The 520,863-nt window shown below is 36.1% G+C and overlaps 5 protein-coding genes, 1 long non-coding RNA gene and 2 pseudogenes across 20 annotated transcripts; 3 read left to right on the forward strand and 5 right to left on the reverse strand.

Moving 5' to 3' along the window:
* Positions 1 to 54,755: 54,755 nt before the first annotated feature.
* On the reverse strand, positions 54,756 to 89,689 carry LOC124082623 (uncharacterized). The gene is made up of 3 exons (XR_006848444.2): positions 89,496 to 89,689; positions 80,457 to 80,573; positions 54,756 to 57,177 (listed from the first exon to the last, which is right to left on the reverse strand). It is a non-coding gene; the product is annotated as an uncharacterized LOC124082623 (long non-coding RNA).
* A 56,167-nt stretch (positions 89,690 to 145,856) lies between these two features.
* On the forward strand, positions 145,857 to 186,193 carry Poc5 (POC5 centriolar protein). 7 transcript variants are annotated; one of them, XM_046426854.2, is made up of 13 exons: positions 145,857 to 146,036; positions 146,375 to 146,492; positions 149,843 to 149,938; positions 155,381 to 155,528; positions 158,333 to 158,419; positions 162,988 to 163,193; positions 165,288 to 165,464; positions 168,118 to 168,222; positions 170,777 to 170,956; positions 173,845 to 173,998; positions 176,128 to 176,426; positions 180,740 to 180,916; positions 185,795 to 186,193. In XM_046426854.2, exons 3-13 carry the CDS (start codon positions 149,855 to 149,857, stop codon positions 185,936 to 185,938), a joined length of 1,761 nt encoding a protein of 586 aa, XP_046282810.1. In that variant the 5' UTR covers positions 145,857 to 146,036; positions 146,375 to 146,492; positions 149,843 to 149,854; the 3' UTR covers positions 185,939 to 186,193. The 7 variants fall into 7 exon arrangements, with proteins under 7 accessions (XP_046282810.1, XP_046282809.1, XP_046282833.1 ...); XM_046426853.2 differs by lacking the exon at positions 146,375 to 146,492; XM_046426877.2 differs by lacking the exon at positions 146,375 to 146,492 and having other exon boundaries at positions 163,099 to 163,193.
* LOC124080829 (NADH dehydrogenase [ubiquinone] iron-sulfur protein 5-like) lies at positions 168,251 to 170,770 on the forward strand (annotated as a pseudogene).
* Positions 186,194 to 189,654: 3,461 nt separating the features above from the next.
* Positions 189,655 to 253,124, reverse strand: Ankdd1b (ankyrin repeat and death domain containing 1B). The gene is made up of 15 exons (XM_046429106.2): positions 252,799 to 253,124; positions 243,771 to 243,874; positions 241,194 to 241,292; positions 232,469 to 232,567; positions 232,267 to 232,371; positions 221,719 to 221,817; positions 220,472 to 220,570; positions 218,353 to 218,451; positions 210,836 to 210,934; positions 208,142 to 208,240; positions 204,774 to 204,872; positions 200,936 to 201,031; positions 194,373 to 194,574; positions 191,630 to 191,761; positions 189,655 to 190,531 (listed from the first exon to the last, which is right to left on the reverse strand). Exons 1-15 carry the CDS (start codon positions 252,989 to 252,991, stop codon positions 190,470 to 190,472), a joined length of 1,686 nt encoding a protein of 561 aa, XP_046285062.1. The 5' UTR covers positions 252,992 to 253,124; the 3' UTR covers positions 189,655 to 190,469.
* A 3,231-nt stretch (positions 253,125 to 256,355) lies between these two features.
* On the reverse strand, positions 256,356 to 257,716 carry LOC124080580 (large ribosomal subunit protein uL4-like; annotated as a pseudogene).
* A 6,966-nt stretch (positions 257,717 to 264,682) lies between these two features.
* Polk (DNA polymerase kappa) lies at positions 264,683 to 333,773 on the reverse strand. 7 transcript variants are annotated; one of them, XM_046426911.2, is made up of 15 exons: positions 333,586 to 333,773; positions 308,198 to 308,366; positions 305,164 to 305,283; positions 292,629 to 292,781; positions 289,052 to 289,183; positions 286,495 to 286,648; positions 283,842 to 284,066; positions 282,225 to 282,349; positions 280,895 to 281,061; positions 278,278 to 278,310; positions 274,741 to 274,837; positions 272,330 to 272,501; positions 269,498 to 270,412; positions 267,595 to 267,631; positions 264,683 to 267,419 (listed from the first exon to the last, which is right to left on the reverse strand). In XM_046426911.2, exons 2-15 carry the CDS (start codon positions 308,330 to 308,332, stop codon positions 267,335 to 267,337), a joined length of 2,550 nt encoding a protein of 849 aa, XP_046282867.1. In that variant the 5' UTR covers positions 308,333 to 308,366; positions 333,586 to 333,773; the 3' UTR covers positions 264,683 to 267,334. The 7 variants fall into 7 exon arrangements, with proteins under 7 accessions (XP_046282867.1, XP_046282859.1, XP_046282875.1 ...); XM_046426903.2 differs by having other exon boundaries at positions 333,570 to 333,773; XM_046426919.2 differs by lacking the exon at positions 333,586 to 333,773 and adding an exon at positions 333,332 to 333,543.
* Positions 333,774 to 334,134: 361 nt separating this feature from the next.
* Positions 334,135 to 445,532, forward strand: Cert1 (ceramide transporter 1). Of its 2 annotated transcripts, XM_046426932.2 has the most exons (18): positions 334,135 to 334,544; positions 340,001 to 340,135; positions 364,014 to 364,130; positions 390,616 to 390,723; positions 391,720 to 391,858; positions 396,824 to 396,907; positions 405,700 to 405,857; positions 410,644 to 410,736; positions 416,148 to 416,234; positions 418,707 to 418,799; positions 419,316 to 419,393; positions 428,843 to 428,938; positions 431,696 to 431,828; positions 433,828 to 433,898; positions 436,876 to 437,004; positions 437,856 to 437,985; positions 438,871 to 439,007; positions 442,512 to 445,532. In XM_046426932.2, the coding sequence occupies exons 1-17, from the start codon at positions 334,449 to 334,451 to the stop codon at positions 438,996 to 438,998; spliced, it is 1,875 nt and encodes a 624-aa protein (XP_046282888.1). In that variant the 5' UTR covers positions 334,135 to 334,448; the 3' UTR covers positions 438,999 to 439,007; positions 442,512 to 445,532. The 2 variants fall into 2 exon arrangements, with proteins under 2 accessions (XP_046282888.1, XP_046282884.1); XM_046426928.2 differs by lacking the exon at positions 419,316 to 419,393 and having other exon boundaries at positions 334,303 to 334,544.
* Positions 445,533 to 452,646: 7,114 nt separating this feature from the next.
* Positions 452,647 to 474,931, reverse strand: Hmgcr (3-hydroxy-3-methylglutaryl-CoA reductase). 2 transcript variants are annotated; one of them, XM_046426938.2, is made up of 21 exons: positions 474,793 to 474,872; positions 471,833 to 471,964; positions 469,914 to 470,101; positions 469,342 to 469,453; positions 468,960 to 469,047; positions 468,457 to 468,541; positions 467,419 to 467,524; positions 465,135 to 465,241; positions 464,912 to 465,028; positions 464,352 to 464,512; positions 463,992 to 464,239; positions 463,699 to 463,877; positions 458,771 to 458,965; positions 458,275 to 458,433; positions 457,693 to 457,850; positions 456,753 to 456,858; positions 456,088 to 456,258; positions 455,464 to 455,604; positions 455,217 to 455,375; positions 454,646 to 454,800; positions 452,647 to 454,499 (listed from the first exon to the last, which is right to left on the reverse strand). In XM_046426938.2, the coding sequence occupies exons 2-21, from the start codon at positions 471,840 to 471,842 to the stop codon at positions 454,445 to 454,447; spliced, it is 2,700 nt and encodes an 899-aa protein (XP_046282894.1). In that variant the 5' UTR covers positions 471,843 to 471,964; positions 474,793 to 474,872; the 3' UTR covers positions 452,647 to 454,444. The 2 variants fall into 2 exon arrangements, with proteins under 2 accessions (XP_046282894.1, XP_046282900.1); XM_046426944.2 differs by lacking the exon at positions 471,833 to 471,964 and having other exon boundaries at positions 474,793 to 474,931.
* Between the last annotated feature and the right edge of the window lie 45,932 nt (positions 474,932 to 520,863).

Consider the following 520,863-nt stretch of genomic DNA (forward strand, 5'->3'; position numbering starts at 1 on the left):
ACTGTAGGCAAGGAGGGTGCGGCTGGAGGAAGTAGGTCACTGGGAGTGTGCCTTTGGGGTTTAAATTGTATCCCTGCTGAGTGGAGTTCTCTCTGGGCTTCCAGAGGATCAAGAACTGAGCAGCTTTCCTCAGCCTTGTCATTGTGCCATGATGTTCTGCCTCCCCTCGGGCCTGGAGCTAGGGTGTCGGCTGACCATGGACTGAAGCTCTGAAACTGTGAGTCAAAACAAATTTTTCCTTTTCTAAGCTGTTATTCTCAGGCCTTTTGGTCCCAATGACACAAAGACAACTAAATCATAAAGTAATACAAAAGTTGCACATATCACTTAGGTTCATATCCACTCACTACACTGTGGTCATAGGAACTGTAATGAAAACTTATAAATGGCACTTTTCCCTGGAGAGTCAAACAGCTACCTTAAATTTCAATTGCTAGAGGAAAAATAACAGCCATAAGGGACAAACTGAGACACTGCCATAGCAATTTTGGTAGGGGGATTTTTTTTTAGCATCCTTTAAGCAACATCATTTCTCCTTAAATAAATCTGGTAGGCATTTGATAGCAAACACTTATTGAAGGGCAAGGCACTGGATTTTATATTACAATGCAGATATTGGCTTTAAAATATGATAATATAAATATATTATATATTAATTAGTAAATATAATATGTAACAATCATAAACAATAATAAATGTTAATAAGATAACATTTTAAAGCCAATATCTGTTTTAAAATTTGCACAGAAATAAAACTTTAGATTAAGAATTCTATTTTTTCAGATGTTCTAGTTTCATTTATTAAACAGATACTACAGAGCAATATTCTAAGCTAACTTATAATATCCTTATTATTAAAACCACCATTGTTCTTTGTTTTATAAGACACTCAAAGTAAAACAATGTCATTAAGCTATCAATGTTATGAGAAAAAAAAAGTATTATTTATCCCTATTTAGATACTAACTTACTAAAACCATCTTTGCCTCACCTAAATTGTCTATGTGATTTTTACAGAGCACATTGGTTTTAGCCATTTCAAAAACAGGGTTAACTAATTTGGTAAGAGGAAAAATATAAAAATAGTTGGACAATTTTTTTTTTAATCTTAAACCATAAAATGATAGTATTCTCAGTTTATTAAAGATTTAAGTAAGCAGTGAATAGTGGTGCAAGAGGAGGTGGTATTTTTATTCTAGATTTTCTCTCATAAACCTGAGGCTGAGCTGGGCACAGTGGTTTGCGCCTATAATCCCAGAGGCTCAGGAGGCAGATGCAGGAAGATCACAGGTTCAAAGCCAGCCTCAGCAATAGTGGGGCACTAAACAACTCAGTGAGACTCTGTCTCTAATAAAATACAAAATAGGGCTGGGGATGTGGCTCAGTGGTCAAGTTCCCTCGAGTTCAAACTATGGTACCCATCCCTCCTAAAATAATAATAATAATAATACTGAGGCTGGCTGGTGTTAGACACCTGGGAAGGATCTCTGGGTTCAGAGTTGCCTGCAGCATCACTTACAGAGTTGTCATTCAAAAAGAAATAGGCATGATGTATGAAATTCCAATAAATAGCCACTGCAGTGTTTGGTTTATAATAAACTTTGATTGTTAATACCCTACATAAACCTGCTAAACAATAAATAATTTTCCTAGCTTATCAAACTCTTAAATTAATTTGAGTTTTACATTTGGTTAGATAATCATATTATAGTATAAAAAGTTACAGAGCCTTAAGAAGTAAAGAAGCAAAGAAAAATTACATTTTAAAAACGATATTCTTATGACCTAGTAGTTATCCACTTCATTTAAAAAGTAACCAAAGATTAAGAATCTCTTGTACTTTAAATCCATCTAGCCCTGGGCCTTTTTCTTTGGTTTTTCCATGAAATAGTGTTGTAACTGCTATTAGGATTATTTGCCCTTTCCCCTAATCCTCTTTTATTGATTTAGTACAAGGCAGCTCTGATAGTCAAGAGGGCAGTCACACTTTAAAAACACACTTATTAAGAAGTAAACCAAGTGTGGCAGAGACGCCTGTTTACAGGTTATTAGAGTCTGTGTATTGTGCTTGGCCTGTAAATTTTGTTGTGAACCAAAAGGACCCTTAATCATTAGGAAACAATTTTAGTTCCATCAAAGCAAGCTATCAGATATTAAGAAAAAACCTGAAAGTGCAGATAAGTGAAGGCACCAATTATCACTTTAATTATGCTTGCTAAAAAAACACTCAGAGAATGCCTATCATACACTAAGCACAGGACTGGCCTCAGGATTACGCATATGAAAAAGCAAGATTTCTTGATTCAGGAAACTTACAGGCCTGAAGTGGAGACCCTGGCACATGTAATTTCAACATGGAATGATAATTGCAAGAGTAAAGTTCTTTCCCAAGGACAGCGGGAGGAAACCTGGGGTGGAAGTGAAGTCAGGGGCAAGGGAACCATTTGTTGGAAGAGAAGGGGCTGAACTGGGGCTTGGTTTAACCAAGGAGGGAAGCCAGGCAGAGGAAAGGTGGGGAGACCTTCTAGGTAGAAACAACTGAGGAGTGAAGGCACAGGGACTGGGATACACATGGCTGTGTGGGCTTGCCAGGGCAGAGCAGAGGTCAGGGTGGGAAAGGACAGACATAGGAGTCAGGTGTACTCTAACTAGTGTAATGCTTCTGGCCTCTTGTTTTACCTGACCTAAAGTTACTGTACAATTATGAGAAGAGAAGGGAGATGGGAAGGGTGATTGCATTGTAAGGTGAGGAAATAGGAAATCTTCATTTTCCTCAGTTGAAAGTCATTAGACAATGGCTATGAGGGCGGAGGGCTGCGTTATACTCCCCATCAAAAAATTGTCCATGTGTTTAAGTGCTAACCCTGTCTGTGCTGATATGTGAAGATAGGGTCTCTGAGAGGAAATTAGGTTTAGACTAAGTCATGAGACTGGGCCCTTGCTCTAATGGCTTTAGTGCCCTTATATGAACTGACATCAGAGAGTTTCCTTTGTCTCTCCTTTCCCTTCTGTCTACCCATGTGAAGACACAGCAAGAAAGTAGCCATCTATAAGCCAGAGAGAGGGCACCCAACAGGAACCAAACTGATACCTTAATCTGGAATTTCCAGCTTCCAGATGGAGAATTAAATATCTATTCTCATCTCCCTTCATGAAAAGTCTTGGTTACATCTGTTAGTCAGTTCACACACAGTTCTACCTCACAGAATCTACTCTGATACATATTAAAATAGTGCATCTAACATAAACTTCAGTCTTGTAGTTATTGTTAGAAACATGTTACTTTTTTGGTAGAAGTTGTATTGATACAAAACACACATAGAAAAGAAAACCAGTCCTAAATGTGCAAATTGTTGAATTATCACAAACTAAAATGTTTGTGTAAGCAGAATCCAAATCAAGAAACAGAACATAATAAATACCCCAAAGACCCCCTGCACTCCCTCTGGTCACTACCTCTGCCAAAGAATCAGTATCCTGAAATCTGATACTGTAGATTAATTTTATCTGTTTTTATATAAATGCAACCATATTGTATGTATTCTTTTATATATATATTTAATTTTTAGTTTTTTTAGCTCAACATTTTTATGAGATTCATCCATATTATTTAATGTAGTTAAATTCGTTCAACCTACTGCTATAAGGTATTCCAGTTGATGACTAAATCACAATTTATCCATTCTACCTCTGATGGGCATTTGGATTCTTTCCAGTTTGTCAGCCTTATGAATGGACCTATTACAAACATTCTTATGCACGCCTTTTTGTTATTTGTTCTAATTAATTACACATGACAGTAGAATATATTTTGACACATCATACATAAATGGAGTATAACTTCTCATTCTTCTGATTGTACATGATGTAGAGTTACACAAGTCATTTAATCACATATGCACATAAGATAATAATTTCCGATTCATTCCACTACTTTTCTTCCCTATACCCCTCCCCTCCCTTCACTCCCCTCTGTCCAGTCCAAACTATCTCTATTCTTCCCTAGCCACTCCTCAATGTGAATTGGCAACCATGAATCAGAGAAAACATTCAGCCTTTGGTTCTTTGAGACTGGATTATTTTGCTTAGCATGATATTCTCCAGCTCCATCCATTTACCTGCAAATGCCATATTTCATTCTTCCTTAAGGCCGAGTAATATTCCATTGTGTATATATACCACATTTTCTTTTCCATTCATCTGTTGAAGGGCATCTAGGTTGGTCCCGTAGTTTGGCTACTATTGAGCTGCTATAAACTTGATGTGGCTGTGTCACTGTAGTATGCTGATTTTAAGTTCTTTGGGTAAAAACTGAGGAGTGGGAAAACTGGGTCAAATGGTGGTTCTATTCCAAGTTTTCTGAGGAATCTCCAGACTGCTTTCCATAGTGGTTGCACCAATTTGCAGCCCCATCAGCAATTGTAAGAATGTACCTTTTTCCCCTCAGCCTCACCAACATTGTTTTTATGCATGTCTTTTTGTAAACAGATTTATACATTTCTGTTGAAAATAAATAGGCAGTTGTCACTATGCATGACACCAACATGCACACATTTCAGTTACCACAGAGTAGTTAAATAATACTAGTCCACCAACAACACAGTTCAAATTTCAGTTATCACTATTTATTAACTAGGAGCAATTGCATAAAGTACAAACTTTGCTACTATCCTTTCAAATTCCCAAATAATTGTGTAAATAATAGATGGGCATCATATTTAGATACCAGTCATCTCCCTTTTTGCAAAGTCTTGATTACTGCACATCTGTTAATCAGTTTACACACAGAGCAATATACTTCAATGATTTGTACAAAAATTGCTTTGTATATGACTATGTATTTCTGGAAGGTAAACCCCTAGAAATGGAATTGATGAGTCACTTTAAGAGATAATTTTAAATTATCTTCAAAAGCATGTACCCATTTACCCTCCTACCCCAATATGTGAGAGAAAGCATTTTTGTTACACTCTAATCAATATCAGATAGTAGATAATAACAAATTTTATTAAAAAATTAATAATTTCTACATATCTAGTGGGTGAAAATGGATTACTTTTGAGGTTTAAATGAATTTTTAAATTTAATTTTGTGTGTCTAGCTCAGAAATTATTGTTTCATATTGGAAAATTAAATTAGATTTCAACCATGCTTGAGATTTCTAACATGTCTCATGGTTGAACAGAACTTAAAACCATAATTAATAAATAATCAATGGTACAACCAGTTCTGATTTATTTAAGACCTAAGTCATTCTAATTTTCCTTTCTAAAATTTTTTGTTATTTTGAAACAAGAAAGAAACCAAAGTAAGCAAGACTCAAAACAGATCTGTTTACTAAAAAATGTCATTTGGTCTCCATGGAGCAAGTTATACAGTCACAGTCTAATCTAGTGAGAATTCAGGATGCAGATTATCCCTTTCACCAGATCATCTGGGTTTGAATTCCAGTGTCACCCCTTACCTTATGCAAATCCCTTCCCCAGTATAAATTCCATCAAATGGCTATAGTTACAGTAAGTACTCCATACACTGGTTGAAACTGAATGAGAATTCTAGCCTTTGTCTGGTACTACCTAAATGTCAACCAATAGCATCTACATTTCAATGGTATTGTATAGTGATCCTGTTTTACATGCTGGATGTGCTCTAAGATAAGAAGACATTCACAAATGGATATGAAAGTATAGGTGCCTTTATTGGGGCTGGATATAGTGATGGAAGTAAAATTAGGTTTGGTCAGATAGGCAAGGTGAGAATATAAAGCATGAAGGGATCATAAAAAGAAAAATGTAGCTGACTGCTATAGAAAGATGGGGTAACTAAGAGAGGAATGTAAGATGAGGGCATCACTGCAACACCTGGCCTGGAGCCCAGATGGTTCCCCACTAGATATAGAAGTGTATCAAAACATCCAGCTGAGCAGCTAGCTGTGACAGTGCCCAGTGATCATTTTGCCTTAGGGTAGCCTTTTTCAATCTTAAAGGAGTCTAGATTCAATAATAGTGCCCTTAAGAAGAAGCAAACATAGGACTAAAGAATCCAGGCCTTCCCTATGCATTCTCCAGTCCATTTACTCATATAGTAGTCCCACATTATTTGTGGTTTCACTACCATGGTTTCAGTTGCCTCCAGTCAACCATAGTCTAAAGATATTAAATAGGGAATTATAGAAATGAACAAGTCATAAGTTTTAAATCACATGCCATTCTAAGCAATATGATGTAGTTGTTGGAAAAAAAAAATTTGCCCAGTACGTGAATCCTTTTGTCCAGTGTATCCACGCTCTATATACTACCTGTCCAATAGACACCTATCACCTATCTTGATTATCAGATCAACTGTTGTGGTTTCTCAGTGCTTGTGTTCAAGTAATTCTTATTTTACTTAAAAAATGTTTTCAAGGTGTAAGAGTAGTGGTGTGGGCAATTCAGATATGACAAAGAGAAGCTGTAAAGTGCTTCCTTTAAGTGAAAAAGTAAGAGTTCTCCACTCAATGGAAAGAAAGGGCTGCCTAAATCTACAATTAGTTATTCTGTTAATCTCTTGTTGTGTCTAATTTATAAATTGTATCTTATCGCAGGTATGGGAAAAAAATATAGTGTCCACAGGGTTCAGTACTATCTATCCACGGTTTCAGACATCCACTGGGGACACTTGAATACTGTATTCCCCATGATAAGGGGGCACTGCTGGATTTATTAAACATCAATTGGAGCCAAGAACTGAGCTAAATAATGAGGATAATATGGGTATAAAGTGTTGAACAGATTATATGAGAACCCTGCCCTTGTGAAGTTTACTATTTAGTGAAAGAAGATAGACTTTAACATGTGAATAAACAGCAAACTTATAATCATGAATTGTAATCAGTCTTATGGAGGAAAAAATTGAATGCTATATGAGGTGAAGAATTGTATTTGTATTGTTAGGTTAGTGAAGATGTGTGGGCATGGTCAGGGAAAGCTTTTCTGCAGAGGTAATATTCAAGTTGGGAACTAACAGATAAGCAAGGATTAGAGTTGTAAGAAGTACTCCCTAGAGAGGAATCATCATGTACAAAGACGCTAAGGTAGGAATGAACCTAACACAATCTAAGAACTGTAAGTAGACTTGGGAGTAGTGTGCTGAAGCACCCATGGCACAAGGTGAAGTTGAAACAGTAGGCAAGGTCCACATAATACAAGGTCCTAGGATGCCATTGTCATAGTTTGAGTGTTTAGTTGGCAGGATGAAACTAAAGAATTTCTTTTGGATCAACATCTGTGGAAGAGGGGAAGGAAATAAGAAAGACTGGAAAGAGCAAGACAGGAGCTGAGATGCAAACCCAAGTGACAGCTATAGCCAACCTTAGGTGGGACTCTGGGGCTAGAATGGCCCATCAGAGCTGTTAAGAGGTGAGCCAAGATGACCAAGTCTTTACACCCCTGCAATGATCAGTCATTGAAAACAGACTCCCCTGGGAAGAGCGTGGTCTTCAATGACGTGGCTGCCTGAAGCTGAAGCTGTCCCTGGAGGGGCTGACCACTGAAAGCATCTGCCCACAGTATTCCCAGCACCAGTCTTGGCAATACTAGACAGTATTCACCACAGTCAAGTCTTGAGTGTTGGAATTTCATTCCGGTACAATAAGAAGCCTTCTACTGGTGGGAATGAAGTGAAGAGTAAGAGCCGAGCTGACTGTGAAGACTGCTCTAGAGAAGGTAAACTTTGAAACAGAGACCAGACAAGAGACTATTGTTCAGCTGATATATGGTATAAGCTGGGACTAGGAAAGAAGGAATGGAGATAGAAGTGGAGAGTTAAGGCATATGGAAAAAAAGAAAAGATAGGAATAAGTGAGGATTTATTTCTATCAATATGAAATTCACAACAATTATGAGGGAATAATGTGTTTAACAAAAAAGCTATGCAGAAGATCTTAGTCAATGTTCTAAATTTCATTTATCTAAGTGGCTTTTGTAGGATATTGTAAAGAGAATCTGATTATTTTGAGACCGCATTGCTTCCTTTCAACAAAGAGGTTTAACATGGCCTCAGCCTTCCATTTGACATTAACATAGTGGGCCAGCAATGGATTGGCCTTTAGACAAATGATCACAGCAGCATCTATGGAAAGGGCAGTGTCTCCTCTGGAACAAAACTCTGCCAGATTTGTCTAAGTATTACAGTTACAAAAGTGAGAACAGGTTTACCTGCAGTTATAATGGCATCTTTCATCATTGACACTTTGAAACACAGCATTTTAGAACAGAAAGGACCTTGGAGAACAAATGATCCAAGTATTCTGTTTTATAGATAGGAAGACTGAATCTCAGAAGAGTTGATTGACTCATGACTACATTGGAGATTTGTGACCCAGCATAAACTGGAATCCAGCTTTCTTACCCTGGGCATTTCCACTATGGCCCACAACCCTTCAAATGATTAGTGATGGAAGAAACACTATGGAGTTGGAGCTCCTCACCAGTTATTTTTAAAGCTAAAACTCTGTCTCTTAGAGCGTGACAAAGAGGGTTTCTTATAATGACTCTTCACCAAAAGAAATTGATTATCGAAGCAACATAAACAGTCTAAAAAATATCTAGCATATTATTCTCAAAGGTGTTTTATCTCTTGAATGTAGACTCTATTCACATTTTAAATTTTCTTGGAAGCTCCCTCAAGCTTTAAATGTGCTATTAGGACAGTGCACACATCCATAAATATTTAGCTTTCATATAATAAATTTTCAGTGTCTTTCTTCTTTTTCATAAAGGTCAGTGAACAAAAATTTCATTTTGAGATTCAATCTCCAGGATTAGAGACCTTCTCGAGAATTCTGCCTAATGTTCCAGTCATCACATACCTTGTAGAACCAATTCCTGACCCATGAAGGAAACAGCATGTCACAGAGACCTTTTGTACAATTCCTTTTGTTAATAATGGAACCAGTGAGCCTCAACTGAATTCAATCTTAAGTTTCCAGAGCACAGCTTCTGGGGGCTCACAGAGCATGTGTTCTCCTGAGACATCATAAACTTAAAACTGGTAGCTTTTTTCCTTTTCCAGAATAATTTAGAACTAAATTTTAAAATTATATACAGTGATTAGCATAGTACCTGGCACTTAACAGGAGCTCAGTAAATAATAATTTACTGTTACTATTGTGTAATGGTGCAAACCAATAAAACTTAGAACAAAACCTGTTGGACATAAATTACTGGTAGACATAAATGTTAATGCATGTGGTAATTAATTATAAGTGGTAAGTGCTCATGAATTTTTATAATTAATATAATAGAATGAGGCCTAGCTTTTCTGTTTAGAGCTCCACATCTTTATAATGTTTCATGATTTATATTTTCCTTGGTCATGGCTTAATCTTCTTCTACATTTATAATAATCCCTATCCTGGGAGTCAGAGAAGCCAGCTAGGATTCCCCCAAGCAGATTCCTGGCTTCCCTGCCTTGCCTTGGCAAACATTCCCTGGGGGTCTTCTAGAGAGAGGCTGGCCTGAGTAGCTGGGAGCAGATGGGCAGCAGGCCACTGACTCTGGAGTATGGGCCGTGCAGAATGAGACGAGCAACATTCAACAGAGAAAGAAGAGGCAAGTGGGGACAGAGAGACTCATTTCAAGGGGGTTGAAGTGTTCAGAACAAAGATTGAAGAGACATTCAACTCCAGACACTGAGGGATTTGGAGGAGTTCTGAATTGTAGGGTAGATAGTGAGATTTATTACCTATTTAATTGGGTCAGGACTCAACTTAGGTAGAGCAATAGACATCCATGAACATTTCAGTGCTTTGGGAAAGCACTGAAAGTTACTCTGGATTCCAGGTTAACCTCTGTAATGAGCGTGAAATCTCAAGACAAAAGTGAGGTGTGTGGACATGGCAATATGCTTCATTTTTTTGATAAATAGACCTAATTTTTATATCAAGCTTTTATTTCATAGAGAATTTAATATAGAGTAAACTGTGTGGATGAAGAGTTTTCTCATTTAACCAGGGTTTCCATCTTCTCTCCTTCTCCAAAAAGTTTCATTTAAATTCTGGAGGAGAGTTTTATAAGAGGAAAATACTGAGGTGAAGGATAGGACAGAATGGCAGTGGGGGTAAGGCAGGTTTTCTGGTCTACAGTCATGACTATGCACACTAGCATCTCTTGAGTTACCATTTGTTCTGTCTGGTTCTAGGTTGTTTTCATCCCTCCAGGCTGACATCAGATGCCACTTTGACACTGATGAACCTCAAGTTCTCTCTAGGTCCATTGGCTTTGATGGCATGCACACTCTACTCTTGGCCAAAAAGGAACAAATATATTGTGCTATTCCATGAACCATGCTTAAGAATGCAGGTACTCAGGGCTGGGGTTGTGACTTGATGCTGGGATTGTGGCTCAATGGTAGTGTGCTTGCCTAGCATGTGTGAGGCACTGGGTTCGATTCTCAGCACCACATACAAATAAATAAAGGTCCATCAACAACTAAAAAATATTTTTAAAAAAAAGAATGCAGGGACTCTATGGGCTCTCTCAGACCATCTTCCTAGATGCTTCATTCATTCATTTCTACGCTGTTGCTCCCAGATCATGTTGGATGTTGAAGCATCTCCAGATGCTTTGACACCTGACCTGGCTTCAATCAAAAGCCATCCACAGACCCTGCCTGCAGTCAGAAACCCAAGTCTATGTATGTTTTGGAACATGTCCACACTTCTGATCTTCCATCCTGGGCTCAGCCACACTTGGGGGATGGAGCACAGGACACTTTCTTGGAGATACTCACTGCTATCTGTCTTGCCTTCTCTTTTAGTCTGTTTTGTACTGATGTAACTGAAAACAAGAGACTGGGTAATTTATAAAGAATAGAAATTTATAGTGCATGAAACTAAACAAATTATGTATATGCATGTTTGAATACGTAAAAATGAATCTCAATAATATGTATAACTATAATGCACCAATAAAAAAGAATAATAATTTTAAAAAAGAATAGAAATTTGTTAGTACACAGTTTTGGAGGCTGAGAAATTCAGTATGGAAGTTTTGACATCTGACAAGGGTTTTTCTGCCATGGCAGAAGGGCAAAGAGAGAGTGAGAGGGGTTGGAGGTGTAGCTAACTGATAGAATGGTTGCCTAGCATATACAAGGCAAGAGAAAGAGAGAGAGAGGGAGAGAGAGATCTCATTCATAGCCTTAAACTCTTGTATAATTGCCATTATTTCATTACCCTGTGACCAAAACACCTCTCAACACTGTTGGCACTGGGGCTTAAGTTTCCAACACTTGAACTTTGGGGGAGACATTCCAACATTAGCACCTTCCAACTTTCTTCTACTTCTCCAAAAGGTAGAATCTATAGCTCCTCTTGAACAGGAAAAAAAAAAAAAAACCATACTCTGACATCCACATGCATTCCTTCTAATCTACTAAACTAATAGAAAAACTTTTATGCACTCAGTCCTTTAGAATCATGGCTTTTTATATTTAAAATCCAGGCTTTTGAAATCAAAACTGTTCCTTTCAAACTGTAAAGAGGCTTGAGTCCATTTGAATCTTAAACCTGAGGATTGGTTCCTTTTCCCTCCCCCAGCTATTATACTCCTTCCCAGAGCAAATTGATACCTTTGGTCTAGTTTGGGTGCCAAGATATTAGGTGTCATGGGGATTTAAAAAATTTAACAACAAATTTTAAATGGTTAGTATTATTAAAATGTTGTGTCTCACTTCTCATATGTGAGGATGGTTTACCAAAGGATTTTGGCCTTCAGTTTTGTGGGAACACAGCTTGTGTGCATTGTCTTAATCCACATCATTTTCTTTTTCTTTTCTTTTTTTTTTCAATATCTGGTTATATAGAATGTGCATTCATCGGGAACACTTGTCTCTGTCCTTATTCAAGCAACTTGGATTCATTGCCTCCAGATCCATAGAGTATTCAAATTAAAAGTAGAGTCAGCCTATTCAGTGTATTTCAATACTAGCCAAGAAAACTCTGGCACCAAGCAGAAAGCAAAAAATGGAAAAGATGTATTTAAGAATTGCTAATCAGGTATCATTCTTTGAAGTAAATAAGAATGTGGAAATTATTTGTAGCAAAGCTCATTAGTTCTTTTAATAACATTTATAATGTCATGCATCCCTCCTAGCTTTCCAAGAATGTTTTATTATGTTTGGTAGTTATTTTTATTGAAATGAACTGAAATAACTCTGAAAGAAATTTCTATTATAACTGCAAGCCTGGGAGCAGATATGAGTTTGGGTAAGTTCAGTGAGAAGTATTTATATCTGTATCAAGCAATCCTGGTCGGAAGTTCTTTTTTCTAGTTACATACAACTTTGATTAAAGTGAATATTGTTATTTTCTGTCAACCACAGTTGAATGAAATCTATCAGGAAACTATTTCAACTTGAAATTCAAAGAAACCTGAATATTAGTGCTTAAATGTTCAATAATTCATACAAGGTTCTACAATCTCTGACTTATAAATGAATTAAAGACAGAAAACAGTCAAAGAAAACCAAGTGATTCCTGGAAACCTGAGATTAACAGTCATCTAGTTCACTCACTGGGTTATGTTGCAGGGGATGAGAGACCATCTTCCTTTAAAAATCTGTAAAAGATAGATTCTATAACCTTCTCAAATTGCTATTCTGATAGAATATATCCTTTCAGTTTTGTTTTTTTAATCTTTCCTATTTATAAAACAAATGTATGTTTATTTTTTTAAATGAACATAATATAGAAAATAATAAAGAAGAATTATGCCCTCCACTGGCCATGAAACCATAATCAGCCCAGTGCTAGTCAATGAAATATAAGCTGTTTGAGCCCTGAAGTTCATGAATGACTTGGATGTATCTGTTCAGTCTCAGAGGCTAACACTGGTTTACCACGCCTATCACCCACCATGAGCATCCCAAATGCCGTCATTGAGAAAGTAGTTTTTTTAGTGTTATTAGTTACAATAATCTGGGTAGTAGATGATGAGCAGAGAGGAGCCACTCATTCTGGGCAGACAATGCATCTCACACACCTAAACAGCAGGAGCCAAGGAGTAGCAGAATCATTAGGGCTGCTGGATGCCAGAAATCTTTTTCCTCTTCTTTGTTTTTTTTTTTCTCCTTAGTACATATCAATTAAACAGAATAATGGATTTTGTTGCAACATATTTGTACATGCATATAACATACCTTTACCATACCCATCCCTATTATCCTCCCAGAAATCTACAATGAGCAAGTTCTTCCTTTTATTTCTAAAACTCCGATTTTTTCCCCCTTAGGCCCTATATTTCTCACCAACATGTAACATTTGTTTAAAGTCACAGCAAACTGTTTGTCACTGAAATGATAATATGCCACTATCATTTTGTTCAATTGCCTATAAAATTACACAATGTATTGGAAAAAAGAGTGTAAATTCTCAGCTTTTATTTCTTCAAAGGATATTAAGAAGAAATTTGTTTAGACTTTTTGTATTTATCAAAGTGTTGGAGAGTTGTTTGGGGCAATCAACAGATTTCTTTTCCTTGAGTAGTACCACATGGTAAAATCCCAGCTTTACAAATAACTGGCTCTGTGACCTTGGACAAGCTGCTTAAAATATCATTTGTTCATTCGTTAAACAAATATTTCTAAGGGTTTAACTATGTGTCAGGTTCTATGCTAAGAACTGGATAAAGCTAGGCATGATGGCACATGCCTATAATCCCAGCATCTTGGGAAGCTGAGGCAGGAGGATTGTGAGTTTAAAGCCAGCCTCAGCAATTTAGCAAGGCCCTAAGCAATTTAGCGAGACCCTGCCTCCAAATAAAATATAAAAAGGGGCTGGGGAGGGGCTGGGGTTGTGGCTCAGTGGTAGAGTGCTTACTTTGCACATGTGAGGCACTGGGTTTGATCCTTAGCACCATTTAAAATAAATAAATAAATTAAATAAAAGTATTATGTTCATGTTCAACTAAAAAGAATTCAAAAGGGGGGTGGGGCTGGGGATGTGGCTCAGTGATTGAGTACCTCCTGGGTTCAATCCCTGATACAAAAAAAAAAAAAAAAAAAAACTGGATCAAATGGCAAGTACAGTCCCCACCACCTATGACCTTATATTCTTATAATCTCTTCAACTAAGAAATAAGGCAGCTATATCTACTTCCCAAGGTCATGAGGCTTAAATGAGATTACTCTATGTGAAGCATGCCTGATTCAGTTCCAGTTCTGAGGTAAATATGAATTTGCTGCCATTTCTCTTCTCTGCAGCATTCCAAGCACAATTAACTCTGGATCTGGTTCTGTGCCTAACCTGAGCATTTCAGAGGTTATATTCAGATAGCAAGAATAAAAGTATTATGCACTCCTAGACATTCATGCTGCCTTCCAGAAACTGAATTCTTGGTTTTTGTATCTTAAAGTGTGTGTAGTAGGGGATATTAATGAAAAAGGTCAGCTATTATTTTTAAATGTACCTTAATCTGGTTTCTCCCAGGAGCAAACCCTAAAACAATGATTAATTAGTTTTGCTGGGAGTTGATCACAGGAAAATTCTACAGAGGGAGTGGGAAGAGGTTAGGGAAGGGAAGTCAGTCAAGAGACTGTGTTACCAAGCAAGTCCCTGCTATGGGGCTTACTTCTCTGGGGAACATTAGAAGGGAAAGAAGACCCATACCCCAGAGCAGTTCCTTCTGAGGGGTGAGAGGTTGAGTACTTATCTTGATGTCTGCCAGCCTTCATGCCTGGGGCCTGCTCCTGAGGATATCACTTCTGAGTGCTTTCATACTACTCAGGGGTAGGGCTGGGGGAAGAACATATTCCCCTGCTGGAAAATTCCTCAGACAGATGTAAAAGCTGAAGGTAAAGAAAGTGAGGAAGATCAAAAAGTATACACAGCATTGGCTGCAGCATTGAAAATATTTGACTTGCCTCTGAACAATTGGGTTGACTGGGAATCTTTACAGTCTTTTTAGGAAGTCAAATAATCTCATTCTTTAAAACATAATTCCATAGTCCCTGATGTAAGTTATTCTTCATTACCTAAAGGATTATGTTGCCATTCCTTAGCTTGACATTCTAGTTCCTCCATGAGCTGGCTCCATATTCTCTCTCTCTCCACTTCATGACCCCTTCTGCAAACACACAAGATTCCCAAGTGTACATTCCTACACTAACTATTATGTTCACTTGCTTCTGCTTGGAACGCCCCAGTCGTGACCAATAGATACTCTTCAAAACCCCCTGAGTCCTTCATGAACATCCTGGCCTCAGCCTACCAAATCCTGGAACTCTCCTTGCCTGTACCAGTCACTAGAGACTTTGTTTTCCTTGACCTACACATTTTATCACCAAGTGAATAATCCTGTCCCTTCAAATAGGCCATAAATCTCATTATCATGAGTACAGAGACAACATGTTCCTTCTGAAATAGCCATGTTCTTTTCATTTTCCCACTTCCAATATGCAAAAGGTTAATCAATGTTGAATTAATGTAGTGACCTGTATTGCCTCTTTGTGCCTAATTATATTAAGCAGTAATATCTCTTACAGACAATAATGTCCAATCTAGTTTCTGAGAATGAAAAGCTTAACTGACCTCTTTACTTTGAACCTTAAAAGGGATAACTAAAAAGTAATTGTTTTAAGGAATCTTACTATGATCATTGGACAGCTTCCACATATCAGTCCCCATTGCATTTATTACTGTAATAAGAGACAGCCTAGTGCAATGATTAAGAGTAGAGATCCAGGCATTATAAAGATGTGAGTTAAGAACATTGCAACTCTGGTATATGACCTTGGGCAAGGGTCATAGCTTCTCCAGGTTTCAGTGTGTTCATTTACAAGAACATCATCACATCCATAGTATTCATAAAAAGTTTTTGTTCAGTCTCTAACCATAAAAAAAATTATATTATGTACACTAGATTAAATTATATTTGGTTAAATTTTGGTTTATCATATTAAGGAGTACAGTTGACTTACTACACCTCCAATAAACCGACTCACAAAGATAACCACACTCTCCACTCCCTCTGTAACAAATGCTGGTTGGTACCTATGGGAGGCTGAATTTCTCTAGATAGGGATGCTATGCTGCAGGACATGACCTCATACTTTTGCTCTTGTCTATTGAACTGTAGGTTCACCAAAGATTCTGCTAGGTTTGCTGCCAAATCTGCTTATGCTAGTTCTCTTTTTACAATTACATAATTTGATTAAATATTACTCTTGTTGATGAAATATGGGAAGGAAAAAGATTGTGTTCATAAAAACATAAATTAAGTCTTTTGGAAAGGTAAATTTTATAAATGTATGTGATTTGAGAGAAGGCAAGTGTTTTTTAATTGAAAAGTTGTTATTTGACAGACAACTTCTAAATTAATATAAAGAAATGACAAGAACATGTCATTCAAAATATTTTCACTAAGTGCCAAGTGGAAAAGTTTATTATGATCTTTTCACCAAAAATATCTCCATTATTGAAAAACTGTCCAAAACTTAATTAGATTATTAAGGTTTTAATCAAGAAATATAAAGCTGCCAATAACAGCTTCTAATTATCGTGAGATGATCAGGTTAAAACCTTATATTTCTACTCACCCATGTAATGTGAGTAAAAATAACTTTCAAAAGATTTAACCTAGGCCAGGTTTGGTGGCACACATCTGTAATCCCAGCAACCTGGGAAGCTGAGACTGGAGGATCACAAGTTCAAGGCCAGCCTCAGCAACTAAGTGAGACCCTATACAACTTAGTGAGACCCTGTCTCAAATTAAAAAATAAAAAATGTTGGGGATGTAACTCAGTGGTAATGCACCCCTAGGTTAAATCTCCAGTGTGGAAAGAGAAAGAGGTGGAGGGGATGGGGGGGAGACAGAGAGAAAGAGAGAGAAAGAGGAAAAGAAAATAGCTTTAACTTGTACATTTTAACTGAGGGAATCTGCTGGTAATCACAGGTCAAAAGTCCACAAGACAAATATCACCCACACAATACACAAACAAAAACAAATAATAAGTATCATATATAAAGTGAGTGCAAAGTATGGTATAAAATATATGTTGTCCTATATTCAAAGAGAGCAATGCCTAAGTCTTACAGGCATACAATGTAACAAGGGGCACAGAAACAGATACAGTTCACTAGCCCACCAAGAAGAACCAAGCAAGGATGGTAGAAGAAATGAAAAGTCTGTGTCCTTGGAAGAAAGGGTATTTGGAAGATTCATGGACCAGATGGCACCCAGACCAGACCAGGAACATGAACAGATAGCAATGCAAGTGGGGAGAGATCTTCAAGGCTGGAGAAAACAAAATGAACCGAGACACACAGCCACGGAGCCTGACTATTCAGAAGGCAGTGGAGTGTTGTACTGGGTGAGGGGATGTACTCTAATAAGAGACTACATAAAAGAGAGGAAGGAAAACCTCATCTAATAACAGGGCAAGATACCTTCCCCAGTGCAGAGACTCCCCGTGCTTTCTATGGAAGTTAAGTAGCTGAGGATCACCCTATAGATCACCCTCCACTCTGAGGCTCCAGTCCCTTGGAAGCAAATCCATGAGCAAGAATCTTACTTAATGTAAATGGTCTCATCTGGAAAATGTAAGACAAAACAAAATTCAAAATTAAAAGAATCAGAGTAAGCTCTGACCCCTCATAATTCACTTGTGTCCCAGATGTCATGCTAGGGAGACGGGGTCTGCTTTGTTAATCATGCTCATTCATTATTACTGTCAGGCATAAGAACACTCAGCCTATCATGCTTCTAATAAATGTCCCCTCAGAAAACAGTAAATACCCCACAACATATAAACTTGCCCCAGGTAAAAGTTAGCATCAACTTAAGAATCTACTATAATATTACTATACTAACCTAGCCTTTGTTAACCCTTTTCTGACCCATTTACAAAACATCTGCACTCTGTAATGCTCTGGAAGCATTACAAATAATGCATTAGATTCCTCTTCTCAAAGTAGTTCAACATTTTGAAACAGCAAATTTACATATTTTTCTGCTACCATGGATGAACAGTTATTATGAAAGGCCCACAACCAAACTCCTTCTTCCTGGATTTCCAGACTATTTTTCCCCCCTCAGATCATAACAAACTGTACAAAGTCAGAAAACATGAGAAAAAATTAAAAACAAGAAAGAATCTGTGTCATCATACTAACAGTCTAAACTTTGTTACACAGCAAACAACAACAACAACAAAAATTACTTCACCAAGGCTATGGGTATTTAATAAAGTACCCGAGTAATTAACAGTTCATACATATAGGGAGAAAAATTTAGGTTAAAACACACACACACAAACTAACACCAACTCATTCTCCAGCAAAAAGTCTTCTAAAGTGTCATGTCCACAGAGGGGGACGTTTGGGAAAACTGTCTGCAGAGGCTACCTTGTAGGCCAGATCCCGCTCAGGTCTGCTTCTAAGGTGCAGGGACTAACAGATGCCTGTGCTAGGTAAGCCAAGGAGCCCTGAGGGACTGCAGCCGGCTTTGCTCTGCAGGTGGGTGTCCTCCAGAACCTGCTGCCTATGCCTCCGCTTTCTAAAGTGCTTCTGCACCGGAGCATCTTGCCTCTGAAATTCATTTCTTGGTTCGGAGACATCCTCCTCAATAACTTGCTCTGCGTTCAGGACAGACAACTGCAGTCTTCAAATTTCTTTCTTCTAAGTGCCATTGACATAATCCTGACTCACAAGAGAAGCAAAACAACCTTGAACTATGACCCCAACTAGTCCACCATGGTACTGTTAGAAGTCCTCGGTTGCCAAGTGCTCCCTGAAATAGCAAGGCATGACCCTGGAGACCCAGTGTGGGTGGTGGACCCCAGTGTCTGATGGGAGAACATACCGCCCAGGGGAGCAGCCATGACTGGATGAGGAGGTGATTGTCAAAAACTTAAGAAGAGGTTTCCACTCCCCTTCCTTCCCCTTCCTTCCCTTCCTTTTCCTTCTCTTTCCTTCTCCCTCTCCTCTCTCTTCCTCTCCCCTCCCCTCCCCTCACCTTCCCTTGAAAATGATGCATAACCACAGTTAGCAGATTCATGCTTAAAGACTTTAGTTCCACAAAGAAAAATGGGTAAATAAATATACATTTATAGATTTTAGATTAAAATATAAAATTGAAGGTATATGCATGTATTTTTAATGATTCACATTAATGATCTATTTGATACTGACTATAGGTCTTTTTCACCCAAAAGAAAAATATTCTACTGTATTTTGTATTTCAATGGTTTTAGGCTACAAATCCCATACAAATAGTCTAGCTTTCTAGAAGAAACCAGAATCTTGCAATCCTTTTCACTTTGGGGCTGGTATTTTGAAGCACTGTTTCTAAAATGGAGCCAAGGAATGGTCCACCAATCCTGGTCTCCCCAAACTTTTCAACACAATTAACCTATACTCCAGGAACCTGTGAAGTTCCCAGAAATTTTGGTGATCTGGAATTAGTCTTGCTATCTTACTTACAGTGTATATTGATTTACTTGTGAGAACTGGAATGGGATACATGATAGGCAGTCAGGGTGGGGACCTCTATCGCACAGATTCCAACAATTCCTTATACAAAAATCAGGGCAGAACAGTGCTCAAACATGTGAATAGCACATGATCAACATCCTGATTGGACAGGAGAGCATGACCACCAAGAGTCCCACTCTCACTGGATGAACAAAGTCGTTATCCAATAGCTTTAAAGGTCACCTTCAGCAATACCATATGAATCCCTAGCCAGCAGCAACTTTGTGGCTACCCATTTGGGACCCCTCCCTTGTAGGAGCTGCACTTAATCTTTGTTTAAAGAAATAAATAAATTCTGTCACTTTACCCTCTATTGCTGTGCATTTCACTTGAACACCCACATGCTTTCAGAGCTACAGCCCCTGCTATGTGTGGTCTGGGTGTTTGGTCCCTCCAAACTTATGTGGAAACTTAATTCCCACCTAAATGGTATTTGGAGATGAGGCCTTTGGGAGGTGATTAGAACCAGATGCTGTCATGAAGGTATGCCCCCCAGCCGCCATGACTGCATTAGTGTCTCTATAAGAGAAAGAAAACAGACCCAAGTTAGCAAGCTTGCGTCCTGCCATATGATGTCCTGTACCACATGAGGACTCCACAGAGAGCCCCCACCAGCAAGAAGGCTTTCACCAGATGCAGTCCCTTGATGCTGGAATCCCCAGCCTCCAAAACCATAAGAAATAAATTTATTTTCTCTATAAATTACCCAGTTTCTACTATTCAGTTGTAGCAGCAGAAAATGCACTAATACAGCCTCCTCAAAAAAAAAAAAAAAAAAAAGACTGTCCACATATCTGCCTAATCATTTACTCACTTTTGAACACCAGGATTAATCCTAGGTACTAATTTGTCTGGAACTCTGAGACTTACCTTGCTATATTTGCATCCTCCTGTATGGGCTGAATTTCTTCTCCCAAATGCAATGGTTTATTCAGAAGCACACACTTTTACCCCCATGATTTCAAGTATGTTCAGTTTCTAGGTACTCCTAATTAATAGTCTGACTAGATCAGATACTGGGGCCTCAGAACTGGCCAAACCCACAATCCTCCTGGTAGTTAGGACACTATCATTTGGCATGCCCTGTTGGACTAGATTCCTGGTTGGGGTCAAGCCTCTGACTTCTTTCTCCCTCACTGACCTATTCCTGTGGTCTAGCATACCTCACAGAAAACTCAGAACCGGCTGACCACACTGTGGCTCAGGTCTATTCTGGAATCCTTCATGACTTCCACTATGCCCTAAGCCATAGGTACTCTCCAGCCATGTGGGAGAGAGAGAGAATTGGGACAATTCTGAGTTTCTTCCAACCCACCTGGCTTGATCTTTCTCCTGGGCAATGTAATACAGACCAAAATCTGTTAAGCTAAAGTACATTACTTTGGCTTTGTTCTGAAATAATGCTGCAGAAATTTTCTGTGGAACACTTTAAAACAAATGACTGTTCAGTTTGTGTCCTCACTTATGCTCCACTGACTATTACCTAAGGTTGAGAAGAAACAAAATAGGACTTCAGAGTTTTCTTCTAGGGGACCCCCCCAACCCCATCCCCCCCAAACGCACACACACTTCTGAATAAAGTTTAGTAAATGACATGTGGTAAAAAAAAAAAAAATGAAGTCACATCTGATCATATACCACATACTGGCTATATTTGCTGAGTTTCATATATTTGGACATTTTTCACAATTAAGAGAAATCTTTCTTTTTCGTTTTCAATGAAGAAATAAAACTCCTTTAAATTTGAGAGAGGAATTGGTACCAATCAAAGAGTTGTTGAGCCTACTACATATATTCATTCATTCACAGCATGAATATTTATGGAATGCGCTCTGAGACATCATATGGTAGAGAATCCCTGTCTGGGGATGCAGTGACATACAACAGGACATGGTTCTGCTGTTGTGGTATCTACTGAGAAGGGGAGACTTACGGCAAAGAGGGGCATTGATTATGTCTGAAGATGCATCATCCATCTCCCTACTATTTTAGCTGCTTGGTGGTGGGGGTGTGACTCTTTTTTAAAAAATATTTATTTATTTTTTTTAGTTGTAGTTGGACACAATACCTTTTTATTTTATTTATTTTTATGAGGTGCTGAGGATCGAACCCAGGGCCTCACACATGCTAGGCAAGAGTTCCACCACTGAGCCACAACCCCAGCCCAGGGGGTGTGATTCTTAGTGATTTTTTTTTTTTACTTTTATGAGGGAGATGGGGTATAAGTAAAATTTTATCACTGTTATTTGGGGGAAAACTGAGAAAATAAATAAAAGAGGTAAAAGCTTAAATTGTTTGCATATTTAGCAGTAGCTTGGGCTTAGAAGACAAAAGAGGTTAAAACTAAAGGTCAAATGAGAATTAAAGGTAAATATGTATTTATGTGGTACATGCTTTCCTGAATATCCAACAGCAATTTGGTAGAAGAGACTGAAACCAAAACAACGTTAAACACAAACACCACTGCCAAGAACACATCCTCTCTCTCCTTCCCAGAGCCCACTTGTTGTTTTGCCTCTCGCCGGTGTCTCTCTTCCCCCAGACATAACATTTTCCAGGCTTTGCACTCCCACGGAGCATCAACAGAAATAAAAGCATGTACTCAGCAACTACAATTAGCCAGTCACAGAGACTGTGCAAATCCATTCACCTCCCCCGTGTAGACTGATATTACATATCCGTGATATCAGAGAAAAGGCAAACAGGAACAAAGATGCCACAGCTGTCCCTAAATAAGGACAATTCTTAGGTGTCCTGTGATGGTGGTATGGAGAGTTTTCAAGACCCTGACACCTGCAGGGGGGTTGTCATTTACAGATCAATGAAGCCACATCTTGCTGTGGTCTGCGCTGCACTCTGGCAATCAGTGTGGTCCTCTAGAAAAGAGCACAGAATCACTCAGGAAGCCTGACTTCTGGAGTCAGAGCTGCTGCTTTCTTGAGGCTTCTACGTCTCAGCTTTTCTGACAAAAGAGGACAGTAATGTCCATCTTCTTACCTCCCAGCACACAAATGAAAATAAAATGGAACAATATATCAAAGTGTTTTTCTCTCAAATTGTAAGGCATGATGCCTATAGAAACTGTTAACATTGAATGACATTGTTGAATATCAAAGAGGCTTTTAAATACAAAATTAGGCAACTGCGTAGGAGTTCATTATACGAGATTATACTGCACATCTCTGCACTGCTGGAGAGGTTATCTGGCACTCAACTAAGTATTGTCAGAGGCTGGTGGAGCAAAACCACTGGCAAATCTACAGTGTCAGGCGGAGGAGAGGACGACACAAGAACTGATGGAATTGTGGGATGTTGGTCTAGTCAAGTCCAGATGTCCATAGGAGAGGAAGGGCAATCTCTGCCAACTGAAATGCACTAACAAGCCCAGAGTCAACAGTCAGGTGAGACGCTTCTCTTCCAACCATGTTGCCAGAGTGACCACAGGACAGATACAACTTTGTCACTTCCCTAGCTTATCTGATACACTCAACTAATTAATAAAAATAATTGCTGGAAATGACCCAAATGTCCATCCACCAATGAACAGATGAACAAAATGTGGCACATCCCTATAAGTACTATTATCCCATCACAAAAGGGAATGGATATTGATAAATACTAGACTCTGGATGAACTTTGAAAACACATGCTAAGTGAAAGAAGAGCGTCACAAAATATCACATATTGTGTGATTCTATCTGCTTGAATTATCCAGAGTAAGCAAATACATAGAGGCAGAAAGATCAGTGGTTGCCTAATGCTGGGGAAGTGGGGGACATGGAGAGTAACCGCTAGTGGGGGTGGTGAAAATGTTATAAGTTTCAATTGTGACATATCTGTGAATACACTAAAAACCATTGAATTGTTTAAATGGGCAACTTGTATGGTATATGTAAACAAGCTCCACAAACCTGTTCTTTTTAAAAGAACTTCATGTCTAACTTGGCATCACTGGCTGATGTGAAGGGCATCACAGCATTAAATCACCCTTTCTCTGCAAAGCTCCTACCAAGAGATGAGAAGAAGCTGTCCATTCAGGGACAGGACTCAGAGACCTCATCCAGGCCCATGCTGGAAATTCTTAGATTAGATTTCCTCAAGGCACTTTGAGTAGTTCTGTCTCCTTTCAAGCCTTCATTACATTAAAGCAATTTAGATATTTTGATTCATCTGTTTTCTTTCATGGCTTATTTAGAATCAGACTAAAGAAGCAAAGTCTTTCAAAACCCATCATCATGTAAAGGCTATCGGTCTGAGTTAGATACCCTGTTCCCCACTGGCAACCACTAGCTGACATTTCTGTACAAACGTATAGTTATCACCTTTGCTCTTGCATATTCCCCAAGATAGGTCATTCCCATTATTCTATCATGGTCTCTTTTCCTTCTTAGCACTTATCTCAGTCTCATTTGAGTGTTGGCTTGTATCTTCCACCTCCTCTACTAGCCTGCAAATATTATTAGCATAGTGTAGTAATCCTGATGGTGAAGTTTACCATCCTGGCCTCAACACCTGTCATGGAGTCTGTCATAGGCCAGACATCTGTAACCATTTGTTAAAGGAATAACAGAACCCTTGGTGGGCTGCTTTGGAGGTGTACCAGGATCAAGACTACCTTATTTCTGTTAAATAATATTTCACAGTCAAAATATTTGAGTTCCTCCACTTGTTTCCTCAAACTCAATTTGTATGAACACACAGTTTCCCTTAAGTATCCCCCCTTTGGGGGATCACTCCTCTTCTATGTAGTCCATAGGTGGTTGGCCATTTGACCCCCACCTGGCCAATGGTGTGGCCTGGAGTTATTTCTGGCCACTTTCATTGGTTCAAGTTTAGGCATGTGACCAAATAGTCCAATCAAAGTCCTGAAACATCTCTACCAGCACTTTCAGGAGAAATGCTCTGGAACAGCATTTCTCAGTATCAACCTGATTATTTCTTTGGTCTGAACAACTGTCCATTTGGAGGGCTGGCCTATATCTTCTAAGATGTTTAGCAGCATTCCCAATAGATGCCAGTCTCAAGCCCCAATTGTGACAACCAAAATTGTTTCCAGACATTGTGAAAAATCCCTTGGGGGTGAAAAATTAATCTCAGTTAAGAACCACTGCTGTAAGATGTGTCTGCGAAGACAAAATTAGCTGGATTTGTCTGCCCATGCATTCCCTGGGGTTGCCTGAAGGAAACTTCCATGGAGAAGTCATCTGCAGCAGGAAAGCGTAAGGCCAACAGAAAAAGAGAAGGAAGCTGAGAGATGGAGCAAGAAAGACCTACTGACATCTTTTAAATTTCATTTGAACTTGATTTTGGGGATTGTCAGCAACTACAGTGGACCCTTGACACACATGTCCATATATAACTATCTTCTCTGGAGCCATATACAACCGTGGTTTCTCTTATAGAAGCCACATATGCCTATTCTAACCAAAGAAGGCAAGCTGGTCAAAAGGATCCATGATCAGGAATAAGCAAAGGGCCAGAATCAGGCTCCTGCTCATCTGTGGAAACATTGTATACAACTTTGGTATTTTTTGTATCTATTTTTGTGCAGAGTGGGACCCAAAGTAGGTATCATCCAAGAATGACTGAAAGATAATGTGTAGTTTCCTAACACTGTTTTAACAAATTACCACCAAACTTGTGGCTTAAAACAAAAGAAGTCTATTCTTTCACAGTTCTTAAGGCCACAGACCTGAATTGTTCCTCCTGGAGTCTCTACGGAGCAATCTGTTCCACTCCTCTTTCTTAGCTTCCAGTGGTTTTGTGGCAATCCCCGGCATTCCTTAGCTTGTACTTGCATCATTCCATCTCTCCTTCCATTGTTACTGCCCTTTTTTCCTATGTGCCCACGTCTCTAGGAGTCCTTCCTCATAAGAACATCAGTTATTGGATTATGATTTACCCTAATTTAGTTTGACTTCTTAACTAATTGTATCCGCAAAGATTCTGTTTCCAAACAAGGTCACATTCTGAGGTTCCAGGTGGATGTGAATTTTGAAGGATGCTATTTAACCCTTTACAGAAGGGTTATATTAGTAGAGAGATTTACGGTTTTTTAAAGCTCCCCTTTCGTCCTCCCTCCCTCCCAGGTGCTAGGGATCAAACCCGTGGCCTTGTACATGCCAGACTAATGCTATACTACTAAGCCACAGCCACAGCCCTTCAAAATATTTTTAGGAGAAGAAACAGGCAGACAGTCATGCAAGTCAACATTTTTCAAGGATGACCGGAAGATGAGTGAACTAAAGAATCACTTAATTTTGCCAGCTAGGAGAGGAGACGAGACAGGATGGATTGTCTATCTGCAGACCACTATGCTTCTCTTCTGTACTCAAATTTTAACTGTAGCCTCAGCTCAGCGATCTAAATGTTCATTATATTATTTCAAGAGCCATCTGAATTTCCATTTGGAATTCTATCCAAAGCAGTATGATACAAAGCCAGACAAAGGAGCTACTATTTATTCTTCTATTTTATTTTGCAACACCAGTATGCATTTTCTGAGGCATGTATTAGTCAAACTGCTTACTAATCAGACTGCTTTGCCCCAAAGGATAAGAACAAGGACTCCAGCAGGGTGCTGGCAGCCAAAAGCTTGACATTTGAGGGCTATTATATATCAAGGGCCTTTGTTCTCATGTGATCATCACCAATGGCTTCTGGATGGAAGAAAAGGAGAAAATAGAATGTAACTTTGCTTTGTCTCATGGCCAAATCCTGAGGTTAAAAAAAAAATCCAATATCACCAGAGACTTCCAGAATATTCAAGAGTCCTTTAAAATAAAAGAGCTCATTACTTCATGGTCACATATCATATGAAAGGACTAGAGTCTAAGTTGGAAGTAAAAACAATGATCCAGTGACATGTTTTGAAGCAGAGCCATGCTTACCTTCAGTTTTCATTGATAGGTTTTAGAATGGTTGGATTATCTACAATCATTCTTGCTAGTCAGTAAGAAATAGAACTTGAATCTCTCTTTTAAAAGTAAACTCTGTATACTCTGTATTTACTATCAGAATCCAACCAACTCAAGAATTTAATGGAATGATAATCCCCACCAAGATTTATGTCCTTGAGTAACAGTAATTCATTATAGTAAGACTATAAATAGCACTGTATGGGAGGATTACTAAAATTGATTCTCACATCTAGACATTAGTTTTCTCTGTGTCTATGTCTGCCTAAGGATAGGGGGACAGATTGTACCATGTTTTCCCAGAAGTAATGGCTTAAACTTGGGAGAGGGCATAAAGTCAAGTCATTAAGTTGTGCAGACAGATGAATCTTTTGTTGGAATTTGCGGCTCCATTTCTCACTGTGCAGAGAACAATTTTGTTCTTGGTGTTATGGACAGAAAACAGTTTATACTCAGAGCTCTGATCAATAATGCACCAAGAGGGTAAGAAGTCATAGGACCCCCAGAATCGCTGGACTATTTTTAAGGCCTAAGCCCACTCACAGCCTCTCTTTTTCAAGACTGTGTTCTTGACAACCCTTATTTCCAAGTGATGAAGATCAAAAGTATCTTATGGGCCTCCAGCCAGTGACCTGGCATTCTCATCTTTCAAAGATCTGCTGTCAACAAATGAAATAACCTACCCAAAAGAAATGATATTTTAGTAAGAAGGAATTTAATCCTTGCATCAAGAAAGACAAAAAGTCTGTCTCTCTCTAACTTTCTGAAAATATATCAAAACTAAGACATGGAGAGCACAGATTTGGTCTTGAGCTATGATGTGCAATTCATGCTTTAAGTATAAGCTTACATAAACCTCTTTAGCCATTCACCCCAGGAGATTTTATGTCATGAGTATGCCTTTCAAAACATTGTGCTGATCCATGACTCTCATTTATTTTTCAAAAAAAGTGGAATGTAAGTAGAAATAACATTGTAAACAAAAAACTCAAATATCAACAACATAATTCTGAAGATAAAATTGATAATTTTACTATTTTAATATTATGTAATTGCCAATGATTTGGATGATTAGGAAATGGAGAAACTTCCATAAGACAAAAGAAAATGAGTCTACATTTACAAAGTTCATTTCTGAAGGAAATATTTAGTAAATTCTGAAAGAAATAGGGTTGACATGAGCTCATTTACTAAAGTCTAAACTGTGAGAACAAGGGTCTCATGTTCTACATTTTTGGTGGTTCCAAAGTACATGAAAAAGACTGTAACACAAATGTACAAGCTAAACTTCTAAACAGATTTTGGAGTTAAGCTTTAAATGAGTATGAAAGGCACTGAGATTTCTGCAGTGAAATAGAAGAATAGTTAGGGCTGGTTAGGAGGAAGTGTGGGTCTCACTTCTTTTGAGAATTAGGTGTGTAATGACTTTATTATTAGCCTAGACAAAACCTGTGATGAATAAACCTTGAGTTCAACTCAACAAAATACATGATAATCTTCTTTTCTTTTTTTAAAAAAATGACTTTTTGTGAATCTTCAGACTCTTCCACATAACACTTAAGGTTCCTCTTACTGATTTCTTGTGTAATCTTGGAAAGTTGATCCTGGTGGATCTCAGTCTTGCATGTACACAAAATAAAAGATTAGATGACCTCTAAGGCCCTTTGAGCCCTGGAATTCTATGTTCATATTCTTGAAATAGTAGAACAATGATGGATATTGGAATCAGAGAAACAAATGCAGTATTTGAAATCTACTCCTATTCTTTAAAAGCTGTTTCATTTTGAGCAAATGATATAAGTTCATTGAACTTAAATTTAACTCAAGTATAAAATTAAAATAATTAGAATCCATCTCACAGGGTTTTGTAGAGCTTAGTTCTAACATATAAAGTACCTCGTTCAGTGCCTGGTACCAAATGCACAGTCATATATATGAGTCTTCCAGTATCTCTGTCTGGCTTTCTTTGCATTCCCAATACAGCATATTACATCCTATATAAATGCCTCTTTTCATCACTCAAACACTGTAATCATCTTGTTAGCCATAATTTCATTTTTTAACTTTAGGCAAATCTCAGAACAAATGCCCAGAAAATTATGCACCAGTTCTATAATGTCAGAGATATAAAGGAGAAAGAAAACATACAACATTTTGCACTAGGAACCATGGCTTTTCTGTAGGGGTGACAAACTGCAGTGAGAACATATTTCACAGTTTGGAAATCATCAGAGGCAAAGTAGATCATTAGAGCCCTGAGGAATGAGAAATAAATGAAAAGAATAACTATGACAAATAGCCAAATCCAAGGGTCCATTTCAAATGGATGGATGCACAAAAGTGAAAGTAAGAAGGGATGATAGCTCATCCAGACTTTTTGTATTTTAGATAGAGAAATTGCTAGCCCTCTCTCTTTTCTCAGTCTCACACAATACCTTCCTTACAAACCAGGTAGCCTGAATTTCTTATACATGTTGCTATAAGATTACTCATGTCAGTGAGTACTACCCACTTATTAAGTAAGAGACCCAGATTACTGTTTTGAGAGCAAGTGGTTAAGAACTTCAGGATTATCAACAGTATATACAATGTATATATGTATTTGTGTGTATTGTATGCATATCCAAAAGTATATAACAGTTCTATCTTTACAAGAGGATAGGTCCAAATAGGAATCTTGAAGCTTTTACAATAAAAATTTTCCATAAAAATTAATGTTTTATGGAAAAATTCACGTGTTCCAGGAGTCAAGAGACAGAGCCCTCTCAAGCTCAAATAATCCAGAAAAGACTACCTGCTCTACCTTCTCATCACCTTCGGCTGGAGTGATGAGGAAAATTCTGCATGTATCCAGTCTAAGTCCACATTTCTCAACAACATGGCTCTGGGCCTACTGTATGTCTGGAGACACTAAAATCCAAATCCAACATACCCTCCCTCCCTTTTATATTTTTACAAGGTCTTCTAGGTTACCCTTCACTCCTGACTCTAATCTCCAACTGGTTCTTGGCACAAAGGCAACTCTCCACCAACTATTTACTCTCCAAAATTTCTACTTGGATCTTTATTTTCAGTGAGATAACCTTCTCATATTTTTCTTTAACTCTTTGGGCGTGGTTTCTTTGAACATATTTAAAATAGTGATATAAAGTTTTTGTCTAGTGAATCCAATGCTGGGCTTCCTCAGACACAATCTCTACTCTTTGCATTCCTGTGTATAGGCCATATTTTCCTTTCTTTTTTTGTGTTCCAAATTTCTTGTTGAAAACTGGACATTTAAAATTTTAATACATGGAAACTCTCTCCCCTCCTCAGGGTCTGGTGGTGGTGGTGGTGGTGGTGCTGTTTTTACTACTATTTGTTCAGTGACTCCCCAAAAATAATTCTGCAAAGACAGTATTCATTGTCATGTGTAGCCATTGAAGTATCTACCTGGTTAGCTTAGTCATTAGCCACTGACTAGAAGATATATCTGTAAATTTCCAGAACCAATAAATTTCTCAATCTTTTCCAAAGAATTCTGTATGTATGTTGAGAGAGGTCTTCAAAACTCAGTCTGTTTACAACTCTGCATTACACTTACTTCCTGCTTGTGCAGAGCCTGAAAGTAAATTATAGGTGAGAGATTAAGTCCTTCTCGGGTCTCTCCTGAACATTTATGTTCTATGTATGTATGTGACCTTCCAGTTTCCCAGGAATGTGCAGGGCCTTTTCTGAGTGTTTTATGGTTATTTAATTCCCCAGTTTTTTGGTTAGGCTATTGTTTGACCAGAGTGTTAGCACTCCACTCCAGGTAGCTAGGAAATTAAACCATTGTCATTGGTTGTTTTTGACAAATTCTCCCAAAGAAAGCAAGTGAGCTCTGATTCAGGTTAAATAAAGATAAGGCTTTTGAGTGGAATTTTCCATAGAATTACTAGACAGGTCAGATAATGAAAATTAGCTATGAATGGAATTTTTTTTTTCAGTACTGGGGATTGAACTCCCAGATGTTCCTCTGAACTATACCCCTCATTCTTTTTATTTATTTATTTATTTACTTATTTACTTATTTATTTTTTGAGATTGGTTTTGCTAAGTTGCCTAGGTTGGCCTTAAACTTGCAACCCTCCTGCTTTAGCTTCCTGAATAGCTGAGATTACAGGTGCATACCACTATTCCTGACTGTGAACAGAACTTTAAAGAAGTTCCAATTCTGCTTTACTCCTCCCCATGGCTCTCCAGCAGCTGGTTTTCTCTGGGATCATTAACTTTTGGTTTTCAAAGCTAGAGAGAGAGAGAGATGGATATTATTACCTACATGCATCCAGTGTTCATGAATAACCAATCCCTGTATTGCTGCAAACATTTGATTAGTTTCCAACTTCTGGGAAAGTTTATCTTGACAATTATGCAAGTATTGTCACTACTTGAGTGGGGCTAGATTTTTTAAAGTCCTCACAATGAGGTTCTCATTGACATCACTGTCATCTAGAGTCCTTCCAGAGTCATCTAATTGGTTCAAATGCCTTCAGTCTGTCCTTCTCCAATCTGTCTGTACAATGCTCCCAAGTTAGTGAACAATTTTGTTAATATCCTCCCCTGCTTCAAAACCTACAATGGTTTCCTATTCCCTACACTAAAATGATACATTTTAATGTGCAACAGAATTTCTCCATGTTCCGTTTCCCACCACCTTGCCAACTTTCTCTGCCACAATTCCCCTTAACATCCAGCCCACTGGACCAATAGCCATTCATCAATCAAAATCCCTGATCTTTAACAGAATAGAGGAAGGGGATTTGGTGAGGAAGGGGGGAAGGGAAGATACTGGGAACTGAAATGGAGCAAATTATGTTATGTGCAATTATGAATATGTCAAAATTAACCCCACAATTATGTATAACTATAATGCACTAAGAAAAAAATGCCTGGTCTCCTTAGTGATTTTTCCTGTCTTTCCAACAAGAATCTCTCTCTTCCTCCCTGTTCTTTACTTCCAGAACCTTCACACCATGCCTTTCACATGGCAGGTGTGAAGTAAATTTGTTGGATCAAACCTCAGGGTTAGAAGTTAGACAGACCCACAGAAGCTAGGAAGCTTTACAGACCTCACAATGGCACATTTGCATCATGAGAGCATATCACACAATATTTTGTTCTTGAACATACAATTCAAGTAACAGTTAAGCTCTGATGTCTTTTACCAATTCATCCCAAGATTTATCCTCACTGTTATTTCCCTCTTTCACTATTATACTAGCACATATTCCATAATGAACAGGGAGTACATTATCAGGAGAATTGAGAACATAAGTTTAACATTTCCCTTGTAAGAAGAAGTGAGTCCTCAGGACCCTTCCCTGGTGATTTTTTAGGAGTGTTTGATTAACACCAACTAATTGTCAATTCAAAGTCCCCATAGATGATTTTGTTCCTGACCTCTTGACCTAAAGGATACCCTACAGTAGTTTCTGCTTCTTATTCAATATCTAGGCTATATGGAGTACAATCTAGATACCTCTAGTTGGAATCTTCATGCCTTTTGAGATTTGGGTAAAATTTCTTTGTTTATGCAGTTCTCCAATCTTTGGTATTCCCATAGATATTCAAGACAAATGGATCTGAGAATCCCTGGGCAATTTTTACCCTTCCTTCACCTGCCACTTGAACCATACTGAATTGACTTAAAAATGAAAATTGGTGCTTTCACCTGCTTTTGCACACATCCTTACCTAATATATTCCAAATTTTCCATATCTGGTGTTCCCAGGAAGGAGTAAGGCTGTGAATATGAGAAAGATATATTAAACCCCTTATTAGTCGTGCCTATTCTCTAAAGTTTTAGGCCCAACCTTGCTTCTAAGGGTTCATTTTGTGTACCTTCCCCAACTCAGAAACAAGGCCCTTGTCCTTCCATCTTTCTCTTCTGTATCATCTTGTCTCTTCTGAAAACGACAAATCCAGTCTGCTCCTATGAATTCACAAGAATCTGCTGCCTTTTCTGAAACTCTATCAGTTGTCAACACTTATGCCTTTGGCATCTTAACTTCTATCCCAAGTGCTTATCCAGGAATTTTCCAAGCACAATTCTCTTCCTATAAAAAGTTATCTCAGGAGATATATCAAGTACAGCCCTCCACTGCCCCAATTTGTTTCAGGAAAAAATAATTATACATCTGACTATCTAATGCTTCCTAAGTCATATAAGGAGCTCATACTATGTCCCAGGATAAAAGTAAATGTGAGCTGTCATCTAGAAATCAGCATATTGAACAATAATAAAATATTATGTGGATAGCTTAAAAGGAAGGACTACATTGGAGGGTGGATTTAAAATAGTCACCATAGAGGCTATGAGTATAGCTCCTAGCTATAGTATAGAATATTTGCCTACCCTGTGCAGAGCCCTAGTTTTCATTCCCAGCACTACAAAAAAATAAAATAAATTAATAACTGACTGTAGAACTTTCTCCTTTGAGATGTTAGCTTCCCAACATAGCTCACCCCAATTTCACCTAAATACTCTCATTTATAAATCTTCCCACCAAGCAGGTCAATGAATCGAGTAGTGACAAACATAATATGAAACATAGCAGTACCCAAACCAGGAGCATGTGAGAATACATGATACAGAGAAGGAACAGATTGCTTTAACTCTGGGATAAGAATTGGAATTTTAGTGCAATGCCAAAATCAAGTCCGAGGAAACTGAATGAGAGATGTCAAATGTTACAAAAGGCAGTAAATAAATTTTAACTTGGGAGTAAGGGTCAGAGTTTAGGAACCTGAGAAGCAGGGCAAGTATAATAGGAAACAGGTGGCCAGATCTTGTTCTGAGGTTAGAATTTGTCTGGCCCTAAGCTATAATTAATAAACCAGGGTGTTCAAGCCAATCTGGGTCTGTGACTTACTGATGGGCCCTCCTGATATCACAGATATCTTTAACACAAAGTAGCTGATGCCCACTCACAGTCTAGATGAGACCCTAATGGAGACAAAAAATGAAAAAGGAAATTTATTCTGCAATTCGATTAAGCTTGTAAGTAGCACATTTCTTTCTCAAGTCACAAACACATTTTCAATCTGAGATTGCAAGGCAGACACCTCAAAAATAAACTTCTGGAATGAAAGAAAATGGATTTTAAATTGCAGAGGTAACATTTCTATTTCATGCCATCTGTTGTAACTCAAGTTTCCAGCTAATGGATTATTCACCAGAAATGATGCAAAAATTTTTTGAGATCAAAAGTATAAGGCACAAAGATATTCAAAATTGATAATAAAACAATTTGAAAGAATTATCTCAATATTTTTTAGACTTCAAGTTTATTTACAGATTATTGATTATGCATCAGTGTTTTGGGACCAAAATGACAATGAATTATACAATTTTTCTTAAATAATACTAGAAATGTGAGTGACTATTTTGTCTGTTTTAGAAATCTCCTTGTACCATTACTAAAGTGTGAGCATTTTTCTGAAGTGTGTTCTCCATGTAGGTTCCCTTTGAAATCTGAGATGGTAGATAAAAGCAAATGGGCAAGAATTAGGAGAAACTGGGGTTCTGATCATCATATGGCTAACCCTAGTGGTCTGATCTGATCAATAGCAAAAGTCTCAAAGTCCCTAATTCTAATCACAATTGCTGATTTGTATCAGAAAACAATTAGGACTCCCTAAACTAGGGCTGACACAAATACCTCAGAATCAGAGAGAATCATAACATTCAGTCAATCAAACAGTGTGGTTAAGAACAAGACACAAAGCAGTGAATATTTACCATCATCCTCTCTTCCTCACTGTATTAGCTTCACAGTACTACAATAAAATACTTAAGGCAATTGACTTATAAAGAGAAAAGGCTTATTTAACTCATGTTCAAATGCAAGATCAGACTACTCCATTGGTTTGAACTTCAGTGAGAGCAGAGAAGGGCAGTGGCAGGAACATATGTTGGATTAAATGGGCACACCACAGGCTAGGAGGTACAGAGAGAGAAAGCATTAGCTGAGGATCCACAATTCCCTTGAGTGGCATGCTCACAATAACCTAAGAACTCCCACTGGGTCCCACCTCTGAAAAGTCCATAGCACCTTCCAATACCATCACCCTGGGAACCACATGGATGTTCGAGGGATACAACCCATATTCACATTTATCAATGCATATTCAAACTCATCAATGCTGCAATGTTGCTCAGATGAGAAAACAATATTTTAGTAAAACCCAGATCTTAATATCAATACATGACCAACCAAAAACAAACCAATAGGGAAAGGCTTTTCTTAACATGACAGAAGACAGATATTGAGTGGATTTTCCTCATTCTCTTCTACTGACACTGACATAGAAGCTCTGACCCACTTCAGTGAAAAACCTTGCCCTACCTACATCATGAGCAGCCCCAAAGTCCAAACAAAATTAGGATCAGTGACTTTCTAGCTTAGGGGAATTCCTATATTTGCTTCATTAATTATCACAGAGACTTCATAGTGGGAGATTAAGCAAAGAGATATAGGACTCTGAAGAGTCCCAATTCAGAGAAGAGCACATATATTCTCCTCCTATAAGCAGGAAATAGATCTGGAGGTATCTTTCTGGATACTGTCATCATGCCTTAAAATTGTGCTGTCCTTTTTCCTTTGTTTTATCAGTGGCAGAACAATGGAAAGTTACAGAAATAAGGAGTATAGGCATCTGAGATTTCATGTCAGTAAGTATCAGTTTTGAAGGCTTCTAAGCTGTTGCTGCATACTCTCAAAAGCAAGGGTTAGGTCCTATCCCTAGTGTACCTAACTTACAAGAAGAGCAAAGATGATTGGCACACTAATTAGAATTATAACTGTATTCTGTGTAAAATAAAGAAGGTTTCCTAACATTTGCTTCTCCCCTGAACAAGCATACCTGGTTTGTAACACATCGGCCTAAGCAAATGAATGAACAATGCCATACCTCTTCAGTGATGACTGCATTTTCATACATAATTCAACAACCAAAATGGTAGATCATTTTAGCATTGTTCAGGAAAACATGGTTACTTTTGTAATACATTGCAAACAGAACAAGAGGCCAAGTGTTTAAATGTATAAATTAAAGCTGTAACTCTTTAATTGTATGGTCTTAGGCAAGCCCCTAAACTTTCTAGGCCTTTCTTCAAAATCAGGGGATTGGAATGGATTAGTAATACTCAAGACTGACTATGAATTAGAGTGATTTGTGAAAATGCTACTGCCAAATCCAAACCACCTAAACCAGCATGTCAGGATGTGCACCTCAGATAAGATTCAAACCTCCTTTTTATTTTATAATCCTTAGACTCTATAATAATGTTGAAGTGATTTATTCATTCACTGTATATTTTAGGCAACACCTTGTATGTTCCAGGGTTTCCTGGGCTGAATTGTATCCTTGCACCACCCCACCAAATTCATATGCTGAAGTCCCAACCACCACTACCTCAGAATGTGACTATATTTGAAGATAATAATTAATTTTGAAATAGTCATTAAGTTTAAATAAGGTCATTAGGATGGGCTCTAATCTAATCTAATGTCCTTATATAAAGAGGACAACAGAATACCATGTGAAGATACAGGGAGAAGACCGCCTGAGCAAACTATCAAACAGAGTAATATGCAAGACTCTGAGTACAGCTCAGAGTAAAACAGAAATGGTCCCTAATCCTACGGAATTCACAGTTTGTGGGGCTCAGACAAGAAATAATTGCAATTATGGCAGGTCCTAGGAAGTTCATGTGTAGGTAGCCATGACAAAGGACAACACATGTAGGAGGTGACCTTCAGATCAGGTGAACAAGAAGATCTGAAGAAGTCACTTAAGCCTGAAGGCTGAGAATGAGGCAGCCATATCACAGCACAAGAAAGAGATTTTCACTGTGAAGAAGCAGCAGATGCAAAGGCTGCTTCCTCAGAGACACAGAAGTAAGGAGGAAATGTATTTATTGGGGGAAAATGAAACACTTATTTGGCTAAGATGGTGTGAGTGATGAAGGAAGGAGCATGAAATGAGTGTGGTAAGGGAAGAAGCCAGTCTGTTGAAATCCACAGCAGAGTTTGGATTTTATTTCAAGTGCAGTTAAAAGCAATTGAATTAAGATACAAGCAAAAAATCAAAGAGGTTTTGAGCTCATCCTTAGATAAACCATACCCATTGCATCATCATTTTATTTGAATCACAAGGCTATGACCAAAGTGGTGCCACCATCTAGTTGTGTAGTGATGAAACCAAGTGACAACCTAAATAAACCTTCTAGATTTAAACCTATACCACCTGGACTCAATTCCTGAATAAATTCTCCAGCCTTACCTGCTCTTAGTTACTTGTGTTTTGTTGATTTTTAGAGGTATAGATAACATGCAGGTCATGATGGTAACAGTTGATGAAGTTTGGTTACTCGTGTGCAGACTACCACTTTATTAGTCAGGCTTCTCTAGAGGAACACAATCAACAAGAAGTATAATTATAAAAGGGGATTTATTAAATTGGCTTATACAACCAGAGGCTGGATAGTCCACAATGGCTGTCTGAAAGCTAGAGACCTGGAGGAACCAGTAGCTGTGCAGTCTAAGATGCTGACAACTCAGAACAAGATGGATCAAGAATGCTTCACCAGTCTGAGACTGAAGAATTCTGGAAACCCCCTGGAGAATCACTGGAAAACTCTGCTTTGGAAGAGTGAAGGAATCTGATATCCTCAAGTGATCACAGCAGTAATCAAGAACCTGATCAAGAAGAATCAAGCTTGCATCAGCTGCTGCTTCCTTGTTCTTCCAATTTCTAGTCCATCCAAGCCTCCAATCTATTGGATGGTGCTGCCCATGCTTAGGGAGGGTCTCCACTTCAATTCGCTATTCTACATGTCAGTCATTCCTAGATACAACCTCATTGACACACCCAGAAGCCTCTTAACCTTCAGCCTTTCTTAATGCAATCAAGTTGACAATTCAAATTAACCATTACAAACACTCACTTCCTAACTTCCAATAACGTTTTCAGATGCCCCAGCCCATAAATATTCCCAAACTCTAACTTCAGGGAGGTAGATTTGAGATTTGCTTTCAGGCTTGGCCACCTCATAAATAAACTATCTTTTGCAAAATCTGTCATTTTAGTAATTGGTATACCCTATAGTGGGTAAACAGAACTGTTTGGGCAATACTGAAAGTGCCCTTTTAGTTCTCTGGAGTGAGAAATAAGCCTCCTTTGGCATGTTTAAAATTTACAAGTAGGCTGAGGTGAACAGAAATGCTATTTTTTAATTGAAAAATGGTTATAGTTAACCATAATGTGAGATCTTATTCTCAATGATGGTAAAAAATAAATTTATTCTTATTTTCAAAAAGAATTTAGATGTTTCTCTTGGAAGGGAACCACCGTTTGACCCAGTTATCCCACTCCTCAGGACTTAAATTTCAGCATACTACAGTGATGCAGCCACATCAATGTTTATAGAAGCACAATTCGCAATAGCTAAACTATGGAGCCAACCTAGGTACCTTTCAATAGATGAATGGGTAAAGAAAATGTGGTATATATATGCAATGGAATATTACTCAGCCATAAAAAGAATGACTTTGCTGGTAAATAGATGGATCTGGAGACTATCATGTGAAGTGAAATAAGCCAGCTTCACAAAACCAAAAGCTGAATGTTCTCTCTGATACGTGGATGCTATCACACAATAAGAGAGGAGGGAAGAATAAAAGTTCAGTGGAGTAGACAAGAGGCAATGAAGGGAAGGGAAGGAGAATAGGAATAGGAAAGACAGTAGAATGAACAGAATTAATTAGTCATAACTTTTCTGCATTCATATGAATACATGACCAGTGAAACTCATGTATAACCATATAAATAGGATCCTAATTAGAATAAGTTATACTCGACAAATGTATAATGTCAAAATATGCTCTACTGTCATGTATATCTAAAAAGAACAAATAAAAAAAGAATTTGGATGTTTTTAAGCAGAGATTTTGTGTTATAATGACAAATTTTGCTATTTACGTACAATGTAAAGTGAAATTTTTTACTGTCTCAATATTGGTTGTAGCATGAAGACAATAAATAACAGAGGTGTCTAAACCTGGTTAGATAACACCTAAGCGCTTCTTCCTCATTGAGTGCACAAAAATATAAGGGGTTGGATGTTAAAAAAGACAGTTGTTGTTTGTTTGTTTAGGATTTGGGAAGAACTGGAATGCCCCAAGTCCCACTATAGGTACACTGCCCAGGGTATCATATTAATCCACTGTACTAATGATACTTACTACTTCAATTTGTCTATATGAATAAGAAACTGCATGTATATGTGAGGCCTTTAGTTAATTGGTTAATTAGTTAATTTTGGTACTGATAACTGAATCCAGGGGCACTTTACCACTGAACTGCATTCCAACCCTTTTTATTCTATCTTTTAAATAAATATTTTACTTGTAGATGGACCCAATACATTTATTTTTATTTATTTATTTTTATGTGGTGCTGAGGATCGAACCCAGGGCCTCCCATGTGCTAGTCACGCACTCTACCACTGAGCCACAACCCCAGCCCCTTTATTCTGTTTTGAGACAGGGTCTAACTATGTTGCCCAGGCTGGCCTTAAAGTTGCTGGGAATCACAGGAATGTATCACTGTATCTAGTCACTTGAGACCTTCTTAGGGCACAAGCATTCCAGGAGTGAAAGAGACACCCTCCTGACCACCTAGAAAGGCTTTCAGGATCTAGTATTCTGAGTACAGTGGGGCATCGTCTTTAAAGTAAAGTACAAGTTTGCAACTTGCACCTGCCACCACTAAGAAGGGAGCACGATGCCTGGGTAGGCTTAGGGTCACCAACATTTCTGGTGTGCCCAGGACTGGGGGTTTTCTGGGGTGCAGGACTTCCAGTGGTAAAACTGAAACCACCCCATGCAAACCTTGATGGTCAACCTAGTCGGCCTTTCTCTTTCATAAGCCACTTAGCATCAGGCCTCTGATTCTTGCAACTGAATCTATTCTAACTTACCCTACCTAAAGTCTCAAAGATAACTCAAGATTTGGGGCAGGAATTCTGCAAATGTCTGCAAGTGACTGAGCTCTGAGTTTACTTAGTTATTCTTGAGGGAGGAATAAGGGCATCTCCATCAGTATGTCAAAGAATCTAGCACAGAAGGTTTTTGGTAAATATCTGCTTAAAATCAGAATGTCTTCAGGATGTTAGCATCCAAAAAGGAAAGTTCAGAAGTCCAGATGGAAGGCTCAAAATGATAACAAGTAGCTCAATAAACTCAAGTTCTGGAAGAATCTCCCTGCTCAACTGGACAAGGAAGAAGCTGCCCCAGGCAGGGTCAGAGAAAAGAGAATCTGAAGAGATCTCTAGCCTCCTCTGGTGGATCTAGTGTGTCACTCAGAAGTCTGGGTTAGGGTGGAGATAGAGCGAGGAAGTGGAAATGCCCAAAAGAGACTTTCCTTAGCCAAAAAGAGACAGTATGGTAGCTGGAAACTTTCTTAGTAAGAAGTAGATGAATTAAAGGAAATCCCAAGGATTCCCACGGGGACCCATTACTGCAGCTCCTGGGAGTCATGGCAGCTGAGAGCTTTCAGCAGAACCCAGTCCCCTGGGCTCGCCCTTAGCTGGAAAAGGTTAACTCACGCAGGCTCAAACCCCTTCCTGGGAATAATGTGACTTCAAAGATTCATCTGTGCAAACAGTAAAAAGACCCAAGACCCTCACTTAGCTAGAGACAATCCTGAAAAGCCATTCTGGCTACAGAGCTTCCCACAGGACTGAGTGGAACATTTGTTTGACTCTGCTGGAGTTGAGCAGCTTATCTTCTCCTTCCGCCACCTTTTCTTCCTCCACTGCAGAAGACACAAGACTCCTGGGTCAAGAAAATGTTCTTACTTATGGCCAAGTAGCCATCATGAGTTCCATGTTCAAAATGCTTCTTTATGCTTCCCTGCGGACAGGGGTGTTCCAACACACAAGAAGTTTGTTTTATAGCTGAGGAACCATGAGCTAAAGAAACCCCAACCTTTTAAAGGGAACTACTAGCAAATATGCCCACCCTGTGTCCCAGAGGGAGACATGGCACTTATTGTTACTGGCCAAGAAACTGGTCCTAGAGGCAGATGCTATTTCCATTTCCTAAGCCTGTTTGCCAAATAAACATTCTTGAACAGATAATACAGAACAAAAAAGGACAGAAGACATTTAGAAGTGTGAGAGAGTCATCTCCCAACATGCATAGAGCCAACTTGTGCTATATACACATACATAAACATGGAAGCTGTTGTAATTTCAGTATTCATAAAGATTTTCTCTCTTGATTTCCATAGAGTATAGTGCTCTGTGTGTGTGTGTGTGTGTGTGTGTGCGCGCGCACACTCGCATGCATGTGGTGCTGAGTATTGAACCCAGGACCTTGTACACATGAGGCAAGCACTCTACCAACTGAACTATACATCCCCAGTCAAGTAGTGGTTACTTTTCAATTGTATATTTGGAGATACTATACTCTTGTCATTTTCAATTTAATTTTTACTTTTATCAATTTAAAAAAACATAATTTCAAAAAACAAATGGTACTAAAGAATTCATAATGAAAAAATGACAGACTCCTGCCCAATTCCCCTCACTACTATTTCTTAATCCCAAAAGCAACAACTTCCAATTACTGTAGACATTTCCTTTGGTACCTACGTTCATATTTATAAGATAATAATACTTTTTTATTTTTGTCTGATTCTCAGATCTGTTGAGTTCTTTTGAAGTCAAGAAATTAACTCTTATAACAACTGTCAACACATATTTTTCTTTATCCATATTATCAATATGAGTGTATTAAATCATATTTCTAGTCAAACCCATATTCAGTCCTTTTACTTGTATGATTAAATAAATATAGCTTATCAAAAAGTTAGTAGGGTATTATAATCATTTTCCCTCTGTATTCACTTTTTTCCCCCTGGGACAATTTACCTTTTATTTTCCATTTGGTTTGGATCTCCAATGGTTTCCACAACCTTCAAACAGCTCTGAAAAAAAATGTTTCTTAATTCAATTTTCCACATGGTCAAAACTGTCAAATAATGTGCTAGTCTAGTTTCCCTGTTGAAACTTTCCTGTAAAATCTTTTTTTCAATCTTGGAAGGTTTCTCTCTAGCCCAGCTATGCTACTGCTGTCATAGGAATTCCCGACTATATTTTCTATATTATCCTCTACTTCACACCCTCATAATCGGTAAAACAAACAGCCTCCAGTAAAAAGCATGCACGTGAGGTAAATATGTAGGGTAGGCTGGAGAATCTAAACAGGATAGCTCTCTCTCTCTCTCTCTCTCTCTCTCTCTCTCTCTCTCTCTCTCTCTCTCTCTCTCTCTCCTATCTCTATCTTTTTATACTTATAAAATTTTGGGGCTGGGGATGTGGCTCAAGCGGTAGCGCGCTCGCCTGGCATGCGTGCGGCCCGGGTTCGATCCTCAGCACCACATACAAACAAAGATGTTGTGTCCGCCGAGAACTAAAAAATAAATATTAAAATTCTCTCTCTCCCTCTCTCTTTAAAAAAAATTTTTGAAGGAACTATTGCACCAATTTTTAGCCTCCAGAGTTTCTTTTAAGAAGCTTGATATCTTTCTAATTTTTAATCTTTTGTACACTATATGTTTCAAGTCTCTGGAAGAATTCAGCATCTTCTCTATCTGAAAAGCATCTTCATTGTGCTGGATACCTTTTGGGCCTTTCCAATCTGGAAAACTATCTCTCAGTTCCAGGAAATTTATTTTGACAATTTTTTTCTGGGTTATTTTCTCTGTTCTCTAGTTCTTGAATTTTGTGAATTGAATATAATGTACTTCCTTGTTAATCAGGAATAGTTTGGCAAGGAGAAAAGCCTCTCTTGGCACTTCCAGTTACAATTATAATTATTATTGCTATGTCCTTGTAATTGCTATGACAACTACTATTATGGTAGCAGAGTATTATAAGTCATGGATGCTTGAACTTGGGGTGCACTTAGGGGTGTGTGTGTGTGTGTGTATGTATGTACATGTTTGTTTTTCTAAAGTAGCTAGTCATTTTAGCATAAATTCAAATATCAGATGAATACTTTGAAATTGGTGACGGATTCCCTCTGATGTTCAAAGAAACAGCTCATGCTCACTCAAGGGAGTAGTTGGCATGTTGGGGGAGTGACAGTCTGCTAGTGACAGAGTTTGAAATGAATCATGCTTCCCCCACCAGTTCCTTAAGCTCAGAACTTCAAAGAAAGCATCTGGCATTAAAGCAGCCAATTTTCTCCTTTGCTTTTGGAATGAAGGCAGTTCATCTGCTACCTAGAATGTTTAGCTTTTATACTTCCCTTCCACATCTATAATCAAGGTAAGACAAGAGAAAAGAGAAAGAAAAGAGGGTAAGAATAAGGGAAAAACGTTAATTTATATAAGATTGAGGACCTACTACATGTGCTTAGCACTCAGAATGATAAATCTATCCTAAAGAAAGGATATTAGGGGGTAAAAATGAAGAGCTAGCTAGACCAGATTCTGTTAAAGAAAGATGAGGGTCAAATGCTGTTAAGATTTACTATATAAATTCATAGAGGCAAAAGCAGACTGAAGAATTGGTGACAGGATTAAGCAACCAGGATTTATTTTTTTTTCTTTTTTTTTTTTATTTTTTATTGTTGGTTGTTCAAAACATTACAAATTTCTTGACATATCATATTCCACACTTTGATTCAAGTGGGTTATGAACTCCCACCTTCACCCCATACACAGATTGCAGAATCACATCAGTTACACATCCATTGATTTACATATTGCCATACTAGTGTCTGTTGTGCTCCGCTGCCTTTCCCATCCTCCACCCTCCCCCCTCCCCACCTCTCCCCTCCCCTCCCCTCCTCTCTCTCTACCCCCTCCATTGTATAACCCTGAGGGTCTCCTTCCATTACCATGCAATTTCCCTTCTCTCTCCCTTTCCCTCCCACCTCTCATCCCTGTTACATGTTAATCTTCTTCTCCTGCTCTTCGTCCCTACTCTGATCTTAGTTACTCTCCTTATATCAAAGAAGACATTTGGCATTTGTTTTTTAGGGATTGGCTAGCTTCACTTAGCATAATCTGCTCTAATGCCATCCATTTCCCTGCAAATTCTATGATTTTGTCATTTTTTAATGCAGAGTAATACTCCATTGTGTATAAATGCCACATTTTTTTTATCCATTCGTCTATTGAAGGGCATCTAGGTTGGTTCCACAGTCTTGCTATTGTGAATTGTGCTGCTATGAACATCGATGTAGCAGTGTCCCTGTAGCATGCTCTTTTTAGGTCTTTAGGGAATAGACCAAGAAGGGGAATAGCTGGGTCAAATGGTGGCTCCATTCCCAGCTTTCCAAGAAATCTCCATACTGCTTTCCAAATTGGCTGCACCAATCTGCAGTCCCACCAGCAATGTACAAGTGTACCCTTTTCCCCATATCCTCACCAGCACTTGTTGTTGTTTGACTTCATAATGGCTGCCAATCTTACTGGAGTGAGATGGTATCTTTGAGTGGTTTTGATTTGCATTTCTCTGACAGCTAGAGATGGTGAGCATTTTTTCATGTACTTGTTGATTGACTGTATGTCCTCCTCTGAGAAGTGTCTGTTCAGGTCCTTGGCCCATTTGTTGATTGGGTTGTTTGTTATCTTATTGTCTAATTTTTTGAGTTCTTTGTATACTCTGGATATTAGGGCTCTATCTGAAGTGTGAGGAGTAAAGATTTGTTCCCAGGGTGTAGGCTCCCTATTTACCTCTCTTATTGTTTCTTTTGCTGAGAAAAAACTTTTTAGTTTGAGTAAGTCCCATTTGTTGATTCTAGTTATTAACTTTTGTGCTATGGGTGTCCTATTGAGGAATTTGGAGCCCGACCCCACCGAATGTAGATCGTAGCCAACTTTTTCTTCTATCAGACGGCGTGTCTCTGATTTGATATCAAGCTCCTTGATCCATTTTGAATTCACTTTTGTGCATGGCGAGAGAAAGGGATTCAGTTTCATTTTGTTGCATATGGATTTCCAGTTTTCCCAGCACCATTTGTTGAAGATGCTATCCTTCCTCCATTGCATGCTTTTAGCCCCTTTATCAAATATAAGATAGTTGTAGTTTTGTGCATTGGTTTCTGTGTCCTCTATTCTGTACCATTGGTCCACCCGCCTGTTTTGGTACCAGTACCATGCTGTTTTTGTTACTATTGCTCTGTAGTATAGTTTGAAGTCTGGTATCGCTATACCGCCTGATTCACACTTCCTGCTTAGCATTGTTTTTGCTATTCTGGGTCTTTTATTTTTCCATATGAATTTCATGATTGCTTTCTCTATTTCTACAAGAAATGCCGTTGGGATTTTGATTGGCATTGCATTAAACCTATAGAGAACTTTTGGTAATATCGCCATTTTGATGATGTTAGTTCTGCCTATCCATGAACAAGGTATATTTTTCCATCTTCTAAGATCTTCTTCTATTTCTCTCTTTAGGGTTCTGTAGTTTTCATTGTATAAGTCTTTCACCTCTTTTGTTAGGTTGATTCCCAAGTATTTTATTTTTTTTGAAGATATTGTGAATGGAGTGGTTGTCCTCATTTCCATTTCAGAGGATTTGTCGCTGATATACAGGAATGCCTTTGATTTATGCGTGTTGATTTTATATCCTGCCACTTTGCTGAATTCATTTATTAGCTCTAATAGTTTCTTTGTAGAGCCTTTTGGGTCTGCTAGGTATAGAATCATATCATCTGCAAATAGTGATAATTTAAGTTCTTCTTTTCCTATTTTTATGCCTTTAATTTCTTTCGTCTGTCTAATTGCTCTGGCCAGTGTTTCGAGAACTACGTTGAAGAGAAGTGGAGAGAGAGGGCATCCCTGTCTTGTTCCAGATTTTAGAGCGAATGCCTTCAATTTTTCTCCATTCAGAATGATGCTAGCCTGAGGCTTAGCATAGATTGCTTTTACAATATTGAGGTATGTTCCTGTTATCCCTAGTTTTTCTAGAGTTTTGAACATAAAGGGATGCTGTACTTTGTCGAATGCTTTTTCCGCATCTATCGAGATGATCATATGGTTCTTATTTTTAAGTCTATTGATGTGGTGAATAACATTTATTGATTTCCGTATATTGAACCAGCCTTGCATCCCAGGGATGAATCCTACTTGATCATGGTGCACAATTTTTTTGATATGTTTTTGTATCCGATTCGCCAGAATTTTATTGAGGATTTTTGCACTTCTTTCTTTGAAGTGTCTTTGTCTGGTTTAGGTATCAGGGTGATGTTGGCCTCGTAGAATGAATTTGGAAGTTCTCCCTCTTTTTCTATTTCCTGAAGTAGCTTGAAAAGTATTGGTATTAGTTCCTCTTTAAAGGTTTTGTAAAACTCTGCTGTATACCCATCCGGTCCTGGGCTTTTCTTAGTTGGTAGTCTTTTGATGGTTTCTTCTATTTCCTCAATTGATATTGGTCTGTTTAGGTTGTCTATATCCTCCTGACTCAATCTGGGCAGATCATATGACTTAAGAAATTTATCTATGCCTTCACTATCTTCTAATTTATTGGAGTATAAGGATTCAAAATAATTTTTGATTATCTTCTGTATTTCTGAAGTGTCTGTTGTGATATTGCCTTTTTCATCCCGTATGCTAGTATTTTGAGTTCTCTCTCTTCTTCTCTTCGCTAGCATGGCTAAGGGTCTGTCGATTTTGTTTATTTTTTCAAAGAACCAACTTTTAGTTTTGTCAATTTTTTCAATTGTTTCTTTTGTTTCAATTTCATTAATTTCAGCTCTGATTTTAATTATTTCTTGCCTTCTACTTCTTTTGCTGAAGCAACCAGGATTTAAACCCACATGTAAACAATTGCCTGATTATGACAAAAGTTCTCTAGTAGTGTACTTGGGAAAGGATGACCTTTATTGTAAATGGTCCAAGTCATTTGGATATACTCATGAAAAAATAATCTTGATCCATGCCTCACACTACATACAAAAGTTACTACCAGATGGATTATAAACTTAAATGTGAAAAGGATAAAGCTTCCAGGAGACAATCTAAAAGTGTCAAAGTAAAGATCTCTTAAATAGGTCACATGAACTCTAGAAGAAAAGATGATAGCATACTACATTAAAATAAAGATATTTGTTTATCAAAAGACACCATTAGGATAGTACTATGGATTGAATGTTTGTGTACCTGCTCTCTCCCCCAACAAATGCATATGTTGAAATTCTATCTCCCATTGTGATAGTATAAGGGGTGAGGCCTTTGGAAGGTATTTAAGTTATTCTGGTGAATGTTTATGAATAAGATTATTGCCCTTATAAAGAGGGGTACAGGTACCTGCTTCCTCTTTCTGTCTCTATTATATGAGAGTACAATGAGAAAACAGGCATCTGCAAATAAAGAAGTGATCCCTCATCAGACAATGAATTGGCTGACACTTTGACCTTGGACTTTCTGGTTTCCAGAACTTTGAGAAGTATTTGTTGTTTAAGCAACTTGGTCTGTGATAATTTGTTCCAGTATTCCTAACTGAGTAAGATAGGGAGGAGTTCTGTCATAAAACAGGTAAAAATATTTGCTATATATACAGAGAGCAAATGTTTCCACACAGAGAGACACACACGTATATATGGTCAACTGAATGGATTAAGAGATGTCTAAGATTAAGAGACTCTGGGGCGAGTTGAGGGTACTGCCAGAAATGACTGACATATGTGACATCAATCTGAGGGGGAAGACAAGCCCTGAGAGTAGGTGGTACAGACTAATAGGCTGGGGACCTGGATGGAACAAAAACTAGAAGAAGTCAACAGAAAGAGGAACCAAGAAGTGGAGTATTGCTATGAATAACCTAACCAGGTAGTCTGTAAGAATTTGAAACTGTTTGGAGGAGGAATTTGAAAACATTTGGAGATACAGGATGGAGAATACATAGAACTTTGTAAGCAGAGCTTAATGGGCAGTTCTAGTGGGAGCTCAGAGACCAAAATGCTGATAGGAATGTGAATAGTAAAAGCCTTGCTCATGAGATTGGAGACAGAAATAAGGACTCTATTGGGAATCGGATTACAGGCAATTGTATTACTTTGTGGCAAAGAAGTTGTCAATATTTTGTCCATATCTTGAGACTTTGTCTGAGGCTAAATGTAAAGGTGATGGAGTAAATAACCTGACAGAGGAAATTTCAAGTTTGCAACACATGCAGGCAATGTCATGGGTATTGCTGGCAGCTTTTAGCCATGTTTACTATGAAAACAAGAGCAAATGCAGAGCAGAAAGATTTGAAAAACTTGCCATTTGGCCTGAAGAGTATCTGTAGAATTGGGGCCAAGGAAGAGATTTATGCCATTAAAGAGAAACAAGGGGGATGGGGCTGGGGCTCAGTGGGAGCGTGCTTGCCTAGCATGTATGAGGCACTGGGTTTGAGTCTCAGTACTGCATATAAATACATAAAATAAAGTCCATTTACAACTAAGAAAATATTTAAAAAGAGAGAGAGAAACCCAATGCTTTTTATGGCTACACTAAGGAAGATGCTTGAGGGTATACCAGGAATCAGTAAGACCCACACCTATGGCAGGGTATAAAACTGGAAACATCTTTGAAAGACATTGCTTTGAGAAGGAAATAAAGCACAGTGACCACCTAGGAAATTGTTTCCCTGGGATTCATCCACCATATTCAGCTGCCCCGACACTCAGAGGCTGTTGTAGCCATGGTCCAATAGGGGCCAGCTACTGCTGGAGATGATGGCAGATTATGGCATCACCTATGATATGCTGGTTCTGCAGAAATGCAGGACACTGGAGTTAGGGGGTCATGGAGGCTCCCACTGAGATTTCAAAGGAAGGTCTAAGAGGCTGAGAAACATGTAGCAGGGTCAGGATCTGTAAGGTGGAAAACCTCTTAGAGGGTGACTCATGGAACTGTGAGGATGAAGTCAAAACCGGAATGGCAACCTTCAAAATTAATAGATGTCAGTAATACAGAACATCTGCAGAGAAAATCTGCTGGATGCACACAGAGCTAGCCTAAGAAAGAGGCCATGTGGGCTTCAACCAGAAAGGCCATAGGGGCAGGGCTGCACAAGCCCTTTGAAGAACAGATCTAGCTGCCATGTGCCCGGTTGCTGGACATTGAACTACAGGACTGGTTTGTTCAGCAGGGTTTGGTCTTGCTTTTTCCCTTCTTTCTATACCCCTATTCCTACCTTTTGGAACAGGAATGTTTACTCTGTGTCATTGTATATTGGGTGTATGTAACTTGATTTTGATTTTACAGGTGTTCTCAACTAAGAGTTTGTTTTGAGACTCAGAGGAAACTTTGGACTTGGGCTTTTGGGAAATATTGGAACTATTAAGATTATGAGGACTCATAGGGAATTGGAAATTAATATCATAATGAGATGTTACACCACATATCCACAAATATGGATACATTTTTAAAAATTGATAATACTGCTTATCAATTAATATAACTGATACTGATAAGCACTGGTGGGAGTGTAATTGGTACCAGCACTTTGGAATCCTTTCTGGCAGCATATGCTACAGGTGAATATAGGCATACTGTATGACCCAGAAATTCATTTCCTGGGTATATATTCAACACAATTACATGGACTTGTTCTTCAGAAAATGTACAATAATTCACAGTAGACCCAAACTGCAAACAAATAAAAATGTCCACAAATAATAGAATGGACACAAAATAAACCTTGCTATACTTATATAACTAAACATTACACAATAAGTGAAGAGATTTCACATACACACAACATGGATTAGCATAATGTTTTGTGAAAAAAGTCAGTCAAAACAATGTACACTATATGACTCCATTAATACAAAGTTAAAAAAAAAAAAACAGACTCAACTAATGTATACTGTTAGAAGTCAGGGTAGTGGTTACCCTTGGAGAATAGGAACTGAAAGGGAGAGATGGGGATTCCCAGGATACTATAATGTTCTATTTTTAATGTATATTTTTCATTTTAAAAATTCATCAAGCAGTATATTTAGGATTTGTGCATTTTCTCTAAGTATGTTATATCTGAAGGTGAAGTTTGAGTAAAGTTTAAACAAATAAATGGCTCAGAATTCACAGGGGCAAGACAGAGCAGGGATAGCTCACAAATAATCATGGAGGGTCCAGAAAAAATTCTGCTAACAGCTACAAAGATGGTGGTGATGATGGTTTGTGGGTGGGTTGACTATGGGGCCAGGCAAATAAAGCATGGTGACAAATTCATAATGTTCCAATAATGACAATAACTTCATACTGTGCTGGTGTGAATGTTGTATTTTTGTTGCTGATTTACCTGTTTTCTATACAAACAGGTATAAATTATTAATAAGACCAAGTTATTATTCATACAATGGGGTATATTATTCAGAGGTTATAAAAAAAAGAATGACCTAGATCTACATTTATCAACATAAAATGCAATATGGAGAGAAAAAATCACCATCCATACAGTGTAATATTAATAATGCAAATATTAAAAATATACACTCTATTTATGAGTGCATGCAGATGACTAAAAAGAGTTATTTGGGTTTATGGGAATTCTGCACCTCAATTTCAGTACAGTGATTACAGTGGGGTATGGGGAAAAGCAACAGGAAGAATTGAGTTTTATCAGCATTTGTAATTTTTATTTTCTAAAAATATCTAAACAAAACATGGGAAAATGTTAACATATCTCAAACCTAGGAGACAAGTACAAAATTGTATATTATCTTCTGTACTTCTTATTTATATTTGAAAGGTTTTATTACAAAAATATTTTTAACTTATATTTGAAAAGTACCACTTATGCTCAGTTTCTGTTGCAAAAATTACTTTGTGTTGATGTGTAAAAAGAAGTTCAATTCTAAGTTCATTTAATTATAAACACATTTTTGTTTTGTTTTTTTTTATGTTTACTTAAATTAATATGTATATAAACATAAAAATTGTAATATTGATGGGGTACCATATGATGTTTTGATACTGGTATATATTGCATTATGCTTAAGTCAGGTCTAACACATCAAACATTTATTACTTCTTTATGATGAAAACTTTCAGAATCCTTTCTTCTAGCTTTTCAAAATGTGCAATGGCACATGAGAACGCCTTACTCCTGACTTTATATAAGCAGGTTTTTCATCTCCCTGAAAGTCCGGCAAAATATTCAAGATATTCATAAGTCACAAAGATAAGTGACATTTTTTTTATTATAGGAGACTACCTTATGCATGGCAAGACATCTATTATCCCTGGCCTTTTTGCCTACTAAATGCCAATTGTGTCTCCCAGTGATTGTGTAAACAACTGTTATGGTTTGAATATGAGATGAAAAGCTCATGTTAGGCAATGCAGGAATGATCACAGGAAAAATGATTAGATCAAGATAACTGTAGCCTTGTCGGTGAAGTCATTAATTTCATGGACTAATAATTAATCCAATTTGAATGGATTATTGGGTGGTAACTGTAGGCAGGTGGGGCATGGCTGGAGGAAGTAGCCCCCTGAAGGAATGCCATTGGTGATTATATTCTGTATCTAGCTCCTCTCTCTGCTTTCCTCTGGCCATGAGCTGAAGAGATTTCCTCCACCATGATCTTCCATCATTACAGTCTACCTCACCCCAGGGATAGAACAATGGAGCCAGCTGACCATGGACTGAAACCTTTGAAACCATGAGCCAAAAAGTTTTCCTCCCCTAAGTTGTTTTTGTCAGGTATTTCCGTGAGGGCAATGAAAAGTTCACACCCCTCCCCCAATTTCTCAAATGCCCTCTAAGGGTAGTTCTATCCTTATTGAGTATTCCTGCCCTAAATGTCTCCCCAACTTATCAATAAATGTGCAATGCTCCATCTCTTCTTTGGGAAACCTTTTGTCTATATATGGCATGGCTGTCAAGGAATCTTCCAGAACTTTCTACTTACTGGAAAAGCTCCCAAAACACTACTTGGACCCAAGCCTGCTTCTTGCTCCTATTCTCTGTGGCCTGAGATGATTTTTCTCTCCTCTTGTGAGTTTTGCTACCCTCTCATCCCTCAGGGTTCTATTTCTTCCTTGACTGGTTAGAGTGTAAGAGAGTCTTGCCAGCTTCCCTGCTTTTTCCTGAGATAACCTTGGTGAAAAGCAGTCTGATGTAGAGGGAGGACCTGTCGGGGCATTGCATTAATCAACCTCATATTACTATAATAAAATACCCATCAAGAATACTTAAGAGGTCAGGAGGAGATTTATTTTGACTCATGGTTCCAGAGATTCGAGTGCAATCAGGCAGCTTCCCATTGGTTTGGGCCTCTGGCATGGGTGGCCCACTGTGGCAGGAGCACACGTACAAGTGAGTGATCACATCTGCAGACAGAAAGCAGAGATGGATGGGGATGGGTGAGATCCTTTCAAGGACACATCCCCCAAGGACCTAAGGAACTCCCATAAGGCCCCATCTCTTAAAAATTCATAGCACCTCTTAGAATGACCACCCTAGGGCCTAAAATTTTACATATGGGCCTTCAGGGTCACTACCTATGTTCAAACCATAGCAGGCATTGAGGCAGACACACCTGGGTATGAAGCCTGGCTCTGACATGGAATGCCTCCCTCCATAATCACTGTTCTTTAATCTCTCTGGACCTCGCTTTCATTGCCTATGAAGTGGGAGTAATAATTACTACTACAAATACATATTGGAAGAGATTGAGTTAATATATTTTTCTTTTCACTTTCTTTCTAAAGTGTCTTAACAAGGACAGTGGGGAAATGGGATACTAGCTGATGATCTAACCGGTGGATGATATTTACTATCTGAAGAAACTTACCTGGGTGCTATGTCTGGGTACCAGAAATGGCCCCTGAGGGTCAGGGCTTCACATCAAAGCCCCTAAAGTCAGTAGTGGGGCACAGAGCAAGGGAACCAAAAGGAAGTCAATGATCAGAAACTGCTCTGCACACAATGTACAAAAAAATCATCAAGCAAGAATATGGGTGGCATTAGAACAAAATCCATTGATAGTACCCATATTGAGTCTAGAGCCTTCCCGTATGATATCCTATTGAATCCTCTCATCTTATTTAATCATCTCTTAATCCTATGGTATGAGTATTCTCAGCCCCAAACTTTCTGAGGTTGAATTCTTGCTTATTAGTATTTGACCTCAGCAAATCATGCACCCAGCACTCAGGTTCACCTCCCTCATCTTTAAAGCGGTAGCAACAATTTACCTGTTTTGTTAGATTTTTATGAGGATTAAGTAAGTCAATGAATATAAAGCATTCAGACAGTACCTGAAGTATAGCCAAACCTATGAAAGCCAAGGTGAACATCATTTTTAGGTAGGTGAGCTGTCACACAGAGAAATTGAGCAATGTCCCTCCAGTGCAAAACATTAGGCATCTAATTAGAGTTTGAGGATGGGCCATGGGGCAAGTATTTACTTAGGACTCTCTAAAATTTGTTTATTCACAAAGAGACACACTGTGGAACAGTAAACAGAAAGTTTTTTGTATGCTTCACAGCTCTAGGATGAGCAGGTTATGTAAAATTTTCACATGTTGAATCGTGAATGCCTTACAGACACCCAAAATAGACTTTGTTCTATTGTTACACTTGCTTTTGTTGCCTCGAATTTCAAGTATTATTTAACATCTTCAAGGTTTCTTTTTCTATAATTAATTGCACTGTGAAGATTCAATATTGTCTGTGCACAAGAATAGAGTACATTGTCATTAAGCTCTCTACAGTATGTTTTAAGTTCACCATTTAGGTAAGTTTGCAATATAGTTAACAAGTGCCAGTTTCATATTGTGAAATAAAAATAATCAAGTCCCTCAACATTGCCTATGAACAATACCCTTCAAACAGAAAAGACAGGTCTTCCTTAATGGACACATTGAGACTCTATTCTATGACATCAGGTTGTTGCTTCTGTAGGATCTTATTTATCCATGTAAAAACAAAGTGCATTATTTGTTATTAGTTAAAATAGTATCTAATTATGCACAGTTGGATATCAATGACATAAAAGCAATTATGGTGCAATCAAGCAAAATGGCATTGTTGGCAGGTTCCACTTTTCATTCCTAAATTACCACATTGGCAAAAATCAAGCCTTTATTATTAGTACCACTGTAAAGCCAATCAAATAGTCCATTTATATGGTCCCCTTTGGTGTCTCTCAAAAGTTGGTGCCCATACCTGGGGAGCATAATTAATTCACAGTGTTGTTTTTCAGTCTCTCCTCCCCAAGAAAACCTCTGAAGAATGGGGTTATCCTCCCAAAATTTAATAGGACCCAAAATCACTTTTATTAAGCTTCAATCTTCATCCATCAGAGTTTGTAATTTCTCACATATCCTTAATTATCAGGCTTCCTGGTAAATGATGCCATTGTGATAATTCAGTTCAGTGGAGTGCTCAAATTGTCTATTTTGATCAATTTTATCATGAGATAAACCAGAAATATAACTTGTTATGGTTTTGGTTTTAAATGTCCCCAAAAAGCCTATGTGTTGAAGGCTTGATTCCCCCCTGCAGCACGATTCAGAGGTGGATGTCTTTGGAAAGTGATTGGATCATGAGGGCTCTGACCACATGAATGGATCAATCTGTTTATAGATTTATATCTTAATAGTTTGGAGAAAGGACATTGTTACAAAAGTGAACTCTCTCTTTACCTTCTGGCTGCCACCTGTGAGCGACTTTGCTCTACCACATGCTCCCTGCATTATGTTCTGCCTTGCCACAGGCCTAAAAAGATGGAGTCAGCCAGCCATGGATGAAGCCTATCAAAGTGTGTGAGCCAAAGTAAATCTTCCCTCCCTCCCTTAAGTTGATTTTCTCAGGTGTTTTGTAATAGTGACAGAAAACTGACTAACATACACCTGAAAGAATTTAGTTTAATGAAAACCTTTCTAAAATATGTAGTGTATATTAAATATTTAATAAGTATGCTAATAAGACAATAACTAATATGCTAATACTAACACTATGTAGTGCTTTCTATGAGCCAGTCACTGTCTTTATAAATATTAATTTATTTAATCTTCACAGAAAATAAAGTAAATAGCTACTATTTTTCTTCTTTTACTGAAAAAACAATCACTAATTTTTTTCAGATTAGTTGACTTACCCAAGTTATAAGGATAGTAAATTCAAATGAAGATTGAAACTCAGTAATCCGGCTCCACCCATTTAACCACTGTAGGTTGTATTGCCAGTGTAGAGTTAATGTTTACATGTAAAAGTTCATTAATGATTTAACATCATAAATTATATGAGGACCACCATCATGGACATAAAATCCCATTGGAAAATAATGCAAATAAAGCAGGGTAAGAGGTCAAGTAAGGGCATGTGCTGGAGAAAGCAAGAAAGTGGTTTAGAGCTTGAGCTTGTTAATTTGGAGGTTTTAATAAAAGTATAAATAAAAAAGAACAAAAATTGCAATAATTCCTACCATTATCATCATTTTAGAGGGTATCTTGCAAGTCTATTTTTGTATACTATAGATGCATTTTTAAAATGCAAAGGCAGTTTATAGTTTAGAGATCATGTGGATTCTGAAAAAGAAATAGAACTTTCCCAAAAATTCTAGACTTGTTTCCTTATCTGCAAAAAGTATATCATTAGAACTTATACTCATTGAATCATAGGGAGATATTTTATACAAAGTACTGAGTATAATGTTTGGCACATAGAAAGCACTTCACAAAAGTTAGACATTGTTATTAGTATCAACTTTACAAAGCATTTTCAACTTATATTCCTACCCAAATACAGATTTTGATTTTTTCTCACTTTATTAAACATTCTTCAAAATAATTTTATTTTTTTATTTTATTGATACACAAAACATGAAAATTATACATGTTAATGAGGTGCCATGTAATGTTTGATACATATATACATTGGATATCGTTTGAATAAGGTTGAGCATCTATCTCCTCAAACCTATACCATTTATTGGTGGTGAAAACTTTCAAAATCCTTTCTTGTTTTTTAGTGTACAGTATATTATTGTTGTCTATAGTCACCCTACTGTACAATAGCACACCAGAACCTCTTGCTCCTGTCTAACTGTAACTTAATACCCATTGATCAACCTGCCCCCATCCCACCCCCATTCTCCAGCCTCTGGAAGCTAGCATTCTACTCCCTTCTGTGAGATCATTTTTAGATTCCACATGAATGAGATAACCCAGTACTTGTCTTTCTGTATTCACCATAATTATCTCCAGTTCCATCCATATCGTTGTAAATTAAGGAGTTTTCTTCTTTTTATAGCTGGATAGTATTTCATTATGTATATGTACCATATTTATTTAGGTTTTATGTACTATTTTTATTTAGGTTTCAAGTATGGAAATCGGAATTTTTTCCTATGCTTTTTTTCCTGACCTCAGTTTTCTTCATGATCACCTTGCTTATTTATGTACACTTAATAACCACTTCCCTATCATGTTAATATCACAAATTTAAAACTACTTTTCCCCTCTGTTTTTAACAGTAACAATAGTTCATAAGAAGGCATTTGATCTGGTTCTTCATCCTGACACCTTTTTAAGCAGCAATATCTGTGCATCTCTCTAATGGATTTCATCAGTTTTCCCACCCTAAAAGGGTCATCTCTACTTGTTTAGTTTGGGGAATTGAGATTGAGTCTGTCAAAGATTTTTTGGATCTTTGTCCAAATCTTTAAACTCAAGATAAAAAGTAAAGATTTAGATTTAATGTTATTTTTCATTAAGAGTATAAATACTAACCAGCCTGGGTCATTGAGTCAAAGGTCACTAAGCCAGAACTAAAGCCAGAGGCAGTGACAGAGGGAAGAACAGTCCTCAGGCTGGAGCTGAGCTCCTGTGTTTGTTGAGCAGCCAGGAATTAGCTGCAGCAGTGCCCCAGTTCTGTTTGGCATGTTTGTCCTCATGAGGAGCCAGATGAGGCTCTTTGCAACAGATGTCTGTGTTCCTTGTAAGCCAGGAATAAAAGCATCCTTTGCCCCACAGAGTGTGGCATGTCACTGGGGTACATGTCCTCTCCTTGTCACCCTCGGTCAGGCTATCACATCACTAATCCTTCTAAATAGGGAATGGGGAGGAGGTTCTTCCAAGAGCTCTCCTTCTTGACTTTCCAGTCTTCAGATGGAGAGCCTGGATTCATATGAGTCTGTCCTCCATTTCAGACCTCTCTGTGCCACAACCAACAATAATTCTAGCAAATTGGTGCCACCCTTTCATATATTCCATTATCGGTTTCCAATACTTGTATTAGACTCTTTTATATTCATGTAAGTGGAAATCCAGGGAAGTGATGGACTTTTTGCCTGCATTCCATTAGTTTCTTGTCCAGGAATCCCTTAATTTCTCTCTAACCTGCACTTAAGGAAGTGCTACTGTACATTGCTAATGGGGTGGGGAGGAAGCACTTCAATCTTCTTTGGGAAATGCAAGCGAAAATGAACTCCTTTACTTAAGGAGCTTAGCCACAGAATTTTTCTAATTTAATATGAGATATTCCCAAGCTGTCTTTCTTTTTCCGGTTGAGAAAAACAAGGCAGAGAAATTCAGATGAAGGCTATAGCAGGAACTACACAGACCTTTTTAACTTACTGGACTTGTTAAAGAATAAAACTTAGTCTCTTCTTTCAGTCTATGCAGGTATAATGCATTTCCTCTGGTTTGAGACAAAGGGTTGCTTCCAGGTATTGAAAGACCATAAACTCTTGAATTTTGGGCCTGTTGATAGAATTAGAATAAAATTGTATTGATAAGATGGTATTCCAATATAAGAGTATTAAAGAAATGTGAAGGATTAAGGAGAAATGTAACCAAATGTATTCAGCAATTCTTTCTAGTTAGAACCTGCAGAATAATCATTTGCTTTATTGGTTTCTCTTTCTTAGGTTTCACTGTGTTAACAAAAATATTATTTCTGGTGAGAAAAACTTATAATTATATTGGTATGACTCTCCTATGCAAAATCTATGCCTTGCAATTCATGCCAGAAAATCAGAAACAGTTTCTTGGTCGAGTGCTGGGCAGGGGATATTACAGGGATAACGTGGGAAGTAGGAATGTGGGCAGAGTCCGTTGAAGCAGCAGGATGGTGACCAGCCTGAGTTCCCCTTAGTTCTGCCACCACCCAGACATGAGACCACATCCTCACCTCCTGTTCCCTTCTCAACCCTCATCATTATGTTTTTCAACTTTCACCTCATGAATTAGTAAATTTGAATTGGTGGTCATGTGAAAAGAAATTTTTCAAGTAAGTCTTGATAAGCAAACTCTCTAGTTAAGTTTACTGTCTGCTATTCCTGGAGCAAGTATTTCCTAGAGCAAGCAACTACATTTTGGTAGGTGGGATTCTGGTCCTAGTATTGTTGAGCACAGAGAACCCCCTCTCTCTAATCTGCTACCCTCCAACCTACACACAGTAGTCAAGTAATCATTTCAAGTCACAAATCTGTTGACATTATTTTCCTGTTGTCTAATTGTTATTGTTTTTAAATTCCCTCCTATAAATGGTGGGGGTGGGAGGAATGCAGTCCCTAAAGAATTTTGCATTCAGAAGTTGCATGGTTTGGTCCTAACTTTTCTTTCAACCTCATCACTCTCCTGTCTATTCCTTAAGTGCCACATATGCTAACATACATAGGGTATTTTTGTTTCTCTCTCTCTCTTTCTCTCTCTCTCTCTCTCTCTCTCTCTCTCTCTCTCTCTCTCTCTCTGTCTCTCTCTTCAAATATTTACATTTCTTCCCTTAGTCAATTGAAAAAATGTCCAGCTTTTCTTCAGAGTTGAGTGTAAATGTCATTTTGAATTTTCCTTGATGCCCTCCCTGGTCCTTCATAAATCTTTTACATACCTGTATTTATTTCTATCAAAACTCTTATCAATTGCCTTGTAATTATCTGTATCCTCATCTCCCTCTCCCAGTACATTGTCCACCTCTTGAGAGCAGGGACTATGGAGTTCATGCTTTCATTACCACTATTTAACATGGTGTCTGGCACATAGTATACCCAGACTTCACTCCCAGCACACAACTGTTTCTGGAAAAGGTAAAAAGTAGGACCTTGAGGAGGCAAAGAAGACCTCCCAAGATGAGAGGTTGTTAAAAGTGAGAAGAAGGAACCAAGAGGAAGGACAGGAAATCTTCACCATCAACATGAAGGGCACATTCTAAAGATCAATGGTCTGTGAAAATCATTTTTATGTAAGAAACACAAATGACTTAAACAAATGCAGCAGATGTACACTTTTATAAGCACAAAATTCACATATGTAAAATATAATTTTATTTTGATTATCTATTTCGATCTCTAATGTCAAACAACATAATCAATAATTCTGTGGGTTTTCTCAATCCAGTCCAGGAATTTGGGGCATTTCTAAGATTCTCCCCCTCCTCCATTGCTTTCCTCGGAAGTCAGGATGAATTCCCAAGGGCCAGCTTTAGCAAAGGAGCTTTGGTCCACCTGCCATCCTCTGTCCTGGCTGGCATCTTCCAGGGATGCTTGATCCACCTGGTCTTGGCTCTGAACTCTGTTGCATCTGCTGTTGAAGAATTCACATCCCAACCTGCCCTTAGATGTCAGCTCCAAGTGCCCTAAGCCTTCTACCAAACCATCAGTGGTCAGCCAAACATCTATAATTCAGGCCTGGGATTTTTTCTTCTCCTTTTGTTGGTCACATAAGTGAACTGAAAAAGAGGCACTGGTGTAACCACCACAGAGGCCAAAACAGGGATCTGAGCTAATCTGGCTATCATTGTTCACACCCTCTGGTCCTGCTCAGGCGTGATCCCATGGACTGTTCTGCTTTCCAAAGACTTCTGCTCTGCCTGTCTTTACTCCTCAGTAGCTCTGACAGACCCAGTTTGTAATAGGAAATTCCACATATATCAGCACTCAGTGCCTCGTATTCAAGTGTTACTTCTCTACCAGAGACGAGTAATGCCGAGGACTGTTTCTCAAAAAAGTGTGCAATTCTCTGCTGTAGACAGCACAGCCACGCTCTTGGACACTGGGGACCTATCCTGTGATTCTTGCTCTGGAACTTGCCATAAACATCACAGTGAATCTTTGCCCACCACCAACACCTCCAGCGCTTCAAGTGGTAGGACTGCTCACACAGCAGTCTGGATCTGCTACAGAACCCTTTCCTGTTCTAGACCCCTCTCAAAGATGGGCACCTTCCATTTTACTTATAACCTGGAGAAGTTTCCCTTAATACGAAATATGTTGTCTCAGAACCCAAAAGGCTTATCAGGCCTTTATGTTGTAGTAGGGATACAAGGTGCACCAATTTGTCTTGGAGAAGGCATCTTGGCATGCCTCTGATACTGGGCCCCTGAAAGCATTACCAAAGTCCAAGATCCCTGAATCTTCATATGGCTTGTCTCCTACCCTCTGGAGTACATGTGCCACCTCTTGCTAATTCTGCCCAATCAACATGATATAATGGATCAGTGTGATTTTCTGCAGGATAATCACACAGTCCCCTCTTTGGACTATATTTTAATAGAGGGTAGAAGAGTTAACATAGCTCTATGGCTGAATTTTAAATAAGTTTATCACCCAGCCCACATGAATATGAATAATTTCTGATCCTCTGTTTTGATTAAAATGAGAAAGAGTATTTGCCAAACCAACAGCCAAATACTGTATGCCTGATGAGGAATACTACTTGGTTGAACTTGACATTCTCCAGGATCCAGCAAGTTTCTGCAGGACCATATTAGCAAACTAAATGAGGCCATGACAAGGACCACCACCCCTGCATTCTTTTTATTTATTTATTTTTAATATTTTTAGTTGTCAAGGGACCTTTATTTTATTTATTTATATGCAGTGTTGAGAATTGAACCCAGTGCCTCACACATGCTAGGCAAGTGCTCTACCACTGAGCCACAACCCCAGCCCCCTGCATTCTTTAGATTTTAACTGAGGCAGTAAACTTTTTTCATTCTCTTGGGCAGAAAGACTAGGTTTTATTCAATATCTTTGATGGCTCTTTCAGGAGTTTCATCTTCATTTTCTTCTCTTTGCTAGCTTTTATCCCACAAGAAAAGAATCCCAAATGGGTGTTACTCCATTTTAGCCAGGATTTCACTTCTTGTCTGGCTCCAATATGCCCCTACTCTAACAATGAGCCCCTGATGATACTTCCAGTGTCTATATTCCAATATCAGCTCACACCGTGTTTCAAATAGCCCTCAAAATATTTATGAACTGCTCTTTTTCCAGTGTACAATTACTCTATTAAATTGCCATAGGTTTTTGTTTTTTGTTTTTGGTTTTTGGTTTTTTTTGGGGGGGAATCATTGAAATATATACCTGTCATGTTATTGCAGAATTCTTCATTTTGGAGACCAAGTCACTTTATTCAATGGATTTCAGATAAGAAAGTTGTCTCAAAACTGAGAACTGAGCAAGAATCATGAGCTCTCATTAAGACAATTGCCCTCTGTCTCCCAGTCAACCGTCCTTCATTTCGTCTGAGAGCACAAATTGAGTAGTACCTTTATTTGCTACTATTTTGCCTTAGTGGTGCTGTATTCTATTAATCATCTTTGAAACTTTCTGAGGGTCAGGCTCCCTTGGCTGTCATGCTAATAATTATGATCAAATTACAAACACTACCCCTTCAATCAGGCGCTGAAGAATAAATTGCTGTTCCTTGACCTATATTACTTTAGGGTCCTATTATCCACATTGCTAACAGTGAGTTTTCTTTAAAAGGATTTTTTACCAACAGCCTTACCCTCTAAGGACACGCACCCTGAATGCCAATGACATGTTCTCTCACACATTACTAATGGTCTTTGTGAAAGGGCTTTTCTCTGGATCCTCCCATGGAACATCCTTTGAAGTGTTTTTTGAATTCCCATAATTTACCCATTCTAACCTGCCTACTTCCTTAAGTCTCTAAATTTCTTCCTTCAACATCTGTCCCAGTGACTAAGGCATCTTAGCTTTGCTCAGTTTGGGTATCACTTTCTCCAGACTTCTGTGAATACCAGTAAATGTGTCCCATCATCTGGGGTCTTTGCCAAGATGTTAAGTGCTGTATCCTAAGAAAGTGTCTCTCTGTCAACAAATTCTTATTTATACAGTCTCTCCAAGTATCTTTAAAAATCCAATCATCAGGGTGCTCTCCTGGTTCTGTTGGTACAAGCTAGTTAATTCTCACACTTTCTCCAGGGTGTAATCTCTTTCCCTGCTTATCAGACCCAACATGCCTCCAACTGGGTTATGCTAGAATTTAACCTAGTTATATACCTGGCAGCCAGCAGAGGACCTGGGGTTGTTCCTGAAGAGAGTACTTGCCAGCATGCTGAGAGCAACCCCAGTGTCTCGAAGCATGTGGAAGTATCAGCTCTCTAGGGTAAGGTGTGCTGTCCTGCAGAACTGAAGGTTTGGGGGAGACCAGAGAGTCAGATTCCTCAGAAGCATCCACCCAGTTGTCCTCATCCCTTTTGGGGGGTTCCATGTTTTCCACTCAGGGTAAATGAACGTAACAGATGTAACAAATCTGCCTTGCTTGAAGACTTCTATGTCTTTGGGGATCTTTAATTCTATCAATCCCTGAATCTGTCCCTCAGTTATGTCAGCTTTTCTCTGCAGGAGACAATGGCCTGGTACATAGAAGGTTCTATTTGTTAAATGGATGGATGCATGCATGCATGGATGGATGCATGGATTGATGGCTAGTAGAAGAATGAATGACACTGGACAAGCAGGGGGGTATGCAAAAGTATACAGGCTACTAAAATGTCTTGGTTTATGGTATTTCAAAATTATGCAATGAATGTAGATAAGAAGATATAAAAGAATCAGGGTCATTTTTTTCTAAAAGAAAATAGACCTTCATAGCCTTTCTTGTGTTTTTGTATCTAATAAATCATAACCATGAATTATTCAACAAAACATTCCTTGATAGTGTTTGTCATGTCTCTCATAAAACAAAAACCATAAATATGATATATAGAATATAACATGGAAAAATATTTTGCATAGAATAAAATAATGAGGAAATTCAAAATTACAATGTTTAGAGCTATGTATAAACTGCTTTCTTTCTTTATATATAAAGAGCAAAAAGTTGGAATATGTCCCAAGTTTATATTTGTTATTTATTGTATATTGAAAGCTTGGTATATTTTAAAGATACCTGAATAAAAATCTGATTCAGAAAAATAAATCATCAGGAAAATATAGTTTGGGATTATGAAAAACAGTAGGAAAGAGTGACATTTATCTGCTCATAATGCTATTTGGACACAAAATCTTGTTTAGTAAATGTTTCACTATCAGAATGTTTGTCTTTAAAAATACCACAAGCATTAATGTCACAAAATGAATCACACCCAAATAATTGAGTGAAACAACAAAATTTGAAGCCAAGACTGCATGAAAACCAATCTGAACAAGAACAATTGAAGATAAAAAGAGCAAATGAAAAAGCTACACGTGAAGAAAAATAAAATTTACTAAATGTCCTACATGAGCAAGCAGATTATCTGCAAATAATATGATCTCTATCTTTATTATTTAATATTTCCAATATTAAATGCAAAGGTATTTGGTACTCAAAATTCATCATTTTTGAATTTTGCTACAATTTTCTGTTATCTTTATGCTCTTGAGAACTTATCTGTTGCCTCCCTATGGAATGTTTGCTGCTCTGCATTCTTCCAAGCCCAAGTTCAAAATCATCACGTTAGTAGCTTGAAATCAGTCATGCTGGTAGTGGCTACACACAGAAACTGGCAAACACTGCCCATCAGGGGTTTTCTTTGTTCAGAGATCTACTTGTTGAACATTTACCAGCACACCCTAGCAAAATTCTTTCTGGCCATAAAAATTTGGGACAGGTCTTGGTTCTCTCTGAACAAGGACTAAATACTTAAATGTTTTGGAATCCATGTGACAGATGATATCCGAGTCCACACAAACAGTATTTGATATGCCCCTTCTTCCAAGATTCCTGAAGCCAAGAACTGCACTATACCAACATCATAAGGCAGGGAAACTTTGTTCTGATCAACAAGAACCAGTTTTGTTTCCTGTTCTACTCTACATATCACCTTAACTTGTCAAAACAGTTCATCTGAAAAAAAAATCTCTTTATATATAGTATTAAAAGCTTACAACAGTACATTTTTATTCACCCCTTTTTCTCTTTTTGTTTTTTTTTAATATTTCTTTTTAGTTGTTATATGTGGTGCTTAGGATCGAACCCAGTGCCTCATACATGCTGGGTGAGCACTCTACTGCTGAGCCACAACCCCAGGCCTCTTTTTGATATCTTTATTATGCATTTATGCTGGTTTTGTTTTAAATAGTCAAATGGCTTTCAAAGATATAAGGAAATGTTTAAAATTTTGTATATTTATCACTTATTTTAGTGTTTATGACACTCTTTGCTCACTATTGAAGATCCAAGTTTTCTATTGATCTCATTTCTGTTCAACTGAAAATGCCCCATTAGCATTTTTAGTAGTAAAGATTTTTAGATGACAAATTCTCTCCGTTTTCATTCCCTGAAAATGTCTTTATTTTACTTTATGTTTGAAGGGAAATATTTCCACTGTATATAGAATTCTAGATTGAACGGGTTTTTTTAAGCGCTTGAATTTGTCATTCCACTATTGTTGTAGTTTGATTTTTCAGTCATAATTCTTGTCAGTATATGTTGTGTCTTTTTTCTTTCTAGTTGCCTTTAGAACTTTTTAACTTACCTTTGTTCTCATTGGTTTGACTATGATGTTGGGAGTAATTTTCTGTGAATCTATCCACTCGGGGTAAATCGATGTTTACTTGCCCACTCTTTCTGTGTAGGTCAGTCAAGTCCCTTGGGATCTGGCAGACTTTCTCCTCCTCCAATCGGTATCCAATCAATGCTTCTGCCCTGAAGCAGCCAGAGCATACCACTCACATACAAAGGACATTTCTCTCTGATAATCAGTTTGTAAAGGCTTCCTGACACCCAAAAGGCTTCAAAAGTTTCACAGGTGAATTTTATGTTGTCTGGACTTTTTTATGGTGTTATTATCGGCAAAAAAAAAAAAGTCTTCCACATCCTTTTACATTCTAGCCTGAAGTAGCACTGCCTACACCATCACACTTGTGAAAAGAATGTGGTCTTTTAGATTCAGACAGATATGAATTTAAAACTTAGACTTTGTACTACTAGCATAATATATAGTTCAGCTAGTTGCTAATACACATATCATCTAGTTGACAAACATTCTTGAAGAGATGTCATTGAAGAAGAATGAGTGACTGTTAAATAATAATTTTTGCTACATTTTTCTGGATCACCTTGTAGAACTGGAGCTCATAACCCCCCACAAAACTGAAGACCAGGCTGTGTGCTAGCTGGTGATTCAACAATAAATTCTGACCAGTGTAAGGTAATCATAGTAGCAAACTGATTACTTTGTTCTTGGAAATGAAAAGCAATAACCCACTTAAAAAGCTAATTTCAAATTGTTCATTAGAAAAAAAAGAAGTTGCAGTTTCAAAGCCTGTCTTTAAGAGCCTAATAAAAACATAACTATTTTCTGAGTATTAAAATAAGTGCTTTCCACAAAGTGTCATCTTTTTTGCAGGTATATAACCTGAATTGACAGAATGTCAACGTGCCTGAGAAGTGAAAAGCTAGATCACACCAATCACTAGAACTGACAGCCTGTGAGCGTATTTATAAAACACAGATTTTAATTCAGTAAATCATGCTGCACAGAAAGAAGTACCTAATAATCATCTGTTGTTCTATTTCTAACATCCCATTTTATTTGCTAAAACTGCTTAATAAAAAACTTCAGTAAATCAGCCTTAAAGAAGAATGAAATTATGGCATTTGTAGGTAAATGAATGAAACTAGAGAATATTGTGCTAAGTGTAATAAGCCAATCCCCAAAAAACAAAAGCTGAATGTTTGATCTGATAAGCTAATGCTGATCCACAGTGGGGCAGGGAGATAAGGAAGAATGGAGGAAATTTGGTTTGTGTAGAGGGGAGTAAGAAGAGGGGTGGGGCTTGGGAAGGACAATAGAAAGAGACATTATTACCCTATATACATGTATGATTACACTACTGGAGTGACTCTGCACCATATACAGCCAGAGGAATGAGAAGTTGTGCTCCGTTTGTGTACAATATGTCAAAATGCATTCTAATGTCATGTCTTCCATTCATTGACATTTTTATTGAGACTCTGTGTTAGGAACTAGGCACATAGTGGTTTAAGGACATTTATGGCCTCTGCCTTAGATAATTGACAATATTCCAGACAGACACTGAAACAAATCATCACAATGAGAATGAATGCTACAAAGAACCCAAGGGTGGGCTGGGGATATAGCTCAGTGGTAAAGTGCTTGCCTATTATGCTGGAGGCCATGGGTTTAATCCTCAGCACCTGCCTGCCTCACACACACACAAAAAAAATGTAAAGGGTGTTATTGGAGTGTTGTTACACTAAAGGCTGTCCTAATCTACAGTCTCTCATTCAGGAAAAGAAGTTTAATCTCAGAGGTCTTAGGATAACCAGGATATTGTTAATAGGTTCCCATGGGCAAAAGGCCACTCATTCAGCAGCAAGGAGAAAACTAACTTCTTAAAAGGAGAAAACTAACTTCTTAGTTTCAATCATGTTCACCTCCAGATGTCCTAGGATGTTTGATGATCTAAACTCCTTACACCCACCTGTCTTAATGAGATGTCTTTTAAATTGTCCTTTTCTATCTAAACTTAAAGTGGCTATTTGATCAGTGCTACTCCAAGTATGGTCCACTTAGCAGTAGCAGCTTGTAAGAAATGCAAGTTCCCAGTCCCCACCTGTTCCCTAGGGCTGCATGACAAACCACCATAAATGGGGCAGCCTAAAAAACAGTAATTTATTCTCTCACAATTCTGGGAAGCATAAATCTGAAATAAAGATATCAACAGGACTGTGTTCCCTTCAAAGCTTTTGAAGGGGTTGGAGGGTGGCAGAGAGATCTTTCCTTGCTTCTTCCAGCTTATAGTGGCTCCAGGCATTCCTTAGTTTAGGGCTGCCAAACTGTAATCTCTGTCTTCATATAAGTGTCTCCCTGTATGTCTTTTTCTCTTCTGTAGCTTCTGTTGTTATATTTACCAGACAGATAATCCAGGATGATCTAATCTCAACAGCTTTCATTATATCTACAAAGATTCCATTTTTCCAAATAAGGTCATACTCATAGTCTCCAAGTGTAAGAATGGGAATATATCCTTTTGGAGACCACCATTAAAGACTTTACACAATTATTAAGTCAAAATCCTTGAGTATAGGACCCAGAGATCTGTGGCTCAACAAAATTTTCAGACAATTGCTAAAGTATTAAAGTTTAAGACTTACTAGACTGAATCGTAGTTTTCAGTGGGGTTCTATTGTTGCTCTTCTTAGTCAACACTTTGCTGGTCTCAGAGAAAGATCTTTGCAGAAAGCATGAAACATTTCCTTTGGATTATTGAATGATGACATAGTCATACAGTCTTCAAATAATCATGTATTTGTAATTGCTATTTTCAGAAGAACCTAAGAATTAATATTTTCCTTTTTTCATGAACAAAAGAACACTTATTTAGGGCTTGATGAAGGATGTCCTAATGTCAGGGCAGACCACTTAGTGCATAGAGCTTTCCTTATATGTAAAAAAATGTGGAAATCAAATGATGAGAATTTTCAAGGAAAACATAATTGAACAGGATCATTTACCATCTCAAGGATATCTCTTCAAAAATAGAAATATTCTTCCTTCAGAAAACCATTAGCCATCATTCCCAGGAGTCATGATAAAAATTATGAATATGAGATTTTGAAGGTTTTTAATTTGGGGGGGGAAGGAAGAAAAGAAGGAAAACATGCTATATTTTAATCCCATTATCCTTTAAGAGTTTGCTCTTAGTCCAAGGTCAAGTCTGTTACCCATTTTAAAAATGAGCCAGGTCTAAAGGTTAATTGTATTCTAAAAACCTACAGTGGTCTTGAAATGTCAAATGAAAATCTTTTTAAACTTCCTTCATCTTTACAAGCTCTTAAAGATTCATAAAGCATTAGTACTGACCTTGTGATGTAGTTAAATTCTATTTACCTTTTTCATTCAGAAAACTCAGTTTGCATGAGGTAAATGTTAGAGGAAGATGAGAGAAAGAGAGGAAGAGGATGAATATAAATAGACCAACCCAAAACAATCTGGTAAAATTGAAAAATCAAATCCAAATATTGTATACATTCAGAAACACACACTAGAAACATACACCCAGGAACCTCCCCATAAATGTACATCACAGTTTTAGAAAACATAACCAGTGGTCTATTAAGGTAAACTTTGAAAGCTTGAGATTGTTTTGTGTCTATAGATCATATATTTCTATTCCTTTTTGTTTTCCTCACTCTCATCAAAACCTTCTCACCTGAGACTTACCATTCATTATTAGTTGCTCTTCCATTCTTCATTCCCACTAAGGTCTAAGCTTTCTCCTTCCAGATGGGATACATTCCCATTCTAACACCTGGAGACTATGAGTGTGAGTCTGCTTTAAAAGTCCTAGCTGTCTTCCTAGAGCTTCCCTAGCCCCAATTTATTCACTCAACAACTATTTATTGAGCTCCTATTTTGTGCGAGTCATTATGGTTACAGAAGTGAATAAAGAAGTTCTTCTGGGGAACACTTTCTTATGGAGGCTGTTAGGGATAGAAGGCGTGGGCAGGGCTAGGGACATGAGCAAATCACTGGAGATAAAAGATATCATACATTGTAATTATATTCCAGACATTATATACCAAAATTTTAATATTTATTATCTCAAAAACCTCATGACAGTCCTATAAGGTTGGATATTAAATATTGTATTTCTGCAGATAATAAAAATCAAATTCAGGACCATCAGATAATTTGACCTGAAACATAACCAGTGGTCAGTGGAAACAGGGTTCAAGCAAGGATTGCTTATTTCCAAATAACCTACACCGGGTCATATCACCAGGCTGTATCATATGGGATGGACACTTCAATTCACTCAGACTTGACTCCTCTTTTGCCTCCTACCTCACTTATCCCCTCAAAGCCTTTATGTCTTGAGGCACACAATCAGGCTGAGCCACACAGGTATGAATTCAACATAGTGCAAATAAGTGCAATTTATTTGTAAAACTCAATAGAATTTGTTTCCCTGGACAATGTTAAATAACTTGGAACAAGTATTTTTCTAGATGTTCTCAGTCTAGTAGTGATTTTTATCTCAATAAAATGTGACTTATAATCAAGTCATTTATCAAGTTAAAACTTAGTGAGCTGAATGCTCTATCTTTTTTCAGCTTCTCTTCAGGGAAGTATTTGAGTCCCAAAGACACTTATGAGAGCACTATGGCCTTGTAGGATGTATGTAACTTCTCTCAGGTCATGTCTCTGCTAGTGTTTACTGATGATATAGTGTGTCTGTTCTCTAGGTTCATGGAGCATACGGTGTTACCTGGGGCAGAGCTTAGAGCCTTCGACTATGGTTCCCTCCCTGTGCTCTGGTGCTACCAGTACTCTGCATTCAATTCTGTGTTCCATGTGATCCCTGGCTAGAAATGCATGAAATATTCTTTTGGTGAAGACCTTCTCAGCTCTGCAAGGTGACCTCCTGGCAGAATTACCAGCTCTCACTCTTAGCTAACTTCTATATCCTCATTCTAGGCCCCAGGAATAACTGGATCTCAGGATTCATGTGAAAAATTTCAGGGAGGGTTTTTTTTCTGGCCCACTCTTTTCCATATATACCATCTGCAATTTTGCCAAGCTTTCCTCTCTAGGATTCTGAGGTATAAGAAAGATTTTAAGGGGTAGAGACAGGTACATAGTTTCTACACGGCTTTTAGTTCCTTATTAATATTATTTTTTTTTTCCTTTCTCTAAACTTTCCTCTCCTCTTGCTTGGAGGTCATTTATTAAGTCTGAGTGTTGGTGGCCAGAAATATAAGCATGTTCCTTCAGTGCCTCAAATATATTTCTAGTTTCTTCCATCTCATATCCACCTCAAACTTAGAATTAAAGAGTAAGACAACTTTCTTCTCAGCTGTGAACTATTTCTACATCAATAGATTTTTCTGCCACATGGAAAAAGGCAGGTAGCTATACAATATGGACTTTAAATAGTGCAGCAATTAGTGATTTGAAATACTACCCTGCAATACTAACAACATATATTTGACTAAATTCTAATTTTTAACCACAGGATAGGCAGATACAACCCTTAAAAATAGAGTTATATGCTAGGGGTCTGCTAGACTTCATATTTTCTTAAATAGCAATATAGATTTTTGATTAGTAGCCAGAGGTAAAATCAGGGAAAGTAGCCCTAAGAACATTCAATTTGAACATTCAGTCCAATTTTTATACCCAGGTTTTTAAAAACTTATCTGTGGTGTTTGAAAGCATTTAGAATAATTGAGGATGAAATGGGGGATTTTCATGATTCTTCGCCAGTTTTTACCTTCAACTGTAAAAAAAAAAAAAGCAATATGAAAAGAGATACAGAAAAATAGTAGGAAAAATGACAGTGTACAGATAATCATTTGGAAGCCTTTCTTTGTTCAAAGACAAATAATGATCATAACAAAGGTGGCTTACCTTAACAGAATTTAAAAGGCAAATAAGTTGAAATAAAAAGTGCAAGGATATTTAATATGTTGAGTTGCTTCAAGAGCAGTCCAATGCAAATTTGCAAGATCAATGTTTTCCTGGCAGAGAAGCAATTACATTTAAGAAAGTTTTAAAAGATGGTTACCAAGCAACTACACTCAGCCTACGCACATTGTTCATAATCTCTGGTAAATTATAGAAAATGACAGCCTGTCATTATAGAACAGAGACATACAAAAATTAGGGCATTGTTATTCTGTGTTCCTCCCACAGGAGAAAGATCAATTATATCTTTGGTACAATTATTAGGTTAAATAACAACAATAGATATTAAATGTTACCATGTTGTGGTGTAAATGTGTAAAAAGCCCAGAAGTTTTTCAAGGTACGACCCTTGTAAGCAGGTATAGCCCTGCCTTGACCTGACTTCACATCATATGGTTTCCATGATATCAGGGGAAGCTCAAAACACTCTGTTGGCAGCATTTTAAGTGAATCTTTGGTAGAAAGACTCTGCCAAAAAATACACATATAGGTATAAATAACAACTCGGAATTTTTTATTCTTTCTGATAAAATGATGATTTTCTTGAATATTGATATTCTTTGATGGTGGCATCTTAATGACTGCCTAATATTCCTCTAGCTGAGATGATCACTATGTAGCCATAGATAAAATCAAAATGCCCTTATTTAAAATTATTAGGAAAATACATACTTTCTTGGGTATCAAAATACATTTTTAATTGGTTCTTTTTAGTCATACATGACAGTAGAATCCATTTTTACATAATTATAAAAGCATAGAGTATATCATGTTCTAATTCAGTCCCCAGTACCTTTTCTTCCCTTTCCATCCCCTCATCTCCTGCTCCCTTCTCTCTATTGTTCTTTCTGCCATTTACCCATAGGTTTTTTTTTATTATTAATTTCTTATGGATGTATCTGATGGTGAGATTCACAGTGGTGTACTCACATATGTATATAGGAAGGTTATATCAGATTCATTCCACTATCTTTCCTTTTCCCATGCCCCCTCCCTTTCCTTCAACCCTCTTTTTCTACTACACTGAACTTCTATTCACCCCCTCCCACCTCATTGGGGGTCATTATCCACATTATCAGAGGAAACATTAACCTTTGATTTTATGGGATTGGCTTACATCACTTAGCATGATAGTCTCCAGATCTGTCCATTTGCTGGTAAATGTCATAAAGTCATTCTTCTTTATGGCTGAGGAATACTCCATTGTGTATAAATGCCACATTTTCTTTATCCATTCATCTGTTAAATGGCACCTATTTTGGCTCCATATCTTAGTTATGGTGAATTGTGCTGCTATAAACATTGATGTGGCTGTGTCACTCTAGTATGCTGATTTAAAAATCCTTTGGATATATACCAAGGAGTGGGATAACTGGGTCAAATGATGGTTCTATTCCTAGTTCTTGGAGGAATCTTCATAACGTTTTCCAGAGTGGGTGCACCAATTTGCATTCCTACCTACAATATATGAGTGTACCCTTTTCCCCACATCCTCATCAACACTTACTGTTATTTGTATTATTTTTTATATTTTTGTTTATTGTTTCTTTTTAGTTATACATGACAGCAAGATCCATTTTGATATAAATGTACAAGAATGGAATATATCTTATTCTAGTTAGGGTTTCATTCTTATAAATGTACGCAATGGTGGAATTCACTGTGTTTTTTCCTATATGTACATGGGGAAATTGTCAGATTCATTACACAGTCATTCCTTTGCCTATCCCCCATCCCTTCCCACATTCCGCATTGCCTAATCTATTGCACTTCTATTCTTCCCCCACCCATTTCCCTTATTTAGGTTAGCTTCCACATACCAGAGAAAACATTTTACCTTTGGTTTTTGGGATTGGCTTATTTCACCTACCATGATAGTCTCCAGATTCATCCATTTGCTGGCAAATGTTATAAAAAACTATTCTATTTATGGCTGAGTAACACTCCATTGTGTGTGCATATGTATGTATATATGTATCACACTTTCTTTATTCATTGATCTGTTGAAGGGCACATGGTTTGTTTCATAGCTTAGCTATTGTGAATTGAGCTGCTATAAATATTGATATGGCTGTGTCACTATAGTATGCTGTTTTAATTCCTTTGAGTATATACCAAGGAGTGGGATAACTGGATCAAATGGTTGTTCCATTTCAAGTTTTCTGAGAAATCTTCATACTGCTCTCCAGAGTGGTTTCACCAATTTTCAGTCCCACCAACAATGTTTAAGTGTACCTTTTTTCCCACATCCTCACCAACATTTATAGTTAATTGTATTCTTGATAATTGCCAAAAATACTGAGATGAAATCTCAGTGTAGTTTTGATTTGCAAATCCCAAATACTCTCTCAATCCCAGGAGAACTCAAGGAGTGGGCGCGCCTGAGGCAGCAGGATACGCCCTATTCCCAGCAGGGTACACCTTAAACCTGGAACCGCCCTAAATCCAGTACAGAAGGCTCAAAAAATGAAAAACCAAACTAATATATGATCCAGCAATCCCACTACTTGATACACATCCAGAGGAAATGCAATCTGTGTGCTGAAGAGACCTCTGCCCTCCCATGTTCATTGCAATGTGTTCATAACAGCCAGGACGTGAAATCACCTAGATGTCTAGGAGTGGTTGAATGGATAAAGAAAGTTTATTATATATACACAGTGGAATGCTATTTAACTTTTAAAAGAAAAAAGTGTCATTTGCAACAAAATGGTTGAAACTAGAGGACATTATGCTAAGCAAAAAAAGCCAGAAGACAAATACCACATAATCACATTTTTATTTGGAATCTAAAGAAATATTAATCAATTACCAGTGGTTAATAGTAGGGCTGGGAGGTGACTGGAGATGGCAGCTGAGATTGGGGATATGTAAAGCAAAGGATACAAATTTTTAGTTAGATAGGAAAATTACTACAAGAGATGTACCATGCAACATGGTGGATCGTCAATAACAAACAATGTATTGTGTACTTGAAAATTGCTAAGAGAGTAGATTTAAAGTATTCTCACTACAAGAAAGTGTGATTATATAAGGCAATATGTGTTCATTAGCTTTATTTATCCACTCCACAATATATACATATTTTTAAATATATTTACATATATATTTCAAAATATGTATATATTTTACAAATAAAAATAATAATAACTAAACATGGTATTTGAAGACCTCATTGGTGTAAATACAAGAAAAATAAATTAAAGGCATAAGATTAAGGAAGTAAAATCAATGAGATAATAGAAAGTATTACATCCATAAAAACAGAGGAACAAGCCAAAAACAAAAGAAGCTCTCTGAAATTAAAATATTAATACATACTTTTAAAATTAAATTTAAAAATTAGAAGATAAAATCAAGAAAATTTCCTAGAAAGACAGATTAAAAGACAAAGAGATGGAAAATGCTGGTAGGAAAAAAAAAAAGAAAAGAAAAAGGAAGTGCAGCATTCAATCCTATTAATAAGAGTTTCTGGAAGAGAAAATAGGATAAATGAATAAAAGCATGTCTTCAAAGAAACAAAGCACATTTAAAAAAGAAAATCTGCTTAGTATGCTAGAAATCCCTGGATTCAATCCCCAGCACCACAAAAAAAGAAAAAATAAATAAATAAGACAGATCTGAAGGGCGTGAGTTTCAACGTGAAAAGGTCCACAGGTTGTACAGCACAGTGAATTAAGATGACTCTCACCAAGGTATGTTATGGTCAGATTTTAGCACACTGAGGAGAAAGACAAGATCCAAAACTTTTGGGGGAGAGCAGGGGAGGGAAAAAAGGTTCATATAAGAGAAGCATTGCACATCCCAAAGTAACAATGGAAACTAGAAAAAAAAGAGATCAATATCCTCAGAATACTGGGGAAAAAATATTTTCAACCTCAAATTCTTTGCCCAAACAGTCCATCATGGGTAATAATAAATTACTTTAAGTTATGCTTTATCAAAGAATAAGAAAATAGGTGGAGGAAAGGGGAGACCCAGAGTAGGAGAGAAGCAAAGGGAATTCTCAGGATAATAGTGAAGCATAAAAGAAGGGGAGAAAAATACGATGTGTTTTCTCTTCCTTTTGCCATTTGGTTTCCTGACAATGCTTCTCATTGACCAAACCAGCTTTCTACAACAACACGGCACCTTGGAGAATTCAGTAGGTAGCAGCAGACAGCTCCCTTTTTTATTAGACAATCAGAACAAGTGAACAATGAATGACAGAGCCAAGGCAAATGCACCAAGACTAGCACAAGTGTTTATCCTCATTGGTTTTGTTTGTTTGTTTGTTTGTTTGATGTGTGTGTGTGTGTGTGTGTGTGTGTGTGTTGCTGGGGATTGAACCAGGGCCTTGTGCATGCAAGGCAAACACTCTACCTACTGACCTATATCCCCAGCCTTATCTTCAATTTCTAAAGAACATGTTTACATTATACTATTTCAGTTGTTAAATTTTAAACATTATCTATTGACTTCCCATCATAGAAATACACATCAGAACTTAAAGGGAAATTTATAGCTTTGAGTGCGTAGACGAGAGAAGACCAAAACATAAAGCAAAATTTATAAAATTTCTGCATGAAAACATTAAGGAAAACTTTTACACTTCAATAAAAGCAGAAATTCTTACATAGGAATCATTAAAGGAAAAGTTCATTCCATTAACTTGATCAAAATTTAAAATGAGTGCTTTTCTAAGTCATCAGGCAAATACAAATTAAAACTATATTGTTAATCACTATACTATCACAAAAACAGCAAACTAATAAATATTGAATATGCCAAATATTGGGAAGAATGTGGAGCAACTAAAATTCCATTCATTGCTAATGGAAATGCAAAATTATGTAGCCACTTTGGAAAACAGTATAACAATCACTTATGTGGTTAAACCTACTCTTAAATAAGACCCAGCGATTCCACTCCTAGGTATTTATTCAGTTTTTTTGTCATTCAATCATGTACAAAATTTACTCGTAAAGACTTGTGAGGGTTATTGGGATGAAGGGAATTGAAAAAAAAATCCTTCCAAGGTTAAATTGGGGAAAAAAAAAAACATGCAATAATTTGAAGAACACTTTTTGAAGAACCCAGAAAGAATTGTACAAGAATGTTCATAAAAGCTCTGTTTGTAATAGCCAAAACCTGGAAACAATCCAAATGTCTATGGATATGTGAATAGATAAACAAGTTGACCTATCCCTCAACCAGTGACTCCAGGTTTTATCAACTATAAATTACATGTTAATATCTTGCCCGGATATTAAAGTCTTCATTCTTTACTATTTTTTCAAAAAGTGTTCTTCAAATTATTACATGTTTTTTTCTTCTAATTGAACTTTGGAAGGATTTTTTTTCAATCCCCTTCATCCACAATAACCCTTCACAAGTCTTTAAGAGTAAATTTTGTGCATGATTGAATGTTTCTCTCCAAAGATAAAGCATCATCTCCACTTGATCAGGTGTACTTGAGGAGACAGCACTGCTTTTATTGGCTCTCTACCAGATCCATACCACAACCTCACTTCCAATGTTCCACCTAAGAAACTGAATTTTCTACTGAGTGTCTTATTCCACAATTGGGGCTCTGAAGATTATGGGATCTGCTATGATCAAACCAGTTCATCATGGCTCAGTGCTAGTTCTTTGCAGACATGGTCAGAATTAGACAGCGTATGTTTGTTACCTTAACTGAATTTAGTTTGGCTTAATTTTATAATCATATATTGTGCACCAACTATGTGCCAACCAAGGTGTCAATTTCTGTGAGGAGGCAAAGATAAACAGGTCAAGGGCCCTATTATCACAGATCTTTCATTCTATCATGGTAGCAATCATAAACCAAAAGCGAAATGTTCCAAGGACACAGAGAGGCTGCCTGGACCCAGAGGAAAGAGGAATGTTCAGGTAAGAAAAAGAGCAACACTGTAAAGACCAGCTTTAATGTTCTGTATAAAAATATTGATGTAAGGTTAAGGTTTTGTATATTGGTTTTGAACAAACCCTGAGGCCTAGGAATTGGCTGAACTTGGTGCTTGTGATGAACTTGCTTCACTGCTCTTCAACTGTAAGGTTTAGAGGACCCAGAGCTTGTGATTTTGCTTTGCAACCATATTTCTCATACTACATGTTTAGGTGGTAATTCCTTGAGCTAAGAATAGAAACTGCCAACGAAATTTAATGGAGAAATGAATGCAGGAGTGAATGGTGGGGTAACTATCCATTCAACATTTTATTGTTAATTATAAACTTGCTGCAGAATTTCAGTTCCTAAGGAAGCTTAAATTTTGTTCTAATTAAAAGAGACAAGTGGTGTGTATCAGAAGCAGCTGCTCCAGAGAGAACTTTTGCTAACAGTCATTTTCAAATTATGCACAGGAAAATGAATTCAGTTTTGTTTCTTTCCATTTCAACCTTGATAGTGTGTTTGAAATGTCTTCATATAGAATGTAAAGGAAAATTGGTTAATATTTCAAAATTTATTGTGCCTATTCACTTCATTTTCTCAATCCTGTGCAAAGCTATTCAAGATAATTCAGCTTTTTAAAAAAAAAATCATGCTTTTAAAATATAGGGATAGAAGGAAAACAAAAGAAAAAACAGAGAAAATGGAAGGAAGGAAATTGAAAAGGATAGAAAACATGAATGAAAAATTCAGACAAAACTTACAAAGAAAAGACTATTGGAAATACATTGTGGAGAGAAAAATACAAATATCTTCTCTGATTCTGCACTATACAACACATACTGGACTAACAGTGAACTGTATGCTAATATTTAGGGAAAAGATAATAAATGGTTTGCATTTGGAGATAGATTGCTCCTGGATTGCTTTTGATTTTCAGCATCCTACTGACAGAAAGACCATGAACAAAAATTTTTTTAAGCCTTAGATTCCCCATCTGTAAAACAGGCTTCATAATAATAATCTACCATAGGTGACATCAGAGAGAGGAAAATAAGAACCACAATGTTGTTCCATATTACAAAAATCAGATAAGCAAAAATGTTAAAAATCTAATATTAACAAGGGTTATTGAGGAAACCAGCGAATAAAATTCTCACACCCAGTTGATGGAACAATAAAACAGAAAGAAAGTTAATGATAGAACAAGTTAAAAATGCCACAAATTGGACTCAGTTATACTTCTCCTAAGGATATCCCCTAGAGAAGCTTGCATATGTGCACAGAGATGCACACAAGAATGTTTACAGCTATATTCTTTGCAATGGCCAAAAATGGAAAAATTGAAATATTTTTCCACAGAAAAATTGATCAATCTCAGTGAAAAGGAATGAATCTGAGTAAGATATATCAATCAGTGACTTTCCTACACAAATGAAGTTCTAAAAATAAAGCAACCAGTTTCAGGTTTCAGAGTATCAATGCAGCATCACAGTGGAACTGGAAGAGGGCTGGACTTTACCCAGAGAGCCTGAACTAGGAGCTGGATACAATAACTAATGTGTACTTGGTAGTACAACAGATGGGTTTCTTTATATTAGGATGAGACATTTAAAAGCCTTAAATGCATGAAAATCAGTGTGTGATATTGAGGGAGAAAAAGTAAGCCTCAAAGGGTGGAACATACATAATATCTGTCCTTTTTGCCTGTCAAGCATCCCTATCCTTTAATTTGTTTAATTATAATTTTTGTTTCTGTCAATCATGATCCCCCTTAAATCTTCATCCCTGGCCAGTGGTTAGGCATAGAGTCAAACCTAGGTAAATCAGACATCCTCTGTCTCCTGGGAATTTAAATCTCAGATAGAAGTACAAAAAGATGGTTAGTGATGCCAGTGTCTAACATAAATCTGATAGCAGACTGATAACACTGAATCTCCTCCTTCATGAAAGAGATAGAAATTGAAAAATATAGGTAGCTGACACTTATTCTGGATCTAGATTTTCAGCCTTTTCCTGTGATATGGCTGCCAGAAGTCCTCCATGAACTCACTGAAAGGCTGATTCACCATTATGGCATCACGTAGCCTATTGCTTCTGGTCAAGGAGCTCTATTTGCAAAGGGGAAGAGGCAATGGGATCACGATTTTATATAACACATTGATGGTGGTTAATTTCACATTATATAACATAAATTACAGAATACCCATGAGAGGTTTGCCAAGCTAAATGGAGCTGGATTTGAAAATGTATCAGCAACTGATGAAACTTAACCTGTCTACATTTGGGAAAGGACACATACACTTTCAAGTACATGAAGAAAGGGTTGCATTATATAAAAAGGGATGTTTTGTGTGGGTTTTGTTGTTCTTGTTTGCTTGTTTGCTTTTCTTTCCTTCTTTCTTTCAGAAATTAAATATGTGAAATAAGGTGTGCTTTGATGATGGGCAGCCAATAGAGTGGACTGTAGTGGGGAGGGGGTTGTCAGCATTTTTAGCTGCCTAACATTCTGTATCCCTTTCCTGATGAGTCTTAGCAGAAGGCACATGACCTAGGGTGCCGCAGTCCGGCTGCAGCAAAATAACGGGGGTGGGGGGGGGGGGTGACAAGCAACTTGTGTAGATTGATACAGCTGGAGTGGGAGCCATTTACTGTAGGACAACAGAGGTATTTATACATTCCACATAGCTTATCTAATTAACATAAACTCGCTACAGCAGTCAACCAATAAGGAATCTCCACACTTAATGGCTCTGGCGTTACTTCACAAACCACTCCCTCTGGCAAAATGCCAGGCGCCGTCCAGACTTGTTTACAGACTCTAAAATTTCTCTGGCAAAATGCCAGGTGCCATCCTGACTTGTTTACAGACTCTAACACTAGGGTATTTGACATGGGGGAGAATAATCGGGTACAGAAAGTATTCACTGTGTCACTAGGAATGCAAAAAAATTGGAGCCGTGGAAAAGCTTCTCTGGTGTTTGTCTCAACCACATGTTCTAATATCCAGGGACAGCAAAAGTTAGAAAGAAACACTTCTTAATTCTGTTATGGATCCTATTGTGAGGCCTTCAACTAATCTTGCCTAGGATTAATATATGTTACTTGCTAAAACTAGGCAGTAACTATATCTGATTTAAAAACAACAACAAAAAAAACTTGGCTGAAGAATAGTAATTGAGCAACATAGGACTCATTTCCCCATAAGTTAAGTCACGCTTTTTATGCCATGCTTGACCACGCAGGAGGCCTTAGGCATTATCTTGTAAACTGGGCCCAGGATTTAAGCTATACAGCGCCCTTGCAGTCCTCCTGGCATAAATGTTGCTGCAGCTTAGTTCCTAACAAAGTTACACAATCTTTATTAGTTCTATATTGATGTTTGTAATCTGTTCCTTGGAACTTTCTTAGGGAAACTGTTCAAAGGAGCTCTGTGGCTCCTTTAGCACCACAGTCTCTTTGGAGGAGTCAGTGAAGAAAGGAAAAGTACCAGGATGGAATCAAATATCCATCATTTGCCTTAAGAAAAAAATATTTTTTCCCACCCCACACAAATCCCCTGCTAAGATTTGGGCATAGCTTCAGCATGAGGGTGAGAGGCAACTACTGTGCACATTACGGTGTAATAAAAGACAAAAAAAAAAAAATTTACATTTGACTCAGCCATTTTGATCTTATGCTTCCAAAGAGCTGCATTAAAACAGCATCATCAAAAGTCCCCTGCCTCAAAAAAAAAAAACCCAAACAAAACCCTTGATCAAAATGGCTGCTTCTCCCCACCCCCACGCCCCATGTCCTCATTCATGCCACTGTTATGGCAGGAATGCTGTGGATTGCATTTCTCTGAAAAGCAGCTCCTTACTCTGCCCTCTCCCTTGAGGTGGCCCCCTCACAAGCAGTGTGTTAACCATGCTCCAAGGACAGTAGTGTCAGGGACATTAGCCTTTCTTTAAACACTCCTTGACTGGGTTGTCATCTGCAGATAGAGATGCCTTCGCAGTCTAGTACCCCACAATAGGGATGTAACTACAGCCACTTGTTGAAAACCAGAGATATAGTTGAGTGGGAACCGTTCTCCTATTGTAACTCCTTCCTCCCTCCACACAAGGGAGAAGACCTCACAGATCAGCCTCACAGATGAGCCTGGTGGGGTGGGGTTTTGGAAGAGTGACTCAGTCCTAATCTACCACCACCATCACCACCACCCCATCCCTCCTCTTCCCATAGCCCTCTTCCTTTAACCCTGTCTACCTCCAGGGTCTCTGCAATATACAGTCACAACCCAGCTTCTCCCCTAGTATCTACCACAAGTCCCCAGAAGAATAGGCAAGTCTCAGTCACCACCGTTTCCCTCAAAGTCTTGCAGCCTCCATAAGCCCAAGTGTGTCATGCCAGAGTGTTTCTGTTGGTTCCACTTACCTCACTGTGCAGAAGGCAAAGGCAGATTTTGCTGGTTCTGGGCTGGGAGAGAGCACTGAGAGGCAGAAGGCATCTTCTACTCCAGGTTCTAGCTCATTTGCTCTTCAAAGATCCAAACTATTAAACATATTTTATAACCACAGAATTAATTTTTACCCTCAAATGCACATGATAAATTTATGGCATAATTTTGATCTTATTTCACATAAATAAATATCACAATCTTATTATGAAGAGAATATTGGATCCTTCTTGTCCTGTTATATGACAATTCATCCTACATTAGTTTACCATAAATTGTGCCATGCTTAAATTCTAATGACTTGATTTCCCCTAAATACGGGGGCAGGAGAGAAGTTTAATTTGTTCCACTGCACGTGTTATAACAGTCTGACTGGGCATGACTTTTTGTCAAACCATTATAAATTTCGAATTTGTAACATAGTATAAGATCTTACTCAAAAACTTTCATGTGACCTTAGTGTTCTCAATTTTATAATGATTATCATTTAAGAAATCACCTGAATGTTTTGCCATGTCATCTTCAGTATTTTCATGTTTTCCACATCAGGTGTTCTCTGCCATTTAATATGACATCCTAAATGTCCTGTCTTTCAATATTTAAATAAATCTATACAACTTGAATATGGCAATTTTAGTATTGTAACCTTTTGCCCATCGATGATTGTCAGCCCTGAACGGCCAGGAAACTGGCCAGCAGCTTCTGACAATCCAATCCCATCATTGTATTTTTCACAAGACAATAGCATTGCCTTGATCAAGAGATGTATAGTCAAGACAATATAGAAAAAAATAGAAAGACTAAAATGTCTAGAGCATATTCAGTGCATTTTTCTGGCAATAGAGAGCTGTTACTATATATGTTCCTCAGCTATTTGCAAAGCTCCCCTATAACCTGACTACATTATATAGTTCTGCATATAAAAAGTAGCGGTTTGATGGTGTTCTAAGATTTCAACACAGAGAAAGTCTTCATAATGGGAGTTTTCAGATAGCAATATAAGTATCAAACCCTCACCATTTTTTATTATAGTTGTGAAATATATAGTTGTAAATCCAATGATGCCAATTAGAAGCACACTTGTATAAGTAAAAGCTCAGTCCTGAATAAAGCAGGAGCAACTTCCTAAGGCTTAGGTTTGGGATTTTCAGACTAGCTGGAAAAGTGTATGAGTCTTCATAGACTTCTATTTGATTGCTTCAAAAATAGACTAAACCTATAATCCACACCCCCCCACACACACACACAGACACACACAAATGGTGGACACAAAACCCTTTTACTTGTCCCCTAAAATACCATTTTACATACATGCAATATTCAGTTTGTTTACCAAGTAGAAAATCCCTGCCAGTTGTTTATAGACTACAACTCTAACTAAACTAAAATATGTTTTGTTAGATAACAGATGTTTCAAAAATAAACTTTAATATTAAAATGATTTTAGATTTACAGAAAATTCAAGAAGATCATACCAGGAGTTCCCATATAGGTATTATTTCCCATATTATTAATATGTTATATTGATATGATACATTTGTTGCAAGTAATGAACAAATGTTGTTATATTATTATTAACTAAAGTATCATTTTTTCAAATTCCCTTAGTTTTCACTAATTGTCCTTTTTCTATTCCAGGGTCCTTTCTAGGATGCTGTATTTAGTGTTCATGTATCTTTAGGCCCTCTTGGCTGTGACTTTCTCAAACTCTCCTTGTTTCTGATGTCCTCTACAGTTTTGAGGAGTACTTATCAGGTCCATTGTAGGACTGTTCATTATCTGTTTGATATTTTTCTCAGGAGCAGGCTTTTGGGGAGAAGTGTCACAGAGGTAAAGTGCCATTCTCATCATGACATGACAAGGGTCCATAGATGTTGACCTTCATCATCTGGCTGAAGTAGCTTTTGTCAGGTTTCTCCACTACAAAGTTATTCTTTGTCCCCACCCCTTTCGACACTGTACTTTGAAGAGAAGTCACTGTACATGATCCACACTTCGATGTGGGGTGTAATGTTCCCTATCCTTTACAGCAAAGTACCTACATAAATTATTTAAAATTCTGCACAGAAGACACTTAACTGTTCAATTCCTATGTACAAGTATAGCAGTATCGAATGGTTAACCAGTACTCTCGTGAGACAGCTTTATCAACTAGAGTGCAGGGCTTATATATACTCCCTTTGCTTTCGGCTTATAGCTGCCTCTCATTTCCAAAGTTACTTAGAACTGTACTTTTTTCCTCTCCCAAATTGAGCGAAGTTATTTCAAACATTTATAATCCATTTAGATGCTCTTATCACTTTCTCTTGTTCTCATTCTGTGCTGGCATCCCCTGAATCTCCTAAATGATTTTTCTTCAATTTACATACATTAAGTTTTACTTCTTATTCTGTAAAGTTATATGGGTCTCAACAAATGCATAATGTTCACAATTTGATTACCATATAAAATAATTTTCCATCCTCACATCTCTTGCACATATTCATTCCTTCCCTGTCCCTTTGAATCCATGGAAACTACCCATCTTTTAACCATTTTATTTGTGTAGCTTTGCCTTTCCAGCATGTCAAAAGTTGGAATCATACAGCATGTAGACTTTTCAGAATTACTTCTTTCACTTGGCAATACACATTTAAGTTTTCCTCATGTCTATGTGTGGCTCAGTAATTCATTTTCTTTCAGCATGGAATAATTTTCCATTGTATAAAGATATTAATTTATTTATCCATTCACCTGTTGTTTTGCCTAGTTTTATGGAGATTATAAATAAAAATGTGTTAAGTATGCAGACAAAGGTTTTGTATGGATGTTTCCTACTCATTCGGGCAAATACCTAGGAGCATTAGTGCCAGATCATATGGTAAGACTATGTTCATCTTTGTAAGAAGCTGCTAAAATGTCTTCCAAAATAACTAAACCAGGGGCTGAGGATATAGCTCAGTTGGTAGAGTGCTTGCCTCCCTCCCAAAGTAGCTAACCCATTTTGCTTTCTTACCAGCAATGAATGAGAGTTCCAATAATATTTTGTTTAAATTTTGAGAACAAGCAAGCCTTCAATTACACAGAATCTCATTGCTACATAACAGCTCTGTCATGGGGATTCAGTTTCTATGGCTCATGCCTTCTTGGAAATGAATAATGAACTTCAGCAACTGTTTAGAAGTGGCACTTATGTTTAGGAGAATATAAAAGTGTAATCCTTTTCCTCTCTTTAATAGCTAGCACACACTGGCCATAGCAGTATCTATTGACCAGATTCTTACTGTAAAAGGCTACAGGAAAAATTAAGCAAATAAATCTATAATTTATGTCATGCACACCAGTATTTTATCAAAGAGGAAGAGAGTATATCATTAATATCATCATTTTATTTTTTACTTATTTTGTTGGTGAATCATAATTATATAAAACAGTGGAACTTGTCCTTACATATTTGTACATGCACACAATATAACAATGTAATTTGGTCACTTTCATTGCCCAATAATTCTCATTTCCCTTTGCTCCTCTCTCCCCATGGGCCCCTTCCTTGCCCTTCTATTTTCATGAGATCCCTTCGCAACATCAACATTTTAAATATTCAGGAATTAAAAGGACTAGGTAATTGTCTGCAATTACTAAATACAAAATAAGTAGAAAACGATGTTATAGCAATGGGCCCTTTACCTGAGATTTGGGGTCAAAAAATCTGCTTTCATTACTTGTGTTAAGTGTCAGAGTTCAATGATTCCCTTTCTTGATAGAAAAAAAAATTAAAAAGTCAGCTGCTTCCATCTAGCAACTTACAAGATACACAGATATTTTGTATCTACAAATACACAGAATATTTCTTGTTGGGGACCGCAAATCAAGTCAAGATGGCACCTGGCAGTTTGCCAGGAGGAGTGGTTTGTGAGGCAACGCCACGGAGCCATTAAGATGATGGGGATTCCTTATTGGCTGATTGCTGTATCTGGATGATGCTAATTGAGTGAAGCTGTGTGTAATCAGTTAGGTATACGTACCTCTGCTGTTCTGCAATAAAGCGGCTCCTGCTACCTTGGGTGCCCGCTATCTTGAGTTCCCGCTCAGTTCCCGCTGAGTTTCCGCTGAGTTTCCCCACAATAAAGCAGTTCCCGCTTCAACCTTCAAGTTGCTTGTCACCTCCCAGTTATTTTGCCCAGCCGGAGTGCGGCAATTTCTAGTATACCCATAATCATCCCGTTTAGTGCATCATTCCCAGAACTATGTGGGTTCACAATTCCTATCAAGTTAAAACTTAGGTCTTTCAGAATGGTAATAAAAGAAAACTCAACCTGTCAAAAAACTTTTTTTTCTTACTTGTATGTCAGCTTCTCTTTTCTGAAGACAGCTTTAATTATCTGATGACTACAGTTTCCAGAATTACTCTAAATAGTTTTCTGAAATAGTGCTATGAGGGTGCAAATAGTAGGCGCTGAGAAAAGTTGTATTCTAAAAAAAAAATCGACATATTTGGTGACCTTTAGGCATATACTACTTGCAATGAATAAATTTCCAAATTTATAAAGATCCTCCCATTTAACATTTCATCTCATAACTCAAACAAAATACATTTATGTTTAAAATGTTGTGCCCCTCAACAAATGAATGGATAAAGAAAATGTGAAATATATACACAATGGAGTATTACTCAGCCATAAAGAATGACTTATGGCATTTGCTGGTAAATAAGTAGAACTGGAAACTATCATGCTCAGTGAAATAAGCCAGTCCCAAAAGTCAAAGGTCAAATGTTTTCTCTGATATGCAGAAGCTAATCCAAAATAAGAAATAAGTCAGGTGGATGGATTAAAAAAAAAAGAACTGAAGAAAGATCAATGGAATAGACAAAGAGGAAGGAAGGAAGGAAGGAAGGAAGGAAGGAAGGAAGGAAGGAAGGAAGGTGGAATGGGATAGGGAAAGTCAGTGGAATTAATCTGACCTAACTTTCTTATGCACATATATGAATATACCACAGTGAATCTCACCATCATGTACATCCACAAGACACTAATTAAGAGAAAACTATAAGTAAATGGCAAAAATATCAGTAGAGAATAGAGAAGGATATAGGGGGTGGGAGGAAGGGAGGGAAAGGAGAATATTAGGGACTGAATTAGAACAAATTTTATTCCATGATTTTATAATTATTTCTATTATCATTTAAAACTAAAAAGAACCAACAAAAAAAGAAATTTAACAAAATACTATGTACAAAAGAAATGCATGAAAATGTGAAGATAGATAAGAGTTTTAATTAAGCCAGCTCTCCTATTCTTGAATTCACCAAGACACGAAACTATCCCCTCTGGGCTAGCCCATGCGCTAAAAATCAAGGTCATAAATGTGTCTTCCTTTAGAATGAAACAAATTTACTTTTGCCAAGTTCAAGTTTCTCTGTAATGACCAAGAAGAAGGCATAACTAAGCTCAACCAGGGAAACCAAAGAGTTCTTTTCCTAGGCTGCTGGGGACCTGTTAGAAGTAACAATCTCTCATTGCCTCGAATGCCAACAAGGTAGTGACACAACTGATGAGGAGATGCGATGCTGAGCTTGACATCACCTAGAAGCAGAGGCAGGGTGGTGGAAACCTAAAGTGGAAACCAAAGTCTAGTTTGGCTTAATGTGACTCAGGAAGTATTAGAGGGATACTAAAAACAGTGGCGCCCAATACTGCTTGATTTCCCACACGTAAAAATACCAACAGAGATAACATATGTTAAAGTACTTGTTCACGGCTTCAAAAGAAAAAACAGCTAAAAAATCTTTATTTCTGTAACACCTCTTTCTCTGATGAGTTCAGAACAATTAACGCCCACACCTAATTAGTCCTCACAGTTTGAGGTTTCTCATAATTGAGATTTTTCCAGGGATGCTATTCATGATTCATATAAGAGATTCTAAAGGCACTCTTTTTTATCTAATCAGGTCGCTTCAGCCCACAGTCTGGTGGGGGAATATGGTCTGCCTAGAGATGTCATATGTGTTCTCAGAGAGAGCACAACCCCAGGAGTTTGATGGGAAACCTTCTGAGCCAAGGTCCTCATCTGACAGTAGCCACTGGGGTTCTGTAGTGAGAGGCATTCATAGACAGAGGTCCACCTTACTGGGGAACACTGGAATCAGTTATAATGTCTTGAACAGACAGAGAACCATCACAAATTTTATGGCAAACTTAGCCTGAGAGGGTCTCCTAGAGAAGGCTGTGCCAGCTCTGGCAATCTCTCCATGTTGCCAGCCTTCAGAGCAGATCAGACCACCTCACATTACTCCCCGAACCTGACACAGAGAAGCTGGGCCAAGACGGACATTGGTGCACAGAAGAGAGGCAGGAGATGACAGGTGTCCAGCCTACAGTGCCGGTAGGGTTGTTAGTCTCTTTCAGCTATCTCATTTCTTCTTGGGTGGTTAGAAGCCTTTTAGTACAACTGTTAAGCCATGAAGATTGATCTTTACTAGTAAGAGAAGGGCCTGCAAGCACGATGGGTACTCCCATTGCAGTGTAGGGCCCAGGGAAGTTGCTGACTCCTAGAGCCCATTGCTCACTCAGGATATGACCAATGTACAGTTAGTTGTCTTTTGGTATCCTTAGCATATTGGTTCCAGGACCCTCCACAAACACCAAAATCCACAAGTTATCAGGTTTCTCCTACAAAATAGTATGATATTTGCATGTCACCTACATACATCCTTCTGCATACTTTAAACTGTCTCTAGATTACTTATAATATCTAACACAAAGTTAACAGTTGTTTTACTAGATTGTTTAGGGAATGATGACAAGGAAAAAGTTCATATATGTTCAGTTAAAATGTGATTTTTTTTCTTTGAATATTTTTAATCTGTGGTGGATATGAAACCTGTGGACATGGACATGACAGTATTAGTTTCAAATGCCTGTTGTGACAAACTTTGTGGCTTATAGCAATATCTGTTTATTCTCTTCTACTTTGGGTTCTAGAGGCTGGGAATCCAAAATCAATTTCACTGAGCTGAAATTAAGGAGCTAGGGGGACGGGCACACTCCCTCCAGAGGCTCTAGAAAAGAATTTATGCCTTTTGCTTTTTCCAGCTTCTAGAGCTACAATCATTGCATTCCTTGGCTTATGCTCCTTCATCTATCTTCAAAAACAACAGACTAGCATCTTCAGTCTTCACATTATCTCCTTTTATAGTCAAATCTCTCTTTACCTTTTGTTCTTTTCAACAGAGAATTGAACCCAGAGGTGCTTAGCCACTGAGATACATCCCAGCCCTTTTGTTTTTTAATTTTAGGATTGGGCCCTCACTAAGTCGCTAAGGTTGGCCTTGCACTTATAATACTCCTGCTCAAACTCCCAAGTCACTGGGATCACAGGAATGCACCATCATGCCAAGCAATTGCCTTCTTCTTGTAAGAATAATTACAATTACATTTAGAGCCCACCTGGATAATCCAAGTTAATATTCCCCATCTCAAGATCCTTAACAATCACATCTGGACAATCTCTTGCCCTATTCAGTTAATACACAGGTTCCAGGAGTTGGGATCTAGATATCTTTCGGAGCCATTATTCGGTCCCCAGCCTTTACTACACTAGCAAAATGAAAGTAGGAGTGTGGGGACAGGAAAGGAAAGAAGAAAGGGCAACAGGATAGGAAGATAGTCAGACTAAGACTGAGTCCATATGGCTGTACAAAGCAAAGAATGCCATGTATCTGACTCTATGCTACTGATTCTTCTCACCCACATGATTTTTCTAGACAGAATGATGCTTATTGATGAGGCTTAAATCCATTTTCTTGTCTAAATTGCATGTATCATTTTTCCTAATTATAATATCAATACTGTTCATAGAAGAAAATTTGGGAACTATACCTACCATACTGCTACTGTTTATGATTTGATATTGCTGGGTGCGGTGGCACATGCCTATAATCCCAGTGGCTCAGGAAACTGGGGCAAGAGGATCACAAGTTTAAAACCAGCCTCAGCAACTTAGTGAGACACTAAGTAACTAAGTAAGACCCTGTCTCTAAATAAATTTTTTTAAAAAAAATGTCTGGGGATGTGGCTCAGTAGTTAAGTTCCCCTGGGTTCAATCCCTGGCACCAAATAATAATAATAATAATAATTTGATCTATTCACAAACTCCCTGAGCCCATCTTTCTTGAATCAAGTCTTTTGAACATTTTGAGTTTAGCCCTGTCAAAAAGCCTTACTCAAAAGGTCAAACAGTCTTCACATTTGTATTGTATTGATGAAAAGACCAAGATATGAAAAAGTTTCATCCAGCATCATTCATTAGAACCAAGAGTTAACAACCTCTCTCTTCTCATTGTTGTCTTCTAGTCATCATAAAAGACTTCTTGGTATTCCATATCCAATTAAACACTTCCAAATTCCTATTCAAGATTATAGTGATCCATCTGTTACCCATATTGATGGCACATCAATGTTCTGACCATTTTTTCCCAAGTCATAAATCAACACCTGCCTTTTCTGAGTCAGAAGCTATATTGCTATTATAAATCACAATGGAATACAAAAGTGACCAATTATTTAGCCTGTCAAGTCTCTGGAGAAGAGTAGGATAAGAATAAGTCTAATTCTATTATTTTGTTGTTGTTGAGCATACTCTTAATAGTTTAGAAAAAAGCTAGCAGATAATTTCTCTCAACTGTTGGTCAATTTGAATCTCACCTACAAATAAGAAAAATCAGCTTTAGTGATTAGGCAATGAATCAATAACCACAGTACTGCTACCCTTCAAGGTGGATTCCCTTCTTTACTAAGCATTATTTAAAAAAAAAAAAAAAAGACAAAGGACTTGGAGAGTATTTAGCTTGAAACTGAAGCCAATCATTTGATCTGAAGAGATCAATACATTCTCCCTTCATCCCACATTAACTCTTTATTCTTCTTATAGAAAAAAACTAAAGATCTCAAAAGTGCAGAGGGCCCAGATACAACACACAGAGTGCAGTACCTTCAAGATCTTCAGCACTGCTGGGTAAACACCAAACAAGCTCTTACCTGGTGACTCTTCACTTTCCAGCCTGTCCTTCCCATATTCTTGTCCACAGTCTTTCTTCAGATAGATTTCAGTACAGTTGAACCCTCTTTATCACTGTCTCAATTCCACCCTATTTCTTTGAGTATATATTTGATTCCATTGTTAGGGATTGGATATTCCAAACTGGAGTAAGGGATGGGCTCCCAAGCAACAGCCATCTGTAATGAGCATGTAAAACATTCTGGACTCAATCAGACATATAATGCATGAACTCAGATTTCCAGAATCAATCCCTTCTGTAATTGGTGAAATGTAATTTGGCAGCATTTTCTCTGAAGTAGAAGTAGTCTTGAGTGAAGGCAGAAAAAATACTTTCTGCTAGCATCAACCCATTTCCCTTGAGTATTTTTGTGTCACAAAAAAAGTCTAAATGGCCCAAGAGTCTGTAGCACCAGCCAATGCAGAGACCAGTTATCTAACAGAAGTCAGAAACTTAACCAAACTTTAAAACAAAATAATGTGCAGCATAATGCACTTATTGGGAAGAAGAAAGAAATCTTAAATTCTATAATGCACCTCCAAATAGCTTGCTTGATTTACTTTCAAAGGTAACAGAAGAAAGGACAAGATGCATAAACAGGTGGGAAAAAATAGCTTCTACCATGAATAAGATTCACCAGATGCTTTAATGTTAGCTCTATCAATAAAATCATAAGCCTCAGTTTAAAAACTGAGAAACAAAAGAAAATTTCACAGAAGTAAAAAATTTTCTGAACAATCCTTGTTAGTTTATAACATTAAGAAGTATAACATTATTATTACCCCTACAAAAATATTTAAGAACTATTAAATAGTATTGCCTTGAAGAGGGCTTTGAAGCCTTAGTTTGCCTAGGGCCCCACATGTCTCAGTTAGCTGTCTCTGGATCTTTTCTCTGTGACATGCTTACACATTTTCTCAGTTTTCATTTATAAATGGCTAATCTGACAAATACAATCTCGGCTATTAAATCATCAGGGTTGGTTGAGGTTGTGGCTCAGCAGCAGAGTGCTTGCCTGGCACATGCAAGGCACTAGGTTCTATCCTCAGCACGACACAAAATAAGTAAAACAAAGGTATTGTGTCCAACTACAGCCAAAAATTTTTAAAAAATAAATACATAAATAAATAAATCATTGGGGTCAGATCATAGCTTTGCCACTTTCAACTTGAAGGACCTTGGTTAAATTTCCTAGCCTCTGTATTCTTCAGTATCCTCCTCAGTAGAAGCTGATAATCGCAATATTACCTTGTGTAGTTATTGTGATAACTAAATGCTCTAAAACATGCAAAGTGCTTTAAAGAATTCCTGGGAACTGGTAATCACCCAATGAATTATAACATGGATGATCACAATAACTTTCATGATGTATGGATTTAGCTCAATTTTATATTATTTTATATTTCACCATTTGTTGATATTGCTTTAAAATAGTTTTAATGACAGAAGGCATCACAATCCAGACTTTAAATTATACTACAGAGCCATAATAACAAAAACAGCATGGTATTGACATCAAAACAGACATGTAGACCAATAGTACAGAATAGAAGACACAGAGACTAACCCACATAAATATGATTATCTCATAATAGACACAAGCACCAAAAATATACATGGGAGAAAAGATAGCCTTTTTGACAAAAAGTGTTGGGAAAACTGGAAATCCATATGTAACAAAATGAAATTAAACCTCTATCTCTCACCCTGCACAAAACTCAACTCAAAATGGATCAAGGACCTAGGAATTAGACCAGAGACCCTAAGCCTAACAGAACAAAAAGTAGGACCAAATCTTCATCATGTCGGCTTAGGATCTGATTTCCTTAACAAGACCTCTAAAGCACAATAAATAAAATCAAGAATCAATAAATGGGATGGATTTAAACTAAAATACTTCTTCCCAGCAAAGGTAACAATAAGTAATGCGGGGGCGGGGGATGTGGCTCAAGTGATAGCGTGCTCGCCTGGCATGTGCAGGGCGCTGGGTTCGATCCTCAGCACAACACAAAAATAAAAAAATAAAGATATTGTATCCACCTAAAACTAAAAAATAAATATTAAAAAAATTCTCTCTCTCTCTTTAAAAAAAAATAAGTAATGAGAAAATAGAGCTTACAGATTGGGAGAAAATCTTTACCACAGGGACATCAGAGACAACACTAATCTCTAGGATACATAAAGAACTCAAAAAACTTAACACCAAAAAAACAAATAACCCAATTAATAAATGGGCTAAGGAACTGAACAGACATTTCATGGAAGAAGATATACAATTGATCAACAAATATATGAAAAAAATGTTCAATATCTCTAGCAATTGGAGAAATGCAAATCAAAACTACTCTGATTTCATCTCACTCCAGTCAGGATGGCAATTATCAAGAATACCAGCAACAATAAGTGTTGGTGAGGATGAGGGGAACAGGTACACTCATACATTGCTGGTGGGACTGAAAATTGGTGAAACCACTCTGGAAAGCAGTATGGAGATTCCTCAGAAAACTTGGAATGGAACCACCTTTAACCAAGCTATCCCACTTCTCAGTTTATATCCATAGGACTTACAATCAGCATACTACAGTGACACGGCCACATCAATATTTATAGCAGCTCAATTCACAATAGCTAAACTATGGGACCAACCTAAGTGCCCTTCAACAGATGAATGGATAAAGAAACTGGTATGTATACACAATGATATATTATCCACTTTAAAGAAGAATGAAATTATGGCATTTTCAGGTAAATGGGTGGAACTGGAGAAAATCATGCTAAACAAAATAAGCCAATCCCAAGGAACCAAAGGCTGAATATTTTCTCTGATATGTGGATGTTTAATTCACAATAAGGGGGGAGATATGGAAGAATATAGGTACTTTGGATTGGACAGAGGGGAATGAAGGGAGGGGAGGAGGTATGGGAGTAGGAATGATAGTAGAATGAATTAGACATTATTACCTTATGTGCATGTATGATTACATGGCCTGTGTAACTCTACATGATGTACAACTGGATGAATGAGAAGATATACTCCATTTATGTATGATGTGTCAAAATGCATTCTACCATCATGTATAACTAATTAGAACAAATAAAAAAATAAAAATAAAAAATAAATAAAATAACTTTAATGAAATGTAACTGAAATATGACAAACTACAAATACTTAAAGTATACATTTTGTTTTATACAATTGTTTTAGTTTGTCAAAGGTCTTTGGATCTGAGACAGCAGGGTATATGGGTTGGGAACCAAAGGATGTATGGGCCTAACGGAGGTGTTGATGAGTCGTAGGTCCTGAACTAAGCGATAGGACCCGTTGGGCTTTTTTACCCCAAGTATGGGAGTATTGTAAGGGGAATGAACAGGACGGAGGTACCCCTTGCTAAGAAGGTCCTGAATAATAGGTTGTAGACCCAGAAGAGCTTTTTGGACAGGGGTATTGAGCCTGATTGGAGAAGGTGTTGGGATCTTTGAGATGAATGTTAACTGGTGGGCAGGAAATAATGGAGGGGGTGTGGGTATCCCATACAATCGGGTCAACCAGGTTTGTAAGTAAGGGGTTGTGATCCTTTTTAGTATGGTGTTTCATGTCAGCCTCATAAGTGGAGCAGAATGACCATCTTCTGCCAAAAGGGACAGAAAGGATGAACAGGCCTATTCTGGGGCCTGACTGATGCCAGGAGCCGGATGTTGATTGTTGTATTGAATTTAGAGAGAATATCTCAGCCGAGCAAAGGAACTGGACATTGGGGCATAACTAGGAACGTCTGAGAGAATGGGAAGTTGTCTATGGAACAGAGTAATAGGGCAGTCTTTCTTGGATAGATGGTCTTTCCTCCTACCCCAACAATAGGAGAGGTGGACAGCACTGTTTGCCCCCAGAATTCTGTTAGGACTGAGAAGGTAGCCCCGGTGTCAAGGAGAAAGTCAACCTTGCATCCATCCACCTGAATCCGCACCCTGGGTTCCTGTCTATTGATTGTTACTGCTGGTGACAAGGACCCAAGGCTTCGTCAATCGATTGCCATGCCCAGAAGATCGGAGGGTTCCCTGGCCATAGGCCTCCTACAGGATCTAGGACAGTCAGAGCCCCAATGACTTGTTGTTGATATTTAGGGCATGGGGTACACGGAGTGCGTGGTGCGGGGCATGCCCTGGCCCAATGTCCCCCCTTGTCACACTTGAAGCAGGCGCGGAGTGGGGGGGTTGACCTGCGGTGATGGGCGGCAACCTGAGGAAGCACCCTGCAGGGCCTGGGCGAGCATCTGAAATTTATTGTGTTCGGCCTTGTGCTTGCGGCGCTCGATTTCCTCCAGGTTGTGAAAAACCTTAAAGGCTACCGCCAAGATCTCAGTCTGGGGGGTGGCAGGGCCTTGTTCAAGCTTTTTTAGTTTGGCCCCAATGTCGGGGTAGCTCTGCAAGAGGAAATATGTCATAAGGACATGACAGCCATCTGGAGTTTCGGGATCTAGGTTAAGCCGATCCAGAAATTCCCATGGGGTCTCCTCTCGCTTTTGAATCTCTTGTGATTTTTGGAAACTGATGGCCGTTTTTTGAGCCCAGCAATAATACATGCGGAGAATTGGTCCCTACTCTGTATGCCAGCTTATGTATAATCCCAGTCAGGAGTTTGATCTGGGGCAACAAGTGGCCCTGGAGGGTGATTGGGATTAACTCGGGGAGTTTCATCTGCATGGGCTCTGGCAAGTTCCCAGACTCTGGTACGTTCCTCAGGAAGGAGAGTATTAGCCAATAACATATATATATCATGGTGAATGAGGCTATAAGCCTGGAGGATCCATTGAAACTCTCTTATGTAAGTGGTGGGATGAGCCCAACATTCACTCCAGTTGCATAGAGAACAGGACATGTACCCAGATAATGCCCTCAGGTCCAGCAACCTCTATTAAGGGGGTCATGGTTTGTGGGACTAGGGAGCAGGGACCTAGTTTGGGGGGGGACTAAAGGTGTCGGCCAAGTCAGGGGGAGCACCTGAGGGGCTGGACGGAACCGATGGGGGAGATCGGTAAGGAGGGGGTTCATCTGCCGGATAGGTCGGGGTGAGAACGAAGAAGAGAAAAAGCCTCAACATAGGGGAACTCCTTCCACTTTTTCAAGTGCTCACAGAAGTTAAACAGATCTCTGAGAATTGCGACCGGGTTCCAGAGAGTCCACCGTGACCGTGAAGGTCATGCCCGGGTGTGTTCTCTCCTCCAGATTGGGTGTCAGAGGTTTGCCGGACAATCACAGTCAAAGCCCCTGCGTAACCCGTCTGAAGTTGGGAAGCGGATAAGGGAACTCACCTACTGAAGAGCCAGTGTTGTGCGAGTAGTAGCAGCGCTCAAAAGAGTAGAGGAGGATGGCAATCCTTGAGAGAGGGGGCCCTCGAGCAGCGAGGCATTCCCACTCCCAGGTTTTGGCACTCCCAGAAAGAACAACCACTCCCAGAAAGAACAACCGGACAAGCTCGTAGTCTGAGAAAATGCCCGTTTATTGAGGAACAGCTCTGCATATTTATAGAGCCAGGGGCGGTTTGACAGCTATGACAGTTTAACGGTTTAACGGTTTGACAGTTGGCACGGGTGCTTTCTGATTGGTGGGTAAGGATCATGTGAGTCAGCAGGGCCAGTCTGATTGGTGGGTAAGGATCATGAGAGTCAGCAGGGCTCACCATTGGGCGGCTCTTTGTGCTGCTGTCTCGGGGGAAGGGGAAGTTAGTCTTTGGAGCCGGGGTGACTCCCAACAGGATTATTCTAGATATTTTCCATTTTCATATAAATTTTAATAGATTTTCTGAGATATAATTTCATACCATAAAATTCACTCATTTTAAGTATATAATTTGATGATTTTTAGCATATTTGCCAAGTTTTACATCTGTCACTACAATATAACTTAAAGCATTTGTCTCACCTGAAGACCAAATATCTTGCCCACTAGCAGTCATTACTCACCCCCACCCTCACACCCACCACTAGTCCACTTGCTGTCTCTATGTTTTTCTATTTAGACATTTCATATAAACAGAAACATATAATATATGATCTTTGGTTCCTGGTTTATTTATTTTAACATAATACATGTTTTTAGGTAGTTCATGTTTAACTTGCTTCAGTACTTCATTCCTTTTAATTGTGAAATAGCACTCTATTGTATGGATATACCATATTTTGTTTATCCATTAATTAGTTGGTAAATATTTGGGTTGAAACATTTTTGTATTTTGGCTATTATGAATAATGGGAATGTAAAATGTAAAATGGTACAGCCATTTTGGAAAATAGCTTGGAAGTTTTAAAAAATATTAAACACATACTAATAATACAATCCAGCAATCATATTCCTGGTATTTATCCTAGAAAACTTATGTTTACACATAAATCTACATATGGATGTTTGTAACTGCTTTATTTGTAATAGTCAAAACCTGGTAACAAGCCAATGTCCTACTTGGAGTGAATGGATAAGCAAACTGGTATATCCATACAATGGAATATTACTCAGTAAAAGAATGAATTATTGATATACTCAAAACTTGGATGGATCTCAAGAACATTATGCTTAGTGAAAAAGTCTACCTCAGAGGGATATATATTCTACTATTCTGTTTATATAATTCTTTCAAAGTAAAAGAAAAAAATCACATTGATGGGGCATAGACAAGCAATCATTCAGGGGTTGGGAAAGAGTGTGACTATTAAGGGGTACATGAGAGCATTTATCTGTGGTGTGGAATAGTCCTGTTTCCTGATTGTGGTAATAGTTAGTCCAGTACAGACATGTAATAAAATATCATTGAATTGAATGCCAAGAAGAGAAAAGGGTGCATATAAGACTCACATATTAAACATGGCCTGCATCTGAGTTGATGGTATAGTATCAGCATCGGTCCCTAGGTTATGATAATGTACCATGGGCATATGAGATATTATCATTTGGGGAAGATGGTTAAAGGCTATAAAGGAACTATTTTCTATGTTTACATATTCTTCTGAGTTTAAACTATTTAAAAATAAAGATTGTTTTAATAAAGTCATAGCCTAAGTTCTACTATACTTTGGAAAATTTAGGGGAAGGGTCTGTCCTAAAGATGCTGAGCATTCAGTACAGTTGGCCAACCCAACTTCCTGGAGGCTAGTAAATTATAAATTTCTTAGCCTCTATAGCAACCAAATATTGCTATTGACAGTGTCCTGGCCAAAGATATATAAGTGGAAATCTGCTGATACCCACTTTGCCCTTCTGCCTTTTTCCTGCCTGAACTGTGGATGTGATCTAGAAGCATAAGCAGTCATTTTGCAGTCATGAGGATAAAAAATATGCCTTCACTCTGAAGGCATGCCAGGGACTAAAGGGCTTCCCACACATGAGACAGCACCTCAGGGCCTCTTCAACATATGCACTCATATCTTGGGGAGGATGATGCCAGTATGTCTTGGGCCATTTTAATTTGGGTTGCATGTGGATAATCTAGTTTCTTTGCTGGCTTCCAAGGATCAACACTGTGGGAAGAGTGGAGTGAGACCAAGCAGAAGTCATTCACTGCACACCAAGAAAACCCCATCTCAGAAGTTCTTTCCCCTCCTAGACAGCTAAAGAAACAAGGTTCTTTCTCTTGAGAGTTCTGGCATTGAGACTAGGTTACAATCCAAGCAGCATTATCATCCTCACCCACCACCTGCACCCTCAGCACCTCTGAACCATTTTCCCTCTTGTCTTGAAGGAAGAGAGTCTCTTCTACTGTATCTTATTCAGTTTCTTCTCATCTCTCTCATTCCAGCTTGTAAAACCTTTATGACATTATTTCAGACTTTCTGTATACCTGGGTTTTATTTTAATTATGTCTTACATATGGTTTTTTTAATACTCTTTGTAACATGTTTTATAAATATTCCTATATTTTCTAACAACCCAGCTTTGGTCTCAGTGATGTTCTGGAGTTCTACTTCCTATGTCTGACATATCCATCTCATAGGCCAGCAGTCAGTGGGCTTGAGCCTTCCTCAAACAGCTGGAATGGAAGAGAACCACATCTATTTGTCTACTTATTATGTATGACTCCTTTTGCACTAGAGAGGTAGAGTGGAGTAGCTGTGACAGAGACCCCCATGGTCCCACCAAGCCTAAAATATTTACAATTAGCATTTTACAGAAAAAGTTTGCCATCCTCTGATATAGGCTGCCAAATATTCTGAGTTAATATAAAACATCAGCATATCCAAACTTCAAATTGAATTATTCATACCTACCCAGCTGGGGAAAACTCGTAACCTACCTGTTTTGTGACTGGCTTTTGCCATATGGTCTATAAAAGAATTTACATTATCTGATTCAATCCCCTCAATTGCTATGTAATATTGTAAATTAAGATATTAAAATATAGTTGATTATTTGCAACATATAGTATGGCTTTCATATATTAAAGCATAAGTTACTATTTTTCTGAATTATTGCTGTTAATATCAGTTTATCTTTCAAAGCACTTTTTGCTTTAACATGAGAAATATTCCTAAATTATTTATTCAAAATGTATTATCACTCTTATTGGATCAGTGAACTGAATGACAGCTCAATTTGAGGCATGCAAAAAAAAATCCTCTAGGGAAATCATATGTGGTCTTGGCAAAAAATTATATTGCCTTTCAGAATAGAGATTGTGTGATACTGAATAAGAAAACTGTAGGAGAATAAATAATTGTGTGAGAGTAACATGGCTGCTCACTGAAATGAGATTTGTTTAATAAGCAGGAAACAAAGGGAAATAAAAAGGGGATAAAAATATATTTTAAACCAATTCAAAATAAAGTTTCAGAATTCAGGAAGCCTGAAATCAATGCCCCCCAAATTTAATTGCCAGCTCACTGAGATGTAGAAAGTCTCCACTGATTGTATAAGTAGAAATTGGAATAATTGCTAGAAAGAAATTTTGATATAATTATATCAAACAAAGAGAGTCTTAAAATGTTCATATCTGGGCTGGGGCTGTAGCTCAGTGGTAGAGCCCTTGCCTAGCATGGGTGAGGCACTGGGTTCAATCCTCAGCACCACTTTAAAAATAAATAAATGAATAAAATAAAGGTTAAATTCTAAAAAAAAAAAAAAGTTGATATGGTTAGTTTAGTCTAGGTAAGTAATGCTAACGAGATAATCTGAAAAATGGTTGGAGGTATGTAGACAATAATGTTAACTGCAGCACTCCTCATCAGCAAAAATAGGAGTAAAATAAATTAATTAAATATCTACTGTATTTCAAGCACTGTTCTAGATGCCAGTGGCCAAAAAAACAGACTTCAGCAAGGAAGTGACATTTAAGCTGAGACTTGAAGGAACTGGAGTTGTTAATCAACCAGAGTCAGAGAACAAGTGTTCATGTGAAAGGAAGAGTCACATCTCTCTGTGTAAATAAAAAATGGAAATGATTAAACTTAGCAAGTGTTATGGTTTAGATATTAGGTGTCCCCAAAAAGCTCATATATGAGACAATGCAAGAAGTTTAGAGGTGAAATTAAGGCACTAACATAATTAGTGAATTGATCCACTTGAATGGATTAACTGGGTGGTAACTATAGGCAAGTAGGGTGTGGCTGGAGGAGGTGTATCCTTTGGGGGTGCCTTTGGAGTTTATATTTTATCATGGTAAGGAAATCTCTCTCTGTGTGTGTGTGTGTGTGTGTGTGTGTGTGTGAATGTGTGTGTGTGTCTCCCCCACCCTCTGATGCCATATCCCCAACTCCTTTCCTCTGCCACACACTTCCACCATGATGTTCAGCCTCACTTCAGGCCCTGAGAAATAAAGTCTGAGACCTCTGAAACCACCTGAGCCCCCAAAACTGTTCCTCCTTAAAACTGTTCTTGCCAGACTTTAAAAAACAGCATACTACAGAACACAGCCACATCAGTGTTTATAGCAGCACAATTCACAACAGCTAAATTGTGAAAACCAACCCAGATGCCCTTCAGTAGATGAATGGATAGGGAAACTTTGGTATATATACATAATGGAATATTAAAAGAGAATAAAAATCATGGCATTTGCAGGTAAATGGATGGAGTTGAAGAATATCATGCTAAGTGAAGTAAGCCAATCCACCAAAAAACAAAGGCCAAATGTTTTCTTTGATATGAGGATACTGATTCATAATGCTCATGGGTGGGGGGGCAATGGGAGGAATAGAGGAACTTTAGATAGGGCAAAGGGGAGGGAGTGAAAGGGAGGGAGTATAGGGTAGGAAAGACAGTGGAATGAGATGGACATCATTACCCTAGGTACATGTATGAAGACACGAATGGTGTGAAAATACTTTGTGTACAACCTGTGACTTGAAACATTTACTCTGTCATAATTTTCATCACATGTGCAACCCATAGGTATGGGCCTTTGGGGATCCAGTTAAGTTTAAATTGAGTTGGGGTATAATTCATCTGGGTTGGTGGGACACACTTATGTGAACACAGGCACTTCCCTTGTAGACAAGTCATGGACTATTATCCCATTGTGGGAATGGTTTTCAAGAATAGTCCTAATACCCATTGTGCCAGTATCATGACACAGCAGTGCCAGAGCAGACGTCATATCCAGAAGTGAACATCATTCAATGATGCTCATGTAATTTGGCAGTTAGTGGTGGAAAACAGTGATATGTAAGGATCCAGAGCTAGTCTATGTGAAATTCTTTTAATATCAGACGTATAGAATAAGAATTAAAAGACATGATTCCCACCAACGTCTGGTCAAAGTGAAATTTTTCTCCTGTCAGATAAATGGAAAGCTTATAATATGCAAAGACAATAAGGACAAATGATAACAAACTGGCAACTGAGCATTATCTGTTTAAAGAATATTTAAAATTAGTCACTGCAAAAGAAGACTTGAAATACCCTAAAATATAAGTGCATATGTAAAAAAAAAAAAAAAACTTGCCAGAGATTTTCCAAAATTTACCAATACTAAACATTATACATTACCAATAATGAATAGTAAAGCTAAAACTTTTCTAAGCTATTATAATTTTTGATCAGCCACAATAAAGATTAAATTTTATTTGTAGTCTCTCTACAGAAAAATTATATTATAAAATCATTGTCATATGAAGAGTATGATGAAAGATTATGCAGCCTAAAACAATGTGGGGGGAAGTGCTATAGAAGATGTATCAAGCAATGAGTTCACTAAAATACCATGTCACATTTCCTGGGTTTCTGTGATGCTTGTGTATTTTTTAGCTTTTATAATTTATCATTTGTGTTTATTTATTCTAAATAAATTATTTATTCTAAATAAATTCTTACATTTGTATCTGGCTGTGCATTCTTTTCCTTAAAAGATCCTAAAAATTTCATTAATTTTCAGGTCCTACAAAATCTAAGTCCACCCATGAGAGCCTCACTTTGAAAAGAAATGTGTAAAATATTATTACTACTGCATTAGATGTCTATAATAGCCAGAGTATCTCTCAAGACAGAAATCCTTGTGCTAAGAAAATCTTGTGTTTCCAGGATAAGGTGGGAGCTGTATAATAAAATAACAGCATTTTCCTGAATATTAGTACATGCTGCTATAGTCATGACACAATGATTGATGGAGAAATTATTAACATTTCTGCTTTCACATAATTTATACATTCATTTTACTCTTTCAACTACATCTATGGTCAAAAACACTATGCAGTAAAGTTCTAAACAGTGCTATTTAACAATCAAGTGCTGGTATGCAGCCTTGATAAAATTCCCTTATTGTTCCTATTTCTTTTGCCCCTTTTCCATTCCTATCAAAAATACAATCTCCAAATCATGTGCATTAAATAGAATAATAAACATATGCCATAAATGTTACTGGGTAAAATGTGAAAAAGAAATAAGAGCTTAGCGTTTCCCAATGATTGTTGACATGATAAGACAATGGATATTACAATTCTTACTGGGAGATGTCATATGTTTCAGCTCACACATTTGCATATGAACTGGTCCCTATCAAAATGGATTGCATTGTGAATCGAACAGTGTGAATGTACATTCATATTACACTGAACAAGAAGAAAACAAGACATTTCTGGTTCCATCATGGCAAACAGAAAATGTCTAATAACAGGAGTGGCAGACACTGCAGGCTATCTGTCACTATTCATTCTCCTTCCTTACCCACACTATCCTGATTTTGAATGGGGTGGCCACGTACCGAGCAGGCAAACTATTTTGCCCAGTGTTCCTAGAAGCTAGCAGTGACAGAGTTCTGATGAGCACACATTGCTGGGTGGGACTCCCATGAACACTCTGTAAAGTGAGCAGACTCAGGAATCTCTTTTGCCTTCCCCCTTATTTCCATCAGGAACTCAGAGACGCCATCTCCCAACTAGAATGCAATGAAAATGAATTCACATGACCTGTAGCTCTGCAGGTGGTGGAAGCATCGATGGCTTCCCTTGGAATTCTTATTAGGTTTAAAATGCAAATCCTTACTTGTTTCAATCAACTATAGTCCAACTCATCATATGCAACTATATACTAATTCCCATCTGATGCAAGAGATCTCTATGCTTACTTTTCTTCGTCTATTTATGAATATTTACTAGTCCTAAAAACTGATATTTAGAGAGTTAGTTACTCAAATTCTACAAAGTATCACTAATACCTACTTCTACTTTCTTCCTCTTTTTTTTTTTTCCTTTGCCTTTTCCTCTCTCTTCAAAAACTTTAGTAAGTCACTGGTCAGTGTGGTCCACTGAGCATCTGATTTACCTGGGGTGAAGGCTAGGAATCCAGGCCTCATCCTTGCCCTTTTCAATCAGAATCTGCACTTTAACAAGATTCCAGGTGATTCATATGCCCATTAAAATTCTAAAAGCCCTGCCTTAAAGTATTACATTGCTTTTCTACCTTATAATTTCTGTTCGGAGACAAAATTCTCACCTAACAGTCTTTGGGGTATTCTTATAAGTTTATTGTTTGGGGCTTAATTTTTCATATGTAAAAGATCATAAGGAAAACTATTGCATGTGAGGCTACTTTGAATAGCATACCAAATGGACATCCTTCTCCACTGAGTTAGATCAAGAAATCTTTTTTTGTCCTTTTCTTATTCATTTATTTATTTATATGGAGGATTGAACCCAGGGATGTTTTACCAATGAACTACATCACTAGTTGCTTTTGTTGTTGACAGGGTCTCTCTAAGTTGCCCAAATCTGGCCTTGAATTTGCAATCCTCCTGCCTCAGCCTCCCAACTCACTGGGATTATAGGTGTGTGCCACCATCCCTGGCTAGAACAATAAATCTTGATGATAAAATGAGTTCTCTTGGCAACATTATAGATCTGTTATTTTAGTAGTTTTTTCTGAAAGTTCCAATCCATCTACTCCACTGTAACCATCACTACTCTGAACCATTATTGGCAACATAATGGTTGTTCTGACTAGAAAACCATAATTCCATAATTCCTCAACTAAGTTTAAGAAATCTGTGGATAGTAACCTTATCAGAATCGTCACCTACCCATGTTTCGTTATTCTCAAGTCAGTTCTCAAGCCATACTAGAAGGCTGGTGCATCTTCTAAGGAAGATGGTCAGGAGCAGATTATTGGAGTAATTCCCCTTAAATCTTACCAGGTTTCTCTTCATACAGATGTCACTCTGTTCAATACTAAAAGGGTAACTTGATCTATTCTTTCCTAGATTAAATCCCTGACTATTGAATTGAGGGTCTATAGGACCATTCTGTGTGATATCCTGTCTTGGTCTTCCTTAATTCAATTCCTTCAATGAAATTGTTTTATTTTTTCCAAATTAAAAATAAGAGGCAACAAGGAATAGAAGAAACTCCCCTCAAAATTATAAGGCTATATATGGCAAACCCAAAGCCAATGTCATACTGAATAGGGAAAAACTGAAAGCATTTCCTCTAAAATCAGGAACAAAACAAGGATGTCCACTTTTACCACTCCTATTAAAACTCATAGGAGTTTTAATAGGAGTGCGCTGGGGTCCTGGCTCAGCAGTATAGAGTGCTGGCCTAGTCTGTGCGAGGTGCTGGGTTGGATCCACAGCACCACATAAAAATAAATAAATAAAATAAAGGTATTGTGTCCAACTACAACTATATGTGTACACACACACACACACACACACACACACACACACACATATATATATATTTAAACCCAGTACTTGAAATTCCAACCAGAACAATTAGGCAACAGAAGAATATCTAAAAGATGCAAATAGGAAAAGAAGAGGTTAAGTTGTCTGTTTTCAGATGATATGATCCTATATTTGGAAGACCCAAAAATTTCACCAGAAGACATCTAGAGCTGATAAATTCAGCAAAGTAGAAGGACACAAGATAAACACAAAAGTCAATAGCTTTTCTACACATAATAATGAGCCTGCTAAAAAAAAAATGAAGAAACTAATTTCATCATTCACCATAAGCTAAAAACAAACAACAAACAAAAAAATGACCTGGGAATAAATCTAACCAAGACCTCTACAATAAAAATTATAGAACACTGAAAAAACAATAGGCAAAATTAATGTTGTTAAAACATCCATTTTATCAAAAGCAATATACATACAGATTCAATGCAGTCTCGTTCAAAATACCAATGACATTCTTCACAGACCTAAAAAATTTTTAAAAATCCTAAAATTCATATGGAAGAATAAAAAATCCAGAATAGCCAAAGCAATTCTGAGCATTACTTTTACTGGAGGCATCACAGTACCTGACTTCAAATTATACTACAGAGCTATAGTAACAAAAACAACACGGTATTGGCTTAAAAACAGGTATGAAGAATAATGGGATAGAATAGAAGACACAGAGACAAACCTACACAGTTACAGTCATCTGATCCTTGCAAAGGTGCCAAAAACATATGTTGGAGAAAAGTCAGCCTTTTTAACAAATGTGCAGGGAAAACTGGATATCCATATATAGAAGAATGAAGCTAGATCCCTCTCTCTTACCCTGCCCAAAACCCAAATTTATCCAAAATCTAGCAATTAGAGAAGAAACACTGCAACTGCTAGAAGAAAACATAATCAGCACTCCAATGTATTGGCATAGGCATTGGCTTCCTTCACATGACTCCTATAACTCAAGATATAAAACCAAGAATCAATAAGTGGGATGTCCTCAAATTTAAACTGTTCTGCACAGTAAATGAAACAATTAAGAATGTGAAGGGAAGGGAAGGACTGGGAATATAGCTCTGTTGGTAGAGTGCCTGCCTCACATGCACAAGGCCCTGGGTTCAATCCCCAGCACCACAAAAAAAAAAAAAAAAAAAACAGAGAATGTGAAGGGAAAACCTACAAAATGGGAGAAAAATCTTTGCCAGATACTTTTCTGACAGGGAATGAATATCCAGAATACATTTAAAAACTCCAAAAACTTAACATCAGAGAAACAAGTAACCCAATCAATAAATGGGCAAATAAACTAAACAGACAATTCTCGAAAGAAGGAATACAAATGGTCAACAAATGATGAAAAACTGTTCAACATCCTTAACAATAAGGGAAATAATCAAAACTACACTGAGACTTCCTCTCACTCAGGTTAGAATGGCAGCCATTAAGAAAACATAAATTCTGGCGAGGATGCAGAAATAAAGTACCCTCATACATTGTTGGTGGGACTGCAAATTAGTACCACCACTATGGAAATTAGGATGGAGATTTCTCAAAACACTACAAATGTAATCATCATATTACCCAGTATCCCACTCCTTGGTATCTATCCAAAAAAGCTAAAATCAGCATATTTTAGTGATGCATCATACTAATATTTATAGCAGTACAATTCACAATAGCCAAGTTATGGAACCCATCTAGGTATCTATCAACAGATGAATGGATAAAGAAAATATTATATATACATACATACATACATACACACATAATGGAGTTTTACTCAATCATAAAGAAGAATGAAAATTGTCATTTGCTGGTAAATAAATGGTGTTATAGTTTAGATATTAGATGTCCCCCAAAAGCTCATGTGAGACAATGTCAGAAATTTTAAAGCTGAAATTATTGTGTTTTAAAGAGGTTTAACTTAATCATTGCATTAATCCCCTCATATGGGGTTAACTTGGAGGTAACTGTAGGCAGGTAGGGTGTGGCTGGAGGAGGTAGGTCCCTGAGGGCATACCTTTGGATTTTTTATTTTGTCCTTGCTGAGAAAAGCGCACTCTCTCCCTACCCTCCCCCCCTTCTCTCTCCTCCTTCCTGGTGTTATATTCTGAGTGTCCTGAGCCACTTTCCTCCATCACTCTTCCACCATGATGTTCTGCCTAGCCTTGAGCCAAGAGCAATAGAGTTGGCCATCTATGGACTGAGACCTCTGAAACTATGAGCTCCCAATAAACTTTTTCTTCTTGAATTATTCTTGCCAGGTCTTTTTGGTTATGGCAGAGAAAAAGCTGTCTAAAACAGATGGAATTGGAGAACATCCTGTTAAGTGAAATAAACCAGACTCAGAAAGTCAAGGGCCAAATGTTTTCTCTCATATAAAGAAGGTAGAGAGGAAAAAGGAATTTAACAGAAGGGGGGCAGGGATCTCATGAAAATAGAAGGGATATGAGTAGAGTAGAGGTAGGGGACTAAGAGGGAGGGAAAAAGGGAGGAAAAGGAGAAGAACAAGAGAATACAATTGATCAAATTATGCTGTAGGCATATATGAATATATCAAAATGAATTCCATTTTTAGGTAAAATTATAATGCACCATGGAAAAACCAGAAGACTAGAGAGAGAAGAGCAGGCAGAAGGAAGATGGGAAGGAAAGGGAAGTACTGGGGAAAGTATTGGAGCAAACTGTGTTACGTGCATATATAAATATGTCACAATGAACCTGATTACTATGTATAATTATAATGCATTAATAAAAATATTAAAAGTGTAAAAAATTAATAATAGAAGGGAGGCTAGTAGAATAGAGGAAGAGGATATTGTGAGAGAGGAGGGGAGGAAATGAGAAGATGTGGGGTAATAAGATTGATCAAATTATGTGAATTAAGAATATGTCGGAGCTGTTGTGTGGCTCAGTGGCAGAGCACTCGCCTAGCACGTGTGAAGCCCTGAGTTCGATCCTCAGCAGCACATAGAAATAAATAAATAAAGGTATTGTGAAAAAAAGAAAAAATAATATGTCACAATTAGTACTACTATTACCTATTGTTATGGTGCACCAATAAAAACCATTAAAAAAAGGGTAACACATTCAGACAAAAATTACCTTTGTTAAAGCAGAATTCTGGAAGGAAAAAAATTACCTGATTTTGCCTCTTTTGGGCAAGAAAATTGTTAGCAGTTATTTCCATATTTAAGATCTGACATACTTATTAAATTTTCCTATAAAAAATAACACATTTAAATTTATGCAAATCTTTTAGTTCCCCATTAATTCTTTTTTTAATGGACACATAAAAACTACATATTTACCATGTAACATTTTGGTACATGTCTACATTGTGTAGTATGCAAGTCAGGGTAAGCTTCTCTATATCCTTAAACACTTATCATTTCCTTGTGGTTAAAACATTCAAGATATTTCTTCTAGTTTTTAAAAAATATACAGCATATTATCATTAGATAGAGTCATCCAATTGTTGAATAGCACACCTGCACTTCTTATTCTAACTATAACTTAATACTCATTAGCCAAAATTTATTCATTTACTCTCTCCAGTCTCTGATTACCATCATTTTACTCTCAACTTCTATGATATCAACTTTTAAAAATTCTACATGTGAATGATATCATGCAGAGGAAATATTTTTACAACACAGATCTATTATGGTTTGGATGGGGTATCCCCCCAAAAGCTCATATGTGACATAATGCAAGAAAGTTTGGAGGCAAAATAATTTGGGTTATGAGAGCTATAACCTAATCAGTGCATTAATCCACTTGAATGGATTAACTGGGTCAGAACTGTAGGCAGGTAGGATATGGCTGGGGGAGGCAGATCATTGGGGGAGTGCCTTTAGGGTTTATATTTTGTCCCAGGTGAGCAGAGGTCTTTCTGCATCCTGCTATGTCCTAAGCTGCTTTCCTCAGCATGTTCTTCTTCCATGATATTCTACCTCACTTTGGCCCGGAGCTATGGAGTCAATTGAACCAATCCTCTGAAACTGTAAGCCAAAATAAACTTTTCCTCCTCTAATTGTTTCTGTAAGGTATTTTGGTCACAGTCATGACTAAAATAAGATCCTAAGGTTCTATCATCCAGACTCAGATTTCTTAGGCTAAGGGTGAGGTCTGGAATGGGCCTGTCTTACAGACTCCACCAGATGATCCTAATACACAACAGTTGTGTACATATACATAGAACTCTAAGGGCTACTCACTGGGTTCTGGTATCCACTTCTTACTCCTCCACACTACAAAAGAGTAACTGCTCATATAGAATATGCATACTGTATTCAACAGAACATGGTTCCTATAAGAAGTTGATAAAGTGATAAGAAAAACAAAAAGCTTTGTAAAACACTGATTATAAAGTTAAACCATTTTCTTTACTTAATATGTCTAATATATATTATAAATCTGGGAGGACATAGTAGAAGCATTTTCCTAATTTACTTGACCACGGAGCCCTCTTCAGTGTGCATATCATAACATCTTGCAGGTCTGGTGTTCTAAAGTACACAGTTCAGGAAAATGTCCCAAGCAGAGTGGCTAGGAAGTAGTGTCTGGATGTTGCTCGCTGGATCTTCCACTGTGAGTCCCATTGTTCTTGTCCCTTTCCCCTACATTCTGCCTCCCATTGCCTTCTATAACATTGCCTTCTCTCCAGAGCTCTTGCGTCTGGTCACACACAGCTTTGTCTTGGTTCATGCACTTGCTTGTGCATAGTTACCAAGGACTCAGTTACCACCACAGATGAGCTTAAAGGCATTCCTTCCCTCCAGTCTATTCTGCAATATTCTTATTGTGGCTGTGCTTGTTAGGCCTCTCTGATTCATATTCTCTCTCTCTCTCTCTCTCTCTCTCTCTCTCTCTCTCTCTCTCTCTCTCTCTCTCCAGCATGTTCTTTCTGTAGATATCAGTATCCTTGTATGCTGAAAGGACAGCTGAGAAGAAACCCTCCATTCGAGTTTCTCCATCATACTTCCTATCTAACACCATTAAACGCCCTCAGGCAATCCCACAATACTATAATTTTCATTCTCCATTGTATAGATGAAACTATTGTATGGGTGGAACTAAAAATGTTATAGGAACAAGAACTCATTTCCCATCAACCACAACCTCTAAACTCATAGGGGAACTTAAAGGAATACAAAAGGGAACCGAGCCTATTATTTGGATGGAGAGATGCTAGATTTTTTTTAGACAGATTATATCCTTCACATAATGAGAATTAATGTCCTAGTCAGAAATAGCCATGTGGCTTTTATCAGCTTCCAATGTTATAGTTCTCTCTCAATTCTACTCTTCTCCTATCACCATGGCAATCCATAAGACAAAAGGGAAATCAAGAAAAGTTTCTGAGCTTATCTCGACAGAGATCTTTATATTCCTTTGACACTGATGCTACAAATGAAAAGCACATATTCCTTGCAGTTCTCGATCCATGTTCTACTTCAGGAAAATCTACAAATAGTCCAATGTGAGGAATCAGGCAATAAGAAAGAAAAAAAAAGCAGCAAAACCATCATATAATTATATAGCTACTCAAGACCAGGCTGCCTTGTGCTGGTAATGTCAGAAAACAAGGCAGGGAGCAGGTTTGAAAGACTTTATCCCTCCATTTTATGTTAATATTATACCTCCACATGGTTAGTATTAGAGTTCTGTGTATTCAAATCATAATTTCATATACCCAAAAGAGATTACAGAACTGGACCTAAAATCAAGCCTTGTGGACTCTGGGTTCTGCAAGCACAAGAGCACAAATTGATCGGTGCAGCATCACTGTGGTGATGATGCTTGAAATTGTTCCTCCAAAGGTGACTTGATAACAGATAGTAGCAGAACCATTAACAAAACTCCTCTAGAGACAAATGGAACTGATGGCTCAGTTATAGCTACTAAAGACAGAAGAAGACCCAAGATGACAGGATCTATTTTTCTCTGGCTCCTGTGAGAACTAACATATTATCCCTTTGTCTCCACATTTCTCCAATGTGGAACTCACTGCCAGGTTATCATCCAGTAGAATTGGAGGTGGTTTTATAGTTAACTGTTTTTGTATTTCTATTCTTGGAAATCTTGTTAATTGTTATGATATTTTGGAAGTGGTGATCCCAGAGAGCTCAAACTACAATGAAGGACTGATTGCTAAAGCTCTGCGTTTATTCCTCATTTGTTTTTCACTCTTTCCTCACCCAACATTGGAATAATCAAGGACCAACCTTTCAGTTTCAATTATAAGTGGACTGGTGGCCACAAAGAAATGAGATCCTATTGTCAGGACTACTCAATTAGCTAATGACAAATAGCAGTTGGGCCTGGAAGCTTGGTGACATTGATTGAATAAGCTCACCCTTTATCAAAGAACAATATATCTCACACATTACAAACTGGGAATTAAAAAATGAAAACCTTGCCCCAGTCCTGGGTAGAGTGTCTAATTTATAAATTAGAATATGGTGGTGAAGATGATGCTCCTCTAAATTTCTGGGTGCTGGAACCATGGAAATGTGCTGGATCTCTTGCTATATGAATCAGAATGGACCCACAACCCCAGCTGCACCCCTCCAAATATATGATCACATCAGCACTAAATCTATGCTTCCCCCCAGATGGCCCCAAGTCTTGACTCTGCCTGTTTAGGACATTAATCAGGTCTTTTCTTATAGGATACAAACTTCTCCAGTGACTTGACTGGAGAGCTGTCCATCAATCTGCCTGACACATTCTTAGAACTGCTCTGCCCTCTCACTTCCTTCCTGCCAAATCCTCCTTCCTTCCTCTTCTTCAACAGGAGTCTGATTTGCATCAGTCTGCAGGCTGTCCCCACCCACTTCTGCTCTCTGTCTCTCTCTCCCCTATAGCTTTCTCAGACATATTTTCAAATAAATCTCTTGCGAATCTAACAGAATTTTGATGATTGCTTCTTACAGAACTCAAACTGACACAGAATCTGTGTGTAATAGTCAATTTTTCAATATTGATTTTATCTCCTTCAAGATCTTTTCTTGAATATACTTTTATTTGATTCATGTAGTTGCTTATAAGGTTTTCTTGGTTATCTTTCAAGAACATACAATTCTCTTCCTCCTTAAATGAAGAATTATATTCTATACGTATCTATGATCACATACTGTTAAACAAGAATAAGCTGTTATGGTTCATTCATTCAACAAACATATAGTTGCTTGTGTGCACCCATCTCTGTAATGTACTGCCTTAAGAACATGAGCAGTGAGCAAGATAGAGTGACTATCTTGCCCTTCTGCCATTTAAAAAATCAATTTTTAAAAATCACAATTGTAATAAGTGATACACGGTAAAGGAAAGGTCAAGGTTCTCTAGGGGCTAGGGGTTAGCCTAGAGAACCTAACTTTGGTAAGAGGCACAGGAAGGACTTCTATTAAGACTTATCATTGAAGCTTGGTTCAAAAGGCTGAATGGACACCATCTGATTATGAGTGGTTTAGCAAATGTTAGGGGCAAAGTGGTGTCGCTGAGTACATGGGAAAGGGCAAACCCTTAGGCAGGAAGCAACTGGGAACATTCAAAGAGCTGAAAAAGGACCAGTGTATCTCAACAGCAGAGAGCAAATGGGAAGGAAGTACTTGGCAAGGCTGGAGGAGCAAAGGCTATCACTTAGAACTACTCGGAAGAGTTGCCAGGATTTTGCTCATAATCCTTTAAAATTACTATGAAAACAATAGATCCACTCACACATTGTCAATTCACATCTAAATTTTCTCCTTTTAAATCTAAACTGTGGCAAAATATTTTATCTCTGGTATATTATCAATATTGACATTTTAAAAGAATGAAACTATGTAACCAAGGAATATCTAAATACCAAAGCTATTAATACCCAATATCATTTACTAAAAAGATGTATTATAACAAATTAACACTCAGAAAATCATATCATTCTTGTTTTTCCTTGAACTTGCATTTTGATTCCATTTTCCCTCAGAATATCTTCACGTGACATATATTTATACTCTTACTGATCACCTTTCATCTTTCTGTGCAACAAAATATGTGTATAAGTTCATTGACTCATAAATCTCTTGAAGATTAAATTTTCCTTCTGGGTTAAATTATGTAATAATAATTATTATTAATATATAGTTTCTCAAAAACAATATAAATGCATTTTAAATTTTACACATAAAAGAAAAAATTAGGGGCTGGGGATGTGACTCAAACGGTAGCGCGCTCGCCTGGCATGTGTGCGGCCCGGGTTCAATCCTCAGCACCACATACAAAACAAAGATGCTGTGTCCGCCAAAAACTAAAATAAATAAATAAATAAATATTTTTAAAAAAATTCTCTAAATTCTCTCTCTCTCTAAAAAATAAAAAATAAAAAAATTAGAAAAATTTTCCTTAATGGGATGGATGATTATTTATTTATTTATTTCATGTTTACTTCCTGCTAGAACAAGATTGAGTTCAGCATCAATTCTAATGTGTATTTTTTGTAAGTTGTGAGAATCTTTGTTCATATGTAAAAATAGATGGAACTGGAGCAAAACTTGCTATAAAAATGTCAATCAACTCTTTGAACTCTTCCACTTTACATGCCAAAACCACACAGTGGCACATAATCAAGTATTATTTTTGTGATCTATCGACTGACAACTCAGTTAAATTTTTCTCAATTTTATTGAAAATAAAGAAATGGAAATCATCATGAATTGTGAAGATATTTGTTACCATCATTAGAGATATCAGTTTCTCAATTCTGGGAAATAAATCAAAAAATTTTTCCAAAATTCAGCAAATGACTATCAATTATACTTCTTAGTCTTTCACTTAGAAGCATCATCTTTAACCTAATATACTCAAAACAGATTAGGAAAACTAAATATTGTTAATTACATTCAATATTTCGATAAGCTTTTAATAGATTGAGTTCAGTATGCAAGTTGAAGTTTTAAACAATTATCAGAGGTATGTTGAAAATATCCATCACATAATTAATAATGCTATTCCTCATTGTCAAGCCCAATAACCAATCAGAATTCTGACTTTATTTTTCATTTCAAATAACTGTGACAGCATCACTCTTTTGAGTTCTAGTGGTAGATATTTAGGTACAGAAGGTATGGAGTTCTGCTTGAGTTCATCATCTGGATATGAGAGAGGCATGGACACCTCTGTTCAAGGAAAAAAATACAAGTTTTTTCTAATTGTTAAAAGGAATTATATTTACTGTTCTAGGCAAAGTTAAAGATATTTACTGCAACTTATAGAAATAGGCAAATAAAGATGAATTATTATTGGCATCTCTTTATATGCAACTAGAATTGTTTAATGATTAGGCTGGCTGCATAGTTACAGAGTAAGATCAAAAGGGAAATCTGCTTAGAAAACTTTTCTACATTGAGAAAGGAAAATAGAAAATAGCTGGGAGTAGTGGCACACACCTGTAATCCCAGTGGCTCAGGAGGCTGAGGCAGGAAGATTATGAGTTCAAAGCCAGCCTCAGCAACTCAGTAAATCTTTCTCAAAATAAAAAATAAAACAGGGGCTGGGGATGTGGCTCAGTGATTAAGTGTCATGGGTTCAATCCCTGGGAAAGAAATAAGAGAAAGAAAAAGAAGTAAAGAAAGAAAGAAGGAAAGAAAGAATGCAGGCAGGGAGAAAAGAAACTTGAATAACCATCATCAGCTACATGAAAAGTATTATAGTGGATCTTGTGTGGTCACCAAGAGCAGGAATTTACTTTTAATCCCTCCAGTCCAATTTAATTTACCTACAAAACCTGGCTAGAATTTGGTCTATGTCCTTGCAGAACTTGTGTTTCCACTGAAGAAATAATTCCTATTCTTATCTATACGAAATTTAAAACAAAAAAAAATACAGAATATACAGAATTATAATTCTTCAAAAGACAAAATAGGGGCAAGGCACAGTAGCATGTGCTTGTAATCCCAGTGGCACAGGAGGCTAAGACAGAAGAATCATGAGTTCAAAGCCAGCCTCAGCAAAATCCAGGTGCTAAGCAACTCAGTGAGACCCTGTTTCTAAATAAAATACAAAACAAGGCTGGGGATGTGGCTAAATGGTCACGTGCCCCTGAGTGCAATCCCTGGTACCAAAAAAAAAAGACAAAAGGGGTACCTGTGAACTAGTATAATCAGAGCGCTCTTCAAAAAGCCTGATCTGAGACTTGAAGGACAGGTTAGATGGAAATACAGCATTTGAGGAAGAGGGGACAGTATACCAAAAGGCTTAGAGGTGCTTCAAGGATCCGGGAAAAAACAGTCAAGTACAGTGGCTTTGAATTAGGGAACAAAGTAAGAAAATGTTCAGATTATAAGGAACCTGAAATGAACCCACAGACTTAGGCTCGATCTCATTGGTAATAAAGAGCCATAGGAGCTGGTGCAGAGGACAGATACAAAGACCACAAAATATCTTATGTTCTGTAAACAGGGAACTGCAGAGGAGAGATTAAAGGTTACTGAGAAGACATTGCAATAAATCAGGTTTTAGGAGGGTGGTGGATTTAGGTGATGTAGCCAAAAGAGCACTCAACTTTAACTTGATGTCTAGTGCCAGTTCTGCATTGACTTCATAATTCTGGAAAACTCACTTCATCTATTTGGATGTGTATTTCTTCTACTCCAAAGATCCTTTGGGGTTAAAAATAACATCTTTGGAGACAACAGTAATCTAGCAAGAATGCCAAATAGGTAAGGGTCTGTATGTTTCCTACCACTCTTGCTTGAACCAAACCAGATTCATTTTTATCTGCTTTGTTTTTATTTTTATAAGTAATTTTGGGCTTTTGTGTAACATTTGGAGGAAAGTTTCTGCTGCTTAAAAAGTTTTGAAAAAGAAAACTGAACTACAGGCATCCCCTTCAGAGACATTAAATTCTGAAATTCCGAGTAGAACAGTTTTATATGAGAAACCTTGGTGGGACCTGGTAACTGACTGGATAGAGAAAGGAAGAATAAAGGTATCAGAGAAGATTGGATGACTGAAAGACAGGAAGCAAAAAATAAGTAAAAGGAACAAGAGTTAGATCCCAGGGGGAATTACAAGGGATTTTTCCCTAAAGTGATTATGAAGGGATAACTAGTTTTCTCTTCATTGTTTTTCTACTCCTCACAAAATAGGTCTTTCCCTGTAAACTATAATATCCAAAAAAAGAAAAAGAAAAGGACAATTTTTACCTCAAATATGATCTAAAATATCATACATCATTATTTGAAATGAAGTTGATAAAATTTCCAGCTAAGAATAGAATTTTTAAAGAATTTTTTTAAATGTGTGATTAGGTAAAGTTCTTTCACTTCAGTTGATGTAGTTGGTAAAGATATTTGCAATAAACTTAAGGGTTTAAGTGATTGGTCTGAATTTTCTATTTCACCCATGTAAATTAAGCCAAAACCTCAAGAAGCATTTCTCTAAGATACATTAATTTGATATATCCTTTTAAAATAGTGCCTTTGCCCTGCATTATTCATTCTACATTCTGTGTGCTATATTCAAGAATGCTTTGAACAAGTTGAAACTAAAATCCTTCCATGTGTAAAGTCAGCATATATTTTAAATTTTCTTTTACAATTATAGTATCACATGCAACTGGGAACAAAAGCTACAGGGAACAGAGTGTAATGGATCGTGATGACTGTTTTAGAACAGCTTGAACCTTCTTGTAGCCTACAAGAAGGCTATGTGAGCTGAATTGAGAAGCATAAAGATGGATTTTACTGCAAGCTGCACAGTTGGTGGATAGGGGGCAAATATGCTTTTTTAAAATAATTTACAACAATGCAAGGACTTCCAAGTTAAAGGATTTATCCCAACGAAAAGATGTGACATCTCCCACATCCCTCCATTTTGTGCATTTCTTCTTCATATACACATATGAATACATACAGAATAGATTCTAAACCATCAATACATTTCTTTCTAATTTCTCACCACTAATGTAGCCAATTGCCTTTTTTCTATCATTTTACTGATGTTATGGTCCTTGTCTCTTTAAATGGAATTATTACTATAGCAAATCAATTGAATTTTAATGCTTGAGGAAAAGGAGAGGTCAAAAGAGTGATCATTTGATTCATTGTCTCCATGTTCTAAATGTACCACACTTGTGTTTGGAATAACTGAATTAAGGACAGAAGGAGAAGGAAAGGAGGAAAATGTACCACATGTTCATTCTATTCTAGATTTTTAATATCCTCAATGTATATTGCCCTTGTCCTGTCTCCTTGGCAGTAACTCTCATTTGATATAAATCCTTTTTGTTCAAATTAAATCTTCCCATGCTTAGCATCAGCACGTCTTTAATGAGCAGAAACCTCCCACATCCTGGAAAAATCATGTCCTTTCAGTGTGACTGGAATGATACCTTTCAATTCCTTGCTGAAGGATTATAAACTAGTGGATATGGAGAAGATAATGACCAAGGATATTTGGCATTTGGTAATACTGTTCTGCCACTAACATGGTTCCACCCAAAACTTACTTGAAGGCCAGGAATCTGCCATGGTCAAATAGACTGCTTCATCAGCAGAGAATGCCACTGTCAAATGGCTCCTTGGTTGCTTGAGAACCAGGACAGACAGAGAGATTTAGTTGCTCATCAAGCATATTTATCTTTTTTCCCTCAAGGACGAAAATAAGACCCTCTTGATTAGTCCCATTTCTCTTAGTCTGAATCCTCCCAAGCAAAACCCTCACACATTTCCTTCTTTCTTTCTTTCTTTCTTTTTCTTTTTTTTAGCTGTGCTGTGACTTGCCAACCATTTCTGATGGAAAGACATGAGCAAGAACTTAATGGTGCAGAACAAGCAAGTCAGCCCTCTCCGCAGTGCACCCCATCACAATGAGAATATGCTCCCCATGACTCAGAATGAATCAGATGGAAAAAAATAATAGCACAAAACTGCAGCTTAAGAAATAAATGGCAATGTGTGATGTGCAGAAAGGAGACAGCACCACTGATCATAGCTACCCAAGAGCTAGTCATCCTGCCTGCTGCATTCTCCAAGGAACAGTTCAAATGTGGAGCAGCTTTTCTCCCAGAGGAAATCAAAACACTGTTATTTCGACACACTCTGGCAAAATAAGTCATTTACCTCTGTTCTTCAGGCTACATGCTATATCAATATCATGAGTATCTGTCAAAACCTGTTCTTTGCATTTATACTTTAAACTGCCCTGATTTTATACCCTTTATATGAAACCTTAATATATAAATTTGTGCACATATGCACAAACATATGCATGTTAAAGCAGCCAGCTCATGCAGGCTGGACTTGTCCTCTCATTCTGTTTGGTATTAGAATTTTCCTACTTTTCATTCTCCCCTCTCTCCTCAATCCTGTTCTCCCAATGCTTATGGTCTACATTCAATGCCCCAAGTTTTACTTCACCCCATACTTGATGAGTTATGAAATCAATGGTAGGACATGAAGCTGTCAAGGAAAGAGAAGGGAGATAAGGGCAAGAAAACTTCACTGAACATCTGTGCCTTTAACCACACCCCTATACCCTCTACAGGAAAGAGAGGTGAAAGAATACTCCAATCTTTTCTGCTCCTCCTACCCAGCCACTTTCATCCACATCTCATAGTTGACTGGCTCAGACACCGTCAGGAGGCAAGAGAAATGGAGAAATAGATGAGAGAAGAAGGCACAGTGTCTGATATGCCTATTCTCCCCCCATGCTGTGGCACAGTATAAATCCCCTAGAAAGAGAAAGGAGAGGCCCTTAGATATCTGAGATCAAGGCCTTGCTCTTTGGTAGAATACAGGCTCAGAATGCAAATTTACGTCAGTTACTTTTCTTGCACATCTGAGTTTGTAGCATGAGAATCATAGCTGGCAAAATAAGAAAAGAGGATGAATCTTCAACAGGCTAAGAAACTTCTACTTAAAACCAACAACCAACACAATGCCAGTAAAATACTAGCAGCATTCCCATTAAAAATAAGGGTCCAAGCAAGAAAATACACTATCATTCTTTTGTCAAATTCAATTTAAAAAAATAAAGACATAGAAATAAAAATAAGCACTTCACTAGAAACAAATACAAAATCACTATTTGCAGCCCATATGAAAATCAACTGAAAATTTTTTCATTTAATTTTTTAATATTTCAGCAAAATAGTCAGACAGAAGATAAGTACAGATCATCAAACTCTTGCCTAAGCATCATCAATGACCAAAAAGATGAAATGGGAGAAAATCAAGTGTATGCAAAAATCACACAAAGCATTAAAAATCCATGAATAAATCTAACCAAAAAGTGTGTGCGTGATACTTTTATAAAACTATGGAATTTTGCTGAGGGATAAAATAGTAATATTTATAAATTAATAGATGAATGAAAGGAAGTCCAGTACAATAGAGGAAGGAGAATGGGGAAGGGAGAGAAGAGGGAAAAGGGGAAGATCATGAACCAAAATCAATCTTTATGCATGTATGAGTTTGTCAGGATGAACCTAATTACTCTGTATAACTATAAAGCTTTAATTTTAAAAAATACCTAAAAGAATTATATTTAAAAGAGACATATTACATGCAAGGATTTAAAGACTGAATACTAATGATAATAAAAGACACAAGAAAGACTTTAAGGGCAATTTATAGCCAGTTCTCCAAAGGGTATATCAGTAATTTCACCAGGAGATAGAATAGCACAGTTACTAATAATACCCAGCCTACATGATAAATTTTCCAGTCATACTGTAGAAAGAGGTTCCAAGGGATTACGCTCCACAGGTGTAGATTGGGCTATGCTTTCTTTAAATTTAGATTCTCGCCCCATGCTAAAACTAAATATTCAAGGACATGAATCTAATGGACTACTGGATACAGGTGCAGACCTTAGCATCATCTCTCGTCAAGAATGGCCAAAACACTGGCCATTACAACAAGCCACTCAAACGCTTCGAGGCCTAGGAGTGGCGACTAATCCCCATAGAAGTGCAATGGTATTAGATTGGAAGGATCCTGAAGGATGTGAAGGAACTATACAGCCATATGTATTGGATCATCTTCCCGTAAATTTATGGGGACGAGATGTCCTAGATCAATTAGGTTTGACATTAACAAATAACATCAACCAAAATGCACCCACTATTATGACTAGACAAGGTTTTAGGAAAGGAAAAACATTAGAAAACCAAGAACAAGGTATAGCAGCACCAATACAAATAGATCAAGGAACAGACAGACATGGGTTGGATTTTCAGAAAGGGCCACTGAGACAATAAAAATTACTTGGAAATCAGAAAGACCAGTATGGGTTCCTCAGTGGCCCCTGACTAAAGAAAAGATACAAGCAGCCCATGACCTGGTCAAACAACAATTAGCAGAAGGACATATACAACCTTCTGTATCTCCCCATAATACTCCCATTTTTGTCATCAAAAAGAAATCTGGTAAATGGAGATTATTGCAAGATTTAAGAGCCATTAATAATGAGATGGTTATTATGGGACCTGCTCAATCAGGGATTCCTCAGTTGTCTGCTTTGCCAAAAACCTGGTATGTTTTAGTTATAGATATTAAAGATTGTTTTTTTTCAATTCCAATTCATCCTGAGGATAGTCCACGTTTTGCATTTACTATCCCTGCACTGAATCATGAAGGTCCTGATCAGAGATATGAATGGAAAGTACTCCCTCAAGGGATGGCTAACAGCCCAACTATGTGTCAAATTTATGTTAACAAAGTAATCCAGCCACTTAGAAATCAAAATCCTGAACTACAAATATTTCACTATATGGATGATGTATTATTAGCACACAAAGATAAAAACACATTGCTAGAATGTTATGCCACACTTACAAACTTATTAAAAAATTATAATCTAGAGATAGCAATAGATAAAGTACAATTAAATTTTCCAATTAATTATTTAGGAGTTCTATTATCCTCAACCATGGTCCGTCCACCAAAAATTCAAATACGAGTAGATCAACTCAAATCACTTAATGACTTTCAAAAGTTATTAGGAGACATAAATTGGATAAGGCCTTATTTAGGTATACCAACAGGAGAGTTGGGACCTTTATTTGATATCCTAAAAGGTCCATCAGATCCAAATTCACCCCGAATGTTCACGCCTGAAGCAAGAAAGGCATTAAAAATCATTGAAACATATATGGAAAATATGCATTTGGATAGAATTGATATAAGTTTGCCTTTGTTATTTATTGTACTACCAACAAAAAATATTCCTACAGGAGTATTTTGGCAAGAAGGTCCATTATTATGGATACATTTATCTTATTCTCCTAACACTATTCTTACTAGGTATCCTGAGGCTGTAGGACAATTAATACTCAAAGGAATAAAAGCAGCAAAGGGAGTGTTTGGAATTTCTCCCAATAAAATTATTACTCCATATACTATGAATCAAATTGATGAGTTAGCTAATGAGTTAAATACTTGGGCAATAATCATGTGCAAATCTAATGTTGCATTTGATAACCACTTACCATCTAATCCTTTATTGTCTTTTTGGTCATTGCATCCTGTAATTTTTCCAAAAATGACAAGAAAAACACCTATCATGAATGCTCCAAATATATTCACTGATGGGTCAAATAATGGTACAGCAGCAGTAGTTACCCCTGATCAAACTTTTACATTTTTAGTACCCAAACAATCAGCTCAAAAGGTAGAGCTTAATGCAGTTTTACAAGCTTTTGTGATGTTTAAAGATTCTGTATTTAATTTATTTTCTGATAGTCAGTATGTAGTTAATGCTATAGTATCTCTTGAAGATGCTGGTAGGATTTCCCCTTCTTCTACTGTTTTCTCTTTGCTTTCCACTATACAAAGTCTAATCTGGGACAGAAAAGATCCATTCTTTATAGGACATATCAGGGCACATACAGGATTGCCTGGAGCCCTTAGTTTGGGCAATGATTTAGCAGATAAAACTACACATGACATACATATTTTCTCTACACTAGAAGAAGCTATAAATTTTCATAAAAAGTTCCATGTCAATGCTAATACTTTACAAAAGCGTTTTAAAATAACTAAGGAACAAGCTAGACAAATAATAAAACAATGTCAAAATTGTGTGACCTTTTTACCACAAGTTAATCTTGGAGTCAATCCTAGAGGATTGATACCTAACCATATTTGGCAGATGGACGTCACACACTTGCCAGAATTTGGAAAATTAAAATATTTGCATGTTACAGTTGATACTTCTTCTGGATTTTTGATGGGCTCCCTTCATGCCGGAGAAAAAACTAAAGATGTTATAGCTCATTGCTTACAAAATTTTGCCACTGTGGGTGTTCCAAAACAGTTAAAAACAGATAATGCCCCTGGTTATACTTCTACCTCTTTTAAACAATTTTGCTCAACATTTGGCATTACTCATATAACAGGAATCCCATACAATCCACAGGGACAAGGCATAGTTGAAAGAGCTCATCAAACTATTAAAATGTACTTATTAAAGCAAAAAGAAGGAATTGGGAAGGGGTATATATTCCCCAAAGATAAACTGAAAATAACCCTTTTTACTCTAAACTTTTTAAATTTGGATTCATCAGGACTTAGTGCTACAGAAAGGCATATGTGTCCAAAAAATGTGCATAAGCCCAAGGTACTTTGGAAGGATATTCTAACAGGACAATGGAAAGGTCCTGACCCAGTAATTGTCTGGAGTCGGGGGTCTGTTTGTGTGTTTCCACAGGGAGAACAGCAGCCGATTTGGATTCCAGAGAGATTAACCAAGGTCCTGACCCAGTGATTGTCTGGAGTCGGGGGTCTGTTTATGTGTTTCCACAGGGAGAACAGCAGCCAATTTGGATTCCAGAGAGATTAACTAAAGCGATTTCTACAGACCAAAAAGAAGATGATTTGGCTCAAATCCATAACAACTGATATCCAAAACTCCAGTTTGGCTATTCTTACATTTGCAACAGAACCAGGATGCTTTTTTCAATATCTATTTTATTATTGCCCTTTGCCATATCATGAAGTTCTATTTTGTTTTTTGAGCTCATACAGACCTAGGTTAATGTTTTGCTGATCAGTTCTATTTTTTGACTATAGAGTTTTTAAACATTGCAATGGAGATTTCACCTGTAAAAAGTTATAAGGCCTTTACTATAATGTTATGTGTTGTATGTATTATGTGTGCACACTTGTGTTTTGTGTTATATGTTTGAATGTATGTATGTCCATATATCATATATGATGAGCGCTCATGATAAAATGGATCCAAATATTTTTTTTTTCACGTGATTTATATGGTTTAATTTAAATTGGGTAAACAACTGTTGAGGATTGTTTTAATATGTAAACAAAAAAGAAGGTTAACAGATCTGTTTGTTTACTTTCACCTTTCCTTTTCATTATATTTAATAATTCTCTTAAAGATAATGTAAATTGTTAAGAAAATTGTTTTCTTTTAGTGCCTTCTGTAATGTTACATAATTTTTTCTTTAGCCATTATTGCCAGAATTCCTATCTTCATCCCAGTGCCAGTGAAGACAATGTAAATTGTTAAGAAAATTGTTTTCTTTTAGTGCTTTCTGTAATGTTACATAATTTTTTCTTTAGCCATTATTGCCAGAATTCCTATCTTCATCCCAGTGCTGGTGAAGTCAAAGATAAAACCAATCTACAGCTTCTACAATAGCCATCACTGAACTGCTTGCAGAACTTGCCTGGACACATTGTGAGCTCACCTGTATGCATTGTGAACTATCTGTTGGTGCAGCGACTTGTGGTAGTGTTGGGGTATTTTTGCTGATGATGTCATTGGTGGTACAATTTTTCCAAAAGGAGCCGTCAATTGGCTTGGTGTATCTTCCTCCCTTCTGCTTGTCATGATCGTCCAGCTAAAATTTGGGGGCCAACAGAGGTGAGGCAAAGAACCTCCCCCCCCCCCGCTGGTACAAAGACCTCTCCACAGGTGTGGCTGTATACTGGACCGGTAGTCAGTGACGGGTAAGATCCAATTGCAATGGTACCAACCTAAGGACCATATGTACTATTGGACAACCTAAGGCAGGCACGGTCCCTAAGCCACATGCTTGTTGTTTAAACAGAGAGGGGGAGATGTTGAGAGTCAGCCGAAGGGGCCCCAGCAAACTTCCAGCTGCCAGCAAACTTCCAGCTGCCGGCTGATGATTGGCTCACAGCGGCCCCAGCAACATCTAGCTGATTGGCTCCTCGGCCCCAGCAACATCTAGCTGATTGGCTCCTCTGCGGTGATGCTCATTGGGCTGTTTCCCTGCCCTTTCAGACCACGGAGCTGCTCATTGGGGGACTTTTTTGGCTCCGCCCACGTGACCCAGCCAATCGGCCTCAAGAGCAAGAGGATTGTGGGAGGTGGAGAGAAGCTTGTGTGGGAGAGAGAGGCTTGTGGAAAGCCGGTGGTGGCAGTTGAGGCTCTGAGGGTTTTTCCTGAGAGGCTGTTTTGTTTGGCGTGTGTGGTTCTAAAAATAAAGTTAGTTTCTTTTGACAAGTGGCTCCTGATTGTGCCCAGTCAGACTGCGGCAGAGAGCTATTAGTATTTTGCCGTTTTACTTAATGAGCACCTACTATGTATGCCAACGATTATTCAAGGTGTTCAATATTTTTTTACCTTTTACTTAATCTTTCCAATAAACCTATCAAGTATTACTATCCCCATTTCATAAATAATGTATGTCAGAATATAAAATTAAAATTTTATCCACTTCAATACATTAACTTTGTAAAAATGTCTGGATTTCTGTCCCAAAAGCATATAGATTTAAGAAAACACCTAAATAAATTCCACAGAATTTCCTTAACATATTAACATTAAACTTTTGAAAGGTTATAAAGGGTAAATAAAAAAATTTTATAGCACATGCCACAGAAGAATGAAATAGACACTAGTATACACAAATTTTAAATATTTGATCAAGAAAAATTCACAATGGAAGAAGCATTGATTGTATTTAAGTGATGTTGATGTAATTGACTATTTTTTAAAATGAGCCTTCTTCACATGACACATCAGACTAAGTACTAAACTTTTGAATAATTTTCAAAAACACATACACATCATTATAAATTTGAAAAAAACAAATAAGAGTCACTGGGATTACAGGTATGTGCCACCGGGCCCAGCCACCAAACTATTTTAGTAATTGTATTCTTCAGTGCCTTACACTCATATTTTAAAAGAAAAATAAAATAAATTTCTCTTAGTGCCTTTAACAATGCACTAAGAGGTGTTAATTCTCCATCTCTGAGCACATACCTTTTAATACTCTGTTATGAAATGGGAAGTACTCAGAAAGCACTTTGCTGCATGCCAAAGACAATGGTCAGCTCAAGGAAAACAAATTGTGTGAGTATTGACATTGAAAACTGAGCTGGACAATTTTTTCCTGTAATACCTTTTTTTTCCCTTTAAAAAATAACACTGACAATGTATGATCATTCAGATTTGGACATTAATGGATATTTTTGCTTCACATTTCAATCTCTTTAAGGAAAACAATGGACAATATTTGTTGCCAATTACAAAAAAAATCCAATCTTTCAAAACAAATTAGAATACTTACTCCAATTTATTTTATCCATATCCTCCACCATGAGCTTGTCAGCTTGCCAATATCAGGGATTTTTCTGTATTAATTTACTATATGTTTATAATTTTGATAGCTATGTATAACCTTATTTCCAGAACTAAGAAATAAGGAATAGGGTGTGAAATGAATCCCAAACATGACAACACTTGCTGATGTGCAATTTAAAAGGAAAAAAATATGTTGCATAGTATTTAATTTAATATGGTCAAAATCTTATGTTTTAATATTAATATGGTAAAAATCAATAGAAGCAACCCAAACAAAACCTGTATAAGTTTTTTAATGATTTTTAAAAGTGTAAAAGTTCTTAAAATTAAAAAAGTTTAAAAAGCAACTGATTTGTCTCAACCAATGTGTGACACTCCTTGCTCTTAACAGCCCTAGCTGCTTCCATGGAGATGTAGACATGGAAGGCCCTGGCCCAGCACTGCTCTAGGAACCCTTTGTTTTTGTTGTATAACTAAGGGTTGCTTTTAAAGAAGTATATCTATAGCTGAGATCATTGTTTGGCAGAAGTGAGAGTCTGATGATTAGCAGTGATCAGGAATTTGCTGCAAGACTCACCATCCAGAAATGGACCTTTGGGATTTCCAGGGCCAAACCTCAGCTACTATCTCATGGTTTTCTGATAAATTCTCAAAGGAATTACAGGAATCATTTGATTTACTTTACAGTATGTTCCCTTTATATTGCACATCAGCAAGTATTGTCATGTTTCATTTCACATCCTAATCGCTTAGCTTGGAAATAGTTATACAGAGCAATTAAAGTCATAAACAAGTATATATAAATATATGTGTACATATATATACATGTGTTTAATATGTATTATGTACATATAAATATATAAATTTATATATAAATACATAAACTCACTTACCAACTTTCATAAATATTTTGAATTGGAAGTGAGGAGGCAAAAATACCCAAAAGTAGTTTTCTCTTCTGCAAATCCACATAAACATCAGCCATCCTTATTTTTTCCCCCCATGGATATTATACAGCAAGAACCATTGAAGATGGCTGGCACAATTTCACCTATACTCTGGTTTCATAAACTATCCTGTTAGTTGATATTAAATCAATTTATGTTATGTTTCAGGAGATTTTTTTTTAATCGTCAAGTTGTATCTCTCTAATTTTTCCTAATAATAGACATTTTCTTCTTGTCCTTAATTTTGGCCGGTTCCGAGGATGTATTTCAGTCAAAACTCTATTCCTCCAAACTTAAAATAGTATAAGCAAAAAGAAAAACAGGAAGAAGCAGTACAAAGAAAAGAGAAGAAAGATAAAAAGAAAAGAAACATTAGCTTACAGAAAAAGTGATTCAGAAGGGCCTGAGGTTAAGTCCAAGCACAGCCAGAGTCAGAAACTAAAGCCTCTAGGACTTTTTGTCTCTATCACTTTGTCTCTAGGTGGTGGCATTCTGCAGGCAATCTCCCTCCCACCGTGGAGAGTAGACAGTGACCACAATCAGCCCCAGTCTTATATTACTCTGAATTAGCAGAAAGAGAACCTCATCCTCCCAGTATCCGTGGTTTAGTTTCTTCCCAGCCCCATTGCCTCTCATGCATATGTGCATACACACACACACACAAACTGGTCATGAATGGATCCTATTTCCACCACAATGTGCCCAAATAGTGTACTAAGATTGGTCCAGCTCTAGTCACATACCAACCCTGGAAATGGTATGTATATTTGTAACCCATAACATACGCATGCACTCGCGCACGTGCTCACACACATACACACACACAGGTTAGATGGATTTGGGGAGAGATGGATCCAAAAGAAAAATATGCAAACTGACATAAACAGCTTTCCTCAACAACATGAGACAGAACCCCTCCTTATTTATACTCATTACTCCCACAGCTGAGCATCTTTTAAAGACATTATAAAGTTGTTACAAACAGGCAGTGACTGGCATCGTTTTCAAAATCATTGCTGCATAAATTCAAGAACCTCTGATCTGAGTAATGGGCCATGCAACAGTAGAAAACCAGTCACTCACTCACTTACGCCAACCCTACCTGACCATTAAAAAAAGAAAAAAGAAATTTACATTGGCAGTGCTTAAATTAGACTAAAAGTAAGAATAGAATTGACCTAAGCTGCCAGCACCCTGGCACACACCTGTAATCCCAGTGGCTGGGGGGGTGGGGGTGGGGATGAGGCAGGAGGATCCCAAGTTCAAAGTCAGCCTCAGCAAAAGTGAGGCACTAAGCAACTCAGTGAGTCCCTGTCTCTAAATAAAATACAAAATAGGGCTGGGGATGTGGTTCAGTGGTCCAGTGCCCCTGAGTTCAATCCCTGATACCAAAAAAAAAAAGAATTGACTTAAACAATTCATCCACTAATTCATTTGGGATATAAGCCAGAAAAGGCTACACAGATAGGTAGGAGGTAGATCTAATCAATAGCAATTTTTTTTCCAGAAACAAGAAAACTAAAACTGTCTCTTAGTTCATTCTCAAAATAAAAGTCTTCTCACTACAGGGTTAAGAACAGGGGCCATTCTCATGTCAATGTCTCAAGCTGCAGTAACTGTAGCAGGTGGCCCAAGCACTTCCCTTTACCCTGAACCCTTCAGCCCATGTTGCCAGACTGCCACTTTGACAGCACCTGCATTTCCTTGCCTGAGGACTCTCCTTTGCTGCTTCCTTTATATGACAAAAATAAACTACTCTGAATTGAATCTTTGTCTCAGGGACCCTTCTGAGAGACATAAGTCATGACTTTTTTAAATTCTTTTTTTGTTTTAAAAGAAGCCTCTGAGACAAATTGATCACATCATATTTTTATGTATATATAAGTATGTGATAGTGAAACCCATCATTTTGTATAATAATGTGCACCAATTTTACAAAGTAAAAAAAAAAATTTTTAAAGTTAATCCAAAAATAAGTCACATATTGAGTAGGCCATTCACACTCTTCCTATACTTTGAAGTGCGTGGGCAATATGCCATGTGTCCAGCAGTTGCCCTCTGGCTAACTTTTTAATGAACTGAAGGACCTAGATGAACAAAATAGAGAAAAGGTCTATGAATATATGCACTTGACTCCCACATGAAAGCATTTGGAGTCAGCCTCGTGCCCCCAATCCCCTTCAAAATCAAAAGCAAAAAAAAAAAAAATGTAAAATGAAGTTAGTGAGGAAATAACCAAGGTCATTTGGCTCCTTGAATCAACCCTCAACCTACGTGAGTTCAAATGAACAGAAGATTAGAAGAAAATGCATGTGGGAAGGAGGGAAAAGGGAGGAGAGAGGAGAGAGGAGACAGACATGTCACTTAATAAATGGTCCCAAACTGCTGCATAGCCTCATTTTCAGATCTCCTCCTTTGTGTCTGTACACTTTAATAAACCTCAAGGGCAACACCTTTGATGAACTGACCTGAATAATAATCAACTACAGAACTTGTCGATTATATGATATATGTTCTGCTTAAGATGGCAAGAAATCAAGCAATACATCTTGAAAAAAATGTTATTTGATTGGTTTAAAAAAAGACAGCTCTTAAAGATATAAGCTCTAGGTATTCCAAAAACTTATTCTACCAAATCTTTCCCCCCAAAGTAATAAATGCTCCTCATATTTTGCTCTAGAATACTTTCCCCTCCATTTCTTAATGAAATATTTTAAGGATAAGTTATAAAGCACTGTTTCAATCTAACAAGCATTCATTAAATGATGTTTGGTGAGTACTATACTAAATGAGCAATTTATAGACAGAAGGTATTTCACTCACAAGTGCTTATATTCAGCATAGATGTAAATATACAAACAAAAGCCTACAAATATTGAACTCCTGTCACAAATAATCAGACTTTTAAATACCAATTTACCTTAATAGTCCACAAGCAACTCATGAAAATTCATTGTCAGGGAAGAACTGAAATGAGTCAGGAGAACAATGTGTTCTTTTCCTTTTACTTCAATTATCTTTACATAATTCCTAATTTTGTGATGAGACATTTGGGGATATTGATTGCTTTCTTAAAAATCTACTGATTATTTCAGTACATGCCAGAGGCTCTGTCAGGTATTTAAGAATTGTGTAGGAAAGAGAAGTTCTAATATATCAGACATAAATCTTAACTTTAAAATTGAATTATTTATTATGGAATACATTTTTTTTACTTTTGGGGACCTTAATAGTCTTTGAATCAATAGTATTCCAGAAATATTTCACATTTAAGAAGAGAACATCAAATCCAGCTGTCAACATATGTAACTCCAGGGATCCAGGGATGACTGTGCTTCCCTCTGGACCCACCTTCATGGGTAGTGGTCTAGTGATTACACTGCACGACCAAAACCATCTGCCTCATAACATTTAAAATTGTACCATTAGCCACCACCACCCTCCAAATATACAGCATCCCTTTGGAGAGTCTTTCTCTCTGTTTTCACTAGAAGATGGTCAACTTAAGAATGGGTTCCTTAACAATACACTTAAAAATGTCCTCCTAAGAAGCAGAGATTGGAAGGAGTACAGAATAAGGTCATTTGGTTCAGGACAAGGTCACCTAGTTATAAGGGTGGAATATTGTGACCTCTGTATTTTTGTGTGATTCTTCATTGCCATGGTCTCATTATTCATTTTTAATGCCTTTCTTCCTGTAGTGGATGCTTCCATCTGGTTTATGTACATTTTTGTTCAGTTTAACTGTTTTATAGAATCAAGGGACCGTTGCTATGATGGCTCCAACACAGGTGAAGAAGAGCTAAAAAGTTGGTTTCACCTTGACCTCGAAGTCCCTCAAAGAGCAAAGAACTGAATATTTCTCCCCTTGAATGTTAATTGTGGACTTCTCTGGGCTCCATGAAGATAGATAGATATAATAATCAAAACTGGAAATAGCCAAATGTCTATCCACAGATGAATACAGAAACAAATTGTACTGGCATATCACTCAGCGATAAAAATGAATCAAGTACAGATACACATAGTACAATGTATGAATTTCACAGACATTACACTGAGCAAAAGTGGACAGGAATAAAAAAAAAGTACATATTACATGATTCCATGATTCCACTTGTAAGAAAAACTGGAATAGTTAAAGCTCACTTGTATTTGTATTTCTCTCTCTCTCTCTCTCTCTCTCTCTCTCTCTCTCTCTCTCTCTCTCTCTCTCTCATATAAGGGATTGAAACCAGGGGTGCTTAACCACTGAGCCTCACATCCCTAGCCCTTTTTATATTTTATTTAGAGACAGGGTCTCACTAAGTTGCTTAGGGCCTTGCTAAATTGCTGAGGCTGGCTTTGAACTTGCCATCCTCTGCCTCAACCTCTCAGGCCACTGGGATTACAGGCATGTACCTCTGTACCCAGCTTGTAGTGATTTATTAACGAACCAGTGTTTCACTAGAATAAGGGTGCAGGAGAATGACTGCAAAGAAGCACAAATCGTCTATGGAGAGATGGAAATCTTCTACATTTCAATTTTGATGGCATTTTAATAGTGTATGTTTTTATCAAAATATGTAAATTTCATTACTATAAATTATACCCTTAAAAGGTGATTTAAAGTAAGAATATTATTGAAAAGTGATGAATAAACAATCTTTTTTTTTACAAAAAGTGTTTTTAAATCTCTATTTCAAAAATTTTACTTTTTGACCACCACCTTCTTTGCCTCCTACTCACTTCTTATGTTACTAATGAAACAATTCTCTGAGCCCAGAGGGCTTGCCAGTGCTTCACTCTCTCTCTCCTACCTCATGTTCTCCCTTTTTCCCTTATCCTATAAGATTCCATGGTTTATCTTTAGAATCATTCCACTGTACCTCCCACCATTCTTGCCCAGCATTTTAATTGGATAAACCATATTGCAGATTAGGTCTCCCTATCTACCCACACCCGTACCTAATCAACTGAATGTGTTTGGAGAAAACCATATGGTATGGTTTAGAAATGAGGTATCCCCAAAAGCTCATGTGATAGACAATGCAAGAAAGTTTAGAGGTGAAATGATTGGGTTATAAGTGCCTTAACCTAATCAATATATTAATCCACTTGAATGGATTAACTGGTTGTGGCTCAGGTCTTTTGGTGACAGCAGTGAAAAAGCTGACTAAAACACCACACAACCAGGCTAACTGGACTCATTTTAAATTCTTGACCACTACCCACCAGTGGTCCCTAATGCTGCCAACATTGCCCAATTCAACCCTCTGTCCCCCTTCTCAACAATTATTTCAAATGTTGTCTTCTTCATATCTACTCAAAGTTCAATTATCTTTCCCCTTCCTTATTGTCACTTTTGACTCTACCCCTTATTCCTTAAGGTAGAAGGAACTGGAGAAGTTATAAGCATACCCATGACACAAAATCCACCTATGCCTAGGCCCTCATATTCTTGCTACAGTCAACAAACCATCTGTGCTCCTACCCATCCCTTTACCTGGAGATCCAGTTTGTCTCACCTATCAGGGACATCACTCCAGCAAGCAGTCCCTATCCTTCAACATCAGGGTTTCTGACTGTTCTAGACATTTCCAACACCACATAAACCATTGTAGTATCTTCCATTATCAAGAAAATCATCTTTGAACTTGAACCCCATTCCATTTTCTTGCTTCCCTTCACAACAACACTACTCAAAAAGTAATTTCTATCATTCCACTAAAATTGCTTTTGTCAAGGTCATAGTGGCCTCTATGTAGCCAAATCCCATGGCTTTTTCTTGACTTTAGAGCCACAACTGGTTCTTTCCTTACCCTCAAGAATTTTTCTCTTGGTTCTTCTCCTTTAATAGCCACTTTTCATTTCAGTTTTCTTTGCATCTTTTTCTTCATTTCTCAACCTCCAGACTAAAGAATGCTCCTGACTTAACCACAGGAACTATTGTCTTCTCTTTCTTTAATAATCAACCATCCCCATGGGAGCATGGAACAGTTTTCCCCTAAGTGCTAAATTGATCTACTGCTCCATCCTCCTCTGTATTTATGGCTGTAACTCACCAAAGCCACTGGGGTAACTCCAGAATGTCAGCAATGTCCTGTCCTTCAGGGAATATAGCCCTTTCTCCAAGTCTCTGCACTTATTGACTAAGGATAATGTCAACAACTCAGGAGCACTGGTGCAGAGGAGAGATCTGCTTCTCTGCTGTTCAACCACTATGGATAGTAAGTACATTTGAATGTACATTAGAATTATGGTGTCTCAGAGAGTAGTGACCCAGAGTCATCCTAGAGTATCCAACATAGCACTAATAAGCTCATGTTGAAGAGGTTAGCATCAGTATATACTTGTGTAAGAATTTCATATATATATATATACATACATAAATATTATACACACATATACATGTATATGTCAAGCATGCATGTGTGAGTGTGCGCATGTGCACGCGTGCACACACACGCACACACACACGCGCACACATGCACGCATGCGTTTATATTCCTTAAATCTATTTTTGATAGCTACTTTGGTTCTTATGCCACTGACAGATGGGGCATCTAGACTTGTACAGGTCCTAAGAAGAAGGGCAATAGAATTTCCTTTAGATAGTGCAGTCTCTAAATCTTCCAAGCTAGTAGTATTGGAACATAAGATGCAAGGCTTAATTTTTCCACAGAAGTCCACCCTAAAGCCCTGACTAGTAGGCCCACTAGCATTTGAACTGTCTTGTTACAGGCTTCTCCTTCACCTCAATCTTATCCTGTCTCCTGTTCTGTACATGAGGTCATAGTATCTTCTTGGTATCCTGTGGTTACATTGAGGGGAATTGGTAAAACAAGCATAACATTCAACAATACATTTATTAGACTCTCTTCCATCCCAAATGTATTAATGAGCTAGAGTTTGTAGGAGAGGATTGATGAATTAGGAAAGATATTTTTCTCAGTCTGTGCTCACATCTTGCTGGGAAACATATCTATCACCACTTATTATTCTGACACTTATCAAGTAATAGTTTTGAATATGACTCCCCAAAATGGTTTGGCAACTTAAGTACACAGTAGAAAAAAAGTGGCCAGGTGCATGCCTATAATCCCAGCAGCTCAGGAGTTCAAAGCCAGCCTTAGAAAAGTGAGGTGCTGAGCAATTCAGTCACTAAATAATATAAATATAGTAATATAATATAATATAGTGACCCTGTCACTAAATAATATAAAAAAATAGGGCTGGGGATGTGGCTCAGTGGTCAAGTGCCCCTGAGTTCAATCCCCAGTACCCCCCCCAAAAAAAGTTAATAGCACACACAAAAAAAATTTAATATTAAATGAGAAGAGCAAATTACAATACTGTAGTAATGCTCCAAATTGTCAATGTGCATAGATAGGTGGAATTATTTTATTAAAGTTGTGTTTTTCTGAGTGGCAAGTTTATGGGTTGGCTGGTTTAACATTTCTCGTGTATACTCATGCTTATGTACCTTTTAATGTTTTCCACTGCCTATATAATAGGTATTGGAATCAATCTTTTTAAATCAAAGAAAATCTAGGTTTTTTTCTCCTTAGTTTTGTTGAATGCATAACGCAGACATGATGGTAGGAAAAGAGTAAATAAGTAACAAAGAATAATAGATACATTATATTACCATGACTCTTTTAGATTTCAGCTGACAGAAACCCAATCAAACAGCTTAATCAAAATTGTTTAAGCATAGCTGGACCAGAGACTCAAAACAACGTTATAAGGGCTTATAGGTTCTCTATTTCTCATCTCATTTCATTCTCTTTGTATGTTGCCTCATTTTCTCCACTTAGCTTCCTCTAAGTGGCTGGGAAGAGCAGCTTACATTGTGCATAGAGCTTGCAAACCCAGTGGACAAGAGATTCTCACTCCCAGAGTTCATACATCCAAATCTCAGACCCACATCCAAATCTCATACCCATGTACCCTTCTTGGATCATGTGCCCATATATGAACAGGGAATAGACAGGGGAGTATTTTTATTAGCCAGGGACAGGTCACCTGTCTTCCTTAGGGCAATGGAGAAATAGGCAGAGTGGTACTGGCCCCATGTTAAGCATCTCCCATAATAAAGAGGAATTCTATAACTAGAAGAGAGATGGGATACTAGTTGGACTTCTGCTTTTCTAAAAGAGTGATATTGAGCTTAATTTAGGTGTTTCCTAGTATGGCTCTGGTCCTAAAGATTAAAAATTCTCCTCTCTTAATTATAGAAATTATACTACTTATGGATGAAAATATAGAAATAATTTTATTTCTACTAAGTTGTGGTTGCTTTATCTTATTTTTTGGATATATTTGAAGTTATAATTATTATATTCTTTCTTCCTTTCTTATTTTCATATAAAAATTTCCCTAGATTTATCATATGATAACAGTTTTACAAGTTACTCCCAAATCTGTGTCTCCTCCCTGTCCCCTGTTCAAATATGGGCACATGATCTAAGCAGAGTACCTCAAAATCTTTCCTGAGGTTTAACTGATATATGAATTCTGGGAGTGAGAGTTTCTTGTTCACTGTAAATTCTAAGGACAATGTAAAATGGTTTCTCCAGGCACAGAGGAAGCTACCTATAGTTGGACAAAAAAAAGCAACAGGAAAAATAGCATGTCCACTCATTCCTATTTCAGTCAGGGTTTTCAGTGGCAAACAAAATCAACCTTGTCTGGCTTAAATGAAAAAGGAATTAATAAAAACTAGTAGGTGGCTCACAGAAGCGCTAAAAGGGTGTGGATGCTGAGCAGTCAGGAACAATGTCCAATTACTCTGCAGGAGCTGCTATAGCTAAAATGCCCCAGCTGTCATCCGCAATACCTAAGCCATGGCTTGTCAAATGCTGCCCAGCTCACATGGAGATGCTCAGGACCAGATGCTAAAGACTCTGGCCTGGATACTTCTAAAGAGCCCAACACCTCTGTTGGCCTCTTTGCCAGACAGGAAATTCTGCGTTCCCTCTTTCTTCTACTACTCACTTAGCAATCAAAGTCACATACAAGTGCATCTGCAGCAAGGGGATCCGGGAAAGCAAGTTTCCTGCTACAACCTGGGGAAGAGGGACTCAAATCAGGAAATTTTCCAAACATGAGAAGAGAGTTGAAAAGGCACTGGGCAGTCAGAAACACCCACAATAACAAATGTCCACAATAACCCCTACAGGAAAATTTTTCTTTGTGCTTCCTCTATCTTACAGTTCCAACCATACTCAGAAGACCAAATGAAATGTAGAGCCATGATACCTGCCAAGTACTGTAGAGCATGCTACTTCATGGAAGATATGTTACTGATACCAGAATATTGAAATTCAGTAGGACTTAAGCTGATATCCCAACTTCAAGATAATAAATGTATCCATAGACATGAAAAAATACTTTACACAAGTTTCTCATCTGCATCAAAATTCAACCATTCGGAAACTCTAAAAACACTGTATCTTGAAAATTGGATGAATTTCTTGATTTTTAACAGGCAGAATAGTCTGATCACTTTAGTTTCAAAGAATAATTATGTCTTTTACAGCTATTCTTACATGTACTAAATAGTCTAATAAGATTAACTTTCAATATGATCACTTTTATCCCATTATCTAAATGCCAAGATTTACTCTTGCCTGGCAGGATACATATTAATTTCTGTGAACCTGTTGACAATATAGACAAAAAACTTCTATATGGTATTCTTCCCATAAGTAGCAATCATATAAATCATGCAAATCTTTGAATCTCTGACTTAAATCCAGAAAATTGTGTTCATTTACCCTTTCACAATAGGTTATTTTCAAATATTTTCTTTATAGAGTCGCTGCATTGTTTTTCCTCCTGCACTGGCTTGGTGTCTGTGCAGGCATGGGTCACACTGCCACCTGGTGTGGCTGGGACAAACTTCCTTCGACTCTGAAGCCAACCAGGCAGGGACACACACTGACCCTGTGCTGCTGAGTCATGCCGCAGGCTGAACTTTGTTTTAGAGGCATCTACAGGCCTCCATAAAATGAAAAGAGAGGTTTGGATCAACTGCAAGCAAATCATTTTATAGAGAGGGGACGAATCCATAAGTATTCAGCATTTTTAATTCAGTTAATGTTTAGGGCTCGCCAAACATAAGGTCTGTGTTTGGTGACACAAAAATGGAGGAATATAGCTCAAAAATGGGGATATAACTCAGTGATAGATTGCTTGCCTCGGGTGCACAAAGCGCTGGCTTCAATCCCCAGGACTTCAGGCAAAGAAAGTTCCTTATGGTTAGGATTTTTCTCATTACAAGGGGAAAGATATTTAATTAACAACACTAGCAATTAAATTTTGCTTTTTTAAAAAAGTAATTCCTAAATGAGAGTATTTGGTAGCTATACTGCTAGTCAGTTTCCCTCAAATCCTTTTTGCCTGAAAAAAGAAAGATTAGCATATAATTAATTAGCATTATCATATAATTATATTATATTTATGTATATGTGTGTGTGTGTGTGCATATGTATACATAGTCACTGGCCATAAATGAGTTAACAATTTATTTTTAAAGCTTTTTAAAATGAATGCTCAAAAAATAAAATAAAATAAAATGAATGCTCAGATAATCTATGTGACTGCTAATTCCTAGAAATTCAGTAAATCAACTTTTTTCAGTAAGTCAACTCTTTCAATATCATGATAAAATTAATGCCTTTATTCTCCACGTTTTTCAGTCAATATCTTCACTGTAATTTCAGTAATTTGAATTACAACCTAGACAGGGTTATCATGGTCTCTTGTAATCTTAACTTAAATTTTAATTTAAAGAAGAACATGCTCTTAGCTGGGCACGGTGGCACACACCTACCTGTAATCCCAGCAGCTCAGGAGGCTGAGGCAGGAGGATCATGAGTTCAAAGTCAGCCTCAGCAAAAGTGAAGCGCTAAGCAACTCAGTGAGACCCTGTCTCTAAATAAAATTCAAAATAGGGCTGGAGATATGGCTCAGTGATCAAGTGCCCCTGAGTTCAATCCCCAGTACCCCCCAAAAAGCATGAGCCTTTAGGGGACACTTCAGATCCAAGTTATAACAACCAAAATTTCATTAGTATTTCATTTAAAAATTCTCATGCCAGAAAATACTCTGCCTGAACCTACAAACTTGGAAATTAAAGTTTCACATAATTTTTTTTTAACAAATTTAAGTCCACAGCCTGATTGGAGCCAATTAATTGGATTATGAAGAGGTCGAATTAGACCAAAATGTTTTTCACTTGAAGTACTTAGATCAAATGTATGATCAGATATTTACTACAGGACCAGCACTTCCTACTTTAAAATCCACAGTGAAACTTTATCATTGATTTTTAGATATACATTAATAGAACTTAAACTACCATGTTTTTAATCTAAATTTTTGGTGACATCATTTAAATAACTTTGGTAGTGTTTTATAATCAACTGTGTGTGTTTAAACAATAAAACCCAAATATTATGGGTTCTTCACTACCACCTTTAGTTGTAGCAAAATCATTATGCCATTGTCTAGTTATTTGAGGAAGATAATAATATGAGTTAGTTAACCCTACAAAAGTGAAAATTTGTAGCTTAATAGTTATTTGGAAGCATTACTTCAGCAGAAATAGCAAAGTCAGTGGCTTAAGTGATACTATTTCATTTTTCTATGAGTCTCATATATTGAGGATGTTACAGGATAGATTCGGTGCCACCTAAATGGAGCTTTCCATTTCTTACTGCCACATTTAGGACAAGGCAATGGATTATTTTGCTCATGAAGATTAATGTCTCCATTAGCCAATATTAAGAGTAAGCAAATAGTAAGCAACATATTGGAGCCTATGATCTAGGATCCTCAGTCTCCTTTTATTATACCTCACAAATTCCGAAATGGAAACCACATTAAGACACATCTGCAATCTGTAAATAGTGAGATTATTATGCCAACTATTATGGTTTGATATGAGGGTCCCCCAAAAGCTCAGGTATGAGACAATTCAAGAAGGTTCAGAGGAGAAATAATTGGGTTCTGAGAGTCTTAATCCAATCAGTAAATTAATCCCCTGATAGGGATTAACTGAGTGGTAACTGAAATGGTAGGGTGTGGCTGAGGGGGTGGGAATTGGGGGTGTGGCTTTGGGGTATATATTTGTATCTGGCAAGTGGAGACTCTCTCTCTGCTTCCCGATTGCCATGTAAGCTGCTTCCCGATTGCCATGTAAGCTGCTTCCCTCTGCCATACTCTTCCTCCATAATGATCTGCCTCACCTTGAGCCCCAAGGAATGGAGCTGGCTATATATGGACTGAGACCTCTGAAACCATGAGCCTTTAAATATAACTTTTCCTCCTCTACAGGTGTGTTGGTACAGTTGACAGTGTTTTATAATCAACTGTGTTTAAACAATAAAACCCAAATATTATGGGTTCTTCACCACCAAACTTTAGTTGTAGCAAAATCATTATGCCATTGTCTAGTTACTTGAGGAAGATAATAAAATGATTTGGTTAACCCATTTCAAAAGTGAAAATGATTTGTATCTGGCATTTAGTCACAGCAGCGAAAAAGTTGACTAAAACACCAACTCATACAGCAACTAATATAAGATTAGTGGGTACAGAAGCTCACAGTGGGCTGGGAGCATGGTGATCCCAAGATATGTCTCAGAACAGGAAATACACATCTGTTTAACACCAATCTTGCCTTGTCTACTCCTCTCCTGCCAGCTTCCCATCAATTCCCTAAGCAGCTTTCTCTACATAAATGCCCTTTTTCTTTTGCATCAGCACTCAAGATAAACATACAATAAACTCTTATTCTCCTTGAATCTACTAGCCTTGCAACAGTATTGTTTTCTATATTACTTATGAACAATGTCTCAGCCTTATCATGAACTTGTAAATGACCTCAATGCAAAGATACATTTTCATTTTTCTGTAGGAAAATGCATTCCACATTACAAACAATAGACTTACAATTGAACTTTGAAGTGTGTTCGTAGATGGGAGGCAGAATGATTGGCATCACCTCTCACACAAATGGCTCCATTTGTGTACAATGAATCAAAGAGCATTCTGCTGTCATGTATAACTGATTAGAATAAATAAATCTTTTTTAAAAAATGGAAAAAACATTCAAATGGTGTTATCAAAAAAAATGAAATAAGTTCTACCATATATTTCTAATCAGATTTGGAATACTGGATCTAGCCTCTCTTTCCTTCCCTCCATTAAAAAAGGGGGAGAGGGGGAGAGGAAAGAAGGGAATGAGGGAAGAATAAGGAAAGGAGAACCATAATTTAAAATTACAGAGATCCTTATTACTGAGCTAAAGAGCCCTGAAAACACATCCTCAAAAGTCCTAAAGATCCAAAATTAAAGCAGTTATAAAGTACTCAAAACATCAGTGGGACTTAGTAATACTATTCCCTGAAAATGAATTAATTGAGCTCTCACAGCAAGTTTTAGATTGTTTTGTAGGAGAAACAAATGCTAAGAGTAAGGAAGTGTTATGGTTTATATGTGGTATCCCCTAAAAGCTCACTTGTGAGACAATGCAAGAAGGTTAAGAGGAGAAATGACTGGGTTATAGCCTTAACCTAACCTCATCAGTTAATTAATCCCTGATGGGATTAACTGAGTGGCAACTGAAGGCAGATGGGTGTGGCTAAAGGAAGTGGTTCATTGGGGGCGTGGCTATGGGATATATATTTTGTATCTGGAGAGTGAAGTCTCTCTCTTTTGCTTCTCAATCACCATGTAAGCTGCTTCCCTCTGCCACATTCTTCCTCCATGATGTTCAGTCTCACCTTGAGCCCTGTGGAATGGAGCCAGCCTTCTGTGGACTAAGACCTCTGAAACCATGAGCCTGCCAATAAACTTTTCCTCCTCTCTACACTTGTGCTGGTTGGGTTATTTAGTCACAGCAGTGAAAAATCAGACTAAAACAGGAAATTTTTTTTATGAGCAGAAGATGCTAACTGGTGAGACTCAAAAGTGAGTTTTCACAATTAGGAAGAACAGAAGCCTAATAATGAGAGCCAAGAATCAAACCCTCTTCTGCAATAAAAGGGCCAGGGAGTGCTATGTAATAAAGTGCAACTGTGGCATCTGAAGAATCAAAATGTTCTGAGTATATTCCTAACACCTTGCCAAGTGGTGGGCTGCCTCATGGGTACACCACTGCACTGATGTTCTCCGTCATCTACCCTACATTTCTGCCTTATTGATACAGACTTTCTCCCTCTGTTCTGCCTCAGTTAAATATGTTCAGTGAATCCTTTTTTTGTTTTTTCCATCTCTCAGTGTGTACAGGGATTCTGAATAGACTTGTGCTTTCTGCTACAGCAGTTCTACGTGGAGACATATTTTGTGAGTTACTTGCCCAAAATTAATCCACTGCCATCTTCCTGCCTGAAGTCAGTTTTCACTATCAAGTCACTTTTCTGACTTAGAAAAATAAGAGCATTGCTTCCAAAAAGCCCGTCAATGTTCAAAAGTTCACAGGGAATGAGAGCTCCAGTGGCTTTGTCTTTCTCATCTGTGGAGAATAAATTACTGTCAGCCATTTGTAACCTGAAGAAACAGTCCAGACTGGGGGGTTGTGACAAAGGCAAGGAATTCTAAATGAGAAATACGTGAGATAAAAAAGAAAAGAGGGCTGGGGTTGCAACTCAGTGGTAGAGCACTCACCTAGCATGGGTGAGGCCCTGGGTTTGAGCCTTAGCACTACATAAAAATAGATTTTAAAAAAAGGAATTAAAAAATAAAAAGAAAAGAAGGAGCCGTGAGTGGTGGCACACACCTATAGTCTCATCACTCTGGAGGATGAGGCAGGAGGATTGCTTGAGCCCAGAAAACAGATTTGTCTGTTTTCTCATATTACATGAGCAACATAGCAAGACCCAGAAGATGGATGGGATGGGGTTGTGGCTCAATTGTAAAGTACTTGCCTAGCATGTGTAAGGCACTGGGTTCGATTCTCAACACCACATATAAATAAATAAAGGTCCATTAACAACTAAAAAAAAATTATAAAAAAAGAAAAGAAGATGATGATGGGGAAGGGGGGAAGGTAGAGGCAGAAGCAGAAAAGAAAATCTGTGAGTCTAGCATCTGATGGAAAAATAGCCATGGGTTTAGCTCATAAAGAAACAAGGTCACAGGAATCATCATGGCAGCCTCAATCTACACACAGGCCCTGGCAAGGGCTCTGTTCCTAAAACCTAAAGCCTGTTCACATCTTTACCTCCAACCTCTTCCTTCTGAACTTTTCTATTTATTTATTTATTTCTTACACACACACACACACACACACACACACACACACCATGTGAGCTGCTTCTTAAATTTACAACTTTAAGAATGCAAACAGAGTTTTCTTAGATCTCATCATGGATCTAATTTTCTCCACCATAAAATGAAAATGATAAACCAGATCATGGTTGATACCTTGAACAAGAGTTTTCAGAGTTGAAGATCCCAAGATGAGGCATGTTCCCCAAGAGTCCCAGCTAAACAAATAATATGGTAAGAAAAGAGAAGCCTGTTCAGATGAATCAGGGATGACCTGAGGAAGATCAGATTCCAATTAGTTCCCTAACCCAAATCCAGAAAAACATAACACCAATTTCAACTCTTTCTACCAATAATATATACCCCAGACAAGCTCCCCAACCAGTACCTAGAGCCACCTTGGCTTTATGCCTGTATCTTAGGGAAGTTTAGACCCCAGATCTTATTAATCCAAAACCAATGTTCTTTCTATCTCACTTGGCTGACTTAAAAGTAAGTAAGCTTTTTGTTTGCTTGTTTGTCTGTTTTAGCAATATGGGGACTGAACGCAGGGCCTTGTACATGCTAGGCAAGGCTCTACTGCTGAACTACATCCCCAGCCCTTTTTTTAATATATAACTTTATTTTATTTATTTAGTTAGTTATTTTATTTTTTTAGTTGTAGATGGACTAGCAGAGGAGTTCTATTCCATGTGGTAATTCATACGATGCCTTTATTTTATTTTTATAAAGGATTGAACCCACTGCCTTCCACATGCAAGGCAAGTACTCTACCACTGAGCAGCAACCCCCAAACCCCCAGCTATTTGTATTTCAGCTGAGAAAGCATCTCACAAAGTTGCTATGTTGGTCAGCTTTTTATCACTGTGATAAATACTGAGAAAATCAACTTACAGGAGAAAAGATTTCTTTTGTCTGACAGTTGTAGATGTTTCAGTCCATGGTTGGCTGGTTTCATTGCTTTGGGCATGAGATGAGGCAACACGTCGTGGTGGAAGGGCATGTTGGAGGAAAGTTCACCTTGTGGCAGCCAGGAAGTGAGGTGTAAGGAGAGAAAGGGGCCAGGAACAAAATATACTCTTCCAGGGAACATCTCTATTTACCTGCTTTCTCCAATTAGGCCTGACCTACTCAAGTTTCTATGACCTACTAATAATACCATAAGCTATGAACCTATCAATGCATTAATCCACTGATTAAGTCAGAGCCATCATGATCAAATCACTTCCCAAGAGCCCCACCTCTGAACACTCTGGCATCGGAGACTAAGACTTCAACATATGAGCCTTTAGGGGAACACTCCAGATCCAAACTATAATAGTTATTCAGGCTGGCCTCAAATTTGGAATCCTCCTGCCTCAGCCTTCTGAGTAGCTGGAATTATAGGCATGTGCCACTGCATCCAGCAACAGGTTAGTCTTTTTTAAAAATTTCAAATGCTTTTACACATATTACTTCCCAATGACTTTATATACTTATCTATATAGATGTAGATGTGTTATTAAAGACTGAAGCATATTTACTCAAAATATAATTATACAGGGGAAAAAAACAAGATTTGTCTGTTTTCTCATATTACATAACTAGCAGAGGAATTCTATTCCATGTGGTCATTCAGCCCAACAGTGAGAAAGGAGAATCAGACTTGAAGAAAGCACACCCTATGTCTCATATCCCAGTTCGGGAAGTGACAGACTTCACTTCTGTCTTCACTTGCATTCATCCATGGCCTCACTTATCTGAAAGGCAGGGTGGAAAATGGAGTCTAGGTAGACAGGTAATATGCCCACCTTTGATTATTTTACTGATTATTTTACTATGAACTAGATATAGATAAATAGATTGATTTAGGTTCCAGTTCAGGTTTAGATTTAGATATGTTATGTTCTATTATTTTTCTTAACATTGAAGAGGTGGAGCTTTATAGTTATAAAGATTACACAATTTTCCCAGTTTTGCACCTAGTAAGTGGTAAATTGGGGGACTCAAATTTAGCCCTTCTGATATTCGGTGGGATTAGACTTATAAGAGCTTTGAATGCCTGCAATAACATGGAAGGATTCTGAGAAACAAATGATACAATCCAATCCAGTGATATTTTTTTAAAAATTATGAGCAGCACAAAGAATGTAATGTAGAAAGAGGAAATGAAGGGGTGCAATCGAGAAACACCAGGCCAAATTCAACAATGGCTTAACCAAAAATGGTGGGGATCCAAAGAAGAAACACACTAGAGCAAATTCTCAACAGTCAAGTTTCTGGTTTTCCTGTTACTTCTCCAGCACCTCCGTCTCAGTGTTTTTTGCTGATTCTTCCATTGCTACCAAATCTCCAAACATTAGAGAACATCAGGTTCAGTTATGAATGCTCTTGTATATCCACTGTGTCCCCCCACACTTTCTCACCTAGTTCTTTAGCTTTAAATATTATATCTTTATCAATTCTATATTGCTATAATAAGTCCACATAACAAACCACCCTAACACAAAGGCTTTAAACACACAATACTTATTTAGTTTGTGACTCTGAAGGTTGGCTGAATAGACCTGCTGGTCTTGATTGGACACAAACACCACTGTGGACATCAAGTTGGCTATAAGGTTATCTTGGATGGTCTTAGCTGTGATGACTGAGGCAACTTAGCTGTACTACATGTATCTTCTTCATTCAGCAGGCTAGCCTCATCATGCATTCATGGTTATAACTGAGGGCAGGAGCAAGCCAAGGCAATCACATAAGCATTTTAAAAGTTTCTGCTTGCATCAAGTAGATCCTCCAGATCATTAGTGGGAAAACAAGGCAAAGTTACAAGGCAAAGGACATAGATACCAGAAAATTTGGACTCATTTTTGTAATCCTCCACAGTATCTATATGCAAAAGCTTCCAAATTTATATTCTCAGGCCCTGAACTCTTTTTTGAGTTCTATGTCCAGTGGTTTAATAGACAATCTACTTGGATACCTCCAGGCATTTCCTCTGTCAGGCATATTTTAAATTGAATTTTGACTTTCCCCTTTCAGAACGAGCTCCTCTTCCAGTGTTCTCCTCAGCACTATATGAGGATGCCATCCACCCAGGTGCTCAAGCCAGAAACCTGAAACTAGGGGTCCTTGACACTTTTCTCTCCTTCACCTCAGATATAGTCCATCAAGTCCCATCAACACTACCTCCAAAATTAGCTCATAAGTTTTCTATCTCCATTGCAATTTCTCTAGTCCATATTGTTTTCATTTCTCTTCTGAACATCTAAAAACATCCCATTGGACTCATAAAATCTCATACCCTTAACACGTCCTGCACAGTTGTCTCTCTACCTCCACGTGCAGCCTCCTCCTATGCCACTTTTTTCTCATCTACTAAGTTCCAATCTAACTGGCTTTTGTTCCTTTAGTCACACATGAATACTTTCTTACCTCAAGACTTTGGTCATGCTGTTCCCAACAGTACATACTGAGTGATAAGCATATGGACTCCAAAGCTGCTCTTATAGCTGTGTGAACCTAGGCAATCTACATAACCTCTTTGTGACCAATTTCTGTATCTGAAAAATGAGGATAGAAATAGCACCTATGTCACAGATATTCTTAGAACTGAGTTAATGAGTACCACAGTATAGTTTCCAGAACACAGTAAGCACTATATGTGTTTATTAGATAAAGTAAGTTTTTGACTGGATACTTCCTACTCAGACAGGTATTTCTTTATTTCTCCTTACTTCAAACACAATTTGTAATTATTCCTTATTCTTGTTTTCTAATATTTGTTTTTTACAAGTAGACTCTGAATTCCATGAAGGCAGACTATGTCTGCTTTGCTGACTACCGTATCCCTACATCTACAAATGCTTCACACGTGATGGATGTTAAATATTTGTTGAATGAATAATTACAAAGAGTTCAAGCTGGCAATTAAATTATTGTGGGTTTGTTTGAATTTAAATTCTCTCCTTTTCTAGTAACCCTGGGGAAAGAATCAGTTCTAAATTCATATCATCCAGATGAGGTTTGGTCTCTATGTTTCTATAGTTTCATACAAGAATGGGGATGGCTTATGTTTTTTTGTGGAAGTCTTCCTGTAAAAGGGAGATAGGGAACAGAAACTTGGAGCCTATACCAGGATGGCACATGAGTAGTGAACCAGCAACAATTACAGCGGATGGGGTCCACCAAATGTAATCAAATTAAAAAGCAGATATTAGAATGAGGCACGAATTTTTATCTATTAGTAGCAATTTGTCCTTTATAATAACCATAGAAAAGAAAAGAAAACAGACATAATTTATGCCAAAGAAATTTTTGGTGGCTCTTCTTACTTCATGGTCTGAATAAGTAGAAGTCTAACTCTACCAACAGTGAGACCCAGGTTATTCCACTTCTATCCACAGAAAAAGAAACCTCATCTTTCAGGTAACAGAAGAAAGGGAAACTCACCATATCTTATTGTTCTTCAGACTGGAGTACCCCAGAGCTGGACCCCTTACCACCTGGATCCTTATATATTATTATATACTACATATATCTATTGCCAATACAAGTTGACTCATTTTTTGTCTATGTGATTGGAGTTTTAAATATATTAACTTGTTTAATCTCCCTAACCCGCTTTTATGTGGGTAGAATTAATTATCCAAAGTGACATTGAGTACGTGGTGAAGCCAGATTAAGATCTGATTGTAAGGTCAGTACTCCACTAAAAGGGCCTGCGTTGCTGTCTAGGCCAGATATTTCTTAAAGCATAACCCCCACATCTCTGCATCAGAATTAATGGTAGTATTTGTTAAACATTCAAATTCACTGTCTTTATCCAAGACTCAAGAAATTAACAAGGGGATCGGTAATTTGTACTCTTTTTTTTTGGGGGGGGGGCGGGGGGACCCCCCCGGTCGGGTACTCGACCACTGAGCCACAAGCCCTATTTTGTATATTATTCAATGAGAAGGTCTCGCTGAATTGCTCAGCGCCTCGCTTTTGCTGAGGCTGGCTTTGAACTCAAGATCCTTCTGCCTCCGAGCCGCTGGTATTACAGGCGTGCTCCACCGCCTGTAAAGTAGCTATGGACGCAGAGGATTCTTATTTAGACTAAATAATGATGACCCATGCCTAGGCTGCTGGCGTGGCTGAAAGCCAATAGTAACTCTGTCTTGACAGACGTCAGTCCCCCTCAGCAACCTCTAACCAAACCAAACCTGTATCCCGAGCTACCATTTCTGCAGAACACAAGTGAGCACGCGCAATTCTCAGCCCCAAGCCCTAGCGGGGCTCCCTAGGACCCCGCCCTTAGGAACCAGCCCATACCAAGGGGCGGAGCTCTCTTAAATCGCCTAATTCCGGCTTGTCCCGCGGCTGCCCAAAGCCCCGCCCCTTACCCGTGGACCAATCAAACGGCAGATTGCTGACGCTGGGGGCCAATGCACAGGGCTGTCTTTAATTCCTCCTTGCAGTTTGAAACTGTCAGGTTAGTACTAAGGTAGCAGCAGGGCTTGCTGTGGTTTCAGCGGCGACGCAGCAAGGAAACAAGAGTGAGGAATCGGTATTTGGTGGAGCGCCCAGAGGGTGGATAGTGGCGCCCCGAGGGCCCTGCATCGAGGGCCCTGCATCACTGGCCGAGGTATGGTGGGAGATTTAAAGTTCCTCCACCCGGGAGACTCTGGGGGCATCTTCTCCGAGAGCGAACGATTGAGCGTTTTGTGCTCAGGGTCTAGATTTTTTTTCCCCTCCGAGGCTTTCGAGAAGAGAGGATTGGAGGGAAGGGTGGTAAAGTGTACTAGTTACTGTCGTCGTAGGTTCTGGTCATTTAAACAGTAGGGGCGGGGGATAACCAGATATAACGCTTTATTGTTTTAACGTAAGATTTAGACTAAAACAGGGCTGTATTGGAAGATGATGGAAGAAAGCTTATATCCCTTTGCTTACTTGCGACTGTTTTTTTTTTCCCTCCACTTCTAGTCCCTGCCCTGAAGAGGGGCTAGCGCACTCCCCCTCCTTGCAGCAGCTAGGATCGGTGAAGGGCACTGGGATCGTCACCTGCTGCCAGTTTGCACGTTTCTTCCTCTACCGCTTTGAGGTTGCGTTTGAATTCCCGAATTCCTCTTTCCCTGTCAGCCGGGTAATTGCCAGGACGTTATATCCATGGCATTGAGAACCATGCAAAACTTTTTATCTTGTGGTTCCTGATACCTTATGTTAGGGAACACTGAAAACGTATTGGAATAATGTATATCTGCCACCCATGAAAGCAATCTTAATTTTTCTGCTTTGTCTCTGAACCTAGAAACAGTATGGAAAATGTTACTGGTTGTCGGGGTTCAGATTAATTGACACACCTTGTTAGCATAAAGCAGGGTAGCTGGCAAACAGCAAATTTCCAAAAGTATAATCTTTTTTTTTTTTTGTCTGCAGTATCTATATTTGAGAAACAGTTTTTGAGATTTGCCCATACTTACCAGCTCATTCGTTTTTTAAATGATTGGCATCAATCACATCACTTCCCCTTCCTGTTACTTACAGGATCTGCAAACAAATCCTAAAGGAAAATGTGAATGAAAATATAAATGAACCAACTTACCACAGTGGAAGAGTTAGTCAGTGAAGCAGCCATTCCTTGCTGCAGATATGTGCTCATTTGATCTCTCTAATTGGCTTAACTAAAGACAGTCATGGGGAGTTTTAGTTTACTTATCATTCGGAGTAATGCTGAATAAAATTGAAATTCCTTTCAGCAATCTAGTTGTAGCCTATGTTTCCATTCTGATATTGCACTTTTTTCTGAATCTGTCCTTTCTAGTTCAATGTTTTTGTCTCATGTGTTTTTCAGCCCACTGTGATAGAGACCTGTTCAAATTTCCAACGAAATTATTTAAGCAAATGTCCCAGCAACTTTTTGATTGCCAAAATCAGGGCAGTGGTCATTTTTCTTTGGCATGTGACTGACTCATCCCTTCTAGAAGTCTTTGTGACACTGCTCTCATAGTTCTGCTATTCTGACTTCCTTTTCAGTCTTCTTTCCTGACTCTTCCACTTTAAATATTAGCAGTTATGGCTTTAACCCTCTTCTCATTCACAATAGTGCTCCTTAACTTTAGGGTTATGATCCCCTCTGAACACATACATACTGGAAGCTAAAGGTCCTTTTTCTAGAGAAATACACAAGTGCATTTATGCTGAAAATGCAATTCAAATGTTTGATCCTCAGGATAAGAATTTTCTTGCACTACTTGTAATAGGTCATCTCACCCATTCCCATTTTTTTGGCAGATCCCGTTATGCTAATGATTCCTCAGACTGGATCGCCAACCTATACTTCCAGTAGAGGACTCCCACATTGCTTCACTTTACGTTCTTATTGCCTTGTATTCACATTTTAGTCATCATAAATGGCAGTCCTTGGAGTCATGTACTTCATAGCCGGTATAGCCATATACAATTGTCCCTCAATATTAGTATGATAGGTTGATTCCAAGAACCACCCCCATACATAGAGACAACTAAATCTGTAGATGCCCAATTCTCTTTTATAAATGGTAAAATGTACCATTGTATTTGCATATAACTTATGCATATCCTCCTGTATACTTTAAATTATCTCCAGACTACTTATAGTGCCTAATACAATGTAAGTGCTAGGTAAATAGTTGCCATGTTATAGTTTTTAGGGGATGATGACAAGAAAAAAAATTTGTACACAGGGTGCAGTGGCACACATTTGTAATCCCAGTGACTTGGGAGGCTGAGGCAGGATAATAGCAAATTCAAAGCCAGCCTCAGTAACTTAGTGAGACCCTAAACAACTTAGCAAGACCCTGTCTCAAAATAAAAAAGGGTTGAGGACGTGGCTCTGGTTGATCACCCCTGGATTTAATCCCTGGTACCAAAAAAAAAAAAAAGTCTGTACTTAACATTTAGTATATTGCAATTTTTAAAAAATATATTTTGGGCCCATGGTTAGTTTGATTCACATATGTGGAACCCCCGGATGAAGAGAGGGCTGACTGTACTATGCACTTGCAGTTTTATCCCAGTATTTCAGAGGCAACCTGAAAGAGAGGAATTATTGATGGCTTCCAGGTTCTGGCTTGGGTACCTAAATGGAATTATAGTGCTACTACTAAGGTAAGAAATATAAGAAGACGAGCAGGTTGGGAGGAGGAACAATGAGTTTAATATCAGATATGCTAGGCAAGGAAAAATATTCAATCCCAACATAAGTGAGTTTATAGTACAGTCAAATACATGAAAGGTCAAAGAAAAATGCTTCAGAGATATCCCCAGTGGGGCCTGTTTAATAACTTCTCTAGAATAAAAATCCATCTTTTTAATATGACAAATCATTTTCTTCCATGATCTGACTGCTCCTTACCTTTTCATTTCATCCTTAGCCAAGCCCTCTTTGTACTCTTCACTTCAACCTTGCCAAACTTCTTGCTGTCCTTAGCATTTGTACCATGCCTCTTTGTCTTTGCTTATGCTGCTTTGGTGCCCAGAATATACTTTTTATCTTTGATCCATCTCTCAGGATGAGACCTACTCGTCTTTCAGTTCTCAATGCCTGGGCCATCTTTTTTATAAAAACTTTCCTTGGCTTCTTTCCCAATTCTTCACACTCATGTAATCCTACCCTTCTTTCTATCTCCTTCTTTCTATCTCCGTACTGTGTACCTCTGTTATTTTAGGGTCTAACAGCAAGTTTTTCATCTGTCATTTATATTATATAAATGTAAAAATGAATATATATGTGTATGTCTATGTATATATATTTTTGTGTGTGTATATATAGACATGCGTACATGTGTGTATGTGTGTGTGTGTATATATATGCATATATGCACACCACGTCACAGATGGTTTACAATATAGGGACTTCATTTTACAGTTCCTCACCAATGTCTTAACATTAACTGGTGTTCACATAGTTTAAATAATCATTATTTGTCTTTTAAGGTATATTTATTTATTTGTTTTGGTTAGGAATTTCAATAATTTTTCTGTATGTGTATTTGAATCAGTTCTGTATAAGCTTGCTTTTCTTAATATAATATTCCCAAAAAGTAGGTTTCCCCAGAAGAGAATTTATGCAAATCGTTCATTTTCTGTTGGTTCAGTATCTCACAGGAAAGCACACAGGATTCAGGTTGTCACACACTGCTAAAGAACAGTGATCACAATCTATTATTCTCAACAGACCCCAATGGGAATTTCTCTAAAACACTTTTCTTTGACTTTTTGTGTATTTTACTACATATAAACATTATTTTTTCCTTGCCCAGTGATTTTTGTGTAAAAGTTCTCAATATATTAAATGAATATTTTCTTTAACACATAACATGGAGATTATTTGCAGGTAAGAATATATATTTAAAACCATTTTAATTTAAATGTCAAGGGAAAATACTAAAATTAGTTTCTACCATTTTATAGTATTTTTGCAGAATGTCATCAGATGAGGACAAATGCTCAGTTCCAGTTATACAAAATGACTCCGATCCAGGCAGTTCTGTCTCTGCAGATCTTCAGGTAGGAAGACATGTCATGACTTTTTTTATTTTAAACAAGTGATAATTTATGGGAAAACCAGGCATAAATTCTTCATTCATTTCATTTACAATGGAGTGTTTCAGATGACAATAATATAAACTTTGGGAATTACTTTAAGATTTTTGGGAGTTACTTCACATTGTTTTAACTTTTCAGAAAAATAGTCATGAACTCTTCAAACATTTTTTTGTACAAAGAATTCAACTAACAGAAAAGAAAAATATTTCCTGATATTTTTTCATACACTACTTGTGTTTTTTTTTAAATACCTTTATTTAATTTATTTATTTGTTTTTATGTTGTGCTGGGGATTGAACCCAGTGCCTCACACATGATAGACAAGCACTCTACCACTGGGCCACAACCCCGGCCCTACTACCTGTTTTGAAACTTTTACTTTTAATGCAAGTTCAGACAGTATGTAAGCCATCCAAAGTTCTGGAGCCTGAGATTCCCTTGTGTTTTACTTGTTCAGGTTCTATTCTTTGTTGCCACAACATTCAGCACAGTCTTTTGCACAGGCCCTGGACATTGACAGATAAGTTGACTACAGAAGGGGTAGTGTTTACATGAAATACTTTTTATTTCTTTTATTTCTGTTTCATCATCAAAAACACAGACTCAGATTTCTGTTATATTTTAAATGAGAGAATACCGACCTGGTATACTTTAAGTTTTATAGTTAACGTCACTTAAAAGTGGAAAAGCTGCACATTGTGTTTGTATGTAAGTTCATTGATTGTGTATAATATGAGATAAATTTCAGAAAAATATTTTATTGAACAAATGGGTTTTTTAGTATATGAAATTATAGATATAGAAATTGGGAGGTACTGAAAAATATCTGAACATTTACTAGGATGAATTGGTCTACAATTGTGACATAAATATGTCATCTTGGCTTTCCCTTTTGGTGGTATCTTTCCCATGTAGTGCTGTTTTTTGAGGTGACAATGCATTTTTGCACCTTTCATCTTTACTTCATCCAAACTTCCTTCAGTTAAGAACTTAGTAATTCATTTATAGTAAAATACAAATATCCTATAAAGTCTTTAATTGTCATTTTTGTCTAGAGTCAAAGTTTTAAATTAAAGAATAAATATTGGGGTTGGGAATGTCACTCAGTGATAGAGCACTTTTACCTAGCACAGCAAGGCCCTGGTGGTTTTATCCCCAGATTATAGTTGGTCATTCAATCTGTAAATAAATCTCTAGAATGGAATTTGAGAAAGATAAAGGGAAGAGCCTCCTAGACCTACCAGAAATTATTTTGTATAGTTGGTTACCTGCTTATAATGTCAGTCCAACTGAGAGTATGTTTATTAGTAACCCTCAGCTTTTGATCCTACTGGTTGTTGGAATAAACTTGAAAACCTGAACATATTTCCTATGAATTCAGTGTTGTTATTTTGGATTCTAGTTCTAGAAAAACTTTAAAATATAAATATAAAAAAACCTTTAAAATATCACAAAATAAATACATACTTTTACATACATAGTAAATATGTAAAATCAAATATTTAATACAGAAATTCCTCATAAACTACTATTCCTCTTAAGGCGTTTTTGGTTACTGTCTATATTATGTGATGGCTTCATAAACCAGAAGATGGTAAATGCTGAGGCAATATCTGTGGTGCTTATTATATGCTGATAATTTCTCATAAGCACAACTCTGATCTGTGAGCAAGTTTCCCTAACTCAGATGGTTAAAGTATGGTTTGAACTGTATTTCAAGGTCATATCAGTGCAACCACTGGGGTTTGGGGATCATCCAAAATTAAAAGCTCTAGTTCTTACTCTAGGATTGTTATTTACCTTAAGACAGGTTATCTTTGACAATTTAGAAAAACAATGTTATTTATTCTAATCCTTAACTGAAAATACCCCACTTGTTGCACATCTACATATATGAAACTCAAAAATAGTTCTTTAAATAATTTATTTTTCAAATCTTTCTTCAAAATAAGTTAGAATTCATATGATCATTGAATATTATTGTTATATACCTATTTATCTCCCCTTTGAGTCTTAGTGATTATTGTGAGAACTTTGAAATATTATGTTTGGATTTCTTTTTCTTTTCTTTTCCTTTCTTTCTTTTTTTTTTTTTTTTCTTTTTTTTTAACTTCTCTGTTCTAGGATAGAGGTCAGGCTAAAAGCCACAAATGAAAGCCACTGACTTCTACTTTCCCCTCCCTGCCTACTGTCTGTGAAATAATATTCAGTTAACTGAGCAGAGCTGATTTGGCTAATTGCCACCAGAGGGAAGAGACCCTAAATTTTTTTTTTTTTTGTAGTTGCAGCTGGACAGCATGCCATTATTCTATTTGTTTTCTTTTCTTCATATATATAGGATCAAACCCAGTGCTCACACAAGCTAGACAAACACTCTGCCACTGAGCAGCCTCATCCCCTAAGAGCATTCTTATTAGTCAGCTTGGACCTCCATTAAAAATACAGTAGAGGAAGTTGAGGTTATGGCTCAGCGGTAAAGCACATGCGAGGTGCTGGGTTCTATCCTCAGCTCCACATAACAGTAAATAAATAAAATGAAGGTATTGTGTTCAACTACAACTAAAAAAAATATTAGAAACAATTTAATAGAGGGCTGGGGATATGGCTTAGTGGTAGACAACGCTTGCTTGGCATATGTGAGGCCCTGGGTTTAATCCCTTGCCTGCAAAAAAAAAAAAAAGGTAGGTAGGTAGATAGATCTGGGGACTTAAACAACAGAAATTTATTTCTCCAGAGTTCTGGAGATAAAAGTGCCAGCTCAAGGTCCAGCCAGGTCAGTTTCTGGTGAGATCTCTCTTCTGGCTATCTTCTCACTCTGTCCTCACATGAACTTTCTTTGGTGCAGTAAGTGAACATGAGGGAGAGAACACAAGCTCTTTAATGTTTCTTCTCATAATGACACTAACCCTATCAGATCAGGGTCCTAGCCTGTGACTTATTTAACCTTAATTTCTTCCTTAGAGTCCTCATCTCCAAATACAGCCCACTTAGTTTTAGAGCTTCAGCATGTGAATTTTGAAGGGACACATTCAGTCTATAACAGCTATGCTTGTATATATTCTTAGCCAAAATTAAAGGCCTGTTTGAGAAGTATAAATTAGGGTTTGTTTTGTTTTTGTTTTTTGGCTGCTTTAACAACTAAATAAGAAATGTCTTGAATATCTTAAAGTTTGTTCCTCTTTCTCTTGTTGCTCTGCCATGCCCTCTAGGGTATTGATTGTGTTTGTATTGTGATTATGTTTGCTGGCTTACTACCACCCCTAGTCCATGGGAAGAGAGGAACAGAAAACAATCAGTTTCCTTTTTAAGGAATTCACCTACATCTGTACACATCATTTCCATTCAAATCCCAAGAGACCAGGTCTTTTCACCAAACCTAGCAGCAAGGGAGGCTAGGAAATGTAGCTGGGTGGCTGTTTGCCCAGGTCAAACCCTGGAACTTTATTAACTTAAAAGGAATAAAGGGGAAATGGACCACTAGCAGTTTCCACCATAGAGAGTATATACACTTGAGTCCTTTAGGTTGTATTATTACTTTATTATATAAACTAATAAATATACATTACTTTATTATATAAACAATAAATATACATATATATACACAGGAACCAACAAATACCTGTGTATAACCCTAACTTATCAATCTCTTTGGGAACTTTATTTTAATAAGTAGAAAACATATGGCTCAAGAAGTATATTTTTTAAATTTAAGGGTATTTAAATCCATTTAAAGAATGTTAATTACTTTTGTCAACATAAAAATTAGAGTTGTGCTGGGGGCTTATCCCTCCCACGTCTACTGTGGGGAGCTTGAGGGTATGGAGAAATCCCTCCGGAGACTATTTCAGATAACAGCGTCTGCTTCATTGCACAGCAAAAATAACTTTTATAGCAGGTATGTGCCAATTTACATATAACAGTCATGATAGGCCAGGGGTAATACATACATATCATCTTATGGAAGCCAAAACACCCAAGAGGCCAGAAACTATTACATAGTCCAACCCCACACCAGCAGGGGAATAACTTATCAAATGAGCAAGGAAATTGTGCTTGCCAGTGTTCTGACAGCACTTTGTCCCAAAACATAGTGTTCTATGTTAGGACTTCCCTGCTACACAATGAGCAAGATAAGCATTCCTCCATGAGGGTCCATGGTTAGGCCTGCAGCAGAGTTGTATGTTGATATTCTAAATGATTTTTTTCGTGTTAAGAGCCTTCTGCTTTAGTGCTAACCGTAAACTAAATACTGACTTTTATTTTCTATCAGAAAATGTCAATTTAAAACTCAGAAAAGTCTTTTTATTGTGATAAAGGGACATCACTAACAAAAAGGTGATTATAGTCACATGTGATGGCCTATATTTGTGATCCTAGCAACTCAGGAAGCTAACTCAGAAGGATTGCAAGTTAAAGGACAGCCCAGCCAACTTATAAGACCCTTTCTATAAAAAATAAAAAAGGGTTGTGGGTGTAGCTCAATGGTAGAGTTCCCCTGGGTTTAATCCTCAGTACAGGAAGGAAAAAAAGAAGTTGATTATAGCAATGTAAAGGGAATTCTGGTGATTGGATTTTCCTAAAGGTTCTCTTTAGAATGTCTCTGTTTCTCTTCTGCTGTTAAACTTACCTACCATACACTGTAAAAAAAAAAAAAAAAAAAAAAATCTGTATTTGTTATAGCTAATATTTACTGAATATAAATGTCTATGTTAAATATGTAATATAGTTTAACACTCAAACCAACTCACTCTTTTATATTATTGCCACAAAGACTAACAGTTTTCAAACATAGACCAGCATAAACCCTTTTTTTCAAACAATTTTACTTAAAGTTCAGTATGAAAACAGATTAAAACAGAACTACAATCATAGATTTATTTTATAAACTCAAATTTGTGACATTACTTTTCAAAATCAGTGAAACCAATTTAGCTGCTTGACAAATGTACATTTAAAATTAGAGGGAGATAAAAGGCCAGTGTAATTTTATAAGCCTAAGTATCCAATTTGCTTCTTTTATTTTAGATACATAATATCAACACAGAAGTTTCTGATTCTCATTATAAGGCAGTAAAAATGGTAGTTTTTTATTAGCATGCCTCATCTTCAGTTAAATTCATCTAAAGCATAAGAAAGAAATGGTAGATAAATTTTAATTGTATTGAATCACTAACAGAATCTGTCACCTTTTCAAACTTCTAAGATTACATTTTTAATCATAAATTTAAAAATCACACAAGAAGCACTTGAAGGACTCAAGCTTGAAATAAATGCTAAAACTATATTGTGATAAGCTTTAATCTATTATGGTAATTAAATTTCTTAACAAAAAGGTCCAGTCAGGTTGAATGTTTTATGCAGTATAGCTGTTAAAATACAATATTGATTTTTGGCTTCTCATAGGAAGAATATGAAGAACTACTTCGTTATGCTATAGTGACTCCAAATACGGAATCCGGTACTTCACAGTCACAGCCATCTCATCCGAAGGCAGAAGTGGTGCCAGAAGTTAGAAGTCCTACTCCCATTGATAATATTCTTCATAATCAAGGTTATGTATATTTTTAAAAATATCTCTTAATTTAAGATATTTTCAAGTTTAATAATAATACTGTATTATGATTCTGAAAATGTCTCTTCAGATCAGCAATTCTTCTCATTAATGTGATGTAGGGGATCTTTTTACATTTTACCATGTTATTCCTGTCTGGATTTTTATTTTAACTCTTTTTTTTTTTTTTAAGACTAAGGTTTTTTTTTTTTTTTTAATTTTTAGTTATAGATGGACACAATATCTTTTTATTTGTTTGTTTGTTTATTTAATGTGGTGCTGAGAATTGAACCCAGTGCCTCACATGTGCTAGGCAAGTACTCTACCACTGAGCCACAACTACAGCCCAAGACTAAGTTTTTATGTATACCACTTTACTTTAAAAGTTTTGGTCCTTGTGCATGCAAAGCAAGCATTCTACCAACTAAGCTATATCCCCAGCCCAACTTCATTTAACTCTTCCTTTTTTAAAAAGTAATACAGTTAAAGCAATGCTATAGCAATTGTATGTCTCATAATGTTGTATCTGAGTTCTTATTCCACAGTTTTATGGCTGGATTAAAACTAAATGCCCTAGCCAGGCGTGGTGGCACACGCCTATAATCCCAGTGGCTTGGGAGGCTGAGACAAGAGGATCGAGAGTTCAGAGCCAGTCTCAGCAATGGTGAGGCACTAAGCAATTCGGTGAGACCCCGTCTCTAAATATAATATAAAATAAGGCTGGGGATGTGGCTCAGTAGTTGAGTGCCCCTGAGTTCAATTCTCAATACCAAAAAAAAACAAACCCAAAAAATCAAAAACTAAATGCCCTAGCCCTATATTAAAGGTTGTCCCTAGGTAGTCCTAGAATCTCTCAAGTTACTTTACGAAACACATATCAGTACTGTTTCAGCAGTATTTGGGCATAGAGGATTGTTTGTGGGAGAACATTAGTAAAAGATGAACCCATAAATGAGACTGTGTCGACAACAGAATTAATAGCTGATAAAAATGAGTGAAAGGAGGGCTGGGGTTGTGACTCGGTGGTAGAGCGCTTGCCTAGCATGTGTGAGGCACTGGGTTTGATTCTTAGCACTGCATATCAATAAATAAAGTAAAGGTCCGTCGACAACTAAAAGAAAACAAATTTTTTTTTTAATTGAATGAAAGGTAGAGAAAGGAGGACCTATCCATTCTTTATTCAGTAAAGTACAAATCCCAAACAGCTAACTATAAATAAGTGTTCTTTCAAAGGACACAGAATGCCTTCCTCAGACAGTCCTGATAATGGATAGATAGCATTTTGTAGGTTTATACTTATGTAGGCATAAGGATCCCTGTTCTTGAAGGCACATGACATAACAACTCAAGAGTCACATAGCTCCTGGATTTTCAGTAAGTCACAGCTCTAGTTTCTGTTCCTTACCCTCTGTACACAATTTTTTTTTTTTTTTTTTTTTTTTTTTGGTACTGGGGATTGAACGCAAGGGCACTCAACCACTGAGCCACATCTCTATCCCTATTTTGTATTTTATTTAGGGACAGGATTTCACTGAGTTGCTTAGCACCTCGCAATTGCTGAGGCTGGCTTTGAACTAGTAATCTTTCTGTCTCAGCCTCCCATGCTGTTGGGATTATAGGCATGTGCCACTGTGGCCGGCTTGTTCAAAACAATTTTTCGTTGCCCCTCAGTCTTCAGTCTGTGTTGGAATGACAAATAGGACTACAGGCCTAGAACCTTAAAAAAATTTTTTTTAATTCTGACAAAATTTTCTGCTTACATTTTATTACCTTCAAAAGATAGGAACCTTGGATTTTTTCATTCTGCATCAGTGGTCTAGATCATGTTGGTTTTTTGGGGTTTTTTTTTTTTTTTAGATCATATTTTGATTACACTAAGTACTTCAACATGCAGTTCCTACTGAGCAAACCCAAAACACTACATATTCTCTTATACATTTAAATAGGAAAATTGATACTGTAGCTCTATATGCCTCTACCCTTATGGTGATTACCAAAAGGTCGTCTCCTCTCATGTTGCCAGCAATACTCCTGGTGTTACCAGTAACACAACTCCTTTCCTTGCCCTAGTTTGCCAACATTTCAAGGTAATCATCTGGCATTTAAGATCATTGCTCTTTTCTTCCATGTAAGATAGTACTTATTTGTTTACGTTCTGTCTTTTCCAAAAAGAATTTAAGATTAAAATATACAATATATAGTAAGTATAAATATCCTGATTCAGATGCAGGCTTTGTTAGAATGGACTTTGTAAACTTATCATCACGTGTTCTCTGTTCTTGGTATTGCAGTCACCTGGTGTTCTCTGTTCTTGGTATTATAGTCACCTGGTGTAAGTAGGATGTGTTCAAGTTGGGAAAGTATATATAAGCCTCTAATGCCAGTCTTGTGAGGGTTCCCTATTTTGCTTTGCTATGTATTGACTAAAAGTTCTGAAACTGAAGCAGGGAAATCCATGTTTGGGGAGAGCTAATGCTTTGGTTTGATTGCAGCTAATGGAAACAGGCACAGAAAATACCCAGTGTCATTAGAAGATAACAAATCCATTTCTAATAGAATGAGTTGAATGCTGTAATAGACTGAATTCTTTCATCTATATTTCATTGATTGAGTTTATCAATGATACAATAAGGCTTTTCTATTTTTTTCTTTCTTGTTCTTTTAGTGTTCCTATATCACCAGCATATATTGTAGTTTCTTTGTTTTAAAATCTTACTTACATACTACTGCCTTCTTTAATTAGGTATATATGATTAAGCATTCAAGAGTGGTTCCATTTAATAAAAATAAAACTTTCTTTTTAGCAGGAAGCAGCTCTGCAGTAAGAGAAACTGCAATGGAAGTTGGAAAAGGGTCTGATTTAAATATTTCCAGTCATTCAAAGATAGATGGTATGACCTTTCCTTAGCTTGTTTTTATTAATATGCAAGATTTTGTGGTTTGATAAACATTATCAACATAATAAGGGAAATAATATCAGCATATTACTTGCAGGATTTTTAAGTGCTAATGTTATCAATTGATTTTAAATGATAATATTTAAAATAACGTAGTAAATTTCAAAATAGTTCAATTAAGACCGGTTAATGCATCGTAGTATTCAGTATTCTGTTTTAAAACTGCTAAGTTAGAAAATTAGTAGTTTTAAAGATTTTTTTTTTTTAAATCTTATTTTTTTTTTTTTGGTGGGGTTCTTTTTTTTTGTCTTTTTTGGAACTGGGGGTCGAACCCAGGGCTTTGCGAATGCAAGACAGACGCTTTGCCACTGAGCTACATCCCAGCCCCAAGATTTTTTTATGTATATTTTTTAGTTGTCAATGGATCTTTTGTTTTATTTGCGTATATAAAATGTGGTGCTGAGGATCGAACCCAGGGCCTCACACATGCCAGACAAGCGCTCTATCACTGAGCCACAACTCCAGCTCCAGTTTTAAAGATTTAATGGGATGTTAGACAGCTTGACTAACTTAAATCTTTTGTAAACTATAGTGCACTATTTCCCAACTTTCAGGCATATGTGTATCAATGTAATGGCTTCTGTCATATCTTTATACCATCTGTTCTCTAATTTATTGTTTTTTTAATATATGTTCACTTTTTAGCTTAAATTCATTTCATTTTAAAAAGAAACTTTGTTTCAGTTATTTTTGAATATAAGATTAATATGCATTTGTTAAAATATGAATGTAATGGTAAAAAATAAATATATTGAAAACAAAGTATTAAGTTTTATTACAACATTGTTGGGTGGTGATGTGTTGGGCCTAAAATCAGCATTTTTCTTTTTTGAAAGGAGATATTAGCAATGTTAATGGTCTCTAGGCAAAACAAAGTATTGCAGAATGGCAAGGTTTTTGATATTTAAAATTAAATGGAGTGGGCTGGGGCTAGGGCTCAGCAATAAGCACACTTGCCTGGCATGTATGAGGCACTGGGTTCGATTCTCAGCAACACATATAAATAAATAAAATAAAGGTCTATCAACAATTAAAAAAATTTTTTAGAGAAAATGACAGTTTTTCTGAAACATGAGGCTAGAGAAAACTAAGGTTTTAAAAGCATATTAGAATCAGATTGAGAATAATTTTTAAAATAAAAATGGAATACTTTCCTTATTATGTGATTCAATGTTACTCTATGTGGAAACCATTTAAGCCACCATTTTAAAAATGTCTCTACCCTTTATTTTCCTTACTTGTAATAAGTCTTTGGCAGAATAATCTTGGACAGGCCTTCCAAGTTCTTAAGTTACATGATTCTGTTTCTTAGAGGGTATGTATATTTTTTCAACAATTAAAAATCTACAGAACTTCAGCAAGTTCTAGAGTAGGTTTGTCTGTTTGTTGTTGTTGTAGATGGACACAATATCTTTAATTTTATTTCTTTATTTTTATGTAGTGCTGAGAATCAAACCCAGTGCTTCACACGTACTAGGCAAGCGCTCTACTACTGAGCCACAACCCCAGCCCTAGGAGGTTTGTCTTCTATTCATTCAGTAAGGAAGAGAGCAAAGTCCTTCAATCCTGGTTATTAGAACTCACAACAAATGTGAGCTACATGAAAAATGGTGATAGTCTCTAATTCCAAACATAAATGTGTGACAAAAAATTAAACTTTCTATTTTGTGCTTTTTTTTTGTTCCACATTTTTTATTGATACATTATACTTGCACATAATGATGGAATTTGTTATTATATGTTCATACATTGGCCAGTATCAGTCAGCTGTGTTCTTACCATAGAAGAAATGTCTGCATTAAGTTTGTGTATTTTGACCCAAATAGTCTACTTGCATTTATATTCTTTTTTAAAATTTTTTATTTAGTCTAATTTTTTATACACAATGACAGAATGTAGTTCATTTCATATTACACATATAGAGCACAATTTTTCAAGTCACTGATTGTATACGAAGTAGAGTCACACCATTCATGTCTTTATACATGTACTTAGGGTATTGATATCTAACTCATTCCACCATCTTTCCTACCCCCATGCCCCCTCCTTCCCCTTCCTCCCCTTTGCCCTATCTAAAGTTCCTCCATTCCTCCCATGCTCCCCTGGCCCATCCCCACTATGGATCAGCATCCACATATCAGAGAAAATATTCGGCCTTTGGTTTTTTGGGATTGACTTACTTCATTTAGCATGATATTCTCCAACTCAATCCATTTACCTGTAAATGCCATGATTTTATTCTCTTTTAATGCTGAGTAACATTCCATTGTGTATGTATACCAGAGTTTCCCTATCCATTCATCTACTGAAGGGCATCTGGGTTGATTCCACAATTTAGCTATTATGAATCGTGCTGCTATAAACATTGATATGGATGTGTCCCTATAGTATGCTGTTTTTTAAGTCCTTTGGGTATAAACCAAGGAGTGGGATAGCTGGGTCAAATGGTGATTCCATTCCAAGTTTTCCAATGAGTCTCCTACTGCTTTCCATATTGGTTGCACCAATTTACAGTCCCACCAGCAATGTATGAGTGTGCCTTTTTCCTCACATCCTTGCCAACACTTATTGTTGTTTGTATTCTTGATAGCTGCCATTCTGACTGGAGTGAAGTGAAATCTTAGAGTAGTTTTGATTTGCATTTCTCTAATTGCTAGAGATGTTGAACATTTTTTCATACATTTGTTGATTGATTGTATATCTTCTTCTGAGAAGTGTCTGTTCAGTTCCTTGGCCCATTTATTGATTTTTATTTTTATTTTTTTTTGGTATTAAGGTTTTTGAGTGCTTTATATATTCTAGATGTAGTGCTCTATCTGATGTGCTTGTGGTAAAAATTTGCTCCCATTCTATAGGTTCTCTATTCACCTCACTGATTGTTTCTTTTGCTGAAAAAGAAGATTTTTAGTTTGAATCCATCCCATTTATTGATTCTTGGTTTTAATTCTTGTGCTATAGGAGTCTTATTAAAGAAGTTGGGGCCTAATCCAACATGATAGAGATTTGGGCCTACTTTTTCTTCCATTAGGCACAAAGTCTCTGGTTTAATTCCTATGTCCTTGATCCACTTTGAGTTGAGTTTTGTGCATGGTGAGAAATAAAGGTTTAATTTCATTTTGTTTTGTGCTTTTTAGAGATAGCAAGAGTTCTTTTTCTGGCTCAGGCTCTTCCCCACCTCCCTGTATAAGGACAAGTGATGGGAGTTATATAAATAAGTATATGTGTATAGATAGATGTATGTATTTCTCACCCAGCAAGTTAAAAGCTAAAAGAGTGCCTTACAACAGAGTATCTGGTAAATTAAATTAAATTATTAGCCCCTCTCTATTTACATTGTTGAATCTTATCCATATTAAGACCTATGCTGGTGTTATCATATTTCAATGCATAATCATTGCAGATTTTATGCCAAATTTTTGTGCAAAAAGAAGAGTATGACCATTATGTGAAGCTTTTTTTTTTTTTAATGTACCAGTATGACTTAAAAAATCATTTATTACTAAACTGTCTTTGGGGCAAGATTAGGATGCAGTAGAATTAATGCAATGGTGATGATTATGCTATGCTATAAATTATGTTAATAATAAAGTATTAATGACCTATATAGAACCATTCTGACATTGGTCAATTATTTAATTCTTTCTGAGCTTTAGTCTTCTCATTAAAATAAAGATAGTTATACTTGCTTCTTAGGTATTATTAGGGTAACATTAAGGTAGCATGTGTTATAAGAGTTGACCTTTCAACATTTTTATTATAGGAACTTAGTACTTAGTTCATGTTAATGTGATGATATGGATGATAATACTTGCAATTCAGGCTGGATTAGGATATATAAAGCATCCTTATTTGGGATAGGGGTCATTTGCTGGGCTGAGGGGAGTGTAGGAGGCATCTCATGCAGGTTAATCCTAAATCAATGATAATACTGAAATTTAAAATAGCCAGATTAAGGTATATACCTGAAAGATAATTTCTCTCAGCCTCCATAGATAGCAAACAACTTTTTTTATTCTAATTTGTTATATATGACAGCAGAATACATTATAAATCATATTATACATTTAGAGCACAATTTTTTATATCTCTGGTTGTATATAAAGTATATTCACACCATTCATTCTCTTCATACATATATATACTTAGGGTAATGATGTCCATCTCATTCCACGATCTTTCCTACCTGCATGCCCCCTCCTTACCCTTCCAACCCCTCTGCCCTATCTAGAGTTTATCTAATCCTCCCATGCTCCACTCCCCCTCCCAACCCCACTATGAATCAGCCTCCTTATTTCAGAGAAAACATTTGGCATTTGGATTTTGGGGATTGGCTTACTTCACTTAGCATTATATTCTCCAATTCCATCCATTTGCCTGCAAATGCCATGATTTTATTCTCTTTTATTGATAGCAGACATCTTATAGCCTTTCAGTATTACTTCCTAAAAGATTGGCAAAGTTTTTAATTTGGCTCAACTACTACAATTTTTCATTTATTCTAGGATCATCACCAGTGTCATCACCAAGGAAGCCTTCTCACCCAGTCATGGATTTTTTCAGTTCACATCTTTTAGGTGACTCTTCCTCATCAAGGTCTAATTCTGCTCTTACAGATGCCCATGAAATATTTGTGGGTGATAGTCTTGTTTTTGATGAAAACCTTCAGAGGATGGAAAATATGCTTGATCTTTGGAGTTCAAATCTTAAGGTATCGGTAGTTGTTCAATTACAATATATAGTACAGTAGTTTTACTCTTTTTTTTTTTTTTTTTTGTAGTTAGATATAATACCTCTATTTTTATTTATTTATTTTTATGTGGGGCTGAGGATCGAACCCAGGGCCTTGTGCTAGGCAAGCGCTCTACAGCTGTGCCATAGCCCTAGCCCCTGTAGTTTTACTCTTGATTATTTATTGTCTTTTAAAAGTTTATCTTAAAAAATAAAATTCTCTGGTTTCCTGAGAAGATGAGTACAGTATCTTAGATTTATGCTTCTTGGTTTTTAATGTACATTTGAACCACCTGGGGATCCTGCTAAACTGTAGCTTCATATCAGTGGTCTTGGGCAGAGTCCCAAGATTATATATTTCTATTAAGCTCCCAGCTGATGCTACTAGGTTAGAAATCATAACTTTGGCAGTTTTAAAAAGTTGTAGTACTGTTCTTATGTTCCATAGACTTTCTCAGATGTTTTGAAAGGCTTAGCTTTGGTGTGACTGACACCTGTTGAGCTTTTGTCATATCCTAGTTCTGACTGACGGAGGCCAGCATCTGTCATTCCCAGCTATCAGGGAAGCTGAGGCAGGAGGATCACTTGAGCCCAAAAATTCATGACCAGCCTGGGCAGCATAGTCAGACCCTATCTCAAAAACAACAACAAACTAAGCACAATGGCACACACCTATAATTTCAGTCACCTAGGAGTCTAGAGCAACATGATCACAAGTTCAAGGCCAGCCTGGGCAATTTAACAAGACCCTGCCTCAAATAAAATAAAATAGGCTGGGGATACAGCTCAGTGATACAGCCCATCTAGGTTCAATCCCTAATACCACAAAAAATAAGTAAATAATAAACAAAAAAAAATAAATAAAACAAATCTTAAAGATGGCTAATAGAAATATTTCCTTTTACATAAAACAAAAGCTTCAACTCCCATAGTTTCCACTACCACCTCTATCTAAATAACTTCCCTGTCATTAGACTCAGCCTAGCCGATAGTCCTAAATTTCTTTTTTAGCAACATATATTTCATTTTAGCCACTCTTATAACAACTATTATACATAATGCAAATCTATAAAAAAAATTTTTTCAAGTATGGCAAAAATGGCAAAGTTTTTTTGAAACATAGTTTAGGAAAATTAAGTTGAATATTTATATACATGGAAAATATTATGGTCATGTGAGTTCTGTAGCATTCATATTTCTCTATATTTGGATTATATATTCTAGAAATAGATTATTCTAGAAATAATCTTTTAGCATAGCTTCTACCATTTTTATCTCCTTGAAACAGGTTTCATATTTCTTTTTATTTTTTTAGTTGTAGGTGGACACATTACCTTTATTTTATTCATATATTTTTATGTGGTGCTAAGAATCAAACCCAGTGTATCACATATGCTAGGCAAGTGCTTTACCACTGAGCCACAACCCCAGCCCAGGTTTCATATTTCTAATAATAGTGTTAAGTCCATTGGAATAATATATAATCAACATTCAAATTGTTTTGTGTTCAGTTAACCTTTTTTGTTATCCAGGTTATATTTTTTAATGATTATTTGGTCTTTTATTTATGCCGGTCAGTAGGGAGAAAAAAACCTAGCAATTTGTCATAAGGTGACCATTGTGATAAATGGTTTGGGGAAGAAAGCTTCAACTCCCATAGTTTCCACTACCACCTCTATCTAACTAACTTCCCAGTCATTAGGCTCAGCCTAGCTGATAGTCCTAAATTTCTTTTTTATCTGATCCATTTTAATATGGACGTTTAAAGTCCTTGAATAAACAAAGAAGTTTAGTGAATGAGGCCTGAAAAAAATTTTAAATGACAAGACTTCATACAAGATAACTTAAAATAGGAAAAAAAAATTCCTTGATGTGGTAAATGTAAACTGCAAAAAGCCAGGACTGTTGAACTTGTATCATTAGCATGTTGTGATTTTTTTTTTTTTTTTTGGTGACTCCTATATTGACTGCTTGTTCTGACTTTTTTTTTTTTTTTTTTTATGTTTCCTAACTTTAGTTTTAAGAAATGGTATTAAGGAACATACTACTAATTGTCAGTATATTTGTTTTTCAGACAAACGTTTTATCTGAACTAAGTAAATGGAAACTTAATTTTATTGACTGGCACCGAATGGAAATGAAAAAAGAGAAAGAAAAACATGCAGCACATGTAAAACAACTAAGCAACCAGATCAATGACTTGAAAGAGCTGCAGAAAACCTTTGAAATTTCCATTGGGAGAAAAGATGAGGTCTAATTTTTTTCTATCTCTTTGTAATTGAGATTCAGTAAATGCCTTATTAGGTAATAAATTCCAGGAAGTAATGATTATTTAGCTCATAAAAGACCACAAAGAGAAAATCATTTCAGAAACTAATAGGAAAATAAGTACATAACCATAGGATTTAGTCTTCGTATTAAATATACCAATGTAATGTCATTTGACCTTTGCCTTTGACTTTGGTGTTCTTGATGTTTTAAGTGTCTGCTAAATGTAGGTACATTCGTTAATTTTTGTGGGATTTTTTTTCTAATTTTTTTTCTTAAAAGCCCTTAAGAGAATATTAAGGAATCAGTATTACCCACTTTTTATATCATTTTTTAAAATTTGGGCATTTTATTTATCCCAAATTTTGTTTGTGACATATGTCTTTCTTCCTTGATAAAGATAATTCTTGACAAAAAAATACCTTTTGTTTCACTTTCTTTTAGCTTCCTAAGAACTTGAGGGTCATGTTCAGGTCTGTGGTAGTTTTTTGCATCCAGACAGCACCTTGAACAAAGTGTATATGCCCCCAAAGACCCCATATCATTTTTTGATAAGATAGTGGCTTTTAGAGAAGGACTCAGGGCAGACAACTTGCTGCTTATCTGCACAAGCAGCATTCAGATGTTTCAGTGAGCTAGATAAAGTTTATGTTTTGGTAAATACGCATTTCTTTAGAGGGTATAATGTAAATTTTGAACATTTTTTATGTTTTTTGAAACAATGGATATTAATGTGAGTCTTTTTCTTTATTGCCTTCAAAACCCTGTTCTAAGGTTTTTAAATATTTTAAATTTAATTTTTTTAATTTTGAAGTACCACAAAAAAAGAGTTACATATCATGTGTTTAGTTAATGAAAATGAATAAAGTAAACAGCCATGCATCACCATCCATCTTGAAATAGAATGTAATGAATGTCTTAGACTGTGTGCCTCTTCCTCTTTTAGGAATACATGTCCCCAGTTTACTAAGTATCTTTTTAATGTGGCAATTTTTAGATACATATTTCATTTACTAAATTATTTATAAGAGAAAATATTACCTTAGGATTTAAAAACCTTCATAGGTTGTGTGTGTGTGTGCTTTTTTAAAATATTTATGTATTCTAATTTGTTACACATGACAGCAAAATGCATTTCAATTCAATACACATGATCACAATTTTTCGTGTCTCTGGTTGTACACAAAGTAGAGTCACACCATTCGTGTCTTCATATATGTACGTAGAGCAATGATGTCCATCTCATTCCACCATCTTTCCTACCCCCATGTCCCTTTCCTTTCCCTCCCTCCCTTTTACCCTATCTAAAGTTCCTCCATTCCTCTCATGCTCCCCTGGCCCATCCCCATTATGGATCAGCATCCATATATCAGAGAAAACATTCAGCATTTGGTTTTTTGGGATTGGCTTACTTCACTTAGCATGATATTCTCCAATTCCATCCATTTACCTGCAAATGCCATGATTTTAATGCTGTGTAATATTCAATTGTGTATATATACCACAGTTTCTTTATTCATCTACTGAAGGGCATCTGGGTTGGTTCCACAATTTAGCTATTGTGAATTATGCTGCTATAAACATTGATATGGCTATGTCCCTGTAGTATGCTGTTTTTAAGTCCTTTGGGTATAAACCAAGGAGTGGGATAGCTGGGTCAAGTTTTCCAAGGAATCGCCATACTACTTTCCAGATTGATTGCACCAATTTAAAGTGCCACCAGCAATGTGTGAGTGTGCCTTTTTCCTCACATCCTTGCCAACACTTATTATTGTTCATATTCTTGGTAGCTGCCATTCTGACTGGAGTGAGGTGAAATCTTGGAGTAGTTTTGATTTGCATTTCTCTAATTGCTAGAGATGTTGAACATTTTTTCATATATTTGTTGATTGATTGTATATCTCTTCTGAGAAGTGTCTGTTCAGTTTTTTGGCCCATTTATTGATTGGTTTATTTGTTAAAAACCTTCATAAGTTTTTTTAAAGGACAAGATAATATCCTTGAAGAAGTACATAAAAATGACTATTATTTGCTTTTAGAAAACTGTTGAAACTATAAAATTATTAAAGTTATTGATAAATTTCTATATCCAAGGTACCAGAAAGATATTTAAAACCTGGCCCTGCTCACAGGTCTACAGAATAAAAACTTTTTTGAATATGTAGCAAAACTTTCAAGTGTACGTTTGTTTTTCCTGAATTAAATGTTAATAACTATTAATTTTAATATTCATAAACTTTTATTGGTAGTTAACAAGATATACAGACAATGAAGATTTCTTTCCTCTCATTCTTCTGCATTCATTAATCTTTAGAGTATTAATGTGGAGAATTTTTTGGTCTTTCTAATAATGAGACTAAAGTAATATGGCAGAGATCGATAGCTATTCTCTAGCATTTTTTTTTTTAGAGAGAGAGAGAGAGAATTTTTTAATATTTATTTTTTAGTTTTCGGCGGACACAACATCTTTGTTTGTATGTGGTGCTGAGGATCGAACCCGGGCCGCACGCATGCCAGGCGAGCACGCTACCGCTTGAGCCACATCCCCAGCCCTCTCTAGCATTTTTGATATATAAGTCAATTTCTCTGTTTCTGTTATTATAAGATCACAATAATTAAGTAATTGCTATTTACAGGTGATTTCCAGCTTGTCTCATGCCATAGGCAAGCAAAAGGAAAGAATAGAGTTAATGAGAACATTCTTCCACTGGCGAATTGGCCACGTCAACTCCAGACAGGATGTAAGTATAAAAAAGACAAGACCACTGACTGATATTAGACTTCTGAAAGGGTTTAGTCCCCTTATTAGAATTCTAGGTCAAAAATTTACTTTCTAGTAAGTAAAAATGAATTTATGACTTAAAATGATTGCTCTTATTTCAAAGGAATTTGATTTTGATGTAGTTTGGCAAAAATAGTAAGAATTTATTAACATAAGATATATATTATGGTAGGTACATCGTGTGCTGCTCCATAGCAGTTTAATGAGGATTGTACCTAAATTACAAATGCCCTGATAGATTTTACCTCAGATGAGGTTATATAGAAAAAGAATCTGCAATCATAAAATATTGTTTGATTCCTATGTTGTTTATACTTCTAAAATACCTGTCTGGGTTCAATGCCCATGCCTGTGGTCCCAGCTACTCAGTAGGGTAAGGCTGGAGGATTGATTTGAGATCAGGCCAGCCTGGACAACACAGCAAGACCCCATCTCAAATAAAGTAAAATACCTGAATACAGCCCTTTTTTTTAATACTTATTTTTTAATTGTAGTTGGACACAATACCTTTATTTTTTATTTATTTTTATGATGCTGAGGATCAAACCTAGAGCTTGCATGTGCTAGGCAGGCGCTCTACTGCTGAGCCACAACCCCAGCCCCTGAATACAGCCTCTTCATAAAAAACCATTACTACATTTGTAATATAGTTGTGGATTAAAAAATAGTACCAATGTTTATTGTGTAGACTTGCCTTAGTATAAGAATCAGAGCCATGCTGTTTATCTTTTTTTAGTTTCTATATAATTTAAACCTGAACATTTTTTTATTTTAATTAAATAAGAACTAAATTAGATATCAAAATAGTGAACTGAGAGAATAATAAATTATTGTATCAAAAGTGAGTAGAAAAGTATGAGAGAGAGAGAGAATGTGTGTGTGTATCATACAAGAAAACAGTATGAAAACCCTTGAGTATAGGAGATGGAAATGTGTGTGTGTGTATATACACATATATACATACATATACATACATACACATATGCATACATACATATTCTTTTTCTTGTGATCTTTGAAGTAGTCTCTGTGCATTTAGTTTCCAAGAGATTAGTATTTAAGGAAAAAGCTATTGTTGTGGAATAGAATTTCTCCTATAAGAATACTCTAGTGTTTTCATTGTTTTATAAATCCAAATGAATTAAATCCACGTTAATTATATTGAAACAAGCTATTTAAAATGACTATACCATATTTTGAAAGTTATTTGTCAAGAGATACATAATAAGAATTAATACTTAAATGTTGGCTGGAATAGTTAAGGTTCCATCATTCTTTAGATAGTTTAAGAAAGTTGTACATTAGAATTACTTCTTCAAAAGAATTCATTGATTGTCCTAAAGTTGAAACCAGAAAGGAGACAATGACACTATGCCTTTTCTTTGACATGAGAAAACAATGGGCATTAACATAGATTGCCATTTGACAATCCAAAGTACTGAACAGCCCTACAAGATTCCTTCTTGGGGGCCGGGGTTGTGGCTTAGTGGTAGAGTACTTGCCTAGCATGTGTGAGGCACTGGGTTTGATCCCCAGCACCACATAAAAATAAACAAACAAAATAAAGGTAAAGTAAAAAAATCCTACATTAAAAAAATAAATAAAAAGATTCCTTCTTAATTCCATGCTTTCAAAAAAGAACACATAGAATGCGCACATGAGATTGGTAATATCTGGTCACAAAAAGAGTATAAGATAGAATATGATAATTTCATAAAATTTTGCTTCAGCAAAAAACTAATGTAACATGTGAGAGCCATCAAGCAGCTAGACAAGCTCAAAAAGGAAGGGAAGTACACCCCTCCACCTTACCACTTGGACAAGGGAGATCCTAGGCCCTGAACAGAGCAGCTCCTGATGGCTGAAGGCTGATTTTCATGTTCTCTCTTTGCCACTGAAATATGATTGAAAACTTCAAGGTGTATAAAATAAAGGATTGTTCCATCCTTAAAAAAAAAAAAAAAGAATCCATTGATAAAGATTATGTTCCTATTTGGATCTGTTTGGCACTATATATAATGGCAAGATGTCTAAGTTAAATTAATCTTGTTTCTGATGGTGGCCACCAAGCCCAAGGGGAGGAAAGCAGTGTTAGTATCATCTGAAGCTACAGCCACCACCCTTTTTGCCTTCCAGCCACTCTTTGTTACTTACCTGGCCTTGCTTTCGATTAAAAGGCTAATGCAGATTTGTAGCTAAGATGGCAAGTTTCTCATTTCATTTCTTTTGTTTTGTTTTTAAATTTTTTCCACTAGCTTTATAAGCAGTATCAAGCCATGATATAATGGATAGAAGCTCACTCAAATCTGACTAGAGAGGTTACTTAACCTGTCTAAGCCTATTCTCCTAAATGCATCAAGAATAATATGATTATACAAAATTAAATGATAACGTATGTACATTATTAATGTAATATCCTTAACACATTACCACTATGTTACGTTTATTGTTATTACTACAATATAGTTACCATCCCCTGTGTTTTTTTGAGGTTGTACATTACTTTCTTTCAGGTTTATGAATGCAAACTAGCTGACCAGTACTTCCAGAGAACTTTACTGAAGAAAACCTGGAAGGGCTGGCGTTCCATAGTACAAAGACAATGGAAAGAGGTGGTAGAACGAGCTTGTCAAGCAAGAGCTGAAGAAGTTTGTGTTCAGATTTCTAATGATTATGAAGCCAAAGTTTCTATGGTAAACTCTTTTAATTTACTTTCTTTTAATGTAGTAAATGAATAGATTCACTATTAATTTAGAGTTAGGCTTCTTTTCTAGTCTTTATGTAGTCAGGAATAAAAATTTAAAATGTCTATTCTATATTAATTTAAATTATGTTCTTATAAGCAGATGTAAATAAATCAGAAATTATTTTTCTTTGACTTTTAATAATAAATTAGCAGTGTTTCCATGGGAAAATATTTGGGACCCAAAATGAAATAAAAACCATTCTGAAGAATACAGAGGTTTCTTGAAAACAAATGCCTAAGAGAAAAAAATTAACATTATGGCATTAAATTCTTAGTATTATATAAAATAAATTTTCAAAATACAAATAATTTTCCCCAATTCAAAAATAACATTCAAAAAATGCAGTTTAGGTTTGGTCTATAGGAAAATGTGTTGTTCACTTGGCACTTAAACTTTTGTAGATAATTGCCAGACATAGAGCAGCACACCTTTAATTCCACTGACATGTGAGGATGAGGCAAGGAGTATTGCAAGTTCATGGTCAGCCTCAGCAACTTAGTGAGATCCTATCTCAAAATAAAATAATTTTTAAAAATGGGAATGTAGCTCAGTATTGAAGCATTCCTGGGTTCAATTGCCCATATCAGAAAGTAAAAAAAAAAACGTGGAACTGGCTTTCTGGGTATTCAAAAACCAAGACTTGGACACTAAAATCAAGGAGAATAAAATGTTTAAGAAAAATTGCCAGTATTTTGGTCCCTGCCCTCCAAGGTCATCCAGGAACAATGGGACCCACCTAAGGGCCCTGCAATTCACCCAACCTCCTGATCAGGGGGATCACAAGGACTCTAGAAAACAGGAAGACAACCAGTGTACATTCTGCAAAGAGAAGGGTCATTGGAGAGGAAAATGTCCCCTTAATGCTTCCAAGGCAAGCCACTTGTGGTCAGCAAGACTCACCCATCCTGGCACAACTGATAGAGGAAAAGACTGAAGAAGCTAGAGGTGCCTCTAAAGTTCCTAAAATTAACTCCTGAAGAGTCTTGGCTGATCTTAACAACAGGAAATAAATAATTTTTGGTCAACACAGGAATCACCTACTTGGTCTGGAAATATAACCAAAGATAAGTGTACAAATATGAGGATGGGAGAAAAGTCAAAGGACATTCAAGTGTGGACAATTAAAAGGGCAAAACAGTGGCCCTTTAAAATGTAACTTAAGGGCTGGGGATATAGGTCAGTTGGTAGAATGCTTGTCTCGCATGCAGAAGGCCCTGGGTTCAATCCCCAACACCATAAAAAAAATAAATAAAATAAAATATAACTTGAGATGTGCACTTGTGTCAGCCACACCAACAGTTAGTAAAGCCTAGAAGTTATGCAGAAGGGGTTCTTAAACATAATTACCTGACACTAAAATCCTTGCACCTAGCATCTGTATACAGAAAGTAGAACTCATAGCTCAAACAAGGACCCTCAATTCCTATTTTTTTTCCTGATCTTAATTATAATATTTTTTAGTAGTCCATTCTCACAAAACTATTTAAAAGGAAGGAGAACCCTTACACAGTTATTTAATTGAGTATCTTCAGACTTTGACTCTTTTTTGTATTCTGCTTTATAATTTATAATAGTATTTATACTTTTCGGCTTAAGCATCTGACTCTTTGCTTATATGCTTTAGTCATTGTTTAAGACTGGTTATCAGAAAACCAAGAAACCGGGGGCTGGGGGTGTGGCTCAAGCGGTAGCGCTCTCGCCTGGCATGCGTGCGGCCCGGGTTCGATCCTCAGCACCACATACAAACAAAGATGTTGTGTCCGCCGAGAATTAAAATAAATAAATAAATATTTAAAAAAAAAAAAAAAAAGAAAACCAAGAAACCTGCAAAGTCAGATTGGCAGACACCCTAGATCCCTCAAGATTGAAGAATAGACTGAAGACAGGAAGGAACTGTAACAAAGACTTAAGACTTTTTGTTTTTGCCCATAAATGTCCAATGGGTATTTAAAAACAGGATTAAAGACTTGATATCTGTGCTTCCATTTTGCATCTGTCTCCTTTGGTCTGAGTCACCTTGGATCCCAGGAAAAAAGTCTAATCTGATAAACATCTTGTAATGAGTGACTACCCACCCCCACCCCCACCGCCCCAGGCAACTGCAATTTTCTTACTGGGGACAAGACCCTGCCTGACCAATCCTGAGGTGAGAACAGACAGACCACACCTGATCAAGATCACCTGCTTTGGCAGCTGTGAAAAGCCTCCAGTGTGCAAACTTTCCAACCCTTGATCTCTTTCTATAAAACCTCAAGGTCATTGTTAGCTTCTCAAAGCCAGGGCTAAGGACATGTGTCCCCTTGTCTTCCTAGTGTAGCTACAATGATAATGTTCCTTTCATGCTTTTCAAAAGAAATTTTTTTAATAAATTCTATCGATGACATTTACTTTTTAAAATTTCTGTTAAATTGCATCAATTTAGCAGTTTTTCCCCAAAGGGATTAAGAACTATCCGTGGCTCATGTAAGTGTATTTTGTTTAATATCCTGCATAAAATCTTTTTTATGGTAAAGAATAACATATTTGCATAATGAAAACACCAGCAAACTTCATGGGGCTGATAAAAAACCCTTCTTATTTGAACCTGACTTGATGGTTAGGAACAAAAATGATTTGTCAGTGGATGAACCTTTGCAAATAAGTTGAATCACAGAACAAGTATGTGGCAAACTGTTTTTAGTATTTCATATAAGAGTAATCTCACGCTCTATATATGTAATAAGAATTATAATACATTCTGCTGTCACAAAAATATTGCAAGTAATTTAGATCAAAGTTAACACAGTAATATTCATCCTGTGTCTCAAATGTTTTTCTTTTAATTCTTATTTTAGTTATCTGGAGCTTTGGAAAATGCAAAAACTGAGATTCAAAGAATGCAACAAGAAAAAGAACACTTTGAAGATTCCATGAAGAAAGCTTTCATGAGGGGGGTGTGTGCCTTAAATCTCGAAGCCATGACTATGTTTCAAAACAAAAATGATTCAGGTTGGTCTCTCATTGAAGATTTTCTGCCTATTTTCAAAAAATAATTTGAGGCTGTTCCAGTGATTGGGGTGGTTTGTCATGCTAATATTCTGCAATGGATGTGTCATCTAGGTACTGATTAGTTTTAGTTTCATGGTGTCATATCCAGCTTTAAGTCCATCATGAAAACTAGACATAGTTACTTATGATATTTAAGCTACGTGTTTAAGCTAAATGTTAATATTTTTAATATGTATTGAGGTTCTTTTAATGCTGCCAAGTAGGAAATTTCTATTTTTGTTTTTTTCTAATTATCCTTGGATAATTTTGTTAAGTAAATATTTCTTACCTACTCCTGGCTACGAAACACCTAAAAAGAGATACGCAGCATCACTTTCTGTCAAAAACATGTTAAAACTTTGTGTGAGCAGAGAGGGGTGGGTTGTTACTAGGAATTGAACCCAGGGGAACTTGACCACTGAGCCACATCCCCAGCCCTATTTTGTATTTTATTTAGAGACAGGGTCTCACCGAGTTGCTTAGCTGCTTTGAACTCATGATCCTCCTTTTAGCCTCCTGAGCCACTGGGATTACAGGTGTGTGCCAACGCACCCAGCATGTGTGTGTGGTTTTAAAGCAGTGATCTTTTATATTGAATTAATCCCTTTCATCAGAAGATTTCAAAGGATCTAGGCACTATAATCAATGTTTTGTTAACAAAGTAACTTTTTTTTTTTTTTTTTTGTACTAGGGATTGAACCCAGGGGTGCTTTACCACTGAACTACATCCCTAGCCCTTTTTATTTTTTATTTTGAGACAGTTCTCCCTAAATTATTGAGGCAGGCCTTGAATTTGTGATCCTCCTGCCTTAGACTTGCAAGTCGTTGGGATTACAGGTGTGCATCATGTTTTTGGCCACTGTTATTCACTTATACACAGCTAGTTTTAAGAAAAAGATTTATGCAGAAACCCAAATTTCTAAATGGAAAGAAGATCATTTAAACATAGGGTATACATAATATCCTATGTCCTGTCTCGTGAATTATCTTTGAGCTAATTACAGAGATGTAATCTTTTAAGTGGAAACTAACCACTTTCTAATACTAAGGGGGCAGGGGATGTAAAATATGAAAAATTTTAGGTTTGTCCTAGTTTTTGGAAACTGAAATCATTTACTTCTTGAATTATGGTTAAGATTCAGCTATGGGGAAAATTTAGTCTATGGAGTAGTATTCCTACAGTAAAGTTTGCAGATTTGTTCTTTCATGATATGCAGAATTGTTACTTATATAGCCCACCTGTAAGAACCCATTTCTTTTTTGACACCCCCCCCCCCCCAGTGCTGGGGATTAAACTCAGGACCTTACACATTCTAGGCAAGTGTTCTACCACTGAGTTTTACCCCCAGCCCAAGAACCCATTTCTTGCCAGGCATGGTGTTGTATGCCTGTGGTCCCAGCTACTTGAGTGGCTGAGACAGGAGGATCACTTGAGCCTAAGAGAGCAGGACCAGCCTGGGCAATGAAGTGACACTCCAGATCAAAAAAATAAAAAATTGTTTTAAAGAACCTATTTCTTTCAAAATTCTTTCTTTTAATTCTTATTTATCTGAAGTTATCGGGAGGTTTCAAAATGAAGGTTTTGGTTTTACTTATTGTTTTATTATAGTTTGCTAAAAGTCAGGAATAAGGATATGTTGTTTTTGTTAATAGAATAGGAGCAATAAATGGAAATAAGGAAATAGGGTGATATCAGAAAATAGTTCTAAAAATCTAAATATGTGGCCATTTATCAGGATAGTTATATGAAATGCAAAGAACATAAAGCCTTGGGCCCTGTATGACCATATATATTACTGTGGTAGTTGTGATGGTAAGACAACTGAGCACATGATTTATTTTTATCTTTTACCTAAAGCAAATCATTAGCTTTCATATGTTGAAGGAAGTAGTCTCATGTTTAGTAGTTAATGCTGACATTACCAGTTAGTACTGACAGACCGTGTTAACTGAACAGTTGACTCCAGTAAATAACAAATGTCTGCATTTTTATTAGAACCAATTTTAACCATTATATATTTTCATTGTTTAGGGGAGAAGAATAATCTTAACTTAAAAGAATTTTAATGAGATAAATTTGTGATTTATAGGGATAGATTTCACAAATAATAAAAAAGAAGAATACAACCCTGGTGTTCAAGGAAAAGAATATCCTACTCATTTGGATCCTTCAGTACCTCCAGTGCCCTCAGCAGTTCCACTGCATGTGCTGCAGCCCTCGCCTACAGTGCCAGTTGCAACAGCCAGCGCCAATGCAATTCCTTCTGCTGCTTCCGTGACTTCTGCTGGGGCTGCATCTGCTTCTTCTGTTCACGTTCACTTTCCAGTTCCAGTTCCAGTCTCCGTTCATGGTGCAGCATCCTCAGCTACTACTACATCTGAAGAAATGGTTAGTACAGTTTATACAAATGCTAATTATGAAAGAATTCAAAATCTGTTTTTAAATTTTATTTTGTTTATTTTAGTGTGTGCGTGAGTGTTGTTAGGGATTGAACCCAGAGCCTCTTGTATGCTAGGCAACTACTCTACCAATGAGTACATCCCTAACCCTGTAAATTGCATATTTTGAAGTCAGAACATTTTTCTGTGGTGAAAAATATCTTTGTATTAAGGCCAATCCATACAAACTATTCAGTATACAAAATAGCTAAAACATTATTTGTAATGAAAATCATAATCCAAAAGTAGTGATAATTAAAACAAAAGAAACATTTCTTTTGTTTTAAAGAATAATAATAAAGAATCTTTTCTTTACCTTTTTTCAAAAAAACATTCAGGAAAAAAATAGTTTAAAAATTTATGATGGACCTTTTTCTCAGTTTAAAGCAAGCTAATGGGTATTTTCAAGGGTTTAGGAGGTTAATATATATTTAATTATACATTTTCTGTTCAACTCTTAGCTTTTCCTTTTCCTGGATACAGATATATCAACCAGCAGTGCTCTGTAGTGACTCCATCTTGATGAGGTTGTTAAGTTGTGATTGGAACCCAGAAAGGAATAGTTTTCCTAGACTCACTGAGTTTCTATCAGAGAAATGCTTAGAGCAGAGTGTTGAATGGGGATAGTGTTTGAGCACTTGCCAGGAGTGAAATTAAGCCCCTGACACAGTCATCATGGCTGTGATCCCTCAGTCTCCTGCTCCCCTCACTGTATTCTTCAAACAGTGCTTCTCAAAAGGGAATGAAGGGACTCGGGCATAGCTAAATTTGTCAAACTCACCTTTGTGGAGCTTTTTAAAAACAACATTATGGCCCTCTTCCCTATTCTGGCACAAAGGCTTTAGTTTTGTAAAGCTCCTGAGATGATTCTCCCTAATTCCTAACTTCTCATATAACAGAAAAGATGATGACAGAATAGATTTTTGGTCTTAACCCCCCGCCCACCCTGGCAGGCCACCAGCAAGTACCATTTCCCTGGAAAGTTCTCTGTAGCAAAAGAAGGCATTCTGTCAACCAGAAAACTGATATCTTAAGTCTTCTAGTTGATTTGAATTTCTACCTTTTGTGAGCTACTAATTTTAGAGAAAAATATGTTGGGATCTGCTATTTATCATGTTTGTTCTTAACAAAGGTTGAAAAATATGTAGTACACGGCTGCTAAGAGATATTTGAATATGTGGGGGAGTTTTGATTTAGAAATAAGACACTAAAATCAATCCTGACATATGTTCAGCTGTATTTATTTTCCATGATTACACATTTTGAAATGTGATCCTATACAGATGAGCTCAGTGAGTGTTTATTTAAATTTTTGGTTTGTCATTCATGTTGCATAAGAAGATAACACACAGCTAGATTTTTCAGAATTCCCTTCTTAAAATATACCAGTATATCTGCATTTATATGAAAACCTGAATATTGCTTGAGGAGAACCTTTTTCTTGCAACTTTTAAAAATAATTTGACCACCTGAGATAATTTTGAAGTCTTTGAAACATGAAAAAAACAGCACTGTGTAAACAACTCTTTTCCATCCCCCCATTCCCACACACTATATCCACCCCTTCAAAAAATTCAATTTCATTCAACTAAGTACAACTTCTAGAGCTAGGGAGAAAGGAAAATTATAAGTAAATCTCTTTGTGAGTATAATACTGGTGTTCTTCTTTCCATATATAATTACAATATCCAGATTTACCTCAAATGTGACTTGTTTTTAAAAGAATCATAATAATAAATGGTAGAAACAAATGTTGACTGACTTAATGTGAAAATAGTCATTGTTGGGAACAGGAAAAAAGATTTATGACCCAGGTCTGGTTATATATCATTCTTCATTTTAATCACAGAGGCTTCCTATGATCTAGTCTTCCTCGATATTTCCAGTGGCTAAAAGGATGTGTGTTCAGAAAACAAAGAGAATTAGGATCAAGAAGCATTCCTATATAATGTAATAAGAAGATATCTTTACCTTGTTTTCTTTCTACTGACATCTTCATATGTTAAAGAAAATGTCAGTATTTCATAGTTGAAAACATTTTTCAAAAAAAAAAATTAGGCAGTTATATAAGCAAATTCATTGCAATTTACAAGGTTGGAAAATAGGTGGCAGTATACTCTTAACTCCAACTGAAATAGTTAAGGGAAAGTATTTTTACTTGGATTTTAAAGCTATTTGGTAAAGCTATTTAGGAAGGTTTCTTTTCTAACTTTCCTTTTAATCAGAATGAAAAGTGATAAGGTATCATCAATTGGTACTGCTTCTTCCATTTTACAAATGAGGAAATTGAGGCATACAGCATAAGTAACACCCCTGGACACAACTAGTAACTATTAGAGTTGAAATTTCTCCTGCCCAATAAGTGTATTGTCTCCCTCTCAAATATTAAAATATAAATATTGGGTTTTTTAAATACATCATTTCCTCCCTCACATCCCTTCTGATTTTGTTGTTTATGTTGATACAACTTAAAATGCTAGAATTTTTATTTTTACAGAATTAAGTCAACTTAACTGATACATAATCTCTAAAATGATTGGAAAATGATCATTTACTAAAAAAATCAACTAAAGCAAAGAATTATTTTTAAATGACATGTACAGATCTATTATTTTATCATAAAACATGTATTAATTTGCCAATTTTAATATGCAGCCACCTGGATATAATTACTGATTAAAATTGTCTTTTTAAATATAAGTTATACGCAATGTAATTTGTTGTTTTCCAGTGTTTTGATAAAGTACAACATGAACTAGCAAAACTTTCAAAGCTGTCTAATTATAAAATCATTCTAGGTTTTTTTTCCTCCACCTAAGTTAGCAGTGATTTTTTCTTATAATGTATATTTATATATTCTTTTTACAATGTTCATAAACACTTTTAAAACAACTTTTTTATCATTTTATGCCATTTTACTTATGTATTATTATCAAGTACAAGTGACAACCGTTTGAAAACAACTGACTGGTAAACATGCAAGTCATTTAAGGTAACTTCTTGTTTGATTCAAATGAGAATATAGAAATTTCTTTAAAAACTCTTTTTTTTACTGGAGTACATATTTTCTTCTTACTTGAGGCATTCTAAAGTGATTCTCAGCTAGAGTGCAGCTTATCATCTGTGGGTATTTTTTCAGCTACTCTGCTATTTCTCAGTCTGAACCTCTCCAGTTTTATGTATTCTTTCACCTATTCAGGTGAGAATAGCTGCTATAGAAGGCAGTATTTATACCTTTCAAGTGAGATTGGGCAGGAATAATATTCCAAGCTCTATTTTATTTCAGTCTTCAAGTGTTGGCAAAGAATTTTCTTGTCAGCCATTAATTTTTTTATTTTTAAAGTGTTTATTAAGAATTCAGGGGCTGGGGTTGTAGCTCAGCGGTAGATCGCTTACCTACCATGGGCGAGGCCCTGATTTCAATCCTCAGAACCACATAAAAATAAACAAATTAATTAAAGATATTATATCAAACTACAACAAAAAATAAATATTAAAAAAAATTCATTAACACCTAACCAAGCACGTGGCACAAACCTGTAATCCCAGTGGCTGGGGAGGCTGAGGCAGGAGAATCGTGAGTTAAAGCCAGCCTCAGCAAAAAATGGAGTGCTAAGCAAATCAGTGAGACCCTGTCTCTAAATATAATACAAAATAGAGCTGGGGATATGGCTCAGTGGTCAAGTGTCCTTGAGTTCAGTCTGTCTACCACCATCCCCCACAAAAAAAAAAAAAAAAAAGACTTCATAATGGTTGACAGGAGTGAAGAATGGTTAGAGGAGGGAGGAGACAGGCAAGACTGTAAATGGTAGCATGAGGACATCTTGGTGAAGGAATAGTCTGCATCTTGATTGTAGTGACAGTCCCAGGAATCAACACATGTGATAAAATGATACAGATCTATACAGAAGCTTTATATCAGTGTCAGCTTCCTGGCATCAATGTCTTTGTGTACTTTCACTATATATAAGGTATAATTATTGCAGAAACTGAATGAGGAATTCACAGGACTTCTCAATACTGTCTTTGCAACTTCCAGTGAATACATCATTTTTCAAAATAAGTGTTTTTAAAGTCCCTAAAATCTTATAGTTTTATTTTTTCTATATCAAAGTTGACTGAATATACAGTTATTTTAAATGCTGTGTATTTTCTTTGTAAGTTATAGAGCTAAAAGTAATTTAGATTTTGCCATGAATTTTCTACCAACAGTATATTTCTTTGTTTTTCATTTGTTTGGGGGGTTTTTTGTTTGTTTTTTAGTATGTGCCAAGAGTTGTAACTTCAGCACATCAGAAAGCTGGAAGAACAATTACAGCCCGGATCACAGGGAGATGTGATTTTGCTCCAAAAAACAGAATTAATAGCAGTTTAGCTATAATGGGAGTTTCTCCACCCATGAGTTCAGTTATCGTGGAAAAACATCATCCAGTCACAGTGGTAAGTCCACATCCCATGACATATTGTCAAAAAGTCTTTTTCTTGAGTGAGAGTTTATAGACTACTCAATCCTTCAGTGTGGTTTTGAGAAGATGAGAATTCATGATTGGCACTTGTTCTGCCTCATACTGTTACAATCTGGATATACTTCCTCTTACCAAATCTACCTTTCCCATTTTTAGCAATTGATTTAAGAAACATTGTTTCTTCTAAATAGTATAAAAATTATCAAATACACGGGGCTGGGGTTGTGGCTTAGTGGTAGAGTGCTTGCCTATCATGCACGAGGCACTGGGTTCAAGCCTCAGCACCACATAAGTGTGTCCACCTAAAACTAAAAAATATAAATATATATTTAAATTTTTAAAAATTATCAAATACAAAAGTAATCCAGCGTCTGGGTGGTCAAAACAGTAAAGTATATAATGATTTAAGACAAAAACGAATTACTTATGAACCAGTTATTCATTCAACAGATAATTTAATTATAAGAAAAATTTCCTACTTTTATAGTTTTTTTAACTTTTGCTTTTTTTTCTTTTTTATACTAAGGATCGAACCCAGGGCACTTAACCACTGAGCCACATCCTTATCTCCTTTTAATTTTGATCTTTTTTTAAAAAATTTTTCTGTAGTTGTAGATGGACAGCATTCCTTTATTTTATTTGTTTCATTTTTATATGGTGCTAAGGATCAAACCCAGTGCCTCACACATGCTAGGCAAATTTTCTGCCACTGAGCCACAGCCCCAGTCCTGTTTTTGATTTGAGACAGGGTCTTTCTATATTGCACAGGCTGGCTTTGAATTTTTGTTCCCTCTGCCTCAGTCTCCTGAGTCTCTGAGATTACAGATGTGTACCACTGCACCCAGCTTTTGCTTTTTTAAAAGGTCTTCTTCCCTTTTTTCAGTACAGTTGCCAGCATATAGCTCTAGTATTAAAGTTGCAATCAATTATGTGATATAAAGAAAAATGAGCCAGATGTGGTGATGCATTGTAATCCCAGTAGCTCAAGGGGCAGAGGCAGGAGGATCTCAAATTCAAAGCCAGCCTCAGCAAATTTATAAGGCCCTAAGCAACTTAGCAAGATCCTGTCTCAAAATAAAAAATAAGAAGTGCTGGGGAGATGGCTGGGACTCAGTGGTTAAGCATCACTGGGTTCAATCCCCAGTACCAAAAAAAAAAAAAGAAAAGAAAGGTGCCTGGAATTTGAAACAGAAAATACCCAACTTAATACCTCACCTTTGGTTCTTATTGCTTTTGAGACCTACAAATCAAGTAAAATACTTGAGCTATATTTTCTTTTCTGTAAAATGGGATTGGTAAGAGAATTCAGCCCCTGGGCTTGTTGTAAGAATTCAGCATTAAATGACATAATGTGAAAATTAAATGAGATATAAAACTAACTTTATAAACTGTAAACCATAAGCAAATTTCTTTTTTTTTTTTTTTTTGGTGCTGGGGATTGAACCCAGGGCCTTGTGCGTGCTAGGCAAGCACTCTCCCAACTGAGCTATAAACCCAACCCCATAAGCAAATTTAACTCACTAAAAATTACCAGAAAAGGAACACGGGAAATCTGTTTTATTCCTTACAAAAGCATGTGAATCAAGAATTATCTCAAAAATTATAATTTTTAAAAAGAGTTATAAGAACATAGTGGCTGAGGTGGTAGCTCAGTGGTAGAGTGCTTGCCTAGCATGTGTGAAGCATGAGGTTCAATTCTCAGCACTGCATATAAATAAGTAAAATAAAGGTCCATTGACAATTTTAAAAAAAAGAAGAGAAAGAGAGAGAGTTATAAGAACATAGCCCTAAAAAGAAATATTGATTGTTTTTAAAAGAGAATGAGGGGGCTGGGGTTGTGGCTCAGAGGCAGAGTGCTCGCCTAGCATGCGTGAGGCACTGGGTTCTATCCTTAGCACCACATAAAAATAAAATACAGACATTGTTTCCACCTATAACTAAAGGATAAATATTTAAAAAGAGAGAATGCCCTCTGGGCTGGGGATATGGTAGAGCACTTTCCTGGCATGTGAAAAGACCTGGATCCCCAGATCCAGAAAAATTTCTAAAACATTAATTTAAAAAAAAAAAAAAAGCATTTAAGAGAATGTCCTCTTTATAAAATTCCTCAACATTAGACAACATTTCTGTCTACTAAGATGTCAAAGTATTAACAAAAAGGTGTATGCATTCTTTTTTTTTACCCTTGGTACTAGGGATTGAACCCAGGGGTTCACTACCACTGAGGAGCTCCATCCCCATTGGCTCCCCACTCTTTTTTTTTTTTGAGACAGGATCTTATTAAGTCACTAAGGCTGACAGGGATTATAATCAGGCATTTGCCACCATCCTAAATGATTTTTTAGTCCTTTCTGTTCTGGATACTGTGTGGTTACTAGATAAATGAATCAAAGCAGCTGGATTAAATTGAACCTCACGTGAAGTTTGACCTTAGGGGGAAGTAAAAGAGATGGAAGAACCAAATCAAGAGATATGGAAACAATGGAGAATTTATTTTAGTTTTATGTTGGGTTTCACAAGTTGGACAGGCCCTGAAATCCATAGATGACTATGACTTCTATAAATTGTTTAATGTGTGGCATCAGTTATCAAAATTGACAAGAAATGAAACCATTTCTATTTTTATCAACACAGAGAACTTGTATAGATACCCCAAGATTGTCCATTTGTGAGGTAAGGCATAAAGAGACTACATGTATGTTGTGGTTTTTTTTTTTTTTTTTTTTAGTTGTTGATGCATCTTTATTTTATTTATTTATTTATTTATTTATATGTGGTGCTAAGGATCAAACCCAGTGCCTCACACATGCTAGGCAAATGCTCTGCCAAGCCACAACCCAGCCCATGTGTTTATTTTTAATTGGGGCAACCTTTGTTTTTATAATAGTGATAGGAAATTTTTTTCTTTTTTATACCAGGGGTTGAACCCAGAGGCACTTAACCACTGAGCCACATCCCCAGCCCTTTTTAGTTTTGAGACAGGGTCTCACTAAATTGCTTATGTTGGCTTTGAACTTGCAATCTTCCTGCCTCAGCCTCCTAAACCACTGGGATTACAAGGATGCACCCATGCCCAGCTAGGAACTCATATTTTACAGAAGAAAAGTCATGGAACTAAAAACTTTCAACTGCATTTCTGTTATTTCTTCCTAACTGCTCTGCTTATCAATATGTGCAGTATTTCTCTAGTAGTTATGAATTGGATACCCATAAACTATTTTCATTATTTCTTAACTTGGATTACATGATAGTTTCATTTTTATCTTAGAAATCAAGATCTAGAACTACCAGAGACAGTTCTTACAAATAAACTTGTGACCCCTTAGTCCCATCTGCTGGGTAATTGCTTGCTCCTGATCTACTTCATTAATTCTGCCATATTTTGTATATCATAACACCATTGGCAACTTTAATATATTTCAACAGTCCCTCTTGCCTATTCTACTCAAGAAGAAATAGCTTATTTGATGGATCAGATTAGGTAGCTGGCAACTAAAATTTTATAACAGCTACAAAAATATCTCTAATTTGTAATGGCTATCCATTTTTTTAAGAACAAAGAAACATATAAGATACTTTTTAAAAATTTGTTTAGTGTTGATGGACCTTTATTTATTCATTTATTTATATGTGGTGCTGAGAATTGAACCCAGTACTTCACACATGTGAGAAAGCGCTCTACCACTGATACTTTTAAAATGGAAGTTATTTTTCCATTTTGTTAAAGAGAATTTTTCTTATTTTTAAGGCAGAATCTGACATACAGACCTTTTTTTTAAAAAAAAGAAAGTATATCTTAACAGTTTTTTAAATACATAGTAAATGTTTTGACCAATTATATATAACTTCACTTTAAGTATTTTACTGTTTTTTGTTTTGTTTTGTTTTGTTTTTTTGTGGTGCTAGGGATTGAACATAGTGCCTCACATGTGTTAGGCAAACGCTCTACCACTGAGCCACAACCCTAGTCCTACTTTAAGTATTTTAAAGATGACTTCTCTAAGTGGAAGATCCTAATAGAAATCTATGTGTACCTGAGTGAGAACTTAATTTGACATGAGAAATTATCTTGATTAAAAATCCCACTGTTGCTACTAAGAAGTTGTGTCAGGTATAATAGAGAAAAGTCTGAGTATTCATATGTACATATGTAATGTGTACTTGTGTAAATAACATGTACTTATACATATTATACGTAAGTGCCCTGACATTAATGTTTCAGTGCTCGTGTCCAAGATGTTCCCCTGACCTCTGAGGTGGTGGACATATCCTCCCCTCTATGTGTGTCCTCAATATCTAGTTGTGTCCTTCTTTCAAAAGTTGTGGTCCATATTAAGGGAGCACCAGGCTTCTGGGAATATGTACTCTTATATGACTATAGAAAGTTTTGTCTGCTTCCAGGTGAACCAGGTGAAATATGAGGCCCTTCTTTTTTACTCTGATTTGAAGCAAGGACCAGACAACATACTCAGGGTTCCCTATGCCCCCACAATTGGACTCCACATAGTAACACTCAGAGAGGAGGAAACTGAAATGAAATGAGGGTATGGCTTAGGGCTGACCCTCTTCCAAACATCACAGAGTTCCTTTCTATACCTAGTCTCTATAACCTTTTTCCACTTAGTTCTTTTTGAGGACTCTGGCTCTGAAATACAGCTTTGATATTAAATTACAGGTATTGATCTACATATGGGTTCCTTTTGGAGAAGGGCTTGGTCTTTTTTGAATATTGAATTCATTGGTATCTGTTTGATGCTTAACAAAGGTTTGTTGGGATAAATTATAAATGACAAAATGATACTTTATATATAAAGTCTTATGGGATTATTAAAACAGTTTTTTATCTTTTCAGCAAACCATTCCTCAAGCATCAGCTGTAAAATACTCACGGACCATTCATCCTGAAGGTGGTACCTCAGTTTCAAGATCTCTTGGAACCAGAACAACCCACACCCAGTCTCTCACAAGCATTCAGTCCATAAAAGTGGTTGACTAAAGTGAATATGTTCACAGCAAGGTCCTTTAATTCCTCTGGTAAAGACTGTACCAAGAGTTGGAAGTCTTTAGTTTTTAACTTTTCTGAATTGCTAGAACATCATGGATACATCATGTTCATCTTTTCAAAATTATAAGAGACTTTTTCAAGATATACCATCCTTTGTAACTATACTGTAGAAAGTATTTTAATGTTATTTTATTTAAGCAATTAAGTAAAACTTTTTTAAATTAAAAAAGAAACTTCATTTTTTAATATGTTCAGCCTGTCACTGATTACATCATCATTTCATCATTTTTTTCTCTATATCATTTATAAAACAAATAATTTCCAATGTTACTTAACTGTAATTTATATAAAACTTTGAGAGGGAACTTTACTGAAAACAATAAAACTAACAAAAACTAAGTTATTTTTACTTTTAAATTAAAAAAATTAAGACCAAGATTAATAATGGTGGTGTGACCCTGCTAGACATGGGCAGAAATTCTTCAGTAGTTGACCAATATGAAGAAAACATCTGGGCAGAACTGATTTAAGACCTGGCTTCTCAATGGCTTTATTACTGGCTGTGTTATCTTGGGCTTGACACTTAATTTAAGTGAATCGCAGGATCCTCCTCTGCCTACCCTACTTATTTCATTTCACACTTATATAGAGTACATAAAAATGGTTCTGAAGAGGCTGTCAAAGGCCCCAATTTCTGTATCTTTAACAGAAATGGATGGTTTAATAATCTGAAATCTCTTCTATTTGAACATGATCTAGTTATATTCTGTAACTTTATTATACGAAATAGTTGCTGTCTCATACTCTTAAGAGGACATCAGAAACAAAACTGATATAGGCAAACAGTTCCTATTTTCTAATGGAACACCATAAGGCTTTTCTGAATTACAAGTATCAGGCTGTTTCTTAATATCTGTTAGATATTTAAGCAACACTTGTTCTGGGTTCTGGCCTAGCTCTCATTGCAAACAACTTTGCTCAGCAAGGACTTCAGCAGGCTATGTGAGCACAAAGCAGCAGCCCCTTATCTCGCACCCTTTGTTTTTTTAATTATTATTTTTATTTGTTCTTAGTTGTACATGACAGCAGAATGCATTTCAATTTATCATACACAAATGGAGTGCAACATTTCAATTCTCTGGTTATACACGATATAGAGACGCACCGTTTGTGCAATCAGATATGTACCTAGGGTAATGATCGAACCCTTTTTGTGGACATGCCTTCCCCAAGGCTTCTCTGTTAACTCTCCGTAGATCCAGGAGAGATAGAAGTTTCCTCTTATGCCACTCCTATGACCCACAAATCAATTCTTCTTCTTTCCTCCTTGTATGAATTGTCCTAAGATGCACTAGTCCATTCCATCTCTTGGAATAGAGTAACCTCAAGATCAAATAATTTGTGAAGCTTGATACCAAGTAGTAACCAACTTAGTAACACCTATCTTGACTCTCCTCCTTCCCCAGATCTTTTCCTCCACTCCTGCACCCCTAGATTGACACTCCTGTAAAAAGATGTTACACATAAACCTTGATCTTAAGCCCTACATTCTGAGGAATTTAGACTGCAGCTAGGATGCTTTTCAGTATCCAATCCAAAGCCATAGGGACAAACTAAAGCAAATATTAATGAGTGTTATACTTAAGAATAATGGACAAAACCCAAAGACAACATCATAGTGAATAAGGAAAAACTGAAAGTATTTCCTTTAAAATCTAGAACAAGACAAGGATGTCTGCTCTCACCACTCCTATTCAATATACTACTAGAAATTCTAGCCAGAGCAATTAGACAAGAGAAGGAAATTAAAAGGATAAAAATAGGAAGGGAAGAAGTTAGATTATTATGATTGTTTGCAAATGATATGATCCTACATTTATAAGATCAAAAAACTGCTAGAGCTAATAAATTTCACAAAGTAGCAAGTTAAAAAATTGACATACAAAAATCAATAGCTTTGCCATACACCCAAAATGAATCTGCTGAAAAAGAAATTAGGAAAACAATCCAATTCACAACAGCTTTAAAAAAAAAAAAAAAATGAAATCACTGAAGACCTTAGGAGATGAAAAGACTTCCCATATTCATGGGTAGGCAGGATTAATAATGTTAAAATGGTCACAAAAGGACTATATAGAGTCAATGCAATATTCATCAAAATGCCAATGATGTTCTTCACAGAACTAGGGGTCCTAAAATTCATTTGGAAAAAGAAAAAGAAAGTCCTAAAATTCATTTGGAAAAAGAAAAATAAAAGACCCAGAATAGCTAAAGCAATTCTAAGCAAAAAATAAATAAATAAATTAATTAATTAAAACCCTGACTTTAAACTATACTAAAGAGCTATAGTACCAAAAACTGCATGGCACTGGCATAAAAACACACACACAGACCTATGGTACAGAATAGAAAACACAGACAAACCACAGATAATGGTCATCTGATCGTAGGCCAAGATTCCAAAAACATTGGGGAAAAGAGCCTTTTTCACAAATGGTGCTGGGAAAACTGGTTATTCATATGTAGAAAAATGAGACATACTTCCCCATCCAAGGCAGAGTTATCTGTTCTTGAATGAAGTAATTCAGACTTGAGGATGGCACCAGAAGCTCTCAGAAATGACTATGTCCCAAATTAATGAGGGAATTAAAGTTCTGGACAGAGAATACTTCCAATATAGCCTTTGAATCACCTCTTTAAAATCATAGCCTCTGGGACAGAAATCCCTTGTGATTCTCCTTTGCTAGGAAAGAAAGAAAACTTCTTTTTTCCTTTTTCTCAAAATTAAAAAAAAAAGAAGGAAAGAAAAGCAAAAGAAGGTCAGGGGCATATGTTTTCTCTCGTTTGGAAGCTTGAGAGGAAAAAGGAAAATAAAATTATGGGGTGGGGCATCTCATGAAAATTGCAGGAAGATCAGTAGAGTAGAAGAACGGAATGCAGGGTGACGGGCGCACCAGGGAGGAAATAGTGGGGAATGATATGGGCCAAATTATATTGTTATGTTGTGGGCAGGTACAAATATGTACAATATATCCCACCATTATGTACAACTATAATGAACCAATAAAAAATATGGGAAAAAAAAGAATTGTAACTATCTGTTTAAATTTATCTAAGCTCTAGAAGTTTTTGTATGTTATCTAAAGCACCAAGCAATTAATTTTGGCCTAAGTAAACAAATTCAACAATAAAGCTTTTTATACAATAAGAATATATATTTGCTTATTTTAACTGAAACAGGTTACTCAAGTTTGTGGGGAGGAATGGCAGTGAGGTCAGTGGAAGCTGGTCATAGTTTAAAAAACAGATGGAGACAAGACTTTTCACTCAATACCTTTAAAAAAATTTTTTTGAGATCATGTAAATATATTACCAGTTTTGAACATTTACAGCATTAAGTGAACCATCTACAATCAGAATGAGACAAAGATATAAAAAAATATATATATTCATGATAGAATAATCGTATGAAATCATTCATGATTTATTACCTATCTTGTAGATTTAGAGTCAGAACTTGACAATGGAGGACCTTAAATGATAATGAGTAGAGGAACATAAACTAGTACAAACTGATACCTGATTTCACATTTATTTCATACCTTTCTTAGACTACAAAAATAATGTGTGTTCATTGTGGAAATAAAATGGAATATACCAAAAATACAAAGGAAATAAAAATCACTTGCAATTACATCATCAAGAAATGAAAAACTGGGGCTGGGGATGTGGCTCAAGCGGTAGCGTGCTCGCCTGGTGTGCCTGCGGCCCGGGTTCGATCCTCAGCGCCACATACAAACAAAGATGTTGTGTCCGCCAAAAACTAAAATAAATAAATAAATATTTAAAAAAAAAAAAAAAAAAAAAGAAATGAAAAACTATATTTGTGTATATATTTCTGGTGTTTTCTAAGAAATCTATTTCATGTATGTGTGATTTAATGCCACCATATTTCCAAACCCTTACTGAAGAGAAGTAACAGTTCATGATTTCTATGCAATGGTCAGATGGTCCAGCATTTCACAGGATTCTGTCTTCTTCTCCCCAAACCTATGGAATAGACATTTCCCACTTTATAGAAATGGAAAGTGAAGATCTGAGAACTTAAATAATATTAACATGTCCAAGGCTCACAGCTAATAAGTGGCAAAACCCATTTCAAAACTATCTCTATTCTAAAACCTTTGGTTTTTCCATAAGTCACCATGCTGCTCTCACTATCAGACTTTTTAAAACATGAGGTACAAAAATACTCTTCTAGATCATGCCATTACAGGTGTTGAATCAAATGACAAAAGTGGGAAAGACACAACTTGCTTTAAGCAAAAGCCAAAAAGAATAAGTAACCTCTCCATGGTACGAAAGTCTAACAGTATTACTCTTTTCCCATTTGCTAGCAGATCCTGTCACCACCATCTTCATAGTTAAGACGAAAATCAAACTGCTGGAAGAAATAAGAAACTGCATTTAAAAGAACCAAATGCCGAGGGAGAAGTCCCCTTAAAAAAATTTCTTTAGGCTTTTATGAAACTGTACACTTCTTGGAGCTTGAGTCAGTTTTGCTTTTGAATTGACGAATCTTTTCTGGAAAACATAGGGTAACATTAATGATTAACAGCTAACATTTTGTAAGCACTTATAATAGACCAATCATGATTACTCATTTAATCCCACAACAGCCCTCTGAAGTGGATGTTTTTATTTCCCTCCCTAGTTAATCAATGGGAACGCTGGCACAGTGAGGTCACAGAACTTGATCAAGGTCATATAGTATGTGTTGGAGTGCAGAGGTGAACCCATGCAGTCTTGCTTCAGAGCACAGACCCTTCACCACTTCCATGGTCTTCCCTGAGAGTTCTTATGAACACTTTCTTAGGAAAGATTAAATTTAAAGTCCAAGGGGAACCCCAATGTTATGAGGGAAATGTCCTAGAAGGTAGGTATCAAACATCCACACACTCCTCCTGTAACCTTACACTCCTGGAAACAATACTGAGTGGGTGCTCTGATTCACCCATCTATGTTCTCAGCTCCGGGTGAAACTGTTTCAATGAAAACAAGGGCAGACACCCCTGTATTTTTGCTTCAATGCTTGCTATTACATGAGAGTTATAACATTACCTAATTTATTAAGTTTTCAAAATATCTTCCCTGACAGTATGATCAGTGATGCTGCAGAGTGATTTTTTAGCAATAACCTAAGCAGGCATAGTAATAACCTGTCTGTTCTTTTTTCTCTAGAAATAACATTTTCAAATACAATAACTGGCAGAGCTTCCCAATAGGAGCAAAATGGCACGTTGAGAAAGACAACTCTTAGATGAGGAGAACCATTCTATAAAGATAGGAGATTGTTTAGCATTTCTGGCCCATTCCTCCTACCTACACACACACACACACACACACACACACACACACACACACACACCACACACAAATAAAAAAAAATTCCATACTTTTCCGAATGCCCAGCATAGGGCTGGCACTGAGCATCATGTGGCTAAAATGTCAAGAGGATTGACTGGGTGCCTCACAGAAGCAGAAGTCCCTTCCTCAGCTCCATATTTTGGGTGAGCCACAACTGACACCAGCTGAGACTGCTGCTCTTCAGAGTGGGATTTCTGTTCACTGTCCCCTGTCATTGAAGGGTGGAGTTTCTGTTCATGAAAAACTATAACTCACCAGCTAGTTCTGGGAAACCGGCACGTACCAGCTCTTCATACAGGTGCTTGGCAGGATCGAGCTGTGTCATCAGGACCCCATGCAACCAGATGAGCAGAGCCCTGTGGCCATGCTCACGGAAGCTTTCGTTTCCTGCACCAAGCACAAGAGGTTCAAGGTGACACATCACCAACTGGATGTGTCATTCAAATGTGATCTCAGTTCTAACTAAATGTTCTGTGGTCACACATCCATTCCTTTTCTGAGAGCTGCCAGTTCAAAAGCCCAGTGATGGGAGGAAGCCTGTCTAGTTCCCCTCAACAGTGTGTGTTATGACCAGCGTTCCCATCCACTTCAGCTCTGGCCAGGCAACTGCTGTGCTGGCACATACACAAAGGATTGAACAGCTACAGTGCCTGCCTGGCGGCAATGTCAATCTTAATGAAATGTGGAGCTTTGAGACAGTGTGTCTCAGAATCCAAGTGCATACTGCACTGGGGCATCTTGTTAAAATGCAGATTCTAATCCAGTATGTCTGGGCTGAGAATCTGCATGTCTGACAAGCTCCCAGATGTTGCTGCTGCTGTTGCTGCTGGTGATCTATAAATCGCTCTCCAAGCAGCATGTACCATACCACCACTCCAGTTTCAAAAACACAGCCCTGATACGAGTCTGCAACTTCCTGGGTCAGGATTATTCACTTGGTAAATAATCCCTGAATAATTAACCCCTGAAAGATGCTGGGATGCTGAGATGCTAGATGAGATGTAATGCAGAAACCTCTGTCACTCTCAACAAGAATTCATAGTCGCAGACACATAACAGGCTCCCTTGCAGAAGCAGACAGATTTCACAAAAGGGAGGGCCTGAGCTGTAGGAGTGAGGAGAAAGTTCACTGTTCACAGTAGAGGGGCAGGCATTTGGGAAAGAGGAAACTGCATGCATGAAGAATATGCTCCTGGGAAGGCAAACACTCTATTCCTTTCTTAGTCTTGTTCTTGACAAACTTTTCTTCAGTGCCATTTGATATGTCACTCTCTGCCTCAAAGGTCCACAAACTGCCCAGTCAATGCCAGTAGCCTTAGCGTGGATTACCATATGTAATTATTGTAAATGTTAATGTTATTGGGTCAACAAGATTATAAACTCTATCCCACATGCACATGGCTTAGTATTCCTTGCTTGGTGGAGACATATACATTTCAGGTATTCCATAAAGATTTTGTTTTCTATTTTTTTGAGGTTTGATTCCAAGGGCCTCACACATGCTAGGCAAGTGCTCTACCACTGAGTTATACCCCCAGCCTTTCCATAAAGATCTGACTTAAACACTTTAAAATCCCCTTTATTCTATAGGCAAGTGCTTTTTTTTTTAAAATGTTTATCTTGTTTATTTTTATGTGGTGCTGAGGATTGAACCCAGTGCCTCACATGTGTGAGAGGCAAGTGCTCTGCCACTGAGCCACAACCCCAGCCCAGACAAGTACCTTTTTTGTTTTAAAACTGTGAATTTAACCCAGAGGTACTTTACCACTGAGCCATATCCCCAACCCTTCTTATTTTTTATTATTTTGAGACAGGTATCACTAATTTACTTAGAGCCTCACTAAATTGTTGAGACTGATCTCAAACTTGTGATCCTCCTGCCTCAGCCTCCCAAGCCACTATGATTACAAATGTGTACTACCACATTCAGCTCAGGCAAGAATTCTTAATATACACCATGTTTTCAAGTCATTTAAGTTAGAGAGATTTTCAAATTCAGCTCAAATATCTCACAGCTGTCATAGAACATTATCTGCCTAATTAGCCAAAATATTAACACAGTGACAAAAAGAAATCTTTTCAGAAACAAGTCAATATTCCATGTTTCTAATACATTATATTCCACTTGTTCATATGAAAATGTATCCTTAGAATCAGCAATAAAGAGGTGCATAATTTGCTTGTATGTAGTATAAGTAGACTACACTCCTGGAGCTGGGGTTCTACCATTTAATTCTCAGGAATAACTAAGGCAAATCAACCTCTGAATGAGGGCACCTTCCCACCTCAGAATATCCTTGTAAGGGGAATACTCTGAATAGAAAGCTTTGCAAGAAAAAAAAAGTGACAAAGTTGAATAATGTAAAGCAAATTTTTCTGTATTTCCCAGGTTTGGGTCAAGTCATAAAAAAGCAAAGCTAAGGAATCCAGCTGAGCTAACCTCACTAATCCTGACAGCTTAAGTCTGACTGAAATGATTTCATTGCTTGGAATCATCTAACCAATGGAACCCTCTGAGTCTGTGTCTGTCATGGGATAGCCACATCTTCCCCAAGGCCATGTCCTCTTTCCCCTTGACCTGTTGAAGGGATTCCCTCGTAGAGTATAAGTCCTAAACAGTGAGCCATTCAACTCATTCACCCCAGTACAATCTGAAGGGACACCAGAAATTAGACTGGCTTCCCAATAGCATACCACCTGTTAGACCCTTGCTTCCTTTGTGTGTCTTCAGTTGGGAACATTAATTTCTCTATAGGATGATGACCACCTTTTCAATATGGCTCAATTAAAGTAGTTATCTTTTGAAAATTTCAGTTTACTGCAGATTCCCAAGTGTTAGCTTTCTGCAAAGTTTCCAATCACTTCTATTATCTGTTACTCTCCCAGGAGCCCCTGGACTCTGCTCTTCCAGGCACTTATTTGGAAGATCCAACAGGAGGAAGGACTGCTGCTCCTAACACTGCATGTCTCCTGCCCACATCATCTAGTGCACACTCACCTGACCACTGTTCCTCTATGGCTCTGATCTGGTCATCTGTAAAGTTCCAGAAGTGAGCTAGCCTCTGCCACTCATTGGTTTTCAGCTGACGGTAAGCCAGGTTCCAGAGGACTGTGCGAATGTGCCTCGTCTCCAGACTGTGGTCTTGCTTGAATGTCAGAGTAAAGCCTGCTCGTGGCTCCCTGATGCTCTCAGTTTGCTCCTACATTCAAAAATAATTGTATCTGGTTATTACAGACATGCCCACATATTGCCTCATTTCAGAATGTATATGTTTTAAATAAAAATTGGTAAGGTGTAACCAAGACCATGTTTTCAATGTCATCTGTGACTGGGTCATTTTTTGCCACCCAAGATGGAGACAAATGTCTGAAATAAAAAGCTTGAGTACCATCTGTCTGAAAAGAAAGCATGAGGAATTTTGCAATCTTGTGTCTTGTGCTGCTGTTTGCCCACCACAAAAGAGAACAGAGGGGGGCTGGGGATGTAGCTCAGTTGGTAGAGTACATGCCTACCATGCACAAGGCCCCAGGTTCAATCCCCAGTACACACACACACACACACACACACACACACGAGAGAGAGAGAGAGAGAGAGAGAGAGAGAGAGAGAAAGAGAGAGAGAGAGAACAGAAGGGATATCCTGGCAAAGACAATGTCACAACAAACATATTGTTAATGGTCTTACTTTCAACCCACATCCCCCTTTCTTCTTTTGGATATTTGACATTCTCATATTAAAGCTTCAGTGGAACCTAGATTGAGCCCCATAGCTGGTCCCTTGATTCATCCTGTTCTCTGATGAGTCTGAGGAGAGAAACTAAGAGCCTAACTCAGAGAAAGGATAGGAAAAGAAATGGCCATGAGAGAGACAGAGTGGATATCTTTGTGTAGTAAGCACTGCAGTTATACTCAGCCCAACAGCACTGTGCCTAGATTGGTACATTGTTCTCTGACTTTTTCAAAGTTTCCTCCCTTCTGCAGAATCAAGCCAAAAACACTGGAGAATTTCTGAAAGAAATGCAGTTGTCAAGGATTCCTAGAACCGCATGTCATGCACATGCCAACAGGGCTCCAGATAATCCCACTGCAGAAGGTTGCAAATCAGTTAGGGACTTGTGAGACAGCCCCCCAAGAGGCTTGGGATTTCCTGTCTATTCCCTCCTTTTTCTTGTATAGTGTCTCTATTTTTGTCTTTCACTTAAATAAAAGTAAATCTCAAAGTAAAAGCAGGTGTCAAGGCTTCAAGATATCTGAAGAACAAGATGGAAGTTAATGCTGGAGCAGAAAATGTACCAAAAAAATGGGACCTGAATTTTCAACACCTACGAGAAAAAAAAAAAAATTGGTGGGGCTTGCTTATTAGCTCTTGTCATGGGATCAGCCTGCACCCTTCAGGGCATCAACAACTTCCTCCAGGAAATTCTACCAACTCCTGCAAAATGTAGCTAAGGAGAAGGGCAAGACCTTTCTTAGGGTCTATTCTTTGGTTTGAATCTCTGCAGCTTCCTCTATCCTAATAAATCTTAAATTTGGTCTTTTTGTGCTATCCCAAAATTCTTGGAGGTTCTGTTCGTGGTTTCTTACTATCGTCACTGTGGGGTCAACTTTATTTTCAAGATTATGAATTTTTGTCTTCACTGTCTGAGGTTCTGTCTTCCATGTGATCTAGTCTGTGGGTAATGCTTTCTATTGAATTTTTAATTTGGTTTACTGTTTTCTTCATTTCAAGAATTTCTGTTTATTTGTTTTTTTTAGAATCTCTCTTTTTTGAAGTGATCTTTTGTTGCCTGTATTTGTTCTCTTATCTCTTTATTGGACTGATCAATTGTTGCCTTTATTTGTTCTCTTATGTCATTCTTTAATTCACAGATCATTTTAATTACGTACATTTCTTCTACTGTGCTGTGGATTCTATTGTTGAATCATCTTGGTTTGTTTGGGGAACTTTCTTCCCTTGTCTTTTCGTGCTTCCTGGGTGTCTTCCCCTTTAGCAGTATGGATCCAGGATGTTACAATTTCTACCCTATAATCTTGTAGTGTCCCTTCAGGTTACTGATGTCTCCGTCTTCATGTTGGGCTTCCAGTTCCCGACCCGTGTCCCATGATCGAAGCTGCTGCAACTGAATAGTGACATCAGCAGCAGAGGTAACCTGAGATACTGGTAGAGGTGTCCCGAGATGGAGGCAACCACTTTCAGAGTTGGGGCTGAAAGGGAGGGCTATCAGATGGCGTTGGACGACCTGATGATGCAGCAGGCAGCTGCCTCTAGGCCCTGTCAGCTGTTAGAAGGTGGGCAGGGCTATGGTGATGGCTGCAGTGTTCCAAGATGGAGGTGAGCAGGCGGGGTGGACAACAGCCTTGGTAAACTGGGAACCTCAGTGAGGGCTCCACCACAGTTCTGTGGGGCTATCCTGGGCCTGTCTGGGCTCCACAGGGGTCCGCAGACCTGACCTGGGCCTGCCTGGGCTCCTTGCCAGTGGGTGGTCCTATCCTGGGCCTGCCTGGGCTCCACTGGGATCAGCAGGGCTGTCCTGGGCCTAGGCCTGGACCTGGGCTGGGACAGGGAAGGGGTGGAGGTGGGGGCTGACCTGGGCCTGCCTGGGCTCCACGCAGATCGGCTGGACTTGGGGTCTATACTTTGTATACAGAAGTTGGAATAGGAATGGAGATATGAATTACCCAACTATTGTTTAAGAGGCTAAGAATGCAAGATCTTCTCTAGCCTCACCTGAGCTTTATTTTCACAGTGCCTCGCTTTCAGGAATCCTAAGAGATAAGGCTGAGGGTGAAAAATCCAATAAACTTGGGAACTGTAGGTACTTCACTTCATTCCATGTACTGAAACAATGATGAGCCTATCAACATCACAACTCCAAACAACCAAGGTGAAAAGAAGAGGGTAGAATGATTTTGTATTTACCTTTGCATTACAGCATTCATAGGAGCAGGGTGGATACTAGGGATCAAACCTGTGGCCTTACGCATGCTAAGCAAGCATGCTACCACTGAGCTGCATCACCAGTCCTGTATTTTATGAAAATTTAGAGAAACTTGCATGTTTCATGCATACCAGGATCAGGCTGATTGGAACTTCAAACCTCCATAAGAAAGGGCTCAGGATTTGGAAAGCCCCAGTCATTTCCAACATTTAGTAAAAGCATTAAATAGACAAAGTATCTGCCAAAGCACTAAACTATTTGCATTAGTAACACAAGCCAAATCAGTAGAGATTAACACTAGCCACATTTTAGGAGGCTCCCTTTTGCCTCTGAATCATTGAATTTAATGATAGATGATTTAAGCTGGGCACAGTGGCGCACACCTGTAATTCCAGCAGCTCAGGAGGCTGAGGCAGGAAGATCCAGAGTTCAAAGCCAGGGAGACACTAAGCAAGTCAGTGAGACCCTGTCTCTAAATAAAATACAAAACAGGGCTGGGGATGGGGCTCAGTGGTTGAGTGCCTCTGAGTTCAATCCCTGGTACCACCCCCCCCAAAAAAATGATGGATGATTTAATGATGGTTAAATTGCTATATAAATAGATAATGAATGTGAGAGGAAATTTAAATCACATCTTTAATCCTTTTATTAGAAAACATTTCATATGAGTCCAGAATACAAATTTGATGAACAAAGATTTAAAAATAATAAATTCATTTGGTTTAAAAAAATTAAGGCTATATATTAAAAAACAAGTCTCAGGTCTTCCTCCCACCCTAGACCTGTCATCAAGATTGATAACTCTTGCTGGGGCAGTGATGCATGCCTATAATCCCAGGAAATCAGGACCCTGAAGCAAGAGGATTGCAAGTCTAAGGCCAACCTCAGCAACTTAGTGAGACCCTGTCTCAAAATAAAAAGGGATGGGGGTGCTGGGGTTGTGGCTCAGTGGTAGAGCACTTGCCTAGCATGTGTGAGGCACTGGGTTTGATTCTCAGCACCACCTATAAATAAATAAATAGATTAATTAATTAATTAAAGGTCCATTAACAACTAAACAAAAGCTAGGGTGGGGGTTGGGGATTTGGCTCAGTGATAAAGTGCCTCTTGGTTCAATCCCAGTACCAAGAAAAAAAAAAGATTAATAACTTACCATTTCTGGGACCCTCCTTCAGCTATATTTATAAATTACATATGGTTTTCAAAGTTTCTCTCTTGTATCTTAAAGATTTGTTGGGAAAAAGAGCTTATTCATTTGGTGGAAAAATCATTTATACTCATCTAGCCACCAAGAATCTAAAGACATTATCAGGCATTAAAAAATAGAACAAATGACTATATCTATTTTCAAAGAAAATGTGGAAGCAACAATTTCTTTTCCCCTGCCCTGCCAGTTCTGGGTATCCAACCTAATCCCTTGTACATGCTAGGCAAGCAGTCTATGACTGAGCTATATCCCTGGCCCTGGAAGCAATGATTTATAATACTTTAATTTTTTTATTTTTAGTTATAGATGACACAATACCTTTATTTTACTTATTTATTTATTTTTATGTGATGCTGAGGATGAAATCCAGTGCCTCGCCCACATAAGGCAGGTGCTCTGCCACTGAGCCACAACCCTAGTCCCTGGAAACAATGATTTAAAGAGCAAGATGAAAGGTGTAAATTTGAAAAGTTGTCCTCAATAAAATAGGCAATTTGAGAAAATGAGCTTAAAAGGAAAAAGGGCAAAGAGGAGGAGGAGGAGGAACAATAGAAATAGAAGAGGAAGGAGAACAATAATAGAAATAGAATATTAAACAGGGAGTTCTATTTGTTTTTTTTTTTTAACACTAATGTATTTTCTTTTTTAAAGAAAAGAGAAAGAGAGAGAGAGGAGAGAGAGAAAAATTTTTTAATATTTATTTTTCAGTTTTCGGTAGACACAACATCTTTATGTTGTTTTTATGTGGTGCTGAGGATCGAACCCAGTGCCCCGTGCATGCCAAGCAAGTGTGTTACCACTTGAGCCACATCCCCAGCCCACCAGGGAGTTCTATTTGTTAAAAAAAAAATTTTTTTAGTCACTTTACAGATATTACGGTTTGGATTTGTAAAGTCCCCTAAAAGCTAGTGTGTTGAAAACATGGTCCCCAATACACCAAAGTTCAGAGGTGAGGCTTTCAGGCAATGATTGGATCATGAGGGCTTTGACCTAATCAGTGGAATAATCCATTTGATGGACTACTGGGAGGTAGGACCTAGTTGGAGAAATCAGGTCACTGGGGGCATGCCCTAGGTTTATTTATCCTCAACTCTCTCCTTTGCCCCTGTCTTTCTCTCTTTCTCCCCCTCCCCACCCCCACCTCTCAGCTTATCAACTCCATGAACTGAGCACTTTTCCTCTGCCATGTCTTTCCACCATGTTTCTACCTTGGAATAGCTGACCATGGACTAAATCCTTTGAAACCATGAGCCAAAATAAACCTTTCCTCCTTTAAGTTGTTCTTGTCAGGCATTCTGGTTGCAGCAACAAAAAGCTGACTAACACAACAGGCAAAACATAGGCAAGAAAAGTTGCAAGGACCATGGTGTGGCCTTTAAAGGGATCCAGACACAGTCAAGTACTGCATGATATATACAATGACATATACACTGACAATAGCTACATCATAGCATACAGGTGTGGTGGGGCAAACCATCTAGGTTTGTGTAAGTACACTCTAAGAGGTTCACACAATGATCAAATTGCTAATGACACACTTCTCAGGAAGTGTCCTAATCCTTGCAACACATAACTGCATATCCCAACTACTGAGCTGATTAAACAGGACTGTGAGAGAATAGACAATAAATATTTTTCCCTTTAAGGATTTAAGGCATATTTCCCAGGATGGGCCGAATGGACAGCAATCTAGGTGTGTGGCTCCTCCAGGAGAGACACCTACATGATGAGAACCCGAATTCTGCTGCTAACATTGGAGGTGTGGTAGCCATGCAGCCTCAGCTGGAAATGATGCATCGCTAGAAACTGAGGCTGGTATCTGATAATGAAATCCTGCCTGAAGGTATAGACTTGAATCTTGGAGGAGAGGACAGTCTATGGAGAAGCTGCACAAGTGACAGACATCAAAGCAAATAAAAATGAAAGAAAGGAAAAGGTGAGTTAGAGACAAGTTTTTTTTATGTTCTCAGATGAATAAGGTTCTGTGACTGTCACAGAATACTTGAGTGGTGAAGAGCCAGTAGAGGGTGCATTGAAAATTACAGAGCCATAAATAGGAACCTTTTAACCAGCCATTAGAGTGTCCTGTAACAGAATATGGCCAGAGACCAGAGGACAGAGGCACAGCCAGGGAGTCACCCATTAGGGACTTGTCCACTGTACCCATTAGAGCCAGCAATAATGAGCCCAGCTCAATAGTGAGCCCAGCTCACGAACTCCCTCTACTGCTGATGCTGGCAAAGGAAAAGAAGAGGGAGCAGGCAGCTGTTCGTTCTGTGAATGAGGGCAGCACAGGACAGAAAGGACAATTATAATTATAGTGGCAAGGGCTTCTGCCTATGAGAGCAGAAACACTGCCCAATAAGAAGACAGGGGTTGCTAGAAGAGCCTCCTGCTCTGCTGACATTGCCTTACCTCTCTCCAGGCATAGTATCTCTCTGCTTTAATAAGCATGTCCACAACAAGGCTGTGGTTGCTCCTAGATGCCACAGCCAACGCAGTCTTTCCTTGCTAAAAGTTAAAAGAGAAAAGTAAGTGTCAGGTGCTATCACCTGGTAGTTAGGAGCTGTAGCTTTGGAACAAGGGATCTGGGTTCAGATCTGATCCTACCACTTCCTTGTTGGGTGAATTTTAGCCAGTCCTTGGCTTCTCTGGGGCTCCAAAATTACACCAAGGTGTAGTGGTGAGGATAATGCATAGTGATAATGCATACAAAGTACTTAGAGCATGTGCCACCATTAACCTCCCTTGCAGTTAGGTAAGTGACTCACATTCTGGCCAATGGTATGTAAATGGAAGGGCATAGGCAAACATGGGAAACATCTTTTTTTGTTTTGTTTTGTACCAGGAATTGAACCCAGGAGTACTCTACCACTGAGCCACATCCCCATCCTTTCTTATTTTTGATACTGGACCTACTAAATTTCTAAGGCTGGATTTGAAATTTTGATCCCCCAGCCTCCTGAATCACTGGGATTATAGGCATACACCACCATGACTGGCTATGGGAAGTATTTTTAAAGACAGGAGAGATGTCATTGTCCTTCCATTCCATCTCTTCCTGAATGGAAAGCTGATAGGATGGCAGAAGTTTGAAGTGGAAGTCTCAAAATATGACTTCCACTTCCTTTTCTGAAGTGGAAGCCATGTTTTGAGGAGGGCAGAGTAATAAGACAGAAAAGAGCTGGATCTTATTAATTATCAATAACACAACTAATTCATGTATAAAATTCAGTTCACTGGACTCATGGCTAGAAATTTTTTTTTCTATCATAGCACACTGCCTCTAACAAAAAGGGTGAGGTATCACCACCACTCTAACAAAATAGAATGAGCAAAAGAAACTGTCCTGGACATCGTGTGGAGCGTGTTCTTCTTGGAGCCCATATGGTATCATATACAAATTACAAAAAGGTGCTCCTTTCTCAGGATGAATATAGCTCAAAGCCAGGGTACACAGCTTTGCAAACAACATCTCTTAGATTTTATTCAGTGCACAACTTCTACAGCTATACATTTTTCCCTGACAAAAGATGGTAGTTCTTATTTGTTTTTCAAATGACCCATGAGGAATTCACTTAGGAATCCTGAAAATAATCAGAATTAATGGTCAGTGGTAACTCCAGAAGTTCTGCTCTTAGGAAACTATGGTTCTAACCTTACAGATCTAATCTATCCCAATAATTCTCGGACATGGCTGGATATTGGCAGCAAGTACAATTCCCACCCACACAAATGCCTGGGCTATTAGTCCAGGCACAAAAATCCAGGTGAGCTGGAAAATTGGGGATGAATGTAATCAGCCTCTAATCAAAAGAGACAGTAATGAAATTAGGAAGAACTACATTTTGCAGGCATTTAGCAAGCCTCTAATTGCATGCTGCCTAAATTCTGGCTTATAAAGCCATTTGAATCACCATAATTAGCCTATTTTGGGAAGGCAGCATCTGAAAGCCAGAGTTTTCAGACTCATGAGAAAAATCTTCCTATAGAGTAGATGCTGGAATGAAAGTCCCAGCACATCTGCCCTTGCAGGTAAAGGAGTAGGTGGCTGTAAGGCCCTTTGGGAGCTTTGTGACATCTCAGGCCCCAAGACAAGCTTCTGGGAAAATCAAATCCAACCCAACTTTTACTCCCTTTGTCCCATCCAGACTTTAATGCAGCTTTAGAAACACTCATCTTTGGTAAAAATCATGGGAACAGGTAGAAAACATTGTTTTTATTTACCAACTAAATATGTATTGGGTGCCAACTATGGGCCAGACCCAGAAAAGAAAAAGGTGGACGGAAGGGATGTCTGGGAAAATCGAATTGCAAGGCCTAGTAACACTGGGCTTTTGTTTTGAGAACAAAGTCAAGCAGTAGCATCGACCATGATTACTTGGATATCCAGTCAATAGCACCAGAAACCCTAACATGAATTTCTACCAAATGCAATGGATTCTCTATTCACAAAATTGCTCTGAGCTTGTGAGGTATGAATGAAAAAGTTGAATAAATTAGAAAAGAATATGTGGGTAAACACTAATGGTAAATGTTAACAAAGTTAACTAGCCACAATAGGGGAAAGTGGTGGAATTCCACCCAAGAGATGGAATTATGGGTGGTTGTGTTTTCCTTTCCGTATACTTTATCTATTTTCCAAATTGAGGGCTTGTTACTTTTATAATTTGAAAAAAAAAAAAAAAACAGTTGACCAAATTATGTACATGTGTGAATACATAGCAATGAAGCCCACTATATTGCACAGTTAGAATGCATCAGTTTTTAAAAATCTTAAAAAAAAAAAACAGAATCAGAGAAAAGCAAAATAACATAACTACTTCAGATTGTATAAACATAGCATGTGATTTTGAGGTAGATAGCATGAATTAGGGAGGTGCTAAGCTAATGCACTGCATGGGTGAAAACAAGGAAGGAAAAATTAAGTTTTGAACAGGGAGGGTAGAGTACATGCATGATGTCCTGGGTTTAAACCCCAGCACCAAAAAAAAAAAAAAAAAAAAAATTAAGAAGGTAAACTTTATGCTATGTGTACTTACCACAATTAAAATTTTATTAAATTTAGAAAAAAAACAAGTTTAGATACATATAAGTGTGTTTGTTCATTGCAGCTTTATCAAAATCTGAGGAACAACTTAAGAACCCATGCAGCTGCAAAAGAAAAAATGAAGAAACTCTTCATAATTAATATGTAAAGTCCTACACTTTAAAATTCTTAACACTAGAACATATAGCTATGTTACCACTGTCTTTAAAAGATGGAAGAATAAAATAAAGGTACAATACACTTATGCTTGTTTACATATTCAAAAAGAACTCTGGAAGGAACAGAAGAAATTTATTGAAATGGCTGCATATGGCCATGGTAGTACAGGAACCAGACAAGTAAGAACAAGGATGTGTGTGAAATTTTTACTGCAAACCTTTTGTACATATATGCTTACATAGAGAGAGAAAATATACTATATTTAGAAAAAATATATATATGGTAAGGGCTTACAGTAAAAATTATATATAATCTTATAAATATTGTATATAACAATATATATGTATAAATATGATTATGTCATATAATTATATATTATTATAATATATTATATATCATATTATATATCATAATATATGTTTAAAATATTATGTATAGGGGCTGGGGATGTGGCTCAAGCAGTAGCACGCTCGCCTGGCATGCGCGGGGCGCTGGGTTCGATCCTCAGCACCACATAAAATAAAATAAAGATGTTGTGTCCACCGAAAACTGAAAAATAAATATTAAAAAATATTCTCTCTCTTTCTCTTTAAAAAAAATGTGTACAGTATTTTTATATTATAAAATAATATATAATATAAATATAAAATAAATATATACTAAAGATATTTAAAATATGTATAATATAATATTTATACATAATGTGTTAAATATATAAGCATACCATTACATAACATATAAATATAATATGAAAATATTATATGTAATATAATACACAAAATTTTGGGGCCATGTGAATCTATGATCTTTTTAAAAATTCAATGAATAATTTTAATCTTAAAAGCACATATTTCATTATTTAGAGTAAAAATTTTTACTGACATATCTCAATAAAAGTTGGGATGTTTTCATGACTATGAAAATGCAAGGTTTCTCCAGTTTGTGCCCATTTACCAAAGGGAATACCGATGCTTCCCCTACTGGCAGCTGACAAGGAGACCTCCATTAACATCTCCCTGACCTGAGTCAAGTTGGTGCATTTACCTTATCAACAACCTTTAAGTCACAGCCAGCCTTCAGCAGGGTTTCCACCAGTTCCACATTTCCAAGATCAGCTGCTACATGCAGAGGGGTTTGCTGTCTCTGACATGAGAGATCATAAAGAAGTAACAGAAGAACATTAAAGAGGGGTAAAGACGTGCATAGTACAAAGACAAAGGGAATGTATGGGTGTGCTGTATAGGCTTGAGGCAAAATGGATACAACCATGTGTTTTTTAATGGGGACAATCACTGCGGTATTGTTATATTTTAAAATTATTATTATTATTATTATTATTAGTAGTAGTAGTAGTAGTAGTAGTAGTAGTAGTAGTATCAGGGATTGAACCCAGGGGTGCTTAACCACTCAGCAACATCCCCAACACTTTATATATTTTAATTTAGAGATGGATCTTGCTGAGTTGCCTAGGGGCCTTGCTAAGTTGCTGAGGACATCTTTGAATTCAAGATACTCCTTCCTCAGCCTCCTGAGCCACTGGGATTACAGGCCACCATGCCCAGCTGCAGTATTATTTTTATAGTAAAAAAAAATGAGAGGAAGTTATACATTTAACAAGGAGCCATTAGACAAATTATACTACATCTATATATTGGAATAGTAGACAACCATTAAAAGGTTATTTCAGAACCTGGTACAGTGGTGCACATCTGTGTCCCAGCTACTCAGGAGGCTGAGGCAGGAGGATCACTTGAGCACAGGAATTTGTCACCAGTCTGGGCAACATAATGAGATCCCATCTCAAGCCATAGAGAGAGAAAAACAGAGACAGAGACTGAGAGACAGAGATTTCAATGAGTTACCTGGAGTAGTCAAATTTCACAGACAGAAAGTTAAACAAACAGTGGTCACTAGGAGTTGGGGTAGAAGGAAATAACGAGTTATTCTTTAGTGGGTGTGGAGTCTCAGTCTGAGGAAATGAAAACAGTTCTGGAGGTGGATGGTGGTAATGGTTGCAAAACAATGTGAATGCAATTAACATCACAGGATGGTAAGCTCAAAAACCAGTAACTTCTATTTGTATTTTACCACAATAAAAACTCAAACATTATTTTTATAGGGTTGGGGCTGTAGCTCAGTGGTAGAACACTTGCCTAGCATGGGAGGCCCTGGGTTCAATCCCCAGCACTGTAATCAATAAATAATCATATAAGTAAATAAATAAAAGATTATTTTTACAAGTAGAAAATATTTATGATGCAGTGTTAAGAATCTTAGGAGACAACAGCACTATACCTAGCTGAGTTTAATTTAAAATACATACAAAAAAAGACAGGGAAATATAACAATGATAATGGCTAGATGAAGGGATTAGAGGTTATTGTCATTGCCTTCTTGATGCTTTTCTTTGTTCTCTAAATTTTACACATAATAATGTGAAAGGAGTGAAAGACTTATTTCTTTTGTGGGTAATCATTTTCCTATGAGGGTGTTTCAAAAGAAACGTGTGCTCTCATAAGAAAACCACTCATCTTAACCTTTCACCAAAAGTAATGCTGATGTGAAGACATTTTTCAAATACTAGGACAGAAAGGAACTTGGATATTATCGAACCCAACCCCTTAAACAGAGGGGAAGCAACTTCTCCTGGGTCACACAGCTGGGCAACAGCAAGAAGCCCAGTACTTTCTTTCTACCAGAACACAAGGCCAACTCGCTTGAGGTGTTGACTTGATTATGAAAAAGCATTTATTAAAGGTCCACCTGTAGATGGCAGTGTGCTCCACTGGAGCTCCATCATTGAAGACTCCACCCTTTTCACAAACCTTCCAAAGGTACATACCAAAATGGAACAGAGATAAAGCATAATACATCAGATACCAATAAAATTGCATTTGGATATTAAAGCTATTAAAGTCTAGAAGACACTAAATGCACCAAAACATTAACAAGAGTTATCTTTCTTTGGTGGAGACACAAATACATTCACCTTTTTACTATATTTATGTTATTTTGTATAAATATTTTATATGTAAAACATGAATTTTCTACTGTGGGTGGTGACACATGCCTATAGTCTCAGCTGCTTGGGAGGCTGAGGCAGGAGGATTGCGAGTTCAAAGACAGCCTCAGCAACTTAGCAAGGTTCTAATCAACTTAGCAAGATGCTGTCCCAAAATTTTTTAAAAAGAAATAAAGAAAAGGGTTGGTGATGTGTTTCAATGGTTAAGTATCCCAGGTTCAATCCCTGGTGTGTGTGTGTGTGTGTGTGTGTGTGTGTGTTGTGTACAAATTTTCTGATTTCACATGTGTATTTTTTCTGGTCTAATAAAAAGATTGAAGTGATCAAATCTAGTTCTATAAATGCTCCTTCCCTAGACTGCATCCTGCCAGTTCTTGGAAACAGATCACACATGAACATAGGTTTTGGGTATTTAACAAACATTTTTACCCATTAGAAAAGATTCATGGTATTAACATAATCCAATAAGTAAATATATTTAATAACAAGAGGGTTTTCCCTTCACTCGATCTTTTGTGATCGTGAAAGACATAAAAACGAAGGAAGAGTTCCTGGAGGAGGAAAGAGACAGAAATGGAGATATGTCTTCCTTTAGCTCACAGCAAAAATTAACTCAGAGGTTGGAGGTGGAGAAGACCGCAGAGACCTGAGTCATGCTCTGGTTTTGCATAGGAGGAAATGGGCACCCCATGGTGCGTTAGAACAAACATGCCCACTGCATATAAATAAATGCCCTATGCCCTAACTTGCAGGGCATAGCTGGGGTTTCCTTCTCCCGACATCCACTGGAAGATGGCAGCTCAGCCCCAGAGAGCAGCCTGGCCAGACAGCTCCGCTTGGCTCTGTTGTTCTACCTAAAACTCTCATTTTCAACCAGTGACAGATTGATAGCTTTTATGAGGCATTTGATTCTGCTCCCTTTGATTGAATTCCTGGTCATCAGTGTATTCCAAGAGGTCTTTTTTGCCTTTGGGCAAAGCAAGATACATTTATTGTCTCTAATGTAGAAACAAAGCTTCCTTCTTGTGGGGAAGGGCTCTTGGCCAAGGACAACATTTCACACATTTCACACAGCAGGAGTGGCTTTTGATTTAAAGGGCCTCTGGCAATTTACCTCTGAGCTACTGTTTATCACAAGTGCTACAAGTGCTACAGCTGTTCAATGTGAACAATCTGATCATGGACTGGCTAAACCCCAGTTACATCTTTTGAAAGAGAAAGTATGAGGGTGTAATGGAAGTTACAGAAGAAAAAAGGATAAAAAAAGACGCACATGCTTCTCCCAGGAACCTTTAAGGCAACTTGAACTCCATCAGAACACCCCATAAATGCACAACTGTGTTGAAACATAAGAAAATAAACTCTTTGGATTCTGATTTGCTTGGCTTACCTGATTTAAGATGTCAATATCATGCTGTGCACTTAATAAGCTGTTTACCACTGTGACATGGTTGTTGATAACTGCTAAATGAAGAGGGGACTCCTTAGGCTGCAGAAATAAGAAAAATTTTCAAATTCAAAAGATTCTGGTTTCAACATTCAAATCACAAAGCAACTCATTTCAGCAGACATTTCCTGATCTTCTCTGAGTACCAAAATTGCTCAACCCAGTGGTGAGCACATAGTTAAGAGTTCTGCAAATATTATCATTCTGAGGGCTGTGTGTGAAGCAAGCCAGCTCACCAGCAATCAGCTCTCCCCATCCACTGTTCTGGAACTATATACTGAGCACTTACTATGGGCCAGTCTCTTTTCAGAATGCCAGGGATTTAGTAGTGACCAGAGCCCATTCTCAGAAATCTTCTAATTTACTGGGGCAAACAAATGTTCTTTTTGCTTTTCTTTTTTTTTTCTTTTTTTTTTTTTTTAGAAAGTCACACAAATATGTAATTAAATTGTGATAAGTGTTTGGAAGGAAAGGTCAAAAGTGCTGTGAAGGTATGCTTGGTGGTTGGGGAAGGGTTGACCTTTCAGGAGGACAGAAAATGCTTTCCTGAAGAACCAACAGCTGACCTCAAATATGAATAAGGAAGTACTAAACAGGTTGAACTGCAGGACTTCTCAGAGCCTTCAAAGAGCCAAAAGACAATAGAAACAGACACAGAAGGGGAAATGTATACACATTCAGCATTTCCTGAACTGATATGATCTAAAGCCCTCAATCCCTTGAATGTCTTGCAGAACCGGTATCTCCACTTACTCATGCACTAGGTTCTCAGGTTCAGCCTTCCTGCCTCCACAGAGTCCAGCCACAATGTATTCATCAAACCTTTTGAAGCCTTCTCCCTGTTTGTCTCCTTTGTGGCTAAACTGTCTATCTTCTGAGCTTATGACCCCTCTCACCCATCTCTACCCTGGCTTCTTACTACCCTTCAGACTACAGAAACAGCCCCATCACCATCACACACTTTGCCTCCAAGCTTCCCTGCTGCCTCACCTACCCAGCTGCACAGGCTGCAGAGGCACAAGAGAAAACATGACTAAGGGAGGAGACAAGGAAGCTGGAAGGGAGTAAGAGGTAGGGGAAAGTCGATGAAGTGGAGAGGGGGGGCAAAAACAATTAGGGCAGGAGAGGGGTGGGGAAGGAGCATCCGGTGAGGGTCATGAGGGAGGGAGGGGTGCAGGTGCAAGAGAGCTTGGGCAGAAGATCCAAGGAGACTGTGTGCAGGGGTAGGGGCATGGTAGGAGAGACAGGAGCAGAGTGAGTGGAGAGAGGGGACACAGATGCATGCGAGAGCCAGCTATTAGGACAGAAGAGTGCAACGTCGGTCAAGTGTAACAGGTGATAACGATAAGCATCAGTTGGGCACATTCAACACATTCTCACAATGTACTTACTACACACTTCCCCCCAGCACTAGGGAAACTGTCTTAAACAGTAGGTTAACTGACAGCTTTTCAGAAACCATGTCATTCACGGCAATTCTAGCACTCGATTTTATATTCTCCACTTTATACATTAGACACGGAGAGGATCAGTAACTTTGGCAAGGCCATAGAGCAAGAAAGTGGGAGAGACCAGAATTGAACCAAGACCTTCCTGACTTCCATATGCAGCAGACTCCTTCTCAGGAGACAGGGGAAAACAGATGGAAGAGAGATGGAGTGAGTTGGCAAGTTTCACCAGCACACAGAGGAAGAGGAGAGGAAAGGAGGGGCAGGTAGGGCTGCTGCCTGAGCAGATCAGAGGCTGGCTGAGGGGGAAAAAGGAGAAGATGGCACTGAGGAAAGCTTGTGGGTGCCATCTGAGGGTGAGGCTGCATAGGCCTCCTTTGTTCAGGAATACTTCCTCCCTTGAAGCTCTAAGCATGAACACAGAGAAAGCATCCTTCACCTCAAAGAAGCAGGCAGCATCCTTCTTGCCAGGGCCACCCGCCTTGTGGCGCCCAGCTCCTCCTGAGAAACAGGAAGCATCCTTGGCCTGAAACCAGTTAGTTCAGAGCCAATTTCCCTAACTCCATGCTCCAAAAACCATCAGACAGGGTTTAAATCACATCCCTTACTCTCAAGTTAATGCAGTAAATAATAATGTCTCAGCAAGATCGGAGGAAATAATATTCTCACAAGAGAAACAAGAATACAGTGAAAAATAAAGGAAAGCTTCCTGTCCAATTCCAGCACAGAGGGCCTTTGTTAATTCTACCAAAGCCAATTCAAACTTCAGAAAACCTAAATCATTATAAAGGATTGTCTTTCACAAGAAAAACAAGATCACTCAGCAAGATGGAAAAATTATCACTCTTCTTCATGTTTACAGCAGCTTCATTTCCCAGACTGATGAGATTCCAACAAGAGTCACGGCATCTCTAGACGCACGAGAAAGTTTTATTGCAGCGAATATAAATATTTAAAACACAAAGATTTCATTTTGCTCTGGAACTTCAGTGACTTTCTAAAATTCATCCCTGAGATTGTATTTCTCAAGATTAAGACTTAGCCTCCAAAAACAGTCAGTCAGGCTTCCCAGAAAGAATCCCTCCCTTGTGAAACATCTCATCCCACACATCTATCTGTGAAGGACATCTCCCTGGCCGCCAGCCTGGGGCGCCAGGACCAAAACCTGTGTAAACTAGAATAGACTCACTTCCATCCTCTGGTGCAGATCGATGTTCTCACTGAGAAGAAAGTTGACAAGGGATGTGTGGCCATTCCGGGTTGCAGTCTGCAAAACACTGACATTGAGCTGCAAGAGAGAGGTCGAGAGAGCAGGGAGGATCCCCCATCAAAACCCAACATGCTATGCAGTGTTCATCATACGATGAATAATTAGTATAATGACAAAATACAACTATTTTGAAAAGGAAATCCAATGTGTTACCAATTATTTGGGAGGGTGGGCAGAGACTGTTACCTCAAAGTGTCTCCCATTAAGCTGTCAGAGTTCAGGAACATTTGTGCAATGGACTACAAGTATCCCCTCAAAATACATATGGTGAAACCCTAATCCCAATTGCCACACATCTTTTGGAAGTTGGGCCTTTGGAAGGTGATAAGGTCATAAGAATTGAGCCCTGGTGAATGGGATTCATGCCCCTATTTAAAAAAAAAAAAAAATACAACCAGAGCACTTTCTAGTCCTCTTTCTGTTATGTGAGGGCACAACAAACAGCTGTCCATAAACTAAGAAGAGCACACTCACTAGAACTTCACCCAACTAGCTCCCTAACAGACTTCCGGCCTGCAGGGCTATGAGAAATAGCCCTGTTTGTTGTTAAAGCCACCCAGTTTGATGGTATTTTATTATAGCACCCTGAGTGCTAAAGTTAAGACAAATTTGCTGCAGGTAAATAAGAGTTAAATCCCTGCTTGGAGAAGTAGGAAGTGAATTAGAACCAGGTCGACTCTCTACACTGCCCAGCAAATGCCTTCCTTGAGTGAAATAGGTAACTTGGTTATTAGTCTCCAGAAGGCTTCAGTGGGGGTTGAAGTTGTGGCTCAGGGGTAGAGCACTCGCCTAGCATGTGTGAGGCCCTGGGTTTGATCCTCAGCAACATATAATTATAAATAAAAAAAAAAAAATAAAGGTACTGTGTCCAATGGTAACTAAAAAATAAAACGTTAAAATGATTTCCTCCCTCCCTGTCTCTGTTGACTACCAGATCTCCTCTTTGCCAGGTACAGCTTCACAGTTTAGTATGATTTCCACCCTTGGGAAGGACTGCCTCTCTGTCCTTTTACCTGTCTCCTTTAGCACCTTTTTTCTACTCTGCTTCCAGCTGCCTCCTGAGGCTTCCCTAAGCTCACTATCTGCACTTAGCACCCAAGCTAGATGGCACCCTGTTCCAGGGCACAGCCTGCTCTTGGTAATCCTTGAACTTCCAACTTGCCCAGCATGGCACCTTGCAATAATGCAATTAGTTGTTGACTGATCAACCATAAGACTGCCACAAAGTATTTTCAGGTGCTCCATAAAAGGGTACTCTAGGGCGGGGGTTATGGCTCAGAGGTAGAGCACTCACCTGGTGTGAGTGAGGCACTGGGTTTCATCCTCAGCACCACATAAAAATAAAATAAAGATGTTGTGTCCACCTATAACTAAAAAATATATTTTTTTAAAAAAAGGGTACTCTATAAAACTGCTTTCCCTAAATGGCTGCATTGGTATCCCGTCCCACATGCTCTGTTGCAATGTGACTTTGCCATTCTCCCTCAGGAGGGAGGGTTTGCTTCTTCACTCTCTTGAATCTGAGTAGACTCTATAACTGCTTTGGCCAACAGAGTATGGTAGAAGTGATGGAATGACCCCTAATCAGGCTGGCAGCTTCTGCTCTCTGCCTCTTGCGATAATTCCTCTTAGTCCAGATGCTATGGTGATGTAAGAAGGCTCAGGCACACTGAGGTTCCATATGTTGGTGCTCAGGTCACGAGCCCATGGCGAGCTCCCAATAGAACGGGCATCAACTGCCAGAACCACAACCTTGAATTAAGGCCACTGCAATCCACTCCCCCCCACACACACACACACACAAAAATATTTCCACAAGGACATTTGCCCAACAACTGTCTATTTAATCTTAGACAGCAGCCACCTTGTTATTAATTCGAGTAGCCAAAGATTATTGTTTCAAAATATTTTATGTAATCCTTCTCATTTTGCCTTTAAAAATTTCCCCTGGCCTTAATCTCTTTGAAAAAGCACATAATTTACTTCTATGGCACACATCATCCCATTGCAATGCTCTGCTATCCCATATAAACTTCTTCTTTAGAGAATCTTTCTCCTATGCCATTTGGGTTAACACCACAAAGCTATGGAATATAATACACACTAATGTTTCAAGCCACTGGGCTTTGAGTTGTTTTGCTATGAAGCAATAGGCAACTGGAACAGATGTTAACAGGAATGATATGTATATCTCTGACTAACAGAATCCTAGCTTGGGAGGATGCTAATTCTTATGTGACCCAGAATGAAGTGGCTTATCAAGTATGGGCTCCTCCATCTTCATCTATAAAAATGGCATAACCACCTACATTTGTTTTCTCTGCTGCTATAACAAACTGCCACAAACTTAGTGGCTTAATAGGAATGTATTATAATTCTGGAAGTCAAAAAGTCTGAAATGGATTTCACTGGGGTCAAAAAAAAAAAGGTGTTTTATTGAAGACTGTGTTCCTTTCTGGAGTGAGAATCAGTTTCCTTGCCTCATCCAGTTTTTAGAAGCCTCCTACATTCCTTGGCTCACACACCCTTTTTTCCATCTTCAAAGCCAGCAGTGGTTAGCTGAGCTCTCCTCACACTCATCATCCTGACCTCCTCACCTGCCTCCCACTCCTACTTCAAGGGACCCATTACATGAGGCCCATCTAGATGATAACTCAGAATAATCTCATTTTAACATTTGCTGATTTTTAACCTTAATTCCATCTGAATTCCCCTTTGCTATATAACCTAAATATTCATAGGTTCCAGGGCTTATGTGGACATCTCTGGGGCTGGGGAGATACCTATCACAACATCCTACCTCTTTCTCTCAAACTACAGTAACCTGGGAAGATAAATGAACTAGGAAATGTGTACAGTAATCATAACTACCATTTTATTCATTCTACAAAAATTATTGAGCACCTATTATGTGTCACGCAGTATGTTAGATAGTAGAGGGATATGTTGGTTAAAAATAATTTTTAAAAATATTTTCTTGTATTGGTCAATGGACCTTAATTTTATTTATTTACTTATTTATATGTGGTGCTGAGAATCAAACCCAATGCCTCACACACGCCAGGCAAACACTCTACCACTGAGCCACACCCTTAGCCCTGGTAAACAAATTTGATAAGATCTATGATATATCATCCCAATGGAGGTAAACAATCAATTGGTCCAGATTGGTAGACTGGAAGATCAGTAAATCAGGAGATTTAGAATAAATCTATTTAATAGATTCTGGATATTTATTTAAGAATAATAGTTATAAATGCTATAATGAGAAGTGAGGGAACATGACTGGATGGCTGTTTTCCAGTGAGTGACCAAGAAAACTTTCCTGGATAAGGGGACACTTCAATCAGAATGGTCAGAAGTGCCCCCACTGGGAAGATCCAAGGCTACCTAAAGCAGGAACAAACTTTTCAAGAACTCAAAGCCAGATTCCTACAGCCGGAGGAGCTATGGGAATCTGCAGCATGCTACCTGTGAGACACTACAGACATGTGTAGGACCCACAGATTTTTTAAGAGGTAAAGGAATATGTGAAACCTAAAATTATATGTATTAGTTCCAAGATACCAAAAGAAAACCATGAAATTGAAGTGAATAAATATTTAAGCAACATCTTCATACTTTATTGATTGTTAAATGTAATATTCATAAAATATTCATTGCATTTGTAAACAATTTTATAGGTTACATTTTTTCACCTTCTTCAATTTCCAATTATACACAGAATTTTAAGAAACCAGAGTCGATCATAAATTGGGTGCTTATTGTAGCCAAGTAATTGTAAAAGCCAAAAATAAAAAAGCCCTTTAGATAACTAACAGCAAAACAAAAATTATTTAAAGTGAAATGTGGGGGGCACTTAAATATATTTGATAAGATGTGGGGTAGGGCCTTTAGAAATCTGCATTCTTAGGGTCTACAAAAGTCCTAAGTGAACACCCAGACAGTTAGCTAGGCCCTGGGAAACCCCTCCATTTAGCACAAATGGAGGAAGCCTGCTATCAACCAAATCCATAATCTTACTCCAATTACCTCCTCAGAAATGACTCCACTATGTATCCTCTCTCCTTAGTGATAGGGAGAGGGCAAGAGAACACAAAAGCAATCTCTTGGAAACCAAGACAAATCAGCCACCAAGTGAAATATTTCCAAGATCAAACACATCAATCACCTACAGAAATGAAAGCAAAACAAGTCCAACACATCTGTGATAACATTTGTACAAGCTGCTGGCTTTTTTGCGTCACACTGCTTGTTTCCCTGGGATTTTCTCTGGGATGGCAAAAATGGATCTAGGCAGTAGTGGTGGTAGGTTACTGACCTGGGAAATGTGCTAACGAACTTAGGCAGAAACTCTAGAAGAAACTGCATTAGCCAGCTTTCCATTACTAAAATTAAGTACTCGAGGCAAGCCAAATTATAAGGAAAAAAAGATGTATTTAGCTCAAAATTTTTGAGGCTAGATGTCGTGGCTTCATCATATCATGGCAAGAGTATGTGTTTATCTCAGTCTACATGGTCTCTCTCTCTCTTCTTATAGAGCTACTAGGATACAAACATTACCAGAATACCATCACCCCAGTGAGCTAAGTGATTATCACTTACCAAAGACCACATCTGTAAACATTATAGTTAGATTAAATTTCCACCCACCTTAATACCATTAACACAAGACTTTGGCAATTAAATTTCTGCATGAGCTTGGGGGCTAATGAGGGATGGGGTGGTAAATCATATTCAAACCACAGCACTAGTAAAAGCTGAGAATGGACTTCTGACAGTTTCTATCTGCCTAGAGGCTACTAACTAAGCACCCGAGGCCACAGCTATAAGGATGTGGACAATGGAGATGATGAAGTCTTAGTCCAGTGGGGAGAATGTTTGCCCATGCATGTGAAAATCATTACAAAACAAAATACCTATGAGAGCAAAATAATTAAGCAAAATAATTAAATATGAGAGCAGGTACAGAACAATGGAGCAAGCCCAAGAGAGTTTTACTAAGCAGAGAGGCCTTCCCCAGGGACTTGCAGGTGGTTACAGATTGGGGATAGGGGCAGGAGACAGGGGTATTGTGTAACAACTGAAAAACAACACAGCTCTTCACATGCTGAATATTCCATGACTCCAGAAATTCTTGATGCTGTGTTTGTTTATTGTGTCAGTAACCTTTCAACGTCAGTAAAAAGCAATTTACTATCTTCATTTTCTATTCTCTCTTACAATCCTTAACCATTTAAATATAAATCTACTGTTATTGTATTAATACTTATTATATACCATATATTGTTATTTTAATTTTATTTATTATATATATTTTTATATGAAATATATTTTCAGTATTTATAATTATAATTTAATGGCTACATAATTTAAAAAAATAGATATAACTGGAGTTGTAGCTCAGAGGTAGAGTGCTTGCCTAGGACATGTGAGGCTCTGGGTTCAATTCTCAGCACCACATATAAATAAGTAAATAAAGTAAAGGTCTATCAACAAGTTAAAAAAAAAAAAGGTATACCAATTTTTTATTCCAGCCTTCTCCTACCACTCATTGCATATATAGGTTGTATCTAATTCTTTGGCTACTGATAACAAATTCATCATCTATCTTAATATATGTAGATAGATTATTCCCTTAAAATAATTTCCCATACATAAATAAAAATAAAATGTCAAAATGCTTTTCAAAAGGGTTGTATGAAAGTATACTCTACCAGCAGACTATAAGGGAATAAAACATTACCTATTTGGGACTTTATTCTTATTCTAGTGTTTAACTTGTACCTTTTTGAAAAGAAATTGTTTACACATTATGCTGATATAAAGATCCTAAGATATCAGCAATTAAAATAAAAACAACAACCAGGCGTGGTGGCATATACCTGTAATCCCGGTGAACTGGAAGGCTGAAGCAGAAAGATTGCAAGTTTGAAGCCAGCAATTTATCGAGACCCTGTCTCAAAATTAAATATACAAAGGGCTGGGGATGTAACTCAGTGGTAGAGTATTGCTGGGTTCGATCCCCAGTACCAAAAGCAAATAAATAAATAAAACAAGATACAGAACAGTATATATAGTATATGGTGTGCTACCATTCATGTCATATCAGTGTATGTATGAGTATGCATTTATTTAGTCAAGTCACACTTTCCACATGAATGCATAGAAAATTCCTGGAAGACTGAGTAAACTAGTGATGATTTTAGTTTCAGAGAATGAAACTGACCTGTGAGGTTGGAGTAAGATACTTTTTATCATACACCATTTGGTTCTATCCAAGTTTTTTGTCATGAGTTATTTTCATCATAATTTAATACTAATTAGGAAAAAAAAACAGAAAAAGAAAATAAACTATCTGAGGTCAAGGCCACCGCTGTGGTTAAAAGTGAAGGCACTGGAGTCAGAATGGGTTCGAATCCTTGTATTGCCATTGACTAGTTGTCTGATCTTGGCTGAGTTCCTGTTGTGGTTTAGATATAAGGTGTCCTCCAAAAGCTCATGGGTGAGACAATGCAACAAAGTTTAGAGGGAAATGACTGGGTTAAGAGAACCTTAACCTGATCAGTGCATTAATCTACTAATAGGGATTAACTGAGTGGCTGGTAGGGTGTGGCTGGAGGAAATAGGTCACTGGGTGTGTACCCTTGGGGTTTATATTTTGTCTGTGGTGAGGGGAGTGGTGTCTCTGCTTCCTGGTAGCCATGTCCTGAGCTGCTTTCTTCCACCACACTCTCCTGCCATGATGTTCTGCCTCACCTTGGACCCATCCATCAATGGAGCAATGGAGCCATCCATCAATGGACTGAGACCTCTGAAACTATGAGCAAAATAAAGTTTTTCTCCTTTAAAATTGTTCTTTTGGTCACAGTAGGAAAAAAAAAAAACCTGACTAACACAGTTCATTAGTTTTTCAAATTATAGCTATCTGTACTTTTAAAAAGTGAAGATAATAGTCTTGAGAGTTTCAAAGGCTCTTGCAGCATCACTAATACAAAAGTACTCTGTGTTTAGAAGGTGGCACCATCCAGCCTTCTTCAGGCCCCAGGCTTGAGTTGATCACTTGAGTTTTCACACAATCAACTTCTATTTTTTTTTTTTTTTAACATCTACAGTGTATGAAACAGGAATGTGTTAGTTGCTATGGAGAAAACAAAGTAGAGTAAAAGTGCCTGTCTTTAAGATGTGACAAGTACTTGCTCCTTTTGTCCAGTTTTCATTTATTCCTTCCCCAGATGAATGGGAAGAATGGCATTGCTTTTGAGGAGATGTGAATGGAGAATGTCAGAGGTAAATCATTCTTACCCAAAACAAAACATAATATAAACATTAATTCTACAAGAACCCAGTGAGTGATCAATGCGGGGCCAGAGTTACCAAAGAACCATCTAAGTCCCCCACCCACTGTGTAAGTGAATGGAGCCCAAGGCACATACTTTATTTGGAATGTTGATATCACTTCCTGCTGCCAGTAGCACTTTGCTGCATTCTTCATGACCTCCTTCAACTGCCAAAAAGAATGGTGTTTCTCCATTCTGACAAAAGAGAAAATAAGTTAAAAATTAAATGACCCTTGCAGTGGAATGAAATCACTTTGAGAAACAGTGTGCTTTCTCTATACCTTTTGTACTTTATTTTTTTTTCACAATGAGTTACGTTCTTTCTTTTTTTTAAATTTTTTTATTAGTTGCTCAAAACATTACAATGATCTTGACATATCATACATTTGATTAAAATGGGGTACGTAATCTTAATCTTATTTTTCCACGTGTACAGATTGCAGGATCACATTGGTTGTACTTTATTTTTTAAAATGGATATCATTCAGCATCTATGTGCCAACATATACTGCCAAGATGATATGCTTTGGCACAGCCAAATCATGCAACAATCTTGTGAGGTCAGGGTTAATATTATCTTCATTTTACAGATCAGAAAACTAAACCTCAGATTAAAACTGACAAAGCCAGGACATGAGTCCAGTGTTTGACTTCAAAGCTGGCACTGTCTACTCTATTTAAGACTTTTCATCCACCATTCATAATTAACCTCTACTAACCTTTCTATCAAACACTTATTAGGCTATATGAATTGGGATTGGAAAGATGGATTGGACACAGATCCTGCCCACAAGAAAGTAACAGACTATTAAGAAAGATAATTTTGGGAACAAGGAATTATAATGCAGTATGAAACATACAAAATTAGAAGTACAATTGCACCAAGTAACAGCTTGAAACTTTACAAATGATTTCAAATGTTTCATGTTGTTTAAAAAGCAATATTAGTCTTTTAAAAAGTGATTCAGTACTTCAGTTTTCTGAAACTTATGGTAAATGAAAGTGGAAAAAAGTTGAGAGTTTTGTTTAGACCAAAACATAAAGGAAAAAGAAATAATTGGTCTCACGTAATAGCTGCTTGGATATGTCCCCTTCCTCATGCAAACTCTTTCCTAAAATCATGAAAGAAATGCAGAATTCCTTCCCCACTTTTTAACCATTTACCCCTAAAACATTATCCTACTTAACAAGTGCATTTGGTAAGTCCATAGGTTGTACTTGTAGCTGATTAGGAGTAAGCAATCATGTTAACAGAGAGGCAGGAGCACAGAACCAGTGCTCCGATCTGACAAAGTGGGAATACTGCACCACAGTGCCTAAGGCCTGCAATCTACCTAAAAAGGAATCACTCTGCATAATCTGTCTTCTCATTTTTCCAGGAAAAAAGATGCCAAAAGGCAAATTCCAAAGGGAAAAATATTTGCAAAAAAAAAAAAAAAGGAAAAATGAATATATGATTACATGTCCACTGTAATTCTACATCATGTACAACCAGAAGAATGAGATGGTATGCTCCATTGACATATGATATATCCAAAATGCATTGTACTGTCATGTATAATAATTAGAACAGATAAAAATAAGGAAAATAAGGAATTCACCACTTTGATATATCAAGAGCCTAGTCAATCTTCATATTTTTGACCCAAAAATCAACCTCTAAGAACATACCCAAAGGAAAGAGTAAGAAATTCAAACCAATGTTTATATACAAAGAGTTTCTTGACAATATAAAAAAGACTGAAATAAACTAAATGTCCAAGAGCCAAAGCTTACTTAAATGAATTCTGGGCATATGCTAAAAACATATTTGTGTTTAAACATATATGTGTAATACACACACACACACACACAACACATACAAATACATACATACACATCATATATATTCTTTTAAAAATGTACATTTTAAATATATACACACACATACACAAAGAAAACTGAAAGGGCAAAATGATGAATATAAGTTGAATATAAGATAATGTAATATAATACAAGATGAATATAAGATAATTCTTTAGTGTGAAAAAATATAAAACTACTATTTATGTTTACTTTTTTCTCAAATTAAAAAAAGTAGAAATATTTTAGCATCACATTTTACAGGCTGTGGCACTAATATCTTTGTCTTCCTCCAATTCCATTCTTGAAGCTGTTCCTCTGACTCTTCCCCATTTAAGTCCTGAGTCCAGCTGGAATGAGTATTTCCACATACCTCATTGGTCTCATTGACTTCCTGCCACTGAGTTAGCAGCACCTGAACTGCAGGACTGTGGCCATGCATTGCAGCCAGGTGCAAGGCCGTGTTTCCTTCCTGCAACAGAGACACAATGCAGGTAGAATCTCCTGTGCCAAGGAGCACACCTCTCCAATTGTCAGGGCTGCAGGGCTGCAGGGCTGCAGTGGGACTTTTAGAAGCTTTCTTTTTGGTTAAAGCCACAGACCAGAATGTGGGCCACATTATCTACAGTTTTTTTTAAGATTTGTGTATTTTTAAGTTTTAAATGAAGACATAGCTAAGTGGACCAGTAAGGAAAAAAAATCCATTGATGCTCCTTGTTCACCTTTCTTATCAGTTTGCTAGCAAAATGTGGGAGAATAAAAGTAATTCCACATAATCCATGTGAGGGTGAACTAGTTAAAGATTTCTCAGAGGTAATTTTAGTAACATATATCATATCATATGTTAGAAAATAATTTTATTTTCTTAATTTTATTTTTTATTTTCTACTTTTTTGGTACCAGGGATTGAATTCAAGGGCTCTTAATTACTGAACGATATCCCTAGCCTTTTTATTTTTTATTTTGAGACAGGGTCTCACTAGGTTGCTTACAGCCTCGCTAAGTTACTGAGGCTGGCTTTGAACCTGCTATCCTCCTTCCTCAGTCTCCTAGGAGTACAGGTGTGCATTACCACAGCCTGCTTCAAAAGAATTTTAGAAGTGTAGAACCCTTTACCCACAATTCCACAATATAGGAATTTCTCTTAAGAAAATCATCAAAGATGTTCATATAGGGCTGGGATGTGGCTCAGTGGCAAAGTGTTTGCCTTGCACATGTAGGGCACTGGGTTCGATCCTCAGCACCACATAAAAATAAATAAACAAAGTAAATATATTGTGTCCATCTATAACTAAAAAAAAATTTAAAGATGTTGATATAGATACAGATATCTACCCTGGTGTTTTTCCCTTCCCAATTATGTGAGATTTGAGACCACAGCAGACCTCAGGGGAGGAGGGGAGAGGGTTGCAGTTGACAGTGGGAAAGTATCCACATAGTCAACTGAATTCAAAGCATTTATGGAACAAAACTGCCAATCTGGGTAATCCACAGCAAAACTGAATGAATTTCACCTGGATGGTTCAAATATCCAAATCTATTGTAGGCCAAAATGCCATCACCAAATCTACACACCAATTGTTACTACCCTTTCAGCAAAGAAATCAAAATCCAGCTCACCTTGTCCTTTTCCAAAGTATGCAGATTGAGAAAGATGAGTTTTTCTATCATTTCAACGTGGCCTCTCTCGGCTGCCAAAAGAAATGGTTTCCTTCCTCTCTGAAAATAAATCACAAACTCTAGCATTTATTACACACTTGACAACATTTTAAGGGTAACGAGGTGGTCAGCAAGGTCCTTCTGGCCATAGCATTTCAAACTAATTAGGGGAGGGAGTTGACAAGATTTCTGACCCCAAATCAGATTCAATTTTGGGCTGTCACTCAAAACATGGACTCAGTTTCATGGTAACAAAGAGAAGCACTGTTCAAAAGAGACCCTCCCAGGCTGAAAGTTTTCTCTGATATGCGGATGCTAATTCACATTGGGGATGGCTAGGGAAGAAAAGAGTTACTTTAGATTAGGTAGAAGGGACTGAAAGGAGGGGAGGGGTTTGGGGGTAGGAAGGATAGTAGAATGAATCAGACATTATTACCCTATGTACATATATAACTATATGACTAGTGGGATTCTACATCATGTATAACCAGAAGAATGAGAAAATACTCCATTATATATAATGTATCAAAATGCATTCTACTGTCATACATAACTAATTAAAACAAATTTTTAAAAATTTTAGAAATAAGAATAAGAGAATAAAATAAAAGAAGAAGAATAGACCCTCCCAAGCATCAGAGGAGGTGCTTCCTCACAGCCAGAAGACAAGATTCCATTTTAAATATAGCAAAATGATAACGGTCACATGCCACATCAGGCCAGTCAATCAGAGTCATCCGTGGGTTTCTTTCTTTCTTTCTTTCTTTCTTATTTCTTTTTCTGGACACATATTATTTTTACTTTGGTGTCATCAGCTAAGCTATCAGTAACTAGCACAGTGCAAAGCAAACTGAAAAGTAGAAAGAGATTAAGAGCCCTGTTGATGGGGCTGGGGATGTGGCTCAAGCGGTAGCGCGCTTGCCTGGCATGCGTGTGGCCCAGGTTCGATCCTCAGCACCACATACAAACTAAGATGTTGTGTCTGCCGATAACTAAGAAAAAAAAATAAATATTAAAATTCTCTCTCTCTTTAAAAAAAAAAAAGGGGCCCTGATGATATCATTTGAGTTCCTGGATTCAGGTATACTTGAACCATTCATATGACTGCTTTGACTGAAACAATAAAGCCTTTTTTTTTCTCCTTAAAATAGTTTGGGTTGGGTTTCTGTCATGTCACTGAAGGGCTTCCTTAAAGCAACTTCCCTACGTCACAGAACTATGAGAGTAATTTAAATGTGCACCAGGGTATCATTTTAGGTTCATCTAAATACTTCAGACCCAAGCAATTATCACAGGCCACATTTGGCAGCAAACTGCTCAGAAAATGTAGAACAGAAGCTGCAGCTTATTGATGTCAGCAGTGCCTCTTCATATCATGGTCCACACAGCTGTCCAGGAGTTATTGTCTTTGGCCCTTCAGGTGACAGCTTAGTTGCAAAGTGACTTAGTTGTAAAAGCCACATTGCATGGGTGTGGGAGCCCCCTCAGCTTAGAAGGCCCACAGGAACAAATGTTTCTTATAATCATCCCTTGGGTGCACCTTCCAGGGTCCCCATAAGACATGTTGCTGGTTACAACAATCACTATATACAAGAAAAATCCACAGTCTGGCTTCCTCGGGTACTTAAAATTCATCTTTAGCTCCTCCCAGTCCAGATATAATGCACTAATTAGGAGTCCTTTTATCAGAAGCAATGTTGCTAAGTAAGGTAGTTAATCTTCTATCTTTACCTACTTTGCAAGGACACAAGCCAGAAAGTTAACCAAAGTTTAAATTTGCATGCAGCAGGTGAAGCGTTTTTGTTAGTTCTTTACTTACAGAGACCATAAACACTGTGAGCGTGCTGTGTGTGCCCTTTTTAGCATGTATGCCCTGCGTGGACATTTATTGCTTTTGCCCTTATTTCTTCTAGCAATAGCACTTTTGTTTTCCTCTGGAGAACTCCCCACAAAACACACACACACACACACACACACGCACGCACGCACGCACACACACGCACGCACACATGCGCCATTTGGTGCAATTAGTGCTGCCAACCACCAGGTCTTACCTGTCTGCCTCCTGTCCCATGAGGTGATCACATAATCCATGTTGATCATGTATCCACAGTGATTGTTTCAGTATGAAGCATATGATTCAAACAGGGCCAAACAATTATTTCTGAGATTTGTGTGTCAACATTTGATGAGAGAGGATTTTTCTTTCTTACTGATAAAATCCACAAGGATATAAACCTGAGGCTGCTAATAGCCACCTTTCCCATTGTGTGAAGAGTATATCTATGAATAATGACAATACATAGCCAACCAAAGTCTAGGAGAGAAGAAAAACTGGATCCAGTCAAGCCTGAAACCATTCAGATACACCCTCAAACACTTTAGTTAGGAGTTAATAAATTACCTGTATTTCTTAATCTAGAATAAGATGGAGTTTTGTTGCTTGTAACAGAAAGGATTCTAATACATCTTTATTGGTTTGGGGATAGAATTAGTCTACTTTTCATTGCTATAATGAAATTCCAAACGCTGGATATGTTATAAAGAAAAGTTAATTTTGGTTCATGGTTCTAAAAGTGCAAGGTCTAGGGGCCTCATGTGGTAACGGCCTTCCTGCTGACAGAGTCCTGAGGCAGTGCATGGGGTCCTATGGCAAAAGATAGGAAATGTGTGTCTCCCTCTATGCAAAAAACCACGAGGACTCAATCATGGAGATTCCATGCAATGACCTTATCTAGTCTTAATAACTTCACAGAGGCTCCCCCCTCTAAACATCAGTTAGATTAAGTTTTCACCCTTTTAATACCATTAGCATTTTACTCTGAGGATCATATTCCTGAATGAGTTGGGGGTTGGTAAATCATAACCCACTGGAAGGATCAGAGATCTGTTCAACTTTAAAATAACATTTCTCTTTTACCTTGGTTGCTACAAAGCTTTGTATCTTTACATAGCTAAATAAAGAGATAGTATCCACTCCCAAAGTCTAAGACATGGGAGGTTCTGAGAAGACTGCAGTTACTACAGATGAAGCATCTTCCTCTCTAAGAAAATAGCAATGACTTTGAACTTTTAGTGCCTTTTAAAAGTGTAATCATCAGGGGCTGGGGTTGTGGCTCAATGGTAGAGTGCACACCTAGTGTAGGTGAGGCACTGGGTTCAATCCTCAGCACCACACTGAAAAATAAATAAATAAAAATAAAGGCCTTGTGTCTACCTACAACTAAGAAAAAATTTTTAAACGTAATCATCAAGAAAAAAATTGTAAAAACCAAAATATACAAAATAAGAATGTTTACTATCTTGTAAGTACATCAAAAGGTAACATAGCACTGGGGATATAGATCAGTTGGTAGAGTGCTTGCCTTGCATATACAAGGCTCTGGGTTCAATCCTCAGCACCAAAAAAAAAAAAAGTAGCATAAATTAAGATGAGGTGATAGTGAAATGATATAAATCTTTTCTCCCAACTAGTACATGTTATTAGGTAAAATAACAACAGGAATTTCAAAGACTTATGCATTTTTCCAAAAAAAAATAGTTTCTTCTTGTTAGGAAGAAATTGACACAGGCTATGCTGTATTGAAACATACCTCTGTCTTAGAACAAGTCACCTCAAGGTAACTCTGACTCAGCCTGACCTAAACCCCCATCAATACTCAGTTGTCAAGAAAAGAAATCCCAAACACTCCATCTTTATGAGAAAGGAAATTGTTATCTAGGACTGAAAACACCTTAAAGGCCCTTCCCTAATCCCCCCTTCATCACTTTCCTATGTACACAGGCTGTAAATGGGGTCTCAGTCTCCACTCCACCCTGTGTAGCTGCTGAGCCACCTCTCCTCTCTCTCTATTTCCTTCTTTCAGTTCTTAAACATTTTGTTTGAGTAGGGCTGTCTCCTAGGACTTCCTTCATTTGGAAGGCAGACTCTTCAACCAGGAAGATAACAGAGTGGGATGGAGGCTCGGGCTTCAGGCTGTAACAGTGGTTCACTTGATGCTTTGAATATAACCCTTGCCGCACTGGCACTGCAACTGATTTTGAAAAAGGACATGTTTCTCTCTTCTTCTTTCTCTGATCCTCCCTAATCTCAGGGGAAACAGAATTACCTTTCTTCTCCATTTTAGGCAGATTTATCTGTCCTTCAGTAGACATCAAAATAGGAATGAAGTAATCCAGATTTGGAGGATGGTACCAGAAGATCTCAGAAGTGACTATACCCAAATTAACAAGTGAATTACAACTCCAACAGAGAACACACGGAATGTAGCCTTTGAGCCACTTCTTTAATAGCTCCCTATTCCAGAGGCAGAATCACAGCCTCTGGGACAGGAATCCCCTGTGTTTCTCCTTTGCTAGCAAAACAATAAAGCTTCTTTTTCCTTTTCCTCAAAGCTATGCATGTCCTCATTATTGGATTGTCATCGGGGACAGGACCAAGCTTTCGGCAACAAGGCCTGGGACAGATCACCATGCCTCCCTGGCTCAGGATCCTGATTCCATTTCCCAATTAAAATAAGGAGGATCCAGGATTCTTATTCCTGTTTTCATTAACTCAATGTGTATTTAATGTTTTAAATCATTGCACTTAATTTTTTTTTTGCTTGTGAACAAATCTTAGGGGCTGAAATTATTTAATAAAAAAATTTTAGCTCTAAATTTAGGGCCAGGGTTATCTAATTCAGCAAAAAATTGCAAACAGACACCAAAGTCCCACCGATATTGTTTATCATAGGCATCCTTGAGATGTCACCCAGGGAAACCCAGCACAATAGTTCCACAATTTCTCCTGTACACATCCACATCCCATAACATTTTTTATTACTTGGGATGATGAATTTAAAACAACCCCAGCATAAGTGGAAACCTGAATAACTAAAGATTTCAGTGGGGAAAGAATATGTGGAATGAGGTCAAAAGTACTGAGAGCTACAATCAACCTGAAGCTGTGGCACTGATGTGGGCATGGAATATGACACAGGATGATTCTCCATACACACCACAGATTATATGTTTAGCTAACTGTTACCTCCGGTCTATATAGTTGGGCCTTTGTATCTGTGGGTTTCATATCTGTGTATTCAACCACTTGCATATCCAATGTATTTGGGGAAAAAAGTGTCTGTATTGACTATGTACAGATATTTTTGCTTGTCATCATTCACTAAACAAATATAGTATGACAACTACATAGCATTTATGCTCTATCAGGTATTAAAAATAATCCAGAGATGATTTAAAGTATCCAGGAGAATATATGTAAGTTGTATGTAAATCCTATACCATTTTATATAAGAATTTGAGCAGCTGTAGATTTTGGCATCCAAGAGGGTCCTGGAAGCAATCCCCTGTGGATACTGAGGAATGAGAAAATGAATGTCTTCTCAAATTCCCTGTATTCACTTTTCCCACCCCATCAAAACAAGAAACTTGCTTGCATTTGCCTTCCAATGACTTCCAATTCAGTCTCCTTGAGACCACTAGGTGAAAAAGAAAAAATAAATAAATAAAGAGAAAAAAAAAAGATAAAGCCCACTGGATATTCCCTTTCATCTGTAGTTGGAACCAACACAACTGTGACAGTAGTCCACTTTATGCTTTAAATATAACCATCGCTACTTTGCAATTTATTTTTAAAATGAACATGTTTCTTTCTCTTCTTTCCCTAATCTCAGGAGAAGAAATTACCTTTCTTTCCCATCCTAGACAGAGTTTATCTGTCCTTGAGTACAAACCCACCATAGGAACGAAGTAATCCAGACTTTGGGGAAGATCTCAGAAAGATCTTTCCAGAAGATCTCAGAAAGGACTATCTCCTAAATAAATAAGTGAATGACAACACCAACAGAGAACTTATGGAATGGAGCCTTTGAGTCACTCTTTAAAAGCCCCCTGTTCCTGCTGATGAATAACAGCTTTGGGGACAGGAGTCCCCAGTGTTTCTCCTTTGTTAGCAAAGCAATAAACCTTCTTTTTCCTTTTTCTCAAAACCATGTATTCATTATTGGATTGGCATCGGGGACACAGACTGAGCTTTCAGCAACAAACATTGTAGCACCAAATTCTTGTAAATGCCCAACCAATATATGAATGGCTGGTGAGGCCTTCCTTTCTATTTCCCTCCCTCCTCAAAATTTTCATCTGAGTATTTGGTTTTGATCACCAGATGGAAGTTCGCAAGTAGATTCAAAATATCTAGACTACTTTACCTTTAGCTTCTGGCTCCTCTAATCTCTTCTTGCCTGCTAAGGGATTCCCAGGGCTATGGAACTTGGAGAAACCTCAAAATATTTCCCAATGCCCTGCATGCCCCCAGCTCCACCCAAAGTCTCTTGTGCCCAGTGAAGTCTGTTCTCTTTTAAAAGCCTCCTCCCAGTAAAGTTTTCCTTGTTAGAATCTGGAGTTCCCTCTTTATCTTAGAGGATTTTTACTAACTCTGGCAAGTAAATAGGCTCTCCATACTTGCTGTTGATAAGAATCAAGACGAGAGTAGTGCTATGAAGATACAGTTGTCTTTTCTATCAAATCTATTTTGATGAATAGTCTGACAGACTGAACAGAGGCCCCCTTGAAATTGTCCTTTTCCCCCTCCCCCGCCTTTTTGCCCTCATACCCCTCTCTAAACCTTTGGCTGACGAGAAGCCCAGCTAGATGTTAACTGCTAAACCTTTGCTTATATTCACAGAACCAAGATGATCTTTGCAACACAAGTCCTTAGTAACTAACTGCAGGGGCTGAAATCCATTGTGATGTCCTAAAGAAGACACTGGCCCTCACTGAGGAGCATCAGACTTCACCAGCCTGAAGCCTCACTACCTTCTCAACTCCCCCCACACAAAAAAAAACCTATGCAGCCCTGAGCTCAGGAAGATAGAGCCTTGAGGAGCTATCCCTTTTACTTTCTTCAGGGCTGGCTTGGAATAAACCCCATTCCTTCCTACCAACACTCATCTCCCTAACATTAGTACTTCAGCGTCAGGCAAACCAGACATCTGACTCCAGTAACATGACCATGAGTTCCTGAGTCCAGCTCCAAATTGGCTTCTTTTTCCATTTTATTATTGTGTTAAAATATTCATAACATAAAATTTACCACTTTGACCATTATTAAGTATATAGTATATAGTTCAGTGGTATAAGGGGTATTAGTTATATTCAAATGACTGTATAACTATCATAACCATCTAGCTGCATAATCCTTTCATCTTGCACAAGTAAAATTCTGTACCCATTAAGCAATTTATTAGACAATAAATCTCCACACACACCCTCAGTCCTTAGCAACCATGATTCCAACTGACTTTTGTCAACATATTTGACCTCACTCATATATCTTAGTAAAAAGAGGAGATTTTGTTGTCATTTCCATTGATAGATCTTTTAAATAATTTTCATGTAAGACTAAAATTGGACTCAGAGAGTCTTCTTTCCCTACATGACCCAGTGGTCTTATCATTCACTCATTCTTGTATGTCTCTGAACCCATCTTAAGATATTTTAATAGAATGTGGCTCTGCACAGTCTCTGCCAGGAATCCTCAGTGTTTTCTTCAACAAAGCAGAAGGAAGAAGCATAAGACAGGATAAGCCCCAAACCAGCTGAAATGATAATGGACAGGAAGCAGCTGACCAACTGAAGCTCAAGAAATAGAAAAGCTCCCAGTAAACCTGTTTGGCCTTTGAATTCAACAGCCTGCCAGATCTTTCCCACACACTGCTGTCTCCCATGGGAGTCAGAGTTCACTGAAAGGGGAAAGAGAAAAAATTGTGTGTATCATACATAACCAGCCCTCAAAAAATATCTGCTGAATTGAACTGAATGGAATTCATTCATAGGCTGCATCCCTGCTGAATTAGTCAGCTTTCCATCTCTATGACAAGATGCCTGAGAAAAACAATTTAAGAAAGAAAAGACTTATTTTGGATCACAATATTGTAAGGTCAGGCAACAGCAGCAACCAAAAAGGAGGCAGATTTAAAAGGCTGCTGAATGAGGCTTTATTGAGATTCCACTCCTGGAAGAGCAGATAGGAAGAGGGTCTGAGGAGAAACCGCATGAGGGCTCGACAGGACTGGAATTTTTATGGAGCTTACAGCAGGAAGGAAGGGCTTGGGACAGGAAAAAGGAGTTTTAGAGTTCCTTGTCCCACTGGAGTTGGTTGGGGAACTGGCTGAGATCCAGGATTGGCCAGGAGACCCTGTGGATTGATAGGTAGTTCCGTTGGTGCCTGATTGATGTTTCTTTCGCGCTCAAAGGCTGCTTGGTGCTTTGTTTCTAAGTCACTGCCATCCACCTGACAAGTATTATTTATTTATTTTTACCAATATTATTTGGTACTGAGGATTCAACCCAGGGGCACTCTACCACTGAGCTACATCCACAGACTATTTTATTTTGAGACAGGGTCTTGCTGAGTTGCTGAGGGTCTCACTAAGTTTCTGAGGCTTGCCATCCTTCTGCCTCCACCTCCTGAGTCACTGGGATTTCAGGCATGCACCACCATGCATGGCTTGGCTCACACCTGGCTTCATTGTTATGGGCATCATTCTGGAAAGGCAGAAAGAACATCATGGTGGAAAGGCATGGTGAAGCAAGCTGCCCACCTCATGGCAGTCAAGAAGCAATGATGATCAAGAGAGGAAGGGTGGGGAGAGAAAGGGTTCAGGAACAAGATATGCCCTTCAAAGGCATGACCCTAGTGACATACTTCCTCCAAACAGGTTCCACACCCTAAAGTTTCTCCCGCCTCCCAATGGCCTATTAAAGTATGAATCCATCACAACCTCCATTAAAGAGTTTAGTGCTCTCATGGTCTAATCACCTTCCAAACGCCACACCTTGGAACACCTGCTACCTTGGGAACAAGGCCTTCAGTACATGAACTTTTAGGGGGATGTTTCAGAACCAAACCATACTACCTACTCAGCATGGATCAAAATGCAAAGATCAGCTTCCTCACACCAACACTAAGTGGTGTTTGACGATGATATAGTGAGCACTTACCTTAAACCTAGCTCTTTGCTAAGCATTTTACAGTCAATACCTCATTTAAGCATCCCAACAGTGACAGCTCCAACATTGCTACATAGGAATGGCTTAGAAGTGATGTCTAACTGGAAGGGGCACTGGCTCATCATAAAGCTAACTTACACCGGACATGGTACCGCACACCTGTAATCTCAGCGGCTTGGGAGGCTAAGGCGGAAGGATCGCAAACTCAAAGCCAGCCTCAGCAATGGCAAGGTGTGACCCTGTCTCTAAATAAATACAAAATCAGGCTGGGGATGTGGCTCAGTGGTTGAGTGCCCCTGAGTCCAAGCCCCGGTACTCCTCCTTCAGAAAAAGAAAAGCTAATTTACATAGGCACTTTTACATAAGATTGAGGAAGTATCAATCATTTACATCAAAGAATGGAGGCTTGCCAATAAAGTGTGTGGGGGGGCTTCTCTCACAGGGGATCTTGGTGCTACCATGAAGTAGATTTTATCATTCCCATTGTACAGATGGAGAAACCCAGGCTTTCAGCAGTTGGTAAACTTGCTTCAAGTCACATAGCTAATGTCATAGAACATCTGTCTATCTGCCTCTGTAAGTGGATAGTTGTTTGGTCATATGCAAAATAAGTAAAAGAAATTTATAGATCTTATTTGAAAAAAAATAGTTTTTGTTTTATTGTTGTTTCTAAGGTTGAAGTCAGAAGAAAATGTAATTTTTTTTTAATATAGGTGAAATGAAGTGAATAGTACTGACCAACTTCTAGCAAAATGTCATGAAGAATAATAGTCTTGTGGCATAGAGCAAAACAAGTCTCATTCATCAAGTACAGTCCACTGCTGAAAAATCAAGGGTATTCCTCTATTCAAAAGGCCTAGATGGGCACGGCAGCACACGCCTGAATCCAAGCAGCTCAGGAGGCTGAGGCCGAAGGATCTCAAGTTCAAAGCCAGCCTAAAGCCAGCCTCAACAAAAGTGAGGCGCTAAGCAACTCAGTGACATCCTATCTCTAAATAAAATACAAAATAGGGCTGGAGATGTGGCTCAGTGGTCGAGTGCCCCTGAGTTAAATCCCCAGTACCCCCTCAAAAAAAAAGAAAAGAAAAAGAATATAGACAAATACAGTAGAACTGAATTATATTCCATAACTGGTTACTTCATAGCTTTGGATCAAATACATTCTTAAAAGTTCATGCATTAAAGAATAAAATTTAGGCACACATTCTAATATTTAAAGGGGTAGACACTGTCCACATCCTGGACAGGATGAAAGAATAAAGAAGAAGGAATCCAGCTGCTTCCTCCATACTTCGAGTTTTCCCCACATGCAGAGGCCAGGGTCACTGCCAACAGCAGCACTTCCCTTCTGTGCTGTGGTCTGCCACAGTGAGGGAGAAGCTGGTTACCAGGCCAGGGCTGTCTGTGCTTGCTATTTGGGCAGCTGCACCAGAGGAAGGAAGAAAGCTAGGTTCAGTGGGGGTTATGTGAAACCTGTTCCCCCCACTGCAAACACACCTCATCAGGTTGGTTCAGGTCCTTCAGGTGCAGGTCTTGAATAAGGTACTCCACAATGTGCACATTATTACTCTGAGCTGCAAAGTGAAGGGCATTCATTCCATCCTGAGGAGAGTGGGAGGGAAAAGATATGGCCTTGGAACTTCTCCCTCCTGCACAGGTGAGGTGAGAGCTCACATCCATGTGTGATCCACAGACCTACCTGGTTCTTGGCTCTCTGGTCTGCTCCAGCTCTAACCAGCATGAGCATGATCTCAAAGCTTCCAGTCCAGGCTGCAAGGTGAATTACAGTCAAGCCGTGCTTCCCCGAGAAGAGAGAAGAAAAGAGTCTATCACATGAATGAGCCATAGCCTACAATCTCAGTCAATAAAGGACTAGTTAATACCAGATAATTGAATATTAAGAAATGGAAAATTTAATATACAAAAAAATTTCAATTTTATGTGAAAAGTGGGTATATTTAATAAGCGATAGGCACAAATGATTCTGTATCCAAAAGAAATATATAAAATTAAATGTTTTTTTAAGAGAGAGAGAGAGAGAGAGAATTTAATATTTATTTATTTTTTTAGTTTTCGGCGGACACAACATCTTTGTTTGTATGTGGTGCTGAGGATCGAACCCAGGCCGCACGCATGCCAGGCGAGCGCACTACCGCTTGAGCCACATCCCCAGCCTCCCAAAATTAAATGTTATATTCACAAAAAATACATAAAAAAATAAATATATTAGGACAAAAGTTAGATTATAATATATACTCTCTTAACTCAGTTTTATAAAAAGGAAAAATAGAACATACATGAAGTCAATAAACAAATTACACTTAAGAATATATCCTTTATATATATTTTAGAATTAATTAGAAAAAATATAATTTTGTTCTAATATATTTATTTTTATGTATTTTTTGTGAATATAACATTTAATAAAGATAAATGGCAATTCTCTATTATATGAGGTACTCTCACAAATCAACAACGACAAAAAAGCCAGGTTTGGTGGTACAAGTTTATAATCCCTGCTACTTAGGAGGCTGAGGCAGGAGGATGGCAAGTTCAAGGCCAGCCTTGGAAACTTAGTGAGACCCTGTATAAAGGGCTGGGGATATAGCTCACTGGTAGAGCACACTTGAGTTCAATACCCAATACCACCAAATAATAATAACAAAATAAAACAACAAGAAAAAAAAACAGAAAAATGCGCACAGGTGCTCTCTTGAGGTGTTAGAGGAAATAGATACCATTATTGTCTAACAATCTAGCACTATAAATTTAAAATGCAACCAGCAATCCTATTCTTGGGAAATTATACTATGAAAATAAAATTTCAGGACCTAATGTTAAATATATGAACATATTGTTAGCTCTGAAAATTGGAAACAAGGTACATGTTCATCAATAGGGGAATGTTAATAAATTATGAAATAGTTACATTATGCAACCATTAAAATAATGAATTAGCTCTATAACAATAGATTTCTATAAGCTTTGTTAAATATGGGAAAAAAACATAAGACAAAATATAATCCCATTTTATATAAATGATACAGTGAACAAAACCCCCCTACGTGTAAGTGTATATCTATATCTATTTATAGGTGGGTTGGTAGCAGGTAGAGATATTGACATAGATATGATCACATGTGCATGGAGATAAGTACAGAAATGAACACACACCTATCTCAGAAACAAACAAACACCTAGTGATTGTTGAGTACAGGGGGATGGTACACAAAGATAAGAAAATTGAAAAAGACAAGTTATATAGGGTTCCCATTTATATAGAATCTATCTAAAAGGACTCTGTTTACACAAAATTATATAGATGTGTGCATAGTATGTGTTTAGGCTGAAATAGAGATTTGGCTCAGGACTTACTGACCTGTCAGTTCTGGGCAATTGTATGTAAGTAATATACTGAATTAGGAGAAAGAAAAGTGTGGAAGGAAGCAGCCAGTTGTCAACATTGGCTATCTCAGGACAGTGGGCTTAGAGGCAAGTAAACTGAGAAAACCTCATCTGCACCTTCAGTGTCAGGTTACTAAGCAATAAACAATAGTCTTTATGATCAAGTGGAACTGACCCCAAACTCTGGTCACTTTCTACCACTTTCAAGTACTGTGATGTTAGTTAACTCAGTTAACTCTCAGCTTCACATTCCTTATCTTTTTTTTTAAGAGAGAGAGAGAGAGAGAGAGAGAGAGAGAGAGAATTTTTTAATATTTATTTTTTAGTTTTCAGCAGACACATCTTTATTTTTATGTGGTGTGAGGATCGAACCCAGTGACAAGCGCATGCCAGGCAAGTGCGCTACCGCTTGAGTCACATCCCCAGCCCTCATGTTCCTTATCTTAAAGTTCATGTGTCTCCTTTTCTTTTTCCTTTATTCTCATCAAAACCTAAGCCATTACCTCTGCACAACTGCCTGCCAAAGGCAAGCCCTCTCCCTACATCTCATTTGTCCTCCAAATTGGTTGTGCTTGTAATCCAGGATACCCGTTTGTTAGATGCACACAGCAGGAGTAAATAAACAAGGAATGAAGGTCTTCAGGGCACTCCCTATCATATCCTCTACTGAGGTCTTGAACATGCTAGACAAGTTCTGCCACTGAGTTACATCTCCAATCCTTTTGCCGCAGTCTGGCTGGGCACAAAATAACCGAGCCGCCACACAGCTTTGTAGGTTCAAAACAGGAACTCCTTTATTCTCCGCAATAATCACATTCATGTATTCACTTATTCTCAGCAGAGCTCAAGTTGGGAGAGTGAAATAGCAAATCCCATATTATCGAGTTACAAATTTTAAATCAATGTTCCAGAGAATATTTTTAAGTGTCTCAAGACATTTTGCATAGTAATGACTGAGGGGTACTATGGGCACTTAGTACGTAGAGGCCACGGATGCTGCTAAACATCCTACAATGCACAAGAAAAACCTCACAACAAATAATTATCTGGCCCCAGATGTCAATAGTGCCACTGTTAACAAACCCCGCTCTAAATGTACATATGTTATTAAATTTTCATTTTAGCTGTCACACTACACAGTGAGTCGGTCCATTTAAATATTTAAAATTCCAGAGTTTTCTTCAAATTCTTCACAACTTCTTCACTCTTTTACAAGGAACATTGATATATGACCTCTAGGTAAGGTTCTTTAAAAAATGTATTCTAACCACAGTTCCACCTCTTGATTTAGGCTTCCCTACAAATCAGTGCTCCATATTCAGTACTTCCAAATTTGGTTTTACATACGGTCATAAAAGACCAGAAATATTTGGACAGGTGATAAACTATATTTTAATAGGAGCTCTATTTCTTCCCTAAGAGGTCATTCCTAATCTTGAACAGCCAACATTTAAAAATTCCAAGTGCTGATTATAAAATCTAAAAGCTGGGAATGGAATCTCTGAAACCACAAATTCTGAGTGGAGCCATTGTTCCTCTGAGGCAATGAATCACTACACAGAGACGTAAATTCCCACAGAAGAACTTTCCTAAAACAAAGTCTTCGGCTATGCAACTGGCATGCTTAAGAGTATGTGTCATGAATTACACTCACAGTTGCCTCACATGCTCTGGAAAGTACAAAATGCCAGTCACTGACAAGTTATCTGCATTACCAGTCTGGTCATAGGTGAGGTTAGTAATTTCCTCTGGGGAACACTTAAACTTTAAGAGCTTCCCAGAGAAGCAACTCAGAAAGCAGATGCTAGTCATCTTCTAAGCACCTTAGGCCTCCCTTTATCTGGTCTGTCGCTTCTCAAAACTTGGGGATGCTACCCACTTTGACTCTGGAGGTCCTCAGTGATGGGGTCATGCATTTGACCCTAAGCATGCAATACCTTGCATAGTACTCATATATTATAGTCTCTGTCCTTGCTCCCCAGATAGATAACAGGAGACTCAAAACCAGGACTATATCTCATACCAGATACAATCATCTGGGGATCTTTTTCCCCTCTTTTGGTATTGGGGATTGATCCCAGGGTGCCTTAGCACTGAGCCACATCTCCAGTTCTTTTTCAATTTTTTTACTTTGAGACAGGTTCTTTCTAAGTTTCTGAGAGTCTCACTAAATTGCTGAGGCTGGCCTTTGATTTGCAATCTTCCTGCCTCAGTCTCCTGAGTCAGTGGGATTACAGACATCACCACTGCACCTGGCATTGGGTAATCTTTTTAAATTAGGGATTCTGATTCAGAAGATCTGGCTTGGGACCTGAAATTCCTCATTTCTAACATTCCCAGGTGGTGGCCATGCTTCTGGTTGAATCCCCAGTAACTGGCATTAAGACTTATGATAGACACTGAATATACATTGAAGGTGAAGGGTTTCAATTGTTAGTTCTTTGCAAATGGGTGTTGAAACTTTGAAGACAGATCAGCCAAATCAAATTGGGGGCTTATCACTCAGATAAGACAGTTGCCAGAAATGACAAAACCACGGTAGTACTTGCATTATGATGATAAATATTTTATCAGTTATGTACCAACATCTCTGTGAATGATAAAATTCATTACAAAAATCTTTGGTGAAATTTCTAAGGCTGGCACCAGAGATGCATAAGGAATTTCCCATCTGATAGCATTTCAATTTACAAGGCAACATTGATAGAAGCTGATGTTAATTAGAGACATGCTTCAGATATGGGGTAACACAAATATATGCTTAGAAAGCCTTGAAAAGAACAAGTTGGTAAAAACATCTCTCCATCATTTCAGGAATAATTTGCTTACACTCTGACATAAGCCAAACCTGAATTTAATACATGTGAAATTTGACAATCCTCAGCTATGCTAGCTTGGAGAAAAGATGCATTCAATCCAGGCCATGGATTCACGGGTGTTTGTTGTATGATTTTGTCTACTTTAATATCAGGTTGAAGATTTTGGGTTATGGTTATGGTTAAAATAGAGCAAATGCACTCCACCCTGTCTCTCCTACCAAATGCAACTAAAGACTCTGAATAATATTCAGCTATCTGAAGACTCTGAAAAGTAAATGGTTGCAGGTAGCTTAGGAAAGGAAACCAGAACTCAAGATTTTTGAGTTTATCTTCTTCCTTCCATATCTTCCAACTTGGATTTGAGGCAGCACCAACCACGAAACTATACAAGGACAGAAAGAGTTCCAAAAGAAGCCCTTCTTTCTAGTCTAAGGAGCAGAGGGAGCCTCTAATGAATAAACAAGGTGGGGAAAATTCTTTGCTTCTTTGTACTTTTCTGGTCCTGCAAGCTCTGGGAGGCTGAGAAATGTGGGGGAGATGATCATGGAGAGGAAAAAGCTGATGAACTCTAGACAGGGCAAAGGGGTGGAATGGGAAGGGAGGGGGCATGGGAGTAAAAAAAAAATGGTGGAATGAGATGGACATCATTACCCTAAGTACATGTATAGAGACAAGAATGGTATGAATATACTTTGTATATAACCAGAGATGAAAAATTGTACTCTATATGTGTAATATGAATTGTAATGTATTCTGCTGTCATGTATAACAAATTAGAATAAAAATTTTTAAAAAAGAAAAAGAAAAGAAAAGAATCCCATGAGGTTGGGTATACACTCCTGGGCTTGCTCCTGAACTGTACATGGATGAACTCTTAACATTAGACAAAGACTTAAAGAACTGATTTATGTGTTGACCACTGCCAGTATCAGACTGGTTCCTGGGACATATCTGAACAGAACTAAAAAGGTTTTTAAAAATGAAATGACTTTTAAAAAGTGATTGTTGATGTGCAAAAAGAAAGAAAAAAATCACAACCTATTTCTACCCTGAACTAAAATTAATTCAGAATGAACCATTGTCTTAGTCTGTTTTGTGTTGCTATAACAGAATATCACAGACTGGGTAATTATAATGAATAGAAATATATTTGACTCATGGTTCTGAAGGCTGGGAAGCCCAAGATGGATGGACCTATCTGGTGAGGGCCTACTAGCTACATCATAAAGTAGAAGAAGGCATTACATGAATGAGGGGAGGTGGGGTAGATGGTCCAAATTTGTTCTTTTATTCAGAATGCTCTCCTGAGATAACAGCATTAATTCATTCATGAGGGCAGAGCCCTATGCACTAATGAACTTCCAATATTGTTGCATTGTGGAATAGATTTCCAACATATAAACTTTGAAGGACACAGCAACTATAGATCTAAATGTAAAATACGAGGGCTGGGATTGTGAGCGCTCGCCTAGCATGGGCAGGACCCGGGTTCGATACTCAGCACCACATAAAAATAAAGGCATTGTGTTGTGTCCATCTACACCTAAAATAAATAAATAAATAAATGAAAATAAAATACAAGACTGTAAAATTTTTTTTAAAAAATGAGAAAATCTTAATAACCTTAACTTAGGCAAATCATCTTTACATATAACTCCAATATCAGGATTCATTTTTAAAAATAGGTACATTGTATTTCATCAAAATTAAAAAAATTTGCTCTGGGAAAAACACTGAAAACACAAGCTATAGAGTGATAAGATAATGCAAATCACATACCTAACAAAGGATTGGTATGCTACAAGAAATATTTGTTCAGATTCATTTCATACAAGGCAAGAATGATCCATCCACAAACCCCACTGGACTCCCCAAGTTTGGTTGTCCTAGGTTAAATGGTTCACCTGTTTATAATATATATTTTTATAAAATTCCACAATAAGAAAACAATTTGATTTTTAGAAATGTTCAAAAGATCTGGCTGGAAATGTTGCTCAGTGGTAGTGCTTATTTGGCCCTGGGTCCCCACCCCCCAGCACCACAGGTGGAAGACAATCTGAACAGGCTTCCCCAAGGAAGATATGAAAATGGCAAATAACATATGAAAGATGCCACATACCATTAGCCACTAGAGAAATGCAAATTAAAACTGCAATGAGATGCCTACATAACTGTGAGAGTTACTAAAAATTAAGGCGGGGGGATGGCAATTCCAATGAGGATGTAGAATAAGTGAAACTCTTCTGCCTGGCTGGTGAGAATGAAAATGGCACAGCCAACCTAATGAATAGGCTGGAAGCTCCTTGTTAAGTTATGCATATACATAGTACTTAGCCCAATAGTCTCACTCTTGGGTATTTATATTAGAGAAATGAAAACCTAGGCATAAACAAATTCTTATACATGAATACCTGTAGCAGCATTAATTATAATAGCTAAAAACTAGAAATAACCCTAATGTCCTCCAAATGGTGAGTGGATAAACCTCTGCCATATCCTTAAACTGGAATAATATTTAGCAATAAAAAGGAGGAGTTCTTGACACATGCAACAATATGAACGAACTTCAGTTATTTTACAAAATGAAAGAAGCTGGTTTAAAAGGTAATATACTATACGATATCATTTATGTGACATTCTCAAGAGCATATCCTTAAGAGTGGTTTGGCTACAAAGAGGCAGCATGAGGGAAATTTATGGATGTTGCAACTGTCTGAATTTTTTGTGGTGCTGGGGATTGAAGCCAGGGCCTTGTGCATGTTCATCACATTCTACCACTGAACTACATGCCCAGCCACTTTGACCTTCAGATTGATTGTGGTGGTTACATGAATCTGTACACGTATTAAAATTTATAGAACTGTACACTAAAAAGAAAGCTAATTGTACAGCATGCTAATTTTAAAATTAAAGTAAAATAAAAATATTATATCATATTTTCAATGACTGATCTATTACCAATGCATCATTTGCAGGTTAAGTAATATGCAAAATAATCAAATTACAATTTCTAGACTGAAGGACACATCTCTTAGTTACCATAGCCACTAATACAAGTAAACATATTTGCAAAGTCAGAGTGCTTTCAGTGGTAATTTTTAATTCTGATTTTCTTACATAGCAATCAACTTGCCCACCAATATCATAGCAATAAACTAGAGAGGGATGTGCCCCACTGGTGACACAAAGAGAAACTCCCACCATCATCAAGTCTACATCTTGTGTATGATGATTAACAAAAACCAACTAACTGGTACATCTGACTCCATTTATCTTCCAAACATTTACTAAGCACACATAAAGTCAATATGGGAAAATAAGTAAAGCCCACACACAACCCCTGTGAGATATGAAGGTAAAGCCATGCTGAGCCTTACCCTCTAGGGAGTCCCAGACTAGAGAACATAAAATAGCTCTGGGAGATTCTTCTGAACAGTTTAAATTTAAGAACCATGGTCCACGGAATTAATTAAGATTAAAGAATTTTCAAATAGTCTATCATATTCTTCCATAATTAGAGATGCTAAACATAATATTGAGTCTCTATAGCTGATTTCCTTATGCCCTGATAAAGCATTAAACGAAGGTGAAAATCCTCAGGGTGGGTTTTGAAATCTAGGCAGACAAGTAGTTAAGCTGACTTGTAGCTAACAGCATGGTCTCTGAGATCAGACAAATTGGGTTTAAATCCTGCCTTCACTCCTTCTCAGGTATAATTTTGGGGGGCAAGATATTTAATCTGTGTCTCAGTCTCCTCACCTGTAAATTGAGTATTACAACACTTTTATCATAAGGTTCACTAGGAAGCAGCATTAAATACTAAAGTCCTACTACTTTGTGCCTGGTACATAGTATGTATTTAGTAAGTTTTATTTATCATCAGAGTCCAAAGGGTAAAATCTAGATTTATTTTCCTGGGGCCAGTTAGTTTCTGTCTTCCAAGTGCCAGATTATGCTCTAGACAATTATCATACTCTTGCAAATGCATGCTATTGGCCATAAAGTCAATATGGGAAAATAAGTAAAGCCCAAGTCCTTGAGATAATGGTAAACAATTTAATCATCAAATACAAAGATCTCTTCAAAATGTGTTAATGGAAATACTTTGTGGGCATGAAAGATGATCAGATTGGAGTGATCAGATTCTCCTTATACACTGGTTATACTATAATTCATTCTGCCAATGGAAGACGAACTTACCTTATCAGCAATGTCAACCCTGGCCTTGTGATTCAGTAAGAAATCCACCGCAGATAAATGATTTGCCCCCACTGCAAAATGCAAGGCTGTGCGGTTCATCTGAGGAAACATAATTTGTGTTCTTGGTCATCTGATCATTATTTAACTTTTTTTCTGGATTCCTGTTTCTTGAATGGCTGTAATTTTCTGTTGAGTATTTGGATATTTAGCTCCACTTTTTGCTACAAAAGTTATAAGAACTGTGTTCAGAAAACTCCTGTTATCTATTATTAGATGATAGAGAATTTGGCAATCCCCTGAAGGATACACCAATATAACAGATTGCATTTTAACAGTAAAAGTTGTATTTTTCCTTGTATGCAATCATTAATAATGAGATTTTTTTTTCTGCTGAGAATATGTTAGTCAGATTTCCATCACTGCAACAAAATATCTGAGATAACTTATAAAAAGGAAAGATTTATTTTGGCTTATGGTTTCAACCCATGGCCACTTGGCTTCATTGTTTTTGGGTCCAATGGGAGGAAGAACATCATGGCAGGGAGTACATGGTGGAACAAAGGTACTCATTTGAAGATGGCCCAGAAGCAAAGATAGAGAGAAATGGCAAAACTGGCATACTCCCAGTGACTTAACTTCCTTCCAGTAGGACACATCTCTTACTCTTCTTTTTCATTAGTGCATTGTGATTACACACAATAGTGGAATTTGTTGTTATATACTTGCATGTGCATACATTATAACAATATAATTTGGTCAATTTCATTCCTCTGTGCCTCCCCTCTTCCATCCCATGGACCCTTTCCTCTACACTACTTGTCTCCTATTTTCATGAGGTCTCTCCCCACCTTTTCTTTTTTCTATTTTTTCTTTTTGCCCTCGAGCTTCCACATATAAGCAAAAACATATGACCCTTGACATTCTAAGTTTGGTTTATTTTGTTTAACATAATGTTCTCAAGTTCCACCCATTTTCTTGCAAATGACATAATTTCATTCTCCTATATGGCTGAGTAAAACTAATGTTTACTGTAATCCCAGCGGTTTGGGAAGTTGAAGCAGAAGGCTCTTAAGTTCAAAGCCAGTCTCAGCAACTTAGTGAGGCGTTGAGCAACTTAGCAAAACCCCATCTCAAAATACAAAATAAAAAACAGGGCTGGAGATGTGGCTCAGTGGTTAAGCACCCTGGGGGTTCAATCCCTGGTTAAAAAAGAAAAGAAGGAAGAGGAGAAAGAGGGAGAGGAGAAGGAGGAAGAGGAGAAGGAGAAGGAAAAGAAGGAGAAAAAGGAGAAGGATATGAGGTATCAGTACCCCGACAGGGCAGGTTCCTGTTCAGGACATGTGAGCCGCCTGGGAAATAAAAAGCCTGAAATGGTCTGTAAGAAATAAAGACAGAGCCAGAAATTAGATATAAAAAAGAAGAGTTTCTGATGGGTCTTCCAGTCCTGATGGGAGCTGGAACTGAACAAGGCCCTGATTCTTTATTTAAGGGGGAGTACATAAAAGGCAGGGAGAAGGTTTCAGAGGGAGGAGTCTTGGTTCAGTGCTTGCTGCTAGCCAGGGCAGGGGTATAGCAGTAAACAGATTGATTGGCATTTGGCAAGCCACACCCATCTCCAGGAGGCTCTGTGGCTTCAGCAAGTCATTCCCATCTCTGGGGCTATGCTAGAACTTGAGCGGTGCACTAGAACAGGGTGCCAACCTGAAGTAGGCTTTCTCAAACCAGGGAGTTCCACCTGGGAGTTCCTACAAATTGGCTTCCCTGCCTAATAGCTTCAACATTGTTCGGTTCACACATGGCTCAGTTCACATATGGGTCATGAATGGCTTCCAGCAGTAGAAGGAGAAGAAGAAAGGCCTGGACAAGTAAGGGCCTAGAAACTTATTCTTCATTGAGCTCCAATAATTGTCTTAAGCAATTGATATAGCCCCCAACCTGTTTGTTTTTGATATATATTGGATTGAGAGGCTGTCAAGAAATCTTCATAAAAGTAAGCTATAGGGAAACCATGCTTCTGACAGTGGACTTCTATCCCCAAACCTAGGCGCTTCAAGAATAAGCAAGGAAGAGCAGGTTTTCAGAAAAGGTCTCATTGCCCAATATGTCAATGCTCTATATTTCAAAAGCAGTATAATAAAAATCCACATACTCCTTTGGATTTTAAACTGGAAACCCAACCACAAAGGACCTTGCTGAAGAGAAACAACCCAGACTGTGTAACAAAAGATGTTCTGCCTTTGTAAAATGTGAGGTCAAAATGATCCACAGGGAACCGTCTAGGACCAAATCCAGGCCCATAACCCTGATAGTGGGTTCCACTGCCTACCCAAAGACTTTGCACAGATGTGCATAAAGACTCTGTGCATTCCTCCTCTCATAAGATCATAAAACATCGAGAGCCTTTTCTACTGCTTGATTTTACCTTTAGCTTAAATACTTTGGAATTCCCAACAAAGGATAGCTCCCAAATCTCAGCCAGCCTAATCTTTTAAATTTTTATTATTATTTCATCTGACCTGTGTAAACCCAAGCCACCACTTAGAATAATCACTTGTCATATTTGTGACTTCTACTCACATTGTTCACAGCATTAATGTTAACCTTCTTTTCAAACAGCTTTTCCATAAGATCCAAATTATTGCTTTTAGCAGCATTCTGAAAGTTTCTCTCTTTTGGCAGTACTGAAAGAAAGCAAGCAAGCATGACCAAGGGAATTGAAGGAGGCCACAGAGAAATCACATGTCATGTGGCAAAGCTTATAACTCTAAACACTTGAAATAACAGCTTGAGTTTTTCACATTCTGCTTTTTAGGAAATGGAAACTTTATTTCAGTATTTTATGAAGTTGTAGTTTCAAGACTCCACCTTCTCCTCATACTGTGTTTACACAGCCTTGTCATTGTTCCTGGCCTCAAAGAAAACATTATTCATGAGGACCACCCTGAAGTCAGTAATGTGATATGTGGCTTAGGAGCTCACAGGGTGGCCACAGACTTCCAATGGGACATCATTTGTAAAATGTTTGTAGAACATTAGATGGGGAGGAGTCCAAATGCTCTTATAGCTTACAAAGATGAAACTGTTGTCTGCAGAATTCTGTATAGATGCCTGATCTCAGGAACAAAACCTTAAAATGTAGCCCATTATATAAAGATACACAAAGGCTAGCATGAATGAATGCATTTTGTTCTCATTTATATGAAAGGACATAAAGTAGATTCACACCTATTGTAAACATTACATATCACATACATACACATTCAGATGGTAGGATTTATTAACTAGTACAGAGAAAATTCTGGGATTTTTTTTTTTTTTTTTTTGGTTGTTGTTGTTGAGGTTTTTGTCATGGTGGGGAGCTACAGGACTCTGAATGGAAAGCCCCAAACCTGGGGGATAAAATCAGAGTTGAGTTAATCAGAACCAATAATAGACCATCTCAAAAAAAAAAAAAAAGAGAAAGAGAGAGAGAGAGACCCTTCAGAACACTGCCAAGTCTACTCAAAGGCCAAGGAATATCTTCATGGAAGATACTATTTTGGGTTGAACTGTGTCCTTCCAAAATTCCTGTGTTAGAACCCTGACTCCTAGTACTTCAGTATGTGGCTGTAATTGGAGATGAAGCCTTTAAAGAGGTAATAAATATAAAATGAGGCTACACAGGTGGGTTCTAACCTGATCTGACTGATGTCCCTATAATAAGAGATGATTGGGACACAGACACACATAGAGGTAAGATCATCAAAAGACAGGGAGAAGGAGGCAATCTACAAGTCGAGAGGAGGCCTGAGAGGAAACCAACCTGCTGACACAGTGATCTTTGACTTCTAGTCTCCAAATGTGTAAGAAAATAAACTTCCGAAGTTTAAACTGCCAGTCTATGGTACTTTGTCACTTTGAGTATAGATTTACGTGTTCGTTCTTTCTATCACTGATCACTCACTTGCTTCCTTATCCCTACTCTATTCATTTTACTAGACAACTTCAACATCCTTATAGATGACTAGTCCAACACCCTGGCCACTTAGTCCCCAAACTAAGTTCCTTACCTCTCCCATCCGACCTCAAGCATCAAATTTCAGGGACACACTCTTGACCTAATCATCAAACTATACTACCTTTGATATCTTCACTTCAAGAATCCCATTCTCTGACCACTATTTCTCTTCCATTCACTCACCTGCTACAATTCATCAAGTCCAGAAATTCTGCAACCTAATCAAGTCCTCCTAGCTACTGTTTCTACCATTTGTTCATATTATTCATCACCAGGTCCTTCCTTCTTTCCTTATTCTGTTTAGATTTCATGATATCTGTCTATTTCTGTCACTATAACAAAATATCTGAGACTGGGCGATTTATAAAGAACAGAAATTTATTTCTCACAGTTCTATAGACAGAAAAGTCCAAGACCCAAGGTGCCAGCAGATTCAGTTGTCAGATGAGGGCTGCTCTCTGCTTCTAAGATGGCACCTGTTGTAAATGCTATGTCCTCACATAGCAGAAGGTAGAAAGGCAAAAAGGGATGAACTCTCTCTGTCAAGTCTTTTGCTTTATTCATTTTTTTATTTTTTGTTTTTTGATATTCATGACAGTAGTGTGTATTTTGACATATTATACATACCTGGAGTGCAACCCGTTACAATTTTGATCTCATTCTTATGGTTGTACATGATATGGAGTTACACTGGTCATGTATTCATATATGAGCATAGAAAAGTTACATCTGATTCATTCTACTGTCTTTCCTTTTCTCATCTCCCCTCCCTTCTGTTCATTCCCATTGTCTAATCCACTGAGTTTCTATACTTCCTCTCCCTACCTCCCTTACTATGGGATAGCATCCACATATCAGAGAGAACATTCAACCCTCCCTGAGTTCACATTCCTTCATTTTCAACTTGGAAAATTTTCAACACTTCTTGGAAGTGTTGTCTAATTGCTCTCTCAATTTATTTATCTCACAATCTCATCTAAGGTAATCATTTTTCCCCCCTCCACTCCACTGAAATTGCTCTTATGAAGTCACTCCATCTTGCCAAAATCCAATCACGACTTCTCTATCAAGTACACTGAACCCTTGGCTGACGTTGACACCAAAGACCACAGTCTCCTTGTAACATGTTTTCTCCTGTCAAACTACTTGTTGAATTCCAGTTACTGGCTCTTCCTCCTCTGCTTTACCTACAAATGTTGGAATGTGATAAGTTTTTTATACAATAAATGATCTGATGGACTAGAAACTTTCATCCCCATCTTACAGATGAAGTTTTCAAACAGATTTAAACATTAAGTCACTTGCCCATGTCTTAAAGATAATTAGTGTTTAAACTGTCCCAGGAAATCAGAATCAAATTCCCAAGCTTTCAAACACCCCACATGTCCAGGGTATGAGTCTGGGGGGAGACTGCTGAATTGGAGAATCAGATCACCCACTGTCTGTCGTATGCTTTAGCTAATGCACTCTGCCAGCTAGGCTGGACTTCTCTTAGTTCCCTCTCCTGGTTCCCACACAGCTCTGGCCTTAGCTCTTTGCCCCTGTGTATTAAAATAATGGGGCACAAGTTCAACTTCCAGGTCCTTGTTCCTCTTTGGTATGATCCAAAGCAAATGAAGACATTATTGTGTCCTGAAATATGACACACGGATTCTATTCTCTTTTGTACCTGAAATGGAATATCTTTTTCCTTTTCTACCACAATCTATAAGAAAAACAAATTTTAGATTGCTTCCTAAAACAGTAGGGAGCACCATAAAAGACTCTTGATTCATTAACTCAATAGTTCTCAGCTCTGGCTTCACAAAAGAAAATAACAAGAAATGTATATCAGGTTCTCAGCCCAAGCCAATTACATCAGAACCTTTGGGAGCTCAAGATGTTCAAAATGCCTTGTTCACAATTTACTAATTATGTAATCTTGTAACAATTCTGAATTTTAGTATCCTAATTTATGAAATGAGGATCATAAAACCTACTTTCGGGGTATGCAGGAGCTAGCTTCTACAGATTTAAAAGAATTGATTGCATATTCCCAATTCTGTGTTCAGCGATATCATATTGTACGTTGAATCAGGTGGGTTGAAGTATTACACAAAGGAAATTGGAAAGTGCTACAAAAGGACTTCTCCCTTTTCAAGCCCAGAGAGCTGATAGTCAAACATTTACCAGCACACCACTGATAACCTTCAGCTAATAGGTGACAGAGTTGGAAAAATGACCCAGCCATCATAAACATACCAATTTTTCAGCTTAGCTACTTAATATTTGTAGGGATATCTTACAATATGTGCTTTTTCAGTTGCAATGTATAACATCAAGGAAAGGTTAAATGATCATTTAATCCTTTGGAGGTCAAAACTCCAATGTCTTCAGGAGCTGGGCAAGTATGAGGACAGAGGGTCAGGAGAGGAGAGGGTCCTTGCTGAACTACAAAACAAGTTGAGGCTCCCTCCCTCATTTCATTCAGGCCCCTACTCAAATGATACTCTCTGTGAAAACTCATATCTGACCATACAATCCTCTTTCTCCTGTCACTCACTCTCTACCCCATGCCCTACTTCATTTTCTTCATATCACTTAACATTAGTTGACATCATGTTTGTTCACTTGTTCATTGTTTTGTTTCTTTCTCCAGAATACAAATTTCGTGAGAAAGTACTTAGTGCTAGTAGGTGTTCAATAAATATTTGTTGGATGGATGAGAGGGTGAGTGGTGGGTGTATGGTTTAGGTAAATACTACCCAATTCCAGAAGAATATTGCTTGCTAGGGAATGTAGGCCTCACATTATCAAATCTTTTCTTTTTTTTTTTAAATTTTTTAAAAAATATTTATTTATTTATTTTAGTTTTCGGTGGACACAACATCTTTGTTTGTATGTGGTGTTGAGGATCGAACCCGGGCCGCACGCATGCCAGGCGAGTGTGCTACCGCTTGAGCCACATCCCCAGCCCCTCAAATCTTTTCTTCTTCTTCTTCTTCTTGTTTTTCAATTGAACCATGGATTAAAAAAAAAATTCCCAAGGGAAATTAGAAACTATTTTGAACTGAATGAAAATTAAATAAAATATGTCAAAATGTGTGGGATGCAGTTAAAGTAGAACTTAGAGGGAAATTTATAGCATTAACATGATTGTGTTAGAAAAAAAGTAAGTAAATTAACACCTTAAGAAAGTAAAAGGAGAAGGGCAAAATAAACACCTAAAGCAAGCAGAAAGAAGAAATGTAACAAAGGTAAAATATGAGGACAGAGGGTCAAAGCAATAATCAATGGAATTGAAAACAGAAAAATAATAAACAATAATCAAGGAAAACAAAAGATAGTTATTTGAAAACATCAATGAACCAATAAGCACCTATCCAGACTGACCAAGAAAAAAGAGGGGAGACATAAATTACCAATATCAGCAATAAAAGAAGGTATAGCACTACAGAACCCACAGACATTTAAAGGACGATAAGGGACTACTACAAACAGCTCTATCCACATAAATCAAACAATGAAATGGAATAACTTCAGATGAAATGGAATAATTTTTTAAATATAACATACTAAAATTCACTCAAGATTACATAGATAGCCTGAATAACCCTGTAACTATTAAAGAAATTAGATTTGTAGTTTAAAATATTCCACAATAGAAATCTCCATGTTCATGTGGTTTCATTGGTGATTTTATCAAATGTTTAAAGAATAACACCTAATCTAGGGGCTGGGGTTGTAGCTCAGCGGTAGAGCACTCACCTAGCACGTGCGAGACCCTGGGTTCGATCCTCAGCACCACATAAAAATAAATAAAATAAAGGTATTGTGTCCAATTACAACTAGAAAGCAAAATATTTTTAAAAAATAACATCTAATCTATATAATCTCTTTTAGAAAACAGAAGAAGAAACACTTCCCAAGTCATTTTAAGAGGCAGCATTGCCTTGATTCTAAAACCCCCATGAACACAGTATACAACACTTCTCAAAAAATAAGCAAATCAAATCAAATGATACATAAAAAAGTATAATACATGATGATCAAGTGGGGCTTATCCTAAGAATATACTCAATATTTGTAAATCTATTATGTAATATCTCATATTAACAGCCTAAGGAAAACTACATGACCATGTTAACTGAGGAAAAAAATATATTTTAAAAAATTCAACATCCATTCATGATTAAAAAATTTTTTAAGCAAAACAAACAAACCAAAATCTTCTCAGCTAATCTGGAATAAATGGAAACTTTTTCAACCTGATAAAGGAGAATTACAAAAAAACTGACAGTCAGTATCACAATTAATCATAAAAGTCTGAACATTTTCTTTGTCTCTGAGATTAGGAATAAAAAAAGATTTCTACTCTCTTCACTCCCTTTAAAAAAATTTGGTATAGGTAAATAAAAAGGCATATAGATTAGAAAGAAATAAAACTCTCTCTACTATAGTTTCAGATAACTTGATTGTCACACATAAAGTTCAAAGGAATATACAAAACAGCTATAGTTAGTTTAGCAAGGTTGCACTATACAAAGTCAACACATAAATATCAATTATATTTCTATATACTGACAATTAGCAAATAAAGCCAAAATTTTAAAGACACAATTTATGCTAGGTGTGCTGGCATACACCTCTAATCCCAGTGACTTGGGAGGCTGAAGCAGGATTGCCAAATTTGAGGTCAGCTCAGCAACTTAGTGAGGCCCTGTCTCAAAATAAAAAATAAAAAGGGTTGGGAATGCAGCTCAGTGGTAAAGTGCCCCTGGGTTCAATCCTCAGTATAAATAAATAAATAAACAAAACCAATTTATAATTGATCAAAAAATAAAAAATAAAAATACTTGCATATAAATCCAACATACAGTTTCTGAATACTACAGAAATACAAAAGGTCAATGAAAGAAATCAAAGACTAAATAGATGAAAAGGTAAATCATGGATTCATGGATTGCAAGATTCAAAATCAGATGTCAATTCTCCCCAAATTGATCTATAAATTTAATGCAATGCCATTTTGTAGTTACAGACAAACTGCTTCCAAAGTTTATACAGAGAGGCACAAAACAATTTTGAGTGGCCCAAACAATTTTGAAAAAGAAGAATTAAGTTAGAGGCATCATAGTACTTGATTATCTGGGGCTGGCATGAACAGGAGCTGAGCACTTAGGAGCTAAGCATGTACCCCTAGCCTTGAGAGATGGAGGTGTGGAACTGGCTTCCACTGTGGCTTGAAAGCAGGTGGACCTCACCATCGCTTAGCAAGGAATTACAGCTCCGGGAGTGGACGTCACTCAATGGGATTGGACTACACCCCCCTGAAACCTAATCACTTACCTCATTTGGGTGGAACTTTCTCAAGTGTCTTCCCCTCAATATATAGGATGGTTTCAGGCGTGCTCTGGCTCTTTTGCCAGCCTCTCTTGCCTCCCTTATAGGAACTGGGGCAGAGGACCTGTCACTGAACCCCAAGAAAAAGGTACTTTCTGTGTCTGTGTGATTTTTTAGTGCCAGCTCAATTCACCTGAGTGACCCTGAATGATTAAGTCACCTGTGGCGGTACTCAATGGTTTTTTAAATCTACAATAATCAATACAGTAGGGTATTGGAAAAGAGACATACAGATCAACAAAATAAAATACAGAATCTAGAAATAGATGCCCAGATATGACCAACTGATTTTTGACAAGGGTTTATAAGTTTTGACAATGGAGAAAAGTTAATACTTTCAACAAATGTTAGGAATCACATGACAATAAGAGATAAAATTGACATTGGACTTTACCGACCATAAAACTTTCACTTTACAAATAACACTATTAAGATAATAAAAAAGGCAAATTACATTCTAGAGGAATATATTTGCAAATCCCATATCTGACAACTGACCTATACCCAGAATATATAAATAACTCTCAAAATTCAACAGTAAGAAAACAACAGTCCAATTAGAAATAGAGAAAAGACTTCAATGGAACAGGGAAATGCCAACTAAAACCACAGTGAGATACCAATATACATATATTTGAAAGGCTAAGACTTACAAAGAAATACTGACAAGATCAACTTGAAGTCTCTTTCTCAGGGCATTAAGACCTTGCATGAACTGGTTCTCCCTACTAACCAGTATTAGTCAGCTTTCCATTACTATGACAAAATACCTGAGATAATCAAAAGGAGGAAAGGTTTATTTTGGCTCACAGTTTCAGAGGTTTCAGTCCACAGTCACCTGGTCCTGTTACTTTGGTCCCATGGTAACACAGTATATCATAGCAGGAGTACATGGTAGTAAAGGCCTGTTTTCCTCACAGCGATCAAGAAATAGAGACCAGAAAGAGCCAGAGTCCCCCCACCTCATATGTTCCAGCAATGCTGGTCATTTTCCTCTTTTTGGAACATAATAATTTCAATCTTCTTCATCATTTGCTTATTATGCTTTCCTACCTGAAATTTCCATGGCTAGCTACTTCCTGTCATCTAAGTATTTGCCCAAATGTCCTCTCTGCCTAGGTCATCAAATCTAAAGTCCTTCTGTGCCCCTGGCTCAGTCACATCACTCTGTTTCATAGGCTTCTAGCGCTTAGACCCATCCCTTATATTATTTTGCTGTTTTTTATTTCCTTACTTACCTATTATCCCTTCACCACCACAAAAGAACGTGAGCTTAGTCAGAAGAGGGGTTGTCTTTTTTTTTTTTTTTTTTTTTTTGGTACCGGAGATTGAACTCAGGGGCACTCGACCACTGAGCCACATCCCCAGCCCTATTTTGTATTTCATTTAGAGACAGGAGCTCATTAGTGAGACCTTGCCATTGCTTTGGGCCTTGGCATTGCAGAGGCTGGCTTTGAACTCCTGATCTTGTCTCAGCCTCCAGAGCTGCTGGGATTATAGGTGAGCATCACCACGCCCAGTGAGGGGTTGTCTTGTTCTCTGCATTCCCACATCTAGAACATGTCTAGCAAATAGTAGGCCCTCGAAAATATTTCTAGAATAAATGATTGAATGAATGAACTACTTGCATATTATATTAAGGAATTGGCACAGAGCTTCCAAGGCTGGCCTTTAGGAAATGAGGCCATCCCTGCCAGTATGTGGTGTGCTCTTGTTAACAGACTCAAATCACTTTTAACTTCTGAAGACTCTTCAAAAGTGTGCCTCATTTTATGCTATATGTTATTCTCAAGGCAAAGATAATCTGCTCCATGCTTTAAAAACTTAAGTGCAAGAAGATTAAGTGATTTAGGTCACACAGAAATCAGTGCCTAAGTCAGGATATAAGATAACATGAAACTCTTATTTGCAAAAGGGCTTAATCATTTCTTTAAATAGGCTTCTCCTTAAATTGGAAAGTAATACTTTCCTACCACCCACCATGAGGGTGGGGAACTGTGACTCAAAACTTGGGTGGGGTAGGATTCCAAAGCTGAAAACCAGCCAGCAAGGGGCTCAGTGTTGGAGGATGGACTTGAGAGTCTTTTAAGGCTGAAATCCCCGCACGGGCTTGCTTCTCGCCTCATGGCCGCTGCACTGGGTATGCTCTCAAGTCTTTTGGCCGCAGACCACCCCACTGGCCATCAGGAGGGTCTGCACCACATGAGACCTTGTCCCAGGACTTACGAAACTCGTGTCCTGCAGCCTCCACCTCCTCCTCTCGAGGTCCTTCCTGCTTCGGGGTCCGGGACAGGCCCTTCCAAGGTCGAGCGGCCACGCCCCTCAGATCTTCCCGAAGCCCCTTTGCTGCCGTCGCAGCCCCGAGGAGCAGCCGCCGGGCAGCGGCCCCACTGTCCGCGGCGCGCCAGGAGGGGTTCATGGCTTCCCGGGAGCCTGCTGAGCCCAGCCCGAGCCTGACCCCGGCTGCTTGCGGAGGTCCGCCAGGGCGGGAACGCTGGACCGAGTCCGCTCCCTGTTGGGGCCCTTCGCCGGCCACAAGCTCCAGGTTCTCCAGTCCTGCCCAAGACAGGGCAGGGCTGGAGAATCCGCCTCCAAGTGTGGCACGCGTGGTGCTGTGGTTTGGGTCTACCTGAAATGAAACATCCCAAGAAATCCACAGATATAATCAACTCCCCCTTTAGACTCCACTAATTCTTTGTACAATTTTGAGAAATCTCGAGGTTCCATTTATAACTAACACTACGGGAACTTCAATATCAAATAATTCCTAAATAGGCTTTCAAAATTTTCTTTGGAATAAAAAAAACATGACTTTTAATTTCTCATTTAATCATCACGCAATTATCATCTTTCTTGGTTCATTCTTTTGAAAAAATTAAATAATACAGAGACTGATCAAAGAAATTCTGATCCCCCAAATAAACTTCAAAAGTGAGAGGTAATTTGCTTTTCATTTATTTTGTATTCTTACGAATTAATGAGACCTTTCATTTCAATATAAATTTATCATTTCAATGGTCGTTTCAAACTTATTTTCCTTTCAAATTATAGTGCATCAAATTTGAAACATTAGATTCAAAACAATATTTCCTCATCATTGAAAAAAGAAAACTGTGGCAGAATATTATTGTATTCAGAACACTGCCTATAACTTCAAAGTTTCTTTTTTGAAAAAGAGTGAAATGATCTAGTCATGGTGGCACCTGACAAAAATCCCAGTTGCTTGGAGGCTGAGGCTAGGAGGATCTTCAAGTTCAAGACCAGCCTGGGCAATTTAGTGAGACCCTGCCTCAAAAGAGAACATAAAAAGAGGTGGGATTCAGCTTAGTGATAGAGTGTACCCATGAGTTGAATTGATATTCAAAAAATAAAAATTAATTAAATAGGCCTCATGTTTATAAATGGGATACTATCAAGACAATAGCAAATACACTGACTTGAATATTATACAGAAATACCAGATTGTACCAAGATGAAAAATATGTACAATATGTAAATGAAAGAATCGAACACAAAATTATATGTATATATAGTATGCTTACAATTCAATTTCTAAAAATCAGAAGAAAATATACACTATAAATAAAGAATGACAATGGAAACAGTGCCAAAAGACTACCAGTGGAAATTGAACAGCCAAGTACACAAAGATCTGAATTGTGCTATCCAAATAATTCATGGCATGCAAATTGCTTTCTAATTCTAAACCAAGCAGTTTAATTTTGCTAATACCCTCTTATCAATGACTGGAGAAAATGCATCATCATCTTTTTCTTTACGCCTTATAGAAGTACTGTGATATGAACTACTTTAGCAGAGGAGACAAAAACCCCAAGGCTATGCATTGTGTAAATTATAGCCTTGGTTGAACTTCATTTTCTTAATATTCCTGAGAGCTTGGGCTACATGAAAAGCTAGGAATTATATTGTGAATATTTCCCTTCCTGTTTCAAATAGCAAATTAGTTTCCAACCAGAAGATTAATTCTAAGTTATGCTAATTCATAAGAGATATCACCCCACGTGTCTCTGATTTCTGGCCCTACAACTCTTTCTCATTCTTGCTGCTATTTCAGTGATTCCTGCTGAAGAGCTATTCAGCTTCCATTTCTCTCTGCCTTTTTTCCCCCAACCCCACTTCTGAGTTTTTTAAAATGGTTTGGCCATTCATATGATTATGGTCTCAGATTTCAGGTTAAATGTTACTTCTTCAGAGGAGCCTTGTCTGATCACCCTATTTTAAAATATTCTAAACAGTATCCCCTGCCTTCACTCTCCATTCCCTTACACTTATCTCTTTCCTGTATTGTACTTGTCACTGAAATGATAGCCAGTATTTGCTAGTGTCTGACCCCAACTAGAAAGTAGGCTTCATGAAGGTATGATTTTTGTTAATTTTTCCCCCAACTATATCTCCAGGTGCCTAGAGTAGTACCAGGTCTGATATATATATTTGTCTGAGATTTATTTGTCAAATAAATATGAATAATTATGAATAATTTATTCAGGTAAATGGTAACCTATCAACAAAGGAAGAAGCCTACAGTAAGGAAATGTGTTCAATTTTGAAGTAAACCTTTAAGTTCAGGCCCTGTTCAAGGATTCTTTATCCTTAAAAACATCTGCCTTGATTTCTTTTTCTTCTCTCCTGTCATGATTTCTTCCTAGATTTCCACTTTATATATCCATCAAATATAGCCCTTCCTACATAGGCTGGAAACTGTCACGTGGTGACTCTTCATTCCTGTGGACAGAGACCCCTTATAATCTTTGTGTCCTACATCATCTAGGATTCAGCTACAACCACCAGGAAAACCCAAATATCTATACCTTAAACAAGGCATCTCATGCAAGTTTAGAAGCCACAGGCCTGTACTGATGTCTCTGTTCTAGAAAGTCCTCAGGAACCATACCCAACAACCCATTAGTTCATCATCCCCAGGTGCAACCCCCAGCTCAGGTATAAGAAGCATCTGCTTCCAGGTAACAGGAAAGAAACAGGAAGAAGAGGCCACAAGGATGTCACAGCTGCAACAGAATGGAAGTTCTCAGAAGTATCACTCACAGATACTTCCTTTATACCCCTGGCTAACATTCAGGTTACATGGCTGTACCTGGCCTATAGGGTTGTGAGTTGCAAGAGTATGAGATAATTTTCATTAATTCTGAAACACCCAATTTGCATATTTTAACATCTCTTTAATTGAGATATTAAAACTGCCTGGATTGAATTTGGGTTCTTCCTAAGAGGAAGTGCATTTGCTTCTGTTAGATACAAGGAACAGTATCAATCTGAGATCACTTTAAATTCCCTACTTGAGCACTTTTGCATCACACCATCTGTGTGAATCCAGACTACAAGCTTTTATGTTACTGGTTTGTAGTTAACATTCTCAGGGGGAGTCCTGCCTACCAAGGCCAAGGCCAAGGTTGAGCATGCAGGTTGCTTTGCTGCCTTTCATCATGGAGAATTTATTTCTATTTTATTCTTGTTCTGAACATACAAGCTTTGGTTTCCCATATTTATGCAGTTGTAACCTATAGAACTCACTGTCTTGGATATTATTTTAGATATTATTCTTTCTTAGTGATTTCTAAAATAGAGAATTAATGAAATACATTTGTCTCTTCTGGGTGATCCTGTGCTTAGCTAAAGTTCTCTTCCTTTTTTTTTATTTGTATTGTCACTGCCTCTCTGATCAGCTCTATTCAAAATAAGCTATTCAAAATCATTTCATTTCAAGGAATGAAACAGATTTTTTAGGAGTTAACACACAGGCTTCTTTTCTTCTGAGACAGGTTTATTTTTGGCTGTTGGTTTCTTGTAGGTGCAGCCATTTCCCCACAGGCTGCTTCTGCTTAATACTAGCAGCCTTCTTTCCTTGTTTCTTTACCACAGTTCCCTTCTCATTTCACTTGGCTGCTGCTGCTTTATCCACCTCAAGTTTGTGATTCTTGGCATGGCAAGAATGGTGTTCCAGCGCCTGGTCTTTGCTTGTGGGTTTAGTTACAACTTGATCCTCAGGTTTTTCAATGGATTCATTTTCAGGACTCTGTGGTGAATGGTCTTAATATTGTGCCCTGAGGGCTGTTTGGACCTTTGGACTTTCCAAGATTCTGCTAACGTCTGTATTGATCATGTTGTACAAAGGGAGGTTATACTTACTCTTGAGGGAAGCAGCCTTAAGCCAAGTGCCATACGGTTATGTCTAACTTCCAAAAACACTTTTGATCCAAACGCAGAAACGTCCCACATACCCACCAGGAGCAAGTTTCAAAATGTTCAGTTTGCTTATATTGAGTAGAATAATTGCAGGAATGTTTCTGAAGGCCTTGATGATAGATAGCACTGTCTGCATTACAGGTGATACAGGGCCTCCTGCGCTGAATATGGTGATGGTTTCTCATTTTGCCCTTGGCAGCTCTCACTGGCTGAGAGGCATAGAACTTCCTTAAATTATTCCAGACTTTAAGAAGAACAGCCTCCTTGATCTACTTGTAACCTTTAATTTTTTTTTTTTAATTTTTTAGGTGTAGATGGACACAACACAATGCCTTTGTTTTTATGTGGTGCTGAGGATAGAACCCCGGGTCCCGCCCATGCTAGGGGAGCGCTCTACCACTGAGTCACAATCCCAGCCCCTGTAACCTTTAATTTTATCTTCAACTACCAAAGAAAGTCCAGGAACTTCCTCAACTTGATGACCTTTAGATACAACCAGAGCTGGTAAGGCTGAGGCAGCCAAGGCAGAGGAGATGGCATATCACTCTTGTGTTCACTCTACTGTGCTGATAAAGCCGAGTTTTGGTTGGTTCAAACATGAGGCCTCCTCTGTATATGTTTCCAAAGGCACCATGGCCAGAATGGTAAGTCCTGCCTCCTCAAACTCTGGGAATTTGAGTCATAGTTCTGTCAGAACCCCAAGACTCAACACTGGTTGATGACCTGCTAGTTCACTGACAGTATAGGGCTGTCTGTTGTTTTTACACAAGTTGATGTGAACAAAGTACACAGTATCTAGCCAAATTGGAGACTTGAACACAGTAGGCAAAGTAACATTTTTGCCAGATGACTTACCTTTTTTGGAGTCCACTGATATCAGGGGTCAAGCACACACCTTGTTCTTAGGCTCAAAGTTTTCCATTTTTGGCAGATTTCAAGTTTTCTAAGATCCAAGGACAGCCGGTCTCTTTGAGAACCCATGTGTTCTAGGTTGCTTCCAGGTGCACCCTTGTGCAGCCTCAAGGTGGTCACCAGGTCCCACACAATCTGGTTCCCTCCAAAAACAGAAGCCTTTGGATCTCTGCCTCTCCTGGATTCTTCCCCTGTATATTTTGTGTCCTACACCCTCCATCCTTCCCTTCTTGCCCTGGAATCAGGAGGAAATCCAGCCAAGACTCACAGCAGGGAGAAAAGCTCTAATAATATGACAGAAAAGTAGAAACACTGAAGGGAAACCAAGATTTCTGCCCTGAATCCCTAGCTCCTAAGCAGTATGTCTGATGAATGGATTATAAAAAAAGAAAATGAAACATTGGCCAAATTGGAAGTGTAGCATGTTCTAGGAGTGAAAAATTTTTTAGCTCTCATTAAACAGAAGTAGATTTGACCCCGGAATTGACCCACCATTTTTTGTCTCTGATTTAGGGCTCTCTCCCCCTCCCCTACCTCTGCACCCTGCCTCTTTGTGCATGTGTGTGATAAGATTGTGAAATAATAATAAATTATTATTTATTATTAGATAATAAATAGTCTAGAGACTGAGGCTAGAAGGGTTGCTACCATCTGCCTCTAGATTCTCTATCTCCCTCAACTTTCTACTGACTGTATCAGTTATTAATTGAAAACTGTCATAATTAGCTTCACACTTGTAAGGGGAACAGCTCAGTATTATGGTTTATTTAATAAATGAAATTATTTTCAGTACTATTCACCATATTTAAAATCATTTCAGGGTTTCTTTAACTTATAATTCAGTTATTTATTACAAAGCAAAAGTGAGTATTCCTTAATTATATAAGAAAGAACAGTTTTTACTCTAGGGAAATAAACCACCACTGTGAAGTTCATTAAAATCCTACCAGCACTAAGCATGTTCATATATATCAGTTATTCAAAATGGAATATTACTTTAAAAAAAAAATTCAGCCACCAGCTGCAGGTATAGTTTTCCAACTGGAGTATTTTCTCAAAAACAACTTTTTTTTAGCCCTAGCTTAATAATCATAATTGAGCCCTTGTTTAGAATCTCTCAAGACACCCTAAAAGGATATAGTAGTAAAACATTTATAAAAACAGGCATTATATAATAACAGGAAAAATAATGCAATTATGTCTTTCTGGAATGTCTGTCCCTTAGGGTGCAGTTTGAATGCAGCTACTTAAGTCAACCATCACCCTATTTTCCCAGAGAAAATCAGGTAGTAATAGGTGCCACTATTCATTCATTTGTGATTGTTGACATTTATTTTGTGCCAGGCTACATAATTCATACTTGAATTTCATAAATAAATGAAAGATGGGCCTGTGGTAGGAAGAGACCTATATAGAAAACCACAACAAAGAATGTTTCGGGGTCTTCATAAAGAGAGAATGAAAATGGGAACACAGAGAGGTGACTGATGAGATTTTTCAGAGGATAAGAGACACTATTGTGAAGGAGGCCCTTGGGCTGAGTTGAAAGATGGGGTGTTGTACATGGTGGCATGGGAAAAGAGTATTCAGGAAGCACAGTCTGGGCAGAAGGAGCAGAGAAGAGTCAAAGGGAAAAATGGCTTGGCCTATTCAGGAAACTACAAGCTATGCAGAGTGACTGACTGGCCCTGAATACCAACCCAGTATTTGGAGTGCATCATGAACAGTGATACATGGGAAGGTAGCTTATATTGGTTTGTAAGAGATGATGGTTAAACTTGGAGGACTGTAGTGAGCTAGTTAACATCATATAGCTTGTGATAGGATCTGTCAATGTGGGAGTATTTATATCACAGAAATAATCATATACTAAAAATCACTCACTCCCCTTTTCTCTCAGGGGTGGGGAGCTCCTTCTCCTGAGAGAGATATTTTCAATTTTTTAAAACTCAAGTGAAGGCCTGTGGTTGTAGCTCAGTGGTAGAGCATTTGCCTAGCATGCGTGAGGCACTGAATAAAATTAAAGTCATAAAAAACTCAAATGATATTATAAAAACATTTTTTACTGCTAATCTATAAAAAAGTGCATATCATGGAGAAGGAAAAACTGAGAAATGAATAACAAGGGTTTGACAAAAACAACAGAAAGAACTGGATACTTCTAAAAGAAACTAAGGGTTGGAATTCAGTAATAGCTTTGGGACTGACAGAGGTAGAGATGGAAATAAGGGGATGAGTTAAAAGATAACTAGTTTCAAATAGACATTTTAAAATGAGGGCAATAAAAGTGTCTCCTATTAATTGCTGTACCCCGTTGACTAACTTCCAGACCTTTTACATAAACATTATACTTAATGCCAAATTTCCTTCTTAAACTCTAACGTGGCTGGCAATAACAATGTGGATACTAAAATCTCTTATTGAAGGTTCCTTCTTCAATACAGTCAATATGTCACAGGAGAGAGGGGAGCTGAAACAGACTCTTGTGTTCCAATGAAAGAACATTTAAAGTCAGACACTAAAAGCCATGCAAGAGAACTTTATTAGATGAGAAAGTGAAAGAAAGGTAAAGGTCAAAAGGCTCAAGCAGAGAGCCCTCTCAAGGACCTCATTGGACTCTATCAAGAGTTAGTTCCATTAGTCTTTCTTTCTTTATGCATTGCCCCAACTAGCTCCTTTTGTTTCTACTTGCTTACTCTCAAGGTCTGTGTACTAATGTTTTTCTACAGATTATCTGCTACAAGTTATTTACTCATCTGTTTTGGCAGTACTTAAAGTAAACCTGTGACCCTGCCATGCATTTCACAGCTCATTGTTAGCTATGACCTAAAAACATGCAATTCCCACACTACCTTTCAAATGAAAGCACTTCTGACGGAATAATTTGGATTTAAATACTTCTTACAATGCTTATTCCTATCACATAAATTTAAGGTAAAATGTACAACTAAAGGTTACAGGAATAATACAAAGACTGATACTAAAAGGGGTCTTTGAATTCCATTGAAGAGGGTATTATACACATGCACACAATCATTAGGCCTTATTTATGCCATTTTTTGTATTATATACTAATAATGATGCATTGCAAATACATAGACTATCATCTTTACCTGAGATCCCCTAATCATGTTTTGGGTTTGAAATTTCTCTGCATTTTAAAAAGGAAGCAGAAAAAAGCTACCCCTAAGCAATCCTTATCTTTTTTATACTTCATTCTAATACAATTCTAATTAACTGACATTTTGTACGTGCATGAAAAAGGGTTAATGCAAAAGGCTCAGGTTACTCAAAGGAGCTCTCTTCAGTATTGGTCCTTGATCATCTTGAGAGATAGTCTCTTAGCCCTTCAGCTACCCAGCCTGGTTAAGAACATTGTAATACAATAGCCATATTGTAGTAGTCGATGAGAAAGTTCATATTAAAATTATGACTTATGGCAAATGAATGTTTTTGAAGCCTGAGGTCCTGGGCCAGGAGGTAACATTAGATCTCTGGATGGCTCAGGACTAAGGTCAGTTACATGGGTGATGCATGCCTATGTCACTGACTTCCAGTAAAAACTGAGGACACCAGTTTTGGGCAAACTTCCCTGGTTGGTGATATTTTGCACGTATTATCTCATGAAGTATGTCCTCATATGACTCCATTAGGAGACACCTGGACACTTGAGCCTGATTTCTCCTAGACTTGGCCCTACTCCTCTCTTTGGTGATTTTGTTATCTTTTCACTGCTACAAATCTGACCACAAGTATTACAACTTCTGAGTTCTGTTAGTCTTTTCTAATGAGGTTAAACCTGAACATAGCCTTGGGGACTACTGACACAGAAAGGAATGGATTGAATTTATTTTTCCTCTACAGATAATCAATCATACAAAGACCATTTACTTTAGTCAATCCTTTTATTTTTTTTTAAATTTGTTCTAATTAGTTATATATGACAGTAGAATGCATTTTGACATGTCATACATGAGTATAATTTCTCATTCTTCTGGTTAAGTCAATACTTTTCATACTGAGTTATTTAAAATGTCTCTTTTCATGCCAATAACACTCTATTAAAATGGTACTAATTACTATATAATTGATATCTAAAAGGGCCTGTTCTACTTTTTTATTCTTGGGCTTTTGCTCTTCTATATCAAGTTTAGGTTCTACTTGCCAATTTCTAAGAAAAACCATGAGGGGTTTTGTTTTGAATTTTATTGAATTTACAGAATAATTTGGGGTAGGGTTTCTAGATAGTCATTTTATCCCTATTCATGAACAGGATTATTCTTTTCATTTATTGTTTATCTTTTGATATTTGTAGTTCCCAAATTCTTGCATAATTTTTGATAGTTCTTTTCCCAAGGTATCTTGTAGACTGTTATTCTTATGATGAGATTACTTTTAATGTTTCTTCTAATTGGGTATTACTGTGTTATAGGAATGCTATTAATTTTTGTATGTTGACCTTATACACATAGCTTTCCTGAACTTTTACTTATTGTAGTTTTTAAAATGTAGGTAAGTAAGCCAGAATAAGCCTTTTCTCTTAAAAAATAAAAAATATTAAAATGTAGGCTAATATACCATCTGAAAATAAGGAAAGTTTTATTACTATTTTATTCTTATTTGTTTCCAGTTTTTATTTACCTTATTTATTGAATTTATTACTAATTGTATTTCAAAGTGATTATTTTTTGTCATGATTGATTTTTATTAATCGAAAATACTTATTCCAGTTTCAAAGTTGCTATGCTTGAAGTTAATAATTTTTTAAAAAAGGAATTTAAAATTCATCATTTAATAATCCTTTGACTAAGACAATGAAACTGTGGCTTTAAAAAAACCCATTCAGCACCATTTGCTCATAGGTCTTTCAGAATTTGTCCTTCATTTTATTTTTTTTAGTTGTAGATGGACATAATATTTTTATTTTTACTTATTTATTTTTTATGTGGTATTGAGGACCAAACCCAGGGCCTCATGCATGCAAGGCAAGTGCTGTGCCACTGAGCTACAACACCAGCCCCAGAGAATTCATTCTTCAAGTGTCTGGGAACTATCCTGTACAGGAACTCCTGAGCTGCAGTTTATTTGGGGCTCATGGTTTCAGAGGTCTCAGTCCATAGAGAGCCAACTCTATTGCTCTGAGCCCAAGGTGAGGCAGCACATTCTGGGGGAAGGACTCAGTGAAACAAAGCTGCTCAGTTCCTGGTGGGGTCAGGAAGCAGAAAGAAAAAGAAAGCGGGAAAATACGGGGCTGAAGGAACAACAACCCATCCAGGGCACATCCTCAGACCCACCCAGAAAGCCTCTCTGGGACACCCAATGGGAAGCTAAGCAACTATCACAAAAGGAGTCAGTGTACTTCAGCAAGGTAACTTGGTCCCCTCCCTACACTTCAGTCAGGTAGGGACACACTTCTAAGCACTGAGGTATGAGTAGTCAGACCTCATTACTTGCTGTTAGAATTGTAATTTCCCCCTAATAATAGTAAATCTCTGGCACAGAGGCAATTGGTTCTTACTGTCTGTGATTTTTGGAAATATTGTAAATAATTTGGATTTAGTTTACTTTATTCGTAAATTATATATGTCTTATGTCAGAGCAAGGGTCTGCCAGTTTAGTGTCCTTATTAACTATATACAATGTGTAGGCAAAAAATACTCTTACACCACATTTTGAAAAACTGTATTACTTAAACAAATATTTGAACAAAATGTCCATAATTTGAGTAGCTGATGGAACTAATCCAAAGTATGACAAGGGAGATTCACTTTCACTTAAGTATGTGGCTTAGAGAACTTTAAAAACCATGTACCTTTCAAACCATTCAAGGAGAGGTAACAGACCCCACTCCTCATTCTTTCTTTTTTAAATATCTTTATTTTATTTATTTTTATGTGGTGCTGAGGATGGAACCCAGTGCCTCAGAGATATGAGGCAAGTGATCTACCACTGAGCTATAGCCCCATCCCCACTCCTCATTCTTTACTGTGGAATTCCAATTGGGGTTGGGTCAGAAATTAGCACTCAAAGTGATTATTTTCAAAGAGTTTACATTATCATTAAAATTTGGTGTCATTGAATTGTTTACCCCTTTGTAGTTTTATGTTTCATTTCTAGATGATAAATATGGCTGAGAATGTTTTCATGTTTCTGGTCATTTAAATTTCCTTTCACATGAAGTGTCATTTAAAGTCTTTTGTCTAAATTTCTATTAACTGTCTCTTCTTTCTTTCTGATTTACAACAATTTAACTTCCCAGATAGTGTGTTGCTTTTTTTTTTTTTTTTATACCCAGTAACATATGTTGCAGATCTCCCAAGTGGTTCTTCATATTTTGACCCTCTAAATAAGATTATGGGTATTTATTATTATTCCTTATAGTTTTGCTATCCCTTCTAAAAATGCTCCAAACCAAAATTATAATAAAAAGGGAATGGGCTGATGAATTAGCAAAACAGATAGTAAAGGATGTAGAGAATTCCAGGCAGAAAAAAATAAGAGTGGCATCACCAGAGGGAGAGAAGAGTAGCAAAGTAAGAAACAATCTCAACTGGCTAACAGACTGTTTTAGTCAGTTTTTGTGTCACTGTGACCAAAATACCCAACAATAACAACTTAGAGGAACAAAAATTTATTTTGGGCTCATGGTTTCAGAGGTCTCAGTCCTGAACCCAAAGTGAGGCAGCACATCATGGGGGAAGGACCCAGTGGAGGAAAGCTGCTTAAGTTCCTGGTGGGGTTAGTAAGCGGAAACAAAGAGAAGGAGGGGGAAAAGGAAGGGACTGCAGGAACAACAACTCATCCAGGGCACATCCTCAGTGACCCACCTCTTGTAGCCATGCCCACTCATTTATAATTGCCACTCAGTCCATTCAAACTAGATGGACTGATTAGGATACAGCTCTCACAATTCATTTTACCTTTAAGTAGTTCTGCAGAAACACAGGAGGCTTATGAAAATCATAACACAGATCAATTAAACTTTTAAATTCATTTTAATTAGTATTAAATATTACCACATATTAGCATTCAATTAATTAGATCATCTGAATGAAAATAATTTAGTACTTGATGTTGAAAACAATAAAAATATTTCAGGCAAGATAGAAAACAATTAAATACGATGTTTCTACTTTTCAACATATTAAACCAATTTCATTTGAATTTAACTTTGTAGATTATTAACATATGGAAATCATACAATCAAGAATCATAATGCTACAACTTTGTATGTGCCATGGTGTATGACATCAGGTATGAGGCTGGCAGGCTAATAATCATTAAACCTAATTTTAAACAATCGGCAATTAAAAGTGAAGTTACCACTTTAGTCAAAGGCTTCTCCAATATTATTTCTTTGTATATTTAGATAATGAACTAAAATATGAGATGCAAACAATAATGTGAGGGAAAAAAGATTCAGCTCCTTAAAGCAGTACAGAAATGGCTTCCATTTTATGATTCAATTATGTAATTTGTTTTTTAATGGACACAATATCTTTATTTTGTTTATTTATTTTTATGTGGTGCTGAGGATTGAACCCAATGCCTCACACATTTTGAGGCAAGCACTCTACCCCTGAGCTATATAGCCCCAGCCCTGTAATTCTTTCTTTCTTTATTTAAATTAGGTATATACTACAGCAGAATGCATTTTGGTTCATTGCATACGATTCAGCACAAGTTTACATTCTCTGGTTGTACACAGTGTAGCATCACACCATATGTGCAGTCATACATGTACATAGGGTAATGATGTCCATCTCATTCCACCATCTTTCCTGCCCCCATGCACCCATCCTCCCTAACCTCCCTCCCTGTAATTCTGTAATTGTTTTTTTTTTTTTAACATTTAGACATGTTTTTTTTTTTAATATTTATTTTTTAGTTGTAGTTGTACACAATTTATTTATTTATTTTTATGCGGTGCTGAGGATCGAACCCAGGGCCTCGCACGTGCTAGGCGAGCACTCTACCGCTGAGCCACAACCCCAGCCCTGTAACTGTTTTTGGATAAGAATTAATTGATAGTAAAAATGTATTTGGAAAAAAAAAAGTATTTGGAGTAACTACTTAACCTAACTACTAAGTTGTCTTATTTTACAAATATTAATAAAAAGGTGAAAGAAAACAGAACAGAGGTTGTTTTTCTCTTGCAGAATGAAAATAACTTATCTGTTTTTTTTTTTTTTTTTTTTTAAGAAATCTGTGGAAAGTGAAAACATTAACTGCCAAGGAATGAAATACTGCCATTTAAAAGTCCTATATTAGAACTGGGCATGATGGCACATGCCTATAATCCCAACAACTTGGTAGGCTGAGGCAGGAGAATCATCAATTTAGGGAGGTCCTAAGCCACTCAGCGAGACCCTACCTCAAAATAAAAAATAAAAAGAACTGAAGATATAACTCAGTGGTAAAGTACTCCTTGGTTCAGTCCCCAGCACCCAAAGGAGGAAAAAAAAAGTCCTATAAAAGGGTTGGGGATGTAGCATAGTGGTAGAGTACTTCAAAAAATAATAATAAATAAGAGTCCTATATTAGAAAAAAAAAACTACATTGAATATTACATCAAATATTTTTTAAAGTGAAGCAAGTGCTTATTCACAAGATAAAAGAATTTTAAATAGAAAAAATAAAGAAACAATATTTTAAGTAAAAATCCTTCTATCACACTACGGTGATATTATTTTCCTGAAGTTAACAAAATCGTTCATGCTGTTAAGCTAATATTCTTCATAGAACTGATGATAAATTTTAATTATGAATGCTCATGAAGTACCTGATGATACAAGATCAAACATAGCCGTTCAATGCCTATAAAGTGGTTAAGTGCTGAAAAATTCTTAGGCTAAAATAGGTTTATGAATCTCTAAGATCCATCATCATTAAATATGCTTTTATATTTACTAGAAAAGTAATAAAGAAGCCAGGCATGGAGGTGTACACCTGTATTTCCAATGACTCAGAAGGATGAGGCAGGAAGATCAAAGGTTTCAGGCCAGCCTCTGCCACTTAACAAGACTTAGTGAGACAATCTCAAAAAAGACATAAAAAAGGACTGGGGATATAGCTCTATGGTGGAATGCCCCTAGTTTCAAACCCCAGTACTGAAAAAAGAGGAAGGAAAAAGACAGTAAATCACTTTCTGATCTCATTTCTTACTTTTCCTTTTAAAATTATTTCTAACAGGAATGATTTCCAATTGACGCGTAACAGAAATGGAATTCTCACTGTTATAAAAAAGGTATAAAGAAGCTGGGTGCAGTGCGCATGCCTCTAATCCAAGTGGCTCAGGAGGCTGAGGCAGGAGGATCCAGAGTTCAAAGCCAGTGAGACACTAAGCAGCTCAGTGAGACCCTGTCTCTAAATAAAATACAAAATATGGCTGGGGATGCGCCTCAGTGGTAGAGTACTCGAAGTTCAATTCCTGGTACCAAAAAATTAAAATGAATACAAAAATAAATTAACCTATATTCTAAATTCTTAGAAAAGGAAACATCATTTGGGAGGAATTATTGTACTTGCCTTCCCTACATGAATCTATAAAGTTAAAATGAGGAAGAATAATTTCATTTATTACAAAATAAGAAGTTTCAATTAAAATTGATGATAAAATATTCAATGTTCATTTAAAAAATATATCAAGAGTGTATCTGGGATTGTTCGGTTTTATTTTCTTTGATGCTGAGTACTTTGCGGTTAGTCCTACCCTGAAATGAAACACACACATACACACAATTAAAATACAGGAAGAGATTTTTAAAAATAATTTTTCAAATAACTTCTAAAATGTTACTTGTTGACTTATAATTCTGACATCCTTTAAATTTGACCCGCAAAACATGATTTTACTGCTAGCTTTATTAAAGTTCAAATTAGTCATACCTTTTTGTTCTGGTCTTCTGAACTCTGCTTGAGCTACCTATAGAGGGAAGAAAGTCAAGAAATTCCATAATGGAATACATAAAATAATTGAAAAACCGTGTAAAAATTTAAAATGTTAAAGCTGACTGATTAAAGATACTAAAAATTTTATTGGTACTATATAGTTCATATTTTACATAACAGAAACTAGCTTTATAGCATGTCTTCATAATTTACTTAGTTTTACTAGCATTATGCTTAATATCATTTTTGGAATTTGGTAGTTAGCACTACCAAAAACAAGTTAAGAGATATCTTAACTATGTAAATATATAAAAATATATGTATGATTTGCCACCATACTTTGGCAAATGCTCTTTGAAGGAATTTTTTTTTTGATTAGATGACTTGAGTTCATTATATGCTAACTAAAGTCTAAATTGAAGTTTTCCTAAATTCAGAAGCTACTGATTTCAGTTAACCCACTGGCCAACACACACATTCGAAGATATTCAACATCCTTAGCAATCAGGTAAATGCAAATCAAAACTACCTTGAAATTTCATCTCACCCCAGTTAGAATGGCAATCATCAACAATACAAATAGCAATAATTGCTGATGGTGGGAAAAAAAGATACACTTAACAGCATTGTTAGTGGGCTGAAAATTAGTACAACCACTCTGGAAAACAGTATGGAGATTCCTATAAAGGCTAGGATTGTAACCATCATATAACCCAGCTATCCAAACTCCTTAGTATTTATTCAGAGGAGTAAAATTATCATACTGTAGTGATATATGCACACCAATGTGTACAGCAGTACAGTTCATAACAGACAAGTTATGGAACCAGCCTAGGTGCCTTTCAACAGTGAACAGAGAAAACATGGCATATATACACAACAGAGTTTTACTCAACCATAAAGAAGAATGAAATTGTCATTTGCTCATAAATGGATAGAACTGTAGAACATTATGCTAAGTGAAATAAGCCAGACTCAAAAAGTCAAGGGTCGAATGCTTTCTCTCTTGGGGGATCTCAAGAAAATAGAAGGGAGAATGGATGAATAGAGGAGAGAAATGGAGGGGAAGAGAAAAGGGATGGGAAAGGGGAGGAATTACAAATGAAGTTGAGTAAATTATGCTATGTGCCCGTGTGAACATATTGCAATGAATTCTACTTTTATATTCAACTATAACAAACCAATTAAAAAAAAAAACAAAACAGTAGGAAGATTAAATAGAGTAGAGGAAGGGGATCAAGGGTAGGGAGGAGGAAAGAGAAAGTATGAGGGATTGAAATACAGAATGTTATATGAATTTATGAATGTCAAAATGAATGCCACTATTATGTATAAATATAATCCCCACTAATAAATATATTATGAATATAATTATGTATTTACATATATGTTCTTATTATATATTATATAATTATATATACTATATTTAATTTTTGTATAAGTATTCCACTTCTGTTAGGACAAAATGGGTTAACTCAAACCAATAGCTTTAAAAACAATTAGAATTATATAATAATGTAATATTATAATTATATAATATAATTATATATTGATGTATAATTATATTACATATAAATTATATAACTACAATGCTATATAAAATATAATCATATTAAATATAATTATACTAAAGGGTATAATAATAACAGAATGTTAATATGATGCATATAAGCTCTAGATTATAATTTTCAAACTATTTTAATGCACCTGTATCAATTCTGTTACAATATTCAGATTATTGAAAATTTGGGAGTCAATGGGTTTAACGCCAATCTACGGTCAGGTAACTTTTTCCTGGCTGGCAGCATATACAAACTACCCTTTTAATAATATGTGTTCAGAATGAACAATCTTACATATTCCTAGAAAATCAAATTCTTCCAATTGACTACAAACTCACCAGTACTTCTGGAGCTATCTTTGGGTTGGTTAAGAGGATAAACTTTATCATTCTTCAGTTCTTGGATAATACCTTTATTTAAGCAAACATCCACGTGCACATTGAACAGCATAAGATCTGAAGTTTTTTGTTCTAGATTACATACTGGACAAACTAGCGCTTGGCCTGCTGTCACTTGATACACACAAGGTTGGAGTGGTTCATGTCTACTTAGTAACTCAGCATCTTGATTTTCTAATGAAACAAGACAAGACTTGCTTGGAAGACTAGAACATTCCTCCTTGCTGTGCTCAGTGTCTATACTTCCTGCTTTAGATGAATTATTTCTAGTTTCTACCAAATTTACACAATCTACTGAAGTGATTTCTACGTTTTTCTGATGAGTTTCATAATATTGCTTTTCACAAAGTAAAAAAGAATGGTTCGTGATTTCTTTCAGGTTAACTTCAGTAGAGGAAGCATTTGAAGAATTCATTTTTGAGTTCTCCCTAATTGAAGGTCCATCAAGACACACATCTACATGTTTATTAAAGGCTTCCAGACTGATACTTCTTTGTTCCCTAAAGCAAACAGGACAGGTAAATATCTGGAAGTTATCTGAATTATCTGATGTTTCTAAATTCTCACTTGTCTTCTTTAAAACTTGGAATGGTTGTGATATCTGTAAACTTTCTTTAACTATAGTTTCACATTTAGATGTGTCCTGGTGGCTCCATTTCCTTTCTGATCGTTTTTTATCAAAGAAACTCTTCTTATGAGATGTTTCTAGAGGTTTTACAAACTGATCTTTGTCTGTTTTCTCTAGCATACACCCAGTGACTGACAGGGCTTGGTTTCCAGCCTGTAAGAAGCCAATGATGCTCCTTTGTTGGTGTTTCTTATCTTCTTCATTGGGAAAACCAGATATTCGAACACCTAAATTAAACCAATCACAATTAATTCCAAATTCAACAAAGCCAACAGGTATATTAAAAACATTTTACATAATACTGTTGTGACATCTATATAAAAGGTTGATTACAGAGAAATAATAAGCAAGGCTGTATATATTTCCTTTTGTATGTGTGGCCTTGTGTATGCTAAGTATGTACTGTACCACAGAGGTATTTCCCTAGCCCAATATTCTTTTAACTAAAGGATGTGTTTTCAAAGCTGATACTGTGAGTGGAAATTTACTTTCCTTTATACAAGCATGTATCACTAAATATTAGCAATCTATTGCAGTTCATATGATGACAGAACTTTCAATTAATATCTGACATATAATGGCATTCAATATAAAACAACAAATTGAAATCAACTACCCAGACCCTTTAGCTTTTTTTGTTTTTTTAAGGATTTTTTTTTTTTTTTTTGGAGTTTTAGGTTCACAGCAAAATTTAGCAAAAGGTACAGAGAATTCTCATATATCCTCTGCCCCTATTCATGTAAAGCCTCTCCTGATATCCACATCCTACACCAAAGTTGAACATTTGTTACAAATGATGAACCTATATTGATATGACATTAGAGTTCACACTCTTGGCACTGTACATTCTATGGGTTTAGAAAATTTTCTTATGTCATATCTTCGCTATTATAAATCACAGAATAGTTTAATTGCCCTTCTATTCCTTTGTGTTCTGCCTATCCATCTATCCCTTCTGTCTAACCCTAGAAAACCACTAATATTTTGTTGTTTGGTTTTATCTTTTCCAAAATATTATGCAGCTGGAATTATATGGTATGGAACCTTTATAGACTGACTTCTTTTACCAACCTGTAAGTTTCCTGCATTTCTTTTCACTGCTTGATAGCTTTTTTTTTTTTTTTTTTTTTTGTATTGGGGCTTGAACCCAGGGGTGCTTTGCCTCTGAGCCACATCCTCAGCTCCTTTTTAATATTTTATTTAGAGACAGGGTCTTGCTGAGTTGCTTAGGGCTTCACTAAGTTGCTAAGGCTGGCTTTGAACTTGTGTTCCTCCTGCCTCAGCCTTCCAAGCTGTTGGGATTACAGGTATGCTTATTTACTTTCCTTTATACAAGCATGTATCATTAAATAGCTTATTTCTTTTATGTACAGAATATTATTACACTGTCTGATTATTCCCTAATTTATTTATCCATCAACTGAAGGACATCTTTAGGCAACTATGAATAAAGCATCTATAGATAACTTGTTATTTGGCTCTTTTAATGAACATTCGTTATTTTGATTCAGGGTATGCTATCTTTTATATGAAAGTATGGCTAATGAACCACTCTTAGTAAGAAAGTGGACATTTGGACTGCTTATCCATACACATTCTTTCACATAATTCACTTTGGAAACATGGTCTATTTGTTTTTATCATATAATGGCTGGAGATGTGATTTCATGGTGTTTCAATCCTTTATTTGTAATTCTGAAATCCAAAAAGTTCTGAAAATTATAAGCAACAAGTGATAAATGATGCCTAAATTAATGTGAAGTTATTTAGAGTCCTTATTGTATGTGAATATATTTTTGTTTATTAATGTTATTTCATCACGGGGCACTGCTCCAGACTCCCAAAGGAGTATTACATAATATACTTACTATGCAGTGAATCTGCTTTCTAATATCTGAATAGGTTTGAATTTTGAAACCTTTCTTGTCCACTTTATTCCAGTACATAATAAGAAACACTTCAATTGGTTCAAAATGGAATCAAACCAATAATCATGGCTTTACATGCATCAGGTTCCAATAAATGGCAGCAGCACAGAAAGTACTTTGTAGTCAGGTTTAAGAAACAAAATAGAGGTGAAAATTTTTTGAAAATTAATTTTTTTGGGGGAAATCTAATAGATTTAAGGAAAAAAAAAAACATACCCATAAGTCTTAATCTCAAGGGACGTGGAAAATCCGCATCAATTTCTGTCCTTAGCAACTCCTTAGCGATGGTAAATATTTCTTCCGCAGTAGAAACAACAGATGAAACTGTAGATGCACGAGTTTTTACTTCAAAATTCACATTCTTCAGTTTAATGGTAACAGTTCTACCCTATAACATATAGAATATATTATTATATAGGCTTTCTAATATTTAGAAAAAAGTTATTTACATGTTAGAAAAATCCAGAAATGGGTGGGACATGGTAGTGCACGCCTGTAATCCCAGCAGCTCCAGAGGCTGAGACATGAGGATCCTGAGTTCAAAGCTAGCCTCAGCAACTCAGCAAAGCCCTAAGCAACTCAGTGAGATCCTGTCTCTAAATAAAAACAAAATAGGGTTGAGGATGTAGCTCAGTGGTTGAATGCCTCTGGTTCAATCCCAGAACCGCCTCCCCCCAAAAACCCCTAAGTTTAGAAATGTCTTTTATGTACATGTAAGAATGTGGAAGTATAACAAATTTTATTTATAAAACATGATAATAACAACTATCACAAGAAATAATTAAAATCTATACATAATATGAAAATTCTATTCTAGATACTATTATTCCCATACCCAACTTAATTTTTATAAGATACCCTTATATAAAGGGAAAGTTAACTGATCATTTTTCCTTTTATTGAATCTTAGTTAATTCAATTTCTAAAAAGGCATGAAAAATTTTTTTTTTTTTATAAAAGATCCTCATTAAAAAGGTCTTACTGAAAGCTCACATTTACTGTGTGGCTGGTACATGCCAAATACTATATTTAATAATTTATGTGTAAGAATTCCCTGTGCAGTTAGTGTCTTCGGGTATAGAATTTCATCTGGGGATGATGATGGATGGTGGGGATGGATGCACAACAAAGTGAATGTACTTAATGCCACTGAACCAGACACTGACAAATGGCAAAAACTGTAAATTTTATATTGTGCATATTTTAGTATTCCTGGAGGTTTAACTTAATTCTCCTTCATTTGAGGGTGAGTTAAGACTTACTAATTCATTTTCAAAGGAAAAAAATCAGTAATTTCATAGTGGAGAAACGTAGCAATCACCACCTTAACCAACTGATAAAATCCAGAGATGTCATATGGCAACTATATACCACCTGGCAGGATACAATAAGGGCACTTCATCTTTGTGATAGTCTTTCTAAAAACTTATATCCTTGTCTAATTATTAAAAAACAAAACCACCAAACAAACCCAGATTGGATTTTCAAAGTCATGAAAAAAGAGGATAGACTGGGAAACTGTGACAGACCAGAGGAGACTAGGAAGACATAAATGCAACATAGTTCCCTAAATTGAATCCTGGAATAAAGAGGTGATTAACAGAAAATGAGCAAAATCCAAATAAAATTTAGAGTTTATTTAACAATAATGTGCTAATGTCACTTGCTTAGTTTTGACAAATGTACTGTTAACACAAAATGTTAATAATTGAGGAAACTGGATGAAGATTACACTGGAAATCTCTATATTTTTTATCATTTTAATTTTTCTTATTTTTAGTTGTTGATAGACCTTTATTTATTTATTTTTAATTTATATGTGGTGCTGAGAATTTAACCCAGTGCCTCACACATGCTAGACAAGTGCACTACTGCTGAGCCACAGCTCCTTCTCTATATTCTTTTTGTAACTTTTCTGTGAATCTAAAATTTTTCTAAAATTAAAAGTTTATTTAAAATATAGTTTTAAGAAGAACTCTGTTATATCATCAAAAGAGAAGCTTATAAGAAAAAGGCTCATCAGATATTCCAGTTTTTTTGTAATAACTTTTTAATATTTTTCTATTACTTTGAACAACTCCACTCCTGGTTTGAGATTGTTGGGAAATACTAAACATGGATTGTTGTGAGAAAAGATTAAAAAACAGAAAGTTCAAAGCATTCCAGGCTCCCCCCACCCACACCCCAAGTAAGCAACCTGGATTAGAGTCTTGAAACAAAATGTCTATTATTCTAGAAGGTCATTGTTTATGTGAGAAAAATATTAAAGACTAATTGGAAAGGCATTTATAATATGTGAGTACAATTCTGGGGAAATTCTTCTTTGCCTTTCTAAGGCTAATATACTCTCATGTTATATTTAATCAAAGTACTCTGGAGGTAGTATAAAGTCGTGTATAATGATACTGGAAGCATTCCAGCATCACAAGTTTCTTTTTCATAGAATGATCTCATCGTAGACCTCAGATATGGGTCAGATTAAATTTGTCTCTAATTGTTGGGGACAGAATATTCTGTTCCAACATTAACTACTTTGTATTGAGCTTTAAGAAATGGGTAATCTAACTTGTTTCAAGTAGCATCATTAAAATTTTTAAAAACTAGAACACCACATTAAAATAAAGTACCTTAAGCTTTTCTTTCTGGAGATCTTGAGCGAGTTCACTGCAAAGTTCTTGGCACAAGCTGTACTGTTCTTCTGCTTTACTTATTTCACTGAAGGTCCTAGAGAAACAACAATGATTTGGTGCACAAAGCAAACTGTAACTCAAAATAATTTGGGAATGATATAGTATATTTAAATGGTCTAGAATTACTTTATATATTCTGCTGTACAAATAGTTTTCATATGAACTAAGACATAATTAAGTAGAAACACCTACAGTCTATATAAACAATAGAAAACCATGTAGATAGGTAAATTGATTTGCAAAGAAGCAATTTTATACTCTTGTTCTATAATATTTTTTAAAAAGATGATTAAAGTCATCAACAGACAATGCCCCAACTTATAATACGTTCAGTCAAGTATATATGTATATAGATTCTGCTATAGAAGACTATTTTAAGAAAATACAGATGAGAACATCATATTGTACATGAATTTTCTGGATAGCATATCTTTTTCTTTCTTTCTTCCCCCCCCCCCTTTTAATTTTTTATTTTGAGACAGGGTTTCGCTAAGTTGATAAGGCTGGCCTCAGACTTGCAGTCCTCCTGCCTCAGCCCCCTAAGTCATTGGAATTACAGGCGTATACCACTGTGCCTAGCTCTGGACAAAGATGTCTTTAAGTAGATTTAATGGGTTGGCTCAGTACCCAGGTACATATCTACTTATCTAGTAGATAAGTGGAAATGGAGGGCTGGTAAGAATAAATGCAAAACTGAATATCTTCAAAAAGATATTGAAATAGATAATATTAACATTAAAGAGTCAGACATTAAAGAGAGATCACAGCAGTGAGAACAAAACCTTGAGCAAATAGTAATTCAGTAGCATCCCCACTTCTAAGACTATCCCCAGCTACTCAGTACTCTTCCCTAGTGGCAACCAATGTTTCTGGCTTCTTATTCATATGAATTCCAGAAATATTCGATCTGCTATGCTTGAATATATCTCCCAACGGTTCATGTGTTGAAATTTAATCCCCAGTGTGAGATATTAAAAGGGTGCAAATCATCAACTACGGTGTTTAGGAGGTGATTAGAATTAGACAAGGTCATATGGGTGGAAGCCCTCATGATTGAATATTGGTGGCTTTACAAGGAGAGGGAGAGTCACTAGAAGAAACACATAACATGGCTCTATCTTTTGCTATGTGTTTGCCTTACACTGCCTTGGAGCAATAAGAAGGCTATCAGCAGATGTAGGCCTTTACCTTTGAACCTCCAGGCTAAATGAACCTCTTTTCTTCAAAAGTTATCTAGCTTAAGATATGTGGTTACAGAAACAAACAAACAACAACCACAAAAACATTGGGCTAATATGTACATATTAGCAAACAAGCAATAATTTTACCCTTTTTTATATAAATAGAATATTACATACGTTATTTAGTACTTTGCTTTTTCTCAATTTATCTTGGTGTTACCAATGAGAAATTAATATCCTCATTTTATATGGCAGCATAACATTCTAATTCAAAGATATAACAATTCATCTGGGATTTTGATAGATATTACCAAATTTCTTACCCTTTGTTGTAGGTCAAATATTGGTCCCTAAAGATGTCTTCCCTGGATCAGTAAATAATGCTATCTAGGAGAACTTTGTTCTTCTTTAATTATAAATGAGAATGGGAATATTTTCATATAGCCTGTCATTTTTTGTTTCCTTTTCTCTTAACTAATTAGATATTTGGTACACTGATGCTTCTTATTGATTATATGAGTTCTTTACATATTAGAGAAGTTAGGTTTTTATGTGTGATTGTGAATTACAATCTCCCTCTCCCCAATCCCATAAAGAATTTGATGTTATAATACAATTTTTTAAAAAGCCAAGAAGAGGGGCTGGGGATATAGCTCAGATGGTAGAGTGCTTGACTCGCATGCATAAGGCACTGAGTTCAATCCCCAGCACCTTTAAAAAAAAAAAAGCCAAGGAGAGTTTTCAGAAAGAAAACTGGAGAATATATTCCCACATATCAATAATTTTCTCAGTAACAAAGTAAAAAAATATAAAAGAAATATTTTTAAACTGTACAACATTACTCATATAATCACATTTTGGATGAATGTGTTCTCTCTCTCAGATTGCTTTTATGTAAATCACAACCTAAAACAGCAATTTTTATCAAAGCCATTTATTGAGTATGTTGTTTTATAAAATTCATTCAGATTTTTTGGTCAGAAATAACATGTGAAATACAAATCCAACCTTCTACTAGGTCAGTGGTTCTTAAATGCCTGTGACATCTTGCTTCTTTGAGGAAATAATTGAGAGACTTTTAAAAAACATTTTCTCAAATAATAAAGTTCCATATCAAGATTTCATTTGTCTTGCAAACAAGATTGTAAGCCCACTAAATTAGCCCATTTCTAAGCTCTCATTCACCAAGAATATAATACTACATGTTGAGGATCCCTTGTCTGAAATACTCAAGACAAGAACATAGATTGGACTTTGGATTTTTTTTTAACAATTTCTGAATATTTGCCTGGATATAACAAGATATCTTAGAGATAGACCCAAGAATAAACCTGAAATTCTTTTGCTTCATATACACCTTATATATTTAGCCTGAAGGCACATTTACACAATATTTTTAGTATGCCTGTGTTTTGACTGCAACCAATCACATAAAGTCAGGTGTTAAAATTTTGTATTTGTGGTGACATATTGGCACTTAGAACATTCTGGAAATTCAAGCATTTCAGACTTCAGATTTTCAGACTAGGGATGCTCAATCATTTAATGCCTCTGCTCATGCAACCAATATTTAATGAGTTTCAAGAATTCCTGGGCAGGAGTTGCAGCTCAGTGGTGAAGCGTTTGCTTCACATGAGTGAGGCCCTGGGTTTGGTCCCCAGCACCACATAAAAATAAACAAATAAAAATAAAGATATTGTGTCCATCTACAACTAAAAAAAATATTTAAAACAAAAGAATTCCCAAATAAATCTTCAATTTCAAGACTAGAAATTAGAAACTGGAATCCTAAAATGCCTAGTTTTCAGCGAACAGAAGTAAAATCAACATGCATAAAAATGACTGCAGTTAGCTGGGCACAGTAGTGCATGCCTGTAATCCCAGTGGCTTGGGAGGCTGAGACAGGAGGATCAAGAGTTCAAAGCCAGCCTCAGCACCAAAGAGGCACTAAGCAACTCAGTGAGACCCTGTCTCTAAATAAAATACAAAATAGGGCTGAGGATGTGGCTCAGTGGTTGAGTGCCCCTGAGTTTAATTCCATGTACAACCCCCAACTCCCCAAAAAAAAGAAGAAAAAAAAAAAAAGATTGCAGTTAATTTGAGAGTGGCACAACCAAAGATAATAATACCCTGTACCGAAGTATACTGTAGCATGTAAGCTGAAGTATATATTGCAGCATTGTAAACTGCTGAAAACCGTTGATGTGATTTGCAAATACTGTACTAAAAATTAATTTAGAAATTAGTTTAAAATAACATTATGAACAATTAACAATAAATAACAAAACATTACCTCTCAACGCTCATGCTTTTCCTTTCTCCATCCCTTGAAGTGACAAAACAAAAACAAAAAAACAAGTCTTTATTTTCTATTTCAGAAAAGACTGATAGACAAATATAAAAGTAAATATGAAATACCTTAGAAGAAGAAAGCATTTAGCTCAAAAAACAAAGCACAGTAGGGGAATAGAGAACATGGATTGAGGGGAAGTCAGATCTGCTATTTTATCATAAAACACCCACAGATTTCCCTTATTATTCTCTCTGAATACCAATATATGCTGTGTTATATCAGAACTATATTGCTTACAAGCAAGTATGGAAATAAAAAGAGAATAATTTTTGGATTACAGAAGACATTTTTATTTCCTGATTTCTTCAAATACTAGTTAGTTATAGTGCTGTGATATCTTCATCTTTCATTTTACCTACAAGATCAAAATGAGCTAACTGTAAATTCAAAATAAAAAAGAGCAGCAAGAGAATTATAATACAGCCTTGCAATCTGTTAAGATTTAGCAGGCTTAATTGGTTATTTAATTTTATAGACATTCTCAGCAATTTTATTGTTGTCTTTTATTTTAAATATAATAATAAGAAGTCATTTTGAGTACAGGATGACAAGATAATGACAAAATTGCAAAAATAGTGTCCAAGGTTGACTTCTGTGATTCCTATTCTTTCTTTTTAAAATATTTTTATTAGTATATTATAGTTATATATAATATTGGTGTTCATTTTGACACAATCATACATGCATGGAAAATAATTTATTTCACTTTAGTCCTCAGTACTTCCCCTTTCTCTCCCCTCCTCCCGCCCCCCTATTCACCTACCTATACTAGTCTTCCTTGTATTTATTTATAATTTTTTAAAAAATTGGTACTTTATAGATATACATAAAGATGAAATTTATAATTTTGTTAATTTCATCCTGAAGTTACTCCCTTTACCCAACCCTCCTCCTTCCCCATCTACTCCCTTCTTCTACACCACTGATCTCCCTTCTGTTATCATGGGATTCCCCCTGACCCCATCCCTGACCCCACTCTGTTTTTCCCCCTTATTTTGATCTAACTTCACATATGAGAGAAAACATTTGACCCTTGATTTTGAGTCTCTTATTTGACTTAGCATGATGTTTTCAGTTTGATCCATAGACCACCAAATGCTGTAATCTCATTCTTGTTAATGATTGGTAAAACTCCACTATGTATATATACCACATTTTCTTTTTCCATTTATCCATTTATCTGTGGACGGGCCTCTGGGCTGGTTCCATAACTTGGCTATTGTGACTTGTGCTGCTATAAATATTGACATGCCTGCATTACTACAGTTTGGTGATTTTAGTTATTCAATGTAAATACCAAGGAGTAGGATACCTGGGTCATACGGTTTTTTGAGGAATCTCCACGTATGAGTATACCTTCCCCCCACCTCCTCACCAGCATTTATTATTATTTGTATTCTTAATGATTGCCATTCTAACTGAAATGAGATGAAATTATAACCACAATTATAATTCTTGCCTATTATCTATTCTGATTGCTAATAATGTTAAACATTTTATCATAATGTTTGTTGGTCATCTCTATTTCTTCTTTTGATAAGTGTCTGTTTATTCCCTTCTTTTCACCTATCCCTAACAATTTACCTTTCCAGCTGTGGGGTACTTCCTGTTAAGACCTAGATGAAAAAGAGATGGAGGGGGAAAAAAAAAACAACACAGGCCCACTTCTTTAGCCATTACCTGTCTCCTAGATCTTTGCATCATTGGGTCCGTCAATTTTCTGCCTCTGGATGAATGTTGCCAACCCCCACTCAGCCCCAAGTCTTTTTTTTTTTTTTTGGTACCAGGGATTGAACCCAAGGGTGCTTAACTACTGAGTAACATCCCCAGCCCTTTTTATTTTCCATTTTGAGACATGGTCTCTCTAAGTTGCTGAGGGCCTTGTTAAATTGCTGAGGCTGGCTTTGAACTCACAATCCTGCCTCAGTCTCCCTAGCCGCTGGGATTACAGGCATGTGCTAGTGTACCCAGCCCCAAAGTCATTTTTTGCGCCCTCATTCTACTTTACTTTCCTTTAAACCATTTGTTTAATGGTTATTTTCTATCCCACACACTAGTCTGCAAACTCCATGAATATAGGACTTTCTCCTAGTCACTGTCATTATCCCTAATTCCTAGGACAATGCTTAACACAATAATCAAAGAATAAATTACTTATGTATCTGGAAAAGAAATAAAATATTGTCAGTTCATGAAGGCTTTCAAAGAATCATTAAAACTCCTTCCTTAAAGAATGAATTATGGAATATAAGCCATCTTTTTTTCCTCAACAATCTGACAACCAGCATTCCTCTTATATTCTGAAAAAAGAATAAGGCAGAGATAAAAAATAAAATAATCATTGATTCTCTTGTCCATCTACTCAACTGCTGAAGTGTAAGTCTTTATTTTTCTTTTGCTTTTCTCCTGAATCTAATCTGTTGATTTTTAACCCAAACATTATATTCTGAATCAAACTGGTCTTGGAGGATTTTAAAACACGTTATCTTTATAGTCTCTATCTCAATGGTTAAAATTGACATTTCAGCAAATAATTAAGCAGAATTACTATATATACCTTGCCAGATGTGTTGAACCTAGACCCAGAGAGATGTGAAGGAAATAATGCCAAGATGTTTCAGAGAAAAGGAGAGAAAGTAATGCCCTCTGTTGGTAGAGTTCTGTACAAGTAATAATTCCAAGGGCCTTTAACATTTTCTCTGTAACTTTTCCTATTCCAGAAACCTAGAAGAGAATCAACATTTATCATTAATTTTAAATTAAGATCAGAACTGAGAGGGTAATCTTATTAAAGGTATAAATAATGTTACTATCATCACAAATCTTGTGAGAAAACTGATTTTGTTACTTTCGGGTCACATTTCCTAAAGAGCATTCCATTTAATTTTTAAAGGCACTAAAAAAGGAGTTGTTGGGCTGGTGTTATAGCTCAGTGGCACAGTGCTTGCCTAGCATGAGTGAGGCACTGGGTTCGATCCTCAGCACCACATCAAAATAAACAAGTAAAATAAAGGCATTCTGTCCATCTACAACTACAAAAAAAATTTTTTAAAGAAAAAAAAAGGAGTTGTTGGTCATATATACCTTTAGGGAATGGACAGTCAACAAATTTAAATGGAAAATTTTGCTTCAAAATTAGAAATCTTTAATACACTAATATATAAACAGTGACCCCCTTTTTTAAAAATAATATTTTTTGGTTGTTGATAGATCTTTATTTTATTTATTTATATGTGGTGCTGAGCCCCAGCCCCAGCCCACCCCAAAGCTCTTTGATCCAGACTTTTTTTAAATGAAACACCTATTTATACTTTGAAAAACACATTAGAAAATACTACTTTATAATTATGTCTTACATATATTATCCAATAATCATAAACATTGTATAGAGTAATTACTGAAAAAAAAAAGATATCTATGCAGAACAATTTGGAAGCTCTGAAGAGTAATAAAAATATACCCTTTTCTGGAACCCCTAAGAGATAATTTTATCATTTTAAAGATGGTAAAGTATTTTTGCTTTTTTTATATAATAATAAAAATTCTAAATATCTTTGAAATATACCTATTTGGTAGCACTCTATTAAGGTACAGTTGGGAAAGGACTTTTCTAAGTATTTTTTATTTCTTTCTCCTTTGCAGGAATCCACTTAAAAGCTGTCATCCAAGTATGCTCCTAAAAATTTCTAGAAATAAGCTTCCTAAACCTGATTTTTAGGGTTTCACAGAAAGATCTCATCAAGTCCACATTTAACCACCAATTATAATTCTTGCCTCTTGTCTATTGTTTTAAAACTTCTCAGCAAAGAATTACTATCAGCCTAAATGATGTCCCTTCAGAATTCAGAGAACATGTACCAGATGATAAATTTTATATAAAATCTTACCTTCCTAATTGGTAAGTCTTTGATGAAGCCCATCACAGCTTGTCTGTTGGGGAGAATTTGATATTGTCCATTTGGCTTATTCTTGTCACTGCAAACTTTTGCCAACATTGTATTGGGAGCAATTCCTTAAAAGAATTAAAAGAACATTCTACTTATAAAAGTTGATATGTATTTATTTTTAACTAAGTGATGACAAAACAGAAAAAAATAAATGCAAATAATCTGAAATGATACATAATGCCACTTTAAAGATAACATTTTATTATCATCTATTTCCTCAGGATTTGCTATGTTTTGGTGTTTTTTTGTTTTTGTTTTTTTCCCTTTTGTTGTTGTTGGTTTTTTTGGTACTAAAGATTGAACCCAGGGTCACTTAAACACTGGTCAACATCCCCAGCCTTTTTTAGTTGTCATTTTGAGACAGGGTCTCACTAAGTTGCTTAGAACCTTGTTAATTTGCTGAGGCTGGCTTTGAACTTGTGATCCTCCGGCCTCAGCCTCTCAAGTCACTGGGATTACAGGAGTATGCCACCATGCGTACTTGCTATGGTTTTAAGAAAAGGAATTTTATTAGTTATTGGGGCAGAAGAAATGGGAATATTTAATTCTCCATGATATTTAAAATCTAAAAATAATTTCTGAGTTGAGTAATATTAAATGTAACTTACTACTGAGTTTACTTACTATCTTTAGTAGAAATACAGGGTTGTTATAGTGGCTGGCCCTATAACCATTACTTAGAAAAGATCCAGAATATAATTTGTGAAGGATGTTTATTCTTTGAAAAGTTTTTTTTTAATGAATTATTCACATAAAGAAAAAAAAAGCTTCTGTATATTTATTTAAAACATTTCATCCCTTTTGCTACTCACAAAGCAAATTAAATTACTACTTTTCAGAAAGGTGTTTTAACAATTTCCAGGAGTCTTAGAGATTAAGGTAATTTGAAACAGATATATTCAAATAGAGCCATCAAATAGTTCACTTTAATTTTATACATATTTTCCTAAATTTTACTATTCATTTTCATGTTTTGTTAAAGAAAGATTAACCTAATTATGACATGAGTACTACAAGATAATTCAGGGTCCTCATGATGAGTATCAATTATTATGCTACATAGTGATGCCCTTATGGGTTATTGACATTTGCAAAGCTGTTTTTTGTTTTTGTTTTTTTCCCCTTTTACCAGTTGGTCCTAAACTGCTACATTGCTAGCTGGTGTTTTGGATTTTTTAATTTTTTATCTTCTATCTTGATGTCTTCTGGGTTCTCTCCTGCACATATTCTAAGACAGCAATGAAGTCTCCTAAGGAAGAACTAATCAAGATTTATGAGAAAAACCAATGACCATATATTTTGCATTTACAAAAGAAGAGCTACATAAGATTTATGATAGGCTTTTTTCTTTGTGCTCATGTGCTTTTCTGCTAAATTCCTATTTACTTGTAGGTTCACAGCTCTTCAGAATAGGTAAAGTTTCAGAATGTAAAAAAAAAAAAAAAAGAATAGATAAGTAAAAAGATACTATATCCTTTCAAATGAGAAATTATTAATATGACACTTGAATTAAGTCAGCCCAAAACTTACAACCACACTGTGCATCAAGATCCTGACCTGCACTAGCCGTCAGTGTTGTTTTTTGCTCGATTCTGAAACGAATTTCCTTTACCACTTCCTCAGCTGATGTTCCAAAAACAACTGAATTTTGTAGTATTTGAGGATTGTTTTGTTCTTCAAAGTTCGATGGGGTTTGCAAATCAGGAGGACTATCTTCGAAAAGCAGTGGAGAGATGGGCCGTTCATGCTCACTCAGTTTATCCACGTCCTTTTCTGGTTGATCTAAATTATAAACGGGAACAGTAACTCATGTTCATTTTAAGAGGTATATATTTCACAAGTTAGATTTTGCTTCATTCTTTCTTTAAATTTTTCTTTTTTCTACTTTCCCGTCACATTATTTCTGAAGACAAAGCAAATTTAATAGTTTCTAGAAAACATGATCAGAAATGCTACAATTTATATTTTATAACTGTTCAATCAAGAAAAAAACTGTCCAGGTTTTTCTTTTAAAAAAATTATCTTTTTTCATATTATACATTCTAAAAGGATCTACCCTATGTAAAGTTCATTAAATTTTGAAATGCATTACTTTTTTTCTTTAAAAACTAAAGTATTTCTTGCCTTTTATTCTTCTATATGGAAAAAAAGACCTTTACTAAATTAGACTTTAGGAATGAGGAAAAAAGGCTTTAGGCAAATAGAATAATTATATCTGAAAAGTAAGTTTTGCTTTTAGAGAGAAAATAATTTTTCTTCATCCCTGGAAGAAACTTTTCAAATGTCAAATCTTTATTTCCTTCTTTTAAATCTGATTTTATTTTGACTTGCTTGTGCAAAGTATCACTTTTACTAAGGGTACATTTGCAACAAATACAAATTGCCCCTGAAAGTTATGTTTCTTTATACAAATTTTTAGGGTCTGACTGGATTAACCAAGGTCTAAGTTTAAGGAAAAGAACATATACTATCACTAGACTATAAACTATAATTATTACAAAGTAAAATAAAAATCCCAATTATTATCTCATTTTATTTGCATTTTTCAAAATATAATGTAAAATACACTTAAATCTATATTCATACTTAAAATGTTCTCATAATATCTCATAAATGCTTCTCAAATTAAGGTAAATACAGTAGCAATAATTAAATTTCTTAAGTTTCAAGATACACATAAAGTATATTACTTGAAAAATAAATTTAGTCTTTTAGGAAACTTTTCTAAAAAGATAACAAATTATATGATAAAAACCTGATTAGTTTCAAGTTTTAAGGTAGGTAATAGAAATTATGTCACAGATATAATCTCCAAATTGGAATTCTCAGGTCATATGAACCCTATTTTACATTAACTGTTACTTATATGCTTCAGTTCCTTTTCATTTTTTATATCTAGTTTTAAAGTTCAGAGTAACTCAGAGGGGATTCAAAGTACGGAACATTTGAAATGATATTCACTGGAGCCCGTTTCCCCATTGGATGAGTGGAACTCAAGGTAATAAAAGCTGTAGAAGAAAAACTGCAGATCAGGTAAGGTACCTGTCACATTCATAAGCCGCTCCTGCAGAGTTCCTTATGCTGTTATAAAGGGCTAATCCCTCTCACACCCTGTTTTCAGGTGAGTCACTGCAATAGTAGAATGCTACAGGAGAAAGCAAAGATTGGTACCTCCTGGTACATTATTAGAGCTACTGCAGAATGGTATGTTACCTTTTCCATCTCAACTGCATTTTGCTTCTTTGGGAGGCCTGGAAATATAACTAACTGCTAAAATTGTTTATTTACTTCCAAACTGAATATTTTTGTAATCCCCGTAACTGAGGTAATCAGAGTACACTGTATGGTATTACCAGGATTAAAGCATTCCATCTGAACTGCAAGTGCTAAAAAGTGAGTGTTATTCAGTTTCTTACATAGACTGGTATCCACCATCCAAATTTATATTACAGAGTAGACATAAAATAATATGTATAATATCTGTATGTTTCTTGGCATTGCTTTGAACAGATAATAAAGGGAGTGATTTTAAAAAAAATCTATGAAGCCATGAAACTTCTGATTCATTGTATTCTAGAGTCATGATAAGGTCTAAGTCAAAGAAGGGAAAGGAAAGTCATTAATTCTGGCAGAGTAGAAAACAGTAATAATTGCTATACTACAACCAAATTGTAAAAAACATGGGAAATGAAGAAAAGAAAAGAATCACTCAATATTTTGATATCTTTTTTAAAAAATCTAATTTCTATTAAGAACAATAACAAAAAAAGCTACCTTACACAGATAACTTCCTCAGTTTTTTATTTTATTTTATTTATTTGTAGATGGTGCTGAGGATCAAACCCACTGCCTCATACATGCTAGGCAAGTGCTCTACCACTGAGCCACAGCCCCAGCAAATTCCTCAGTTTTAATGCGATCTAAACTCTTTGTTAGATTTTAAGAAAATACTGTTAGATTTTAAGAAATTACTTTGTACAGGGACTCAGCACTTATAGTGCTTGGAGATTTAACAATCTCATTTGGTTTAAAATGATATTTTATACATTTAACTTAAACCTGGTATATTTTAAATTTCTGATTTTTCATTTTTATAAAGATATATCTAATCCTACCACCTACACATGCTAATGGAGTTAACTGGGTTGATTCAAAGGGTTACTTTTCTGTTTCTTAGTGTTTAGTTTGATAATTCTTATAAATTGCTTACCATTTTCTATGGCATTTTCAGTTTTGACGAAATATTTTCTTTTGTCCTCAGGCCAATTTTGTCTTTCTTGTAAGTGCTTGGTTATATTCAAGTAAGCTTCATCAAGACTCATGGCCATAAAATTGGGATCATAATCAGCAAGTATTTCCTTAACCTTCAAAAGGAACAAAAGAAGCTTAAATTCTGCTGCTACAGCAAAGCCTCCTGTCACATATAGCTGATGAGAAACATTAATATTCTTTCTTTGCAACAACAGTAATGATCCTGCAATCAATAGACCATAGATTTAAGGAATAAATAATTTACTACCAGTGCATATTTGTCAAATTCTCTTTTGTCTTAAAATAGATCATGAAGGCAGAAGGCCATGAAATAGTTTCATCTGATGCAATCTCTCTTTAGCCACCTACAACTTGATATAGTAAGCAATTCAAATAAATCTCAGATGACATCATTATGGTAGACAGAAAAGAAAATGGTTAAGGTTTTAGGAAGCTAGCTAAAAGTAATTCTACTCTCATCTTTTAGGATGATTTTTATTCATCTTAAAAAGGGATAATCTTATGTAAAAATACTCAATTAATTATAACATGCACAAAAAACAACTCTCAATACACACATTAATGCATGTATCCATACAGGGAAATGAAAGTTTACTATTTACTGGCATCTAAAATGGAAAAGATGTTAAAATTTGTAACGTAACTTCATGATTACATTATATTATACAGAAAAGTCTGGCATTGCCTCGTGGGATAAAGGAAATACATATAGAATTTTAGTGATACAATCCAGAAATTCCTTTTATATAAGATGATTTTTATTACATGAAACTATGAATTTTTTTGATGACTGTTTTTTACAACTGAAGTATTAGCTATAATTAGAGGGAATGATTGACAAAATAATAACATATATTAGAAAACATTGGCTGAATTATGTTACATTTCATCTAGCATTTAAAATCTATCTACTATATCTTGAGAAAACTTTTGTTTCTTTATAAAAAGAAAGTGTTTTAGCTTAATGTAATTATGAACAGCTGAGTCAAGGGGAATTTCAGAATAGTTTTACTCAGAGAAGGCCTAAAATAGCTTTGTTCTTGTAGAGAAACCATTTTTATAATATACTCAAACAGAATCTTTCTAGTAAAAATGAAACTCTGGAAAGTCTGTAGCTAGCAGACAACTAACATTCTGAATGAGAAGTACTCTCTAGAGACACTGCTTAGTACTTATTTCCTTTTCCTAGGCAACTGGCAAACAAAAATAGATATGTTCCAGGTAAAAAAATCAAGCACTTAAAGCTCTAAGAACAGTTAAAGCTACTCCAATATTTTGGACAAAACAAAAATAGATCTTCCTTAAGCTTTCTAAACTAAGCCAAAAATATCTATAGTTGATTTTTTATCTGCAAATTAACTATGTAGATTTTGCTGGAATCTTAAGATTTTTCCAACTTATGTAAATAAACAGATGAAAGAAAACTAGAACCAATTTAGTTCTCTTTGTCACACTGTCTAGTTTTACTGAGTTAAAGTGGTACTTAAAATTCTTAGTCTTTATGGGACTTTTAACTTATTAAAAACCTATATGCATGATTAGCATTTTATTTATTTTTAATTAAAAACACAATAAGAGAGATAAACAGTCATCAAATTTGAGTGTACTGCTCTCTCCTTTTCCACTGTTTCTGATAGGCACAGAGCACTTGCTTTAACAGACTATTTTGAAGAATATTCTTTTAAAACTTGGATAGGATGTCATTTCTAGCAAAATGAGATGGAGTACAAATAAAAGGATGAATTTAAAGGTTACTTGCATGTCTAAATGTTTAACAAGTGGCAGACCATAGTTTTTAAGTGCTTCCATTCACTTAAAAAGACAGCATTTACTCTAGCAGTCTAAAAGTGATGTAGATATAGCATTCAAATTAAATCCCAGGACTACAGGATAGGCCAGTTCTTATAAAACAGAGAAAACAGCTATTTTTCATATAAGATACTTTGGAATTTTAGTAAATAATCAAATCTTTATACTTCAGAGATCCTTTTCAAAGCAATGAATTATTCCCTTTTCTCTTTGATTTAATATTTCTAAGATATTATATGTTCAAGTAACTTCACAAGATCGTGGGACAAGGAAAGCAGGTAATTAAGTGAATTTCATCACTGCTTAAAAACACTCAGAAGAGACTAAAATTAATGATGAGTAGATTCTGTTAATTATAAGGTTGTTCTAGAAGAAAATGTATTTTTCATATTAGGAAAAAATAGTTTAAGTTACTAAGGTTACTCAAAGTTTGGGGAGATGAGTTTTTTAAGCAGATGCAAAAAATTCATGAAAATAGAATGGTCTATTCCAGGTACCATAAACAGCTCAGTATTCAATATATAATGTGAAGAAGTGGTTGAAGGTGAGACTAAAGATGAGACTAAATGTGGTAGACCACAGTATCATTTACTAAAATCCTGATGTGCTAAGGTATTTAGAGTTGACTCTCTAGGTGGCAGAAAACCAGAGAAAGAATATTAAGTAGGAGTGAGATATCAACTTACTTCTTTACTCACAGCTCTGTATTTGTCAAAGTTCGGGGGCACTATGATAAGTTGTGGGCAGAGTCTCTTAGCAATAAATCCTGGCATGGCTGCACGAACACCAAACCTCCTTGCAATGTAATTTGAAGTAGACTGAAAAAGAATTGGCCACATAGAGAAAAATAAACAAAAGTAAATGGACATGTTGATCCATGCATTCATAAGAAACACATTATTGATATGCATTTTCAATTCAAGGATATTTCTATTACAGGCCACTCTCTTGAATCACTGAACCCAGAGTTTGACTTTATCCTATCATGGTATGATAATACCATGACCCTTTCTCACTGCTGTCCTTATATTTATAATATGATATCAGATAGTAATTAAGCTATTCTAATAAAGAGATTCTTTCGTAATTCCAGTAAGTAAACTTCATATTTTTAAATAATTTTTTTTAGTTGTAGTTGGACACAATACCTTTATTTTATTTACTTATTTTTATGTGGTGCTGAGGATTGAACCTAGTGCCTCACACATGCTAGGAGAGCACTCTACCGCTGAGCCACAACCCCAGCCCCCCTGAAAATAAACTTCATTTGTTTTAAGACATACCTGTAATATAGTACATATCCAAGTCTGGATGATAGTGGATGTTGTTATATAAAAAGTAATAGTATAGAATAGTTAATAGGATAGTGCAAATAATTTAAATATTACATAAAAGTCACAGTATAGAAAGTAATAATATAGAATAATACAGGTTGAGTATCATTTATCCAAAGTGCTTGGGAACAAAAGTATTTCAGATTACAGAGTCTTTCAGACTTTAGAATATTTGCACAGATTTTACCAGTTAAGCATCCCTGATCTGGAAATCTAAAATCTAATTGCTCCCAAATCTGAAATTTTTGAGTGATGGATTTTGGATTTCTGGGGATGATAGATCTGTAGTATATTTTTGGATTTGCTCAATTTGGTATTTGGGGAAATTTTTACCTAGAATAACAACTAACAATTGAAGGTCTAACCAAATTAAGTCTCCAAAATGAATTTTTATTTCTCAACACATGAATATATTTTTTGGTAAAACCATTTTGACTAGGAGATGGAATTTAAAAAGAATGAGAGTAAAACAGAGAATATTACTTATTAAATCCTTAGTGATGATATTTGTCAGTAACATATGTCAATCTGGTAGACCACAGTACCATTTACTAAAAAAATTTTTTATCATAAATAGAATCTTTATATGGAATCTCAAGTGAAAATTCAAAGAAAAGCAGAACACAATCTATCAAATGAAGGAATTATCACAAAATATTATTAGTTTTCCTTTAATAAATTTCAAAAGGTATTTTAAAAATCTTGAGAGGGATTAAAACTATGCTAATCCTTGCTCAGTGATCCAAAAAGGAAAATGCAAATCATACTAGAAAGACAAACCAATGCTATAAATATAAATAAGTGTAATGGAACTAATATGAATGCTATATCTAAGTAGAACAGAAACAAAGATTTGAATTCCTCTGTTTGTGGTAGATCATGAATCAGAGCCATAACAGTTTTACAAGTTACTCAAAAGGTAAGATTTTAGTTCCTTATACCAAATGACTTGCCTTATGACTAACTTTGAACAAAAGCATGTGTGGTAAATGCTACAGTGTGAGTCCTGAAGCCTAGGTCTTAAGAAGCCTTCAGCTTCTACTCTTGCTTTTTTGTGATCCAGCAAACCATTGCAAAGACCTTGTGGTACATTACTAAAGGATGAGCATGGAGAGAAGAAAGTACAAACATTGGAAGCCACTCTAATCGCTTCTGTGGAAGTGCTAGATATAAGCCATTTTAGATTCTCTGGCTCCAATTAAACAGCCCTAGCTAACCCCAGGTAGAGTTGAGTTATCCCCATTGAACTCTGCACAAATTATAGAATCATGAGAAAAGACATGGTTGTCTATAAACTACTAAAGGGTTTCTTATACAGCACTAGAAAATGCTACAAGTCTAAGTTCCTATTCTTAGAGCCAACTCAGAACATTTCCAAAATCCATTAAATTCACCAAAAGAAGAATTACTGGAATAATCAAATATGCACCATCACACTCACTAATTTGTAGATACACTTTTATGAGTCCACTAAGACAAAAACAATTTTATGCTTCAGCTCTCATCAGAAGGGAATTTAATTTAGTTCAGCATACAAAAAGGATAATCTTTGTTAAATATAGCAAATAATCAGGATAGATAGTGTCTGAAAGATATTTTTTTTTTGTAGATTTCAAAAGCAGTGGGTTATAGTTCTAACAAGGTTACAGTATGTGTGTATGCATAAAACACACATACATAAATATAGATATTATATTTTATTAATACAATTTTTTTCAAATGTTTTTTGGTGATTTGTAAGAAAGGGGAGTTGAGTACCCTTTCGATAAACATTATTTTAGAACCAGACTTGTCAGTTGTGTGTATACTTATAGGAATAGAGATAGGAAATACACAGATTATAAATTAAAAATAATAATAACTCTGTAGGGATTAAGGTATAGCTATCTAAGGCACCAGAAGGAGGCAACAACAGGGAATAACTCTCTTCAGTATGTTTTTCTTTTCTTTTTTTGGTACCAGGGATTGAACCCAGAGGCACTTAACCACTGAGCCACATCCCTAACCCTTTTTTGTATTTTATTTAGAGACAGAGTCTCGCTGAGTTGCTTAGGGCCTTGCTAAGTTGCTGAGGCTGGCTTTGAACTTGTGATCCTCCTGCCTCATCCTCCCAAGCCACTGAGATTGTAGGTGTGCCCCACTGTGCCCAGCCATGGTATGTTTCTTTATACCCAAACCCATTTATCTATTCTAGTACTTTTAATTCTCAATACATTTTCAGCCACATATAGCTATTCTGTATCCTGGTCACCTTTACCTTCTATGGTCAAGGAAGAAGTAAAAACAAACAAACAAAAAAAGCAACATAGTGATCAGAAAAATGAAGATTCTGAGAAAAACTATTAAAGTGTGTTCTAAATGTAACATGGTAATAAAATAGCTCACTTTTAGAACTAGGTTGACAAATCTTTTCTGTGAAAGTCCAGATAGTAATCACTTTAAGCTTTATGATCATATTTTTTATTGTAAGTGCTCAATTCTACTCTTTTAGTGAAACAGCAGTAATAAATGGCTGTAACTTTGTTCCAATAAATGTATTTAAAAAGAGGGTGGCAGGGTGAACTTGATCTGTAGGCACAGTATGAAAAATTCTTCTTTAGAATGACATTTCCTTTTTCTTTCTTCTTTAAGTAGAACACTTGTGAAAAAATATAATTTGCCATGAAAAAGAACAATGTCAGTACCATTTTAATAGGTTTGTATTTTGGGCAAGTTATTAATCATTTGAATTTGTTTTCTTTTCAAGTGGAAATAAAAAAATAGTACCTTAATGTATGTTGAAAAAAACAACTGAGCATTTATAAAGCACCCAGAAAAATACTCAGCAAATTGGTACACCTCAATAAAAGTTTCTCCCTTTGTGAACTAGTAAGGCCTACTAGAACATGCTATGAAATTCCCTTTCTGTTTTTGATCTTTGCTTACTTACCAACATACTCATTGATCCTACAGCAATGGGTTTATCCTTTAATTCTGGATTGTCCCTCATTTCTACAGCTGCATAGAAGGCATCCATGTCAACATGCACTATGGTATTGTTCAAATCCCGGCCCTGTTCTAATTCCATTGCAAATCTGTCAACCTTAATTAAAAAAAAAAAGAGTTAACACACTTTAAGACAACATAATATTTAAATATCATTAATCATAACATTAATTTTAATTTAGTAGGCATTTATGTGCCTCCATCCGTTTATGCATCCATACATCCTATGGATGCAAATTTTATGGCTATTCATGAGTGTTTATGGGTATATAATTTATTGTTGTTTTTTGAGAATGGTAACTGCTTTTATTTTCACAAATACAGCTTATTCTTTAAAATTTTTTTAAAAAATATTTATTATTTTTTAGTTGTAGTTGGACACAATATCTTTATTTTATTTTTATGTGGTGCTGAGGATCTAACCTAGGGCCTCGCACATACTAGGCGAGGACTCTACCACTGAGCCACAATCCCAGCCCCACAGCTTCTTCTTTTTTTAAAAAAATATTTATTCTTAAGCTTTAGGTGGATACAATATCTTTATTTTACATTTATGTGGTGCTGAGGATTGAACCTAGTGCCTTGTGCTCCCCCCCCCCAGCTTATTCTTAAATGTCATTTCTTCACAACTCTTCTCTCCATACTCCCAGGCTATATATATAGTAAGAACTTAATAAATATTTATTGAATGAAGAAGTATTTCAACTGCTTATATCAAATATTCTATTGCTTTATAAATTTGGAGAACTTACTAGTACTGAAAGTTTCAATTTAGGTAAAATAAACAACTCCTATTTGACTCAAAATGTGTCTTAAAATAGCAACAAAGAAAATGTACAACAAAAGATTATACCTCTTTGGCATATCTTGTTATACTGAACAGTAACGTATAACCCAAACATACCAAAGTATAATGTAAAAATTCCCTCTGTAGAACTGCTGTCATTATGCATTTGATAAATGTTAGTTGATACAAATAAAATTTGAAAACTTAAGAAATAATTAATACTTTATAAACTTCAATACATATGTCAAATTATCTTAATCTTTGACTCTTCAGAGAAAAATTGGGCTGAAAAGAATAAAGAGAAACAAAAGGGGGTAGAAATAACCAAAGTAGGCAAGTAAGAAAAGGGTTTATGAAACAGATATACTCATTTATAATTGCTTTTTGTGGCTTGCCTCTGTTAATGTTAAATAATTCCAGCTTTCTGGGTAGCTGAGGGTTACTGTGTGACAATTTTATCTCTGCAATGCGTATGCAAGTTGCCAAAACCATTGAAATAAAATCATAAGAGCATGTAAGGAGCATGGAACAGTGACACATGGTACAAGTTCAATAAATGCAATTTATTACTAAAAGTATGAGCATATAGCTACATAACAAAGCAATCAAAAACAGAGAAAAACAGCCCAAAATTGGCAAGTGCTGGTGAATCCTGGAATAAAATCAACTTCCACCATGTGGAGATCCTTAGAGCAAGTTGTTGTTGTTGTTTGGTACTAGGGATTGAAACCAAGGGCACTCCACCACTGAACCACATCCCTAGCCCTGGCCTCATTAAGTTGTTGAGGCTGACTTTGAACTCGTGATCCTGCTGCCTCAATCTCCCAGGCTGCTGGGATTACAGGTAAGCACTACCATGCCCCGCTGAGCAAGTTTCTTTGAAGGTGCAAACATAATAGGCATGGTGGCTCACACCTGTAAACATAGCAACTAGGGAGGCTGAGACAGGAAGATTACAAATTTAAGACCAGCCAAGGCAACATAGTGAGAGCCTGCCTCAAAATTATAAGCATTTTTATACATCACTAATGAATCCTCACAAAGAGAAATTAAGAAAACCACCCCATTCACAAAAGCCTCAAAAAACCCCCAAAAAAACCCAAAAAAACTTGGGAATCAATTTAACAAAAGAGGTGAAAGACCTCTACAAGGAAAACTATAGAACACTAAAGAAAGAAATTGAAAAAGACCTTAGAAGATGAAAAGATATCCCATGCTCTTGGATAGGCAGAATTAATGTTGTCAAAATAGCCATACTACCAAAAGTGCTATGTGATACCAATTAAAAAACTCAACGTCATACCTCATAGAAATAGAAAAAACAATCTTGAAATTCATTTGGAAAAATAAGAGACCCAGAATAGCCAAAGAAATCTTTTAGCAAGAAGAGTGAAGCAGGAGGCATCACAATACCAGACGTTAAACAGAGCCATAGTAACAAAAACAGCATGGTATTGGCATCAAAACAGACATGTAGACCAATGGTACAAAATAGAAAACACAGAGACAAACCTGAATAAATACAGTTATCTCATACTAGACAAAGGCACCCAAAACACACATTGGAGAAAAGATAGCCTCTTTAACAAATCATACTGGGAAAACTAGAAATCCATATGTAGCAAAATGAAATTAAACCCCTATCTCTCTCTATGCACAAAACTCAATTCAAAGTGGATCAAGGACCTAGGAATTAGACCAGAGACCCTACACCTAATAGAAGAAAAAGTAGGCCTAAATTTTCATCATGTTGGGTTAGGCCCCTAAAGCGCAAGAAACAAAATCAAGAATCAATAAATGGAATGGAATCAAACTAAAAAGCTTCTTCTCAGCAAAAGAAACAATCAATGAGGTCAAGAGAGAGCCTACATTTTGGCAGCAAATTTTTGCCACATGCACATCAGATAGTGCTCATCTCCAGGATATATGAGAACTCAAAATACTTAACACCAAAAAAACAAACAACCCAATCAATAAACGGGTTAAGGAATTGAACACACACTTCTCAGAAGAAGATATACAATCAATCAACAAATACATGAAAAAATGTTCAACATCTATATTAATCAGAGAAATGCGAATCAAAACTACTCTAACATTTCATCTCCAGTCAGAACAGCAATAATTAAGAATAATAAGCAAAAATAAGTGTTGTGAGGATGTGAGGAAAAAGGCACACTTACACATTGCTGGTAGGACTGCAAATTGGTACAGTCAATCTGGAAAGCAGTACAGAGATTCCTTAGAAAACTTGGAATGGAACCACCGTTTGACCCAGCTATCTCACTCCTCACTCTATACCCAAGGGACTTAAAAAGAGCATAGTACAGTGACACAGATACATCAACGTTTATAGCCACAGAATTCACAATAGCAAAACTGTAGAACCAATCTAAATGCCCTTCAATAGATGAATGAATAAAGAAACTGTGGCATATACACACAATGGACTATTACTGAGCAAGAAAAGAGAATAAAATTCTGGCATTTGGAGGTAAATGGATGTAGTTAAAGAATATCATGCTAAGTCAAGTAAGCCAATCCCAAAAAACCAAAGGCCAAATGTTTTCTCTGATAAGCGGATGTTAATCCATAATGGGGAGGGGCACAGGATGAGTGGAAGAACTTTGGATTGGGAAAAGAGGAGGGAGTAGAGAGGGGGCATGGGGATAGGAAGGATGGTGGAATGAGACAGACATCATTACCCTAGGTACATGTACGATTACATGAATGGTGGGACCCTATTTCGTGTACAACCAGAGAAGTGAAAAATTCTGCTCCATTTGTGTATAATGAATCAAAGAGCATTCTGCTGTCATGTATAACTGGGGATGGAGCTTAGTGGTTGACTGCTTGTTTGGTATGCACAAGAATCTGGGTTCGATCCCTGGAACCATCCTGCCATGCACACACAAAGTGGAGAGGCACAAAGGTACACATTGTATGTAGCTTTTCCCCCCATGCTGGACTTCCCTTATCTCCACTTTGCAGAATTTTTTTTCATGGCCTTCCTTCTTAGCATTATTGTGACACTAGCTGTTCACTAGCCATAGATTAAAATTATAATTTCTTTTTTAGAAACAATCACCCTGAATCACATTTGTCTGTAGCAGCCACAGTAAGAATCTCCAGAGGGCCTGCTCCTGTTTAGTCTACAAGTCACTGAAAGACTTGAGGTGTTCTGTGCTTTCCTCAAGCTGTTCCTTTGTCTAGAATGCCTTTCCTACCTGTCACAAGGCTTCAAGGATCAGCTTACATATCTCTCTGTAATTTAACTGGATCTTTTTCCTTTGTGTCAGATAAGTTAATATTCCTTCATTTGTATTCCTGCTCTTATCATGGCACTTATTGTATTAGATGCTGAATTTTGAGTACCTTCAGGAGAAAGTTCTTATCTACCAGTAAATCCTTCCCCACAGAAGAGACAGGAGGGGAGGCTGGTAGGAGAAATTAAATTTGTATCAATATATTATTAAATTTGTATCAATATATAACTTTAATATATTAAAGTTGTTTTTTTAAAAAAGTAGTATTAGAAAAATTTTGGAGAAGGTTAACTTCTTGCAGTGAGACACTGTACGTAACAAAAGGAACTTTTCAATTTTATCCTGATTTATCATCCTGATTTAAACTGTTTCTTCTGGCAGTGTTCATTTTGGACTTGAGAATGGCATCCTGACTAGATGTAAACAAATCATGAAGACTAGTAAAAACAGGGTAGACTAAAAGCTAATCTACAACCCAGATAATATGCCTAGGATATGAGTAGAGTGAGAGTGAGGGAGTGGCATCTGAAATAATTTGGCCTGAAATTATCCAGAAAACTAAAAGACAATAAATAGAAAGCAAACCATATGGTAAAAATTCTCTTACGACTCATATATTAATGCTATGACAATTTCTTTGGCAATGTATTCTCTTTTCTTAATATAAGTGTGCAGTTGCCAAAAGGAAACCTCCCCACTGCATGACTCATACATTCCACTTTCCTTTACTATCTCTCATTAGTCACCCTTGTCTGAACTTTTCTTTTTACATCTACCAGATGCACACCACCACTGTTTTTTTTAGTTTTTTTCTACTTAAGTTCTCACATTTCCCTTTCTTCTATTTTCCCTCCCAATGATTTTCAAGCTCTGAGTCTGTAACATGCACCTTGTTCCCTCTGTCACTGCTGAGAATCAGTGTGTGTCACATGGGGTTAAATATAAGGGCTTTGGTTTAGGTCCCAGCACTGCCACTCATTAGTTATATGACAGTGGATAGATTAACCGCTCTCTCATCATTACTTTCTTTATTTATAAAGTGGGACTACACTAACTTCCAAAAGTCATTGAAAAGAATTAAGAGCCACTAATGTGATGAACTTATCTAAGGATACAGTAAGGATTTAACAATAATACCTCTAATTTTAAAAGTACAAGTGACATTTATTGAGTATATTATGTCAATTAATATGCTAAGTGCTTCTTAAATTAATCCATTTAATTATCAAAGTAATTCTGTGATTATAATTATTATTCCTATTTTTTTTTTAGATTTTTTAGTTGTAGATGGACACAATACCTTCATTTTATTTATGTTTTTATGTCGTGCTGAGGATCAAACCCAGGGCTTCACACATGCTAGGCAAGTGCTCTACCACTGAGCTCAACCCCAGCCCCCTATTACTCCTATTTTATAGATGAGGAAACTAAAGTTCAGTAAGATTAATTTTCCCTGAGTTATACAGCTGGTAAATGGTAGAGCTAGACCTGGAAACAAGTTTACTCCAAAGCATATGTCCTTTCTATTATCTTATGATGCTTATCTAAAATAGATTTTTTAAAGTCTTTAACATTTAAGTTCAAGTAAGTTCAAAAAGAATACTAATAGTGTATTTCATATCCATAATTGTCTTATTTACTTAAAAAAAAACCTCCCATTTCTATTACATTTAGAGGACTATTTTAGAAATAATGCTGCTTTTTTTGTTTTTGGTACTGGGGATTGAACCCAGTACCACCCACCACAACCCCAGCCCTTTTTGTATTTTATTTAGAGACAGGGTCTCACTGAGTTGCTTAGGGCCTCACTAAGTTGCTGAGGCTGACTTTGAACTTCTGATCCTCCTGCCTCAGCCTCCCAAACAGCTGGGATTATAGGTGTGTGCCACCATGACCAGCTGAAACGAATGCTTTTAATTGCTTGACTTGGTATTTCTTTAAAGACTACTGAGGGAGTATGAGTTAATAAAGTCCATTGTTAAAATGCACAAAATGTACTGATTTGCTGTGTAGTTGCCATTTAATATAACATGGATATTTGTTTACGGACTTATATTGTTATGAATATTTTGGCAGTGATAACAATAATTGTGTCTTTAGGAGGTCTAATGAGGGTAGGATAGGGTGGAAAAACTTAGGTTCTGGATGAACATCCTGGGAGTTCATGCCTGCAGAAATTACTTACCTCAGGTGGACTAGCAATAGTTCACATTACCGTATCACACAAATAAAATCTAGCACTTGCAAATTTTAGACTTGAAAATAGAAACACACTTCCCATGAAAACATCTCTGTTCTTGCAGACCTTCTTGACTCTTTAGGACTTCCTCAATCTCCTCCTGTTTATACAATTTCTTTTAGAGGAAGCTCAACAAATGAAACAATTCAACAATCAACATAAAACACATTTCCTGTCATTCCTGTTGCAAAAGATGCCAGAGAGCCTCCCATGAAACAGTTGACTAAAACTGGAACAAAATCTGCACTTCTCTATACAATGAAAGGCATTTTCATTCCTTCAGATTATTAGCATATTTAAGAGTAAACTTAAAAAATAGTATGAACAGCTAAAAGTTGTTAGCACCGCTCCCATGTACTTTATATCTTTAAAACTTACATTAAAAATATTTGTAGGGGGGCTGGGGATGTGGCTCAAATGGTAGCGCGCTCCCCTGGCATGCATGCGGCCTGGGTTCGATCCTCAGCACCACGTACAAACAAAGATGTTGTGTTCGCCGATAACTAAAAAATAAATATTAAAATTCTCTCTCTCTCTCTCTCTCTTTAAAAAAATATTAAAAAAAAAATATTTGTAGGGCTGGGGCTGTGGTTCAGTGGCAGAGTGCTTGCCTAGCACATATGAGGCACTGGGTTCAATCCTTAGCACCGCATACAAATAAATAAATACCCTAGTACATGTATGAAGACATGAAGGATGTGACTCTACTTTGTGTACAACCAGAGATATGAAAATTGTGCTCTAACTGTGTAATATGGATTGTAATGCATCCTGTTGTCACATATAACAAATTAAAATCAAATAAATAAGTAAATAAATAAATAAAAGTTCTGAAACATTAAAAAAATTTGTAGACTACAGATCAATAAAACTTGCCAAAAATGTCCGCAAAGTATACTGCTTAAGAAATAAGATAACTTTAAAAACTATGTTGTTTTGGATAGAATGAAATTTTTTAAAAAACTTAGTTTATCTGAAAAAGAAACTGCAAGAGAAAAAGAAAAAAAAAGTTGAAAGAAGAGTTATAAGGAAGAATATTAAACTATATTTTTAATTTTAAATAACTAAAATTATATGGTACTGATAAAGGAAAAGAGTCAATTGATTAGAAGAGAGAGTCTAGAAATAAATAAAAGTGTAATGGGAATATAGTATTTGAAAGTATCTCATTTCAATTCAGTGGAGAAAGATCTTATGGTTCAATAAATGGTGTTGGGACAATTGAATCACCATTTAGGCAAAATATAATAACCTTTAAGAAAAAAAGTACTTCATACCTTATATCAAAGCAAATTCTACAAAGAGTGAAACAACAAGCCACAGACTAGGAGAAAATATTTGCAGAAGACATAACTGATACAGGACCATTATCTAAAATATACAAAGAATTTTAAAAACTTAACAATAAGAAAACAAAACTACCTGATTAAAAAGTGGGCCAAACAATTTAATAGACACCTCACCAAAAAAGATAATACAGGTGGCAAATAAGTATATAAAAAAAAGATGCTCGAAATCATATGCCATCAGGGAAATGCAAATTAAAAACAATGAGAGACCACTATTCTATATATCAATTGGAATAACTAAAATCTAAAATATTTGAAACAGTAAATATTGGTATGAATGTGTCACTGCTGGCGGGAATGCAAAATAGTACAGACACTTTGGAAGAGAGTTTAGAAATTTCTTTTAAAACTAAACAGTTTCTTACCATATGATCCAACAATTACCCTCTTTAGCATTTACTAAAAGGAATTGAAAACACGTCCACACAGAGACCCTGCATATGTATGTTTGTAGTAGCTTATTCTTAATTGCCAAAACTTGGAAGTAATCAACCTGCTCCTCAGTAGGCAAACAGATAAATAAACTGGTACATCCAGATGATGGGATGGAATAATATTCAGCACATAAAAGAAATGAGCTATCAAGCCATGAACAGACATGCAGTGATCTTAAAGGCATACCATAAGTGGAATAAGCCAATTTGAAAAGGTTTCATGCTGTATGATTCCGACTATCGCCGCAAAGGTAAATCTTTGAAAGTATTAGAAAGACCAGTGATTGATTGCCAAAGGTTAGTAAAAGGGAAGGATAAATAGGCAGAGTCTAAAGGATTTTAAGGATAGTAAAACTGCTCTGTATGCTATGATAGTGAATACATGTCATTATAAATTTGTCCAAACCTATAAATTGTACAACACAAATAATGATTTATTGATTTTAGGTGATAATGATGTGCCAATGTAGGGTCATTAGTTATACCAAATGTACCAATCTATGGGGGATGATACTAGTCAGGGAGGTAATGCCTGTGTGGGGCAGGGGTATATGGGAAATCCACCTTCTGTTCAATTTTGCTGTGAACTCAAAACAGCACTAGAAACAAAGTCTTAAAAAAATGGATGTGATTATATAAACATTTTTAAATTGTGTAGGGAAAAAACTCATGCAAAATTAAAAGACAACATACTGGAAACATATTTATATCAAATGGCAAGAGAAAAACCCTAAAGATATGATAAGATCTTATAAATCAAGAGAAATGGATATAAACTCCCTAGAAATATGGAGAAATGTGGGCAAAGGATATTGCTTCAGACTGCTAGTTGAAGCTCCAAATCCTTCCTTCATTCCATAGTAACGTATTTTTAGCTGGGCACATAGCCATCCAGCTAGAGAATATATATTACAGCTTATCTTGCAGTTATTTTTTTTTGGGGGGGGGGCTGTAATTTAAACTACTGCCAAAAGAATGTGGGTTTAAGCAATGTGTGTAACTTTTTTTTTACTTGTTTAATAGCAAACTACTTAGTTTTGATATTTTTCTCCCAGTCTTTCTTCCTTACCAAGAAATGGAATATGGATTAGAGATAATCCAGTTTTGTAAATCCAAGTAAGGATAATACCAGGAGATGAAAGAACAACATGATTTATAGAATCTGGGTCTGTCAACTACTATGGTACCCCACTAGTTGTGGCCACTTACATATATGTGAGAAAGAAATAGCCTTATCTTATTTCAAATACATTTTTGGGTTTCTTGTGCCAGCTACTTGACCTACATCCTCACAAACAGAATAAAAGGGGACAGTCTCACAATAAGAAAATAAGAATGGCTAAAGTGTGAAAAGATTACTTTTTATGGTATAACAAAAGGAAGATAAATGAAAACAACCAAGAGGTAATATTTTGGACACTGTAAAATCAAAACCTAAAAGATGATAAAACTGATAAAATCTAGGTCTAAAAAGTATGTGGGGAACAAACAATAAATGGGCCAACAAACTGAACAGACACTTCTCGGAAGGTGATATACAATCAATCAACAAATATATGAAAAAATGTTCAACATCTCTAGCAATTAGAGAAATAATCAAAACTGCTCTAAGATTTCATCTCACTCCAGTCAGAATGGCAGCTATCAAGAATACAAACAACAATAAATGTTGGCGAGGATGTGGGGAAAAAGGAACACTCATACATATTGCTGGTGGGACTGCAAAATGGTGCAACTAATATGGAAAGTAGTAGGAGACTCACTGGAAAACCTGGAATGGAAACACCATTTGACCCAGCTATCCCACTCATTGGTTTATACCCAAAGGACTTAAAAAACAGCATACTACAGCCATATAAATGTTTATAGCAGCACAATTCACAATAGCTAAATTGTGGAATCAATCCAGATGCCCTTCAGTAGATAAATGGATAAAGAAAATGTGGTATATACACACAATGGCATATTACTTAGCAATAAAAGAGAATACAATCATGCCATCTGCAGGTAAATGGATGGGAGTTGGAGAATACAATGCTAAGAGAAGTTAGCCAATCCCAAAACACCAAATGCCGAATGTTTTCTGACATAAGGAGACTAATTCATAGTGAGATTGGGAGAGGGAGCATGGGAAGATTAGACCAACTCTAGATAGGGCAAAGGGAGAAAGCGGGAGGGAGGGGACAAAAGGGTTATTAAAAAGATGGTGGAATGAGATGGACATCACTACCCTAAGTACATGTATAAAGAAGACACAAATGATGTGAATATACTTTTATACAAGCAGAGATATGAAAAATTGTGCTCTATATATGTAATATGAATTGTACTGAATTCTGCTGTCATATATAACAAATTAGAATAAAAAATTTTTTAAAAAGAGCATAATTGTGATGTACTCATTTTATATACATCATTGGACAGTATTTTTAATGTTTATTTAGTATATTTGTACATACTCTATGTGTAAGTTTGATCTAGAATTTTTTGGGGAGACTGTCATTATCTAACTTTGATATCAAAACTAAAATAACCTAATAAAGGAGAATTTTACTCTTAAAAAAAGTATGTGAAGAAAACAATACTTACAATATTGAAAATGTAAAATAGTACCATCTATGGTGAAAATAACTACACTAGAGTGCAAAGATAGATAACAAGAATGATCACCACAGGGTTGTTCTAAAACAAAAAAAAACTGGAACCAAAGTAGGGTAAAATAAATAAAATTATGTTACTTACATACAGTGGAATGCTAAGAACCATTAAAAATGATGATCTAACAGACAAATCATCTTTTGTCACCACAGTATAATATTTAAAATTATCCTGTGCTTTAGAAAAGCATATATCAAAAATGATACATAGTTTAGGAAAGAAAACATAATTTATGATCCCTGAATTCTATCACAAGAAAGATTTCATTGCATATTAATTAATATTATAATTTTATTATTATGTATAGTGTAATGCTTTAGCATTGAATCAGATTTTGAAAAGAGAGTAAACTTGTCTAGCTATGAATTTAGCTTTATTAGCAGAAATGTGACTGCTTTGAATTGTCAATCTACCATATGGTGCCCTGAACCTTGGTTCCTATTACTTACTATTCCACAATTACTATAGAAAACAAGAATGATCACCACAGGGTTGTTCTAAAACAAAAAAATCTCACCAAGTTGCTGAGACTGGCCTAGAACGTCCAGTCCCTTGGTTCCTTCCTAACTTTTCTAATAAAATAACTCTTTTCTTTTTTTTTTGGTACTGGGGCACGCACTTTACCACTGAATCACATCTCCAGCCCATTTTATTTTTTATTTTGAGACAAGAGCTCACTAAATTGCTTAGGGCCTTGCTTAGTTGTTGAGTCTGGCCTTGATTTTGCAATCCTCCTGCTTCAACCTCCAAGTTGCTGGAATTACACATGTGTGACACAGAGCCCAGATCTAATGAAATAACTCTTAATAGCACAGGGAACTCTAAGTTGTTTATTTTCCCTAAATACTGGAGAAATCTAAAGTCTCCATGTTTTTAGAAACTTTGTGTTTTATTTTTAAAATTCAGATACATTTGTCATATTTATATATATATGTATATATGTGTGTGTATGTACATATATGTATATATGTGTGTGTATGTAAGTGTGTGTGTGTGTTTTACTATAAAATGGTTATGTTTTAAATTACTTTCTTTTTTATTTATTTATTTTGGTGGTGGTACTGGGGATGAACCCAGAGGCCCTCTATCACCAAGCCACATCCCCAAATCTTTTCTACTTTTTTTACTACCTATGGTGAAAATAACTACTTTAGAGTGCAAAGATAGAGAATACGAATGATCTAAAACAAAAAAACTCATCAAGTTGCTGAGACTGGCCCAGAACTTGCAGTTCCTCCACCTCAGCTTCCTGAGTCAGTGGGATTATAGGTATGAGCCTGCTTAAGTTGCCTTTTAATTTAATTAGTTAATATGTTCCTCCAAATCCTTTTCTGCAAAATCAGCATTACAGAAAATATGCCAATTTATCCTGTGGCCTTTTCTAGTGGCAAAGCATGCCTATAATTTAAAAAAAAACACAAGTTTTGGGTTGAATCCTAGCTCTGGCAACTACCTGTCCTATGAGGCTGGTAAGTTATTTAATTAAGACTCCATTTATTCTTCAGTATAATGGAGGTAATAAAGTCCAGATGTAGAATCTCTGTAAATGAGTATGACAATGCTTAGCAAAGTAAGTACACTTGCTGAATGTGTATGTTTTACAATATAATGAAACTTAGCTTTCTATACTTTACAATATAATGAAAACTTAGATTTCATCTTATTTGAAGTTATGACTCAAAAACAACGTATTTTAAAGGCCAATTACTATTCCACCAACTTCCACTTTAACAATTGAATTAATACCTGTAATTGTGCTTTCCTTAGTTGCTGGCTGGTAATTTGAGCTTTTTGTTGCATCATATTTTTAATTCGTTGGTTGACTTGTTTTTCCTTCTTGAGTTCATTTCCATAATATTTGGATCCCTATGGAGAAAATAAATCATAAGAAATATGTCTGAAGGAAAGCATTATTATAGTATACCTTGTTGGCTAAGAGTACAGACTCTGGAATCAAATGAACTGAATTCAAACTTAGCTCTACCATTTACTAGATGGGTGAACCAGCTAGTAAGAAATTACTTATTATTTGTTTCCTTATCTATAAAATATATTCATTAATCATAGAATTAATAAATTCTAAATCACAGAATTATTGTGCTGGGTACAGATCTGCATTCAGAACAGAATACTTTGTCCTAGGTAGAATCCACAGGCCATATCCAAGACCTTATTTAGCTGAGTCATCAGTTATCTCCACCAAAGTTTTAACATAAATGACCAAGTGGATGATGATCTACTATAAGGGGTGGGAGGCATGGGAACGATGAAGGAACTTTGGGTAAACAAAGAGGAAAGTAGGGAAGAGAGGGGGCAATAGGGTAGGAAAGATGATGGAATGAGACAGGTATCATTACCCTAGGCACATGTATGATTGCATGAATAGTGTGACTCTACATCATATACAACCAGAAAAATGAAAAGTAGTGCTCTATCTGTGTACAATGAATCAAAAAACATTCTACTATCATGTATAACTAATTAGAACAAATAAAAAAATAATAAAAATGCAAAAATATACCTTAAAGCTATTTATCATTCCACCACTCAACATATCCATTCTAACATTGAACATAGTCTCTATCCACTTATCAGGTTGACAGACACTAGATTATTTCTACTTTTTGACTATTATGAAAAATGCTGTTAAGAACATTTGGGTATATGTTTTTGTGTGGACATACATTGCCATTCTTCTTGGCTATGTACCTAGGAGTTGAATTTCTGGGTCATACTTAACCTTTTGAGGAACTGACAGATTATTTTCCAAAGTGACTGAACCATCATACAATCCCACCAACAACATATGAGAGTTCCAATTTCTCTACATCCTTGTCAACATTTGTGATCATCTGTCTTATTTATTATAGCTTTCTGGATAGCAGTGTGAATAGTATCTCATTGAAGTTTTAAAATTTGTATTTCCTTAATGATATTGAGCATCTTTTCATGTATTTATGAACCATATGCAAATTTTCTCTACTGAAATACCTACTCATATTTTTGCCCATATTTTTATTGGGTTGTTTGTTAAAGCTATAAGCTACATTATACTACTACTTCAGCTTGGCAAATCCATAAGTTTGATAATACAATCTGTTAGTGCAATTCTGGTATTAGTAATACACACGTACACATATCAGTGGTAGAAGTAAAAATTGATACAATCAATGTTTGATGATTTAATAACTCACAAAAATTATACATTCATATATTTTTTCATGCTATCTGTACTTTTGTGCAGCAATTCTACTTCTAGGAATCTCTCCTAGAGGTATACTTGTACACATGCAAGGTTATGAAGTATAAGGTTATTCAGCGTGTATTATTTATAAAAATTAAAGTCTAGAAATGACTTACATGTCCATCAGTAAAGATTCTGACTGGATTAATAAATTATACCCACACATGTGAGCATAAACAACAATACAGATCTTTACTTAGAAAGACCTTCAATTATAAAAACTGAAAACAAAACAAAATATTTGCAGTTATTTGGGGGCTAGGAATGTGGTTCAATGGTAAAGTGATTGCCTAGCATGCTAGAGGACCTGGGTTCAATCCCCAGCACCACAAAAACAAAAGACAGAAAACCAACCAATTATAGTACTCTCCTGTTGGGGTTAAAAAGGAAAAGAGCAGGGGCTGGGATTGTAGCTCAGCAGTAGAGCGCTTGTCTAGCATGGGCGGGACCAGGGTTCGATCCTCAGCACCACATAAAAAATAATAAAGGCATTGTGTTGTGACCATCTACACCAAAAAAAAAAAAAAAAAGTATTAAAAAAAAAGAATTAAAAAAAAAAGAAAAGAGCAGCTGGGTGCAGGGCCACAAGCTTGTAATCCTGGCTATTCAAGAGGCAGAAGCAGGGTTGGGTTTGTAGCTCAGTGGTAGAGCACTTGCCAAGCACATGTGAGGTACTAGGTTTGATCTCAGCACCACCTAAAGATAAATAAATAAAGTAAAGGTATTATGTCTTTCTATAACTAATTTTTTTTTTTTTTTAAAAAAGAGGCTGAAGCAAGAAGATTCCAAGTTTGAGACTCTGTCTCAAAAGGTTAGGGATGTAGCTTAGTGGTAGAGTTATTGCCTAGCATGAGCAATGGTCTCAATTCCCAGGACCTCCAAATAAAAATAAAAACACACCAAAACAAAATAAGAAAAAAAAAAAAAAAAACAAAAAAAAACTTGTACATCATTTTGCTTTTTTTTTTTTTTTTTTTTTTGGGCAGTACTGGGGATTAAACCTTGGGGCACTCTACCAGTGAACTATAACCCCCCAGTCCTTTTTTTTTTTTTTCTTTTGAGACAGTCTTGCTAAATTGCCTAGGTTGATCTTGAACTTGAGAAGCTGGGATTATAGCCATGTACCACTGAAACTGGAATGGCAAGAGCAAAAAATTAGAAGGGAGATTATGCCGGGGTGCAGTGGCACATGCCTGTAATCCCAGTGACTTGGGAAGCTGAGGAAAAAGGATCTCAAGTATGAGGCCAGCCTCAGCAACTAAGCAAGGCCCTAAACAACTTAGTGAGATCCTGTCTCAAACTAAAATATAAAAAGGACTGGGGATGTAGCTCAGAGGTAAAGTGTCCATAGGTTCAATCCCTAGTACCAAAAAAAAAGAAAAAAAAATTGAAGGGAGATTATTCCTTACTCTTTCATTGCTTAATAATATATATTAAAATATTTAATAAAAAGAATATTCAAAACAACGATTTTCCTTGAAACAGAAAGTTTAAAAGTAATTAAATTACAGATATAGAAAGAAACAAAAAACATACCTTTGTGGCCTCCATTATAATTTTGTTAATTTTCTCTTTATCTAATCCTTCCATTCCTGCTTTATTATCATTAAGTCCCATTCTAAGCAGAAGATCATCTTTGTCATTGTCATTCTTTTCCTTTGTGCTATACATGGTGTAAATGTAAAACGTCTTCTTTTTTTACTATCTGAAAAAGCATACAAAATAAATACTGCTTTTAAAAGCATCCATAACTAGGACACATAAGGAAATCAATAAGACAAATTAAAAAAAAAAGATAGTTAAGAATTCTTAACTCCTGAAAAATTACCATTCAGATTTTTATAATTACTCTTCCAAGATTACTGTACTCTTGAAAGAAAAACAGAAATTATCATTTTCTGCATGCTTTGTGCCAGCTACTCATTACACTTGAGGCTTTAAAAGTGAACCTCATAAGAGCCCTGAAAGGTAGATATTATTATTCCCAGTATAAAAAGAGAAGAAACTTGGTTTTGGAACATGTCTGCTGACACAAATTTGCTTTAACATGGCAACATCTTTGTTGAAAACCAAGTCTGAATCCAAAACTATAGATGAACACTACAGCAAATACAAAATAACACTTTCTCTACTATACCTTAAATTCTATTGTATACATTATTATTATTATTATTATTATTATTATTATTATTATTTACTAAGGATTTAACCCAAGAGCTACATCCCCAGTCCTTTTAAAAGTTTTTTGAGACAGGGTCTTGCCAAGTTGCTTAGGGCCTCACTAAATTGTTAAGGCTGGCCTCGAACTTGCAATCTTTCTGCCTCAGCCTCCCAAATCACTCGGACTACAAACCATTGCACTTGGCCAGAGCACCATTAAGACAGTGGGGAAAACTACAGAAAAAAACTATTCACTTCCAGGAAACTTTTACATTGTACAATGTTATGTCACTTCTAAGATTAAGAAAAATCCTTTTGAAGGCCAGATATGGTGGTATATTATATATATAGAGAGAGATAAATATAGATATATAGATATATAGTCTCAGCTACTCAGGAAGATGAGGCAGGAGGATCACTTGAGCCCAGGAGTTTGAGATCAGGATGAGCAACAGAGAGACTCCATTGCAAACCAAAAGAAAAAAATAGAAATAGCCTTTCAAATAAATACTTTAATATCTACACGTGGATCTTATTGTTTATCTTCACATTATATGAGCCTTAAAAACTCTTTATAACAACTGTTATAAACTCTGTAACAGAAAAAAAATTATCAAGAAAACAAATTAAAATTTCAGCAAAGTTAAATGAATTGCCCATCATAACTCTGCCTGTAAGTGGAAGAATTTCAATTTGCATCTAAGTCTTATTATTCCAACTCCAATACAGTTACCATGATATCACAGCTGCCTCCAATTTGGGGTTCATTTATGCTAGACACAAATGGCCAGATGAAAGTAAAAAATGTGGAAAAAAATAAAAGGCCAGGTGAACAGATCTACAGCAATGATAGTAACTTATCTGCATGATTTAGCAAGAGCTCATTTACTCCAATCTGCCTTGAGGACCTTCCCCCCACCCCTTAATGGAAAATACGTGCTACTTTAGTATGGTCTGTTTATGCAAACTCATCTTGATATCAAGTTCTCATTTTTGTAAGAGTCACTTTTCTTTTTCTTTCTTTCTTTTCTCTTTCTTTCTTTCTTCCTTTCTTCTCTCCCTCCCTCCCTCCCTCCCTTCCTTCCTTCTTTCTTTCTTTCTTTCTTGTGCATGTGGTGCTGGGAATTGAACCCAGGGCCTCATGCATGCTAGGCAAGCACTCTACCATTGAACCACATCCCCAGCCCCTTTTATTTTTTAATTTGAAACAGGGTCTCACTAAGTTGCTGGGGTTGGTCTCAAACTTGAGATCCTCCTACCTCAGCCTCCCAAGTTGCTGGGATTACAGGTATGTACCACCAGGTCTGGCTCTTGAGGACTCTTTTAAAAACAACAACAATGTGGCTTCCATTTTGGGCAACAACAAAGAATAAAAATAATTTTAGTAGGGACTTTGAATACTGTGACTATTAATGGCAGTTCCATTAGGAAAAAACATGGACACCATAGTAGTTTCCAAACTTCGTTGTACATTAGATTACCTCTGGAACTTAAAAATCTTGATGCCCACTCAGGTCTCATCATATACTAAATATATCAGAAACTCTGAGAGTAAGAGCCAGATAAACAGCAGTATTTTTAGAGATGCCAGGTGATTTCAATATGCCCCAAAATATAGGAACCAGTGATGTAGATGTTGCTTCTGAATGCCCAGGCTGGTTTTCCATTTTCATTGTTTTTCCTTAAACTGTCAGATGCAATTTAATATGACCCTGTATTTTGTCTTAGTCTTCAGTAATTCAATTACTTGGCATTTTCTAGTAAAGCAGGCAAGTATAATTCAGTTATAATTTCACCACACCCAAACTACTAAAAAGTGAGTCCAAAAACTAAACACAGAACTCCACCTCTAAGCCACCTTGCCCTTTAAATGATGAATATATATGAAAAGAAAATAAACACTATTGAAAAGAAACTCGAACAATTTTACATTACTAATTATATACTTATATTAATTAGCTAGCTAAACTCTTAAGAATTGGTTTGGGTTCTTAACTGGGTTAGAAGTGGGCTATCAGAAATGCTGGCACCAGGAAAAATTGTGAGATAAAGTTAGTTTTATACTACTTTCCCCTATTGAAGACTACTTAACCCCAACTGAAGTACAATTTCATAGGTATACATTTACTGTCATTTATATGTCTATGACTTCCAAGTTTGCAATACCAGTCCAAATTCATAACATCTCAAATTTAACATGTCCCAAACTGATTTTCTCATTTCCCTCCATTCCCCCAAACCAACTCCACTTTCTTCCTCATTTCAGTTGAGGACAATTTGAATCCCTTTCAATTGCTCATGCCTTAGAATCACTTGACTTTCTTTCTCAAACACTCACAATCAAACTGTCAGGAAATCCTGTGGGCTCCTTCAAAATACATCCTGAGTTTAACTACTTCCAACCATCTTCACTGCTTTCCTTTAGTCTGATCCATCATCTCCTGCCTAGATAAATTTCAACAGTCTCCTAGTCTCTCTGCTTCTACCCATGCTATTCTTGTTAATTATCAACACTGTAGTCCAAATGATTCTTTTAAATCACAAATTAGATCATATCACTCTTATGCTGAAAACTGTATAATGCTACCCCATCTCACTTCAAAATAAAACACAAGTCCTTAAAATGACCTTCAAGGCCTTAAAGAGTTTGAATCCTTCCTACTTGTTTACCTTGTATTTTTCTAATACTCTTCTGCATGCTCACTCTTCTTCAGTCAAGGTACATTCCAGCCTCAACTCAAGGCCCTTTTGTAAACTGCCTGTTTCCCTTCCCCTGGAGGGTCAAATAGCCCCTTGACTAAATTCCCACCACCTCTTCAGGTCTTTGATTAAATGTCACCTTCTCGGTGAGAGCTACTCTGACCTCTCTATTTTAAACTGAAGCCTAATCACTTTGATTATTTCTAAATCAAAGAAATTATCAAGACCAAGGTAATAGCTATAATTTGGATCTTGAACGTCCCCCAAAGACTTGGGAAGTGGTGGGATGTTTTAGAGGTTGGGCCTAGTGGGAGGTCTTTAGGTCATTGAGGGGTGTGCCCTACAAGGGGATTGTGGGACCCCAGTCTCTTCTCCTTCCTCTCTGCTTTCTTGGCTTGAAATAAGGTTAGCAGGGCTGGGGATGTGGCTCAAATGGTAGTGTATTTGCCTAGCATGCATGAGGCACGGGGTTCGATTCTCAGCACCACATAAAAATAGAAGACATTGTGTCTACCTAAAACTAAAAAATAAACATTAAAAAAAAAAAAAAAAAGAAAGAAGGTGAGCAGTTGTGCTGGGCCATACACTCCTGCCATACACGTTCTGCCCTGCCACAGGCACAAAGCAACATGCCAACCCATCATGGACTGGAATCTCCAAAGTAATGAGCCAAAATAAACCTTTTCTCTCCCTCTTTAAGCAGGGATTGAACTCGGGGATACTTCCATCACTGAGCATGTAGCCTAGTCCTTTTTGTTTTATTTTTTTCAGACAGTACTAAGTCTTACTAAGTGGCAGAGGTTAGCCTCAAACTTTCAATCCTCCTGCCTTAGCCTCCCAATTCACTGGGATTATGGGTGTGTACTATGGCTCCCAGCTAACTTTTTTTCTTTATAGTTTGATTATCTCAGGTATTTCTTAGAGTAACAGAAAGTTAATACCATAATAACAACACACTAAATTTTGGTATATCTGAATCACTATGAATTTCTTTTGGGTCTAATATTTATGTCTGTGGTGAGCATGCTTTCACATTTTTATAGGTCTTTCCAAAATCCTTTCAACTTTTCTATAGTCTCTCAGTAGTCCTGATTATCTATATTTTTCCCATTAGTTCTTCAGTCAGTTTGTTATCTAGAAATCCATAAATTTAAAAAAGGGCTCCTAGCAGAGATATTCACATGATATCACTAAGTATGATTTTCCTATGAAGTAAGATTTACTTCAGATGGCTTTATGAGGACAACAGATAAATGTTAAGTGCCTAGTATAGTGTCTGGTATGTGACAAGATCTCAGTCAACAGTTATTATGGTAATTATTATTATTAAAGTTAAGCCAAATTTCCAGAGCTATGAATGTCAGTAGTTTTACTTTTCTTACTTTTCTCCCTTTAAAATAAAGACAAGCAACTATAAAAAGCAACCGAGTAAGCATCCAAAAGAAAAAACAAGGGTCACAGATTACATAGGTGAATTTTATTGGTTTTTGCTTTCAAACAAGTATTTGTAGTAGGATTACTCATATAAAGCCCAAATTATTTGAATGGATGTGACTGTGACTTTATAAACAAAAGTTGGGAGGGGTTTCTTTTTGAAAAGGGAAATAGGCAAATACAGCCTGTTTTGCTTCAACTAAGAAGCACAAACAGTAATGCACAAAGTTCTTTCAAAGGAAAGAACTTCATGTTCCTGTGGTTTAGTATATTGATTTAAAGGCACATATTTCTCCAAAAATATTCAAAATTCTTCCTGGTATGATTCTACCAACAACTATTCAGGTTACCACTTTAAAATATAAGGCAAAACTCTGTTTTTGGTATGGAAACGAATAGAAGGAATTCTAAGGAAGAATTTTTAGCATTCTCTCTAACTATTAAAAAAACACAAAATTATGTAAACAATATCACAAGTACTTAGCATATTGAGCAAAGTCACTGGAATTAATCTACCAGAAAATATGCAAAATACACTTAAGGTAATAAGACAGGGAAAAAAAGATAGAGGGACTGAGAGTGAGAGAAAGAGAAGTATGAATAGCGAAAACTGAACTTCAGAGTAAGTTCCTATGTGGAGGGGTGGGGCTGTAGCTCAGTGGTAGTGTGCCTGCCTAGCATGTATGAGGCACTGGGTTCATCCTCAGCACCAAATAAATAAATAAATACATACAGAAAATGATAATTTTTTTTTAAAAAGTTCCTATATGGAGCTTGTTGCCCATTTCTAATTACTGTAAATAATCAAACCCCATTAACTTATTCAGAAAACTTTAATATATATAAAAATGATCATTATCATTATTAGTAATAGTAGTAGTAGTAGTAGAAGAAGCAGCAGTACTGCAGATTGACCCAGGGGCAACTTTACCACTGAGCTATATCCCCAGCCCTTTCTTTCTTTTTTTTTTTTTTTTTTTAATTTTGAGACAGGGTCTCCCTAAATTGCTGGGAGTCTCATTAAGTTGGTAAGACTGCCCTGGACTTAAGATACTCCTGCCTCAGTCTCCCAAGTTGCTGGGATTATGGTGTGTGCCACTACACCTGCCATGAATATTATTTTTAAATCTCCCAAATGGGGCTTGGGACTCTGGGTACCATCCCTAGAAAGGCAGGGAATTGGGAATTAAATCTCTCAAATGCTCAAATATTTAGTACTTTTGTTTAACAAAGTAAACATCCAGCATAAAACTTCAGATTATTCTTTTTACTGTCTAGTTTTAAATACAATGAATTAAGAATATTGTTCTAAAATTAAAATAGTATTTTTCAAGTCAATACATCTCAGATGATGGACATTTTAAAAAGTCCTTTTCATTTTCATTACTATAAAACTATTTTTTAAAGCTTGAAAGTTGTTAATTGTAACCCAAGACTTTCACAGATTATTATTTTTCCATATTCCATTCCAGTTATTTTATATACGTATAAATGAAAACATGTATTGAAAACACATGCCAACAAGTTTTACATGATGAGAATGAAACCAGAGATGCAACTTTTTGTTTTTAGCTTCCACCTTCAGAGTAAGACCTACACATACAGGAACCATACATATATTCTCTTTCATGGTCTTTTCCCCTCTTCCTTTTTCTGTTAACTTAGCTGGTTCTTATGAAGAAGAATGAATGGGACAGTCAAAACATCAGCACTACTTAATCCTATGTACATAAAATTCACTCTTACAAAACAATAAGTTGAAACTATCTTTAGTACAGAATGAAAAATACTCTGAAACACACTATAATATCAACTCAAAATTCTCTAAGACAGTATAAATTTCTATTTTGACGACAAGTTTAATACTTCATAACACAAAACGTTGGCTGAGGGGTTCTTTCCTTATTAGATCATGGCAGCAAAAATGCCTGTCTTTATAAATGTGATGCTGAACAAATCAATTGTTTTAGTTGAGGTATATGATAAAATGTACAAATCTTTTTTTTTTTTTAAAGAGAGAGAGAGAATTTTAATATTTATTTTTTAGTTTTCCGCTGACACAACATGTTTATTTGTATGTGGTGCTGAGGATCGAACCCAGGCCGCATACATGCCAGGTGAGCGCGCTACCTCTTGAGCCACATCCCAAGCCCAAAATGTAAAAATCTTAAGAAATAGTTAGTACATTCTGCCGCAGTACCTTTTTGGTCACTATTCTACAATCTAGAAATTTATTATTTTAATAGAAAATTACAAAAGAAGCCAGTAGGGTTACAATACTGAGCTATGATTATACTATTTATCACTATACTATATTCTATATTATTGAAAGGCAAATACCTAATAATATTAGAAAGAGTTATATGAGCTATTATTTTCCTGTCACAGAAAGATGATCCCCTTCAATGACTTCTTTGCCAACTGTTTCAAAGTTTCCTCTGAATCCTAACCTTGATATTGCTTCTTTCTTTCTTTCTTTCTTTTTTTACTTTTTGGCAATGCTAGAGATTGAACTCAGAGCTCACACATGCTAGGCAAACCCTTTACCACTGAGCCACATTCTTTCTTTCTTTCTTTCTTTCTTTTTGAGAGAGAGAGAGAATATCTTTTTTTTTCTTTTTTTTTTTAAGATGGACACAACACAATGCCTTTATTTTTATGTTGTGCTGAGAATCGAACCCGGGTCCCGCCGGTGCTAAGCAAGCACTCTACCGCTGAGCCACAACCCCAGCGCCCATATTGTTTCTTGATCCACTGCTGTTGAGTTCTAAATTTTCTTTTCTTTTTTTTCTTATTTATTCTCCCCTTAATATTTCTTAGCCACCTGGATATTTTCCATCTTTTGTTTCAGTGTTGTATTCTAGATGTATCTAGTTATGTCTGAACAAATTACTCTTGGCTCTCCCCTTCTGCAGTTCTAAATTTTCTTGAAGTATTAACAGTCTATGGCAGGGTTATGTTCTCTATTTTATTAAAACACTTTAGCAACATAACCTGTTTCCAGTGAAATTTTAGGGAAAACCTCAACACCTTCCCTTAAACTTTTGTTCTACAATGTCCAGCTCTTATATAATTTCCTCATGTGTATTTTATCACTAAGGTAAAAGAATGGGTAAACTACAGAAAAGGGAAAATTCATGGTAATCTTTCTTTCTTTGGAAAAACTTCTCCCAAATTTCTAAGAAATAACTGTATGAACATAGATATATGTTGAATATATGCAAAGCCTGCACTAACAAATTGCACAAAATAACAACAGTTGCTCACTGTTGATGAATTTTAACAGATGGTTTTCACAAAAAGGCTCTGAGAATCATTGTTATTTTCTTCCAAATCATATCATATATGCCTAAAACCTAGAAACAAAAAAATTAAGTTTCTTAACTTCTTGCTTCAAAATCTCTGCCTGAGAGTTCCAACATTATAACATCATTTTAAATGACTATGTAGTATTACAGTGTATGGTTGGAAAATCTTCCTTAACAGATCCCCCCTAAGGACATCAGTCAGATTATTTCCAAATTTTCCTATTAAAAAAAAAAAAAAAACTGTGGGCTGGGGTTGTGGCTCAGTGGTTGAGGGCTTGCTTAGCATGTGTGAGGCCCTGGGTTCAATCCTCAGCACCACAGAAAAATAATTAATTAAACAAAGGTATTATGTCTATCTACAATGAAAAACATTTTTTAAAAAAAGCTGTGATAAATATCTATGCTCATAAATTCTTAGGAACTATCTAATAAGACACCTTAAAACAATGGACAAAAGGAATATTATCAGGTTCTGCCCAGTAAACTCTAGGATGAATAAAGGAAACACATGGAATTCTTCGACAACCGATCTACTTACCTTCTTGTCTACCTGATATTCTACTTCTCTACTTTATTCCCAAAAGATTTTGTGGTAGCTTATAAAAAGAATTCAAGAATTAAGTGAAGTGAGCCAGGTGTGGTGGTGCATGCCTGTAATCCCAGCAACCTGGGAGACTGAGGCAGGATTGCAAGTTTGAGGCCAGCTTCGGCAATTTAGCCAAACCCTGCCCCCACCCCCACCCCCCCACCCCCCAAAAAAAGGACTGGGGATGTACTTTACCACCCAGCAGTAAAGAACCCTGGGTTCAAACCCCAGCACCTGCCCCCAAAGGTTTAAAAATGTAAAAGAAAATAGATTTATACACTCTTCATTTCCTATTCCTAAAGTACCAAAATAACTGTTTTGCTCTAGAAAGTATAGCTATTCCACCTTTAGACAGATGTTTGTTGACAACACTGACTCTTCTCCAAGATTCAAAGGAAGGATAACAGCCAAATAAACTCTGTACTCCTCAAAAATTTTAATCCCAGATTGGTTTCAGCTGGATTAACATACTCACTCAACCCTAAAGCATTAAGGGACCTACTTGGGACTGATACAGTTCCTGAACCTGGTTTTTTGAGCTGTTCATCTCTTCCTTAAAGAACTGAGCTAGGGCTGGGGTTGTGGATCAGTGGTTGAGTACGTACTTGGCATAGTGTGAGGGCTTGGGTTCGATCCTCAGCACCACATAAGAAATAAAGGTATTCGTTCATTTACAACTAAAAAACAACAACAAAAGAACTGGGCTAACCACCTTCCTGTATTTTCCAATGAATACTTTCCTCAAGTCCTGCTCCCTCTTCAGTTGCCTAATAATATCTGGTTTTCTGTTTCTGATATGTGGCAGGGTAGTCTTGCTCACCTCACTTACAATTCTTATATATATCACTTTTTTTTTTTCTGTTTTTCAAAGTAACTGCTCTTACTACAGAAGAGAAAAAAAGGTTTTTTAAGGCTTCAAAATTTCGCAGGAAATCTGTTTGAATTATATACCTGTTTAACTTAATCTTAACCACAAAATAGTTTGGGGTGCTTATTCCACAAAAACAAGCAATAGATGGAATCTCTTCTTTTGTTGTTCTTTTGTTGGAAGAAGGCCTTTGTCTCCAGAGTTAACACAGGCATTTCTTCATTTCACATATCTTTTCATATGTCTGCCTGACAGCTAAAGTAAATATTACTTTACATTAGCCATGATCCCCTTGACTCACTTTAGTCATGATAATTCTCTCAGATTGTGATTTAGACAATGTGGTTCTACTATGAACTGCTTGCTACAGCAAGATCTACACAATAGCTTTTCTTATGCTGAAACCTGAAAACTTCTTTCAACATTTTAAGTATTTCTAACTAACTGAAATGGTCTACTTAGATGTCACAATGGGGAAATAGTTCATCTTTTATATGTGATATTATTTTCTATTTTTAAAAAAATTTCAGTGGATTTAGCAAAGATATTAAGATGTGCTTTGATTTTTAAGGTAAGAAATGCCTCATTGGAGCAAATTATTATTATTTTAGAATGAATTACAATATCGAACCCTTTAATGTGGGACAGGAAAAGGAAATAAAACCAGTCCAGGTTTGGTTGTGGGGAAAAAAGGAAGGAATGTGGTTATATTAACCCTCAATATATCCTACAATATATAAGGCCAAATTTTAATGCTTGAGTTTCTTCTTTGAGCAACTTCATTTGTAAGCATTAATAATTCAAGTCTTATTCTTAGAAGTCTTCCAAAGAACAGAAAAGTGTTCATTTTTAACAATAAAATTCCTTCATTCTGTGGTTACTGAATGATCTGTTCAATGTCTTTATAAATTGAAGACATACAATGATATATTAGGGATCTTAATTTTTTATATCTTGAGTATTTTCCTACTTCATCATCCTTAGAATTATTTAAGCATTACTCATCAATCATTTTTTTAGCAGCTATCCCAAAATTAAGTAAAAAATGGAATACTGTGATCACCTAGAAAGATAACTTAGTAGGGAAAATAAGTTATGATTATATCATCCTTCAGTTTTTATGTGGTGTTGCTCACAGTATCATGTTTTGAAAGCATAGACATCACTGTTTTGTAGCTTTCATTGAACACATTTCAGAGTCCTAAATTTTTCATTCTATCTATAATGTCAAAGAGAGAAACAATGACCATTTTCAAAATTATTAGGCAAATTAGAATGCAAAGAACAAATAGTCTCTAGATTATGACAAAACTGACCATACAAATAAAATCTCAAACTATGAATTCTCAAATGAATCAGGGATGATACTTCTGAAACTCAAGAATAATGAGTGAACAAGTGATTTTAAGGACAAAGAGGAAATACGGCATTCCTATCCAGTTAGTCATTCAACAGGAAGGACTTCATCATGATGTGTTTTGCAGAGGAACGCAGAACACTACTGCATTTGGCTAAAAGGATGTTGTATGATAGTATTTTCATCCTTTATTATATTTGTGTACTAAGTTATTTGATATGGTTTATAAGTGAACAAGTGCTTAAGGAAGACTTATATAAAAAGGGGACAGGAAAGAAACTGATAGTGTGGAAATGAGAAATTTATCAGACTTATCATTTTAACTAGTGTTCATAAAAATACAAATGAAAGTTTCACAAAGAGGATCAGAGGTACATGGTTGTTTTTTCTTAACAAGATCATGATGTCAAGATTTTCAATGTTGTTGGATTTTGATGACAGAAGCACAAGATACGTAACTAGAATAAGCTAAAATCTATTAAAGATGCATATGAGATCTGGAATCTTTATTTATAGAATAGATAGTTCCAGGTTCAAACATAAGAGTCAATGGACAGAGTGTTAAGATGGCGGCGAGGGGAGTGCATTGGCCCCGTGTGCTGCTTCACTGTGTGGGAGTATGACAAGTCAGGACGGCTAAAGGCTATCTTGTTAGGAATTTCCAGCAATAGTGGGGTGCTCCAGAACGTGGAGGAAGGATTTCCATCGCACGAGGATCGGCTACGGGGACTCAAACGCGAGAGGTTTGTCGCACGGAGGGTAACACTGCTTATTCAGCAAATCGCCCGCGGCTAGAGTCTGCAGCGCGCGCTGGGAAACGAGGAGATAGCGACGCAGGGATACAGCGCTGCAGTTTCTGCCAGCCGTGCAAGCACCGTACTCAGGGCTGAATTCTGGGTTCGAGACGGGGGAAGGAAGCGGTCCATCTCGGTTCTCCACACCGGTCAGACCACAGAGGAGGCCAGTGGCCACCATGTTGGAAAGCTGACGTCACCATCCCTGTTTTCAACTGACCGCAGCTCATTCAGCCATAGAACAGGTAATTTCAGGCTGCCATTCGCCTGCGGCTTACAGACAGATTGCTCGGGCTCAGTGCCTGGGTGCTTCTTAGAACCTGCTGTTATCGGAGCGAGCACCGAGCGTGGGGTGGCCGAGTTCCGGCTCCCGGAACCGCCCTGGCCCAGGGCTGGGGAGCCTGCAGAGGCTGCTTGTTGGAGCCTGCTCTTATCAGAGCATACACCGAGCACGGAGCGGCCGATTTCCGGCTCCCGGAACTGAGCCCGCGGGGCTGCTTCTTGGAGCCTACTCTTATCGGAGCATACACCGAGCACGGAGCAGCCGAGTTCCGGCTCCCGGAACTGCCCTGGCCCAGGGCTAGGAGCCCGCGGAAACTGCTTCTCGGTCCGGGTCCTGCTGAGGGCCGGTCAGGACTCACCCGTTGCTTTGGTTGCCAAGCAAGGGGAACAAAATGCTGCCATTCGCATAGGATACCAACATGGCAGAGATCTGATGTCATCAGAAAGCGGCGGAGGAGAGAACTTCATCAATACCAGCGGCAATAGAAACAGTTGGTCTCCTGGTAGGGGGGGTGAGGCACAGACACCCGAGTCTCCTCGATTTGTTGTCGAGCCAGAGGGGAGGAGCCAGGCCACCGCCAGCGCCCAGAGCAGGCCCAGCGGCTCGCCAGCATGGTGACCGCGTGACCCCAATTGGAGAGGGAGCGGAGCGGAGCCGCCACCCGTGCCCGCAAGGTGGGCAGACCCACGACCCAGTGGTACACGGGCGTGATAGGAGGGGCAGGGCAGATCCCCCGCCCGCGCCTTCAAGGTAGGCAGACCTGCGACAGACCGGCGGATCAGGCCCAGGAGCCTGCCAGCGTGGTACACACACCACCCTAATTGGAGTAGGGGCAGAGCAGAGTCGCCGCCCGTGCCAGGAACAGGCCCAGCGACCTGCAGGCGGGGTAGTCACGACACCCAATTGGAGTAGGGGCAGAGCAGAGCCACCACCCGTGCCCGAAAGGTGGGCAGATCTGCGACCGACCAGCGGGACAGGCCCAGTGGCCTGCCGGTACGACAGACACGTCACCCCATTTGGAGTAGGGGCAGAGTAGAGCCGCCGCCCGCGCCTGCAGGGTAGGCAAACCTGCAACCGACCGGCGGATCAGTCCTGGTGGCCTGCCGGCGTGGTACACTCGTCACCCCAATTGGAGTAGGGGCAGAACAGAGCCGCCGCCAGCACCCAGAACAGGCCCAGTGACCTGCCGGCGTGGTAGTCACGACACCCCAATCGGAATAAGGAGAGAGCAGAGCCGCCGCCCACGCCTGCAGGAAAGAAACGCAAGCAGTATGAAAAGACAAGGAAAGAAAGGACCACGAGCAATGCAGGTCCACGCAACTTTAGAAGAGGTAACAGCTGCAGCAGATGGAATGTCAGATAAAGAATTCAGGATATACATGCTTCAGATGATCTGGAGTATCAAGGAAGACATTAGACAGCAAAATCAGACAATGAAAGATCACTTCGACAATGAATTACGCAAACAAATCCAGGAAGCAAGGGATCAACTATACAGGGAGATAGAGGTTATAAAAAACAAACAAACAGAAATCCTAGAAATGCAGGAAGCAATAAACCAACTTAAAAACTCAATGGAGAATACTACCAGCAGAGTAGAACACTTAGAAGATAGAACATCAGACAATGAAGACAAAGTATTTCAACTGGAAAAGAACATAGACAGCTCAGCAAGACTGTTAAGAAACCATGAGCAGAACATCCAAGAAATATGGGATAACATTAAGAGACCAAACTTAAGAGTCATTGGGATACAGGAAGGTACAGAGCTCCAAACCAAAGGAATGAGCAATCTATTCAATGAAATAATACGAGAAAACTTCCCAGACTTGAAGAATGAGACAGAATCCCAAATTCTAGAAGCCTACAGGACGCCGAATGTGCAAAATTATAAGAGATCCACACCTAGACACATTATAATGAAGATGCCCAACATACAGAATAAGGAGAGAATTTTAAAAGCTACAAGAGAAAGGAAGCAGATTACATTTAGGGGCAAGCCAATCAGGATAACAGCTGATCTTTCAACACAGACTCTGAAAGCTAGAAGATCCTGGAATAACATATTTCAAACACTGAAAGAAAATGGGTTCCAACCAAGAATTGTGTATCCAGCGAAATTAAGCTTCAGGATGGAAGATGAAATTAAAACCTTCCACGACAAACAAAAGTTAAAAGAATATGCAGCTAGAAAACCATCTCTTCAAAACATCCTCGCCAAAACATTACAGGAAGAGGAAATGGAAAATAACAATGAAAACCAACAGTGGGAGGTAGGACAGTAAAGGGGGGGGAATAATCATAGAGGAAAACAAACAATGTTTAGTAACAGAAATAAACAAATATGGTTGGAAGAACAACCCATATCTCAATAATAACCCTAAATGTTAATGGCTTAAACTCACCAATTAAGAGACACAGGCTAGTAGAATGGATCACAAAACAAGACCCAACAATATGCTGCCTACAGGAGACGCATTTGATAGGAAAAGACATACATAGGCTGAAGGTGAAAGGTTGGGAAAAATCATATCACTCATATGGACTTCGGAAATAAGCAGGAGTGTCCATACTCATATCAAATAAAATAGATTTCAAGCCAAAGTTAATCAAAAGGGATAAAGAGGGACACTACATACTGCTTAAGGGAACCATACACCAACAAGACATAACAATCATAAATATTTATGCCCCAAACAATGGTGCAGCTATGTTCGTCAAACAAACTCTTCTCAAGTTCAAGAGTCTAATAGACCACCATACAATAATCATGGGAGACTTCAACACACCTCTCTCGCCACTGGACAGATCTTCCAAACAAAAGTTGAATAAGGAAACTATAGAACTCAATAACACAATTAATAACCTAGACTTAATTGACATATATAGAATATACCACCCAACATCAAGCAGTTACACTTTTTTCTCAGCAGCACATGGATCCTTCTCAAAAATAGATCATATATTATGTCACAGGGCAACTCTTAGACAATATAAAGGAGTAGAGATAATACCATGCATCTTATCTGATCATAATGGAATGAAACTGAAAATCAACGATAAAAGAAGGAAGGAAAAAGCATACATCACTTGGAGAATGAACAATAGGTTACTGAATGATCAATGGGTTATAGAAGACATCAAGGAGGAAATTAAAAAATTCTTAGAGATTAATGAAAACACAGACACAACATATCGGAATCTATGGGACACATTGAAAGCAGTTCTAAGAGGAAAATTCATTGCTTGGAGTTCATTCCTTAAAAAAAAAAAAACCAACAAATAAATGATCTCATACTTCATCTCAAAATCCTTGAAAAAGAAGAGCAAAACAACAGCAAAAGAAGTAGAAGGCAAGAAATAATTAAAATCAGAGCTGAAATTAATGAAATCGAAACAAAAGAAACAATTGAAAAAATTGACAAAACTAAAAGTTGGTTCTTTGAAAAAATAAACAAAATCGACAGACCCTTAGCCATGCTAGCGAAGAGAACTCAAATTATTAGCATAGGGGATGAAAAAGGCAATATCACAACAGACACTTCAGAAATACAGAAGATAATCAAAAACTATTTTGAATCCTTATACTCCAATAAATTAGAAGATAGTGAAGGCATAGATAAATTTCTTAAGTCATATGATCTGCCCAGATTGAGTCAGGAGGATATAGACAACCTAAACAGACCAATATCAATTGAGGAAATAGAAGAAACCATCAAAAGACTACCAACTAAGAAAAGCCCAGGACCGGATGGGTATACAGCAGAGTTTTACAAAACCTTTAAAGAATAACTAATACCAATACTTTTCAAGCTACTTCAGGAAATAGAAAAAGAGGGAGAACTTCGAAATTCATTCTATGAGGCCAACATCACCCTGATACCTAAACCAGACAAAGACACTTCAAAGAAAGAAAACTACAGACCAATATCTCTAATGAACCTAGATGCAAAAATCCTCAATAAAATTCTGGCGAATCGGATACAAAAACATATCAAAAAAATTGTGCACCATGATCAAGTAGGATTCATCCCTGGGATGCAAGGCTGGTTCAATATACGGAAGTCAATAAATGTTATTCACCACATCAATAGACTTAAAAATAAGAACCATATGATCATCTCGATAGATGCGGAAAAAGTATTCGACAAAGTACAGCATCCCTTTATGTTCAAAACTCTAAAAAACTAGGGATAATAGGAACATACCTCAATATTGTAAAAGCAATCTATGCTAAGCCTCAGGCTAGCATCATTCTGAATGGAGAAAAACTGAAGGCATTCCATCTAAAATCTGGAAAAAGACAGGGATGCCCTCTCTCTCCACTTCTGTTCAACATAGTTCTCGAAACACTGGCCAGAGCAATTAGACAGACGAAAGAAATTAAAGGCATCAAAATAGGAAAAGAAGCACTTAAATTATCACTATTTGCAGATGATATGATTCTATACCTAGTAGACCCAAAAGGCTCTACAAAGAAACTATTAGAGCTAATAAATGAATTCAGCAAAGTGGCAGGATATAAAATCAACACGCATAAATCAAAGGCATTCCTGTATATCAGCGACAAATCCTCTGAAATGGAAATGAGGACAACCACTCCATTCACAATATCTTCAAAAAAAAATAAAATACTTGGGAATCAACCTAACAAAAGAGGTGAAAGACTTATACAATGAAAACTACAGAACCCTAAAGGGAGAAATAGAAGAAGATCTTAGAAGATGGAAAAATATACCCTGTTCATGGATAGGCAGAACTAACATCATCAAAATGGCGATATTACCAAAAGTTCTCTATAGGTTTAATGCAATGCCAATCAAAATCCCAACGGCATTTCTTGTAGAAATAGAGAAAGCAATCATGAAATTCATATGGAAAAATAAAAGACCCAGAATAGCAAAAACAATGCTAAGCAGGAAGTGTGAATCTGGAGGTATAGCGATACCAGACTTCAAACTATACTACAGAGCAATAGTAACAAAAACAGCATGGTACTGGTACCAAAACAGGTGGGTGGACCAATGGTACAGAATAGAGGACACAGAAACCAATCCACAAAACTACAACTATCTTATATTTGATAAAGGGGCTAAAAGCATGCAATGGAGGAAGGATAGCATCTTCAACAAATAGTGCTGGGAAAACTGGAAATCCATATGCAACAAAATGAAACTGAATCCCTTTCTCTCGCCATGCACAAAAGTGAATTCAAAATGGATCAAGGAGCTTGATATCAAATCAGAGACACGCCGTCTGATAGAAGAAAAAGTTGGCTACGATCTACATACTGTGGGGTCGGGCTCCAAATTCCTCAATAGGACACCCATAGCACAAAAGTTAATAACTAGAATCAACAAATGGGACTTACTCAAACTAAAAAGTTTTTTCTCAGCAAACGAAACAATAAGAGAGGTAAATAGGGAGCCTACACCCTGGGAACAAATCTTTACTCCTCACACTTCAGATAGAGCCCTAATATCCAGAGTATACAAAGAACTCCAAAAATTAGACAATAAGAGAACAAACCACCCAATCAACAAATGGGCCAAGGACCTGAACAGACACTTCTCAGAGGAGGACATACAATCAATCAACAAGTACATGAAAAAATGCTCACCATCTCTAGCAGTCAGAGAAATGCAAATCAAAACCACCCTAAGATACCATCTCACTCCAGTAAGATTGGCAGCCATTATGAAGTCAAACAACAACAAGTGCTGGCGAGGATGTGGGGAAAAGGGTACACTTGTACATTGCTGGTGGGACTGCAAATTGCTGCAGCCAATTTGGAAAGCAGTATGGAGATTTCTTGGAAAGCTGGGAATGGAGCCACCATTTGACCCAGCTATTCCCCTTCTTGGTCTATTCCCTAAAGACCTAAAACGAGCATGCTACAGGGACACTGCTACATCGATGTTCATAGCAGCACAATTCACAATAGCAAGACTGTGGAACCAACCTAGATGCCCTTCAATAGACGAATGGATAAAAAAAATGTGGCATTTATACACAATGGAGTATTACTCTGCATTAAAAAATGACAAAATCATAGAATTTGCAGGGAAATGGATGGCATTAGAGCAGATTATGCTAAGTGAAGCTAGCCAATCCCTCAAAAACAAATGCCTAATGTCTTCTTTGATATAAGGAGAGTAACTAAGATCAGAGTAGGGACGAAGAGCAGGAGAAGAAGATTAACATTTAACAGGGATGAGAGGTGGGAGGGAAAGGGAGAGAGAAGGGAAATTGCATGGAAATGGAAGGAGACCCTCAGGGTTATACAGTGGAGGGGGTAGAGAGAGAGGAGGGGAGGGGAGGGGAGAGGTGGGGAGGGGGGAGGGTGGAGGATGGGAAAGGCAGCGGAGCACAACAGACACTAGTATGGCAATATGTAAATCAATGGATGTGTAACTGATGTGATTCTGCAATCTGTATATGGGGTGAAGGTGGGAGTTCATAACCCACTTGAATCAAAGTGTGGAATATGATATGTCAAGAAATTTGTAATGTTTTGAACAACCAACAATAAAAAATTAAAAAAAAAATAAAAAAATAAAGTAGGATATATATTAAAAAAAAAAGAGTCAATGGACAGCTAGTTACATTCAAAGGACATCATCCATTTCAGGAAAATACAGTTAACAAAAATCTGGGTTTCCTATATTTCAGTTTTTATTATAATTTGTAATAAAGTTGTTTTCACAACAATATTGTTACTTCTGATTATTCTTAAAATGGCTCAAAATATAATAAAAATAAAATAATGTTAATGACCATTTTCTTGATATGCTAAGTGTTAAATCAACACAGCAAGGTGTGGTGGTACACACTTGTAATTCTAATGACTTGGGAGACTGAGTAGGAGGATTACAATTTTGAGGACAGTACCAGGAATCCAGTGAGACTTTGTCTCAAAATAAAAATTAAAGGGCTGAGGATGTGGCTCAATGGTTAAGCACCTGTGGGTTCAATCTCTGGCACCAAAAAAAAAAAAAAAAAATCTATGAGCTATTCCTTTATCAACGAAAGATAAAAAGATAATTCCATTAGGTACCAGAGGTCATTTCAATTCTTTATGGGTAATCAGAACACAGACTTGTTTTTAGTACACATTAGCAATCAAAGAAAAATACATAAACTAGCTACATAATATGCTATTATAGCTTTAAAAGGTTATGTGGCAAAAAAAGGTACGTAAATAAATTTTCTTTTAAGAAAACTGTCAAAGAAACAACATACAACAAAAACAACAAAAAAACACTGATATACTTAGAATATAGTTTGGCTTTGACAGATGCTGAAATGTTTAATCATTTTAAGTAATTGAGGATAATAGCTTTTTGTCTTTTTTCTTAAATCTAATATAATTGTATAGAAGTTTTAAAACTGCTACATCCCCATCCCACAGATGTAATACAGTACACATTACAAAGTCTGAGACAAGAGTATTCACTAGATGTGACCTTTGACAACTTAATCTTAACTTCTTTAAACTTTAATTTCCTTATATGAAAAATATTCATTGATAGCAATATTTTTGCTGAGTGAATAATAAATTAAATGATCCTAAAGTGTCTGACATTGGATCCTCCTAACAAATAATACATTCTCCTTACAGAAAACTATGATAAAATTTGGTTCTTTGGTCTTAGGTTAATTGTAATTGTACTAGTGAATTTTTTCCCTAGTTCTTGTTTTTTTTTTTTTAAATACTTTTATTTATTTATTTCTACGTGGTGCTGAGGATTGAACCCCGTGCCTCACATGTGCCAGGCAAGTGCTGTACTTCTGAGCCATAACCCCAGCCCTATACCTTTATTTAATTATTTATTTTTATGTGGTGCTGAGAATCGAACCCAGGGCCTCACACTTGCTAGGCAAGCGCTCTGTCACTGAGCCACAACCCTAGTCCCCTAGTTCTTGTTAATTGCAATTCCTAAAGGTTCCTTTCAATCATCAATCAACTTATTGCACTCATCAATAAAGATTTACTAAAACCCTACCATGTGATAGGCAAATTCTAAATTTTAAATTTGATCTTTAATACTCATCTGTGGAATACATATCAGTACTTTTGTACACTTACTGCGGGATTCTGAGAGAGTAAAATGTTTGAAAGTATTGAATCCATGGAAAACATTGTATATATTTCATTTTGGTAGAGGGGGTACCAGCGATTGAACTCAGGGGCACTCAACCACTGAGCCACATCCCAAGCCTTATTTTGTATTTTATTTATAGACAGGGTCTCACTGAGTTGTTTAGAGCCTTGCTTTTGCTGGCTCTGAACTCACAATTCTCCTGTCTCAGCCTCCTGAGCCACTGGGATTACATATGCATTTCATTTTTACAACACTTGTCAGGAATATCAAATAGCATCTTAATAAACATCTTAAGTAGGGATAAAAACAAAACTGTATTTTTATAAATTGTATCACCATAGTAACATTTATGTTCCACAAAAATCTTTTTAAGGGGTGACTATGGCTCAGTGGTAGAGCGCTTGCCTAGCATATATGAGGCACTGGATCAATTCCGGCACCACATAAAAATAAACAAATAAAATACAGCCACCTACCACTAAAAAAATATTTTAAAAATGTTTTTAAGCTTGTCTAAGAATAAGAGGATTTGAAATTATAATAAAAGTGAAACAATGAATGGACTAGCGACAAAAAGCAAAACATCTTTACAAAATAAGTATCATGTGGATTCTAGCTAAAAATATCACACTGCTTTATATGGCATAACTTTAAAATACTGATCAACAAAGGAATTTCTCCACACAGGAAAAGAAGTTCAAATATAAAGAATCAAAAGTGTGACCAAAAATAAATAAAAGCAAGAAATGTGTATGTGCTAAGAGTAACACTAATATGGTTGTTCAAGTATTATTAATGTACAACGTATACTTTTTAGATTGAAGGAATTTTTATAGTTCTAGTGACATCTATGAACTATTGGGCTGGGGTTGTGGCTCAGTGGAATAGCACTTGCCTAGCACATGTGAAGCACCTGGTTTGTTTCTTAGTACCACATAAAAATAAATAAAGTAAAAAAAAATTTATGAAATACTCAACTTCCCCCAACAAATTTTATTTTAAAAAACTGAACATATATAATAAAAAACAGTTTCAATTTTATTCAACCATAAGAAAGAATATTTGTTTGAAATATGCCTGGCATGGCTCTCTATTGTGAAAAAGGATAAAAGGGTAATCCACATGTCCTTTGAAATTCCACTTCTGAAATCACTGTCTAATACACTTGAATGTTAGAACTTTCTATGGATATGACATATCCCTAAGTTACTATACCCAGTGTATTAAGTTATCAATGAATATCACATCCGCCTCTTCCCTCCCACTCCCAAAATAATGCTGTACTTGTTGAGTTAAGTAATAAAAATTAACACATAAAGTAGTCTAAGACAGATACCTAAAGTCACCTTTAGGAACAAAGTAATAGAATAAGGCAAGGAAGTACAGCATAACAGAAATAATTCATATTAATAAAAGAATCCATTAATTTAAAAGGAATATGGATGATCCCAAATAAAAAGAAAAAGTAAGCAAGGTAAACACTGGCAGTACCTACTTAAATATTCATCTCAATAAAAGTGATAACCTGGCTTAAAGTTACTATTAACCATTCCAAATCATAATCAATTGCCCTTAGTTGAAGATAAAAATATAATAGTGAGATATGGAAAAAGGACATCAAGCCAGATATGGTGGAACAAGGCTATGACCCCAGCTACTTCAAGGAAGAGGCAGGAAGATTACAAATTCAAAGCCAGCTTGGGCAATTTCAAATTGCAAAATAAAATTTAAAAAAAGAGCTGGAGATGTAGCTTAGCACTTGGCTAGAGTGTTCAATCCCCAGTACTACCAAAAAAGAAGTCTAGATTTGAGACCAAGATAAAGGACAGAAAAATGGAAGTAGGATTAGGGGTTTCTTGGGATACTGAGGTGGAAAAACAGATTGAAGTATAGACTAAAAATAGGCATAGGGCTGGGCTATATGTAGCTCAGTGGTAAAATACTTGTCTAACTATTTAATTTTCCTATAATTTGGTTTAGTCATCTGAAATATTAGAAATAGAATAGAAATAATAAATTCTACAGAATTGATGTTGGAGTTAAAAGAGACAGCAAAATTTTAAGGGCAAGGCAAATGAAAGATTTTAAAAACATTAGCTGAATTAAGACCATCATTGCTAGGGTGCACTTATCTACAGAATGCATTACTTATTTACACAATTTCTCCCACTTTTAGAGGTATTCTGAAGCACAGAAAAGGGTATGTATGATTTTTTTTTTTTTAATGGTGCTGGCAATTGAACCCAGAGCCTTATGCATGCTAGGCAAGAACTCTACCAATGAGCTATATCCCCAACCTAGTATGTATGATCTTTTAAATCAGTTTGACTTGAGTTCAAATCTTAATTCTGCCACTTAGAAGCCATGTGATACTAAGTTACTTAGCCTCTCTGAGCTTTGGTTTCATCCTCAAAATGGGACCAACAAACCTTACCTATTATGGTTTTGATCTTAGTTGTCCCCCAAAGGCCTATATGCCAGACTTAGTTGCCAGCATCTGGAGCTATTAGGAGGTAGTGGAATCATAAGGAGGTGGGACTCAGTGGAATGAAGTTAGGTCAGTGGGTAGTGTCCTTGAAGGGGATGTTGGGACCCTGGCCCCTCCCCCTCTCTCTTTGCTTTATAGATACCCTGAAGTGAACAGAGCTCCACCAAGGACTCTGTACACATGCCTAAAGCAATAGGGCCAAACAATCAACATAAAGGAGGAATCCTCTGAAACTGTGGGCCAAAATAAACACTGCCTCATTTATGTTGGTTATATATGTTGGTTCTCTCAGGTATTTTATTGCAGTGATAGAAAGCTAACACATCGCCTTATATGTTTTTTTTTCTAGTTGTCAATGGACCTTTATTTTATTTATTTATATGTGGTGCTGAGAATCGAACTCAGTGCCTCACACATGTTAGGCAAATGCTCTACCACTGAGCTACAACTCTACTCCACCTTATATGATTTTTAAGGAATAAGTCATATCACATATTTAAAGTATCTAGCCAATGCAAATAATATTGAAGGTCATTTATTCCTAAAAAAAAAAAAAAAAAGTGAATTCTCAATCCAAATCTCAACACAATTTTTCATGCAATTTGACAAACTAATCTAAAATTTGTCTGGAAGATAGAAAAAATATATAAATAAAAAAGAAGGGCTGTGGTTGTGACTCAGTAGTAGAGCGCTCGCCTCGCACATACGAGACCCTGAGTTCGATCCTCAGCACCACATAAAAATAAATAAGTGAAATAAAGGTATTGTGTCCAACTACAACTAAAAAATAAATATATAAAAAAAAGAAAATCAGGGGAATTTTGCTACTATATATATGAAAATAATATAAAGTTAACAAATAATTAAATTAGTATGACATTAACATAGGCAGAGATAAATAGATCAATGAAAAAGAAAGAAGTCCAGAAACAGGTCCAGATAAAGAGATTCTTCATTTCATAACAACAGCCTTTCTGTTGGGACAAATACATCTTTAAAAACTAATTTCCTACCTCATTTCATATACTAAAATAAATTCCAGGTGAATTTAAGTTCTAAATTAACTTAGTAAAAAGAAAATTTAGGATATTAATAAGAGGGTTGGGGAAAGTCCTAAGGCAGAAAACTTAAAAGTTATTCTGATCAATGAATAAAGAAAACTCACATATTTTATTCTTGCTTTTTGATTTATTTCCACTAACAGTAATGAAGTAAACCTCAACCCCTCATGTGACATTCTAATGACACAAAATTTTTCCTGTATTTAAAAATATTTTAATCCTAAAAGTAAAAGGAACAATGCAGCAAAAACTTTTTTTAAAGATAATTTCTCTCACATTAATAGTAAATAAAATAATGCGATTTCACACTTAGTAGGTACCTTAGTGACCCAAGAGCTGGTGATTACAATCACACACAAGTTAGAAAGGTATAAAATACAAGATAAAACTCAATTTAAAAGCAAACATATACTATGCTCCCATAATTCTAAATTGTTTTATGAATTTCTCAATTCACATTTACTTAAGAGTAATGATCTTAAAATTGAAGGCTTAAAAATTCAGAAATTGGAAATATCACCATAATTTGGCAACCACAAGGCAAAGCAAAACTTAATTCAGCATTATAAAGATATACTTTTTGTAATTCAATAAAGACAGAAAATGTGCTAATGGAGTTTTCTCCTTTTTGAATGACAACCTTGGGATTATGTTTTAGCATGTTGACAAAGTATTTTCAAAAGCTTTACCTCTTATGGCTTAATTCATTTGAATGGCTTTCAATTACACATTATCATGATTTCATAATGGGAAAACAATTTATAGCTGATTTACTGAAAATTTAGCATCTAGAAGAGTCAATCTGGAGATATGAAAAGATATCACAGGTACTTCTCACAGACATTTCCCATCATTCCATTTTTTTCTGAAGATCCCAGTGAAGTTGTCTTGTCTCCACTACTACAAGAGTCATTTTCAGCCACTGGGTCTTTTCCCTCAAACTCAAAATTTACCCTTATCTTCCCATCCACTGTGGAGAGAAAATTAAAACCCATGGTTTATAAGAATTTTTTTATTGGCAATTATGTGGAAATCAATATGATATAAAAGTAGTTAACTAGAGGAAAGAACTGTAGCTATGAAGTTAAAGATCTCACAGTAAAAGTTAACTTATAATGTACATGATGTTAGATCTTCAATTCCTCTTATCACCAATTCCAGCATTAAATTCATACCCCTCTATTGCCTAATCCCTTATTATTCAATAAAACAATACCACTTTGGTCTTTCTTATACTAGAAAATTTCTACTACGACCTTACCTACCTTTCAGGGAGCGGAAATAAGTAAAGATGGTTCATATAGGTCTCAGAAAGATAATCATTTTCAATTAAGAGCAAACTCCAGACTATTGCTTGAAGTTTTAATTTTACTTAAAATTCTTCCAATGTCATTTATTCTCTGACAATCTCAAAATTACTTCCTACAAAATAAAATTCTAGAAATCTAACCGTGCAAAGAAACCTCACAATTATTTGTGAGAGGGAATGAAGAAATTCTTCTAACGGCGGGAAACGTCTAACTTACAAAGGGCAAGATCGAAGATCGAGATTTTAATAGTGATGGTTGTTTTCTTTAGACGCGGCGGGGAAGTGAGCTGAGTGGATGTGGAGAGGAATCCCTGTCACTAGAGAGGTCACAAATCCCGCCCTGCTAGCCCATGCTAGAAGGCGGAAGCGTCCGGTACATTCCTGCCCAGGCAAGCCTCAGTAGGTTCCTGGGCTTGCCCCTAAGCCGCCATAGAAGGTAACCCCGACATCCTTACCGGAGAGTTATCTCACCTCCTGACCCGCAAGACAGCAGGGTTCGTCATAAACACGTTAGGTAGGGACAGAGAAGCGAGGTCAGGGGGTCAGCCACGCTACTGTCAAACGAAGCGCATCTGCCTTTTGACGGTTCCCAAGGCGACAAGCCTTCCCCGCGCAGGACACTCACCACTTGACTAGGATCGTGACTACAACTCCCAGGAGGCTGCGCGACAGTACAAGCAGCACCCTTCCCAGAATGCAGCTCGGCGGTGACCCTATTCCGCCCTCTCCACTCTCTGCCCCTCCTACCTTTCTACCCATAGTCACCCGCGAAGGCCGGAGGTAGGACGCTTCGGTGGGGGAATCTCAAGCCCTTGGCGTGTGGCGTCAGACGTCGGGAGGGGTACGGGGCGGGCTGTAGGGGGAGAATGGGAGGACGGAGGGGAGGGGAGTGGTGAGGGGAGGGGAGGGTAAATAGTGGGCCAGGCAGGAAGATGGCGGCGGTAGCGGAGGTGTGAGTGGACCCGGGTCTCTGCAGCTGGATTTTCTCTTCCCTTCTTCCTCCCCTTTTCCTTCCCTGACTGAGGTTGGCATCAAGAGGGACTAGTTCGGGTAGCGGCGCCCGGCGTAGCGCAGGGGTCACAGCAACGGTGGCGGCGGCGGCTGACGGCTGGAAGGGCAGGCTTCCTTCGCCGCTCGTCCTCCTTCCCCGGTCCGCTCGGTGTCAGGCGCGGCGGCTACGGCGTCGTGGAGGCTGGTGGACTTCGTCCCATCTCCTTTCCCCACCCGCACTCTTCGCTTCGGCATCCCCCGACCCTTCAACCCCGGGACTGGGCGCCTCCTCCGGCGCAGCTCACGGAGCGGGGGCCGGTCTCCTGCTTGGCTGTCGCGCCTCCATGTCGGATAACCAGAGCTGGAACTCTTCGGGATCGGAGGAGGACCCGGAGACGGAGTCCGGGCCGCCTGTGGAGCGCTGCGGGGTTCTCAGCAAGGTGAGCAACTCTCGGGTTCTAGGGCCAGCTGCCCAGACCTCACCTGCTGCGAGGCTAAGAGAGCCGAGCCTCTGAGTGTGTGGGGTGGGGCTGGGCAGGAGACACCATGGACTGTCCCGGGGCGGGGGCTGCGGAATGTGCCGGGTGCGGGGCTGTGTAGTGCCGCAGGAGTGCCTGGGCTAAGGGTGGAATGTGGAGAGAGGTCTTCTTCGCCTGTCCAGGGGCTTGTCAGTAGCTGCCGAGGACCAGAGAAAGCATATATTAAGCTGGGATCTAGTTTAGGAAGCGAGATGTGCACCGTGACTTGGGACCGGGGAGGCAGCTGTCCGGGGTTTAGGAATCTGGGTTGGGCAACGGTGGCGTCCGTACTAGTGGGCGTGGGGGCGGTTCACATCGGACCTTTCAAAGGAGATTAGTCTGGGGGTGCACGGCCCAATAGGGTTGGGGGCTCGTTGACATGGCTTTTGACAAGCCCAATTGACTCCTTTTATAGTCCTGATTTCTAAGATGGTAAACTATTAGGTGGTAGTAATCTTAAATGCAGGGAGAGATGTGATTGTGGAGCACTTTTATACTTTCCCCCTTACCCCTTACTCTAGTTCAGAAAAGAGCTATTGAATTAGCACGTGATGAGTATAAGAAATATTATTTGGAACTTGTCAGAGACCGATTTTTAGTCCAGGAAGAAAATTATTTAATAATAAAATATTTTTGCAGTAATGTTTCCAGGGTAAGGAAAAGATATCTTAGTTTTTATGTATTTTGAAAAGTTCCTTTTCAAGATTTTAGCAAGGGAAATAGTCACTTATTATAAGGCCGAAGGTGGGTGATCTTTTGATAGTACTTTTTTCTTTTTAAGTTTTGTTATGGGTACTTGCATAGTCTTTTTGACTTCCCTTTCTGTTAAACTTTTAGAAAAGGCTGGAGCTAGCAGTTAACTTGGAGAGTGGGAGCTGGGGCCAGTCCTTCAACAAGCTGGTCATAAGATACCATGTCATGTGCAACCTTGGCTATTAAGAAATCACTCTGCTTCCAGTATTTATATTCGAATCATTTGGACATCATTTGTGGACTTGTTTTATATTAGGCCTTTATAATGTCTTTAGAAGGCTAATAATAAAGACCTAGGAAAGGCATGAGTTTGTCAGATGTACTGCTTACAAGTGTTAGCTTTTATTTGTATAGCAGAAAAATTATGGCGTGTCAGTTGATACTGGGATTGCTCTTGGAATTTCATTGGGATGTTTTCAATTAAGTGAAGATCTCCAGGGTTTCTTCAAATTAAAAAATCCTATAATTTAGTCATCTGTATTGAACACACTGTGCAATATGTATACATTGTCATATGAAGGTAGTTATGAAATGAATTCTTTGCTTCTTAGCAATTCTCAGTTTCATCACTTTTCACTTATATGAGAAGTGAACTGCCACATTAGTATTGTGATATTAAGTGCTTTATAAAACACACTGTACTTTTTTTTTTCATGCTGTACTTCTGACCTATTGATAATCACTTGGGGAAAGTTTGGGGAGCAGAGTGGCTGATGGAAAAAAGTCATGTGCTCTAAGTATTCACTGTATGCACGATAAGGTAGTAAGTATACTGTAGATCAAAAAATGGAAGACTATCTCTTTGGTGTTTTAAGTGTGTAGAAATACACTATTTGACTACTGCAGAAGGGAAATAACTTCGAGTTTGTGGCTGCATATATAGAATCAACAGGAATAAAGTTATTGGTATTATTCTTGTTAACAGCTAAGAAGGAAATTTCCCTGAAATTTAACAATTTATGGTTATATGTAAATTTTTCTGTAAGTTTTTTGTTTTTTCTTTTTTGGGGTTTTTTTTTTTTTGGTTACCAGGATTGAACTCGGGGGGCATTCAACCACTGAGCCACATCCCCAGGCCTATTTTGTATTTTATTTAGAGACAGGGTCTGACTGAGTTGCTTAGCACCTTGCTTTTGCTAAAGCAGGCTTTGAACTTGTGATCCTACTGTCTCAGCCTCCTAAGTCACTGGGATTTCAGGCCTGAGCCACCAGCCAGGCTTGTTTTCTCTAAGTTTTTAATTCTTGATGTTTTGTTTGGCAGTTCTAGAGCTTTGCACATGCTAACTAGGCAAGCACTCCACTGAGCTCCATCAAGATTGTTTTATGTTAAATACATATACCAGGAATGTTACATGTTTTTAAGTTTAAAGTACATGTTATATATTTCAAATCCTTTGTGCTTATCTGATAATTTAAACAAGAGTTAGATCTTAGTATCTATTCTTTGAATTGAGACTATAAATAGGTTTTTTAACTAGTTTTTAAAAACTAGTTTGTTTTTTTTTTCTCCCCTGTTATGGAGTGGATCTGGAATGGATGTGTGTGTATAATTTATATTAAAAATCTGCCAGTCCAGTTTTTTTCTTCTATATGATAATCTGAAATACATGAAATATCTACAAAGCATACATTCTTTTAGAATCACTTCTCAAGAGAGTTAAGTTCCCGAAATAATGGATACACAATAATTCTGTGTGGTAATTACAAATATCAGGGTGGATCATGGTTGGGAAAAGACTTTTGCCTTTGTAGGTCTTAAAAGCAACTAAGCCTGGATAAAATAAGTTATTATCAAACTGTTCTGAGTTTCCTTCATCCTTTATGTTTTTTCTTACTTCTCCACATACCTCTTGGCTGCAGTTCTTTTGAGTCCATCTCAAATATTGTCCTTTCCATAAAGCTTTTTCTTACTTCACCAATTATTTATTTAAGATCCCCTTTCCTTCAAATCCCCTAGCAATTTGGGAAGGGGAGGTGGGATGGAACCTAGGGGTACTTTACCACTGAGCTACATTTCAGGTCTTTTTTATTTTTTATTTTGAGAACATGGTCTTGTTAAGTTGCTGAGACTGGCCTCCAACTTTCCATCCTCCTGCTTCACCTTCCCAAGTCACTGAGATTATAGGCATGCACCACCTGGGCCAGCTCCCATAGCATTTTGACTGAAACTTGATTTTGACACCCCCACCCAACTCACCTTGTACTAGTGATTGAACCCAAGAACACTCTGTCACATCTGCGGCCCTTTTTACTTTTTAATTTGAGATAGGGTCTTGCCAAACTGCCTAGGTTTTCCTGAATTTACTGAATTTGTGATCCTCCTGATTCAGCCTGGAATCTTTCTATTTCAGTTGCTGGATTTACAGGTGTGTACCTCATACCTGGCTACTGATTTCTTACACTAAATATATTTTCTTCTGAATTTATGCTTGCTAGACTGTTGGTGACAGGATTCCTGATTATTCTGCAGGTCTAGCATATTATCTTGTCTGTTTAAAAAGGGAAAGGGAGGAAATAAACATTATGAGAACAAAGCAGAAACCTGCCTTCCAGGTGTAATAAAAGCAGCTAACATCTGCTAACTAAATAGTCCTAAACCTTATATAATCTGTTGGTTCCTCTATAAGAAAAATAATACAAAATTATAGAGACACAATTGCTGGGGCCTCATCTGTCACTTTGGATAGGATCTGACCTGTGAGAGACATTGAAGGTTAAGCTTCATTAGCTATGCATAACTCTGCCTCAAACTGAGAAAATAGTACATGCCTGGCACTGTTCTTAGTCTATTCTTGCTTAATCTTTACTCTGAGATAGAACTGACAGAGAAACCAACACATGAGAGGATAAGTACATAACTTGACCACAGTCACATAGTAACTAGCCTCATGATGGGTAGTAATGGGAAACAAGATCTAATTTGTCTGTATATTATGCAATGGAAGTTGTTCATGTGAGTTTTGGAGCTGTATTCTTAATAAGATGACTATATGAGAAAAGTAAATATGCTTAATAAGTAAATAAGATTATGGAAAGTTATGAAAAGCAGAAGATAATAGAAGAGGTCAGATTATTAAGCCTTTCTCAGGAATCCAGGAACTTGGTAATTTGATAGGAAAATTGGAAAGAGGAGGAAAATTTAAAGGTTTAATATGAAGGAAAGATTGATAGGATTTGTTGGTGAGCTCTGTAAGGAGTGAGACAGAATAGTCCTGTTGAGTATCTTCTTTGACTATGCTAGGCATTTTCATTATGTTATTCAGCGATAATCAGGCAAAGAAACAAGCTTACAAAAGTCAAGTGATGTGTTAGAACTCTATTTACACATGTAGTAAAGTAGGTGGGTCTGTTTAATCCTATATCCACCACTCTGTTCATGTTATATACTAATCTTGATCCAGCTTTGAGTCTGTATAACTGTAGAAGTAGCAAAAGCAGTCAAGATAGTAGGAACATAAGAAGGAAATACACTTTATAGGGAGGAGGTAAGTTCAGTTTTGCTTAATCAAGTTGGTACCTAGTGGTAGTAAGTCACAAGCAGAAATAAGAAAATAGCAATTAGGGAGCCCATAGAAAAAGAGTTTGGGTGAGTTCTCAGTGAGAGGTTAGAATAATGGAGCTTAGAAGATTTAAGAGTTGAGCCAATCTCAACATTCTGAATTAGGAAATAGGAAAACAAAGGTTTTTCAATGGTTAAAAAGCTTGAGCCAGTTTATTACATTTTAACAATCCATTTTGAAGTAGTTTTTGGAATTAGCAGTTAGTTTGGGGATTGTTTATACTTAAATCCTTGGAGAATAAATAAAAATGTGAAATTAATATTCTCATAGAGGTTATATTTCTACCTTTGCCAGTTTATTGGTTGTAATCTTCACTATACATCAAGACTTTAGTAACACAGAAGTCACTTTTTAAGTACAGTATTAGAGAATGATAATCCTAGTATGTTTGTGACATCCAATTTTATGTTTGTATTTTTACTTCTGGGTTTAAAAAAATACGTCCTCAAGGAAACTTGAAAAGTGAATTAATCATTTCAACATGTGCTATTGAGTTCTGTAGGGGAAAAATTAAAGTTGATGTATACTTACTAAAGATTAATGATTTAGTATTTAGTTTTGATGTAGTTAGGACCATCATAAATTTTCATATGAAAATAATTTACAACAAAAATAGAATTTTGGCAATGATTGGCACCATACTACTGTTGATTTAGAAGACTATGCAATACTTGATGAAGGAGAGAGACTAACTGAACTTATTTTTTATTGAGTATACTAATTATGACAGAACAATTTAAATGTCACACAGGTGGCAGGAGCCAGGGACTACGAAGCAGAATTCTTAGCCAAATTCCTGCTTTGATTTTCTTCAAAGTTTAGAGGTTATTAAAAATGCTATATTGTATTTCTTATTTATTTATTTATTTATTTATTTAAAATATTATAAAGACTACTGAAAATCATTAGACGGTCTATGAAATCTCTACTTTTCAAAATCATGCTTGTTGAGTTAAGACTTTTCACATTTTGATTTTAAAATTAGATTGCTTTTTCAAAAAGTTTGGATTTCTAAAATACTGACTTTTTTCTTCCCTATCTCCTTTCTTTCCCCAACCACCCCAGTGGACAAACTACATTCATGGGTGGCAGGATCGTTGGGTAGTTTTGAAAAACAATACTTTGAGTTACTACAAATCTGAGGATGAAACTGAATATGGATGCAGGGGATCCATCTGTCTTAGCAAGGCTGTGATCACGGTAAGTTCTGTTCTTTAGGTATTCGTTAAGTGTCTTCTGTATACCAGTAGCTAATCTAGGTACTTGGTCTACATCTCTTTAAGAAAATAAAGATCCTTGCCCTTGTGGAGCATATTTCATTCTAATACTTTTTCCCATACAGTTATTTTTGAATGTTTATTACTACATACTGTTATTTTATATAGACATGTAGTTTTTACCAACTGATGAGACAGGGACAGTTACTTGGTAGGTTATTTAAAAAATGAAATCAGGGAAATCATAAAAACATATGCAATATTATTTAAAATTTTTAACTTAAAATATATAGTCATTTGCCATCTTGTTGTGGAGTTGAGAGAAGTTGTTCCTGTGTTTACTATATCCATATGCATTATCTGCAGTTTTCATGTTTGATCTCTCTAAAATGGAAAAAAAGTTTAAAGATACTTTTTAAAGACCCTAAGTATAAGCTCTTTGGGGATTTTTATGATTTTCCTTATTTGCGGTTATGTCACCTTTAATTTAACAACTTTTTCAACTTAGTTTACATAGAAACAGCCCTTTCTTTTTGTACTCTTAATTCATGTCTCATAAGGACTATACCAAGTTTACTGGCAAAAACAGATTCAGGAATGAATAATTGACTTTTTAACCATATAATTCACCTACTGGCATCAGAAGTGCCTTATTATAATAGATATATCTTATTAGTTTAGGTGGTCAGCATGCCATGGACATATTTAATAAAGAGCAAAAACAACAGTGTTGACTAAGACAGGACAGTTAAATGGAGATGAGTTAAGGGAGCTGTTATAGTTAAAATCTAAAAATGAGTATGCTAAAATAAAAATACTGGTTTTATTGACCCATTCAAAGTCACATTTTCTTTTGATAGAATTTCTGTTGCTCATAAAAGAAAAAGGTATACTCTATATTTGTTACTGTCTAAATCTGATTTATATATTATTATGTATTTAAGAAAAATCTTACTGTATTTTTCTCTTTTTATTACATTCTGCTCCAATTATATGTTCAATTTTAAAACAAAAGTTTGGGTGAATGTCAGTCAAGTTGGATAAATAGGTATTGTTTGAAATTGTTAATAAGGAAACTACTTCTACTCATTCTAGAGACAATTTTAAAGAAATATTTTGAACACAAAGGACCAGTATTTATTTTGACTGTTATATGATAAAAGTTAAAAAGTAAACACTTATATGATAAAAAGTAAACACTTATCCTTAGTACTTTGTTGTTTTTGTACTCAAGAAACAACCGAAGGTGAATTTCTTGTCATTCTTCCTGAAAATTTATTTGTTGTTTTTTTTTTTTAAGTTGTAGTTGGACACAATGTCTTCATTTTATTTTTATGTGGTGCTGAGGATCGAACCCAGGGCGCCCCGCATGTGCTAGGCGAGCACTTTATCGCTGAGCCACAATCCCAGCCCAACGACATTTATTTGTTTATAGCCTTCATTTTTTTTTTTCTGCCCTTGTTTTCTTCCAATACACTTAGATGTAACTACTACATTCTGTTGAATTTTGTGGATGCCTTTTATCTTACTTATTTGCCTCTTCCCTATTTGACATTGACTTTGAGATGCTCTCTCTCTTTCTCTTTTTTTTTTTACTATAAACATGATTGAATCAAACATAAACACTTCAAAATTTTAGTTATTGTCAAGTGTTCTGTCAAAAGTGTAGCACTTTTGGCTCCTACCAATAGTGTATGAGTACATGTGTTTCCCCATTCCCTCAAGTATTAAAAAAGTTGACTTTGTCAAACTGTTAGTTCAAAATGGTGTCTTATTATTTTAAATTGCATATTTTACTAATGAACTTGAAAAACTTCACATATGTTTATAGCCTGCTTATATTTTTTCTACTTCCAGTTGCTTGTTCCTCTTTTTTTCTGTTTGTTTTTTTTTCTTTATTAATTTGTAGAAGCCCTTTATATGATATTTGTCATATTTATTGCGGATTTTTTTTTCCTGTGTTGTCATTTATCTGATTCTCCTTTGCTTGTTTTATAGTTTGTTTAGTGTTTTTTTTAAGGCCTCCTAAAAATTTTTATTAACCTTTTCCTATATCTGGTTATGTTCACATAGGTTTTTCCTCCTCAAAGATTATATCTCTGTATAAATGTAGCTACACTTTCATCTAGAGTTTACATATGAATTTTAATTTCTATTGAAGTTATTTTAGTTTGAGGAATGTGTAAGTTGTAGCTTTTCTTTTTCAAATGACTAACTCTGTATCTTAATACCATTAATTGAATAATTCACAATCCCCCATTTGAAATGTCACTTTCATCACATAAAATGTGTATTGTAGGTTTTTCTTAATTTCTTCTGTTTATTTAGTTTTCATATGCCTTCTTCCTTTAAAATTACATTGCTAATATTTCATCAGGTACTTCCTTAAACTACTAATTATCTATTTGTGAAGATATAAGAATTTATTTATTTGCATTTACTGAAATTAGATGTCTTTTGGAGTAACTGTAGAGTTTTGGTGTAATAGAAACAGTAGTGTCTTTAGTATTGGCTTACCCAAGTTCTGTAGTACCAGTTCTTATTTTAGACATCTGACTTTATATAACTAATAATCTTGTAGACCTTTTAAAATTATCAAATGAGTGGAATTTACATTATTCTTATTATAGTTTGAGTTATAGGGAAATGTGACATTTCACGTTTTATTATTTTCAGAAGGAAACCTGAGACGGAGTAAAAATAGATTAAAATAAAACATTAAAGCCAAATAACCTCCCCCATCAAGCCAGATAACTCTTAAATAGTGATTGCAAGAGGAAGTTGAAAGATCCTGACAAAATTATGAGATCAGTGGAGATGTAAAAGCAAGGGAAAGGAATGTTCAGAATTGAAGAGAACTATATAAAATAAACAAATTTTAGAAGTGCCACACAAAGAATAATTAGATATAAACTTTTTTTAATATAGAATTTTCAGAAATGATGCTATAGAAATGATCAGCAAAATAGATATCACCAAAGATTAGTACCATAAGTAGTCATTATACAAGGAACTCTAGATGAATGAAAAATTCGAGAAATAGGCCTTCTATCAAGGGTGTAATTTTGCTATATTGAACTGCCTTAGTGATAACTAAAGAAAGAGGAAGATATATGCAAAAGTAAAACTACTAGATAAAAAATTAATTCTCATTTGAGGAATATTTGCCAATAAATTTTGGTTTTATTTTATTTATTTATTTTTGACATGGGATCTCACTATGTTGCCCAGGTTGGTCTTGAACTGCTGGTCTTAAATGGTGCTCCCACCTCAGCTTCTCATATACCTGGGACTGCTAGTGCCTGGTTCCTTGCCAGTGAATATTTAAGGAAATTAGAATCTTAACTCTAGTAAGATTTATGCCTTAAGAGACTAGTAATATCAACTCTCCCATTTGGAAATAATGTCTTCCTTCTTTTGATAACATGATTTTAATTCAAATAATAGAACTCAAATACCATGAATGTAGAAAATATTTAAAGTATTTGGAAAGCGGTCTTAGAATAAAAAAAGGATACCTATTGAAATGTGAAATATAGAATGTTGAAATAACTTATTGGAAAATTACAATTACAAAATGAATTTGTTTTCTAGGACCACCATAACATGCTAGGTGGGCTTAAACAACAGAAACTTATTGCTTCACACTTCTGGATGCCAAAAGTCCTGATCACAGTGTGAGCATTTGTTGGCTGGGAGGGAGAACCTGTTTCATTCCTGTTTCTGGTGGTTTTCTGGCAATCTTTAGGATTCCTTGGCTTGCATATGTATCACTCCATTCTCTGCTGTTTTTGTGCTCACATTCTCAGGGTCATTCTCCCTATGTGTGTATCTGTATCCAGATATCCCCTCCTTGTAAAGGACAAAAGTCAGATTAAGGGCCTAACCTATTCCAGTGTGACCTCATCCAAATTATATCTGCGTGATTCTATTTCCAAATAAAGTCACATTCTGCAGTACTAGATATTGGGACTAGAACATGAATTTGAAGGGACATAGTTCAACCCAACCCATAACACAAATTATCAATTAAGACTAGAACCCAAGTCTTCTGTTCCCATCTGGTATTATTTTATTACATGCCATGGGGATAGGAAAATTGCATATACACTGCATTTTATTTTGTGTAGAACTTGCATGAATATGATATAAAGCAGCTTTTTAAAATTTGAGGCTTACTGTTAATGCCTTCTGTTAAATCTCTGTAATCTGTTAAATCTCTGTTTTAGCATTCTAGTTTTCTTAAAAAGAGGGATACATTTTATCTTCAAGATTTGCCTACTTGAATTAGTTAGCGAGAAGCTTATTAGTTTTTCTAAAGGTCTTTTAAGCTTCACAAACATCAGTTGTTACTATTTTTTCAATTTAGCATTTTATATTAATTTATAAAGTACTTGAAATATTATGCATGGGCTGTGAAGTCCAACCTGGGTGCAGATCTTGACTTTATTTTTTAATGGCCAAAAGGTAACTTAAAACAAATTACTAAATTTCTCTGAGCTTCAGCTACTGTAAAATGGGAGATAAAATCCAAGTATGGAATGAATATGTGATTAAAAGAAATAACATTTTGCTTTGTACAATTCTTGGCACATAGTAGACTCTCAGAATTTCTTTATTTTGTGAAATATTTGTATTGAAAATAAAACCTATGTTGTTGTTGTTTTTTTTTTTTTTAAAAGGATAGAAGAAGCTGGCTTTATCAAAGGGAGGTCAAAGATGGAGTTGACTCATTAGAGCCAGGATATGTGGCATGTAGTGTTTGAAAAGATATCATACATTTTCTGTAAGATTTTCTTCCACCAAGTAGTTCTGTTTCACAATGTTAAATATATATAAATATATACTATTATATAATGTATTGTATAATATTTATATGTAAAAATATATATGCTTTCTATGTAGTCTTTGTTGGGGGGGGGGGTAGTAAGGATGGCACTTAGGGGCATTCTACCACTGAATTAAATCCCTAGCGCCTTTTATTTTTATTTTGAGACAGGATCTCACTGGGTTGCCCGGGCTAGCCACAAATTTGGCAATCCTCCTGCCTCAGCCTCCTAAGTAGCTGGGAGTACACGTGGATTACATACATGTGCCACCTCATCTGTCTTCTTTTGTTTAATTAAAGTGACAAAGCTGTAAAGTTACCTGCTGATAACTCATCATTTATTGAATTTATCAAAGAAACTGGCATTATCATTGAGCTTTTTCCTTGGAGTAAGTGCTGTGTAGACTTGACCTTTGTCATTTCTACATTGAAGAAAGAAAATCATGACTTATAAAGAAAGCTAAGATATTTTCTTGGTCTCCAAGTTAGAGAATACACATTTAACCAACAATTGTTTCTTTTAAAAATATTCTTTCCCACTAATGAGGAATCATCATTTGAAAAAAAAAATAGATCCCTTATAAATTGATCATAATGAATTAAGAACTTAAGAAGCCATGACCAGCTACCTCATCCAGAAATTAAGTCACCTCTAAAGTGATAATGTCTTAAGGATAAGAGAGAGGTTTGGGTAGAGAGTCCTGCAAATTTACACATTGATGCAATTTCATAAAGCAGTGCTGTTTTAAAGTGTTTTCATTTAGCTTTAAAGACATTAGGAAATTCACCCAGGTAAAGATGCATCTTTTTTCTCTCTTGCCCCATGAAAATAATAGTTGAGGGGTTAAAAAGTTTTAAACCCCAAAAGACAGAGACTACAGGAGAGGATACAACAAAAGACAACAATGTAGAAGTTGAAAGCAGATGGAGTTAATTAATCTGAGAAACTGAGATCTGTTTAGGAACTTTCAAAAATAAAGGACATAAGTTTTTACATTGAAAGGGCCGATGAAATCCCAGCATTATGGATGAAAAAAAAAGACTCACATTAAAGCCAGATTGTGGGAAATCAGACTTAGGAAGAAAGATAACCATGCTTCCAAATGGGGTGGGGATAAGGATTTGCAAATCACAACAAAGGACAAGAATTCCAAATGACCATAGATTTCTCAAGAACAACTCTGGAAGCTAAAACACAATAAACTGTGCCTTCATTCTTTGAAGAAAAGTTATTTTTAGTACTGTATCTGTACCCAGCCAAACCACTAAGCAAGTATCAGGATAGAATAAAAACATTTAAAATACGATCCCAAAAGTTTACCTTTTGTGGTTTTTGAAAATGTCTCATTTTAGAGATACATACTCAGCTATCTAGAAATTAAATAATATGCCTTAAAGTTGCTTCAAAGTGATCCACTTAGGAGGGTGTAAATTGTTGGATATATAGATGAAACAAGAATGACCATCAGTTAATAATTGTAAAAGCTGAATAGTGGTAATGGGTTTATTATCGTGTTCTTGAATTTCGATTATGTTTGAAATTTTCCATAAAAAAATTAAAATATATCCATAAGCATCTTTTTTCAGGTAGCTTTTGGGGGTAGGCTTCATCAAAACAAGGCAGTATTAAATTAAAAAGAAAATGTGTTTAGAGGTCATTGTCCTCAAAGTGAAGTTTCTAGGGCAGAATAGCATCAGTGTAAGCTGTGAACTTGGTAAGGAATACAAATTCTCAGTCCCTGTCACAGATTTAATGCATTTAGAAACTCTGGGTGTGAGTCCAGACCTTGTCTTCAACAAACTGTTCAGGTAATTATGGTGTAAACTGAAATTTTGAGAACCACTTTCCTAAAGCAGGAAAATTAATTGTGCTGAGATAAAGAATGGACATGACTAATGGTTTAAACCATATCATTTTCTTAACTGCTTACTCTCTGGACTTTGATAGTTGCTCTGACATCTAAATCAATCTAGTCTTTATACATAAAGGCTGTTAGTTCTGACAGTCTGAATAGGCAATGGATATAAAATGTCAAACTTAGGGAAAATTGTCATAGAAATGGGAAGAGTTATGAGAAGAAGAGATGAACATTTGCTTGTCAACCTGGCCGTCTGATTGGTACCTTGCTAATTTTGCCCATTCATTTCCCCATTTTCTGGAATGCCTTTTTTCTCTTCCCTGTCAAAAAACTTATTTCTCTTCCTGGGCCCAACCTAAGTCACAGCGTTTCGGTGAACCACCTATAAGGACCCTCCTCAACTTTTTTGTCATTATATATATTTTTTTCAAAGCAAAAAAGGACTGAGCAATTATTATATATTAAGAATTGTGCTAAGTATTTTACAAGTTATCAGGTACAAGATGAAACTGATTACTTCTGGGAAGAGGAAAGTGAAGGTGGGGTGGAAATACTGTTGTTTTTTCATATTAAACCTTGAAGAACCATTTAATTCCTTAAACTTCCAGGTAGGTAAAAGACAGTAGTAGCTAAAAATAGTGGCAAATAGCCTCCTAAAAAGTTCTCTCCTGAAATAATAGAAAATAACTTCATATGTATAAATTCTGGTCAAAATGACACCTTTACCAATCGTTGTAGGCAAATAATGCCAAAACTACAAAAAGATTACATGTGAAAAAAAAAAGGTAACAAATCTTACAAGTTCATCCACCCCATGCTACAAGGCCTTGTCATGAGCAAAATTAAACCAAGATATGTCACTAAAAAGGACTGCTAGTGAAAGGAGAGTTGGAAGATCTACCACAAAGAATGTCTATTGTCTGTCCCGAATCTGAAAACAAACAAAAAAGTAACTGAGTAAATCAGAAGGACCTATAGGAAAGTGATTCAGAGTATGAGTTTTTTGTTGTCATTGTTGTTTGGTTTTGGTTTTTTTGTTTGTTTGTTTTGGTGGCAGTGCTGGGGATTAAACCCTGGGCATCAAACTGCTAGGCAAGGGCCCTACCTCTGAGGTACATCCTCAGTCCTTTTTAAAATTTTTATTTTGAGACAGGATCTCACTAAGTTGCCCAGGCTGGCCTTGAACTAGTGATCCTCCTGCCTTGACCTCCTAAGTAGCTAGGACTGTAGGCATGTACCACCATACCCTGTAACGTGAGCCCCTTTTAAGGGCTAGGTAGCCACTTAAGGGATAGAGTCTGATAAGGGAGTAAATGTAATTGGAGAGACAGTCTTCTAAATATATAGCTCTGGGAGAGAGAAAAGAAAGATGAGGAGTCCTTTGGACATAGATGGTAAAGGAAAAAATACAAGGACCTTTAAAAAAAAAAAAAAACTCAGAAGTCTCCCAACCTTCTCCTTGCTACCAAAACAAAATTCTGCTTTCAACATCTATATTTTAGCAGATGACAGAAAAGGGTGTTATTGAACTAGAGTATTGTAAAATGCCCCAAACCACAAAAACATAATAAAAGGAAAAGTAAAATTTATAAAGAAGTTGTATATAAAATCAGGGGGAAAAGTTTCATCAACTGAGGAAAATTCCTCTACCTTTCTCCCCTAAAAATAACTGTGAAGCAAAAGAAAACTCCAAATAGGATTAGACTTCCACTGAGGTTATGAAAAATGAGTTTGAATCAGAAATTCAAAATTAAGAACATAAACTTACCAAAGAACATGAGAAAATGAAAAGCATTTGTTCAAGAAAAAAATGAAAGAAAATAACAATATAAAATCTATATTAAGGGGCTGGGGATGTGGCTCAAGTGATAGCGCGCTCACCTGGCATGCGTGCGGCCCGGGTTCGATCCTCAGCACCACATACAAACAAAGATGTGTGTCTGCCAAAAACTAAAAAATATTTTTAAAAAATCTATATTAAATGAAGAAGAAAAAAATACCAGATATTGAAGGAAGAATAGATTGAAATGAAAATTTAGTAAGATGTAAACAACTAAGAGAATGAAAGTAAGGTAAAAAAAAAATCAAAAAGAAATTAGTGGAAATGGAAGGTAAGTAAAGAAAGAATAATATTCATATTATTGGCATAACTGAAGAAGAAGAAAAAATTTAATGAAACAATATTTAAAACTGTAATCCAGGAAAACTTTCTAGGAACAGGGAAAGAATTGGATGTATACATTTAAAAAGTTCACCAGATAACTTGGGAAAATTAGCCCAGTGCTGTAGGATGAATTTTGAGTGTTCTCCAAAGGCCCATGTATTGAAAGCTTGATACTTGGCCCAGCTTTTTTGAGACAGGATCTCAGTAAATGAGACCATGGTACTCAGGTTATGGTGCTATTGTGAGGTGGTGGAACTTTTAGGAGGTGGGGCCTAGTGGAAAGAAGTTGGGTTATTAGTGCTGTATCCTTGAAGGGAATATGGGTATTCTGGCCCCTCCTCTTTTTGTTTCCCAGTTACCATAAGATGAGCAGCTTTGCTCCAACACGTATTCCTCGCCATGATTCTTTGTCTCACCGTAGGCCCAAAAGTAGTGGCTCTAACTAAACATGGACTGAAACTATAAACCAAAATAAGCCATTCCTCAGTTAAATTGATTACCTCAGGTATTTTGTCACAGTGATGAAAAGCAGACAAGCTCACCCAGAATGATTAAGATACATACTAGCCAAGAACACTGGCACATGCCTATAATCCCAGCAGTTTAGGAGGCTGAGGCAGGAGCATCACAAGTTCAAAGCCAGCATCAGAAAAGTGAGGCTCTAAGCAACTCAGTGAGACCCTGTATCCAAATAAAATACAAAATAGGGCTGGGGATGTGGCTCAGTGGCCAAGTGCCCCTGAGTTCAATCCCCGGTATCCCCCCACCTCCCAAAAACAGATAATACTAAAACTGTTAAATTTCAAACATAAAATCCTTAAGACCTTCAGGCAAAAAGGACTAATCATAAAAGCAGAGAAATTAGATTAGCAGTTGTCTTTGCAAAGATAACAGACGGTAACAAGACATTTTTTTAAAAAGTCAAAAGTGTGAACCAAGGATCTTACATCCATCCAAGTAATCCTTTAAATATTGAGACTTTAGAGAAAGCATTTAAAATTATGTTTAACTGATAAAAATAAAAATTTAAAATTTTAGAAGAATTGTAGTGAATATATTTGCTGAGAATTTAATACTATTTTTTAAAAATTCATACTTCGGGCCTAGGGTGGTAGCTCAATGGTAGAGCCTGTGCCTAGCATGTATAAGGCACTGGGTTCGATTCTCAGTGCCACATATAAGTATATAAATAAATGAAATAAAATAAAATAAAGGTCTGTCAACAGCTAAAAAATAATTTTTAAAAATTCATACTCTGGTTATAATCAAACCTTGGGAACCTACTTTTTTCTCCATATTTTAATTTTATTATAAGAATACATAATAGAGGAATTTATTGTCACATTCATACATACATATGATTTAACAATATAATTTGGTTAAGTGTTGTGGGAACTTTTAATCACAGACTACTATTTATGATTAAAAGTTGTTTCTTAGATATACAATTTGAGTTCAGGAAGTCCACAAGTGGGTTACAAACAGAATGGAAAAAGAATACATATTTATTTTTACTGATTCTCAATGAGATTTTACATTTTCTTTATCAATATAGCAGAAATCATGGCAATATTGTTAGTACTAGTGATTTTTTCAAAATTACCAATGTTGTCAAATGGAATTACTTATATTGCAGATATCTCAAAATACTACTGGTTACCAGATATTAATGTGTTAATTTAAACCAACACATTATATCTCATTAAAAGCTTTTTTGTTATGAGTTCTACCTAATGGTTTCCTTTATAATTTTATGTTTTGTTTTATACTTTAAAAAACGTTGCTCTGAAAAGGAGTCTGAAAATTTCATCTGATTTTCTCTGAGTTGTTAGGAACCTTGTATTACAAAGGACTGCATAGGACTATACAGAGCATTTTTGTTGCACTTGAATTTTGTTTTGTTTGCATACGTTATTGATATCTTTAAGTAATTTAAGATGAAGGAGTTAGTATCTGAACTTCTAAAGTGAAAGGATATCTGGCCTAGTGATTAAAAAACAAACAAACAAAAAGAATGTTTTATTATTTCTGTCTTCTCAGCTTCAGACTCTCCTATATTACAAGGTCTTGTATTGTCTGACCATTGCCTTCCTCTTAAATCTCATCTGCCTCCTCTCATGGTCTTACCTCTAGTCATGCTATATTTCTTTCAGTGTCTTTATCTAGGCTTACTCTCTCCTGCCACAAGATTTTTTTTTTTTTCCCTGTTGGTACTGGGGAATAAACACAGAAGTGCTTTACCACTGAGCTACATCCCCAGATAAGTTGCCCAGGCTGATCTTATGAACCTCGTTCCTTAGCTTCCCACGTTGCTGGTATTACACCGCAACACTACTCCTTACTTTGCCACAAGATCTTTATAATTGTGCTTTTCTTGCTATCTGGAATGTTCTTCCTTTTCTTCTTCTTTCATTCACTTTCATCCTTCCTCTCTTTACTCAAGTATTCCTTGAAAGCCTTCCCTCATCTTCCTGACTTGGTTACATGCTTTTGTTCTGTTTTATTGAGGCATAATTTTATACATCTTTATATGGGGTACCTTATGGTAATTTGATACATGTTTACAGTGTATAGTAATCAAATCTGGGTAATACTCATTTCCATCTCACAAAACATTAATTATTTTATGTGCTGGGAATATTGTACTCTTCTAATCATTTTGAGGTGTATGGTAGATTGTTTTAACCAAAAATTACTTTATTTTGTGGTTATTCAGTTATTGTAAGCTTCAGCAAAAGTTAGGGACCAGGCCTGTTCATCCTCACCATTGTATCCTTACTATCTTAAATACTGCTTGGCAAATCATTGATTCTTATAAATATTTGGGTAGTGGTTGCTTGATTGTATGGATGAATGAATGAATGTTTTAGATTATCACTGTCCAATAGAAATATAATGTGAATTATGTATGTGCAATTAAAATTTTTCTAGTAGCCACATTTTTTAAAAAGGAGATTAATTTTATTGTATTAAATTCAGTATATGCAAAATATTATTCCAATACAGTCATTAAAAAAGTATCATTGAGTTTTGACAAGGATTTCAGACTTACTGCTGAATTCTTTATGGGGCATGAGAAAATGAATGAGATGATTTAGGTCTAAGCAAATGGTTACCATTTACAGAAATGTGAAAGACTACAGAAGAGGTTTGGGAAGGCAAATCGGTTGACAAGTTTGGATTATGTTGAGATGTTTCTTAGATATTCAAGAGAAGATAATAGAAGCAGCAACAAGTAAAAGTCCAGAGATAGGGGAGAGGGGTAGCTGGAATTGTATGTGTTTGTGCACCTATGTGAATGTACATGTATCACATGATAGTTTGTGTATAAATTTATTTTGTGATTCTTGAATCATTGAATCTTTCCTCAAAGTTCCTTTGTTTCCCTTTTTTAGTGTGAGTCTTGGATTTTTCTCAAATGTCTAATGAGGTTTGGCTGTCCTTATTAATGGGATATAAAGAGAAATTAAGCAGCTGGCTTTCAGAGAGAACTGTTTTGAAGAAAGAAGGAATAAAATTGACTGATGGTGTCTTTCTGTATATATATATATATATTTTAATTTTGAAATAATTTCATAGAAAAAGTATAAAAATAATGTAGATGATTCCCCTGTTCACCAATATTTTAACACCACAACATTTTTTTTCCATCATTTTCTTTCTCTGTACAAGTACCCATGCCCATTTTTTCCTGGGTCATTTGAGAGTACATTGCATATGTCAAACCTTTTTTCCCCCTTAATACTTACCTGTGTAATTTCCAAAGGCAAAGGTATTCTCTCAGGCAATCATATTATCAAATTCAGAAATTCTTTTAATAAGTATTTTTTTTAGTTATAGTTGATACAATACCTTTATTGTATTTATTTATTTTTATGTGGTACTGAGGATCAAACCCCGTGCCTCACACATGCTAGGCGAGCACTCTACCACTGAGCCACAACCCCAGTCCCTCAGAAATTTTTATGTAATATCTTTTTCTAACCTGCAGTCTATATTCCACTTTTATCAGTAGTTCCTGCAGTGTCCTCTGTGTGTGTGTGTGTGTGTGTGTGTAACCCAGGGTTCTCTTTAGCATTCAGCAACACCCCCCAGCCCCCTTCCCTCATCACTGTTATTACAGTTATGCTCCACTGTTCCCAGCCCAACAGTGTTCTTTACAGCATATTTTTCCCCTTTATTACAAAATTCAGTCTAGAATGTTTATTGCATTTAGTTGTTATGTCTCTTCAGTTTCTTTTCATTTGGAGCAATGCCTTAGCTTCTTTTTCTAGGATAACATTGATATTTTTTTGAAAAAAATACAGTCCACTTATCTAATATTCATTTAGAGTTTGCTGCTGCTTTATGATTCTATTTAGATTATATATCCTTGACAGAATACTACTAATGTGATATAGTGTCCTCAGGGTATTATGTCAGAGACACAGATGGTATCTGCTTCTCACTTATGCCCTTAATTTCAGGCACCAGTCAGAGGGCCAAGGGATCGTCCAGATTTTCTGCTGTATGTTTACTGTTTATCCTTAGAACTAGAAAGAAAGCTCTGTGATAAGATTTGTAAGACCATGTAAAAATCCTGTTTCTCATCAAACTTTTCTCTTTTTGATTCAGCAACCATTTATGATGCTTACTATCCAGACTTTTCTATAATGGTTGCAAAATGGTTATTTGCCAACTCTGCAAACTCCTTCGACATTTATCAGCTAGCATTCAAATTTTTAGAAATTAAGAGTGGGCTTTTGGACATGATGTACAGTTTCTCCATAATAGCACTGGACAAGGAATCAGTTGTGCCTCCAAAGAAAGCTATTACACATGTAAAAAGGGACAAAATAATTTTCATCATCTCTACTGTTGTTTAGGGAAGGAAGTGCCCTGATCAATAGATAAATTTCAGTATTCTAATCTTTATAGGTTTGGTATACTAAAAAGGCTATCATTTTGATCCCTAAAAACTTACTACCTTTGCTTGTAACTGAACAGCACAGAAAGGATATATGAGTGAAGAGGTGATAATAGAGGTAGAGCTTGAAATTTTAGATATGATGACAAAGAAAGAGTTCACTTAAATCAAGACCTTAAGGAAGAAGGACAGTAGAGTTAATTAGTCATAACTTTCCTAGCCTTGTAGTTGAATACACAACCAGGATAACTCTACATCATGTACAACCACAGAGTGGGATCCAAAAGAGAATAAATCATACTCTGTGTATGTATAATCTGCCAAAATACATTCTTCTGTTATGTTCAACTAAAAAAAGAACAAAAATAAGAGGGGGGAAAAAGACCTTAAGGAAGTAACAGGCTAAGTAAGCAATGGATGAATTTGTAGGAAAGTGTTCCAAGAGGAGAAAAGAGCAAAGGCCATGAGGTAGGTTGGAAGAGGCATACTGGTTTGCAATGGAGAGTCATTGAGGGTTTTGAATAGAGACAAATGTGATTTGATTTTTCTTTTTTCTTTCCTTTTTTTTTTTTTTTTGTGGGGGTGGTGGTGGTGCCTGGGGGATTAAACCCAGGGACTCAGGTATGGCTAGCACTTGCCACTGAGCCACATCCCCACCCTCATTTTCCTTTTAACAATTGTTTTGTTATGTATACTATATATAAGGGGTAATGATAAATAACAATGAAGAAAACAATGTCAAGATTTCTGAGTTCTTCTTAAATTTCAGCAGAGTTGGAGTACTATTATTTGAAGCCCCATATCAAAAATTGGAAGTAAGAAGTATTTAACTTACCATTTAATATACAGACAACTTTAAATACTTTATACTAATAGATTATCTAAAAAACATTTCATTTTTCCTCTTATATTTGTGTTTTCGGGTTATACATTTAGCTCATCCGTGTAGATGGAGTTAAATGGACATTTTAGAGGCTTTACTATTTCAATTTGAATTTGATTTTTAAAAAAGCCTGTTTGTATTTTCCCTTCGAAGTAATTATAGTTATGCTGTCACACACTCAGTGTTGAGTGCTTTTGCTGTGTCATATGTCATTCAAAATGCTTTCCACATTTCCTCCTACAAAATGTTGTATTACACTTAATACTCTGGACAATCCTGAAAAAGAATTATTACTATTACCCCCACTTTAATAGATTAGGAATTGAAACTTAAGAGTTTAAATAACTTGCCAAAGATCACAAGAGACCATATACCATCCTTGGATCTTTTTTTTTCTTTTATTGATTTTTTTAAAAAAATAAACTACAGCGGAATGCATTACAATTCTTATTACACGTGTACAGCACAATTTTTCATATCTCTGGTTGTATATAAAGTATGTCAACACCAATTCGTGTCTTCATACATGTACTTTGGATATTGATGTGTATCACATTCCACCATCCTTGCTAATCCCCTGCCCCATCTCTTTCCCTCCCACCCCTCTGCCCTATCTAGAATTCATCTATTCCTCCCCTGCTCTCCCCCTCCCTACCCCACTATGAGTCAGCCTCCTTATATCAGAGAAAACATTTGGCATTTGTTTTTTGGGGATTGTCTGACTTCCACTTACTATTATCTTCTCCAAAGCCATCCATTTACTTGCAAATATCATGATTTTATTGCTGAGTAAAATTCCATTGTGTATATATATGCCCCCTCCCTTTTTTTAATCCATTCATCCACTGAAGGGCTCCACAGTTCAGCTATTGTGAATTGTGCTGCTATAAACATTGATGTGGCTGTGTCCCTATAGTATGCTGTTTTTAAGTCTTTTGGGTATAAACCAAGGAAAGGGATAGCTGGGTCAAATGGTGGTTCCATTCCCAATTTTCCAAGGAATCTCCATACTGCTTTCCTTATTGGCTACACCAATTTGCAGTCCCACCAGCAATGTATGAGTGTACCTTTTTCCCCACATCCTCGCCAATACTTATTGTTGTTTGTCTTCATAATAGCTGCCATTCTGACTAGAGTGAGATGAAAGCTTAGAGTGGTTTTGATTTGCATTTTTCTAATTGCTAGAGATGTGAACATTTTTTCATATATTTGTTGGTTAATTGCATATTCTCTTCTGAGAAGTGTCTGTTTAGGTCCTTGGCCCATTTGTTGATTGCGTTGTTTTTTGTTTTTGTTTTTTTGGTGCTTAGCTTTTTGAATTCTTTATATACCCTAGAGATTCGTGCTCTATCTGATGTGTGAGGGGTAAAAACTTGTTCCCTGGATGTAGGCTGTCTGTTCACCTCACAGATTGTTTCTTTTGCTGAGAAGAAACTTTTTAGTTGAGTCCATCCCATTTATTGAATCTTGGTTTTAATTCTTCCGTTATAGGAGTCTTATTAAGGAAGTTGGGGCCTAATTCCACATAATGAGGATTACCATCCTTGGATCTTGATAGACTAGAAAATTAACATGTAATAGAAGAGCTCTTTGTATGGGTATACACCAACTATTCCAGGAAAGGCTCAATTGAAAATTAGTAATTGGTAATACCAAGAAAATCAGCTGATGGTTAAGTTCCTAAACAGAATATCAATATCAAATTTTAAAAAAATGTTAGGCAAGTTCAGGAAAAGCCAACCCTAAGGACAGCATACTTTTCAAAGAGTGTGTAAAACTGTTGTTTCTCACCATGTTGTGAAATATCTCAGGAGCCATTAGCAGAGAGTGGCTATGATATTGAAGGGGAAAAATACTCTAGTAGGGCTTTTATTTCCTTCCCCATTGACTTAGTTTTTATCTGTCTAATCGTGTGTGGGGGGGGTTGGACTTGGGGTTGAACCCAGGGGCATTTTAGTTCTTTGAGCCACATCCCCAATACTTTTTCTTTTTTGAGACTGTGTCTCTGAGTTTCCAAGTCTGCCCTCAAACTTCAATCATCCTGCCTCAGCCTTCTGAGTCACTAAGATTAGAGTTATATACCACTGTGCCTAGCCATATTATATTGCGTGTATATGTCGGCATATACATATATTTTAAAATTAAAGTAGTGGACAGATTCTCATTTTAAAGGAAAGTAAGAAAAATATTGCATTATGTTTGGTGTTACTAGCCATTCAGAGTCTTCTAACTCTCCTTATTTTAATCCATGCTGAAACTTTCATATCATTTTTTAGTTTTTCTGGGTAGAATCTTATAAGGGACACATTTACCAGAAAATTGAAATGTCTAATTATGGTAAATGTTCCTCACTGAAGTTATTAAATTGGCAGTATATGTTCATTGATAGATACCTAAACCTCTTAACAGCATGATTGTTTAGACTTAGTCTCCCTGTCTATGTGGGACACTGACAAGATCTAGTTTCTGTATTTGCAAAGCAATGTTTTCATTCCCTGAACAATGGGGACTTTCCCAAGATTCATGACTGTGGTAGGTTCTGAATATATAGCCAGTTGGCCTTCTGAAACATCTCTGTCCTCATTGGTGTTAGCTTGCGCAATGGTTATTGTCTCATGTAGTCCATCAGAGGGAATGTCTCAACCATAGTGGGGCTAAATTCAGTATTCTTAAGATTGGACAAATGTCTAGAATCATTTACTTTTTAACTAACTTTCATGACGTAGTACTAAGTGAACAAATCTTTTGCTTGATCAAGCTGTATGTTGTGCTGCCAGGCAATTTCATTGCCATTTTATTTAACTAAGCTATAATGACAAGACTGAGAGCCAGCCCTTTTTCCTTTTTCTCAGGAGCCTCCTGAAATGAGACTTAATCCTCTGAGTTGAAAGAACTGCCTTGCCACTGAGTACTTCTAGAACCCAGAAGTACTGAGGAACTGAAGCTCATATAGAGGAGGGCACTTGTCATTAATCTTTTACTGTTACTAGCAGAGCTATAGAGGAAATGCCTTCTGCAACTGCATCTCAGACTGGTACTAATGTTTCAGTAATCTGGAAGGGAAATATTGTAGAGTTTACCTCACATATGTAAAAAGTGGCATAGTGAATCCCATCATCGTGTACATCCATAAGAATGGGTTCCTAGCTGGGCGCAGTGGCACACACCTGTAATCCCATCAGATTGGGAAGCTGAGGCAGGAGGATCACAAGTTCAAAGCTAGCCCAAGCAAATTAGCGAGGCCCTAAGCAACTCAGTGAGACCGTGTGTCTAAATAAAATATAAAAAAGGGCTGGAGATAATGGCCCCTGAGTACAATCTCTGGTACGCCCCCCCCCAAAAAAAAAAAATCCTAATTAGAACAAGATATAGTTCATGCTTGTATAATTATATAAAAATGGATTCTACTGTCATGCGTAACTTAAAAGAACCAATAAATTAAAAAACAAATGTAAACTTCCTTACATAAAAAGTTTATATGCAAAAACAAATCTAAAAAGCCACGTACCAATATATACAATTTTGGGAACATGAACAGTTAACCACTGGTGTGGTTATGTCAACCCCTTTCTAGAATAGTTTGACATTTATCTAATATTCAGCTGATAAATTCCAAAAATTTAATAGAAAAAATACAATAATCTAATATTCAGCTGATTATTGTATTTTTTCTATTAAATTTTTGGAATTCCTATTTGATGTTAATTTCACACATTACAGTATTTGAAACACCCGCACCCCCCCCCCCAAAAAAAAATGACCCTCTGAAATAGCTAGATGAAGATAGTACATAGAGTTGTAAAAGAGTTTGGAGAGTGGACATAATGGCTGCTGTCAGGGCTAAGGATTTTTGCTGGGCACATGCTGATTTTAAAAAGTATGTAAACAGAAAATCAAAAAAAAAAAAAAAAAGTCTTCCTGGCTTCTGATCTCCATCTAGTGCCCCATATTGGCAGAACCTTAACAAAGGAGAAAGACAGTTTGCAGAATATAGATTTCAATAGCACAAAACAGTATAGAAAGGCTGATCAAAGACAATAATGGTAATTTTCACTAAAATCCCCTTGCTTTTGAGAATTCCCTACTATATGAATAGAAGGTCTCCCATATACAACCTATGAAGGACAGATACTTAACTTCCTCTCCCATCCCACCATTCTTATATGGTAAAATCCTCTTAGCGTATGAGCATGCACATTAACCATTTATACTGCTGTTCTGCTGTCTTCTCTTCCCTCCCTCCTTATTTCCCTCTCCAACTTTACTTTGATTCTAGAACAAAGAAACAGAGAACAAAAAGTTTTTATTCTGATAGTGCTGGCACAGCAGCATCTACTTTCTATTAGAAGCAGTGCCAGTAGTGACTTCATTTGTCCAGAAGGGGAAGCAGCTCTATCCATATAAATGATACCTGTGGGTGGGGTTTTGTCACCTAATCTCTCCTGGCTCCTTTCCATTTTCTAATTTCAGTTCTTCAGATTTCTTAGCAATGAAAACTGCCTGATTCTTTTAAAATAAATTTCTCAAGTGAACAAGAGTCAGTTTCTGTCGATTGTGATCTAGAACACTGATTCATGTTGCCTGAATCTAATAAGATTTATTTAACTGTCTTGTTCATAGAAATTTTAGTACTTTGTGTGTAAGAGTAGGTGCTAAACTTAGATAATTGTAAGTGTTTGACCTTCATTAGTTTTTAGCAGTATATTTGAAAACGGGAGAGAATTAAAGTCAAATCTCCAACAGGAAAAAAAGCAGCAAAATTGAATGTAGTTGTGCATGCCTATAATCCCAGTGAATTTGGAAGCTGAGAGGCAGGAGGATCACAAGTTTGAAACTAATCTCAGCAATTTAGCAAGACCCTGTCTCAAAATGAAAAAGCAAAAGAGCTGAAGCTATAGCTCAGTGGTAAAGCACCCCCTGACCCCACAGAGTTCAGTCCCCAGTGCTGCTAAAAAACAAGATGAAAAAAAAAAAAAAAAACCAACTAACCATCTTTTTCTAACTAACTGAACCTGGGAAAGTTACCTGGTAAAACCAAGACTGTTGGAAAATGAGATAGGGAACCTCAAAAAAAGGGGAGAGCTAGGGAAGAGGAACCCCAAATTCTGAGTTTAAAACTTTGTCCAAGTCTACCTGACTCAAGGGCAGCAATTATGTGAAATGGCCAGATTGAAAGTAGTTAAACATGTAATGGAACTTGACAATTTGATTCAAAGCAAGTTAATTGCTAGCAAAACAAAACCAGCATTTTTTCAGAGTAATATAACAGAATCCAGAGTTCACAGTCTAACATTTATAATGTCCAATATTAGCCCCAAATTATCCAATATAATAATAAGCCAGGAAATTGCTATAGTCTCAAAGGAAAATACTTCAACAAATATCAAGCTCAAGATGAAACACATTAAGAATTATATGATAAGGATTTTAAAGCAAATATTATAATTAGGTTCATTGAGGTGAAAAAAAAATGCTTAAAATGAATGAAAAAAAAAAAGATAGTAACAGCAGATAATTCAATGGTTAGTTAGTCTTTCCATTCCACCCCCCCACCCCCAAACTAAAAAAATCTCTTGTAATGTTTCTTGTCATACTGTTCTAATCTAGATTTGGGGGCTTTCTACATAATTCTGCTGCTGGTGTTTTTTCTTATTGTCTTCCTAAGAAATCCCTTTGTTGCATTCTTGTCCTAGATCTTTTTGCTTCTTTTCCCTTTTGGTTACTCTATTGTTCTGGTGAAGCACATCTTCCAGTTCTGAAAGGTAAATTTTTCTTCACAGTTTAAAACTTTTATGGTCATAAAGTGCCTGGGTATGAAACCTTCAAATCTCATTAACTCATGCCCACCCACCCCCCACACTCCCCCCAACCCCCTCACACACCCCCATCCCCTGCTTTTTTTTGGATTAGTTTTCCCATAGATGATTGATTCTTCTTACAGAAGGGATTAGAAGGAGCAAGTATGGGTCCTAGCCTTCTGGGAGTCAAGAAGTTATTTTTACTATGAAGGCTTTGCATTATCTCCTTCACTACTCTCTTTAAAGAGTCCACCCTATGCTGTGTAGAAATGATTTCATATTGCAAGGGGATGGAGAGTGGAGCTTCTGGTTACTGCACAGACTTAAGTAGGCAGTCATCAATGCTTGGGATGGGCATGTGGGATTTCAGGTGCCTACTTGCATCTTTGAATGGCTCAGTCAGTTTTATTTTCAGCCTCACCCATGTCTTCACCCTTAGGGCTAGGTTCCCTCGCTTCTCCAGCATTGCATACAAATTGACTTGGTTCTTTTGTGTTCTTTTCTCTTGTAGATATTTAATTTTCAGCTTTCTCAAACCTACCAAGTCAATTACTACATTCCATTACTTTACTTTGTATTTTTTTTTAAGACAGAGAGGGAGAATTTTTTAATATTTATTTTTTATTTTCGGCAGACACAACATCTTTGTTTGTTGTGGTGCTGAGGATCGAACCAGGGCCGCACGCATGCCAGGCAAGCGCGCTACGGCTTGAGCCACATCCCCAGCCCAACTTTGTATTTTTACTTGTGTATTTATGCTTCTTTTGTCCTATAAGGTTATTGATAGATAATGGATGTAAGAACCATATATTCATTTCACCTTTTGGAATATTTTTTATCTTTAACAGTGAATGCTGACATGAGATAACATGAGACCCACCTATTGTAGATGACTCTCTTCTGTAGCATGTATTCTCAGTTGTAGTGACACCTTGGTTATTAGGGGAATGAAACCTTAGATATTACAGTGGTTTGTGGTTTTAAAAAAAACTGGCAGACAAAATCTTATTCTATACTATTTCTTGGAGGAGGGAGGGTCTGTGGGAATCATATAAAATGATTGAGAAATAATGACTAGCATTTCCTTTATTCACAGAATGTCTTTGTATTGATCTTTTTGGATCTGTTCTTCCAGGTTGTAGTATATTTTTTTGCTGAATTTGTTGCATTCTCATCTTTGAAAGCACCATTTAAGATATTTGCTTTTCCTTTCTTGTCTACTCCTTATAGCCAAATATTGCTTAATGTGACACTTTCTGAGAAATGTGTAATTAGGTACTTTGTTAATTCTATAAATATCCTTGAGTGTACTTACACAAACCTTGAATGGTATAGGTCACTTAGTGTGGCCTCTGATGCAATAAACTACTGGTAGTATAATAATGACATATCTTTTTACAGTAAAATTGTTTTTAAGTAAGTAGTTGAAATACGCCAAAAATTAAGAAATATAGTATGGTAAATGCTAAACTAGTAACATACCTTATGTTATCTATTTATGTTATACTAGTCATTTATTATCTTACCAAATATTATATACTGTACATAATTGTTATCTTTAATTTATTCTCTTGAACATGTTTGAATTTATTCTCTTAAACACAAATTTTGCACATTTGGTAAGACCAAATCTGTCATTTTCTTCACTTATAGACTATTTCTCTTACAACTTCTTTGTTCACAAACTTTTTATATATTTTGATAAATCGTGCATATCTTTTATGTATCTGTTTTGCAAATTGATGATAAAATTGGTTCTTTGTGTGTATAGAAAAGTTTTTGCTGAAATTAGTAAATTATGAACTTTTATTTTTCTAAAGCTTTAATGAGGATATTGAACACAACACAAAAACATTTTGAGATATAGGGGGATGGAAATATAACAAGAAAGATCATGGAGTGAAAGTTTAAAAACCTCTGTGTTAACTTACAACAATAGACTGAGGTGGAGAGCTTTCCTAATGTATTTGAGGCCTGGATTAGATCCCAGCACTGCAAAAAAAATTAATTAATTAAAAATTTTAAAATAAAAAAAATAGACTCATTATTTTTAATTTCTTTACTTTGTTCTTAATATAGTATTATATTGCATTTCCTCTAAGAAGTTGTTCTCAGTAACTAGGCACCATCATTCAAATATGTGAATGTATAGCATGCAGTTAAATTTATAGCCATTATTTTCTTTATGAATGTTAAACAAGAATATAAAACATACATTTTACATGACTTAATTGTACATATTGAAGTAGGGTATGCATTATCTTGTTTTTCTCTTTTACTTCTTTTTTTTCCCCTTTTACTTCTTTGTAGCATACTTTCCTTCCACTGTAGCACTGTGAGGCCCAGCACATAGTAACTCAGGCAGTGTTTAATTTGTGTGTTTAGCCAATCAGAACCATGATTTTTTTTGTCTTAAAAGAGAAATTATTTCATAGGCTAAAGAACATTGTGGAGTTTTATTGTTTTTGCTAAATAAATTGATAAAGAAATGAAAGGTTGATGTTGTTAAAGGAGGAAAAGAGTAAACAATAATCCCCAGAGGTACAACTTTGTAGATTTTATTCAACCAATAAGTTTGTTATTACCCTGAACAGAGAGGATTCTCTCCCCTTTAAGGATAAGATTGCACACAGGAAAGGAAATTGATTCCACCCTACCTAGTAGAAGAGGTGGTAAATGTGGTCTAATCATGTCATATTTTAATTCATTTATTGGGGAAAAAATAAGATTATAAAACATTCATTTTACATATTCATATGAAGAGTCTAAAGCACAGAATCAAAAGTTGGCATTTTCACTGGATGCTTCTACTGTGGTGCAGAGAGTTTCCTCTGGCTTTCTCACATAGGTCTTGTAATGTTCATTTTATTTTTGCTCTTCTTTGGAAGCTTTTCTGGCTGTCACTGTCAAAGACATATAAAAGCCTAGCATTTAATTTTAGATATTATGGGAGAAGTATTAAAACTATTTTATCTTGTTTTGTTAAATTTTATAATATTTAATAAAATAAAGTTATTCCTAATGGGAATTTACTTTTGAATAATAAAGTAAGGAAAAAGATAGTAAATGTCTTTCTGAAACTTACTTTTGTCCCTTTCAAAAATTGTGCTTTTGGACGTGTTCCTACTAATTAAGCTAACTTGAAGTATTTGATGAACAATGTTAATTTTGTTTTTAAAATAGTTGTTCATGGTTTATGTGTCAAGTCATTTGTAGGAATAGTGAATGAAACTTGGACTTGGTAACTATGACATGTTTTCTGTTATCTGAAACATCTTTAAAGAAGTTATTTGAGAAAAAAAATTAACGAATAACAAGTCTCCCAGCAGCACAGAATGAGGATGTTTATGTTTTTGCTATAGGATATAGTACTTTTAAGAATATAGCTAGTTTTGCTTTTCATTTTCTTCGTTTTCTCCACAGCCTCATGATTTTGATGAATGTCGATTTGATATTAGTGTAAATGATAGTGTCTGGTATCTTCGTGCTCAGGACCCAGATCATAGACAGCAGTGGATAGATGCCATAGAACAGCACAAGGTAAGAGCTCTGTATTTATTGTTCATGGAGGATTAATCCTGGTGATAACTTCTTTAAAGCAATCTTGATATGCTATTATTTAAAACTTGAGCATTATATGAGCTATAAAGACTGAAATAGTACAGATGTAAATTTTTGAATTAATTTCATTTCTAATTTTGATTTACACTAAGGTTTTGTTAGAATGAATATTTTTCATTGTTGATTGAAACAAAATATATCCTATTTCACTAAGCATACCTTAATTTTTATGTTGGGATTGGCTTTATAATAAATACCTTTTTAAATGATCTAAGGAAAAAGGATTTTTGAAATAACATTAGATTGTAAAACTGTAATATGTAAAAGCTTTAATGTTAATTTTTTAAGTCACATTAAACCATTTGGGTAGGTTCTTAATGCAAACATTTGAAAATTATTTAATCTTTATAAATACAAAGCTATTTAATGATAATCATACAAAAAGTTTTTTGATATAATTATGTAAGCCACATTATTATAATTTAAAACTAATCTTTGACTATTGCTATTAGTAAATGGTAAGCAGACTAAAGAAACACATTGATATTAATAACTCTGCCTTATTAGCTAATTCAGTAATACAATAAAACAAGATATAAGTAAAGTTCTAAAATCACCATGCCATTCTTAAGTGTGACTTAAGAGAACTTTATGCCTGTTCACATTCTTGTCTGTACTTGCTCCAATGGGTTTCACAGACTTCTAGTTGAAACACCTGTTTTGGTTATTTTTATCAGTCATAGCACATAAGTACTACAAAACAAGAAAAACCCGTCTGGTCTAAAATGCCATATGCACATCTTCTTGATATTTATCATTTGTTTTCTTTATTGATTTATTATGAGTCGTCCTCAACATAAAGAAAACTTGACTATGATGAATTTCTTTTTTTTTAGGTTGAGTACTATATTGATTTAAATTTAAAATTTCTAAGTCTTAATTATCTTGGTATTATTACTACAGAAAAGAGAATAAACATGGAAAAATGAGAACCATTTTTTATATTATTTAAAAGAGATAATGAACTCAGAATTCCAGAATCTCAGTGATTTGGAGCCAGGCTGACCTGGATTGAAACATAGGAGCTTCTGCCACTTGTGACATTGGGCATGGAATTAACTAACCTCTTCATGTGTATTCTAAGTTGTCAAGGGTGGTATTTCTGCCTAAAGTTACAGTAAGGAATAAATGACATATAATGTTATTTACCAAAGTGACTATATATCCCTATTTATGGCATGGTGGAAAGAGCGAGGGTGTTGAAGTCAAACTAAATTCAATAAATTATACCATGTTGTTTCTGGAATAAGTGTTTTACATTAAGTGAGAGTAACTAAATGTACATATAAGGAGGAGAGTGGACTATTTTCATATATTTAATCAGAGCCAGTCCTTTTACTGGTGATTAAAGATGTTATTAAGTAGAACTCATTTCTGTATTTTTAATGAGCTGACCTTTTGAAGTCTTAATCAGTTGATTTAGATTTAAGACTAGTTTTTTTGTGTGTGTTTTAATTAAATCATTTTTATTTTGCTCACCTTCCTCAGTAAAGTCCAGCAGAAATTCCCATTTTTATCTTCTCTTTTGAGTAAAGATGAATGCATGAAGCATATATTTCTTTCATATATTGTTGATTTTTTTGCCTCATTGAAAATTGGTTAGATAAATCTTTCTTAGAACAATGGGCTTTAAGTTAAGATTACACATTTTTGGTAATTTTTAAGTTCCTGGAAGAAGGATTCAACTGCATGGTTGCAAATATATTGCACAGACTTTCCCTTTCTTATTTCTAGAGATCATTGATTCATAGACAAAGAAATTATTATTATTAATAATTATTTATTGCACAAAAGTAAAGTGATATGTGCCAACAAAGCAGCACATCAGTGAATTTTTAAGTAAAATATAAACTCTGAAAATAATATTCAACTAACATAGGAGGGAGAGATTTCCAATGCTATCACCAGATATATATCAGCAAAGTTTTACTTTTTCCTTAATACCCAGGGATAGGGAGAGAGATGTTTCCTGATTCATTCTTCAGTATCATTTAGTAATATTGAGTTTTGAGCCTAAATTTAGTAATTTTACCATTTAAGCATCCATTGTTGTCTTAATCTTCAATATTAATATCAAAATGTTAAGGTGTGATGATGATAGGATAAGTGTACTATGAGTTTTATTAGCTCTCTGGCATCCTGAAAAGTATGGAAAGTATGGTTTTACAGAAGAGGAAATTGGTTTAGATTAAAATTAAGTACCTTGCTTGAGACTATACTGTCCTTAGTTCATGGTGTTTTAGGATTTGATTTTGTGTTAATTCTCTTTTCTAACAGTTGTTAGAAAACACTTCCCGTAAATCACCTCTTAGTGTATCGTCTGTCTCTTACCTATTAAAAGACAAATATGAATTCCTCTTTTTGCTCATGGACTGTCAAAAGACAGAGTAATGTTGTATTGGTTAGTGCTTCAGTATTAGATTCTGGAGTCTGGCAAATATAGATTTGAATCCTGGAATTACTGTGTACTAGCTGTAGGAGAAAGGTCACAATATGCCATATGTTACCATCCCCAAACAAAAACAAATAAGCAAAATAACCCAATAATAATAAACCAAGAGTTGTACTTCACAATTAGCCTGGGTTCCCATATTTCAGCTCATTCTGTTATATTTGTAATTAACATCTCCAGACAGAACATTTGGAACAGTAGACCTATCTTTTTTTTGTTGTTCTGATGGTATTGGGTAGGCCTTCAGAATTGTTTTTTCTTCCGTTCTTTTTTTCCCCCATTTTTTTTCTTAGAGTTTCCACGCAGGTTTTAGTAATTTTTCAAAATCCAAGAGATTGAAACCTCTGTTTGCTATATTCAAGGTTTCTGTCGTCTTCTGAGCCCTCCTTCAGACTCTGCCTTGAGAAGGAAGGCTAGACATTGCTTCCATTTATTTCCAGACTGACATCTCAGGATACCAGACTTTCTGTCATAGTGAAATAATCTTATTTCATGAATCCTTTTCATTTTTAAAGCTGTTTGAGGCTTTACCTTAAAATATATTTTTAATAAATTTTAAAAGTGTTTATGAATGTGAAAAAATAAAATGAAAAATTTCTCCCATGCAACAGAAAAAAAATGTTAGAAGAAGAGGTTGAAGGTTTCTGTTCCATCCTTCCAAGAGGCCTTTCTGCTTATTATAATAAACTTTTATGTATTGATACATCTCACTTGCTCCCTGCCCGCCACCTACACACACGCATACACACAAAACAGAAGTTCTATCTTCAGAACATGTTCGATAATAATGGTGATGGTGGTAATATTAGCTAACATTTTTGAGGATGAATGTATGCCTGATAGGATGATCCTAGAATTACTGTGTACTACCTGTGTGACCTTAAAAAGTTAACTATAGGAAGAAAGGTCACAATATGCCATATGTTACCATCCCCAAAGAAAAACAAGCAAGCAAAATAACCCAATCCACACATTTTATCCATACATTTATGAGCATTATTATCCTATTTTTATAGATTGTTTTTGAGGCAGAGAAAAAGGCTAAGTAACTTGTCCAAAATAGTAAAGGAACTGGTATTCACACTAGGTTTATCCAACCTGAGAACCAGGGCTTTTGACCAAGTGCTTCTTCCATCTTATAAAAATGTATTTATGTGAAATATATTTTGTTAACTTAAATCATGGACTGCTTATCACAACATTATATATTTTTCTTATCTATGGTGTTATGTTAGACTACAAGCTCCTTAAAGGCTTAGACATAATATAATTAATTAGGAATCGGCAAAGCACTGGTCACATAAAATTTGCAGTTGAAATAATATACAGTATTTTAAAACATTTTATGGGGAAATTATTTGGAGGATTTTCTGTCCCTTCAAATGTTTACTGACAAATACATTACGGATTTATACTCTTCCAGAATAACTTGTTCACTAAAAAGAAAAGTCTTAGATAATTCTATAATTCATATTTTCTCCATATATTAGAAATTGCATAATTTAGTATGACATTAAAGAGTAGCCCCTGCAGGAGAAAGGTATTCCCAAAGTTATTCTTAAATTCAGAGACTCTTTTTCAATTTAATACATAGAAAAGTGTGTGTGTGTGTGTGTGTGTGTGTGTGTATATATATAATGTTAGTTTTATTATGAAATTATGTGCTGACTTTTTCAAGTAATATACATTAATATTCTGCATTTAGTTATCCTGAGACAACACTGAATAAATTATTTCTGAAGATGGGATTTTATTTTGGTTTTTTAAAATCTCTTCATCATCTCCCATATTACCATTCAAATGAGATAGTGTTTGTAAAAATTCTTTATAAAGTAAAATCTATATTAATGTTAAGATGGTTGGGGGTTTTTTTGTTTGTTTGTTTGTTTGCTTAAATGCTCATTTTTCTAATAAAGATTATCAAAGGGCATATCTGTACATTTTCTCACTGGTTTCTAATCAACAAAATGTTATAAATCATGTATAGATTTATATTATTAAAAGAAATTTAAGATCATTCCTAGAATTTTTTTATAATTAGAGTACATATGATGTTGATTTGAAGTTTCTGTTTTTTATGAAAGAAATGCACTCTCCCACCCCAACTCCCCATAAAACCAAACAGATAGGCTTTCCTGGCACTAGTATATTTAGGAATCCTCTTGATAAAGTTAAGTTTTTGGGCTCAGACATAGTTTGTGGTAATCATGATATTTCTTTATTTTCACATGGGAGCAACCATAGCAGATCCCCAAATTTTGGTACTCATGGGCCATTCAGAGATTTTCTCCACATTGTGAAAATTATCCAGGTCATGAGGAACTATAGCAAAGTAAATAATTAGGGAGGAAGATTCCAAGTAGTAAATTTTTACAGATACTGATTTTCTGTAGTGGGAATCTACAGACTCTTTTTTCTCAATATAATATTTGTGGATTTGTTTCTGTTCATTTGTGAAGACCTGATTTATGTGTGAAGCATCATTGAATACCTTCAAAAGAAAGATTTATTCTCAGTCTGAGGAAATTATGTGGAAAACAGTTTTTGAAAAGGAGTTCATACATTTACTTGAAAAGTGTGGGAAAAAAAATCTTCCTTTGGCAAACAATTTCCATGGATTGAACCATTTTTATGATACTCAAGACTCCTAAATGATGCCAAGACTTTTTAAAACTTTGTCACTGTGCCGGGCACAGTGATGCCCGCATGTAATCCCAGTAGTTCGGGAGGCTGAGGCAGGAGGATTGCAAGTTCAAAGCTAGCCTCAGCAAAACAGCAAAGTGCTAAGCAACTCAGTAAAACTGGGCTGGTTGACTGTCCCTGAGTTCAATCCCCAGTACCAAAAAAATAAATAAAAAACATAAACATGTCACTGGGACTATATAACTCAGTGATAGAGGTTTAATTCCTATACTGCAAAGAAAAAAGAAAAAAAGTGTTGGCTATTTGCCATAAAGAAAAGTTTTCCCCATGCTATCTCTGGATCAGTTTCACTTTGCTACAATTTTTCTAATTTTAGGAGCAATTTGTTCTTGACACCTTGAACTTCTTTTGTCTTAAAATTTGACATTGTCTTAGGAAACTTTTAAAATAGATAAATATTTGTTCCCCAGAACCAAGGCCAGGGGACAAAGGAGCTAGATAGCAGAACTACCTGTTGGCACTTAGCAGTTTTTAAATATCAAGGTCATGTTAAATCATATCATCTTTTTGTGTGCCAATTTTAATCAACTATAATATTAGAAAAATTTTTAACCACTATATGGATCCTTCTATATTTGTCTGCATTATAAATTATTACCATATAAACTTAGATTAAAATTCAAATCTGTTTAATTTTCCAAAGCTTTAGAATGCAAATATAAAGCTCAGTACAATAGCACATACCTATAATCTCAGCTATTTAGGAGGTTAAGGGAGAAAGATCTCAATTTCTAGCCCATCCTTGGCAAGTTAATGAGACCTTGTATCAAAACCAAAATAAAAAGGGCTGTAGCTGTAGCTAAGTGGCATTGCACTGCTTTTGATTGCCTCCCCGCAAGTACTGGAGGAAAATGCAAATATAATTTTTTTTAAATTATAATGAGTAATTTCATTAGTGTATTAAAACTTGCCCACTTACCTATTTGCATCGTAGGATAATGGTGGAAGAAAGAAGTTAAAATCTATTTTACTTCCCCTTTAAGAGTTTTAAATTTTGAGGGAAGGGCAAATATAGTAGCTGCCAGAATAGTTAGAACCCTACCATTTTCTCAGATAAGTTGTGGAAAAATTACTATATAGAATCACAACTGACCTAAGTACAAAGAAACCTCATTTTACCACTGAATGTTTTGCTCTTTAAGATCAGAAATTGGATTAGTTTTTAATAGTGGGAGTTAATCACTAAATTGCATGTAGCAATCCATGTCATTTTGTTAGTAAATGATTTTTTTCTTTTTTAAAACAACTAAATTCAGGCTGTTTTCACACTATCAGCCCTGCTGAGGTTGATGAAATCAAGGAGAAAAACAAGGTGCCCAGCCTCTTTAATATTTGTCGTGTTCTAGAATAAAAATAATACAACTCTCAAGGGCTTGTAAAGGAACTTTATTTTTTTTAATTTATATTTATCAGTTTTATATTTATCAGTTGTTGCTTGCTATTTTTTTGAAAGATGGATTCATCTGAACCAACATCTACAATTTGAACTTCTTTTACCCATATGCTTAATAAAGTACATCATCTTAGAAGGAACAATGATCAGTAATTTGTGGAGTTTTCAGCTGCGTTCTTCTGTGTAGAAAGGTGGTTATCTTTTATCAAGTTGGCAAAAAAGATTTGGAAATATTTTATATTGAACAGTAAGGAAAGACAGTATTGAGATTGCTAACTAATATATATTGTATAACTAGTTGAAGAAATATAACGTGACAAGATCCTATGTCTTGCCAGGGAATTTCTCAGAAATCAGTATAATGAGTTTAAAAAACTTATTTAAGGGAAGGGGGGAAGTAGGCCAGAGTTTGGCTATGTAACTCAGTAAGCACTTGCCTTGCGTTTTACAGAGCCCTGGGTTCAGTTCGTAGCACAGGTTCAGATGGTGGAGGGAGCTAAAATATTTGAACTCATAGATCCAAATAGTTAATAAACATATGCAAATATGTCATACCATTGGTTATTCCTGTAGTGCAAATTTAAGCCTCAGTGAACTCTACCACTGTACATCCACTGAATAGCTTAAGGAAGGAAGGAAGGGAGGGAGGGAGGGAGGGAGGGAAAGCTTAAAACCAGGTGTTGGTGAGGATGTGGAGCATCACATACATTGCTAATGGCAGTTGAGCAAATACTTTGGGGAAAAAAATTGGCAGTGCTTACTAAAATTGAACATAGATGTCTACTAAGATCAAATGAATATTGAAAATTTGAAGATCCCAGAAATGTTGTTGTCATAATTTTGACTAAACCCTTTAGGTTACAGAGAAAAGGCAATAGTCTGTTCCAAGAACAATGATAAAATTACCCCAAACCAAGAAAGTTTAGAATGCCTTCTTGTGGAGAACGTTCCTGTTGTATACTTAATTTTTGTGTGGTCTTATTGTTAACAAAACACAATTACTGTCTAATCACCTGCCCCCAGCTAGATAATGTAGGTTATTTTCATCTTCTTATGTCTTTTATCTGTCATGGTTCCTGTTTATTCATAAATTTTGCTCTCTTATTCTATCTTTGGTTCTTGTTTCCTTAGTTTGTCATGACCTTTTCCCTATCTCTTAGTTCAGCTTCAACCCTTCCTGGATTTCTTGGAATTTCTCAAAGTTTAAAAAAAAAAAAAAACTAATTTCTTTTTCATACCAGGTTATTATGCATTAGCCATCCAGTTATAGTTAATTGTGTAATTATCTGCATAAAGGAAAGAATAGGGTTGGCAGTTACACAAGTGTAATGTCCTAGAAATGTATTTTATAATTTAGTATAAATTTACTAGTTTTGCAGTAATCAGGAGGGAAGATTTCTAATAGCCATTACGACCGATAGGATTCTGCTTTTTTGTATTTTTTATGTGGAAAGTAATGGTGGATGGGATGATTTACACATTGACAGCAGAGGAAACTGTTTTTCTAACTTTACTTACTGAGTATATTGGACATTAGCTAGGAGAAAATGTTTATTTAAAAATCAGGAACTTAAAACTACTCTTCATAAAATAATTCTTTTTTAGCAAATAATTTTATTTTGTTTATATTGTCTTTATTGCCTGGCAGATATTCTTTGTTTGATATTGAAGTGTGAAAAATAACATTGGGGTAGGGACAGTAGGAATAGGTATTAAATGAATGTCCTACAGGTTAATGTTATTGTATTTGAAAATTAGTCTTGTTTTTCAATCACATAGAAATTCCATGTACTTAACAGATAAGATGAGGTCAGTGATAGGGATGCTTATATTAGTATTCACTTTTAACCCTTTGTCATTTTCAGTAATACCTCTCTGATCGGTTGATGATAGAAGGAATAATTAGTTATTGCAAAGTGTTTTTTAATTTTCACAGAAGAAGCCTTCCAATGGTGTTATTCCCATTTTACATGCAAATGAAATTTAATGGATTATGGGAACATTGATCAGTGAGTAGTAACATTGTAATATCCTCCTTTTTTTAATGGTTGCATAGTTGAAAACTAAATCATTAGGGCCGGGGTTGTGGCTCAGTGGTAGAGCGCTTCCCTAGCATTCATGAGGCACTAGGTTCAATCCCCGGCACCACATAAAAATAAAACAAAATAAAGGTATTGTGTCCATCTACAACTAAAAAAAAAAAAAAATACTTAAACAAAAACTAAATCATTAGTCAACCTTATTTAAAAAAGAAAAAAAACTTACCTGTACAGTTAGGTCAGACAATTTTTAAAAATTTTTTATTTGCTTTTTTTAGTTATACTTGACAGTAGAATGTATTTTGACATATATACATGGAGTATAAAATCTCATTTTTGTGGTTGTACATGATATATAGAGTTTACACTGTTGTGCATTTATATATGAACTAGGCAAGTATGTCAAATTCATTCTACTGTCTTTCCCATTTCCATCTCTCCTTCCTTTTCCACACTTTGCCCTGTCCAATCTGGTGAATACACCACCCCCTTTCAACTTCTTTCTTCAGGGTTCTGTAGTTTTCATTGTAGAGGTCTTTCACCTCTTTTGTTAGATTGAGTCCCAAATATTTTATTTATTTTTGAGGTTATTGTGAATAGGGTAGTTTTCCTAATTTCTCTTTAGGTGGATTCATCACTGACGAATAGGAATGCAATTGATTTATGGGTATTAATTGTATATCCTACTACTTTGCTGAATTCATTTATGAGTTCTAGAAGTTTTCTAGTGGAGTTTTTTGGGTCTTCTAAGTATAGAATCATGTTGTCAGCAAAAAGGGATAGTTTGAGTTCTTCTTTTCTTATTTTTATCCCTTTAATTTTGTTGTTGTTGTTGTTTCTAATTGCTCTGACTAGAGTTTCTAGGACCATGTTGAATAGAAGTGGTGAAAGAGGGCATCTCTTTCTTGTTCCAGTTTTTAGAGGGAATGCTTTCAATTTTCTCCATTTAGAATAATGTTGGCCTCAGGTTTAGTATATATAGCTTTTACAGTGTTGAGGTATGTTCCTTCTATCCCTAGTTTTTTTAGTGTTTTTGAGCATGAATGGATGCTGTATTTTGTCAAATGCTTTTTCTGCATCTGTTGAGATAATGGTGTGATTCTTGTCTTTAAGTCTATTGATGGTGATGAATTATGTTTATTAATTTCCATGTGTTGAACCAAACTTGTATCCCTGGGATGAATCCCACTTGATCATGATGCACTATCTCTTTAATATGTTTTGTATACAATTTGCCAGTATTTTATTAAGAATTTTTGCATCTATTATGCAAATGATGTTGGTTTGAAATTTTCTGTCCTTGATGTGTCTTGTCTGGTTTTGGAATCAGGATGATACTAGCTTCATAGGATGAGTTTGGAAGGGTTCCCTCCTTTCTACTTCATGGAGTAATTTGAGGAATATTGATGTTAGTTATTCTTTAAAGGTCTGGTGTAACTTGGCTGAGAATCCGTCTGGCCTTTTTTTTCTTGGTAGGCTTTTGATGGCCTCTTCAATTTCATTGCTTGAATTTATAGATCAGACAATTCTTATCAAATATTTTAAAATCATTCTTAACAATAGTTTTCTTATGTACATTTTATTGGCTTCTCCCACCCTTGGGTGCTTTTTTTGTTTGGTTTTGATTTTTTTTTTTTTTTTTTGTGGGGGATGTACTGGGAATTAAACCCAGGGGCACTTAACCACTGAGCCACATCCCCCTTTTTAATTTTTTTTCCAAACAGGGTCTCACTGAGTTGCTTAGGGTCTTCCTAAATCACTGGGGCTGGCTTTGAACTCATGAGCCTCCTGCCTCAGCTCCAGAGCCACTGGGATTACAGGCATGCCACTACACATGACCTCCCTTGTTTTTTTAAAACTAATAGTTTTCATTAAAAGGGGAAAAATACAAAAACTACCCTCAGTCTCATAACCCAACAGTTACTCTTTATTTTGCTATATTTTCTTACTCTGTGTACATTTCCCCCAAAAAACATTATAGGTGGAGAAAAGATTTAGAGAAGCTGGAACGGGAAAAAGAATCAGAAGTCTATCTCTCCACCTGGGAAAGTGGCAGAATCTATCTGATGTAACTATTTTGTAGATTTGGAGGCTATTGAAGGCTTGTAACTTCAGGAAAATGGTAGCACTTACATGGTAAATTGCTGATGATTTTGGTTAATTTCAGCTCCATCCCCATGGCAAGCAGATGACCATGTTCCTTGAGCAAACTGTACTGCAGCTTGTGGGAGCCAGGATGGGCACAAAGAACCCTGTCTTCAAATTTCTGGATCTGTGCTCCAAACTCTGCTGCTCTTACAATCACAGAGTCCTAGACAAAGACTTGAGCAACCATTGTTGTTTTGCCTCCTTCCCCCTCATTATGGCAAGATCCTTTCCTTCCAGCCAAAGTGATTTTCAGGGTATTTAAAAGGCCAGTATATTCTTTTTCCTTCATTTTTATTTTTTTTTCCCCATTTTGAGGACCAAAATTTAAGATATTTTTTTAAAAAACTGGGAGAAATTAGAAAGTGACTGCATGTATAGGGAAAGGCACAAGTTCAGAAAAGACCTAAGAATACCTTACCTTTATACCTTGGGCTGATTTTTGGCACAGAAACCTCCTATAACAATAAAACACACAAATACAGTTATAAAAACAGTAAACCCTGGGGAAAGGGGAGAATCCAGTTTCCAGACTTGCCACACTATTAGATTTAAGGGTTCCCAGTTTTCAAAAACAACAAGAACGAAAAAAAAAAAAAAAGCAAACCAAAAAACATAGTTTATACAAAGAAACAGGAAAGTTTGACCCTTTCAAAGAAAAAAAATGTAATCAATAGAAACTGCCCCTAAAAAAGATCTGATGGCTAATCAACTACCATAATGATGTTCAAAATAATTAAAAAAGGAGAATCTGAAGAAAACAGAAATATCAAGTAAGAGAAAACCTAGGGCTAGGGTTATGGATCAGTGGTAGAGTGCTTGCCTAGCATGTAGCACTGGGTTCAATCCCTGGAACCATAGAAATATAAACAAATACAATAAAGGTATTGTGTCCATCTATAATAAAAAAAATTTTGAGAGAGAAAACCTAAAAAGAAAGAAGAAAGAAATTCTAGAGCAGAAAATTACAATAACTGAAATGAAAAATTCACTAAAGGAATTCAAAGGCAGATTTGAGCAAATGGAATCAGTGAAGTTGAATATATGACAATGGAAATTTTTCTGAGTAACAGAATGAAAAGAGGTTGAAGAAAAGGGAACAGACTGGTAAACCAATGGTATAGAATAGTGGACATAGAGACTAACCCACAAAATTACAATTATCTTATATTAGACAAAGGTACCAAAAACATGCATTGGAGAAAAGATAGCCTCTTCAACAAATGGTGCTGGAAAAACTGGAAATCTATATGCAACAAAATGAAATTAAACCCCTGTCTCTCACCATGCACAAAACTCAACTCAAAATGGATCAAGGACTTAGGAATAAAACCAAAGACCCTGCATCTAATAGAAGAAAAGGTAGGCCCTAATCTCCATCATGTGGGATTAGGCCCCAATTTTCTTAATAAGACTCCTTTGGCGCAAGAATTAAAATCAAGAATCAATAAATGGGATGGATTCAAACTAAAAAGTTTCTTCTCAGCAAAAGAAACAATCTATGAGGTGAATAGAGAACCTACATCTTGGGAGCAGATCTTTACACCTCACACATCAGATACAGCACTAATCTTAGGGTATATAAAGAACTCAAAAAGTTAAACACCAAAAAAACAAATAACCTAGTCAATAAATGGGCCAAGGACCTGAACAGACACTTCTCAAAAGATGGTACACAATCAATCAACAAATATATGAAAAAATGTTCATCATCGCTAGCAATTAGAAAAATGCAAATCAAAACCACTCTAAGATTTCATTTCATTCCAGTCAGTATGGCAGCTATTATGAAGACGAATAACAAGTGTTGGTGAGGATGTAGGGGAAGAGGTACACTCATACACTGCTGGTGGGACTGCAAATTGGTGCAGCCAATATGGAAATCACTATGGAGATTTCTTGGAAATCTGGGAATGGAACCACCATTTGACCCAGCTATTCCTCTCCTCGGTCTATACCCAAAGAACTTAAAAACAGCATACTAGAGGGACACAGCCACATCAATGTTTATGGCAGCACAATTCACCCTAGCTAAACTGTGGAACCAACCTAGATGCCCGTCAATAGATAAATGGATTTAAAAAAAATGTGGTGTATATATATATATATATATATATATATATATATATATATATATATGCATACATACATACAAACAATGGAGTATTACTGAGCAATAAAAGAATAAAATCATGGCATTTGCAGGCAAATGTTGGAGTTTAGTTCACCAATCCCAAAAAAACCAAGTGCCAAAGGTTTTCTTTGACGTAAGGAGACTGATTCATAGAGGGGTAAGGAGAGGGAGCATGGGAGGAATAAACCAACTAGGGCAGAGGGGTTGAAGGGGAAGGGAGGGGGCATGGGGTTAGAAATGATGGTGGAATGTGATGATCATTATTATCCAAAGAATATGTGTGAAGACACAAATTGATGTGAATATACTTTGTATACAACCAGAGATTTGAAAAATTGTGCTCTATATGTGTAATAAGAATTGTAAAGCATTTTGCTGTCATATATAAATAAAAAATAAAAAAAGAAAGAAAGAAAAGGAAACAGACCTGTGGGAGCTCTGGGACACCTTCAAGCAGACCAGCATACACATTGTGTGAGTTCTGGAAGCCGAAGAGAAGGATAGAGGGGCAAAAATGAATATTTAAAGGAATAATGGCTGAAACTCCCCAAATTTGATGAAAGACACAAATGCCAATATCTAAAAAGTTCAGTGGACTCCAGATAATTTAAACCCAGAGATATAAACTAAGACATATTTTGTGTGTGCATATGTGTATTTTGTGCGTGTTGCTGGAGCTTCAGCCCAGGGCCTTGTACATGCAAGGCAAGCACTCTACCAACTGAGCCTCTACCCTAAGACATAATCAAATTTTCAAAAGTCAAAGAATCCTGAAAGTAACTGGAAAGAAGCAACTCATCACATACAAGTGATCCTCACTAAGATCTTCAGAAGATTTCTCATCAGAAACTATGGAGGCTGGTGTATTCTAAGTGCTAAAAGGAAAAGGCTGTCAACGAGAATCCTGTATTTGGCAAAACTGTTCTTTGAAATTGAGATGTTTGCAAATAAATAAAAGCAGGAATTGTTTACCAGTTGACCTGCACTGAAAGAAATGCCTATGAGAGTCCTGCAAGGTAAAATGTAAACTAACGAGATGGTAACCAAAAGTCACATGAAGAAATAAAGATCTCAGTAAAGGTAAGTCAGTATGTGGGCAGTTATGCAAATTAATAGCATTGAAACAATAGTTTGTAATTCTACTTTTTGTTTTCTATATGATTTAAAAGACCATTATATTTTTTCCAAAAACAATAATCTAAAAGCTGATAGTATTATAACTAGTTCGTAAATCCATGATGTTGAGAGCCACAGCCAAAGGGGCCCCAGCAAACTTCCAGCTGCCACAATTGTGTCTGGCTGGGCACAATCAGGAGCCACTTGTCAAAAGAAACTAACTTTATTTTTAGAACCACACACGCCAAACAAAACAGCCTCTCAGGAAAAACCCTCAGAGCCTCAACTGCCACCACCGGCTTTCCACAAGCCTCTCTCTCCCACACAAGCTTCTCTCCACCTCCCACAATCCTCCTGCTCTTGAGGCCCATTGGCTGGGTCACGTGGGCGGAGCCAAAAAAGTCCCCCAATGAGCAGCTCCGTGGTCTGAAAGGGCAGGGAAACAGCCCAATGAGCATCACCGCAGAGGAGCCAATCAGCTAGATGTTGCTGGGGCCGAGGAGCCAATCAGCTAGATGTTGCTGGGGCCGCTGTGAGCCAATCATCAGCCAGCAGCTGGAAGTTTGCTGGCAGCTGGAAGTTTGCTGGGGCCCCTTTGGCTGTGGCTCTCAACACCATGTTTTGTTTTCAGTGTAAAAAACTAATGCATATTTAAAAGACTTATTAGTTAATGCTTTGAGGCACAATTATATCTAATATACATACACTGAATAGCTTGCAAATTCTTCTCAAGTATACATGAGACACTCCCTAGAGTAGATCATGTGTTAGAGTACAAATTAATCTCAATAGATTAAGTTGTCATACAAAGTATCTTTTTTGACCACAACTGAAACCAATAACTTGAAGTAAAACTGGAAACTTCACAGTTTAATGTGGAAATTAAACACATTTTTAAATAATCAATGGATCAAAGAATAAATCTCTAAGGAAATTAGGAAATGCTTAGAAACAACTGAAAGTGAAAGGAAGACTGAGATGTTGCACAAAATTAGTGCCCAGTGGCAAATTTATAGGCATAAATGCTTGAAAACCAAAATTTCAAATCAACATCCTAACTTTACAATTTGAGGAAACACAACCTAAACCCAAATCTAGCAGAAGATCAGTAAAATAGAGAATAGAAAATAGAAAAAATTATTGAAACCAAAAGTTGGTTCTTTGAAAAGATACAAAATTGACAAACGTTTAGCTAGAAGAAATAAGAAGAAATGGAGAACACTAAAATTATCAACAGGAGAAATGTCAGTGAGGACATTATATTGCTACTGATTAAATGAAAATAAGAAGGTTTAGGGCTGGAGATGTGGATCAAGCAGTAGCACGCTCGCGTAGCATGCCTGCAGCCTGGGTTCAATCCTCAGCACCACACACAAATAAAGATGTTGTGTCCGCCGAAAACTAAAATATTAATTCATTCATTCATATTCTCTCTCTCTCTCTCTCCCTCCCTCCCTCCCTCCCTCCCTCCCTCCCTCCCTCCCCCCCCTCTCTTAAAAAAAAAAAAAGAAAAAGAAGAGTAGTGTAAAAAATTAACAAATTAGATAAAGTAGATGCAGTGGAAAATTCATAGAAATATAAGATTTATATTATAAATCTCAATCAATCAATCAATCTGAACAGACTTATAAGTAGTAAGGAGATTGAATCAGTTAGTTAAAATCTCCCAACAAAGAAAATCCTTGAACCTGATGGCTTCATAGGCAAATTCTACCAAATATTTAAAATTAACACCAATCCTTCTCAAACTTTTTCCCAAAATTGAATTGGATAACACTTACTGTCTCACTCTATGAGATCAGCATTACTCTGATACCAAAGCCAAAAATACCACAAAAAACTGCAGATCAATATTTCTTAAGTACACAGTTATGTAAAAATTCTTCACTGAATACCAGCAAACCAAATTTAGCAGTGTATCAAAAGGATTATTCACCTGATCAAGTGGGACTTATTCCTGGAAAACAAGGATAGTTCATCATAAGAAAAATCAGTCAGTATGGTAATACACTATGTTAACAGAATGAGGAGAGGGGGAAATGCAGGATCATCCAATAGATGCAGAAAAGACATTTGACAAAATTCAGCATCCTTTTATGATGCAAACATTCAATAGTCTAGTAATAGAAGGAAACTTCCCTGACATTTGTGTGTATGAGAGAGAAATAGAGAAACCTATGATGAGCATTATACTCAGTGGTGAAAGATTGATTAGACATTTTCCAAGTTTAAGGTACCACTTTTCACCAGTTCCATTTTATCATAATACTGGCAGTTCTGGCCAGAAAATTAGGTAAGACAATAAATATGAAAGATATCTATATTGGAAATTTTAAAAGAGTAAAATTATCTCTGTTTATAAATATTTTATAAATAGAAAACTATGAAGTCCTACACACACACATACACACACACCTACACACCTGTTAGAATTAACAAGTAAATCTCGCAAAATTGCAGGATACAAAGTCAGTTCAATTTAAAATAGCATAAAAAATTATTATAATATTGTTAATGTCCAGGCTGTTCAAAGTGATCTGCATGTTCAATGCATTGGCAGTCAAATTTCTAATGACTTTTTTGCAGAAACAGAAAACCCTATTGTAAAATTCATGTGTAATCTGAACCTCAAATAGCCAAAATGTCTTGAAAAAGATCAATGGTTGAAGACTTAAACTTCTGGTTTTCAAACTTACTACAAAGTCACAGTAACCAAAACAATTTGATACTGTAATAGATACATATGTGGACCAGGGTAGTGAAATAAGAGAGCCCAGAAATAAAATCTACAGTGTATAATCAAATTATTTGGCTCAAGGATTCCAAGACCATTTAACAGGAAAAAGGATAGACTTTTCAACAAATAGTGCTAGGAAAACTGGATGTGCACATTCAAAAGAGTGAAGTTGGACCTTGCTTCACACTATATACAAAAATTAACTCAAAACGAATCAAAGATCTAAAGGTAAGACCTAAAACAATACACCCTTCGAAGAAAACAGGTCAAAAGTATTACATCATTGGGTTTGGCAGTCATTTATTGGATATGACACCAGAGTCTAAGGCAACAAAAGAAAAAAATAGACAAACTGGATTACATGAAAAACAATTCTACAACAAAAACAAAAAGGAAAACCTCAGAATGGGAGAAAATATTTGCAAATCATCTATTTGATAAGAAATTAATGTCCATATCCTATTTTAGAAGTTCTAAAGCTAAAGCATTAAAAAAAATTAAAAATGAAACAGACGTACATAGTCATTTCTTCAAAGAAGATAAATAAGTGGCCAATAAGCACACACAGACAACTCAACATCACTACTCATTAAGGAATTGCAAATTAAAACTCCACTGAGGTACTATCTCACACCCATTTGGCAGCTATCCAAAAAAGAAAAGTAGTGTTGACAAACATCTGGAAGAACTGGAACCTTACGTGCTGTAGGTAGAAATGTAAAATAATAAAGCCAATGTAAAAAAAAACAGTGTGACAATTCCTCAAAAAATTACAAGAGAATTACCAGCACTTAATTTTCTGGATATAAAGCCAATAGAATCAGAAGATCTTGAAGATATGTTTGTACACCCATGTTCATAAGAGCATTTTTCACAATAGTTAAAACATAGAAACAACCCAAGTATACGTCAGTGCATGAATTAAATAAGCAAAATGTGGTATATCCAAATAATGGAATATTAGCCTTAAAAAGGAAGGGAATTTTGCAATATGTTAACAGTGTAAATGAAGCTTGACATGCTAAGTGAAATAAACCAGTCACAAAACTACAAATAACTGTATGATTCTTCTTATTTAATTAATTCATAGAGATAGAAAGTAGAATAGTGTTTGCCAAGGACTGGGAGAAGGGAGAAATGAATAGTTGTTTAATGGATGTAGTTTCAGTTTTGCATGATGAGAAAGTTCTGTAGATCAGTTGCACAACATTGTGGACATACATAAAACTACCAAACTCTGTGCTTAGAAATGGTTAAGATAGTTTAATGGTTAAGATAGTTCCAATATTTTAGAACAAGTAATGTCTTCTTACAACTACATGCTAGAACAAAAGACCATTATAGCAACACTGATGCAACATATTTTAAATATTGTATAGTAAATAATATAAAGGCTGATAATTTAGTTGTATTTCTGCCTCTAACAAGACCTTCCTTATAAGTAATGTATGCACTTGATTCCAGGAGAAATTGGGAGCTGAACAGGATTTAAAATAAGAAATGAAAGAATTAAATGTCTATTTTTAAAGAACTACTCTGCACTAGGAAATCTAAAACAAGTTGAAACCTGGTGGATTAATCCAAAGAGATACTCAGTGACCCAAAGTGGGAAATATTAATGGGAAGAGTGAAAAAAGGATTTGAGAGAAGTAGAAGCACACAGTCTAGCTATGGAGGCAGCATAACTTAATGGTTAATGTCATTGGCATTTAAATCTGGAATTGAATTCCAGTTTCCTTATTTCATAGTTGTGTGATTCAGAAGATATTACACAAAACCACCTATAAAATGAGTATAACAGTATATTCCTATCTCACATAAGCTATTAAAATAGAATTAAGTGAGATAATGCTCTTAAAGCATTTAGTATCATGTCTGGTGCAAAGTGATTATTAGCTTTTACTCTTGTTTATGTTTTTATAGTTTCCAGAGTAGTGTTCAGGAATTAATATATAAAATATCCATTTTAAATTACTCAAGTATTTTATTAGCTTTTCTCTGAAAGCGAAACAAACAAAAAAAATCTCCCTTTTAGTATTTGTTTTTAAAGCTAGAGTGGGGATATGTTTACTACACTTCTTTTAAATGACCTTGTTTTTATTTATCTAGTTGTTTATCACAATTCATTTTAATGTCACTAAGAGAATAAGACCTCTAGACTCCCTTTAAGGCAGATTAAAAAAAAAAAAGATGAGTTAGGCAAAGTGACTTATACCTGTAATTCCAGTTACCCAGGAAGCTGAGGCAAGACTATCACAAGTTTGAGGCCAGCCTCTTCAGCTTAACAAGACACCATCTCAAAAAAAATTTAAAAAGGGATGTAGCTAGTGGTAGAGTGCTCCTGGTTTCCTGGGTTTAACCCCAAGTACTGGGAGGAAAATAAAAAAGAATTTCAGAGTATCAAAGCAGGTTTACCTTTTGTGCTATAGATTGGGTTGTTTTATATATTATATATTATATATATATATATATCGTATATATACATATATATATAATGTTTTTGGTTGTAGTTGGACACAATACCTTTATTTTATTTATTTATTTATTTTATGTGGTGCTGAGGATCAAACCCAGGGCCTTGCACATGCTAAGTGAGCACTCTACCACTGAGCCACAATCCCAGCCCTAGATTGGGTTCTTAAACAGCTTTTGGTAAATAGCATGGACTTAAGAGCTCTCTGATAAGCCTACTTTAATTCTCCAACCCTGTAGATATAGAAATAAATATATTATAGAATCAAAAGTCCTATATTACAAGTGCAAGAAAGAAAGGTTTGAAATCATGGAGAAGGAGGGCAGCTGCTATGACTCCTCTACTTCTTTAGTACCATATTGTGTTTGGGCATTTGTAGTTCAAATTAGTTTTTACACATTTCTGCTATCTTATTATATTTCATTACTTCGTATGATGTAACTTATAAATACTTTTAAATGTTCTTAAAGCTATACAGAATAAAGGTTTACACAAAGGAATTAGTCCAAAGGTTACTATTTTTTTTTTTTATGGTGATATTCAATAATGTTTACCTTTAGTGTACTTTGGGCGGGATGGGGGGAAAGAGGAACTATGTCACTAATAACTCAGTAATTTCTGACACCATGAGGAAGTTACTTAATTTCTTTCTCAATTTCCTTGCTTTGCTTCTTGCTAGAGATTGTTACTAGGAAAAAATAAATATTTCAAAAGGTGCTATTTTAAAAAATTAAAAAGCCAACCTTTTTGCTGTATCTTATACAACTTCTTTTAGGGTGTACATGGACTGATGAACAGACTGTGCAAAATGGTAATATTTATCTTCCATATGATTAAATATGATTAATTGTGACTCAAAGGAGTGTTTTCAAATTAGTTTTTACACATTTCTGCTATCTTATTATATTCATTACTTTGTATGATGTAACTTATAAATACTTTTAAATGTTCTTAAAACGTAAAGGTATACAGAATAAAGGTTTACACAAGGAATTAATCCAAAGGTTACTATTGTACATTGACCAGTAGTAACCTTTGTATCTGTTTTCCAAGCAAACATTTGAAAAATGCTACTGACTCCCTCTACTGGCCAAAAGATCCCTTCTCTTTTTTCTTTTTAAATGAAGTGTTTTAATATAACAAAAGTATAGTCTCATTGTGGCATTTAGAAGTAAACCTTGTTCTGTGTGACATTCTTTCAGTAAATTTTCATTGAACCAAAATGGCATTTTAGGTTTATGCAAAATGTGTTCAGGAGCACTACTTACAAACACTAGCAAATTTGAGAAAGAATTTTTTTTTTGTAAAACAATTTGTATGAGGGATCTTAAGGCAGATTTATTTGAAAGGGAAAAACATTCTTGTGGTAACTATTGTTGAATTCCAGATTATTAATTTTGGGTAGAGTTTAATAGTTTTCAAAATATTTTCTCAGTGATTAGAAGTTGTGAATGAGAGCAACTTCTTGTGGATCAGTGAGTGGGATTTAAAAAAAAAAAAAGCATGCTTTTAAAATATTGCTCCTAAAATTGTACCAATGAGATTTTGAAAGTATATTAATTACAATTTTTTTTAGTTGTCAATGGATTTTTATTTTACGTATTTATATGTGGTGCTGAGAATCGAACCCAGTGCCTCAAACATGCGAGGCAAGTGCTCTTCCACTCAGCCACAACCCCAGCCCAAAGTATGTTACAATTTTTAAGAACATTTAGCAATGTCAGTTGTGACCATAAAGTAATTTCTTCCCATTTTCATTTATTCTTCCCTCACTCCATTCTGCACTCAAAAAAACAAATTCAAATTAGTGTTGTTTCTTTCAAGGTCAGCATCTTGGGAAGCCAAAATAGATGTGTCAAGCATTACTGCTTTTCGAAATAGTTCACTAACTTTTCTTTTGAATTTATTTTTGCCCCCATGTCAAAGTTGTTGTTGTTGTTGTTTAACATATCTTTGATGATAAATTTGATTTTTGAGAGAAATCCAAAACAAATTTAGAACTGGGTCATATATAAGAAGGTCAGTCAATTTAATGTATTTCTTTAATATAATGAGACTATTTTTCTGTGACTCACTTTTATTATAAACTAAAATTATATTAAAAAGCAATGAATCTTCATTATTTATACTGAATAACAATAGAGTTGGGATTCATGAGTGATATGTATTTTCTTTTTCTTTGGAATGATTTCTACAATTTATCATGAAGTTTACTTAAATGAAATTGGTTAGAGATAGTTATAGTGAACTATTCACAATATAAATATTTATTATCTATTACTTAACATGTGTTGCAGCAGTATTGCTATAAACGGACTTTTGTTTTATCATGTTTTTCTTGTAAGTTGTTACCTATTTTGAAATAGTCTAAATAGATAAATAGAAATAGAGAAAAATAGAAGAAGTTTTAAGGCAAAAGAAAAAAAGTTAATAAAGCTTCAATGTTCATATTACTTTAGAACTTTAAAAAAATCAACAGGTGCATGCCTATTAAATCCCAGCAGCTTAGGAGCCTGAGGCAGGAGATTTTGAGTTCAAAGTCAGCCTCAGGAAATAGTGAGGTGCTAATAAGCAACTCAGTGAGACCCTGTCTTTAAATAAATACAAAAATAGGGCTGGGGATGTGGCTCCGTGGTCGAGTGCCCCCAGAGTTCAATCTCCAGTACTAAAAAAAAAAAAAAAAAAAAAAAGTTTTTACCTGTTCTAAAGACTCATTTATATGAATAAGTAAATGAAGATGGTAGGTTTGGATTTAAATTTCAAATTGTTGGATTTTAAGTATTTTTCAGTAGAATGTCCAGAGTTGTATTTAGATAGGTAATTCAGTTTAATTCTATTTAGAAATGAGTCACACATAGGTATCTGAGATACTTAAGTAGTTTCCTAAATTCTGTATATTTGTCATCTGTTACTAAGATTCTTCCTATTTCTAATTGCAGTCCTCTAAGTTTAAATGTAGCAGGAAAACTTTACCAAACCTAAAGACAAAATGTAGCAATGCTATACTTACCAAGTTAGCATTATTGTGAAAGGAGAGAGGACAAAATAACCAGAGCCATTTAAGGTGAAAGACCTAGCATGACATGTTGGCTCTAGGACTTTCAGAGTCTCATTATTTGATATGAAGTCATTTTTTTGTGTGTGAACAGTACAATTGCTGTAATTAGAATTCCCTTTGGTACAATTCTATGATATTGAAATATGCTTACTTTTTTCTTTATCAATCTTATTGGAATATAATTTACATTCTTAAAATGTACCTATTTTAACTGTACAGTTTGAGTTTTAACAAATATACTCTATACCCCTACAATTTTCTTGGTACCACTTTATAATCAGTGCTTTCACTGCACCTGGTTTGCTCTGTTTTATCATACATTAGCTTTACCTTTTAAAATCAATTTTCATGAAGTATAATTTACATACAACTAAGTTCATGCTTTGTCCTTTTTAATTTGTTATACATGACAGTAGAATGCATTTTGACACATCATACATAAATGAAGTATAACTTCTCAGATTTGGTTGTGTAATCATATATACACATAGGGTAATAATGTCCAATTCATTCTACTAGTCTTCTTACCCCTATGCCCCCTCCCCTCCCCTCCCTTCACTCTCCTTTGTCTCACCAAAGAACCTCTATTCTTCCCCAGCACTCCCACTTATTGTGAATTCATGCCTTGTCCTTCTATTAATAGTTTTCTAGCCACCAAAATAACTTATTTTACTTTATCCCTAAGGTACTGCTTTGCATTAAGATGTGGAGTGGTAGCTAGATATAGTGATGCGTGCGCATCCAGCTTTAATCCCAACTACTCAAGAAACCAAGGCAGGAAGATTGCAAGTTCACAGCTAGCCTGGGCAACTTAATGAGACCCTTTCTCAAAATAAAAAACCAAAAGGGCTGGAGACAAGCTCAGTGGTAAAAGCTCCTGGGTTCAACCTCCAGTATGCAGCAGGTAGGGGGCATGTGGAATGATGTAAATCTTGAAGAGGTTTGATTCCATCTAATCTTACATAATTAGAGATACCTTTTGTAGATAGAATTGGTTATAAACAAGCATCATCAAAGTGTCACAGTTCTACTTTGGTGCCTGGTGTGTGCTAAAAGTTGAATTTTAAGAGGCTGTTCATTTTCATAGGGATAAATTTCTAGTGTCTTTGCCTAATGATAGCCATTTCTTTTTCATGAGCTGTATTGCTCTTTTCATTATGAATGCCTCCTCTTCCTTTGCACATCCTCTGCTTTTTTCTCTTTTTCTTCCCCTCCCTGTTCTTTTTCTTCTTCATCAGAGCCTTCTTATTGATGCTAGCGGGTAGCAGCAACTTTACTCAAGCTTTGAGACTGTGTCACTATTGTATCTTCAGGGTCTCATTCCTCTTTTCAGTTTCTTGCCATTGTTGCTACTACTTCTAATCTCTGTTCTTTTCCCATTGGTCTTTGCTTTTCTTTTTCATTTTCTTTCTTACATTTAAATGAACTTATGAAGTATATGATTCTAGTTCTTAATAACTTTGAGGCACTTAATGGTGGCAGGAACCAAACTTTATGATGACCATGGCTACTAGGGTTCTGAAGTAACAGAAAAAGGCAGACTATTTAAAGAACTCTGTGTTGGGTATGGTGGCACATGTCTATAATTCCAGCATCTCAGGAGTCTGAGATAGAAGGATTACAAGTTCAAGACCAGCCTCAGCAGTTTAGCAAAGCCCTAAGCAACTTAGTGGGACCCTGTCTCAAAATAAAAAGCAAAAAGGCTAAGGATGTAGTTCAGTGGTAAAATATACCTGTTTAAATCTTTGGTATAACCCCCACACACACAAAAAAAAAGAACTCTGGGACATTTTATTTATCTCATAATAGCCTGGTAGGGAAGTTTGGGGCATTTATCTTATCTATAATTTTTCTCTGATATCCTGTGCTTTATATGTTTTCCACAGAAAACACATTGTATATAATTTTAATGTTTTATAATCTTAATTTTGAGAATGAAGTAAGCTTAAAACAGTTTCTAGCCGGGCATGGTGGCGTGCACCAGTAATCCCAGTGGCTTGGGAGGCTGAGGCAGGAGGATCATGATTTCAAAGCCAACCTTAGCAAAAGTGAGGTGCTAAAAACTCAATGAGATCCTGTCTCTAAATAAAATACAAAAAAGGGCCAGGGATGTGGCTCAGCAGTCAAGTGCCCCTGAGTTCAATTCCTGGTACCAAAATACCAGTTTCTAATTATTGCTGTAAGTTTGGTACCAAAAGTAATTAGATGTTATTTTACCTCTTAACTTTAGTGACTATGACTAAAATTTTATACAATGTAGTCTTTTTCTTCCTTCATTTTTCTGTACTGATCTCTATTATTAAAAATTTTGAATGTTTGAGAAACATAGGGATTTTTTTCCCGTTCAAATGAAGGAAAACTTGTTAAATATAAATGCCTACTTAAAATCTTTTTTTTTGGGGGGGGGGGTACCACCAGGGATTGAACTCAGGGGCATTCGACTACTGAGCCATATCCCCAGCCCTATTTTGTATTTTATTTAGAAATAGGGTCTCACTGAGTTGCTCAGAGCCTCATCATTGCTGAGGCAGGCTTTGAACTCCTGCCTCAGCCTCCTGAGCCACTGGGATTACATATATGTGCCACCACACCTGGCCCTATTTAAATTAACAAACATGATATTCTGTTAAATGATGTAATACAAATACCTTGATTTTTCCACAGGAGCATTTTTTTCTTTTGTGTACTGGGGATTGAAGCCAGCAGCGTTCTACCACTGAGCTACCACCCTTTTTCTTCTTCTTTTTCTTTTTGAGATGGGGTTTTGCTAAGTTATCCAGACTGACCTCCAACTTGCAATCCTCCTGCCTCAGCTTCCTGAGTCACTGGGATTATAGGGTTGTGCCATCATGCCAGCTCCACAGAAGCATTTGATTCACTCTACTTTTTAACAGTAACTAGAAAGCATCAAAGATCCAGAATACTTGATTTCAGGTTCAAGAAAGCCATTTTTTTCAAACATTTAATTCCTTTATCTTAATTAGTACTGCATTTGTATTAAGAAAAGTAAAATATCAAATTGATGAACTGAAAAATACCAGTTCCTTTAAAATGAAATGTATTATCACAGCACTAAATCTATACCTACTCACCTGAAAGTCCCAGTTGGTTCCATGGTGTGAAGGCTTAATAGACTCACAAAATTGAACTTTTCTTTGTGCCATGAACTATGAAGGTGGCTACAAAAATGAAAAAGATGCAGTCTGCTTCCAGAAAGATCTAAGTCAAGTAGTAATTATAAAATATAATTATAATTTATTGGTAAATCCGTTAACTGTAATGTGTTAAGAATGATTGAAAATAGCTGAGCAGGGTGCCACAACCCTGTAATCCCAGAAACTCAGGAAGCTGAGGCAGGATTGCAAGTTTGAGGCCAGCTGGGCAACTTAACAAGACCTGTCTCAAAATTAAAAGGACTGGAGATGAAGCTTAATGGTAGAGCTCCTCTGGGTTCAATCTTTAGTACAAAAAAAAAAAAAAAGAAGAAGAAGAAGAAGAAGAAAAGAAAGAATGGTTGAAAATAAAGAGACAAACTGCTGGTATAATAGGAAAAGTAGGCAGTGATAGTTGAGCTGTCAGGATAACTGCCTTATCTATAAAGAAATAGGGTTTGAAGTTTTCCTATTATCTTTTTTGTCTTGTCCTATTCATTTTTTCAAATTACAATAAAATATACATAATGTAAAATGACTACTTAATCCATTTTAACTATACAGTCTGTGGCATTAAGTACATTAACATGATTGTTCAGCCATCACTACCTTGCATCTCCAGAACATTTTCATCTTCCCCAGCTGAAACTATGCCTATCGAATACTGACGCAATTCCTCTCTCAGTCTCTGGTAACCACTTTTTTACTTGAAATCTGTGAAATTGACTTTTTTCATAGTTACTAGTAGGAAAGAGACTATTATTAAACACTGCTTTATTTCATATTTTAAACACTCTTTTAGCCTCCTAGCCCAACATGTGGTATTTATTCAATAAATTTCTAAATTAAATGATAGTTAGGTATTAAAAGGAATTTCTTAACATCAGTGGACTATTGTATGAATCTAAACTGCTCACTGTTGTTATAATAACCTTGTTGATTTCTTTGTCTTCTCTTAATTTTTTATTTAAAATCTTTTCATGTACTTCATTTCCTTTTTAGACTGAATCAGGATATGGATCTGAATCGAGCTTGCGTCGACATGGCTCAATGGTATCTCTGGTGTCTGGAGCAAGTGGCTATTCTGCAACATCCACCTCTTCATTCAAGGTTTGAGTTTATGAATGTTTTAAGTTGAGGCAACATAACTTTACTTTAGTATTGGATGTTGTGAGCTGAATTTAATTGATAAGTTTTTTTAAAGAATTTTTCTACAATGTAATTTGAATTTTTATAGAATAATTTTAAGGAGTAAAATCATGACTCAAAATGAACATATATAAGTTTTTATTTAATGTGTTAATGAGCTAAGACATTAATTTTAAAATTGTTTCAAAGGAGAATCTAAAGAATACTGAAATGAATTTGCTAGTGCAAAACTGATCAATATACACAGATGAAATCATCACCTCTGTGCAGGACAGAGTTCCTTTGCATCTTTGTGGAATCACATACATTACTCAGTTGTTTTATTAAAAGAATTGTAAAATAGCTCAAATGCAGTGAAGGGCAAAAACTTTCACATGATCAGATGTCACCCTCCCATCAGGGTTTCCTAAATGACTCTTACAAATACTGTGCAAGTACATCCAGGAATATTTTTTACCATTTCCAAGTCTGTCAGTTTCTCCTCACAATGTCTAATTTGAAAATATTAAAATGTTATATTACAGCTGAGCATGGTGGTGCACACTTGTGATCCCAGCAACTCAAGAGGTCAAAGCAGGAGAATCACAAGGTCAAGACCAGCCTCTGCACCTTAGCAACATCACAAAATAAAAAATCAAAAGGGCTAGGCATGTGGCTCAGTGGTAGAATGTCCCTGCCTTCAATCCCCCGTACCAAAAAAAAAAAAAAAACGAATTGTTAGCAAGTTGTCACACATTATTACCTTATTTCCTACAGTTTTATCATTATCAAGTCACTAGATTAATCAGCTTCAAGCCTATTCCTAGAAGTATGACCTTGAACTTGGTAGCATTCTTTATCCATTCCTTTAGTGATAAGGTACAGACTTTAAATGGTGATGAAGTACCATAGACCAAATAAAGTCAGTCCAGTTTTGTTTCACTTGAATTACACTGCCTCCCTTCTTGTGTCTTGCAGAAAGGCCACAGTTTACGGGAGAAATTGGCTGAAATGGAAACCTTTAGAGATATCCTATGTAGACAAGTTGATACTCTCCAGAAGTACTTTGATGCCTGTGCTGATGCTGTCTCCAAGGACGAACTTCAAAGGGATAAAGGTTAATTAGGCTATTACCACTATTTTTACTTGGAGAATGAATGGATTTAAAGCCTCTTGATCTTAACCGGTAATGTCTTTAAGTAATAAAAGTGATTATAGTCACTTTTGCTGCAAACTCCCATTGTAACTGATCTCAGCATTAATGTAACTTGAGTACTCTAATAACATGTTCCAATACATTTCTGGTCATCCATACCAGATACTCTGGAACACTTTTAAGTGATTCTCTTTATTCAATTAAAAAATAGTATCTGGTCTCTTATAATACGGAGCATTTACATTATTATGTCTAATAAATTTACCCCTTGATGAATCTTAGAGGATACAAGCATACATTAAATTCTTTAGATCTAGAATCAATTGATTCCTTTCTCTTTCTATGCTCCTCTCTCTCGTTCTTCCTTCGCTCTCCTTTCATGTCTCTTCATCTGCCCTTTTTTCTCATAGAAGAAACCTTCTTCATTATATATACATTTAAAAATAGTTTTAGTGAAGTTTTGTTTGGAAAAAAAATAAAATAGGGTGGGTCATCCGTTAACTTTTTTTACCTTTTGTTGTTGTTGTAGATGGACACAATACCTTTGTTTTATTTATTTATTTTTATGTGGTGCTAAAGATCAAACCCAGTGCCTTACACATGCTAGGCAAGTGCTCTACCACTGAGCTACAACCCCAGTTCTCATCATTTAACTTTTAATTTGAGATTTAAAGTTACTTTTCCTTTGGTAGTCCTGAAGATATTGCTAATGTCAGTGGACATGTCCTTCAATTTTTCTCTTGATTTACTGTGGAAACAAAAATAAACTACTTTTCATTGTAATACTAACTAGTATTAAGTTTATTGCTATTATGACTAGGTCATTTGGCAGTTTTATTTCTTGGTCTTACTAAAAGTATATATATACACTCTGAATTCAAATTCTTTTTGTATTTTTAGTTCCCTTTTTCCCCCTTTTAATTTTTTTTTTTATAATGACATTAATCTCCTTTGTTAGCCTCTTAGCTATAATTTTGTTAGTTTAGTGGCTAGGGTTTGCAGTTTGTATATTAATTATATATTGTATATAGTCTACCTTTAAGTACTTTATGTGTAGCATCACAACTTTTCAGTAATATATTTTTGTTTCTCTTCATTACTAAGGAAGACTTTTCTGAGTTTTCCAACCAGTTTCCTTTGAATTAGGAGGTTTCCCAGTCTGCCTTGCAGGAACAGGTACTTTTCTCTACCACCACATTAGTTTTGAATACTGTTCCCTGGAATCCTTTTTGAAGGTTCTAGCCTTTGTGGTTCTTTAATTTGCATGTGCTCTCAGTATTCTGCCAAGTACTCAAAGGAAACCTCCTGATGTTTAATGTTCTTTCTCTGTATCTTTCTCCTCTACAGTACTCTCCTTGAGAAGCTCTAGTTACCTTTGTTTGTTTGGACTTTCATCTCCATCTCCTCATCTCAGGAGTCTACTGGCCTCTTCCTTGGGTTCCCTATTCTTATTCTGTAGCCTAGAAACTCCCAGGTCAATGAGCTGGAGCAATCATAGAGCTCACATCTTTTGTTTCCCTTCTCTTAGGGATCACTGTCATTTATTGCCTAATATCCAATGTCTTAAAAACCATTGTTTGACCAGGTGTGGTGTTGCACACCTGTAATCCCAGCAATTCAGGAGGCTGAGACAGGAGGCGTTGCAAGTTTAAAGATCAGACTTGGCAACTTAGTGATATCCTATCTTAAAATAAAAAAAAATAAAAAGGACTGGGATGTATAAGTAATTAGAACAAATAAAAATAAAAGGACTGGCAGTGTAGCTCAGTGGTAGAGCAACCCCAGGTTTGGTCGCCAGTACTACCAAAAAAAAGAAAAGAAACCATTGTTTTACATATATTATTCAGTTTTTTAGTTTTGTGCTTGAATAAATTCTGTCCCTTTTTACTTCATCTTGCCCAGAAGCAGAAATCCATATTCCTCTTAAAGTACTTAATTTTGCCTAAATTAAGTACCTTGAAGTTCTTTATATTTGATGTATATTAAGTTTTGGGGGTTTTTCCCCTCCAAAATTCTTCTGTTCTTTTTTTTTTTTTTTAATTTGATAAAAAGGGTATACTTATTTTTTAAAAAAAATAATAAGTATACCTTTTTATCAAATTAAAACTTTTTTTTGTTTGCAGATAAGTAGTCCTTTAAACAAAACAGAATGCATACAGAATTGAGGTTTTTGTTTATATATAAATTATCCACACTAACAGTGTTATAATATTGAAGGGATAAAAAGTGGTGATGGAAAAAGTAAAAGTTGGGATGCATGGGAGATTTGGAAAATAATTTTTAAGCTGTACTCCGAATCCTTTCTACTACATATTTGAAACTGTCAATAGCATAAACTAATGTTTTAGTTTGCTAAGGCTACTATAACAATAAGTACCAGAGATTAGATGGCTTAAACACAGATTTATTTTTTCACTGTTCTGAAATTGAGATGATGGCTGCATTGATTTCTTCCAGGTGTGATAAGGCAGAGATCTGTTCTAGGCCTGTCTCTTTGGCTTATAGATGGCTATTCTACTTGTGTTTTCACATCTCTCTGTGTGTATTTTTGTGTGTCCATATTTTCTCTTCTTGTTAAGACACCAGTCATATTGGACTAGTCTTAGGGACAGGTGACATGATTTGAAATCACTTAATACGTATCCTCCATTCTGATCAGAATGGTCTTTTTTACCAAGATCAAATCTATTATACTAAATCTTATCTTTGGATCTTGCACTTCCTGCTTTCCCTTACCTCTGCAAAAATCTGAATTGACCATGTTTTATTTTTTAAGTTTTTGCTATTATAGTGCTAACATATTCACATTTACTTCTCACAATCCTATGTGCTGGGTATAAGATCCATTTTATAATCAGAGAAACAGAAGTTGAGAAATGTTAAGTAATTTACTTCAAATAATTACATTAACAATGAAAAGAAGAGCAATAAGAAAATTAATTTTTAGATTAAATCCCAACAGTTCTTGGATTAAATAGTCTTAACCTAATAGCCAAATAACAACAAACAGGGATTTTCAACTTTTTTTTTTTTAGCCCAATGTTCAATATATAAAACTGATGAGAACAAGAGTTAAATCTGGTGAAAAGGGTGGCCTTCCCTCTTTGCTTCCCAACAAAGCACTCCTTGTCCATCTTTGAGGCATCTTAATAGCACTTAAAAAACAGTTAATTAGGATAGTATTGAATCAATATCAAGATCTTGTCCAAAGAGAAGTGTTGAGGTTTTTTTTTGTTTTTTTTTTATTGAGGGGCCACAGGATTGGCCCTAAGATACTCTACCATTGATCTAAATTCCCAGTCTTTTTGATTTTTTGTTTTGAGATAAGGTGTCAGTAAGTTGCCCATTCTAGCCTCAAACTTGTGATCTTCCTGCGTCAGCCTCCCCAGTCACTGGATTTCAGCATGTGCTACCACACCCAGCTGTGAGTACTGATTTTAAAATAGCAGTGTGCTATATTAATGGATTTCTTAGAATTGACTATACTTACAAATAATTGAAGACCCACAGGGTATGAGTTTGTTGGGTTAAACTCAACTACTATGTACAACCATGAAGCCCAAAAACAAACAAAAAACAGACTCTGGGAAAATGGTTTATATTGGGACTAAGGTATCTGCAGAAGCATCATGATGGGTAACAAAGCCTGTAAGAATGGTGCAAATAGGCCAGACACTGTAATCTCAATAACTCACGAGACTGAGGCTGAGGCTGAGGCAGGAGGAATGCAAGTTTGAGGCCAGCCTCTGCAATTTAGCAAGGTTCTGAGCCACTTAGTGAGAACTTGTGTTGGGATGTATGTAGCTTAGTGGTAAAACACCCCTGTGTTCAATCCCTAGTACCAAAAAAAAAAAAAAAGTGGGTCTAGTGGAGACCCATTTCTAAAAAAGAATGATAAAACTGGAAAAGAAAAATGTCCATTGGCTATTGATGTCATCCACTGGGTAGAATGAATACAAGATAAATAATAGGTTATGATTTAAAATTTTTATTTTAACTGAATAGCAGATTTTCTAATGAAAAACAAAATAGTCCAGTAATTAGAAAATAACAGTACAGAATGAAGGTGTTTTAGGTGGTGATTCCTACTGTTCATTCAAGGGAGGAGAGAATAAGGTATAAAATTGGGCTTCATATTCATAGGAGAGAGAGGTAAAGAGAGGGCTACTCCTTATAGAATCAAAGTACTCCTAGATAAAGAAAACACAGGCAAGTATGTAAGACATTGGTTTAGAATGAAATTGCTTTGGTAGAGAGTACCTCAAAAAATAATACAGATTGCTATTGCTTATCCAAACTACTTAGGATCAGAAGTATTTGGGGTTTTGGATTTTGAACTATTTGCATATACATAATGAGATACCTTTGGGATAGGACCCAGTCTAAACTCAAAATCCATTTATGTTCCATACACACCTTATATACTCAATCTGAATATTTTCTAAAATTATTTCTTTTTCTGTAATTGGGTAAGTTAAAAGGGATATTTAGGTACACATACACATTGGGATAAATGAAAGTTGATATCACATCTTGAAGTAGTTTTATTTTGCTTGCATATACAAAAAAAGTAGGAGATTTAAGACTAAGGTACCTTCTGCATGTAAGATATCCTTTTACAGTCCTCAGTGCTTGTAGGTCTTTTGAAGAATTATAAAATGGCCCCATTTTATAGGAGGAGATCAATAAGACGAAATTATCAATCATCCCTTAAACAGTGAGAATGGGTACAGTTTCAAAATAATGTATTTAATGGCATTCCATAGCATATTTATTGAGTATGCCTTTATGAACAGTGAAATTATAAAAGATGAATAAAATCTTATACTCACAGAATCTAGAGTATAATTGACTCAGCTGAACATAAGAATAATGTAATTGATTTCTTTTTTAAAATTCTCATATCCTTAAATGTATTTTATTTAGTGGTAGAAGATGATGAAGATGACTTCCCTACAACACGTTCCGATGGAGAATTCTTGCACAGTACCAATGGCAATAAGGAAAAATGTAAGTAATACGTATTCCCACAGCTGAATAATATGTACTTTCTAAAGGTATGTAATAATTCACTGTACAACAAAGACTAATTCCTAGTTGAATAATTTTTAAAAAGCAGTGGAACTCTTGGAATCCAAGTTAAAATATCCAAGAAAAATCATGTAGATAAAATAGCCACTTTGGTGTTGTATAATAATGGCAACTCACTGTCTAACAAAAGCTTATTCTAAATTCAGATTTCCTTTAGCCCATTTACTTCATTAGTACTGACACAATCAATTTTTAGTACTGAAGAAGTTTTTCTTAGAGATTATTGTTATGGAACCTTAACTTCAACCTTTCTCTAGAGTGTATATTCTCTTTAGAGTGTAGTTCTCTGTTTGATAAAGTGGTGTCAAAAAAGTAATAACTATTATTATAAGGGAAATTATTGAAGTAGCTTCATTTTCACAAGTATAACTGCTTATATACCTAGGAGTAAGGTGGTTTATTGATTGTTGCTGTGTTTTTAATGAATAAGTCAGTTGGAGGAATTCTGAATCGTTGATTACTGTGAATTATAGCCAATGCTCTTCTTTTGACATTCCTAGGAAAAGACTAAAATGGATTTCTGAAAATCTTTAAGATATAAAAAAAAAAAGACTTTTGCATAAAAAATATCTAATTTTGCTGAAATTATTTTTTAAGTGGAGTAAAATCTGTAGTGAGAGTACACTTTTAAACTTTTAAAACTGTTTCATGATGGAAATAATTTTCTACTTTTGAGATCATATTAGAATATTCTATTATAGATACTAAAATCTAATGTTCCTTTTCCCCTACCTTTTCCTTCTTTTTTTCTCTCCATGTTTCTTATTTTCATTGTGATTCTCTCCTTATAACCTACTCCCTTTCTACTCTTGCAAAGTGCTAGCTTAAAGTTTATTGTGTAAATTGCCCTTATAACTTTGGGCTAAAATGTTAAAACTTACCAAGTCATCTAGATTAATGTATCTTTATGGAATTAGAGGACTGTTTGGGGATGGTTCTTGCAGGTACATTTTAATTTCACAATGAATAATAATATGCTTTAATAGAACAAGTACTTTGTTTGGATTTAGGAAATACTTTTGAAAAAAGTTTTAAAACTTGCAGGCCTGATCATTCATCCCACATAAACTCAGCTGTCCCACCTTCATTCCCAAAACAGAACAGAAGCTTATCTTCTTTAGAAATTGAACTAGAGAGTTCTAGATTTAGGAATACTAGACCCAACTAAAAAATATTATATCAATAAAGTTATTAACTAAAAATGTACATACATACTGATTATTGATATTTTACTGCCTCATTCTTCTCATCTCCAAGAATTGTGGTGTATGACAGAAAATTAGAAGGTAACTGGCAAAACAGAATGGCCACAGAAAAAATCTGTAAATAGAGATTTGGGGAATTACACCATGACAAAGGTATCTCAACTACCAAAATCCCTTCATGAAAGCCGCTAGTCAGAAGCCCTTCTAATGCATACAAAACTTCTAATACATAACTCTTAAATGTGAACAAGATCTTTAGATATTTGAAGAAAGACTCCCACATGATAGATGGTGACCAAAACAACAAATTAGAAAAACAGAGCCTGGCATTGTGGCACATAGCTGTAATCCAAGTGACTCAGGAGGCTGAGACAGAAGGATCATAAGTTCAAGGCCAGTTTCAGTAATTTAGGGAGACCCTCAGCAACTTAGTGAGATCCTGTCTCAAAATAAAAAAGGACTGGGGATGTATATGAGTGGTAAAGCACTCCTGAGTTCAGTCACTACTATCAAAAAGAAAAAGGAATTTAGACAATGCAGGAAGCAAAAGAAAACCATCCTTAATGTCTTTAATAAGAAAACAAAGGGCATTCAGATTTGAAACCATCTGTACAGATGCCATGATCTTGTATAAAGTGTAAGGAATCCACTGATGACTATTAAAAGTATGAATGATTTCAGCAAGTTAAAGGTTGTAAGATGAATATGTAAAACATAAATTGTACTTTATATACTTAAAATGAATAATTGAAATGAAATTATATAAACACTCATTTATAATAACATCAAAAATAATAAAACACTTAGGCATAAATTTACAAAAGTACACACCTTCTGTTCTGAAAACTATAGTACATTATTAAAGAAGACCTAAATAAATGGAAAGGCATCCCATGTTCAGAGGTCAAAATACTTATATTGTTAAGAATTCACTACTTCCTAAATTGATCTACAGATTTAATGCAGTTCTTATTAAAACTCTGCAGTAAGCTTTCTGAAGAAATTAACAAGCCAATCCTAAAATTCATGTGGAAATGCCAAGGACTCAGATTCATCAAAACAATCTTAAAAAAAGAACAAAATACCGCATTCACTGTATAATCATTACAGATTTTATGCCAAAATTTTTGACAAAAAATGGGGTGTGACCATTATTTTTTTAGAAAAAAAATATGCCAGTATCACTTAAAAATCATTTTTACTTAACTGTCTTTGGGGCAAGATTAGGATGTATGAATTAATCATATACATTAATGCATTGGTGATAGCTATAGGTAAAATTTGGTGGGATTTACACTTCCAAATTTCTTATTACAAAGAAACAGTAATTAAGACAACGTGTATTACTGGAAGAATGACAGACAGACACATAGATCAACTGAATAGAATTGAGGGTCCAGAAAATAAATCCTCACTGTACAGTCAATTGATTTTCTATAACGTGACAAGTCATATCAATTAGGAAAACTAATCTTTCCAACAGATGATGTGGGGAAGCTAAATATCCTTATATAAAAGAATGAAATTGAATTCCTTATCATACAAATACAAAAAAAAAAAACCTAATTTAAAATGGATCAAAGAAAAACTCTCAGAAGAAATCTTCTATGGGTGAGGCAGAGTCTTCCTAGATATGCACCAAAGTAACAAAAGTAAAAATAGATCAATTGACCTTTACCAATATTAAAAATTTTGAGGTTCAAAGGATACTTTTTAAAAAATGAAAAGATAACTCACAAAATAGGAAAAATATTTGCAAATCATATATCTGACAAATAATTTATTTCTAAAATATAATGAACTCTTACAAAGTTGTAATAGATATCTCAGTTTGAAAATGGACAGAGTACCTGAAGACATCTCTCCAAAGAAGATATTCAAGTAGTCATACATAAGTACATTTTTTAAAAGATCCTAAACATCATTAAGGAAAATGCAAATGGGATGCCGTTTCACGTCTACAGTGGCTTTAATCAGAAAGAAATAAAGTAGTAGCAGGGTCTGAATTAGCAAATTATATTTCATGTTTTTATAATTATGTCAAAATGAATCCTGATATTATATATATATAACTAAAAAGAATTTTTTAAAAAAAGAAATAACAGTGTTGGTAAGGATGTGGAGAAATTGAAACCCTCATACACTGCTCGAAGGAATGTAAAATGGTGCACCTGTTTTGGAAACATTCTGGCAGTTCTTCAAAAGATTAAACATTGAAGATATCATTTGACATAACAGTTTCACTGTTGGATCTATATACAGGAAAAATTAAAACACATCCATATAAAAACTTGTACATTAATGTTCATAGCAGCATTATTCACAATAGCCCAAAATGGAAATAACCTGAATGTCCATCCACTGATGAGTAGGTTAACAAAAATGTGATATATCCACACAATGGAATATTATTCAGCCATTTAAAGGAATAAAGTCCTGGATACATGCTATATAAATATGGCTTAGCCTTGAAAACTTGCTAAGTAGAACTCAGTTACAAAAGACTAATTTTATGTTTGTCTACATGAAATGTCCAAAAGATGCAAATTATAGAGGTAGACGGTAGACTAGTGGTTGCCTAGGGCAGGGGACATGGGACTTGGGGGAAATGGGGAGTGACTCTGGTGGGAGGGTAAAACTATTTGATCCCAAGTTGCTTAAAAGGGGGTTTTGATGAAAATGTCCTAAAATTGATTATAATGGTTGTACAACTCTGTATATACTAAAACAACATTGGATTGGATGTAGTGTATGAATGAATTTTATGATATTGGAATTATATCTCAATAGGCTATATTTAAAAGACTAAAATTTATTAAAACTCAGAACTTTTGGACTCTAAATTTAGATTAAATCAATCTAAAGTTATATAGTGACTTTTTGTACCTACCATGAATAATATCACCCAATATTCCTAAACTCTCATTTCTTTTGATTAAATTTCATTAAATGTTGAAGATGGCTACCTGTATAGGATTTTTATATGTATTTTATTTTTAAGTTGTAACATTTAATTCTATTTCTAGCTATATTTTCTGTCTAATTTTCCAACTTAAATCTCTTCTTACATAATACAAATAATTATTTGGAAATTATTTACAAAGTATTTTATCAGAGCATTTTGTCAGACTATCTATATAAAATGGAGATATATTGATTTAGCAAACTGAAACATGCTTTTGATAAATCTCACTGAGAAAAAAATTTAGTGTTAATATTAACATACATTGCTCATACCTATTCTTTGTGCACATGCTTGTACATTAATTGTCAATTAATTTTAAGTTTTTAACCAGTTTATTATGGTTTAGATATGAGGTACCCCCAAAAGCTCATGTGTGAGACAATGAAAAAAAGTTTAGGAGTCCAATGACTGGGTTGTGAGAGTTTTAACCTAATAATTGTGTTAATCTCCTGATAGGAATTAACTGGATGGCAACTGTTAGGCAGGTATGATGTGGCTGGAGGAGGTGGGTCCCTGGTGGTATGCCTTTGGGTTATATATTTAGTCCTTGGTGAGAGGAGTTCTCTCTCTCTCCCCCCCCCACCCCTCACCCCCCACCCCCCCACCTACCTTCCTAGTGCCATGTCCTGAGCCACTTTCTTCTACCACATTCTTCCACCCTGATGTTCTGTTTCACCTTGGTCCCAGAGCAATGGAGCCAGCTGTTTGGGGATTGAGACCCCTGAAAATGTGAGCCCCAAAATAATCTTTTCCTCCTCTAATTGTTCTCATCAGGTTTTTTGGTCGTAGTCCCAAACCAATTGATTATCTAACCCAGTATGGTTAATATCAAGTCTATAGTCTTCAGTCATGTTTCCTCTTTGTCCTAGTAGACAGATGAAGAGAGGTTTTAACAAAGTTACCATTCTGTATGTTCCTCTTTTTTTCCACCCCAGGGTACCTGAGAAACCAGGGTACTCTACCACTGAGTTACATTCCCAGCCCTTTTTATTTTTTATTTTCAGATGGTCTTGCTGAGGCTGGCCTCAGACTTGTGCTTCTCCTGCTCAACCTCCCAAGTTGTTGGAATTACAGGCATGATTGCATCTGGCTGCAATCCTCTATGTTAAGAAGGATTTCTCCAGTAATCCCTTTCTACTCTGCACCATACATGATTATTTGGAAATTTCTTTGGGAGGAAATTGAAAAAAATTCTTAAACAACTGGGAAATCCCCCTGCAGGTTGTCTGCGATGATGTGCAAGAGTGCATGAGCCAGAGGCATGATTCCTGGCACCCTGTTTTCTCCAGGGCTGGCAGACATTCTAATCCTACCAACTGTTAAAAACTTTTTCAGTATTACCTTAACCTACTTAAAAGATTATTTTATTTCATATCTTCATGTCCATTAAACCTGGGTTTACTATTTTTATTAATCGCAATGAAAATGGATAGTCTTTTGCTTAAAATATATACAGATACTTTGGCTATATAACCAAATTTAGAAAAAGGTTAATGAAAATCATGTTTATGTTTACCCTGTTACCATGAAATATAAAATCCTTTATTGTTACTTTCTATTTTCTCCAAAATAATACTTTAAAGAATAGGTTGTTGCCAGAGCTGAAAGATGATTTATTCTTTGATAAATTCTTCATATTTCACACCAAAGAAGTGTGTCTGCTGTTCTTTCTCAACAGTCCTATGTAGCCATTCTTGTTTCTTGGCTGAGCTGTGCAAGGAACACTAATGGTGCCTGCATTTATTTGTTCCTCTTCATTCTGTCTAAGCCAGTCTATAAAATTGTTACCATTACATTTTATAGATCTTCTAGAGCCACCAACTCGATTAATTGGCATTAATTATGTTGTATTTCTGACTATCCATTGGTTTTTAGATGAAAATAAAATATAGCATGGTAAAAGTAAATAAATAAAATAGAGCGTAAGAGTCTTAGTGAAATGAAGGGATTCTAAATCTTTCAGCTTCTGTCAGATTTATTTTTAGTTCTGACATGTTGGTGTTATCTTACGAGTTCCTTGATTTTCTGAGTGCACGAATGTGTAAAGTCAGAGTTCAACTGGAAGAACTATAGATACAAATGATAATCTTAGGAGCCTAAGTACTGATGAATCTAGATTAATAGGTTATTTTGTAATTTCTTCCATTTCTTCCCTGCATGCACGTAGTTACAAACTGTGTATGTTCTCTTACTGCCTGGTATCATTTTCCCAGAGGAAATTCAGGCACATCACCTTGTCTCTTAAAGAATGTTTTCCTCTTGTCTTCAGTGGAGACATTCAGATAAGCAAACTAATCAAAAACTTTCAAGTACTTGGGGGTTTTGCTTAAATTTTTCCTTTGAGATTAATACAGTTGTACATTGTAAGGTGTAAGAAACCTGGAGCAAAAATCAAAGCACCTATATTTAGAGAAACCTATTGGATGGCAAATTAAAATGATGTCTTGTCTTTGTGACTTTCATTTCCTAATATGAGAAATGTTTCCTTACATAAGAAAAGTGTATTTCAGAGGTCTTATTGTGTAAGACCCTTATTTTCAGTTTTTTAAAAAACTTTAAACATCTGTTACATACTTTCTGTATCATTCTGAAAAGGACTTGAGGTGGCTGCTTTTGGTAGTAGTAAGTGCTGTTTTAAGATGTTTTCAAAGACATTTCACAATGCTTTTTCATCTTATATAAATTAGCAAATGTTTAGCAGTTAGAACCCATTCTTATAGTTGCACACATTCTCTTGCGTGGATGTCTTTGAATTTCTAAGTTGATAATTAGAGAAAAGAATAATTTGTAATAAAACAACAACCTTGGTAAGAGTGATGGAAAACAAAGAAGTTATAATGATCTGTTGCCCTTATAAATTTTCTCCATCCATTTTCTTTTTCTTTTTTTTTCTTTTTTTCTGCTAGGGATTGAACCCCAAGGGTGCTTAATCACTGAACCACATCCCAACCCTTTTTAATTTTTTATTTTGAGACAGGGTCTCACTAAGTTGCTGAGGATGGCTTTGAACTTGTGATCCTCCTACTTCAGCCTCCCTAGCCACTGGGATTACAGATGTGGGCCATCACACCTGGCCCTCCATCCACTTTGTCATCCCTCCCCACCCCAAACAACCACTGATCTATTTTCTGTTATTGTAGATTAGTTTGCATTTTCTAGAAGTTATTGTAAGTGGATTCATATGGTATGTATTCTTTTTTTGCTTAGTTTCTTTCTTTCATCATTGTTGTTGCATGTAACAGTAGTTGATTTCTTTTCATTGCTAAATAGTGTTCCATTGTATAACACAATACCACAATTTATTTATCCACTCATCCATTGGTGGACATTCGGGTTGTTTAAAATTTGGACTATTACAAATAAAACTGCTATGAACTTTCATATATAAGCCTTTGCATGGCCATATATATATTTTTTTTATTTGGGGTAAATACTTAGGAGTGGAATGACTGAATCACATGTTAGACGTGTGTTTAACTTTTTTAAAAAACTGCCAAACTGTTTTTCACCAGCCATTAATGAGAGTTCCAGTTTTCTACCACCCCACCAACAGTTGGTATGGTGAGTCTTTTTAAATTTCACACATTTTAAGAGATGTGCAGTGGTATCTCATTGTAGCTTTAATTTTGCATTTCCCTAGTAATGTTATTAAATATCTTTTCATGTACTTATTTGCCATCTGTGTCTCCTTTGGTGAAGTGTACTCACATCTTTTGCCTAGTTTTTTTGATTGGTTGTTTATTACTCAACTTGTTAATGCATTTTGAGGTTACTTGTTATATTCTGGGTATGACGTTGATTAATCTATACCATGCAGAGATTTTTTTGTTTCCCAATCAGTGGCTTTTCTTGTCATTTTCTAAAACAATGTCTTCAAGAGCAGAAGTTTTGTATTTTGATGAAGTTTGTCCTTTTACAGATTGTACCTTTACTATCATCTATATCTGAGTTTTTAAAGACATTTAAAAGGTTCTATCAGAATGTTTTCTTACTAGCTATAGAATAATAAATTATTATCTCTTGTATCTTGTGAGTTTTAAGATTTTTCATTTCATTCAAAGGCTAATCCTGAATTATATTATAAAACATAAAAGGTATTTAACATATAATTGGTCCTAGACTTAATTTGAATATTTTCTTAAGTTATATTACTTTATAGTAAAGTATATCTTAAGATATTTTCTAAATCCCAGATTTCTTAAAATGTAAGGTACTTCTTAGCATAATTAAGTCCCTTTCTAAGCTGTCAGAATGTTATTATTTAAATATTACTCCTCCTACCACCTGATTCACTGGGTGCAGCACAGCAAATATATTTCAGGAAGTAGAATCTAAAAAAAACAAAACTTGAAAGTGCATATGTTGTCATAAACCTTTGCTCATAGAGTATGGATAGGATATTTTTAAATATTGGTCAACAGGAGAAAAACTATAATTCAAAAACCTCAGATTTGCTAGTTTTATAAATATTTTCTAATCTTAAATTCTGATGAGTTATTTCTTCATTTGAAAGATTTTCAGTGAATAACTTTCTTTTTCAGTATTTCCACATGTAACACCAAAAGGAATTAATGGTATAGACTTTAAAGGGGAAGCCATAACTTTTAAAGCAACCACTGCTGGAATCCTTGCTACACTTTCTCATTGTATTGAATTAATGGTAAAACGTGAGGACAGCTGGCAAAAGAGACTGGATAAGGTAAGACTAGTTCTTAATTTCTTAAAAATTAGATTTTATCTGAGTTTTATATATCAATTGAACATTTAAACCAAACTAAGTTCTTTGGCAAGAGTCCATTGGGTTGATAGAAGTAGCAGGTGGTACTACTTCTGATAGTTTATGGGAATCTTAAACTCATTTTCTTAAATAAGATTCATCTGTTATATATTTAGCTACTATAAAATATATTCTCTTCATTGGATTTAATATAAAAAGTTTTATGATGGTATTAGTAATGCTTTGAAATAAAAGCGATGAACCATTTAGTATTACCTTTTTGTGTGGTATGTGAAATTGTATTCAAGTTATATGAGCTAACTAAAACATATGAGCTAGCTAAATATGCAGTTAAACATTTACTTTACATTCATAGGTGTGTATTTTTCACAGGGTCATTGTGATATTATTAGCATACACTGTGTTGTTCAAATATTTGCCCTAGTTCCCATTTTCACACCTTTGTTTAATAAGCAGCACTGATGATAATATTAGAATATGAAACTATAGTTTTTAGCATGAAGTATAGCTTACTGGATTTGCTTAGGAGAAATTTCTGTTCATAATTCAACTTTAGTGAAGTAATAAAATGTTAAAGAACTGTAACATATCTTAGAAAATCTAAGTTGTAGTCCAAAACCATCATCTTATAAAATAAGGAACTAATAAGCCCAGAAACTTGTCCGAAGTCATTAGGTAACAGAATTAAAGAGATTTTTCTCTGTTCTGATATGTCAGCTGTGGATACCAGGCTAGACAGCAATCAGAATCTTATCATTCATCAGAAAGTTTTATTGTTTGCAGTGTTTGAAGGTCTTTCAATTTGAGCAAGACACTAAGGAAAGCAATGTCATCTGATGTAATGGCAGAATGGCCACAGGATTTGACTAGCACTATGTGTTTGAGAAGGTTCTCATGTTTTAGAAGAGAAGAGAACTGTTCAGAATTCTCAAGTACAGGTGAGAGTAAGATGTATTGACTAGGGCTGGGGGTGTATCTAGTGGTAGATTGCCTAGCCTGCATAAAGGCCCGGGGTTTGATCCCCAGTACCCCAGGGCGGGGGAAAAGATGAATTGACTAGCAGCATATTCCCCCTTATGTGCATGGTATGTGTCCTAAGACCCTTAGTGGTTTCCATGAAACCACAGATCATATCAAACCCTATATATACTGTGTTATTTTTGTTCTTACACATTCATATCTATGATAAAGTTAATTTATAAATTAGGCACAGTAAGAGGTTAATAGCCAATAATAAAATAAAACAATTGTAACAATATACTGTAATAAAAGTTATGTTTTTATGGGGTCTTTCTACCTCTCTTTTAAAATCTTATTCTAGTGTACTCACCCTTTCTTTTGACCATAGATAACTGAAAATTGCAGAAAGTGAAACTGCAGATAAGGGGGGACTACTGTATGAATATTTCATTATCATTCTGGAGCCAGACTATTTTCAGAGATTTCAGTTCTATACTCAATGTGGATCAAATTTAATTATCCCTCTGCACAGAACAAATAATACATTGGAAAACAGGACAACTCCTTAAATTTATTGTATCAGTTGTTCAAGAATATCATTCAGTTTGTTTAGACTAACTTATTTATAACTTTTGACAACTTTCTCTTAAAGTTTCTTTATTCATCTTTCACTAAGGGGTTATATTCTTCAGTCATGTATACTAATCACACTGCCTCAAAAGATAACTCATTTAAAACAATTTCTTAAAACCTTTTGCATTATGCAGTATGTCTTTTCCATGTTTTCATCATTGAAGTTTCTCATTTTGCCATGTTACACAAGGAAGTGGACTTTTTATTGCCTTCATTGTTGATAATCTTATCCTTTCTTTTTCTTTATTGAGTAGTAATATGAAGAACAAACCAAAGGATCTTGGGGTGCGGGAGGTATTTTTGCTGCTTCTCCTTGCAGCAGTCTTAAGGAAAGAAGAGCCATAAAGCATGGCTGTATTAATTGAAATCTGAAAACTACTATATTTAGTCATTCTCTTACAGGTCTATGCAGTATTAAATATAATTTTTTTTCAATATCAAAATAATAGGATCCCAGTTATATTTTACAAGGAATGTAAGAAAAAGAGAGTGTGTGTGTGTATACACAGTATATATGAGTGCATATATATGTATATGTACAACTATGTGTATGTATACATATATAGTTTGCATTTATTTGTTGATAAACAACTCCCTATTCAAGAAATTTCTAGTTTTCTTTATAGAATGTAACATATTCACATATTAATGATTTTTTATATTCTATACACACAAAATAAGGAAAATTTGAAAATTTTTGAATATAGATAGTGGTTTATTAATAAATGTCTTTTAGGGTAATTCATAGAATTCAGAAAGAAGATACAATGATAACACTGGTTCCATTGATATTATTTCATTCAAGAAGTACTTTTTCGTACCTGCTGTAAGATAGGAATGGAGAAACAATGATAAGCTGGAAATAGTCCCTAAGGAGCTTAAAATCTAAGAAGAGCAGTTAAATATGTAATGATAATAACAGCTATTTAATAGTAGAATGGTTTAAGTTACACTTTTCATGTAGATCTCCAATGTCAGTTCCAGTATTCTTTTAGCTAATGAAATATTAATATTATTTGGTGGAGATAATTTTTATGGTTGCCTATAATAAAATCCCTTCTACTGTAGAGTATACTTAAATTTTTAACCACTCATGTCTAAAAATACTAGAAATTCTAAGTTAAAACAATTTTAGTTAATTTTTAAAAAATACTTATTTTTTAGTTGTAGTTGAACAAAATATCTTTCTTTATTTTACTTATTTATTTTTATGTGGTGCTGAGGATCGAACCCAGAGTCTCACATGTGCTAGGCACATGCTCTACCACTAAGCCACAACCCCAGCCCAATTTTATAAAATCTGTTCATTGAAGATAGTTTGTTTACATTATTAAGACTCACCAGGTATATAATTTCATTTACTTTTTTTTTAAACTTTCTTCTAATTCTAATTAATATTATTGCTATGTTGTACATTCTTATTTGTTCCATTTTTTTAAATTAAGGTAAAGCATACATACAGTGAAGGATACCAAACTTAAGTATACTACTTGAAGGGCTGGGGATATAGCTTAGTTGGTAGGGGAAAAAAAAATAACCATAGTTCTAATTTACATCATCATAGATTAGTTTTGCCTTTTCTTGACCATTGTGTAAATGAAGCCATACAGTATATTCTTGTGTCTAGCTTTCCTTTTTCCTCAACATTGACTATGAGATTCCTGTATATTGTTATATTTAGTGGTGGTTTATCCATTTTTATTACTATATAGTATTACATTATATGACTTCAGTTTATTTATCCATTTTTCTGTTGATTGACATTTAAATTGTTTTTATTTGGGGACCATTATGAATAAAGCTGTTCTAAGCATTCTCATATTTTTTGGTAAACATTTCTCTTGGGCATATTCTTGAGAGTAGACTTGTTGGTTCATGGGCCTTTTGTGTAGCTTTAGTGATACTGACAAACCATTTTCTGAAAAAGTTATATTAATTTTGTGTTCCCACAAGTAAGATGAGAATTCTAGTTGCTCTTCTAACAGTTTAGTATTTTTAGGAGTATGTGTGTGTGCCATTATTGTTGCTGCTGCTGTTTTTAATTTTACCTTCTCTTGGATCAGTTCCTTTTCTTTTGAGTACACAACAATATTTACTGAAATTTTGGGGTCTGACAAACTATTGATTTACACTAGCTTTAGTTCAGGCATGGTATTTATTTGTTAACATCTTGTGAATTTTGTGTAGACTTTTAACTTAGCAATTAAGTAGTTGTGTGGGAATAAAGACTGGCTTTTTTTGTTTGTTGGTTGGTTGGTTGGTTGATTTTTTTTATAGACTTGCTGGACTTCAGGACTATATTAGATTTAAACCCATGTACCCCATTGTTGTGGCAATAGTTTGAGATTTAGTCAGCCTTGTTATTTTAAGTGTTGACTATCTTGTAACTCTTTAGAGCTGTAGACCCTGTCTATGAAGGGAAAGGACTAAAGTAGGTATCTGAAGTCTTTTTCAGCTCAAATATAGTCTTAGTGGACATGAGAAAGTAAATGAAATTTCTTTTTTGGACTCTTTTTTTAAACATTCATTATTCCACTTATTGAGTTATTTTTTGCTTGCTTTTTTTACTTCATACCAAAGTAAATATAGTGCTTACTGAAAAAAAGTATAGGAATACAGGCATTTCTCTGGTGCTGATTTTTTTTTTTTTTTTAATTTTTTATTGTGGGTTGTTCAAAACATTACAAATTTCTTGACATATCATATTCCACACTTTGATTCTAGTGGGTTATGAACTCCCACCTTCACCCCATACACAGATTGCAGATTCACATCAGTTACACATCCATTGATTTACAAATTGCCATACTAGTGTCTGTTGTGCTCCGCTGCCTTTCCCATTGGTGCTGATTTTTCTTTTCTTTCTTCTTCTTTTTTTTTTTTTAACATACTTTAGACTCTTGGACAGTTAATTATTGAATACATAACCTACCTGTAAGGTAATCTTAACAGTGATTTAAATTGTTGCTTGTTTGAAATATATAGCCCAGAGTAAAGTATTTTCTTTGGTGGAATAATATTCTTACTTTTCACAGGAGTGGAATTATTTTTTGTTGAATTACAAAATTTCACTGAAATGCAGAGGAAATCAGCCTAAATGACTTCAGTATAATTAAAATGCCCACTTAAAATAATAATTTTTTTTCTCCTGTAGGAAATTGAGAAGAGAAGAAGAATAGAGGAAGCATACAAAAATGCAATGGCAGAACTTAAGAAAAAATCACACTTTGGAGGACCAGATTATGAAGTATGAACTTATATTTTGGTCTTAGTAAGAGAAACACATAAGTCATATCTAACACAAAAGTGACTTAAGTTTTAAATAATACTTTGTAACTCTTAAGTATTATAAATATATAATTTATTCTCAGAATTCATATAAATGTATATAAATGCTGAGTTTTCTCTAGATATTTATTTAACCCATTAGATCCCAAGTTTTCAATTCTGTGAATATTTCAAATTGACACAGATGCATTAAAATAGACTGTAAATCATAATTTAGAGCATATATATTAATGACTTATATAATTATATTCTTAATGTCACTATAATTATATTTTATGTACTATATTTAAGTTTTTATAGATGTTCTGCAACTGGAACAATGGGACAGATTGGGTTAAATAGGCTTTAAATGGCTCAATATTAAACCTTTTCACTTTAGTGTGTGTGTGTGTGTGTGTGTGTATGTGTGTGTGTGTGGTTCTGGGGATCAAACCCAGGGCCTTGTACGTGTGAGACAAGCCCTCTACCAACTGAGCTATATCCACAGTACTTAAACCTTTTCATTTTATAGGACAAGTTTTTATCTCTTCTTTGAGTATGATCATTTTTAATGTTATTCACTTACTCATTTTAAAAAGAAATAAATAAAAGCAGCCTCTAAATGAAAAAGCTGAGCAATTTGCAGGCAAAAGATTTAGTGTGTACTATACCATGAGACTTTATCCATTGCAGAGCATGAATTATTCTAATTACCTTTTTATTTGAAATCAACTTCTTTCTCCTTTTATTTGCCAAGCAATTAATGAAATCTCCCCCCATATACACATACACACACACTTTTAAAGATGTTTTTCTATGATATTTCTTTAGAGAAAACGTGAGAAACATTGGTGACATAAACAAAGATTCTCTCTCTCTCTCTCTCTCTCAAAAAAAAAAAAAAATGAGAAGGCAAGGAGTATCACTGAGGTAGAAACAAGATGATAAATGATTAGCTTACATTTAAGAAAACAAGCATATGTAATCCTAGCAACTCAATAAGCTCAGGCAGGAGGATTGCAAGTTTTAGGCAAGCATCACACAACTTAGCGAAACCTGTCACAAAATAAAAAAATGAAAAAGGCTTGAGATGTAGCTCAGTGGTTGAGCACTCTGAGAAGAAAAATTTCTCGCCATTTTACTCTGGAAATAGAAGAATCTCTGCAGGTTGAATATTTTTTTTTATGTTGGAATAGATTTCCAGCTGTGGGACTCTATAAAGATGAGATTTGAGTTATAATATTTTTAAATTATTATCAAACAATTTCTTATCAAATGTGAAAAAATTAAATAACTCCACCGAAGTTTTATAAGTGTACATTACTAGAAAAATAAACCATTATGATGACAATTTTTATTCTGAAGTTGACAGTTTTACCATTTTAGGTTAATTTTGGGAGACCTATCAACTTTCTTAATTATTTTTTCACATTATAAGATTATAGAAAATAAAAATAATCCAAGAAATTCCATGTTTTTACTTTAACTATATATGGTACTTCTTATAGCCTATCAGCAGTATATAAATAAAATTGTATACTTGTTTATTTCTCCTTCTTTCAATACAGGCTTTTTTTTTTTTTTTTTTTTTTTAGGGAAAAAAGACGAGGATAGAGGGAGAAGAAGGGGCCTAGTTATTTGATGTGTTTTATTACAAAGCCAAAAATCATGTTTGTAGATTTAAAACATTTTTTATCGTTGGCTTTGCCATATGCAAGTTTTATCCTTCATATAATTAATCTCTGTCTTTTGATAGACTTATCTTCACATATGATATCATGCTTAGAAAGGCATTCTCCATTCAAATAATTATTTATATTTCAGTAGAAACATTTAATTTTAATAGAAACATTCTCTTTAAAATATATTAATACATCTGGACTTTTAGAAATTGTGATATAACACAATTTATATTTATTCCACTGGTATTTGTTAAATAAATACCTTATTTCATGAAGAAAATAGGTAAGGGTACTCCAATTTTTTTTCTCACTGAATCCCTGTGAGTTTTAATGCTAAATTAAACATTATAATTACCAAATAAACTAGACCTATTTTTATGCTTTCCTTTTCTTTTTGGAGTTTCAAGCTATTTTTTATTGTTTTGCATAGATTTTAGACACTAAATCACACTTTATTTTAGTTATTAGACTTTCTTGATGCTCTAATTATTAAAGTTTAAATGTTTCTGTCATCTGTAACCTAAGAAATTGCTTTATAACTATATCCATTCCTTAAGACCACTATGCTAGGCAGAGAGGGTAAAGGAAGATAAGAATCCTACTAGAAGGCCTGATTGTATAATGGAAAGAATGGCTAAGTTATTCAGTTGTAATAATTGATGCTATGAAGCATTCTCAACCCAAGAAGTTATTGGGTCTGGTTTTCCAAAGGAAATATCACTTTAGCTGAAACAAGTAAATAGGCTTTTGACCAGGTGAATAGCCACCAGAGAGTATTTGCTTTAGAGACTCGGAAGGAAGAAAACATTTGTAGGTAAGAGCATTTTGCCAGGGAACTGAAAGTATTTCTGTGGGGGGTGTTAACAGCTACAAATTGAGAAGAGGGAATGATAAGACTGACTATAAAACTTTTTCAAGAATCAGTGCAGATGCTGAGGCAATGGGTTTTAAGTGAAGTTTTCAGATTCACAGTTTAGGAAAATCATTCTTGCTTTCTGCAGTGAGAAAAAATGGATTGATGATGACAACTATAACAAGAGACTTTTTCCTAAAAGCTAGTTATAAATAAGAATTGAAGATAGCCTGAACTAGAGTAGAAGTAGTAAGAATGGAAAGACAATGGCAAATTAGATATTTGAAAAGTAGAATTGAAAGGTGTGGTGATCAAATGAGAAAAAAAGGAAGAATCCAAGATTAGGCTGTGGTTTCTGCAGATTGGTGTGGAAGGAGAAGAGCTGATTTTAGACATCTTGTAGCTATAAAGCTCTGTGTCTTAAAAGAAGGATTGCCTGGCTATGAATTCACAAGTAAGATGATGACTGAAGCTTTGGAAATGAGTGAGAATCTGTGGGAGAGCAAATACAGACAGTCCTCAACTCATGATGGTTCAACTTATAATTTTTAGATTTCATGATGGTGCAAATGCAATACTGTTTTGAATTTTTATCTTTTCTGGACTACCAGTATGTGATACTTTGTCATCTGGGCAGCTGCAGAGAACTTTATCTCCCAAACAGCCATGGAACCACAAGCATAAACAACTGATATAATTACATATAAGCTATGATATTTGAACAGTTAGGTGCATTAAATACATTTTAACTTATGATGTTTTCAATTTACATTGGGTTTATCAGTGTAACTTCATGGTATGTCAAGGAACATCATCTATATGGGACTATAGGAGCACCAACATTTAAAGGCACAGAAGGCCTTCAGAGGAGCCCAAGAAAAGTGCTTAGAGAAGAAGAGGGGGGAAATTAGGAATTTAAAGCTAGAGAACTTAATTAGGAATTTATAGAGGTAGAGTCCTTAACATAAGAAGTGGCTTCTGAGGGCAATTAAGATAAAGACTAAGGGATGTCCTATAGTTTTACCAATAAGTAGCTGCTTCCCTTACTAAGCATGATGAGTTAAAATGTTGAGCTTTTAAAAGTCATTTTTAGGGCTGGGGATGTGGCTCAAGCGGTAGCGCGCTCGCCTGCCATGCGTGCAGCCTTGGTTTGATCCTCAGCACCACATACAAATAAAGATGTTGTGTCTGCCGAAAATTAAAAAATAAATATTAAAATTCTCTCTCTCTCCCTCTCTCTCTCTCTCTCTCCCTCTCTCTCTCTCTAAAAAAATAAAAGTCATTTTTAATAAAGAAAATTGTGTTCTATTTCTTCATCAAATTTGCCTTTATTACAGGACAAACCATTTAATTTAGCAAATCAGAATCCCACCCCCTCCTTGTTGGCATGCCAAAAGTAGGATTTTTTTAAAAGCTGCAGATCCCAACTGATAAACTGATGTGATTACGTAAGGACCAGAATCCCCTATAGATTGAATTATTATTAGTAGTATTTAAATGCAGATGTAAATATGACCAATAAAATTGTAAAAAATCATTAGAAAAAAAATCATTTGGAGTAGGTTTTGAATGTTTTGTTTTTTTCTCTGATCAGCAGAGACCACAATTATACTGATGTCAGTTGTGTCTTTGAAATATTTGAACTTTATAAAGTGAATCCTACAGGAAGATGGCTCTAGAGTATTCGTTACTATCTATTTTCAGGACCTCGTGTCTTAGCTGGTCCTTAGATGAGAAACATTTACTTTATGATAATTCATTGAGATGTACATTGTTCTGTATGTGTGTTGTATTTGAATAAGAAATTAAAGGTAGTTGATGTGGTTAAGTTATAAGGAGAGGCCTTATAACTTAAGGATTATTAAGCTGAGAAGATTCCAGCAATTTTCATGTATCCCCTTTTTACTTTTTTGGTGGTTTGGTTTAAATTTTAGGGAACCCTAGACCCAAGCCTACCTGCTCATGCTCTGCTTTTACCATATGAAGTTATTGTTTTATTTACATTCCACTTACTTGGTTCATCATAGCAGAAACATACGTTGTTTGTTTTCATTTTGCTGCTATTCTTTATACTTTCATCTTCTAATACAGCTGAGATTCTATTTGTATCAGAATCACTTGGGAGACATTAAAGTGTATTTTCCTGGGCTCTACCCAAGACCCAGAAAATGAATATCTGAGCATGAGGGTCTAAGAATTTTCATTGTAACAAGTTCCCCCAGGTGATGACTATATTCTGTCATCTAATGAGACTTTCAAGCATCAACTTAACTTTTCTTTCTCTGATACATTTGCCCTCAACTAGGAAGAACCTTCTTAAAGTCCATGGGAAGTACTGGCAGGAGGATCTTTATATGTCCCTTATCACTTGCAAGTACAAGCAGTCAAAAATAATTACATTAACAAATGAACATGATTGCATTTCAACAAAACTTTATTTTTGGTATTGGAATTTCAATTTTAACATATTATGAAATGTTACTACTTTTACTTTTTTTCCAACTTTGTAAAATTGAAATTCTTAGCTAACAGGCCATATGAAAGTAGGTAGCAGATTAGATTCGATCCATTGGCCATAGTTCACCAACCTCTACTCTAGATTAATACTTAAAACAGTATATGGTAAATATGAGTGTTGGGTGAGTTAATTTTAATATTGATAGGATTTTACAGAGCGTATTACTTACCTTTGTGATAATCTTACACGGTATAAATGACTAGTTCTTAAATGGGTATTCAATAAATGTTTATTGGGTCAGTTTTCAACTTTTCTCTAAAGTTAATACCAGGATTATCAGTGTTTTCCACTTCTTTAAATTAACTGTTATTTTTTTTTTCTTCTGTGTATTTGAATAGGAAGGTCCAAACAGTCTGATTAATGAAGAAGAGTTCTTTGATGCTGTTGAAGCTGCTCTTGATAGACAAGATAAAATAGAAGAACAGGTATATCTATTATTAAAAATTCTAAGCTGAAATTCAAACACTATAGGAATTCTTTGATGTGTATTATTTCATATTAATAGAACTTGAAAATGGTGAGCTATATTAATATCCTAAAAAAAATCAACTATCAAAATTAAGTCAGAAATGTGGAAGAATCTTTAACTCAGTTCCTTTATCTATTAATTTCCAAGCAGTAGATGAGAAGACCTATACAATTGTTTAAAGGAAGTATACATAATTAACATGAATTTAAATGGAAATGTTCTTCCTGTTCCCCTTGAAGTCTCCAATTTTAATCATTCTTTGACCTTTATGATTATCAAGCATATATTTAGTGTTAACAAAAGGTTTCTTTGAATTTCTCTTCAAGTACCATAAGAATTCAAGAGGAAGATAATTAAAACTTTAAGATGGTTCTTTTTCGATGTTGGCTCTCAATTTTTATTTATTAACTCCTTTATTTCCTTTAAGACCCTCACCATTAGTTTTTCTTCCTTTTACTTACTGTTTTATCATCATCATCATTGAATTGCTAACATTTATAACCAGCTCCCTCTTTGGAAATTGAAGGAAAGCATTCTTAAATCCTTTAATTTTAGTTTCAAGATTAATTTGATAACTTGCTTCAATTGTGTAGCAACGTAGTTTCCACATTTTACCACTAGACGGTATTTAAAGATCAATTTTAGTTATTTCCCCTCCCCATACTCCACACCATCTTTAAACTATATTACTTGTGGTAGAATCTCTTGCCTTCTTGGGCAAGCATAAATAAACTATGACTATAAAGTGTCTTGCAAATAATCATTTGTATATCAGTTTTAATACTACAAATGAAATGTTGGCTTATTCATTGCCTGTCATTATTAAGGCAGTCATGATTATTATGCCCATTTGCTGTTCTAGTAGCCAAGAGTAAATCACCTGAAGTAAGTTACCTATTGGTTTCTTATATTTATTTTCATTATATTTTTAAATCACATTTTTTTGTAAAGCTTACTACTCATTTTTTTACACCCCCAAAAATGCTACACAGCACTCAGTTGAGTGGGAACTTTCAGATCCTAAGTGGGCTTTACTTTTGGATGCCTAAAGTAGTTCCTGAAATAGCATCATTGTGTTTTGAATGCCTAACGTACTTACCTGAAGTAGCATCATTTGTTTCCCTTGACTTTTTTTTTTTTTTAACCCCCTAGAAGATGCTATTTGGGGAAGAGTAGTGAACTTATACAGTCAAGACATCTTGGTCTTAGTTTCACCACTGACTCTTTGTAACTATGAGTTTTAACAAATTCTCTGGACTTAGGTTTTCTAACATGTGAAATAAGGAGCTAGAAAAGATGATTCAGAGCATCCTTTCTGGCTTTAAAATGTGACTGTATTCAATAACAGTATATTAGTAGAGGATCAGTGTAAACTTCTGTAAGCTTTAGAAAAAGGAATATTCATGGGGCTATCAAATCTGCTTCTATCCCTTCTTTCACTCTGGCAGGTGTTAAGAAAACAGCCATTGAACAGACCCTGATTTTCCTTGTCTACTAGCCATGTGTACATAAATATGACAAAAATAATTACAATGTGGTAATACTTTTCAGTAGTAGGCTTTAAAAAATCTATGAAATAAATTCCATCAGTTCAAATCATCTCCCTCTTTGTGCTCAATGTATATTGCATTTTTTTTAACAACACAGCCATTGCATAAGTATTTTCCAAGTGACACATCATGCTTTTTTGAGTTTACATTACTTGTTAACATAGGGAAAGTTGTATACAATAAATTGGTGAGTGAGGGAATGAGATGTTATGTTGAGACAGCATTGACTAGAAATCACTGTCTTTATAGTTAAAAGATGAACACAAACACAATAGCACAGTATAGTTTTAGTATATTACTTTTAGCAAATATTTGTTGAATAGTGAGAAGAAACTAGATAAACCAAAGAAGAGGAAGGAGGTCGTCTCAGCTTAATAGGAATAAGATGATGGGATGAAGACAGAATGCTTTCATGGAAAGACGGCAAAGAGATCATATGATGTGCTCTTAAGAATATAACTGAAGCAAATCATGATATTGGTTCTAATGACACATAAGCCATTGGGCCTGATGAAGTAGAATAATGGAAATAATTTGGCTACAGTTTGAATAGAAGAAAATTGGCAACAGTGTTAAGATTGATTCATGATAGATAATCTTATGCAGGGGAAGAATGGGGCTAACTAGGAGCAAAATCAAAGAGCTAATCCTTGTCTAATGTAGTTTTACAGTCAGAAGAGACTAAATTGGGATATCTGAAGCCGGTGTTGGGATTGGGCAAGACTTGTTGAAGTCTGTGAAGAAATTTCGTTATTCATATATTTTTAAATACTAAAATGTTTACCAATTAAATGTTGATGGTTCCAGGTTATAGTATCCTTCTTAATCTGCAAGTACACTTTAAAACTATCATATCTTAACAATATATGCTCTTTTAGTCACAGAGTGAAAAGGTCAGGTTGCATTGGCCTACATCATTACCATCTGGAGATGCCTTTTCTTCTGTGGGGACTCATAGATTTGTCCAAAAGGTAAAGTAATGTCAGAGTTTACTTAAAGTATATCTTACATTCTTCACTGTTGATGGAACTATCTTGTAATATAGATTTTCTCGCCTTTCCAAGAATTTAGTAAGTTTTTTTGTAGTGTGTGTTAAATTCCATATAAAATCAAAAATCTTGTTCTCAACACAATGTTGTTGCTGCTGTTGTTGTTGTTATTAATTATTATTATTGGAGGAAAAAGCGAGGGGGTGGACAGGGAGTCCAAATTAGTTAACCAGAAGTATAACCAATTATATTAATATATCTCTTTCTTCTTTGGGGTTAAGTTGTCTTATTTGGTATTATGGGAAGCACTACATTCTTTTTGGAATGATTTTAGAGTATAATACATAATAGGTGCATGAAGTCAGCACTTGCTGCTGTGCTTGTTTCATATAGTGCTTTGTTTTCTCTTTCTTTATCTTGTGTTTGGAAGTTGGTACTGAAAGCTCTGTTGTGCCTTTGTTCTGATTACTTGGTTTTTTCTTTGTCTGTCTCTGGTAGCCCTATAGTCGCTCTTCCTCCATGTCTTCCATTGATCTAGTCAGTGCCTCTGACGATGTTCACAGATTCAGCGCCCAGGTACTGTATGAATGTATTGAGTGGACTTGAGTCTTTCTGTGCTGTATTTCAATCTGCTTTCCCTATTCCTAGACATCTTTTGGTCAGGGCACTTGTTTTGATTTTTTAATCTTAAATAGTAACAATAAGCATTAAAAAGGCCTTCCTTATCCACTAAATAATTTCTCCATCAGGCTTGCATGTGTCCTTTACTTTATATACTCTACTGTTAATAGCTTGGAATTTTTTATCTTATTGAAGATACTCCAAAAAGATTTTCAAATGGAATTGAAACAAATAGAAGTTACCTGATTTTTTTTTTTAAATGTAATATGTTTCTTCAGACAGGATTCAGCAACTTTCATGGACATGAGCTGCAGGATATGTTGTGGCATCAAAGCAGATTTTAGCAGTCTAACTTTTAATGTAACTTAAAATATCTCCTCCTTATGTTCAACAAGGAAATAACTTTTTAAATATTTGCCTCATTACCACTATAATGCTAAGCTCCATTGAACACATTATATTTTCCTTCTATAAATTACCTGTGGATACTATGAATTATTATTTGTTTATATGGTAAATTTATGGAAATTGGCTTTAAGTTCATTGATCATTTAGTCATGCTAAATGAATGAATAACCAATTTCCGTAAGAATTTAAGACAGGAAGCTGGGTGTGTAGTCTCTATACTCAAAATCATAATTACTATAAGAGGAATATTTTTTTAGTGACATCATTGGTTTGTTTATTTGTTTATTTATGTTTTTTTGTGTACGTCCTGGGGATTGAACTCTCTGCTCTGCAAGCACTCTACATTAAGTTACATCCCCAGTCCTGCTTCAGATCTTTATCATTTAATTTTATATTTTTATAGTGATTGCATTTTATTGCATTGCATATTGTAATGTTAAGAACCTGAGCTATCTAGTTAAAATGGCCATTTTAAATCCTGGTTAGATGCATGGGCTTTTGCAAATTCTCCTAACTTTTCTGTGCTTCACTTTTGTAATTTAGCTAGATTCTGGAACATAGTAAGTGCTCAATAAGTTGTCATTATAATAATTTCTTTGAACTAATCAGTATACACATTATTTTTTAAATAAGTATAAAAGTGTTTTAAAATGTTTTTAAATCATAGTTTAAATCTTTATTATTTTCCACATACAAATAAAATTTATATTCATTCTTAACTGTGAAATAAGACTTGAAATGCATTTTTATGACTTTTGTAGCTTTTTTTTTTTTGCCTTGAACATCTTTGAGAAAAAGATGTAGCAATTCTTGATTAGATATCATCCACAACCAGATATACTATTTCTTTTTTCCCTACTCATTTATGTATACCTTTTTTAAAAATGACTCATTATATTCACTGAATCAATGACAAAACTAGATGCCAGGAGACTGTTTTATTCTGCTGACCCCACCTTGCATTAAAATAATAAAATCATAGACCAAAACCTATCAATACTGTTCACAGTTTTCCCTTGAAATGTAGGAATGCATAGGATTATAAATAAAGGAAAGTGTAATGAAAGTAAGGGAAGAACGTAAGCCAGTCAGAATTTGGGCTTCAGAACTCAAACTCAGACCCTAGCTGTAGTGCAATAGAACAGCTGAAAGCCTTTAAATGCTATGTAGCTGAGGGGCAGGTGCCTATATGTTAATAAGACTTTGCCAAATTGTAGCTTACTTTTTTTAAAAAAAATGGCTCTTTAAAAAGAGTTCTATATGACAGTAGAATCCATTTTGATATAATTATACAAGCATGGAATAGCTCTTACTCTAGTTGTAACTTCTTTGGTGTAGTTCTTCCGGAACTTTTTATGTAACTTGGTATATAAATTGAGAAAAATTAATTTTTCTCATAAATTTTTTTTCTAATATGTGGTGCTTAGAATTGATCAGGTCTCATTTCAGTATTTGATTATTTTGCACTCTTATATGCCAAAAGAGTAAAAATAAAGAAAATAATGTTCATGACTTCAAGTATTTATTGTTCTTGTTAAAAGCATTTGTTTCCATTAGTACACTTGGGCTCTGCACTGTTGATTAGACTGCATCTCATATTCAACAGTGCCTTTAGAATATAAAGAATTCCAAGTTGATAAGATTGCTTATTTCAGGGGAGATTGCACTCATTTTCGCATCATCAAAGGATCTAGCAAATTGATTCTGTATAATCACACTTGAGAATACAGCATTGAGTTGTGTGTACTGGCACACACCCATAATCCCAGTGACTCAAAGACTAAGGCAGGAGATTCTCAAGTTTGAGGCCAGCCTCAGCAACTTAGGCTGTCTCAAAAATACAGCGTTTTTAAAAGGGCTGAGAATGTAACTCAGAGTTAGAGCTCCCCTGGGCTTGATCCCTAGTACCACAGTGAGAGAGAAAAAAATATGAATGAGAATACAGCATCAGATATAGACCTAGAGTTTACATTAACCTAGAAAGTGTTATCTAGGACATTCTTCCATTTCTAACACAATGTGAAATCACACTAGCAACTAAATTGAGTTTGTACATTTTACAGTTTTCAAATTAAATTAAGAAAATTAAGAAGCTCTAAGGTATTTATTAACATTAGAAGCATGTTACGTTATATTGTGTTGCATTATATATAATAGTATACACTAACTCCACATTCCTTAAAATAATTGAGGTACCCACATTCTTCATTTTGTAATATTTTGATAATTAGTTTAAAAATGAATTCATTACTCAGCAATAAAAGAGAATAAAATCATGGCATTTGCAAGTAAATAGATGGAGTTAGAGAACATAATGCTAAGTGAAGTTAGTCCATCCCAAATAACCAAACGCCGAATGTTTTCTTTGATATAAGGAGGCTGATTCATAGTGGGATAGGGAGAGGGAGCCTGAGAGGAATAGACGAACTCTAGATAGGGCAGAAGGGTTGGAGGGGAAGGGAGGAGGCATGGGGTTAGAAATGATGGTGGAATGTGATGGACATTAGTATCCAAAGTACATGTATGAAGACACGAATTGGTGTGAATATACTTTGTATACAACCAGAGATAAGAAAAATTGTGCTCTACATGTATAATAAGAATTATAAAATGCATTCTGTTGTTATATATAATTTTTTTAAAAAATGAATTCAAAGTTTGTCATCACCCCCTAACCCCCATATTGTTGATTGGATCAAGGGGTACTTCATCACTGAGCTACATCCCCAGCCCACCCCCCTTTTTTTTTTGGAGACAGAGTCTTGCTCAGTTGCCCAGACTGGCTTCAGACTTAGAATTCTCCTGCTAGTCTCTCTAATCTCTGGGATTATAGGTATACAGAGCTTTGCTATCACTTTCAGTAATTTGGAAAGTGTTAGAATACTTGCCTAGCATATACCGACTTTGGGTTCATTCTCTGGCGCGCGCGCACACACACACACAAAATTGCCAAATAGTAAACATAATACCTCAGTGAAGTCATATTTACTCTAACATCTTTTAAAATCCAGAATATTCATATAGATATCACATATAGTTTTTTTAATCATTGGTATCAATTTCCATACAGAAGTCTTCCAGACCTCTGTAATTTGGTTATGCTATCTACATAAGTATTAGCTCATGGCTATCTTGTTCTTGTTGAAATTATATTCATAGGCCTGATTGGGTAGGATAATGAAACATAGATCTAAAAGATGCCTTGAAAATAGCTTCAAATAAAATAAGTGTATTTGCTTGATCAACATGTGACTCTTTCTTATGAGCAGATATAAGGAATGGATTTGCTTCAATCTGAGAAATTGAAATTATAAAGAACTGCAAGTTTTTTGAAATAATGACTGTAGCACAAACTGGAAAGAAGCACAGACTTCTTCAGAAGGAAGAAAGGACTTATTTATAAACTTATTTATTTGGTTATATTTATTTGCTTAACACAGTTAACATTTAAGATGTTTCCTCATGAATCAGTAGGGAAAAATCATCTACTGAAAAATAAAGAAACCAAAAGGATATGAATTTATCTGCAGGTTAATGTGTGGTGTGACCATTGCAAAAAAAAAAAAAATGGCTCTATGTAAAATAGCCCTTTCCCACTTTGTCAATAACAACACATTATTGTTGGATAATTATTTCACCCCTCCCTTTGTTTATTATATGAATAATATATCTTAATTTTATATAGATAAAAAGTAGAATAATTAATTACTTCTAATATTCTTGTATTTATCATATAAAAATAAAAAGACAGGGCCAGACACAGTGATTCACGCCTGTGATCCCTGCTACTTGGGAGACTAAAGTAGGAGGATCTCAAGTTGAAGGCCAGTCTGGGCAACTTAGTAAGACATTGTCTCAAAATTTTAAAAGGACTGTGGATGGAGTTCAGTGGTAAGCATCTGTCTACCATGTGGGGGAGGCCCTGAGATCAATCCCTAGCACAAAAAATAAAATAAAAACATATGGTGATAAATAAACACATCTTAATAATTATCTTTTTTCCTATCAAAATAAATAATTATACCTAGATTGTTTTATGACGTTTTTTAGCTTTCAGATTCATTTTCCCTCCAATAAATATAGGTCCATATCTCTATATATTTATTGATATGTTGCATGCTAGATTAACCTACTCACTTAATATGACTATGTAGGTTTTTATTTTCTTTATTTTCTCTTGTTATACAGTGAGCATCCTTGCACATGCAGTATCTTTTTACATCTTCACACACTTACCCAATTATTTCCTTAGAATATATTGCTAGAAATGTAATTGCTGGGACACAGATTGTGAACATTTCTAAGTTATTTTTATTCTTATTGCCAAGCTGTTAATTAGGAAAGTTGAACTAGCTTACATTCCCAAACCAGTATTCTTTGACTGTGCTGACACTGAATGGTATAATTTAGATAATTTTTGCCAATTGATATACTACAGGTGACATTTTTCATTTTTAGCTGTTTGAATTTCTTCAGTGAATTCACTGTTTATGCTATTGGCCATTTTTAATTCAGGTTAACTGTTCACTATTAATTTGTCATTAATAAATTATTCTAACAAGCCACTCTATGGTTTTGTGACTGTGTAACAATAAGCAAAATTGTATTTCTTTCACGTGGCTAAGAGAAGGAGATCTCAGCTGTTTTTGGAGTCCTTCTAGACTTTTGTTTGTACCATCAAAGGGCAATATTCTTTTCAGATTTGTTTTAATAGTGTTAGAAAAATCCAGTTTAGTAGCTTCAAAATGGCATCAGACTAAGTAATTTGAATCCAAAATGGTAGAAAAGGTTAAAATTGAATAATGACCCCTTTTCTCAAATGTGTTTTGTATCCTTTTTTTCATAGTTTATTGGTATGAAGATGCTACATATGTGGGCTCATTTTCAACTGTAGGTCCCTAAAAATCAAGGGCATGATTTCTAAAATTATGCTTCACCTAATTAAAACTTTGGAATACTGTTCATCTGCTTCAGTGAGTTTGATCCAATCTTTTTGTGTTTTTTAAAATGCTAGCAGGTAATACTGGTAACAGTAGTTCCTGGAATATCAAATTTGACCCTAATAAATCGGTACATTTGACTTTCTGTTGTTTTTCTTATAGAACTGGAGATTGAACCCAGGGCCTAGCAACATGCTAGGCAAGTGCTCTACCACTGAGCTATACATCCGTAGCACCCCCCACTCTTTTTGTAAAATATTTTTACTTGTAGATGGACACAACACCTTTATTTTATTTATGTATGTATTTTTATGTGGTGCTGTGCCTTACACATGCAAGGCAAGTACTTCATCACTGAGCTTCAACCCCAGTCCTCCCAGTCCTTTTTAATTTTTATTTTCAGAGGGGGTCTCACTAAGTTGCTTAAGCCCTTGCTAATTTGCTGAGGCTGGCTCTGAATTTGTAATCCTCCTGCCTCAAGTCTCTCAAGTTGCTGAGATTTACAGGCATGCACCAGCTCCCAGCCCTTTTTTATTTTGAAACAGGGTATCGTCAAGTTGCAGTCTTGAACTTGTAATCTTACTGCTTCAGCCTCCTGAGTAGCTAGGATTATAGGTGAATGCCACCACCCCCAGCTTGCTAGTGTTTATTTCTGTCATTAAATTTAATGGTTCCTTGTTTCCCACATCCTTTTGACAGAGTCATGACTATACAGTAAACTGATCAAATCATTAGATTAAATCTGTGAAAGATCAAGTGCGATTACAGGTGCCCAAGTCACTGCCTCTGTAGTCAACTTGGTTATTTCATATTTCATTGCAGTGAATATAAAATCTGTTTTAGTAAGATTTTACCTGTTTCACCTATCTTCTTATTTATTGCCTCAAGGAAGTGAACGTAATTCTATGAAGAAAGCTTTGTAGAGGTTGCCACAGTATTTTAGTTCTTTAGTTTAATTTCCTGGGAGCGTGGTAATGAATATATCATGTTTCTTTGTTGTACTTTTTTAAGCCCTCGTAAGTGAAGGAAATTAAAACTGTTTTTCTACGGATGGTAGTGGTAATTGTTATAGGAATATCCTTTTAATCTATCTAGAAAGAATGTTAAATGTGCTTTCTGTGCATTATTTTAACTTGTGCTATCTCCTATTGATTTATATTTATGAACTCTGGTTTATTTAGGCCAAAACAAAAATGAAACACATCTAGTTTCACAAACGTTTAAAATATTTAATTCAGGGTCTGGGGTTGGGGTTCAGTGGTAGAATGCTTGCCTAGCACATGTGAGGCACTGGGTTTGGTCCTCAGCACACATAAAAATAAATAAAATAAAGGTATTATGTCCATCTACAAGTGTGTGTGTGTGTGTGTGTGTGTGTGTGTGTAAAATACCTAATTCAGGAATAATTTCCCATACAAAGCCAAAATTACAGAGTTTTCAGAAAAAAAAAGTTACATGGAACTAAAAAGATATTTAAACAAAACTCTCTTTATTTTAACAGGATAAAAAATCCTCTTCTTTATATTCTTCCCTCACAAGTTACCCATTTTAAATAGGGTTTTTCTTTGGAAGCATTTCTTTCTGCCTCTAATCTGCCTCATAATAAACACAGGCATTCTTAACTTTTAGTTTCTCTCCTGTATGTTCAAATATAAAGATTTTTTAAGATTTTTGGGATGTACACAAGGTAAAAATTTCTTCAGATCTCAATGTGACAGACAAATGAATTAAGACAACACTACTGTGGGTACTAAGAGCAACTGTTCTTATTCTTCCTCTTTTAGAAATCAGATACATTGTATATATAACTTAGAATCTTGCCTCTTCTCAAAGCAGAATTCAGAGTTCTTCTAAAGAAACAGATTTCTCTAAGTAACACCTGAAATTATGTTTTATAATAAAGCTTTGTAAAATTATAGAATGTATGTTTAAATTTTTAAGTTTCTCTCAAATCTGAAACCCAGCATCACAGTGTCTTAAGAATTAAAAATAAAGGAATAAAATATTTAGTACCAAAAGCAGAATATAGAATCTCAACGTTAACATTTTTGTCAGAATGATGTATGTATGATTTGTATGATGATTGCCAAATCAGGATACACTTAAAAGAAAACCAACTTATAGTAATCAAAAGTGCATTCTGGCCAGGCACCATGGCTCACACCTATAATCCCAGAGTCTTGGGAGGCTGAAGCAGGAGGACCAGGAGTTCAAAGCCAGCTTCATCAAAAGTGAGGTGCTAAGCAACTCAATGAGACCCTGTGTCTAAATAAAATACAGAAAAAAGGGTGGGGATGTGGCTCAGTGGTTGAAGTCCCCAGAGTTCAATCTCAAGTACCAAAAAGTGTATTCTGAGCCAGGCGCAGTGGCACACACCTATTATCTCAGTGATTCAGGCAGGAGGATCACAAGTTCAAAGCCAGCTTCAGCAAAAGTGAGGTGCTAAGCAACTCAGTGAGACCCTGTCTCTAAACAAAATACAAAATAGGGCTGTGGTTGTGGCTCAGTGGTCAAGTACCCTTGAGTTCAATCCCTGGTACCTCCCCCACCCCACCCAGAAAAAAAAGTGCATTCTGAGATCTAGAAATCGTGATGTAGAAGAAGTGCACATCACTATAATATATTGATAACATTCTTTAGTACACAAAAAATTATATAGTGGGGTTAATAATTTTTAAATTATCTGCCTCAAAACCATCAATCTATTTATTTTAAAATATTTTAAATCTAACTCTTATTTTTTTATCCCTAATGAATGCAATAGACTTTATGGGAAATTAGTTAAACTTAGAAATAAATTTTTAAATAAAAGTATAATGTACATATTTTTAACCATTTTCTTCCTTTAATGTATTTATTGCATAAAATTATTTTGCTGTCACAATCTTTTTTATCACTTAAGTTCTGTTTAAAAGCATTTTAGGCTGGGCACATTAATGTACACTTGTAATCCCAAGCGATTTGGAAGGTGGAGACAGGAGGATCACAAGTTTGAGGTCAGCCTCAGGAATTTAGCAAAATCCTCAGCAACTTAGCAAGACTGTGTTCTCAAAATAAAAATTTTTAAAAAGCACTGGGGATGTAGCTCAGTGGTAAAGGGCCCATGGGTTCAACCCTCATTTCCAAAAAAACAAAAACAAAAAAATTCAAGCTGAGAGACTGCAGAAAACACTTTTGTGAAATCTTAGCTCTAAATATAATTAAGGATTCTGGGATCGTGAAATATACATTCACCTTTTCTTTGCTTAAGATGCGTAAGGGTAATATGTGATCATTAAAAACTGATGTTGCATTTAAATTTCAGTAAAAGAAATTTAGTGGTACTGGGACAGGCCAGTCAATAGTAGAACACTTGCCTAGCAAATGTGAAGCTCTGGTTCAATCCCCAGAGCACATGCATGTGCGTGCATGCGTGCAAACACACACAAAGAAAAAGAAAAAAGAAATTTAGTTAGACACTTTGAAACAATAAACTAAAAGCTAATTTGTCCCTAAAAGAATTCAGAACAGTGAAATTGGGATCACGTAAAAGGAAATTTGTTTATTTTTAAGTTGGTTTATATTTATGATAAAAATAGGTATATTGGTGAAATAAAGTTTTCCCCTTTTTTGTAGGGAAACCTTTGACATAAGCTATCTGATTTCTCTATTATCTTCAATATAGTAACAATGAACTAGATGATTTCTTTATACTTCTTTTACCCTAATTCCATGATTTGATGTTTTTAAGACATCACTCTGTATTTGATAGTGAAGTGTACAATATTTCATTTTTCCAGGAAAGAAATGCTTATTTCAATCACTAGATACACATTAGGGGCCAATCTGGTTACTTGAGTGAAGCATCTTCCTTCCCTGCATTTCTCCCTTCTATCATTAATCTGGATATCTGGAATGTGGACTAAACTCTTCAACACTATGTAAAACCCACTAAACTAACCTCAGCTGTTTTAGAGTACCATTTCTGAATTGCAGTAAACTGAATACCATTCTGGTTTAGAGATTATGACATAACTATTATATGTTCATTCTCATGGCTTTATTTTTCTTTTCAAGGTTGAAGAGATGGTGCAGAACCATATGACTTATTCATTACAAGATGTAGGTGGAGATGCCAATTGGCAGTTGGTTGTAGAAGAAGGAGAAATGAAGGTAATTTCCACTGAAATGTTATACATTGTTCAGTATAGATCTGTTTCAGCAATATTATCATTACTATTGATATAAATAAAGATAGCATTTTATGATTACTTTAAAATGTTATTACATAAATTAAAGAAGTACCAGATATTGAGAAATAAAATGTCTTTTTGTTTATCTTATATTTTAAGTACTGAATATTATGTTCAAGTGTCATTTATTTTCTTTCCCCTTGTTTTTTTTTTTTTGTGTGTGTGTGAAGGGGGACACTGGTAAACTAATCATATTCATATCCCTAAACCTAAGAGAGAATAAGAGCAAGAAGTAGAAGAACAAGACACAGAGATAGACTTGAGAAGCAAAAACAGCATTGAATTTGGAACTATCTCATGCTGAAAGACAAATATTAATCACACTGCTGCTACACTAAAATTTTAGTTGAGAAAGAGGATATTGACATTTAAAAGATACTATTACTTGGCTCCATCTGATAATGTATTGAATAAAGAATGCATGTGATTGAAGAAAATTAGAAAAAAGCTCTGTAATTTGAAAGAACTCAATTTTTTTTATAATAAGAAACATTTGAACTGTATCTGGAAATAGAAATAAGGTTGTGACAAATGTAAGGAGAGGACATTGTAGACAAAAAATTGTAGGAGGAAAAACTTAAGCAAATTTTATATTTACAATATTTTTATAGACTACGGCAACAAAAATTATTCTAGCAAGTGAGATACAATATTAATGCTGAGGCTTCCTCTCCGCATGGTGGGTAAGGAAATGAAGAAGTAATTAAGAAGTAAGAGAAGGCTCATACTTGTAATCCCAGCAACTCGGGAGACTGAGGTAGGAGGCTCACAAGTTCAAAGCTAGCCTCAGCAACTTTGTGAGGTCCTTAACAACAGTGAGACCCTGTCACAAAGTAAAAAATAAAAAGAGCCAGAGATATGATTCAGTGGTTAAGCACCTCTGGGTTCAATACCTGGTTCAAAAAAGAAATTGAGGAGACAGACTAGTGAGATAACAGAATATTAGTTATAATTCTGATAACTCGACTGTAGAAAATGGCTTTAGATCAATACCACAAAGTTTTCCTAAGGTTACTGCAGAATTAAACATAATGCTCCTAACATTGCTGGACAATCACAGCTCTTTCCCCAAGGATCAGGCCCCAAAATCAGACTAGAATGCATGTTCTCTGCAGAAAAGGGGTTTGAACCAAGCCTACCTTTTTCTTCCCTCTGTACTCACCATTCAGATAAGTCACTATTCCTGCCTTAGGAGTGATGTCTCGATGAAGTCCCTCCACCTGGAATGAGGAGTAGTGAATAAGTCTCCCTACAAGCTTATAACATTAGAGAAAATTTGGGGGTAGATTGTGGAAAGCATAAAGTAGCGCACAAAGGGGAATAGCAGTAGGTTAGCCACTGTATTGCAAAGTGTCATTTTAGGAAAATGAAGCAAGTAGGGAAGAAACTAGGGACCGAGAAGACCACTTAATAAGAGGCACAAGGTGATGAAAGCTCACCTAAAATACTTAAGCAACAGTAGAAAAGTCAAGCTGTTGAAAGAGTAGTAAAAAGCGTAATAACTGTGAGGGGAGAAATTAAAAGTGAGTTTTCAGTTTGGGTAACTGGGAAAATAGTGTTCTCGATAAAGTGAATAAATAAGCATTTGGGGAAAGGTAGTTTGGCAAGAGAGATTGTTAAAGGGAAAGCTATGTGAAATGCCTAACAGTGTTCTGGCCCCATGAGCATTCCTTACATTTAGAGCTGGTTCTCCCCATGTTTCTTCATTTCTTGAAAGAATTATTAGAGTTCTTTAAAGTAACAAACTGTAATTAATTTTACTGAGCACTTAAGGTAAACAGCCTCAGTATTTAAAACAAGATAAATCTGTTCTTTTTGCCATTTTAATTTTCATTGTTTGATTTGATAAATGAGTTCTACTGGTTTTTTTTTTTTTTCTTTTTTGTTTTATGGGGTGGTACTAGGGATTGAACCTAGGAACAGATGCTCTACCACTGGGTTACAATCCCAGCCCTTTTTTGTTGTTGTTGTTTACTTGTTTTTTGAAACAAGGTCTCACTAAATTGTCCACGCTAGCCTCAACCTTGTGATTCTCCTGCTTCAACCTCCCAAAGTAGTTGGGATTATATGTGTGCACCACTGTGCCCACCTCTACTGTGTTTCTGATAGTATTCTAGACCCTAGGGATATAGCATTGAATAAAGCAGCCTTAAAATAGTGTCCTTAAGTATATTTTATTCATCTAACCCTATTTGACAACATGAAATAATCTCTGAGAATGTTTGGTAAATAATGTCTAATTTAAATTAATATATTTATTTTAACTCATAGTAATTAGATTATTCATTACATATACATAGTTGAAGTTACCTTGGATTTGTCATTTTAAATATTTTTATTGTCTGTTAATTTGAAAATTTTCATTTTAGCAGAATATATTCTATAAATAGATTTTCATAAATAAAATCTAAAAAAACAGCTAAATTTAAAAGCATGCCTTCAAACTATAGGAGTTTGATTTCTGTTTTTCAAATAGCTTTTTTTAAAAAAATACCTTTTAAAAAATTATTTTTATTTTTATTGATTTTTTTTTTTTTTTAATAAATGAGAGCAGAATGCATTACCATTCTCCTTATGCTGAGGATCAAACCCAGAGCCTTGCATGTGCCAGGCAAGCGCTATACCATTGAGCCACAACCCCAGCCCTCAAATAGCTTTTTAAATATGCCTTCTTTAGGTTTACAGGAGAGAAGTAGAAGAAAACGGCATTGTTCTGGATCCTTTGAAAGCTACACATGCAGTTAAAGGTGTTACAGGACATGAAGTCTGCAATTACTTCTGGAATGTTGATGTTCGCAATGACTGGGAAAGTAAGCATTATTAATATATTTTAATCCAATTATTGTTTTGAATTTAAAATCAAATTCAACCTTATTTTCTGTTCAAGATTAGAACATAGAGATTATGACATAACTATTATATGTTCATTCTCATGACTATCATCTACAAAATCATGTAGAAAATATCTGGAGAATCATTAGAGAACTGATAATTCCTTACTTTACTAATTTGCAGTGCTGAGGTTTGAACCCAGGGCCTCATGCATGAAAGGCAAAGCACTCTATCACTCAGCTACATCCCCAGCCTCAGACCTTACTTTTTTTTTTTTTTTTTAAGTTGTAGGTGGACAACAGTACCTTTATCTTATTTATCTTTTTATGTGATGCTGAGGATTGAACCCAGTGCCTTACATGTGCTAGCCAAGCGCTGTACCACTGAGTTATAACCCAAGCCCTATACCTTACTTTTTTTTTAATTTAATTTTTTTAGATGTATGGACCTTTATTTTATTCATTTATTTATATGTGGTGCTGAGAATCAAACCCAGTGCCTCACACATGCTAGGCAAGCACTCTACCTCTTGAGCCACAGCCCTAACCTCATACCTTATTTTTATTTTTATTATTTTTTAATTTTTTTTTTTTTTGCAGTTGTGTATGGACAGAATGTCTTTATTTTATTTGTTATTTTTTATGTGATGCTGAGGATCAAGCCCAGTGCCTCACACATGCTAGGCAAGTGCTCTGCCACTGAGCTACAGCCCCAGCCCTCATACCTTACTTTTATTTTTTTTATTGATTTTTTTTAAATAAATGAGAGCAGAATGCATTACCATTCTTATTACACATATACAGCACAACTTTTAATATCTCTGGTTTTATATAAACTATGTTGACACCAATTTGTGTCTTCATACATGTACTTTGGATAATGATGTCCATCACATTCCACTATCCTTGCTAATCCCCTGCCCCCTCCCTGTCCTCCCACCCCTCTGCCCCATCTAGAATTCATCTATTCCTCCCATGCTCCCCCTCCCTACCCCACTATTAGTCAGCCTCCTTATATCAGAGAAAACATTCAGTACCTTACTTTTAAATAAATCTTTTCACTGTTCAGAATGTTTCCTAGATTTCATGCCATTTGATTCATTTCCACACTAATTTTGCATAGTAGGTAGATATTTTACATACAAATGGAGTAAAAATTTAGATTGGTCTAGTGACTTATCAACAGAGCTAGTTCTGTAACAAATTTGCCACAGAACTAGTGCATTGACAAGGACTGAAACTGAAGATTTCTCTGCTATGGACTACTCTTTCCCATATGGTTTTGTTTCTATGGTAAATTCTAGATAAATTCTGTTGTGGATAATTTAGAATTATTCTTAGTGTGTATCTGTTCCCCTAAGACATTAAATTTCATGAATACACATGCTTAAGAAAATCACAAGTGTTTATCATTGACAGTTTGACATTCTTCTTTCACAAATATAGTCACTTAAACCAAGACAAAACAGTTTAACTTCAATAATTAGGGAGGAGGAGTTAGAGATATAGTGTTAGGGAATTTTTGAAACTTAGTTATGTACTCACTAGAATTACTTTCTTTTTTTAATATTTATTTGTCAGTTATAGTTGGACACAATGCCTTTATTTTATTTATTTTTATGTTGTGCTGAGGATCGAACCCTGGGCCTCACAAGTGCTATGCAAGCACTCTACCGCTGAGCCACAACCCCAGCCCCAAGAATTACTTTCTTGCTATGGAAGATTGATATTGGGCTGTAGAAAATGAGACTTATTTCCTGGTGATCAGACCTTACAGCACCATCTAAAACATGAAAGCAAATCTGTAGTACTAGTAATATTGACTATTTTCCATTTGGATTTAGCTGAGGTAGGGCAGGATCTTGTTCATTTTTCCATAGTGTCCATTTGCAATTGACTTTCTGCATAAGCCAACTGATCACATTCTAGAAAAGGCACTACAGTTTCTTCACTACTAACATTATTCTCTTAATTTCAGCAACTATAGAAAACTTTCATGTGGTGGAAACATTAGCTGATAATGCAATCATCATTTATCAAACGCACAAGGTAAAGATCTCTTCACCCATCCCAAAAGATGCCAGTGTAATTCAAATTCAGACATACTTGTTTTCCGAAGTAAAATTTGGCAGAAATGTAAATGCCAGAAAAGATTCAGAGATCTTATTAATAATTCATGAATGTCAATATATTTGAAAGGTATATCAGTTCATTTAGAGCAGAAATGTGTGTAGTCAAGAATCAGAAATATAATCTAGAAACAGAATGTTTGCTAAAGCTCTATATTTAGTTTCTCTTTATTATGTTTAGAAAGGAACCTTTGAAATCCATTTAAATACTTTTTTAGCATCTAGTCTCAAAAGATAATAAATGATAGTTACTAATTATGAAAGTGAATCCCAGTTTCCTTGGATAGCAGTTAATGCAAGGGACTGAATGTATGTTACAAGCCAGTGTTGAGACCAGTAGTTTTGAAAAAGAAGGAAAAGTTGCTTAGTATGAGTAATGAGAGGTTGGTCAATACACCAGGGAACACAGAAACATGATTTCTCACATAATTTCTTGATGATGATAATTTCTTCATATCATCTCTCCCTCTGCTATTCTAGATATTTAGAATTATTGAATTAACATTTATTTCACCTTATTCTGCTATTTCCCTTCTGAAAATTGCCAAGTAAGATATATTATATGTAAAAATAATAATTCCATTTTGGAGATATCCACCAAAAACAGTATTGTTTGTTATCTAAGAAATAAAATGATTCAAAATGTACTTCATTTTTCAATTCAGTGAGGACTTCATTGTTCTCTTAAGTTATTTAATTGAGTGGAATATATGAAAATAAGGCTTCTTATGAATTTACTGAGCCCAGTATGATTATTTGAGATTTATCTAATAATTATGAGCTATACTTCATTTTACCTGGTAGCTGCTCGAGAAATGAATAATAATGGAGATTCTGTTTCAGGATGCAGGTTTTGGGGTCTAATGTGAAATCTAAAATTTTGTAAATGTTAAATTTCAATTAATTGCCCTATAATTTATAATGAAGATAAATGACTAATAATTTAGAATCAGAAGAATCTCATTACCAGAAGATAATTAAACCTGGGAAACAACCTGCCCATGATACTCTGCCTGATAAATAATGGGGAGAAGGCGGGTTCCTATAGGTTATATTAGGATTAAAACATAAAACCAAAAAATATTAAAATAATATATAACAGAATTAAAGTTACAATTATTTGCCAATTCTTAGAATAAATAGATTGTTCTGGAATAATTTTTCAACAAACTCAAATAACAGTGTATAATATCTTTCTTTTTTTTTTTTAGTTGTAGGTGGGCAATACCTTTGTTTTTTATTTATTCATATATGGTGCTGAGGGCTGGAGATGTGGCTCAAGCAGTAGCGTGCTCTCCTGGCATGCGTGAGGCCTGGGTTCGATCCTCAGCACCACATACAAACAAAGATGTTGTGTCCGATGAAAACTAAAAATAATAAATAAATAATAATATTCTCTCTCTCTCTTTAAAAAAAAAAAATGTGGTGCTGAGAATCAAACCCAGGGTCTCACACACTAGGTGGGCGCTCTACCACTGAGCCACAACCCAGTCCCTAATATCTTTCCCTTTAAATTTGCCTTTTTTGCTGGACATAATGGTGCATGCCTATAATCCCAGCAACTCAGGAGGCTGAGGCAAGAGGATCACAAATTTAAGGCCAGACTCAGCAAATTATCGAGGCTCTAAGCAACTTAACAAGACCTATCTCAAAATAAAAAGGGTTGGGGATGTGACTCAGTGGTTAAGCACCCCCTGGGTTCAATCTCCAGTACCCCTCAAAATTTTTTTTTGTTTTTATTTACTACTTTTATAATATAATCTTAAAGAGGCCTGCTTGTCTTCTGGTATTTAATTCACTTGTTATTATTCTGATATACTTGCATTCATTAGTTCTAGTTTTTTGTTTGTTTTTGAGCTAGGATGTCATTACATTGCCCAGGCTGGCCTTAAACTCCTGGGCTCAAGTGATCCTCCTGTCTCAGCCTCCTAAGTAGCTGGGACTACAAGCATGCTACAGTGCTCAGCTTATTTATAAAGTAATGTTGGGCTAGTATTTTTGAAGCCAGTAATAAATTTTTGTTTACATTGCTTCACATACTTTTTTCCAACACTACTATGATCAACTTCATGAAATTTTATATCTTTAAAAGATGAGCCATTTCCCTTTGCAAATACTTTGTGATGTATTGAAAGTGAGTTGTTGGCTATTTATTGCAGTCAATAATCTGGAAAGATACTGTAATAAAGACTGCGTTTATTTACGTATACCAAACACCCAAATTAAAGATAACTTAGGAAGGATAAAAGCTATTTTTCTATCATTTGAAAGTAGACCTAAGCTCCATGTCATTAACAGAGCATTTTTTCTTTGCATTTCTTATAATAGAAATAAATGTTTGATCTAAATTATTCTTCAAATGTACTATATCAAAATTTGCAATTGATTCTTCAAATGTACTAAATCAAAATTCTTTCAAATGCACTAGATCAAAGGAATGGCTCTCTTGTCCCTAAAATCTGATTTTTAAGCCTTGAGTCTCTATATGTATCACTACCAAAGAAAGGGGAAGTAAATGGGCCATTATTGCTTCATGGTTATAGAGTTCTGTTGGGGTGATGATAAGTTTCAAAAATAGATAAAGGATATGATTACATAACATTGTGAATGTAATTAATTCCACTGAATTAACACTAAAAATTAGTTAAAATGGAAAATTTCCTACAATTAAAGAAGATAGAATATTCTTTAATTATATTGTGCTATAAAGCCATTTACTCAGTGTTCGTAATTAGTCCTTTGGTAGGTATTCCCTGATGCTTTCCAGTTTAAAATTTGACAAATTTCACCTTCATCTAAGACACTTAATTGGTTTTAAATTTGTTTCTCTTTTAGTTCTGTGTAACATCTGAATAAAAAATAATTAAAATTTTCAAAAAGATTTAATTCTTCCACAGAGAGTGTGGCCTGCTTCTCAGCGAGATGTATTATATCTTTCTGCTATTCGAAAGATACCAGCCTTGACTGAAAATGACCCTGAAACTTGGATTGTTTGTAATTTCTCTGTGGATCATGACAGTGCCCCTGTAAGTACAGTATATGAATGTATAATTGTACTATATAAAAATAAATACACAAACCAGGTGCAGTAATTCACACCTGTAATCCCAGCAGCTCAGCAGGCTGAGACAGGAGGTTCATGAGTTCAAAGCTAGCCTCAGCAATGGCAAAGTGCTAAGCAATTCAGTGAGACCCTGTCTCTAAATAAAATATAAAATAGGGCTGGGGATGTAACTCAGTGGTTGAGCGCCCCGAGTTCAATCCCCCACCCAGTACACCCTTAAGTAATTTAAATAAATAAATGCACAATGCAGGGTAAAGGGGATAAAAAAAATACCCCCCATACACATGCACAGATAACTTGATTTGCGTCTTAAGTTTTATGTTTTATCAACCTCTTGGAACAGTATAGTACATGTATTATCTGAGGGCAAGAGTCATTCTATGAACTTATCCTACCAGGTCTATTTTCCTTTCCTGTTGAGGTTGGAATGAACCAAGTGAATGGTATATATATATATATATATATATATATATATGAATGGTATATATATATATATATATATATATATATATATATATATATATATATATATATATATATATATGAATGGTATATATATATATATATGTGTGTGTAAGCAACTTCCCACAGTTGTGTCTTAAGCCATTTTCAACTACTACTTAATTTCTATTTCATTGATTTACCTCCATTTACTACTTAAGAGGAGGGAAAATTCCAGTGTCAGATCATATTTGGTATGTATTATTTATTGGTGCTTATAATTTCATTGGAGATTTTAATAAGTGTTGTGATTATGGTTAAGCTGGTTTCTAGTATTTATTACACTGGTGCTTTGTTGTTTTTATTTGGCAGCTAAACAATCGATGTGTCCGTGCCAAAATAAATATTGCTATGATTTGTCAAACCTTGGTAAGCCCACCAGAAGGAAACCAGGAGATAAGCAGGGACAACATTCTATGCAAGATTACATATGTAGCAAATGGTATGTATTTTTTGTTTTTTTTTCTAATTGATAATGTAGAGATTCTTAATCATGACCTATATAATCCTGAGTTTGGAAAACATGTCTTTTTTAGTTTTTATCCTTTAGATTATTAATTTTTAATTTGGAAAGATGTATAAAAGAGTTTTCTGGGAGGCTTTTAAAGTACACTTACTGAATTTCACCCTAAACCCTATAACATGAGAATTTACAAATTTTAAAACTTCATCTCTGGGTCACTATCACATATATTCTTGATTTTAAGAACCATTTTATTATTTTCTTGATAGAATATTTATAATTAAGATTAGAGCAGTGGGGGAAATTAATAGACTTTTTTTTCTTGTGAATCAGGCTTTTTGTTTTCTGAATCACTGTTCTCTTGGTCCTTATTAGCTCCTGATTTCATGTATATTTCACATACTATTGGACAGTCCTTTTTCTCACTTGCTTTCATTTCTTACTATACCCATTTTACACCTGGAGTAGTCATTGCAGTCTCTCTTATCAAATACTCAAACCTCCTTCTTTATTCAGGGTCATAACTATAAATATAGTTAAAGAAACAATTTTACCTAAGTTACTATTTAATTATATTAGAGGTTGATGAACAAAAACACCCTAAATAATTTAAAATGTTTTTTACTAATATTTGAATGTAATTTAGCGAACCAAGAATATTTTAGAAAGATAATAAATGCTTTTTTATTTGCTTTCTGATCGTATCTGATGGGTTAGTATTAAGAAATTAACAGATGGTGACTTTAAGAGATGCTAAGTGTTCCAGCATGAGAAAGTTTTAAAAAGCAAAGGAACAAAGTAAGTGCTTCACATGTACATGAAGAATTATATCTTAATAGGATTTAATTTTCCTTTATCTTGCAGTTAATCCTGGAGGATGGGCACCAGCCTCAGTGTTAAGGGCAGTGGCAAAACGAGAGTATCCTAAATTTCTAAAACGTTTTACTTCTTATGTTCAAGAAAAAACTGCAGGAAAACCTATTTTGTTCTAGTATAAACAGGTACTGGAAGATATGTTAATTTTATTTGACACTAGTATCACTGCAGACATTAAAATTTAGTTAGTTGTTGAAACTGGTTGCTGTGTTTTGTGATGTTCCCAGATAAAGATTATAGTTGTAACCTTTAAAAGTTGTTTGTTTGTTCACTTCTATTAATGCTTACTTAAAGAAAAGGAAAGAACACGGGAATTTGCATGTAACTATAAAGCTTCAGAAATGTAAATTCCCTGTTTCTTTCCATTCCTAGAAACTGTTATTCTTTGTGTGTGTTCTTCCAAACTTTTCTATGCATATACTGACATATTTTTGAGTGCTTCAAAAAATGTATTTATACTTAGTATTTTACAGCTTGCTTTTTTTCATTTAACAATAATCTTTACGGTATGTCCATATAAAGAATAAAGCTCATTCTTTCAACATCTGTTAAAGAAATGTTGCAGAATTTATTGACCAATACCATAATGATGCCTGGGTCAGTTCTATATTTTTTTTGCACTGAACATCTTTATGCATGGAGCTAGAATCTTTTTTTTGACAAGTGATACGTTAACATGTTTCCAAAGTCAAAAGTGTAGAGTGAAACTTACCCTATCCCCCCATTCATTCTGCCCACCAATCAAAAAATAATAATGTATTATGTAATTATATACTGTATAATCTGTGTAGAGTATCATATGCATATTGTGATATATGATGTTACTAGTTTCTTGAGTAACTTCTAGAGATTTGTCTTTGTTTTTTGTTCTCGTGGTACTGGGAATCGAACCCAGGGTGCTTTACCTCTGAGGCACATCCCCAGCCCTTTTTTATTTTGAGACAGTGTCTCACTAAGTTGCCTAAGCTGACTTAGAACTTGTTATACTCCTGCCTCAGCCTCTACACCTGGCTTGTAGAGATTTTTTTTTTTAATTTTTTTTTTAATGGCCTAAACAAGCAAATGCAAGTGCCTCTTTCACTTTCTTTTTTTTTTTTTTTTTTTTGTGGGAGAGGGGGTAGCATTAAAGAGAACGCAGCATTTGATATACTGTTGGGCATCTTGTATTTCCTTTTTTTTTTTTTTTTTTTTTAATGTGATGCTGGGGTTTGAACTTAGGGCTTTGTACATGCAAGGCAAGCACTCTACCAACTGAGCTATATCCCCAACCCTATTTGCACTTATCTTGAACTTCTTACCATATTGGTTGGGAGCTTCTTTGTTTTTTTTTTTAATGGCTATACAGTATTACATTATATGGATACACATAATTTAATTAGTTCTGTATGTGGTATAAAAGATTTTTCTAAGTTTTCCTAAGACGGTATTCAATTGTATCCATATGTCATTTTGAACTCGGAAGTTTATATGTAAAATAAACTACTAAATGTGGTACTGCTGCTTCTGCTAAGTGTTCTTACATTTGTAATTTAGATATTGCCCTTCATGGAGGATGTATTAATTTACCTTCTCACCAGCAACAATGGATTGGAGGGCAACGTGTGAAACAAAATTTTTAGATTTCTTTCTCATCTTGATAGGCAAAATATATGCATTCTGTCTCAGTGGAGTTTTGTTTCTCTTATTTTGAGTAAATTTAAGCATGTTTCAGTTCTTTAAATCTGATGTTAAAAAAATAACCCCAAAGACTAAATTTACTTTGAGACATTAGCATAACATAGAACACTGATATCTCAGATATTTAGTTTGTCCAGTGAAACATTTAACAGGTTCTAGTCTTAGTTACTTGAATGTTAGCGTTTATTAATATAGCCTAACATTTCAGGAATTCTTTCTCTTAAAGCATTAAGTGTACTACACAAGTGCATTACGATTTTAGAACATTTTGTACTTTAGGATTGTTAAAGCTAGATCTAGGCACATTAGTTTGATTCTGTCTCTGTCCCATATTTATCAAATAAACCAGAAAATTTATGGCTTATCTCTGTACACACTTGACATCTACTTAGCTGGATATCTTGCTGTGACCTTAGCTTTCTAAAGTGTTTCTGTTTCACCCTAACCAAGATCAAGCATCTGCCTTTCCTCTTCTTCACCTCAACCCTGCTAATAGGGCCTCCCTTTTAATGTTTTATGTTGACTTCCTTACTAAAACAGCCTGCATATTCAGTTAAGCAAGACAAAATATAACCTTGTGTTAGGCAAGAGAAATCAGAATGTAGTTTGTATACAGAACATGTAAACATTTTGAGATAAACATGCCAAGATATTAATAACATTTGCCTCTAGAATGTTGGATTTGGAGTAGTGTTTTACTGGGTGTGTGGTATGCATGTAATATGTACATACATGCATATGTATTTTTCTTTTGTGAACCTACAAGGGTCTTTTTGTAAAATTTCTCTCTGAGGAAGGACATACCATTATTTGTGGATTTTTATGCATGTATACAAAGATATACTGAACAGATTGACTGATTAAATCTCAACCCTGGTTCTTTGAGTCCAGGTTGAATTTTTTTTCTGACAAAAGGTCTAAATTTAAGCCTTAAAATATGGTGAAAATCTTAGAGTAGCAATTTTTCACAACAGTTATGAAAGATGTATATTTGAGTAGAAACCCTCGGAATGTTAACACACTTAATTTAAGATAGTAAGTTTTAATAGTGTGTATCATCCTTAGAGAAGTTCTGTAAAGTTAATGAGTTCCAAAAATTTTAATACAGTCAAAACTCTTTAACAAAGGATTTGAGCATGGTTGTTTCTTTCTTTCTTTACTTACTTATTTTTAGTTGTCAGTGAACCTTTATTTTATTTATTCATTTATTTATTCATATGTGGTGCTGAGAATCAAGCCCAGTGCCTCACACATGTCAGGCAAGCACTCTACCACTGACCCATAACCCCAGTCCCTGGTTGTTTCTTAAATAAGGTAAACCCTTCTCCCATAGCTTGAGTAAATTTTTTATATTCTTGATAAATGGTATTGTGTGACAGTTTTATTGAAGGATAAGAAGAATAAATACCAGTTTATGGGATAAAACTGCAGAGACCTATACTGGTTGATTTCTTCTTTGTTTACCAATAACACTTTGCTCTTTTTAAAATTTTTTATCACTTTCCAGCTGGGCGCTGTAGCACAAGCCTGTAATCCCAGCAGCTTGTGGGGCTGAGACAGGAGAATGACAAGTTCAAAGCCTGCTTCAGCAATTGAGCAAGGCCCTAACATAACAACTTAAAAAGACCTTGTCTCTAAATTAAAAAATAACAGGCTGGAGATGTGACTCAGTGATTAAGCATCCCTGGGTTTGATCCTTGGTACCAAAAAGAGTAAATTTTCACTTTCAAAAGATTGCTTAATACTTTCTGTTCCTTGCCGAGAAGATCAACTTCAAATATATAAGACTAATAATTTCACATTCATGAAGGTAAAAATCCATAGAAGATAAATTTTAATAGAGATTCTATGTATTTCATGAATCTAGAAGGTGGGAGGAATCTGTTCTAGTAGTCTTGCAGCTGTTAGTTATATAGTGCTGAGGATTTTACTTGTCATTTTCTTTTCTGCAGTGTCAAAGCAAGGCTGTGTGACATTCCATGTTGGAGAACAAAAAGAAAATATTGAATGCTCTAAGCTGGAACATAGGATCTACAGCCTTGTGTGTGGCCCAAGACCTTGACCTTGTGTACAAAAATGAAGAAATATTGCAATAGTAAAACTGAACATCTAATACTAGCTGTCTCGTGCTAGATCTCCTGGCTCAGCATATAACTATAAATACATGTAAAATTACATGTATATGGCTATATTTTTATTTGCGTGCTCAGAAGAGAAAAAAAAATCAACTTCAAATCACAACTAGAAATTGATGCTTTAATTTTGGGAAACTTTTTCAGAATTTTTAATTTCCTATGGTCCAGCCTAAGATTCTTGGTTGTCTCAGAGTTTGTGCACAAAAGAGAAGCACAAAAGTTAAATGCACATGGGGCATGTGCTTTCTGTGCACCACATATCCAGATAGGGTTCTTTTTCAGGCCTACAGTCAAACTCTGTGTCCAGAATTTTTTTGAATTTTTGCTTTGTATAATCATAGAACTCATTGCTGCTGATTTCTATAATTATTCATGTTGTCATGTAAGTGTCTTTTAATAATGAGGGCTGTCAATAACGTGTGATTTTGCCTTTTCTATAGTCTTACTCCTATGAAGAACCTTGGTTCTGATGGAGAAAGAGTGAAAAGCTTTATTTTTTTCCCCCAGATATCTTTATATTTCTATTGTATTTTTTAGTTGTGTACTATGCTACAATTTTTTTTCAATTTATTGCAAACACAATTTAGTAATTCCTAAATTGGTTCTGCCTGCCTTCAAACAGAAATATTTGTACAAATCTTGTGGATATAGACTACTTTCTGGTAAAATGGTCAGGATAAAATGAGCTCACGTGTTCCTGAAATTTGTAAAAGAATATATGGTATTACTTTTTAAAGCAAATCAGACTGTTTGAATTTGACATTTTGATTCAGTATTTTTAGTATTTAGTAACAGATATGTTTGTTGTAATTCGGGTCAGTTTAAAAAAGTGGCAAAGGTATGCATAGAAAATCTGAGCAGGGCTCCTCTCTGCCTCTTGATCAGAAACCCTAGCAGAGCAGTAAAGGGTTATACATGATTCAAACTGAAATGCTTTCCCTAGTTACTTTAAGAACTTAACATGTAAAATATCTTTTTTAGTTTTAGTCCTCTGTGAAAAAACCTTGAAGCATGGAGTTGAGGCAAGGAATGGTACTCGTTGAAGTCAAAATGACTGCCCACTTCAAAAATCTTCATTGTGTTTATACACAATATATTTATATAAATCAGAGGCATTTTGTAGATGCTTTGCTGTTTATCTCTTTAGAAACAGAAAACAGACCCATTTTGTAAAGCAGAAAATCACGTCACATAGAACATGCCCTGTATATATTCATACGTGGTAATGGAGTCTAATGTAAATGCAAGGTAATAATTTAATGATGGGATTAGTCTGATCACTTAATATGCATAATCCTGGAAGTAAATTACTTGCATCAGATATAGTGATATTTATTATTCTGTACAGAGAGAAAAATACATATAAAACATATACTTACATGCACGCAAATTTCACGCTCCATAAATCTTTTCTATTTTTTAATTTACCTTTCTTTAAATGATGTGCATGGAATATGCCTTATTACAGAAAAATACTGTTCATAATTTGACTGTGGAAAAGTGCCTATATGGTGGTAATGTTAGTAAGGCAAATAAGACAAATTATCATACCAGTTTACTACATCACCAGTTAACATTTTATAATGTGATGTTTAAAAAAAAAAAGTTTATACCTCAAATGTGTATTTTATTTTACAATCAGCTGTGGGGTCGGGATGGGAAAATGGGAGGGATTGGGAGGGAAAGTGTATTCACCATAGGCGCTGATGGGAATCTTAAAAAAAAAAAAAAAAATCTCTATGCCCACTATAAATGTTTCTCTGTTTGCCATTTCTGGTAAATATATGAACATGGACAAGTAGCTCTTTGATAACTAAATTGGATAGCTTTATTTTACAAAAATATGGAAAGTTTACAAAGCAGTATCTAAATCTAATCATTAGTTGCATTTGCACTAAATGTGATATACTTTTGCAATTTTTTCTGTAAATAAAAAGATTACACTAAAAATATTTGTATTAAAAAAAGGAAGAAAAGTAAAGATACATTTTACATTTAGATAACTGCACTGGTACTTCACTGGAGTTAATCCTGCCTAATCAGATTTAGAAATGAGTTCCAGAATATGAAGAGTTCAAAAGAAGTCAAAATTTGGAGAGGAACTGGCCTTTTAGACAATATTCAGACCCTCTAGAATTATTTTCATATGGCCAATTCCTGTAAACTGAATATTCTTGATGTTTTCTCATCCACAGATAATTCTCTTTTCCCACTTTTACTGTTTTCTACTCAGTTACTCTTTTGTGCCGTGTTAGAAACCTGAAAAATATTGGTGTTGTGGGGGTTTTGTCCCTGAATGCCCACTGAATTGAGAGAGCAGTGTTGGAATTAAGGACTTGTAATTTTGCAGTGGGGAAGGATCATTGCAGCACTTAGTTTGGGATTGCTGCAGAGGCAAGGGGATGTTTCTAAGAGGTGTGAAGAAGGCAAAATAAGGAGAAGGAAGAATTGGTTTCCTGTTTGTTCAGTTTCATCAACTAATTGTACACCTATACATCAGTGTCAACTGCAGTTGAAAAAATTTTCGTTGGGCTGAGCTGATTCTCTTGTGAAATTGTGCTGGTTATCTTTAAGCTTATTAGTTGTTTGTCCAATTAAACACTTCACCAGTATTTAGTCCAGGTTGTACAGATAATGTATTTGGATTATTGTCATTGTTCATCTACAGACTCAAAACATAATCATTTTAAAGTACCTTGGGAGTGTGTAGAGTGTAACTATAATAGCTTTATGATTATGATGATTTTTTTAAATAATAAAGTTGGATCTTCCATGTTACAATCACAAAATTAAAACCAGTATTTAAAAGTGGAAAAGTATTAAAATATTATGGACAAATGTTGCTTGATTTGTCTTCCTTAACCCCAAGATATTGTCTGTTTCTTACCTAATTCTCGGAGTAGTTAAAAATCTTTCTTGAAATATTCCAATTTTCTTCAAACAATAAGTTTGTCTGGATCCCAGTTAGGGGAACAAGAAAACTATTTGTGAGATTCAACCTAAATATTTTTTAAACAAAATAGAAAAGGATGAGATATAATCAAGTACATGGCACATAATAAAGGTAAATATTTTGTTAATCTTGTGTCATATATACATATGCGTGTGGTAGGTTACAATTTAAAATGAAATTATTACTGTGGGTCATGTTCAGTATTTTATAAGATTGCTGGAGGGTGAAGCTATATACACAGCTGTTTCTAAAAGGGAAGCACAGTGCCAGTGGTCATACATTACATTTGACTTATACTTGGACTGTATGCACTTAGTCATAAATATATAATTCTCATTTTATTTAAATAATATGGTCAGCTTCACTTGTTGAACTCAGGGAAATTATTCCCTAGACCAACCATTAGAGGAGAAATGTGAATTTGCAGTTCAGCAACCATGGGATCCCTCCATGCTTGTATTCAGAAGTGCTGAACATATTACTTGTGTTCAAAAATATATCCAAATGATTGACCAGTAAACACAAGCCAACTACTTAATCCGTGTTGTAGTTTGGATCTAAAATGTCCCCCAGAGTCAGAAGTGGATCTATGGGGAAAATTATTGAATCATGAGGGCATAATTCATCTGTGGATTTATCTATTGGATATTGTGTTAGAAAACTAGGTAGTAGGGCATGGTTGGAAGAAGATCACCGGGAAGTGTGCCCTTCAGGAATCTCTTATCCCAGGCGTGGGTCTTCTTTCTCTCCTCTCTTGCCTGACTGCCATGACCTGAGCAGCTCTCTCACCATGATGTTCTACCTCACCTGAACATAAAGCAACAGAGCAGCTGACCATAAAGTGAAACTGATCCAAAATAACTCCTACTTCCTTTAAATTATTAATGTCTGGCATTTCAACAAAAACTAATGCATAGTCTGGTGCTGGAAGGGAAATCTGGCTGTTGAGCTGCATTTAACAAAGAAATAGTACAGTACATGGTAGTTCTAGTGGGTTTTTCAAGGGCAATTTTAACTAAAGTCTGCCTTAGCAAGTCAACTTTGGAATATAACCTGCAGATAGGTATATTTCTAGCAATTTCAAACTGGATTGCTTTTATTGTATTTTAGGTTTTCTTACACTTTTTTGGCAAAATGTATTTAAAGTATTTTTATTGGTGTTTAATGTACTCACAGGATAATTTATTCATTTTAAGGGGATTTTCTTGCCATTGTTTGACCCTGATTACACTTGGACTCATCATTTGCATGTACTAAAACAAATCTTCTGTGAATCTTCCACATCTATGTACTTTGAATAACTTTACACAAGAAGCAAAGCTATTTTATTTCTTCTCTTCCATAGAATTCCATGAGTTTAGTACTAGAACATATAAAGACCTTTGAAATTGATAATAGATGCCCAGTCTAACCAGGCACAGTGGTGCACACTGTAATCCCAGTGGCTCGGGAGGTTGAGGCAGGAGGATCACAAGTTCAAAGCCAGCCTCAGCAACTTAGCAAGACTGTCTCAAAATTAAATAGGGCTGAGGATGTGATTCAATGGTTAAGCGTCCCTGGATTTAATCCCTAGTATAAAAAAAAAAAACTAAAAAGATATCCAATCAAAATTTTCTTATCTTGCAGGCTTTATGAGTTGCCCAATAAGGATGCTTCCCTGTGTCTGTACTAGGTACTGTGCATGCTTTTCTGACTTCTCCCCACTCAGCAATCCTGTGAGATGATGGTGGTGGTTGGTGGAACCATGTTTACTTTACAAATGAGGAAATGTCTAAGTTCCTAACAGCTAGGATATAGTATTTAATGGAATAGAGAAAGCTAACATGTTTAACCCTACATTTCAATATTGACTCCACAAAATCCCATCAGATAAAGGAAGGAGTTCAATAAAGGATGAAATTTCAGGGATTGGGGTTGTGGCTCAGTGGTAAAGCGTTCACCTAGCACATGCAAGGCCCTCGGTTCAATCGTCAGCACCACATAAAAATAAAGGTATTGTGTCCAACTACAACTAAAAAATATTTTTTTAAAGAAATGAAATTTGACCACCATTTGGTGCCTTAGAGGGATGAAACAAGAAACAGAACACCACTACAAAGAAGCCCAAGGAGCATTATTTTATCTCAGATTTTTCAACCCTTGGACAAGTTCCAATTAGGTATCACTGATTTGTGAGCCATCTTCCACAGGGACCTCTTAAGATTTTGATGAAAACAAACTTTGGATATATCCCCCAAGTCAATTTACCATGCTTTTTATTACTATTTCTTAGAATTGTGAGGCTTATATGGTAGCTAGATCCAGCAGCAGGGAATCTGCATCAGCTAATTTGAGGTTTAGTCAATGTCCAAACCATTTAGTAACTTGATAGATATAGATGATTTCCTAGTACCCAAAGCAGTTCCCAGAATAATTTTTTTCCCCAGAATAAATTTTGTTTTTGCAATGCTGGGAATCAGATCCAGGGCCTTGAGCTAGGCTCCAATGAGCTATATATCCTCAGCCCAGTATTTATTGATCACCTACTATGTGCCATGTGTTCCAGGATTGGAGATACAACAATAAACAATATCTGGCGTTTATCTTCTTGTCATAAGGGCTTTATTGTTTTTGCTATAACCAAACTTTTTAGAAGACAAGAATTAAGAAATTCTGAGATCAGGTACATTAAACACATGCAAAGATCTTTGATTCATCATTCTTAGTTGTGTTCTCAAAAGGTAGATTAAGAAATGGGTTGTTGTGTTTTAACAAGCTCACCAACCTCTCTGCACAATGATAGCATCAAATTAATGATATTTTTCCCTTTTGGTGGTGCTGGGGATGACCACAGAGCCTTGCACATGCTGAGCATTCCAACACTGAGTTACACCCTGAGCCCCCTGATTATTCATTTTAAAGCTATAATTTATAATCAATGATTTTGACCTTTTTCTTTCATTCCTAGCATCCAATACTTTTTGTTGTTGTTCTTACGTCTATATGAATTTTCATGTTTCTAATTACTATAAATTCAACAAACTGAGAAAGAATGAGAAGACTGACGGCTTTCTAACTTTCTCACTTAAACAACTGATCTTGGGCAAGTAATTAAACACATCTGTGTCTGTTGGAAACTTTTATAAAGTAATACAAAGCCACCTACCGTAGTTACAAGGTTTGGGGGGAAGAACAAGATAAAAGTATTTACAAATGCTTTAAAATTTTTAAAGCAATGTGCAAATGTGAGGAGTTACTAAGACAACTGCAGATATATTCTAGGTCCTACTTTTTTGTGTTAGAGAGGATGATGAGCAAGGCACAGAAATATTGGCAAAGATACAAACATTTTAGGGCTCTGAGCAGAACTAAGTCACTTGGCTTGTTTGGGGTTTAATCTACCACCACAAGGATATATCTGTCCTATAAAGGATGTGTACATATCAGACTATCAGTGGAACTTAGTGTGTATATATACACAAAAATAAATATAGCACTTCATAAACTATATGCAGCTAGATAAGGCCCTGGAAGCCAGCTAACCCCCAGCTCACTGTACAAATAAGGGAACTGAAGGCAAGAGAGGATGAACTGAATGACCTAAAGTGTCCCAGCCAGTTAGTAGCAGAGCAAGGATTGGAATGGAGGTCTGTGGATTCCCAGCTCCCTCAACACAGCCTTCCTCTTCCTATTGTAAATGATTTCTCTTCAGCATAAGTGCTAACTATATTAATTGAGTCTGTCAGCCATTTAACAAACATTGAGGACCTTTAAATGTAAGGTACTTGTTCTAAGGTCACAAGGAAAAAAGCTCAGTCCCGAGGAATGTGGGCGAGATTTGCCATTAGAGTGTAGAAAAAAAAGATCTTCAACTTTAGTTTTGTTTGTGGTGCTAGGGATCAAACCCAGGGCTATGTACATGCCCAGCTGGTACTCTACCACTGAGCCATACCCTTAGCCCATATAACAAAAATATATGTTATTTTGATAATGTACAAAATTAATTCATCAAGAAACACATTTATTGAAGACATGTGTCCATTACTTTTTATCTGATGAGGTATTGAGGGTTTCAATTCTTACTGGCCTGGGTAAGCTCTGTCCTGAGCAAGCTAAAGACTGGCTTTTCCCCAAGACTTTCCCATTAAAATTGTAGGTTAGATCAGCAAGCCATTTTTAAGCCTTGGTTACTTAACAAGGATTGTAAGTAAAGCTTTTAGATCAGTTAAGAAGCCATGACCTGGGATGGGTGGGCTGCCCCACACAGAACTAAGTATTGAGAGGAAGGCTTAAGGAGGGCTCTCACAGGTTTGCCCTAGATGACAAAAGACTGACACAAGAAGTGATAGTTTCACTGTAGTCCTATAAGGCCATAGCCCAAGTCTAGATCAAAAATGGCACTGTAGAGCCAGGGTTGTGGCACAGTGGTGGAGCGCTTGCCTAGCCTGTGAGGCACTAGGTTCGATCCCGGCACCGCATAAAAATAAAAACAAAATAAGGGTATTGTGTCCATCTACAACTAAAAAAAATATTTTAAAAAATGACACTGTAGAGTGAAAAGTCTCAGGGCAACAAGAAAGTTGGTGAGGTTCTTCTATCATACATCAGGAAGGACTCTCTGTGTTAGAGTGCTGACTGAGCCAGAATTGCTTCCTTAACTGTCCTCCACTATGCCCCGATTACCTTCAGTTTACAAGTGACTTGAAAACAAAGAAGTGACATAATGAACCCAGGCCAGATAGATGGCAACTGCCCTTCCGTTTTGGATTACTTTCTGATGCTTTCTTGCCAAGTTCCTTGACCAAACGCAAGGTGACTCTGATCCATGTACAACCAGAGGAATGAGAAGTTGTGCTCCATTTGTGTACAAAATGTCAAAATGCATTCTACTGTAAATTTGGGGAAGCACAAAGGAGTCAAACTTCAGGGTGACAGGGCAGGTGGGACAAGAACGGCGAGTAGATAGTGGTACATACCACCCTCTAACAGTGGTTCAATTATTTTGTTGTTCTTGTTGCCTTCTGCTAGTTTTTATTTTTTGCAGAATGGGGATTGAAACCCAGGGAGCTCTACCAGTGAGCTACATTCCTAGCCCTTTTCATTTTGAGACAGTTTCACTAAATTGTTCAGGCTACCCTTGAACTTGCTATCCTCCTGCCCCAGCCTCCAGTCACTGGGGTTATAGGGATGCCCCACCACACCCAGCTCCCCTGTTGTTTTATTTGGACCTTTGCAAGCACAGGTAACAAGAGGGAAATAGTATCAGAAAGTGTCAGTGCATCTGTTGAAGATGCAAAGACCTTCAGTGTTGTTCAGGGACTGTGGAGGTAGGGTTGGGGGAGAAGCACCAAATCCAAACATTTTTTAAATGGTTAATTAACCTTCCTAGGATTAATTCCAATTCTTCATTTCCCAGCACTTGGTTTCTGTCGGTGTTTTCCAGTTGTGTTTCTGAATAAACACAATTTTCTAATATTGATTCACACCGAAATTTTAAATGTCAAAGAGTACCAGCAGCAGGAAGTTAGAGCTGCCAAAGTCCTGGCCCCCACCCCAGACACTGGGAAACAGAAATCCTGGGGCTGGCCCAGCAATCTCATCGAACAGTTCCTCTAGGTGATGTGACACTCACTTATGTTTGAAAATGAATAGAACATTCTCTTGTATTCCATCCTCCTAACTCCAGTTGTTGATGCAAGGTCTTCAGGAGCAGTTAGAATCTAACTCACATCCTGACCTAAGAGTGCCAAATCTCCCTTGAGAGCCCTGAATTGCTGAGGAGAGGAAATAAAGGGGAGGGAGGAATGTTCCACGTATACCACAGTGAAAAACAGAATCTGTTAATCTTAACACAATAACTAAAATCATGTGTTATCTCCTCTTAGCTTCCAGCATAAAGGTTACCTCAATCTCCTGTACAGTGAATTGATATTGGTGTGTTTTGCTGTTCTGTGTACTTGTTTGAGCTCAGGCCCTTCAATGTGATTTAATTCTTGGACTTAATTCTATATTCCTCTCTGAAAATGCAGAAAAATCCTATTGCTGTAGTTTGCATATGGAATGCCCCCATTGTTAAAGGCTTGGTCACCAGCCTGAGAAGCTATTAGGAGGTGGTGGAATCTCTAATAAGAGATGTGGCAGAATGGGAGGTCTTCTAGTCATGGGGACATGCCTTCAAAGTCTATCAAGGCACCCTGGTCTTTCTTTCACTCCTTTTTAATTCCCAGTCGTGAGGTGAATGGGACTGACCATGTACTTCTGCCATGATGTACCACACTGCCACAGGCCCAAAGCAACAGTCAGTCATGGCCTGAAACCACCAGAGCGTGAGCCAAAATAGCCTTTCTTTTTTAAAGTTGATTTACTTCAGGTATTTGTTATTGTAATACTAACACACCTGTCCTGCCACATGCTATGATCCAAGCAGAAAGCAGGTTTCAAAGACTTTCACCATCTTCGGTCTAGCCTGTTCTAAGAGTGCCAAACCTCCCTTGAGAGCCCTGAGGGAGATGACCCAGGTTTAGTCAGGTCATTTCAGGAAAAAAACTCAAACCCATTTTCTAGTATCTGGGCTCATGTTCTCAATAGAACATACACAACATCTTCACCTCTCACTACAGTAAAAGTGGAGTCAATAATTGCAAGTAAATAAAAGCTATTCTAACAAAACTAATCTCAGCTATACAAAGCTGTACAAATGCCCTTCTGATACAGCCTAAATACACAGTTGAAATGACTACTTGGTTTTGGCTGCCCTATCTTCATTTTCTCTTCCTTTCAGCTAAAACTTCCACCCTTGATATGCAAAAGTAGCCTGGTTGAGATGATAGACCATTTTAATTCACATAAAACACTGGCCTGCCATTCATGTGCGGAGCTAGACAACATAATGGAGAATGAAAAATGATCATGACCAAATAGTATGAATCATAGATTACCATTCTGCCAAACTGCAAGCTTCCAGGCCACAAGCCTAGAGTTAATCCAAACAAAAAAGGCTACTGCTTACACTTATCCGCATTGACTTCCTTTTCATAATTTACTGGAGCTGGAAAAAAGTCCTCTGTAACAAAATGTATACAGTTCAGAAATTGTACAAAACATTAATTTAGCAAGATGAAATTGGTTACAATCACCAAAATTAACATTCAACATACTGTTCACTGCCACTTCCATGAAGATACTCAGATAAATAATCACTGTCTGAAAAGTCACAATAGGAGCTATTTAAACATTATGCAGAACAGAAAAGGTCGATCTTCTATAATACTGCGGATACGACCACTAAGAGGCTCTCCATGCTGCTATGGCATCGTGGAATGTTCTCCAGAGTCCACCTTCCACATGAGACATCAGCTTTCCAAGACCAACACTGAAGCATTAGATGTAATACAAAATAAGGAGTTCTTTATTATTTATACAAAACTCATACATTTAAAAAAAAATTAAGATTCAACAACTCTGCTGACCCCCTGAGGAAGCTAAGAGCTTTTATGGGTCCATTAAAAAGCCCTGTGTGGATGATTCCGTCACCAGCCTCCTAGCCACAGGAACAAGGCACACAACTCCAGGCCGTTCACGTGGCTCCATCAGTGGCTGTGCAGGCCGACTTTTCCTATGTTAGGCTTGGCAAGCAAGCCAGGATTTCCTGGACAACGTTTAAGAACACTATCTTCTGTGGCCCAAACTAGAGGTGTTTTTATGTTTTGTTGTTTTTTATCAGCATACAAGTTGATTTTTCTTTATTTCTGGAACACTTTCAAGAAATTCCTAGCATAAGAAGCTTTATTACAACATATACAGTTTTGATAGAGTTTGTTTACAAAAAAAAAAAAAAAACTATCTAAAACTTTCAGCTAAATAAATTAAAATATCTTTAAAGAAATTAAAGTTGGCTTAGAGAAATGGTGTTTTTCTTTCACAACTGTGTTTCTACATTCTGAGAGAGGTCACAGACTTGCTTATACGTGACAGAGTCACCTTGACTAAGCAACACAGACCTGATCAATCTTTAGTAAAGAGCATAAAACTGTTCCTTAAAGCCTAATGCTGAAAGACATGCTATAGCCAATCAGACAAACATTTATATTTAGACAAGAGGCCTCTCTGAACAAACAGCCTACAGAGATAAATGCAGTGATTTGTTTTCTTGATAGAGAACTATTTAGCACTGCTTAGCACATTATTCTGTAGTTTGAGAAGAATAATTCTTCCCTTGAAGAAGCAGGTCCCCTTCTGAACAAGAATATTGGTTACAACCCCATCAAAATAGACCAGCACCAAATGAATTATTAGTTTACAAAAAAATAAACTTAGCTCTTATATTGTCAAGTTCTACAACTCAGACTAAATAAATTAACTATAAAATCAGAAGTTTTATCAGCTACAGTATAATTTAAAAATCCATTTTTAACCCATTAGAGGTTGGGGGAAGGACAATCTCAAACTAATCATCATTAACTTCATCATTTCATCAAAAGAAAAAACACCTTTTTTTTTTTTTCAGCTTGTATGTGCTTTCAGAAGTGAACTCTATGTAGATTACCATCTACATCTGTGATACTTTAAAGCATAATATCCAGTTGAGATCTTTCCAAAGAACACAGCATACAAAGCACTAAAACTGTTTTCCAATATGAGGAGTCTGCATGGAAAGGACCTCAAACCTCTCTGAAAGCGAAAAAAATCAAGCAGTTGTCTCACTGATCACATCCATTCATCTTCCACAAGACATTGCATTGAGATTTTTAATTCACAGATTTTATGTTAGTCCTTTAGAACCCAATGCCCATGTTTCAGTTCAGAACCGTCAGCCTATTCAAGCTGCCTTCTTGGTGCAAGTTCCTTGAAGGTCTTGTAAATTTATCTTTGACCTATGCAGAAAAAGACAAAGTAGCAATATAGAAAATGTTAGGAATGCAAAATTTTAATTTGAGAGTATAGTGTCTGAATATTAAGCTTTCATACTGCAATTAGTTTTAAGTATAGGGATAAAACATGTTCAAGCTATCTGTCTTACCTGTTGTGAATCATGTGACTTCTGACAAGATGCCCTGCTGCCAATGCTGCCATCAGTGACAACTCCCCAGCCATTACTGTACCACATACAATTCGGGCCAGCTGCCGGGCATTCTCCCCAGGATTGTCTTTGCACGCTCCTTGAACACCTAGCATCTGTGGCCAGAAGAGAAAGATAGTCGATTCACCCTTAAAGTCAGGAACAACAATGTATCACAAAATCAACTAAAATAACGGCAAATAATGACAACAGCATAAAATTAGACTCCAGTGGATGAAGTACTAAATTTCCAAGAATTTACAGCTAGGACTAACAATTCATATACCATAGTAACAAAATCCACAAGCTGGCTGGCAGTGTACATACATGTGCTCTTTTAATCTACTCTGAATTTGGATCCACTGGGAAGGAAACAAAAGATCAAGACCCATATACCCAATATGAGAATAAGAGCCATACCAGTACCAGCTAAAATATGGAGGGGAATGATATGTAGTATTGGCTAGAAACTGAACCCCAACAGTTAGAGCTAGGCTTGAGGTTACTGGTTTCTGTGCCAGATGTGTCATACCTGCAGACAGGCCTGCTGAGGTAGAAGGTTGGTCCCACCACCCACAGTTCCTATTTCTATAGATGGCATGGTGCAACTGATATACAAATCTTCATTTGTGGGACCACTTGCTTCCATTAAAGTAATACAGTTTGAACTACCAACATTCTGTGCTGCATCCTGGAAAGATAAACAACAAAAAAAGACAGTAAAATCCCTTCACTTAGAACAATGTAACAAAGAAGAGAAGTGGAGGCAGGAGACTCACCTGTCCACAGGCAATGTAGATAGCGGTAACAATGTTTGCGGCATGGGCATTGTAGCCTCCTATGCTCCCGGCCATGGCAGAGCCCACCAGATTCTTGTTAATGTTTACATCAATCATAGCTTCTGTTGTTGTCTTCAGTACCTAAATCACAATTGTACACATTTTATATCTTCCCCCAGGAGATTCACAGGGGTGTTATACAGATCTACTTTATTGTATCTCCAGAAAGCAAGAATTTAGATGCAGCCCCACTGAGGCCCTGTCCTCAAAAAATGTATCAGTAATGTTTGCTCCTGTGAATGCCATAGACAAATGGATAAGGTACAATAAAACAGCCATCTTTAATGGAAAAGATAACCTCATAAATTTAACTTTATTAAAAATGTTATTGGGCTGGGCTATAGCTCAGTGGCAGAGCGCTTGCCTAGCATGCATGAGTTCAATCCTCAGCACCAAATAAAAATAGACAAATAAAATAAAAGCATGCTGTACATCTACAACTACAAAAAAAATTTTGTTTAAATGTTATTATTCCTTTCTCAAATTTTTTAATTCAATTAAAGGAGAAGGATAAGGAAAAGAGAAGAATAGAAAACAAAATAAAGCATTCATCCAATCACTTACTTCTCTGACAACCTTGGCTGGAATGACAGCTTCACAAACAACAGTCTTTCCTCTTCCTTCAATCCAGTTTATGGCAGCAGGTTTCTTGTCAGTACAGTAGTTACCACTAACTGCAAGAATTTGCATTTCAGGGAAATACTCATGAAGTTTCAAAAGTGCTTTTTCTGTACCCTATTAACAATCAAAAAACAAAACAAAACAGAGCATTAAAATGAATTAAGTATTCATCATTTTGAACCTAGGGCCTCATGTATCTACTCCATTACTGGACTATATTTTAGCCCCATCCCCACTTTAAATTTTTTAAGCAAAATTTTGAAATGTTAATCCCAAGATCCTTCCCACCCTCTCTGAAATAAACTTAGTGCATGTCCAATGCCAAGTCTAAATTAAAAGTATCAAATATAAACACCAATCAACAAATGTTGATGTATAACAGGAGCCAAATCAATCAATATTTAGCCTTCAATGGATTTAAATCAATTCAATCTTTGAGTATGTAACATATGTATGAAGTACCTATGACAAAACAGAGACGGACATAAACGACAAGTCTGTTCCTCATCTCTATCTCCCTACCACCTAATAACACTTCCTGGGACAATCATTCCTACAAGTTCTACATCTACCCATGTATCCTTCAGATACAGTGTACCCATATTAACCTTGGAAATCATGTTCATTCCCATGGCATCCCCTGTCCTGGATTGGAAACGGATATAAAGGTTGCGTCCAGCCATACTGACATGAAGTTTCTGCAGACGTGCAAATCTGTAAACAAAAGCAAAGATTTTATTTTATTCTTTTAAGATGGAAATTATCTTAAAATCTATTTCACAGCCAGGTATGATGGCACACAGCTTGGGAAGCTGAGGCAGGAGGACAGAGGGTTCAAGGTCAGCCTCAGCAAAAGTGAGGCACTAAGCAACTCAGTGAGACCTTGTCTCTAAATAAAATACACAGTAGGGCTGGGGATATGGTTCAGTGGTTGAGTGTCCCTGAGTTCAATCCCCAATACCCCCCCCCCCAATCTATTTCAGTCACTTCAATTCACACTTAAAACTCATCGAGATTATTTATTGTTTCTTTAACTAAACACATGAGGTATACTATTTCAACTCTATCTCATTGTTAGATGATGAAAGGGGGTGAGCTATAGACAGTTGTTTCTTAATAAACTTTAAAAGTCCAAATAAAATCAAACATACTAGTTTGAACTATAGCAGGATTATAATCTGTAATGATTATGCTCCTTTGTAAATTTTACTTTCTGCATTAAAGCAAACCTACTATACTAATACTAATCTTGCTTGGAAAATCTTATCTGAAAAACTCTACTGCTGGGCAACAGTCTAATTAGATTTTCTATCTCATGCTTTTTTTTTTTTTAAACTACTTTACCTCTATGGGGGAATTCATTTGAATATCTATGCTCCAAACATAAATTTTAGTCATTCTAAATGAACAGATCTTAAGTTTGATTATTTTATCTCAGTCAATATATTATCAATTATATTTAGCAATCACAGAAAATGGCACTATTTCTAAAATAAGCATATCTATATAAATACACACACACACACACACACACACACACACCCCTACCTGCTGGTGCTATCAAAGGCCTCCTTTATCACTGCAAACCCTTCAGGTGTTTCAAGCCAGGCCTTCACTTCTGCAGAGTCACAAGCGCGTGGAAGACGCACCACTGGGCCACGAGTCATACCATCTGCAAGAACTCGGCTGCTGGCACCTCCACCAAGCTACATAATGTATTTCAAAAACATGTTAACCCAGAATATACTTCTATTTGTCCCAAAAGGTATCCTTCATGGTCCCCAAATCTGTTCTGGTTGCCTTGCCAAAGATATATTTTAAAACACAAAAATTGCCCGGCATGGTGGCACACGCCTGTAATCCCATAATGCTAAATTAAAGTAATATAAATCTTTTCTATTACATCTTTTCTATTACAGCTCGGGAGGCAGGAGGATCACAAGTTCAAAGCTGGCCTCAGCAAAAGCGAGGTGCTAATCAACTCAGTGAGACCCTGTCTCTAAATAAAATACAAAATAGGGCTGGGGATGTGGCTGAGTGTTTGAATGCCCCTGAGTTCAATCCTAGGTACCAAAAAAAAAAAAAAAAAAAAAAAAATCCTGAAACACAAATAAATAAATTCCAACTTACACCAATTGCTCTACAGCCTCTATTAGTGCTGGCCACAAGGCAACCTTCTGTTGTTGCCATTGGAACCTGAAACTCTTTTCCATCCAAGCACAGAGGTCCTGCCACTCCGACAGGAATGGGCATATACCCAATAACATTCTCACAACAAGCTCCCATCACCTAAAAGGTAAAATGAGGCACCAAGTGAAAAATCTACACCATTATAAATACAAAGTAACTCATCCTAGCCCCTGTCATTAATAACGTTCTTAATCTTTTTGTTTTTCAACAAAATTTTTAATTTGCCCTTTAAAAATATTGAAAATACTAAAACTTCAGTAATGACTATAAAATAGGTAAAAGATTTTGAATTTCTATGGCCTCCATTATAAGCAGAATACAAACTTAAAGTAAAATAATTTTAAAAGGAAAAATGTACATATAAAAAAACTAATCAAGGGAAAAAAAAGATTAAAAGCTATAAAGCAAATCTTCTCTAATCAAGAAAACAACATACCAGGGAGTAATTATAATCCCTATAAGGCAGGTACTGGAGAGAAGAAGGCTCTGGAAGTTTTTCGGAAAGTAACTGTCGGCGAATAGATACACCTCGTTCATGGGTTTCCATCAGAGTTTCCAATTTGTAAGCTGGGATATGCTTAGCATTGACCAACTGGATGATCTCAGCATCACTAAGGAATTTTGCACCTTTCTAAAGAAATGGAAAAGAAAATGGGAGGGAGGTCAGAAAGGGAGGTCAAGAAGACTTGAAGGACTATACTATTCATAATGCTAAATACTATTCATACTATTCATAATGCTAAATTAAAGTAATATAAATCTTTTCTATTACATCCCTATCGTTTTTAATACAGATATTCCAGAAAATAAACAATTCATTTAATATAAACAATGCCAAATTAAAATAACATGAATACCACACATTATAGTTTTTTAAATTATAAATATTAACTCACATTAATTGCACCAATTAATAGGTTTCACTGTGACATTTCTGTACATGTGTACATCATATTTCAATCATATCCACTATTGCCCTTTCTGCTCCCCACCACCCCTAGGTCCACTTCCCCTTCCCTAACAGTTTCTCATCTACTTTCAGGCCTTTTTTGTTGTTGTTCTTTTAGATATAGATGACAGCAAAGTGTATTTGGACATATTATACATATATGCAGTAGTACATGGAGTATAACTTCCCATTCTTGTGGTTGCACATGATGTGGAGTTATACTGGTCGTGTACTCACACATGAACATAGAAAGTTATGTCTGATTCATTCTACTGTCTTTCCTATTCCCATCCCCCCTCTCATCCTCCCTCCCATCCCTTCATTCCCCTTTGTCTAATCCAATGAACTTGTATTCTTTCCTCTCCCCAATTCTTATTTTGTGTTAGCATCCACATATCAGAGATAATGTTTGGCCTTTGGCTTTTGAGGATTGGCTTATTTCAACTAGTATGATAGAATACAGCTCCATCCATTTACCAGCAAATGCCATAATTTCATTCTTCTTTATTGCTGAGTAATATTCAATTGTGTATATATATCACATTTTCTTTATCCAATCATGTGTTGAAGGGCACCTAGGTTGGTCCCATAGCTTAGCTATTGTGAACTGAGCTGCTATAAACTGATGTGGCTGCGTTATTGTAGTATGCTAATTTTAAGTCCTCTGGGTATATGCCAAGGCCAAGGAGTGGGACAACTGGGTCAAATGGTTCCATTAAGTTTTCTAAGAAATCTCCATTTTGCTTTCCATAATGGTTGCCCTGATTTATAGTCCCATCAGCAATGTATGAGTGTACCTTTTTCCCCACATCCTCCACATCCTTGCCAACATTTATTGTTACTTGTATTCTTTTTTTTTTTTTTTTTAAAGAGAGAGTGGGGGGGGGGAGAGAGAGAGAGAGAATTTTTTAATGTTTATTTTCTAGTTTTCGGCGAACACAACATCTTTGTTTGTATGTGGTGCTGAGGATCCAACCCGGGCCGCACACATGCCAGGCGAGGGCGCTACCGCTTGAGCCATATCCCCAGCCCATTACTTGTATTCTTGATAATTGTCAGGCTTTTTTTTTTTTTTTTAAGTTTCCACATTATGAGAGAAAACATGGAATACTTGCCTGTGTCTGGCTTATTTTGCTTAACATGATATCTTCCAGTTCTATCCACTTTCTACAAATGACATTATTTTATTCTTCTATTGTGATCAGTGCCACAAAAAAATATTTGGTATACAGGTATCTCTTTTATATGCTAACTTCATTTCCTTTGGGCATATAAACAGGAGTGGTATAGCAGGATGATAATGGTAGTTCATTTTTAATTTTTTGAGGAACCGCTCTACTGTTTTCCACAGTGGCTGTACTAGTTTATATTCCCACTGTACTGAAAGATTTCTTTTTCTACATCCTCACCAGATTTGCTATTATTTTTTAAAACCACTGCCATTATGACTGGGGTGAGGTGAAATCTCAAGGTAGTTTTGATTTGCATTTCCTCACTGGCTAAAGACATTGAGCATTTTTTAACATATTTATTGGCATTAACAATGCAGTCTACAAGGGAGCTTCAGGAGAGAAAGGTCACTTCTGGTTGGAATTGGGGCAAATTTTCTAAAGATGGTCACATATGCCTTAAAGACATGGAAAGGGAAGGTACCCTAGGTGTCAGGAACAACAGAAACCCAGAGCTGGGACATGTGTTTATAGAACAATAACATGATTCAACTCAAATATGTATGAATAAAGAATGAAGATGAAACAGATTCAAGCATATGGCATTTTGCTTAATCAAAATAAATCTTCATATTGAGTAAAGATAAATATAGTAGCTAACCTATCAAAACTACTTTCATCTTTCAAGTTGGAAGTTCCAAACTTCAGATATCTGAAGATAAAGAATTATTCAGCCCATATACCTTGCTCAATACCAAACCTCTTTAGAGAGAAGATAAAAAAAGCCGAAGTCTGAAAGATCACAATGTTAAGCACTCTCAATTATAGTAAAGTAGTACTCTGGACCAGCTTATTTTAGGAGGCAATAAAGAAAAGATCAGAACCCAGGACAGTGTATTTGGACTCAGTCCAGCTTCCCTCCTCCGCAGTACACCTGCTCTCTGTAAGCCCAAGACATCTATAAATTAAATGAAGTACTCCAACCAATATTTATTTCTTACAGTATTACAACATGTGATAAATATTTGTTGTGCACACAAATACTATATAGTCCTGCTGACGATATCAGCTCTCAGAAGAGCTAAAACACAAGCACTATAAGAGGAGAAGTCAAAAAAATCTTTGGCTTTCTCTAGAGGGAGATGAACTGGGGTGGGGATGTAACTCAGTGGTAGAGTGCTTCCCTAGCACAGGCCAGGCCCAGGGTTCAATCCTCAGTATGAGGGGAAATAAAAATTATACACACATACACATGTAGACATATGTGTGTGTGTGTGTGTGTGTGTATAGAGAGACATGTCTACACTTATCTATCTATACATCTATAGATATCTATACATATATACATAGGAAAATGATCTGAATAGAAGTAATATCAAAATGAAAGTAAATTATTTATAAAACTAAACAAATGCCAGACCAAAACATGAAAATTTCCCAGAGAGTTTCAAAGAAAAAAAAATCTGTTAAGATTCTGATGTCCACTCAGAAATTTTGCTAACCCTGTATTCAACAAAAACAGTTATAAAAAAACATATATAAAACCAAACACACCTGCACTCTTACACATAAGCACATGAAAATTAAGAATTAACTTCAAAAATAAATACTGCATGATTTCACTTATATAGGGAATCAAAGTTAAAAAGAAGAAGAAGAAGAAGAAGAAGAAGCAGAAACAGCAGCAGCAGCAGCAGCAGCAGCACAGTAAAATGATTGATGGTTGGCCAGTGGCTTGGGAAATAGGAAATGAAGAAATGTTGGTTTACAGGGTGATATGAGGATGAATAAGCTCTGGAGATATAATATATAGCAATGGCCTATAGTTAACAATACTGTATTATAGACTAGAAATTTGCTAAAAAGGTAGATCTTAAGTGTTCTCATAAGAAAGGAAGGGAAGAAAAGAGGTAGGAAAGAGTGTTAGGTGAGAAGTATGTTAATAAGCTTGACTGTGGCAATTATTCACAATGTATATCAAAACACCAAACATACAACCTACATACACAACACTGTCAATTATACTTTAATAAAGCATTAAGGTATAATACTTAATACTTTAAGTATTATAGTATTATACCTTAATACTTTATTATAGTATGGGGGGGAGTACCTCTTAACTAATAAACATAAGGGAAAAAAAATAATTAACAAGATTATGAATGAACTCATAGTTATATAGGTTAAAAAACCCTGTTCAAATCTCAGGAAGGGCAGGCTGGGGTTGTAGCTCAGTGGTAGAGCATTTGCCTAGCATGTGTAAGGCTGGGTTCAATTCTCAGCATCACATATAAATAAACAAAAATAAAGGTCCAGAAACAACTAGAAAAATGTTTGTTTGTTTGTTTATGGTGCTGGGGATTGAACCCATTGTGCATGTGAGGCAAGCACTCTACCAACTGAGCTATATCCCCAGCTCTAGAATAATATTTTTAAAAATATTTTTTAGTTATACATGGACACAATATCTTTATTTTATTTATTTATTTTTATGTGGTGCTGAGGATCAAACTCAGGGTCTCACAGGTGAGAGGCGAGTGCTCTACCACTGAGCCACAACCCCAGCCCAAGAAGAATATTTTTTTAAAATCTCAAGAAAGCCAGCTTCCTTATGAGTTGGCCTACAAAACAAAAACAAAACAAATTTTCTTCTATCTTTAAAGTTCATCTCCCTGTTAAATATTTCTCAGGCCTCAACACATGAAAATATAATAGTTGTTCATCTCTCTAATATATAGCAATAAGCTAGAAAAAGTTTTGACTCTGAAATCAGAAAATATCAACCCTCCCCCACTTTTTTTTGTTTTGGTACTGAGGATTAAACCCAAAGGTGTGCTCAACCAGTGAATCACATCCCCAGCCCTTTTTTATATTTTATTTAGAGACAGGGTCTCATTGAGTTGCTAAGTGCCTTGCTAAATTGCTGAGGTTGGCTTTGAACTTGCAATCTTCTTGCCTCAGCTTCCAGAGCTGCTGGGATTACAGGCATGTGTCACTATGCCTAGCTCAAACCCTACTTCTAACTACCATTTCCCTCATGTATTATTTAAATGTCTTGAGCCTCATGTTTCTCATCCATAAAACAGAAATAATTCCACTATCCAATAAGGTTGTGGGGAATAAAGACAAGTAACACAGTGCTAGAATTTAGTAGTACTTAGTACTACTAATAGCTTCTTCTTCCTTTAGTAAAAAAGCTCACTTTAAAGAAAAATTCAAAGCTTAAGTCTATGCTGTTGTCCTCACCTCTGCATTCCCAAGTATCTGTAGACACTCTTCATTAGGCCGAGGCTCCCTGGGAAATTCAATCTCAGATTCCTGTGTCACTGGTTCAGATGAAGAATCGGATAAGGAAGAGCCACCAACCATAAACGTAGCTCTGTTTGAGGTGTCAGTTTCAGCCACTAAAGGTTTGATAACTTCAACTGTTCAAGAGATCAAAAGATATCTCAAAACACTGAACATAATTTTTTAAATGGACTCAAATATTTGACAAATCAGCAATGGAAGAATTCGAAGTGAGGAGAATAAGAAATTACCTCTTCTTTCTTGGTTTATCCCTGTGTCTCCTTCCACTGACTGAAATTTCTGGTTATTTCTGACAAGCGTAGGTTCACGTCTACAACAATTATCTGGAACTTTCTTTTGGGCCACTACAGGAGATGTGATAGGGTTTTTTAGCGAGAGCGTAGATTCTGTCTCTGCTTGTTCAAAGAAAATGTACTTTACAGCCAGAAGGAGAGCTAAACTTAGGGTAATAACTTGTTCAATATCCATGCTGATCATTCTAAATAAAAGAAAACAAATTAAAATATTATTAAGAAATATAAAAGGTACAACTTAAACTTCATTAAAGTACTATGATTAATATATAACAAAGCAGATTTCAATTAACTTACTTAGAGAGATAAAATTGCCAGAGGGAAACACTTGGCTCAATTCTCTTGGACACATTTTCTTCAAGGCCCAAAGAAACCTTAGAATGTTCTGCTGTACTGTTTTGAGGAGAAGGATCAGCTATCCAGCGACTATGAGCATGAACGAGAACCAAGCCTAAGGACTGAAATAAAATTTTAAAAATCGTATCTTCTGCTTATCAATAGAACTTAAATTTCTCATTCTTAGAAATTGAACAAGCAGCCACTATCTTCCACAGCACCCTGCTACCATGATAAAGAAAGCCCCAAGTTTGTTATATGCTAAAGTGTGGTCCCATTAATAATGAAATATCCTAAAGAACAGGTTTTCAAGAAAGAGTTGGAGGAACTTGAAATTTTTATTTATGTGAGAGAGACCAGGAGCCTCAAATAAATAAAGAAGAAAAAAGGGAAGAAGAGTATCATATCATTTAAAAAGCCAAAAATTATATAAAAAAGAACAGGAAGTAAAAAACAAAAATGACTAAAAAGATAACCTTGGAACTATGAATATGGAAGGGAGAAGAAAACAATGTCTTTACCATAATCATCTTGACCCTCTGAGTTACAGGATTTGGCTTATTTTCTTCTTCTTCTAAAACTCGGGCAAAATGGCTGAGCTGCCAAATTGGTCGACCCTCACGGCTTTCCCGAGAAAGCTACAAAATAAGTCAATATTATGTTAGAAGGTACTGATTTTTCCTTAAGTGACCTAATGTAATGCAAAATATTACTCTAATACTATGCCAGAAGAATTGTTCTTACCTCTAATACCAAGGATACACAAGCTGGGAAAAAAGTCATGAACACGAAGTAGTTGGCAAGAACTGACATGCAGCCAAAGCAGCACATAATTTCAAGCTGACGCACCCCTGCTTAAAGAAAAATTCAATGTGTAACTAGTAAAGTATATGTATTTTCTTTTTTTTTTAATAGATGAACACAATATCTTTATTCATTTTTTTATGTGGTGCTGAGAATCGAACCCAGTGCCTCACATATGCTAGGCAAGCCTTCTACCACTGAGCCACAACCCCAGCCCCAAGTATATGTTTTTTCAATGATACGTATATCACAAGGACTTTTGCTGCAGATAGACAAATATGACTATTAAACTCTTTGCCATTTACTGGAAACAGAATCATCAACTCAAAAGTGATGCCAAGACTTAGTGAACAAGAACAACTATAGCACCAAAGACCTTGTCTTTTCCCATGTTCCTAACACATCACTACATCAGGCACAGTAGTAGTATTCAGTACACATCTAACATGTTTTCAATCCTCTTTTATCAAATGGTAGTTTCAAGACAAGGGTATAGAGGACAGGATCTACTGAAGAACTTCCCCCTTCCAATTTACACTACTGATCGAATATTACCAAGGACAAAAAGGAGAGAGCATATTGCCAGTTATGTGATTCCTGATACAGTATCAAAGTAAATATTTCTTGTGAACCACTGAACTCTAATTTCCATATAATCTCTTTGGTGCCTCCTTATGTTCTTATAATTTGTATCTTACTGATCTTTTTGAAAAATAATAAATAAAAAATAGTAATTCAAGATTGAAAAGTAACAACTAAATTAACTTCTTTTCCTCCTTCCTTCCTACTCTCCTTTCTTTCTGGTGCTAGGGGTTCAACCCAAGATCTTTGCACTCTACCATGGAGCTAAATTCCTATTATCAGGTATATATATTTTTAAAATTTAAAAACATATTTTCTTTGCTATATAAAAATCTTTATTGAAAGACAGAATAATATATAATTAACCATCAGGAAATTTAGAAGAAACATTATATATTTAAAAGTCAACCAACTGCTCCCTTAAAAGTTAGATAATTTGGGTTGGGACTGTAGCTTAGTGGTAGAGCACCCACCTGCCTTGCATGTGTGAGGCATTGGGTGCGATCCTCAGCACCAAATAAATAATAAATAAAGATATTGTGTCCAACTACAACTAAAAAAAAAAGAAAGTTAGATAATTTACTTCTCAAAGAATAAGCTTCCTTATTGAGGGTTGTAAAATACCAAGGAGAGTCACTAGAACTATAATTAACTAACCAAGTGAGGAAGTCATAAAATTTTGGCCTAACTATTAGGAAACCTCCACAATAGCATACTATATTCATTCTGATAAATTTCCAAGCCAAATAATTTTTATCCTATATAATGGAGTCCTATGTATCTAATACTCTACTATGCAACTGAGGATGAGGAAACGTGTTGAGGTTAATGCTGCTTACTTGCTAAAAGGTACTGTATGCTATCTGATTAAATCTTCCCAACCACCCTGTTAAGTAGATCTAATAACTCAGATGTGTCCAATTTCTCACTCTTACACTGTCTCATACATGACAATTAAATCACAAGGAACCAAGTCACCAATTTTAGTCTGGAAATAGCAATGGGTAGAAGGAGCTTTCTAGAACAGCCTTGGAATACAATATTGGTTAAAACACCAACAACAGGGGCTGGGATTGTAGCTCAGTGGTAGGGCACTTGCCTAGTATATGTGAGGCCCTGGGTTTGATCCCCGGCATCACATAAAATAAATAAACAAACAAAATAAAGCATTGTGTCCATCGACAACTAAAAAATATTAAAAAAAAAAAAAACAAAAATAAACCCCAACAAAGTGGGACACAGAAAGATAAGATGGAAAGAATAAAACACAAGTAAATAATTTGCTACTACATTTTCACTAAGGTATAAGGATGCTAGGGCAGATACACCCACACAAAAATATAATTTAAAGCTTTTGAGAATAATCTAAAAGTCAGAATTTAAGAGTAAACAATACGGGACTGCAGTTATAGCTCAGTGGTAGAGTGCTCACCTAGCATGTGTGAGGCACTGGGTTCAATCCTTAGCACCACATAAAAATAAAATAGAGGGATTATGTCCACCAAAAACTAAAATAATTAAATAAGTGAATGAATAAAAGTATAATGCCCATCTACAACTAAATAATAATATAATAAACAATACAAATCAGAAAAGTTCTTTTTCCTCTTCAGTGACAATGTATGAGAACTTGCTCACAAACCTGACATGGTTCCAACGCCAATCACAAGACATTCAACAAGAGCATCAAGGGTGAATGTAGGACCCAAAATTGCCATTCCACGAGCAATATTTTCCCTTACTTCATCCTAAAATACAGACCAAAAATTATCAGTGAGAATAAGCTACAAAATAACTTTAAAAAATGTTAGACAGCATTCTAGGACTTATACTAAAATCTAATTTACTATTCAAAGAATAAAATAATCAGACTAACATGTTCAAGATACAAAGCTTGGTAATATAGAGGGTCAAACAAAAAACAAACTACTTTGCTTCCCTTTTCACCGAATGACATATTTCTAAGGAATATTCCTTTAAAGTAGTACATTAATTCTGTCATTTAAATTCCACATAATTAAACTCTACAACATTTTATACTTTGGCTACCACTAACAGAAACTCTTAGGTCTAAGTTTGTTCTGAGATCATATTAGTATTATGAAACCTAAATTATTTCCTTATCAACATGCTCAAGTGATCATAAACATTCATCAATATATAATCAGGGAAGAAATATAAATTATTTTATATTCAAGATACTCTGATGCAAGATTGTTAAAAAAAATAGGTTTTAAAAGTGATTAATGAACATCAAGATGAAACTTAAGATGGAAATAATGCTTGTGTTATTTCAAAGGATTTAAAAATGAATTGGCCCTGGTATTCTCCTCCTCCATTAGACTGTATCCTGCTCTTTCTCTCTGTGTGTTTTGCTAGGTAGATATTCTTATTTATCCAAAAGTCATTTTATCATAACTTCTGAAACATTCAAAATGGAAAATGGAGAAGACTCAAAATCCAGCAGCTATGCAATTATATTTGAGTCATTAGATACATGGAACTATTCCCAGGGTATTTATGCAGAACAGTCTTAGTACTTAAAGAATTAAATTTAAAATTTCAGGCAACCCCTAAATCTTGATTTATGAAGAAACTCTATTGATCCTTCTTATCAATGTAAACTAAAAAAAAAAAAAAAGGAATACTACTCACATTCTGTATTAAAAATAATACTTACCTGTGAATTGGAACTTAGGGCAAACTTTGCTAATGCACTTGCTCTGGAAAGGTCAATCAAAAGTAGGAAAAAGGGCAAAGCTTCACTGGAAAATAGATAAAATGAACAGGTACATTTAACAGAGGAAAACATATAATTTAAAAAATCTTTTTAAAACAAAACTCTTTCCCCTCCCCCCATACTTTGTATGATCCACAGTATGTTTACCTTCCTGCAAAAAGTATACGCTTTACTTCTTTGGTATCCTCAAAGCTAAACATAATATTTGCCCAAAATATTTTCAAAAAACATTTCAATGTTAAAATGTAAATATATTTATACTGAAATACTTCTCAGTGTTTTATTAAAACTGTATAGCAAAATATCATTCTAACTTTTAAAATCTCCTTGAATTAGCACTGGGAAAACACTAGAATATATAAAAATTTTGTTCACTATTTGTGAACAATAAAATATAAAAGCAATAAAAATATATTTTCAAAGAAAGTACTTTTAATACTTACTTCAAGCCTGTCAATTCTTTATCTAAGAAGTGAATGACAACTGTACTGAATACAAAACTTGAGAAAATTGTGAAGAGGCCAGCAATGCCTGAAACAACAAAATTCAACTCTGAAAAATCTATGCTTTATTACACAAATAACAACATTTAGTCTCAGGCAATGTTCTGATGTCTAATAATATTTTTTCTAGATTATTAAGATCTTAAAATTTGGAATGTCTATCTACTTCTCAGTAATAAGAAAGCAAACTAGTAAATGCATGCAGCACAATTTCAGCAATACACACATTTCCAAATACTTGATTTGAACAAACAGGTTGATCCCCACAGTAAATAAAAAATCTGATGGCATACCAAAGAAGTGTAATATAAAAAAGCATTACCCAAAATATATTTTGATCCAAGTTGACGTAAATTCTGGAACTGGAAGTAAATATACAGGATTGCTATGCACCGTGTTATTGTTAGAATTATAATGTCACTGCTCAAAACATCCTGTTGGAGAGAGAGAAAAGAAAACTCCAATAAAATAAGCAATCAAAAATAAGAATTTTTATGTTGTATGTCATTAGTTTATATACTTTCATGAAAATACAAATTCAGGCATAATACAAATCAAGTAAAATATCAAACATACAAATCAAAAATTAAATCCAATTTTTAAAAAGTCCATCATTAAGCCAGTTTATCATGATCATTTTTCACTTTAGTTACTTCTAAAAGATATATTTCTCAAATAAAGTCAATTACACTGATTTGTGTAAATAAGACAAAAGAAGAGTATTTCTAGATCATTCCCATACCATGCAAATAAATGGAAAACTGACACAAGGTTATGAATATTAAAATAAAGGTTTTACTCATAATTTTTTGGATTATTTTCTCTAAAAGGAGATATTCTTTAGAAATTAAAAGTGTAATTTACTATGGTCCATATCAAATTAATTCCACTGACCTCTTCAAATTTTGGACACTCATAATTCCAACCACAGATCTTGTCATTACCAGTAAACATGTTCATAGACATCATACAGATGGTCAGTGTTACTGTCCCCACTATGACTTCCCAGGGATGTGAGGCCACAAAGAGGCCATGCATTCGGAAAAGTCTTGACAACATTGTAGCTATAGATTCCTTGGATCCTGGAAAGAATGAATATCAAGTGTGAAAATTTAGCACATATCTGACTGTACTTTTAGGAAAGTTTTAAGGAAAAGTGTACTGTAAACCCTGCTTTACACACTTAAAGTCCTACACATGACCATTTTATACTGTTCTTTATAATTCTAGAAAATAATTATAGTCAAAAGGACCTGTTATTACCTCTTTACTCAAACACTTAAATCCTCTATTACTCACTGACAACCAACTTAAAAACAGCCAGTTCTTAAAAACTATATGAATTCAAGCATTTATGATCAAACCATATAAACATCCCAGCTCTTATTATCTGAGCCAAAAAGGAGAGCAATAAAGCTGAAAACAAAAGTGAAAACCATTATTCACATTTTCTAATTACTCAGATATAAAATACATATAAACACCCTCTTCACTATCCACATTCTGGTTACACAAAAGGTAAATATCAAAGAGTATATCTGTTGAGCAAGCTCCTGTAAGTCACATTAATTTATAACATCCTCAGAGGTGGGAACCCATTATACTATTTCATTCTCTTAAACATGTAGAATAAAGCCACTAGCAAAATGATGTTTAATAAACCTGCCTAATGTTGCTATCAAAGAAAAGTCTTTTCTGATATTTCTACATTAATAAAAAGGGATATGAATTTTGCTGGGGTGGCTGCTTTTCTTCTGGCAGAATTGTCAACAACAGGTCTAGAAGACCAATGCAAAAGCATTACATGCGAAATCCTCCTAAATTTTTACCCCTAATCAAAACTAGAATAACAACAGAAATGGATGGCTGGCTGAAATAGATATATCCATAGCATGCACAAAGATTCCCTACAGCAGGGCTGGGGTGGGAGTGGTAGAGCGCTTGTATGTGTGAGGCAATGGGTTCGATCCTCAGCACCACAAAAAATAGATAAATAAATAGTTCAGTGCTTCTTTCTTTTACTTAATTTGCTGTCTTTCTATTTTCTGTCTTCAGTAGATGATGAATCACTCACTTTCTTAGTAAATGTAATTAATATCTCTTTGAATTCTTGCTAGAGGGGCTATCAGTGGGCTTTTTAAAAATTAATTTTAATTGATTTTATGGGTAATCCTTATCCCAGATATTCACTTTTAATGTGCTTTAGTTGTAGAAGTACACAATACCTTTATTTATTTATCTTTATGTGGTGCTGAGGATCGGACCCAGTGCCTCACCCATGCTAGCACTCGCTCTCTATCACTGAGCCACAACCCCAATCCCTTCATTTTCATAAGAAGTAAGGTTTGCAAGTTCCTTTGTATACCAATGAATGAAATATATATATATATATATATATATATATATATATATATATATATAATTTTTTTTCCAAATCAGAATATCAAAATTATTATTGAGGGGCTGCGATTTTATAGCTCACTATCCACATTCTGGTTACACAAAAGGTAAATAAATATCAAAGAGTATATCTGTTGAGCAAGCTCCTGTAAATCATATTAATTTATAACCTCCTCAAAGGCAGAAACCCATTATACTATTTCATTCTCTTAAACATGTAGAATAAAGCCACTAGCAAAATGATGTTTAATAAACCTCCCTAATGTTGCTATCACCAAAGAAAAGTCTTTTCTGATGTTTCTACATTAATAAAAAGGGATAAGAATTTTGTTGTGGTGGTTGCTTTTCTGCTAGCAGAATTGTCAACAATGGGTTAAGGAAAAGAAAGTAGCTTTAAGAATGAAACCAATTACCAAGTATCATCTCTCAATGTATCACTTCATGTTCTCTACATTTCAACCATACCAGGACATCAGCCAGATTAACTGGTTTTCAAACTGCAGGTCACAAGCCTTCACTGTATTAATCAGATCATGAAATCAATTCTGTTGGTCAGAACAAACATTTTTAATAAAATAGAAAACAATATAAAATAGCTTTGGGGTAAGATACACAGTATGGGTATTATGTCTTAAAACTCCGTGTGTGCATATATATGAGTGTGTATTCTGGCTTCCAAAAAAACAAGCATTTTTAACTGTAGGTCACAATTTTAAAAGACTAGCAGTCACAAAGGTATATAAATGAGGCCTGCACCTGCCTGTGTTTATTCATGCTTTTCAACCTTATACCCTGAATCTTATTCATCATTTTTCCCTCCAGTATCTTGCAACAAAAACCTGAAAAATGAACAATAAAATACGTTCTATTTAATTGACAGGGACCTAGATTTAAAGTACTGGATAGCTTTAAATGTACCATAGGTTCAAATCCTTCTTAATGACAACCAAAACCCTCATAAGAGGTTAGATGTTCATGACAGTTTCTATACATAACTCCTTCAACTTGGGGATTCTTCCCTGAGTCACTACATCACTATCAGATGAATTAAAATCTGAACTGCTACCAGGAAGAAACCCCAATTTGATTACAAATGATTTAGCATAACCCATAATTATACATTAGGCACATTATGTTTTCTCTTATATTCCTGGTGGTATTGTCAATTTTGCAACCTTTTTTTTTTTTCTCTCCTGGGTGTAAAGTTATCTTTTCAACATTCAGGGTAAAAAACATTCACATTAACCTGTGAGCCACCCCAAACCCTGAGAACCACACCTATTTGGAAATACAAACTGAGCAACTTTACAAAGGTGTGTCAAAAGTAACTATAATTATAATCAATGTCATTTCTCATAGCACTCTCCCATTTCACTGTGATTATGTAAACCATTTACTGTCACAGAATCCAATCCTCCCCCTTCATCAGCAGTTGAGAATAGTACTAGCAGGCTACAGGGTAGCTCAAACAAATTTAATAAACAGTATTTACACCATGCTGCAATAATAAAAATATCTTTTTAAATCAAACTACAGAAATAAGAAACATATGTGTTGCTTATTCTGACTGAAGTTTGCCACAAACATTTCACATATTCTTTAAAAATATGGATAATTTAAATTCACTAGAATCCTTAAATTCTGCTACTAAAACCACCTACCCTAGCCAACTACTGAAAAGGATACTTTAGCACTGTACTATGATTCTTTCTTCCCATTCTGCACTCCTCCTATGTTATACATTCCCATATTTGATTATATAGCATCAATATCACTAGTCTCAAAGTAATTAATGTATACATGATAACCTCTTGAAGGCAAGAACCATATACTCAATCTACTATCCTATAAAATCATCATCATCTTGCACTAGAAATCAGATATCTGGATTCTATACTCAATTCTATTACATGTTACCTGTTTGAAATCACAAACTCTCTTCATTCACTTATGAAGTTCTTTCAAAGTTCTCTGACAAAGTAGTAAGTGAAACCATATGAAACTGCCATTTTTGTAGGTAAGAAAGGTTGTTTTGTAGGGGGAAAAAGTTGAAAAATAGTGGCAATTTCATATAGGTGAACCAAAGTTGAAGTGGATCCCATAAAATGGCTGTCTGTCCATGGTCTACAAATCCAACAGTGTGCAAACATGCCACAAACTCCACATACACCCACTTCATCTCAAAATATCATGCCACATGTACAACCATTCAATGTTAATTTAGGAATCTATGCACAATTTTTTAAACCTTCATGATACTAACCACCATTGTCCTTACTGCCAAGTTATCACAAGTTCTGGAAAGACACTACGTCAAAGCAGCCCTGCAAAATCCAGTCTATCCCCAAAATACACTTTGTGCCTTTGCTGGATTACCCATAAAAAGTCTTCTAGTGCACGTATAAGAAAATAAGTCCACAAGTAAACAAAAATCATTCACTACTTTGTGAGTCGCTAAAATTATGAACAAGTACTTAGTATACTAAGTACTATAATGTTTCCTATGACTGCAGGACCAAATCCAAGTAAGAATATTCTCAAATAATGAAATATTTCCTATGAACACTTAAAATGGAGTACATCAACCTCCTCCTATCAGAGAAATCGATTGTTTTACCTCCAAGGTGCACTTTTCCTAACCCAAACCAAATAACTCCGGAAAATATATCGGGTTTGAACTAAAGGACTGCAGCATCAAAGACACTACGCCTCTCAGAACCAAAAAAGACTCCTTTCAGTCCCTGGGTGAGCCCCTCTTTAGGCTCCGCGTCCACTCAACCGGTTCCCATGGAAATAACCGGACACATTACGCGACTCCACTGCTTTGGGTTAGTTAGCAGCATTTAGGGAGATCTTTCTAGTCACTTAAAAGAAAGGTCCCGACTAACAGCAGCCCCTAGGCGTGAAAGCCTGGACCCTAAGGACGCTTCTCCCGCCCACTCCGCGATCTGCCGGCCCCACTCCCCCTCCAACTCCCAGCATTTCTGGAATTAAGGGGCCTCCGTGATCACCCTGCCTGGCACCCGTTCCGAACACCCAGATGATGGCGACTGCCTGGCCAGCAAAGCCTCCTTCGGACAGGGCCAGCGAACGCGGCTACGCCCTGTTGGTCCACAGACAGTGATGGCAGCCACAAAAAGGCCGGATCGCCGCCCGCCCAGTTGGGCCTCAAGGACGTCTCCTCACAGTCCCCGCCGGACCCGGACGCCACACCACACAGGCGAAGGGAAACCGCAGCTCCCGCTAGGTCTCCGGGGGCTGCCCGCAGGCACTCTCCTGGGTCGGGAGAAGCTCGAGAACCTCCACCAACACGGTCCCAATCCCGCTCCCGTCCCATTCCGCCCTGTTCTTTCGTGACCATTGCCAGTCTCACCTCGGGATCTCACTAGAGGACACCGAACCCGGACGCCGGTGTTCAGCCTGTCTCCAGTCAACGGAGACACGGAGCGGAAGGAACTGTGGATTTACGCACGCTCGGGGATGACGAGTCTGCGCCCAATAAGAAAGGATCGTCCGATCGTCTAGCCAATCATCTGGAGGCTGCTCGGCCTGACGTCACGAACGGTCGCCTTAACAACCGCCCACAGCTCTCCCCAGGCCGAGAACCAGCACCGCACCATCTCTCACCACGTCCCAGCCAACCAATAGTTAGTGGAGCCTCAGCACCAGTGCCTGCCTATTGGCCGAAGAGCCGTGGGGGCGCAAGCATGGAAAGTGCCTAGGCGAAGGCTATAGGGGTTCTGGCGGGTGGAATGTCTTGCAGCCCCCGGACCTGACCCGCAGTCGTCCTGGCTGTAAGTTTACTATGAAAGACAGCAGTATGAAGCAGAATTGGAGCGTGAGGAATAACGCAGGGTTTGATTGAGGGTAAAGAGCTCAGTTACTTAGTATAGAGAGATGGGGGGAAGCAGAGGTGGCCATGAAAAAAAAAAAAAATAGGAATATAAAAAGGGAGGGTGGCAATCCAAACCTCAAGCCGAATCAGAACCACACCTCGCTGAGACTTACCCATGAGTGTAAATGCCTCCAGCTATCTATGTATACTCCTTTGTAAGGCACCCCTTGCAACCATTAATTCTTTCTGAAATTCGCCACTCCTGTGTCTTCTCTTAATTCCCTCTGCTCCAAGTCTGGTTCAGGCCTTTATCATCTCTTACCTAAAGTAGTGTGCAATAACCTCTGCTAACTGATCTTCCCACTCCTGGGCGCTTCCACCTTCCACTTTGTCCTGCAGGACTGCCACAGTAATCTTCCTATTATGCCATAGGCCTGCCCCTAAATCATCAAGAATTTTTCATGTCTCCTGGACTCAGTAACTTGAGACTACCAATATGGCCTCACCCCATGTTTCTTGCGTACCTTTCACTACTTCTCTGTGTGAACCCATTTCAGCCAAAGTAACTGGCCCTTCAATCACATTCAAAAGCTTTTTGTGTCCTTTCTTGAGATCTTTTAGTTGAACCTGGATATGCCTACCAATTTTAAATGTTGAAATCCTAATTATATATACCTCAAGGACCATTCATATGCAACCTCCTCTCGTGATTCACTCAAACACGTCATCTCTCCATACTTGGAACACCCATAATATTTCCATAATATTCTGTAACTAGTCTTATTATCTTTTGTGGAAATTTCTTAAGGATAGGAATTGCACTTCACTTGATTTTTAAGGCCCCATCTTTTAAACATGGTAACTGAAAAATACTATGCACTCTCTGAACTATTATCTTGTTAGATCCTTATAATCCTTATAAAATAAGTGTTCTTCTCCTCATATTACAAAAAAAGAAAGAAAATGAAAGTTAAGCAACTTGAAGCAATTAGGAAAACTGGCATTTGAATCCAGTTCTAAAGTTTATATTGGTTCTACTATACTCCACTACTCTTTTTAGGAACTTTATTCATATCTCTTTACCAAATAATTTGAAAAACATACAATGCTCTGTGGTTGGCACTATCTACAGTGATAGACATGGTGAATTTTTTTAATGTCTTAGTTAACTGTGTACCTTGAGGACCTAACCTTTTGCATAGCATAGAATAGGCCCTCAGTAAATATCTCTTGACCTTTGGCAAGAGGGATAATCAATCATATAGTATCTACCAAAAGCTAAGTGTGGCCAGTTAACACTTGAAATATACTGTTTTTAAAAAAAAAAATCCTGAAATTTAAAATAACAAAACAAAACAAAAAACGTTGTGCAGGTCAAAGAGAAAGAAAAAACTTCCCACGGCTGGAATATATAAATTCAAACACAGCTGGGACCTGTGATAGGAAATAAATAAGTACAACTCTTCATCAAAGTTATGAAAAATATCTTTTGCAATGGAGCATTAGAAGCTTAACCAATCACACAGCATGTATTAATTCAAAATATTGCATGTCATATAATACAAGAGGACAGTATCATGGTTTAGAACACAACAGTGTTTACTGGAGAGTGTGCACACAAAGGTTTCTGCTGCCCCCACCCCCAAAACCTGCTCTCACTGTTTAACTGTGGTTTTGATCGGTTTTTTTCCTTACAATTTCCCCATTCCCCCCTTCTTTTGTTCTAAATAGTTATACATGACAGTAATGCATTTTGATACATCATACATAAATGGAATATAACTTCTCCTTCTTCTGTCTGTACATGATGTAGCATTACACCAGTCGTGTAATCATACATACACATAGGATCATAATATCCAAGTCATTCTACTATTGTTCCTGTCCCCCTCCTATTCCTCTCTTTAATCCTTTCCCTATTTTGTAGAGTCCATTGGTGGCAGGTACAAATTATATTTGAATTGCTTTAAAGGATTATATTTTTAATTGCTTTATTATCCTCAGGAAAATGCTTACACAATGTAGAAATGGCACATGTGTGATGGGGTGTGAGCATCCATTCTTGAGATTCTTAGGAATTTTTGGCCAAGATGATTGATTAACAAAGGAATTAATGAAAGACAAAGGATAGAACAAAGTTCTTAGCCAGGTTCCACATGCCTAAAGCTCCTGATAGAAAACTCAGTCAAGAGAGGCCAGAGAGAAATGGTAATGGTAGGAAGAATAAAAGAGCTTGGAAAAAGCTGAATAAGATTTTACCAGGCAAAAGTGAAAAAGAATAGAAGAATAATGGCTCAAGGGAACACTTCTCAGCTTTCCAGAGCAACCCTATTGAAGGAGAAGCTGAAGAGCATTGCTCAGGGCAATATTTTAATACAGAATTACTGTCACTCACGGGAAAAAAAAATGATCTAGTATATAAGACCCTAACTCTGTCAATCTGGCTACACATAACAAAGAACTCCAAATAAAATCAGAGTAAACAAGATAAGCATTTATTCCTTTCTTGGGTACACGAAACTGGAAATAGATAATCTAGACCTGGTATGACAGTCCATGATGATTTCTGGGATCCTTCTGTCTCTCTGCTCCACCATCTTCATGTTGTGTCTTCCATCCTCAGGGGTCATCTTCTTGTCCCAGAGTGCAACTGGAGCTCCTCTGGAAAGAGAATTAAAGTTTTAAAAGGGGAAGTAAGAAAGAAAAAGAAATCTCTTCACAGTTGAATCACCTTCCTTTTCACAGTTTTTATCTTAGTTGCCAGAACTATAAGACCATACTTAGCAACAAGAGAGCTGGGGAGTGTGATTTTTATTTTGGGCAATGATGTGCCCAGCTCAAAACTGGTGGTTTCATTTCTGTATTTTCCATGGTATTCCCATTCTGTGTGAATACACAGGAAACACCTAATACATTTGCTGATCACTTAAGTCAGAAACAGGAAGATTTGGGGGACATAAAAAAAGATAGATGAGTGAAGTAATAGGTTAATAAACTACTATTCTCAGTCAATGTATTAACAAGTTCTCTGTGCCTCTTCCAGAAAGATAGACTGTACATTTTCACCCAGGGAGCAGAACATAAAGTATCTGAAGATTCTGCTTAATGTCTCTTGGTTAGAACTCCTGCTTGCTTTGATATACATGCCACTATAAATAATTTAGAAAAAAATTTGACCCAGGCACACGAGGTAAAGTTAAAAAATTATAATTGATGTCACAGTGGGTTAATAATTTTGCCTTAAGAAGATAATGAAAGCTGGGGATGTGGCTCAAGCGGTAGCGTGCTCGCCAGGCATGCGTGCGGCCCGGGTTCGATCCTCAGCACCACATACAAAGAAAGATGTTGTGTCCACCAAAAACTAAAAAAAACAATAAGTATTAAAATTCTCTCTCTCTCTCTCTCTCTCTCTCTCTCTCTCTTTAAAAAAAAAAAAAAAGAAGAAGAAGATAATGAAAGCCAGATGCAATGGTTCACACCTGTAATCCCAATGACACAGGATGCTGAGGCAGGAGGATAGCAAGTTTGAGGCCACCCTAAGCAACTTAGTGAAGCTCTGTCTCAAAATAAAAAAGGACTGGGGTGTATCTCAGTGGTAGAGCACCCCTGGGTTAAATTCTCAAAAATACACATGCACACACCCAAAGAAGGTAATGAAAGCCACCAGGACAGCCTTCTTCTTCCCCAGCCCTTTTCTGAAATAATTGCTCTGTAAGTCTCATAGGAGTTTGGCTACAGGCTTTAGAGCTTTCTGTTTTTACCCTATCCCAAATCAAGGGCAGCATCCATCTTTTAGAATCTAAGACTGGCTGGACCAACAGATAATCACATCCTAATTTTGGTAAAGAGTTCAATGGTATTATCTGGATATTGCTTGGCATTGTATTTAATAGGGAATAAAGTAAAATAGTTTTGCCAGCCTTGGTCTCTAGATCTCATTCTTATTCCAAAAGGAAAAAAAAAACGTATAGTCTGGTATAGAGAAGAAAGGTGCTATGGTTTGGATATGGTTTGATTGTGTCTCCTAATGGTCATGTGCTACAAACTTGGTCTCCATTTTAGCAGTATTTTTTTTTTTAATATATGTGAAACTTTCAATAAAGTGGATGATTTTGTTCCCATGATTAAGGAGTGAAACTTGTGGAAGTGTTTGTAATTACAAAATAACTACAGGCAGCATGGAATTAGTGAAATTTACATTTTGGAAAAAAATGTACATTTTGAGTCATTGCCTAAATACCAAAATTATTTTTTTTCCATTTTTTATTGACTCATATTAGCTATGCATAACATTAGGATTTGTTTTGATATAATTATAAATACATGTTATATTATTTGCTCCAATTTAGTCCCTAGTACTTATCTTTTGTTCTCCTCCTCCCCCTGCCACCCCCCCCCCCACTGCCCTTTGCTTTTGTCTATTCTGTTGATCTTTCTGCTACTTACTCACATTTTTTTAAATTACATAATGGTAAGATTACTGTAGTATATTCATATATGTTCATAGGAAAGTTAGGTCAGATTCATTCCACTATTCAGAATATATTTTTCTGTACTAAAGAAATCAGTTTTTATGGAGGAATTATTTTTAAATTATTCATTTAAGCTGAAAGTTCTGGAGAAACTAACTCAGAGTGGTTTAAACTTTTTTTTTTTAATCTCTCATCACAAAATCTACAGTAGTTTTTGGCATTGGTTCATCAATTCAATAGTGACAGGATATAGCACCTCTACAATTCTGTTGGCTTTTCCCACATTGTTCCAAGATGATAGCTGAAATTCCAACTACTATCTGAGTTCAAAATAATAAGATGAAGAGGCATATCAGCTGTCTCATTTCTGAGAAAAAGACGTCCCTTAAATTTCTTCACAAAACTTATTGCTTAGAGTTCTGGCTTATGTCTTCTTGGCCATAAATCTATCACCCTCAAATGCAAGAGAAGAAATAAAATAGAATATTTAAGTTTTCTAACCCATGTCAGGTGAAATAGCAAAGGAGAGAGGATTGGAAATGTCTGCTCACTCAGCCAACTTCTGGAGTCTGAAAGTATTTCATTTCTACTTACTGAACACAATGGCTGGTATGGTACAAGTCTGAAAATACCATATCAGATCTTATGAAATCAAAGAAAACATTCTACCAGCAGATGTGGGGAATGACTTGACCTGAAATGGTGGATCAAAGAGACAATTGGTGGTGGAACTAAGAACCTAAGAAAGAGAAAGACAGTGCTTCAGAGTGATCAAGATGGGTAGCTATGGATAAAAAACATTCAAACACCTTTAAAAAGTCAGCAACTGTGTCATGTTCCTGACTTTCAGAAATCAGAGCCTGAATACTATGGGTTGGACCATCTGATTTAACCAAAGCTCCTCAGGTTACTTCAAGTGACTGAGTCACTTATTGAACTTCAAGAAACACTTGGATGCAGAATTATTTTTCTCATTAATTTATGCAGTTTATGTGGCTATGGAATTAAGCAAATTGAGAAATTCACAGAATTTCTTGAAAATTTCAGAGTCTTCTGGGAACACGGGTGCTTGGGAGACAGCTGGGGTGAAAAGTGCTGATGCATTTCTTGTCTCTTGAGTTCCGTTTCCTAGACTTGTACTTCCCCACGTGTCTCTGAGAAACCAGACTCTACCTCAGAGCAAAGCCTGTCCAAGGAAGGGGGCGTGACCCTTGTCCTTGGAAAGACCCACAGAGCACTCCTAAGCACATACCCACCCTGCTTAGTTGTTTATCTACAAATAACAGGAGAGATCTGCAGAGCCAGGTGTCCCTGACTCAGTCAGGATAGGTGAGGACCCATAACAACCCCCTAGCAACCACCAATCAGCATGAGACAGGGAAAATACCTGGGATGCCAGATGACCCTCCCAGTAGTTTATGGTGGTTGATAACATGTTGGGAGACCATGTAGTTCAAAGCACCACTCCCCTTGTGGCTTAAACCAATCAGTTCAAACGAATCCCCCTCTTGTACTAACCAATCACCCTTACCCAACTTGTTCCCGCCAGTGAATGTGCTAATCATGTTTTAGAGTTGTTTATGATTTTCCCGCAGTGTGTGATGATTTGCTGAGATGTATGTGAAGTCCCTGCCTTCCCCAAAGAGTGTATAAAACTGCTGCAAACCCTGGGCTCGGGGCCTCTCAGTGTCACCAGTTGCTGTGTGCGTGCTGAGGACCAAGGTAGCTCGCAATAAACACCTCTTTGCTGCTTACATCGATCTTGGTCTCTGGTGGTCTTTTGGGGGTTCTGAATTCGAGCATAACATCTCCATCTGCTTTAGGCTAGTTGTATGTTCCCTCATGAGCTATAGCTGTGGAAGTGAAGCCAGTGAGCTAAAGGCAGATAAACACTTTTGGAGTTAGCCCACTCTTGGCTATGAAAAATGAGTATTTATGTCTGGCTGGAAGCACTAAGTTAGGATGGCCTTAGGTCTGAGCCTAAGCAACTCCATTTTACTCCAGTTTAAAACCTGCAGTTTCATCAGGCACACCCACAGAGCCCTCCAGTATGGCCTCAGATAAGTTACTTCCCATCACCCTGATGAACAGAGTGAAGCCCTTGGCAGGCTGTCCTTGCCTGATAAGAGGGAAAGGCGAGAAGATCAGGGTGGAGACCACCAGACCAGATGTTTCTGACCCCAGGGTAAATGATGTCACTGAGAAATCCGGTGGTAACTGGTAAGGATTGAAAGGGGGGGGTCCAAAGCCCAAAAATTTAGTATAGAGCAAATGAACTGGGACTCAGCCAGCCAAAACAAGGATGCACTCAAGCTGGAGAGCCTGATGAGGACCTGACATCCCATCACTTGTCATAGTTCCTGAGCCTCTGCATGATTCTCACTGCTCTCAAACTCTACTGCCTGTCTGGACCTTGGTGAGAGCCAAAACTTCTCCCTATGACCCTCTCAACTGGTCATCCACTCCATGCCAGGAAAAGCCTGCATTGGTCCCAGACCTGGTTACCTCAGTCTGAGTGTGGATGCATCTGCTGGACATAAAGCCTAAGGCCTGAGAGTTTTGAACTTAGCATGCAGAGGAAATGTCTGTCATTAGCCTGTCATGATTAAGTGTGTTTGCAGTGCTTAGAATTAATCTAGAATTGTTTGCTGTGAATTAATTAATCTAGAATTGTTTGTTGTGAATTGATTATGTATATTGCAGTGCCTAGCATTAAGGATTGTCGTTTTCTGGATTAAGAACCTATAGTCTGAAATTGCATTGAGTGATTTGAGTAAATAAAGCATTGAAAAGGGGCAGAAGCGCATGGACATTCTTTATTTCTCTCCTTGACTGCATAGTAGCAATTTTGCCCCCTCACGACACACCATTTATTTACTCAGTCTAGCAAACTGAAGAGAAGTTCCATATGTAGCACTTACAGGGAATGTAGTGTTTTAATGACTCCTTACCAGGGCATTTTTGGCTCTTGACTGGGATTGTCTGTGTAAGGCATGTCTCTCTGTGAACATGGGAATACTATGCCTATTCACCAAATAGTGTCTTACACTCTGCCATTCTCAGTACATGATAGTGAGGTGAATTTGAGTGTTTGTAAGGTTCAAAAGTTTTTGCCAATGATCAAAATATGCTGTATTCCATGCATGTTTGAGGACAGAAATATTGGACTCTGAGGCACAGAGATCTGTGGATTCCTCCATATGTTTTTTTTTTTTTGCTGGGGGGAGAGGTGTGAGAGATTGAACTCAGGGGCACTCAACCACTGAGCTACATCTCCAGCCCTATTTTGTATTTTTTGTATTTTATTTAGAGACAGGGTCTCACTGAGTTGCTTAGAGCCTTGCTTTTGCTGGGGCTGGCTTTGAACTCAAAATCCTCCTGCCTCAGGCTCCTAAACCGCTGGGATTACAGGTGTGCGCCACCTTACCCAGCCCTCCATGTGTTTTTAAACCCATATCTGAAAACCATGTGTGGTGGAACATGCTGGTAATCCCAGCAACTCAGGAAGCTAAGGCAGGAGGATTCGAATTTGAGGCCAGTCTCAGCAATTGAGCAAAGCCCTCAAGCAATTTAGCAAGCCCCTGTCTCAAAATCAAAAATTAAAAGAGCTGGTGGGTAACTCAGTGATAAAGAACCCCTGAGTTTAATTCCTAGTACAAAAAAAAAAAAACTATATTTGAGAAGAGAAGTAAATACACTGATGGTTCCTGAGAAGAAGAAAACACAGAAAGTGGGAATAGAAAAAGCATACCCTCAGAAATGAAATCTATTTCTTTAGATTTTCTAAAATCTAAAAGGGTAGAAAAGCTGGGCAAGAAAACTTAGATTCAGATGTCCTCCTCCCATTCAGTCCCTATTCTATAAATAGCTAAGAAAGTTAGATGGAATTAGAACCGGATTAGAGATAGAGGTATCACATGCCCCAAAGAAAGGAAAAGACTGATTGCAGTCTCTGGAGTAGATTAAATATAGAATTACTGACAAACAGAAAGGCATAAGATAGTATAGAACATGCATAGGAAAATGGTGATTCAAGCAACTAGTAATAGATTATAAATATTCAGGACATGGGACTGGGATTGTGGCTCAGTGGCAGAGAGCTTGCCTCGCATGTGTGAGGCACTGGGTTGGATCCTCGGCACCACATAAAAATAAATAAATAAATAAAAGTATTGTGTCCATCTACAACTAAACAAATATTTAAAAAATATTCAGGACAAAAGAATGTTATCTAACATAAGGATAAATGTTATCCTTAAAGTAAGGAACTCTCCAAATGGAGGCTGTGGATGTGGCTGGGATGTGGAGCACTTGCCTGGCATGCACAAAGCCTTAGGTTCAATCCACATATCACAAACAAAAACCAAACCAAAACAAAAATTCTCCAGATGAAACAAAACAAGCTTTCAAAAACAAGATGGGGGATATCGATAAATTATGATGCTGGATTATGGGTACCTGAAACTACATTATATTATTCTTGTATACTTGTGTATGTTTTAAAATTTGTTAAAATAAAATGTTATTAAAAGAGTCCAAAAACACATTAGAGAATACAAAGTACAACTGCTAGTTGAAAGGGGCATGTAATCTATGAAGAAAAAATGAAAGAATGGTTATAATTAAGATATCATCTAGGGCTGAAGTTGTAGCTCAAGCTCAGTGGAGGAGTACTTGCCTAGCATGAAAATGTTAAGGAGAGATTGCAATAAGTCACCCAGTCCATCTAAAAGCAGGGGACAGAAACTTTATTCACCAACTGCAGTCCACACTTGGTAGGCCAAGTGGTAGGCTGCAAGTCTACACCCTTCGACCCCCTCCTAGGATTTGAGTACATCTTTTATAGTCCAGAACCATATTAAAGCATAAGTGGCTGTTGCTATGATTCAAACCATAAACAAATGTTATGAGATCTAAAATCATAAGCAGAAAAAGGGGTGGTCCAAAACATCCCTACTTGAGTATAAGTTAAAGAATGGTTACCAATGTCTAGACAACAATCTCTGACAGGGTACGTTGTCTAAGAAAAATGGGAACCAAAGAGAGAACAATTCTACATTGTGTAAGAATTGACATTTTGTGTTGCCAAACATGTTTACTAAGCAACTATTGATGGGTATAGAGGCGGGGCTTTCCCATGGGAGAAGCATTTCTTAAATGGCATGGAGTCTCAGGGCAAAATGGAATCTGTTTGGTCATTGCTCATATAGCCTGGCCCATAACAAAAAAGTGGGGAGGGACATCATCTAGTTTGTTTGCTAAGCCTCTTACATAAAGATAAACCTGTTTACAAGGGCTTGGGGGATGGGTGTATAACTTAGTGCTAGGGCACTTGCCTGACCCACATGAGACCCTGAATTTTATTCCCAGCAACCCCCACCTCCCAAAAAATAAAGGTGAAGTAAAAGACAAATAAAAAGAGCTGTGTAGATTCCAGGCAAAGAAACACAAGAAAAAAAATATGTTAATCTCAGATAATAGAGTCATCTACAAACTCTGAGAAAAAGTACTGCCCAAGAATATTATACCCAGTCAGACTGAACTTTACATTGTAAATGCAGCAGGCAGAAATTCTTAAAAATGAAGGTTCTCAAGGAATATAACATTCATGAATCATTCTTGGAAATATTATAGATGATGAATTTAGCCCACAAAAAGAATGATATGGGGAATTAGAGTTAAAAGGACAAATGCAAAATTCTAGGATAAGAGGAAATGAAAGAATACTTAACACAAATGAAAGAATACTTAACACATATTTGGAAAACACATATTTGTGACCCAAATCTACCAAAACCAGGCAAGCTGTCCTTCAAATATAAAGGCAAGTACACACTTTAACAAAGGTGAAGAAACTCATCACTCACAGAACTGATGAGTGCTCTGGAAAATGTTACCTGTCTAAGAAATTCAGTGACCCAAGAAATAAATGAAAATAGAGGATTTAAGTATGGAGAAAGTGTGGTAAAATACTGTCAAATTTACATTGATTTAAATATAGAACTAAGACAAGAATATTGGCAGAAATTGTTATTACAAAACAGACTGTAAATATAACCTCTGATAATTTAAATATAATAATTAAGAAAATTTCATTGATGGGTATAGACTACAAAAAGAATACATAAAACTGCCATTTTCTTCATATTTCCTAGTAGGAAGTCAATAAGTAGTTGTTTATTTATTTATTATGGGGGTTACTGGGGGTTGAACTCAGGGGCACTCAACCACTGAGCCACATCCCCAGCCCTATATTTTATTTAGAGACAGGGTCTCACTGAGTACTTAGCACATCATTATTGCTGCGGCTAGCTTTGAACTTGTGATCTTCCTGCCTCAGCCTCCTGGAAGCATACTATTTTTAAAAAATGAATGATTAAAACCTGTCAATGATTTTCATCATATTTTTCCTTCACTTTAAATCAGTTTGGAAGAAAAATAGTTATGTGTGCAATTCTTTTAATTTTATTTGTGGTTTATTTTTATATTAAATTCAAGCAACATTTTATTCTACACTTTAAAAAAATTGAAACCAGTATTTATATTTTGCAGATATTGAAAGGATGATGTTAAAATTTGTGTGGAAATGCCAGGGGGCCAGAATAGCCAAAACAATATGAAAAAGAAGAAGAAAGTTGGAAGACTTACTTCCCAATTTCAAAACATACTACAAACCTATGTTGATCCAGACAGTATGGTACTGGCATAAGGATAGACTTAAGGATAAATCAATGGAATATATGTTAGAGTACAGAAATACATTTTGACATTTATAATCAAATTTTGACTAGAGTACCATGAACACTGTAAGAAAAACAGAATAGTCTTTCAACAAATGGTACTGGGACAATTAGATATCCATGTGCAAAAGAATGAGTTTGTATATTTATCTGACATAATATACTAAGATTAACCCCAAATGGATTATAGGCTTAAATATAAGAGCTAAAGCTATAAACTTTGGGAGAAGATATAGGAATAAAATATTTGTGGTCTTGGTTTAAGCAAAGCACAAGCAATTGTTTCAAATAAAGCTGCTAAGAATACATTTATATATAAGTCTTCATGTAGATATATGCTTTCATTTTTCTTGAGTAGAAAATGTTCAGTAGGAGTAAAATGGTTGAGTCAGATGGTAGGCATGTACTTAACTTATTAGGAACCTGTAAAATTGCTTTCTAAGGTGGCAGTAGTATTTTACATTTCCACCAGCAGTGTTATGAAAATTCCAGTTGCTCCATATCCTCATGAATCAGATATTACTTTTTAAATTTTAGCCATTGTAATAGGTATGCCATGGTTTCTCATGGTGGTTTTAATTGACATTTCCCTGAATATCAATATCAATTTCCCAGTAGTACTGAATATCTTTCATGTGCTTTTTGGCCATTTATATATGCTTTTTGTGAAGTGTCAGTTCACATATTTTGTACATATAAATTTTAGAATTAGCTTATTGGTTCTAATTTTAAAAATTTGCTGGAATTTTCATAGGGGATTGTGTTAAATCTATAGGTCAATTTGGGAAAATTACCAGCTTAACCTTCCAACCCCTAAACTTGATGTAGCTTTCATTTATTTAGGTCTTTACGCTCTCTCAGCAGTGTTTTGTAGTTATCAGTGTTGAGGCCTTTGATGTCTTTTGTTAGATTCATCCTTATAGCTTTTGGTAAGCCTGCACATGATATTTTAATTTTTCATTTTCCAATTATTTGCTGGAATAAATATCAATTGATTTTTTCATATTGCTGAATTCATTTATTGGTTTTAGTAGTGTTGCTTGTAGAAACCTTGAGGTTTAAAAATATAAGCTACCATATTACCTCTAAATAGGGACAGATTTACTTTATTTATGATTATGCCTTTTTTTCCCCTCTTTGCAATAGTTAGTATCTCAAAAAAAAATGTTGAGGGGCTGGGGATGTGGCTCAAGCGGTAGCGCGCTCGCCTGGCATGCGTGCGGCCCGGGTTCGATCCTCAGCACCACATACAAACAAAGATGTTGTGTCTGCCGATAACTAAAAAATAAAAAAAAAATATTAAAAAAAAAATGTTGAATAGAAGTGGTGGAAACAGACATTTCCGCCTTATTCCATTACCATTAAATGTGATATTGGTAATTATAAATTTTTCATAGGCATCCTTTATTCATTTAAGGCATTTTCCATCTATTCCCAGTTTGCTGGTAATTTTTAAAAAATTATTAAAAATTGAAAAGTATTTACTTTTTACCCAGAAGTCTCACCTCTGGGAATTTACCCAAAGTTTTATACCTGCACATGAAATTATTTATGTACAAAGTTAATCATTGTATCACTATTTGTAAAGCAAATTATTGGCAAATATATTCATTATTAAATAATGAATATCTGAACACACACACACACATACACACACACACACACTCTGTGGATGGGGTGGTAAAAAGAAAAAAGAGGGCTGGGGTTGTAGCTCAGTGATAGAGCACTTGCCTTGCACACGTAAGGCCCTGGGTTCAATCCTCAATACCACATAAAAATAAATAAATAAAAATAAAGATATTGTGTCCATCTACAACTAAAAAAGAAAAAAGAGAAATGAGGAAGGAGTTCTCTACACATGAATATTGCCATTCAGTTTAGCATAGAGATTTAGTGGCCAGATATGGAGCCAGACTATCTGATTTTTCCTCCTGGCTCCACTTATTGCTTTTCTTTTTCCTTCCTTCCTTCCTTCCTTCCTTCCTTCCTTCCTTCCTTCCTTCCTTCCTCCCTCCCTCCCTCCTTCCTTCCCTCCCTCCTTCCTGCCTCCCTCCTTCCCTCTCTTCCTTTTCTTCCTTCTTTCTTCCTTTCCTTCTTTTTTCTTTCTTTTCTGTATGTAGTGGTGGTGAGTGTGGTTTATTTTATTCTGCATCAGTATTTATTTGATTTGGCAAGATCTTATTATGCAAGCTGACAGGTGAACTAGTCGTGGATGATTTTACTATTACACAGAAGGAAGTGTTTTTTATACCATATAGATAATCAGGCCACCAAAGGTAACCCAGAAAAAAAAAATCAAATCAGTGTAGCAGAACATTTTTTTTCTTTCATGTGTATGAATAAATGCGGTGCTGAGGATCGAACTCAGTGCCTCACACAAGCTAGGCAAGTGCTCTACCACTGAAGTATAGCCCCAGTCCCCACTACTTACTTTTCTAAGCCTTAGTTTCCTTATCTATAAAATGAAGACAACAGTGGTATCTATCCATAGAGTTGATTAGTTAATATATAAGCATTTAATAAGCACCGTATAAATACTTTATTTTGTTATTGTTACTAATATACCAAGGTTTCCAATGTATACTATTAAGTAATCTTAAAAGAACCAATGGAAAAACTGCTAGAAATTATAGGACTTGGTAAAGAAAATAGCTTTTCTCTATAAGAAAATAAAAAGGGAAACTAATCCTATTCATGATAGCAACTAATATATCTAAAATATCATAAGTAACTTTTTAAAAAAGATGTATGCCATGAAGAAAACAGTAAATTTCAGAGATACATGCAGAATACAAATAAATATGTTATTTCTTCTCATGATAACCTCCTAATTTTCTAAAACAATATGAATAAATCTTTGTTCCTTATAAACAAATCCTACCGATATCCATGAATGAGAGGACTGAAGGGTATAAACATGTCAGATGCAGCCTATGTTAATGTGTAACCCCTATTAAATTGGAATTATTTTAGAAGAGAGTACTTGAGAAAATAATCCTTCAATTTGCGAAAAAGAATTGGTAAGATTGCAAGGAGACTTTTACAAGGAGTACTCAGGGAGACTAGGACTTCCAGATAGCAAAATATAAAATAATAATAATGAAACATTTATAAACAACATAGAATACAAAAATGAATGTAATAGAAAAAGAATCTCCCAATTAGACCTTTATTTAAATAACCATTATAATATGCAAAACTTAATATACAATAAAACTCAATTGGGGAAAAGTGGATTGTTAATTAAATAAATTGATTATTTAATAAATGATTCTGGGGGTTGTGAGGGTATAGTTCATGGGTAGAGTGCTTGCTTAGCTTGTGTGAAGCACTGCCTTTCATTCCCAGCACTATAAAAACAAATAAATGATTGGGGATCAAAGGGTAGATATTGAAAAACATCAGTCATAGAAGAGTTTGATGTCATGTGTTTGTCTGTCTAGTGTATCCAAGACTGTAAAAGCTGAAAAGTATTCCCAGGCTCCTGACTGAGTTAAGTGTCCCCCATTTATATAGTACACTGCAATAACTGGTTTACTTGTCTTTCACCTCCACTGGTGTGGGAACCCAAACTAAGTTAGGAACTGTACCATCCCCACTTAGTTTATATTAGTTGCTCAATAAGTGTAGAGTTAATGTCAGAGAAGAAGGAAGTGTCCTGGATTTTAAGCAAAGACTCCGTCCAATCCCTTTTATTTATGGTTGGGTTTCTCAAGACTTCCCTTCAGCTGTACAATACTAAGCAATAACAATTTCAAAACCAAGTCATTAAGGAAACACATCTTTTCTTAGATTTAAAAAAAAGCATAAAGTGGTATGATGAGAAGAAATTCTATAGAGTTTTTTTTTCTATAGTTTTTAGCTAAATCCAAACTCTTTCTCCCTTGTTCCTCATTTTTTTATGTGATTCTAAACTCTACCCAGGTATTTTTCATTTTCTAATTTTAAATGGAAAATAGAAGATGTTCCTGTACTGCAATTTTTTTTTCATGAAGGGCTGATAGTGTAAGTTGTTTGTTTAGCATTTTATAAACATTCATCAAGGTTTTTACTTTTTCTGCCACATGCTAAGAGATGGCTACAGCTCATTCTGAAGAATCAAACAGGCCATTATAGTACAATAGCACAACCATATTTATGCAAGGAAGCCTTGAGAGAGATTATGGTTCTGTTTAATTTCCAGGAACAGTGAGGTTTGTATGCATCTGGATCTCCATATTTGCAATTCCAAGTCTGCTGATTCAAAATATTCTAAATGTTCTAAAAAAAAAATCCGTCTGTATTGGACATGTGTCAACTTTTTTCTTGTCATTCTCTAAAGAATACAATATAACAGCTATTTCATATCATTTGCATTATATTAGCATTACAAGGACTCTAGAGATGAGTTAAAATGTAGGAGGATATATGTAGGTTCTATGCAAATATTACACCATTTGTGGGACTTGAGCATTGCATGGTCATTTTATTATCTGGAGCCAATTCCTTTGGATAGCACAAGGCAACATATGTAGTGGTGGGTGTACTTTATTTCATTTTGCATCAGTATTTATTTGTTTTGGCAAGATGTTCTTATGCAAGATGACTTTACTATTACACAGAAGGAAGTGTCTTTTTATACCATATAGATAATCAGTCCACCAAAGGTAACCCAGAAAACAAAAAATCAGTGTAGCAGAACATTTTTTTAATTTCATGTGTATAAACCCCCATTGCTTTCTAGAAACGTGGTTAATCTCTGCTTGATATTTCCTTCAGTGCATTGGCCTTCTTCAAACTTATGACAGTCATCATGAACAGATGGAACTATGCAGACTGGAGATATACCCTGAATAAGAAGGTAACCTGAATGGGTTGGGGTTCGAGCTCAGTGGTAGAGCACTTGCCTAGCATGTGTGAGGCACTGGGTTTGATCCTCAGCACCACATAGAAATAAATAAGTAAAATAAAGGTATTGTGTACATCTACAACCAAAAAATATTAAAAGAAGGAGGAGGAGGAAGAGGAGGAGGAGGAGAAGGAGAACTGGTGGCAGATAATAAAGAATAGGACTTGAGAAAAGTCTAATGAGGATTTCTCTAGGAAATTCTGTCAGCTATGCAATATAAGCACTTTTATATTGCTCTCTTGTGAAATATTCAGTAAAGCATATATCTGGTGAATGAATTGCTTTCTTTATAAAAACATGAAGATAATTGAAATATGGATCATCCAGTCAATCCAATAATATTCTATTTTACCCCAACCACTTTCCTGAAACTATTTTCACCAAAATAACCTCTGATCTAAAAGTTACTAAAGCCAGAATCTGGAGGTAGTGCTGGTGGATAACAAGTAAGAGGAAAAATGAGAATCATTAACTATTATAAAACAAAAGACATAGGACTGGGGATATAGCTCCATGGTAAAATACTTACCTAACATGCATGAGGCCCTGGGTTCGACTCCCAGTTCTGCAAGTACAAAAAAGAAAAGACATATCTAAGCTAGGCATAGTGGTGCTCACCTAGCAACTTAGGAACCTAAGGCAGGAGGATTGCAAGTTTGAGGCCACCCTCAGCAACTTAGGAAGACCCTGTCTCAAAATAAAAAATAAAAAGGACTTAGAATGTAGTTCAGAGGTAGAGTGACCCTGCTTCAATCCCAGTACTACATGAACACACACATAATTTAAAAAAATGTCTAAAAGGGACTTTTCTGTACTGTTTTGTTTAGTAAAATGCTAGATGAGGTAATATAACTGCCTCCTTTGTTACCTCCCTTTAAAATTTTTCAGAAAAAAAAAGTTGCAGGTGCAATGCCATTTTGCAGTTCAAAATTTGTTTAAAATTAAAAGACAACAAATTTAAACAATGGTATGGAGAAATGTGGCTCTCCTACGTTGCCAGTGGGAGTATAAAATGGAACAACCACTAGAAAACAGTTCCTTGAGATTGGAGTCTTGCTGTTTTCCAGTCTAGGCTCTAACTCCTGGGCTCAAGTGATCCTCCCCCTCAATCTCCTCAGTAGCTGGGACTACAGGTATGTACCATTGCACCCAACTTGGCAGTTTCTTATTAATGAAATAATACCCTTATGTTATGACCTGGGATTTCTAGAGATAGTCTCTTGAATATTCAAGAGAAAATAAATTTTAATATCCACAAAAAGACTTTTGCAAGAATATTCAAGCAACTTTATTCATGATAGCTCAAACTAGAAACAAATGTCTAACAGGAGGATGGATGATTGATAAATACATTATGGTATATTCACATAATAAAATATTACATAGCACAGAAATACTAATGCACACAACATAGATGAATCTCAAAAATATTTTGTTGATGAAGGAAGCCAGATATAAAAGGCTACCTAGTAAATGATTCTATTCATATGAAGTTTAATATTGGACAAAAATAATGGCAGAAATTAGAACATGCTTGCCTATGGGGTTGGGGACTAACTGGAAGGAAGCACAAAGAAGCTTTCTGGAGTAACAGAAAATATTCCATAGCACAATCAGATGGTGGTTACACAGGTGTATACATGGAACTGACATGTCTCAGACATACAAGGCACAGTGTTGCGGGCCCACAGTACTTTTAAGAACTGTGAAGATATTTTAAATTCAATCAATTTTCAAATCAGAAGTAAAAAATGATGAATAATAATGAACAAGGCCAGGATTATATTGGTTGCTCTACCAACATGTCAAAAGATATAATTTTCAGTGCTAGGGATTGAACCCAGGGCTTTATACATGCCAGACAAGTGCTGTATCGCTGAGCTACACTCCCAACTTACTTTTTAAGTTTTTGTAGAATAAAGGGCACACAAAGGCAAAAGTACATAGTGCCTAAGAAAATCATATTGCAGTCCTATGCCTGCATTTATGAACACTTATCTAATTGTACATTTAAGATCTATGCATTTTACCATATTTATATTTTACTTCAGTAACAAAAATTACTTGAGAAAATACACTGCTTTTAAATTTTTTTGGCAAAAGTTGGCTCTCCATGGTGAAAGTAGAGACATATTGAATCCTTCCTCAAAGAGTTAAAAAAATAGACCGCATATAATGAAAATGAGCATTATGAAGGAAGAAAATATTGTCTAAAAAAGTAATCAGAAGGTAAATTTAGAAAAAAATTTAAAGCTAGGGACAGTGGTGTATACTTGTAATCCCAGTGATTTAGGAGGCTGATACAGGAGGTTTATAAGTTCAAGGCTAGCCTCAGCAATTTATTGAGGCCCTAAGGAACATAGCAAGACCCTGTCTCAAAAAAAAAAAAAAAAGTCATGGGAATGTTGCTCAGTGGTTAAGCACTCCTGGGTTAAATCCACAGTACCCACCCTTCCTGAATTCTTTTTCTTTTAAAGTCTAGGCATTTTTATGTTATATCAGTTACCTAGTGGCATATCAGAGAACCCTCTTAAAAGATAGCACATATTTAATTTATGTTCATATATATAGAGAGAGATCCTAAAGTATTTTAAAAACTTGAATTATAAAAGTAAGATCTGTTTCCTACTTTTAAGGTGTTTACATATAGTAATAAATATATCTATATTAGAAATGCCTGTTTCAAGATATGGTTACATGTGTGTTCTTATTACTGAGATCATTACTATGGCTTCATTACTATGAAACTTTTTTAAAGTTTCATACTTTGATAAATAGAAAGATAAAATGTAAAATATTATGGTAACTTATAAATACAACATCAGTGGTATAGAATTACCATAATGTCAATATTGTGACTCTTTGAAGTAGTGGACTTAAATATTATAAATATTTCTGCAATTATTAAGGCAAAGACCAATAACCAGCATTAATGGGCAAAGAATACGAATAAAAAGTTCACAGGAAAGAGCAAATGGCTCATAAAAATCTTAGTCTCAATATCATCCATATTAAGATATGTATAAATTAAAACTATAAGATTCTTTCCTATCAGATTGGCAAAGGTAAAAATAAATGATGACATTCTGCCTTGTGATTGGCAATAAGAAGATATAGGCACTTATAATTTGGATTTATAAAAAAAAAATGCCTGTATAGGGATTTCCATTTCTGGTCATGAAGGTACTGTGTTTTCTAGCACACCTTAAACAACTGTAAATCTGAACCAAATATATGAAAAAGTGACTTTTTGGGACATTGACCATCAGGTAGCACAGAACTGTGATACGGGCAACTTAGGAAGCAAACAAGGTAAACCTTTTGAGTGTCCCAGTTCACTGCCAGGAGACAGGGTCCATGATCAATACCACTGAGGCCCAGTGCCACCCTGAATTGAGGAATGGAGTTTGGAATTTGCGGGAGCCAAGGGGAATAGAATTTTCAGGAAGAAGGAAGTACAGAGGAAGAGCCTATAGATCTGCAGTGGAATCACCTCAAGTCTAAGTGTCTATAAGTGCATATGTATGAGGAAAACAAGTAGGAGAAAGATTCTGACCCACTTGTTAGGAATTTTCCTACTGATAAACTCAGGGGCACCCAGTCTGGCTGTACAGGTCATTCACTGTTTGAACACGTTAAGTTAAGGAACTGAAATCCTGTTTATACTCTCCTTACTATTTGTACCCTGACCCTCAGGTAGGTATGAGAAGAGCTTAGAAAAATAAAACATTTTCAAATTCATGCAGAGATACTCTCTATTCACCAAGAAATGAGAATCCAAGATTACCTCTGCTTAGATGGGGTGCCTTTTACTAATTTTCACAAAGGCTCATGTAACTGATGTTTTTGGCAACACCATCACATACTTCAGTGCCACCCCCCACCAGATCTCAGCCACATTGCCCTGAAAATTTTGACAGTTGTGCAGAAAGTAGTCTTTTTTGAGTTTTTCTTAGGGCAAAATTCAGTCTAGAAATCTGGGACAACTAATGCATTTGGGGACAACCTGGATAGACGCTCCAGTTCCTCTATCCTTCACTGAACAATTCTGAAGTGCTCTGTACACTTCTCAGGAGGTGCTGGCAACTTCCAGAAGCCATACTAATTTTGACTTTTTTCTTCTTCTCTGTCTTACTCTCCCTAATCCTTCATTCTTATTTCCTGGGATCACCTCTCCATAAACTAACTGTACTCAATCCCTTGTCTCAGAATCTGCGAGTGGGAAATGGAGGAAGGAGTAACTGATAGTGCTGATGGGCCAGCAGGGGCTTTACTCGAAAATGGACAAAATGACACACTTCAGGGTCATTCAAAATTGCAAAAGAAGCTCATCAACAGGAGGCTGGTTAAACAACTTGGTACACCATATGTCCAAACAATGGGATGCTATGCAACTTTTATAAAATATCCTGTATTTGCTGGTATAAAAAAAAGCTCCAAGATATATTATTTGGAAAATTATAGAAAATATAGCATCAAAATATGCTATATTTTGAAAAAAAATAGGAATAAATATAATATATATTATCTTGTGTAAGCATAAAGAAACTTTGGAAGGATACATAAACCATAATAGTTATTAATTATGATTGTGGGGATGAGGAAGTGGGTACACTGGGCAGTGGTGGGAGGGAGGGAGATAATTTTTTAAATATACATACACATATATAAAACATGATAAACTTCTAATTATGCACACACACACACACATACACACACACACAATTACCCTTGCTATCTTCCTTTACCTCACTCTTTCTTCCCATACTACCACTGTCCATTATCTCACACATAAACAAAGTTCATGAAAAGGCTCCATTTTCTCATCTCCTATATTTTAAATCCACTGCTATCTGCCTTTTTTCCCCTGCCACATTGCCCTGAGATTGCTCTCACTTCCTTGTCAAGAAATATATTAGCTAAAATAAAGGCATTTGCAGGTAAATGAATGGAGTTGGAGAATATTATGTTAAGTGAAGTAAGCCAATCCCCCAAAACCAAATGCCAAATGTTTTCTCTGATATGAGGATGCTGATCCATAATGGGGATGGGCGGGGGAGGAATGGACAAACTTTAGATAGATCAAAGGGGAGGTAGGGGTAGGGAGGGTAGGAAAGATGGTGGAATGAAATGGACATCATTACCCTAAGTATATGTATGAAGACACAAGTGATGTGATTCTACTTTGTGTACAACCAGAGACATGAAAAAATGTACTCTATATGTATAATACGAATTGAAATGCATTCTGCTGCCATTTATAACAAGTTAGATTTTTTTTTAAAGTTAGGGAATTGTGTACAACATGAAAAGCAGATGTTTAGCCAATAAAGATATTAATCAGAAAAAAAATCTACCCAAACTTCTTAGTTATTTTTCTATTCTGCCTGTGGCACTGTTTGATCCTTTGCCTCAATCTCCCTCTCCTATCTCATCTCTCATCTCATCTACTCTCCCACACTGTGGCCCAGGGCCACTATTTTCTTTCTTCTTTCACGATTAACCTCCTCCACTACTCTATCACTTCCATACAAAACAGTGTCTCTCTACCTCCTATCATCTTCTTTTCCTCTAGCAAAATCTAATTCATTCTTCAGTGTCTAGTAAGATGTCAACTTGACTAGGAATTCTCCTATCCCTTAGCCTGGACAAGCTCCTATGGCACCCTGTACTTCCTTTATCATAGCAATTTTTATACTGGCCTACAATTGCTTGTCTCATTTCCTGAGGATGCAACTTGAGGTCATATTCCTTGTCTGTTTTGTCCACCATTAATTTTCCATTTTACTCTTTGGATTTAGCAGTGTCTTCTGCAGTATAAGCTCTCAAATTACATGTTGAGTGAATGAATGAGTTTAGCATGTCTTACAGCAGGACAAATCCCAAAGATTTTGGTAAGATCGGATATGTGCTACAAAGTACTGAGCATCCCCTCAAAGTATATATATATATATATATATATATATATATATATATATATATATACCCAAAGGCAATCTTAAGATCTTAAGACTTGTAATCTCATTCTTAAGGGTTGGTATTTAAGAGCAATTTTTTTAGACACATAAAATTCCACAGTATAGCTGACAAATGTTACAGAAGATCCTTTAAAAAATCTATCACATGGAGCCTAAAACATCCTGATATCAACTTATACTCATTTTACAACTTTCTGTGAAGCAAGTGGATCAACATTATCTATTGTTCTTAAGCAAAGCATGTCAAAGTCCAGGTCACTTTTTAGATCTATACTGATAGGCAAGTACTAATGCCTACAAATCCCCTGTTAAATATCCCTTTGTGGAAAAGCTATGTCTCATGTTTTTTTTATTATTATTATTATCACAAAAATTAGGGAGGAACTTGATTCTCAGTCTCCCAAATATGGTAAAAAAGGATTATGTTTGGATGTACCATTGGTCCACATTTCATGCTTTGAATGAAATTGTGTTATTTTACACTATTGCTCTTGAAATGTATGGTTGTAAGATCATGCCCACAGAGCTCACCTCTATTATCACTAGCTTTGGGGTCTATGGAAATTCAAAAATTGAAAAGCCATGTCTTTAGGAAGAGAGCATGAATAGTGTGAATAATATCTAGGTGTTGGCACTGCATTTGATGTGGAATAGGACAATAAAATCCTACAATAGGTTTTTGGTCCTAGAATTTCTATCTTATTTGGGTCAGAAGACTCGGAATATGGTTTTGCCCATAGAGGAGAAACATTCTTAATTTTGGCATGTTACAAGAATTTCATAAGGAAAGCAATAAGCAATAATAAGAATTAGGTTCACTAATAACCATAATTCTTTATTTTTAAATTGTAGATGGACACAATACCTTTATTTTATTTATTTATTTACATGTGGTGCTGAGGATCAAGCTCAGTGCTGCACATGTGCTAGGAAAGTGCTCTACTGCTGAGCTATAGCCCCAGCACAGATGGCCATAATTCTAATGTTACTTAGAAGATTCTTCGGTTTTGAGTTTGGAAAGAAAAAGCCTTTACATGATGGTTAATCTCAGTTGTCAACTCAACTAAACTGAAAGACACCTAGAAAATTAGTAATGTACACTTCAGGGTGTGTCTGTGAGGGTGTTTCCAGAGACATTGTCATGTGGGTCAGCAAACTAAGGTGAGGAAGAACCACTTTGAATGTGGGCTGTATTGTCCAATAACCTGGGGACCTGAGTGGAACAAAAAGTGGAAGAAGGCGGAAGCCCATCCTGTGGGCGTGGGACAAACTGTATCATTCTTGAGCTGGTGTGGTTTTTGCTGCTGCATCCCCCACAGACATAAGACCTCAGTCTTTTCGGCCTCTGAACATGGGCTCATACCAGCAACTCTCCAGGGAGTTCCCAGGCCTTCAGCCTTAGATTGGGACTGTACCATTGGTTTCTCTTGCTGAGGCTCCAGCTTCTTGGACTGAAAAGCTACTGGTTTCTCCAGCTCTCCAGCCTGCTGACAGATAATGTGGGATTATTCAGCCTCTGGTCATGTAAGCCAATCTAACAAATCTCTCATAATTATATATACATCCTAAATAACCCTGACTAATACACTGAATCGTACTCATTGGTAGCTAATTTAACGTAACAAATGATGATGTAAATGTTACATCTCATAGACAATAGTGTAGCTTTCAAATCCTATAAACATATAAGGTAGCACCATTTTTGAGCAAGGCATTTTATAGAATAATGTGAGGATACCAAGAAGCAATGACTGAATTTTACCTAATTTACAATTTAGTGAGAAGACTAGGTATAGATTAGAATAGGGCAGTTGCCATCATTGAAACACCATGTGTTTATTACTTAAGGCAATATAGCATAGTGGTTAAATCAGAGTACATGTGTTCGCTCAACAACTTCCTGGCTGTTAGTCACTGGACAAGCTGTTTAGTTTCAGCTTTATATTGATTTAAGAAAGAGTGGTCAATAATAATATATCATATCTAATGCAAACATTTTTTATAAATGAAAATGATGTATGTAGAGCACTTAGCATCGTGAATATACTGAAGAAATCTTAGCTATATATGTACTATTTAATAGCAATGAATGAATGGATTAATTCTTGGATGGTAGATCTGTTCACACTGATAAGCAAAATGTCTACCACATAGTAAGTTTTCTTGTAAAAAAGCAAATTTCAGCCAGGCACAGTCGCTCATGCCTGTATTCCAGTAACTCAGGAGGCTGAGGCTGGAGGATTCTAAGTTTAAGACCAGCCTCAGCAACTTAGTGAGGACCTAAGCAACTCAGTGAGACCCTATCTCTAAATAAAATACAAAATAGGGCTGGGGATGTGGCTCAGTGGTCGAGTGCCCCTGAGTTCAATCCCTGGTACCGGCCTCCCTGCCAAAAAAAAAAAAAGGCTGGGTGGCTGGGTTTGTGGCTCAGTGTTAGAGCACTTGCCTAGCATATGTGAGGCACAGGTTCAATCCTCAGCACCATATAAAAATAAATAAATAAAATAAAGTTATTAATTTTTTTTTTAAAAAGGACTGAGGATGTGGATCAGTGGTTAAGCACCCCTGGGTTCAATCTCTGGTTACTCCACCCTGCAAAAAAACACCTATGTCTATTTATGATTAGAAGAATAAAAGATTTTTAGAATGCACTAGACAAAGCAGCCAGGAGCAAACTGACAAAGAACAGGTTTGAGATCCAAGGATGAGTTGCCTCTGAGCTTTGAGGATTACCAACTATACTATACAGGGATGGTAATGTTACCATGCTTATTCTATCACTTGAAGGTAATACTATCAGAAGGGTTATTTCCTCTTCACTCTAGGTTTTTCTCTGTAGTGTTAGCTACAGATGACTTATAAAAGACTGGTGTTTGAAACTCAGGGAAATACTACACCAGTGTTTAAAGAAAGTGTTTGTTAACATATAGAGTCCCAAGTTTTCAATTCTGTGAATATTTCAATGAAATTGACACAGGTGCATTCAAATAGGTTGGAAATCATAATCTAGAGATTAGATATACTAATATATTAATTAAATTAACATAGTAACATATTAACATATAATAATTATATAACTATATATAATTATACTATATGTTATATAATTACATAATATTTTATATACTATGATTTAGTTTTTATAGATATTCCACATCTGGGATGATGGGACAAAATGGGTTAATGAAATCAGTATTACTGAAGTCTCAAACAAGAAAAAAATGAGTGAACTTGAAAATATATAGGGGCTGGGGTTGAGGCTCAGTGGTAGAGCACTTGCCTAGTATGTGCGAGGCCCTGGAGGCCCTGGGTTCGATCCTCAGCACCACATAAAAATAAATAAACAAAATAAAGGTATCGTGTACAACTAAAAAATAAATAAATATTTTGAGGCTGAGGATGTGGCTCAAGCGGTGGCGCGCTCGCCTGGCATGCGTGCGGCCAGGGTTCGATCCTCAGCACCACATACAAAGATGTTGTGTCCGCCAAAAACTAAAAAATAAATATTAAAATTCTCTCTCTCTATCTCTCTTAAAAAAAGGAAAATATATAAAAAGCAACAGGATAAGAAAATCAGATTGCCAAATAAACATTTAAACATGATAAACATTTCTGAAACATATATTAAATAGTTAATATTTTCCTCAGGTATCAAAAGTACAAGAAAAGCTGGCTGCCATGGTGCAGGCCCATGCTTGGGAGGCTGAGGCAGGAGGATCACAAGTTCAAAGCCAAACTCAGCAATTTAGTGAGGCCCTAAGCAACTCAGTGAGACCCTGTCTCTAAATGAAAATACAAAAAAGGGCTGGAGATGTGGATCAATAGTTGAAAGCCCCTGGGTTCAATCCCCTGTACAAAAAAAAAAAAAAAAAGTACAAGAACATGGGAATGACACACTTCAATATAACACTGTTTGTCTCTGGGAAGGAAGGAAGGGATCATCATCTCATGTATGAGTTCAGGAGGAAGAGTGATGAGCTAGGGAAGTAGTGTTGAAGGGAGCTGAGTCACCTTTCAGTCAACTTCCTGGTGACTTCTGAGTCTGCTAGAGTCCTATTTTTTTCTTCACTTCCTTCCTCTATTCTTTCCTCTCTCCACCTTAACTTTTCTTCCTTCCTTCATTCCTTCCTATCAAGCTAATGTTGTAGTAATTATTTTTTTATATTTTGTTTACAATGATATCTTTTATTTATTCTTTTTAGTTGTAGATGGACACAATACCTTTATTTTATTTATTTATTTTTATGTGGTGCAGAGGATCAAACCCAGTGCCCATGTGTGCTAGACAAACGCTCTACCACTGAGCTACAATCCCAGCCCTAAAATGATATCTTGTTACATCTCTTTAACTACTTTTTTTTTTTTAGGTGTAGATGGACACAATACAATGCCTTTATTTTTATGTGGTGCTGAGGATGAACCTGGGTCCCGCCCATGCTAGGCGAGCGCTCTACCGCTGAGCCACAATCCCAGCCCCTCTTTAACTATTTTTTTAATAATAAAATATTAACACTGACAACTGGGTCACTTATTACATTAAAAGTCCCATATCATTGCAATAGGAATATGTATCACCTTTTTATTTTCTTTCCTTTTTCTTTTTCTTTCTTTTTTTTTTTTTTTTGGTACTGGTATTTGAACCCAGGGTGCTCTATAGCTGAACTACATCCTCAACCTTTTTGTTTTGAGTCAAGGTATTGCTAAGTTGCTGAAGCTGGCCTCCAGTTTGCAATCTTCCTGCCTTAGCCTCTGAGTCCCCAATACTATAGTCATGCACAACTATGCCTGGTTTATGTATCAGTATTTTATTGCTAAGTAATAAATTACCACAAAGTTAAAACAACACTCATCTATTATTTCACAGTTCTCTTGGTCAGAAATCTAGGTCAGGTTCAGGTGGATTCTCTCCTTCAGGTCTCATCAGACTAAAATCAAGGAATCAGGCATAATTGGGTTCTTATCTACATTGTAGAGTCTTCATCCAAACTCATTTGGTTTAGAATTCAGTTCTTTGGGCAAGAACTGGTGCCCTGGATTTCTTGCTGGCTGTCAATTGGGGTCCATTTTCATCTTATAAAGTCTGCCTACCATTCTCTGAGATGTGGTTCTTTCTATGACACTTGGAAGGTTTTTGTTTTGTTTTATTTTTGGTATTAGGTATTGAACCCAGGGGCACTTAACCAAATCCAGCCCTTTTTAATATTTTATTTAGAGACAGGGTCTCATTGAGTTGCTTAGGATCTCACTATGTTGCTGAAGCTGGCTTTGAACTTGTGTTCCTCCTGCCTCAGCCTCCCAAGCATCTGGGAGTTTACAGGAGTTTTGCTGTACCTTAAAATCTTTTTGCCTTCTTCCATCTCTGTTAGACCTTCTTTCAAAAGGGCTCATCTGATTTGCTCAGACCTACCCAGGATAAACTCTATTTTTTATTGACTCAAAATCAACTGATTAGGAATCTTAATTCACCTGAAAAATCCCTTTTACCACATAATGATAACATTATCATGGAGTGATATTCAAACATGTTTGTGGATTCTTCTTGCAGATGAGAAGGAAGTCTATAAAAGGCATATACACAAGAAAAGCAGGAATATTGGGTGGGGTCACCTTGGAATTCTATCACTCATTAGTAAATCCTCTGTGCCTTTATTTCTCTCTCAAATGCAAAATACATTCACCCTTTCCCAAGATTCTCAAGAGTATCACCCCAATGAAGCATCAGTTCAACATCTTATATCTCATCTAAATCTCATTGGCTCAGTGTGTAAAATCTCTTCATCTAAATTATCTAACTCTTGTACAGATGAGGTTCCTAGTATAATTTTTAGAAGTGTAGAGTACAGTTACTAAAGTACAATTAATTCTTCACTGACCAATATTTATTATACATAACTTCACTTAATGGTAGATTGCCACTGCACACCGATGGCTTTGTGGGTAAGATAACATCTAGTACCTGATAGTAAGCTCAAATTCATATTTCTATCTTTTTCTTTTTTTTCAGTACTGGGTATTGAACCCAGAGGTGCTTAACCACTGAGCCACATTCCCAGCCCTTTTATATATTTTATTTAGAGACAGAGTCTCGCTGAGTTGCTTAGGGCCTCACTAAGTTGCTTAGGCGGGCTTCAAACTCGCAATCCTTCTGCCTCAGCCTCCTGAGCCATGGGGATTACAGTTGTGCGCCACCACATCTGGCACAAATTCAGATTTCAAAAGCACTTGATGACTCATGGTTAAATAGTTAAATCTCTTCCAGGAACCAGTAGCAAGACAAAGTGTTGCTTCTCAAAAGGAGAATAATTATATACAGAAGAGGACAATGGATTTGCTCCCGACCATTAGAGATGTGTTGCAAATTTCTGATGGGTGCTTGCAAGAGGCTCCATGTGTACATGCCCTAAACCCTTTGGGTATCCTGATCATTAGGATCAAGTTCATAAAGCCTGTGTGAAAGAGTAACTTGTATTGCAACCTAGACTTACTACCTACTCAAAATTGTCAGCCAAAATACAAGAAATAATAAAAAACTAGATGCATCTGGCAATACAAGCTCTGCTTCCTGTCTCTATGTCCACAAGCAATTCAACCTAGATGAGTTCAGCTTGAATCAGTAAGTATTCTGTTTTCATTGTAAATGGGGAGTTGAAAGCTGTTGACTTAAATTACAAAGAAATAATGCAAAAAAAAGAAATCTGTTCTTTTATTTACTAAATAGGTCTACTTAGCATAGTCAATATGTTGTATATTATTACTACTATAAAAAAGATCCAAGGGTGGGGGATGGGACTCAGTGGTAATGAGCATGTACAAGGCCCTGGGTTCAATCCCAAGTACCACACACACACACACACAAATCCGCCATGCATTATGCCTCTTAGACATAGGTAGTGCCAGGGGAAGCAACTTGTATTTCACCTTTGAAAGAATATTTTGACAGGTTTCAGACCATTGGATCCCAAGAAACTTATGACAAGGCAGGTCCCTGAATATTCACAGGCTTCATCATTTATCCTGGGTAAAATAGGCCTTTTAAAGGCTTCTAAAAAAGTTGCTTCTTCCTACATATCAGACCAATAAATATTATCAGTGTGTTGGATTAGTGTGACATTTTATGTAATTTAAGACAAGCAAGATCTCTGATAATTTTGACAGAGAACGGGAGAGTTGACATAATCATGAGGCAACACTGAGAAGGTGTGCTGCTGGTTCTGCCAAGCGAAAGCAAAGTGTTTCTGGTTTTTCTTGTAGATTAGGAGAAAAGCATTTGTCAGGTCAATAGTTGTGCCCCAGGTGTCAGTGGCTCTATTGATTGGTTCAAGTAAAAGTACTATTCCCTAGGAAAGCAGCAGCAGTTGCAGTCTGCAGAACTACCTGATTAGGTTTGTGATAATTCTACAGACATTTTCTGAGATTGATCAACTGGTTTCATTGTCCAAACAGGTTGTTCAAAACTTTAATGATGACAGTAAATACACGTATCTTTGCAAAATGTTAATGCTTTTGTTATCTCTGTAAAATGTTTTTGCTTTTATTTTTTATGCTGTTAGGGAGGGGAAGTTACAGGGACTTTTATTTTACTTTCCTATTATAATGGCCTTTTCTTCACATATTAGAAAACTAATACAGGAATTCTTCCAGGGTTCAAGTATGTTTACTTCAATTATAGATTCAGGAAGTAGGGATATGACACAAGGTAGATATGTGGACTTACTGAGCATACTGTAATTTGAACTTGAACCCAAACTTCTTTTATTATCTGGTCATCTAAGTCTTTACTTTGACCTGTGGTTCCCAGTGGCTTTTAGGGTCTCCGTGAATTAATGTTGTTTTAGGGCTGTATCTATTAATCCCTGAAAAGTCTAGTGTTTCTTATTCCCTACACAGTCACTATAGTCATCGTTCCCTTTGAGAAAAGCTTGGTGGGAAATTTAGAGTACCTACTTGTGCTATGCTTCAGTGTCCTGCCTTAAGGGAAGCTGGCCTACCCTTCAATCAGGGCTCCTGAGTCTATGAACTTGCTAAGGTCTAAAAAAATAAGTGAGAAGTGATGCTTTTCCATGGCAGCTCATATCAAGTCTCTGGAGTTTTTCCTGTTACACAGATCAAGGAACATGTTAGTAGACTGTCTACATATTTCATTCCTGTGTACAGATTGAGCATTCCCTAATTTGAAAATCTTAAATGCTCCAAATCCAAAACTTTTTGAGGGTTACCATGATACCACATATGGAAAATTTCACACCTGACTTCATATGACAGGTTACAGTCAAAATACAGGCACACTAAACTATTACATATAATTACATTCAGGTGATGTGTATAAGGTGTATATGAAACAAATGAATTTTGTGTTGAGTCTTGGGTGCTATCCCCAAGATATCTCATCATGCATATGCAAATATTTTAAAAATAGAAAAGAAAACAGAAAGAGAAAAGATAGAAATTTGAAACATTTCTAATCCCAAGCATTTTGGGTAAGGGATACTCAACCTGTAGTGTGATCAATTAGTTAACACCAAAGACCCTTGTAGGCCAAAACACTCTGATTTCACTTTCTCCCTGATGCCTACATGGAGAGCACCTTGTATTTGGTCACTTGGCCCGTGCTAGTCTGGGATCTTACTATCCCCATTGAATCAGGAAACTGATCCAGTTGTAGCTTTTCTCATCATCCTCTCTGAACTACAAAGGATGACACCTTCCTTTAAAGAATGCTTGTATTCTCTACACTAATTTATTTATTCAGTGAGCTTAGAATTCAATGTCTGGGTCTTCTTGGGAAATGAAGAGGGAAGAGGTAGAGGTTAATTTTGCATGATAATTCACTATCCTTCCATTCCTTCAGATACTTTTGCTTATATTATGTCAGGGCAGTTCTGGCATCTTAACTTTATTAAATATAAGCCAGCATTGAGTTGAAGTTATAGTCAACAAATCCAGTGAACTATTAGGACAACTTTTAGCAGCATGTGCTAACTCATTAAATTCTAAATCCTTGGTAAGTACACCCATGTCAATATATTTAGTCCTATTGAGTATTATATTTCATTCTTTTTGGACAAATGAAGTTAGAACTCATTCACACATATTTACTATTTTCCACCAATAGAAAGTGGCAAAATTTTGCAATGATTTTGGAAAGTAAGCCGCTTCCTCCTAGGACAAACTCTGAGCTTCCTGAAGTAATCTGAAATCTAAAGCTAGATGTGGGTTTGTATCAACAAGGGGAAGAGGAAGCAAATGTTGAGAATGGGCATTCTCTTGCTGGGCAACTTCTTCAGGTAAAATTATTTCCTGTCATTCAACCAAGAAAATGCTAGCTGTTTCAAAACAAACAAACAAATAAATAAAGTAGAGCATGCTGAGAGACAACAGGTTCATAATAGGCACATAACTTTATACATCATGCCTGCATAAGTCAGGAATGAATAAAGTCATTCATTTCACTGTTGACATGCAACTCAGGAGACTTACTATTTTTAGTTTTCTTCATCTTACCCATCTCCTCTCCTAGCAAAACAAACAAAAAGGTATTCTGATTTGTTGGTTAAAAAAAAGATAAGCTTATCTAATAATATTAGGAAAGAAAACAGTTTTGCAATGGGATGAGGGAAAATAAAAGTTATTCAGAGATCAGCCTAAAGAAAGTGTTTGAAAATTTAGTCTGTAAGAATTTCTGATATTTTCTCAGGATGAAAGCAATTGTAGAAAGGAGGGAGCTGAGAATCATTTGGGTTATAAGTTGGGTTCTATTAATGTTCTTCAAGAGTAAGTAATACATAATGAAATCCCTTATTAATTTTGGATCCCGAAGAGTGTTACTTTAAATGTGACTCTGAGTTTATATTGGTTGCTGTGTGCTCTGGACATTTTGGAATTTTGGGACTTTGTTTCATTGACAGATGTCAATTCTAAACTGGGTTCTTGCTTTCTTGGGTTCTTTTTATGTCCATTTATAATCTCCAAGACATATTACTGCACATTCACCTGTCATCACTAACTGTCCCTTCTTATATGATGTATAGCTCTTTGGAATGAACAAAATTGCTTTTTCAAACAATATCTTAGGTAAGATAGGCAGGGCAGCTGCCAGCTGCTCTGATGAAGCCAGTGCAATTACCTTGTGACTTGTACTTCTTTCACAATACCACAGCCAAGGTATCAGATGGGCTGTGATCATTCTAAGGCTTGGCTGGGAGGAGCCACTTGCAAACTCATTCATGTGGTGGTTGGCAGGATTTGGTTCATCTTTAATGGTTGGTCTGTGGCCTTGGTTTCTCACTAGCTGTTGGCAGGAGCTTTCTTTAATTCCTTGCCATGTGAGACTTTCCATAGAGCATTTCATAATATGACACTGGCAACATCAGAAAGAGCAAGCAAGAGGGCAAGAGACACAGTACTGGCAAGAAAGATGTGTAATGCTGAAAGTGACATAACTTCACTTTTGCTGTAACTTACCCATAAATCCCTCTCAAGGAAGTTCAGCCCATACTCACATGTATTTACTGAAGGAGTAAAGGTGGGGCAGGGCAGGGATGCTAAAATTTCCAATGGTGGGTGGGCAAGTCCTTTTAATTATTCTTGGTTTTTGTATTTGGAATTCTGTTGGCTAGCAGATATAAATCATTTTACCAGTATTAGTTTTATCACTAAAAGAGGTGAAATTGAGCTGGGTGCATAGCTCAGTGGTAGAATGACAACTTGGCATGCACAACTCCCTGGTTTCTCTGATGTATCGTTTAGTCCCATTCTTCATTTATATTAAACATGATTAAAGAAAAGATAAATGTCTGTTATTGGGTTCCTTCGAATCCCAAAGTTAAGTTTATCATCTCTTTTCAAGTCTCCCAACCGTCTTATGAGGTAGTCAGGGATGCATATTGAGCCCCAATAGGTAGATGAGGAAAATAAGACCCAAAAAAGTTAAGCCTCTCGCCTATTGAATTTTTCCCCACTTAGAATCAGAGAGGAATTAGGCAGTCAGAGTGGCAAATCCAGGCATAAACAAACACCAAAGAACCTTCCTTTGGAGACCTAACACAGGAAGTACCTCATTCAGTGGCATGATTATATGTATTAAGCTTTTTTCTATATTTTTGTATATTGCTTACTTTACTGAACACACTGTAAAGAGATTCATAGGAAAACATTGGGATTGAATAGATTCCTGAAGTAACTTTTGCCCCTGTTTATCAGTCCACATTGAAGGGTTTTTAAAAAATATTTATTTTTTAGTTATAGGTGGACACAATGTCTTTATTTTACTTTATGTGGTGCTGAGGATTGAACCCAGTGCCTCAGACCTGCTAAGCGAGCACTCTACCTCTGAACCACAACCCCAGCCCACATTGCAGATTTTGAGATTCTATGCTCAACCACTCGCTCTCTCTCAAATCCAGAACTAAAGTCATATCAGTTGGGTATGGTAGCGCATGCCTGTAATCCCAGAGGCTCAAGAGGCTGGAACAGGAGGATTGAAAGTTCAAAGCCAGCCTCAGCAACAGCGATGTGCTAAGCAACTCAGTCAGACCCTGTCTCTAAATAAAATACAAAATAGGGCTGGGGATGTGGCCTAGTGGTTGAGTGCTCCTGAGTTGAATCTCCCCCTGCCGTAAAAAAAAGTAAAGTCACATCAGGGGAAAAGTCAGAGGATTCTTAGATAATATCAGAACTTAACTTCTTTTTCTAGAATAATTTTATCAATAAGAGATTTCAAAATAATAGGTGGTGTTGAGGCTCAATTCCTCAAGTATAGCATTTTTATATGCTTGGTACTTGAAGTAAAGAAGAACCAAGGTCTTTGTGACCTTCTCCTGCCTTCCTGTCTCTTGCCACTCCTGATTCCCAAAGGGATTGTACAATCTTGATCCACTGGGATCTTAACTACTTTGGTATCTCAGAGTTCTTTCACTTTTAAGGGTCTTGATGTGGCAGTGCCGAACTTTGAGGAGCTCAGGCTGTAAAGATGGAAATGACAGTGAAACCTAGTACCTACCCCAACACCTAGTAAAATCTAATCTCCTCTCCCTTACTATCCCTATGACTTGGGGCAAATTGCTTAAGTTTTCTGAATGTCTTTCCTCATCTTACCTTACGACATCAATATGAGGTTAAATCTGTGTAAAGCAATTGGCATATTAGTGCTCAAAAAATGGTGTTAGCTATAACTGTCTCTTAGAACATTCCCCAAAAGTTTCTTCAGGATTTCCTACAATCTAGTTATTTGATGATTTTCAAACAATGTTTCAACCCTTCATTTCAACTTCTTCCAGATATTTTATGCAATGGCAGACACAGAATGGGAGGATAAGCTGATTTATTTGCAAGTTCAAGCAAGTCCTAGTATGTGGAACAGAGGGCCTTGAAAGACTAAAGAAGTTCTGAGAAGAAATCTTATCCTCAACCTGAGGTGTTAGGGTTCCAGAGTTTGGTCTGAAAGGATGAGTGAGACCTTTTGGAAAGGGACAGTTTTGAAGTCAGCAGGAAATATATTGATCTTACTTTCTCCAAGGACCTGTGTAAAAGCACTGAAGGAAAAAAAAATCTGTGTTTCTTTAACCTTAATATGACTCCCAGACTGTAAAACATAAGTAGAGTGAAATAACAGTTGCGGAAGTGTCAAGGACAGAAGACATGCCAGTCTTGGTTGGGACATCTGGACAGTCAACACCAGGAACAATAAAAAGGCCTCAGAAATGTGGAGTGGTGCCATCCAGTTGCCACCCAGGCAATGACAAGAATGGCCTAGGATCCTTCAGTCCACAGCAAAGGCACACAATGGTACTTTAAATGATTTTCTGTCCTATTAATCCTTAGGAATTTTAACTGATGGAGGAGAATCATTCACCCAGTTTACCAGAAGGAACTGAGGGGAGGATTCTTATTGAAAATAATTCTGGCTCTGCTTCTAGATGGTGTGACTTGAAGAAGGTGAGTTTCACCATCAGCTAGAACCAGATAAAGATGCAAGTACAAATAATCCCATCACTGCCACTCCTTTATCATGTTATCAATCTGACTTGCAAACAGCACACCAACACACAAATCTATGTTGAAATGGAAACTTGGACACCTGCCTTCACCCTCACCTGAATAAATGTTGAAATTAAAAAATATATATGTGCATGTGTATGTGTGCTGTGTGAGTGTGGAGAGAGACAGAAAGAGAGAGGGTTTATTTTCTTCATCAGTTTTTGTGTGTTTAGCCCAGAGTTTCCCAAATTGCCTGGTGATAAAAAATCATATGGAATGCTTGCTAAAAACACAAATTTCTGAACACCTCTCCTGGATAGTTGAGCCTTATTAGTTGACATATGGGAGTTAATTATATATTTTCAAGTGCTTTACTAAAATCTAAGGTGTACACTATATGTTAGGTGTGTCCTGCAAGCTGCACTGATACAGGGCACCAGGAACACAATGCAAGAAATCTAGAAAAATACTCCCCTCCAATTTAACCCTCTGTCAAAGACTCAAAATTACATTCTGTTACATAAAGTCTTAATATGGGAAAAGTGGGAGAGAAAGTATTTTCCATTTCCTTTTCCCAGGGCACGGTTGTCCTTTATTTTCTACATCTTTTCTTGAATACTGTACCAAATATCGACTTGGTGTTTCTACATTGATTTTTTGAGCCTCTATTTCTTCCAGTCTCAGGATACTGATTGTCATAGGACCCTCTGTCAGGTATTTGATTATACCTTTTAAGGAGAGTGCTGCCTTTCGTAGGTTTCAAGTTCAGTTTGGATGGGGGGGGGTGGGGCACGGGAGACAGGAGGAGTTGCAACCATGGTTTCCTCATCTGCATCTATAGACAGAAGTCAGGAGGTTTTCTTCTCCCACTCATTAATTACCACTCATCTCTACCCAGGGTCAGAACTTCTTATAAAAACAAGATGAGAGAGGTAATGTAGCAAGTCAAAGGGGAGAATGACAAAGATCTTTAGAGGAACAGGCACCTTAAACAGGCTTGAGGGTGAAGAGAAACCTGCCCTTGGTTAAAAGAACAATGACTAGACTGCAATTATCTTCAGACAAGAAATATAGATTTTAGAAATCTATCGGTCCCTCTGATTTTTGTGTATTCTTCTTACTGTGTTCCCTCCTTATCCCATTTTTCCTGTTCTCTTTCCTTTCTTACTCTCTGCTTACATTTCTGGAAACATCTGTTTCTGATAGATGTCATTCTATGCAAGCTCTTAATTTTGCTTTTGGAGTTTTTTTATTATTAAAATTTATTTTAATTAGGTATATATGACAGCAGAATGAATTTTGATTCGTTGTACACTACTGTAGCACAACTTTACATTTCTACAGTTGTACATGATGTAGCATCCCATCATATGTGCAGTCATATGTGTACCTAGGGTAGTTGCTTTTGGAATTTTTATTTTGTTTTTGGCCCTGGGGACTGAACCCCAAATCTTGCAAATGCCAAGCATGCACTCTACCATTGAGCTGTACTCTTAGTCCCACTTTTGGAGGTTTTGAACTGTTCTGGTGCTCTTGCTTAGGACACTTTATAAGGTTCTTTTACGATAATGCCTATTATATAATGTAATTACAAATAAGTCCACAGCAGGCTCAGTGAGGAAGTGCCATTGATATTTTATCTTAAGTGTTTACATACACACCCATGTTACTTAATCACAAAGATTATACCTGTCTTGAGCATTTAAGAAGATTTTTTTTTTGCTAAGTCAGATTTTTCACCTAAACTGCTGTTCTTCATGTAGGAAAATGTTTCTTGTCTTCAAATACCCACAAGATGTTGCTAAAGGGCTGTAAAATTAAAAAAAAAATCAGTCTTCACTTTCACACAAAGTTTCTAAGTTACTGGATTAGAGTACAAGGGAACCTTAGAAATGTCAGACATAGCAACAGCAAAAATCTAAATATAGAACAGGAATTTTATCTTCAAAAAACAGGAAGAAAGTAATACTAAGAATTGACTGAATATAAAGAAAATATTGGTGTAGTTGAAACTGCACCACTATTTGTCAATTAAATAACATTGTTAGAGATTATTTTTCTCAGGGCATCTGAAATAGACTGAAGTTTCAAAAAACTTAAAATAGTGCAAAGTGACAGTACCTAATTTCATTCTTCTACACATAGATGTCTATTTTCTCTAGCACTGTTTGTTAAACAGGCTATCTTTTCACCAACATGTTTTTGGCATCTTTCTTAAGGATCAGGCAATTGTATCTATGTAGATTTGGTCTCTGATTCTTCTATTCTATTCCAATGGTCTTCATGTCTGCTTTTATGTCAGTACCATGCTATTTTTTTTTTACTATAGCTCTGTATATAATTTGAGATCGAGTATTGTGATGCCTCTAGCATCACTCTTTTTTTAAATCTTTTTTTTAAGTTGTAGTTGGACACAATACCTTTATTTATTTATTTATTTATTTATTTATTTATTTATTTATTTTTATGTGATGCTGAGGATCAAACCCAATGCCTCACACATGTTAGGCAAGTGCTCTACTGCTGAGCCACAACCCCAGCTCCTCCAGCATCATTCCTGTTGTTCAGTATTGTCTTAGCTATTCTAGGTCTTTTATTATTTCATGTGAATTTTAGGACTTTTTTCTAGTTCTGTGAAGAATGTCATTGGTCAGGATTGCATTGAATCTGTATGTAAATTGCTTTTGGTAATATGGGTATTTTAACAATATTAATTCTGCCTATCCAAGAACATGAGGGGTCTTTCCATCTTCTGTGGTCTTCTTTAATTTCTTACTTTAGGTTCCATAATTTCCATTGTAGAGGTCTTTCACCTCCTTGGTTAGATTTATTCCTGAGTATTTTTTAAGGCTATTATGAATAAAATTATTTTCCTATTTCTTTCTGAGCAGATACATTATTGGAATATAGGAAAGCTATTGTTTTCTTGTACCTTGATATTGTATTCTGCTATTTTATTAAATTTCTTTATCAGGTCTCTAAGTCTTCTGATGGAATTTTTTGGGTATTGTTATCAGCAAACAGATAATTTAAATTTCTCTTTTTATATTTGTATCTATTTAATTTCCTTCTCTTGCCTGATTGCTCTGGCTACAGTTTCAACAACTGTATTGAATAGCAGTGATAAGAGTGAACATCCTTGTCTTATTCCTGATCTTAGAGGAAATGCTTTTAGATTTTCTCCATTCAGTATGATGTTGACTTTGGGTTTATTATATATATATAGCTTTAGGACATTGAGGTAAGTTCCATCTAGCCCCAGTTTTTCCAGGTTTTTTAAACGTGAATGGGCACTGAACTTTGTCTAAGACTTTTTCTGCATCTATTGAGATGATCATATGATTTTTGTTCTTACTCTATTTATATGATGAGTTATTTATTAATTTGCATATGTCAAATCAAATTGGCATCTCTGGGATAAAACCAACTTTTTATGGTATATAATCTTCTCAATGTGTTTTTGAGTGCAGATTGCTAATATTTTATTTGAACTCTTTGAATCTATATTCATCATCGATATTGGTCTGTGGTTTTCTTTTTCTTTCTTATATATCTTTGTTTTATTTTATTTTTGTATGTGGTGCTAAGGATTGAACCCAGTGCGTCATGCGTGCGAAGTAAGCACTCAAACCCCAGCCCTGTGGTTTTCTTGATGTGTCTTTATATGGTTTTGATTTGAGTGTGATATTGGTTTAATAGAATGAATTTGGGAGTGTTCCCTCCCTTTCTAATTTATGGAATTTGAGGAGGATGGCATTAGCTTCTTTAAAAGTCTAGTAGAACTCAGTTGGGAATTTATCTGGCTCCAGGCTTGTCTTCATTGGAAGGCCATTTATTATTGCTTTAATCTCATTGCTTGCTATGATCTGTTTAGGTTTTCTATATACTTTTGGTTTAATTTGGGTAGGTCATATGTGTCTAGAAATTTTTCAATATCTTCTAAATTTTCCAATTTATTGGAATATGTTTTCAAAAATAGTTTTAGTGATCCTCTGGATTTCAGAAATGTCTGTGGTAAAATTTCCTTTACCACCTCTAATTTTGTTGATTTGAGTCTTTTATTAGTTTGGTTAAGGGTCTATCAATCTGGTTTATCTTTTCAAAGAACCAACTCTTTGTTACATTCATTCTTTAAATGTTTTTTATTCTCAATTTTATATGATGAGTTATTTATTAATTTGCATATGTCAAATCAAATTGACATCTTTGGGATAAAACCAACTTTTTATGGTGTATAATCTTCTCAATGTGTTTTTGAGTGCAGATTGCTAATTTTGGCTCTGATTTTAATTGTTTTTTTGTCTTACACTGGTTTGTGGATTAGTTTGTTCATGCTTTTCCAGGACCCTGAGATATAACATTGGATTATTTATTTGGAAACTTTTTAAAAAATTAAATGCTATAAAATTTCCTCTGAGAAATGTGTTAATAGTGTCCCAGAATTTTGATATATCATATATCTGTTATTGCTTGTTTCTAAGAATATTTTACTTCTCCCCCCATTTCTTCTTTGACCCATTCCTTATTCAAAAGCATATTTTTCAATCTCCATGTATTAAAATGGTTTCTGTTTTTAATCTTGTTATTGATTTATAATTTCATGTTATTATGATCTGATATGATGCAAGAAATTATCTCAGTTTTTTTGTGTGTTTGCTAAGACTTGTTTTGTGTCCTAAAATATAGTCTATTTTGGAGAAGTTTCCATGGGCAGCTGAGAAGAAAGTGAATTTGGTTGCTGTTGGATGAAATATTCCTAGATATCTGTTAGGTCTATTTATTTACAGTATTTTTTAGGCCTGAAGAGACTTTACTTTGTTCATGTCTGGATGATCTATCTGTTGGTGAGAGGGGTGTGTTGAAATCACCCAGTATTCTATTGGGGCTTGAGTTCTTATATCAAGTAGGGTTTATTTTATGTAAGTAGGTGCACTGACATTTGGGGCATAAATATTAACAATCATATGTTGTTGTTGAATAGTTCCCTTTACCAGTATGAAGTGACCTCCTTGGTCTCTTTTGATTAATTTTAGCTTGAAGTCTACTTTGTCAGTTATGAGAGTAGCCATTCCTATTCTTTTTGGTTTCTTTGCACGGTGTACCTTTTTCCATCCTTTCACCTTCATCCTGTGGATGACTTTGACTGTAAGGTCAGTCTCTTGTTAACAACGTATGGTTGGGTTTTGCTTTTTAACTCACTTTGCCAGTCCATTTTTTTTTTTAAATGGAGAGTTGACTCCATTTACATTCAGTTTTATTATGGAGAGATAATGTTTATTTCCTACTATTTTGGTTTCTAATATTTAGTTCAGACTTGGTTCTCCTTTGATTGGTTGCTCTTCTAGTGAGATTCATCCATTTGCTGGCTAAGATGTTTATTTTTCATGTAATATTTCATTTAGTATTTTATGTAGCGCTGGATTAATAGTTACAAATTCTTTTAGTTTCTACTTAACTCCAAAAGTTTTTTTTTTTAATTTTTCCTTTTCAATTCTAAAGGATAGATTTGCTGGCTATAGCAATATTGGCTATAGCAATATTGTTGGCAACCATTATCTTTCATGGCTTGGTATATATTATTCCAAGCTTTCCTGGCTTTTAGAGTCTTGACTGGAAAATCAGAGGTAAGTATAATTGACTTTCACCTAAATGTGACCTGCTGTTTTTCTTTAGTAACTTAAAATTCTATTATTTTTCCATATATTAGATATTTTTATTATAATATGTTTTGGAGAGAATCATTTTATATGTTGTCCATTCAGCATTCTCAATGCCTCCTATATTTGGATTTCCATCTCATTCCCAAGGTTTGAAAATTTTTCTGATGATTTCCCTGAATATGTTTTGTATTCCCTTAGTTTATGTATTTCTGGCTTCTTCTAAGCCAAGATTCTTAGGTTTAGTCTCTTAAAATTGTATAAGATTTCTTGAATATTCTTGTTATTGTCATAATCTTTTCTTTATTGTTGACAGTATTTTCAAGATTATATACCTTGTCATTGAGGCAGGTAACTTCTGTCTTCTATGGTCTAATGTATTGTAGTGCTTTCAACTGAATTTTAAATTTGATTTATTGAGTATTTCATTTTCAGGCTTTCCATTTGGTTCTTTTTTCAGAATGTCTATTGAAATAGTCTTACACTCCCTGATTTTCTCTTAGTTCATTCCTTTGTTCTCCCATAATTTCATTAATAATTTTAACTATCAACTTTCTGAACTCTTTATCTGGAATTTCTACCACCATGGTGTCAATGGGATCAGATTTTGAAGTTTTGTGAGCTATTTGTTCCATTACTCTTTCACATTGTATTTCTACCCATTTTTGGGGATGATTATATTTTCTTTTCTTTTTTTTTTTTTTTGAGAGAGAGAGAGAGAGAATTTTAATGTTTGTTTATTTATTTTTAGTTTTCAGCGGACACAACGTCTTTGTTTGTATGTGGTGCTGAGGATTGAACCCGGGCCGCACGCATGCCAGGCGAGCGCGCTACTGCTTGAGCCACATTCCCAGCCCGGGATGATTATATTTTCTACTGTTATATAAGGGATTTTTTAGTGAGTTGCTTTCTTTCTTCCTTTATTTTCTAATTTTGTTAGTTGTAGATGGATACATACCTTTATTTTTATTTCTTTATTTTTTATGTGGTGGTGAGGGTCGAACCCAGGGTCTCACACATGCCAGGCAAGCGCTCTACCACTGAGCCACAACTCCAGCCCAAGTTGCTTTCTCTTTACAAAGTGCCCCAGGCTGAGTGAATATCTAAGTGTCAGTATTTCCACTCAATATGTACCTGCTGTCATGCCCAGGACCTAGCACCACTTTGAGAGAAGATTTTAATCTCTACTAACAGTAATCACTTTAGAATGAAACCATATGATAATAAGCCTTTAAAAACTGATTGAAAATGTTCTCCACAATTCCTCTAATCCAAGTATATAATGACAATAATGTTATTGCATATATTGAGAGATTTGGTACTAAAATAGTAAGATTACTACAGAAGTTACTTGTATTATATAACCTTTCAGTCTTCCCTTTACATAGAATGATTTCATAGAAATATTTTCATTTCCTGAATTTATAAACATATTCTTTTATGTAAAACTGTAAATATTGAATAACTCACCAAGAAGATGATGTCAGATGTTACTACCAATTCTGAGATCAACCATCCTACAGTAGTCTAATGCAGGATGGCCAGAAACCATCATATCTATGAAGATATTAAATGTTTGAGAGGGAAGAAATGTGCAGGGAATTCCTTAATGAATTGTTGTTAGAGAGCTGCTGGTTCCCTGTGTCTTGCCCTTCTCTTCTAAGTCTAGAAGCAGGGCCTTCAGTGGTTAATGTAGATTGGTATCTTATTCCCATATGAGATTACCAAATGATTAGGAGATTTGTGGTTGGGTGTGATGGTAGAGCAAAGGGAATCATCAGAATTTGTTCAGGCAAAAAATTTTCTGAGCTAGGTACATTATATGCTTCAGAAAGAACCAGCTTGATTAAAACCAATCCAAAGAGCATTTTAGTGGGAAAACAGTGGTTGGCAGAGAAGGCAGAGGTGGACTTCTGTGCTGTGTATTCCAATGATGAAATATGAGACCATGGAAATAGGTACATTCTCCCACATTGAGGAAACTGCAGGTGAGAAATCACCAGTGGTGGTCAGGTCTATAAACCATGACAAGATCACTTATGAAAGAGCTAACTTTAAATGAATGCTGGACCCAGAGGGTGAAAAATTGACTTAGGAGCACCCAGTGGTGCACTGATGAATGATTAACAAACAGCCATCTGAGAGTGTGGGTGGAAAGTGTTAAAGAAAAAAAGAAACTATTTAATGACACTTGTTAAAGCATTGTAAGGACGACCTTATTATAAAACAACTTTGATAAGTACAGAAAACATGCAATGGGGTCTTGCAGTTTTGGGGAGATACTGGTCTCAACTTCAAACACATTGTGGGGCAAGTGGGAATCCATAGCCAAGAAGCAGTGTGGGATTCAATGAGTGGAAAGTTACTAAGAGGTAGAACATCAATAATAAGGGGAATCCTGGATAAACTGATCTAACAGAATTCTTGTTAAAGACAAGTCTGTATGATCAGACATAACCTGGGAAAAGGTGGAAAATGAAGAACCCAATCAGATAATGGGGGTGATCAGATATCCAGAGCTAAACTCACTTATTCAGACTGTTTGCTAAAACTGGATTTTTCAAGGAAGTATACAGATGGGCTCAGAAGAAAGTTCAGAAGCCTGGCTAAAGTTTGGACAAGCAAAGAATCTTTGGTAGGAAGAAAATGCTGATTTGTAGCATTTGAAGATTCTGTAATGTAAATAACTTGTTTTAAACTTATTCTACACATTATGGTTTCTTCTTTCCTCTTCTCCTCCTCCAATGACCTAGTAAGTAAGATGTAGCAAATGACTAGCAAATAGTAGATTTTTCATATGTATTGTGCTACACACACACACACACACACACACATAGTTGTCAATGAACCTTTATTTATTTATTTTTTTGCGGTGCTGAGAATTGAACCCAGTGCCTCACGCATGCTATGCAAGTGTTATACCACTGAGCTACAACCTCAGCCTTGCACTTATATTTAATATTATTTAATTAAAAGTTTATATACTTTAATAGGTGGCTATTTGTGATAACTGACTTTGAAATTCCTAAAAATTGAACAATTGTCTTCACAAAGTAGTAGGAGCTGGTTCCAGTATATTGACACCCTTTACTAGGAAATTCCTGTTTCCCTCTCTCTGTCATCCCTGTACACCAATCCTGGAGGGATCAGTCTTTATGGTTAGCAAAAGGGAAGAGATGAACCAGAGAAGAAGAAATTATAATGTGTAGACTAAATTTTGGAAGTCTCAGTTCTTTCAGAATCTTACTTGAAGGAAAGTGAGCTAATCCTTCATTTAACAATATAAGCATTATATTAGGGAGAACACGTAAAAGATGTATGGCTGCAGGAATGAAGATATAAAAGGAGAAATATGACAAATCAAAATAATGTACATTCTAGTTGGGCTTATATTCATTGTGCTTCATTACTCGTGCATAATCTACTCCAAACAAGACCTGCCAATACTGACTGACTTCTGCCCTTTACTCATGTAACTAGCTTGTAAATGATCAGCTAGAACTCAGCTTTGAACTGCCCTAAATGTTATTTTTCTCTTTGTTAGTATGCACTACAATAAATTAAGAGCCAATTTTAGTTTTAATGGCATTTGGTGTCTGTGCCATGGTGGTCAATTTGGTTATCTCACTTTTAGTAAGATTAAGATCAATCAGTGGGTTTTAGTGTTGTTAGCCTGATCCATTCATTATAAAATTCCCCATCATATTTTTGACTAATGATTTTAGCAGCTATGATGATCATTGTCTAAATCCATTGTTTTGTGGATGTAAATGTTAAATTTTTAATTCTTTCATTTTTTCTGTATTCATTAGCTGTGATTTCTCTATAAAAATACATAATATATACTATTACAAAAAGGAAAATATCTTGCCCTCATTGAATCTGGTTATCCTGAATTTGAATTTCAGACATAGAAGTTTTCTATACTTAGCTTAAGTCAGGTGATGTTTGGAAGAAGTGCTATGTACCAGGGGAAAATCACCTCTTGGTCTAGGGCATCTGGCACCACTGACCAACCTTTGCTGTATGCATCTTCTACGGCTATGAAAGGAAAGCTGGATGATTAAAAGAGTGAATGCGCAGCAGAGTAGATAAGAATTTAAACATAGAGGATGCAGGCGAGCAGGTCTGAAGAGAACAGAGGTCTGGTTCTTTTCATATTTATTACTGTTCTTCCTAGAGTTGAGATGAGGAATGTTTTATTGGTTTAAACAACAACTAACCATCCTGGCTTAAATATAATCTAAATAGTAAAAAAACAAACAACAACAACAACAAAAAACCCAATAATGACAAAGCCACTTCATCTAGGGAAAAGGACAGTGGTTTGGGGAGTCAGGAAATCCAGTGTTATCCATTTATTTTGACAAAATTTTAAAGACTTAACATGTGCTAGATACCAGAAATTCCAAGGTGAATGTTAAATAGTTGTCACAGGAAAGGAGTTCATTTTGTCCTAAATCTTCCTCTGACTTGCCAAGTGGAAATTCACCTGGTTTTAAGTTATGTCTTGCTTAACCACGGGGATATGTTCTCTTGGGTGATTGCGAGATTGTGCTAACGCCCAGGTGTACTTAAACAACCTGAGATGTTGCATGACACTAGGCATTAAAATCTTTATTGACTGAAATGTCATAGTGCATGACTATAGTTTGAATTAAAACCCTCCAAATACACTAAAACACATCAAATATTCTAGCACTTCATTAAGAAAACAATTATTTTTGGAGGTTGCCAAGGTACTATTATTCTTTAAAAAAAAAACTGCTAAAAGGGGAAAATAAAGTATTTATACTTCTCTTTTTTTTTTTTTTAACACAATCTGTTTCTGGAAGTGTGGAGGGAAAATACATGTACAAAATACACCAATGAGATTAGCTAATCCCAAAGCTTCTGATA

This window comes from Marmota monax, unplaced genomic scaffold (assembly GCF_021218885.2).
Source record: "Marmota monax isolate L192 unplaced genomic scaffold, Marmota_monax_Labrador192_F-V1.1 WCK01_AAM20220418_F8-fsc00018, whole genome shotgun sequence".
Taxonomy (NCBI): Eukaryota; Metazoa; Chordata; class Mammalia; order Rodentia; family Sciuridae; genus Marmota; species Marmota monax.

Coding starts and splice junctions, on each gene's coding strand:
- Poc5 (XM_046426854.2), top strand. CDS start 149,855: ATGTCATCAGATGAGGACAAATGCTCAGTTCCAGTTATACAAAATGAC. Junction 163,194..165,287: donor TTTGGAGTTCAAATCTTAAG/GTATCGGTAGTT, acceptor TTTGTTTTTCAG/ACAAACGTTTTATCTGAACT. Junction 170,957..173,844: donor ATGAAGCCAAAGTTTCTATG/GTAAACTCTTTT, acceptor TTCTTATTTTAG/TTATCTGGAGCTTTGGAAAA.
- Ankdd1b (XM_046429106.2), bottom strand. CDS start 252,991: ATGAACCCCTCCTGGCGCGCCGCGGACAGTGGGGCCGCTGCCCGGCGG. Junction 201,032..204,773: donor ACTTAAAGGTTGTTGATAAG/GTAAATGCACCA, acceptor TTTAACTTTTAG/CAAGGAAAGACTGCGTTGGC. Junction 194,575..200,935: donor GATACTATGCCTGGAGAGAG/GTAAGGCAATGT, acceptor TTTTGAATGTAG/GAGCAAACTGAGAGCATCAG.
- Polk (XM_046426911.2), bottom strand. CDS start 308,332: ATGTATAGCACAAAGGAAAAGAATGACAATGACAAAGATGATCTTCTG. Junction 292,782..305,163: donor TAAGGAAAGCACAATTACAG/GTATTAATTCAA, acceptor TTTTTAATTAAG/GTTGACAGATTTGCAATGGA. Junction 267,632..269,497: donor AGATAGCTCCAGAAGTACTG/GTGAGTTTGTAG, acceptor TTCCCTCTATAG/GTAGCTCAAGCAGAGTTCAG.
- Cert1 (XM_046426932.2), top strand. CDS start 334,449: ATGTCGGATAACCAGAGCTGGAACTCTTCGGGATCGGAGGAGGACCCG. Junction 416,235..418,706: donor AAGATAAAATAGAAGAACAG/GTATATCTATTA, acceptor ATGCTCTTTTAG/TCACAGAGTGAAAAGGTCAG. Junction 437,005..437,855: donor TGGATCATGACAGTGCCCCT/GTAAGTACAGTA, acceptor TTTATTTGGCAG/CTAAACAATCGATGTGTCCG.
- Hmgcr (XM_046426938.2), bottom strand. Junction 456,259..456,752: donor GAATGAACATGATTTCCAAG/GTTAATATGGGT, acceptor GATTGTTAATAG/GGTACAGAAAAAGCACTTTT. Junction 454,500..454,645: donor AGTCACATGATTCACAACAG/GTAAGACAGATA, acceptor TTTTCTGCATAG/GTCAAAGATAAATTTACAAG.